This window comes from Pinus tabuliformis, chromosome 9 (assembly GCF_031772625.1).
Source record: "Pinus tabuliformis cultivar Carrire ecotype Pingquan chromosome 9, CPIR1, whole genome shotgun sequence".
Lineage (NCBI taxonomy): Eukaryota > Viridiplantae > Streptophyta > Pinopsida > Pinales > Pinaceae > Pinus > Pinus tabuliformis.
In genome coordinates, this window is record NC_142307.1 from 750,741,214 (window position 1) to 751,317,929 (window position 576,716).

The 576,716-nt window shown below is 38.7% G+C and overlaps 3 protein-coding genes across 5 annotated transcripts; all 3 read right to left on the bottom strand.

Annotated features, from left to right (window-relative positions):
• Positions 1 to 43,750: 43,750 nt before the first annotated feature.
• Positions 43,751 to 353,526, bottom strand: VPS54. 3 transcript variants are annotated; one of them, XR_016263770.1, is made up of 20 exons: positions 353,372 to 353,526; positions 352,214 to 353,253; positions 296,737 to 296,799; positions 296,306 to 296,385; positions 272,979 to 273,108; positions 253,889 to 253,963; positions 237,624 to 237,780; positions 237,389 to 237,477; positions 222,648 to 222,913; positions 198,494 to 198,665; positions 198,261 to 198,344; positions 197,626 to 198,098; positions 197,134 to 197,287; positions 166,426 to 166,507; positions 113,788 to 113,867; positions 112,996 to 113,157; positions 105,952 to 106,019; positions 74,572 to 74,652; positions 74,074 to 74,434; positions 43,751 to 44,181 (listed from the first exon to the last, which is right to left on the bottom strand). XR_016263770.1 is itself a non-coding variant. In XM_089446018.1 (19 exons), the coding sequence occupies exons 2-19, from the start codon at positions 353,093 to 353,095 to the stop codon at positions 74,296 to 74,298; spliced, it is 3,237 nt and encodes a 1,078-aa protein (XP_089302144.1). In that variant the 5' UTR covers positions 353,096 to 353,253; positions 353,372 to 353,526; the 3' UTR covers positions 74,072 to 74,295. The 3 variants fall into 3 exon arrangements, 1 of the variants encoding a protein (XP_089302144.1); XR_016263769.1 differs by having other exon boundaries at positions 43,751 to 44,184; XM_089446018.1 differs by lacking the exon at positions 43,751 to 44,181 and having other exon boundaries at positions 74,072 to 74,434.
• A 15,644-nt stretch (positions 353,527 to 369,170) lies between these two features.
• LOC149150875 (uncharacterized) lies at positions 369,171 to 372,847 on the bottom strand. Its single transcript, XM_089442971.1, has 2 exons — positions 372,000 to 372,847; positions 369,171 to 371,853 (listed from the first exon to the last, which is right to left on the bottom strand). Exons 1-2 carry the CDS (start codon positions 372,845 to 372,847, stop codon positions 369,171 to 369,173), a joined length of 3,531 nt encoding a protein of 1,176 aa, XP_089299097.1.
• A 44-nt stretch (positions 372,848 to 372,891) lies between these two features.
• Positions 372,892 to 373,485, bottom strand: LOC149150876 (uncharacterized). The gene has a single exon (XM_089442972.1). The coding sequence runs from the start codon at positions 373,483 to 373,485 to the stop codon at positions 372,892 to 372,894; it is 594 nt and encodes a 197-aa protein (XP_089299098.1).
• Positions 373,486 to 576,716: the final 203,231 nt, after the last annotated feature.

Consider the following 576,716-nt stretch of genomic DNA (forward strand, 5'->3'; position numbering starts at 1 on the left):
TTACCTTTGAGTTTAGCCACCATTCGATCCAACTAGTGATCTTCCCTTTGTTTTTTATTTCTCCTTTCAGCTTGCACGTTGTCTCACCATAACACGACATGTCCCTTTAATCTGGTCACTACGAACTTAACCTTTTTCTCGTCTACTACACCTTCATAATCAAAATATTTGTCGATGGCGCTGATCCAATCGATCAATTCTCCAGGATTTAAACTTCCTTCACACATAGGCACATCTAATCTTAGCTTGGAACTTATTCTCGCGATCATCTTGACCATCTTCTCTTCTGGAGTTTCTTCTTCAACTTCTTCTTTTGAGTTTTCTTTCGCTTCACTGATATCACCGATGTCAACCTCTGTTTGACGTGTTGTCTCCAATACGTCAAATCTGGTTCTAATATGTCTTACTTCATCCGTAAAACCTGGTTTGCAGGTGGTCTTCCTAGACCAATTTCAATGCCTCTTGCTCCTCTAGCTCTATGTGCCATTTCTTATGAAAATAAAATAAAATAATATTTTATTTAAAATAACTCTCTAAAATGCCAATTTAACAATACTATATATGTTTTATTAATATGGAACATGTCCCTTCCACTATAGCATTTTATGACCTTGAAAATAAAATCATTCAACTGCACGTATATGACCATATATATTCACACCATATATATATATATTAGCACTTATATATTCCAACAAATTTTGCACCAAACACACATATATATAATCCATTTATTACACCAACTGCACATATATATTTTAACCCGCTTATTACACCAATCACACCATATGGAATTCAACTTAGAATAAAATTCAATGTGCAAAATACACCATCCACACAATATAGAATTCAACGCAGAATAAAATTCAATTTGCAAAATTAAATAATTTACCATGCATGCAGAGGTAGTGTTTCTCTGCTATCTCGGCCTTCCTCCTCACAAATTTACTTGCTGCAACACTGAGACATGCACTGCAACCGTATTACAAATTTATTACAGTCTTGACGGTCGGATCTGACAGAATTTCCAACCATATAAGTTGGAATGTCTTTTAGAACCCACAAGGGCGCAACACCGTTAGCGTCCCACTGGCAGATGAAAGAGCACCCAACCAAGATCTGTCGAAAAAACTACTAGAGACTCGAGAGCTATAAATGTGAGAGCGCACGCCCACATACACCTACGGTCTGCCAATTCTGAACTATTTGCCTAATCGCTCCACCAACGAAAACACCGAGGAAAGGGAGTTTAGGAAGCAAAGAAACCAGTCTCCACATTTTTGTATCGAGCCGAGGAGGAAAAATTAGCCAGCAAAGGCATGAAGGCCCCTGGACATGCTGGTGATGTCGCAGGTAGAGTGTCTCGTATAATTGTAGCCTCTTTAGAGCGACTTAAAATTTTACTGCAGGTTCAAAATCCTCTTCACGGTGATATGGAAGATGTGATTGAAAACTACATTAATGACTTCGATGAGGGCTCTGATACCAAAAATGGTGTAGCGGACAATTTTTTTTATTAAATTAAGTCACATTCCAAAGCGTTAATTAAATCAAAACTCTCAAACTTGATTTTTCCAAAATATTACATGACTATTTATAGAGGAGAGAAGTCTCTCGAATCTTTTATAGAGAAACTTCCTCTTAGATCTTTGTAGAAAATTGAGAGTTATTCTCTCAATTTTAACATGTTATCTTAATTTCTCTATTTTCTAATTAATTCTAGAATGACTGATTAATTTTAGAAAATTCTAAATTTTTTAATTAAATAATTACATAAAATTAAATATGAGAAGCTCCTACATCATAATCATGAGACAATTTTAATACTTCAGTAAAATTATTTAGAAATCCTTTTAATATTTCTACTCAATGTATGTTTACAATGGCATCAAATCATTTTTTGAGATAACTAATATTTCAAAAAGCTATTTTGCTAACTCAATTTCATCAATATAGAATTACAATCAAGTTAGAAGTATTAAAAATATAAAAAAAAACATTAAAAAAAGAGTGAGTCTTTCACAATATAAAACGAAATATATTGCCAATTATTACTAATACTCAAAAAGTTTATATATATATGAAAAACTAAAAATAAAGAAAAAAATACATTAAAAATTTAAATTTAATATATTAACTATTATTTGTATGTACGATGATAGAACCCAAATTACAAATTCTTTCAATTTGAAAATCTTATCTTTTGAACTTTTTTGGGGCAATTGTTAGTTTAAAAAGTAGTAGTCTTTAAGTGCGTCTTTTTGAAGTTTCCAGTAGATTTATGGTTGGAATCTAGTAAAAACAATTGTGGCCAAACCTTAATTTGTGTTGTTTAAACTGATTCTTTTACTGCATATATGAATTCAACACCCTCAAAAACCTTTGGGCGCACTTCTATTGTAAAGAGTTCACTTGCGGAACTTGTGATTCAATGAATCCCTGCAAGATTCTAGACAAATTAGATAAAAAAGCTAAACCCAAAAACTTTCCAAAAAATCACACTTAAAGACTACTCGGTTTAATAATAGTGCACCCATATAGATTAAAAAGCACTTACCTAACCATAAATTAACTAAATTATAACTTTATTATTATTATTATTATTTAAAAAATTAACATATGAGTTAAACATATTTACATTTAAAAACATGTAACAAAATTCTTAACCATGGAGATTCACCTCTACTTTATGATGGAGATTATTTAAATAAAATTTATACAATATGATATGCCTAAACAACCATAACTCATGTTCATATGACATGTTTTAAATTAATCTATTTTGTTAAAAAGGAAAAAAAAGAGCATAATTACTTTAAAATAAATTTGAACTTTTTATTTTTATTTTTTATTTATAGTTATTATATATTTTAAAATATTTTATGGGAGTTAAATCCCTATCATCTAAATAATAATTATTGATAAATAAATTAAAATTATGTAAACTTTATTTTTAAATAGACACATAAGGATAGTAATTCCAAATCTCAAACACTTAACAAAATTAATCAATTCTAATGCTCATTTTGATTATTTTAACCAAAAAAATGTTACAAACAAGATTTTTTTTTTTAATAAATTATATTATATAAGTAAATCCCCAAATAACTAACAAGTCACCTAAACATATATAAACATAAATTTAATTTATTTAAAAAATATATTAAACATTTTAATAATTTATTTTTAAACTTTTAAATTTATAAAAAAATTATATATATATATATAAACCATTTCTCCCCAGCATATATATATATTATTTAAATAACAGGGAATTATATGACCATAAAAGAGTCTTATTACACTCCATTGAGACTCTCATCCTCGACCCCAGCAACCATTACTGAACTAGAGTTAGACTCTCCTACGTAACTGCATTTAGACATGCATATAGAGTCTCCTAAACTACATTAAATCTTCTCCTGTTCAGAGCAACCTCCATTCACCGAGCATTCTTATTCAAGTTTTTCTTGCTGGTTGGTTCTTCGGTGAAGGCGAAGTCACTCTTAATCGTTCTGCGCTGTATCGTATTCCGCTGCTGATCTTAATCCTCGCCTGCCATTCAAAATATTCTGAAAATGGGCAGTTTCAGCCCGGCCCGCATCTTGATAATGCCATTATTTCCTGCATAGGAACGTGAAAGTGAAAGGTCCTTGAATGTGGCCTCTTCTTGGCATGTTCCCATAGCTTTTTCCACACGAACAACGTCTACAATTGGGTGACCGAGAACGTTATCTAGTGCGGGGACCCTTAACGTTGAAGGGCCCCTCTATAAGCAGCCTTTCCTGCGTTGCCAGGGCCTACCCGGACAACTTTAGTCATGTGCTCAAGCTCCATTTCTGCAATTTCCCCTAAGGGACACCGAGACGTACAGTTAGCAATGGCGGACTAACATGCAGTTCAATTCTTCGGACTCCAAGGCCTCATGGCCAGGTCTGTCAAGGAACTCATCCAGCTAGAGTCAATGAGTTTGGAAGAGTTGTTATTTGCCTGGTAGCGTTGTGATGGATCCAGGTGGATCCGTGTCCGTGGGTTCAAGAAAGGGGCATCATCCTTAGTGATTATATAAATCAAATGATTGGTGAATTTTGATAAGTATTAATTTATTAAAATGTTTCCAATGCCTAGATATGTTTTATAAATTTGGTGGTTTAAGGAAGACCACAAACCAAATATGGTGGTAGAAGCTAAAGTTTTCTATTGGTGGAGCATTAAAGAAAACCACACACCAAAGGATAGTAGAAACCGAAGTTTTCTATGGGTGGGGGTTTAAGGAAGGACACCAACTCTATAATTTGGCTCAAAGCAGTTGTTGGAACAATTTTAAATTTGGCTAGAAGTTGATGTCTTCTGCAAAATGGAATTTCCCTCTTATGATGGTTTAAAAATAACCACAAATTAATGAGATGGTGGTTTAAAGATGGTCAACGTTGTCATTGATGTCCATATGGAATTGTTGGAAATGGCAAATATTCTTGTCATTCGTGATGTTGCCCTAGACGCCAATGAAACCCTATCTATATAACATTCTTGTTCTTGATGAAGAAGCCCAAAGCCTAAATGCCTTGATTCATGATAATGAAAACATGGATGATTGTTGGAGATCACACTTGGAGTCCTATTGAAGAAGCTCATATGATGTCCTTATTCTTAATAAAGAAGCCCTACCTTGACTCATCTTAAGAGGTCCATTAATGTCAAACCTGGAAGGAGCCTTTATCCTAAATGCAAAAAAAACCATAATGATAAAGTTCTAAAGGCAGCTATGAAAGATATTGATGATAGTTCACAAAAACAATTTTTATGAATGAAAAATGACTTCATTCAAAGATAAAATTGGCATAGGCTTGTAGAGGATTTCTTCCTCTTTCAAATGACCCCTCACTCATCTTGTAACTCTTTCTAGTTTGAGAGATAATGATTTTTTAAGATGAAATATTATATTATTTATCCTAGCCAACTTAAGCTGACATGCGTAGGCTCAGGTTCCACCCCCAAGAGACATGTCCCTTCGTTCATGGTTGAAATTTTATATAAATGCAAGTGTGAAACTCATTTTCTAGCATCCAATTCGGTGATCTATTCGTAGAAGAAACACAAAAGTACTAAGGAGGCCGAGAATGAGTTGAAGAACTTTTTGTTAGGTTAAATTTGAAGGTTGAGTTATGTGTGATGGACCTTGGTCCTGTGAAGAGGAGGTTAAACATAAACTCGGATTGCAATTCAATTGCTGACAACTCACCTCGGAAATTGTGGATAGGGGCAGGGGACTCAAAAAATCACTTGTGGACCTGAATCTTCGGACTTGTCTCACTTTGGAAGCACATAACTAAGCTTAGATTAATATTCTTCAAGACAGAGGGACACTCATCTTTGATAGAGCTTGGACTACAAACTACAGGTAGCTCAGACTGTGTTTATAGCTCAGACCTGTTTCATTTTTTGGAAGATTGTTTAAGGGTAGTCACATTAGTTTGCAACCCAGTGATAGATATATCAAACAAGGGTGGAATACTGAGTGCAGTAAGCTTAGACAGTTGTGCAGTAAGACCCATGGACAGTCTCCATACCTGTGGATAGTCGTTGCCACCTGTTGGAGAAGCTTAGTTGAAGGCTTGGACTAATCGTTAAAGGACTGGACCTATGGAGTAACCCAAAATTTTCATGATGAAATTCAAGTTTGAGTAGCTAAGTTGAAGATATTTTTGGTCTAGTTTAGGAAGCTTGTCTGAGAAGTTTTAGTTGCCCTTGTAGCAGACATTTGGAGTAGAATTGAAGTTATCTCAAGTGCAGACCTATGTATTCTGGAGGCTTCGGATTTGAGGAACAATGCTAAGCATTGGTGCTTGGATATGTGGAGGAGAGGTGAAGTATTTGGACAGTGAAGGAGCCTGGGCAATGGAGAAATTGAAGCTCTAGATAGTGAAGTAAGTGTAGCCTTGGGAATTGAAGAAACTGAAGCTCTTGGACCTAAAGCTTGTGTGCATCTGTGTGTGGAAAAATCTAGGAAAAGTGTGAAGTTCTAGTTTGGCTTGAAGACTTGAAGACTTATGAAGAGAAAGGAGCCTTTGAGCATTGGGATGTTGTACTTATTGTTGCAGTGATTTCAATCTTGTATTAAAGCATAATTGAAGGACACTTCAAGTTTTGATAGCATGTTAAGAACACCCTAAGAGTAGTGTGCAAGCATACTAGAGAAGACTTTGTAGATTTGTCTTGGAAATATCTTGCAAAAGACCTATTGTGCAGTTGTTAGAGAAGACCCTAACTAGAGAAACATTTAAGACTATTTTGGAACCTTGTAGATCTTGAAGAGTAGTTGGAGTTGATCTTGAGCATACATTGAAGAGTCATCTAGAAGCTTATTGAAGAGATCTTCTTAAGAAGCTTTAGCTGATATTGAAGATTCTTGGAGATCATGATGCATTTCTAAAGTCATCATGAAGTGACCTTGGAGATTTTGTTTGGGTACCATGAAGAGCTGTGGAGACACCTTCATGAGAAGAAAAAGTTGACATTGATGAGCTAAGTGCCTTGGAGATAATTTGAGGGTAGTGTCGAAGATGAAGATATTGTCAAGGCTCGTTGCAGAAGATATTGGGAGCCGTGAAGAATCATTAAACTTATCTTGACGAATTGAAATTGTGGGTTGAAGCCCTAGAGGATAGGAGTCCTCAAGAAGACTAGGTTGGAGCCTGTACCAAATATAGGGTTGGAGCCCTATAAGTTGGTGCTTCACAGTGACAAGGTTGGAGCCCTAGAGTTTGGAGCCTTGTGAAGTCGAAGTCGTTGCTTGGAAAAATACAGGTTGGAGTCTGGTGGATTAGAGATTGGTGTCTTCATCTAGGGTTGGAGCCCTAATTATGATTGTAATTTATTGATTGTAAAGAGGATTCGAGTCTTCATCATTGATTAATAAAATTAGTATTCTATCATTGTTCATTTTGTGTTCTAATTATAAGTGATCTTAACTTGTAAAAATAATAATTGAAAAGAAATATCGATTCGCTCCATCTCTCAGTATTTCCAACAATTGGAATTAGAGCCAACACATTCACTCAAAGCCTAACAACTTGAAGGTATATCGTTAGAACACAAATGTCAAAGCCAAGGAAGAAAGCCTCCAATCCTTCTAAATATGTCTCTTCTTCAACCATGAAAGTAGAAGATAATAAAATTGGGAAAGCTCCATTGCTCAATGGAAACTTTGATATATGGAAGACAAGAATGAATAATTTTTTAATGGCTCAAGGTTTTGAAGTTTGGGAATCCGTGATTACTGAAAGCATGATGGAAGAAGAATTTAAGGAATATAATGCAAGAGATATGAAGACAATCTTGAGTGGGCTACTAGATCCTATAAAGTGGAGAAATGTTCATAGGAAAAAGGTAGGTAAAACAAAATTCAAGATCTTCACTCAAAAGGAGCATTGACCATGACCTCTAGTAAAAAAGATGATGGAAAACAAGAAGGAAATATAGAACCCATTAAGGAAGCTGAAAATAAGAGAGAAGACATCAAGACTAAATAAAACCTAGAAGATGAAGAAAATGAAGAGGACTTCACAAAATATCTCATGGAAAAACGTGTAGCCTCCCTAGAAGAGATAAGAAGTTTGAAAAAGGAAAATTAGGAGCTCAAGAAGAAATCACAAGATGGTGACCATACCCTTGACAAGACAAGGAAGGAAGTTGACCTATTCAAGCTTCAGGTACAAGAAAGAGATGAAAAGCTCACCAAGCTAAAGGAGGAATTTCATCAAAACAAGAAAATGCACCATGAATAAGTCATATCCATGAAAAATAATTTGGATAAAGGAAAGAAAAGGGAAGACACTTTGTCATGCCACCTTGAACAAAGACACAATGACTTAAACAAACTTGAAGCAAAAACTCGTTAATACAAGGAAGAGGTCTCCTCCCTTAAATCTCAGCTTTAAGAAGCAAAGAAACAATCATAAGGAGATGAAAGGGTAATGGAAGCTTTAACACTCCTAGAAGGACAAGTCGATGAAGTAGAAAAAGAAAGAAATGCCAAGACATTGGAAGAAACCCTCCTCCAAGAAGATATGTAGATGGTGTCAAAGATGAAAGATGCAAGAGGCAATGGATATCATCAAAGTATCCCAAGGCATAATGACACTAGAAGTACATCAAGTCAATCTCCATCCTCTAGGTAAAAAAATATATTTTTTGGTTATTGTTATTCTTGTACAAATTTTGGACACATGGAAAAGGATTGTAGGGCATACCAGAAGGACAAATATAATTGTCCCCATCAGTTTCCTAGAAACAACTTTGCAGGAGGAAATTATGCTTCCTCATTTATGTACAAAACTGAATGCTTCAATTGTCATAACATTGGACATATGGCTCATGATTGTAACTTGACTCGGGTTACTAAACAAGCTAAAAACATGTCTACCAAGTAAGAAAATAAATTTACACAAGTATGGAGAAGGAAGCAAATTGGATTTGAAAGTCTCTTGAACACTCAAGACAACCACTATTGTTGTTGATTTGATGAGTGCATCTTTGGCAGATATGATATTCCAAGTTTTGATGATGAAACTCTGCCAAGAAAAGGAGACCATGCAATCTATTACGGGGAGTTTGTGATATTTTACTATTCTCACAGAAGCTATCCGTGAAGATTCGTATGAAATTGTTGATGAGTTACACATGGAAACTCATATTTTGATAGATCATCTATTGGGAGAAACTCCATTAAAGAACATGATCCTTTACTCATTCGATGGGCCATTGTTGAATATGTCTTCTACTTCATCACAAGGTAACAATCTTGAGCAACAAGAAGAGCTAGAGGAGTTTATGAAGGCACGGGGAGTTGGTTCATCACATGAAGAAATGAAAACATATCTATCATGGACCATATTGTCAGAAGGAAGAGAACCATGACAAGGGGAGAAACATATCTATCATGGAGAACTATCATTGATGAAGAAAATACGATGGAGCATCATATCAAGAAGAATCTTGATAGGAGGAGTACTTGGGCACTCCATTTGCCATTGATGTCAAAGGGGGAGAAATTGAAAGGGCAATAATATTTCCATCAATGACAAAGGGGGATAATGTTGGTCAAAGTTGTCATTGATGCCAATATGGAATTGTTGGAGATGTAAAATATTCTTTCGATGCTTGATGTTTCCCTAGATGCCAATGAAACCCTAGCTATATAACATTCTTGTTCTTGATGAAGAAGCCCCAAAACCTAAATGCCTTGATTCATGATAATGAAGACATGGATGATTATTGGAGGTCACACTTGGAATCCTATTGAATAAGCTCATATGATTTCCTTGTTCTTAATAAATAAGCCCTACCTTGACTCATGCTAATAGGTCCATTACTATCAAGCCTTGAAGGAGCCTTAATCTTGAATGCCAAAAAAACATAATGATAAAGTTCTAAAGGCTTCTATGAAACGTATTGATGACAGTTCACAAAACCATATTTTATGAATGAAAAATGACTTCATTCAAAGATAAAATTAGCATAGGCTTGTGGAGGATTTCTTCCTCTTTCCAACGAGCCCTCACTCATCTTATAACTCCTTCTAGTTTGAGAGATAATGATTTTGTAAGATGAAATATTATATTATTTATCCTAGCCGACTTAAGGCAACATGTGTAGGCTCAAGTTCCACCACCAAGAGATGCGTCCCTTCATTCATGGTCAAAATTTTATATAAATACAAGTGTGAAACTCATTTTCTAGCATCCAATTCGATGATCTATTCATAGAAGAAGCACAAAAGTACTAAGGAGGTTGAGAGGGAGTTGAAGAAATTTCTGTTGGGTTAAATCTGAAGGTTGAGTTATGTGTGATAGACGTTGGTCCTATGAAGAGGAAGCTAAAAAAAAACATGGATTGTAGTTCAATTGCTGACATCTCACCTCAAAAATTGCGGATAGGGGCAAGAGGCTAAAAAACTCACCTATGGATTTGAATCTTTGGACTTGTCTCACTTTGGAAGCATATAACTAAGCTTAGATTAGTATTCTTCAGGACAAAGGGATAGTTATTTTGGATAGAGCTTGGAATACAGACTACAGGTAGCTCAGACTATTTTTATAGCTCGAACCTGTTTCATTTTTTTGAAGATTGTTTAAGGGTATTCACATTAGTTTGTAGCCTAGTAATAGATATCTAGAACAAGGGTGGACTACTAAGTGTAGTAAGCTCGGACACTTGTACAACAATACATGTGGATAGTCTCCATACCCGTGGACAATCCTTTCCACCTGCTGGAGAAGTTAAGTTGAAGGCTTGGACTTAGCGTTAAAGGATTGGTTTTGTGGAGTAACAAAAAATTTTCATGATGAAATTCAAGTTTGAGGAGCTAAGTTGAAGATATTGGTGGTCTGAGTTGGGAAGCTTGTCTGAGTAGTTTTAGTTGCCCTTGTAATAGACCTTTGGAGTAGAATTGAAGTTATCTCAAGTGTAGATCTGTGTTTTTTGGAGGCTTCAGATTTGAGGAACAATGCTAAGAATTGATGTTTGGATCTGTGGAGGAGCAATGATGTATTTGGACAGTGAATGAGCCTTGGGTAACAAAGAAATTGAAGCTCTAGATAGTGAAGTAATTGTAGCGTTGGGAAATGAAGAAATTGAAGCTCTTGTTGAGAAATGGCAATAAGAAATTCCAGTTTAATTTTTCCTTGAATTAAACTGTGAATTAAATTCGAATTCTATTCTCATAGCAACTTAAAATTAGTTAATTAAGTTTATTAAACTTACTTAACTTAGGAAATTTGAGTTGGAATTTTTTTTGTCGTCATGTGTATGTTCTCCCTACTTTGTAGGAGTCCAGTATGAGTTAATTGTGACTTGTAAATTAGAAGACTCAGTTTCATGAGTCAGTTTAGTTAAATTAGTTGTCAAACTGATTGAGAGAACTAATAGCGAGTTAACAGTCAGTCGTGTCACTAATGAACTCCACCAGTGCTACTCTAGTTAACTGAATATTTACTCATCAGAAACTCATGCATGTCGATTCTGAGAAATACCCGGTTGAGACTAGAGTATAGGGACAATGTACTATTTGTTTTAGATTTTTTTGAGTTGCACTGATAGTGCATGCATTTAGGAATTGACCCTTTAGGGATTGTACAATTTTTAGAGGCTTTATTTCTATTTAAATACAAGCTATCCTCCATAGGAATTACACATTTGCAATAGAGACTTGGAGAGCTTGTGAAGAGGCTAAGCTTTGGCCTTGAGCTTGCCTATGAGTTGGAGATTGAATTTGCTGAGTGTTGGGATTGTTCTAAAGAGAACAAGCATTGTAATTTCATCTTGATTTTCCGGATTAATACAAAACAGATAGTGGGGTTTTGAGTTGTGGATTTCCTTGGATATTTATTTTTTTATGTGCCTTTGATTCTCTTCCTCTATTTATTATTGTTTGCTCGATGTTTATGGGCTTTCGCTGTAAAGAGTAGAAGTAAATTCTTGTCTCTTGCTTTAGAAAATTGCATTAGCTTGTGAATCTACAAGATTTTCTAGATGGTATCAGAGCCGATAACAATATACTAGAGGATATTTCAAAGTTTTAAGTTTCTAGGTTACAGGTGAAAGTCAAATTTGCAATACATACTTCAGGATTGACAGATGGTGTTCCATGGGTTGAGGCTTGAGTATGCCTTGGAAGGAAACTCGAATTTCATATCCTGGAGGGACAGGATGGAGGATGTGCTAGAGGACAATGACTTGAAGGAATTTGTTGAACAAACAATTCCTAAGCTAGCAGCTACTGATGCACAGAAGTTAGTCGAGTGGAAGAAGTATGTGGCGAAGGCAAGGTGGATAATCCTTGAGGGAGTTCGAGATCATATTGTCTCAAGTTTCCATGGAAAGGAAACCTCTCATGCTATGTGGAAAACATTGACGGACTTGTATCAGAATAATAGTGATCAATAGAAGTTGGCATTGAAGGATAAACTTCGTAAAATCAAGATGGAGAAAGGCGAGACGATTCCAAAGTACTTTAACAAGTTCACTCAATGTCGGGATGAACTTGGAAGTGTTGGAATTACGGTTGCTGAGGAGGATATGGTGAGCCTTGCTCTTCTTGGAATCCCAAAGAGTTAACATAGTTATCAGGACTTTGTCAATGGACAGGAGAAGCTGCCAGGTTGGGAACAACTATGGTCGAATTTTATGCAAGATGAGATTAGGAGGAACACTAGGGATGAATATTCATCAAAGACTAATGATGAAGAGAATTGTACCTTAGGATTAAGGCGAGGAAGGGGAAAGGTAAAATTTCCCATTCCAAATCAGATTCTTATCATGGAGGTAAGAAGGACATGATGAAAGTTAAATTTTGTCATTGTCACAAGATGGGTCACTTTGCTACAAATTGTTCAATGAAGAAGTCCAAGGAGAAGTCCTCAGGAGGAGTGGCGGGTGAGGCTTTGGGCTCCCAATTCGAATTGGAATTTTCCCTCATTGCATGCACAGTGTCTTCAATGATGGGAAGTGTCTGGTACTTAGACAGTGGAGCTTATTTCCACATGACTGGTGGCAAAGAGTTATTCAATGAACTCGAGGAGAAATATCTCAAGATGCATATCAAGATGGGTGATGACGGTAAGTATAGTGTTACTAGTGTGGGCACTATTACTTTACAGAGGGAACATGTGGCTCCACCCACCTTGAAGAATTTTATGCATGTACCCGGACTGATGGAGAACTTGGTATCCATTTCCATGCTTGAGGATAGAGGCTATGATGTGATATTTTTTAAAGGAAAGGTGTTCCTTCGACACATAGCCATGGGTCAAGTAAAGAAGATAGGGATTAGAGTTCAGAATCTCTATAAGATAGAGGTAGAGGATTGTGCTATTTTGAGTTCAAAAGAGGAAAAGATGTTGAGCCGAGATGTCAGCGAGTTGTGGCATAGGCGATTGGGCCACTTGCACAATGGGGCTTTGAAGATATTGCAGCAAATCTCTACTGTCTCCCCAAAGGTACACTTAAGCAAGTTGATACATGCAAGGGTTTTACTTTGGGAAAATACACCAAGTATTCTTTTGGACACAGGGATAGTTGAGAAGAGGCTATTCTAGAGAGAGTCCATTTAGATTTGTGTGGACCATTCTTGATAGCATCCACGGCCAAACATAGGTATTGTGTTATATTTGTTGATGACTATTCGCGTAAATGATGTATATTTTTCATGCAGAAAAAGGATCAAACTTTCAAAAAGTTTTGTGAGTTCAAAGCATTGGTAGAGAAAGAGACTGGAAAGAAGGTTAAACCTCTATGGAGTGATAACGGTGGTGAGTATGTCTCCAATGAGTTTATGAACTTCTGTGCAGCGGAAGGGATTAAATGAGAGTTGAAGGAACCCCATAACCCTCAACGAAATGGGGTTTCCTAGAGGAAGAACACGAGCATAGTAGGGGCAGCAAGGGCGATGTTGCATGATCAAGACCTACCACTACACTTGTGGGCTAAGGCATGCACACAATGGTTTATATTCAGAACCATAGCTCACATCATATTCTTGAGATGAAGACACCAGAGGAGGATTATTCCGGTAAGAGGCCAGATGTTGGTCACTTCATGATTTTTGGGTCATTGGTTTATTTCCATGTGACCAAAGATGCACGGAAGAAGCTTGAGCCAATAGTAGAGTTGGGGATCTTTACGGGGTACACTAATACACCCCACAACTATCCAGTATACATGCTGACCAGTTGGATGACCATGGTTCATAGGGATATCAGGTTCGATGAGTACAAGGCCATAAGAGTATCCCTTGAGAGGGAGCTTGAGCTACATGCGGATGAGGAGAATTTAGCTCCTAAGGTTGAGGGACCTTAGATTGGTGTGGAGCAGCCACATGTAGAGGTTCAGAGAGTGGAGACACCCACTTAGGCAGAGTCTTCCAAAGAGGGAAGAAAGTGCACTAGAGAGGCTAACAGATTGTTGGATGATGCATGAGAGAATGTGGGAGCACCCTCTTCTCAGCGCAAACAAAGGAGGTCACTAGAGAGGTACACTGGATACATGGCACTTATGGGTTTATGTGTTGTGATAGAGCCATCTTCCTTTCAGGAAGTAGTGTAACAACTATTTTGGTTTGATGCAATGGTGGAAGAGTATGACTCCATAGTTCGAAACAGTGTTTGGGATGTGGTCCCGAGACTAGAGGACAAGTCAGTTGTGAGCTCCTGTTGGCTTTACAAGGTAAAGAAAGTTGTAGATGGTAGTGTGGAGAAGCATAAGGCCAGATTTGTGGCCCATGGCTTTTCACAGGTAGAAGGGATTGACTATGATGAGACCTTTGCTCTTGTTGCAAGGTACTCATCAATCAGATCAATTTTGGCAATATCAGCATAGATGGGTTGGAAAATCCATCAGATGGATGTGAAGACTGGCTTCCTCAATGACATGATTGAGGAAGAGGTGTACATAGAGAAGCCCAAAGGTTTTGAAATCTTGGACCATGAGTCGCATGTGTGTCGAATCAAGAGAGAATTGTATGTGCTGAAGCAAGCACCCTATGCTTGGTACACCAGGATAGATAGCTACTTCAATGGGTTGGGCTTCACGAAGAGTGAAGTGGATGCGAACATGTATCACATAGTGGTGGAAGGTAAGTTTTTTATCATTGTACTTTATGTAGATGATCTTATACTGACAGATAATGAGACGCTCATCAAATCTTGCAAGGACCTTCCAAGAGAGTTTGAGATGAAGGACATGGGGCTTATGCATTTCTTTCTTGGAATGGAGGTATGGCAGGGAGATGGGAATTTGTTTGTATCTTAGGGCAAGTATGCCAACGAGATACTCAAGAGATTCCACATGGAGAATAGTAAACCCATGGAGACTCCTCTAGCTGGTAATTGGAGGAAGGAGGATGCTACTTCAGGGGAAGTAGTGGAAGCTACTGTTTACAGGAAGCTTGGGGGTTCACTCATGTACTTGGTGAACACATGACTGAATATGTGATATGCATTTAACCAGCTTAGTCAAGCGATCGTTAGGCCTATCAAGCTGTATTGGAAGGCAAAAAACATGTATTGAGATACCTCAGAGGCACTACTTAGTTTGGGTTATCATACAAACGGGAAAAGGGAGTGAAGCTTCAAGGCTTCATCAATGTATATTGGGTAGGGAGTCTATTTGACAGGAAGAACACTTCATGAGGGATCTTTAGTATTGGGTTAGTGACAATTTCTTAGTATAGCAGGAAATAGAGATCGGTTGCACTGAGTTCAACAAAGGCAGATTACATGGCCACAAGTTAGGCATCATGTGAGGAGGAAGATCTTGGTTGGTTTGTTTGGTTAACAGATGGATCTGACAATGATTTATTGTGATAATCAGGGTTGTATCAAACTCTCTGAAAATCCAGTCTTTCATGATCGGTCTAAGCATATTGATATCTGGTGTCATCATCTCAGAGATTGTGTATTGAGGTGGATCACGTTGTTAGATTACATTCCCACAAAGGAGTAAGATGTTGACATCTTGACAAAGGCATTGTCAATATGTAAATTTGAGTTTCACAAAGACAGGATCGAGGTAGTTGATAACCCCTTTCTTGTTGAGAGGGAGTGTTGAGAAATGGCAAGAATAAATTCCATTTTAATTTGTCCTTGAATTAAATAATGAATTAAATTTGAATTCTATTCTCATAGCAGCTTAAATTTAGTTAAATAAGTTTATTAAACTTACTTAACTTAGGAAATTCGAGTTGGAAGTCCTTCTGTCGTCACGTGTATGTTCTCCCTACTTTGTAGGAGTTTAGTATGAGTTAATTGTGAGTTGTAAAATAGGAGACTGAGTTTCATGGGCCGGTTTAGTTAAATTAGTTCTCAAACTGATTGAGAGAACTAATAGTGAGTTAACAGTCAATGGTGTCACTAATGAGCTCCACCAATGCTATTCTAGTTAATTGAATATTTACTCATCAGAAACTCATGCATGTAATTTCTGAGAAAGACCCAATTGAGACTGTTGGGCCGTGAATACGACTACCTTTTTAACACTTATTTCATCCATTTTTACTTTTCTTTATCATGTTATTAATCACGGTTTATCATATAATTCTATTTTATAACGATTTATGCTCTTATGAATGAATATTATTTATTCTCCTTTATTTCTAAAAAATTGATGATTATGCATGATTTTATCAATGATAATTTTAATAAATTGGTTGTAACATTATTCACCATTTTTAACCTCCAAGATAATTTCTAGATTGAAGATTTGACCATTAAAAGTGCTAACTCAGAAATTCGCTGGAATAAGAAGTGACAGTTTTGCGGTTAAGATTCTGAGAAAATGAAGAAGAATTTGGAAAATATAGAACATGGGTTTTGTCCAGAACGGATCGAATTAACTTTACTTAAGAACTGTTTGCCCAAATTCAGCTTGTACTGAGAGAAACGTAGGGTTTTTTTAGCACAATTTTCTCAGATTTGTTGTTGCGGTCGTCCTCCAAATCTCAGCTGCAAAGCCAAATTCGCCTTGCTCTTTTGATCAATTGGTTAGAAGCAAACCAATTTTGTAATATGAATCATGTTGTACTTATATTTATTGTAACTTCTCTCTGATCTCTCTCTATTTAAATGAAAACAAAGATCAGAGAGGGGGAGGATTTCAGAGGGAAAAATGATGGCTAAGAGAATGGAGAATTGAGGATTTAGAATTAGATATTTAGAATTAAGAATTCATGATAGGATAAGAGGAAGAAAGGATTGTTTCATGCTGTAAGTCTCAAAGCTTCAACTGTTGTAATGATTTCACCATTTAATGATTAATACCTGATTTGGGAGTTGTTGTTCATTCTTTTCATCTGAAGTAACCCAGCAGCATCCGCTGGCGGCTAAGGGCCCAGCCTCTGGTGGAGTACGCTACTGCTGCTGCTGTATATTATATTTGTAGTTCATGCGTGGTTTTTCTTATCAGCTTGAATCGGTAATCTGGTGTGTTTTGTTATCTTATATTGCAGCTCTGTTATATTTCATATATCGTTCTCTGCAACAAGAAAATCGTAATGTGCATTCTGATCTTATAACGTATTGCTATCCCTTTAAAGTCGTTAATGTAACATTGTTGTTCTCTACAGAATGCTATTGCTGTTTAATTGCAGAGTAATCAAGCTGTAACCTTCTTAAGCTGGTGTTACTGTATTTGTCTATGGTTTATACTTCATACGATTGCTGTTCAATTGACATTGTGGTTCCATTATGAATTGTAATCATTACCCTTTCTAACCAGGATTAATACTTGCGGTATCAGACTCAGATTACTGCTTTTCTTAATATCTCTGTATGCTGTGTGTATTATTTATTTTAGCACCGTAGGCTCTAAGCGTTGTTCTATATTTTATTTCTAATTAGCTGCCATTCTATTTCCGTTTGCTGTCCGATTTATTCTTAGAGTAAAGATTGCTATTAATTTGGCTTTGCTATTGTTTGTTTCCTTTAATTATAGTTTGCTCCCCATTTACTTTGTTGTTCATTTCTGTTGATTAATTGCAAGAGTTTGCTTTTAAAGAGTTTTCCTAATTTACTTTCAATAGCAGCTTTAGTTCAATTTCTATTTCCTTTTGATTGTTTTAAGCAGGGCTGTCAACTGTACAAAACATTGGTTACTGCTTCCTCGTTCTCAGATTGATTGTCGTGTTCTAGTTGATTTCAATTTTATCAATCTCTAGAGGAATGAGTTATTGCTACTGTATCCTCGATTGATGTTTGCTAAGTGAATAGTTGGATTTTAGAGCATTTGAGTTTATGTTGATTTCTTCTCAAGAATCCATTTACTTTTAAGCACTATACTGCAAAACATTACTCTTGAATAAATAGCCGCCTCATACTGAGTACACTCTTGAAATAAAAAGTCGTCCCTGGGTTGACAATTAATGTGAAGGTAATTAGGAGTTAAAAAGACACCTTTTTATCGCTCGACATTTTGGCGCCATTGTCGGGAGAGTGTAGCCATTTTTAAAGAATAGTGTGCATCTGATGAGTGCCTATTAGGAAAGAATTGGGTATTAAAAACGGAAGGCAAGAACCTGCGTATGGAGCATGTAGAAGCCTTGCTCCCCCGCCCACTTTCCAACAGAACTGTTAAAGAATCTAGAATAGAAATAAATGTTTGAATTTTTTTTTTGTGAATAACTAAAAAAAAATATAAATTTTGAAAAACAAATCTCATGATTTTTCTCAAGTGGTGATGTAAGCACCACCCATTTCACTAACCAATTGACAGAAACATTTGAAGAAGGAGCCTCAAAGAAACACATGAAGAACATCTTCTATTATGGTAAGAAATGACTCACATTTCTACTTTTGAATTTCCTATCAAAGATCTAGGAAGAGTGACACAAATGCACATAATTCCTCCATTGTCTCTACCAAATTTTCATGGCTTGACAAATGAAGATCCAGATACATTTTTATTTGAGTTCGAAATACTTTGTAGAGGATATGATTATTACACTGACGATCAAATGTTGAAAGTGTTTCCTCTTACTCTAAAAGGAGCAGCTCTCCAATGGTTCATGAGCCTAGGTGGGAATTGCATCCAAACATGGGAGGACATGAAGAAAATATTCTTGAAGAAGTACCAAAACTATTACAAGGCCAATGAAGATATTTTCAATATGATACAAGGGGAAGATGAAAGCTTGGAGGACTATGTAGATCGATTTCATTACAACCTTCAAAAATCAAAATATAAGCAATTGGAAAAAGAGATCTTAAAAACACTCTTTCTTAAAGGAATCAAAGATGAATTCTTAGAACTCTTAAATCTGATAGGAAAAGGTGATGTTTTTCAGTTATCATATGATGATGTTTGTGAGTTGTGCATAAGGTATTCAAGAGGAATCTCCAAGGTTGGTAAGAATTCTAGAGATGTTTGTTCTTTCTTTTCCAAATCTGCTATAAGAACAAGAGACATAAGAGCTGAAATCAATGCTTTATTTGAAAATTTTAAAGTTGATTCTATTAGCTCTCTAAATGCAAAATTGGATGCTTTGCAAGTTCATAAAAATCAAGAATTTGATGAAGTGTTTTGCCCTCATGACCAAAAGGAGCATCCCATAGATAGTTGTTCTTCCTTACCTAAGATGGAAGTGGCATATCAAAGAAATGAGGAAGCTACAACAAGGTCAAAAGCATGGAAATCATGGCCTACAGGTATGGTTCAAAACACTTCCTCTCTATTTTCTTAATTGCATAATCCATTATGGAATACTAATGTGTTAGGGCAGCCATGGCAATCTCAATATAACCACCATCAATCTTGTCTACAAGTTTGGCATGGTTCACCTTATGATTGCATGACTACTCTCTCTCATCTTGTAGCACAAACATATTCCCCAAATTTTTCACCAGCTCTTCCACAACATCCTGCTTGCATACCAAATTCATCCACTCAACCCAATCAACCACATCATCACAATGCTCCATTCCTTACATATTTTTCCTACTCAACTAATTCCACACCTTCACCATAATAAACCAGTACAACATGCTTACAATGTTGAACTGCAAAATTTACCCACCCTTCCCACCCATTCTATCTCACATGCGCCATTAGAGAAAACTTACAATGAGATTCAAAATGTTTCAAATTCAAAAATTGTCGAAGCTATGGAAGAAAATGAGGTTTCTCTTAGTTTGCATCAACAAGCCATTTTAAAAGCTCAAGAACTTCATGGTATGATGGCTATGGGAAATCAAGAAAGTAAAGGATACATTGAATATTGGTTTCACTCCATCATTTGTTTGCAACATCACTCTATGCTTCAACAATTTTTGATACCATTTTTTCAAAGTAAGTTGGCTTCTCATACCCTAATGTTCATTAATAGGCATTTTTCAAATTTGGGTATGTGCATACATGAAACCCTATTTCTAAAATGGTTCCACTAGAAATACTCTTATACATAAAAATATTCAATTCTCAAAGAAGAGTAGGATAGTGGAGAAAATAAAATAAATAAATAAATAAAACAAACACATTTATTTTATTTTTGTAAAAATAGTTGTTTCTTTGTTGCAACACGCTATCGAAATCAACATCGGTGATAAATATTTCAATTCATTTGTGTATGTAGATGAATTATAATGTAAATAATAGTTCTACAAACATTCATATTCATTTTTATCACCAATTTGAAAAGAAATGCTTGAATATCATTTTTTTGGCTTGCGAGCTTGATGGAATTTTTGGAAAAACAGTGGCACAGTCATGTTTCGAGGGACCAAAAGTGAATATTTTTAAAACCTATTTCTACCCTAAGTAGCTCTTGATGTATACTTTCTAAGCCAATTTAAATCACTCAATTTGGATTTGAAACGAAAATGTTAGAAACAAAACATTGACGGGGTGTCTAGCAGACAGCTCAGAAACAAAGTTGGGACAGTCAGTTTTTGGAGGCCTAAATGAATGAATTTTTAAAACTTGTTTCTATGGTAGATTCCCCTATGAATCTAGTTTACAAAGCAATTGGAATCACTGATTTCCGATATCGTATGGGGAAGTTATGATCAAAATACTGACTATCTATCATAAATCAACACCCTTAAAACTATATATTTCCGGTTGTTCCTTACAATATTTGACCTATCAATTCTTCTTGTATTCAAAACTTGTTTCTATTGGAGATAAATAAATGAATCTAATTTCATTTCCAATTTGAATTATTCGAATCCAGCATCAAACGAAAAATCTATTCTTAAAACATTCACTGTTGTTCTAAGTGGGGTAATCGAAAATGACTTTGTTATGCAGGTTGTTCTAACCAAAATTGACATATCATATCATTGAATCTTTAAAACCTATTTCTAATGGAGATAAACCTTTGAATTAACTCTCATTTGGCTTTGGAATCACTCAATTTGGACGTAAAACAAAGAAATTGTGATTAAAACACTGCTGGTTAGTATGGTCGACCACTGCTCTCCCGCATGTGACAAATAACTTTTACTTTATTGTTTCTCAGTGGATTTGTTATATAGAGTAACTACTTGTTGTTTTTTGCATAATTCTTGTATGAGGGGAGCCCGATCACCTCTCTTTCTCCATGATTTAATGTTTTATTGCAGGTAGACACTCATTTTTTTGCAAGTCCTGAGAAAATAAAGAAGGTCAATTTATGGACGAGTGATTTTTGAAATAAATTTTATGAAACGAAGAAATTTTATCCAACTCATTACCCAACGGATTCATAATAGAACAAATGAAGAATTGATTTCAATTTGAAGATCCATGTCTTATCACTGCTCCCAAAACATTTTTCAAAGAGATCATTTTTTTTTACATAATATCATAGTTGTTGTAACTTAATTTATCTATTTACATACTGTTTATTTTTGTTTCTTTTCTAATTTCTCTTATATTTTGTGTTTCAGGTGTTGCTTCATTCAAATCGTAAGCCATCCTCAACATCAATACAGTGAACAACTAATTCATTATTTGTGTGCTTGTTTTTTATGCTTGTGCATTTTGCTGTTCCTTTTCTGAAGGAACAGCATTTGTGTGCACTTTTGTTGTTTCTGTTGTTCCTTTTTCAAAGGGACAACATTTTCTTTTTGTTGTTCCTTTTCCAAAGGAACAACAACTTTTGGATCAACTGTTCATTTTGCTGTTCCTTTCTCACGGTTCATTTTGCTGTTCTTTTCTCACGGTTCATTTTGTTGTTCCTTTTCCAAAGGAACGACACTTGCGTTTTTGCTGTTCCTTTTCCAAAGGAACGACACTTTTCATTTTTGATGTTCCTTTTCCAAAGGAAAGTCACTTGCGTTTTTGCTGTTCCTTTTCCAAAGGAACGACACTTTTCATTTTTGCTGATCCTTTTCCAAAGGAATGACACTTGTGTTTTTGCCGTTCCTTTTCCAAAGGAACGACACTTTTCATTTTTGCTGTTCCTTCTCCAAAAGAACGGCACTTGCATTTTTGCTGTTCCTTTTCCAAAGGAACGACACTTTTCATTTTTGCTATTCCTTCTCCAAAGGAACGACACTTGCGTTTTTGTTGTTCCTTTTCCAAAGGAACGACACTTTTCATTTTTGCCGTTCCTTTTCCAGAGGAACGACACTTGCGTTTTTGCTGTTCCTTTTCCAAAAGAACGACACTTTTCATTTTTGTTGTTTCTTTTCCAAAGGAATGGCACTTGCGTTTTTGCTGTTCCTTTTCCAAAGGAACGACACTTTTCATTTTCGCTGTTCCTTTTCCAAAGGAACGACACTTGCATTTTTAATGTTCCTTTTCCAAAGGAACGACACTTTTCATTTTTGTTGTTCATTTTCTAAAGGAACGACACTTTTAGTTTTTGTTGTTCCTTTTTCCAAAGGAACGACATCTGCGTTTTCACACTTTTTTATGTGTATTTTTACTTTTTGGTGTGCATTTCCTTTGCTATTCCCTACACGGAACACCACTTTTTGAGTTTTTTGCTGTTCCTTCAAAAAAACAACATTTTGGGAATATTTTCGAGAGCAACTCTTCTTTCCTCTTGTGGGATTATTCCTAATCCATCTCAACCACATTTTACTGATTCCCTTTCATGGCATGAAGTACACTAGTTTTATGAGGACGAGAATTATGGATTCTATTGAAGCGAGTTAATATCATTCATGTTATGATCTTTAACAGGACAACTCCTTGATGATAGCTTATTTTTAAAAGGGACACAATTATTTATATACTACTTTACTGCATTGTTTTCTGTTGAACATAATGTTGATTGATCATCTTAATACCATGCTGGTTCCACCCTTCCTGGCTATAATATTCTCTATCTGTAACAAATGAGATTATGGGTATATTTTTTCTATTGACATGTTCAACTTCTTCCACCATCCATGCTCTTAAGGATTACTGAGCCTCCCTCTTTTTATCATAAAATTGTGTAATAACAACAAAATTCTGTTCACAGATGAAGGATAGGGGGTCTCATTACGAGCCAGCCTACCATGTTCATAAGGCTGTAACAGAGTGACATTCCCATTATGGCCACCACACCAAGGTTATGATCCATTGGATAGCCAAATTATCCTTGGAACAGGAGGTCTCATCACGAGTCGACCTGATCACTTTTGCTACATCCCAATGAATGGCAATGTGGTTATCTGGTTACCACGCCAGCACACTGATCTCTTCTGTAGAACAGCACTGAAACTCTCTAGTTATAAATTGAGGATTCTGGCTCATATGGGTTAAAAATCAACTCTGCCGAGGCTACGGACGCCTGCTGGCAGCAGAGGCTCTGCTTATGGTATTGAAGTTATATCTTATCGTCAATTATTACTATAATACCCTTTGCTTATTTTTTCTTTTTTTTTTCGGAGAAGTTATTTCCTTAATTTTCCCTATTTTGCACCTTTATGCATGAGAAATTATTTTATGATTAATCGTATCATTTTCAGCTAAAATACCATCAGTAAAACATCTTTTTGGCATATTGTTGTCCTTTTTCTTTTTCGCATAACTTATCATCAATCCAAAATGTCCTATCTTTTATTCATAACTATCTTTACACACTCTGCTCTCATTATAACCATAACTCTCGCTGTCTTATCATTGATATGTGTACTCTGCTTCATTTACTGTTGTATTGTTCATTCACCTGCCTTTTCGTCAGCATAACACCTCTCATATGCGTTATGGTCATGGAATTCATTTTCCAATTGGAGGGGGAATGTATGCATTATGGGATTGCATGCGCTATGATTGCTGCACTCTGCGATAACTTGTTGATTTGACAAAAAAAATTTTGATTGAAAGTTTTGCATGCATCTTATCTATTTCTATTCAAAACTAACACTAGGGATTCAAGAACATTGTATGCAAAATAGTGATTTATTACAGGAGAACAACAAGTATGGGGGGGACACTCTATTTGCAGCATGACCCCACTACTGCAACTACCAAAAGTGGCTCGAGCAACGTGCGAACATGAACAATTCTTCAGACATGATGTGCTTGCCTGGATTCCACCTTTTGCATCACTTTCAGCACCAACTTTGCCTACATCAGCTTTAACAAATGCCAGTCCCTATATGTCATTCCACATTTTTCTTTTGGAGGTAAAACTTGAGGTAAAATAGCATAATTTTCTGATTTATTACGAATTTAGGAGAATATAATGAAAATCCATTTTGAGCATTATTTATCATCCTTCATTTCACATTTTTTATCACTTCCTATTTTTCAGCGGCATATCATCTTTTAGTTTGGGGGAGGGTCACTTTCATTCATTTATTTCTTATAACCATGTTATTCATATTCTTTATCATCCATTGCTATTCTTATTCATTCTCAACACCTCCCTTATTCCATGTTGTTTTACACCAAGCATAGAATTCAACATATGGTAGCAACCACCTCAATTTGTTTTCTAGCATCGCATGAGGGCATGTTAATTCTTTAGAGAGGGGGAGGAATTGCTACGCATGATGGATATTTTCTACTTTCTTTCTCATTTAAGGCATACAATTTCAGTGCAGAAATTGATTTTCATAATATTTTTAAAACTATGAACTCAACTCTTGTGATTTTTGGACGCATCATTAAAATCCACAAACCCAGATAATTTCAAATTAAATTGGTTCATACAATTTCGGAAATCATGCACTCTCAACTACAACCATTTTGTTTATATCTCATGATCCGTGCATCAAAACGATCTGATTTTTGGATCATAGAAGCATTAATATATTTCAACAAAATCGGGTTCATAGTTTTTGGAAAAATGGTTAATGAAGGTTGTTGTCACTTATATCATATTTTTCTGCAACTTCATTGTTATGCCTTCATCAAGATTGCTAAAATTGAATATTCATTAAGTGATGAAGAATTCATTTGTTCTATGAGCTGAGATGAACAAATTTTTTATTGCTTGGTTAATGCATGGGTTTTGTCTTTGGGTTGCATGAGGACATGCAACATATTCAGTTTTTGTTGCATGAGGACATGCAATATATTCGGTGTGGGGGTGTGTTGGGCCGTGAATACGACCACCTTTTTAACACTTATTTCATCCATTTTTACTTTTCTTTATCATGTTATTAATCATGGTTTATCATATAATTCTATTTTATAATGATTTATGCTCTTATGAATGAATATTATTTATTCTCCTTTATTTCTAATAAATTGATGATTATGAATGATTTTATCAATGATAGTTTTAATAAATTGGTTGTAACATTATTCACCATTTTTAACCTCCAAGATAATTTCTAGATTGAAGATTTGACCATTAAAAGTGCCAACTCAGAAATTCGCTGGAATAAGAAGTGACAGTTTTGCGGTTGAGATTCTGAGAAAATGAAGAAGAATTTGGAAAATCTAGAACATGGGTTTTGTCCAGAATGGACCGAATTAACTTTAGTAAGAACGGTTTGCCCAAATTCGGCTTGTACTGAGAGAAACGCAAGGTTCTTTGAGCACTATTTTCTCAGATTTGTTGTTGCGGCCATCCTCCAAATCTCAGCTGCAAAGCCAAAGTCGCCTTGCTATTGTTGATCAATTGGTTAGAAGCAAACCAATTTTGTAATAGGTATCATGTTGTACTTATCTTTATTGAAACTTCTTTCTGATCTCTCTCTATTTAAATGAAAACAGAGATCAGAGAGGGGGAGGATTTCAGAGGGAAAAATGATGGCTAAGAGAATGGATAATTGAGGATTTAGAATTAGATATTTAGAATTAAGAATTCATGATAGGATAGGAGGAAGAAATGATTGTTTCATGCTGTAAGTCTGAAAGCTTCAGCTGTTGTAATGATTTCACCATTTAATGATTAATACCTGATTTGGGAGTTGTTGTTCATTCTTTTCCTCTGAACTAACCCAGCAGTGTCAGCTGGCAACTAAGGGCCGAGCCTCTGATGGAGTACGCTGCTACTGCGTGGTTTTGCTTATCAGCTTGAATCGGTAATCTGGTGTGTTTTGTTATCTTATATTGCAACTCTGTTATATTTCATATATTGTTCTCTGCAACAAGAAAATAATCCAAATTAATGGGCACATGTAGATTAGGTCCAAGAATAATTGAGATAAGTCAAATACCAAAATCTTTATTAGTGACATAAAGGACTAAAGGCAGTCGTAGGAGCATCTTGAAACACACAAAAACAAATATTCCTTCATGCAACAAGTTTTTACCCATAACCACTAGCAATCAGAGGGAAATGAAGTCAAATTATTAGATGATTGAGTGTTTTGAAATGACAAACGAAATGTATTAGAGATTATGTTGCATGTCATACATCTAGCAATAAGTCATCCATGTATTATAAACCTTACTCAGTATTAAGAGATTCTAAAAGTAAAAACTCTTTTTAAAATAATGACCAAAACCCTAAAGTGAGAAAAAACTTAGGGAAAATGAAAGTTTGCCTAATTATTCTTGTCTCAAGAAATTATTTCGGAAATAAATCCCATGAAACTCAATTAAAATTATGAGATTAGAAGATCAAACACAAGCATAAGTGTTAAACAATGATTATTAAATTTGTAGGAAATAACATCTAAAAAATTTTGCACAAATTCAAATCAAAATCCCCATAGTTATGATCAATATAAGTGTAGGATACTAACACTAATACAAAATACCCCACAACAATGTGATGAAAAATGGGAGAAGATGGTACCTTTCCATTTGATTCTTAGAATGCATTAAACTTGTGTTTTCATATATAACTAATATTTAATATGACCCTCCATTTAGGATTTTCTAATTAAAAAAAATCTAAAACATCATAACATTAGGAATAAATTAATAAAAAATAGTTATTTTCATGACTAAATTGAAAATGAAATGCAATTAAAACATGACGTTAATATTGAAAGCATATTTTCCATTTATGAGCTCTCTCATCTTCCTTGAAATATTTGGATGGAGGATGGCTCAACTTCTAGCAACAACAACCACAACTAGTAACTTTGAAGAACTCAATCAAATATGAACCTATAACTAGCCTTCCTATTAGCAACATGCCTCAGAAGATGGTTCAACTAACTCTACCCTTAGCATTTAAACCATATTTTCAATTTATTGTTACTATCTTCAACAAACAAATATTACGATTAAAAATTACTTTGTGTTTTTATACATATATAATTTAGTATTAATTACTATAATTATAATTTTCATTTGGGAAATTTATATAGATGAATTATAATATTACATTATTTTATATTGAACAATCCTTCCCTCATTATTTTCCCTATTTTGATTGTCTTTTTCATGATTACTAAATTGTTATTTGTATGATTGTGCATGCTAACAATTATCATCTAAGTAGATGAATTTAAGTTAATATACACGACTGGAGTGGAGTTGATGTCGAATTATGTCATAATAAAGTGAAATGAAGTTTTGGTCATAACATTATGACCTTATAATATGTTAATAAGTGGATTAAATACATAGATTTTTGTATGATTGTTTTAATTCAAAACTTGTAATTGTATCGATGAAATATGAAATGACATGCATGTCAATGTTAAATATTGTTTATCAATATAAACTTCAAACGTGACTTATAAATAAAATAATTCAATAAAATTCTCTCATATACTCATGTCTAGAAAACTTATCAAATTTTTTAATTATAATATTACAAATTCAAAAAATACATTACACATGACAAAGACATTGAATATAACAAGTAAAAGACTATAAAAGTGTTAATGAGTGAAAATAATTATCTAATAATATATAAACAATGTAAAGTTCTATGTTGAGATACATAGTATCAGAACTTATATTACCATCAACAAGAATGTTTACAATATAATATATGCATATATAAACAACTATTTAAATGGATAAATATATTGTTAAAATAAATGTCAATCTATCTATATTTTGGTGACCATGAATTCATAATTAGAATACATGAATGTACTTTTTGCATTTTTTTTTTGCATATACTTGAACTACAAAAAGTCATGCCTAAATATGAGTAGATTTAGATTAGCACATTACGAAAATTTTGAGATCTAAAATGAGTCTCCTAAACAAAATAATAAAATAAGAGTTTTAGATTTTTTTCTTAAAAAGAAAAGAAACTATTTTTTTATTGTATTTTCGGCTTCTCTCCTTGCAGGTTTACTCAAATGTCAAGTGTAGACAACCATTGTATGCGGAATTAAATTCCACATCCAACGAGTACCCTCTCTGTCTACTTCTGAGTAGACCCTCCAAAATATTCTCCCTTTCGAACGGCATCATCTTCTTAAATCCTATTGGTTCTTTCAAAGTTAGTTTTGATAGTATTTTTTTTTAGGTCCATTTTTCACCATAAAATTCCCCTGATGGAAAATGATGGTATCAAAACCTCTCTTGATTTCTAATAATGATAAAATAATAAGAATAATAATATGGAAAAAATGAAAACACTTGTAAGCAATATTAGATAACAACATTAACTACTTTTGTCATGTTGCATCTTTTATTTACTCTATTAATTGTTCATCACATAAGAACTCACTATTAACTCGTGATTCAGAATATGCATGAAACAATTCTTTTAAAAATACATTTCAAAATACCACAAAGTTGTAATCTTCCATCTCTACAAAATGCATGTTAACATGTTTACTACTTCAAGATACACCCTGGCCAAAACCTATCAATATGTTCAGTATTCCACGTAAATAACTAAGGTGTTTATAAAAAATATCAAGCACTAAGTAAAAACATGATTCTACAAAGTACAAATGAATTTTTCACTTGAATTAAATTGCATGGACCTTCAATATGCAAATTCAAAAATCCTATATCACAAACCGCTATCTACCTCCTCCATGCAAGGGAACTCTAATGTCCTTAACTAATTATTTTTGAAGCGGTGTTGTGAAAGTTGAGTGGTGTGTCCAAATATTTTATTATCTCACATCTAAGAATTAGAAATCTCACCTCTCTAACCAAATACATACAATATACCTTAAGCATAAAAAAAATTGACATTTTTACTAACAAATGGTGAATTCTCTAAGAAATATAATCTAAAGTGAAGAGCTTTCTCCTTGGATAGAGAGGGACCGTTGATAACAACACTCTATTTTTCACTAGGAAACCTCATTGGCTACAACAAAAAGAAGCAACTTTTACAAAGTAAGCTCCTCCAACCTAAGCTTAGAAACAAAATCATAAGAATATCAATCAAAGTTATAGCTCATAATGTTGTTGACTTTGGTTAATGTACAATGATGTAGGTTCTATAGTGGCCATATCCATCTTATTAATGGCTAGATTTAAAGCCTAACTCTAGCCCATGACTCTCTTGGTCACTCTAACTTGTATATATGGAATCTAGTTGTATATTATGCAAATCATTCTTGTTTATCATATCTTGTATATAGGGTATACAAGTTCGTTTGTTTATATGTAACATGGTTTTCAAAAATAAATGTAAGTTTAACTCAAGGGAAATGTATTTTTTTCATTTTCATTTGTAGTAGCCATTCTTGTATTTTTTTAACTCTTGAATAACAATATTTGAATAATATAATTTTAAAATATACTTATTAATGTAAAGTAATCAATACAAAAATATATATATAATTCCCAAATAATGTAATGTCACTCATAATTTTATAACCACAATTCTAAGTAATATAATACTTGTTTCTAAGTAATAGGAGCTTATTATTTTTGTATAAAAATAACTCTTTTTAATAATATTTTCTAAATATTATTTAAATACCATATATAAATTCATTTTAATTATTTTTTACCACTAACGCACCCATATAAATGTCAATCCTACAAATACATTTCAAAGTCATTAAATAAAAATAACACAAACTTTGTTTTTCTTTTAAAAAATAAATGTTTTTAAATTGATTATGCCAACATTTGCTTAATTTCAACTCCATTAGAGTGTTCAGTCAACTGAAAATATGAAAAAGAAAAATTATCTTGCATATAAATTATCCTCCAAACTAATGTAAAGTCGTCATTTTTTTTAATGGATAGTTTTTCAAAATTAAAGGTTTATATTAGAAATTGAAAATAAGTTACACATTAAATTTTCCATTAAATAAAGCAAAATATGTTCAGTATAATTTATCACAAAATAATATCCGGTAAGAAATGCACTAATATCTTTTGTAGTTTCAAAGAAACTTTCATGTAATAGTAAAAATAAAATCGGGACAAACGTAATTAGTTACTGATTGACAAGTGGCACATAACAAACATTTTCACATGTTAAGAAGTACCATTACATGAATAAATAATTAAAAAGAAAAAAGTGACAACCACAATTGATCGAAAAGTCGCATATGACAATCATTTACATACTCTAGGAAGTACCATTACATGAATATATAAATATTTAGGTTTTACTAAATCAATCCAGATCCATAATAACTCTAGATCTACTAAGCACTAAGAAGGATCAAATCTTTGGAGATGCAAAACTTCTTTTAGAGTGAAAAAGGATTTGATCCCTCTTCTTGACATGCAGAGTTCAGATGGATCTATCTAGGTTGGTTTTTAGATGCAATTGCAATATTTATGCTATTATTTTTAGATATTTGTGTAGTGATTTTTCATTGTTAAGCTTCATTGAAAAATCACTCGAAATTAAAATCCTTGAAAATAGCTCATACTCACTTGAATAACATGTTTACCATTACTTACTTCCCACAATAATTTAAGCAAGTACTTTTATAATAAATGGAAATGAACAAATTGTAAATAAATATAAAAAGAAAGAAAGCAATTATTTTAACGTCCACGAGGCTAAAGATAGCTTATGGGAGAGATTGTTTCTCCATCTGCTTGATGTATTCGGCCATTTTTCTATGAAGCTTAAAAATAAATACTCCCAACTTCTCGACCAACCCCTCGCTAAATAGATTATCCCAAGAGCTAGTTGCGAGCATATCTGCATAACTTTCCCTGTTGTCTTTGAAGGCCTCACATTCTAAACTGAAACCTTTTTCTGTTTCCACTTTTTCGGAAGAACAAAAAATGCACTCTTTCCTCCCATACTTCCTTTGGCCTTTTTCAGCGCCATGTTTCATAACGGAGTTGATGAGAATTAACCCTTAACTGAGCAATAAGAATTTTGGCTCTCCAAGACATATTGGCCTCTATGTATGCTTTTGGTTGATGACTATAAGTGGGATTAAACACTTCAATATGGTAATTTTTCTTTCTTCCTAGCTCCTTATCTCAAGTACGCTTGTGGAACTTTTCCATAACAAAATCTTTTATCTGTTTGTTGTTTATAGGGCATGAGTTCAAGAAATACCCCATTTACTAAACCATTTGTTATTTTGTTGCATCAAAGTTTTTTTGCTCTTGCACAATCTATCATTAAAGACAACCTTAAGCCATCTACCCTCTTCCATTTGCTCAATTTTTTTTAAATACTTTATGACTCGCACCATAGCAATTGCTTCAATAGGGGCAGTCCCTATTTCACTTAACAAGATAGCATAAGAAACTGCACTTTTAATCTTAAATTTGTTTGTAATCAAATGCTTTTGAATTTTCTCAATTTGTCTCCACTACATGTCGGATGTACTGTTGGCCCATAGTTCACAACCATAGAGAATCATCAGAATCACTAGAAGCCCAAAAAGAGTTTGAGTGGTTTTCCAGTCCCATAACTCTACCTCTCTACACCTATTTTGAAAAGCATAAAATGCTTTCCAAGTCCCCAAAGTTCCTTTCTTTCTACAACCATTCCAACTTAGATTTTTGTTAAGTCAAATCCGAGGTATTTGTAATTCGCAACTTCTTCCAGAATGTTGCCTTCAAAGTAGAACTTATGTTGGTTATGTTTTCTTTTCTTAGAGAAAACCACTACTTTCGTTTCGCTGATATTGACTTTCATCCCTCACTTCTACAAAAATGCTCAAGGGATAGTAAGTGCTCTTGCAAACCAAGAGCCAATTTAGTAATCAGAATAAGGTCATATGCATACAAAAGAAGCCTTATAACAAAATTGCCCAAATAGATATCATCACCCCCTCGCGAATTTAACCACTCCTCAAGCTTGTCGATATATAAACCAAAAAGGGTAGGAGACAATGGACAACCTTGCTTGACCCCAATATCACTTCTAGAACTTTCAGAAATGCCTGCTGAAGTTCTAGTTTTGACTTTCACCTCTTCATACAGCCTATGCACAACTATTCTCAAATGTTTAGGAACCCCAAGTTCCTCCATTCTATGCCAAAGCTTATCCCTAGGAACCGAGTCAAACACTTTCCTAAAATCAACAAGGCAACAAAAGACTTCTTCCTTTTTCTCCCAAACTTTTTCAATGATGTGCCTTAAAAGTTATACAACGATCAACTGTGGAATGTTTAGGTCTAAAACCTACTTGCCCTTTAGCACGCTTATCTCTTTCTTCTGCCCACTTGCTAATTTTGTTTTCTAGCATGCTTCCAAATAACTTTGCAAACAAAGGGTTTATCATGATGGTCTTATAATTGGAGGGATTATTAACGTCACTGCTCTTGAAACGTGGTATTGCCACACTAGTTGTCAAATCTGTGGGGAACCCTTGTTGTATGATGTTGTTGAAGATTTTTGTAATGTGAGGTGCAAGAATCTTTGAACCCCACTTTAGATATTCTACTTGGAGTTCAACTAAGTCTTTTGCTTTTCCAACACCCAACTTCTTGATGCCCATCTCTACCTCTTGTACCATGAAGAGTTCAGTATCAGTGTTGACCAAGGGGTGAGGGTCAAGCTTGGGAACCTACTCATAGAGTTGTCTTGCATAGTCTAACCATTTAGAAGTTGTAATATTATTTCCAATTTGTATCTTTTTTGGTTGGAGCTCCTTCCAAAATAATCTGGGATTATTTTTCCCAAGGAAGATTAATTCTTCCCTCCTTGAAACCATGAAATCAACCTTTTTCTTGCTTAATAACTACTTGTAAGCTTTGAGCTTTATGTTACCCTTGATTGACTCTTTCCACATTCTCCTTGCCTTTTAGCATTCCCTGTCAAACCAAGCATTAACCAAAAAACAATTTGTTTCAGACTTCTTAATTTTTTCTCTTTTGCACTTTGCAAGTGCACATTGAATTAAATGTGTTAATTCATGACTACGAAGGCTGTGAATTGTAATTTTCTCCTTCTCGAAGAGCCTCTCTAGCGTCATTTTGAAGGTATTACAATTTTCTGGGGTTGAAAGAATTCTGGCCTGTGGGAGATTTTCTTGGACACGTTGAATTTTTGACTAATAATTTCTTTCCAATCTAAGAGAAACATAAATAAATTGGCTTGTGATATGATTTCAAATGCCACAACTGGTCTCCAATAAAAAATTCCTCCATTTTCTCACACAAACCATGCGAGAAAATTACATAATCTACCACATTTGCTCCATTGTAAGTATTGCAAGTGAAATTACCGGACTTTGCCCATCTAGTCAAGCCATTACAAATGACTAAATCAAAGGCCCCACATAAAGTAAGCAATTTTTCACCAAAGAGATTGTAGCCCTTGTCCTTTGAAATTCTTTCCCACTGATGATTAATTTCTTCTGTAAGCCAAATAAGGTCACAATCATCTTTACAACAAAGAATGCCAGCTTGCTCACTTGCAGTCCTAGCATTGAAATCACCCACTATAAGGACTCCACCTAGCTACGAATATATTGCAATATCCACTTTTAAGGCTGCAAATGGATCTTTGTGGTCAAGTCCTCTACCTTTGTAGATTTTTGAAACCTGCGGCACAAAATAGCATGCTGCAATTCTGAAGTGGTTTCCATTTTCTAATATTTTAAACCAAATGAATTGCTTATTTGAGTCTTTTTTTCCTAACTGAATGAGACGACCTTCTTTCTCCCTTACTAGAACCATGATACCCTCATGCCCTTTGCCATTCCCTGTTGCCTTGTTCCACATTGCCATCTTCCAGTATCCTTCAAACAGAGGTGTTTTGCACCCTCCATGCTCATGTATTTCTACGAGGCAAATTATGTCTCTATCTTCCGCAATAGGCACTAACCCAGGGCCTCGTCTCCATGGGTAACCTCTACAGTTCCAACAAACTAAACTTAAGGAAACTTGGGTATGACTTGATTGCTATTTATTTTGACATGCAAGACTCACATTTGAGTCTTTGTCCCTGCTTTCCCATACTGGCCTTGCTTTCTGATTTCCTGTTGAAGAGTTTGTTGCCTCTTCTTTATTACCATTTTGCTGCTCTGTTTTGGAAGGAGGTCCAAATCGCACTATCAGAGCTTTACCTTTATCAATCCATGCTCTATTGCCTTCATCTCTTGTTGCCCTAACCTTTAAAATTTCCTCTTGTTGTTTTACAGTGAAATCTTCTTCTAAGAAAAAACGAGAACCCCTCAAGAGATTTTTCTTGCTTAGAATGATATATTTATCACGTAAGCTAGGCATAATGACTTTTATGGGCCTAGCTCTCTCCATATTAAACTTACCCACCCTCTATGCTTGGCATATTTGTCATTTCCATAGCAACTTGTCTTTCAAAAAGTCTCTTGCAAGGTCAAGAGTACATTCATTTTTCCCATAGTCTTTCACCCCTTTAATAATTATGTTTGTTGCCCTATTTTTTCTTTCCTTGCCTTCACTATCTTGCATGTTGTCAACCTGAATATTTGTTTATCTTTCCTTATTATCAAAATTGCTAATAACTTGAGCCCAAGTTTTGGAAACTTTGGTGGAATCTCCTTTCATTTCTTCTCTTGCATTCTCTTCATGGTTGTTTATTTGGGAAATCATTTTCCCTTTATCCTATGATGATTTCACAATCACCACCTCTGTACTTTCCACTATAGATTTCTTTATGTTTTGCACATCCGCCTTCATGCGTTGCCATTATGTCTTCCCTATCAGGATAGCTTCATGTAGCAACGCCATTGATTCTTTTAAAACTTTATTGCTTTCTGCTAAAGCCTTGTTCTCAGTTGTTATTATATGAATTTTATGATCTCTTTCCTGCCCTTTAGCTTCTAAAACCTCCAACCTTTGTTTTGCATTTAACAATTCTTTCACATAAAGATCAGATGACCAGGTGAGAGGTGTGGATGTGGAACTATATAAGGTAGAATCATCAATGAGTTTTCCTCTGGACTTCTTGTTTCCATGTGCTTGTAGAGGAGACTTGTTTGAGTGCTTCTTGTGAAGGGCGCGAATACTTTTCTTTTTAGACCGTTTCTTCCTTGTTTGCTCCCATTTTGGACGGGTTATTCATCATTTTAATATGCCCCGATATTGTTTGCCATTGACCGAAACCCACTTCCCAGCTTTGGCGGATGAGGCAATTTTCACTTGTCCTAAATCATTTGTCTCCACATGTTCTGAAATTTCTTGTTCCTTTGTCATTTTTGGATGCATTTGTCATCCAACCTGTTTTGAGAAATATGTAGGTCTATAAAATGCCAAGACTAGTTCACATTGCTCCCTGTTACTCAGGTTATCGCTGCTCAATACTTATCTTGCATAAAAGTTGCCTTCTCTCACACCGCTCGTTGCTCTCACTACTCACACTGCTCGGACAGCTAAATATTAGAGCCACAAAACAAAACACAACAAAACCCCGTTACTTTACCCATCTTAGAGCCACTGTTTCCTCTCGGGGCTCGATGCCAATGATCAGATCAAAATTCACGGTGTGCTAAATATTCATGGCGATGCGGATGCTGGTGAATTGCTCCGGTTGTTGGACGCCGCTGCAGCTGCTGACGGGGGCGAAGAAGATACGGTGCTCTGTGTGTGAAGAGATTACTCGCATTGCAGAATACGCGGTCCCCATGGAGAATCTTGCAACTTTAATTTTCTACAGCTTATCGCAAATTTTAGCCCCTGCAATTACATGTAAGGAAAGAAGGGAGCAAAGAAAAAATTATTCCATCACCAGTAGAAGAAGAATAAATGCACATAGAATCCATCATCGTTGACTATAAACTCTGGAATACATGCCATGTCACATCGTAGTACATGACAATACCAGCTTGGCATCAAGAAGGGACTCCATAACTGAGATCGTGGTTACATGCAACTCAGCTTGTGACCACCTAGGCACCCCTTACCAAGAGGATACTCACCAAGAGTTACTGCTCAACATTCTTTTTTTTTTTGTAACAATAAATGTGCAAAATTGTGGTTACTACCCGCCAAAATTTACACAAATCCTTGCCGCTTAGTAGGAATTAATTTTCCCACATCATATATCAATTTTCTAATTCTCTAAATGCATAATTTATAACTGTAGCACTTGTTTAATATGGACATTGAAATATTTTACTTATAGTTGACAATAAAATATTTTTTGTTATTAACATATTTTTGTTTTAAATATTACATGTAAACTGGACATAGAATGAAATACATCTCCTTCATACCTTGGATTAGAAAGCACATTTAATAGAATAAAAATTATCTCATTTGTTCTCTCTCTATATATGTTTCATGTTAAAATATTTTACTCTCTCTCGTACCTTGAATTAGAAAGAACCTATCAATGGAATAAGAATCATGTCACTCTTCCCTCTATATTTTTGATGTTAAAATTGTTTACTCAACATGCAAATATTTTTATTTTAAATATTACAAGTAAACTAAATATTGAATGAAATACACATCATGTAATATGAATAATATCATTTTTTGTAAACTCCATATCAAGTAGTGAAGAAATTACATATCTCCCTCATACTAAAAAATAAATTTAGTTCCTTTTACTTTCAATTACTTTCTGGCTCGATACAAAATTGATGTAAAATTAAGGTAGAAATTGAAGTATTTTTTTATGGCTGACATTAATTATTTTTCTAATGTGAGTATTATTTTATTATTTTTAAATGTAATGTTACATGACAACATCTCCCCCATACTGGGATGGGGAGCGCTTCTCGACGCAATCAATGTTAACACTTGAGTTGACAATCCAATCTCACAATATCAATCTATACAGGGATGGAAATGACAATTGAAACCATTCACTTTGAGAGAAAAATATAATAACATTTTCCTTAAGTAGTTTTCTTTCAATGCATGTGCATTTAGTCACACTAAAAATTCCTTAGATTGTTGATGTGCATAACTCAGGAAAATTACCTAACTAAACCTTTTACAAGACAAATGTGAGTTAATTTAATGAAATGCAAAGGTTTTTGCGTAAATTCCACTATCAATCCCAAGTGATGTTGAGTTTCAATCTCAACTATCACTTTTGGAGATAGGGTTAGGGTTTCGATCATAACTCGGGCTTATAAAAGAAAGGTTGGGCTAAGGGACATGACACAACAACACAATAGTCAATGAGCATGTGACTTGAGAGGAGATCTCAATGATTGGGTGGAGGAATTTCATCCAAGTGTGTTAGATCTAAGGAAGGTGCAAGGGTGCAACAAAGGAGATCTAGATCAACGAAGAAAAATCATGAACAAATTTGCGGCTCGATTAGCAAAATCAAATCTAGATTTATTTGTTGTATGTATTTTTCTCAGTTTAGGGCATTTTCTCAGTAAGAAAACCCGCATAGGTTATGATCATTCTAATGAAGAACCGATTTGATTGAGCAAAAAACTTTCGCAAACCATATGATTGAGATTGGTTGTTCTTCTACTAAATAATTCTTATTTATGTTTTAAGATCTCCATCGTGCTTTTCCTTTAGTAGATCTGTGGTAAATTTGCTAGAAATTAAATTACTAGGCTATTGGGTTTACAATTTAACATGGTATCAGAGAAGAAAACTGATAAGCCGATTTCAAAATTGTGATCCAAGGGTTTTTCCAAACGTACGAGAGATTTAATTTTTGCTGGTGGCACTAGGTCATAAATCAAACTATATGGCAACACAAGCGATTGATCAGAGTGATGCACTAAAGTAAACAAAATGGGGAGGCATAGGGTGGTCGTGAGGCAAGAACCATCGGTGCAAAAGATAAAGACAAACAAAAAAAGGCACCTTTTGTGGTTGGCAACAAGGGCCCACACCGATAGAAAAGATACTAGTTGTTGTAAGACTATCACAAGTTGCAGAGTTCAAGTCGCTAGACGTTGCAAAGTAATAGGTCAAGAGACTGAGGTACCTTTTCTGGTTGGCAACAAAGGCCCACACTGAAGGAGAAGACACTAGTTGCTGTAAGACTGTCGCAAAAAGTTGCAGAGTTCGAGCCACTAGACGTTGCAAAGTAATAGGTCAACAAACTGTGCGGGGAACAATTTGGTAGGGCCACACCAAAGGAAAAGACACTAGCTGTTGTAAGACTATCGCAACAAGCTGCAAAGTTCGAGCCACTGGACGTTGCAAAGTAATAGGTCAAAAGATTGTGCGAGGAGCAATTTGGTGTGTCGCGTAGGTAGAGTTTGGTCAGCAAGCTACACAAAGGAAGTGGGCGAGCGACGTAGGTAGAGTTTGGCCAATAAGGTACACAAAAGAAGTGGTCAAGCAAATCGCGAAAGGTGGATGTGTGTGAGCAGTTGGATGCAGTGTGTTTATTGTAGGGAGTTGTGGCCGAGAGTAGACCAACAATTAGGGAGCAACAATTAGACACAAAGAAAAAACTAGTTGGGCCACGTGAGAGAGTTGTATGAGACTATAACAATTGGGAGAGTCCGACTCACAGTGCAGTAGCAATTGATAGACATCGAGGTCGTGTGCAAGATTATGAGTCACCAGGTCGAATTCGTGTGCTTGAAGTTGCCAACAATTTGATCAACATGCAAGGTGTTCATGCGAGAGAATAATCGATGGATAAGACCAAGTCCATAGCCACAAAGTGTCATGAAGTGACACCAACACAAAACCACCAAATCGTACAATTTGTGTTGGAGTCACAAGTTTACAACATACCTAAATTTCCAACAACAGATTTTTTAATAAAATTATCTAATTTGTAGATTGTAGCAACCAGTTTCAGGGTTGAGGACAAGTTGGCGAGTGCATTTAACTTCATCCCTTAGAAGGTGAGGGCTACACTAATTCTAATGGAGAATTCTTTATGGGATTTTTGTAGTAGCACGCTCACCATGCCTACAAATGTTACACAACTAGTCATCCATAACTACAAGGATGTGAAATCCAGGAAGGATCATGCAATTCCTCACCTATCTGAGAAGAAGACAAGAAGGGAGATGTGGGAGGCTCTCACAAAACTTTATCAAAGTGATAGTGCCAACAGAAAGATGGTGTTGAGGGAGAAGCTCATGATCACCAAGATTACCAGATAAGACATTGTGCCCAATTATCTCACCAAGATTACTTAGGTATGTGATGAATTGAGAGTAGATGGAGAGGTTGTCACAAGAGATGGTGAGGATGGCCTTGAATGGTTTCACCTTGCACAGGAGAAACTTCTCAAGTTTGAAAGGCTATGGGATGATTTCATCCAAAAGAAGATTTGTGATGAATCTCTAGTAGGCCAATCGAAGTGTGATGATGAGAACCATACCCTTGCCAACTAGGCAAGAAACACCAAAGGGAAGGTCAACAAGAATATAGGTGGAGAGATGACTTCACATGCGAAAGAAGGACATGGGCAAAATAAAATGTTTTCTGTGCAAAAAGAATGAACATTATGCTTCACAATGTCCTTAATGAAAGAAGGGTAAGGGAAAGTTGTAGCAAGTAAAAACATTTACAGATACTCAAGTCAATGAGTTTGTTACAAAGTTCAAGGAGTTCTCACTAGTATATTGCCTTTCTGGCATCGTTTCCAAGGGTTCTTGGCTCATGGACAATGATTCTCATCACATGATGATATCACATGAGGTATACAACAATTTTTCAAGGACTCATATATGCATGTGGAACTTGACGACAATGTCAAGTATGACGTAGAGGGAGTTGAAACCATTTTATTTCAACTAGATTCAAGAGGTTCTCTAGAGGTTAAGGATGTTTTGTATGTTCTAGGGTTGGCAAATTATTTACTCTCAGTCTCGACTCTCAACCATGGAGATCAGAGGTTATGTCGCATGTTTTTGGGATGGATAATGTCTTATTCAGCGAAGAGATTCTAGCATTGAATTAGGACGAGTCATTAGAGGCTAAGAGGGTAATCTATATATGATGAAGGATCAACCTATAAAAGCCCTAATTTGTGATAACAACAACTTATGTGAGCTTTGTCACAAGAGGATGGGTCACTTGCATTATAGAGCATTGCCCATAATAAGGAAGATTGTCATTGTTTTTCTAGAGTTCAACACAGAGCAATAAGGAATGTGAAAGGGATGTGCACTTGGAAAATATGCCAAGGATAATTTTTCAAGCAACAAGAGCAAGTCCAAGGGGATCTTGGATCTAGTACATATAGATGTGTTGTTCGATGTTAGTAACATCAATGAAGGGTTCCAGTTACCATGTGACCTACATCTATGATTTCTCTAGGAGGATGAAGGATGATGTCTCCAATCGATTCCAGGGAGTTGAAGGCTCTCACGGAAAATTAGACAAGAAGGGAGATTAGAGTCTTCAATTCAAGTAATGCGGGCAAATACACCTCGAATGACTTCAAATATTTCTACAAGAGGCACAGATCAAGAGGGAGTTGACAATACCTTACAACCCATAATAGAATGGGATTGCTGAGATATTATGGTTTCCAAAGCAATGAGTCATGACCAAGATTTTCCCATGTCCCTTTGGGCAGAGGTATACAATACGATAGTGTATGTACAAAACAATAGTCCTCATAAGGTCTTTGGGGACAAGACTCCAAAAGAAAAATTCTTTGGAGTGAAGCTAAATATTGGCCACTTTTGCACTTTCGATTGTCTAGTGTATATCCATCTACCAACAAAAAAGAGGATGAAGTTGGAGAGCCCCGAGGGAGGAAATTTTTATGGGGTATAATGAGACTTCAAAAGCATAGAGGTTTTTCACTTAAGGGAAGAGGAAGACCATAATGAGCGGGGATGTTAGGTTCGAGGAGAGCTTGGCATCTAGGAAGTCTCATCAGATGTAACTTGTGATAGAGGACAAGGAGAAGGAGGCTCCGAAGGTAGAGAAACATGCAAAGACTTCCAATGTAGGGAGTCAATCTTCAAGTGAGGAGGAATCGGTAGCTCCTTCCCATTAAATAAATTTTCAAGGTTAAAATGGGTCTCCTAAAGAATATTGTAAAATATTATTGGAAATTATAAAATAAGATTAGATTAGCTAATAAAGATTTGGAGGTAGAACAAAAAAAAACTACTTGTTCAACTCATATTTTCAATTTAATTTTGCATCCAAGGAGTACCCATGTTGCATACTTTTGATGGACCTTACTACACAAAAAATGTGAAATACATGAAAAAACTTTATTGCAATCACATTTTTTCATGTATTTCACATTATTCGTGTAGTAAGGTTAATCGAAAGTATTCAACATGGGCACTCCTTGGATGCAAAATTAAATTATGCATCCAACGAGTGTTCCCACTCAAAATTTGAGTAAAATCCTATGGAGATATGTTGAAAATACGAGTTGAAAAAATAGTTTTTTATTTTTATTTTTTATGTTTTTACCATTTTACTCCTAAAATGGTAAATCAACCCCCATGGTTGACATCATCAAATTGAATCTTATTTGTTCTTCTAAAGTTGATTTTTGTTATAATATTTTGTTTTGAGACCCATTTTTTACCTCAAAATTTCTCTAATGCATTATGTCAGGAGAACTAGGTGGTTTGAGCACATTAAAGGATGCTCAAGAGGATTTGGAGGCTCCTAGGAGCACATCTATGGAGAGCGAACAACCACATAAGTTTTCGAACTACATCGAACTAACGAGAAACATCCTTAAAGACACAGTAGACTGGGAGGTTTGAAGGAGAGCCATGGTAAAGGATGACGCATGGGATATTGTGTCGAAATCATAAGGGAAGCCAATCCTAGGAGCTCTTCAAAAAGTACCTCCCTCACTAAGAGGGAGTGTTGATGTTTGTGGCTCCACCAGGGACTTCTACACAGGGCTAAGTGTCTAAGCATGCAAAAGTTGCCTAACACACCATTAACCTTAGCAAATCACTTTAGTGATTAAAGTAATTTCTTTTATAATACAAACGGGAGTTAATCTAATCAAATGCAAATGCTTTTGCACCAATGAAATAGATGTGATATCAACCATCGATCTAAAGTGATGTTGAGATCTAATCTCAACTGCCAATTACTTTGGATATCAGGGTTAGGGATTTGGTCATAGCTCAAGCTTATAAAAGACAGTCTAGGCTAAAGGAGAAGACACAACAACATAATAATCAGTGAGTACAAGACTAGAGATGAGATACCAGTGATTGGGTGGAGTTTCATCCAAATGTGTAAAGTCTAAGGAAGCTGCAAGGGTGCAATAAAGGAGATCCATATCAACAAAGATAGATTATGGACAGATCTACTGTGTGATTAATTTGATTGGATCTAGAATTATTGTTATATGTTTTTTTCTACTTTCAGCCATTTCCTAGTAAGATAGCTTGAGTAGGTTCTAATTATTTTAATGAAGAACTGATTTGATTGGGCATAAAACTTGTGAAATGTGATTGGGATTGGTTTTGTTTTTGCTGAATTTTTTTTGTTTATGTTAAGATCTCAATTGTGCTTTTATTCAGTGTCTATTATAAATATGCTAAGAATTAAATTGCCAAGTTGTTGGGTTCAAAATTTAACAAAGATAGTGGTACATATTTGGCAGAACCTTTCTTATTATCATGCCTTGAGAATGGTTTTAATTACCTTCGTCTTTTATTTCAATATAATTACACCAAAAACTTTTAAAAGGTTGGCAGGACTTGATTATGATTACCCATATTTATTCAAATCCACATTTTCTTGAGAGAGATATTGAAAATCAAATGGGTTTCATAATATAGAAATTAGAATTAACGAAATCATTTATTGGAGATCTGTGATTTATCTTGTTCAAAATGTGTTTTCAATGTGAATGTAGATCTCAAATATTTGTCCAAGGATGAAAATGACTAATAACGATTAATTTAGTTGTGTTCTTTCTGTGGTTTATCGTGTTCAAAATGTGTTTTCAATGTGAATGTAGATCTCAAATACTTGTCCAAAGATGAAAATGACTAATAAGGATTAATTTAGTTGTGTTCTTTCTATGGCTTCAACTAGCTAAAATTGAATGTTTGCCTCCATTGCAATGTAAATGTCAAAAACTACCTACACAATTGTCTGGAATAGATAACTCCTGGAAATGGCTGAACCACCAAAAAATGATATCAAGCTTGTCCACAGTTCCTCCCACGTATACAGCCTCCCAAACAATGGTTCATTTCCAACAAGATGCCATTACATTATTACAAAATTCAATTGAAACTTTGATCTTGCTGAATTCATCTACCATTAGCTAAATGAATAATCAAAATGTAAGCAGCAGCGATATGTTTCCATACCCTGCGGCGGAGTCCATGAAGTGAACTCACAAAAAATTCATTTTTAAAAAGTAGAAAAATTCAATAATACATATGGAAGGTGAATGCACTACAAGATCTGTGGTGTGGAGGCTTTGGTTATAAAGAACGACCCTCCCACAGCTGTTCCCCTTAATTTGACAAGTTTGCACTAAGTTGCTCATATCACCTAAATTAAAAGCATGATACATATACTAGAGCATTTCTTCTGGAATTCCAGGGAACCAAAAACCAACAATTCCTCTAACCTCACATTGGCAATTGCTATTCACAATAAAGGAAAATGCGGGAAAAGTGGACAAATTTTTAATGAGAAGAATCAGGCTGCACAGGCGTTCAAATGAAGATTGCAATAAGCAATGAGAGAAAAATAAAATTTGCTGGTAACCACAATATCCCTCAAATATCACTGAGAAGCAGCTTTCTCTCAAAATAAAATACAGGGAATGATTTGAAAAAAGAAAAAGAAAAAGAGAGAGTTTATAACATCTAGCTGCTTTCAGATATAAGACATACAAACTATTGAGAAGAATACCAACACTGGAGATTACATTTCAGAAGGATCGAGGAAAAAATTAATAAACAAATTAAAAAGTAAAGAAATAATGGCTAACGTGCATACCAAAATACTATCATCCAGCTTTCAATGCTAAATTACATTGGAGAAATAACAAAGCCTCCAAGGTACGAATCCCAGCTTTTCCAAACTCATTCTCCCTTGAATTATACTGTTGCAGCTCTTATTCAGGAAATTTGCATTCGTGTTTAAACAAGGCCCAAAGCATATGTACCTGCTGCAATTTTTGACACATGTAAGGGGAAAATTATAATTAATCATATGCACAATAAAATGTTTTAGTCCATTATGAGGTCCAGCTTCTTCACAAGAATACTCCTAATTTGATTATAATTTCTTATTAAATGGCTCCTGATTGTGTGAATCAGCTGCACACCTCATCGTACCACTTAGTTTGAGTAGCATAAAGGATAATGTCATGGCATGAAAATAGCAATGGTTGCAAATATAGTTCAATTCAAAACATATAATGATTATAGCATCCAACAAGTGCCTACCCTTTACATTTGAGTTAACCTCAAGAAACATGTTTCTTCATGTATTTACAGTTTATCTTCTTGTGGGTCTACTAAAAAATATGTGAAAGTGGGTACTCATAGGAAGAGAGTTTAATTTTGCATGCAGCTAGCACCTAAATTGAAATTTGCGTAAACTTATAAGGAGATGAGTCAAAAATACAATTATAAGATAGTTTTATTTATTTTCCTTTAAAAATTCATAACTCTTTCTTTATTATTTTATTATTTTCTTTATGAGGTCAATTTTAGACATCAAAATTTCCCTAAAGACCTTTTTATGCTGTGCCTGTGGATTTCTCAAATCAACAACTCTTCTTCAGATATTTCTCCTTTAGTGGCTCATATGGCAATAGATTATCATAAATTTGAATTTTGTAATCTCTATCCATGTGCATGACCTTTCACTCTCTTTTCTTGGTTCTATTTTACTAAGCAGCAACAACAAATCTCCTTCACTAGGTAGCTCAATTTTCTAGCATCTCCTATGTTTCTGAGCAGTTGAAGTATCCAATATCTAACCAATCAAAAGTTTACTCTAGCATTAATTGAGTTCTTTTTAACTTGGATTCGGCTTCTTTGGCTTGGCAATGGCTAGCCTTTTTTATCTTTTGTCCAATGGCTTATGTGTAATTTCAATACCTTGATGGCTTTTGGTCATAGCAGTCCGTTGGCACCCTCACCTACTTCCTCAACTTCTCTTCATTGTGTCACAGTCTGATGCAAAGAGTTTTACGGACACAAGCATAGACATAAATACACACACAAGAATGAGAAAGAGCGGATTCATGCATTCATTACATGATGCAATGCCTCATTACATACAAGGAAGAGAGTAAATTACATAACTCTCAAATACCAAACTAAACTAATTAATATAGTAAATACCTCCTTAATACATAACTTTATTAATGAGACTTTATTAGACTTTATTATAGGCAAGTCCTAATTAGCATGTCTAAGTGCTAAATATGACCATCATCTATAACAAAAACACATTGATAAGATGTTCTCAAAAAAGAGTTTGGAAGTCATGACTTGCCATGATTGATCATCAATCCCACTAGCGCTTGAATTCTCTCCTAAAGGAAGACTTCTAACCCCAATAAAAGAGAGCCTATGGGCAATTCTCAAGCAAGCCACCCATTGTCACCACAATAGCCTTGCCCCACTCTTTAGAATGATGGAAAGGGAATTTTCCTAGTTTAGTTGGGAATCCATGTAATCAAGCCAACTAAAGTTCACTGCAAAGGTGTGAGTAGCCTTATAGCTTTGAAATTTTATCAATAAATGTGTTATTTAAACATGCAAGTAGCTCATCTCAAGTCCCCCAAAATGAATGTTAATCAATGATTTGCAATGCAAGTATCCAAGTGAAGTCCTTAGCAAGTTAAACCAAATTTGATCAATATTGACATGCAATTATCCAACTTGAACTTTGTGGTGTAAGAACCATAAACCACTCACAATATGTGCTTCAAAGGTTGTTAGAACAGGTTAATTATGTCTAATGATTGGATCTCAAAATAGCATTGTTATCTGCTAGGTTGCACCAAGCAGAACCTAAGACCCCATGTCTCAATGTACAGGGCACCTATCAAATCTTTCAGAAGAACAAAAGTCAACAGGCACCTATTGACCTTTTCTCTCTCATATTGCTACTTCTTTCTCTCTCAAATTTCACAACCCTATGGGGAATTGTATTAAATGTCACTAGTATGATGACCTTTTGTAAAAGGCTTAGGCGACTTAGGACTCAATCGTCGAGTGAGTACACTCTAGAGTGTTTTTTTTCACTTAGCTAATTATTCTTGTTTTTTAGTGATGAATAATTAGCTGAGTTTTTTCACTCACATACCTCCAAAGCTAGAGTGACAGCTTGATGATTGAACCCTGGGTCCATCCTAGTGCTTAGAGTCGATGTATATTACCATACTAGGACATCTAAAGTGCCACGAAATTTGACTAGGTTTTTATTAGGATTTTTTAATATTTAAAAATTCTCGTAGGATAGGATTTTTAATGAATTGCCATGTAAAAATGTAAATAAATGAGTCTAGAAAATATTAGGTGTATGAGTACTTAAAATTTATGCTCTCCACCTCAACATTCTCCTAAGGCCACCTTTTGGGGTTAAAAAATCACTTCTACACCCTCAAAACCCACTTTTCCTATGTTAGTGGCATCACTGTTGATAATATCGGCGATATTCGAAAATATCGTGATATTTTCGACAAAACGATATATCACCAAGAAAATATAGCGATATTCTCTGTTTTGAAAATATCGCGATATTTTCAAAATATCAGTAAATATTGGCAAAATATCTGATATGTTTAAAATTTTGAAAAAATTATTTTTTATGCTTGTCGATATTTGCCAATATTTTGCCGATATTTTCACTGATATTGCTGATAAGATGTTTTCTGGACCCTAGCAGATATTTTTCCGATACTGATATTATCAACACTGAGTGGCATAAAGTGGTGAAAAATTTAAAGAAATTAAATAAGTGGTGAAAAAATTAAATATTTCCAAAAGTCAAAAAAGTCAAAGTGCCAAATGAGCCAAGTCAAAGAAGCACCACGCAAAGTTATGGAGGCCCCATGAGTTGTTGAAATTCTAAATTAAATTTGATTAGGGGTATTGTCTAAAGTTAAACTTTTAAGTTAAAGTGAGTGGAAGCAGACCCCACGTCACTCCCCCTTGGTCTACGTGTTAATTTGGCAGCTCAGCGACAAATTCCAACCATTGGACTAGATTCCTCTTTCCAAAAGGACCGGAATTGACTTTTGAAGCACTCAATTTGAAAAACCCACATTGGCACATTTGTTCAAGTTGACCTCGAAGCAAAATGAGCAGCCCTCCAACACATATAAATACAAGTCAAGTCCTCACCATTTGGCATCACATCAACACATTCATTCTTCTCTCTCTTCATTAGAATGGTTCATATAGCTCCAAGACCATGAGCTTTTCTTCACACATGTGAAGGAGGAAGTTTGTTTTCTGATTGGCTGAGTTTCTATTCTGTTATGGGACATTGAACAGGTTGGACTTGAGTGAATTTGGCATGGTCTGACTATGTTGTTTGGAGTAATTCTATTCTAGCAGGTCGCATACTTTGGCACAAATCCAAGGACTTTTGGGCACTTTAACTGCAAACATTTCACAGAAGTTTGACTCCAGATCTGGCAATTGGTTTCTATCTCCATTGACTTTTTTGACTAGTTTATTTGGGACTGTTTTGGGCTCATCTTAATCAGCAAAGGAGACCGCATTAATTGATCTAGGACCGAGCTCTTTTGGAGATCATTTGATTGTTGACTTAAGTCTGGTTAGGGCACACTTTAACAACAATTGATTGTTATTGACGTGGGTAGATTTGCAGGAGGACCAAATTTGACTTTTGTTGACTTTGTTCGTTGGGTAGATTCCTCCGAGTATACGAACTTTGTTCATTACAGAAAGATTTCAGCACCACTAGAAAATGCTCCCCAAGCTGTCAAGTCCAAGTAAAAGAAAGGTGAGATTAAATCTAAGGAGATCATTATTGATTCTTTAAGAGATCATCTACTTCTTTATAATTCATCTTTGAAGACATCCAAAGAAGTGTACGATAAGATTGCAATTTGAGCCACATTATAGAGTTGAAAAATCAATTTAAGGAATCTAAGATGCACAAGCGAGAGACTATACAATCATTCTTCATGAGAATCACTCAAATTAGGGATCAACTCTGGACTGCTCAAGAAATTCTACCTAACAGGAAATTGGTGATGAATGCCCTTAGAGGCCTTCCTTCATCATGGGACATGTTCATTACTTCTATCAACAATAGGGAAAGGATCCTTTCCTTTGTTGAACTACTTGCTCTATGCAATCAAGAGGAAAAAAATGATGATATCTAGGAGAAGAATTCAAAGGCCAAATGAAGGAGAACCTACTAACTTCATTGTTCAAGGGAAGAAGAAGGATAAGAAGAAAGGAAAGGGAAAGCCATCTAATGCAAGAAGACCTCTTCAAGCCAACTGAGATACCAACGACTCAAGAAGACGAGATAGAGATGTTGAATGCTACAATTGTCATCAAAAGGGTCACTATGCTCGAGATTGCCTTGAGAAGCGAGATGCTCCAAGGAGAAATATTTCAAGGTCCTACACTAATAACCATGGCTACAACAACAAGTCATATGATAGAAGAGATGGAAGAAGGAACGATAGACGAAGAAAATACTTTCTCGATGATCATGAAGAAGGTTATCGTCCATAAAAGAGGTCAAGAAATTCCATGTATGAAAGCAATGCTACTAACCAATCTGAATATATCCTTATTTTTGCACTTTCTAGTTCCTCTCCTCCAGACACTTGGGATAGTTGGTTGGTTGATAGTGGGGCCTCTAATCATTTCTCTGGGTATAAGGAAGTTCTCTCTAATTTGGTAGAGAGGGAGTCAAGTTTGAAGATTATTCTTGGAGATAACTCCACTCATCTCGTTAAAGGCTTTGGGTTTGTTAAATTTCACTTGGACTCTGGGGAATCTGCTTTACTTCATGGTGTGATGTCTTTGTCAGGTTTGAAGAAGAATTTGGTATCTATATCTACTTTGGAAGACAAAGGAATGAGGGTTGTTTTCATCAAAAAGTACTTACTTGGCTTGTTGGATTCCCTATGACAGATGCTTTTACATTGGGATCTAGATTTGTAGGACTCTATAAAGTCACCAGAAAACCCCTTCTTGAAATGATCCATGACTCTAATCATCAAAGCGAGTCGTGGCACCATAGATTGGCCCATCTACATTATGAGCTCTTCCAAAATTAAAGAAGTTGGTTTCTAGGATTCCTAATGTTCAAGCCCATCATGATTGAGTGTGTCCAGGATGTGCCAGTGGAAAGAAGACAAGGCGACCATTCCCCTCTAGCAAGAACAAGTCTAATGACATCCTCCATCTCATTCATTATGGCATACGTGGTCTGATGCCCGAACATTCGTGTGTTGGCCATCTCTACTACATTACCTTCATTGATGATTTCTCAAGGAAGACATGGATATATTACTTGAAGCATAAGGATTAGGCCTTCGATATGTTCAAAGACTTCAAAGCTTTGGTCGAAAAACAAACAGGGAAGAAAATTAAGATCAAGCCCGACAACAATGAGGAGTACATTTCAAATCAATTCATATATTTTTGCAAGAAAGAAGGTATCAAGAAGGAGACGATTGTGCCATGTAATCCTGAACAAAATGGAGTGCCTAAGAGAAAGAACGAGTCTATGGTAGAAGCTGCCCGAGCCATGCTCCATGATCAAAAGTTGTCGAAGTTCCTTTGGGGTGAAGCGACATTTACTGTTGAACAGGGTGCCTCATCAAAGCATTGGACAACAAGACTCATGAAGAAGTATTCACAGGTGTCAAGCCTGACATTGGTCACCTCTGTATATTTGGTTGCCCCATATATTTTCATGTGTTGAAAGACAAAAGAAACAAGTTAGAGCCACTGGAAGAAAAGGTACGTTTGTTGGGTGTTGTGAAGATTCTAAAGCTTTTAGAATATATATTTCTGGGCAAAGGAAGTTTGAAATAATTGACTCTTGCTTTCTACCCATCCATGATATCATAGAGGATCCCAAAATAAAACATCCTCTAGTAGTGCTTCTTCCATCTGTCTTGCTGCCTCCACAATCAGAATTTGTATATCCAATCAATTGGACATCATTTTTTCTATCATACTTCAGGTAGTAGTGGATTGTTCCTCGCAAATATCTTAGTATATGCATGGTTGTTATGCAATGGCCATACTTGGGCTCTATCTGGCACTGACTGAGAATATTAACTGCAAAACAAATGTCTGGTCGAATATTCACCAAATACATCAAAGAGCCAACTAATTGCCTATACCTTATAGAATCCACAGGGCTTGAGTCAAAACTTCTTAGCCTCTTCAAATTTGTGATTATAGGAGTTGTCATAGGTTTGCAATCCATCATGTCAAACCTCTACAGGATCTTAATCACATATTTTCTTTCACCTAGATATATCTCATCAGGTCCTTACCAAACTTCCAACCCCAAGTAATGGTGCATCAGCCCTAGATCCTTCATATCGAATTATGCTACCAATTGCTTTTTGCACTCTTAAATACGACCTTCTACACCTGTCATGAGAAGATCATCCACATATAGAAGAATGATTACGAGCTCACCCTTCACAACCTTGATATAGAGATTCGGATCAGCAAAACTCTTCGAGAAGCTTAGCCTTTGTACATATGAGTCCATCCTTGCATACCAAGCCCTTGGAGCTTACTTAAGGCCATAAAATGCCTTCTTCATCCTGCAGACATGAGTCTCTCTATAACTTCAAATCCCAAGGCTTGCTCTATATAGACTTTTTCATCAATAGTACCATTCAGGAATGTTGTCTTGACATCCATTTGATGGTTGTTCCATCCCATCAATGTTTCCAAATATACCAACGATCGTATAGTTGTATACCTAGTTGTAGGTGCAAATGTCTCTTCATAATCGATGTCTTCTTGTTGGGAGAAACCCCTAGCCACAAATATTGCCTTATATTTAACAATATTTCCATCTGCTGCATGTTTAATCTTGTAAAGCCACTTGGAATTCACCACAAATTTGTCTTCAGGCCTAGGAACGATTTCCCAAACTTCATTCTTCATTATGAATTGTTATTCTTCATTCATGTTGATTTTGTGTAGCATCGAATGTGCTTTAGCTCCGAAATTTTGTGTAGGGGCTAGAACACCTGAGATCTCCACAACCCAAAAATTGTTTGGAGAAATTCCACCCAGATGAGGAGTTATTAAAATAATTAATATTTTTAATGAGTTCCTAAGTCTAAACTTAGGAAAATAAAAATATTAATGTGTATTAATAAAAATATGGGTGAGATCTAAGTGACGAGGATCAAGCCTGTTTTAATCTTAGTCGTTGATTAGAGATTAGATAACGGTCATTTATTCATCAACAGGAAAAGTATAAGAGGAGGCTTGAGGATCAGTTGGAGATACACCAAGAGATCAAAGAGTTCAATTTTTACTAGGGCGTGGTTTGCTGAGAAAATCAAGGTGGTGGCCTGAGTTGTAGTGAGAGGGGCAATTCGGCAGAGGGACTTCAGTCCAAGGCCGAGAATACATAGCAGAGAGGCAGAACAGCAACAGGAGAGATAGTGCAGCTCCAGAGAGGGTGATGCAGAAGTTGGAGGAGCTGACGCAGTCCCTTAGAGGCAGCGCTGGGATTTTCTGTGGGGCAGCGAGAGCAGCAGTTCAACATATCGACTTCTAAGCAAGGGAGGCTCACTAGGAGGGTGATGCAACACCTAGAGGAGGTGACGCAGTTCTAGCATAGATCTTGGAGCAGCCATCGTTGCCCAGCACTGAGAATAGCAGTTTTCATCTGTGGGGTTTGATCATCCAGTGGCTGGATTGTCAAAATATCTATCTCCGGATAGAGGTACTTCTGCCAGGTTTATTCTCTGTTGGGTGAGTCGGATTTGGCACCCTAGTTGTATTCAGAAATTTGCATAATAATACAAACCCTCTATATGCTACACCGGTTTTCCCAAATTGGGTTTTCGCGGGGACAATTGTCCAAAAATAATGGTGTCCCTTGTGCGATTGTCTCAGTTTATTTCAGTTCATGATTTGTATGTATGTGTAGGCTGCAATAGTGTTTTTCATTAATGTTTATGTAATTAAATAACTTGTTAAATGCAAAGAAAAAGTAGGAGATGATAAACCAGTGATTGCAATAGGATTTCTGATGTGTAAATTCATAAATTCTCACATGGTATCAGAGCATCGCAGATCATAGGAGACTGAAGACAGCAACCGAGAAATCCAGAGAATTTGTAGCAAAGAAGCAAATTGTTTCAGAGGTAGAGGAGCAGTTGCAGGTGTGACTCGGAGCTAGGGGAGGCGACGCAGAGGCTCACGCGGTGCCTGCGTCATTATTTCGAGCTTGTAGAGGGTGACACAAAGCTAGAGAGGAGCCCATGCAGTGCCTGCGTTAGCATTTTGAGCCTGCAGAGGGTGACACAGAGCCAGAGAGGAGCCCACGCAGTGCCTACATCAGCGTTTCAACTTTCGAGCCTACAGAGGGTGACACAGAGCCAGAAAGGAGCCCACGCAGTGACTGCATCAGCTCTCTGAGCCAGCACAGAGCCCGAGAGGTTCGAATCGGTCAGTTGTCGGGGTTGAGGAAGCAGAGCAGATTTGATTTGAGGAGCTGGTGGGACGTTGATTCTGTTCATGCAGAACAGTGTCTGTGGAGATAGAGCCGAGGTAGAGGGAGTCACTCCGTTGACAGATTGCTAGCCAAAGAAATCTAGATCCAAGTTATAGCAGCAAAAGAGGATTGGAGATGAAGTGGTTCGACAGTTGGACAGTGGCTTTCCGAGAGGGAAATCAGGACTCAGCGGGAGTCTAGAGAGGAGTTGTTCCTTAGAGGGTTTCTTGCGCCAAAGAAATCCAAATCCAAGTCTTGCTAGATTGACAGCGAGAGAGAGAGAAGAGAACCAGTCCTATTTTTTTAAGCAGAGATGGTAATGAATGGGTTGAGGGATCAGGACAGACTGGACGGAGCATCCAATTTTTTCATCTGGAAGGCCAGGATCCTGGAAATCCTAGATAAACATCGCATCAAGGACTATGCCTTAGAACTTTGAAAGTCGTTGTTGTTCTAGTTGACACTAATGCAGCAAAGAAGTATAAGGAGGCCCAGGCAAAGGCAAAGTGCATGATCCTAGACGGGGTCAAAGATCATGTAGTACCACACATTGCTGAGAAGGAAACAGCAAGGGAGATGTGGGAGACCCCCACCACCTTATACGAGGGCTCTTCCGTGTAGTGGAAGATGTTATTAGAAAATCAGTTGAGACAATACCAGATGCAGAAAGAAGAGGAGATAGATCCCTTCCTTCTCAGGTTGCAAGGGATTCGTGACCAGTTGACTTCCATGGGGTCTACACCAGATCCTGAGTTCATGGTCAGGATTGCCCTGAATGCAGCCACCGAGGATTGGGAATTTGTCCAAAGTATTTTGGGCAGAGCAACTCTCCCCAGTTGGGAGGAGATGTGGGCAGCGCTTCGACAAGAAGAGCTTAGGAGGTTGACCAAGGTAGGGGAGAGCGGCAAGGGAACTCAGGTCAAGAAAGAAGAGGAGGAAGATGCAGCTCTTGCATCATTAGGGTAGCAAGTGCAACAGACAAGGAAGAAGAAGGACACCACCAAGGTCAAATGTTTCAATTGTGGGGACCTAGGACATTATGCCACTCAATGCCCCTGGAAGAAGGGCAAGGGGGGAGCTTCTAAATCGAAGGTTGCTCCAGCAAAAGTGAACAAGGAAGGCAAGGATGACGATTGTGCCATGAGTGCTCATGCACCTCTGCAAAAGAGGCGGGGCGATATGGAGTTGTAGTCGAGAGGACTACATGAAGGGGCAGGATCCTTGAGGTGCCCAAACTCTTGGATCACATACGGCTATGGGAGCCCTTAATGACAGTAGCAAAATGATGGGTGTTGGTTGGAGCGAGGTGTGATGAAGCAACAATGGCAGAGCTAGAGTGCCAAAGTCTGAGGTAGCGCAGTGGATGTTGTAGCAGTGCAAGAGGCACAGAGCAGTTTGCAATAGCGCAGTGGATGTTGTAGCAGTGCGAGAAGCACAGCGCAGTTTGTGGCAGCGCAGTGGCAGCAAAGGGTCAGCACAGATTAGCAGTAGAGGTAGCTTCAGCATCACGAGGCATCCACACTGACTAGGATGTCAGTTTTTGGGTGAAGTTCCAGTTGCTTCTCAATAACTGAGTTGCAGTGCAACAATTAGCAGTGGCGGTGCTATGGGCAGCGTGAAGCAGCATTTTGAGAGGGAGTTGTAGTACATATGTAGCTGTGGCAGTGGCAATGTCATGGGCAGCAGTACAGGAAGCAGTGGTGCAATGGATAAAGGGTAGCAGGCCAAGCATCAGTAGCACAGAGGACCGATGCAGTAGATCAGTGTAGTACTTCTGTTGAGAAGTGTTACTAAAGCACATTCCTCGCTAAGAGGGAGTGTTGATTTTGGGTAGCATCAGATGTGCTCTAGCTCCGAAATTTTGTGGAGGGGCTAGAACACATGAGATCTCCAAAACACAGAAATCGTTTGGAGAAATTCCACCCGGATGAGGAGTTATTAAAATAATTAATATTTTTAATAAGTTCCTAAGTCTAAACTTAGGAAAATAAGAATATTAATGTATATTAATAAAAATATGGGTGAGAATGTTCTAAGTGACGAGGATCAAGCCAATTTAATCTTAGTCGTTGATTAGAGATTAGATCACGACCATTGATTCATCAACAGGAAAAGTATAAGAGGAGTCTTGAGAGTCAGTTGGAGATACACCAAGAGGTCAAAGAGTTCGATTTTTCTGGGGCATGGTTTGCTGAGAAAATCGAGCTAGTGGTTTGAGTTGTAGTGAGATAGGGGCAGTTTGGCAGAGGGACTTCAGTCTAAGGCCAAGAATACATGGCAGAGAGGAAAAGCAGTAGCAGGAGAGACAGCACAGCTCCAAAGAGGGTGACGCAGAAGCTGGAGGGGCTGACACAGTTCCTTAGAGGCAGCGCTGGGGCTTTCTATGGGGCAGAGAGAGCAGCAGTTTAGCATATCAACTTCTGAGCAAGGGAGGCTCGCTAGGAGGGTGACACACCTCCTAGAGGAGGTGATACAATTCCAGGACAGAGCTTGGTGCAGCCATCGCTGCCCAACACTGGGAACAACAGTTGTCATCTGTGGGGTTTGATCATCCAGTTGTTGGATTGTCAAAATATCTGTCTCCGAATAGAGGTACTTCTCCCAGGTTTATTCTCTATTGGGTGAGCCGGATTTGGCACCCTAGTTGTATTTAGAAAATTGCTTAATAATACAAACCCTTTATATGCTGCACCGGTTTTCCCTAATTGGGTTTTCAGGGCACAATTGTCCAAAAATAACGGTGTCCCTTGTGCAATTGTCTCAATTTATTTCAGTTCATGATCTATATGTATGTGTAGGCTACAATAGTGTTTTTCATTGATGTTTATGTAATTAAATAACTTGTTAAATGCAAAGAACAAGTAGCAGATGATAAACCAGTGATTGCAGTAGGATTTCTGATGTTTAGATTCAGGAATTCTCACAATTCATAGCATCTTTCCATTCTTGGTGTTTGAAAGCATCTTCAAAGGTCCATGGTTTTGCTTCAATTAACTTTGTCATAAAGGTTGCACACCCTGAATATCTTTTAAGCTTCTTACTTTCCCTGAACGTACCCTTGGTTGCTCCATGTCCTTCCATATCTAGAAGAGTAAACTTCAACCAATTAGGTCTCTTTCTACTTTCAGGGATGATGATTTGCTGCACAGGTTCACTAGGACCTTCTTCTTCATGATTTGAATCCTCTTCCTCCCTAGGACATTCTTCAAATATTGGAAGTTCTTCATCATCAAAGTCAATTGGGAGATCCTTAGATTTCTTGAATGCAATACTTTCATCAAAGATCACATCTCGGCTTACTTCAATTCAATGCCCTTCCTTTATGTAGATCTTATATGCCTTTGAAGTGTTACTATAGCCAACAAATATACCCTTCATACTTGTAGGATTCGACTTCTTTCTTTTATCTTTCGGAATGTGAATGTAGACAGGACAACCAAATATCTGAAGATGGTCTACACACGATTTATTCCCAGTGAATGCTTCTTCAGGAGTTGTGTTGTCTAAAGATCTGTGAGGACTTCAAATTTTGAATGTAGGCATCATTTTTTGGTTACTTCACCCCACAGAAACTTAGGCAAGCCTTGATCATGTAATATGGCTCTAACACTTTCCTTAATTGAGTAATTCTTTCATTCTGCTACTCCATTTTTCTCTGGATTATATGGAACTATCAGTTCCCTATTAATTCCATCCTCCTTACAAAAATTTATGATCTCCTTTGAAGTGTATTCTCCTCCATTATCAGATCTTAGTACCTTTATCCTTCTTTCTGTAATATGTTCTGCGTCTGCTTTGAATTCTTGAAAAACAAAATACTTTATCCTTGGACTACAACAAATAGATCCAAGATTTCCTTAGAGTGGTTATCAATGAAAGTTACATAATATAGATGAACTCCAAGAGACTTTGTAGACATAGGACCACAGACACTAGAGTGAATGAGATCTAGGATTTCTTTTGATCTTCAAGCACTGCTTCCAAATGGTTTCCTAACATTTTTACCTAATGCACATCCCTTGCATACTCGTTCATGATCCATCTTAAGTTCAAGGATGCCATTTACCATTGAATTTAGATTTGGTAAGATTTTGTAGTGAAAGTGTCCAAACCTTTTACGCCAAAGTTTACATGGACTAACTTCAATGTGAACCAAATCATGAGAGAGAGGTGTCAGTAACCTATAGTCTTCTTTCACGAATCCCAATGACTTTTGCATTGTTGATGGTAGAGCCTTTATCACATACCATAACCTTTCCATCTATAAAAGCGACTCTATCTCCTTTATCTTCTAGACATGAAATAGAAAGTAAATTCTTTTGCAAACTTGGTACGAATAGAATGTTGTTGAGATGTATGTTTCCTCCATTCTCCAGCTCCAACGAAGTTGATCCAATTCCTCCTATAGGATAACTCTTCGTATCTCCAAGTTCAACGGAGTAGATTTTCCTTTAGATAGGGTCTTTAGTTGTTTGTGCTCACCTGTTATAAGTTTGGATGCTCCACTGTCAATTACCCATATATTTTCATCTTCAAACATACCTGTTAGTGTTGAGAATAACCCTTCGTCTTTTGTAGGAGAAGTCTTGGTCATATGATTCTTCATAGATAATAGGAGATTAAAAAATGCTTTGATGCCTTGCTTGAGGTGACTTGCCATTATAGAAAATTGCTTCAATGACTTCTTCAATGATGTAGTGATCTTCATCATTCCCTTTGACAACCTTAGCTCTGATACCATGTTGAGAAATCTATAGGGTTGCAATTTGGATGATTTCTCTTATACTCGATAACTGCTTGTGATATATTTTTACTTTTTCTTACTTATTAGCTTCTTCTATTATTATTATGTTGTTCTTATCATCAAACATCTACCAAAAACATGATGATCAATAGTACACAAGAACACAAGATGTAGATTGCAAGCTAGGGGCAAAACCTTTTCCACTTGAGAGGAAAACCCACAAATCTCTTCTCTTATAGGTTCTTCAAATGACAAATTCCAAGACCTCTAGACCAAGACAAATACCCTTCCAAGACCAAGCCAAACCTTCTAAATGATGTGCTTCTTCTATCCAGACAAACCCAGTCAAAACTCTTCCAGCTACACAATTTCAACCCCCAACTACAGAATTTTGGCCTCCACTGCAGGGCTGAAATTTTCAGCCCCTGCAACAGTTGTTGCTTCCACACGTGTGAGCAAATTTAGGATTCCAAGGCTTCCTTTGACCTCCACTTGGGTTGTTTCTCTTTCTAGGGATTGTAGGTGACCTAATAGTCCTTTCTTCGACCTTCTTTCTACAATTTCACAACTTTGACCTTGAAGTTGCAAAACCCTAGCCTTATCTTCACACATGAGAGAGAGAGGGAAATAACCCAAACACTTTGTCCTTCGTCCTTCGTCCTCCTATCCTTCTTCGCTTACCTTTTTTCTGCCTCTTCTTCACTTGGATGATGAGGAATGAGTGAGTCTCCATAGGAGGTCAAGTTCCCTTCTATATATAGGCTTCCAACACCCTAATGAGACCAACTTCTTGGTTGCCAGGTCGCCTTGGCCTTCGAGGGTATTTTGACACTTTTAAATACAAAAATAATTCTTTTGACATGTTACAATGAGCCCAATGGGGTTTTCTTCATATGACAATGACTCTATTGACTTCTTTACACTAAGTAAAACCCTAGAATCACTCAATGGGTTCTTGACCTCTAAATAAAATGACTTTGAGCATGAAACCCATGCTACAAAAATAACAATAATATTTTTTCTTTCTTTTTACAATATACAAGAATCAAGAGTACATTTCATAATTATGAAGACCAAACCTAGTTACACATTTCAACATATGTAGAGGAAATCATCTTGCTTAGGTGGATCATCATGATCCTGGAAGAACCATAATCATGCAAGGTTCTTGGAAGAAGCACTATGACAAAGGTTAGTAGACATTCCATGAAATGTGGAAACAATATTGGTAAAGGGATGAAAGAATGCAATGGGTCAGGATGCAGAGTCTTTGTGAAATATATGAATAACTAGATGATGGGATGAAAGCATAGGAATGCATGTTGGATATAAAAATCTTGGATAAGATTCATATGTTAGAATCTTGTGAAAAGAAAGTTGGTCATAAAGTATGCTTAGGTATATGGATATCTGATGCTTGAAAAAGAATAGGATTTGACTTACTTATCGATGTATAAAGATGAAGACTTTCTATAGAATATGTAAAGTAATGATTAACATCCAGTATAGTCTCCAGAAGAAAAGGTTGCAACTTGGTAATCAAGTTCGATCCTTGGGCACTCTGATGCATGAAGGAAGATTCACATGGAGATGGACCATGAGGATGTTAGTGGAACGAGAAGGTCATCATGATGAGGTATGTCTGATTTTAATTATTGTTGGTTATCTGGTTAACATATTATTTTGCTACATAGAAGAATGTTGCAGGAATATATGATGACAGTTAAGGCAAGTTCAACTGTATGGATGAAGGATATTGAGGAAAGCTCAATATCTGGTACCTGGCCACTGAAAAGTCAAGATATGGACATCTTGAGATTAAAAGGTAGCAGTGCGAGAAGATAACCTGAAGGTCAAAGAAATATCACTTTCAAGAGGAAGCTATGATCAGCTTGAAGTTTGGAAAGACTCAAAGCCTCAATGTAATGCCTTCATATCAAAGAAGAAAGTGATGAGCAAGAAGATTGGACTGGAACATGTCACAAGATTGAAGAGAGAAGGTGGCTCCATGATACCTTGAAAAAAAGAAAGCTCGATGATGCAGAGAAAAGAGGGAGTTGGGCAATTATGAAGAACTGGTAGTTGATTCTCAAAAGAAGAAAAGTTATGAGACTTGTGGTGTTGACTTCCCAAATAGAAAGGAAGTCAGAAATATCCTATGGATTTAAGGAGCAAAGGAGACTCCTTGAATAGGAGCAAGGTTTTATTCTCAAGATTAAAGGACAATAGGGATGTCGTCTCTAGTTGAGAGGGAGTGATGTTGGACATCACATGTGCATTCTCCTTTTCAAGTGATGAAGAGGGAATGACGGAGGATTGGATAAGCATTTGTGGTTATTGACACTCTTTGAGGATGTGATAGGTATCCAAGAGAAAAATTGTCGACGAGGACCATTATTCTTTGAGGACTCAGGATTGGAGATCTAAGATAAGAATAGTCCTAAAAGTACATACCTTGTAGACATCTTAATGGGGTATGTGCCTTGAGGAGGTAGTGCGGTGTCACACGCAAAGCCTCCTAGTATAATGCTCTTGATTAAAGAAGAGCTTGTTTAGTTAGGCCTTAGAGATAGTGTTGGTCATGATCATGATGCTTACAGTATGGCAATCTGACTCTTCTTACAAGAACTCTTTCGTTTGAGATATGATGTTGTACTGGTTGTACAATTATGAATACCATCCTAGTTAAGAGGGAGTGTTGAAAATGTAACTATTTTCGGTCTTCCGAACTGTTTTACTCATTTCAATATGTACCCTGTGTAACAAACAAGGAAGAAAAGAAAAATTCAATATTATTAAAGCATGGGTTTCATGCTCATTATTGATGGTCTTCTAGGTAAAAGCATGTTCTTCGTGCTTCTATAGTTTGTTAGGTCTTAGGACTTATTTTCATGAGTCAAAGGAGTCAACATCATGTTTATAAGACCCTTCCAAGCAAAAATGTAATTGTAAAAAGATTTATTTTGAATCTAGAAATTCCAGGAAACTTCAAAAGTACAAGTCAGCCCTAACAGTTACAAGTCGGCCTAAAGGAGGGAATTTGACCCCTTGAGAAGGCTATATAAAGGAGCAGTTCGACCTCATTTGGAACGCACTCACTCAAGAAGTCCAATCTATCAAGAAAGAGTTCGATCTGTAGTTGAGAAGCAAGAAGAAGAAGAGTGAAAGTCTAGGAAAAGAAAGAAGAACGAAATATCTTGGTTTTGGGCTCTATCTCTCTCACATGTGCGAAGTTATAGGATTTTTTGTAATGTCCCAAAAAGGAAATAACAATCCTAAACAAGAAAAATACACATATAACACAGAAAAATTTGTGTAACACAGAAAAATTTAGGCAATAATTTAACACCCATAAAATTGCACCAAAACTACGCCAAACTGAGTCATTTTATTCTCAAAGGAGAGTACAATACATGGAATGTGTGCACTTGGCTTGCCAAAACAAGCTAGACAATCCTAGGTGAGAAAAATTCTACCCTGATGCAAAGGAAAGACATCTCCTCAATGTTTTGCGCTGGTCCTAGAAATTCTACAACTGCCGGCTAGAACAAAACCCTATTTGAGCCTCCAAAAGTGCTCAGAAAATTCAGACAAATTAATCTTGAGCTCTCCACGACAAACCCAGAAAAACCCAAAAAGGGTTTGGCCTATCTCTAAGCCAAAGTCGAACCCACAAAATGGTGCAAATTCCCGAGCTAACTAGCAATTCGCCCTGTTATAAGAATTAGGATTTTAGGCCCGAAAATCGTCCGGAAAATCCTGAAATTTCAGTGACGGACTCCTCTCACAAAACCCACAAAAGCCAAAAATGGTTTGGCTTGATTTTGACCTCCCAAAATCGACCCTCGAAAGGCACTGCGTAGTCCCCAACGATTTTGCACTATTTGCTACAAAGATACAACTGAAAACCCCACCTCCAGTTCTAAGACAATTCTACAAATTTATATTTGCAGTCTTTGTCAAAAACCCATCCAGTAATGGTTTGGCCTAATTTTGACCTTCCAAAATTGACCCCCAAAAGGCCCTACACCCTCTAAGTCTGCTAAAGCACACTACCTGCCAATACACTAGCAAAATCCTTCCGAAACACTCCAGAAAGGTAGAAATCAACTCCACCAATACTTCCCTTATTTCTCCCGACAAGAAATAGCTCTCCGGAAGAATGTTGCAATGGCCACACTAGATACACTACTACGTCCTCCAAAAATACACACTGTTGGGTCGAACTGAATACAAATGCTGGAAATCGCTCTACAAATATCCTCTGGATGATAATGCATGAACCTCTTTAGGGTGGCACATGGAGTCCCCCGAAGAAAGGATGAGTTCTCAGCCTGGAAAACTCTTGCTAAATAGCAAGTGATCTGGCTAAACAACTCGAGCAACAGAATCAAATTCAATAAGCCAAGAATGATGAAATGAGGAGTGTTGCCTTCCTTTTATAGATTTTGTGGAGATTTTTTCCCTCCTCGCAGGTCCATCACTAAGCCATCGATTTTCCCTCTCATTCAATTCGAACTATTGTCTAAGGAAGTGCTTATTTACCTTGTGTGAACAAAACCAAAATAACTTACTTCTAACTCCTAAGTCTCCTAATAAAACCAAATGGGCCCCATCTCCTCCAAAATTGGCCCCAAAATGTAGAAATAAATCCTATTCCAAAATAATTTATGAAGGGATATTACCATTTTGGTGTTGCATAAGGAGGTCGATGTTGTAGGTTCGAGTTACAAGAGGACGAAGTGCAGTTTCTTATGGCTGGAAGGAAGAACACCCTACTTTGACCTCATTGACCTTGGGAGGAGTTGTCTTGCTCCGGGAAGGTCTCAAGAGCAAACTGGATTAGGGTTTTTGTAGCAACTACAAGGCTGAAATTGCAGGGTCAAAGTTGTAGGACGACTTGCAGAGGGTCAAAGTTGCAAGACGAGTTGCAGTATTGAAGTTGGTACGTTGAAGTTGCACTTTGGCGCTGGTTGGTGCAAAATCAGGGAAAGACTTGTTGGAGGGCTGACTTGGTGCTTGGAGAAGGACTTGGTCTAAGGTTTGTGTCTTTATGTCTCAATTGAAGCAGATTCTATAAGAAGAGAAGAGTTTTCCGGGTTTTCCCTTTGGAGGGATTTTTCGCTGGCTGAGAGCATAATTTTTGTGTCCTCTGTTGTTGTGTTTCATTCTAGATATTTGTTTGATGAAAAGATATAACTAAAGAACACAAGAAGAATAACTAAGTTCACAAGCAAGTATTAAGGTGAAGAAAAATCGGAATTAATAAGTTGCCATTTTGCATTTTCCAACATAAATAAACCCAAAGAGCTCTCATTTCAAAAGGGTTGGGAAGCTAATGCTTGGGTACACTCTGTCAATTTGTATTTGCTCATTGTTATAATAAAACACCGTTGGAGGTTCCAGTTGGTGTTGTCTTAGTGATATCTTCTTGAGTATGACGTTAATTTTGTGCTTGTTAAAATTCTTTCAATTGCTCTCCTTTAGTAGATTTAGGCCCAAGAAGGGGCAGTGTTTCCCAAGGGAAGGATAGGCAAGTACTTGTCTATCCTTTGATGGTTTTGCAATTAGATTAGATGATGTTATGTACTTGTAAATAGCATAAATTATCTCTTCTTCTTGCAATCTATTTCCTAATGTTTACTAATAATTGTGAGCAAGTCTATGAGTTATAACACAAATTTCTTTCAAGGATTTGGGGTTGGCCAAATCGTTGGCTAGATCAACCAGCCTCAAAGCTCCAAGGGAGTCACGATTTCGCCACATTCAGGGACTGCCAAAGACATGAAGAGGGACATCAAAAGAAGCCCAACATCTTCTTTTCCCTCTTCAAAATTCTCAAAAATTTCTTTGGTTACCTTATATATGGATTCATTGAAAATATGAGCTACTTCAAGGCTAATTGGTGGCTGTCCTAGAGGCCACATATCGGCCAAGAAGAGTTCATTTAGACAAACATTTCTTATTTGCCTTCATATAGAATTTCATTTTATTTGTAGAATATTTTGTGCAAATTTATTTTAGTCGAATTTGGTCACTAACCTTGCAGATGCCCAAGTAAGCTTGGCATCTTTCACCTTGTATTTTGCTGACCTCTTTTGCAGAAATCAAGTGTCTCATAAAGCTGATTTGTCTCTCTTCTTTGGACTGAGATTGGGCAGTGAAAGACTTGTTTTTCTTGGCAGATGTTCTCTTCCTAAGAAGACCGATTTCTATTGCACTTTAGTGGGCAGACTTGCCCTCTTTTTAGGACTGCTATTTGGTAGAGAAAAGGACCTTGTTAGGCTTGCCATCATATGATTTGCAACTCACTTCCTCACATTGCAATCTATCCTTTCCCAAACACGAAACTTGAAAAAATGTTTTCTAGCAAAAAAGATTAAAAAGATACCAAAAATAATGTTTCTAAGAACACTTCTGGAAAAAGCAAAAAATGTTGTGAAAATTGGCGAGCCCTTTGTTATAGTGTTTTGTTTTATGGATGGGGAAAAATCGGCCACGTGTTACAACTATGAGGCTATGTATCATTCAAGGGAGAGAAAATAAGGATAGCCTATAAAGATAGAGTAGCTAAATATAAGCCTATCTAGGAGATTGTTGATAATAGATGGAACAATCCTACATACAGTTTGGTATTTGCTAAACCCAAGGTAGCAATACAGTGCTCAACCAAGGGAAGATCAAACTGGGAAGGTCAAAGATGGACTATGTGAGTGATCGGAGTGCATGTTAATTAATGAGGTAGAGAAACTAAAAGTACATTAAAAGATCAATGCTTTCATTAGATCCATGCCTTTGGCAAAAACCTAGCAAAGATTGCAAGAGATTGCAAGTAATTCCACAGGTTTTTAAAGTTTAGTTGTTTAAATTTTAAACCTTAAATATTTGATTTTTAGCCAAAGTCCCAATCTAACTTGTTGAACTAAATTTGTCTTTGTTGTACAGTGGTCGGAGTCATTTGGTAGCCACTGCCCTCAATTGCAAAAGATTGAAGTTCAAGCCCTGAGCCAAACTTGCAGTGCTTCTAGGTGTGAGCACCGTTACCCACCATTTTGTGGGTGATATCCCTAGGAGAAATTTTTTCTCCAAGATGGTCCTTAGCTAGCAGCCCCTTGCAACCACCAACTAGCTCGTTGTGATACTTCTCCACCACCTGAGGCAGCCATGGTCCCTCACCCATCTGTCATGATGTTATGTTTGAAGGTGGGCATCCCAAACCTAAAGGTATGCCTTGCCATTTGGTAATTGAGTACTATAGTTTGCTTATCATGGGCACTTCCGGACATGGATTAATGGGGGGATTCGGCGGCAAGAATAGTTTAGGTCTTTGCTCTTGTCCCCTAGACCCCTTTTGGATGTTAACCTTAGATTCTAGTCTTGTGGTATCTATTTTACTGACCATTTGGCTTTAGGGATGGTATTTCACAGGAAACCCTGATTTTGGTTGCATGGTCCTGCTCCCTTATCTGCATATATTGCCCCCTTTTCCACTCATTATTACCCCATTCATTATTTCTCCCACCTGGGTCCACATTCCTCCACTGGGTCCACATAGGGTTAGCTCACCCCTTCCCCTTGCCCACACCTTGGGTCAGGCCCAAAATGATGCCCCGAAGGTTGATGCAGCTAAAAAGAAAGATAAAAGCATATTTGGCCACATTCAATAGGAAAATGTACCACAAAATGCAAATGATGGTCAGGACAAACACATTTCGCACGTAGGCAAAAGCCAATACATGAACTCTACCCCATCATTCAAGATATATGAACCCATGATTGTCCCAACCCCTAGTGGGCAATGAACCGCCCTACCTTAAAAGGATGTATTCATTGTTATATATTATGCATCATGCTCTTACCCATTAAGGCCCGAGCAGTTAATCAAAGAAAATCATAAAAAGGCAAAAGACATATAAAGAAGGGTGGAACACAATCGGGGAACCTCATGTAGCACGATTGCTCCCTCCTATACATTATAAACCCAAGTGTTGGGTACCCTTTTATTAGCTACCCATGTACCCCAGCATGTGGCCCACGGCTGCCCCTTCTCATCCCCTACTTCATTCACCTATCTGTCACATGCCACCACCTTTTGAAGGATGTACCTGGACCATATTATGCCCTTTAGAAGTAGAAACCACCTAATAGGATACGTGGCTAACCCCATTTGGAGTTTAGGAGACACTGACACATCTTGAAGCCCATTATGGAAGGGCAAGCCATTATGAAGTCCCCACCTATGGTCCATGGTTGGTAAGTTCATTTACTCGATTTGCCTAATGACTTGTTGTATTGGAAATCTAGGGGACGCATTGGATCTTATGCAAGATTGCAAATGGTCTCCATCTTTGGTTTGGTCTCCCTATACATAGTCCTAATCCTCCAGAGGGCTACATTGGCACATGTAGGGTGTGTGTTGAGAGCCATGGGTCTCGACAGTAATAGACAGTACTTCATGGATCCCCGAGGATATTCAGAATACTCGAGATTTACCTATCTGACGAGGAAGATGCACCCGATTCACCTTTGCCTAGCCAGCCCCACAGATGTACCATACACTTGGCAGTTGACAGAGGACTTATAGGATGATGTGACATCACCTACACCACCATCAGAGCCCTTGCAGATGATCTAGAGGCATCTTTGTCTCATTTGGAGACCCATGAGGTTGTTATTGTTCCCCCACACCCACTGGGAGAACCACATGTTTATTGTTTGGAGAACAAGGGGCTAACCCCTTGTCCATCACTTTTGAGGGTCCTATTCTTCATTACGGCACCTATGGAACTCATCAGGCCTCTTGGAGGGCCCTATGACACGTATTATTCATCATTTGACCTTTTAAGAGGCTTATTCTTTCATTTGTGAGCTAGTTTGGTGGGCTTGTCACCAAAAGTTAGATTATTAGCACATTATTTTATTTTTGGGGCTTATGTAGGCCAAGGAGACTAATTCAAACTCCTCATTAGTGTATAAATACAAGTGAAATGAGTTCATATGTGGACGATCACTTTGGATTGGATCTCTTCTCTCTCTTGAGAATTTCGCACTTTTTCTTGGAGGATGAATTGGAGCTTTATGGATGAATATTTATGTGTAGATTTGGTTTATCTTATCATGGAGCTTCTCTATTGTCAAATTGTGGATGGTTGGATATGTTCTATTACATGTAAATACATGCTTTTAATGTTATTCTTGTTCTACTTTGTCATATACATAGGATAGGTATTTTCGTTATTTTTAGGGCTCATTGTTGCATGCATTTATTGCTTAAATTGTGGAATTTTGTCTCTATCCATGTTGCGGGGGAGCGCCCCCCCCCTCGAACCCGCTCCCGAAGCGCGCTCCGGGCGGGAGCAGCTCGGGAGCGCGCTCCCTTAAAAAAATTTGCGCTCCCTGGTCTGTTAGGGAGCGACACAAGGAGCGATCGCTCCCGCGCTCCCGGAGCGATTTTTAATGCCCGGGAGCGATCGGGGAGCGATCGCTCCCTGATCGCTCCCGGACATTAAAAATCGCTCCGGGAGCGATTCGAGCCGGGCCGGGAGCGGTTCGGCGGGAAAAAAAATCCGCCGGACCCGAAAAAATAAAAAAATTTAGAATTTTTTTTTTGTTTTATAAGCCCAATGGGCCAAAAAACATTCATTATAACTTCATTGAGCAAGGTTTGGAGCTGGAGCAAGAGCAAAGGAGCGAAGAGCAAGTGCTGAGGAGCGAGGAGCAAGTGCCAAGGAGCGAGGAGCAAGCCTGCAGAGGTAAGTAACTTAGTAATCTAGTTAGTTTAGCTGGTTAGGTAGTTAATTTAGTTGATTTAATTTAGTTGTTTGAGTTTAACTGTTTAAAGATCATGTATTTAAATTAAATTAATTAATCCCAATAAATTAAATTAATTTGCAGATTCAAGAATCAAAACCCTACAAACATCAAACACCATGGACCTGGCGATATTTATTGGCATTTTCCTCTTCCTGGTCCCTTTTATGGTTATTATGGTGCTGGAGAGTAGGAAACGGAGGGGGCCCCAAACTGAAGAGGGGGATGAAGAAGCCGGAGAAAGTCAAATGGGTGAAAACCCCAGTGAGGAGGAGGTGGAGGAGGTTGAACATGACCCTCAAAAAACTAAACAAGACCAAACTCCATTGTGGAAATATGTTCACAGGGCTGAAACAGGGAGAGGGGGTGGAACCACTAAATTTCATTGCCCCCATTGCAACACTGATTACACAGGTTCATACACCTGTGCTAGAAGACACCTCCGTGGGAAAAGGCCATGGGATTGAGAGAAACAAATAGGAATCAAAACTTGTGCAGCGGTGTCAACAGCAGATAGAGCCAAATACATAAAGGAAGAGGAGGATGCCCAATACAGAACAAAAAGATCAAGGGGTTTCTTTGAACCAAGCTCACAATCACAAAGAACTCCTTCAGCATCCTTCCAAGGCAGTGGATATGGACATGGAGGCACAGGGTCATCATCATTAAGGCGTAGAACCATATCAGATTTCCTTGATGAGGGGTGTAGGAATGATGTGGATTCAAAAGTTTACAGGTTTCTCTATGCATGTGGGATACCATTCAATGTTCTACGCTCACCTTATTGGCACGAAATGGTTTCTACCATAAATGATGCCCCTAAAGGATACAAGAGCCCTGGGTATGACAAGGCAAGAATTGTTGGCCTTGATCATGAAAAAGCAAAAATATCACATTCTTTGAATAAAATGACAAGTTCTTGGACTGACAATGGGGTGTCCATTGTATCTGATGGATGGAAAAATGTAAAAGGCAAGCCATTGATAAGTGTTCTTGCTGTGTCTGTTAGTGGTCCCATCTTTCTAGCTGCACATGATTACTCAGACAAGTTCAAGACCGCCATCAACATTGCAGAAGCATTACTTGAAACAATTGAGCGTATTGGCCCATACAATGTCATCCAAGTCATCACTGATAATGCTCCTAATTGTAAGGCAGCGGGAGCAATTATTGAGGATAAATACCCGAACATATTTTGGTCTGGATGTTTGGTTCACACATTGAACCTTCTGTTGCATGATATTGTCAAAAACAAAAATGAACAATACCAATGGATTGGTAATTTGTACAAGAAAGGAAAACAAATGATAAAATTTATTACAAATCATAGCAATACCCATGGCCTTTTCCGCAGTCACTCAAGATTGGAGTTGCTGAAGATTGCGAGGACTAGATTTGGTAGCTATTACCCCACCTTCAGGCGCCTTTTGAAGGTAAGAGAGGCATTAGCTAGCATGGTATCAAGTCCACATTGGCAGGTGTTAAAGGAAAGGGCTACAAATGTAGCTGACATGGCAGGTTTTGAAATGGTGGAGGAGGCCGCTCTTGATGGGCAGTTTTGGACAACTGTGAGGCAAGTATTGGATTTTACCAAGCCAATTTATCACATGATTCGGTTTGCAGATACAGACAAACCAGTGACTGGCGAGGTGTATGAGCAAATGGATACCATGTTGGGGGAAATAAAAGACATTGTTCATAATAGAGATCCCAACTTGTACAAACTGATTCATGATTGTGTGTGTGAACGGTGGAATAGGCTTAACCTTCCACTACATTGCTTGGCGTATATCCTTACGCCAAAATACTACTCTACATCTTGGTTGGGCCAACCTGCAGCAGGGGGTGGGGTTAGGACCAAACCCCATTTAGATCAAGAGGTAACTAAAGGATATCTGGAAGCATTAGAAAAGTTGGTGCCTGACAGGGAGGAATGTGCAGTTGTGCGCCTTGAAATAGGCAGATACTTCAGTGGCACTGGTTTGTATGGTAACTTCCATGCAATGGACGACAAAGATAAATTTGATTCTCTCACATGGTGGGAAACATATGGTGGCCACGGACTTTTGCCAAAATTGGCAAAAAAAGTTCTTTCACAGGTTGTAAATTCTTCTTCTGTAGAGAGGTGTTGGAGCACCTACAGTTATATACATAATGTGAAAAGAAACAGACTCAATGAAAACCGAGCAGAAAGCTTGGTTTATGTGCACTACAACTTGAGGTTGTTGAGTCATTACTGTGATCGGGCTAATGAGGATCCTACATATAAAATTTGGGACAATCGTCCAAAGGATGACAATTTGGAGCATGGCATTGTACATATTGAAGAACTAGAAGAGGAACTTGTAAGCGATGAAAATGAAGCAGCAGCCATGCCACCTCCACCTCCACCTCCACCATCCAGTAGCAGTGCTCGAGGTCCGAGTCTTGTTCCTTTGCTGTCGCCACCTCCATCTACACCCTCGCGTGGAGGTTCTAGTTCTGGTCGTCGGTCTGTGCGGGAGACTCCTAGAAGACCACCACGACCTGCTTATACTCCTGGAGACTCTCGTGGCAAGGGCCACATGTAGATTTACAGTTTACTTGTCTTTTTTAGTTTCTATTAGACTTTAGTTTTCATAACTGTTGAGTTTTGAGTCCTTGACTCTTGACTCTTGACTCTTTCATATCATTATGATATTTTTTGTAAACATTATATCACTGTGACAATGAAAATTTGAAGTTTGAAGTTGGGCCTTGGCAATTATAACTCATTGGTAATGATTGTGAATTATGAATATGATGCTTTCTGAAAGACTAAAGTTGTTTCATTTCATCTCATTATTCATGTTTCATTTTATAAATTTTTAACATTTCATATCATGTTAACAGTTAGAAGTTAGGACTTAGAAATATCTTCGATATTACTTCTTGTAATGGTTAAACTTGGCTTACAAGTACAACTTTGGTGATCAATGATGATAAATGTTATTGAATTTTCAATTCTGAAAGCTTGAAGTTGAAACTTTAATATTGAATTTGATGAATCATGATTTATAAGACTCAATATGTTGCAGTTGTAATATGTATTTTACTAACTTGTGGACATGGTTGATGATGATTATAATTTCTAGATGATTGATGTGATATGGTTCAATGATCAATTTATGTTTTTTTATGTTTTTTATGTCTATTTCATCATTCTACATGTTTTTGTTGACATATATGTATCAAAAATTAAAAAATAATATATAATATATATATATATATATATATATATATTTTTAAAAAATCACTCCCGGATTCGCTCCCAAACCGGGAGCTTCTGAAAACGGTCGCTCCCGCTCCCGTTTTCGCTCCCACTCCCGCTCCCAAGTAACATTGGTCTCTATATAGCATCTCTCAATGTATGAGCCATGTAATTTGAATGAAAACTCCCAGGGATAATTCTATCAACAAATTCATCTTGATAAGCCATCACCTTTTGCAAGTCGAAGTATAAAAGCTGCAAGGTTGCTTCCCTTTGCCCTAGAAAGCTAGCGAGGTAGTCTTAAGGCCTCCTTGACTAAGAAGCGAAGTCCTCATTCATATTTATCATAGACTCCATTCTCCCAAGACTAAGGCACTGATCTACCAAGATGTGGTCACCCAAAATCAATTATTTTTCACCTTTTCCTAGGTCTAGCCAGGTTGGCTCAGCTAGCACATCATTTTCCTGACAAACTAGCCCTCCACAAAGTTCAATCTCCTAGCCTCCCCTACACTAATGTCTCCTCAAGGCCTCCTCCAATTTTGAAGCCATCCTGACAATGGAGTTGTGAGAAAAGCCAAGCCCTAGTTCTTAGATCAAACTTTGCCCTGGTATCCCCAAGGCTAGTGCCTCATAGGATCAATTCAACACATTTAAGTGAAAATCATTTCTTTGATCCTTTCCCCATCCTTGCCTAGGTTAAGAATATCGTTGGTTGCTAAACTATTACCTCTTAACCTAGGTTGGGTCCACTTGGTCCCGTGTGGTCCCATTTCTTTCAAAAGAAAATTCTTCAAAAACCATCTGGGATACCAATTTCAATAAGGATTTTAGGGATTGGGAAACTCTTTCACAAGTCATATTCCCTAAACCTAACCCTCAAATCCTCCCATCCTTCTCCTAGAAGACATTGTACCTTGCTTAGAAAGCAAGCAAGCTCTATTCTTCAACCTCTTATGGAAAGGGATTATTTGGGTCACTCTATATCCGCTTGTTGATTTATCCTTAATTTGTGACTACATATATACCGAGTCTCCTCCCATCACTGAAAGTCCCTAAATAGTAGCGAGCCTTAGATAAAGTGATAGTGGGCTAAGCCTCCAAAAACTCTTTCACAAGTCATATTCCCTAAACCTAACCCTCAAATCCTCCCATCCTTCTCCTAGAAGACATTGTACCTTGCTTAGAAAGCAAGCAAGCTCTATTCTTCAACCTCTTAATGAAAGGGATTATTTGGGTCACTCTATATCCACTTATTGATTTATCCTTCATTTGTGACTCCATATATACCAGGTCTCCTCCCATCGATGAAAGTCCCTAAATAGTATGGAGCTTTAGCTGAGGTGAGAGTGGGCTAAGTCTCCATTTGTTCCCTTGATCTAGCATTTGCCCCTTAGGGATCCCCCTTTAGGTCCCCTGCTAGTTGGAGTGGTAACAAGCACAATTGGTCCTTCTTTGAAAGGACTCACATGAAGAAGAGAAATCATTTGGAACAAAAATGGGTAAATGATCTCATTTACATACAGTACAATATATGGGCTTCTAAACAAAAAACCTAAAGGCTAATATAAATCCCATTGTGTTGGATGATATTGATCCAACTTCAGAATGGGTAAAGGAGTCGCCAAGTAGATTTTGATCCTGATTTTGATATTAATAACTCGGAGTTGAGGGGGATTGGATTGGATTTCAATCAAATAAGAGGAGTCGAAGCAAAGCACCAAGCCTGGCACATTCCAACACTAGTCATGCAGCTCGGCCAGCTCATGCTTCTAGTAGTACTACAATTACTAGTATTGCAATCACAAATGTCCTTGAGTCATCCGAGTATTCTGAAGACTCGTACTGGTGATGAGTTTGATTAATGATCATGTTGATCAATGATTTGTGCTATCTACTATGCAATAGGCCATTAGCTTGTAGCATGTTTTTTGGACTCGAGAAGCCATTTACAACTTCATTGATTATGTATTTTGTTGTTGATATGTATTGCACTCAATGCCATTTTGATATATTCACCCTTACATGGTATATGCATAAGCAGACTTCTCATATTTTGTCTCTACTGGAATCTTTAAAATATTTCTTTCACTAAAATTCTATGCTCCACCAAGACTCCGATGCGGGGAGATGCACAAGGGGGACATGTGGGAGAACCCTCAAATTTCGAGGGTGCGGGGTGATGTCGAGGTGTGTGTGTGTATATATATATATATATAATTCAAGCTCATATTCAATAATGAAAGCATAAATAGACTAATAGTAATAGTAAATACATTGATCCACACATAAAATGTAAATTCATAATTGAATTAAATAATGACATACATTGATCCATATCATTCATTATTCTATAATCTAAAGTGATTTAAAAATTAAATTCATCATTCACCATTCTAGAATCTAAATTAAAATTTAAAAGCAAAACAGACTAGTATATTACCATATGCTATATACTAAATACTGAAGTTTGAACACTAAAATAGTAAATTACTAAATTCAAAATTGAAATAACTCAAAGTCTGAAACTCAAAAATAGTTAAGAGTGAGGAGACAATAATCGGTCCGAGGTCATTAATATCTAGTATCACACAAATTTAAAACTAAGAAGTAAAAATGGACAATGAGGACTAAAAATAAAATCGACATCAAGGAGTCAATCTCAATGATTGGTCCGCTACATCAAGTGTTATTAGACAAATTCGAAGAGGGACGCATCCCCCCTCAAAAGGGGATGCCCAGAAGCACCCGTTTTGTGGGGGGGGACACCTAGAAGCACCTCTTTTGGGGAGTCGCGTTCCCCAAAGGGGATGCCCAAAAGCACCCCTTTTGAGGGGGGGCGCCCAAAGGCACCCTTTTTGGAGAGTCACATCCCCCACACTAGGGAAACACACCCCCTGTGTCTGCCCACGACTCCCCAAAAAGGGTGTGTGGGGAACGCACCACTAGAAGTACCCCGTCACAGGTGCGTGGGATGCGAAGGATGCATGCACCCGACCATGCGGAACGCGTCCCCATGGAACACTGTTAAAATTTAACAAAAATTATGTAGTTTTAGTAAAACAAGTCATTGAAATCAGATTGGTCCAAGACAATCCATGTCGAGATCACCCTCGACCAATTCGACATTTGAGTCCAAGTTTTAAAATATTGCACCAGACTAGATGGATGGATAAAGTTCATATGATGAAGCCTCGAAAGGATCATGGCAGCCCCTTTTAAGTGTTGCATAAGCAAATAATGTCGTCTTGTTCTTTGTTTGTTAATCTTGGTTCTACAATTGCTGTTCATTTTGCATAGCTTCAAATTTACTTTGGAATTGCAGTTACCTAATATCTGACCACAGATCTGTAATGTGTTATAGCAGTTTATCTGTCACCAATATGCAAGAGTACACAACCACATGGTGGTCATCCCTACAAGTAGGGAACAATAGTATTATATTTAGAATTTAGGATCCCTATCTTTTCCATCATCTCCAACAAGGTTAAAAGAAAGAAAGAAAGAAATGTGCTGTTTGTTAAAATCTGTTAGTGGCAACGAAATTAACTACTCACCTTTCAAGTACATTTCCCGCACTTAGATACAGTTCTCTCTACCAGATAAAGTCTCTTTACTTTTTCCTCTAATACATAAAGGCTCCTGTGGATTATAGATGAGATTTTTGCTGGAGTAGAAGCTTCTTGCGCAAAGAGTGTACATCTCTAAACATGATTTGGAAAGGCTTAGTATATCTTCAGATGAATTACAAGCCCTGACCATTTATCATGTAATTTCATTTACTGGTGTGCCTCTCTCCCAAATCTTTGCAACAGAAATTTATCAAGTTGTCCAGGATTTGGTGTACCATCTTCACTCAAATAATCAGTTGGCAATGAACGAATACATGCAAGGATATGTTGAACATCTCTATAAAGTCTGGAAACAGGAAAGCATCCAGTTAAATCACTAGTACACAAGGGAAAAACAATTGCTTTGCAAGAATAATGATTCTACACTGAATTATGATGCAAAGATTAATTATAAGAGAATTTCAATCTGAGATTCATGCCAACCTGTTTTTCGCCTGCGGGCTGCTAACATCTATCTTGGCAAATGCATCCGAAATTTGCGAGTGGAAGTTTTGAACTACTTGCCTGTTTCAGCCATTTTAAGAAAGTGTTAATTCTTTCAGTACAACTCCATGTTGCAGAGTAAGATGCTTACAGAACTATAATACATATATAATAGATGTTACCCATCAAAATAAAAATCAGCACACACACACACATTCAAATGGGCAAGTATATTCTGCATGAGCCCAGAAGGTTATTCCACTCACCAAGGATGTCCACATTGCAAAGAAGTAAATAGCACATTACTAAACACAATCATCCACTTAAAGTACGCATCATTTTAAGAGGCAGCATAGGACATTTTATCACATGTTACTTAACATGTTCAACAATGTAGTAAAAGTGATAGCTTAAAACTAGATAAAAAATATGGTCAGCAGAAAAAGTAGTTAGGCACAGATTGGCACCCAAGAGATTTATTCCAGCAGTTTTCAGAGGATGATTGGCACCCAAGAGATTTATTTCATGCAGTATTATTAAGGCTGGATCTGTCAGAGAAATGTTTGCAGGGATAAACCATAATGAATATATGTTTATACAGAAGATGTACTGGCTCATGGACTTCCGAATGAATCCATGCCTTCAGTAATATAAACAAAGCTGTTGCATAGCCCTTCCAGATATTCAGCAGGGAACACGGACAAAAACATCAATGGGAGATACAAGGTTAACATGATGCTACGGCAGGCAATAAAATAAATTTTTTGCAATCCTCAGACAAGGCTACATTGCACTCAGAGAAAAAAAAATATGTTCCGAATTAGGTATTTGTGTTAAACTTGCATATCCCATCCTCAGGGATTGGGTTGTGAAGGCACTTTTCACTTTCCATTAACAGGCCTTATATGTTCTAGATTTATCGGACAAGTTCTGAGCCTTCAAGCCCACTGCTATTGGCATTTCAATGTAGTAAATTACCACTTTAAATTCCATTACTACACAACTACATATGAGAATATTTTCCACATTTTAAATCAATAAAAAAAATTTAAACATTTTTGAATATAAAACCAGCCTAGATCCATCTTAACCCCGGATATATCAAGCGCTGAGAGAGATCACATTTCTCAAGATGCAAACATATCGATGGTGAGTGATTTTTTTTAAATCATAAATAGACAGAATCTTGGTGATTTTCTCAAATAAATATTTTCTAATTAATATATGCAGAATAGGGCAATTACAGTAATTCCTAGTATTAATATTTCAAAGCTCCACAAATATTTGAAAAACATTTGATGATTGACAAATTTAATCTTTACTTTCCATATCAAATAGTGCAGAATCGTTTTCATTCTACAGGACATGCAGACGTTTTGCTTTACATGTCGTAAACGATTTCTGTACAATTTATTCGAGTAAAGCAAGATGATTTACATACATGGTTATCAGATTAAATTATTCAATGGTTTAAAAATAAAACTACACCACAACAACTAGTCTTCAGTAGTATTTCTGAATTCAGAGATAAGATAACAATCTATATGGATCCACATCATCGAAATTCTTGGTTTAAATAAATAAATACAAATAAAACTATAGAAGAAAATACAAATTTCAGAGGACAAAAAAGGAAAAAGATAATAAAATTAAGTACAGCATTTATTTGCAGTGCAGCTTTGAAAATACCCCTGAAGGACGACTGAACACATCAAGCTCCAAAACAATCAATATCAACAATAGAAGGAATTCTTATACATTTTAATCTTTTAATTTCAGTTGAGCTAATGTTCTTTTGTTATATTTTAATTTTTTTATAAGCTGACATGTAAATAGAGTTGACATTTAAGAAATGTTAACACTTAACATACATACATACTTACATTATGCTACATACTTACATTATGCCTATACATCTCCTCTATACTAGGTTGTAGAGCACTTCTCAGTAGAAATTTATATTTTAAAGAAAAGTCTATAAAATTCTTTTAAATATAAAATGGAGAGCAATTTATCAATGTTCCACCAAGACTTTGGGACAGGGGGATGCTGGTGCGGGGAGACGCATACGGGGGGCATGTGGGAGTACCCTCAAATTTAGGGGGGACGGGGAGACGTCGGGGTATATATATATATATATAGTAAAAAATGAAAGCATAAATATATTGATCCATACATAATTGAATTAAATAATTAAATACATTGATCCATATTCATCATTCATCATTTTATAATATGCATTGGTTTAAAAATTAAATTTATAAGTCATCATTCTGGAATACAAATTGATTTAAAATTTAAATTCATCATTTATCATTCTAGAATCTAATTACTACTAAACTAGTAGATACCAATGTTATCAAAACTGAACTGGTGAACGAACCCGAAAACCCTCTGCACCAAGAATCGGTCGGAATTGGACTAGAACAGGTAAAAAATGTTGAATAATCTGGGGTAATTATAGTTAATGAGATTCTTCTTAGCATGATAACTATTTGTGAGGTATTTTATCTTTAGCTTATTAGCACAATCTTTTCTTGATATCATTAGTGTGTGTATTTCTTACTTCATCGAATAGCTACCAAAACAAAGAGACAAGAACACATGATGTTGGCTTTTTGCCAGGGCCAAACCCTCTCCCTCTTGGAGAGGAAAACTCGCACAAAATTCTTCTTACAGATATTCCAATCGACGAATACCAAGACCATGACCCTTTACCTACTATGCCACTCCAAGACTAAGACATCAACCCTCTTCGTTGTCACTGCTGAGATCAACATTATGTTGCACCATTGAAGCCATTACTACTTTACCACTGAGATCTTTATTCTTGCTGCTCCATGACTGTTCCTTCATCAAGATTTTCAACATCACAGCGAGATCTTTATATACATGAATGAGAGATGCACAGAGATAACTGTTGTATCATAGTTGCACCACTGATATCTTCATTGGAATACCACTGAGATCATGATTGCATCATGACTTGTGTGCCGAGATAAGATTATGTATGCCGAGACTATGACTGTGTATACTTCTGCACTGTGCTCTTCACCAAGACTATAGCTATGCCCTCCTTGCATCGAGGTCTGCTGCAACTATGCTGAGACTGTATGGTTGTGACCTTTTAACTAGGCCAAGACATCAGGGATATATGCGAAGATATCACTGTGATACTCATCTGAAAGCTATAGTAATCCCCTCCATACGAAATGTTGAACTGTTGCCCTTATCCGAGTGTCTTGTACCACTGTACCTTGTCCGAGATTCTGAGCTGCCTGCACCCATCCGAAATTACAGAGACTTGTCCGAATTTTTTTGTGTTTCCTATGGTGACCTCAGCGGGGTATTTATAGTGGTTCTGTCTCCCTAAATAAGCCGACATGTCACAGTGAAAGGATGTGTCTATTATTTGAGCCAATGTAACAAATAAAATATATAAATAATATAAATATAATGTAAATGATAATAATCATAATTAATTATTAGTTAAGTAGTAATTAGATTGAAGAGGCATGTCTAATAAGACATGACTCTTCATGAAGAGACACTTGCGTGGTATATAAGTAAGCCTCTTGTTCTCATTGTAATTCATCATCATTCTTATTCTTATTCATATATTTAATATAATATTTATATCTTTAATGGATAATTTGATATTCCAAGTCTTTTGGAGTAATTAATCTTAAGAAGGATCCTTGTTCGCTTCATTTGGTATCAGAGCCACGTTTGGCTGATCACCAGGCCTTTGGCTATCAACCTATCATCAACCTTGTTGCTATCATAATTGAAGCGTTTCGCATTGGGAGATTCTCCATTTTTTAGGTCTTTGGCCATTTGCTACTATTTAAAAAAAAATAAAAATAATAAAGAATAATGAAGAAGGGTATATAAAAAAAAAGAGGAAAGGAAATAATATATTCTGAACAAACAAAAAAAAAGTGAAATATATATATATATATATACACACAAAAAAAGGTTTTACATTATTGATAAAAAGTGCATAATAAAGATAAGCAGGAACCCTTTTCAATTATATTTAATACTTTTTACGTGGAGAAGCCCTTGGTTTTAAAAACCAGTGGTAAGTATTACATTTTACGTGGAGAACATTAACCGAGGTTTTAGAAACAATCTATGGTAATTGCCCATGGTATTTTAGAAACCAATAGTAATTGCCAGTGGTTTTAGAAACCAGTGGTAAGTTTTACATTTTACTTCGAGAACATTAACCGAGGTTTTAGAAACAACCCATGGTAATTGCCCATGTTATTTTAAAAGTAAAAGATATTTTGATAACATTGGAGAAAAAAGGTGTGATCTAAATAATTTTAATCGTTCAAATCTAAAGATAGATTGTGACCGTACCAAGAGTCACGTCTCATCCAAATTCTCTGAAAGAAAAAATATTATTATAATTATAAAAAGGGTCACTATATAAGCCTTATATAGTTACATATAAAAGGAAAAGCAGGTCTCAAAAAAGTATATATAAATTTTATATAATTATAATTTTATAATATATATAAATTAAAATTATATAATATATATAATTTATAATTATATATATTAAAAAAATTATTATTATATAAAAATTTTATTAAAAGAGTGAACAAAAAAAGAAAAAGAAGAAGAAGAGAATATTTGAAATATATATATATATATATATATATATATATATATGATTTTTTTAAGAGAGAAGTGGAAATATTTTTTATAGATTACAAAAAAAAAAGAGAGAGAGAAATTATATAAAAAGAGAGAAAAAAAAAAAGGAGAAAGAATATATCATATAAAAATTTAAAAATATATATATAGAAAATAAATAAATAAATAAATTGTTGAAAAAAAAGGAATATAAAAGAAGTGAAGAAAATGAAAAAATATGGTATCCATGAGTAAGGAACAAAGACAATCAATCACAAGAGATATAGAACAATTAATTACAATATTTGAGCGACTTGAGAAGAGAGAGAATGGATTAAAGAGAATGGATTCCTTCTTTGATTCTCTACATCCATCATCACTTCCACAGAATGATGTTACCCAGCGTACCGAGAAAGTGCAGCTAAAAGATCAAGAGAATGAAAAAATAGCCAAAATTCAACAAAGCAAGAAAGTGTTAGATTGCGAACATAAAAATCTTGTGGACATACATTACAAAGAAATAATGGAAAAGGATGAAGAAATTTCTCGTCTCAAGGACCACATCGAAAAATTATTGGCACAAGTAAAGAAGACTAAAGTCTCAAAGAAAGAACTCAAGCAGCTTTTATCAAAACAAGAAGAGGAAAATTTGCGTTTAAAGAACCTTAATTAAAATTTATTACAACAAATCAGAGATCTAAAAGATGAAAAACTTAAAATTCAAAACACTGAAAATAAGGTTGATGAATCAAAAACCAAAGAACTTTTACCTCTGAGAAACCATAATCAAAGTCTGCTCAGTCAAACTAAGAAACTTAAGGAGGATAAGAAAGCATTAAAAGATAAGTTGGAACAAGTCACTCAAGAAGAAGTATCGGAATCTTCAGTCACAACAGTTCAAGTTGAAAATAAGGGAACGAATACCGATCCAGTGAATATGACAACTCAAGAAAACAAGCCCGTTGAAGAAACAACACACGTAGATGTTGCAGTTCAGACAATGGACATCCCAAGTGAATGTTCCATAACCAATTCAACAATATCTTCGTTAGAAGAAAATCTAAAAACTTTATATCGACATCTGAATCATGAGAATAGGCGAATCAACCATGCTACATATTTGAACCAGTCAGAACTGAAACAACAAACTGATGTTCCAGATAATAATGACGTAAAATCAATCCAGTCTTATGCTAACAAGTCGTTACAAAATTCCAGTGATTAGAGTACTATACAGAAGATTAATCTGGGATGGTCTGATTCCTTCTCACTGCGACAATTATGTTCGTCTCTAAGAAGATCATATCAGCTTGTATCGACGAAAATGATTGTTCCAAGATAGAAAGACACTTGAAGCCGAAAAAGAGATCAAGCCTTTTGCCATCAACAAGCTTTGAGGACAAAGCTTTTTGAGGAAGAAGGCAATGTAACGAATAAAATATATAAATAATATAAATATAATGTAAATGATAATAATCATAATTAATTATTAGTTAAGTAGTAATTAGATTGAAGAAGCATGTCTAATAAGACATGACTCTTCATGAAGAGACACTTGCGTAGTATATAAGTAAGCCTCTTGTTCTCATTGTAATTCATCATCATTCTTATTATTATTCATATATTTAATATAATATTTATATCTTTAATGGATAATTTGATATTCCAAGTCTTTTGGAGTAATTAATCTTAAGAAGGATCCTTGTTCGCTTCAGCCAACTTGACATTAATATATATTTTGAGACCGACATAGCTGCTCTTCTTTATCGTTTTGGAGGGCTGTTCTAGACCTTTATATAGACTTTTATACATTACACATAGGCTCAAGAAGAGCATGACATTGACTCTTTAAACTAAATCCTAAGGCTCTCAATGGGAGCCACTAAATAAATAAACTTTTTGCTCATGAAACCCATGCAGCAAGGAATAAATTCATTTTCTTGTTTTACAAAAATCGTAATACAATGTCATGAAGACCGAACCTAGTTACACTTTTTCCAACAACAAAAAAAAACAGACCAAAAAATCAACCAAAAACACCTAAAATATTCAAATTTTAAAGAAAAACATATATATTCATGTGCATCCATAAGAATCCAAACCATTTATACATAAATAAGCAAAATCTCTCATTTATATAGCATGTAAGGGTGCACATAACCAAAATGGCACCAAGTGCAATCCATCTCTACTCCGAAAATACATCAACAAACAGGCTCTAGATGGCATCTAGCATCTAAAAAAATTCATGCTACAACAAATACCTACATATCATCAAAATAATTACCTATATTGGGATCTTCGTCATCAATATCACCATCTAAGCATTAAAATAAGATAGAAAAAACGTAGCATGTCAAGTCAAGATTTTGTTTGAGTGATGCGTACATTTTTAGTAGGGTCATGATAGAGGAGTTCAAGAACCAATGCCACTAACATCAAGGTACATAGAGGACTTGGTGCTCTTGATTAAATATTAATTCCATATCCTCATACATAACAAAATCCAATTGAAACGTTGCAATCCCTCCGATCCTAAAATCTTGAAAAAACTGTTAAGTCTGCTAGATTTTAAGTGAAATCTAAAATTCTATTTTCTCCAAATGAAATCCAATGAGGTCGGGACCACTCTCAAACATCCCAAGTCATTGCATGGTAATGTTAAAAATTTAAAGTAAAAGAATGAAAATGAAAAAGGATAATGTCAATTTTACTTTAATAATTTTACATCACCACTAAGTTGCATGAAACGCCGAAACGTTTCGGAGTTTCCAAAACAGGTATGTTTAGAAAAGTCACCTCCCAAAAATGGAAACATCGGCTAAAACGTCACCAGAAATGTCATATATGTATTTTTGAAAATATATATATAAAGAAATAAGTGAATAACAGATTATATTGCCAAAAAAAAGGGAATAAGACCCATATATGACAATTTAAAAGGAAAAAGAAGTCTATATTAACTCTAATATATGATTACATGATGGTCGAGTTTCGGCCAAGTTTCGGAGTTTCGGGTACAGGTATAGCCCGAAACATCGGGTTCTTTGAAGTTTCATGCAACATAGCATCACCATGAATTGCATAGCAATAATAGGGCCATAGACTTGAATATTAGGCTTCCCAACACAAAAGTTCTCGAAACTCAAAATGGGTGCTATTGGGTGTCCCCCCTCAAAAGGCGTGCTTCTAGGTATCCCCCTTTTGAGGGGGGACACCTAGAAGCACCAATTTTGGGGAGACGCATCTTCCACACTGGGGAAAAATTCCCCCCTGTGTCTCCCCACACCTCCCCGCATCTCCCCAAAAAGGGGGCGTGGGGAAACGTTTCCCCAAGTATCCCCCAACCACAGGTGCGTGGAAAACGAGGGGTGCGTGCACCCCACTGTGGGGGACGCATCCCTATGGAACACTGCAATTCATGCACAAATATCATACTAGCTTTAATAAAAACTAATAATTAAACCAACCAAGATCCATTGTAACTCCAAATCTACCAAGCGCCGAAAGGGATCAAATCTCTTAGCATTTGGTAGATCCAGAGTTATTTTATTGTACATTTAGTTTTGCATAGCTTTTAGCTTCAACGCTCTAATATGGGGAACAAGGCTTTGTACCCTAAATGCCAATAGATACAGTTGGTGCATTATGGTGTCCTCTCCCAATGCCATTTTTTGTTTGAGGACCTTAAAATAAGTCTTGATATCACTGGAATTAAGGATGACAACACATGAAATCATTATTGTAAACCATTGAGGCATAAAACATGCAGTTATTCTTGTACAATTCAAGGTATACACAAGTTATCACATCACACTGAACTTACTACAAAAAGGAGAACTTTCACTGAAATCATTGTAGTCGATATTCAAAGCATGCTTTACCATATTTTGACATGGATGATTAACGACTCGACATTTTGACAATCTCAATCTATAGTAATGATTTCCCTTCCCTCTCACTTCCACAAGGTTCAAAAAGTGCACAGTACTCTTGTTGAAACTTGTGGTACCTTCAGAAGGTCTTCTATATACACTTGGCCTCTTAGCATGTGGAAGATGATTTATTGTCTCTTTCGTTGCTCGCTTGGTGGAGTAAGTGATTTGTGTCTTCTTTACTTAGGAAAAGCACAATAATTAAAGTTAGTTAATTATCATGGACTATTAAGTCATTTTCTCAAGATAATTAATTTAATTAATTAAGTGACTTAGAAATAATCTCAACCATTCATCTCCAAGTTCTTCTAGAAGGGAGATTAGGGTTAGGGATTTGGGCTTAACGAAGATTATAAAAGAAGCCTAGCGAAGAGGTGAAGACACAAGAACACAAAAGAGAGAGGCAGCTACAACATTTTTGGGAAAGCGATTTTCTCAAAAAGGAGAGAGTGAATTGTCTGGAGCGTGGGGCTCAGTTCGACTACAGAGAAATCAGAGGAATACAAGGATAATTTTGGGGTGCTTATATGAGGTCAATTTGTTGGGAATTGGAGAGGTTGAATTGTTGAAGTGGTGGGACCGAGTTGCAGGTCCCAGTCACTATATTTCTCTTTGTAAATTCTATATGGGTCGAAACCTTGATTTTCTAGATTAATAAATGATGGAGAGTTGTTGTGGGTGAATTAAAAAAAAAAATCAAGAACACGATAAAGAGGTAGATACAACATTTTTGAGAAGGCGATTTTCTCAAGGAGAGAGCAAAATCTCTGGAGTGTGAGTCTCAGTGCGACTAAGAAGAAGGAAGAAGAATACAAGGATTATTTTAGGTTGTTTCTAGGAGGCCTATTTTCTAGGAGTTGGAGAGGCCGAATTGCTAAAGTGAGGAAGTGCGGTGGTCAGGGAGTCCGATTTGCCAGGGCCGAGTTTTGAGTGCACAGAAGTCAACCGAGAGCTAAGCACAATGGCTAATTTTCTGGTTAGAGGTGGGTCGGATTGCTTAGAGGTCGATTTCCAGCTGGTCGATCTTCGTTGGGCTGAATTATTCCAGTGGGGTTGAGTTGTAGGTCCTAATCATTGTATTTTTATTTATAAATTCCCTATGGGTTGAAACCCTGATTTTCCATATTAAAAAATAATGGAGAATTGTTATGAGTGAATTATTTCTATTGCAATGTGTCATTTATCTCTCAAATTATTTCGACTCCATGTGTTTCTAGATGTTAAAATACCAGTGATTTTCTTTTTCAACAATTCAAGATTTATTTTGTGAATTGAATAAATTGTTGGGAATAAATAATTGTTGTGAGAAAATAAACTCGGGATGGCATTAGGAGATTTAACCACTCCACAACATACACTAAGTCTGGCATAGCACTTGTTCTTTGCAACATCCTATTTAGACATCAAAAATTGCAAGAGTATATTATAGTAGAGTAATAGGGTTTGTTGCCTTAACCATGTAGAAAAATACTATGCTTGTTAGGAATATCATATGTGGCTTCTCAAGTAGTAGAGCATATGTCAAATGAGTCTTGATTAACTAGAGTAGCTTAAGCAGGTATTGTGGTTTTCATTTTTTATTCACCTAAATTATGACATTAATGATGGTTGTGAATTTCTATAGAGGAAAGTCTTAATAACGGAGTAAAAGCAACCAATAATAAATTTGTATCTTATAAAAATAATTATATCTCAAGTCATCAAGTTTATCTTTGTTCTTGTTCATCTTTTATAAGCATTTCACCCTCACTTGACTTGTCGAACAAAGCACAAACTACTCTGGAAATTATTTACTAGATACTTGAACTTCCATAGCCTTTGATTAGTTTGAAAGTGTTTACTTTCCTCAAGTTTCTAGGCAATGGAAATGTGTATGGAAAATTCCTTTCATTTAAAAGTCTACAGTTGCAAAGTGGCAGCCTCATAAAAAAATTCATGACAATTTGTTACAGACTCCATCCATATATATAGAAGAGATTAAGAAAATAACTAGGAATTATAGGGTTATCATGAAGACAGACATACCCAAATACAAAGAGATGATTGTGAATTTCTTGAAATTGTAGCAATTAGAAATTGATTCTTCTAACTAATTAATTATGCAATTTATTTGTTATGGCAAATAACGAATAAATTACACTACAATTCTTCACGATAAAATTACACTGCAGAAAATAAATCGGAACTAAGCAAATAGATGCACACACACAATAAAAATGACACCAATATTTTTGGACAAAAGTCCCCGGAAAAACCCAACTGGGAAAACCGGTTCAGTGAATGAAGATATATTTTAATATGTCTTCAACAAGGAATGAATGTACAATATCTGGATGAAAATACTGGCAAACCTCTGGCTATAATATCTCTATTGCCTCCCATGCAAGATCCACGCCAAAAGGAGCCTCCTCAGCCACCCACTGGAGCTCCTCCTACTATCCCTACGCAAGCACTATGCAGATGTACGCAAAAGACACTCGGGGATAGAGAAAGGTTGATGAAACTGAGTTGTTGCCTCAGGAAAATTACTCTGCCCTCCTCTAAAAAAATCTTCCCAACAATCTAGAGCCCAATCTCCCTTTGAAACAACCAAATTGAACTGATCTTCTTGCCCCCTCTGCGCAGGCTTCTCTAGCCTCTACGCAACTACTGGAAAATTGACAAACTATAGAGAATTTCTCCCAACAATTCTCTACCAGGATCCTTCTACTGACCCTCAAGCTAACCTTACCTCCTGACCTAAATCACTGCTCCTCCTGCAAATTGAACTCTCTCTATGTCTCACACCTGTTGCTCAAGTGTAATCGATGTGTATATCTCCATCCCCATCGAGTTGCTCTTAAAATATCTCATTGGCTCACCAACAAGCATGATTAGATCTCCATCAACAGCTAAGATCTTCTCAAACTCAATCTGTGTGAGTTTCTAGACCATTCCATCCTTTCCTTAATTAATTACCATTAATTAACCAGTTTTCCTAAGTTAGACTTAGGAAAAATTTAAATGATGGTTAATTAATTTAACTAAGGCATTTTGCAAGCTTATCTTCCAAAACCTTTCCTGGGTTCTGAAGATCTCGTGTTCTTAGCCTCTTTAACATAAATCGAGACTAGAACACTTGTCTGATGCTACAAAACTAACACTCCCTCTTAGTGAGGAAGGTGTTTTGTCTTCTCCCGCAACATCTTCCCTCACACAGTTGATGGCTGACATCTGTAACATCATGTCATTGTTCACCAAGCTAGTGTGAATACTCTGATTCATCTACTCACCCTGTAGTTGAACCATCCTACATCTGTGATGCTACTAACACTGCATTGTTGCCAACTCTGCCCTGCGTTGCATCTGATCTCATGCTACTACTGCAACTGAGTCCCGATCTACGGATCCATTGTATCCTTGTCCTGGGTCTGCAACTGTCTCCTGAGTCTATAACTGCAACTAGTCATTTCATTGTCTACTGAGTAATTGTCTACACCCTAACTGGTTCTACGCCCCTCAAGTCACTGACTGCAACTAGTCTCTACAACTGTCCCTCAAGATCTGACTGCGCCTACTAACACTGAACCTCCGTCTACTAGAAATTGTGGGCCCCTGTAGCTAAGGTATGATCCATGAGGAAACATCTGACTGATTTTGTCCTCCTTGGACACTACCCAATCCTGTAACTCTGAAGCACTATACTCCTCCTCCATCTGGAGGTATAGCTGCTACCAATGCAGACTCCTCCAACTTGGAGGTTAACTCATCAATGTTTGTCAAAGTTGTTGTTTGCTACTCCCCCTTTCCGTCCTTCGTCTTCTTGGGACACTAAGTGCTATAGTGACCAAACTCACCACACCTGAAGCATTTGATCTTCGACAAATTCTTCTTCTTCTTCTCTCCTCCCTTTGAGCTTTGTCGTTGATTTGGACTTTTCTTCGCCTTTCCTTTACTGGCTACATTCTCCTCCTCCTCAACATTTGGCCCTTTGCTACTGTTGTTAGTAATACCTCTAACAAGGCTGAGCCTTAGCTCCTCCTATGTGAAATCACTCCATAAGCATTCCCAATCAGGTATTCTGTCTCGTCTAGTAATTCCTTGAATGAATGTGGCCCACTCGTTGGTAAACCAATTTAGTGCTACTCACACAAGTTCATTGTCCTCTAGTTTCTCCCCTACAGTTGTGAGCTCATCTTGAACATATTGAATTTTGGTGAGATATGGAGTTACGCCTTCACCCTTTATCATATTTTTGGTACTCAGCTTCTCCTTGAGAACCATCTTCCAATTCTTTGATGGATCCTAGCAGAGCTTCACAATGACATCCCACATATCCTTTGTTGTATTCTTCTCTGCAATGTGTGGAACAATATGATCACAGACGCCATCCAAGACCAACCTTTTTGCTTTGGCCATATCCTTCCTATACTCGTGGAACTGGATAGGATCTGTCGATACATCTACAATTGTTAACATGAACTCTTTCAGGCCATCCTCATCTAACAGGAATAGTATCCTAGCCTTCCAAATGTCAAAGTTCGAGGCTTTGTCAAGTTTATCATGATCTCTAAGACCTGCTCCAGCCATCTGAGCGAAAACTCAAAAACTAGGAAATAAACAGGTATTCCCTCCCTATCTCTATTGGGCCTCTATCTACTACTCACACTTCCTTAGGAATGCACAAATCTTCTATTGTCTGCCTTCGGAAGTCCTTTGGCGCTTAAATTGTCTACTACTCCAACTAGGCAACTTGCTCAAACTTCCGAAAGTCCTTCTCCGAAATCTAGCACATGATCTGTTGCTCTTGAAGCTCACACTGGTTGACTGCAAAAACACTATGGCCTACTGCCACTGGAAAACTAGGATCTCCTCCTGAAAACTAGATTTGGAAACCTTTTGAAAAATTCTGGAAATTCCTCTTTAGTGTGTTTTCTCTTCCACCCAGTGTTGATATGCTGCTACAAATCAACTGCGCCCAGATCTGCTCAACGAACTGACTGATGTTCTCACTGAAACCCTCTATCTAGCAAATCCACACCTGCAATTTTTTGCAACTGAGGTTAATCAAATTTTTCTGCTAGCTGCAACTGAATTGAACGCTCTACCTCTATAAATTTTCACTTCCTAGTGGCCTACGCAAATCTACAAAATCATGTTGCAAAACTCCCTTTGAACATGCACAAATTCTCCTTCTCGCTTCTGAGCCTCCGATCTGATCTTTAATGCTCTGATACCATGTGAAATTTCCTTAAATTGTAGCAACTAGAAATTTATTCTTCTAACTAATTAATTATGCAATTTATTTGTTATGATGAATAAAGAATAAATCACACTACGATTCTTCACAATAACATTATGTTGCGGAAAATAAACGTGAACTAAAAAAATAGATGTACACACAATAAAAATAACACCAATATTTTTGTACAAAAGTCCCCGGAAAAACCCAACTAGGAAAATGGGTGCAGCAGATGAGGTTTTATTTTATAATGTCTTCAACAATGAATGAGTACAATATCTAGATGTCGAAATACTGGCAATCCTCCGACTATAATATCTCTATTGCCTCCTAGGCAAGATCCACGCCAAAACGGGCCTCCCCAACGACCACCTGGAGCTCCTCCTCCTAGCCCTGCACAGAAGACACTCCAAGATAAAAAAATATTGATGAAACTAAGTTGTTGCGTCTCGAAAATTACTTTGACCTCCTCCGAAAAATTATTCACGACAATCTAGAGCCCAATCTCCCACTAAAACGGCCAAATGGAACTGCTCTTCCCCCCCCCCCCCCCATGTAGGCTTCTCTAGCCTCTGCGCAACTATTGGAAAACTGACAAACTATAGAAAATTTCTCTCGGAAATTCTCTCCCATGATCCTTTTGCCGACCTTCAAGCTGACTCTGCCTCCTGAGCTCTGCTACTGAACTGAATCATTGCCCCTCCTGCAAATCAAAGTCTCTCTCTGTCTCACACTCTGTTGCTTAAGTGTAATCGATGTGTATATCTCCATCTCCATCGAGCTACTCTTATAATCTCTCATTGGCTCACCAACGGCCATGATTAGATCTCCATCAGCGGCTAAAATCATCTCAAACTCAATCCATGTGAGTTTCTATAGCTTTCTCAACTTTCCTTAATTAATCAGTTTTCCTAAGTTAGACTTAGGAAAAATTTAAATGATGGTTAATTAATTTAAATAAGGTGTTTCGCAAGCTTATCTTGCGAAACCTTTTCTGGGTTTTGAAGATCTCATGTTCTTAGCCTCTCTGACACAAATCGAGACTGGATCACCTATCTAATGATACAAAAACTAACAACGATTTAATCCACCATTGGTTGTATAGTGCACAGTGTCACATTGGTAGCATTGTAATACAGTTAGCCAAATCTTCTAAGAGGACTCCTATTTAATCCACCATTGGTTGTATAGTGCACAGTGTCACATTGGTAGCATTGTAATACAGTTAGCCAAATCTTCTAAGAGGACTCCTATAGAAAGTAACACACAATCCTTACCTGGGAATGTCTGCCTCCCCTCCCACCCCTTCTCCTGAAGCACCCTTTAGATGGGAGTGCTTCGAGGAGCACACTCACAAAACTAAGACATGATCCCTACCACTGTCAAAAAATGCACTCCCTTGGTTCTCAAAACCAACTCCTAAAACACTCTCACACAGGCCGCATTAGTCTCATTACTATTTGGCATCTTGGGCCCATGGGAAGGCCTGAATAAGCCCCACAACTTATGTAGAAGGCACAAAGACTTATCAAATCTTATTTCATTTCCCTTTTGAATCTATTTCTCATTTAATTCATCTTTGATTAGGGATTTTAGTGCTCAAAGTGTTAAAATTTTAGGAGAGAGGATTTGTGAGAGTTTGCAGGAGAGACTGAAGACCACCATGGACATTCTACTACACTTAGAAGGTGAAGAGGTAAGCTCAAAGCCTATGGGTTGTTGTCTTATCTTTGTGTTATTTATTTGTTCTCTTTTCCTACTCTTTCCCATTCTTTCTCCCACATTCTATAGTCATGTTTTCAATCAAAGACCTGGGAAAAAAAATCCCTCATGCAAGTATGCTTATATTTTTATTCTAATGGTATTGATTGAGGAAAAAATCATGCAAAAGACAAGGACGATATTCACAACGACCCATTACTGAAAAAACAAAGAAATATAAGGGATGAAAGAGAAGAATGTGAAGGTGAAGATATAAGTAAAACTCATTTAACACCACTGCATAAGCAATTGACCAATGTTCCACCAAGTTTCTGGGATGGGGCGATGTAGAACAGGGAGACACACAGCGGGCACGTGTGGGAGCACCCCAAATTTCAAGAAAATTCGAAGGGGATGTCAAAGTGTGTGTGTCTGTGTGAACATGATTCAAATTCAATTCAATAATAAAATAGATCGATTCATATATCATAGATGATTCAATGAAATAGAAATAGTAAAATATTGTATCTGTTGATTTAAATTCATCATTCATTATTATAGAATCTAATTAGTACTAACCAAAATAGTAGATACTCAAGTCTGAAGATTGGAATAGTAAATTTAAATTACTCAAATTCAAAAAAAAGAAGTAAAAAGTGATGAGTCAAAGACTCGGTCCAAAGTCATCATTATCTAGAGCATAGTATTCAAAATCAAAACCAATGACCAGACTGGTCCACCTATCAAACCGACTTTTGAATCGGAACCAGAAAAACCGCACTGGTCAGATCTCAATGAACCAGCGTTTAAAAAAATGCATGAAATAATTAATTTTTAATGAAAAAACTATTTTTAAGATTTAAAACCATGATTCCAAACTAATAGAGACAAAATATACAAAGTTTGTCCATCTATATACCATGTAAAGATGAATACATCAAAATGGCACTAAGTGCAAAGCATATCAGCAAGAAAATACATAATTAATGAGGCTCTAAATGGCCACTAGGCTCCAAAAAATGCTACAATCTATGGGGCCACAGGCCTACAACAAGTCTATATATTAGTGATTGACATGATCACTCCTCATCTCGTCTAGTTTTGGTCCAGGTTGACACGAGGTGCAGTTCTGGAAGGGTTTGACTCTTGTTGACTTGATTGGACTTTGACTTAATTGGAAGGGTTTCTTGGAGGGTTGACTTGGTGCTGGAGGAGGCTTTGGTCTTGAGGTTTGGGTCTTGTTTTTCAAATTTGAATATATTATGTGTTTTGGTCAACCGGTTTTTTGGTCCATTTTTTTTACAGATTTCAGTCTACTTCTCACTGGTCCCCGGTTCAAAGGGTTTTCCGGTTTGATCATCAATTCAGTTTTGATAACATTGTCCTCATCTATGTGAGCTTCACTTCTTTCCTTCCTTTTGCTATTCACTTTATTGTTTGGACAGTCCCTTTTAAAGTGTCCATACACATTGCATCCAAAGCATTGAATCTTGGACATGCCTATCTTCTTTTTGGACTTTCCAAACTTCCCTTTCTTCAGTTTCCTAGTCCTTGCAATGAAGGATTGAGACTTTTCATTTGATTCAGTACCATCCTTTGCCTTGATCCTACATTATTCCAAGATACATTGAGCCCATAATTCATCGAAGGGTGTAGTATCTTTATTTGTGTACATGTTCGTTGCAAAACTACTCCAATCAGGTGGCAAAGCATTTAATACACAGATAGTCATTTCAGAGTCTGTAACAATCTCCCCAAGCCCTTGCAATTGGTCTCTTATTTGTGAGATCTTCATTAGATAGGTGGCCATGTCTTCATCCTTTGATTTCCTTATTCTATATAGTTGATTCCTCAAGGAAATCTTTTGACCTTGTGTACTTATGGAGTACAACTTTACCAACTTGTCATACATAGCATTTGATGTCTTCAAATCAGCAACAAAGGAAACAAGATTATCTTTAATGGATTCAACAATGGTCCTTTGGGGTCTTACTTCTCCCTTCTTGTACTTTCCTAACTCTTGAGTCTTCTCTTTGTCTGCTACAGTTGCTTCTTCAAGGACATACTCCATGACTTTATTCTTTGTGAGTGCCAAGTCAATGCTTTTCTTCTATGCTAGGAACTTTGCTAACCCAACTAGCTGGTTGTCTTCCTTGCAAAATGTAGCCATGTTATCTGTAGATTGAGACATAGAATACAATATACTACTTACTTTGTTGACCAAGATTCCTCCTTTTTGATGATGTCTCCAACTATCTTGAAGTTTTCAAGACCTCCAAGGAGACTTCAAAGATGCCCTATCTTCTAGGATGCCTTCAACAATGATGTCTTCAAACAATGTCAAGGAGTGAATGATGATCCCAAAACTCCTTGTTGCTTCCTTATTTTTCAAGATGAAGTATACTAGAGAACTTTCAATGAGAATTGATGATGGGGTCTTCTTCAATGTAATAACACTCCTTCTAGGTCAATAGGTATCCTTCTTCTTTCCTTGTGTCCTTTGCAAATGATTGACCTTGACAACCAATCTCTTCTTTGTATCCTTCCAGTTGACTTCTCTTGTTCACCCTAGCTCCGATACCATGTTCGAGAATGCAATAGCATAGTTATTAATTCAATTTCTCCTTAACATTAATAATTGCTTGGGAACTTTATTTACCTTCTTCTGTTTCTTTAGTAGATCTTCTTCATCAAACAATTATCAAGTGCAAAAATAGTAAAAACAATGGACACAAAAATTCAGTTCCAAACCAGGGAAAAACCCCTCCAAGGGGAAAACCCAAGAAAAACTCTTCTCTTCTTATAGAATTTGCTTCAAATGAGAAAACCAAGACCCAAACCTCAAGACCAAAGACTCCTCTAGCACCAAGTCAACCCTCCAAGAAGCCCTTCCAATTAGGTCAAAGTCCATCCAAGTCAACAAGAGTCAAACCCTTCCAAAACTACACCAAACTCAAAATTTGGACTCTGGCTTCAATATTTCGGACCTGCAGTAGGTCTGCAACTTCGGCCCCTGTAGCAGCTTAGAACCTTCACACATGTGAGAGAAAACTAGGGCAATCCTTGACCAAAAACTCGATTTTCCTTTGTTAGAGCTTCAGGTTCTTTTTTTCTCCTTGTCTTTCTTGACTTCTTTCTTGAATTTCGCACCTCAAATCGAACTTCTTGGTTGTAGATCGAATTGGTGACCAAAATGAGTTCGATCAACTTCTATTTATACTCATTTGTCGAGGTCAAATAGCCCTCTTTAGGTTGACTGTCTTGACTCAAAATAGCTTCTATTTATACTCATTTGTGCTAGGAGGCTTATTTTGACTGTCTTGACTCAAAATAAATTCTTTTACATGGTACATCTTTCCTAAATGGGTCTTATATACATGACATTGACTCTCTTGACTCATGACAATAAATCTTATGACATGACAAACCCTAGAAGCATGAAGAACATGATTTACCTAGAAGACCAATCAAAAGAAGCATGAAACCCATGCTTTAAAATAATATTTTTTCTTTCTTCTTTTGCTTATTACATAAGATATACATATTGACATGATTACAATGACAATTATGAAGACCGAAACTAGTTACATTTTCCAACAATGAGGACTCAACAATTGGCTAGCAATATAGGCGATTTTCGTTGAAAAACATTTTAGAAGTGGGGTTGTTCACTGTCTTAAAGGCATCAAGGCCAATCATTGGGCAAGTACATCCCCATCATTTGACTAAGTGTTTACCACCAACATTGAACCTTCTAGGGCATGATATTACTATGTTCAAGCCTAAACAATGTGAATGGATCAATACCTTGTACAATAAATGGAAGTCCATCATAAAATTCATCACCCCTCTAGTTCCATCCACTACATTTTTTGCAACACACTCTTAGTTGTAGTGATCTAAACTTGGGAGTACCAGATTCAATAGATATTATCACACCTTCAAGTCCCTTCTGAAGGTAAGAGTAGAACTGCAAGTTTGGTTGAGAACTCTAACTCCAAACTTCTGCAATTGAGGATAATGGCTGCCAAACGACTCCCACCAATGTGCTACAAAGACAAAGAATAGACTTAGTTCATTTTTCAACAATTTAGATTGTAAGTTTGAAAAATTTACAAATTATTGTGTCAATTTTAAACAATTGAACTTTACAAAAAAAACAAGTAAATTAGAATCGTTGACCTGGTTGATCCACATCTCTTGTAATCTTTGCCATATTTTTGCCAAATGTGCCTATGTCCCTAGAGAAAACAGTGAGTTGTTGATGTATTTCCAATCGCTGCGACGCATCTAGTACCATGGACTCCAAGCACTTATGCAACCCATCTCTAACCTCCATCATAAGATCTTTTCCTAGCTTAACTTTATAATCATACTTTGGATTCAGGAAATACCCAGCTGCATCTATAGGACGATGGAGTTGTTTGTTCCATTTGTTATTAATGATCTCCCGAATAGGCCCATATTTACCTACTCTATCCTTGTGAGTTGCTTGTATCTATTCATCTTCTTAATCCATGGCCTCATAGATGTAGCCCAAGGTCAATTTTCCCTCATTGACCAAATATAACACCTTAACAAGGGACTCCCCAATTTTCACAAGCTCTGCTGCTCTTTTCCAAAAAGTGTTGTCAAAAAATTTCTATTTGGTGTCGTTTCCATCTACTCTGCAAGCCCATCGAGATGAATTCCAATCATCTCTAGAAAACATTTTTTGCAAGTTTTGTTGTTGGGAAGTGAGAGATTGCAATGTGAGGAAGCGAATTTCAAATCTCGTGATGGCAGGCTTAACAAGCTCCCAACCCCCAGTGTTTTTCCTCATTAGGCTCAATACCCATGAGTGGTTGTAGATGTATTTTGTGATACTCTTGCATGGTCTATGGTGTTCTTTACCCACCCATTTTTCCTATGTCCTCAAGCATGAGGTCTATGCAATGTGCAACACATGGGGTCCGAAATATGGTCCTATATTTAGCCTCTGCCATCTTTCTAGCAACATTAGTTTGAGGCAATACTTGTGATGAACATTCTGCTCCCCCACTGTTGTAACCATCTCATCCAAAAGCTTAAATAATATGTTGTCATCTTTCAGCATATCAGATGCATCAACGAAACTCAAAAACATGGTTCCTTGCAGGCAAGAGAGAAGGAAATTTATGATATCAGTTTTTTCCATCAGTCCATCCATATAACATGATGGAACTGTTGAATTTGTAGCTATGGTCAGTCTTCATAATTAATATTTTTGGCCTTGATGTATTTATAATGATAAATATAAACCATGTTCTTCATGCTATTGTCAAAAGAGAAAATATGTGACATGTTCTTCATGTCAATTTCTAAAAGAGAAATTTGAATTTATAAAATTTAATTTCTTAGCCTCAAAACTTAAAGATAACAAGAAATCAGGTTGGCCTACCCCTTCAATCACACCCATTCAACCTCTCAAGGCACTATATATATACACCATTTCGTCCTCCTCCAAGAGTAAGTAACTCAGTCAATATGAGGCAAGAAAAGAAGATGAACCTGGGGCAGGAAAAGAAGATGAACCTGAGGCAAAGAATCAATATGGATCACACATGAACATATCTTCTGCTGATACACATGAAAGAAGGAAGTTGAGTTTCTTTAAGGGAGAAGTCTTTTGGAGCAGATCGAGCTTATGGACAGAATGAAGGTTATCTTTTGAGGCAAATTGATTAAGAAATCCGAAAATATATTCTAAGTAGATCAGATTGGGCAGCAAACTGAAAATGTATGGGGCATGTGAAATTCTCCTAAAGTAGACCAATATTTTTGAGGAAGCCTAAAATCCTTCTGTGACAAAATTGACCTAGAATTCTGAGGTCACTCATCTTTGTTTATCCAGGTCAGACAAGGGTTTGGTTATGGTAAGTTTGACCTTGTCTTTGACTATATTTATCTCTGTTGAACTAAACAATTTCTCTAAGGAAAAGGTTGTTGGGATTTTCCCCCATGTGGGTTTTCCTAGGGTAAATGATTGTGTTCTTGTTTGGGTGTCTCTTCATGATCCTACTTGCATCTTTTTTTGTTGTTGAAACTTGATATCCTCTATTTAATTGCTTTATGAGGAAAGATTAACTTAAGAGAAATCATAAGAAGTAATTATCAGTTTAGAGGATACTCGAAAAATCAACAAGAACACCTATTTCGGTCCATGACACTTTAAACTCAATCAAATATTCTCCAATGGACGCAACCTCTCTTTGCAAAAGAGCTCCCCTCAAGTCATGCATAGTAGGGCCTTTGAAGTCCTCTCCTGCAGCGAAAGCAACATCCCACATAGCTTGGTAATAAGGTGAGCAAGCATCATTAAAGGGAATAACTGCATCATACCACCATGTGGCAATGTATTCAAAAGCAACATCTTTGCATTGCTTTTTCCAATGAGCATCAAAGGTGGGTTGAGCTAGACTTGGTCGAGAGGCAGTGGCATTAGCAGTAACAGAGGTAGAGGTGGAGGAAGGTGTGACATAGCTCTTAATGTTCATCCCTTTTTTAACTTTGGCTTAGACTTGAAGTTGAGAGTGAGACCCAAGAAGGGGAGGAACATAACGGAAGGGGTCAGGGAGATTTGTAAATGGGATAGAGGATGATTCTTCAAGGTTAAAATCATCATACCCACTTGCTTCTCTCCAAACCATAGCTTCTGCAAGTTCCTTATTTGCAATTTCATCTTGCACGTCCTTTTCCTTAGCCTTTGCCTCCCAATACCCCTCAAACTTTTCAAGGTATTATTTCCTAATAGGCCCTATCACTATCTATGCATCACAGGGGAGTTACTTGCCCTCTCATACCAGCCAAGTGTTGTTTCAACTAAAAGTACCCCCTCCTCCCATTGGGTGCTTGCAATTATTGCACAACATTTTGCCATCAACAACATCACAGTGAACCTATGTAGCATCATTGGCTTTTGGGACCCTGATGGACGTTGAAATTTCAGATATGGAAGGAAAGAGATCTGCAAATAAAATAGAAAAAGGCAAAACCAATGATCAACTACTATCCTTCTTCCTTGTTGTTTTCTAACTTGAAAGATGCAACTTGAAATAGGGGAAAACTTAAAAATAGGGACAATAATGTATTATGAAATCTAGAAATTTTTTAGGGAAAAATCATACCTAGAAGTATGGAAATGAAAACCAGTTGATGAAGGGCCTCCCCGCCTCCCCCCCCCCCCACGCCCTCCCCCCCCCCCAAAGATGACAACTTCACTAGAAAGATCCTCCAAGATGAGAATGAAACTCCAAACTTTTTGTTATCGCTCCAAAACACAATGTTGTCACAGCATTGTCCAAGCTTTCAAATGCTCACGAACAATAGAAATAAAATGCATCAGGCAAATAGGAGCTTGGACTTGATTATATAAGTTTAGGGGGAGTGGATTTAGGGGGAAATTTGCCCATGGTTTGCAAAAAACCACCCCCAAAAACCACCCACGGGCCCCTTTTCCATCCACATTCGTAACACCTGAACCGAATGGTTTGTAACGGAATTTACCAATCACAAGCAGTTAGGTGCCAAACCGACTGATTTTGGCACCTAACTGGTCCTTATCAGCCTATGGATCGAATTAGTTGGGCCAATTCAATCCCAAAATTTGTTGACCAACTGGTTTGGCAGATTTCCTATTTGAACCAATCGACTTTTAGAAATATGATGGTGAGACTCCATTGCCAAATGGAGGTCATTCTATCATTTACTTGCAAAAAGGTTATTATGTATCAGTTCTTTCTTTTTAATTTTTGAAGGGCATCCTACTGAGTTGGTGAGAGCATAGCTTCTACCGACTAATGGTGATGGTGCGCTTGAGTTGGAGACATATGACAGTTTTGTTGAGTTGTAGGGATACCCTATATCTTTAGTTTTGCAAGGAACCATGTCATACCCTTTACGATATTGACATCCATGTCATAGAGATAGGACGAGTTCATCCAACAATCAAAATTCTTGGTATGATGGAAGTTATGCTTACAAATCTTTGCAAAAGAGGCATTAGAAGCATAATTTTGGACCACTACCAACTACCAAGAGTGGCTTTGTTCGGACTAATGATTGGTCATAGTAACAGTTAAGTGCTTGAGGACTTACAAAAGACATTTACCATCAAATATACACTTATATAATCCTCCTAATTATTCATGTTGATTGGTTGACTAACTATGTTGATGTTGTTGATCTAGGGTTTGCTACTACTAATATAAATCAAATTTATTGTACTATTTCTCTCTACCAAATTATTGAAGATAAAAGAAGATTTGATCAAAGGGTTTCCCCACACATTGTGGGGTTTGTCCCTGGCTAGCCGCCACATCTTGTGTCTCTCATCTTGGCTTGTTTTCTGATGATCGTTTAATGTTCTATCTGCACTTTACTTATGCACATGTGATTGCTAATCTATGAATAATAATAAGAAAGAAAAGTAAATTGCTCGAAGCATAGAACATACCGTAAATTAACTCTCTCTCTCTCTCTCTCTCTCTCTCTCTCTCTCTCTCTCTCTTGTGTGGGCTAGTTTAGGAGATCGAAGTCTCCTTGTCAAGGTCGAAGTTGTTGCTGCTGTCAGAAGCTGCCAAGTCAAAGTTGCTAGGGTTGAAGTGTTGTTGCTATTAGGTCAAAGGTTGGATCGAAGAAGAAGAGGTTGGCTTGGTGTGGAGGAGGTCTGTGTCTAGAAGAGTCTCAAGAAAAACTATCGACAAAAGAGATTTTTTACTAGGTTTTCCCCTAGATAGGGGTTTTTCCCTGGCAGAGTGACTACATCTTCTATCTTGTGTTTTTGTGATCTTCATGCACACATAATTTGGTAGTTGCTTGATGAAAGGTAATATAACAAATAAGTAAAAGAAGCCAACATAATTCACCAGTAATTATCAAGAAAGAGAAATCTAACCCTAATCCTACTAGCATTGATTTCTCAACAGTAAGTAATATTTTCACGTCTATTCTTGTTATTTTCTTTAATACATTAATGTTGCAAGCATTTTCGCTATACTAGATCTGAAATTTACTGCTTTTCTTATGCGAAATTGTGGAAATTTAGTCTTTTGTAGCGTTGCATCATCTCATGTATCATGTGTGAAAGGGTGAATGTTCCTAGAGATTGTTTCTATTGAACACATCTTGATAAGTCATCAATTATTGCAAATTGAAGTATAAATTCTTCTAGCAGCTACTCTCAGGCTCTAATTGCCATGCGAAGTTGTCTAGGAGAATCCTTGATTGGGTGTCGTTCCTCTAAATCACAAATTTCATCTTCACTCCATCTTCCCCAAAGGATTAGGTATTGATCCTTCCATAGGTGATCATTTTCAAAGAGAATTCCTCTCACCTTCCCCTCTTTTTCTAGGTCTAGCCTCCATAGGTCACCTAGGGCATCACTTTTCTCACGATTTAGCCATCAAAATAATTTGATCTCTTGCCCACAACTATGTTGGTGTGTCCTCAAGAAGCCCTCCAAATTTCACGAGATTCCGACAGTGGGATCTTGAGATATTTCAAGCCCTAGCTCGAAGATCAATTCTTGCTCTTGGTTTCCCATTGGCTAGTAACCTCATTGGGATCATAGCACTAAATCATCAAAGCAAGATTTTTTCTTTGATCCTCTTCCTTTCCCCAATTAGGTCAAGTACATCCTTGGTTGATCAACTCCATATCCTTAACCTAATTTTGGGTCCACTTGGCCCTTTGTGGTCCCACAACTTGTTGACTCCAATTCCACAAAGATCACTTAGAAGTCAAGCATCCGTAAGGCCTTTTAAGACTAGAGGCTACCTTGACCAGGCATACTCTCACACCTTATCCGAAAAGATCGTCTTAGCCCTTCCTAGAGAGCCCATCACCTTGCTTCTAAAGCAGGCAACCCATTTAGTTGAGTCTATCTTGTGAATAGGCCTAGGAATCACTTCATCTTATCATTGACCATATATTCTCGTGATTCCTCATATAGTGGGACTCCCATCGGTGAAAGTCCATAAAAAGCAAGGAGCCTTAGCTAAGGTGATAGTGGGCCATTGCTCCATTATTGCCCTTGACCTAGTAGTTGCTCTATAGGAACCCCTCCTAGGACCCTTGCTAGTTTGAGCTATAACATTTTGGCATCGTTGTCGGGGAGGAAGCAGGTCTGCCTCCCTAATGAATCATTGAGGAATTGATTCAAAAGCGACATTCCGATTATTCCTCTAGCGGCTCCACGATATTCTTCTTAGAATGGAGAACCCTCAAACCATGACATATCATCGACGAAAGGATGAGAAACCCCACACTCCATTCTTTGACGAAAGGATAAATAGGAGGAAGATAAAGCATGATTTTTTTGTTCCTTTAAACCTTTCCAACATGATTGGAGGCCTTTTTAGTTCTCTTCCTGAAGATCCTACCAAGCCCAAATTCACTAGAAAGGAGGACCCCCAAGAGCATCTCTTAAATTTTGAATATCAAACATGTGGGGCATCCTACAATGAATTCGCCCGCATGACTTCCTTCGCCTTCTTCTTAGAAGGGGATGCCCGAGTATGGTATCTATCATTGCCCCCATCCTCCTTTTCTTCTTGGGAAGACCTAGTTGGTGCATTCAAAAAGAGTTGGGTCCATGAAAAGAATGTAGTCGAATTATGCAAGGGTCTCTTGTCTAGCAAAAGAGGTGATAATGAATACGTTGCAGAATTCAACCAAAGAGCTAGCCCCACCAAAGGAGGTGACCCTAGCTGCATACTTCAATGATTTCACAGGGAAATTGGCCTTCAATTTTAGGAACAAGAACCCCACTAATCTCCTCCAACCCCAAGACATCATATTTGACCTCGAACAAGCCATGAAGCAATCCTCCATTAACATGGTGCAAATTGACGATCATAGCACTCCCACCAATAATGAAGAACCATCCCTCCATGAGGAGAATACATTACCTGAAGCCAAAACGAAAACAAGAAAGGGCTACAAGAAGAAACCTCCAGACCTTACCACCTTGAAACTTCCCCTAAGGTTAGCATTGAACATGAGTAACCCCTTCTATATTGCCCTTGGGATAAATGGCCACACATTAAGGAATTGTATTTTGAACTCTGGGAACCCTATCCACATCATGTCTCTAAGTGTAATGGAGAAACTTGGGCTCAAGCTTTCGAGAGAATGCCCCAATAAAATAATCTTGAAATGTGATTAATTTAAGGTACATGGAATAGTGGAGAGAGAAAAGGCATTCTTTCATACATATCCTGAAAAAAGAATTCACCATAAACATAGTCATAGTAGACATGAACCCTACATGGGGGATGATTTTGTCTAAGCAATTGGTCGAGGATTTAAACTATCCATTAGTGAAGACAAATCCACCATATTCCTCCCTTGGAAAGAAAACTCCTATGTGTCCATTCCAAGGCATGAATTTTTTGCTCCCATGATCGCTTCCTCCCAAGACCCCGATGAAGACCTAGAAGAAGAAAACATTGAGCTCGAGGAATGGAGAATATTCAAGAATGAACATGTTAAAGCTATCCCCCAACAACGAATTTGGGTCATGTATTTTCATGGGGCTTGTTCTAAGGCAGGAGTCGGGGCTAGTATTGTCCTTCTCTCCCCATCCGAGGAGTATTCAATGTTTTCTTTAAGACTCCAGTTTACATGCACCAACAACGTGGCTGAATATGAGGCCCTATTGTTAGGTCTTGAAGCTACCCAAGCTAGGAAGATTCAACAACTACTAATCATAGGAGATTTTGACTTGATTGTGTCACAAATAAGAGGGACTTTCAACACCAAGCACCAAAACCTCATATCATATAGGGAAAGGATCGTTCACATGATAAAGGGATTTAAGGAAGTTTCCTTCTAGGTTGTTGACTGTCGTCTAAATGATCTGGCTAATACCCTAGTTGGGGCAGCATCTACTTCTTCCATAATTGACAGTGACACATTAAAAGTTAAAACTATTAAGATGTGTGGTCGACACCATTCACAGGCCTTCTATTCCTAACTATGAAGACTGTTGGCCTATTTTCGGAGATGACAAAGACAAAAACAACTTCCTTCAAAATCATGGAGAGCCCCTCAAAAGAATAAGAGACATAGTCAACGAGCAACATATTGATAGGAATGTTCATAGCATGACCAAGCTCGATAATAAAGAATCACCGGACACATTTGACCTCAACCTTGGATCTGAACCTCTCCTCAAATAATTAAGATCAAAAAAGGCTCGTCTAAATATGAAAGGGATGAACTCGAAAAATTGCTCAGGGAATTCAAAGATGTGTTTTCTTGGGCATATGATGATTTAAAATCTTATAGCCCTGAGATCGTTCAACATACCATTCCTCTCAAGGAAGTGGCAAAGCCTGTTAAGAAAAAATTTAAACGAATGAATCCCAAACTTGCCCCCTTGGTCAAAGAAGAACTCCAAAAGATGGTTGATGCTGGAATCATTACTCCCATACGACACTCATCCTGGATTTCCAACCCTGTGATCACTCGCAAGAAGACTGGCAACATTAGGATGTGCATTGATTTTAGGGATCTCAACCGAGTGTGCTTGAAGGATAATTACTGCCTAACATGGAGAACCTATTGCAAAGAATAACTGGGTCACAAATGATGTCATTTTTGGATGGGTTTTTCGGGTATAACCAAGTCATTGTAAAAGAGGACCATTTGAAAATTGCCTTCACTATGCCATGGGGAACATACATGTATCCCGGGATGCCTTTCGGTCTACTCAATGTTGGGTCCATTTATTAAAGGGCCATGGATTTTGCTTTTAGGGACCTCGTTGGGAAGATCATGGAAATCTATCAAGATGATTTGACCATGGTTTCCAAAGAAAGAAAAGATCGTTGTAAACATTTTAGGAAAGTATTCGAGAAATGTAGAAAATATAGCATATCCCTCAACCCTAAGAAATCGATCTTTGGTGTTGACAAAGTAACTTTTCTTGGGAACGTAGTCCCCAAAGATGGGATTAGCATTGACCCCGAAAGGATCCAAGTAATCAAAGTATCCCTCCTCCAAAGGACCAAAGTGCCCTAAGAGGGAGTGTTGGAAAAGTAACTAGGTTCGGTCTTCATAATCATTTATGTACTTGTATCAATTTGTATTTTATGTAAAAGAAGAAAAAGAATTTTATTCTAAGTTACCAGGAATCGGTCCGGATACGGATACGGATCCGGATCCACCAGTTTTTTGAAAAACTAGGATTCAGATACGACTGGGAAACGGCAAGTACAAACAATATAAATATAGTTTTATAATTTTAAAAACAAACTATTTATATAAAAATAATATAATTTATTATTATTATTATTATTATTATATAGATGTTATTATTAATGTATATTTAATATTAATTATTATGAATATAATAATTATATATATAATTAATAGTTTTATAATTTATGCATCATTTATAAGTATTTAATCTTAATTATTTAGACAAGTTTAAATTAATAAATTTCTTATTACGTAAGTTACTTTATAAACCATGTCACTTTAATAAACTTTCCTTTTTAAGTTTTGAATGGTTCGTAAAGTTCACATTTAATATAGCTATGCCAAATGGCCATAGTTTATAATCATTACTTTTTGTATATTTAAAAAACCATGTTACTTTAACACGTTATGTATAATAGGTTACTTTAATATTTCTTGATATAAACTTTACTTTTTACCTTTTTAATGGTTTATAAGATTCACTTATAACCATGCCAAATGGCCATGGTTTATCAACATTAATTTTTATATATTTAAAAATCTATGCTGAAGCATCATTTTTGAACTCTACAAAACAAAACCGCAAGAGTTAAATGCTCGAACTCTCCCGTAAAGTTTATGTGAGGACATGTCGACTGGAAGGAAATATACTTATGTGAGGACACAACTCATCACGAGGAAATGCCGAAATGCAGATATTGGTGGGAAGGTAAGGCCCAAAACGTTGATCCATCTGCCTGCAACAGCGAGATGATGGGAATTCGATTTTCAATTTTACATTAACCCTAACTGTTGAAAAAGACTTTGCTGGCAGAGTAATCCATTTACTAGCATGAAACCCAAAAAAAATCATTGTCTGGTCTATCCTACAGTCCACGAGTTGACACAGGGAATACAGTGTCGTTGACCTGTCATCCATACGAATCCTGGGCGGATCCCAACGGATCCAGATCAGAATCCGTATCCAATCCGGGGATCCGCAGATCCAGCATCTCAGCCTAACGGATCCGGTATCTTATATTTTATTTAAGCATGGGTTCAATGCTCAAGTCTAGGTCAAGCATTTTCTTCACGCCTCTAGGTTTTTGTTACGTCAAAAAATTAATTATGAGTCAAAGTCCATTGGGACTCTTTGTAAGGAAAAGGAAAAGAATTTTTTTTATTTAAAAAGAGTCAAATAGTCCTCCATAAGACCAAGTCAGCCTTCCTATTGGTCAAGTCGGCCTGCTCAACAGTCATGACCCTTCATAGTGACGAACAACTATATATAGGCGTAAATCCTCCACCAAAAAGGCAGAGGTTTGGTTGAGTTTTTCTGATGAAGTATGCAAGTGGCAGTGGCTGGGATATGCGAATTTTTTGTATGGAACAATGTGCGAGTTCCTTGAAGCCTTGTGACAAGACCAAATATCTGAAATTTGAAGCAGCCTGTAATTTTGTGACAGAACCAAAAATCTGAAGAAGTCTGCAATTTGGGACAGGGCCGCAGTTTGAAGCAGCTTGATTTTGACTGTGACTTGGAATCAGGGCTCACTTGGGAATCTTAAGAGGGAAAGAGTCTTGTTCTTGGTCTTGATATCTCATTTTGATCTGATTTTGGAAGAAGAGGATTGTTTGGGTTTTCCCCAGTTTTGGGGTTTTGCCCTGGCGTGGAACCTATATCTTGTGTTTATTGTATCTTGTGACCTTATTGTCTTTATTTTGATCATTTCTTGATAAAGAAAATAAACACAAATAATTTAATAAGAAGCCAACTAAGTTCACAAGTAATTATCATGTAAGGAAAATCAACCTTTACCTTGATTTTCCAACAATATTTCCCGAACAGAACGGCAATGATTGGTAATTCGCCGCTTAGTTAACCTATCAAAGGGCATGTCTGACTGTTCTACAGAGGCCCAAGGTAGATTCCAAAAGAGGAAAGTGAACTCAAATCAAACCCTAGTCGAACTTGCACCGAACCTGAACCATTTTTTTAAGTTCGTTAAATTTCGAACCTCAAGGTTCAAATTCGATGAACCCTGTGACATTGATTGGATCTTTAATGTTTGTTAGGGTTCTGTTGATTTGCCTTAGATCGGATTTGGAGAACTGAGAGGATTTGTACTAACCTTGAAAGCAGGCTACAGTATGTACATGTACTTTATCTTGAGCATATTAATGAATTTTCCAACTCTCCAAACTCGTGCAATTTCCAGATTTGGTTTTCACCTATGTATTTGGTTTACACATTGCCATTTACAGCCATATATTTCTTGCTGATTTGACAAAAGAAAAATGACAATTGTCAAGTGATTTTCTATCCAAGTGAAGAATATTTTACTGCTATTATGCTGTTGTTGGGCTACTGTTATTGCCGTTGTAAAAGAGTATCTTCAGATTTGGTTATTCGCTGAAAAGTTGCCCTGAAAGAACCATAGTGCTAAGATCCAAGAAGCATTCTAGGTTGAAGGTGGAATATTTGTTTTCCACTGAATTTTGAATTCTGATAAATTTTCACACTAGCTTTTCCATATTAAAAGTTGCTGACAAATTGTCATATCAATATTAATATCAGATCCTTATCAATGTAGCTTAGATTATACTTGAAACAAAGAAAAGTTTGTCATTAATTTAAATTCTAAAATACAGGTGCTTACAACATGCTCTTACCTAAATATTGTTTGGACATCTGACTCAAGAAGGATTGGTGAAAGAACACGTTGCAAAACACCAACTTCCTGTACATAGATAGGGTACAATACAAAGATATAAGGTCAGAAAAGATAATTTACTAATGTCCACAAATAACCTAAGAATAGGTCAATATGGCTAGAAAATACAGATAGTAAGCATCACAATATGCACAAAATAAAGACAATACATTCAAAAAATTTAAACAGTATTCTAGAATCTAGAGTGCACACATACATTATGACCTACGCATATTTATGATGCAACTAGATAATCTCATGTAAAATTTAATGCAATAAAAAAAGAATATATCTACAAAGCGAGGTGCTTCAGATTTTAAAATAACACTAATAAGAGAGAGAGCTAAAAAACCATTTTATGGAGCAACTTCACTTCCATCACCGCAAGCAGTATCGCATTAACCTATGTGTCAAGAATCACAGTAACCTTCTTGTGTTGCTATAGAACAAGAAAAAGACCTTAGGCGAAAGTTGAAACAAATGCTTGCAGCGTGACTTAACATAGAAACAGTAAATTTTACAGTCAGGTTTATTTCCATGGTCATAAAACTATGTTCCTGGAGAGAAAAGTGACATTTTAAGCAATTTTGAATAAACTGCATTCAAATTAAAACATTTAAAACATGATAATTACTAAGCAAACACTCATTCTCATTTAACAATTTTGTGTTGTTAATAATTTTCTACAAACTAAACTAAAACAAACCATAATTGAACAACTTTCAAATTTCCATCCATTAGGTTCAATTTGTCAACACGTAACAACGTAATTATTTATCATGTCATTTACTTCACCAGTCAAACAAATATTCACCCTTGAATCTTGTTTGATAATATAGTCCATGCGCTCTCTCAATGTCACTATTCTGTTTATGTTCTCAAATGTTAATGCCATCAAAAGCATTCCAGCCCTTTTAGACAAATATTAAGTCATCATAAGCAGTTTGATCTTCATAGTTGAGCTGCAAATTGCTCAATTGTCCTTAATTTCTTATTGCACTAGCTATAGTTATCAACAGGCACGTAGTTTGTACCACCAGGAGAGAAGTTTGCAGGTAAACACATCGTAGATTTTGTGATTCCTTCTAGGTTCCAATGCCATCTATAAATCGGGATACCAGAGAACCCTACTTCAGGCATTGTGCCTGGACAAAACACATTACAGATCCCTAGATATGTCAATTGCACCAAGAAATGCCTCCCAACATAATCTATAAGTATGGATAACAGACTAACCTAGTTTAGACATTGTGTCTGAAGCAATGTGGGACGAAATGGGGACGTTTTTTGGAAGCAGGGACGCAGAAGCGTCATTTTCCAAAAATCGAGGAAGCGAAGCATCTCGGAAGCGTCTACTATATATATATATATATATATATATATATATGCATTTATATTAAAAAACATCCAAAATACCAAATTAGTTGTAGAAGACATGAAAACATGCATATTTTTACATAAATAAAGATTGATATGGCATCCATTGTACATCAATGATTAATTATTCCAGCATCAACCATCTACAATCTAGATTCCTCTCCTCTTGTCTATCCTTTGCCTCTACTTCAATTCTATAGGGATTTTAGTCAACATTGCCTAATTTTGATCAAACAGCGTAATCCAAGCCTTATAATATGGTAGAGAAAGCTTAACATCCCTGATCAATGATTTTGACTTGAGTGACGAGTACATAATTGTTAAGGCCATGACAAAGGAGTTCAACAATCAATAATACCAACACTGGGGTACATATAGGGCTTGTTGCTCTTCTTTAAATGCCAATCACATGCCCTCATACATGATATAATCCAATGAAACGCCACAATCCCATTGATCCTGAAAACTGCTAAGTCTGCTGAATTTTCAATGGGATATGAAATTCTATTTTCTCCATATGAAGTCTCATGAGGTTGGAACCACTCTCAAACATCCTGAGTCATTTCATGGTAATGTTAAAAATTTAACATTACCATTAAGGAGCATCTAAGAAGCGTCTAGGGAGCATCTAGGGGCACCTTGGGAGTATTCGGAAAGTGTAGTTCCTCACAGAACAATTCGGAATTTCTAAAAACAAAAAGACAAAAAAAGCCCCGCAAAACCGTCCACCTTCTCTCGGATCCGCTCGCGATCCGCGGTGGATACACGCCCGAACCTCCATAGATCCGCACCTGATCCTTTCCAGATCCGTGGATCAGGAAATAGGAACCACGGATCGGGCCGTAGGAGTCGCAGATCGGGCCCCCACGAATCCAATTTTGCAGGAACCGCCAAAAAAAGGAGGAACCACGGATCCGATTTTCTGATCTACGGTTATGTTGATGGATCGGTGGCAGATCCGTATGGGACGCAGATCTGCCTTTGGATCCTTAGGGGGAGGGCGGGGTGACGGTTCCTGCAACACTGGTCTGGAGCAGAGGCATAGATGTGTTGGTTTGCACCAAAAAATGCATCTCTAGTTGCCGATATCTCTTACCAGAGGTATATTTGGTGACAAGGTATATTTGGCGTCGATAAATGTCAATCAAAGAACTCCCAAATCAGGTATCATAAAAAGTTGGAAATACCTTCTGTAACTCGAGATATTCTACTCTTGGGAATTGCCTGTATCTACAAAGTGAAATTCCATAAAAATATAAAATTAGAAAATAAGAGGTAGTTGTCGGGGACTAACGAACCCTTGAACCCTTCCAACAACTGAACGCTCTTAGGGGAGATGTCGGCCTCCCCTTTTAGTCTTTTTCTTGAAACATAAAAACATGCACATGCATACTAAAATCCCTCCAAAACTGTAGAAAGCACATTTTTGCAGTTAGAGGTTCAAAGAGAAGCAACTGTAAAGACATAACATTAATGATGACAATTCTTTTTTCATTTTGACAAGAACAAAAAGACTCTTTTAGCAGGTTTGGAGGCGTAGGGAGTAAAAGCAGAACATGAAATTATTTACCATTTTTTGTTCTATCGGGGAACAACCAACTTGCACAAGATCACAAAGACATATCTGCTCAAATTGGTTGAAACAAGAATGTCTCCTACTTTAGATCAAACAGTGATCTGTAAACTACCGTGGATATTCCACTAGACAATTTGTCACAACAGATCTAATAAAATATATTAGAAAATCTAAAATCTACATTATGAGGGTTTATTTCTCCTTAGACTTATGGATCTATTAATTGTTGTTTATTGTGTATGCATGCATATTATAATTATGCATAAAATAGAGAACAGCGAAATAGAACTCACAAACCACAAATTAACACAAAATATAACCTCACTAACCCTTTTAGGAGAAAACCCAACTAGAAGGTGATGTTGCTCTGCTCTCTTTCTCTAAATGGAAAATGGATGCAAGTAGTGAGGTTTGTGGCCATGGAAAATTTTAGGGGCTAATATTCGTAGGTGGGCTAATTTTTCATGATTTTTCCAAAAAAAAGATTTGCCAATTTCGATTTTTTCTAAAAATGATTCGCCCAAATTTTACAATATAAAATTATTTTACCTTAAAAATAGCCAACATTATATAGAGACTATATATAAAATCATTATAAGTCTGAATAATTTTAAAAATATATCAATAAACATTTTATAGTTTGCAAATTAGGCAATAGTGAGATTCACCCATGTTTTTAAACTTCAAGTTAAGCTTCCATCCTTAAATTTTCCCTGTTTGTGGCCCATGGGCTACTATAGTGCACAAATCCTCTTTGTTTTCTCATCCCTATCCACTCTCGATTACTCTGCTCATCAATGGAACAAAAGGCATTTGAATAGAATGGAGCCGCTTTTCCTCCCAGTGACCTAGTTATAACATAATGTAATAGCCTACTAGAAGTTTGACACCTTCAACTTTTAACTAGGGTTACAATATTGACTTTTCTAAAGTCTTCTCCATCATGATCATGTGGCTAGCACCTTTTCCATCAATAATGGGGCCCAACAACATATTCAACTTCAGCACTACTCAAATCAACCATATCCTTCTTTTCGCTCATCCATGAGGCCATGGAAGATCCTATACTGAAGCATCCACCTGTCGTGCTTTTTCTGTTTGTCTCACTACCACCCTAATCTGAATCTGTATATCCCACGAGTTGGACTTCATCTGAATTTGAATATGTATATCACCAATCTGAATCTGTACCTCCCTAAAATTTCGTTGCAAGCCCTAAATTTATGCCCTACTTTTACGCGACCGAAATTTAGGATGAGAAAATATGGAGGAGTTTGATCACCAAAATGGCAGAATACTTAGACTAGTGCCTAGTCATTTGGGAAATGGATCCTTGAGATGCTTAAGATAAGATAAAACGTTTTCTAAGGAGGCTCAAAATCGATGCCCTAGGTACCAATTGCTAACATTTACCCTCTTCAAGATATAATGGAGTTTCATTAAGAGTTCAAAGACTTTGATTCACTAGGAACATTCATTACATGCTTTACATTGGATAAGATATGCAATACTCTACTAGAAAAGCTTCCAAATTTAATCTTCAACAATTAGGGCACAAATTCGCATAATCTAGAGCAGCAATTCCATATATTAAACAATTTTCAAAGAAAATTTCCATCAACAAGAAGCACTTACAAAGAGACATGCAATATATCCATCCATCATTCAAGAAGAAGCTCCAAAGAAGTAAAGTCAATCATCTTCCACACATCAAAATGTTTCAAAAGAGTCTCCAATAGCTCCAAAGAAAAAGTGAAAGTTGTTTACAAGAGAACTAATCCAAGTGTTACGATGATCTCTCACAAATGAAGGTGAGTTCTATTTATATGAGACCTTGGAGATAGAATTATTAGCCTAAGGCCCCCTAACATTATAAAAATGTGAAAAATACAAGCCTTGGTTACAAGTCAACCAAGTAGTTTTTTCAAATTATAAATTAGCCTTCCAAATGCTAGCGGAAGTTGATGATGCCATGCTGATGTAGGGTTGTTGGAAGGCCACATTGAGTCCTCTATGTGCCAAAATGAGACAAAGGGCTCCATAAATCACCAATTGGGGGATGGCCCCTAATTCTCTATGCAAGTCATCATGTGGGGCCCCAAAGTGGTTTTGGGGAACAAACGTTGGTCTCACAGGTCTCATGATGATAGATAAGCCTGCATCCAAATGAGAGATTTCATGATGGTGTTTGCCCTCCCATGTCTCATAGGTGAGACAAACCTCCTTTGGGCCTCGGATCAGCTACCACTCCTTATGGTATGCCGGTTGGGCACAATGGTCCAAGTGCATCATCTCGTGAATAATGTGGGGCAATAAACAAACTATTGAAAGTGTTGAGGCAGCCCATGCTGTGAAATGATGCTCTGCACATGATGGGAGTCCCATGGCTCTCAACGTATCCCTTGTGGTGTCAATATGATCCTCCAGTGGACTTATGCCCCAATTAAGTTCCCCAACCCACGATGAAACCACCTACCAATTACATATAATGTCCAATTTGCCTCCTCACATTCAGGTACAATAATTCATTAGTGCATTTAAGTGAACCAAGCTTGTTTACCAAGGGCACAATGAGACTTCATATGGGGTTTCCTTTCCAAATTTGGGGCTTTGAGCTCAAAGTAGTGCTACCTCCATAGATAGGAGTGGTTAATAAATGACCCTATTAGGTGTTCCCAACCTTGAAGGGGAAGGACAGGTCCAAGGTACATCCTTCAGTTAGTAGGGGTCATGTAAATAATGATGAGATGGACGGGACGCAGGGGTCTCAAGGCCAAATGTCATGGGTACAAGGGTGGCAATGATGAGGAATGTCCACATATTGGGCATACAGATGTAGGAGGGAGAAATCGTGGATACATGAGTTACCTCGTCCTTTGTCTTTCCACCCGTCTTCATTTTCCTCTTTCCTTTTCTTGATTTTTCTTTGTATTACTGCTCAGGGCTCCAAGAAATGAGACCATGATGTGTATAATGTAAGCAATTATTACCCCCTTAAGGTGGGGTAGTTCATCGCCCACAAGGGATTGGAACATGCATGGGTCCTCGATGATGTGGGGCACTCATGGACCCTACGAACCAGGGTGATGACCATAATGATAAGGGGTAGAGCTCATGTTTGGCTTTTTTCCACGTGTTATTTTAATATCTCGGCCATCTTTTGCATTTTATAATGTTCTTTTCTTTTGTTTCTTGCTTCTGGCCATGATATGCTTTTAACTTTCTTTTAGCTTCATCAACCTCTGGGGCAACGTTTCTAGACCCGACCCAGACATGTAGATAAGGGGAGGGGGTGTGCCAGTGCCTTGTGGACCCAAAGGTCATGTGGACCTAGAGAGGTAAGATGATGAAATAGGGCTTGTAATGTGCGAAGGGAAGTGAAAAATGTGAAACGTGAAAATGGGACCGCACTACCAAAATCGGGGTTTCCCAAGTACTGTCCTTTCTAAAGTTATAGGTCAATAGGGGAGATCCCACGGGACTAGGGTTGAGGATTAACCCCCATTTAAGGTGAGGGAACAAGACCCCGGTCAAAACCTTTCATTCTTCCAGTTCACCCAATAATCCATGCCCAATGAAAACCAAGTATAAGCAACCGGTTGCACAATGAAAAAACTTCATTTTGGGTTAGATTTCCCACCTTCAAACATATGCTCTTGACAAATGGGCGAGGGGACATATGAATAATTCAAGGAATGGAGATCAAATGGCACAATAAATTGGCTACATCAGTGGCTGTCAAGGGCTGCAAGCTGCCAGCTGAAGAGATGCCTAGGAGAAAAATTCTCCTATGGGGTCACCCGCTTTTCGTGGGTAACAGGTACAACATGAAAAATAAGATTATATAGATTAATTGTTGAAGAAAAATGGAGATGGCAAGGTTCCAGGAATAAACTTTTGCCCATTTGTGTGTATTACAATATCATAGAAACAGCAAAAATATATAGAAACATTAACTAAATATCCCGGTTTAGGATGCTTTTGACAAAGAATTTCCAGATGCAATTTCGAAATGAAAAAGTTCTTAATCACACAGCAGGAGAACATCACCTTTGTTAGAGCTCGTGCAAACTGACTAGGTTGAGTATCATTATCTTCTGGCTTATTCCAGCTCTCAGCAATTTGTGGCAATACACGAAGATGAACCATTAATCTCTCCTTCATTATTTGTACCAGCTTTGAATGAATCTCATCCCTGTGCACCTTATAATCCTAAAATATTTCTTCCACAAAAGGTGAGTTAAAATCTACAGAGCAAACAGGAGATAAATATCTTTCTGCAATTTCAAATGCTCTATGTAATACTCTGTACTTTTCCAGCTTTGAATTACTACTACAATGAACATCAATTTGTTTTGCCCTGCCATTTAGTAATTTCACATTAAACACCAACAAGATGAACTAATGAAAATTCTAACCAACAACATCCAAGAAATTTATGCTGCATTCTGAGATCTCTCCAAATATAATAAAAAATTAACACTGATTTAAATGGTCACAAGAAATTTATACTGATTTAAATGGTCACAACAACAGGTGGAAAGGATCCAACTATCATAGTCATTGTGCATCAGCAGATTATGTTAGGATTCAATATACTACGGGGAAAATGAGAACATTATATTTATGTTTATGATCCATCTGTGGTGAAAGAATTATCAAGATTTATGGCAATGATTTACAGTTTATATAAGTAGAATTCATAGCCATTTCCATTTCTGGACAAACAATTCTTACTTATCAAAGTATCATCCATAGACATTTCCATTTCCGGACAAACAATTATTTATTTAGATGAATGCCAAAAAAAAAATTAAAAGAAGACAACTTAGGAGACATTACCTGTCGAATTCTGTCTATCTCAGATAGTAATAGAGCTTTGTGTGCTTCAGGTATATGCAATATTAGCAGCCGCCTTATATCTTTAGTGCACAACACAGAGAGAAATTAGGTCAGTTTCTGTTATAAGGCATTCTAAAAATCTGCATTCAACCTTAAATTCAATAAACTCATCCTGGCAATTTTAAACAATTTTCTATCCTACACACAACCATTACTGGGATATAGTTTTCATAGTATACTCATCAATATAATCTCTCACTAATTTTCCTCTGGATTTAAATCACATGAAATGTTACAAAACAAGTACTGAGCATTCCTTTCTTGACAGTACAATGTTATGATGACTATAACCATGGCACAAAATCTTAGTAATTTACGTAATTAGCCAAGAATTACCTTTAAGTGAAAATAGCCCATCCTCAATATCTTAGCTTGATCTTCCTTTTGTAAAACAGTTGATTACAGAGTATTTGTATAAAAAAAGATCAAAATTTCTCATGCAGCATTTTCATGTTTTAGGAGTATTTGTATAAAAAAAAATCAAAATTTCTCATGCAGCATTTTCATGTTTTAGGGAAGCTTTGAGTCAATGGAAACTAAGGAAATTGATTCCATAACAGATGAAAAGAAAGCTCCATTGCAAAGGAAGGCTTGGGTATTTAGATAAGTTTATCCCGACTATGATCTTATTATGCTGCAATGAACTATGACGCTCATCACTGTGGGCATCCATCTGATTGATGAACAAATGAAATGAAATGATATTAAATCTGTATTGTCATCCTTGGAAGACCTAAATAGGATCCATGGGACATCAATAAGGGACCACATATAACTAAGAAGAAATGAGGTAGAGGATGATACCAGAAAACAAGAATGTGGCATGAAAAGAAGCAGAAAGACAACATCTGAAATGCCTCGTAAAAAATATCATGAGCATACCAAAAAATGCTGTCTTATTACCTCGGTCTGTAGCCATAGATGCCATGCTTCTTTGAGCTACAGGACATTAACTTATTGGCTAACTTTAATGTCCATATGCCCTTAAATTGGATATCTATTCAAGACATTTCATAGTATGAATTACTGCTTCGAAAAGTCAACCCTTCCTTTTTCCTGATCCGGTTGAACAAGACATCATGGATGACTTGTTTGCTCCCTGTAACTTTACTAACATTCAAGGTCATCCGCATGATCTTCCAGATAAAGGCATTGACAAGTTGCCTTCTTTCCAAGGCAACAATGCAATTAGTGCCAAATCTCATCTCAAGGTTGTTAGCTCTTTCATGGGTAAATTTTGTAGCGGTGCTAACTATAATCATGAAGATGTAAAGATGAGGCTCTTTGTCCTTTCTTTGGAAGAGGATGCTATAGATTGGTTTACGGAAAATCCTGATAATAAGTTTGATTCATTGCAGTCAATTACTAATGCCTTTAAGGATAAGTATGGAGATAAGAAGGAAGAAAGGCATTTGCTTAGCACTATCAGCCATATAAAGAAAAATGAAAATGAGACTGTGGAAGAGTTTAATAAAAGGTTTAATGGTATTGTTAAAGATTTACCTCAAGATTATAAATCCACTGACAAGTCTCTTCTAGTATAATATACCGATGCATTTACGACTGATACTTCTTATCAGTTGAGATGCACTAACCCTAATCATGTTAAGGCTGCCCAGACTTTAGCTGCGGAATTGGAGAAATTTAGGAGAGCTTCTGGGAAGTCTGAAATTCCGTGTTTTAACTAGGGGTCATCAAGAGGGTGAATCAGAAAGAAAGGAAATTAAAGAAGTCAATAATGATCCTATTAAAGAATTGATGCAAATAATCAAAAATATGGAACTCAATCAAGCAAAGTTGATATCAAATCATGCCAAGAAAATCAGTGCCATGCAAACTAGGTTGGCTCAAATGGAAAGATCGCAAGCACAAAATCTCCAACCTAGTAATAATCGAGGTAATAATACTTGGCAAAAGAGGGACCCACCGAATGAGCAGAGATCGTCAAATCCACTTGAGTCTGTTGAGAAATCTAGGAGCAGCAAGATGAGTGACTTCTCTTTCATCGATAATTGCTTGTGATGACTTTTTGCTTTTCTTAGTTAGATTCTTCTACAACTTGATTAATATTGTGTTGTTTTCATCAAACAATTACCAAAACATAAAGAACAATCAGACAAGAGGACACAAGATATAGGCGATCAGCCAAGGCCTAGACCCTTGACGAATCTTCAATTGACGAATTCCAAGACCTAGACCCTTGACCAGGAACCTCTCCAAGACCAAGTCAAACACTTCTTTCAATTAGCACTTCTTCCACAAAGTCAATGCTGGTCAAACTGAGTGCATCACTACAGATCATGGCTCTTCTTCACTTTTTCAGCACCTATCACAGGTCTGCAATTTCGATCTGCCTGTGATCTCTGAAATTCCTCATCTGTGGACTGAATAGGACAGATTTACAAGACTTCACTTCTTCATTGAGGATGATCTTCCTTCCTTAACAACTCGGCTCTACTAACTGATCCTTGACACCTTATTTTCTCGGCTTCCTGAGATGACTGTAACTTTGACCTTTGCTGCCACAGAAAGTAGCCCTAACTAAGTTGCACGAAACGGAGAAACGGGTACGAGTTTCCAAAACGGGCACAGGTACGAAACGTGACCCCCCCAAATTTTGGAAACGGGGAAATGCAATATATATATATATATATATATATATATACATTATAATTAGATTGTCAAAATGCATAAACTATAAGTCTCTCAATTTACATCACATTTACTCATGAATGATCACATAGTGAAAATAGCAATATCCAAAATCAGCCACGAGAAATTTCTAATTTCTTGTCTCATGCTTAATTGGGAGTCTCCTCCTACATAGTTGAACGACCTTAGTGCTCTTGATTAAATACAAGTTCCATACCCTAGTACCCTACGTGCTCTTGATTATTGGGAGTCTCCCCTGCATAGAGGGGTTGGTTCTCTTGATTAAATACAAGTTCATACCCTAGTACATGACAAAATCCAATGGGAACATTGAAATCCCCCAAATCCTGAAATCCTGAAAAATAGATAAGTCTGTTGGATTTTGAATGAGATCTAAAATTCTATTTTCTCCATATGAAATCCAATGAGGGCAAAACCACTCTCAAACATCCTAAGTCATTTCATGGTGATGTTAAAAATTTAAGTAAAAGGAGGATGAAAATGAAAAGTAAAGGAGAATGTCACTTTTACTTTAAGAATTTAACATTACCATGAACTGCATATCAACACTAAGGCCATAGGTTTGAACATTAGGCTGCCCCACTCAAAAAAATCTTCTTTTTTATAACTTGAGAGGCATTTAGAAGCATTCATAAGATATTTTAGTCACCCAATAAAAAATTAGAAGCGAAAAAATTAAAAAAAATACAAGAAAAAGTCAAGTTAGAAGAGGAAACTCTGCCGTACGGCCTAAAAACTAGTTTCCGGCCGCACTGGCCACATTTCCTCCTCGAGAAATGGGCCAGTACATCCGCAAACGAGTTTCCAAGCCATACAGTACGAGTTTCCTCGTTTCCAACTAGAAACAGACCCTTCTCCAACGTTTCCTGCAACTTAGAGCCCTAATTGTCTTGCACATGTGAGATGAATAACCCAAAAACAATCCTTACAATCTCTGTTCATCTCCTTTTCTTCTCTCCTTTTTCGCTGGATTTACACGAGCTTCTTTTGCTATTGAACGAACTTGATTGATGCCCTAACAAATGAAGTCGAGCTCTCTATTTATAGTCTTCATGTCACTACTTGTGGGTCGACTTGTCACTGTTTGGTAGGCCGACTTGTTGCTTGAATCTTGACAAGGTCTTGGAGGGTTCTTTGACTCTTTTTGACTCAAATAAAATTTCCTTTACAATATGTAACATGACCTAATTAGGTCTTTCATACATGACAATGACTTAATGACTTGTAGACTCAATGACAAGCCCTAGGAGCTCAGAATGGGAGCTTGACCTATAAAATAAATTTCCTTGAGCATGAAACCCATGCCTCATGAACAACAATAATAAATTTATTTTTCTCATTACATCAAATACATAAAGTCATGATTACATATGTCATTATGAAGGCCGAACCTAGTTACATATTTCAACAAAGTCTACCCATCTTGTGGAGGAAGCTCCACCTTATTGTAGAGATTGTGATGCTCTTCATGATGAGGCTACTTGACCCATTGTGAAGAGAATCATTGATAGTGGAATGGCAAGGACAAGTGACTAGATAAATGTTGTTGATGATGAGCATCACTTTTCCATGGAGGATTGGATTGAGGTTATGGAGAAGAGTCATGATGTGAAAAATGTCCAATCATCTTATAGTGTTAATACTTTTAATGGTGAGGAGGATATGATTTCTGAGTTGTTTGGTTAGAAGCCTTCTCCTAAACAAGTCTTGGAGATTGCAAAAGATAAAAGATTAATTTATTAGTGGAGAAATAAGGAACAAAGTGAGAATTAGATTACCCCTAGAATTCTTAACCCTGGTTTGAATTCTAACTCTGGATTGAATATTGATTTGGGAGGTTGGATTAATAATGCAAAAATATTGGTTCCTATCACCGAGATATTAAAGATTCCCTCTCAGAAGGCTAAGTTATTGAAGGTTATTGATGCTCCTCGTATTGATATTTCTCGTGAAAAGGCTCCTGAAGTTGGTTATCAGGACGCTCCAGTGTATTTGCAAAGTATGGATCTAGATAATAAAGATCATCATCCATTTTATATTACTTTGCTTGTTAATGGTTTTTTGTTATAGTTGCATGTTGGACTCTGGTGCATCGACCTATGTCATGACCAAGAGGGTCATGGAACAACTTTACTTAAGGATTTATAGGCCTTATCACAACATTTGTGCCATGGATTCTAAGAGAATTGAAGTACATGGTTTAATTAAGGATTTACAAGTTCATTTGTCTGTTTATCCTGATATAATGATTACCATCGACATTGTTGTGATCGACGTACCAGATGCTTGGGGTATGTTGTTATCAAGGAAGTGGGCTTCAGATCTAGGAGGGAGTATTCAGATGAATTGGTATTATGCTACTATTCCCTCACCTACAAGCAGTGGTTTTGTCAGGCTTGATAGGGAGTCTGAAAGAATATTTCATGTTGAAGACCCCAAGAGACCCTATAATGAGATTATAATCGAAAAACCTAGTCTTGGGAATTATTCTATCTTTTCTAATTCTATAGTTCCCTTAGATGTAGAGGTTGACGATTTGAATAATGGAATTTGGTGCATGTATCTTGATGGTGCATATTCCAAGCATGGTAAGGGTGCTAGAGTAATGCTTATATCTCTTCTTAACCATATTTTTTATTTTGCCTATAGATTGGAATTTGAAGCTACCAATAATGTTGCTGAGTATGAAGCCCCTTTGTTGGGTTTTGAGCCAGCAAGAGATTAAAGGTTAAGTTGCTTAGTGTTGAGGGAGATTTTGATCTTATCATTCAACAAGTCAAAGGGAACTTTTCTTGTAAGAATGACAGACTCTAGAAATATCGAAACGCAATTTGGGATACTATTGAGTTGTTTGATGCTTTTAATATTGAGATTGTTCCCAGAGAGAAGAATAGTTATGTTGATGATCTAGCAGTTGCAACATCCACTTTACAGGTTTTTGATGATGAAATTCATGTGATTCTCTTTCTTAATAATTTGGATGAATTCGAAGATTAAGGTTGATAGTAAGGAGAAAAGATATGATAAGTATGAAGATGTAGCAAATCCTACTCCCAAAAATATCGTAGAGCGACTCTTTGATAGGCACGATGCCACAAAGAGGAGACAGGAAAATAAGATGGATCCAAGGGAATTCATAGGAATAAATATTGGTATCTCTAAAGACCTAAAGATCGTAAAAATTGGTAAAGGTATTAATGAAGAAGAAAGGTAAATTGATTGATTTACTTCATGAATATAGAGTTGTCTTAGCATTTTGTTATGATGAATTAAAAGATGTCATGGAGCATACTATCCCTTTGAAGGATGAAAATGCTAAGCCTTTTCGTCAAAAACTTAGGCAAATTAATCCTACATTGACCCCCTTGGTTCAGAAAGACCTTCAAATGATGCTCTCGGCTGGAATTACTGCACAGACTCGACATTCATCATGGTGTTCAAATTTGGAGATTGTTAGGAAGAAAAATGGAACTATTAGACATTTTTTAACTTTCGAAAACTTAACTTAGCCTAAAAGAAACACAATTATCCTTTTCCTAACATGGACACTATGTTGTAAAGGGTAATGGGTTTAGGCATGATATCATTGTTAGAGAGTTTCTCTGGTTATAACCAAATCTGGGTGAAAAAGGAAGATAGTCATAAGACAACTTTCACCACACCATGGGGAACGTTTGAGTATATCAGGATGCCTTTTGGGTTGACCAATGTTGGAGCAACTTTTCAAAGGGCTACGGATTATGCTTTTAAAGGTTTAATTGGTAAAATCATTGAAATATATCCAGATGATCATATAGTTTTTTGAAATTATGGCATTAGTCATATTGATCATCTAAGACAGATCTTTAACAAGTGTAGAGAATTTGGAATATTCTTCAATCCTGTTAAGTCTATGTTCGGAGTAACTGAAGGTAAGTTGCTTGGTCACATCATTTCTATGGATGGGATCAAGTTATATCCTAAAAGAGTTGAGGCCATTCAGAAGATTCCTTTGCCTCATAACATTAAAACTCTTCAGTCCTTCCTTGGAAATATTAACTTTCTTAGGCGATTTATTCTAAAATATGCGAAAAGTGGTAAGCATGTCCAAAGTCTTTTGAAGAAAGATGCAAAGTTTATATGGAAAGAAGGCTTTTCATGTGATCAGGGGTTCTATCGCGAAAGCACCTGTTTTAGTTAGCCCAAATTATTCGAGGGAATTCTTGATTTTTTCTTTTGCTTCAGAGGATACTATAGCAGGTGTTTTACTTCAGAAGAATAAGGAAGGTCATGAGCAGCCGATTGCTTTTATGAGTAGATTGCTTCAGAATTCGAGTTAAATTATAGTACCATGGAAAAGCAACCATACGCATTGGTCAAGTCTCTTAAGCATTTCAAGACATATGTGGGATATTCTAAAGTCATAGCTTTTGTCCCACATTCAGTTATTAATGATATATTAACTCAAATTGATTGCTCAAGGACTCAAGCTAGGGGGGTCACGAATATTTAAGAATATGATTTACAAATTAGACCAACTAAGCTTGTTAAGGGTCAAGGATTGGTTGAATTGTTGACCGAAGGTAATAAGAAGGCATTAGGCCTGATTTGTCAAAATGGTTCCTCAAGAGTGTAAACTTCACCTGAGCTTCAAAGGTTAGTAGAACTTGAATGGCATAAGGACATCATTTATTATTTGCAAAATCATGCATGTCCTAACCATTTAGTTGCTCATAAGAGAAAAAGCTTACGCTTATTTGTGAGTTTCATTCAGGATTTTGTGGTGGTAATTACGCTATAAAGACTACTGCCCGAGCTAGTTATTATTGGCCCTCAATCTTTTTTGATGTGCACAAGTACGTTAGATGTTGCCAAGCTTGTCAACTTTTCACTGGGAAGCAAAAATTAGTTTCCTTGCCCCTACAACCTGTGGTTGTTGAAGCTCCTTTTTAGCATTGGGATTTGGATTTCATGAAAATTCTAACAATGGATACTCATGGATCTTAACTGCTACTGATTATTTTACCAAGTGGATCGAAGCCATTCCTACAAAGAATGCCACTAAAAAGGTTAGTATGGACTTCATCGAAGATAAAATCATTACTCGATTTGTTGTCCCAGCTAAGATTACTACTAATAATGCAAAGGCTTTTAGCTCTTCAGATTTTCCATCATTTTGTTCTAAGTATGGCATTATTTTGTCTCGTTCATCTAACTACTATCCTAAAGGTAATGGTTTTACAAAATTGAGCAGTAAGAATCTTATAACCATTATCAAAAAGATAGTAGGAGACAATAAGCGAGCATGAGATAGCAAAAATCAAGTATGCGGTGTGGGCAGATAGGATTACAAAGAAGAAATCTACTGGAAAAAGTCCCTTTGAACTCGTTTATGGCTTGGATATAACTTTACTTGTGCACCGTAGGCTTTCTTCTTATCAACTCCTTAAGCATTTCTCTACTAACAAAGATGTTGTGTAACATAGATTGATCAGATAATGGAGTTGGATGAAACTCGTAGAAAGCTTTTTAATCATATTTGTAAAAATCAATCTAAAGTTAAGAAAAAATTTGATAAATCTTCTCGAGTTAGACCTTTTCAGGTGGGAGATTTGGTACTATTATGGGATCATAGGAACGAAAAGTCGGGAAGTCACGGAAAGTTCGACAGCTTGTGGTTGGGACCCTATATCATCAAAGGAATCACTAGACCGAATTCATTTTACTTGAGTATATTGGATGATGAACCACTAAACTTACCTGTGAATGGTCAAATGCTCAAGTTGTTCTACAAAAATGACATTTGATGCCATTGGGCATCCTTTGATTTGTATCTCTAACCCTATTCTTCGTTATTTCAATTATTAGAATAGATTTCATTTCAACATTTCTATTTCCTAGATGCTAGAATAGATTTCCATTTCATGTTGTTAGAATAGTTTTTCTTTTCAGTATTGTTAAAATAGAATTTCTATTTCAGCACTTTATATTATATGATGATTTCTGGTTTATATTTGAATGGATAACTACCTGATGAAAGTTTTGGCTTGCATCTAGATTCTAGATTCTCACATTCCTTCATGAAGCAACATGTCCCCATGTAAAGCCAAATGTTGACCACCAAGTGTCAACTACCCCATGCAAAACACATGATCAGAGCAGTCTAAAAAAAAAATCAGATTTCATCATCTTCATTCAAATTCTGGACTTCAAATGTAATTCAAATTCTGCAACCTCGTGCGGCATTATGTAAAAATGATTCTAATATGCTTATGAAGCCACGTAACACACTTAGGTAAGCTTAAGAACTTTTTCTAGAGAGCTTGTTACAAATAATTAATAAATAATAGTTAATTAATTAAAAATTAAGTTAGTTATGAAAGGTCAAAAGACCTAACCCTTCATTCTCGTGACCTGTCACTACCTACTTAACGCATATCGTCCGAGGAGATGTAATTATCCATCAGTATTCATTTTATAAAAAATATTTATTACATTCTTGTATTCTACAAGTGAATTCAAGTTCTCGTGTATGATTCCTTAACAATGGTATCGAAGCAATCAATCCTCTCGACCTGTGTTGCATCCATTCCGCTTGTGTTTCAACTTGTTGTCTCCATCACCGCGTTCACCATCTTTGTGTTGCCTTGTTCCCTTGACCTACCGAGTGTGCTCATCTCAATCATCGCGTACCGCTAGCCATTGTTTTTCCCCACCACTGTGCTCAAAACGTTGTCCATACGTCCACACCATATTGTTGACTCCCTTCAATCTCAGCGAACTTTGTCATCGTCTGTCGTGACTTTTCGAGTCGTGATTTTTTTCTCGCTGATTATTCAACCTTACCTTCGAACTTTCAAATCATCATCAATTATAAAGTGTGGGATCATATTAATTCTATTAATTGATTATATAATTAAATAATTATATATATAGATATAGGTATTATATATTATATATTAATTATATAATTTTATATATTTAATTATCTAATTTATCTAATAAAAAAAGTGAAAAAAGAAGAATCAAGAGTGGGGTCCGCAAGGGAAAAAGGCAAGATGGTGAACCTGAAAGAATTACAAGCAAATGTTAATCATTATAAGGACAAAGTCAACAGCGTGCGTTATCGCCTCACCAACATAGAAAAGTCGCAAACAAAATTTCGAGAAGGACAAAAGAAGTTAACAAAAATGATGGAGGAAATATTGCAGAAAGATTACAAAATCAAAGAGACTATACAGAAACTGGATGAGCATAGTGAACAAATCGCTAAGCTAACAAAAAAAGTGGACACATTGTTGTTGCAGTCCACCCCCTACAAGGAAATGGCAAATATTCAACAAAGTACAGATGGACCTGAATTTTCAGATCCACCTGGAATTGTTTTTTCAGGAAGCCAGTACTATACCAACGATCCAGAAAAAGACTATTAACGAATCAAAAGAGAGTTACGTCAATACGATGGAAAAGATCATAGAGGCGCCATTGTTTGGGTTAATAAAATGGAGGCCATTTTTTAGTCACACCCACCAATAGGTGAACGAGAAAAAATCATGACCTCATCCAACAATTTGGAAGCTGAGGCATATGACTGGTTCCTATGGTGGTCCAACAAATGTGAAGTTCGTTCATTCATTTGGAAAAAAATTGTGAATGCCTTACTAAAAAGGTTTCACGACAAAGAAGAAGATGATATCTACGAAAAATATGTTCATCTCAAGCAAAAAGGGTCAATAAGTGAATACACCCACGAATGGGAAGTATTAGCTAGAAGACAGAGGATTTATCGATGAAGAACTGCTAAAAATGTATAAATGTGGACTTACAGAATATATCTTACCATAATTGAAATTGTACAAACCCAAAACAATTGAGGAAGCCAAACATGCAACAAATATCATTGAACAAAAGCATAAGTTCAATAAGTCATATACCATTTCCGAAAAATCAAGCAATTACTCAAAAGGAAAGTCAAGCAAGAATTCTCTAGACAAGTCTAGCAAGTACATTCCACCCTTGTTGCGAGGAGGAAACCAACAGTCAAGTTCTGAGAAGAAAAAGGATGGCAAATGCTAGAAGTGCGGAGACAAATATTCTCTAGGACACAAGTGTCACACTTAAAAACTCTACAATTGTGAAGCAGAACAAGAAGATGAATCTTCAGATAGTGACTCAAACGAAGAAAATGAGACTCCTAATACAAAAGAGAAAAAATATGCCGAGAATTTCTCTGGCAGCTATCACCAGGATAGCCCAACCACAAACCCTAAAGCTGAAGGGACATATTAAGAAGCAAAACGTTGTTGTATTAATAGACTCAGGAAACACCACAATTTTATAGATGTTAATGTAGTAAAGAGGATAAATCTATTTGCATATCCTGTGGCAAATATAAGTGTTATGGTGGCAAATGGAAAAAGAATAGATGGAGTAGGGAAGTGCCACAAGGTTAAGCTGCAACTAAGCGATTACGAAATGGAGTCTAGCTTTTACAGAGTTCCCTTAGGAGGTGTAGATGTCGTCTTGGGAATACAATGGTTACAAACTTTGGGGACATGTTACGCAAATCACCAAAAACAATTTATAAAGTTCAAAAGGAATGGAAGAAAGTATAAATTGTTTGGGTTCCAGGCTCCTCCTACCTAAATCATATATGCACAACAAATGAAGAAACTTATTCGAAAAGGGCCAACAGTATTTGTCACACAATGCCAACAGTTAGAATTGCCATCTATTGAAGGGAATCACTAGCAGTCTGAAATTCCATCCCTAATCCATAAATATGACGAAGTATTTCAAGAACTGCCTATGAAATTACCTCGCGAAATGAAGATCAAACACATCATTGAAGTCAAACCGGATGCGGCACCTGTAAATGTCAAGTCATATCGCTATCCCCATCATCATAAAACAGAGATGGAAAGGCTAATACAAGATTTGCTAAAATGTGGAGTCATTACAAAACTAGAAGTCCATATGCAGCTCCAGTATTGTTAGTCCAAAAGAAAGATGGATCCTTCAGGTTGTGTATAGATTATCGAGGATTAAACAAGATAACTATTAAACGCAAATTTCCCATTCCATTTATAGATGAGATGTTGGACAAACTCCATGGCACAGAATATTTTTCAAAATTAGATTAAAGGTCAAGCTATTATCAAATATGAGTAAGGCTAGAGGACATCGAGAAGACTACATTCAGAACTCATGAAAGGCATTATGAGTTTAGGATAATGTTGTTTGGACTAACAAATGCACCAGCCACCTTCCAAGCAACCATGAATGAGCTTTTTCACCCATACTTGTGAAAAATCATATTGGTTTTCTTTGACGATATCCTTATCTACAGCAAAACTTGGAAGGAGCACCTCAAGCATCTAGAAGAAGTACTTTTCGTATTGGAGAAGAATCAATTTTATGCAAAATTATCAAAATGTACCTTTGGACAGAAGGAAGTTGAATATCTAGGACACATCATATCCAAAGAATGAGTTAAAGTTGATCCTAGCAAGATTAAGGCAATTAAAGAATGGCCAAAACCGAAGAATATATCAAAGCTAAGAGTATTTCTTGGTTTAACTACATATTACAGAAGATTCATAAAGAACTATGCACATTTGATTGTGCCACTAACAAACTTGTTAAAAAATAATGTTTTTTGATGGGATAACCAAGCAGACGAATGCTTCGGGAATCTAAAAATGGTTATGTCATCCATGCCAGTACTGGCAACACCCGACTTCTCCAAACCATTTGTGGTCGAATGCAATGCTTCAAGATTTGGAATTGGGGCAGTATTAATGCAAGACAACCATCTTATTGCCTTCAAAAGTAGAAAGCTCAATAAAAGGGAGAGCTTGAAATCTACTTACCAAAAGGAAATGCTTTCCATGCATTGAATAAATGGCGGCAATACCTACTCGGAAGTAAGTTCTCAATTCAAACAGACCACAACAGTCTTCAATTCCTACTAAAACAAAAGACCTTATCAACTAAACAACAAAAGTGGATGGAGAAGCTTTCCACATTTGACTTGGAACTACTACACAAAAAGGGGAAGGAAAATATCGTCGCATATGCACTTTCACGTAGGGATGAAGATAACACAACATGTGTCTCTTCAATAGTTGTTCCTGATTTCTTAGACGAAAGACGAGTTGAGTATGCCAAAGATTTGGACTCTTGTTCTATGATTGAAAATATTAATCAATATACCAACTTTGAATGGAAAATGACATATTGTGGTATAAAGGCAGAATTTATCTAACTCCCTCATCCAAATTTAGAATGAAAATTCTAAAAGAATCTCACAGTTTTCCTGCAACAGGACATGTTGGATTCTTCAAAACATACTACAACATTCGACAATCATTCCACTGGAAGGGTATGAGTAAAGAAATCCAAAAGCATGTCATTGAATGTGATATTTATCAAAGAAATAAAAGTGAAAATATTCCAACCCATGGGTTACTACACCCATTACATATTCCAAATCAAAAATGGGAGGAAATATTGATGGATTTCATCCAAGTACTGCCTATGTCTGATGGTAAGGAACAGATATTTGTCGCGGTAGATAAACTCACAAAAAATATGCACATTTCATGGCAATCAAAAAACTGACACAACCAAGCAAGTCGCGGAAGTTTTTCGTAAAAGCATTTACAAACTACATGGTTTTCCCAAGGTTATTGTCAATGATAGAAACGCAAGATTTAAAAGCATTTTTTGGAAGGATTTCTACAACCAAGCTGGAATATCCCTCAACATGAGTTCAACATGGTCATGGTCAAACCGAAGTTGTAAATAAATGTTTAGAAACATATCTCCGTTGTTTTGTCACCAACAAACGAAACAAATGGTCTCGGTGGCTAAACCTAGCAAAATGGTGGTACAATACCACCTATCATACTTCAACCAAAATGACTCCTTTCCAGGGCCTATACGGTTATGAACCACCCAAGTGGAAGGATTTTGCGTTACATAATTCTAGGGTTCAAGCGATAGGGAATCAATTAGAGGAAAACCAAAGAATTATTAATTTGTTAAAATAAAATTTAACAATGGCACGCAATAGAATGAAGCAATAAGCCGACTAGCACCACATAGAAAGATAATTCGAAGAAGGAGATTGGGTTTTCGTCAGACTTCAACCCTATAAGTAGAATCTCTAAAACAACAAGGGAAGAATAAGTTAGCCCCTAAATTTGATGGACCTTACCAAATACTTAAAAATATAAGTAGTGTAGCATATTGTTTGAAGTTACCAGACAATTGTCAAATCCACAACACATTTCATCTATCAAGTCTCAAAAAGGAACTGGGATAAAATCAAACAGCTCAAATAGAGATACATGAACCTGATGACGAAGGAAGGATCATATTAGAACCTAAAGGCATTCTCGCTACCAGAGAGAAATGCATTACGTTCCAAGACTATTAAAGAATACCTTATCAAATGGAAGAAACTTCCGGAAGAAGATTCATTGTGGGAGACAGAAAGGTTCCGACAATAATATCCCACATTGTAGGAGACAGAAACTTCTGGAAGAAGATTCATTGTGGGAGACAGAAAGGTTGAGACACAGCATTTTAAGGGAAGGGCAACGTTACAAATAATTAATATATAATAATTAAATAAATAGTTAATAATTAATTAATTAATTAAAAATTAAGTTAGTTATGAATGGTCAAAAGACCAAACCATTCATTCTTGTGACCTGTCACTGCCTACTTAGGGCATATCATCTCAGAAGATGTAATCATCCATCAGTATTCATTTAATAAAATTTATTTATTACATTCTTGTGTTCTGCAAGTGAATTCAAGTTCTCGTTTCTGGTTCCTCAACGAAGTTTCACTCAAGGGAGTTTTTTTCCTCAGCTAATTATTTGTGTTTTTCAACTGCAAATAATTGGTTGAGCTTTTCTCCCAAACATGCTCCAAAGCTAGAGCAGAGCTTCATGGTGAAGTCTTAAGTGAGTCCTAGTGTATAAAGTCAATGTAAAATTGATAATATCGGCGATATTCGAAAATATTGCGATATTTTCGGCAAAACGATATATCGCCGAGAAAATATCGCGATATTTTCAAATTATCGGCAAATATCGCAAATATTGGCAAAATATTGCAATATTTTGAAAATATCGACAAAATATCGATTATGTTTAAAATTTTGAAAAAATTATTTTTTATGCTTGCCGATATTTTCGCCGATATTGTCGATAAGATGTTTTCTGGACCCTCGCCGACATTTTGCCGATACCGATATTTTCAACACTGATGTAAATTACCATACTGGATCATGTCTAAAGTTTCGCAGAATTTGGTTGTCTAAAGATCAATTTTTAATTGTCAAATTTCCCCTTCTAAATAGGTTTTTTTTGTAATATTTGAAATTTTGATGTAAAGATGTAAAAGGGTGTTGTCTATAGAAGCTATAGGTGGTATGTGTAATCATAATTAGACCTCATCACCTAAACTTTCTATTTAGACACGCTTTGAGGGTGGGAAAATATGTTTATACCCCTCTAGAGTCATATTTTCTATTTTCTAAAGAAAAAAAATAAAAAAAATGGCAAAATAATTAGCCAGAAAATGGTCAGAAAATTAAAATGAGAGAAAAATAAAAATTCTCTCCAAGTGAAAAATATTACAAAAGGAATGTGCACTTTCCAAGAAAGAAATCTCCACAAATCAAGTAAGCAAAAGTCCCAGGAAAATTCGTTGGACCAGGAAAAAGGAATTAATTCCCAAGAAAAATCGATTGTTTGAGGAAAATTGAATTTGTCGACCAAGGTGGTTAAATTGAATGAGGGATTTTCGAGAAAGGGAATTAGAAAATTCATTTTTTGGTTCATCCCACTCATCATCAAGGAGATCGAATTTTTTCTCAAGGCAATCAAGGTTCAAGATTAATTTGACAATGATCAACCTTTCAACTAGTCTTTTTTCTCTGAGATCAAGTCAACTTTGTGCAATTCATGGGACCTAGCCATTTTTCACTAGGAGAGGGATCTAGATCTCCCATTTTTCTATAAATTGGGCTCAAGGCTCCTCATTGTAACACATTGTAATCAAGCTCTTGGCTAATCGAAGCTCTGTTGGATTTGTAATATTTTCTAGAATAATAAAGCAAAAGTCTTTGGGGCTTATTCAAGGTGGTGTTTCTCTTCTTTCCTCTATGTTAGTGTTTTCTGAATAATGTTTTTAGTACTCTACTGAATTTAAATTGATACATTGTTCTTTCACTAGCCATTTGTGGAATAACTATTCCAACAGGGGTCTTGCATTAGTTTTTGGGTTAAAGAATCCATTTGGAATTTAATATATCTAGCATCTATCTCTAGATTTTTGGTTTCAGTTTGTTATTTGACCCTTATGATTTAACAATTGTATTTTAAATGTGTAGAGATCAATCACTTTTAGATCTTGGACGTGACGGGAAGTCTTTGGTTGGACCATCCAACTCCTAAGACAAAGATCGAAAAAGCGTACTTTGTCTCTTTCCACAGATTTATCTAACGAGTGTTGCAGGAACTTCTTAGTCATTGCTTGGGAAAAAACTTATTAATCTTCATCTATTTCTCTTATTCTAAAGTGTTTAATTGAATAGATCTGCTAATATAGAGCTATTTATTTGCTAATCATGGAACCGAGTTGTACTCATATTCCATTGACTTATCCTTTGTAGATTTGTAAATAATTTTGTAAATATTTTACTTGCATAACCCTTGTATATATTTTGTTTTGAGTATATAGTTTATTTGCAAATTTGAAGGCAAGGGTTTTGGTTTGTGTCTCTTGATACATTTTTTTGCAGGTCCATTTAATCTAAGATCAAGAGGAAATCAAATTGTTCAAACCCTCATTTAACCTTCATGGCTAGGGTTTCTGGTGCAACGAAAATTATTTGAAAGTCATCATCCACTTTCAAGCATCCCTTTCCAAGCCGCTAGGGTTTTTATGCGTGTATTGGCTTCAAAATTGATTTTTCTTAAGGGTTTGCATTCATAAACTTTTGCAAAAAAAAAAATCTAGAATTTACCAAGGTTTTATTTGTTAAATCTCATTTGGATAGTTATTGTTTTGCAGATCCATAAGTCATTAGCCTTGGAAGGCTTCCTCACATATTTGATCAAGGGGTTTTTATTTGATTTTGTGCCTAAATTTTTTGTTTAAAATTTCCTTGAGAAGCCGCAGGCTTTTGGCATCAATTTCAAGAGGAAGCCGCAAGCGCTGTAGGGTTTATTCCTTGTTTATCTCAATATACTAACCTTCCATCATTTTGTAGAGAATTAAATCAATTTTGGAAGGAATTTTCTCATAAAATTTTGGCACGAAGTTTGTTGTTTAAAGCCTGTAATTTTTTGATAAAGCCATAGGCCTATTTGGAGGTCTTTTTCTCTTGGCTGAGGACCTAAACAGCCTAATTTCTTACACTCTTGCAGGAGACATTCGGGTTTGGGAATTCTGCCAAATCGCCAAAAAAACATTGAAAGGCCTAGGGCCTTGAACCTTAAGCAATTTCCTTTTAAAATTTAATAAAATTTATATAAATTTATTCAATCATTTTCTGCAAGGTCGTGAGCATCTGGGTTTATTTTCCTCTTGGCAGAGAGCATTTTTCTTACCTGCGGTGAGGTTTCTTGAGGTTGACATTGTGGTTTTGTAGAAGGACTTTTCAGCAAGTTTCAAGTCTTTGTCTTGCAGGGATTTTTCATACTATTTGCAGTTTGAAATCGAATATGTTTTAGGTCATTTGTCCCTTAGGCCGAGGGCAAAGGAGGTTCTTTTCCTTCTTGTGAAAATCATAATCGGTTGAGGAGCTAAAGTGAGCATCTTGTGCAATCTATTTGTCGTCAAATAAAATGTAACTAGGTTCGGCATTTATACATATAATTTTGATCTTTCTACTTGTTAAGAAAAGGAAATATTAATTTTGTAAATTATAAAAATGAGTTTCTTGCTCATTCCATAGGTCTAGGAAAGTCAAAGAATCAAAGAGATCTTATTAAGCATTTATGTAATATATATGGGTCAACTGTATGTCTAAGAACATCCCTCCAAGACCAGCACAATCATCTTGAAGAGAAGCAACCAAAATAATGAAAAACACAGTCACGTCGACTAGCAAACAAATTAAAAGGGAGTCATGTCGGCTCACAAGATGAGACACATCGGTTCATAGGTCCATGCCAGCTTGAATACATGGTCAAACACCTATATATAGGCAGTTGAAGTCACCACAAAAACACAGAACAGAATCTCGCATTCTCTCTGAAATAACTCAGATAAGAACAGGGTCTGCAACTTCGCATGTCTTGAAGAAGTACACTCTCGGATGGGATAGTTAGGAGCAGAATCTCAGTGATAAGGCACAATGATACCTTCGCATTCCACTCTGAAATCTCGGTCAAGCTCAAGGTGCTGAAACTTGGATGGATACAGGACTATGTCTCTTTGCATAACGATCATACTTCGGATGGCATGACAATGATCTCAGATAAGCGTTATTGTAATGGTTACGTTCTCAGCATAAGTCTAAAGATAAAGGTCTCGGTGCTGCTCTCTGAAGTCATACCGTTAAGCATAGTTATGATCTCAATGATGGCTTTGTCTTGAGGATGTAATCTCATCATAGAAACCTCATCTACATGATGATGATCTCAATAAACAACAAAGAACTAAGTAATGATAGAGATATGGTGCAGCAGTCTTGCTCTCATGAATATCTCAGTGATGTTGCAGCAGTAATGGATGTCTCAGTGATGTAGTGACGACGATGATCTCAGTAGTATGAAGAAGAGGATTGGTGGCTTGGTCTTGGAGTGGCACAGTTAGTCAAAAGTCATGGTCTTGATGTTCGTCAATTGGAATCTCTATAAGAAGAATTGTGTGCGGGTTTTCCTCTCCAAGAGGGAGAGGTTTTGGCCCTGGCAGAATGCCAACATCTTGTGTTCTTGTCTCTTTGTTATGATAGCTATTTAATGATCTAAAGAAGACACACTAATGTTAAAGAATATGCTAACAAGTTAAACATTAATAGTTATCATGTAAAAGAAGAATCTCATTAACCTCGTGCCCCAGATTCTTCAACATGGTATCAGAGCTATGGTTGCAGTCTAAGGAAGGGCATAAAAGAGACACTTAAAAGATCAGTCTTCAACCAGCAACAGCAAGACAAGTCAATATCAATCTCAGTTAAGGTGAAGGAGGACTTCTCTGCAACTTCGTATGAAGAACAGAATTCGGATAGCATACCTCTGAAATCTCTGTGGTAATCACAGTGACACCCTCGTACATATCTCAGAAATCTCAGACAAGGAACAGTGGTACAGTCTCTTCAACATAAAGGTTCAGGCTTCGGATGGTCATTGTAGTTTCAGATGGATGTCACTGAACTGGCTACAGTCTTGGCATAAGCATCATGATAAGGGTCTCGGTACAAGAAGGAAACACTCTGTTTTATCATACTAAACAGTATTATGGAAGTCTCGGTATAGAAAGGAAAATGCAATCTCTGCATAACAGTGATGACAAGGATCTCAGGGATCCCACATCAACATACACAATATCAGTACAATTCGAATGGAGAAAGTCTCATAGTAACACACTATGCAGTCCTGATCTTAAGCATAAATATGATGAAACAATCATGATCTCAATGGATCTAGGTACAGACCTCATGAAGACTTCAGTAATATAATGAAGCTCGGGTGGGGACAGAGTATACAGTCTCGCATAGATGAAGAGGATCACTGAAGCACTCATGGTCTCGGCATAAATTATAATCTCAGTTTTGATGCTAAATTACAAGAGTAAGTCTCGGGTTCCTTACTACCATGATATCAGTCAAACAAAATATTGTTGAAGAAGACAGTCTCGGTAATAAGACAGTCTCTCTATACACAATCCAGTTACTATCTCTGTCTATGTTATTCGGTGGCAAGTTTGGGCTCACATCACAGTGCCTCTCTACATACTTCTATCACGAGCATGTCAACAATGTGTTCAAATGTAGGAGTCAAAATTACCAAGAAGATGAATTAGGAATCAAGATGATCTCAAGATCATAAAGCAGTTTCGGTGATGACAAGATCAAAAATGTCATGGTGCTAGAAGGTCTCCAAAGAAGTCTTGGTAAAAGGATACTAGCAGTTCATGATGGGCAGCTCAAGCAAAGGAAGCATCAAGGTGAAGATCTCCTCTTCACATGCCAAGTAAGTATCTCTCATGTTTAATCAATTTTTGATTTAATGACTTCGGTTTGCAAGGGAATGGAAATGCTAGAGGATAGTCATAATCCTCATAACAAGGTCCTTGCATGAAATAAGGACGATAGTTATGGTCCTCATAGATGAATGAAGTCATTGAATAAGGTCTCCTTTGAGTTCATGAAGGTAGGCATTAGGGAAGCTAGTAGAGGAATCATGAACATTATAAGAAAATTCATGTCACTAGATAGGATGGAAGGAGTTGAATAAGAGGGAGTAGAAATCTTTAAGTTAGTCTCTCTCTATAAGTCTCTTTTTGGGCTCCTAGATCCTACATAGAATGTGACTACAATATATTATAGGATGTGGTGTAACATCATGAAAGAAACTAGATCTCGTGACATCATCACGAGGGTGACTAAATTTTCAAGGATAAGTAAGATACCTCAGTCAACATCTTAGGGTTTCTATGAAAGAAGGCAAGTTGTAGGCAACAACTTTGCAGAAGTCAAACATTTAAAGAAGGCTCATCATACAACAAAAGGAAAACATCTGCTGGATAGGGATCTTTAAGATCCTCAAGATTCTCTGATGGAATCTTCACTAGAAGATTCACTGATCCAGGGATGAAGCAAGTGTTTCAATAGAAACTCCAACTTGTGAAGTTCATGAATAATGATATGATGACGTAAGAGCAGTTCAAGGGGTTGAAGATATTTCAATCAAGGAAGTTGTTGAAAGAAGCCTAGACAACCTAAAAGGTAAAATGAGGTATGTATACTTGCATTTAAGTTTTATAATGACATGTCATATGGTTGCAAATGAATACCTCTATCTTGAGAAACATGATCAAAGGAAAAAGATCTCCTCCTCTGAAAGGAGATCTCCTCACACTAAATGAAATCAACATAATATGTCTTCATATGAAGTATGAGGTGATTAACTAAAATGAATAAATTCTTATTAAAAGTTGTTGATGGAATGTGTGAGGAAGGAAGAAATCGTGAGATATGCAACCATGATAAAGACAATCAACATCCAAAAGACCAAGAAGATTTAAATAGGAAATCTCTTGGAAAGATATGAAGACTCTGATGAAAGTCTGAAAAAGATGAAGACCCTTGACAATGGATATATTTGGGAGATATGTCAATATGTGTGCAGGATGTTGATACCTACAGAAAGATGTCGTGATGAAGAGCCACCTAGTAAGGTACAATTTGATTTAATGATATACTTGATTTCTTGAATAATATTTGGATAAGTTCATGCAGGGCTACTTACAAGTACAACTAGCATTCATGTGATGAATGGAAGAAGCATGATGAGAAAGAAGTAGTCATATGATGAAGGTTCCAAATATGAAGAAGACCACTTTCCATGAAGAAAGGAATGACATGACGAACTAAGAAGGAAAGTGATCGATGACAGTTGCCCTACAAGAAAGAAGCTCAACTAACTTTCATGACATCAAGGAGAAAAGTTGATCAAGTAGCTGAAGGACCCACAAAGAAGAAGTTGCTGATGTATAGAAGAGTCCCTAGCTAAGAGGGAGCTCTAACAGGTCCCTGATCAAGAGGGAGCTTGGATTAGATCACCCCTGATTACAAAGGGGTGACAGTTGTGTTTTTCTATTTCATGTGTCATGCACTAGACTAGGACTAACAGTCATAAGTCTAGGTGAAGGCCATGGATGGAAATGAAGACACGTGATAGACACAACATTCTTGTCTTCACCTGGGAAGAAAGAATGGAGGGTTGGGTAATCATTTGGCATCTGATGCTCTTTGAGGATGTGTAGGGCATCCAAGACAAGAGTAGGCAAGAGCCGCGATATTCTTTGAGGGTTGGGAACCCAAGATAAGAATAGTCCTAGAAGGTCATACTCAATGAACAACCGTGTGGGTATGTACCTCAAGAGACAATCACTAAGGTGTCAATAAGTCATTGGTCTCACCAACATTGTGCTTTGATCTTATGAGAGATAGAGTTGTTAGTCAAGGCCTTGCTATGAACAAGGTTGGTTACTATGATGCTATACAGATGAGTTACCAATCTGATTCTTCTTATGAGAAATTCTTCAGATTGAGATCGACCAAGTACCATTGTAAATACCTCCCTAGTTAAGAGGGAGCGTTGAAGAAAATGTAACTAGGTTTGGTAATTATACATGTAATTTTGGTTTTTGTACTTGTCAAGAAAAGGAAATATTATTTTTGTAAATTATAAGAATGAGTTTCTTGCTCATTCCATAGGTCTTGAAAAGTCAAAGAGTCAAAGAGATATTATTGAGCATCTATGTAATATATGGGTCAACCGTATGTCTAAGAACAACCCTCTAAGACCAACACAATCATCTTGAAGACAAGCAAGCAAAATAATGTAAAACACAGTAATGTCGGCCAGCAAACGAATTAAAAGGTATTCATATCAGCTCACAAGATGAGACACATCAGTTCATAGGTCCATGTCGGCTTGAATACATGGTCAAACACCTATATATAGGCAGTTGAAGTCACCGCAAAAACACATAACAGAATCTCGCATTCTCTCTGAAATAACTCAAATAAGAACAGGGTCTGCAACTTCGCATGTCTTGAAGAAGTACACTCTCGAATGGGATAGTTAGGAGCAGAATCTCGGTGATAAGGCACAATGATACCTTCGCATTCCACTCTGAAATCTCGGTCAAGCTCAAGGTGTTGAAACTCGGATGGATACAGGACTATGTCTCTTCGCATAAGGATCATACTTCGGATGGCATGACAGTGATCTCAGATAAGTGCTATTGTAATGGTTACATTCTCGGCATAAGTCTAAAGATAAAGGTCTCAGTGCTACTCTCTGCAGTCATAACCTTAAGCATAGTTATGATCTCAATGATGGCTTTGTCTCGAGGATGTAATCTCATCATAGAAACCTCATCTACATAATGATGATCTCGATAAGTAGCAAAGAACTAAGTAATGATAGAGATATGGTGCAACAGTCTTGCTCTCATGAATATCTCAGTGATGTTGCAGCAGTAATGGATGTCTCAGTGATGTAGTTGTTAAAGTTTCTAAGTTTACTTAGTTAGAAACCCTCCATGCACTTTATCTTATTTATTCCTACCTACTTGTTATTTTACTTAACAAGTTATTTACAATGTAAATATTGAAAATAAACACTAGTGCATGCTCAACATATTAGAGATCAACAATTAAAGGAAACAGAAACAATCACACCATATGACACCATTATTTTTGGACTAATGTCCCCAGAAAAAGCCAGTGTGGTAAAACCAATGCAGCTATCTGAGGGTTTTCTTATAAAACAATATCAGAGTACAATCTCAGTGCCAAAACTGGCCTACCCAACAAAGAATTTCCTTGGCAGTAATACCTCTCAGTTTCTGACAAATCTCCTGGCTAAAACCCCGGATAAACCTTCCGGTAGCTACTCAACACAAATCTGCACCAGAAACCCCAACGTCAGCCTCTCTCTGGACTGCGTCAATCCCTCTCTGCCCAGCACTGGCCCTCCATCACCCTGGATGGGTCTGTGTCAGCCTTAGGAGGCCCTGCGTCAGCCCTCTGGCCCTCTGCGTCAGCAACGCTGGCCTCTCTGAGGCTCTGCACAACTCCGAGTTGCCTCTACGTGGCCCTGCATGAGCCCTGGCTGGCTCTGCGTCACTCTCCCAGGCTACTGCGCTGCTCTCCCGACACTATCTCTGCCTCTTTGTGTCTCTGTACTCAAATGCCCCTCAGTTGCATCTCCCGATCATTAATTCTATCTCTCTTAGCAAAGCCCACTCTAGGGAATAGAATGACTTATCACACTGGTGTATTCTCCAAGTGACCCTCAAACCTCCTCTTATACTTTTTCTGTTGACATATCAACGGCCGAGATTAAGTCCCTAATTAACGGCTAAGATTAGATCTGGCTTGATCCATGTCTTTTGGACCACTCTAACACAGATTCATATTAATACACATTAATATTTTATTTTCCCTAAGTTTAGACTTAGGGACTCCATTAAAAATATTAATTATTTTAATACCTCCTGATCTGTTTAGAATCTCCCCAAACCCTTTCTAGGTATTGGATATCTCATGTGCCCCAACCTCTCCACCAAATTTTGTGGCTAGAGCACATTCGATGCTACCCCAAATCAACAGTAGTGATGACGATGATCTCAGCAGTATGAAGAAGAGGATTGGTGGCTTGGTCTTGGAGTGGCACAGTTAGTCAAAAGTCATGGTCTTGATGTTCGTCAATTGGAATCTCTATAAGAAGAATTGTGTGCGGGTTTTCCTCCCTAAGAGGGAGAGGTTTTGGCCCTGGAAGAATGCCAACATCTTGTGTTCTTGTCTCTTTGTTATCATAGTTATTTAATGATCTAAAGAAGAGACACTAATGTTAAAGAATATGCTAACAAGTTAAATATTAATAGTTATCATGTAAAAGAAGAATCTCATTAACCCCGTGCCCCGGATTCTTCAACATTTGTTGCTCCTTGTTTTCTCCTTGTAACTTGAAGAGGACTTGTTTTATTTTTCTAAAGATCTACCAGTTGTAAATCCTCTTCAAAATTTATAGGACCCTTCTCGCCATCAAAGGGTTCCTCTTTTGTAATAATAATAAAAGATCTTGTTTCAAAAGGGAGCTTGGGCTTTTCCCATGGTATCCCTCCTCCTAATTTAAAAGGGAGGATTTCTTCCTTCTGGTTTTAGTTTTCCTTTTCTAACCTTTAGATCTAACTCCTAATTGTTTTCTTGCATCTCATTGGATTAGTTTAGTTGCATGCTCATTGTATCATTGATCTAATCTCTTGAATTGCATATTGGCTACTTGATCTAGTGCATTTGGAATATCTCTTGTCTTTGTTTCACTTGCAATTGTAGATCTAAAGTAGTTTCTCTATCTTCTTGTTAGCAATCTCATTTGTCATCTCTTAATTGTGCTTTCATCATAATTCTCACTTGGTTTCCTTGTCTAACATAAGTGAAGAAACATTTATTTTAAGGAATTTGGGTTATTGCTCCAACATTTTGATCTAATTGTCATCTCTTTTACTTCTCTTGTTTCATTGAATAATCTTTACATGCTTCATTGAATCACTGTTATAAGCTAATCTCACTTTTTTTCTTAAAGGAATCTTGACTATAAGTGTATTGGTATTTTGTTTACTAAAGCATCTTAATTTAATTGTATCTCATTCAAACATTTGCATTGTCAGTTTAGATCTAGTATTGCACCTTTAAAATTTACCTCGAAGCTTAAGCTTGGTTGATAGAAATTTTAGGACAACCTTCTCCACCATTCAATTTAAGGAACTTGACCCTTAAACAATGGTTAAAACAAGTGACCTTGAAGTTCTCTTGTGGCCAAATCCCTTATAGGAATGGAGACACTTAGGTTGCTAGAAGCCCTAGGTAGGTATCGCTAATGAGGGCAATGCCTCCTTCCCCAACATTTCTTCCAACAACCTTGTTCTAAGACAAGTTTTGACAATTAAGGAGAAGGCATTCACCCATAGCCTAGGCATATAACTTAAAATCAACCAAGATCCTTGCCTCTCACACAGTCTAGTTGATCCAGGAGGATCCGTCGATTTAATTCCACAGGTGTTCAAAGTGTCGTCATCGTCGTTCAGTGTTGTCGCCGCTTCAATTCAGTGTCGATAATGTTCGTTATGATAAGGTTGTTCAGGTAATGTTTATAGTTTTTCATGGCGTTCAGTTGATGTGGTGTTGTACCTGGCTATCGACTTATGTTCATCGACAGTGCCGCCAGGATTGGTCGACGACATGTGTCTTGTCGTTCGACTTTGCAGGGTTGGTGTCGATATGGTTGTGTCGTCCATGGCAAAGGTTTGATGTGTCGACAAAGATGTCATCCGAGGCATAAGTTCGTCGTCAAGGTTGTCGTTGCAAAGACAGCGGGAGTCGTCGATGTGTGCGAGATTTGTCGTCACATATGGTTTCGTGTCACATTGTGATGAAAGATGTAAAAAGGGTTTTTTTAATTCTAGAACAAAAACCCTAAATTCAACATCTCAGTCCTAATGACTTAATCCTAAACCTATTCCTAAGATCAAAACCTATGCCTAAATCCTAACCATGTTCTACAAATACCTATGGTACAAATCAAACGTATTTTAAAATACATTAAACCTAAGACCTAGCCTAATCCTATGCTAACACTATGTGTTAAATGTTGGACACAGATTGTCATTGATGTCAATATGGCAATATTCAAGAGGAGGAGACAGAGCATATCGGAGCCAAGAGGAGCGGACCAAGCCAGAGGAGCCACATTGGAGCAGAGAGGAACATATCGGAGGAGCCACATATATCAGAGCAAGAGGAGCCATATCGGAGGAGCCATATACATGCCAAAGCAAGAGGAGCCATCGGAGGAGCAAGTGAAGCAAACAGAGCCATATATGCCTCAGACAACATTATCGGGAGCTGTTGAGCCATATATGCCTTCATTAATACTATCGGGCGATTGTTCGGGCAATGAAAACCCACATATGCATGTATTAACGATTATCGGGAGTGGAGGCAAATAGCAGCGATATCGTATCGGAACCCTTAGGGGTGAGAGTGGACGCGATATGCGATTTAGCGCTGATCATCCGATCTAAAGGAATAATGGACGGTGGAGATCTAATCGGCAATTGGCATATCGAAGCGATCGCGTCGGAAGGATCGGGGGATGCGATATGTGACACCGCCGACAGCCCGGAGCCGAAATCTTATAGAGTAGAATATACAACCATATCGGGTCCGCAGAACTCTTGTATCGCATCGGAGCATCGGAGGTAGCGATCGCCGAAATCATCCGGAGCCGAAATTATTTGGAGCAGCCTAAAGGAGATTGGGTCCGCAACCCATCAAGACTCGCCGATAAGGAATCCGCCGATATGACGGATCCGAATTCAGTTTAGGAAGAAATGTAAGGAGACATCGGGTCCGCGTTACATCGGAGGAATGGGTCTATTGTTTACAGTGAACGCCGATGCTCATCGGACCCGAAACAATATTAAAGGGAGTCTAAAGCCATATCGGGTCCGCACCTCGTCGGAGGTCTGGGCTTAAGAGTTATTGCGACAGCCAAAATCCGAACCCGCCGATAATTGTAAAGGCGGGTGCATAATAATTGAAGTCCGGCATTTGAATTAGAGCGGGGGTTTATAATGTTTTCCGTGTATTATATGATACATGGCTGCGGGGTTAAGGTATATATTAAAACCTGGGTGATGGTTGATTAAAGCGCTCGGTGATGGTTGATTAAAACGCTCGGGTGGTGGCTTCCGATGGTTGATTAAAACGCTCGGGTGGTGGCTTCCGATGGGTGATTAAACGCCTCTGATAAAGCCTGTAAGGTATTAACCACAGGTCAAGGGCCGAGTTTTATTTAAGAAAGTGGAGTTTGGGTTTTTCTACTCAGATTTTGGAACACTTGTATAGACAGAAGAAGCAAAGGAATGGAAGCCGAAGTGTCAAGCGATCAAGTGAGGAGGAAGCCAAAGAGCCAGCATGTAAGAGGAAACGAATGGACAGGGGCATGGAGCATATAAAAGCAGCAAAAACAAAGAACTGTAGTCGTGGTTCGTGAACGGTATAACCTAAGCATGAGATAGTGAAAGCAGCAGAAGAAAAGGGGGCAGCAAGAGTAGTGGAAGCTGAAAAGAGCGCAGCAGCACACCAGTGTATACCAAAGAGGTTGGAGCCTCAAAATTGAACAGGATTGAAGTCCTTGGGAGTTGGTGCTCCTAAGTCCAAGATTGGTGTCTTGGCAAAATAGAGTTGGTGCTCAGGAGGTTGGAGCCTCACCAAAGTCCAAGTTGGAGCTTGGCAACCAATTGTGACAATCTATTTATTGTATTTATTTTACTGCACAGTTATATTAATAAAAGCATTTATTCCTGCTGTTCATTTTGTGTTCTGAACATATATGTTTTAACTAGTAAAACAATAGTGAGAAAAAGAAATATTGATTCACCCCCCTCTCAGTATTTCCAACATTAAATACATTCAAACCCTAAAACATTACAATGTAAAACATTACATAAAACATACAACAATACCCCTAATCATTGGCTTAACCGCGTGGAAAACCAAACATAACAGCGGGCAGGCGGAATCCATAACGGCTAGCATATAACTGTCAGGATGACAGCAATTAACCGTCATGGAGAAATTACATGTGAACAGGTTCACCGAGCCGTTAGTTGGCCATCACAGTTACCGCGCTATTGCCGCAACCGCCGCGGAGAGCGTTGTTCACATTGCATTGTCAACCGTTAGTTCAGACCGTGCGGGGACATCCACCTTAACCACAGGAGATAACTGTGACATTTGAACCGTCCGTCATAACCGCAGAGCGTAATTGTCAGCACTATGGCCGCGGGTTTTTTTCAGCGCTCACATGAACGGTTACACCTCCGCCCGGTTAATGCTAACTGTTTGCAGTTTCGGGGTTTCTAAAGTCTATTTTGGGTTTTATTTGGTTGTTTGTCAAACAAATTAATTTGGTGACCTTGTGACTAAACCCTAAGGTGTCCAACACCGAACCATATGAACCCTAGAAGTCAGCTCATACACCTCAAAGTCAGCCAAAGGAGGTTTTTATGCATCTTCAGGCCTATAAAGGCAGTTTTGCCCTCATTGAGAAGGAAGAGTGGTTTTCAGCTTTTGTATGCAGGTTCTGGAGGGATATAGGCGATTTTGTTTTTAGTGTTTTGGGAGCATCGGGAATCGGATTTGGAAACTATAAGCAGTGTTGGAAAGCTAGTTCAGAGGGTTATCTGATGACAGAGGTCAGAATTGCCTGTGTGCAAGTTCAATCTGTCTAATTCACTGTGTAATCAACACCTTCTTCTCATTCCTAATAAAATGGTTGCCCATCTTGAAAGCGGACCCGGAGACATAGTCCATCAGGGACGAACTCCGTAATCAATCTTGTTGTCTGGTATATCTGTGTTTTCGTTGTTTTCACTTCTGTTTTGCATCTTAATTATGGTTTATCAGTTGTCGTAAAGTGATCAATTCAAGCAATTTTCCTCGATTTTCGTGCTTTCAGTTAACATTCAAACTCATTAAAGGTTAATCAATTCTACATCAGTTTTTAGTATATGGTCATTTCAGATCATATAATTTGGTATCAGAGGAGGTTGCGTTTGTAGAATGTGCCATTGAATGTTAACCAAGTCAATTTCACAACGAGGAGAAGGAATCCTTGAGCAGCTCAATCCAGAGATTGGAAAGCGACGAGTTGTTCAGAAATCGACCATGTCAAGACCTGATGCAGGTGAAAACACTAAAACAAAGATGAGCGAGTAACAGTTTCAGAAGGCGTTCTTAACCATGCAACAGATGTTGGGAGAATTGTACAAAGACGAGAAGGCGAGAGATGTTTCTTCTTCAAAGGCATCGAAGAAGGACAAAGGTAAAGGGAAGAATGATAAACCACCTTCACCTCCATCATCTCCATCATCCTCTTCTTCTTCTTCTTCTTCTTCTTCCAGTGCAGAATCTGAAACAGAAAAGAAACCTAAGAAAACATCTCTTTTGAAACTTGATGTTAAATTTGAGTTACATGTTTATGATGGCAAAATGAATCCTGAAAAGTTAGATAACTGGATAAAGCAGTTAGAAGTGTATTGTTGCATTCAGAACATTTCTAAAGATAAAACTAAAATTCAGTTAGCTACACTTAGAATGGGAGGAATAGCTTTAATCTGGTGGGAAAGCAAAACTCAGCTAGATGTAAAGCGTAAAGGAAAAGTCATCTCTTCATGGTCTAAGTTTTTGAAAGCTCTTAGGAAACAGTTTTATCCTTTAGGATACATGCAGCAAGTTGTTATTGATTGGCAGCATCTGAGGCAAGGTAAAGGGCAGAGTTTTCAGGAGTTTACTCAGGAGTTCAGAAAGAAAGCATTGGCGCTTGGTATTTCATTGGATACACCTGTAACTTTGTTAAAATACATCGGCAATTTACATTCATATTTGCAGTGTACTTCATTGATGTTTAATCCTGATGATTTTGATAAGGTGTGTGTTCAAGCCATACATATTGAATTAGGTGGCAGACTATTCAAGTTTTCATCTCAGTCATCCAAAGAGTTGGAAACCAAATATTCCAGTGACAGTAAGCGGAAGAACATTTCGAAGAGAAAGAAATTAGCGATAGTTCAGAAGGAAAGACCTACTTGTTCTCATTGCCAGAGAATCGGTCATGATGAATCTAAGTGCTGGAAACTTCATCCAAAACTTAAGCCCAAAAAGTTCCTTAAGGCGAAGAATGAAAAGAAGGCCATGGTTCAAATTCAGTTGATGAAAGGAGGATAACCGCCATGGTTATGACAGGTAAAACTTTTGATACTGGTTCAAGTTCAAAAACTAATGTATCTTCTTCAAACATAAATCCTCCACATGAGGATAAAAGAGTTGAACTCTTCCACATAAGGATAACTTCTAAGCATACAACGATTGACACAATGTTTGGCAGTGGATCGCAAGCAAATTTAATATCTAAACATATAGTTAATCAATTGGGATTGAAAACACAAAATCATCCAAGACCATACCCATTAGGTTGGATTAATAAATCAACTCAGATACATGTCACAAAGCAGCGTCGGTTAAAATTTGCAATTACATCTAAGTACATTGATGAAGTGGAGTTAGATGTGGTCCCAATAGACATATGTGGAGTTGTATTAGGAAGTCCTTATCTTTATGATAGAGATGCAGTGTTTTACAGAAGAGAACATAAATATCACCTAAAGAAAGAAGGGGTTGAATTTATTGTTAGGGCACATAAAGTCAAATCAAACTTGGATTTAATTGTTACAAATCAAGTTAAGTAGTTAATAAGTTCAAGTAAATATGTACTCATGTTTATTAAGGAACAACATAAGGATGATTGTTCGAGATGTGAGATTCAGTTTATAGATCAATTGGTCAAGGTGGTTAATTCTTTTCCAAGAAATCTTATTCATGAACAGGATAAGAAACATGAGATACATTTAATGTCCTATGAACATCTTCTTAAAGACAGAATGAATCTCAATTCATTCATTCAACTGAATTCTAGAAACTATCATCATCAGCAGTGTATTGCAGGGAATGGTACATGTGAGTCTAATCAGAGACTTGTTTCAGATGGTATGTTTATTTTCAGTTTCAGGGGTGCAGGTCAGTATTGGGGAAGTCAGTGTTGCATTTCTTTGGTATTGCATCATCATTTCATGCTTTAAAGAGTAATGAAGCCTCTTTTCAAGTGGAAAGGAAGTTTATAAGTTTTCATGACAAAGCATTTTCAAACGCAGATCTAAAGTTTCCTTATCATGGTTTGACAACTAATGCATTAAGTGAAAGTGTTAGTGAATGGAAATATCAGTTAATCAACGAAGAATTAGTGATTCAAGTAAATCGACAATTACTTAGATACTTTCAAAGTCAAACTAAGTTGCAGCAGTCTTTACATCACAGCTGGATGAGTTCTGTACAGCAAGTTCACTTAGTAATCAGTCAACAGGAAAGTAAATCAAGTCAAGTAATTAATATGAAGTCAAAACCAAAGGAGTCTTTGAATATTTCAATTATTCCGTAAAGTAGATTGTTAATACCCATCAGATGTATTGAACAAAGTTCTACAAATATTGTTTTCAAAGATGTTTTTGAATCACTAACTCACGATTCTTTGTGGAAAGAATTCAATTGCCATGTTGATAATAGGTCACCAGCTCGAAAGGTATCATGGTCAGCATCATCAGGGTCATCACTTGCAGGTGATTGATCGAATGTATTGGTACATCGTCAGGTCAAGGTGGAAAGAGAGGGACTTCTACCCTCATCGGCTATTTAATTAGTCAAACTTTTGTGATCCAAAAGCTTTCAAGTGGAGAAGAATGATCCAAGAGGATCCATCGATTTAATTCCACAGGTGTTCAAAGGGTCCTCATCATCGTTCAGTTTTATCGTCGCTTCAGTTCAGTTTCGATAGTGTTGGTTATGATCAGGTTGTTCAGGTAATGTTTATAGTTTTTCATGGCGTTCAGTTGATGTGGTGTTGTACCTGGCTGTCGACTTATGTTCATCGACAGTTCCGCCAGGATTGGTCAACGACATGTGTCTTGTCGTTCGACTTTGCAGGGTTGGTGTCGACATGGTTGTGTCGTCCGTGGCAGAGGTTTGATGTGTCGACAAAGGTGTCGTCCGAGGCATAAGTTCGTCGTCAAGGTTGTCGTTGCAAAGACAGCTGGAGTCGACGATGTGTGCGGGATTTGTCGTCACATATGGTTTTGTGTCACATTGTGACGAAAGATGTAAAAAGGGTTTTTTTAATTCTAGACCGAAAACCCTAAATTCAACATCTCAATCCTAATGACTTAATCCTAAACCTATTCCCAAGATCAAAACGTATGCCTAAATCCTAACCATGTTCTACAAATACCTATGGTACAAATCAAATGTATTTTAAAATACATTAAACCTAAGACCTAGCCTAATCCTATGCTAAAACTATGTGTTAAATACATTCAAACCCTAAAACATAACCCTCTCGGCCCTTACATATTTTACAATGTAAAACATTACATAAAACATACAACAATACCCCTAACTGCTGGCCTAATCGCGTGGGGAGCCAAACATAACAGCGCGCCATGTGAGCAGACAGACAGCCGGAATCCATAGCGGCTAGCATATAACCGTCGACATGACAGCAGTTAACCATCATGGAGAAATTACATGTGAACAGGTTCACCGAGCCGTCAGTTGGCCATCACAGTTACCGTGTTGTTGCCGCAACCACCGCGGAGAGCGTTGTTCACATTGCACCGTCAACCGTCAGTTCAGACCGCATGGAGACATCCACCTTAACCGCGGGAGATAATTATGACATGTGAACGGTCTGTCATAATCGCAGAGCATAATCGTCAGCACGATGGTTGTGGGTTTTGTTAAGCGATCACATGAGCGATTACCCCAGTTAATGCCGGCTATTTGCGTTTTCGAGGTTTCTAAAGTCTATTTTGGGTTTTACTTGGTTGTTTGTCAAACAAATTAATTCGGTGACCTTGTGACTAAACCCTAAGGTGTCCAACACCAAACCATATGAACCCCAGAAGTCATCTCATACACCTCGAAGTTAGCCAAAAGAGGTTTTAATGCATCTTCAGGCCTATAAAGGCAGTTTTGCCCTCATTGAGAAGGAAGAGTGGTTTTCAGCTTTTGTATGCAGGTTCTGGAGAGATAGAGGCGATTTTGTTTTTAGTGTTTCAGGAGCATCGAGAGTCGGATTTGGAACCCGTAAGCGGCATTGGAAAGCTGGTTCAGAGGGTTATCTGATGGCAAAGGTCAGAATTGCCTGTGTACAAGTTTAGTCTGTCTAATTCACTGTGTAATCGACAACTTCTTCTCATTCTAATAAAACAGTTGCCCATCTTGAAAGCAGACCCAGAGACGTACTCCATCAGGGATGAACTCCGTAATCAATCTTGTTGTCTACAATATCTGTGTTTTCACTGATTTCACTTCTGTTTTGCATCTTAATTATGGTTTATCAGTTGTCGTAAAGTGATCAATTCAAGTAGTTTTCCTTGATTTCCGTGCTTTCAGTTAACATTCAAACTCATTAAAGGCTAATCAATTCTACATCAGTTTTTAGTATATGGTCATTTCAGATCAATAGTCTTGCATTCACCATCTAACATTTTCATCTTTTGCATTTCAATTGGTTATTGTAATTGGAATTGTGGGTTAATCATTTACTTGCAAGTTTTCCTTTAATATACTTGACCTTGTTAATTACATGCTTGCTCTCTTTTGAAATATCATTAAAGAATCTTTACTTAAAGTACAAGCTTTATTTCCTTGCAAGTTGTATTTAAATCTTCTTGCTCATAGTTTTAATTTCTTATAATCTCTTGATCTTTTGTACTAACCTTGTCTTGCAGCATTGCCTATTCTATAACTTGAAATATCTTTTATTATTGTGCAAATATTTTAATCTATATTTGAGCATTCTTATTAAGGCACCGGTCTTTCACAGTTCATTTCATTGAGTGTCATATTGATTTGGTTTGATCCAGTGTTGCACGAAGCGCCCCCCCCCCCCCCGGTTCCAAGCCCCGAAGCGCGTCCCGTACTGAAGCGCCTAGGAAGCTTGGCCGGAAGCGGAAGCGCCGCTTCGGCTTTTTTAGCCGCTTCCTGGAAATTTGGAAGCGTTGTATGGAAGCGCCGCTTCTGAAGCGCCGAAGCGCGCTTCGTACGGCGCTTCACGTCGGAAGCGTGGCACTTCGGATGAGGAAGCGTACGCTTCCCGTATGCTTTCGTACGCTTCCAAAAAAGCTTACGGAAAAGCGTTTAGAAGATCGTTTTTTTTTTCAATTTTTTTTAAAATTTTAGGTGAGTTTGCTTGTTGGGGGTGGGTCCACCTTGGGTTAGGGTGACGAATGAAGGCAAAAAAAATATAAATATAGCAGATGCTCCCTCATGGTAATGTTAAATTCTTAACGTAAAAGTGACATTCTCCTTTATTTTTCATTTTCATCATTTTACTTAAATTTTTAACATTACCATGAAATGACTCTGGATGTTTGAGAGTGGTTCCAGCCTCATTGGACTTCATATGGAGAAAATAGAATTTCATATCCTATTCAAAATTCAGCAGACTTAACAGTTTTCACTGTTCAGGAATTCAGGATCAATGGGATTGTGGCATTTCATTAGATTATATCAAGTATGAAGGTATGCGATTAGCATTTAATCAAGAGCACCAAGCCCTATATGTACCCTAGTGTTGGTGGTGTTAATTGTTGAACTCCTTTGTCACGCGGCACGCCCATAGCAAAAAATTACCTTTCAATCAAGTCAAAATCATCGATCAAACATGTTAAGCTTTTTCTACCATATTTTAAGTCTTGAATTAGGTAGTTTGATCAATATTGGGCAATGTTGACTAATATCCCTAGACAATCGAGGTAGAGGCAATGGCTAGACAAAAGGAGAAGAATCTACATTCTAGATCATTAATGTACAATGGATGTTATATCTATCTTGATTTATGCAAAAATATGCATGTCTTCATGTCTTCTACAATTAATTTGGTATTTGGGATGTTTGTTTTGAGTATAAATACAAAAAAATATAAATATATATATAGCAGACGCTTCCGCGGACGCTTCGCTTCCTAGATTTTTGGAAAATGACGCTTCGGCGTCCCCGCTTCCAAAAAACGCTTCCACTTCGTGCAACATTGGTTTGATCTATCTTCAAACATTCACACTGCTCAATAATAATCTTACTTATTATTTAATCTTAAATCAAGTTATCTAGAGAAGTAATTTCCTTGCCCTTAGTCTCCTAGAACTTGTTGTTTCCAACAAGTTTTCTTTTACTAACCATCTTTAGGAACCACCTCCCTTAGCTTGCCTAAGAGAGAGCTTAAACACGGAGAGTTGGAAATAGATGACAACCCCTTCCCAGAGCATTGCGCCTTAAACAATATACCTTGTGGGGTCGGAAACTTTTCCCACACTTAGGTGTACATCTTAGGCGACAACAGAGCCCAAGGAAGGTCACACTTGGAGACACATGTACATGCTTGTTTTGGAGAGCACACCATTTGGAGTTTCCTTGTTGGATATTCATATGAATTATGTCCTTGTTTTGTGTTAGACATTTATATAGGGTTGCGGGGGAGCCCCCCCCCCCACCCTCGCGCTCCCAATTCGCACTCCGAGCGGGAGCGCGCTCCTTACAAAAAAACGCTCCCTACCTTTTCGAGAGCATTTAGTCTTTTTTGCAACAACAAAAAAAAGTTGCAGTAATATTCCAAATGCATTTTTTTCAAAGAAAGTCGAAACAAATAAGTTTTGAGTGGGGCAGCCTAATGATCAAGCCTATGGCCCTAGCATTGATAGGAGATTCATGGTAATGTTAAATTCTTAAAGTAAAAGTGATTTTCTCCTTAATCTTCATTTTCATCCTTTTACTTAATTTTTAACATTACCATGAAATGACTCAGGATGTCTGAGAGTGGTTCCAACCTCATTGGATTTCATATGGAGAAAGTAGAATTTTAGATTTCATTAAAAATCCAGCAAACTTATCAATTTTTCAGGATTTCAGGATTGGGGGGATTGTGATGTTTCCATTGGATTTCATCATGTATTAGGGTATGGAACTCGTATTTAATCAAGAGCACCAATCCCTCTATGTACCTTGATGTTAGTGACATTGGTTGTCGAACTCCTCTATCATGACCCTCCTAAAAATGTACGCATCACTCAAACAAAATCTTGACTTGACACGCTACGCTTTTTCTATCTTATCTTAATGCTTAGAGGGTGATATTAATGACAAAGATCCCTATATAGATCTAGAGGTAATGGCAAAGATACATCTGGTTATTAATGCTTAGAGGGTGATATTAATGACAAAGATCTTGATTTTCCAACAAGGCTAAAAAATTAGACATTTCTCGTGGTGGCAAGAGGCCCAAGCATTAGCAATAGATAATAGATTTACCTGTCTTTTCTAGTTTCTAGTAGTTTTTATAACTATTGACTCTTTTATATTTATTATGATATTTTTTGTAAACAATATATGACAATTTAAATTGGAAGTTGGCAATTATAACTCATTATTAATGAATTATGAATATGATGCTTCACGAAATTTAAAAGTTGTTTCATTTCATTTCATTTTATAACATTTCATTTCATGTTAGATATTATTTATTGTAATGGTTACACTTAGCTTACAAGTACAACTTTGGTGATCAATGATGACAAATGTTATATATTGAATTTTAAGCTTCAAACTTTAAGATTGATGAATCATGAGACTCAATATGTTGTATGTTACTATGTTACTAACTTGTGGACGTGGTTGATGAATATTATAACTTTTAGATGATTGTTGTTATATGGTTATGTTTTTTATGTTTTTTATATCTAATTCATCATTCTAATGCTTTTGTTGACATATATGCTTCAAAATATAAAAAAAAAAATTATATATATATATATATATGCTCTCGGAATCACTCCCAAACTGGGAGCTTCTGCAAATGTCACTCTCGCACCCGCTCCCAAGTAACCTTGCTTTTATACTTACACTATATAAGGGGGCAAGAAAGCTCTCGTATTTATTATCATTGCCCTCCACATTTGTACTTGTCTTCAAGACATTAATGTTCACGAAGTAACCCTCGGAAAAAGACCAAACTTGTAGGGAGCAAGACATTTGGATTCATGAGGAAACTCTAGGATAAGAGAAGCCTTGTAGGAAGCAAAACATCGAGGTTCATGAGAAAACCCTAAGCGCTAGACACAAGGCTTCATGAGGAAACCCTTGGAGAAGACAATGAGAGATAGAGGGGGGGGGAGAGAGAGAGAGATTTCTTGCATTTTTGCAAAGACATTTCACCTTGTTATGAAACCAGCTCACAAAAAGATAGAAAAGATAGATCAACACCTTAGAATTCAACCTCTTCAAGGGGACAACCTCCTTTACATTACACAAATGAATGATTTTTTGATGATTCAAATGACAAAACCTCCTTTCTATATATAGGAGTCTAAGGAGTCACAATATAACCCAGCCGACCTAACAATAATAATATAAAGGCACAAAAATAACAATAGAAGAATTCTATGGGGCAGAAAATAACAATATGGGGACAATAGGGGCACAACAATATTAATAAGCAATACAACTACAATAGTAATGGGGTAATCACTAGTATTATAAGGACCTAACATGCCCCTCTCCTTCAAAAAAGTGTTGTCCTCAACGCTTGAGTAGTTATGGATGCTTCTGTATAAAATTCTCATCCTCCCATGTGGAATCTTCAGCGGATAAGTTCTTCCACTTGATGAGATACTCCGAAATTGATCGATTTCGTAGCTATCGAGTTCTTGTTTCTATGACTGCTTCCGGTTCCAATATAATTTTTCCTTCCTCGTCAAGTTCTGGCAATATTGTTTGAATTGGGAGCTTGTCGCCTATAACCTTATTTAAACATGAAACATGGAAAACTTGGTGCACTTGAGAAGCTGCAGGAAGCTCCAATTTGTATGCCATAGTACCAATCTTTTGCAACACCTTGTACGGACCATAATACTTTGGTGATAATTTATTATCCTTCTTAGCTTGCTTGAGGGACATTTGTTTATATGGTTGTAGCCGTAGGAATACCCAATCACCTACATCAAAACTTCTTTCGCTGCGATGTTGATCTGCCTGTTGTTTCATTCTATTCTGCGCCAACACGAGGTTATCCTTTAAGAGTTGGAGGACTTGTTTTTGATGTTCGATTTGATGTTCCACTACTTGAATCTTAGAATTTTCTCTTAACTATGATGTGATGGATGGTGGCTGATATCCATAAAGTGCCATAAATGGGGTCATTTTTGTTGCTGTATGGAAAAAAAGTGTTATACCACCATTCAGCCAGAGGCAACCATTTGACCCATTGTGTCTGTTTATCGGATACAAAGCAACGAAGATATCCTTCCAAAAATTTGTTTACTATCTCAGTTTGCCCATCAGATTGAGGATGATAAGATGAGTTATGAGCTAACTGAGTACCGAGACAAGAAAATAATTCTGTCGAAAAATTTCCAGTGAAAATGGGATCTCTATCACTTACAATAATCTTTGGGTTTCCATGTAGCTTTTGAATTGTTTCCATAAATGCAGTAGAAACTGTACTGGCTTTAAATGGATGTGATAATGCACAAAAGTGTGCATACTTGGTAAGTCTGTCAACTACCACCATGATGACACTCTTTCCCTCAGACTTGGGTAAATCTGTGATAAAATCCATTGAAACCTCCTCCCAACGTTGGCTTGGAATAGATAAAGGTTGTAATAGACCTGGAGTCTTAATTGTTTCAACTTTATTTTCTTGGCAAACCAAACATTCTGCCACAAACTTTTAAATATCCGATTTAAGGCCATCCCAAAAAAATTCCTTCTTAACCCTGTGGTAAGTTTTTAAAAATCTTGAGTGCCCTCCTAAGGGAGAAGTGTGCAATTCCATTAGATTCTTTTGTTTGAGTTGGGAATTCTTACAGAGGTATAAGCGATCTTTGTACCATAACAAATCATTTTGCCAGCTAAATGTATTAGATGTACTGGGATCTTGTTGTAACTTTCGAATAAGTGCCCACACTTCTTCATCATTCTTCCATTCCTCCCTTGCTTCGTTTATCCAATCTGGTTGGATAATAGAAATGGCGCACAACAATGCTTCCACATCCTCATCCTTTCTTGAGAGTGCATCTGCCACCACATTTTACTTCCCTTTTTTGTAGGTGATTTCAAAGTCATAATCCAACATCTTTGTGACCCACTTTTGTTGCTCTTCAAAGGATAATCTTTGTTCTAAAAAGTATTTAAGGCTATCAAGATCCATTTTTACCTTGAAGTGTCTTCCCATTAGGTAGGCTCACCATTTCTTAAGTGCATGTAGTAGTGCCAACATTTCCTTCTCATAAATAGCTTTGTGTAAAAACCTTTCCTTGATTGGACGACTTTCAAAAGCAATGGGTCTTTCATCTTGTATTAAAACAGCACCAATTCCACTTCCTGAAGCCTCACATTCCACAATAAAGGTTTTTGTGAAGTCCGGTGTAGCTAAGACTGGTGCTTGGCACATTGCCTCTTTTAAGATGTTCGAAGGCCTTTGTTGCTTCTGGAGTCCATGAAAATTCATCTTTCTTCAATAATGTTCTTAGAGGTGCTGCTATTCTCCCATAATTCTTAACAAACTTGCGATAATACCCTGTCAACCCGAGAAATCCTCGCAGACGCTTTATGGATGTGGGGATTTTCCATTCCTTAATGGCTTTAATTTTGCTAGGGTCTACCTTAACTCCTTCATGAGATACAATATGACCCAGATATTCCACCTCTTGTACTCCAAAGAAACATTTGGAGCTTTTTGCATATAATTGTTTCTCCTCCAACAGTTGTAGCACCCTGTCAACATGTTCAACATGATCCTTCCAAAACTTGTTGTAGATTAGTATATCATCAAAAAATACTAACACAAATTTTCTAAAGAAGGGTTTGAAAATGGAATTCATCAAACCTTGAAATGTAGAAGGTGCATTGGTAAGGCCAAAAGGTATGACCAAAAATTCATAATGACCCTCATGAGTTCTAAATGCTGTTTTCGGAATGTCTTTAGTCTTCATTCTGATTTGATGATATCATGAACGAAGATCCAACTTGGTGAAGTAAATTGATCCATGCAATTCATCTAGTAATTCTGTTGACACCTAATCCGAAACGGATGGGTGAACTGGACAGTCATCAAGAAGATGAACTGATCCGTCAAGTTTATGTATATAAATGTGTGTTAACTAATGAATAATACATCAGTTTTCTCTCCCGCTCATTCTGGAGTTACCCTGGCCTGACATGGTATCAGAGCACAGGTCCCAGAAATAGTAGTAACTCCTGCTGTCCTGAGAGCTGCTCAGTCCTGAGCGCTACTCTGCTCTCTGAGCGCATTGCCTGAGCGTTTGCCTGACACACCTCTGCTCCTCTGCTCCCTGGCGCACCAGCGCTGCATACGCTCTCTGCTCTCTATTCTGACAAATCTGCTCTCTGGAAGGGCGAAGAAGCGTCGGCAACTGAGGGCTTTGTTGTCCTCTCCGCCTCCACCTCCAAACGGCAACACATTGCATGGATTTGCGTTAATGTTTCTCTATCTGCACAGAGCTGCAAGAGAAATCCGTAAGTATTGGCGTTGTATTGGTATCGGCTCTTACATTTAATTGCAAGAATTTTTGATAGATTTTCTGGAGTTAAGGTGAATTCACACTCAGATTTATGATGCCCTCATAAACTCGTGGAGATCAGAAGCACAACCCGAGCAGGGATATTCTAGTTTTTTATCATTCTTTGTATCTTTTTCACTCTGCGGACTCCTCACGCAGAAATGTTTGTAAAGCACGTTCCTCATGCTCATTGTGACGTTGATGTTGTATGATTACTGCTCGTTTGAGAATAGTATTATCACGTGAAAGACTTTCGACTTGCTGCTTCAGCACCACATTTTCTTTTTGCAAGTTTTCGGCATGAATAAAATCTCTTCCTGTGCCATCAACTATGGCCTTTTCAAGTCCCTCCATTAATTTTGAAACACGTGATCTTGCATTATCCATATTTGGTGAACTCTGCATCTCTCGCAAAAGAAACTCGACCCACTGACAACCATTAACTGGATTAGCCGCTGTTGCATGTGGATCTGGAGTTGGATGAGCGGGACTCTTAATGGGAGAAACATGGAGTGTCGAATTAGAAGGGCGGAATTTCTTGGAAGTCGAAAATTCTGTATCTTCTTCATAACAATATGACCTCTTTCGTGACTTAGTACAGGGTTGATTGTAATTTTGAGTGCATGCAATCTCAAAGATCAATTTCCATTTGAGGTAACATCTGCACTATTGTCATTTGATAAAACAGCATGTTGGCTGAGATTTCAAATGTGAGCCTCCGCTATTTGCTTGAAAATTTTGGCATCTCCGACTTCTTTCTTATACATTAGCTTGCCACATTGCTCCTTTTTGGGTTCTGTGAAATGCTAGTGGGCTGTGGATTTCTTTAGGTTGGGTGTTCGAATTCCGGCAGTTTGACATGATATATTGATATATATTGAAGTGATCCTTGAGAATTTTTTTTCTCTCAAAACATAGTAATATTGCTGATATAAGAAATGCTGATGCAAATGTTAGAAGAAAATAAAGTGCATAAGGTTGTGGCATAAGGATTTTTTTTAGCAGAAGTTTTTTTATCAACAGAAGTTTTTTTAGCAGAGATATTTTTTACAGAATGCATTCAATCATTTCTATGGTAGGAATAGTTCTCACTGGCAAGGAGAACTATTCAGAATGGTCTCGGATGGTAAAACACACCCTCATCTACAATGAGCTGTGGAAAGGAGTGTGTGTCGGAGAAGAAGACAAAGACCTTGTGCAGCCTACATCAGATAAAGAACTTGTGATCTGGGAAAACAAGAACAGCAAAGCCTATGCATTGATCGCAGCATCTGTAAATGAAGAAGTAAGTCATCATATTTCATCCTATTCCACTGCCTTTGAAACTTTACAAAAGCTGAAAGAACTCTATGATTCACATTCTGCACTTGAAGTTGTTCAGCTCATGATTAAACTCTTCACTCTTGAACTGAAAAATAATGATCCCCTTGCTCTTGCATCTGAAATAAATTCTATAATGCATGATATTAAATCCACTAAGGTTGAGCTGGATATCTCTCTCATTGTCTTTCTCAAAGCACTCTATCCTACCTACTCTAATTATCTTGAGTCTTTACAAGCAAATGGAAATCTTAAAGACATAACCTTTGAGTCTCTTGTGAAAAAGTTTGCTGAAAGAGAGAAAGCCTTTGGAAAGAAAACAGTCCCTGAATCTTCTGAAGAGACTGTTTGCATTGCTCATAAAGAAAAGCATCCTGCTCAAGATTCTAAAAGAGGAAGAGGTGGACGAAGAGGAAGAGGAAGATACTCCAGAGGCAGGGGGGGCAGACATTCTCAAGCAGAAAAGGCAGATCTGCATTGCATTCGCTGCAAACGAAATGGATCACATGATGCTTCTACATGCAAGCTACCATGGGTCAAGGTTGAGCAGAGAAGAAACCAGCAGAAAGGTAAAACTGATGACACAAACAAAGGTAAAGCACCTGAATCCGCTCACTATATTGAGGCACAATGTAACATTGGAGTAAATGAAGATTTGTTTAATGCTTCACTTGCTTCTTCGAAAAATGACTGGTTGCTTGATTCAGGAGCAACCTGTCATATGACTCATAGGAAAGATTTTTTTGAAGATTTCACTGACAATGTTGATGGAGCAGTATACTTTGCAGATCAGTCAAAAATCAAGCCATCAGGGCTTGGCACAATCAGGCTTAAACTGCCTGGTCTTCCAGACTTTCTTCTGGATCATGTTCTATATCTCCCACAGCTCAAGAGAAACTTGCTGTCCCTGGTCCACATCCGCCAGCAAGGTCACTCCATTCATATGTTTGATGGAAAGCTTGAGGTAAGAAAGGCATCTGACCATTCACTTGTCATGAAGGGTATAGAAGAAGAAAGACTTATTAAACTGCAAGGAACCTCTGCTCATGCACAACATTTTTCATATATTTCTCATCATGAAGAAGGTACACTTCCATCAAGTTTATTATGGCATGCTAGATTTGGACATTTAAACTATGATAGTCTCCGCTTGTTGAAGAAAAATGGTGTTGCTGGTTTGCCTACAATTCCTAGAAAACATAAACAATGTGATGCTTGCATTCTAGGAAAGCATAGCAAACAGTCTTTTCATGATTCACATTCAAGAGCACATAGGAAGCTTGAACTCATTCATTCAGATTTATGTGGTCCAATGCCTGTTTCTTCTGCAAATGGAAATAAATATATCATGACATTTATTGATGATTACACCAGAATTTGTTGGGTTTATTTATTGAAGAACAAATCTGATGCTTTTCAAACATTCAATAATTTTCATAAATGGATTGAAAATGATGCACAATCTCATATTGGGTCTATTCGCACCGATAATGGAAAAGAATATACATCAAATGAATTTGAACACTATCTTCGCCAACATGGGATTAAACATCAAACAACTATGCCTTATAATCCTCAACAGAATGGTGTAGCTGAAAGAATGAACAGAACAATTTTGAATATGGTACGATCCATGTTTTTCTTCAAAAATGTAAAGACAATGTTTTGGGCTGATGTTGTTCTATGTGCTGCATATATAAAGAATAGATGTCCATCTAGTGCTATAAGAAACAAGACTCCTTATGAATTGTGGTATGAACATGTTCCTTCGGTAAAACATCTCAGGATTTTTGGTTCCACCTGTTATGCTTTAATACCAAAGGTACATAGAAACAAACTTGGTGCTAGAAGTCGTAAGTGTATCTTCTTGGGGTATTCAAACACATCTAAAGCATACCGCCTCTATGATGACGTAAATAAAAAGTTTGTTTTATCTAGAGATGTCATTTTTCTTGAATCATCCAAATCTGACAGTGTTGTTGAGCGGCAACTTGATCGCTTGGATAAATTCACAAAACCGAAATCATTTCAAGAATTTGATAATCAGATTCCACATCTTGAAGGGGGGATTCCTATACTAGATCAGCATGTGGAATCTTTTTCTGAAGAACAATCTCCCCTGCATGACACTCCAACAACGGATGATGCTTTAAGTGATGTAATTGATAGAATTGGGAGACTCAATCTTGATTCAGACCCAACTCAATCAACAGAGCAGCCTGGACCATCTCAGAAAGGTCCCCCAAAATGGCTGACAAAGACACTTGAAAGTGTTCATCCTGATGAAATTGGAAAAACAGGAACCAGAAATACAAACTGACAAAATGGAGGTGATGTAGATAACTCTAATTCACCTGTTGATATGGATATTACTTATGATTGTGAATTGAACTTGTCTACAGATTTTGAACCAACTTCCTTCAAAGAAGCTGCTTCTCATGATGAATGGAAAGAAGCGATGCAGAAGGAGTATGATGCCCTCATAAAGAATGGCACTTGGAAGCTGGTTGATCCTCCATTTGGAACAAAACCAATTGGCTGCAAGTGGGTCTACAAGAACAAGTACAAAGCTGATGGCTCACTTGACAAGCACAAAGCTAGGCTTGTGGCAAAAGGTTTTGCACAGAAGGAAGGGGTTGATTATGAGGAAACTTTTGCCCCCACAGCAAAGTGGGCCACCATCCGGACACTCTTTGCACTAGCTGCTCAGAACGGTTGGAAAGTCCATCAAATGGACGTAAAAACTGCATTCTTGAATGGAGATCTAAAAGAGAATGTTTTTATGTCCCAGCCTGAAGGATTTGCTGTGAAAGGATATGAACATAAAGTATGCAAACTTGTGAAGTCCTTGTATGGCCTCAAACAAGCACCACGAGCCTGGTATGAAAAACTAACTGAGCATCTTCTGAAACTCAACTTCAATCATTTTGATCTTGATGATGCAACTTTATTTGTCAAGAAAGTTGGCAAAACAGTTGTATATCTTGTGGTATATGTAGATGATCTTTTAATGACAGGGAACAATGAAAGCTATATTGCATCCATAAAGAAAGAATTAGGAAAAATTTTTGAAATGACTGATTTGGGCTATGTTCATTACTATCTTGGCATTGAAGTAACCCAACATCCAAAGTCCATATTTCTTTCTCAAAAGAAATACATTGGAGATTTGTTAAACAGATTTGGCATGACAGAGTGCAATCCCCTTTCTACTCCAATGGAACAAAACTTGAAGCTCACATCTATTGAAGGAAAGGAATTTGAGGATGCAACAAAGTATAGACAGCTTGTAGGAAGTCTCATCTACCTCACTACTACCAGACCAGACATTTCATTTGCTGTTGGAATCCTCTCCAGGTTTATGCAAAAGCCTTGTGAGGGACATTGGTCTGCTGCAAAAAGAGTTCTAAGGTACTTGAAGGGAACTCAAGACCTTGGAATCAAGTATACACAGGTGGACGACTTCAACTTGATTGGATACTCTGATTCAGACTTCGATGGAGACAAAGAAACTGGGGTATCTACTTCAGGATATGCTATGAGTGTTGGATCGGGAGCTGTCTCCTGGAGATCACGCAAACAATCAGTACCAGCAGATTCTACAACAGAAGCAGAATGTGTGGCAGCAGCTGAAGCAACGAAAGAAATTGTGTGGCTCAGGAAAATTCTTGAAGATTTGCAGGTAAAACAAATACAATCAACTCCACTCATGATTGATAACACCTCTGCAATAAAATTGGCCAAGAACCCAAAGTTCCATGATCGTACTAAGCACATCAATACTAAATATCATCTGATCCGACATCATGTTGAGGCCAAAACAATCCATCTCCGTCATTGTTCCACAAACGAACAAATTGCAGACATCTTCACCAAAGCGCTTGGAAGAGAAAAGCTTGAAAGATTCAGAACGATGCTTGGACTCACCAACATCCCTTCAGATTAAGGGGGGGAATGTTGACACCTAATCCGAAACGGATGGGTGAACTGGACAGTCATCAAGAAGATGAACTGATCCGTCAAGTTTATGTATATAAATGTGTGTTAACTAATGAATAATACATCAGTTTTCTCTCCCGCTCATTCTGGAGTTACCCTGGCCTGACAAATTCATCAATGACTAGAATGGGAAACTTATCTTTAATAGTGAGCTTGTTGAGCTCCCTATAATCCGGACACATGCGCCATGATCCATCCTTCTTGTGCACCAATACTACTGGAGCAGAGAAAGAACTTTGACTAGGTTGAATTATACCAGCCTCTAGCATTTCTGCAACCATACGTTCAATTTCACTCTTTTGGGCATAGGGATATCTGTACGGCCCGATGTTTGGAGGAACACTTCCTGGAATCAGATGAATAGCATGATCATGATCACGAATAGGTGGGAGACCTTTGGGAGTCTCAAATACCTTGGAATGATTGTCCAAGACTTTTTGGAGATCTGGAAAAATAGATGATTTCGATGTGGAAACATCTAGCGAACATAATTGTGCAATTACACCTCTTTGATCCTTTTTTAGAAGCTTTGTCATACCATTAGAGCTAATTATCTTTCCTAGTTCCCCTACAATACCCCTTAATTCAACTTCCTTTCCTTCCGCAGAGAATTTCATGAAAAGTTCTTGAAAATTAAAAGTTATTGTACCCAAAGATTGTAGCCATTGGACTCCTAGAACAACATCAGCACCTCCCATTGGAATGGAACGCATTGGGCTAGTCAATACGTATTCTCCCATGGATAGCTTGATATTATGGCACTTTCCAAAGCAATTTATTATTCCTCCATTTGCAACCATCACTTGACACTCTGATGCTGGATATAGGAAGCAATTCAATTCTTTTGCTACCTTACAATGAATAAAATTGTGGGTACTTCCTGAGTCAATCAACACTATTACCTTTTTCTTCTTGATTCGTCCTTCTATCTTGATTGTTTGAGGAGTGGTAATTCCAGCCAATGCATTACAAGATATGGTCGGATTCATTTCTTCTTTATCTAGGCTTTGTTCCTGGAGTATATCCTCTTCTTTTGACCTTTCTTGCTCATTTTCTTCTTCCTCTTCACAATCTATGTAGAATAATTTCTTCTCAGCACACTTATGACCTTTAGTGTATTTGCTATCACAACTGTAACAAAGCCCTTTTGCTCTTGTTTCTTCCAATCTATGTTGTAGGAAACGTGGTATAGAGGTCCGTTTCCATACGGAAACAGGTACGAAACGCGGAAACGCGTTTGGTACGACCGTGAAACGCGTTTCCGGCCGTACTGCCACGTTTCCTGAAATGGAAACATGGCCAGTACGGCCGGAAACGCGTTTCAGGGCTGTATGACCCACGTTTCCTCATTAACTTGTGCTTTTTTTTATTTTTTTTTTTTTAATTTACTTTTAGGGTATGTTAGTGACTTATTGTTGCTTCTAGATGCGTGTCTAAAGTTATAAAAGTGAGTTTTTTCCCTAGTGTTGATATGCAGTTCATCAAGAAGTTTGAGGAATATGCAGGTCATGGTAATGTTAAATTCTTAAAGTAAAAGTGATATTCTCCTTTATTTTTCATTTTCATCCTTTTACTTAAATTTTTAACATTACCATGAAATGACTCAGGATGTTTGAGAGTGGTTTCGCCCTCATTGGATTTCATATGGAGAAAGTAGAATTTTAGATCTCACTCAAAATCCCGCAGACTTATTTGTTTTTCAGGATTTCAGGATTGGAGGGATTGCAATGTTTCCATTGGATTTTATCATGTACTAGGGGAAACTCCCAATAATCAAGATCATGTAGTGTACTAAGGTATGAAACGTGTATTTAATCAAGAGCACTAAGGTCGTTCGACTATGTAGGAGGAGACTCCCAGTACAATAGTGGTCCTTCTAAAGAATGGGATGTGGGTGCAGAAAATCCTGATTTGGACCTCTCTCTTGCAGCCTTATAGTCTTTATTGTACTTGCAACCTCATATATTAATATAAATAAAGGCTGATTTTGAGATTTGGATATATAATAAAGGTTTCTTTTGGATATTCCGATATTTTTATTTTCATTACGTGATCATTCATGAGTAAATGTGATGTAAATTAAATCTTAATGTTTAAGTGTAATAAATTATAATGTATCATTTATGCTTTATGATTGCACATATATTATATATATATATATATATAGATATATATATATATAAATATTTTCAATATATATATATATATATTCGCGTTTCCCTGTTTCCAAAATTTGGGGAGGTCACGTTTCGTATCGCTTCCCGTTTCGGAAACTCGTACCCGTTTCCCCGTTTCGTGCAACTTAGCTTCCAATTGTTGTGGTCTCAACCTTATAGGTTGTAGAAGACTAGGGGCAACAACACTTCCATCTTTATAGTTGTGAGTGGTATGCTTCCTGGTTGCCATAATTTTGCCTTCCATTTTTCTTGCTAACCTAAATGCCTTCTCTAATGAATCAGGTTCCCAAAAGCGAACATCATGTTGGATTTTATCCTTTAAAGTCCCTATGAACACATCAATCCTATGCTCCTCTGGAATATTTTTTACCCTTATGTTCAATTTTTGGAACTCCTCAATGTGCTCCATTATTGAACCCTTTTGTTTGAGACTTATCAATTGGCTAAAAAAAGTGTTGCTTTTTGTATCATCATAATGTACTGTCAATTTTTCTGTAAAAATTGCCCAAGTGATAATTTGTTTACGAGAGCAAAGCCATTGATACCATACAAACTGATTTGGTTTCAGATATAAAGTTGCAATACGTACCTTTTGTGTGTTTTGCATATTATTGAGATCGAAATATTGCTCCATCTGTAATATCCATGTTGCGGGATCCTTGCCATCAAACTTCCTCATATCGATTTTTGGAATATGGTGGGTCTTCGATCCAACGTTAGAGTCTATGAAATCATGATTAACATTTCTTTTGTTCGCATCATGAGTTTCCTTTACTACCCTTTCACCATTAGTAAGTATTTCTTGTAGAAAAATTGTCAAATCTGTCTTCAAATCTGCCATGTCTGTCTTCAAATCTATCTTCAAATCATCCATCTTAGCTTCCACGCCATTCATCTTAGCTTCCACGCCCTTTATCTTAGATTCCACGCCATTTATCTTAGCTTCTATTAGCTTTTGTGAAAGTGACATTTGTTGCACTTGGTCTTGTAATTTTGATATATCATGTAGCATTTCTTCCTCTTTTTCATGAGTCATGCTAGAGCTTTCAGGTTGCTTACTAGGTATTTGCATTTTCTTTTCTCGGGGCATCAGTTACCGATAATAATGCTCTACTATGCCCTTTGAATTCCTTCAAAATAATTTTCAAACCAAGCTTAAGCAAAAATTTAAAAAAATCTACACACCTTTTTTCACATTGTAGGAGCTCGATATTGCCTCTGATGTATCTTTGTAGTTTCGGATCATCCAGTTCTGAAATTGTGACCTGTAGTAGCTCTTTGTGTCCTCTTTACAATGCCACTAGTCTGATCCAAATTGGATTCTCCAAGGAAGAGTTATGCCAAATCTCCTACAGTGACTTGATTATAGACTAGTTCAGTAGAGCGAACTTGTACGACGTGCCATGTGTCCCTGTTTCGACCTTTGGCTTTGAAAAATATATACAAGAAACTACAGTTTGTCCTCTTTCTGTAGCTTCTTACAAAATTTCAATATGATACTCAGAGAGAAAGTTATGACGATTTTCCCCAGGTCACCTGTTTGGAATATAATTCAGGAGTTTGCGAAAAGACCAACTTCCTCAAATCATATCTCTGCAAATATAGCGCGAAAAGCTCTGAAATTCGGACCCAGGGTTCAGTACGATTTCGTCTCAAATGGGCTTTTTTCCGCTTCTGAAACGTCACAGAAAAAAAGTTATAGCGAAAATGCCACGATGACCTATTTGGAGGAACGAAACCCTAGAATCCAAAGCTCTGATACCAAATGTTATGAAACCAGCTCACAAAAAGATAGAAAATATAGATCAACACCTTAGAATTCAGCCTCTTCGAGGCGGCAACCTCCTTTACATTACACAAATGAATGATTCTTTGATGATTCAAATGACAAAACCTTCTTTCTATATACAGGAATTTAAGGAGTCACAATATAACCCAGCCGACCTAACAATAATAATATAAAGGCACAAAAATAACAATAGAGGGATTCTATGGGGCACAGTAATAACAATATGGGGACAATAGGGGCACAACAATATTAATAAGGGATACAACTAGAATAGTAATGGGGTAATCACTAGTATTATAGGGACCTAACACACCTATGTGATTCTAGGGTTTTCTCTTGTGATGTTAGGGTTTGTGCTATTCACATAAACCCAAGAGAAGAACATTATGTTGATGATGATGATGGTCATTAGAGCTCTTGTTGTAGTGCTAGGGCTTCTACCGTGATAAAAGATAGAGAGTGGAGCTAAAGGCTTGCATGATTTGGAGCCTCGTTCTTATGGGATGTGAGGCAAAGAAAAGATCACAGAGAGACTAAATCGATGAGTGTTGAGCTTGGTGAGATGCTTTACTTGGAAGAAAACTCTGTTATTATAACCTTGATGTTTCATGGGGGTCTTTGTGTTTGTGTGATGAAAGAGTTGACGGCCTAGGTTCTAAGGATCCAAACCCTAGCATGAACATGTAGATTTGGAGGCAAGTGCTAGAATTGTCTTGTTGTGTACCTATGTGATGCAACATGGCCAAGTTTTGCAAACACTAAGGAAGACAATAGTGCTAGTGTGGAAAGCTTTTGTTATACAAACTTGTTGTAAGTGACAAAGATGACTTTTGATGTTGGTGCTAGCACGCTGAGAAACTTTAATGGAGTGGCCAGATTTTGTTGGGAGTCATTCCTAGCTTGAATTTGTTCACTAGGATTTTTTTATGCTTTCACTAGCTAGGGTTTGGACAGCTTGAGATTGTACCATCTTGTGATAAGCTCTGAGTATGTACATTTACTTCACTTCATTTTTTATCAATGTTGCAAACATCAGCATTGGGTTAAAATCGACAAGGGTTTGGAAAACCAAAAAATTGCAAAAATCGAGAAAATATCGGTAAAAATCAGTAAACATATAGCATAATTGGTTAAGTGTTTTAACACATACAAAAGATAAAGGAGCACATTTGCGGCTCTTAGAACCTACTGTAATAAAACATTTCAGATCTCCTATATGCCTTTAAAAGGGTGCCCTAAGAGATGTAACACAGTGGTATTGAAGTAAATTCATATGGTATTTACCTTTTTGGGCAGCCAGGTGAAATTGGATTGGAACTGTAATATTTCAGATCAGCCTTGAGGCTGAAGGCTCACAGAGAATAGATCCAGGACACCAAGGTTGATATGAAAATTCAGAAGTTGCATTGATCGCCCATTTCACAGAAATTCTACATGGTATCAAAGCTGATTGGACTGAGATTACCTTCTTTCTGATTTGAAAGCCAAATATTTCAATCGCTTTACTCGGAAGTGGTTACGGGTGGTGAAACCCTAGTGTGATTGAGATGAGCACCTGTACCCATGAAGGTTTTGATGGATTCAAAGTTCAAACCCTTGTGGCTCTTGTGATGATAGTGTCTTTTCACCTAGAAAAGGTGGTAGATCTGCTTCATTATTGTCCAGTATAGATTTATTTTCAACAAGTGTAATGCCAAGGACCTGCCATGCAAAGGGTACCCAATCGGTGAGACCATGTAAATCCTCCAATTTCTTAGCCAGCAGACCCACTTCCATTATGCCATGTAGGAGTACCAACTCTCAGCACGGCTTGGTTCACCAGAACTCATCTGTCTCACAGATTTCCATCACCACATTCTTCTTGGTGCCCACAAATATTAGTAAAACTTCTAATGACTACCACTGGCCTCCTTCTATGATCAACCAACCAAGCCCTGTCATTCCCCGATTCTCCTTTCATGACATTAGTAGACAGTGCATAGGCACCATTATAATGGTTAATCTGGCAGAAGATGCTTTTTCCTCCTCCTTTAATTCTATATTTATAATGATGAATGAATTACTTCTCCCTTCAGTACGTACCTGCACATTTATCCTAGTTGGTATCTTTATCATTATCTTTATTCTTCTACTGCTCAGGAGTAGCCTTGGTACTTCCACAGTAAGTTGTTACTGGTTTTACTTTTGAGTCCCTTTCACCCACTTTTCTGGTCAATTGCAGACATTAATAAAATTATTTTATCTTGCCTTACCTTAAAAATAGGACAAGAAGATTTTAAATTTCGATATCGCTTTGTTCTTCTACTGCTCAGGAGTAGCCTTGGCACTTCCACAGTAAGCTGTTACTGGTTTTACTTTTGAGTCCCCTTCACCTACTTTTCTTGTCATCTACAGACATTAATAAAATTATCTAATCTTGCCTTATCTTATACATAAAATGATCAGCATTTAAATTTTCAGATGGCTTTTATTTTAAACAAACTCATTAGAAAACCCATCTCCAGGCTTAAGTGTCTTTGGATACATAAATTCTGAAACTATATTTCACTTTCACAACTTGCAAAGGGAACAATTTTCTTAGCAAACCATGGTCACAAATAAAATATTAGATGGGATTTAGAATACCTGGTATTAGAGCATAGAAAAAGCTGATAGTCTGACTTGCCAAAGCTAGGTGCTTAGCTGTTATTGACTTTAATCCAGAGACCTGGTATGAAACAAAGCCCAAGGCATTCATGTCAATAATGTGGAGAACCTCAAATGCATCAAATATAAAGTGATTGAAAATAAATAAAAAAGAAAAAATTATTTTCTTCTCAAGTAACAACTATTAATTAGTTATATACATAATTTGGCATTGGACAGAATTGTAAGAACTTACAAATTTTATCTCCTAGAGACAGAGTTGAGTGTAATTACGATCACCAAGTTTTATAGTGAATTCAAAAATCAATTTCAATTTAAGGTATCTCCTTGGTTTATTCGCACTTTGCAAAAATATTTGTGCAATACATATCTTTCTGACTAGTATAGATATTGTACCCACTAGTAATTTCATTTGTTGGGTTTGAAATCCCTAAATCATTTTCGTCCACTTTATTTGAATAGTGTATTAAATCATCCTCACATAGATGTCCTAAAATCCATCTCCCATCACATTTGTGACAAATATCTTTATTAATTGTAACCATCGTGTTCTGGAATCTTTGCATAATTTGTCAAATTTGTCCTTATTTCCAATTAATTGTTTTCCCTAGATCTGCTTGAGACTTTACAATCCTATCTGTACTGTGTGGTACTATTGGCCTCATCTTCATAAGGATGATCATGTGCTTGCACTTTGTCATTATTACCCATCTTGGTGATGGCTTCTTGCGGGACCCACTTTAATTTTACTAATATGGAACAAATATGACGGTTGATGTAGAGACAGGAGCACAAATTTTCTTGGCAGCAGCACCTGTACAGAATTGATTGACAACATATGCAAATGGCCTCCAGGTTGAATAAGGTTGTCCAGAAGTTGCGTGGCAGTGTACAATAGTACATAGATATAAATGATGGTTGCAGGAACAGCAATTTGAAGGTTATGTGAATATAACCCAGACTTAGCTACATCCATGGCTCTGGTACCAGATGTAGTAAACAGCCCTTGCTTAATACCTGACAGATATACTTCTGCAGTTGAATAAGATATTGACTGATAATTGATTGCTATAAGAATTGATGATGTTACAATGAGCTCATGACGGTATACTTGTATGCATTAACTGGTCACAAGGTGAATAGTCATAAGCCCCTTGGCCTTTCACTAAATTACTATATTATTATTATTATTTATTATTATATTTGTTACAAAGCTCATTATGTTAAGAAGGCTTGAGCATTCATCACTAAGACATTTTGGTATACCCTCCTCCCAAGAAAAGCCCGCTTCAAATGTTGATCCACAAACTTGGATTTGTCATGCCAGCTCACTTTATGATATTCCTTGAGCTTCTTGTCATTTGTTTACACTTCAACTCGTCAGAAACTTATTGACAAATTGGGAACCAAAAACTTTGCAAATTCCGAGGTCTTTCAATTCATCTTCCTTAAGTATTGTACTGAGACCTTTACCTTTCCTATTACAGATCTCTAAATTGAAGTAGTTTGTTCATGTTTGACCTTCTTGGAGCCAAGATACCATTCATCGTGTTTATAAGAGAATTATCTCATCCAAATAAGCAAAGGATATTATGATTGCAAACACTTTTGCCCAACTATGTGATATTGTTCCTGACATCTTTTTGTCAAAGCAGTTTGAAAGAGATAGCATTAAAGCCAAACGTCAAGCAAACTTTCAAAAGGAATATGACACTATTGATCAAATCTTTATCTTCTAGCTATCATTGATAAATTTGGACGAAGGTCTCTAAGATATACTATTGTTTTATGGACATTATAAAGGCATTTGATTCTATACCTAGAAAAATTTTGTTTGAGACTTCATGGCACAGATGCATAAAATTTGGTTATTGTTGTTACCATGAAGCTTTACAAGGCAATCATGGGTCATTTATGGATAAAAAAACATATTTTCAATTATATGGAACTTGGAAGCACTCTTCGAGTCAAACGACATTATATCAGATCTATATCAATGAACTGGAGGAATTCAATAGGGAAAATAATAACAATGATGGGTGTATTTTATAACATGTATTGATCTCATCCATTTTCTTTGTTGATGACAATGTCCATCACAACACATCTCCTTACAAATTGTTGAGACAATACGCTTCTCTAGCCTACTTTAGTCATCAACATTCTGATCACCAGTTTCAAGATGAGGACGCATGGCTAATCTCAACAAATACAAGACTTAGCCAAATTCTGTTGCCAAGAGTTGACACTTACTTCGCCACCACTCCTTTGTTAGTATCCTCCTATGGCGGGGAATCCCTGTGAACATTTTATATTCTGTAGCCCCACCCCAGTTTCAAATTTTTGCACAACGTTTAATGCCCAAACACAACACAACATGAGCTGATATACCTGTTACTTGCAATTAACCCAAAACATAAGAGACTACTCTACTCATTTTGACATTATCAGCTGATACAAGAAATTAAATGCAAGAACACAACAATAAAAGAGACTTATTTTTGGACCAATGACCCTGGAAAAACCCACAAGGGGAAAACCAGTCTTCAAGGAGGATTTAATTGCTTCTTAGGAAAAAAATTACACAGCAGAAATATAACAACTTATCTCCCTTTGCTTGCTGATGTCACTGTGCAGCTTTACATAGAAATTCATGCCCCACACAGTCATAAAACTCTGCCTGTGATTTGCCTTGAATTCTGTGCATAAAGTTAACTGACAGTGCCTCAAATTTTGTGCCAGACACAGCAGAAATCTTCCAGAAATTTCATGCTCCAACTCTGACCAAACTGCCTCGAAAAACTCACTGTAGGAGCCTCAAAAAACATGCTGAGTCACAAATTTTAGCAGGGACTGTCCTTGGAATTCGTGCCAGAATTTCAGCCTAGTTCTGCGTGCTCTGCCAGCTGAAGATGCCCTCAAATTTCGGGCCAGAAAAGCTCCTCAAGCCTCCTCGAATTCTGTGCACAGTCTAATTTCTCTGCCTACAAACTAAGGCAGATTTCCTTGGGTTTCAAGCTTCTTGTGTTGTAAAGAACTCTAACCCTTGAGATCTGTTGGCTGAGATTAAATCTCAGCTCATTAGATCCCCTTCTCTCATGTGGTCCCCCTCAATTAATGAGCCTCCTAAACACTTTTAATGTTTTTGTACCATATGCATTTGTTCTCTCATAAAGCCACTTTTAAAACATAAAAATCACTTTAATATTAAGTGTACTTTGTATTTTTCTCATAAAGTCACTTTATAATACAAGTGACATTAATAAATTAACGTACATAGTACATACACAGCAAAAAATCATGATGTCCCAAAACAAAAAATCATTGTGTCTTCCTAGGCCAAAAGGATAAATGCACTAGGAAACACCTCCTTGGTACCAATATTTTCAACACTCCCTCTTACCGAGGAAGGTGTTTCTCACCACTCCCATTCTCTCTCCGAAATATACATGCTTTCCCTATGGTAATGACTTGGTGAGAATATCTGCTACCTATTCATCAGTGGATATATACTCAAGCTTCACAGCACTCCTATAAGCCTAGTCTCTAATGAAGTGGTACCTTATCTCAATATGCTTCGACCGATCATGAAACACTGCATTCTCAGAGAGTTTGATACAACTCTGATTATCACAGTATATTGTAGTTGGTCTCGGCCTCTCACCAAATAACCCATTATCATCTTGCAAAGCGAAAGTGCCTCGCAACCAACATGACTAGTTGCCATATACTCTGCCTCTATGCTGCTCAGTGCCACTAACCTTTGTTTCTAGCTAAACCATGACACAATTGTTGAGCCCAACAAGAAACAACACCTGGAAGTACTCTTCCTATCACTAACATTGCCAACCCAATCTGAGTCTGTGCAACCAATCAATCTAACTCCATCACCCCTGACATAGTCCAGATTCCAGACCATAGTCCACCATGCCCTATAGGTACATAGTCCAGACTCCAAACCATAGTCCACCATGCCCTATAGGTACCTCAACACATGTTTCGCAGCCACCCAATGCACTCACCTGAGCTCCACATAAACTGATTCAACATGTTGACTATGAAACAGATATTCGGTCTAGTGTTGACCAGATAAATCAACGAACCGATCAACTGACAATAAAAGGTGGTGTTCACCAACTCGGAATCTGAAGCATGCAGCTTCTTCCAATTAGTGATCATCGGAGTAGTCATAGGCCTGCAACCCTCCATATGGAATCTCCTCAGTATGTCCTCTGGATATATGCCCTAGTCCATGAAGATATGTCCATCCTCCTGCCAAACCTCCAATCCCAAAAAGCAATGCATCAATCCCATATCCGTCATATCAAACTCTGAAGCAAGGTCCCTCTTGTAGTGTTGGATGAGTCTATCCTCTCTTGTAATAAACAAGTCATCCAAATATAGAACCGGAATGAGTGGATGGTCACCAACCATGATGAAATAGAGGTTTGGACCTGCATCACCCTTCGAGAAACCCATACGTTGCAAGTAGGCATCTATCCTCTTGTACCATGCCCTCGGTGCCTGCTTCAGTCCATATAAGGCTTTCTAAAGCCTGCACACATGAGACTCCCCCCCATGAACCTCAAAGCCTTGTGGTTGCTCAATGTACACCTCCTATATAACCCCATTAAGAAAGGAAATCTTCACATCCATTTGGCGAATCCTCCAACCCATCTCAGCTACTATAGATAGCACTACCCTAATGGAGGTATAACGAGCAACTGATGTGAAGGTCTCCTCAAATTTAACTCCCTCTACCCGTGAGAATCCTCACGCCACAAAACGAGCTTTGAACTTCTCTGAGATGCCATCCGTAGCATGTTTAATCTTGTAAATCCACCTGGAAGTCATCACCGACTTCCCCTCAAGTCTCGACACTATCTCCCACACATCATTCTTCATGATGGAGGCATACTCCTCCACTATGGCATCCCTCCAGATCTATTAACTAGTGGCATCCTCATAACTAGTTGGCTCTACCTCCACAACATCTACCGCATAGCCACCCAACCTCTCTAGCGGTCTGCTCTCCCTCACGGACCACTTGGGTTTCCCCACTGCCTCCTGGGCTTCCTTAAGGGTCTCACGAAGCCATTTTGGCTTCCTCTTCCCTATAGTAGCCTCCTCAACTAGTATGGGAAAATCCTTAACTGGAGCCTCTCCTCCTAACGAGGAAGCCCCTCTTGTGATCTGTGGAGAACCTAGACTCTAAGACCTTGCACCTAGTGATACTGGACTCTCTGAACCTGTCACCCCTGAAGTAGGTGATCCTCCTGACCTTAGTGTACCACCTGAAGATCCTGATACCTGAGGTGTGGCCCCCTGCTGAGGAGCCTATTGTTGTACCTAATAAAACTCCCAAGAGCTCCTTGAGGCCCTCTACTCCTCAAATTTCACATCCCACCTCAGGAGAACTTTCCTTTGCGTAGGATTCAACCTATATACAATAGGCCTTGCTAGCCTTGTTGTAACCCACAAGGATACCCTTCACTACAGTGGGTTCCAGTTTCGTGGACGTGTGAATGTGTAGGACACCCAAAGATCCTGATGTGCCCAATCTTAGGCTTCTTCCCAAAAAAAGCCTCCTCAGGAGTCTTACACCCAAGACTCTATCTGGGCTCCTGTTCTATAAATACACTGCAGTGCTACACACCTCAATCCATAAAAATAAAGGTAGTCTTTTATCCTGCAACATAGCTCTAGTTGCACCCACTATGGCCCTATTCTTCTTCTCCACCACCCCATTCTGTTGAGGATTATAAGGCGCTATGTACTCACTCTTGATGCCTGCACTTCTACAGAACTCCTTCAACTCCTTGGAGGTATACTCACCCCCATTATCTGATCTCAACACCTTGATCTACTTCCCCAATGGTTCTCCACGAGAGCCTTAAACTCTTGGAACCTCTTGAAGACCTCATCCTTGGTCTTCAGAAAGAAAATACGGTCTTCCTGGAGTGGTCATCAATGAAGATCACATAGCACTCACGTTCGCTCAATGATACATGAGACATAGGACCACAAACATCAAAGTGTACCAAGTCTAGGATACCTACCACCTTGTTGTCACTGCTTGGGAAAGGTGTCTTGGTGTACTTTCCCAAAGCACACCCCCTACACACATCATGATGCTTAGTGTTGAACTCAGGTAAACTTGTAACCATCTCCCTCAGCATCCTGAATGCTCCATGGTGCAAGTGGGCCAACCTCCTGTGCCAAATCTTGCACAACTCACAACTGTTGGTCTGCGCCACCAAGGATCTAATAGGCTGAAACATAAAGTTGTAGAGTCTCCCACTACTGACTCCAATAACTCTAGTAGACTCAATATTGGATCCTATGGGATATATCAGTACCTTTCCTCCTTGAAACACCACCTCATACCCCCTGTCCTCAATACTAGAGACTGAAATCAAGTTCTTCTTCATCCCTGGAACATAAAGAACATATGTCACTTTCAGAGGTGGTAATGACTCTCTCAGAAATAATATTGTCCCCACCCCTGCTGCTTTGACCTTGGAGTTATCTCCAAAAACAACCTCCAAGTCAATATCCTTCTCTGTCAGAGTTGTCAAGTGATCTCTCACTCCAGTGATATGGCACGATGCTCCACTGTCTACAAACCACACACCAGAAGATGTGACATGAGTGGCAAGACTCACAACTAAGGCAAATTTTGTGTCCCATAGTGACACATCTTCCCACAAGCAAAGCATTTCACTTTGCTCATGTCCTTCTCCTTCACCTTGTGCTTCCCCTTTTCCTGCTTAGCTCCACTACAAGACCCCTTCTTGGCTTTCTTCTTGCCCTTAGTTGCATGAGCAACATTCTCCTCCTCATCTCCCCCACCACGTTGACTGCCACTCTTGGCACTCCTCCTAGTCTCCTCCTGGATGAAATCATCCCACATCCTCCTCCAGTCTGGAAAATTCTCTCTGGCCACAATGCCATATATGAATCCATCCCACTGCTTGGTGAAACCATCTAGTACAATCTTGACCAACTAGTCCTCAAGGAGAGGCACGTATGAGGTCACATTGTCGATATTGGTCATATTGGTGTTTCTTAGCTTCTGCCTCAACACCGTCTTCATGTTCTCATTGGAGCTCTAGTGTAATGTGACAAGTGAATCCCACATCTCGTAGGCAAACTTCATTCCTGTCACATGAGGGAATAGGTGGTCTTTGATGGCATCAAGAATGATTCTCCTTGCCTTCACATTCTTCTTATTAAATTCCACCAACTGAGTTGCATCAATAGGAGGTTGCACAACACTCTCCACAATGTCCCACACTTCAACTTCTTCTAGCAATAGCATCATCCTCTCCTTCCATGGGCCAAAATTATCAGACCCACTGAATCTGTCCTCCAGCTTTAAACCGGCTGCCATGACCCTCACAACCAACACAAATAAGTAGATCTATTACTAGGCAATCTTCCTCCCTCTCAACCAATAAATCTTTGGCTTTCTGACTGATGTTTTATGATTGTTGTTAACTAATATGGCAGAAGTTTGCTTGCTAGTCTCTTCTACCACTTGATGAAAAGTTCAAATCTGAAGTCCATCAAGCTTTGATACCGTGTAAAAATTTTATATGTTGTAGCCCCAACCCAGTTTCAAGTTTTTGCATGAGATTTAATGCCCAAACCCAGCATAACATGAGCCGATATAAATGTTAACTTGCATTTAAGTCAAAACATAAGAGACTACTCCACTCATTTTGACTTTATCAGTTAATACAAGAAATTAAATGCAAGCGCACAATCATAAAAGAGACACTTATTTCTCATCCACTGACCCTGGAAAAACCCACAGGGGGAAAACCAATCTCATCAAGGAGGATTTAATGGCTTCTTAGGAAAAAAATTACACAGCAGAAATAAAGCAACTTATCTCCCTTCGCTTGTTCACGACACTGCCCAAGTTTACATAGGAATTTGTGCCCCACATAGTCATAAAACTCTTTCTATGATTTACCTTGAATTTTGTGCATGAAGTCCACTGACAGTCTTGAATTTTGTGTCAGACAGAGCAGAAACTTTCTAAAAATTCCGTGCTTCAACTCTGACTAAACTGCCTCGAAAAACTCATTGTACAAGCCTCAAAAGATGCACTGACAGTCACAGAAATTTTAGCAGGGACTATCCTTGGAATTCGTGCCAAAATTCCAGCTTAGTTCAGCGTGCTCTGCAAGCTGAAGATGCCCTCGAATTTCGGGCCAGACAAGCTCCTCAAGTCTCCTTGAATTCTGTGCACACAGTCTGATTTCTCTGCCTAGAAATTCGGGCTATCTAGAAATTCATGCCAGCAGATTTCCTTAGGTTTCGAGCTCCTTGTACTGTAGCTTTTCTCCTTTCTCTGCCTAGAAACTCGGATAATCTAGGAATTCATGCCAACAGATTTCCTTAGGTTTTGAGCTCCTTGAGTTGTAGCTTTTCTCCTGCAATTGTTTTAGCAGCCTCCTCCTCTTACACCTTCTCTCCTCTCAAATCCTCAGGAGAATAATGAGAGCCTCCTTCCTTTTCCCTTTTTGTCTTCTCAATAGAAGAGAACCTAACACTTGAGATCTAATGTCTGATATTAAATCTCAGCTCATTAGATCAAGGGTGGAGATCATTCCCTCTCTTGACCCCTTCTCTCATGTGGTCCCCCTCAATTAATGAGCCTCCTATACACCTTTTAATGTTTTCGTACCATGTGCCCTTGTTCTCTCATAAAGTCACTTTTAAAACATAAAAGTCACTTTAATATTAAAAGTGTACTTTATAGTTTTCTCATAAAGCCACTTTACAACACAAGTGACATTAATAAATTGAAGTACAGTACATAACCTATAAAAGGTAATTTTTCTCCATGACATTAATAAAACTCATACTGTCCCAAGACAAAAAGTCAATAATGTGTCTTCTAGGCCAAAATGATAAATGCACTAGGAAACACCTCCTTGGTACCAATATTTTCAACAATCCCTTTACTCATCGCTCACATCTTCCATGCATTAATTGAGGTCATATCGAGAGAACAATTTCAAAACACTCGTAAACTCATTACTGCAACGTCCTTTGCAACAAGGGATTGTGGCCACAACTAATCTATTTCAATTTGTGCAGAACATCATATTAATAAAATACATGACCCCCTGCCTTGTTGAGACTTCCTCCTTTCAATATGACTCAGCATTATCATGCAAAGAAATTCAATCAACCAACCTCCAATTGTGTTCACTACAATTAGAAGCCTCTCAGTTATCAATTTCCAAACACATAAATTGCCATAAAACATTGAATATCATCACTAACTAAAGTGACAGAACCATCATAGGAGTTTCTACTTATCCATCTCCAAACTCTTGTTGAGAGTGAATCTACCCAAATATACAAGTTTGGAAATGGCGATGTGTTAAGTTTAGGTATGTTCTATGCTTAGAGAAATTTATTTCAATTTTCACAGTTAGCTCAATAGCTTTTCCAGATTAGCAATCACATCATCATTAAAGTAAACTGCAGATAGAACATAAACATAAATCGCAAAAGACCAGCCAAGACAAGAGGACACAAGATGTGGCGCTAGCCAGGGACAAACCCCAATGTGGGGAAACCCTTGATCAATACTTCTTATATGTTCTTCAATAGTTCAGCAGAGAGAGAGAGAGAGATAGTACATTTACAACAGAAGTCAACACTTTGAATTATCTAGATAAAAGAATAGATCATCTCTAAGAAGATGATACATGAGATCAGTTGAAGACATGCTGCTTCAACTGATTCTCCAAGGTGACTCCTTCACCTATCATTGTGTTGCATCTCGTCATCATGTTGCACCTCACCATGTTGCACCCATCATCACATTGTTGGACCTCATGACCATGCTATACACATCATATTGCTGCACCTTATGTTGCACTAATGTCCCATGTGCCATTGTTGCACCATGCTAGCCATTGATGTCCTATGTGGCATATTGTTGTCCCACTATTACTAACATAGCCATTCCATGTTAGCTTGTTGTCCCATCATAGCTTGCTATACCTTGTTGTTGTCCCAATATCCTTGCCATACCTTGTTGTTGTCCCATGTGTCTTAGCAGCACCATGTAGCCCAGTTGTCCCATTTACTAGCACTGTTGTCCCTTCAACACTGTTGTTCCAAGTCTGCCTACATTGTTGTTCCAAGTCTACCTACACTGTTGCATATATTGTGACTGGTTAGGGTATCACACACCTATTTATCAGTCCACAAATAGCCCTCAAGGATTGCAACACACCTTCATAGTACACCTCCCCTAGCATGTTGTTCTTTTGGGCATGTTTGAGCCCTCAAACTCTCCACGATGTCCCTGTTTTGAGGTGGTAGGGACTGCGGCCTACCACAGTCCCACGCTGTCACCTACAGCCCACTCAAGACAGTCTTCCCTTACCTTTTCACTGCCCCAAACATACCTGCGTTCATCCTTCTTCAACTCGGCCTCCAAGCTCAACTCCTCGTCACTCTAATAGCAACTCGGTTAGCCCTTATCTCCCTCGTTGTGCTAGCCTTCTTGCTGCAGCGTCCATATAGTTACCTTTCTCCCTTACCCAAGTTCTTGGGCTCCTTGGATGAGCTCTTGTGATGCTTGCTTGGACTGCGGCTAGGGTTGCTTTCTTAGGATAGTGTTAGGGTTGCTTTCTTAGGATAGCGTTAGGGCTGCCTTAGGATAGCGTTAGGGTTGCCTTCTTTTCCTCCAACGTCTAGGGCTACCACTCCTAGATTTCTCTTCCAATAAAACCCAAGACAAGTGGAGAGAAATCAAGATAGAAGTGTGTCTGAAATGACTCTCAAGTCGTCTCCTTTTATACTAAAATGTTGAGCACATGTGGGGTTTATTTGGTTGTTGGCCGACATTGATGAATTGTCTTATAACACAAATAAATTCATAACTCCATGAATACTTATCGGAATCGGATGATCTTTAGATCAATCCTACACCTTTCGATGAGAAGGATCCAAGAAAAATATCAGCTGCCATAAATAAGATGAACCACATGGATTTTGGCCCTAGTTGCCAATTTTAACACTCCCTCTCAACTAGGGAGAACTCCATCTGTGATCCATCTATTTGACTGTACGATCTCTGCCATCAGTGCCCTGCACTGCTGAGCTCTGCTCTACTTTGCTCTGTTGAACCATGAAGAAGAAGAATTGATCGAGAATGTCTCATACCATTCTCTACTAACCCGAAGTCAATTCCATATGAAGAGAGTGTGTCATACCACTCTTACTGATCCCAAATCAGTTCCAAAAGAGAGTGAGTTATGTCACTCTTATAGACCCGAAGTCTGTTTCATTGATCCGAGATCAATATCACAAGAGAGTGTTTCAAATCACTCATACTGATCTGAAGTCAATTTCATTGATCCCAAATCAATGGAGCTCCTCCTAGCATAGGGAGTACGGTAGATACAACGATGCGTCCATCGATAGTACTACTATGGTCCCTAACCCCATTTCCCTACTCATCGACCAGATGAGAGGTACTTCCCATGAGTCCCAGACTGCATGGGTAGGATGCCTCGACAGGAACCACTCATCCTGTCCATAATACGCCACGGAGTATCACAGGGGAAGGCTAAACCATTCACCCTATACACAGCGCACCATTAGGGGAGGGTGAGTCGCCCTATGGTCGCTTGTTTCTCCAAGAAGTACCCCAAGCCCCCCCGGAGCTCCCAGAGCTCAATGCATGCATCATGCAAGACCCTCATAAGAGGGTCTCTCAACGACTCCAAGTCATTCGGGAAAGTCACAAATTTGACTTTTCCCTGAGGCTTCGACAGAATGTCTACGACCTGTACATCAGTCTCAATGCGATGGAGCCTTCTAGCTCATTGGTGTACCATATCCCAGATAAGGTAGTATCTAATGTCTATATGCTAGAGCATTCATAGAATACGGGATTCCTCAACAATCGAATCCCCCCCTGCTTGACACAGAAGATCACGGTGGTATCCATCATGTGTACAAACAACGCACTAAAGAGCTTCCACAACCAGGGAGCTCCACATGAGATCATACTCATAGCTATGTATTCGGTCTCAGCGGTGCTCAAAGCAACCGACTTCTTCTTCCTACTCATCCAGGATATCGAAGCAGAACCCAAAGAGAACCAGCATTTAGAAGTGCTCTTGCGATCATCCACATTGCTTGCCCAGTCAACATTCGAATAACCATGCAGCGTCATATTTCCAGCAATGTATCTCAATCTATGAGAGATTGTGCCTCGAAGATATCTCAGAATATTCTTGGCACCAATCTAGTGAGGCTCAACCATTTATGAGCTCAACATGCGAACTGCAAAACATATATCCGGACAGGAATTCACCAAGAACATCAATGCTAGAATGAGTTTATGAAACTCAGAGGCATTTCCCAAATCAGGTCCGGCATCCTTAGTACTTACCATATAACTTCTTGAAGTTAAGATCCATCGAGGTAGTCATGGGCTTGCAGTTCACCAGTCCAAATCCGGAATCCAACTCCCTCTTACTTTTGCAAATGAGAGGATCTGCACCTGTCAAAAAGAGGTCGTCCTTAGAAGGTGCCAGTATGAGAGGTCTATCATCCACAACCTTCAAGCAAAGATTTGGATCGGCTTCACTCCATGTGAATCTCAGCTTCATCAGACAGCAATCAATCCTCTCATATTAAGCCAAGGGTGTTTTTCTTCAAGCTATAGAGGGCTTTCTTCCACCTGCATACATGAGATTCCCAATCATGAATCTCAAACCCCTTGGGTTGTTCCAAACTTGTGGACCTGCTACATGAAGGGAATGGTCCCCTTGTAATATTTTCCTTCAAAACATCTCAGACATGTACCTTCATGCTCTTTTTGAATTCAGGCATCCCAATCACCATCTGACTCACATCGAGTAGGGTCCTATAATAACTAGACCTCTGGTGCTATAGATGAGATATATCAAATGACATGATCCCCAATGGACCATCCTGCAACTTGATACAAATTGCCAACCCTGAACCCATGAGTAAAAGCATCTTTGAAAAATTCATTTTTAAACACGTACCTTTCCATTGATGAATGCCAACCTAAAACCTTCGACTTCCATTGTCGAAATGGACACCAGCTACTTCTTGCGATGAGATACACAAAAGAGATTCTTGTAAATGAATTGATTTACCCTCATTCAATTGAGGGGTAACATTCCCTACACCCTTTCCCAGATAGGTGGCATCAACTCCAAGTATAATCCCACGATTGTATCCATCTCTACCAAATTAGAGAGGGCACCCTTCTATCCGATGAAGTGCCTTGAAGCACTACAATCAATAAGCCAGATTCCCAAAGAGTCTAAAGCAGAGGGCCAATATAAGATAATGCTTCTTTATCTTATTAGAAACAACATTTGATTCTTCACACCTGGGATTCCTTGCTTTCTTTGAAGAGTCTGTTATTTCCTTGATGACCTGCATTACCTGTCATTCCTTCGATCATTGAAGATTTCCCTGGAATGATTGTTATCATCATCAAGTGATGTGTCCCTACCTTGGACACTCCTTCGCATAATGGCCGAACTTATTACAAACAAGGCATCTGCCTTTCCTTCCACCCTTAGATCTAGACTTCTCATTGAAGTGATCTGTAAGCCACCAGAAACTTCTGCTGCGCCATTCTGACAATATTCTCTGCTTTGACTTCACCCTTGGCGAATTAGAAGAGGGATGAGGAATCCATTGATCCTTTTGTCCTTTCCCAACTGTCTTCGGTGATTTCTCTTTCACTCTTTCTTAGGCTTTGTCTTCACCTCAGCTCCGATACCATGTTAAGTTTAGGTATTTCTATGCTTAAAGCAATTTATTTCAATTTTCCTAAGTTGCACGAAACGCCGAAACGTTTCAGAGTTTCTGAAACGGGTACGTTTAGAAACATCACCTCCCAAAAATGGAAACGTCAACAGAAACATCAGCCGGAACGTCATATATATATATATATATATATATATATATATATATATATATAGGTGAATAACACATTATCCTGCAAGATTAAAGGGGATAAGACCCATAGATGACAATTTAGAAGGAAAAACAAGTCTATACTAACTCTCATAGATGATTACATGATGGTCGAGTTTCAGCCGAGTTTCGGCCAAGTTTCGGAGTTTTGGGTGTTGGAAATAATACTGAGAGGGGGGGGGGGTGAATCAGTATTATCACATTAATAAAACTTTTTCATTTCCATAATCAGATTCATATATGCTACTTCCACAACTTCTTATGATTAAGTTAATTGATCTTCAATGAGTGCATTAGAACATTATCAAACATATTATCAGATAACAGATGCAGTAATAGAGAATAGATCATCACACATAAGGCACACACATGAACACCATGATATAAGGTGGAAACCCAATGCGGGAGAAAAACCACCTGCTGCAAGTCATCTCAATCTTCTTCTTAATAAGAAAATCCTTTTACAATATTTGTACTGGTGAAGTCGTATACCAGTACGGGAGCTACAACCCCCTTTGCTCTTGTACTAGCCAATCCATTTCCTAGTACGCAGGCTGCTACCTGCTACAATGCTCCAAAGATCTCCCTTAGCTTTTGTACTAGCTTAGATACTAGTAAATAGGCGCTGGCCTACAATCTTCTCTCCTCCAGGTACCACGTTTCATCAATTTTCAGACTGGATACACTGAAGCACAACACATAATCTGAAAGGCCACTTTTCATCCAATTTTCATACTGGACCCAACAACAACATTGAAGCTCATAATCAAACAACCTTCTGAATCACCCAATCACCAGATCCATACATATACAATGATATTATGAGAGTTATCAACCAGATCTAGTACATAAAGATAAGTCATTAATCATGTTGTTATCTGAACTCAATACCAGTAACCAAACATCAGTTATGCACCCAAAACCCTGCAGAATAGTCAAAGGCAGTTAAAACAAATTTTAAGCAGGGATCGCAACTTCACTGGTATAGATCTGCGGATATCTGTACTACCTCCGCACCTGCGCCTTCTGTGGCGCCGCGACCACCGCACCTGCGCCTTCTGTGGCGCCTCCGCACTGCGCCTTCTGTGGCGCCTCCGCACTGCGCCTTCTGTGGCGCCTCCGCACTGCGCCTCTATGGCGTCTCCGCACTGCGCCTTCTGTGGTGCCTCCGCATTGCGCCTTCTGTGGCGATTCTGTGGCGCCTCCGCACTGCGCCTTCTGTGGCGCCTCCGCACTGCGCCTTCTGTGGCGCCTCCGCACTGCGCCTTCTGTGGTGCCTCCGCACTGCGCCTTCTGTGGCGTCTCCGCACTGCGCCTTCTGTGGCGCCTCCGCACTGCGCCTTCTGTGGCGCCTCTGTGGCGTCTCCGCACTGCACCTTCTGTGGCGCCTCTATGGCGTCTCCGCACTGCGCCTTCTGTGGCGCCTCCGCACTGCGCCTTCTGTGGCGCCTCCGCACTTCCGCAGCTGCAGCGCTCGAGAGATCACCCTTCACAGATTCGCTTTCAACTTCCCTTTCATAGATCAAACTTTTAAAACAATAACCCAATCACAATATTCCAGATCTAACACTTTATCAGATATTCGATAATTCAGAAGATGCTTTGCCAAATGATCTCCTTCCTCTTTTATAGTCTTAGGCCTTTCACAATACCACGGGCCAAAACCATAGGATCAAAAAACTGTTGGACAAATACCATGAACCAACCATGAAAGTACGTGAGATCAACACTTTTGACGAGATACCATGGTCCAAAACCATAGGTTCAAATACCAAGGACTAACTACCATGGACCAAAGGTAAGTTCTCCAACATATACGCGCTTTTCCTCATAGGTTCAAATACCAAGGACTAACTACCATGGACCAAAGGTAAGTTCTCCAACATGAAAGTGCGTGAACTTTTTCTCTACATGAAATAAACTTTTCTCTACATGAAATAAACTTTTCTCTGCATAAAAGTGCGTGAACTTTTCTCTACATGAAATAAACTTTTCTCTGCATATAAGTGCGTGAACTTTTCTCTACATAGAATAAGCTTTTCTCTGCATATAAGTGCGTGAACTTTTCTGCACTATAATTTATCATCTGAGATGAGTGGGTTGCCATCAAGTACAACATATGTATCATAAAGCCATACCAGAATCATAATGCCAACATTGGGTATGGGTATGGCCCGAAACGCTGGGTTCTTAGAAGTTTCGTGCAACATAGCAATTTTCATAGTTAGTTCAATATCTTTTCCAGATTAGCAATCACGTCAGCATTAAAGTAAACTACAGATAGAACATAAACATAAATTGCAAAAGACAAGCCAAGACAAGAGGACACAAGATGTGGCGCTAACCAGGGACAAACCCCAATGTGGGGAAACCCTTGATCAATTCTTCTTATATGTTCTTCAATAGTTCAGCAAAGAGAGAGAGACAGAGATAGTACATTTACAACAAAAGTCAAAACTTTGAATTATCTAGATAAGAGCATAGATCATTTCTAAGAAGATGATACATGAGATCAGTTGAAGACATGTTGCTTCAACGAATTCTCCAAGGTGACTCCTTCACCTATCATTGTGTTGCATCTCGTCATCATGTTGCACCTCACCGTGCTGCACAATGTTGCACCCATCATCACAATGTTGGACTTCATGACCATGTTGTACACATCATATTGTTGCACCTTATGCTGCATTGTTATCCCATGTGCCATTGTTGCACCATGCTAGCCACTATTGTCCTAAGTGGCATATTGTTGTCCCACTATTAGTGCATAGCCATTCCATGTTAGCTTGTTGTCCCATTGTTTTGATGTTGTCCCATCACAGCTTTCTATACCTTGATGTTGTCCCAATAGCTTTGCCATACCTTGTTGTTGCCCCATGTGTCTTAACAGCACCATGTAGCCCAATTGTCCCATTTACTAGCATTGTTGTCCCTTCAACACTGTTGTTCCATGTCTGCCTACATTGCTTCTTATATTGTGATCTGGCAGACCTCACACACCTATCTATCAATCCATAGACAGCCCTCAAGGATTGCAACACACCTTCATAGTACACCTCCCCTAGCATGCTGTTGTTTTGGGCATGTTTGAGCCCTTAAACTCTCCACGATGTCCCCGTTTTGAGGTGGTAGGGACTGTGGCCTACGACAGTCCCATGTTGTCACCTACAACCCACTCAAAACAATGTTCCCTTACCTTTTCGCTGCCCCAAACATACTTGCGTTCATCCTTTTTCAACTCGGCCTCCAAGCTCAGCTCCTCGGCTCTCTAACAGCAACCCGATTAGCCCTTATCTCCCTCGTTGTGCTAGCCTTCTTGTTGCAGCTTGCATATAGTTACCTTTCTCCCTTAGTCGAGTTAATTGGGCTCATTTGATGAGCTCTTGTGATGCTTGCTTGGACTGCGGCTAGGGATGCTATCTTAGGACTATGTTAGGGCTACCTTAGGATAGCGTTCGGGCTGCCTTAGGATAGCCTTAGGGCTGCCTTCTAGGACTACATCAGCACTGCCTTAGGATAGCTTTAGGGCTCCCTTCTTTTCCTCCAACGTCTAGGGCTTCTGCTCCTAGATTTCTCTTCCACTAAAACCCAAGACAAGTGGAGAGAAATCAAGATAGAAGTGTGTGTGAAATGACTCTCAAGTCATCTCCTTTTGTACTAAAACATTGAGCACATATGGGGTTTATTTGGTTGTTGGCTGACCTTGACGAATTGTCTTATAACACAGATAAATTCATAACTCCATGAATACTTATCGAAATCGGATGATCTTTAAATCAATCCTACACCTCTCGATGAGAGGGATCCAAGAAAAATATCAGCTGCCATAAATAAGATGACCCACATGGAGTTTGGCCCTAGTTGCCAATTTTAACACAATGAGATAGAGATAAACAAAAAAACAATTTGTGCATATGAATCACATAAGTAAGATTAAGAAGGAAGAATCACAACATTATTCATAAAAACACAAGATTTGTCATCAAGATAGAGCTAATTAAAAAATATGTGCATATGAGTCAAATAGTTAAGATTGAGAGAGAATAATCACAACATCATTGACATAACAAGATTTAACATCAAAGTTATTAATCCAACTCACAATGTTATAACTACGTACAACACATGATCAACACAAATGGTGATATAAGTTATAACACCTACTGATAATTATCTTGCATCCACATGTTGTAATAACTCAATTCAAAATGGCATGTAATGAATAGGGTTCATATACACAGAAAAATATTCAAAATATCTAGAATATATAAATATCCATTATGGGACAAGTAATATATTTATAAGAATATTGAGTGTACAAGAGATATGATATGAGATGATATGGTTACAAATGAAGGCCCACTCATATACCTATGCAGGTGCCCCTTCATGAAAAGTCATGTCCTTTGGGACATGTCTCTTCAATAACTAATTATTATTTAATTAATCGTGATTATGATTATTATTTATATTATTATATTCATAACATTACTTTCCTCTTCGGAAAAGCTTTGTCCTCAAAGCTTATTGCTGATAAGGCATGTCATCTACTTTTTTCTCTTGTAATCTATTTATATCCTTCGGAATTTTTCAAGTTGTCATCTTCGATAATACAAGATGATAAACAAAACTGAGAAGGAATCTAACCATCATAAATCAATTTTCTACGGAATCTTGTTGTTACTAGAAACTTAGGATGGCTTGTTATCACAATACTGGATTATGGTGAGATCGATATTCTTTGGAATATAAGCCACTTGTTTCTGGTCTAAGTGATATGGATTTACAGACTGGTTGAGATGCCATCCTTTATGATTTGGGTATCGATAAGGAGGAGTTGCGATTTTATTTCCCATTATCATGTTTGTGGCAATTTCTTGATTTACTTGAAGTAACTGATTTCCTTCACGTACTTAATTCAATTGGTTAAATATTGGACTTTCACATGGAATTTTTTTCATTTGAACTACAACAACTAATATGTTTTTACTTCAATTGATTGTCATCTTCTTGAGTTGTGATAGTGAGTGCATCAGTATTCATTCATTTTTCTTCAACTTGGGTTGTTACGTATGAAGACTTCGACGTTTCATTCGTGGCAAGTTCTTTTGATTCGTTTTACAATGATTTTGTATCATTGTTATGTTTCTTAATTTGAGTAAGTAGACTTCAATTATGATTTTTGACATGTAAGAGTTCTTCAGTTTCTAATTCATCAACCTTATTTTCAGTGTTTTGATGTTTAAGCTTTTCATCTTTTAAATCTTTGATTTGTTCTAATAAGTTTTGATTAAGGTTTTTTAAGTGCAAATTTACTTCTTCCTTTTCCAATAGATTGTCGTCAAATTTCTTCTCGACACATGACTTTTCTTCTTTTAATTTTTTCTTTGTAGCTTTGGACTTCTTGACCTTCGCAAGTAATATTTTACTATGCTTTCTTAGATGCAAAATTTCTCTATTATTTTCTATTGATTCTTCGTAAAACATATCTTCGAGATCTTTATAGTTATTTTTCGATGCCTCGTTTTTTTCGCTGAAGTTCTGCGAGTTCTTCCTCTAATCTTTTAATTTGAGTCTATGTATTAACTTGATATTCTTCCATAGTAAACAAATTCCGACATGTTGGACAAAATGTTGTGTGATTTTTTAAAGTTGACGAGTACTCGAATTCTGTTTTGCAAAATGAACATCTGGTCCAAAATGTAGAATTATGTATGGAATCCATAGTTTATTCATTCACTTTCGAATTATATTCCCTTTTTATATCAACGTTGCAAATATCGGCATCAGAATAAAATTAGCAAGGGTCAGGAAAACCAAAATATCATGAAAATTGAGAAAATATCGGTAAAAATCGGCCAACATTGGCAAAATTAAGATACCACCAAAATATCGGTAAAAATCGGCAAACATCAGTTAGGCCAAAAAATCACGATTTTCGATTTTGTTGCTATAAAATTGAGATGTTTGCAACATTGGTTTATATATTCTATTGAAAAATTGGTAGCTTCAATCGGTATTTTCACTGGTTAAATCAAAGGAATTATGTATTTTCAATATGTTCAAGTTAGCCTGTTGCACTCATATTTGTCAAAATTCCAAGGAAGCGGAAGAACAAATTTTTTCAATAGGATTAGATCATCTATCAACAGTTTTATGTGTCATTATAAACCCATTCTGCAAGTTATGTAATTTAAATGAACATAGTAAGACCTTGAGTGTATGTTACAACCTAGATAAGCGTATTATTTTGGCAAAACGTTTCATCTTAGGAGGTTTTTCGTCTCATTGACACATGTGTGCTTCTAAACACAGATAGTCGGCAAAGTTTTTCCCTCCAACCTCACCCAAAAGTAGGGTGGAATTATTCATCAAAGTCTTGGGTGAGTCCTAGTGTTATAGTCGAGTCTTATGTAAAAGTGATTTGGGAATAATTTAAGCCAGTTGGCTAAATTATTTTATTACAAATCACTTGGTCTACTAGTTCATATTGTGTCGCAGATTAGGTAGTTTTTTTAGGGTCTAGGCCAAACGAGTTTTCCCCCTTTGAGGGTTGAAATTGTAAACCTTATGTAAAAATATTTTAATGCATGGTCCCTCATACTTTGAGGCCATGGTTAAAATATTAGAGGGTGGAAAAAATAATTAATCCCCTCAAGTGTCAATTAATTAATTTTTCTAACAAAAATAATTAAATCCTAGGCCAAAAAATTAATTAATTAGAGTCAAATTAAATTCTCTTAGGAAAATTATTTCTCCAAGCGGAAAATATCGTGGACCTTAAAAAGAGTAATTTTTTAAGGTCCTCCACCAAGGGAATATTGTATATTTCAAGAAAATTTGGACCCTTAGGCTTTGATGATTAAGTCAATGTCAATTTTTTGAGGAAATTAGTTCAAAATAATTAATTTTGAGCTAATAAAAATGGAGTTAAATAAAAATTTCAAAATTTCTTCAAAAATAAAAATTCAACAACTAAGATTAAAAATCTTCAAGAGTTTATCAACGACTAACACTGAAAGATCTTCAAGAGTTTATCAACAGTTGAGATTATTTTGACAAGGATCAACGAAAATATCCATTATTTTTCCACTGGGAGGATTTAGCTATAAATTAGAGAGTCATTTGAGTCTCTAGCACCATGATCTCTCACTAGAAAATTGTTGTTGAAACTTTCATGTAAATTATTGTCCTGATGGGAACTATTTTTTCTATCATAATAAAGACTTTGGAGTGCAATTTCAAGGTATTCTATGTTCATGATTTGTGGTATGTATTGACTACGGGCTTTCCTACGTTGTGTTGAATATTGGTAAAATATGTTTTCATTAGACAGAGATAAAATCATGCTATTGATAGTTTTGAGCTAATCTTAGGTGGTTTGATTCCCCATATAATTAACAAATTGTTTTGACATAAATACATAGTGTTTGCAGGTACTTTAGTCTTTGGTCTCCAAGTTCACAAACTTGGGCAGGAATTATTTTGCTTGGATCCCAAATATTTGTATGGTGGATTTAATCTTCACTAAGGCTATAGTGTGCATTGGGTTTCTAAAGTATTTTTAGCAATTCATCAAAGAAAAAACTTCATTAAAAATATATATATATATATATATATCTCAAAAAAATATTTCAAAACCCTTGTACATTTGTAAATTTTGTGAATAGATTTGTAAATTATTTTTGCTAATTGGGGTTTTGGGTTTTTTGAGATTTTGTATATATTTGGGGTTTCGAAATTCAAATTTATCTTTTTATATTGTGTATTTGGGTTTTTGTTCTAAATTTGTTTCAGGATTGAAGAAGAAATTGGCATTAGGAGACTTCAGAAACCCTAGACGTTTAGGGTTTTCAAACTATTTTTGCAGGCTGTTTATTTTCAAATCACAGAAGAACCCCATTTTCTGAAGGCCCTAACCCTTACCCAACCTAACAAGCTAGTGTTTGGAACCTATTTTGCAAACTAAGAAGGCCATAAGCCCTACGAGGGCTAGATCTCATTGCAAACAATAATTTCTTCAAGGGATTGGCATTTTATCTCTAACAATTTGTTTTGTCGTGATTGTGGGGTTAAAATTGTGTTTTCAGGTGGCCATCTCCATTAGAAATCTTACTAATGACAAGGCCCCAAGGCCTCTTGGTTTGTTATCTGAACCCTAGTTTTTCAGTGTTTTACCACTACTATAATTTTTGTTTTTAACAGTGATATATAAGAGCTAAAATCACATTTAATTTGGTCAAAATAACTCAAAATTGCAAAATTTGAATTTTCCTAAATTTTGGGCATTGGTTATCTAGGATTCTAGCCTAGATCTGATTTTTTGTTTGCTGGAATTTTACTACATAATTGAATATATCAGATCTGGATTTTTTATGAATAATTCACCTAAAAGGCTCAAAATTTCTGATTTTCAGTTTTGGCAATTTTTTCCAAGTTCTGGGCATTTTTTGGCATTTGTTCAAACGCTAATAGCTCACTGGTTTTCATATTTCCTCATTGTTGTAACAAGTTTTTCAGATTTGATATTTTTTGAATATCACACTCTAAAAGCCCTAAAAACTTGATTTTTTCAATTTTGATAATTTTTTCCTAGTTTTTGGCATATTGGGCATTTAGTATAGCATCATTAACTTGTTGATCTAATGATTTGTTTACTATTGTAATAAGTTACTTCAGATCTGACATATCATTGAATACTCTCCATTTTAAAGTGGGCTAAATCATAAATTTACATCTGCTAATCATTCAGAAAATTTTCTATTTCGTAAATTCCATGAGCTAAAGTGATTTTTTTCCTGCTGTCATAAGTCTAATAAGTGTTGGAATTTTCTAAAATATTACTAGTGATTTGGATATTTGGGATCTAACACTTGCTTGTCTTGCTCCAAGTTACAAGGATTTCTAAATTTTACATTTAAAGCACTCATATATTTAAGCTCTAAATTTTTTATCGTGTGGTAGGTTTAATTGTTGCGACACTTGGAATCTAATTGGCATTGTGATAAAAACATTTTGAGTAAATTTTATTAACATCGTGTAATCATTGGCTAATTGACAAATTGGATAATTTATTCCAAGTATCTTGTGGATTAATTCATTGGCATTTGTATCCTCAAGCACTTGTCTTGTATTAAGATTGTCCTCTCATTGTTGTTAAGTATTGTTGTCATAAGGAGTAATCATAATTTGAGTACTTAAACACTTAAACAATCTTAACTCAAGTAATTTCACTCATTATCTTTGCACGAGCATTCTAGGTTCTAGCTTGCGCTAAAAACTTACCCCCTAGCATAAGCTAGGTTGGTAAACACTAAGGGCAACCCTTTTCCAATTAGCTTGAGGGATTCAGCCCTTCTTAGTGGTTAACACAATGAAATTTTTCATGTATAACTACTTGATGATTGGAATGTTCTAAAGAGGTAATATTGTATTATTGGAAGTAGTTATCAGTTTGAAAATTTGCACTAGCCTTGCTTGCATTAGTAAACTCGACATATTCTTCGCATGGAAAACCCACTTCTTCAAAATATAATAAATTCCCCTTTATAACTGTGATTAGAACTTTTAAATTGAATTTGGGCTTATTTTTTTAATTGTCTCTCTCTTCTTCTTCTTCTGCTTTTCTAACTTTATACTAAAAGTAATACAATAATAATTTTACTTTGAATCATTTTTTTTGTTTACTTTGATAAAAGCTATGTTGCATGAGTTTATGGAACGTGGGAACGTTGGGAACTTGGATACGGGTGTCGGGAAACGGCTAATCGTGATCGGTAATATTATATAATAAAAAAAAATACATTTTTTTAATTATATAATTTATATAACAATCAAAACTAATACTGAATCAAAATATTCAAATATTACAATCAATTTAAATACATAATCTCTCTTATATACAAATATATTCTCTAGGTGTCTCTCCCCTGAGTCTCTCCCTTTTATATATATAAAATGTCAAGTTCATTATCAGTTCTCTGACACATGACCATTCTATGAAACAATCTGGCTTAAAAATACGAAGGAACAGTTTTACATATGTTTCTCCAATTATTCTTAAGAGAAAAAGCAAAGTAACTGTTGATTTTTGGTAGCATCGGATGTGCTCTAGCCATGAAATTTGATGGAAAGGCTAAGGCACATGAGATCTCCAAGACCCAGAAATCGTTTGAGGAAATTCCACCCAGATTAAGAGATATTAAAATAGTTCATATTTTTAATGGGGTTCTTCAATCTAAACTTTAAAAAAATAAAATATTAATGTCTATTAATATAAAATGGGTGAGAAAGTTCTAAATAATGAGGATCAAGCCAAATATAATCTTAGTTGTTGATTAGGGACTTAATCTTGGTCGTTGAATCGTCAACAGGAAAAATATAAGAAGGGGATTGAGGGTCAGTTGGAGATACACTAAGTTGATCAGTCAATTCGATTTTCTGGGGCAGGGTTTGCTGAGAAATCGAGTTAGTGATCTATTGCAGCAAGGGGCAATTCCGCATAAGGCCGAGAATACATAGCAGAGAGGCAGAGATAGTGTCAGAGAGACAGCACATAGGTAGCCTAGGCTGACGCAGGGGCAGCCAGAGCTGACGCAAAGGTTTGGAGGGCCAGCGTTGGTGATGCAAGAGGCCGAGAAACTAACGCAGAGCTGACGCAGGCAGACGCAGAGGCTGGCAGAGCTAACGCTGGGCAGAAAGAGTTGCGTTGTGGTGTTTTTGTGGGTCCCTGGAGGGTGACGCAGTTCCACAGAGAAGCTTGGAGCAGCTTTCGTTGTCAAGCGGAGGAACAATTGAAGTCACTATGGGAATCATCATCCGGTTGCTAATCAGCGGAAACATCTGTCTCCGAAGCAAGGTATTTCTGCCAAGGAAAATCTCTGAAGGGTGAACCATTTCTTGCACCCTAGTTGTATTCAGAAAACTGCATAATAATAAAACCCTCATATATGCTGCACCGGTTTTCCCGCATTGAGTTTTTCTGGGGACGATTGTCCAAAAATAACGATGTCCCTTATGTTGTCTCAATTTATTTCAGTTGTTGATCTGTATGTTTGTGAAGGTTGCAATTGTGTTTATTTCGATATTTATGCATATAAATAACTTGTTAATGTAAAGAACAAGTAGGAGATAATAAACCAGATATTGTAGTAGGGGTTTCTGATGTGTTAGATTCAGAAATTTTCACATGGTATCAAAGGGATTGCAGATCACAAGAGGACTGAAGACACCAATTGAAATCTGAAAATTTGCAACAGAAGCAGCTGTCTCACGAGACAGCGTTGTTCCAGAGCAAAAGCAGCAAGAGAAGAAGTGACCAGAGCCTGCATCATCATTTCGAGCCAAAAGAAGGGCCAGTACAGAGGCAGAGAGAGGCAGAAGAGGCTCACAAAGAGCCACGTCATCCTGCTCAGCCAAGTAGGACTGATGCAGTTGGCCGGAGGAGCAGATCCAGCCTTTGTCAGATTGCGCAGAGCCTGAAAGCGCAGTTTCTTCATTTGTCAGGGCTTGGGGAGCTGTGTGCAGATTGTGATTTGAGGAGTTGGTGGGACTTTGTTTCTGTCTGTGCATAACAGTGTCTAAGGAGATGGAACCAAGGTAGAGGGAAGCACTACCTCGACGAATTTCTAGCCAAGAAATCCAGATCCGAGTTGTAGCAGCAAAGGGGGATTGGAGAGGAGTGATTCGACAGTTGGCCGATTTCCAAGAGGGAAGTCGAGACTCAGAGGGAGTATAAAAGAGGAGCAAAGATGGCAGTGAACGGATTCAAGGATCAGAACAGATTGGACAGGGCTTCCAATTTGTCATCTGGAAGGCCAGGATCCTGGCAATCTTGGATAATTATCGCATCAAGGACTATGCCCTGAAAATCGTAGTTATCCCAGTTGACCAAGCTGCTAATGAGAAGTATGAGGAGGTCGAGGCGAAGGCGAAATGCATGATCCTAGACGGGGTCAAAGATCATGTCACACCACATATCGCTGAGAAAAACACAACAAGGGAGATGTGGGAGACCCTGACCACCTTATACCAAGGCTCTTCCATGCAGTGGAATATGCTGCTGGAGAATCAGCTGAAATCATATCAGATGAGAAAGGAGAGGAGATAGATCACTTCCTCCTCAGGTTGCAAGGAATTCGCGACCAGCTTACTTCCGTGGGGTCTACACCAAATCCTGGGTTTATGATCCGGACTGCTCTAAATGCAGTGTCCGAGGACTGGGAGACGTTTTTCCAAAGCATCTTGGGCAGAGAGACTCTCCCTATTTGGGAGGAGATGTGTGTAGCTCTTCAACGGGAAGAGATCAAGAGGTTGACCAAGGCAGGGAGTAGTGGTAAGGGAGTTCGAGTCAAGAAAGAGGAGGAGGAGGATGCGGCTCTAGCATCTGCAGGACAGCAACAGGTTCAGAAGAGGAAGAAGGACATCTCCAAGGTCAAGTGCTTCAACTGTGGGGAGCTGGGACATTATTCATCTTAGTGCCCCCAGGAAGAAAGGAAAGGGAGAAGCTTTTGATTCAAAGGTAGCTCCAGCTAAAGCGGAGAAAGATGACGAGACTGATAACCATTGTGCCATGAGTGCTCATGCGCCTCTAGAGAAGAGGTGTGGAGACATCGAGCTATAGTCAGGAGGGCAGGATCCTTAAGGTCCCCAAACTCTTGGATCACATCCGACTACGGGAGCCCTTAACAATAGTAGCATGATGACAAGTGTCGGGTGGAGCAAAGTGTGGTGGAGCAGCAAAGCAGGGCTAGAGTGCAGAGTTTTGTAGCAACGCAGTAGAGACTGCAGTAGTGCGAGAGGCACAGAAGAGGTTGCACCAGCGCAGTGGCAGCAGCGGGAGCACGGGTTAACAGCAGAGGCAGCTTCAGCATCACGAGGCTTCCATATTGACCAGGATCTCAGTGGTTGGGAGAAGTCAGTTACTTCTCAGTAACTGAGTTGCAGTGCAGCAGTTAGCAGTGACAGTGCTAGGGGCAGCATGGGCAGCATATTGAGAGGGAGTTGCAATACAGATGTAGCAGTGGCAGTGGCAATGTCATGGGTAGCAGTACAAGAAGCAGCAGTGCAGGGGATGTGAGGCAGCAGGCCAAGCATCAGCACAGGTACCGATGCGGAAGATCAGTGTGATGTTTCTATGGTGAAGCATTACTAGAGCACATTCCTCGCTAAGAGGGAGTGTTGATTTTTGGTAGCATCGGATGTGCTCTAGCCATGAAATTTGGTGGAGAGGCTAAGGCACATGAGATCTCCAAGACCCAGAAATCGTTTGGGGAAATTCCACCCGGATGGAGAGATATTAAAATAATTAATATTTTTAATGGGGTTCCTAAGTCTAAACTTAGGAAAATTAAAATATTAATGTGTATTAATATAAAATGGGTGAGAAAGTTCTAAATAATGAGGATCAAGCCAAATCTAATCTTAGTCGTTGATTAAGAACTTAATCTTGGTCGTTGAATCGTCGACAGGAAAAGTATAAGAAGAGGCTTGAGGGTCAGTTGGAGATACACCAAGTTGATCAGTCAATCCGATTTTCTGGGGCGGAGTTTGCTGAGAAATAAAGTTAATGATTTGTTGCAGCGAGGGACAGTTCGGCCGCCGAGAATACATAGTAGAGAGGCAAAGATAATGTCAGAGAGACAACGAGGAGGCAGCCTGAGCTGATACAGAGGAACCCAGAGCTGACGCAAAGGTTTGGAGGGTCAGCGCTGGTGATGCAGGAGGCCGAGAAATTGACGCAATGCTGACACAGGCAGACGCAGAGGTTGGCAGAGCTGACGCAGGCAGACGCAGAGGCTAGTAGAGCTGACGCTGGGTAGAAAGAGCTGCGTTGTGGTGTTTTTGTGGGGCAGACTGAGAGCTGAGAGGCAAATGCAGAGCCATAGAGGGTGATGCAGTCCCTGGAGGGTGATGCAGTTCCAGAGAGAAGCTTGGAGCAACTTTCGCTGTCCAGCTGAGGAACAGTCGAAGTCACTGTGGGAATCATCATCCAGTTGCTGATCAGCCAGAATATTTGTCTCCGAAGCAAGGTATTTCTGCCAAGGAAAATCTCTAAAGGGTGAGCCATTTCTGGCACCCTAGTTGTATTCAGAAAACTACATAATAATAAAACCCTCATATCCGTTGCATCGGTTTTCCCGCATTAGGTTTTTCCGGGGACGATTGTCCAAAAATAACGGTGTCCCTTGTGTTGTCTCAATTTATTTCAGTTGTTGATTTGTATGTTTGTGAACGCTGCAATTGTGTTTATTTCAATATTTATGCATATAAATAACTTGTTAATGTAAAGAACAAGTAGGAGATAATAAACCAGATATTGCAGCAGGGGTTTTTGATGTGTTAGATTCAGAAATTTTCACAGCGACTCTAATGTTTAAGCATTGGTTGCCACATACAATATGCACACAATCTTCTGCGATATATATACATAAACAACGAAAGAAATACTCATCCAGATGACATCGCAAATATCACCCTTACAGCGAGGTGCCACACGCTTCCTTAACCCATCAAGGGATTGCTCCAGTGTCTCAATTAAGGATATCGGTGTTAAGGATGTCTTTGGCCTTTCTTCCTGCGAAGGTTTCAACATAGGCTCATGTTTTGTGGGCAGGACAGCATATTTCTCTACAGGCTTTGTATTCTCCAACCCCAAGAACGTCGAAACTCCAAAAAAAACAGTCTTCAAAGATCCTGAAACTTTCCCAAGCTCCCATTGCAGCTCCCGCTAAAAAGGTAACGTTCCCATATAGTTCCAAAGCTCCCGAGAGCGCAGGAACCATTGGAACGGGTTTCCCACCTCTTGGGAGTGATTTCGGTTGAACAGAGGATAAAAGTAGTTTGTTTTTAAAAACACCTTTGTGAGAACCTTCACCTCCTTTTATAATATTATCTCCTTTTTTCCAATATTTTGTTGAGTTAGTTCTTAATATAGAACCTTATATTAGATCATTTTCATTATTTTTTTCATTGGACTTAAATATTATCCAATTCCCACGATTATTTTGCCTTGCAACTAACTAAAAATTTTACAAATGTAATAATTAATGTGCTAAATGGGTAATATGGATGCGTAGATACAAATAGGTACAACAATTGATTTTTTAATTTGATTGTATGGATTGGCTCGTAATTCAATTGTGTTGTTGCACGGATTGTACAAAAGATTTGCCAACTGACTATAATTCATATGATGGTATGGTATGGTAATGTAACAATTATTGCAATTGTTTCTCGATTTAATGTTTGCAACCTTGGATTCGGCAGCAGGTAATCGTTGGATTCGGTTGCAGGGCCGTTGGTGGTCGTGTGGGGGCTCTGTGCAACAAAAAAGGCGGCTCAAGGGTGGCAACGTGTTGCAGGAGGTGTCGAATGGCAAGGGTGGCAACATGTGAAGGGAGGTGTCGAACAAAGAGGGTAGCAGCATGGGGTGGAAGGTGTCAAATTCAGTTGCGTGATGGTGGTGGGTGCAGCAACGTAACAATTATATATATATATAGATATATTAAATGTCCAAATGTCTAAATGACGAAACCAACAAAATGGAGAAACTCCAAAAGTTGTGTAGTGAAACACTTCTATTGCAATGACAACAAAGTTGACAAAGAGTTGATGGCCAAAAATCGGATCAAACTAGCTTTGTGCAGCGGTTGAACAGCCAAAATTTCGAATAGCTTTGATACCAATGTAATGAATAGGGGTTTGTATATGCAGCGGGATATTCAGAATATCTGGAATATATAACTTTTAATATCCATTATGGGACAATAATATATTTACAAGAATGTTGAATGTACAAGAGATATGATATGATATGAGATGATATGGCTACAAATGAGGGCCTACTTATATACCTAGGCAAGTGCCCCTTCATGAAAGGTCTTGTCCTTTGGGGCATGTCTCTTCAATAACTAATTTTTATTTAATTAATCGTTATTATGATTACTATTTATATTATTATATTCATACCAAAAGCCTTTCTACATGCATCACAATCAAAGAGTACAATCATTCAACAAACTAATGAGGACTTCCTATTGAATTATCTAGAATGAGCTTGTGACTTAGCTCATGAACTGCCCAGAAAATTCATCACTGTGCAACAATCATAAATTTAACCAGTAAAACTAAATATAACATAATCACTGGTTTAGGGATTACATAAATAAGTTGAATATTTAATAACTAATCGAAGCCAAACATTATGCTTTAAATCAACTAATCAGGCAAGAGACCTAATAAAGACAGGATAAGTGAGTGGGAAGATAAGTGATAGAGCAGCTATTCCAACCAATGGTAATTGGGTTGTCGAGTTCATTCAACTAGCCAGTTAAATTTAGCAAGGTGATCAAAGAGAGTCTTAACCAACTTTTCAAACAACCTAGAGGGGTATCGTACAAACTTTGCAACAGTATAAACTATTTATTTAAACGAGTAGCAAGATGGCTTGCTAGAGAATATCCCTCAGGAAACAAAACGTAGGATGTGAAAATTAATTTAGAAACTCTCTAATTATGCAAGAATCATTGAACCAAAGGGAAGAAAATTTATAGCAAATTTCAGCATGATAGGACACCAATTTAGAATTAAAATTCTGTTTTTCAATTGATGGATATCATTGATACCTGAACAATAAATAATGGTGAATAAGCAATATGGGGATAAATATTATGAGACCTGCATAGCACCAGCTCCAAGAACAAGCTGGCATGTACGAGTGTTGAAAAGTTTCAAAATGTCGGCAGCACGATGTACGACATCAGAAGCAAAGGCTGGCAGAGCATTGCTAATATCCATGTATTCAGAAATCATCTTCAGCAAAATTATTCCACTGTGAAAAAATGAAGTAACTGAACAGTTAGGAAGTAGACTTGCTATCACCATGATTGTCATGGTTAACCTCATTGCAGAACCAGTTGAAAGCCAAAAATCACTCCCTTTAAAACGAAAAATCAGTAGATCAAAATTAATTAGCAACAGAAGAGTCAATTAGTAAGTTGACCGGATATTCAAAGTTATGATTGTCATAATGAAGAGACTATAAAAAAGGACCACGAGGAAAATAAAATCCAGTAAATTGTTGGTAAAAATCATACATTATTATTATATTATCAGTCTAATAAACAAGTTCAACCACTTTACATTGACATGGATGAAAACAAGACTCACCAGTTTACCATGTGATATCCCACACCTCTCACATTAAGTATCTTCACACTTGACTTTTCACGTCCCTTTCTTCCCCTGGCACCTATCTCAGCCTGACCAACATCATCAGATGTACCAGCCAAAGAAACTGCATTTTTCACCATTTCACGTTCAGTACTAACAGTTTGTGATAAGGCTTCCAGCTGTCTAGATTGATCTCCAGGTACTGACATCTCCGAGGAAGCAACATCACCCTGCTTAACCATCCTTTCAGCCTGGCTTACTTGTGCATCTGCTACTGATGACTGACCATTTATATTTTCTTGAACAAAATAATTTGAATTCTCTAAATTACTTGATCGAATAGAAATCTGCTTCTCGTTTATCACTTCAGCTTCAGTGAGAATTAAAGAATCGACAATAGCTTGAAATTCATCAGGCACATCAATAGCAACCCATGTTTCTTGGTCTAAAACCGCACTGATCTTTGTTATCTGCAACAATCACAAGCAAATCTCCAGAAAAACCGCCTTTGTAAGCAGAAAAAGAGCATGCACCCTGATAAACTCCATCCCAATCACCAATGCATGGTATTTGCAAACAAGTTTAAGCTTCTTAAATTTTATGGCTAATAAAGCATAGGAAAATGAACATACTCGAGTATTATGTTGATAATCAATGAAGGCCTTAGATTGTGACTGCAAAGTACCCCTAATACTGTAGCCCAAACGACCACCAACCTGTGCATAATAGACTTTCCAAAAGTCAAATAATGTGCACCTATACCAAAGGAAAGAAACAAATCTAACTGATCCTACTCTATAAACAAATCATGGAAAGTTACACTACAAGAACAACAAGAAACTGCGACCCCCAACTCTAAAATTACCTTCTCAGTTGCAGATAAAAAATCTTGTGTAATATTATAGACACTTAAGAAGTCTGGCAAACGTAACTTGGGATGAAGAAGTGCACGAACACCCAAAAGTTTAGCCCATCTCCCATGGGCAGCATCACAAGCTGCAAACACAGCCTCTGTGTTTTCACGTAGTACATCAGCCCTGTAGAAAATTGTTGTGTCACAATATAACTAGATTCCTGTTGATCTTAAATTTATTTTCACAAAATCCAGTAATTTCTATACATATACATGTTATAACCAAAACCTAACCAGAATACGGGAATCCACGAAGTATAAATTCTAAATAATACCCCTTTAAAAATCCACAACATTGCATGAGCTTGCAGGTAAGGATATTACATAGAAAGACTGTTATATTGAAAAAGCACAACACCATACCCTGAACAACCATGTAAACCAAGACACACAATTAACCTCAACTAATCAGTCTTAAATATTAACCTCCAACTTGTTTTAAACATAGCACCCACACCCAAAAGCTGTCCACTGCAATCCATTCTCCAGATAAATGCAATATAGACTCACAGAACAGAGTATCCAAGAACACCACCCACACCCAATCTAATCAAAACATAATCCATTACAGGGAGCCATTTTGTCAGCCTAATAAGTTGTGCATTGTCTATTTGGGAGGGATCCATGGAAAGTATTGCTTAGATTAACTTGCTCTTGGGCATCAAAAAGTTGGAGTCAACGGTTTTTCTCAATCAGTGATGTCATGTCCACTCCAAAGTATTTCACAATTCAGGGCTCCCCTGTGTGACAAAGAATTTTGCAAGCCTGGAAAAGAGTGGCTCCTGCACTTACTTGGCCTTGTGATGGGTTTAGATGAGGTTTCGATCTTGCTTGAGATTAGAATTGGTCCTGGAATGATAGAGCCTCCTCCACAAGCTCATGTTCAAAGATATTCTCCTATGAGGTTAGCTCAGAAAAAACTTCTTGTGTGGTGAGACCTCTACAGTAAGGACACAAAGACGTGGAGGACTTGAGCTAATCTTTCACATGAGTTTGGACTGATGCACACAGACCATTTTTCTATCCAGGAGTTTCAGCATTTGATTCGAACTGAGGAGTCTTATGAGCTTAATACGCACACGCCAGGGCCTATTTGGAACGATTGGTTGTGAGTCGTGACCTTGTGGTAAACACATTTGGGTGTACAAGCCCAGATGATTGTACCAGTTATTGTGCACACAATTTGTCTTCAAGGACAAGCTAAACAGGTGCTGGAGCCTTTCAGTGCAGAAGAGAAATGAGTGAATCACCTCTGGACAGTTTGGACTTCCAGGTTCTCTTTTAGAATGAAAGCATTTGCCTGGTTGCAAATTTAACAAAGTCTACCCTTCAAGAAAAGGTTTCATAGATGACACATTGACATGTGTCCACAATGTGGTGAGGTTGAGACCATTCATCACTTATTTTGGACCTGTAATTATGTTTAATTGCTGGAAATTTGTTGAGGACACTTGGCAACCTTTCTTCTTCAGAAATTTTTCTTGGAAAACAGCTGTTCGGTGATGTCAACTCCAATGGACCTCTACATTTCCAAGGTGCTTGGCATTATAACAGAGTTGAAATGTTGTATATTTTGTGGAAGCTTCTCAGTGAAGATATTTTTAGTGGTACAGTGTTTTGTTGCTTCTTTTAGGGAGTGTCTTTTCAGTGAGGTAAGTTTACTGTTTACAGTTTAAATTACTATCTTACTAAGAGATGTGATAGGTCGTGCAGCTGAGACACAGTCAGACCTAAAGGTCCTACTCCTGGCCTTTAGTTAGCCTTACACTGGATTGGATATCATCTTTGTCACATATTTTTTGCTAAGGTATTGTCTGACAGTTTGGACATTCAGGCTCTCTTTCAAAATGGCAGTATATGTCTAGTTGTTGATTTACCAAGGTCTACCCTTTGAGAAATGATTGGCTAGAACAGGTTTCACAGGTGACATGCATATTGAAAAAGGTACCAAGGAGGTGTTTCCTAGTGCTTTTTGCCTAACCCTAGGGAAACAAGTGAACCCACGTTTTTAGTGTGACTTTATGAAATCATTAAAGTCATGTGACTTTTTTAGTCACTTTATGAGGTCTAAAAGTACATTGTATTTTATAATATTAAAGTGACTTTATAATTTTCAAGTGACTTAAAGGCAAAAAGGTACATGGTACAACAAGTTGTTAAAGTGACTAGAGGGGGTCATTAATGAAGGGGGAGACATGAGAGGGGGTCAATGTGAGATTAGATCTCCACCTTTGATCAAGAGAAGATGAGATCTAATCTCAGCCCTTGATCTTAGGGATAGGTCTTCTCATCCTTATAGAGGCTAAAAATGGGGGAAAAGGCAAATGGAGGCCCATTTCTTCATGTGTAGATTTTGGAGGAGGAGAGGAGAAGCAAAAAGAAGGCTGAGATAGCTATTTGCAGCAAGGAGAAGACAACGTACGCATGATTTACAAGGCTGAGACAGTACCACAAAAACCAAGAAGGTACAGGCAGCTACAGCAGCATCTTCAGCGCAGTTTTCAAGGCAGCTTCAGCACAGACTTTGAGGGCAGAAAATGTCAGTCTGAGCCCCAAATTTTGAGGAGGAATTTACTGGACTGACCGGCATGAAATTCGAGGGTCTGAAGTCAGACTGACAGGCACGAATTTCGGGGATCTGAGTGCTGAACAGTGGCACTTTTTTCGCTGAAAGTCTCAACAGTGGCACAAAATCCAAGGCAGAGGAATGCTGGACTGTGGCACACACTTCTAGACAACAACGTGAAAATCAAGGAGCTGGCCCGAATTTCAAGGAGGGAGATAAGTACCCTGTTGTGTAATTAATGCTGTAAATTTCTCTGAAATAAAATCAATTAAAATCCTCTTCCTACTGGTTTTCCCATACGGGTTTTTCCAAGGTCTGATTGACCAAAAATCAGTGCCTCTAAATTTGTGCATCCTTGTGAAATTTATCAGCTGATGTGAAAAGTAGCGGTAGCTTCTAGTGTTTAAATTGCAGTTTAATATTCAAGTTTAAATCTCAGCAATGAACAATGGGGTTTCAGCATTAAACTTGAGCTGCAAAACAAATTCATACCAGGTGGGGCTACAAGACATAATTTTTTTACAATGCATCCACAATGTGGTGAGGTTGAAACCATTCTCACTTATTTTGGATCTTCATGTACGTTTCTGATTGCTGGGAACTTGATTGGGACATGTGACATCATCTCTTCTTCAGCAAGATTTCTTGGAAAACAGCTCTGTTGACTCCATTGAACCTCTACGTTTTTTAGGTGTTTGGCATTATAATAAGGTTGTTATGTTGTATATTTTGTGGAAGCTTTACTGTAAAGCTGTTTTTAATAGTAATGTGTTTTTCAATTGCTTCTTCTAGATAGTGCCTTCTCAGTGATGTAAGTTTACTATTTAGAGTTAAAAGCTCTATTTTACTAGGAGGTGCAATAGATTGTGTAGTTGAGGTGCAGTCTGACACATAGTTACCTGAAGCATCCCCCTCACCCCTGCCCCCAGCTCCAAGCTAGGATACATGCTCTAAGTAGAGGGAACCTCCCAAAATCTGGTACACACACCAGACTTTTTGGGAACGCTCCTTCCAATTCAGGAGTGTGGCGCCGAGATATCCGTTGCCGAGAGTCGTTTCCACGTACTACCGAAAAATCGGCCACAAAACTGAATAGGGGGGGCACCCCCCCACAACAAATGTAAGGCCAAGGGGCAAAAGGAGGAAAAACGCACGAGAGAAAGAGAAACAAAGGTGTCTAACCCCCTCACGGGGGGAGGCTCGAACAGAGGACAATCTCCCCCCAGCCCCACGCCCTCGCAAAAAGGGGGGAAATGTGTGGGACAGCGATCGAGAAGGACTAGGGTGGCCACCCCGGGAGCTCGCGCTGCTTTTAGCCCTTCCCCGACACCAGCCCACAACAATTCCCCCTTTTCTCCGTAGAGCTAGGGACCGAAAGGAAGAGAACAGGGTAGAAAACAAAGCACAAACAAAGCACAAGCCTCCCAAGCCCCGTGCCTTCGGCAAAAGGGGGGAATTGAAGGGGACGACGATCGAGAAGGACGAGGGTGGCCACCCCGGGAGCTCGCGCTGCGTTTCGTCGCTCCCAAGGACACTTTGAAACCCAATGAGCATTCTCCCGAAGCATTCCCTCGACGCTTCCTATACTTAAATTTTTAGCATTGTCATTAATTGTTTCGGGATGTTTGAGAGTGGTTCCAACTCATCGGACTTCATATAGAGAAAGTAGAAATTTATATCCCATTTAAAATTCCACAGACTTGACAGATTTCAAGATTTCAAGATTGATTGGATTGTGGCAATTTCAGTGGATTCTATCATGAATGACCATATGTGATTGGAATTGTTTCCGCAAAATCTAGTAGGATTTGTGTGGGGACTCACAAGGCGAAGGCCAGACCCCTATGTCACAGGGTTCGACGAATTTGAACCTTGAGGTTCGAAATTCAGCGAACCCAAAAAAAAAAAAAAAAATTCATTTAGGGTCAGCGAACCTGATAGTCGAACCTCAAATTCGAACCTCAACGAATTTGAACCTCAAGGTGAACCTAAAGACGAACCTGAAGCCGAATTTTATAACTTTTTAAATTATTTCACGTCATATATATGTATATATATGATGAAAAGTATGTATATTCGAATTTAATGTCAAACCCTAAGTTGCAAGAAACATTGGAGAAGGGTCTGTTTTTGGCCGGAAACGAGGAAACTCGTATTGTACGGCCTGGAAACTCGTTTCCGGCTGTACTTGCCCATTTCTCAAGGAGGAAACATGGCCAGTGCGGCCGGAAACGAGTTTCCAGGCTGTACTCGTTTCCGGCCGTACGACGGAGTTTCCTCTTCTAACTTGACTTTTTCTTGTATTTTTTTTAATTTTTTCGCTTCTAATTTTTTATTGGGCAACTAAAATATCTTATGAATGCTTCTAGATGCCTCTCAAGTTATAAAAAAAGAAGATTTTTTTGAGTGGGGCAGCCTAATGTTCAAACCTATGGCCCTAGTGTTGATATGCAGTTCATGGTAATGTTAAATTCTTAAAGTAAAAGTGGCATTCTCATTTACTTTTCATTGTCATCCTCCTTTTACTTAAACTTTTGACATCACCATGAAATGACTCAGGATGTTTGAGAGTGGTTTCGCCCTCACTGGATTTCATATGGAGAAAGTAGAATTTTAGATCTCATTCAAAATCCAGCAGACTTATCTGTTTTTCAGGATTTCAGGATTGGGGGGATTGCAATATTTCCATTGGATTTTGTCATGTACTAGGGTATGGAACTTGTATTTAATCAAGAGAACCAACCCCTCTATGCAGGGGAGACTCCCAATAATCAAGAGCACGTAGGGTACTAGGGTATGGAACTTGTATTTATTCAAGAGCACTAAGGTCGTTCGACTATGTAGGAGGAGACTCCCAATTAAGCACGAGACAAGAAATTAGAAATTTCTCGTGGCTAATTTTGGATATTGCTATTTTCACTATGTGATCATTAATGAGTAAATGTTGATGTAAATTGAGAGACTTATAGTTTATGCATTTTGACAATTTAATTATAATGTAATAAATTAGAATTTATATATATATATATATTGCGTTTCCCCGTTTCCAAAATTTGGGGGGTCACGTTTCGTAGTCGTGCCCGTTTCGAAAACTCGTACCCGATTCCCCATTTCATGCAACTTAGGTCGAACCTCATCAGAAAATTTGAATCTGAATCGAACTTGATCGTTGCCGAACTCGAATTCGAACCCGAACCATGTGACATAGCTAGACCCTATGACAAACAATGAACAAGCATTGCCATTGTCACCTCAACAATCTTCCTTCTGTTGTTTAGTGGAATTTCACCATAAGGGAAACTTCCCTATATTCACCTATAAAGGGTATTCTAATTAGAAGGCTCAGGGTGATGTGAATAGGCTAGGGAAAAATACCTTATAGCTAAAATAGGCTCAAATCTTCTTTTATAAAGGAACAAGTATTCTAACCCTAAACTAGCTAAGGAATATTACAAGCAAGGGTATTTTGATATGCAATGATATAGGAGTATCTAGACATGCAGAAGTCAAAGAAAGGGTTACCTTAATGATTAAATCAACAAAGTAATAGGATTTAATTAGATTTAAACAATTGATACCAGTGCCTTATGGAGTCAACAATGTTGCTAGGAAATTTAAGACAAAGTAATTGATTTAGCAATTGTTGCTTAGATGAATGACTATCTTATATGAAATGCAGATCCTAAAACTAATGTGAGATGCAAGAATCTTGGTTAAACCCTTCAATCCTTTCTATATTGAGCCTGATTTCGTAGTAATTGGCCGAGAGAAGATAAGATGAAGCACACTAAGGTGTGATTAACGATACCTCTCCTCAAAATCTAACATACCCGGTGTCTCCGGCGCTGCAAAGAGTTGTGGCTTTGACGACTACAAGGTTACCATTTTAAGTACTATTAAAAGCAGGCTTCTCAAGCAAAGATGGATGGATACCTATCTCTCTATCGATCAAGCTTACGCTTGGAAGTAAATTTTAATTATGTAGAACTAACTTGATACGCAAATGCACGAGATGAGGAGATGAAGCTATATTCGAGGATTAGAAATGCTTATGTCGCAAAAGCCCTTTTCACTTCACTAGACAAAGATTTAAAGATAAACCCCTTAAAATATCACAATTAAACCACAAGCTTACTTCATATCTTTTTGATACAATTATAGCTCAAAGAGAACAATTTATCACAATTCCATGACAGAGTACTCCAATAATTACTTGAAAAATTCGCAGAATATTTAACATGCAATAAACATCAAATAATTCAAACAATTAACACCACATTTAAAGCTATTTTAAATGACGAACAATCTAAATAGATGTTCAAAACATAAGAAAATGCTCAAAATAACCTTAGCATGCAAAATATTCTAGCAATTAAATTTCGATAATTTAAATACCATGAAGAACCATGAAATTCAAATGTTAAGCAATTCACAATCCTAAAATTAAAATGATTTTTTTTAGTGACCCAAATCTAGAAAAAAATTGTCGCTTTCCTATAGTCAGTGTTTAGAGACGATTTAAAAGATATTTAGTGTGTTTGACTACAAAGAAATTAAAAAATTTAAAACCACAAAGTTTCCCTTTAAACTTTAAAGTCCAAAAAACACCTAACACAAATAAAAACCCAATAAGGAACTTTAGATTAAAAAACTAATTATTCCGTAGGCAATTTTTAATGTGCTAAGTTTTATGAAAAAACTTGATGTGGCAAATGATCAATTAAGTTTTTTAATGTGACAAAAAATAAAAATCAAAATCAAAAGGCTTTAATAAGTAAAAATTTTCATGGGCCAAAAGGCCACATAAAAATTTAATTTTGTTAATGTGAAAGCACAAAGTCCTCTTTGATTTAAATCTTCTAGAAAAATCAAAGTCACATTAATGAAAATGGAAATTTTTAAATTTTTTGTTTTTATTTCAAGCAAAATCGAAATGTCATAAAAAAAATATCAAAACTAAAAGGAAAAATTGAAATCAGATCTCTAAAAAAAATTCAACGTCATACACTAAAGAAATTTAGAAATTTAAAATCGAAAGTTTAGAAATTTAAAATCGAAAGTTTAGAAATTTCATTTCTTAAACAAAAACAAAAAAACATGAAAAAGCAAACCTAAAAAAAAAAATCGAATTATGTTATTAAAACAAAACCCTAGCCAAAGATTCAAAAAAATAAAAAGAAGAAAGGAAATCGAATGGGCTTTTGGCTTTTGCAGGTCTGACGGCGGCAGAGGTTGGAGCTGAGGAGACGGCAACGATCAGCGAGGGCAGGTGGGAGAGCAGCAAGGTACGATGGTCAAAGGCTCAAACAGCAAGGAAGAGGAGTTCATGCACAAGGCTGAGGTGCTCACGCGGAGGAAAAGGAAAGCAAAAGAAGGGATGCAAGAGAAGGCAGCTCACGCAGAGAAATGGAAGAAGCAAGGCTAAGAATGGTGAAGTTGCGGGAGGAGACAGCTCACGCATAGGGCAAAGGGCGAGGAGCTGACATGAAGGTGAGGGAGAAGGGGATCACGAAGTAGTTTGCAGGGAAGAAAGAAAAGGGGTTGAATAGAAACGAATGGGCTAGGAGGGCCGCGGATGAGGGAGCTCAAGCAACCAACGGGGAGGATTCAATACGAGCAGAGAAAGGGAAAGGAAACCCAAAACGAAGGCAAAAAAAAATCAAAAATTTTCCAAAAAGGAGAAAACGCAACAATAGAAGAAGGAAACAAAAGAAATTGAATTTTTCTAGAGAGGAGAAAAATGCAGTAGAAAAGAGAGAAAACAAAGAAAAAATTCAAGACTTTCCACAGCAAAAAATGGTAGCCAAAAAACCTTAAGAAAATTTCCCAGAAATATTAGATTAAAATGATATATTCTTCCGCTTAAGATTTGTCCTCAAGACACTTATAAAAAACTTCAGATCTAAAGTTTGAAACCCTCGAACTAAAAATAATTTGGAATAATGCCCCTGCAAAATGATATTGAGGCCTAGATCTAGTTTCAAAAAAAATTCTCTTGCAGATCTACACCTGCAAAAACAAAAACAAAACACCCAGAACCCAGATATACAAAAATAAATAAAACCACAGAAACTCAAGTTAGAAAACTATAAAAAAAAATTACAAATCTATGCACAAAGATGGTAGATCTATCAAATCTTAGGAGTATGAGTCCAGCTCCTCTCCCAGATCCAATAATCTAAGGCTCTCAATCGCCGGATCTATCAATTTTCCCCAAAATATTTAAAAACAAATTTTGAAAATTTTGGAGAGGTACTAGCCCAAAACACCCTGCAGAAAAAATAATTTAATCTTAAGATAAGTCTCGGAGCTTATGTCAAGTAGGCTCTTCAGAAAATATACGTTGAGAGTTGGTTGGTCCAGCCGAGAACTATCTCCAAACGCTCAACGAAAATTTGAAAGATATCCTGCAAACACTAGATCAACCATCAAACCAAGTAGAGAAATAGAACAACAATGAAATTCTGAAGAAATAGAGATACCTGCTACTTCGATCAAAATTAAGAATATTACCCTAGATCCAACAAACTAAATAAGATACTTGTATTCAAATTATTCTAAAAGAGCTATTGATTGATATTTTTCATATAACATTTAGCAGAAATTAAAAACAATGTTACCATAAATTCTTGAAGAGGAACACCACAGCACGTCGAAACCCCAAAGACTTTTGCATTAATTCAAAAACGTATACAAGATTCAAAGTTCGGATGAAAAGACAGACTGACAATGACCCCTAATTTATAGGTAAAATATCCAACGGCTGGTTGGCTTGATCCCTGTCAAATTAATCTCGATCGATCATAAAGATTTTAACTAATCTTTAATCATCACCGTCGAAATTATTTAATTTTTGAAGAAAAATCAAATATATCATTTAATTGATTTTAATTAACTCAAAATTAATTATTTTGAGTTAATTTTCTCAATAATTTGACTTTGATTTAACCACCAAGGCCCAAGGGTCCAAAATTTCTTGATTTCCTCAATATTCCATTAGCCAGGTACCTCCAAAAATTAACTTCTTAAAAACCCACGAATTTCACCTTTGGAGAAATCAACTTTACCTAGGACACAAAATTGATTAAATTTATGGCTTAGGATTAATTTTAATTTTGCCACAAAATTTAATTAATTGACTAATGACGGGATTAATAATTTTTCCAACCCTCTAATATTTAGCCATGGTGTTTAACTATGAGGGACCATGCACTAAATATTTTTTACATCAAGATTTTACAATTCAATACACGAAGGGGGAACACCCATTCATTATAGACCCTCAAAATTTACCCATTTCTGAAACAGAAAATATGATCCAGTAGACCAAGTAATCTGTAATAAAATAATCTAGCCAATTAGCTAAGATTATTCCCAAATTACTTTTACAAAAACTGGATAAAAAACACCAGGACTCACATAATATCTTGTCGACAAAATCCACCCTAGATTTAGGGTGAGGATGGAGGGAAAAGTTTTGCCAATCATTTGTGTCTAGAAACATAGATGAATCAATGAGACAAAAAACCTCCTAAGATAGAAATCGTCGTCAAGATATTATGTTTACCTAGGTTGTTACATACATGATGGTCTTACTAAGATCATTTATATTATAACCATGTAGAATGGGTTTACATCTTTAACAAAATTATCGGTTGATGATGAAATCTGAAAGGCGCAAACACTCGAACATGATAGATCCCTTTTGCGAAAAAAGGGGTGTATTGCTATAGGGTCGTTGACACCACTGTTGATAATATCGGCGATATTCGTAAATATCGCGATATTTTCGGCAAAACGATATATCGCCGAGAAAATATCGCGATATTTTCTGTTTTGAAAATATCGCGATATTTTCAAAATATCGGAAAATATCGGCAAAATATCGGCTATATTTAAAAATTTGAAAAAATTATTTTTTATGCTTGCCAATATTTGCCGATATTTTGCCGATATTTTTGCCGATAAGATATTTTCCGGACCCTTGCCGATATTTTGCCGATACCGATATTTTCAACACTGGTTGACACAGAGTGGTCAACAAGCCCTAACTAGGGAGGTCTCACCACAATCAATGCTAGATTTTGCGTTCAAAAGGTTTGTAGAGGCAAACCTTCAATGTTCACAATGTCACATGGTTCAGGTTCAAATTCGAATTCGATTACAATTAAGTTCAATTCGAGTTCAAATTTTTCGATGAGATTCGAATGAGGCTCGCCGTTAGGTTCGTTCATGTATATAATTTTAAAAATATATATATAATAATTAAAATTACATAAATCTTTTATATTCATTTATAATTAATATATATTTATAATTTTTATCATATACTATATCAATAAATTTATAATTTTCCATAAATATAAGCTATATTATTTTATAATATTTAAAATAACAATACCCTAATTTCGTTAATGTAATATAATTTAAAATATATTAAAAATAATTCTTGTAAAAATAAATATATTTTAAAATTATGTTAACTTATCTTTATTATTATAATAATAATGATAAATATACATTAGCCCATTGTAATGCCTCATATAAGTTGAGTTCAATACATTGCAATGTGTTAACATATTGTATTGCCTGTAATACATGTACGTTGAGTTCAATACTACAGTTCATTGTAATACTTATAGAATTATAATAATGTTGACGCCTTAAAATATAATGCTTTTAACACATTATAATGTATGTACGCAGATTTCGATACTGCAATATATTATAATACTTGTAAAATTATAATAATGTCAACGCGTTAGCAAAAAAATTTGAACCATGACTCGGAAATCACGCACAAGCTCACTGGGAGATTGGGACGATTATGTGGAATACTGTACAAGTTAGGACACAGCAACAGGAACCGAACCTTCTCGAACCTAAACCTTAGGGTAATAACAATATGAATGTCGTTATAATAATAATGCACGCAGCAGGAACCGAACTTTCTCGAACCTAAACGAACCTTAAGATTTTTTTTGAAATTTGACGAATTTCAGACCTCAACCTTTAGATTCGACGAACCCTATGACACTGGATGTTCATCCAAAAGCATCCTCTCAAAATTACCCTATTAGCAAATCAGCCCTAGAAAAGCCTTAGTGGGTTCCCTTAAAAAGCTTAGGAGAGATAAAAGGAAGGAAAATATTTAAGAGTTAATAATTTTTTATCAACACAGCCTTGGCCTCTACCTAATCCTACTTGGGAAAATGGAATTTTAGGGTAAACCTTTAAAGGAAGATGAAAAATTATTGAAGGGGGGATGTAATTTCCTCATGTAAAACCCTATCTTTTTTGTGAGGGGAGAAACTAAATATAGATGATGCACCCTAAGAGTTCTTTATAGGTTTCAAGGAAGAATAATTTTAACATGCAAAATTCTCACCAAAATTTCCAATAAACAAATGCATTTAGTCATGGAACATTTAGAAGCCTTAGCATAAATATATTCGCATGCAAAATACAGAAAAATCAACAATAAACATACAAATTCTTCCAAGAAAAGCCTTTTTTCAATCCCAAAAGACATTTCCAATGCAAAAGTTAATCTCCAATAAAAAATGACCACAAAAATCAAATTCTTACCAAGTAAGGTAAGCCTACAAGCCCTAAAACAAGTTTTACTATGAGTGTTTGACAAGACAAGTGGTTACAAGCCAACCCCATAGCTCAAAACAATAAAATAATGCTATAAAGTCCAACATGTGTCAGTCAATATCCTCCATAAGCATGATGTCATCTCCTTTTTGTTGGTCAATGTTGTCATTGATGTCAATATGGCATTGTTGGAGATGGAAAATATCCTTGTGACACTCGAATAACCCTTGTGACGGATGAATAACCCTTTTGCGATGTTGCCCTCAACCTCATGCAAACGCTAGGAGAAAACCCTAAAGCCCTAGCCCTGAATGCTTGATACATGATGCCCTAGCTTTGTTGAATGATGCTCATGATGCCCTAAGGAAGCCCTAACCCTAATAGGTCCATTCCATTAATGTCAAAGCCTTAAATGAATAAATAAGGAGCCTTTACCTTGAATGCCAAAAACATAAAGATAAAAATCCTAAATGCTTCCATGATAGTTCACAAATATAATTTTCTTGATGGTAAAATGACCTCATTTAAGGATGGAATTGGCATGAGATCGTGGAGGGCATTTTTCCCTTTCTAACAAACTATTACTCGCCTTCTAACTCCTCTTATATTTGAGAGAAAATGATTTTTCAAGTTGAAATATAATATTTTTTTATGCTAGCAGACATGAGCCAACATGAGCAAGTCAACCTCTCCTCCAAAAAGACATGTCTCTTCGCTATGGGTCAAAATCAGTATAAACATAAGTTAAACACTTCATTTCAAGCAAGAATTTCAGTTAACACTTTCAGAGATAAGGGAAGAATCGAGACAGGAGGCAGAGAAGGACTTCAAAATTTATTGTTTGGGTAATTTTTGTGGTGGAGATTGGACAAGGAACTCGGACAGCTGCCTGTGGTTCGGATTTGTGGTCAGAAGAGCTCAGTTCTGTGACTAATTTGCGGACAGACCTAAGGAAGAGTCCTAGACTCGGATTGCAGACCGTCGAACTATACTACAGTGGACAGTCCCTCACATTTAGACCCTCGGACTATACTACTGTTGAGACTTGTGGACAGTCTCTCACATTTAGACCTTCAGACTATACTATAGTGGAGACTTGTGGACAGTCACTCACATATATACCCTCGAACTATACCACAGAGCTCAGACTAGTAAACAGCCACCTCAGGCTCGGACCTGTGGATAAGGATAATTACCTCAGACCTGAAGCAACTCAGAACTTTGAACAGTTTTATGAACCTCAAATTTGTTGGAGAAGCTCTACCTCGGACCTGTTACAAACAACATTTTGTGAAGGCTTGATAACTCTGTTCTGGAGCTCGGACTTCACCTTACCTTAGTCACTTGTGCAGACCTATATATCTTGGACAGGGGCAGTCATAAGACAAGAAGCTCGTGGAAGGTGTATTGGCAAGTCTGCTTGAAGTTCGGTCGTATACCTGAACAGTCAAAGCTTAAGAACCCATACCTCACTCGGACCTGAGGAAGGACAGTCTCGTAGTTTGCAGATCCTGTGACTACACCTTCACCTATGGAATACAAGATCAGTTCTATGGATTAGGAACTCGGATTGCAGTCCTAAAAGCTGTGACATCTTGGAGGGTTCGGACCAAACTGTGGTGACATCTCTTCTTTTGTGGCGCATCCTTCAAACTTGTGAAGAGTGATTACAATTCAGAACTGTGATTATCTAACAATGAAAAAACTCTGGAAGACCTTGGTTGAAGCTACAATATTGGAGGTGTATTGAAGGCAACTGTAAGGGATCACTTAAAGCATCACTTAGAGCAATGAAGACATGTTGGTGGAGATTGAAGTATCATTAATGTTGTTTGTAGAATCTTGAGCATCCATTGGAGACATCTTGGAGCTGCCACTTGAGTAGTTCTGGAGCACACTTGATCATCTTTGAAGCAGACATGAAGTGGACAGATCTTGTTGTTGAAGAAAAACATTGAAGACTATTTTGGAGCCTTGGAACCTTCTAGATCTTGGAGAGTGCTTTGGAGCTGATCATGAGACCATGATGCATTGTTGATGCCATCATGACCTCTAAGATTTTGTTTGGGTGAAATGAAGAGGTGCGGTGACAACTTCTAAGAAGATCAAGTTGTCATTGATGAAGTGATTTAGAGATTAAGTGAAGGCAGTGTTGAAGGTGAAGATTTTGTCAGGTCTAGTTGCAGAATATATTAACAGTCTTGAAAAACTATTAAACTTATCCTGAAGAATTGAAGTCGTGGGTTGGAGCCCTAGAGGACAGGAGTCCTCAAGAAGACCAGGTTGGAGCCTGTACCAGTAAGAGGGTTGGAGCCCTAGACGTTGATGCCTCATAGAGACAAGGTTGGAGCCTTGGGAGGATAGGGTTGGAGCCTCCTGAAGTCCAAGTTGGTGCTTGGTAAAATACAGGTTGGTGCCTGGTGGTTTGAAGATTGGTGTCTTCATCAAGGGTTGGAGCCCTAATTATTATTGTACTTGATTCATTGCAAAGAGGATTGGAGTGCTCGTCATTGATTAATAAAATTATTATTCTATCATTGTTCATTTTGTGTTCTAATTATAAGTGATCTTAACTGGTAAAAATAACAATTAAAAAGAAATATTTGATTCACCCCCCCTCCCCCCCACACAGTCTTTCCAACACTTTTTGAGCTATAAATACCACAAGAAGGTGTTGGATGGGCTAAGGAGATGCCCCATCATCATAATCAACTCCAAATATTGAAGGGAGACCTCAAGAAGCACCTCCATGTCCAAAAACCATGCTCTGGGTGCCCTATGTCACCCTCTCAAGGGCTAGAGTCTAGACAGCGGACATGGCATTATCTCTGTTAAAATTGGACAACTAGGTCCAAACTCCATGTTCTGATGCTCAGATTAAGAGGCTAATATTTTTGTTGGATTCCTCTTTCTGAGAGGTGTAAAATCCATATAAAAATAGTCTTAATCCGATGAGCAGAACTTATATTTTGAATTTATTATTCTTAATAAATTATATGTGCAAAGTCACCCAGTTTTGTAATGTAGGCTCACATGCCCAACAGATGTGTCACACACCCTCATTGATGTATATATATACAGGAAAAGTTGGAGAGAATTTGATCACAACACAACTCACATCTTCCTCTCTCATCCAAAAAGTACGAGCTACCTGGAGGACGAATTTCAGCCACACGTAGGAAGGACGAAGAGGATCTTTCTACTGAGCCACACGTAGGAAGGACGAAGAGGATCTTTCTGCTGCTAGGGTTTCTACTGCTAGGGTTTCGCAGAAGTTTGACTTGGGTTGACTCATCTACTGGTTGGACGGTTGTTGTGACACATGCTGGGCTGGCTGACCAAAGGAGACTTTGCTGGTTGAAGCATCCTGTTGACCGCCGAAACGAACACATACATTTTTCTTGTTTCTGATTTGTCTTCTGTAAGATCTGCTTATATGTTCTATCTGCATTTTGCTTATCTACTTGTATGATTGCTGTGAGAAAAAGTGAAATTGCTCTTAGCATAGAACATCTACAAAACTTTACATGGTATCAGAGCTGAGGTGAAGACAAACTCACTTCAAGTGATCTCCTCTCCACGTCTTGGGTTTTGGAGAAGGAGATACACTATGGATTAAGCTGGTCTAGTATGATGATGCCCTAATGGAGAACGCAGTCATGGATCCGCAGGCAATGGAGATGTATTCATTTATGAATTAAGAAGCGGGTATATGAAGCCGCAGGGATAAAAGTAGCCACAGCAAAGTATATGGAACCACAGTCAATCAATACGCTGTTCATGAAGAAATATAATACGCTGTTCATGGAGACCTAGCCGCAGTCATAACCACAGTCTAGTATGGAAGAAACCATGGTTATCTAAAGTCCTAGCCACAGTCTTAATAATACTCTAGACGCAGTCAATGGATGCCCTAATTTGCTGTCAAAGTGAGGCCTCAATATGCTGTCCAGGAAACCTTATATGCTGATGACTGATGCACAGGTCCTGGAGATACTTACATGCAGATAATGGAGACACATTTATATGGTGTTCATGGTTACGTTCATATTCTGGGTATACATGATATTTATACAGTCAACGTGATGCCCTAACGCAGGGCAGAGTTCTACACGCAGTTAGACTATACATGAACGCAGCATAATCTATGTATTGGGTCAACATATGAAGCTGCAGTCAAACGCAACATTATCATATGTTCTGGGCTCTCGGCATACTTGAAGGGATGTAGCTGCAGTGGAAGAGACGTATTATACGCATTCATGGATGTACACAGTCATGGAAAGGTCCCAGGATCTAGCTGCTGTCATAATAGTGTCTAGCCACAGTCGAAGAGTTCTGGCCGCAAAGGAAACCTGTAGCTGCCAAGAGGATGGCACCTTAAGAATACGCTGTCCCAAGGGTGATGCCCTAGCCGCAGTGAAAAACGCAGCAAAGGAAAAGTACGCAGCCACTATACGCAAAATGAAAAGATACGTTGTCATCTATACACACAGCAATCTCTAATCCGTTGGCAATGGAGACCTATACGCACATAAAATACTCTATACGTTGTCATGCATATACGTAAGATCCGGAAGATTTATACGCTGGAGACTTACACGCTAAAGAATTACACGCTAGAGACTTACATGCTGTAAAGGTAAACTCAGTCATGGTTGCATATACGCTGGGCATTATATATACGTTGTTCAATACGTTGTGTATGAGTTCATATGTATACGCAGCAAATAGTAATACAGTCATACGCATAGCATCTGAACACATCAAATGACAATACAGTCATACGTTTTCATGTCATTTGAACACAGTCGTATACGTGGAACACAGTCACTGGAATGCATACATGTAAACGCAGTCATATAAGAACATGTTCATATATACACGCAGTCATATGAGGGATATGGAACCAAGTTCATATATGGAATATGGAACCACGTTCATATGATCTATATAGTATAAGGAACACAGCGTAATGAATGCAGTCAAGGCAGCTAGGTAAGGAACACGCTGTAGTGAACACATAACATAAAGGGTCTATACACACCTTGAAGAATCATACACGTTTGTTCACATGCTGAGAAACCCTATAGACCTGTCAACACTGTAATAGAAGAGACCTGTTAACACAGAAAAAAAAAGTAGAGAAAAGCTCGGATGAGGGTACAATATTGTCTTGGTATATAAATCTCGGTGGCATACCTATAGCAGCCCAATCACAATGAACAGCAGTGATAGAACTGTAACTCTCGGCATACTATCTCAGCAGAACCGTGTTGATGGAATGAGTTTCCATGATGCATAGTATTTAGATATATGATCTTAATTTGAATATATACATGCAGGTGGACTTCATGTATATTTATACGCAGGTAGGTGACTTCATGAATATATATATACACAGGTGGACTTCATGACTGTATATACGTTGAGCAGTCACGCTGGGCAATCATGGGTATATATTCGCTGAGCAGTGTTGATATGATGCATGGGCAACATGAAGCTTGATATGATGCATGGGCAACATAAAGCTTGATTTGATGCATGGGTAACATGAAGCAATAAGATCATGCACATGGGCAGCATGAGATTATGGAAATGAAGGGCAGCATGATGATGGATAAGATCATGGACATGAGCAACGTGATTAGTGAAGTATGGTGCAGTATTGCTGTGTACATTCAAAACCGATGCCCTCATTCCACTTTGGACTCCAAAACTCCCGAAGAGGTTTTCTCTGGTAAGAAACCTGATGTCTCACATTTTAGAATTTTTGGATGTCCTGTCTATTTTCATGTGCCGAAAGAAAAGAGAAGTAAGTTGGATGCTACTGGGAAGAAAGGAATGTTTGTGGGCTACAGTGAGACTTCTAAGGCATATAGAGTCTATGTACCTGGTCAAAGGGAAGTAGAGATAAGCCATGATGTCACTTTTGACGAAGATGCTTCCCTGAAGAAAGTAGTAGATCTTCCTAGATCTGAAGAAAACCATGAAGAAAGACCTGGAAATCTGGAAGAACCCCAGGATGAGACTATGCCTGATGTTGAAGGGCCAATGGACCCTATTGATCCTTCCCCTTCTCTAAGAAAGAGGCCATCATGGCTCAGGGACACCCTCGAAGATGCTGAGGGTCATGCTGCCCCAAGGGGAACATTCCGAGAAAGCAAGAAGCCGTGTAGATACCAAGGGTATCTAGCTGCCATAAGTACTATTATACAATCTGAACCTGGATCTTTTGAGGAAGCCATCAAGCATCAAGTCTGGAAGGATGCTATGCATGAAGAATATGAGGCTATTATGAAGAATGATGTCTGGGATGTGGTCCCGAGACCGAAGGACAAATCTGTTGTCACCGCTAAATGGCTCTACAAGATTAAACATGGATCTGATGGGAGTGCTGAAAAGTTTAAGGCAAGATTTGTTGCCCGTGGCTTCTCTCAAAAGGAAGGAATTGACTATGACGATATATTTGCACCTGTGGCTCGATATACCACCATCCAATCCATCATAGCCCTTGCTGCTACGCAAGGATGGAGTCTTCATCAGATGGATGTCAAGACCGCTTTTTTTGCATGGTGCAATAAAGGAAGAGGTGTATGTAGAACAACCTCTGGGATTTGAAGTTCAAGATCGAGACACTTATGTCTGCAGGTTGAAGAAAGCCCTCTATGGGTTAAAGCAAGCACCCAGAGCTTGGTATGAGAGGATGGATAGTTACTTGATGAAGCTGGGCTTCACTCGAAGCAATGCTGATCCAAACCTTTACTTTTAAGGTTGAGGAAGGAAAGCCTCTCATTCTAGTGCTGTATGTGGACGACCTCTTCCTGACAGGTGATGACCCTCTCATTCATCAATGTAAGAGGGAGCTTGTTGTTGAGTTCGAGATGAAAGACCTAGGACTGATGCACTATTTCCTAGGCCTGGAGGTCTGGCAGAGACCTGGAGAGATTTTCCTTTCTCAAGGAAAGTATATTGTGAAGCTTCTGGAAAGATTTGGGATGGTGGACTGTAAGTCCGTGTCGACACCAATGGAAATTAACTTTAAGAAGTTGAGTGGCAGCGCTGCAGGGCCTATCTTGGCCAATCCTACTGAGTATCGTCAACTCATAGGAGCTTTGATGTTCTTAGTGAACACCCGTCCGGACATATGTTTTGCAGTGAATACTTTGAGTCAACAGATGGTTGAGCCTCATCATTTTCACTGGGTTGGTGCCAAGAATCTTTTGAGATATCTTCGGGGCACGATAAACCATGGGCTGAGATACACTGCCGGGAGTGTGATACTCCGGGGATATACTGATGTCAATTGGGCTGGCAGTGTGGTGGATCGTAAGAGCACATCTAGATGCTGTTTCAATCTTGGTTCTGCTTCGATCTCATGGATGAGCAGGAAGCAGAAGTCGGTGGCTTTGAGCACCGCGGAGGCCGAATACATTGCTGCTAGTATGGCCTGTTGTGAAGCAGTTTGGTTGAGGAAGCTCTTTAGTGAGTTGTTCCAACATGTGCTAGATACCACTGTAATACTCTGTGATAATCAGAGTGGGATTCGTATGACTGAGAATCCTGTGTTCCACGACCGATCCAAGCATATTGATATCAGGTACCACTTTATCCGGGATATGGTACAGCGAGGCGCCGTAAGGCTCGATCATATAGGAACTGATGAGCAGGTCGCGGATATTCTCACTAAGCCCCTGGGGAAGGTCAAGTTCCTTACCTTCCGTGAGAGTCTTGGTGTCGTGGAAAGACCCTATGATGTGGGTCCTGTTGGACGATGAGCTCTGGGAGCTCTGGGGGGCTTTGGGGATAGCTTCTCGGAGCTATAAGCACTCATAATGCTTCTGCCCCACCCTTGTGATTATTGAGCTGGTTCGCCACTCATTTAATCTGTGCCCCGTTTGCATCCTACCCATTGAGTTCAGGGCTCATGGGAAGTACCTCTCATTTGGCCAATGAGGTGTGGAAAAGCTAGAGACTATTAGCAAAGACTGATGGACGCATCAGAGATTGCCGTACTCTCTATCTAGGATGGCATGGTCCAACCACTTGATCTGGGATCAAGATTTGTGAGGTCTGGGACCTCTGGACTGATTATGTCAGTCGGGGAATGATGTCTTTGTGACTGACCCACTTTTGTTCTGAAATTAAGAAGCCAGCAAAGCAAGTTTCGGCGGGATGACTCACGATGTTAATTGCACTAATAGATGGAGTTCTCCCTAGTTGAGAGGGAGTGTTAAAATTGGACAACTAGGTCCAAACTCCATGTTCTGATGCTCAGATTAAGAGGCTAATATTTTTGTTGGATTCCTCTTTCTGAGAGGTGTAAAATCCATATAAAAATAGTCTTAATCCGATGAGCAGAACTTATATTTTGAATTTATTATTCTTAATAAATTATATGTGCAAGGTCAGCCAGTTTTGTAATGTAGGCTCACATGCCCAACAAATGTGTCACACACCCTCATTGATGTATATATATATATACAGGAAAAGTTGGAGAGAATTTGATCACAACACAACTCACATCTTCCTCTCTCATCCAAAAAGTACGAGCTACCTGGAAGACGAATTTCAGCCACACGTAGGAAGGACGAAGAGGATCTTTCTGCTGAGCCACACGTAGGAAGGACGAAGAGGATCTTTCTGCTGCTAGGGTTTCTACTGCTAGGGTTTCGCAGAAGTTTGACTTGGGTTGACTCATCTACTGGTTGGACGGTTGTTGTGACACATGCTGGGCTGGCTGACCAAAGGAGACTTTGCTGGTTGAAGCATCCTGTTGACCGCCGAAACGAACACATACATTTTTCTTGTTTCTGATTTGTCTTCTGTAAGATCTGCTTATATGTTCTATCTGCATTTTGCTTATCTACTTGTATGATTGCTGTGAGAAAAAGTGAAATTGCTCTTAGCATAGAACATCTACAAAACTTTACAATCTCTCTCCAGCGTTGGGGCTCCAAGAGTGAATACAAGTTCTCCCTTGTCATCCTAAGGATGACCATCATCATTTGGACTTCGAAAGAAGCAACGCCCATCAAGTAATGTCAAGGCTAGCTTCGGCGCATCCTAGGTTTGTTAGGTATAATACAAGTAAATCCAACACCAGGCAAGAGGAGCTCATCTATTCCGCATCTAAGGTACTATGGTGTGACAATCATTATCTGGAACCATCAAAGTGCCCAATGCTATGCTTTGGAGGGCCAACACTGCATTTGCAAGGTCATCACGGCTCTCTAGAAGGTCAAAAACAACTTGAGCATGCTATGTAGTGGAGTGATGTAAGGCGCCCTCAAAAGCCTCTGCTACCAAGTGAAGAACCACCTAAAAACCATCTCAAGATCAAGTGAAAGCCACCAATCAATAGGGACAATGACCACGGATGCATCATAGTGGACCATACTTGCTTGTTAAAGGCATAATAACACTTCAAATTGAGATCACCTTCAAAAATCTATCTAGACCAAGTGCCATAAAAGTGTTCCCTACTTGTGTTACAGATGGCTCGATGGTCAACCCTATTAGGTGTTTCCAGCCCCTAAGGGGAGGTGACATGTCCTAGATCAAGCCTTCAATCCATAGGTGCTTATGATAATAGTGACAATGGAGGGGAAGAAATTTAGGGCAACGTGCCATGGCCATGGGACCAGTTGATGGATGTCCATGATCTTGAGTATATATATGTAAGGAGGGAGCAATCATAGAGGCATGAGTTACCCGCTTCCTCGATCGGCTTTTTCCACCCCTCTAGAGTGCCTTTTACTTCTTTTTGATAATGCTTTGAATGGGAGCATAGCTTAGGAGCCTAAGCTTCATTTTAATGATTTAGCATTTATTTGCCCCTTAATGATGAGTTGTTTTATCGTTCATTGGGGTTGGGACATGCAAGGGTTCCTTTATTACGGGAAGGAGCATCAAGTGCTCAAGGAACTGGGAGATGGCTATTAAGGGGGGTAGAGCTCATATTAGGCTTTTTTCCATGCCCAAATTACTATCTCGACCATCTTTTGCATTTTAACTTTTTTTTTCTTTCATTGTGGCCATTTTATGCTTTTAATGTTCTTTTAGCTACATCAACCTCCAAAGCAAAGTTGACAGCCCAGACTCAAAGATGAGAATAAGAGGGTGTCAATCCCAATGAACCAATGACCACAAGCCTGAAGAATGGAGATGAAATATAGGGAATGATGGAAAGTGATAAGTATGGAATATTATGGACATGCTACTTCAATCCAAGTCTCCCAAGGAGTTTCCCTCCTATAACCCTAAGCGCTATAGGTGGTCCCACTAGACTAGGATCAAAAACTAATCTCCCGGGTGAAGTGAGAGAACAGTTTTACAGTCAATATCAATCAATCATCTAGATCATCTCTTAATCCAAGTTAGAATGCCTAAAACATTAGGTAAAAGCACATGACTACAAGACGGTTAAAGTACCTGCCAAATGATGATCCACCTTCCTTCATGTTAGACGATGAGAGGTGTCTAATCGGTGCAAATGGTGGAGGATCATGCCATAATATCATGTATTGAGCAATGTAAGGCCACTAATTGGCTGCCTGTCCAAAGAAGGAGATTTTTTCTCTTATGGGGTTACCTACATTTTGGTGGCTAACAAGAACCAAGCCCTATATGTATGCCAATGTTGGTGGTGTTGATTGTTGAACTCCTTTGCCATGGCCTTAAAAAAATGTACTCTTCATTCAAATCAAAATCATTGATCAGACATGTTAAGCTTTTTATGCCATATTTTCAGGCTTGGATTAAACCAGTTTCATCAAAATTGCGTGGTGTCAAATGATGTCCCTAGACAATCGAGGTAGAGGCAAGGGCTAGACAACAGGCAAAGAGTGAAAGATGGTACTAACGATGAGGACCCCAATATAATCGATGGTGGAACACTACTTGTCAAGGAGTGGTGGAACATGCATGGAAGTGCTACCCCACAGCTACAATATTTGGGGAAGACTTCCTCTATAGAAGGGTGTTAAGCAACTAGCTCAGCTTATTGTTTGATCTTTTGGTCTTCATACTTCAGTGTGCAGATAACATATTTCGTAAACATGAATATTTGGTCATGTTATTGTTGATAACTGCTAGATAACCTATTTCATTCCGTAAGTTAATGGTCTATTTTCTATCATATGTATTAAAAAGCGTATGCTTGTATGTAATTGCTAGAATCCAGATTCTAGATGGTTGATGCTCAAATTATCAATTATTAATGTACTATGGATGCCATTTTCTACATTCATTAATGTACAAGTATGCATGTTTTCATATATTATGCAATTGATTTGGCATCTACATGTTTTTTTAATATAAATCCAATATATAAGTATAAAGATGATCCTGGGAAACTCTGCTCCCGAGGTTTTTTGGAAAATGATCTCCCACTTTCTAAAATGCTCCTGCTCCTCTCTGCATTCTGGCAGCTATGGTCTGACCTAAAGGCTCTCTCTCGGCCTTTAGTTAGTCTTGCACTAGATTGTAAAGTATCTTCGTAACATATTTGATGTTAAGATTGTACATTTTTCCAAAAAAAACTATTTCATCTCCACATCACAATCAGACCTGTTCTACACAGTCAAACCAGCTATGCAAGTGAATCTCAGACCACCAAAAAAATGGTTGGAATTAAATTTCAGTAGTAAGTCCTAATACAAAACAACCAAAACTAAACAATGCCAAACAAAACACATCTCCAACCACAAACAAAACATCTAATAGAAGAATAAATGTAAAAGTCCTTCATGAACAAAATATTGTACAGTATTTTTTTCTATTACAGCGATTCCTGATAAGACCACAGCTCTTTCCCTTGAAATAACAGAACTTTCTTGTACTCAGGTGTTACTGTTATACAAGGTTTCAATTTCTAAATGCATCAGTTCCTTATTTCTTTAAATACATAAAAGGAGTCAAACTCACAAGGACTGTCACCTGAAATTTTTCGAAACACTAGAAGGGCTTGCAGCTTCATAAGTCCTTCCCAATGGCAAGTTAGCATGGGAAGCATTTTGTTGAGCTGAAACAAGAAGACGGGAACCAACCAAAACGTCTGACTCTTGAGCAGCTTCTGCCGCAGCTGCTGCAGCAGCTCCAGATGCAAATGCTGCTGCAACCGCATCCGCAGCATAAAAACCATCGAGCCCCCCCATAATCCACTCTATCACCTTCTTGACTTCCACTGCTCTTACTAAATGGATCTGTAACCAAAAGACAACAATCAAAACTTGCTTTGTTATTCCAAACTTTTCATGAGAGACTAATGATGATCAACAAAAGGCACCAAGTTTAAATTGTAAGTACAATTATGCTAACAATCCACTTCCACAATCATTCAGCGCATATTAAAATCTGTATTTCCAAACCCAACACACCACTATATGAGACCAAATTATACCTTTGAATCTCAAAATTACGCTGTCGGATGCCTCTTCGTAATTAAGTTGTGGTTACAAACAAATTTGCGATTTATATCAAAATTTCTGAAATATGGGCAACATCTACCATTAATAACTTACCTTTTACAGTGACCACTATCTTTAAATCCTTCCAGACATGAATTCAAGATAGTTTTTGAACCCAAATCTTGACAAAATTAAATCAATAGATAAGTATAACCATGCACTCAATCACCAGAGAAGAAACTATTTAAGAAACTGAAGCAACTACAACTGATACTGGAGTTGAGAATTCCTGATACTGTCTTATATTAAATATGAAGGACAAAGTTGGGGTCCTCTAGTTAACGGAAAAGGGTGCCCTCTGAGAATATTAATAATATGTATATCACCTAGCATTATGAAGAGGCATATGAAGTCATGACTGACTTGTTTGTGATTAATAAAATTGCCTTCAATGTCAGCAATTCTCCTAATTATGAGGAGAAGCTAGCGAAAGATTTTACTGCTAGTCTTTCATAAGTACTCACTAATGTGCCACATTGCTCAACTGACTTATATTTAAGGTAGAAGGGAAAATAGATCTATTTTCAACCTTTGGTGAAATCCAAAGCTCAAAATATAGTGGATTCAACACTTGTTGAATTTGGGGTTTAAAAAGGGAGTCTCCCACTCTGATTGGTGATCACAAACTCAATATTTGGCACTGTTTTAGTTTATGCCCACCCATTCAACATTTGATGTCGCTTATGGGTTTGGAGTTTGCAATGGAAGATCCTCAATATGACTAGTGATAGCAGCCAAGCCATGAGATAGCATGTGAAGAAGCCTCTCATCCCCCACACTAAGGCCTTGTAAAATTACACATTTTTGTCCACCTTACAGTTATTTCAAAATTTGCAAACACATGTAAAGCCATTGTCTATCTAGGTGTGATAAAGAGGTGTGTCCTTTCTGATGCCTAAGGTCTATTGTTAGACATACATTATTGGGTCTTGGTCCAAAATATTGTAAACCAAGATAAATGGAGAAATCAACAACTTAACTAAAACCTTGAAAGCTGAAAATGAGATGCCATCTTGTTATTGTCTCAATCATGTTGGTATTCAAGACCATAACCTTGATTTTCCTATGATGCAAATAGGAGCATGCTTAGAGAATGTGCAACCACAACAAGAAATCACGTTTAATTCATTGTGGACACTTGTAATATTATGCAAGACATATAAGATCAACAAATCAAAAAATCCACACACAAACAATGGTGCAATTTGTTTGGGAGGCAAATCAACTCTGAATTTTGTTAGCAAAGAAATTCTACACCTACAGCACATGAACAGCATGAAACAACCAAATAACAGCAACCCATTTACAGTGGCAAATACCAAATAAATAGCCAATCTAAGCTAATACCAAGTGTTTCATCTCGCATATGTGAGACAAGACACATCGACTCTACAAACACGACAATGAGGATTTCAATTATTTTAGAATTTAGAAACTAGAACATTTACATGATACAAATTCAATCATACAACTAGTACTTACTCAGTACTTACTAGTACTACATCAATGATGATCAAATGGAAAACACAAGAAGTTAGAACCATAAACTGCGGTCTTCTCTTTAAGTCATAAAAATCAAAATGTAGAAAACGTACTACATAGATATTGATTCAATGCTACTATAGATTGGAATGCGAATGGAAAATACAAAATAGCATGGATACTAGAACCATAGATGGAAGAATCGCATATCTGATGACTATCAGTAGTCCTCCTTGATGCCATAATCATCAGAATTTGTGCATTACCATTGCTGTCTCATCCATCATCCTCCTCCTCTATAACTAATCTAATCTATGCATCTGCCAGTGTGGAGGATGAATGCTCAAGAGGATCGTCATCATCAGAACTGACCAGCTATAGCACTAGTTCATATAGATCCATGTTGGTTCTAGCGTCTCTGAGTCCTAATCTGTCAGGCTATCAAATGCTCCCGTGCTCTTCTCATATGACATGTGGCACCACTATCCAAAAGCCACCTACCAGATAGTATGGTGCTCGAGGGAAAGTAGGAAATAATTGTGAACTTCGCCTCAAACATCCTAGCAAACTCTTCCGCCTAGCCTTCTAACAACACAGCTATAATTGATTGTATACCTTTTCCACCCTTCTTCCTCTCTAGAAACGGTGATGCATAAAGTCCTATCTTATGACATGCAAAACACTTGATCTTAGTCAAGTTCTTCTTCTTCTTTGACTAGGACACTAAATCCTCACTCTTGATGCTTGAACCATTTCCTCTGCTCTTCACTCACTGACTAGCAAGAGCAAGATTCTTGTCCTCACTCTTGCGCTAGCCTCCTGACAGAGATTCTTCCCAAATCCCCTCCTAGATGAAATCATCCCATAGTCTATCCCAACCAAGAAGTTTCTCTCATGCCACAATGCCCTTGACAAAAGCAGCCCATGGCATATTGAATCCATTCATGGGTGTCCTTGCAATCTCTCCATTTGTCACAACTTCCCCAACTACAGCTAACTCATCACGAACTCGTGTGATCTTCATGAGATAAGAAGTCAATGTATTGATTCAGTCATCTTGGTGTTCCTGATCTTTTTCTTTCAACACCATCTTCCTATTGGTATTATCACTCTGGTATAACTTCCTCGGAGCATTCCACATCTTCCATGTTGTATTCTTCTTAGATAAGTGAGGAATCACATGATCCTTCATCACATCCAAGAATCAAGATAATCCTTTTGGCTTTCACATCCTTTTGATCCTGGATGGCCAGATCTACATCATTTGTAGACAGGGTGAGTTTGGTGTTAAGCAAATACCCATATGCCATTCTCCACCCCTCTGGCTCGGTGAGCCACTGCTCACTGACGGACCTGACATCCTCATAGATGTACCTCCAAATCCTCCTGATCCCTGCCCACTGGATCCCTGTGACTGACTCAACTGCTGCTGAGGGTCTGGCTGATCCAGATATTCTAACTCCCGTGATCTCCTAAAGGCCCTGTCCTCCTCGAACTTCACATCCCGCCTAACAACAACTCTCCTCTATGCAGGAATGTAAATCCCAAAGGCCTTTGAGGTCTCATTGTAGCCCACAAAGATACCCTTCTCTGTGGTGAGCTCTAGTTTGGTCCTCTTCTCCTTGGGTATGTAGGAGTATGTAATGCATCCAAAGATACGAAGATGACCAATATCAGGCTTCTTCCCAAAGAAAGCCTCCTCCAGAGTCATGTGCCTCAAGACACGATGCGGACTCCTGTTCTGCAAGTAAACAACTGTGTTGCAGGCCTCTGCCCACAAGAACAATGGCAACCCCTGATCATGTAACATGGCTTTGGTAGCCCCTACGATGGATCTGTTCTTCCTCTCCGCAACCCCGTTCTACTGGGGGTTGTAAGGAACAGTGAACTCCCTCCTAATGCCTGCCTCCGCACAATAGTCAACAAACTCTCCAAGGGTGTACTCCCCCCCATTGTCCGACCTCAGGGACTTGATCTTCCGACCTGTCTGTGTCTCCACAAGAGCTCTAAACTCCTGAAACCACTTGAAGACCTCACTCTTGGTCTTCAAGAAATAAATCCAAGTCCTCTTGGAGTGATCATCAATGAATAAAACATAGTACTCATATCCACTCAAGGAAACATGAGACATCCGATCGCTCACATCAGAATGAATCAAATCAAGTATCCCAGTCGCTCTGCTGTCACTGCTGGGAAAAGGGGATTTGGCAAACTTGCCCATCGCACATCCTCTGCAAGTATCAAAGTGATCAGTACTGAAATCTGGCACACCTGTAGTGATCTCCCGCAAGGTCCTCAAGGCTCCATGATACATATGTCCCATCCTGCGGTGCCAAATTTCACACAGCTCAGAACTGTTAGCTCTGCTGTCGGTACTACTGCTCAATGCCACAAGGGACTGGAATGCAAACTGTACACCTTTGCATGGCGTACACCTATCACTCTAGCTGAATCAGCTGAAGTGCCCCTGGGATACATCAACACCTATCCTCCCCTGAACAGTACCTCATATCCTCTATCCTCCAAAGTTGAGACGGATATGAGGTTCTTCCTCATCCTTGGCACATAAAGAACATCAGACACCTTCAATGGAGATTTGGACTCCCTCAAAAATGTCAGAGTCCCCACACAGACTGCTCTAACAACTCTATCATCACCGAGTACTACCTCTATATCAGTACCACTCTCTGAAAGCTCTGAGAAGTACTCCCGGACTCCTGTCATGTGACGTGAAGTCCCACTGTCCACATACCAGATACCTGAAGATGCTCCGCTAATCGAGGGAAAAGCATGCTCCCTCTGAACCTGTGTGGCAGGTGATCCTGCACTAAGGGACTCATACGCAGTGAACCCAAACTCTCGGTCAAAACAAACTACAAAGTCCTCAACCTCTGCTGAAGTTGCCACGTTCTGGTTCTTCCCCTTCTTCTTCTTCTTCTCCGAACACACAACTGCATAGTGTCCCATCTTTTGAAAATTCCAACACTTCACCTTGGAATAGTCCTTTTGTGTGTCACCTTGTTTACCTTTACCTTTGCCTTTGCCCCCACCATTGCTTGTGGAAGCCTGCTTCTTCCCTTTGCCTTTCTTGCCTCCTGCCGACAATGCTACATCCTCATCCGACTCAACTGGCTTGGCTGCCCCAAGCTGACCTTTCCTGATCTCTGTCTAAATGCAATCATCCCAAAACCTCTCCCATGTGGGAAGAATCTCACGTGCACAAACCCCATCAGCAAAGTTCATCCATGAACGGGGGAGGCCATTCACTGCAATCCGCACCAACTCAGTGGGTTGAATGGCCTCTCCAATTGCTGCCAACTCATCTCTCACATTAGTAATCTTTGTGAGATATCCAGCTGCACTATCATTACCCATCTTAATGTTCTTCAGCTTCTCCTTCAGGACCATTTTCCGGTTCTCATTGGTACTCTGGTAGAGATTGGACAATGCTGTCCACATCTCATGGGCATTTCTCTTTCCTCTCACATGAGGAATGCAATGGTCTTTGACTCCGTCTAGAATCAGCCTCTTACCCTTGTTGTTCTTTTTATTATACTCAGCCAACTGAGTAGCATCAGTAGGCACAACAACAGGGTTCTGTGTGGTATGCACCATGATATCCCAGACTTCTGCCTCCTCAAAGATACTCTGCATTCTCTCCTTCCAAACGTTGTAATTTGTATGCCCATCCAACCTATCCTCCACCTTCAATGCCAATGACATCCTGTTGTCCTAAAACTGAAAAAATAGCACTGCTGTAGTAAAGATAAAACTGTTGTTTGTGAAAAATCAGCTTGCTGGAATTTTCTGAGTGAAAAATCAGCAGCTGTAATTTTTCTCCTTGCTGTCCCAAACTGCACTTTAGCACTCAAGCTCTGATACCATGTAGAAATTTCTGTTTTCCCACCCCGGTTTTCAGTTTCACCTTATTTCTCCCATATAGTTAAATGCCCATTCCCATATCCATACATTTAACAGTGAAAAAATAAATTTTCACTGAAAACACAAAACTGGAAAATTTTACAGAATGCTGGAAAATGCAGAAATAAAATTCAGCAGTTACAAACAGCCATTAAAACACATTTAAACACAGAGATTTTTGGTCAAGGTGACACTGGAAAAACCCCCTACAACTCTTGGGAAAAACCAGTTCGAGAGCTCTTCTTTATTTCTGAAAATTGCCTTTTTACAGTGAGAAATATTCAGCAAAAAATCAGCAAGCAAATTTACAACTTATCTCTTTTCGCGTCCCTCACAGCAATCTGGAAATTACAGCAAACAGGACAGCAATAAATGTTGTATGGCATCCTCGACTTTCATGCCCACTTTCAGCATTAAATGTTGTTGTACGGCCAGCATTAAATGCGATGTACGGCCTGCAATAAATGCGTTGTACGACCTGCAATAAATGCATTGTACGGCCCTCGTTTTGCATGCAGAAAAACCAGCAAACTGCTCATCGATTTTTGTACAAACCACTCGAAAATCGTGCCAAAATCTGCCTTTCACTGTGTGCTAAATCAGCTGTACAAATCTGCTCAACTGCTACCTTGGAATGTGTACCAAGCTGTTGTCTCCTTCTCCCCCCTGCTCAGAAATCTTTCTTGCTCTCTTGCTCTCCTTCTCCCAATCTGTTCATGAAAGAATGAATGAAATTTTCCTCATTTTCCTCCTTTAATCTAACCCTAAGTGACTTTTGGGTGATCCATAAATCCAATGGCTGAAATAGATTGAGATCTATGGCTGAGATTAAATGCTCATTTAAATCTCACTTTCTATTTTTTTAATTCACCCCGCTTTAATAAAGACCCACCTAGGCATTTATTTCCAAAGTCACTTTTCCTTTCTAATTTTTCATTGACTTTATAAAAGTCACTTTAAAATTAGACTTTAGTAACTTTATCACTTATAGTCACTTTTAAATTAGATTTAACTTTATAAAAATTATAAAGTCACTTTAGGAGAAAAATTAAATTTTTTTGGACACTTTTCCCTAGGCCAAAGATCAAAGCCTTAGGGAACCATCTGTCCTCCGGTACCAAATTTCAACATTTCAGTCATCACCATTCAACCCTAACAAGTTAGGGTTTTCATAACCATACCAAAACCACAAACCTAACATCATCAAACATTTTCTTTAGACTTCATCAATAACCCTAAGTAGGCTAGGGTTTCACACATTATCATCGACATACTCTTGAGTTACAGTTTTACAAAGAACCATTCTAGGGTTCCACAAGAATAATCAAAGATATGAGGAGGGTAGATTTATCTAATGATGAATCACCCAATCAAGAATCATTATGATTCAAGAGAGCAGACACAATAATGTTAGTAGTGTAGAATAGTTTACCAAGAATGAACATACCTTTATCATGAAGAGAGCAAAACTTAAAGTTTAAGACATACCTTTTGTTTCTTAACAAACCTTGTAATTCCAATGCTTTGTCTTGAGAGGCCTTCTTCCATAATCCTCGAGTATTCAGCAAGATTTTCCTAAACAAGGAAAATATGAATAGAAATGTGATTACTATTTAATACAAACAAAAATTAGATAAGTAAAGGAAACCAAAAATGAAAAGGTAATACAAGGAGCAAGATACTTATCTTTGGAAAATGTTGAGGGCTCCCTTTCAATCCAATCTCGAGGGATGCCTATAGCTTTATCAAAACAATTCAAAAATGTTTTTCAAAAGGATGTTAAACCCAGAAATCAAAACATAAAGGAAAGCAATTCAAAGCTTAGAGTAGAAGGATATGCAAGGGATAGAGTCTCTAAGAGTTCCTAGCAAATAGGTCTTTGACTTCGGATCCTTCCATCTTGTTCTTCTCTAGTGAAACTTTTTTGGCAAAGTTTGCTTAATCCATATACCTCTTTTATTCCCAGGATTATCAGGACAATCACTTCTATAGTAACCCATCTTGTGACAATTGTAGCATTCTATCTTGAATAGGTCTACCTTCCTTCTTGGCCCTTTAGACTTCTTGATTTCTCTGTAGACTTCTTCACTTTTCCTTTTACTAGATCCAAGACTTTATTCCTTTCGAGGATGAGATATTTCCTCTTCTTCCAAGCATTGTAATTGGATGCTCCTTCCAAATTTCTTTCTCCCTTTATTGTGTTAGACATTGTCCTTGAAGATAGTAAGTTTTTTTCCTTATAAGGTCTCCTTGTATGATCCTTTGATCAACTTCTTGAGGTTCCTTAGATTCCTTTCAATAGATCCTTAAATTGCCTTTTTCCTCCTTCTTCACCTTAGCTCCATTCTCCAACTTCAATGATGTTGATCCCAGGCCTCTAACAGCATAGCTTTTGTTGTCTCCCAATTCCACTGCATGAGAAGATGGTTATTTTGATAGAGTGTGAAGTTGTTTACTCTTTCCTATCATATGCCTTGATGCTCCATTGTCAATAATCCATGCATTATAATCATTAAGAGAACCTATAAGTGCAGACAAGAACCCTTGACTTTTGACCTTGTTGAATAAGTAGTAGAAGATCTTTTTGATCCAACTTCAACCAATATTGAATCCCATTCTAATATATGTTATCATAGAGAGAGTAACCATTTCCTTCAAGCCAACAGAGTGATCTTCAATCTTCCTTGACCTTAGCTCTAATACCATGTTGAGAAATCAATGCTAGTAGAGTTAGGGTTAGATTTCTCTTTCTTGATAATCACTTATGAATTATGTTGGCTTCTTTTACTTCTTTATTATATTATCTTTCATCAAGCAATTACCAAATTATGTGTGTATGAAGATCACAAAAACACAAGACACAAGATTTACGCACTCTGCCAGGGAAAAACCCTTATATAGTGGAAAACCCAGTCAAAATTTCTTCCTTCAATTAGTTTTCTTGAGACTCTTCAACCTAGACATAGACCTCCTCCAACCACCAAGTTAGCCTCTTCTTCCAGCAACTTTGACCTAGAACTTTGAACTTGAAGCAGTAGCACTTTGACCCAGCAAATGGCAGCAGCAGCAACTTTGACTTGACAAGAAAGGCTTCAATATCCTAAATAAATCCAAACGAAAGAGAGATAGCTAGCCCAAAATTTTGATCTTGCCTTTTTCTCCCTTCTCCTCCAACTTCGCACTTCTTTTAGCCTCCTTTCCTACTTCACACCTTTCTAGCTCTTTCTTCTGAATATCGAACTTGTGAGAGAGTGAGTGAGTGCTCCAAATGAATTCGATGTGCTTGTATATATAGGCTTGAGCATAGTTTTAAAACTCCGACTCCGACTCCGACTCGGCCAAGGGTCGACTCCGACTCCGACTCCGACTCGGTATCGACTCGGTCGGCTCGATTTCAATGACTCGGTCATTGTAAAAAATACATTAAATATTTATTTTTTATAAAAACACATAATTTTAAAGATTTTCATTCATGTTCCCAAACACACAGCATTAGAATATAGATAGAAGACAACATATGATCAAAGTAGGCTCATGAATATATCCATTATATCAAAATGGCACCCAATGCATTGTCCAATACATACACGATGATGATATAGAGATCAAAACAAAAACACATAACCAAGGAGGCTATAAATGGCCTCTACAACAAAAGTCTGTGACCAGTACTACTGGCTAGTGGCTACTGCTAGAGTTGCCAACATCATCTGGCTCAGTGTTACTTGGGAGCAGGAGCGAAAGTGGGGAGCGAGAGCGAAAACGGGAGCGGGAGCGACATTTTCAGAAGCTCCTGGTTTGGGAGCGAATCCCAGAGGAGTTCGACAACCAATGTCACTAACATCAAGGTACATAGAGGGATTGGTGCTCTTGATTAAATACGAGTTCCATACCCTAATACATGACAAAATTCAATGGAAACATTGCAATCCTCCAATCCTGAAATCCTGAAAAACTGATAAGTCTACTGGATTTTGAATGAAATCTAAAATTCCACTTTCTCCATATGAAATCCAATGAGGCTGAAACCACTCTCAAACATCCTGAGTCATTTCATGGTAATGTTAAAAATTTAAGTAAAAGGATGAAAATGAAGATTAAGGAGAATGTCACTTTTACTTTAAGAATTTAACATTACCATGAAATTTGAATAGCATATCAATAGTACAGAGCATTTGAGTGTGTTAAATAGGGTTTGGGAGGGGGAAATGGACCCTAAATAACATTTAACTAATTCATAAAACACATTGGAGTCCAAACCAATCAGCAAACACCTTAAAAAATCATTAAAAAATTGTTAAATCGTTGTTTTACTGGGGTTAAGGGCCGTTGTTTGTGACTCGGTGAGTCAGTATTGAAACGGCTGAGTTGGCCGAGTCAACCATGACTTGGCCGAGTCATGGCTGACTCGGCCAAACGAACAGTTTCTTCTACCGAGTTACCAGAAAACGGATACGGGAACGAATACAGGTACGGGGTTTGAAACGGATACGGCAAATTTTCAAAAAATCTAGATACGATACGGCAGGAAACGGCACATAATAAATATATATATATACAGTGTGTCGTCTCATTAAAACCTTGCAACCTTGCATCTCTCAGAGTTTTTCAGCACTCATATTTTGATCATCAATTAAGCTGCCCCATATATATATATATATATATATATATATATAAACTAGCTAAATTACATAATTTTTTATAATAAATTTTATATTTATTTTATTTATATATATAAAATATTATATAAATTTATATTGATATATGAAATTGAAAGTAATAATAATAAATATTAGGTTTATATAATGCTAATTAACATAGCCGAGTATTTAGTTGATTATGGTTAAAGTAATGTGTTGGCAATATCGACAAGTTACACGAACTCAGTTACCTTCTGTTGTGGGGGCAACCCGTAGTTCGTAAGATAGAACAATGAAGGATTGTGTGAATGCATAACGACGTCACTGTCATTTTCGCATAGGGGGTCGAACAACAAAGGTCGTTATACTTGAACACTATATGGGCGTACAACAGTCAATGGAGGCGTCGGACTAGCCCATTTTGGCATGGATGCACAGAGTCTGTTTTCAGAGGATCCGTAGAATGTTTACAAGCTGATCCAGAGGCTTCAGAATAATGCTGGCCCGTCCTCTATTCCCTCGTAACCCTTGTGCCTCCTGCGCTGAAAATGAACCCTAGCTAAGTGTTCGATTTGCAGATTTATGCCGGAATTCAAAGTCATCGTTAAATGTGCCTTGGAATTTACCGAATTAAAACGAATTTGTTTGGCCTGGTTTGAAGTTTGACAAATTTCGAATTCCAACATTGGAAATTCCACTAGCCTATAGATGATTCCACTCACCGGATTCGACGAACTTTTCACCAAAAATGTTTCACGATTTTTGAAAAACCTTTTAAATTTTCTAAATAATTTTCAAAATTTCCTGAAAACGTTTTCATTTTTTTTAAACTGCAAGTTTTTTCGACAAAAACGCCTCAAAAACGGCTGTGAAAAAAAACTTCCCGTTTCCAGAAGAAAAAAAAACGGCACAAAAACGTTTTTCCGGCGTTTTTCCGGCGTTTCGTACACGGATCCGGATCCGAAACGGGAAAACGCCGTTTTGGGGTTGGAGGTAGCCGTTTCCGGCAACTTAGATATCCTGCAGCATTTTTTAAGAAGTTTTGGATGTGATTGGAGGAGACCTACTGATGGCAGTAAAGTGTCCAGAACATCAGGAATAATTTTCAGACCTCTAAACTCCACTTTCATTGCCACCGTTCCTGAAACTGTCAATCTATTTTCTTCTGACTCTTTTAGACCAATATCATTATGCAACCACATGTACAAGATCATAGCCAAGTTAACTGCTAGGAGGTTAACACCTATTCTCTCTAAGGCCATTTCTGAAGAACAGTTTGGGTTTTTGACAGTAAGGCTGATCTTTGATGCAGTAGATATAGCACAAGAAGTCCTCCATTACATTAAAATATCAAGCTTCACTCTATTGTTATAAAATATTATCTTTCAAAAGTTTATGATAGAGTGGAGGACCTTTCTGAAGCTCTTAATGCTACATACAGGGTCTGATGAACATGATGCTATTTGGATTGGTGAGTGCATATTCTCAGTCTCTTATGTTACTCTTATAAATGATTCCCCTTCCCCTCTCTTCCAGCCCTAAAGGGGATTGAGGCAGGGCCACCCCTTGTCTCCCCTACTCTTCTGACTAGTGGCAGAAGGGTTTAGCAAGATTCTCAGGAAATTGTAAGCTGAAGGTAGCTGAAAAGAAGTCAATGGGACAGTTAGAGAGGCAAGGGCCATTGGGGAAGCTCTACAGTAGTATGGTACAGATCCTGGCATGCAGATAAACATACGAAAATCAACTTTGACTCTACATCTGGTTGATGACTCTACTACTGAGAGAATTAAGGCTAATAACTATTCCTGCAAGGATTGGCCTAGGGTGTGTAAAAATATAGAAGAAAAATATTTTTTGGCCGGTGGATCTCCATAGGGTGGCAGACTGAATCTCCTTAAGAGTGTGGTCAAAATCACCCATGTTTTGGGTGTCACTGGCACACATACCCAAGGGAATCATGACAAAGGTCTGGCGACTTTGCTTTAGGTATCTTAGACAGGGAAGAGAAATAAAAATGTCTAAACCTCACAAAATGACAAGCTCTGTCAAGGCCCATAAGACAAGGAAGTTGGGGACTAAAAGTATGACTTTTGTTTACCCAAAGCACTAGTTGCAAAAGGAATGTGAAGAGTCCTATCCACTGGAGGCTTATGGTAAACGGTGATAAAGAGGAAATATATTGCGCCCCCAAGTTTGGAAAAGTGGATTCGTGCCCAAAATATCAGTACTGGAGGTTCAGTAGTATGGAAAGCTTTAGAATAGACTTATCCTATAATAGGTGATCAGCTAGCATGGTGAATGGGCAATGGTCACATGGTTCGAATCGGTACTGATGCTTGGATAGGAGGGCCTCCAGGTCCCAAGACTCTCCCAACCACTCTTTGATGCTCTGCATTCATAAAATCTTAAGTTTTTTAGTGGAAATTTATGACAATAATGGTGATGGATGGTGGTCAACAAAATGGGAGAAGACCAAACAATTAGGATTACAGAACGAACTTACAGAGGAATAGAATCAATATGTTACTGCTCTTCAAATGGCCTCCATTGGACTCAGAGACCAACCTGACAGCATCATATGAGCTGGAAACAAAACAGAAGGGAAAAACAAGTTAAAACAGGCTATATAGCAGCTATCCCTTCATTGGAACAAGATGAGACATGGTACTGGCATCTCATTTCGAAGATCCAAACGCCTCTAAAAGCTCGTATATTCCTTTGGCTTGTATTAAAAACAAAGTTCCGATATGCGGCATGCTTCAAAAATGAAGCTGGCAGGGTCCCAGAAGATGCCCCCCGTGCAAGAAAATTCTGCAAGTTTTGGTACCTGGAAGGTGCCCCATTGAAAAGAAATTTCCGAAAGCCTAACTCATATTTTTGTACACTATCGTTTTACCAAAGAAGTTCAGAGTGCTGTTAAGAGTTTATCTGGAAAGAAAGGGAAATGGGAGGGAGTCTCAATGGAAGAGGCTTTGGAGTTTGGACACTTGTACAGACAATCAGGAGGTTAGGAAGGAACACAGTTCCCTACAATGTTTTTTCCTGTGGCAAGTCTGGTTAACCAGGAATGAATCATCTCTCCTATTACGACTTTTTACCAGCTGAAGGGAGCATACTCATGCTTCAGGAGGACTAAGAAAAACCAGAAAAAGAGAGATGTTAAGGATCCAGGGATTATCACCACACATCCATGGGCTATTTTTATGGAGTAGCAACAAAATTCCCAAACATAGGAGGTATTCTGTTCATCTCTGACTCTCACCAAATTAGATTTGAGTGTGGATTAGCTAGTAAATCTAATAATTTTGCAAAAACCAAAACATAGCTAGTAGATCTAATAATTTTGCAAAAAACAAAGCAGTTTCGACTTTCAATCTTGATAGCAGAGGAAGGAATAAGACACCTGAACATCTATGAGAAATCCTAGTCAGTGGTGGGGTGGATGAGAGGATCCAGAAAACAGAGAAGTATTGACTAATTTGGGAGTTTCAAGCACTCAGAGGATCTCAAATCCAGATTTACAGAAGCGGACTTGCTTTCAAAACAGGCATGCAGTGGCGTTTTTTATTCTCTTTTTATGAAATCTAGGCGAGATGGAGATGAGGAGATGCTTACATCTCTTATGATTGCCCTTTGAGTTTGTTAGCAAGATGCCTGAACTGTAGGTGTCTTTTTCTTTCTTTTGTGCATATGTTTTGAAATGTATCTAGGATATTTTGCTGCTTTTTGATGTTCTTTTGAGCTAGGTAGCTAGACAGCAAATTTTGGCAGTACCTCTAAGGTGTCTGTAAATCCAAACTTGTAGCTTGTTTGAAGTTTTGTCAGTGAGTGGTTGACCCTTACTATATGCCTTTATTGGTGTGACACTGTGATGAACTCTCACATGTAATATTTTAAATATTGTAAAGGATTACAATATTTTTCTTGGAAAACAAACTAAACATGGGCTATTTTACATTTTTAATACAAACTATCAGATGAAATTTCATAGTTGATTTTCATTTGCACCTTGAACAGCAGTCTGATCACATGGATGGCAATTCTTAGCAATCCCAAAAATTTGTATTTTGAAAGACAAGTTACTCTTTGCAGAAGCACAGATCAGTTCCAAGATCAAAAATTGCCATTAGAAAAAGGGGTTTGAAAGGTTCCTCAAATGCAGCAATACCTGTACAACTCTGAAAATGGCAGTCAGAAGCCGCACAAAACTTTCAGAAGATAGACTTCGCAACTTGCTTGCCAGTGAGAATCCCCCACCTGAATTATAAACTCATTAGTTATATCAGAAACAATACAAAGATTCCATTTCACACTAATGTCAAGATCCCTGATAGGAAACGAACAAGAAAATCCAAACAAGGCCCAGAAAAGTGAGAAATAGAGACCACAATATAGCATCATACCATCTGCCTCTGCTTGTCGGTCTCCAGTTGGCATGTCAGAGTCAAGTGGGCGAGTGAATAGAACTGGAAGAAGCTCTGCAACAGTTGTTTTAATGGAGGCCTTGATGTCTGCAATCAGGGTGTCCCTATAAACCCTTAATATGGCTGGAAGCTTTGCCTGAATTCATATACCATAACACAAGAAATTATACCTTTGTCAAGGCTAGATATGTTGATAGGCTATTGATTAAACTACAAACAAGCCCAAAATCAAATTGGAAAGTAAAATTAAAAAGACAAAAGACCATAATGCCAAGTACAATTAGATAAGATAATTTTATAAATAATGCCCAACAAATGACCTCAAAAGTAGGACAATGGGCCTGCTGAGTGCACAAGTATGAAGTATCACTACAAAGTGGGAGCATGGAAGCAGCTGCTGAATAAGGCAAGAAGCAGAAGTAAGAGATATAAATTGAGGTATGACACTAATCTAAGATCTAAACGGTGCTCTGAGAACTGAAAACAGATATGGGAGAGATAGACACAGACTCTGAAGTACGTAGAATGAGAGAAAAACATGCTCCATTAGTAACCTCTCCCCCAACATCTGAGGCCAAATGGAGGAAGTTCAAATAGAACACTGTCTGGAAGAGGAACTGGAAAAGACTCTGGACTGTGCACTATGCTGCTGTCTAGACAATGCCGCCTGCCGCTGCAGCCTAGGAGACCTCTCCTAGTCATTAATATAAGGTCAAGGCCACCCATGTTACTGGGGTCACTTAGGAATTGGCCAAGGACTGTACAACTACTGGCCTGTCTCTTGGTACTCCCAGTAGATGAGAACACTAGGAAGGACGAGGTAATCCTCTGGCAGGGTACTAGCCTAGGAGGTGGCCAGATGTATGGGACCAAAGCATGAGGGCCTCGTACATGTAAAGAGCCAACCACCACTGGTCGAATTACTTGAAGAAAATGGAAAGTGCCCATGCCTTCTAAAAAATGCAGTGAAACTACCCATGGATCATGTAATAGAGATGACAGCAAAACATAAAATGCTCCTCTCTCTTAACCTCCAAGAGATGACAGAGCTAGGTGACCTTGTCTACCCAATCAATCTGGTGATCCGGCTTTAGTAGAAGCCTATGGGAAGTTGGAACCCACTTTGAATTGCCATATCGGGGTGCAAAGAGCATGCATCCAATGACTACAAGTACATGGAAATCGGACAATAAGTTCACCTCTCAACTATCCAAAATGCTCTCTGCATAAAAGGCCATCTTTGGGTGTAACCCACAAGGCGGGTTTGTCCATGTGATTTGTGTGTATTGCATGTAAATGTCATCCCAGAGAATCCTTTTCAACTCCTGCCCGGCAGGTAGAAGGTAGCCAAGTGCATCAAGCAAATATTTGAACTAAGGGAAGTGGAGCATCGAGATGCCCACTAGTGCAAAACAATTTGAAACCCCTGCAAAACCAACAGCAAGCCCATCCAGAGGGATCAGCCAAATAATGGCCTCTGATTAGCAATAGCCTAGGTACAGGTACCAATCCCAGCATGCCATGCCCCAAACACAATGGAGTAGTGAGACCAAGCTGAACATGATCTCGAACAGAAGGGTGAAAGCACCACAGTCAACAAGGATGATAGGCATGGAGAATGTTCATGTACACCTAATGAAATGCTGCAAAAGATGGGTTTGCACTCTCTCAGAAGTGGCCCAATATGACTCTTAACAGGCAAGGCCCCCAAATCCATGAACCATCAAAACATACGCCAGATAATCGAATCAAGGAGAGATCCATCTTGGACAATATGTTCTAGCAATGATTACAGAAGCATAGTCTCTAATGTAGAGCTAGGGATCCATAGCCTTTATTTACCAGAGGCTAGACAGCATGTCTCAAACATAGTTTTAAAACTCAGACTGGTTTGACTCGGAACCGGCCAAACCAGCCAAAATGATAGGCCACTGACTCAACTCAGCCTTCAACACAACCAAACCAGCCCAACCCGGCCGAGTCACCTGTGGAACACACACAGGCCTCATTTCCTTGGAAGTGCATCCCACCTAGCTGCCATATCTGTTACTGAAATAGATCCTGAAATCAGCATCCTTCCTCTGCCCTAATGTTGCCATAATCTTAAGAAGTGCACCTTACTCTTGCTGGATTTATCTTAATCATAAATGCACACTCCATTGGGTTTCCAAGCTGATTCAAGCACTCAACAATCACAAGGAGATATCATCATGCAGACCTGACCACATAAACAACATTTGCCTCAAGCTTCAAAAAGATAGCATACATTTTTCTCATAACAGTAAACTGCAGGTACATTTCATTAGGGAAACTGCCCACAAACTCTTTTCTGTTTCACGGAAAGTACAAGGCTTCAAATCTAATCGGAAAGTCCGATTTTTCCACTGCCTCTGTGTGCAGATTTAGGGGTTAACACTACCCGGATGAAAAGCTCTCAGCGTCTGAACGTGTCTGATCATGTCCCACATGTGTCCGGGCATGTCTTGGTGTGTCCAGGTAATGTGTCCCGTGTGTCCAGATTTTGGGACACGTGTCCCCTTGAATAGTGTGTCGTGCGGCGCATAAAGGTCGGTTTTGGGTCATTTCTCTCTCACTATTCTTTGTCTCTCTTGTTGTGGGTGTGTGGGAGTGAGTAGCAAAGGGTTCGGGAGCATTTTGGAGGCGATTCAAGTAACTAGTAAGTGCATTTTGCTTCTGTTTTTTTTTGCATTTTCATTACAGCAGTTTGCATGTGCATTTTTCTTACAAGTTTGTACATTTTTTCTATATTTTTTTACAGCATTCATGGCTCAATCAAAGGCAGCAGGGAAGGGGCAAAGGAAGGGAAAGAATGTCCCCATTCGAGATTCCCATCCTATTCCAATTTCATTAGGGTCTACAAGTGTTCCCTCTATTGGAAGTGGGGCTGCAACAGCAGCTTCAAATGTTGAGGGAAGAATTAATTTAGAAAGACAGCAGGCTCAAGAAAACAAATATCCCTTGTGGAAGTATGTCACAAGAGAGCAAGGGCCAGGCAACAAGTTGAAGGGAGGAGGCAATGTTGCTTGGAAATGCAACTATTGCAACAATCATTTCATGAGCACTTATTACTGTGTGAAAGCTCATTTGTTGGCTTTACCAGGTTGTGGAATTGGAGCATGTACACAGGTGTCTTTAGCTAAGAGGAAAGAAATGGAAAAAGAGGGCAATGTTAGTGTGCCAAAGGTGGTTGCAACATCTAAAAAAAGAAGAATGATGATCCCCTCCCATTCTTGAGGAAAAGCAGCAACAAATTTCCATTTGAGAGTTTTGGTGGGGGACAAGCAGCAAAATGAAAGGCAGTGGCACTTGGTCCAACAGACAAGATTTTCAGAAAGAGAAACGAGAAGAGCTTGATCTCACCATTGCATTTTTTTTCTACCAGAACTTCATATCCTTTAATGTTGCACACTCACCTTTATTTATTAAGATGTGTCGAGCTCTAACTCAAGGGGCTCCATCAGGGTATGTGCCTCCTGGGTTAAGGAAGTTTAGAACCACATTGTTGACTAAGGCAAAGAAAGAGGTGGACAAAATGCTTGAGCCTATTAAATCAGCATGGCCAACATCTGGGATTAGTATTGTTTCTAATGGATGGACAGATCAGCACGCCACCCACTCATCACTTTCATGGTGTCTTCCTTGAATGGTCTAGTTTTCTTGAAATCAGTGGATGCATTTGGACAATACTACAAGGATGCACAATATATGGATGAGTTGTTCATTAAAGTTATTGAAGATGTAGGTGTTGATTCTTGTGTGCAAATCATTACAGATACTGCACTTGTTTGCAAGACTGTTGGCATGATTGTGGAAGCTAAATATCCACAAGTATTTTGGACATTTTGCATTGTCCGTTCCTTGAATTTAACACTTAAATCAATTGCTTCTGATGTTCTTTAGATTAGAAGTATTATTGAGAATGCACGGCATATCCGCAACTTTGTGCAAAATCATACAAATTCCCTCACAATCTACAAGGAATACACCAATCTATCATTGTTGAAGATTGCAGATACACAGTTTGCCTCTTCATTCATAATGTTGAAGAGGTTGAGGGAGGTCAAGACCACTCTTGGAGCCATGGTCATTTCAGAGTTTTGGTCTTTTTGGAGGAAGACAGATCAAGCAGCCTCAAAAAGAGTGAAGGACTGATCCAAATGGATCCTAGAAAACCCTCTAAGTCTTCTAAACATTCAAGACTACCGCAAAAGAAGAACCTTTTAAAAAGTCGGATTACACTATCGAGAGGCGAAAACACAAAGAAAACATTAAAAAACAGGCTTATCGGCGGTCAAAGGAGCAACGCACAGGAACCGTCGGATCTGGCCGATCAACGGTCCAAATCTGGTCAGCAAATCGCAATCGGCAGTGGCAAGCGAAGGCCATCGGCGGAGACCACATGGTATATGCGACAGCGATCAGCGGGGTCAACAAGGACCGTCGATCAAGCACGCGGATCGACGACCCACGTTGCATCGCAGTATTGCGTCGACAATCTACAATGGAGCACCTACCAAACGGCCCGGAGGCATGTGCGATATGCGATTGCGATCAATCGCATCGCAATATCGCATCGGAGCTACACAGAGGAGCGGTGATATATGTATGCGATGCGATAGCCAGACCCGATGGAGTTATAAACGGTATTCGATATATTTTGAGATCTATAAAAAGGTGTTTTGCTATGTATTTTGCGTATTTCGTTTATTAAACGAAATACGAAGGGAAGCGCCGATGCGATGAAAACCGGACCCGAAAGGGTTTGTGAATGAAAATATATATTGTTTCAAATCCGATATGGGCCGTTTTGCAGGATTTTCCAATGTTTTAATGTATTTTTAAATACAAAGGGGAAACCATGGAACGAGCATTTGCGACATGCGATAGCGACTTACAGGCGGACCCGATAGGAGAATAGGGCGCATTTATGAATATTTGAAGTCCGAAAAACTGTGTTTTGGCAAATTTTTCCGTGTTTGAATGTATTTCTCTGTGTAAACAGAGAATGGCTATTTCGGGGATTTCAAAGGCTTGAGGGACTCTTATGTTGCAGAACAGGTGGCCACCTCCCCTAAAGGCGTTATGCCATGATTGCTAACGCTTAGAAGAGGGATTCGAGCGGACAGAGACCAGGAGCCAGAAAGCCCGAGAAGAGGAAATGAACAGACAACGCAGATTGGCTTTAAAGCAACAGAAGACAGAAGACAGAGGCAAGCAGTGCTGAGACAGAGAGCAAACAGAGACAGAGAGTCTGTGTCCTCAGGAAGACTTGGGGAATCCAAGTAAAGCCTTGTTGTTTTGTATCCGTTGTGTGAGACTCAAATTGAGCTCACTTTTGTAAAAACTCTACTTCTGACGACATAATAGAGAGGTCACCACTGAAGGTTGGACCAGGAGATGTAGCCCAGGAGTGTTGGGTGAACTCCTTATTAAACTTGCTGTGTTTATGTGTGTTGTCTACTATGTTTTTTTACTGCTTCATTGTCTATGTATTTCGTAATCTTATTGATCCATTGCACAAAGTAATATAGGCAAATCCATGCACATGAGTCTGTAATACCTTAATAATTGTCTAAGATCTCATTTTCAGATCAAGGACACAATGTTAGATGATGCTTTGTGGGAGATGGTAGATATACTTATTAAGATCATGGACCCTATCATTACTTTGCTATGATTTGCAGATATAGACCAACCCATCCTAGGAGAGGTTTACGAGAGATAGGATTCCATGATTGAGTTTGTGAGGACCATTATTTTACAGAGTGGGTGCCCCGAGTATGAGACATCATCAGAGGCCTTCTTCACCACCATACAAGATATTCTTTTCAACAGATGGGACAAAAATTGCACGCCTTTGCATTGTTTGGCTCACTCATTGAACCCAAAATACTATAGCTATGAGTGGTTGAATGTTGGAACGTCCTGCAGATTCCCTCCTCACATGGATGGTGAAATTTCACAAGGGAGGAAGCATGCATTGAGGCGGATTTTTCAGGATAGGGCATCCCTTGATGAGGTGGAGGATGCCTTTGCATAGTTTTCCAATGGCACTAGTCGATTTGCAGGATATGATGTGATTAGAGACAGGGGGGCTAAGAAACCCTATTCTTGGTGGGAAACTCATGGGGAAACAAGCCCTCCTCTACAGCAGTTAGCCATGAGGCTCATCTCTCAGGTGACTTCATCCTCTTGTTGCGAGAGGAATTGGAGAACATATGGGAGTTTGTATATTGTCAAGAGTAGGCTTGAGCAGTCCAGGGCAGAGACAATGGTGTATGTGCACAACAACCTTCGTCTTATTTACAGGCAGAGGGATGAGTGGTTGAAGGGAAAGACAAAGATGTGGGATGTCTTTCCTGATGATATGGGTTTGGACAGCAGTGTTGAGTTGGCATTGGCCAACTTGGATCTTAATGAGCCAGTGCTAGAACCTATCACTTTTGATGATGGTGACACTGTTGAGGGGTCATCCTCACCAGCAGATGTAGAGATGACATTGGATATAGAGGAGGCAAATGCAGTATAGGAGAGCAGTTGTGACCATGACGATGATAGTGATGTCGATTTTGATGATGATGATCAATGAGTCATGAGTCATGAGCTACCTACCGCCTTGAGGCTTGCAGTTGTTTTGTATTTGCTATTTCTATGTTCCATTGGCATTGCTACTACATATGTAACACATTTTGATTTTGATGACTTAATGAGAAAATTGCATTTTCTTGTCTTTCTCCTATTGGATCATTGATGAATATGTCACAAATTACATTGTATTTGCATCAATGTTTTAAAACTCCGACTCAGACTCCGACCCGATCGAGGATCGACTCTAACTCTGACTCAATATCGACTCGGCCTAGTTGATTTCAATGACTCGATCTTTGTAAAAAATACATTAAATATTTATTTTTTTATAAAAACCATAATTTTAAAGATTTTTATTCATGTTTCCAAACACAAAGCATTAGAATATAGAGAGAAGACAACATATGATCAAAGTAGGCTCATGAATATATCCATTATATCAAAATGGCACCCCGTGCACTATCCAATACATGTAACATATAGAGATCGAAACAAAAACACATAACCAAGGAGGCTACAAATGACCTCTACAACAAAAGTAAAACATCACAAGTCACTAGTCACTATTGGCTACTGCTAGAGAAGCCAACATCATCTGGCTCAGACTCTAAATCAGAGTCAGACAGGGAAACCCATGGCTCATCCTCCTCATCATGATATCCAACTGCAACTATAGAAGTAGTAGCACTAGCAAGCGCAACAGCTGCACGCTGACGTAGACAAGCTATGCGCTTGTGTCATGGTTGAGTAGAGGAAGTGCCTGCAGCTGCAGGACTTGGGGTTGCGCCTGGTACTAGTGGATTTGCATTTAACTGAACATTATGTTCAACTAATGCCTCTATCTGTAAATCCAAATCAAGACCAATATCCTCATCAGAATCAAACCCTGTTGGATGACTCTCCACTACCCAATCTGATGTTGGATCAATATCTTCCAATGCAACGTGATATGTATCAAGTCCTTTGTTCAGCAATTAGATGCGTCTTAGCCGGAGGTTGCATTAGACATAGACTAGACCATTTAACTGTTTTTTGTTCCAAACGGTTTCTCTTCTTCGTGTGAATCCTCTTAAAGATAGACCAATTGCGCTCACACCCAAAAGCATTACATGTTTGACTCAAAATATGGATTGCAAACTTTTGCAATTGAGGACAATGGCTACCAAATGCCTCCCACTAATGTTCTGCAAAAAATATTCTTGTGTAATGAGTTAGCTCAACAAATTATATCCAACTTTCAAATTATAAACAATTTAACAAAATAAGAATTTTTAAAATTGAAATTGTTTGTTTACCGCTCATCTGCTTCCCTTGCAATCCTTGCTAAAACAAGTGATCTGTCGGTGTATCTTCAGCTGGTCACTCTCCTTATGGACCATGCGGTCAAGGCAGTCAATTAATCCGTCTCTAACCTCCCCAATCAAAGCTTGTACCTCCAGAGCTTTATAATGATACCTTAGGTTCAGTAAAAACCCAGTTGCATGTATAGGGCGATGGAGTTGATTGTTCAATTTTTGATCAATGATTTCCCAAATGGGCCTATACTTAGCCACTCTATCCTTATATGTTGTCTTTATTTGCTCCTTTGCTTGATCCATAGCCTCATGAATGAAGCCCATAGTCAATCTTTCCCCATCCACCAACCGCAACGCCTTAACCAATGGCTCACCAACCTTCACAATCTCTGCTACCTTTTTCCAAAATATTTCTTCATTAACTTTATTTCTCACATCTTTGGCATCATGTTTGTGAGCCCATTGACATTCATTCCATTCATCACTGGAAAACACCCTTTGCAAATTTCTATGTTGGGAAAGCATAGATTGCAATGTCAAAAAATGAGTTGCAAATCTAGTGATGGCAGGCCTAACAATATCCTTGCCCCCTGTGTGTTTCCTCATCAGGTTCAAAACCCATGAGCGATTGTAGATATATTTTGTTATTCTTTTGGCATGCTCTACAGTGTTCTTGATCCAATCTATTTTACCAATATCCTCAAGCATGAGGTCTATGCAATGTGCAGCACATGAGGTCCAAAAGATGGTTTTGTGTTTTTCCCATAACATTTTACCAGCAAGAACATAGTTAGAGGCATTATCTGTGATGATTTGAACAACATTAGCCACCCTCACCTCTTCAACAACCTCATCCAAAAGCTGAAAAAACAAGTGTGAATCTTTCACCCTATCAGATGCATCAACTGATTTTAGAAACATGGTTCCCTGTGGGAAAAAAAATAAGAAAGTTTATGATGTTATAGTTCCTTTGATCAGTCCATCCATCTGACATGATGGTACATCCTGTTTTTGCCCATGAGCTTTCGAAATCTTTCAAATATTCATAAATGGACATAACCTCTTTTTGCAAAAGAGATCCCCTTAACTCATGCATAGTAGGGCCTTTGAAGCCCTTTCGAGCGGCAAATATGACATCAAACATAGGTTCATAATATGTTGAAAGAGAAGCATTGAAGGGGATATCAGCATCATACCACCATCCAGCTATGCAATCACACGCAGTTTCTCTCAATTCTTTCTTCCAATGGTCATCTAAAGTGGGTTGCATTTGACCTCTATTAGCGTGAGGACCATGTGCACTATCAGAGGGAGAGGAGGGTGTGAAAAAACTTTTGATATCACCCTTCTTTTTAATTTTACCCTTACCCCTTTCTTGAATAGACTCCAAAGAGGGAAGAACATAGCGAAAAGGGTTGGATGCATTAGTGCAAGGGATAGATGAAGAGCCCTCAATCAAAATTGAGGTTGGCAGCCATCATGTGTTTTATACTCCACTTCCTCCCAATTTCAGCATTATTTTTTTTTTGCCTAACTTTTTCTTCCTCAAACCTCTCAAATTTTTCTAGCAACTCCTTCCTAATATCCCCAATTTCTTCTGTTGGTACTGCACATAGAGAAATTTGGCCTCTAATACCAGCCAAGTGTTGTTCCAGCCTATGAATGCCCCCTCCACCTCCCTTAATTTTTCTATGACAAAATTTGCAATGCATTTGATTATCAATCATCTCAGCATATACCCAAGCAGCATCTTTCATTCTAGGAACCATTTTCTAATATTTGGACTTGGAAATGAAAGGAAACAAATCTGAAAATGAAAAGAAAGAAAAAAATAACTCTTCAATGTTCATTTCTTTTACAAAAATTACTCTCTTCAATTTCCATATTTGCAAAAAAAATACACAAACAAAGGCAGATTTGAGAGGTGAAAAATAAAAATACCTCTAAGCTCTAGCCTCCTCAATGTTGCTCCAATGACTACCCAAGAAGCTCCTCACTGCTGCTCCAATGATTGCCCAAGAAACTCCTCACTACTGCTCCAAAAACCAACTCCACAACTCTTCACAAACTCCTCACAAATGCTCCCACAAATGCAATGAGATAGTTGTGAGGAAATGTGACTAGGTTAGGTAACTTTATAGGCTTGGGAGAGGTTAGATGGACATGCAAAAAGCCTATTAAAAAAAACAAAACCGAATTTGGAGTATGTTTTCCCTCCATTTTCCGTCGTTGACCAGTTTAACAGGCCTGATCGGTTTATTTCAGACTCGGCCGAGCTTGATGATGCATTGATGTTTATGTAGATCATGTTGATGATCCCATTCATAGTAGTGGTGAATAAGCGATGAGTTTGATGAGTGATCATGTTGATCAATGATTTGTAGTAGGCCAATGGCCCAATAACTTGTAGCATTGTTTTTGGACTCTAGAGGCCACTTACAGCCTCATTGATTATGTATTTTTCGCTGATATGTATTGCACTCTATGCCATTTTGATATATTCACCCTTACATGGTATATAGATGAGCAAACTTTGCATATTTTGTCTCTAATGGTTTGGAATCATGGTTTGAAATCTTAAAGGTAATTTTTTTCATTAAAAAATAGCTATTTTATGTACATTTTTTTCAAATTTGGTTTTGTCCGGTTTGATCTGGTTCTGGTTCAAACCTCGGTTAGATAGGTGGTCGGTTCAAAACCTGATTTTGGTTTTTAAATCTATGTCAGAGACAAGATGAAGAGAGATGTCTTGAGATTGCAGTACATCTCCCCATAGGAGCGAGTAGGAGATATTCTCACCAAGCCTTTATTGAAAGAAAAGTTTCTGTTTTACAGAGACAAGTTGGGGGTGGTCAAGAATCCCTTCCTTCCTAGGAGGGAGTGTTGATTTTGTAGCCTCGGAATGTCTTCTACATTGGCTTGGTGTCTTAGCCAGTGTTCAAAAAGATGTAATGGACAAAAATCAGTGAGTGTTCAAAACATCATTTCAGAAAAATCGATGAAAATGTCAAAATATGAAGAGAGCACTGATATATATGATGTAGTGGATGTCACATAAAAAAGATACATCAGAGGCGATACTAGGTCTTGTTGATCCCTAATAATAGTCAAATAAAGGACTCAAATGTGGGGAATCAATACAAAATAGCATCACATATATAATTGTATCTCATCATCATGAGTGACATGTAAAACGAAAAAAGAAACAAAACTAGGAGCTAGCTATATGAGATCAATGCCCTCTCCCCCTTTTACATGAAATGATGATGGGTTGTTTTCCAGGCCATCCCCTAACAACGGAAAGCCCTAGCCCTGCACCAAAAGTCAAAGGATGATTAATGGGTATAGAACTGTGTTCCCTATATATGTAGAAGATGGTGTTGATGGTGGAAAATTATCCTCCTCCTCCTCTTGTTGACCTTGTTGTTGTACTACTGTTGGTTCCTCCTCTAACCATGCAGGTGACTCCTCCATGATGGGAAGCTTAGACTCCACCCTCCACTTAAACAATACACCAATACTGTCTAACAAAATGGCATCCACATCCAGTGTTCTCTCCATTTGATTTATCCATAGTCAGAGATTGTAATTGACATACACCAAGTCATTAAGGCATGAGAACTCTAACCGGTAAGAGTGTCATAAAAAATTAATGAGTCTTGAATCTTGAAGGTCATAAATTACAACAAATATAATAGCTCAACTGAAATTAAAAGTTATAACCGGTTGTGCTTCTTTGAGTGTATTTTCTCAAATATACTCCAATTGCGCTCATACCCCGAAGCACTACAAGTCTAACTAAGGATTATGATGGCAAACTTCAGTAAATTTGGTGCCCTTACACCATAGTTTTGCCACCAAACAACTACAACAAAATAAAGAAATGTTAAAACATAATTGAATTTAAAAAATATAGAGTTCTAAATTAGTAAATTTGAATGAGGCATAACTTGCCATTAACGTGGCATGAAGGTCATCCTTTCACAAATAGCATCATCAAGGCTAAATAGTCCAGTACCATCCCAATACATCTCTATCTCGCAATTGATTTTGCTATGAATCTCATGATCAAGTACCATCCTATGAAGACAAGTATGGAGCCCTTCCATAACCTCGCCATCAAAATCAAAGTTGCATTTGTAGCAAAATGTGAGGTTGTGGAAAAGTGTTGTTGCATGAATGGGTCGATGAAGCATCCCTATCCACCAACTATCAATCACATCCCATAACATCATATGTTTATTAAACCCAATGGTATCCTTGTCCATTTAATAAGCTTGAATAGTCTCTTTCGCCCTATCCATGGCCTTATACAAATAAGCCATTCCAGGCTAATCACTATCTACCAATCACAAAACCTTTACTACAGGTTCACTAATTGAGCACACTTCTTCTACTCCTTGTCAAAAATGAGTCAATATACACTAATTTAGCAATGGCTCTCCCATCCTCTCTATTGTTGTATTTACAATCACACCACTCATCGCAAACATTTGTTTCAACTCAAACTAGCATTGAAGCAAAGACTGAAGGGTAATGAAGTTGGTGGCAAAACATTTGATTGCAGGACATCACAACTCCCTATTTCCAGTGTATCTCCTCATGAGGCTAAGAACAAAAGCATGGTTACATATGACCTTAGAGATGCTCCTAGCCATATCAATCACCTCCTTGATGAGGGAGAGTTCCCCATATCCCCAAGCATCAAATCGATACAATGTGCAATGCATGGAGTCCAAAACAATGAGCGGTGCCTGTCCATAAGCATCCTACCAGCAGCCACATAATTAGCTACATCATCTATTATGATTTGGACCACATTATGCAAACTAGTCCCTAGAGGAACCCATCTAAAAACTCACATATCAATGTTGCATCTTTTATGTGTTGATTGATGCATCCACTGATTTAATAAACATGGTAGCTCTAGGAAAATGTAACAAGAAATTTCGGAAGGTCCTACCCTTCCTATCTGTGCATCCATCAGACATCATTGTGCATCGAGAGATCTCCCATGATTGCTTCAACTCCACCAATCTAGAGTTGATGTCCTTCTTTTCTGCTAGAGGACTGGCCCTTGCAACTCCTTATATGTAGCGCTTTTGTACCCTGGGCCCACAACAACAATAGCATCACACAATGGTTGCCAAAATGGATTGTTTTTGGTGATGCTAAGAGGTAAGTCACTCTAGAAAAGACACCTCCCCAGAACCTTGTCATGTTCTTGCTTCTCCCTTTTTTTATCACTAACTTGATTGAAGGTCGTGCCCCAACTCCAATTCGTGGAACAAAAAATGACCTCTTTGTAGGTGAAGTTGTAAAGCCCCTCCCACCACCCTCAGGTTCAGGCTCAGAGGTAGATAGTCGTGAAAATCTTCCTGCACATTCGGCCCTGTTTGCAGTTGCCTCTTCTCTCTTTTGGTCCTTTGCATCATGTGGAGCTCTCATAACCTCCGAGTTAGATGAAGGAGAAAGCCCAACATCATACCAGGGGATTTTAGCCAAATCATATTTCAATGGGAAAATCCCTCCTGTCATATGCAACCCACACAATTTCCAATTCAGTATTTGTCGGTTTGTCCCACCTTCAAGTTCCCCATACTGCCAAAATGGGTCCATGGGGTTTGGCATATTTGGAATGGAAATAGACAACTTCAAAATGCAATCCTAGGGCACCAAAAACACACAAAAAATGGTATTAAACCCCGACTACACGAAAATAACAACCTCCTCATTTAAAAAATCAAATTTTTAGAAATTTAAATTACATTATTTGCAATGAAAAATGGCAATAAGAGGGTGGAAAAAAAAAGTTTAAAACAAAAATCAAGCTTGTCCAAATATGGAAAAAACCCTTGCATTGGTTCATGGGCATGAAAATCATAGCAAATGACAAAAAAAAAAGAAGGAAAACATTGGTAGGCAAAGAGGCAAACAAGCATATGCCTAAATGTATGGAAAAAATCATTAACATGGGGGTATTTAACAACATACCTGTGAATGGAAGATGAGAAGTCTGTCTGGCTGATTTGGCAAATGATCTTGAACCTTTGATCCACAAAAAAATCTTTGTTGGTGATGATAATGGTTGTTTGGCCCTCAATCCCTCCTTGAAAATCACCACAAGCTCTTCTCCTTCCTTCTCCAACAGCAAAAAACACAAAATGACAAATAAAACCCAAATCTAGCTTTAAAACCCCATGGCCACACCTTCCTGGCGATTTTTTGGGTCCTGACGTGTTTTTTAATAGAAATATCACGACTTTTTGGAAAAAAAAAACACGATTTTTTTCAAAAATGAAAAAGACGTTATTTTTACTCGTTGATTTTTCGAGACAGCAAAAAAATTGCCAATTTCACGAAAAATCGTGATTTTTCGCCGATTTTATCAACACTAGTCTTAGAATCAGAATGTACAAGATATTTGATTGCCTCTTTACATGATTGCTCGGTGGAGTAAGTCATTTTATGATTTCTTTCCTAAAGGTTAACTTAGGAAAAGTACAACAATTAGTTTAATTAATTATTGTGGACTATTATGCCAAAGCTCTAAGGATGAATTAAAAAATTATTTAAGTGACATAGATATATCTCAACCGTTGATCTCAAGTGAGGCTTAGGATTTAATCTTAGCCACTCATCACTTAAGAGATTAGGGTTAGGGATTTTGCCTTGATGAAATTATAAAATAGGCCTAAGGGAGAGGTGAAGACACAATTGTCGAGGAAATGATTTTCTCAAGAGTGAGAGGCTCAATTACAATGAAGAGAAGTGAGAAGAATTGCAGCAAATGATTTCGGAAGAAAATTTTAGTTAAGCTGAAGCTAGGAGAGAGAGGCCAAGTCACAGCTGAAGAGAAGGGTTGAATTATTGGAGGAGGGCTGAAATATCCAGAGGCCAAATTTCTCGAGTGCGAAAAGGCCATACGAGGGAAAAGAGGGGCCGAATCGCTGGTGAGGGAGGCTAAATTTTCCAGAGGTCAAATTTCTTCAATAGCGCCAATTTCCAAAGGCTGATTTTTCCCAGTTAGGCCAATTTCCAGATTCGCAGCAGTTGTATTTTTCTGTGTACTCTCTATGACTCTAGGCCCAAATTTTCCTCGGAAATTTAATATAAAGATTGTGTTGGGCACAAATTTGCTGTTGTCGTGTGATTGATTTCCTCATTTTACTTCCACTGCATTTATTTTCTGAGTTAATATACCAGTATGTTCTTTTAGCAGCAATTTCAGAAATTTTTGAGATAAATATTTTTTGGGTTTTTTAATAAATTGTTGAGTAAATCAGATCTGGTATAAAGAATTAACATGACCAACCTAATCACCCTGTAATCGTTAGGATTTGCACGAGTCCAATTTGTGAATCAAGTGAACAGTATGGTGGGACCAAGTATAGGTGGGGAGCCTGTACTAGCCAAATGATTAAAAAATTCAGCAATGTATGTTTCGAGAGGTTAAAGAGCATGCTTGAGAACTTGGCCTGAAATCCCTCCTCATTCACCGCTCTGCCCCTGTATGGGACAAGCTGGAGCTAGGATCATGGTCTGAGGAGAGGGGGAAGTTGCAAGGGAAAATGGTGCACCACAAGGCTTTGGGAAAATGTCAAAGGGAAGCACACAGTCTGTCTCTTATGTAAGATATACAGATCTTTATTGTGGCAAAGGAGGTAATGTTAGAGTGTCTGAGGTTCTGATAGGATGAGCGATTATGGGTAAATGCAAACCGAAGTTAGCAATGTAGGCTTTATAATCCTCATTGTACCACTGATTCATATGGAAAGGCTTGGCTTTGGGAGTGAGTGAGGGGGATCAGGTGATATTGGGGTAATTCTTGTGGGCTGCCTCCCCCCAAATAATCAAGGATTAGACTTTTCAGAGAGTTGTACATCCAGGTCAAAAGGGCACTTGATGTATGCTTACGAACAGATATTCTATAAGCATTGGACCATTTCAATCTAAAAGGATTCCATGGTTCAAAGAATGATAGTGCCATTTCAAAAGTGAATATATATAAATTTAATGCCATATATGATTTGACTTGTCAGTCTTGTACAGAAAGGTAAAAGACAGCAAGAAATGTATGAGACTGAGTAATGCTTATTCATGACATGCCAAAAAATCAGTAAGCTGCAAAAAGCTGAAAACAATAACGAGAGTATATGTCATTCAGTATATATTGTTTTCTAAAAGAAAATTTCAGCAACTTACATTCACAGACAAAAAACTATATGGAATTTTAATATCTTGACAGTCTAATTTCAGTCACATTTACCTACAACATCAAATGATTTGCCCAAGGATACAACAATGAAATTGCTCGTATGATGAAATGAAGCCACTTACCGTCCTCAGCAAGCCAATGACAAGAGGCAAAAGCCTATCTCGAAAACCAGAACATGCTTCATCATCTAATTTGATCTGAGAAAGAGAAAAACTGGGAGTCACTATTAAAGCAACACATAAAACAGTGTCAAAAGTGCCAGTCTTTAATATATCTAAGATTACTAGCATTCTCGTAATCATATATTTAGAAAAATTAAACAAGAAGTTATGGGAAAAGAATGATAGTGAAAAGAAATAAAGTATGTTTCAGCTTCATACATCTTACAGGAGCAACATTACATGTTTTTCTTAGGCTTAAATATCATAGCCACAAACTCAACTTGTTTTAAATATTATAAAATTTGGCAATATCAACCTTATTGTGAGATTATCGATCTTCTTGTGAATGTACTTTCGTTGGAAGACAACCTCACTTAAAAATTGCTATGAATTTATTGTAATTCCTGGACAAGGAAACAACATATAATGATTTACAAATGAAATAATTACCAGAACATGACCTATAACAAAGTTAACTTTTGCAAGAGCTAACAGTTGAGCCATTTTTGTATGTCTTTATTGCAGCAAACTAAAATCTGGTCCAACATATCTAAAATCTACAATTACATAATTATTGCATAGTACTATGACCAATTGTTCACACTCTTGGTAGATAATTTTATTAATTTCCAACAATGGCAACAAAAGTAGGTCAATGGGACCACTGAGTACAACAGTGATGACACATTGTAGGAGTACAGAAAATAGCTACTCAATAAAGCTAGATACAGAAGCAACATCACAAGTCATGAACACAACATTTCCTATATAAAAAAAAAAAAAAAAACATTATATGATTTAATTAAAAGTGTCATTGTCACTCTAAAAGCAAATGGGGTTTCTGAGTCCTGACTATTACGAAATTGTGAAATTCCAACACCTAGAACTATCCTCTAACAGCAAGTACCTATCACTAGTCTCCTCTAACAACATACCTCTCACTAGGTCAACGGGACCACTAAGTACAACAGTGATGACACATTGTAGGAGTACAGAAAATAGCTACTCAATAAAGCTAGATACAGAAGCAACATCACAAGTCATGAACACAACATTTCCTATAAATAAAAAAAAAAAAAAAAAAAAAAAGACATTATATGATTTAATTAAAAGTGTCATTGTCACTCTAAAAGCAAATGGGGTGTTATGACTATTACGAAATTGTGAAATTCCAACACCTAGAACTATCCTCTAACAGCAGTACCTATCACTAGTCTCCTCTAACAACCAACCTCTCACTAGCCTCAGGCATCTCACTGGTCTCATCTGAATATCAATTGTGACTATCGCATCAGTGCCAATCCTATGCATAATATAGGAGCTTATTAACTTATGTAGCGACCCTAATGGGGGTATATTGATGGGCAATGTATGTCTGAAGGTTCTATATATGGTGTAAGTGTATATGTAAATGGTAGGTCAGCCATACAGAAAACCTACATGAGCAATAGTTGTGAACGTGTGTGTGTAGATGAATGTAGTCATTAATGCACACATAAACTTTTCATTAGTATATATGGATTTACTGGTGTCATTTGGAAGAGGCTCTCTCAATAAATACAGAATTTTTTATCTCCAACTTTTGTGATCCATATTGTTTCTTTGGAATTGGCTTTCGAAGTAATCACGTCATCAGTGTTCGTTAGTCGAAGTTTCGAACCCTCTAATCTGGTTCATCATCAGAACCAAGATGAAAAAACGTGTTTGTCCATAGGAATAAATAGAGAAGATGCATCCAGTTGCAGAACTAGCCGTTCAAAAAAAAAAAACAAAAATTAACAAAAGAACGTTAAGAAGGATTTTAGTTCAATATAAATAATTAAAATTAATTAGGTCAAGGTCAAAGAATGTAAGAAAGTTAAGGGGAGAGATTAGGTCAACATTTGATCAAATATAAATTTAATGTTTATTATACAATATAAATTTAATGGCCAATATATAAGCAGGAGGTGAAATTAAAATTGAGGGAATTTTATAGATAAAAAAGGGGAGAATAACTATCAGAAAATATTATATTATAAATAAATTAAGGAAAGGAAATTGACCAGAATTTAGTTTTTTAATGTTGTTGAAAATATATTAAAATTAAAGAAAGGGACCCAAATTTGACTAAAAGTCAAAGAAAAATAATAAGGTAGAATTATAGATAAATAGGGTCAATAGGTAAGAAAATATAAATAAATAAAAAACCAAAAATAAATAATTGATTGATTAAATAAATAAATATCAAAAGGACCCTAATTTGACTAAAAGTCAAAGAAGAATAATAAGGTAGATTTATAGATAAATAGGACCAATAGGGAAGAGAATATAAATAACAAATTTTAATAAATAATTGATTAATAAAATAAATAAATAAATAAACAATTTTAATTAATTAAATTTAAAAATAAATAATTGATTAATAAAATAAATAACCAATTTTAATTAATTCAATTTAAAAATAAATAATTGATTAATAAAACAAATAAATAAATAAAGGGCTAGGAATACATAGGAAGTATAAAAAAAAGGTGGGGGAGAGGGAGAATTGCCAAAGTTCAAACAAATAAATAAAGGGAGAGAATATATGAAAAATATAAACATAAATAAATAAATAAAAAGGAAATTAAAAAAAATGATCAAGAGAAGAGCACTCAATTTCCAACCATCGTCCTTGTTGAGATTTTTTCCCTGTTTCTCAATTTCAATGGCCTCTCTCAACTTCCTATGGTGGAAATGATCGATCCTTGCGATGACCCTAGAATCTTCAATGCAGACATGGTGCTTAGTTTTCACTGCATGCTCAGCAATAGCTGAGGAACGGGAGCGATTGTGCCTAATGTCTGTTGCATGCTCTTGAATTCTTAAATTAATGGATCGACTAATTTCCCCAATGTATGGAACACCACATGAGTAAGGAATTGCGTAAACTCCTTTCATGTCCTTAGGGTTCATTGGGTCTTTAACAGATCGAAGGGAGCTTCTAATGGTATTAAGGGGCCTGAAGGTGGCATTGACATTATTCTTTTTAAGAATACGAACAATCTTGCCAGTGGTCCCATGGACGAAAGGAAGTTGAACATTGGAAATTTGTTCTTCTCGGGATTTTTTTATCCTAGCTTTATGAAAAGCTACAAGACCTTGATGTCTGCTATAGCCGTTGTTTTCAAAAACCTTCAAAAGATGGGATTTCTCATCATCAAGGTGATTAATATCAGAGATCCTGAGAGCACGAGTGGAAAGATTGATTGTGTAACCCATCTCTATTATCACTCCGGGCGTTCTGCTTCATGCTCATATTTGGTGTACAATGTTTTATCATGTCATTTTATGTATTGGATTCATAGGATTTGGTATCAGTCCATACAATCTCCTTAATTTTACACCTTCAAAGCTAGTCATGTCAATGTTTTCTCTATAAAAATCTTTGGGATATTAGTTGCATGGAATTTGAAGGGTTGGACAGATGAAACAGTAAAATATATAAAGTCAAAATTTTGCACATTGATCTACCGTACTTTCAAGTTACACAACATACAGGTTAGGGTTTTGTCCAGTTTTGAAACCAGACTTAAATAAGAGGTTTCAATAAAACAATCATACCTTGGATTCTGTAGTCCAACTAAAGTGCTACCAGGATGAGACAACAGGCTATCACAAGTCCAAAAATTGCAGTTGTCAGTGAAAATTGACAGCAATATCCTCCATACAAATTCCCTCTCCAGAGAAAGGTCAAAATCAGCACATTTGTGTTAATCTAAGTCACATGACACGAGGACACGAGACACGGAGGACACGTAAATACGAGTATTCAATACGAAACGCAGTGACCTGGAAACAGGACACGGGGGACACGTTTTATATATATTTAATAATATATATATATATATATATATATATATATATATATATATATATATCGAAATATAGTTTTTTATCCATATTAAATTGCAGGTTGCAGCTTATCTAATCAAATTAAAATATAATTACTTCTCAAAGTTCATAGTTCACTTTAAAAAATAAATAGAATCAAAATTTACTATTTAGAAATTAGAATGTGATATGCTTGGTCTTGATTCTTGAATATTCAATGTTCATTGTTCATGTACAACTTACATGCACATAAGAAACTACTAAGTACTTACTACTAACTATAAATTTAGAACTTAGATATTAAAACCATAAAATGCAGATTTTCCATTAAGTCATCAAAATCAAAATGTATCATTGTTCAGTGTTTACAACAATGTTGCATTAATCGTTATCGAAGTAATATTGACGCGAGGAAAAAATCGGAAAAAATCGTAATTATCGGGAAATAATCAGAAATAATTGGGAAAAAATCGTTTCGTACAAAAATATTCATTTTTTACCTTTTTTTTTCAATTTTTTTAATATCTAAACCATCTACAACATAAAATAAATACATTGACACACAAATATGATAAAAGAACTAATATATAAGATGTTTAATATCATTTCTAGTGCTAAAATCAAACATAACATTGAATCATGTCATGAATAGTAAGTCCTGACTCCTGAGTCCAACTCAGCCTCAAAATATCAACAAAAAATATAATAATGTATCTCATCATGTCATACTGTCATATACAATAAAATGAAGAAAATAACTAAAGTCTAATCCTATTGATTTCCTCTGCCTCTCTTGCGCGAAAATGCCACAGCTTTCCCTTTCCCTCTAGATGTAGATGCTGGTGTTGGTGGAGTTGGCAATGGAGTTTGCTATGCTCTAGAAGCTGAAGAACTAGAAGTAGGAGCTATAGGAGGTAGACCATGTCCTCTACTGGTGGCAGGGGTAGCCCGGGCAGGTAGTGTCACCTGGAAACATTACAATCTCCCAATCCTGAAATCCTGAAAAACTGATAAGTCTGCTACATTTTGAATGAAATCTAAAATTCAACTTTCTCCATATGAAATCCAATGAGGCCGGAACCACTCTTAAACATCCCGAGTCATTTCATGGTAATGTTAAAAATATAAGTAAAAGGATGAAAATGAAGATTAAGGAGAATGTCACTTTTACTTTAAGAATTTAACATTACCATGAATAGCATATCAATACTAGGGCCTAGACTTGGTCATTAAGGTACCCCACTCAAAAATTATTTGTTTCTTTCAAAAAAATTGCAGCTTATGTAGGCAACGTTTTCTATCAACGGAATGTGCGTTTTCCAGATGCAGGACACAACGAAAACCAGCGAATACATTTTACATTTTACAGGACACGATGAAAACGTTTTCAACACATTTTAGGGCCATTTTCGTGTCCGACACGTAAAATACGGGACACGAGACCTTGGAGGATGTGTCCTGTGACTTAGGTGTTAATTGAAGTTAGAGATGGAAGGGTTCTACTAAATTTAGAAGTGCTCTAAATTTGGCAGTGGAACCCACAAGTGAAGCTAACTCACAGTTATACTTTCACTTAATTTTAACTTTCTCAGCAGTTCGACTCGAGTTAATAGGCCAGTTCAATGTTGCACGAGGCGCCCCCCCCCAGTTCCAAGCCCCGAAGCGCGTCCCGTACGGAAGCGCCTAGGAAGCTTGGCCGGAAGCGTGCTTCCGAAATTCGGAAGCGCCGCTTCTGAATTTTTTGCCGCTTCCTAGAAATTCGGAAGCGTGGTACGGAAGCGCCGAAGCGCACTTCGTACGGTGCTTCGCAGGAGGAAGCGTACACTTCCCGTACGCTTCCGGAAAAGCGTTTAGAAAATCGTTTTTCTTTTGACTTTTTTTTTAATTTTAGGTGAGTTTGCTTGTTGGGGGTGGGTCCACCTTGGGTTAGGGTGACGAGTGACGAATGAAGGCAAAAAAAAATATAAATATAGCAGATGCTCCCTCATGGTAATTTTAAGTTCTTAAAGTAAAAGTGACATTCTCCTTTATTTTTCATTTTCATCCTTTTACTTAAATTTTTAACATTACCATGAAATGACTCAGGATGTTTGAGAGTGGTTCCAGCCTCATTGGACTTCGTATGGAGAAAATAGAATTTCATATCCTATTCAAAATTCAGCAGACTTAACAGTTTTCAGGAATTCAGGATCAATGGGATTGTGGCATTTCATTAGATTATATCAAGTATGAAGGTATGCGATTAGCATTTAATCAAGAGCACCAAGCCCTATATGTACCCTAGTGTTGGTGGTGTTAATTTTTGAATTCCTTTGTCACGCGGCACGCCCTTACCAAAAAATTACCTTTCAATCAAGTTAAAATCATCGATCAAGCATGTTAAGCTTTTTCTACCATATTTTAAGTCTTGAATTAGGTAGTTTGATCAAAATTGGACAATGTTGACTAATATCCCTAGACGATCGAGGTAGAGGCAAAGGCTAGACAAGAGGAGAAGAATCTAGATTCTAGATGGTTGATGCTCGAATAATTAATCATTAATGTACAATGGAATGTTATATCTATCTTGATTTATGCAAAAACATGCATGTTTTCATGTCTTCTACAACTAATTTGGTATTTGGGATGTTTGTTTTGAGTATAAATGCAAAAAAATATAAAATATATATATATATATAGCAGACGCTTCGCTTCCTAGATTTTTGGAAAATGACGCTTTCACGTCCCCGCTTCGTGCAACATTGGGCCAGTTAGACTTCAGTTGATGGACCAGTTCTAGGTTACAAAGGTTACAAAAAGGAAAGGATGCAGACTTGGCTATTATCATTACGCACTAGAAACTTGTGTGTTTTAGCTCACCAAAAGGAGATTTCAGTTCAGCATGCTAGAGGAGAGAGAAAGAGGACGAATAGCTTCAGCAATTTCTTCAGCATCATGCTCACTTACCAAGGCCGAGTCAAACTATGCATGAGGGCCAAATAGCCTATATGAGTTCGTATAGCTGTGTATGCAAAGGGCGAGTTAGTTAGAGAGGCGCAGATCAGTGTATTGAGGGGGAAAGCAAATTGAAGGGGAATGTTTCCTAGTTTTTGAAATCAATTTTCTGAGATTTTTGCTTAACAGAGTATTAATAAAACACATAAGTTGGCAGGTTTTCCCCAGTTGGGTTTTCTGGGTAAATTATGGTGTATTATTTATTGTGTGCTTGTGTCTTCGTGATTTTATTTTCCTCTGCTATTATTTGTTAGAATACTCAGCATATTTAGTAAAAGAGTTTGGCGTTCAGTTTTTGTTTTCTTCATCTGAGAATTTTTATTAAATTAGCAGTTGGGTATTAGAAAGCTAGCGTGGTGTCAGAGCGGGACTTTGATTGAAAACGAGAAAGCATGTTATTTTCCTCAGGAACAAGTAAAAGATGCAAGAAAGGGGATGCAGTTCACTTCAAGGTTGCACAAGGGTTTTTGGTTGCATGACAAAGGCATAATCTACACAGGGGTTTTCCAAGCATGCTCTGCACAAGGGATTTTGAGCAGTTCGAACTTGCAGAATAGCATATTTGGGGCTGAGATTTGAGCACCACCTTGATGGGGCCTCGAATTTATGTTCTTGGAAGGAGAGCATTGGTATAGTTTTGGAGGATTGGGGAGTTTGGGAATTTGTGGAAAGTCCACCAACAACACCAACAGATCCTCAACAACTGGCCCAGCGTAATGAGAAGGACGCAAAGGCCAAAAGAATAATCCAGTGTTCCACGAGTACGCGTCCCCCAGGGTGGAGGGTGCACTTCCTCGCTCCCCCACGCTCCCAAGACAATGAAACTCTTGGGGAAACATTTCCCCACATCCCCTTTCTTGTGGAAACTCGAGGGGGAGGGGGGGGATGTTTTGTGGTGACGAAACGCGTCCCTCTTCTAAGGGAGGTGCAAGGTGCGTTCCCGAAATTTTTTTTGTTAATAACACTTAAAAACAAAAACAAAAAAATTAAAAAAATTACAAATTAAAATATTAAAAAATAAAATAAAAGTTGAAAATTAAACCATAAATTAAAACTTTAAGCTAACCCTATGATTTATCATTTTAGTTTTACCTTGTCGCTCGAGCATTTCATCTGTCGCTCGACATTTTACCCAGTGTTAGAAGGTGGGAAATCCAACCCAAAAGGTATGTTTGTCATTGTGCAATTGGGTGCTTATGCATGTTTTTCTTGGGCATTTTGGGCATGGATTATTGTGAGACTTGGAAGAAGGAAGGGCTTTGACCATGGTTTTGTTCCTTCGCCTGAATTGGGGGGTTAATCCTCAATCCTAGTCAATATTTGACTTGATCCTAGATAATAACAGTTAATTGATGCTTGATCCATGCCAAAATTAAATCATGTTCCTTGATCTAGATGAAGAAATTCGAATTCTATAATAGTTCCTTTTTTTCTAGTCCAAAAATTATTATTATGAACTTTTTTCCTCAAAAAATCACTTTTGACTTAACCACCTTGGTCCATAAGTTCATTTTTTGTTAAAAATGTGTTTTTCCCTTGATGGAGGACCTTGAAAATTTGACTTCTTTTGGACTTACAAATTTTCTTTAACTAAACTAGACCCAGAAAATAAAAACAAACAAACAAAAAATCTTGGAAAAAAATAATTTTCTTTTCTTGCCCCAAAGAATTTCTTGTGGTTTTTCTGCCTAGGAATTGGGTTTGTCAATTTAATTCTTCCTTGGGAATGACCACCTTCTCCAAAAATTCGTTTTTCCACTTGGAGAGAATTTTATTTTATCTCAATTTTAATTTTTTGGCTATTTTCTAGCTAATTTTTTGTTGTTTTTTGCCAAAAAACCAAAAATAAAAATAATTTGAGGGGATACACATAATTTCAACCCTCAAAAGGTGTCCAAACACAAAGTTGAAGTGTAGACGTTTTAATTATGAGTACTCTACCCCCTTCAACTTTTACAATCATTTGAATTTTACAATTTACATCCAAATTATTAAATTTCCTAATCAACTGGAAATTTAATAATTAAAAATAGACACTTGGACTCAACCAAATGCTGTGAGACTCAAGACATGATCTAGTATGATAGAAATACATAGACTCGATACACTAGAACTCACTTAAGACATCACCATCAAATCCCACCCTAACTTTAAGGGTATATCTGGGAGAAAAATATTAATTATTTCGTGTTTAGAAGCACAAAATAATTAATAATGTTAAAAAAACTCCCTAGGATGAAACTCGTTATCAAAAATTCTTAAGCTTACCTTGGTGTTTTACATGGCTTTATAGACATACTAGAATCATTTTTACAATAGCCCATAGGACTGTAGAATTTGGAATTACAACTTTCATAAACAGATGAATGATGATGATCTAAGTCACCGGATTCGTCCTAAACCCCCTACGAATCCCGAATCTAGTGAATCCGACACGATTCGCTCCGGATTCGTGTCCAAATCATATGACACGTCGTGTCCTTTTCTGACACGTCGAATCCGAGGTCGTGTCACGATTTTCAAAAGCGTGTCGCGATTTTGGAAAACGTGTCCTGTTGATGGTAATGTTAAATTCTTAAAGTAAAAGGATGAAAATGAAGATTAAGGAGTCATCCTTTTACTTAAATTTTTAACATTACCATGAAATGACTCAGGATGTTTGAGAGTGGTTCCGGCCTCATTGGATTTCATATGGAGAAAGTAGAATTTTAGATTTCATTCAAAATCCAGCAAACTTATCAGTTTTTCAGGATTTTAGGATTGGGGTATTACAATGTTTCCATTGAATTTTGTCATGTATTAGGGTATGGAACTCGTATTTAATCAAGAGCACCAATCCCTCTATGTACCTTGATGTTAGTGACATTGGTTGTCGAACTCCTGTATCATGACCCTCCTAAAAATGTACGCATCACTCAAACAAAATCTTGACTTGACATGTTATGCTTGTTCTATCTAATGTTAATGCTTAAAGGGTGATATTAATGACAAAGATCCCTATACAGATACTGAGGTAATGACAAAGATACCTCTGGATATTAATGCTTAGAGGATGACATTAATGACAAAGATCCTGATTTTCCAACATGACTAAAAAATTAGACATTTCTCGTGGTGGCAAGAGGGCAAAGCATAAGAAATAGATAATAGATTGACATGTATTTGAATTTTGTATGTACTATGCATGCTAATAGCTATATATGAAGATCTATGTTTGAAATCAATAAATTTGTATCATTGATTAAAATTTGTGTAAGAAATATGATAATATCTAATTTTTAATATATATATTTTAAATATATATATATATATATATATATATATATATATATTAATAAAATAATATATAACGTGTCCTATTCCGGGGGTCAGCGTGTCCGAATCTGACACCACGAATCTCGAATCCTACGTGTCCCGAATCCCCGTGTCAGGTGACTTAGATGATGATGAATTATGGATATCTGACTACTCGAACATGATGGAATTCCTTTGAAAAAAATGTGTACTACTATAGGGTAGTTGACACAAAGTGGTCAACAGGGTATAAGATGACTCAATGAGACCTTCTACAAGAAACCCACAATTTAGGCTTACGGCTCCAACTAGAGGCAATTCGCTTTATTTATAGAGGCTTGGGGTTAAGAGCACAAGACCTAGGGCTTGATTGATTGGTTGACTTTTGGTGTGGCCAAAAGTCAACGCAAAGAGAAAGGGTTTCCATCAGTGATTTTCAACAAAAAAAGGCTCATGAAAGACTCAAACAAGGCCTTAAGTTGAAGCACGACTAGACTAGGGTTTTACATTAGGGTAAACAACTAGGGGAGAGAAATTTATGGACAAGATTAAAGTGGATACTCACCAAAAGAAGAGATTTTGTGGCAAATACCCTCCTCTTGATGTTTAGCCTCTTCAATGCCAAAAATACTCCTTGCTTAGGGATTCGTACCCAGCCCTAGGTAGAAAGCTTGGCCTTAATGGGGCCGAAATTGGAGAATAAGCATTTATGGATAAAAAAATAAGATTGATCACCAATAAAAGAGGTCAGTGCCTAGATCCTTCGGAGAAAGGAGTCTATGATTTGATTGAATGACCAAAAATTTGATAAGTAGGTCGAATTCTTGATGCCCTAGCACTAAAAACCGTAACAATTACCTATGCAATGGATCGAGGAGCTTTATATGAGAGCCAATTAAAGTTCACCACTAGGAAATACATTCCAATGCCATTCATGAGTAATGCAAGCAATAGTGACATCTAGATATCACTCAATAAAATTTCAACAAATTAGGGCACAATAGCAAACCCTAGATTCAACATATTCCATACATTAGACATAGAGAATAAATATTCAACAATAAGTTCACTTACAAGATAACATGCAAAATATTTCATCCATTGATACAAGACAATAGCTCCAAAGACAAATGATTTGCTCCAAATGTCAAAGTGCATTTATAGAAACCAATTACTCCACAAAAATGAGGTTGAAATTCCAACTGTGTGATGATGATTTACTGAATGGATGATTCCTCTACTTATATGAGAAATTCGAGTCCTAATTTTAGCCTAATACCCCTAAAATCATAAAATAATGTGCTACTAACAAGCTAGGTCACAAGCCGACCTAGTAGCCAATGAATAAACATAACTCTAGCCCACACGTATGAGTCATAAGAGAGAGAAAGGATGACATTGCGAGGCTTCTTGGTGCCAAGGTGTGAGTAGAATCCCTCTAAAATCATCTACTAAGGGTCGGCCCTTAGGTCTCTATCAATGCTCCTCTGTGGACCCCAATTTTCATCTTGGGGCACAAAAGTGGTCTCATGGGTCTCCAAGTTGTCAAAATGCTTGTCTCTGCTCTAACATTCAGGACTTTCAAGGTGGTGCTAGCCCTCCCATGTCTGAAGGTATGAGACCATCTAAGTTGCACGGGTACTGCTCCTGGCTATAGGAGAACACGTACCCAAAGCTTCGACGCTCCTGGGAGCTTGGGAGCTGGTACAAAACGTTCCAAAATTGGCGAGAGCTTTGTTTGGTACTTTGGAGCATTTTGGGTACTTGCTGGTTCAGAAATAAGTGTTCCAAATACTGGTTTTTGTGAGGATCGTACCAATGATTTGCCGCCAAACATTCACGCCATTTTTTCTCAGGCTTTTCCACGGGTTTTTGTGGAATGTGTGGTACGCATGGCTCGGGAGCCTCTTGGGGATGCACTGCTTCGGCAAGGATCTGTCCTCGCTCGAATTCGGGTACATATCTGTGTAATATTTCATCGTTGCCCATTTTGTAGAGATGCCCTACAATAACAGTAAAGTTTGTTGCGCGTATCACCAATTCTTTCTTCTATTGAACGGAATATCCCTGCGGCGCGGTTCTTGTGGTTAAGAAGTGGATTATATCCTCAAAGTGGCCATCCGCGACGCATACTGCATACAGTTGTGCATTAGGTAGTCCTTCCTCTAAGTTTGTGGGCTCTTCGCCGTTCTCAATTCGAGACAGGTGATCTGGTCCTACGTTTAGACGTCCCGGCTTTACGATGACTTCGAAATCGTATTCTTGAAATAATAGCAGCCACCTACAAATGCACCCCCCCAACACAAGCTTATTCACTAGATATTTTAGCACAGAGTGATCAGTATACATCTTAAAGTGTCCTCCGAGTAGATAGTGGCGGTATTTCTGGAGCGCGTATACCATCGCCAAGCCCTCACGCTCAATAGTGGAGTAGTTCTTCTCTGCTTTGGATAGTCGTCGACTTGCGAACGCAATCGGGTGATCAATTCCTTCTGCTCCTTCCTGCGTAAGCACAGTGCCCAACGCGATACACGACGCGTCAACATGCACGTGAAATTCGATGTCCCATTTCGGAAAGACCAAAATGGGAGCTGATGCCATCTTCTCCTTGAGAGTCTCCAGACTTTTGTTACATTCCTCATTCCAACAATAAGTAGTGTCCTTTTTCAACAACTGTTCCATAGGTGTCGTGATCTGTGTGTAGCTCTTAATGAACTTCCAATAGTAACCAGTGTGTCCCAGCGTGGCACGCAGTTGTTTAACACTGTGTGGTGCTTGCAAATTGGGTATTACAACAATCTTCGCCAAATCCACCATTAGGCCTTGCCTACAGAACACATGGCCGAGCAAGCTCTCGAAGGGGACGAGGAAAGTACACTTCTTTAGATTTAGCGCAATCTAGTGTCGTCAGCACGTATCCAACATTAACCGTAAGCTCACGGTATGTTTCTTGACTAGCCCAAATATGGTCCAATCATCAAGATATACTTCCAAGAACTTGTGTATAAATTCCTTGAATGCAGCTACCATGACGCGCAAGAATATCGTCAGCGCGTTCTTCAGTCCAAAGGGCATCACAGTGTACTGAAAACAGCCCCATTCGGTGGCGAACGTTGTTTTACTCCTGTCCTCTGGCGCGATCTTGATCTGGTGGTATCCCGAGAAACTGTCTGTGAAGGAGTAGGCTTCCTGTCCACCCACATTTTCCAGTACCTCGTCTATAAATGGCGTCGGGAATGGATCGTTAACACATGCATCGTTGAGCTTCCTGAGATCCATGCAGATGCGAATTTCACCCTTCTGTTTTTTTCTCCTGTACCACCATAGGACTTACCCAGTCGGATTCCTCCACTGGTTCAATTATTCCTGCTACAAGCATTTTATCCAATTCTTCGCAGACCTTTGCTTTGTATTTTGGGTTCAACCAATAAGGCCGCTACTTGACTGGCTTCGCATCCAGCTTCGAGGTTATCTTCATCATTCCCAGGTCGCCGAGGATCCTTTTTAACTCCATGATTTTAGTCAGGAATAAATCTTGATATTCGCGAAGTAACCCGACGACCTTTTCCACCGTGGCATCATCCCAGTAGTCCCCAAGCATTGCATATTTCGGCTCCTCCTCCATACCAACGTTTACTTGTTTTGTTTCCAGCGGCGCGATATGGGCATCTAAACATGCAATATCTCTCTCAGCTTTCTCGGGAGGGACTTGTGTCAGGCTTACCTGATATTCAGACTCAGCAATTGGGCGTATGCGGCCCCTGTCAAGCTGGCAAGCAACATCGGTCTTCATTCAAGGATGGAGAATCTTGGCGCGCATCTAAGGTACTCCAGTTAATCCACTAATATTTGTGGTCCTATGCAATGTTGCACAAAGCGGGAGCGAAGCGGAAGCGTTTTTTGGAAGCGGGGACGCCGAAGCGTCATTTTCCAAAAATCTAGGAAGCGAAGCGTCCGCGGAAGCGTCTGCTATATATATATATATATATATATATATATATATATATATATATATATATATATTATATTTTTTTGCATTTATACTCAAAACAAACATCCCAAATACCAAATTAATTGTAGAAGACATGAAAACATGCATATTTTTGCATAAATCAAGATAGATATAACATCCATTGTACATTAATGATCTAGAATCTAGATTCTTCTCCTCTTGTCTAGCCTTTGCCTCTACCTCGATTGTCTAGGGATATTAGTCAACATTGCCCAATTTTGATCAAACTACCTAATTCAAGACTTAAAATATGGTAGAAAAAGCTTAACATGTTTGATCGATGATTTTGACTTGATTGAAAGGTAATTTTTTGCTAAGGGTGTGCCGCGTGACAAAGGAGTTCAAAAATTAACACCACCAACACCAGGGTACATATAGGGCTTGGTGCTCTTGATTAAATGCTAATCGCATACCTTCATACTTGATATAATCTAATGAAATGCCACAATCCCATTGATCCTGAATACCTGAAAACTGTTAAGTCTGCTGAATTTTGAATAGGATATGAAATTCTATTTTCTCCATATGAAGTCCAATGAGGCTGGAACCACTCTCAAACATTCTGAGTCATTTCATGGTAATGTTAAAAATTTAAGTAAAAGGATGAAAATGAAAAATAAAGGAGAATGTCACTTTTACTTTAAGAATTTAACATTACCATGAGGGAGCATCTGCTATATTTATATTTTTTTTTGCTTTCATTTGTCACCCTAACCCAAGGTGGACCCACCCCCAACAAGCAAACTCACCTAAAATTTAAAAAAAATTTGAAAAAAAAAACGATTTTCTAAATGCTTTTCCGGAAGCTTTTCTGGAAGCGTACGGAAGCGTCTGGGAAGCGTCTGGGAAGCACCGTACGAAGCGCGCTTCAGAGCTTCGGAAGCGCCAGCGCTTCCAAATTTCCAGGAAGCGTCTAAAAAAGCCGAAGCGGCGCTTCCGAATTTCGGAAGCGCGCTTCCGGCCAAGCTTCCTAGGCGCTTCCGTACGGGACGCGCTTCGGGGCTTGGAACCGGGGGGGGCGCTTCATGCAACACTGGTCCTATGAATACATCTTCTATCACTGCTTGCAAATATTTTTTGCTTATTGTAGATGATTTCAGTAGAAAGATGTGGGTGTATTTTCTAAAATATAAATCTGATGCATTTAGTACCTTTCAGAAGTTTAAAACCTTAGTTGAAAAAGAGTCTGGCTGTAATATCATGACTCTTAGGACAGATAACGGGGGGGAATTTTGTTCTTCTGCTTTTTCCAACTTCTGTGATACTCATGGCATCAAACGCCAGTTAACTACACCCTACACTCCTCAGCAGAACAGTGTTGTCGAACGCCGCAACCGTACGGTTGTTGAAATGGCTCGTTCCATGTTACAACACAGGAGTGTTCCGAACAAATTCTGGGCTGAAGCAGTATTTACTGCTATTTATCTTCTTAACCGATCACCCACTCAGGCTGTTAGGGGGAAGACTCCCAAAGAGGTTTGGTCTGGCCGTAAGCCTAAGATCACTCACCTCAAAGTATTTGGCTCAGTTGCATATGTTTGGATTCCAGTTGCTAAGCGCTCTAAGTTGGATTCCAAAAGCCAGAAACTCATGATGACAGGGTACAGTGATCATCACAAGGCCTATAGACTGATAGATATAGCCACTGGTCATCTTAGCTTCAGTCGGGATGTCGTATTTGATGAAGACAGAGGATTCTTTCAGTCTTCTCCTTCTGATCAGTGTTCTGAGGATCAGCCTCACAGTGTTCTTCTTCCGGTAGGTCCACCTGATGGGAGGGATGATGCAGCATCAATGTTTGATAATACACTACCTAAGCTTCCTCCGGAAAATAACCCTCCTCTTGCTGCCCCTATTGTTCTTGAGCCTTCTCCACCCCCTCTTGATATTGGTTCCTCTACTCTTCGACCTAAATGGTGGGCTAAAACCATTGGTGATCTTCGGGATGATGAGCTCCTTGAAGGTAGAACTTCTAGACATAAGAGCACATAGCAGTCTACAGTAAATATTGCTCTTATGGCTAACCTACACAGTATTTTTGAGCCTCAAACCTATTCAGCGGCTAAGGGTACATCTGAGTGGGAACAGGCTATGGAAGCTGAATTCCAGAGTCTTCAGAAGAATCACACGTGGACCCTTTCTGATCTTCCTGCAGGGAAAAAGCCCATCAGCTGCAAATGGGTGTATAAAGTGAAATACAAAGCTGACGGAACTCTAGACAAGTATAAAGCTCGTCTTGTGGCTCGAGGGTTCTCACAGAAGGAAGGCATCGACTATGAGGAGACTTTTGCTCCTACAGCCAAGATGAGTACCATACGGCTTGTCCTTGCCCTAGCAACTCAGTTCAATTGGAAAGTTCATCAGATGGATGTAAAGAGTGCTTTCCTAAATGGTGACTTACAGGAAGAAGTCTACATGACGCAGCCTCTAGGATTCAAGGTTGCCAGTCAAGATTAGAAAGTGTGTAAATTAGCTAAAGCACTCTATGGATTAAAACAAGCTCCTCGGGCTTGGTACATCAAAATTGATCAGTACCTGACAGATCATGGCTTTCAGCGGAGCCCATCTGATGCAAACCTGTATATCAAGCATACTGGTAATGATATTTTGTTTGTGGTTGTCTATGTGGATGACCTTATCATTACTGGCAGCTCTGCACATTTGATCCATGGGATCAAACAAGACTTATGCAGCACCTTTGATATGACAGACTTGGGACTTCTTCATTACTGTCTGGGGGTTGAAGTCTGGCAGACTGAGAACAACATCTTTCTCTCTCAGTCCAAGTATGCAAAAAATCTTGTGGACAGATTCAGAATGCAGGATTGTAAACCGGCCACGACTCCTATGGAACCAGGGCTCAAACTTTCAGTTCAGTCATCCTCCCCCCTTGTGGATGAAACTTTATTCAGGCAATTAGTGGGCAGCCTCATCTATCTTATTGCCACTAGACCTGACATCAGTTTTGCAATGAGCTACATTTCCCGCTTCATGTCAGCTCCTAAGGCTGATCATTGGATAGCAGCAAAGCGTGTGCTATGATATGTGTGTGGCACTCCTGATTATGGACTCCTATACACTCGAAGTTCTGATCCTATACTCAGTGGTTACACAGATTCTGACTGGGCCGGTTCGGTTGATGACCGTAAATCTACAGCTGGGTATGTGTTTAGTATAGGATCAGGTGTTGTCACCGGGACTAGTAAGAAGCAGCAGGCAGTGGCTCTCTCCTCACCAGAAGCAAAGTATCGGGGAGCAGTTAAGGCATCTTGTGAGGTAGTTTGGCTTCGACGTATGCTTGCGGATATGCATGTTTCCCAAACAAGTCCTACTCCCTTATTTTGTGATAATCAGGGAGTGCTCAAACTTGCCAAGAATCCAGTCTTTCATGAACGAACAAGGCATGTGGAAACCCATTGCCACTACATTCGCCAGCTTGTTGAAGACGGATCTGTTCAGTTGCGATATGTTCCCACAACGGAGCAGCCCGCAGACATCTTCACCAAGCCTCTTGGTCCTGATAAGTTTGTAAAATTCAGATATTGGTGTTGTAAATAGATTGAGCATTAAGGGAGGGCATTAGAATAATACTATTTAGTGTTTAATGCTCATTCTTATTAGCTGTTGCTTTTTTTATCTTTTTAGCAGTTTCTTAGATGAAACTGGTTGTTTCTATTTCCTAATAGAAACTTGATGTTTCTATTACTGTAAATATCTCTGTATTATTATTGAGCTTCATTCTGCTCATGTAATTCAATTCATTCATTGGAAATCCATATGTGTGTTTCACACTGTTTTAGATTCTATATGAAGACAGCTTCCCTATAGGAGAATGACAGTATGTGGCCATCAGCACCAATTGAAGATTAGAGGTGCCTAATATTGGAGATTACCTTTTCTTCTTTGGTCTCTAGTTGTTGCTCCATGATCAAATTCTTGGCTTTGCCAGCCTTTTGCTGAAAAACTCATCAATAGAATAATTGTAACTTCTGATATTATCAGTACTTTCATGACCATTTTTCTCACAGTAATAAGTGAAATGCAATTATTTCTTCACAAGCACTAGAAGACTACATGATCTCTGTGTGAAACTCCTGGACAAGAACCTCAACACGACTATACAAATTGCCTTTTCTATTCAACCACCTAATCACAAGTAACAACTTAGTATGCAATTTTTTAAATGTGGAACTACAATAATGCAAGACATCACAATACCAGCATCTTAATTACTGACATTAGCCAGGTCCTTCATCTAATAGTGTGAAGGCAACAAATATGGCAACTCATACAACCAAAAATCCATTGTCCATGTTCTTGATTCACAATAATTTTTTACCAAAAACCTCCTGATCATTTGCCTATAATATGAATTCCTATTTAGTTACAAGTCTGACTTTAGCGACAACAAGAGACCAGGTCCTATTCTTGTTTGTTCAAGCAGGAAACACCTATTTACCACTTTTATGTGCTTTGTATGTTTCCTCCTAACATAATTTCCTCAACAAATAAGTGCATTAAATGACCTTAGATGTTAGTGCCAATTTAGATGTTGGTTGATCCAGGTCTAAGGAGGCATAGTTAAAAATTTTGGGCTGGCCCTTGGAAGAAAGAAAAAAGTGTTCCGAGGACTCCAACTGAATTTCTATATGAGTTTCTAAAAGCTTTACATCGTTTTAGTTCAAATGCATATAAATAATGAAATTTGTCTCTTGCCTAAGAAGCTCCCTAAAATGTAGGTATCACAATTATGATGAAGCACCTTTAGAAAAGGTGATTCAGCATTAAGAAACTTGGAGATTGCCTTTGATTGTGTAAAGTGAAATGCAAAAATTTTATGAAAGTCAATTGATAACGAGAAATAAGGAAGTTACTAGTACAACAGTCAATAGTTACCTCTAGAGATTCATCGTCCTTCATAGTTGTGAGGCGATCCTTCTCCCTTGTTCGAAATTTTGTTAAAATTGTAGACTCCAGATCTTTTGCGTCATGAATAGCTGCATGGACAAAGTCTGCAGCAAGAATGCTGCAACGAATCATGAAATTGTGATGAGTTAAATCATATGTCAAGCCACCATGTTAAAAGTATGGTCAAGAAGAAACAACAAACAAATAAAGAACTACAAATACTTGTAAAAGTGAATATAAAAATATAGATACATGTTGTCAATGTTTTAAGCCCGATGTTTCAGATGAACACTTCATGCTTTGAAATGTTCACCCAAAACAATGCACATCAAAAAATTCCACTCAGTTACAACCATAAGAATATTGACAACATGTCCAGCAACGAAAGCTTGGAGTCTAATAACAGAAATACAACTTAAATTTTCGATGTATTGCAAATATCTTAGATTTCTACAGATATTTCCTATTTCTCCTGATTTTTCCAGGTTTCCAATTTGTCCAATATTTTCCAAATTCTTTTCAGGTCCAAGTTTATCCTGCTGATATTTTCCAGTATGTTTCTTTCCACACCCTTGGCGATATAATTCCTGAAATAATATTTGCAACATATTAATGTTAAAGCAACTATTTTAAAGACTCTATCATTGTTGATGTATAATTAAAGAGGCAAGAAATATCAAGCTTTGGCAACCACAGAGGTGTTTCAAATGAATGTGCAAGACATGCATGTCAAAAAGTGCTTTTTGTATTGCAGACCATGGGGAGCAGCCAGGAAGGCAGAAATCGCATCTAGCAAAGGCCATAATGACATGGAAGACCTGCGGTAGTTCCTGAAATTGTAAAGTAAGCATGGATTTCCCCTGGTTTAAAGTAGAAATAGCATTTATGATCTGGTATGACACACATCCAACATTGTCTCCCATCTGAACAAAAGGCGGGGGTTGCAGGATCCTGAAGCATGTCAGTGAAGGAAGTGACAATCCATTTGGAAACTGCAATCTTCCCTCAAAGAGAAAGTATGGGGGTCGCTTATGCTTGATCAAGGGGTTGCTGCTAAGACCAGGATTCATAAACTCAGTGTTATGAATGCTGCTTGCACCCATTGTGGTAATGATAAAATGGTTGAGCGTGTTATTTGGAAATACAAGTCTGGCAGGACTTTTTGGGCATGGTTTCAGGCCGAATTCAACTTCCTCTTTACTGCCCTGCTCTCATGGAAAGGTACTCTCCTGGGGGACACTTGGATGGTTAGGGGCAGTTGCAAAGCTTTATGTCACACAGTTCACTTGACTAGAAACAGCCTTCTGTGGAAATACCAGTGTAAAACTACTATTAATGAATAATCACCTCCCCTTAGCCTAGAATTGAGAATCTTTCAGCCGGAATCGATTATGCTTGTTAAATTTAAACTTAGTGGCTTCTGTAGCAATGTTGAATCCCGTCCTATTGGGGTGTAGGCTCATATGTTTGTTTTTCTGGCCTTTTTAGGGCAGGAATTTCCAGGTACTCTTGTTGTTTGTGCAATGTAACTCTCTCCATTCCATGATGTAATTAGTTTCTCTATGAAGTGATATATGAAGCATCTCTCAAAAGAAAAGGGTAGGAAGTGTTGCATCCTAGGTTCTCACTTCGTGTAAAAGTCCTGAAGCACAAGTTCTGAGACCCCAGGGGTGACTTAGACATGCTACCCATTGTCACCTCAGTAGTGTTGATTTCTGGTAGCATCGGATGTGCTCTAAGTCTCAAAGTTTGCAGGGAGGCTTAGACACATGCATTCTCCAATACCCAGAAATCGTTTTGGGAAATTCCACCTGGAGACAGTTTTATTAAAATAACTAATTATTTTTAATGGGTCCCTAAGTCTAAACTTAGGAAATTAGAATAATTAATGGGTATTAATCTAAATTGTGGGTGAAACTTCTAAAAGAAGTTGAAGATCGAGTCCAAATGATCTAAGCCATTCATTAGAATCAAATATGGGTCGTTGGTTCTCAACAAGAGGATTACAAGAAGGACATCGATGGGGACTTGGAGAACACATCAAATAGAGTACAGAAGATCGAATTTCTGAAGCAGAGCAGCTACCGGTGAGAAATTTGAAGTGAGATTTTGCAGTGAGGGGCAAGAATAGTATCTAGTGAGGAGTTTTCTTGGGTTGGAGAGTACAAGGCAAAGAGCACAAAACGACGTCTAGAGAGAGGTCGACATTGGCCCACGCAGTGGCAGGGCAGAGCCTAGAGGGAGATTGAATTCCTGCCAAGGAAATCGAGTTTTAGAAGCCGAGAGCCGAAGTCTGAGACCGGGAGGCTGCAAATCGAAGTTTCTAGCTAGCAGATGGTCTGAAGGAGGAGCGCAGTCCCTAGCAGAGGTGACACAAACACTGTGTGGGGTTGACGCAGTTCTGCACAGAAGCGACGCAAAGCCTCTATTCTAGCGAGATCAGAGTCGGATTCTTCCAATGACAGGGTGAGAGCATCTCACTACTTGTTTTGCCCAATTTCTCTCTATATAGGATAGCCAATTGAGCATCCAACGAATTGTACTTAGACATTACTACTGCATAATAATAAAACCCTCAGCTGCTGCACAGGTTTTCCCACACTGGGTTTTTCCAGGGAAATTTGTCCAAAAATAACTTTGTATATGTGTTGTGCACTTCTTTCTTGTTCAGTTTCTTGTTTCTACATTTTATTTAAATGGTGAAGGTTGCAATGTATTAGTTTCAGTGTATACTGTGGGAAAAAGTAAATAATTTTGTTCTATAGTTAACAAGTAGAAGAAACGTAATCAGTTGCTGCAGTAGAAATTTAGGCATCCAAATTTTCACATGGTATCAGCGCTGCAGGTGAAGCAAGAGAGCAGAGCCAGAAGAACCCAGCACTGAAGAGAAGGAGGGGAGTCAAAGTGTTGCCTAGGAAGCAAATCAAATCCCTAGAGGGATTGCGCAGTCCAAGCCAGGAGGGCAAAATTTTCGAGGAAGGTCCCTCTCTGAGTGAGTCGACAGAGGTAAGATTTCTGGATCAAAGTTTACCAGTGTCAGAGGGAGCAACGCAGCAAAAGCTTCAGCGAAGAGGGGTTCTTGGTGTGACACAGTTTTCTGCACGCAGTTGCTAGGCAGAAAGACATCAGAAGAAAGAAGAGACACTTGAGGGAATTTCTTCCTCAGAGAATTCCTAGCCAGGGAATTTGAATTCTCATTTGTTGAGCAGCAGCAAGAGAATGGAGGTCATTCGACTTTTTGATTGGCAAAGAGGGCAGCCAGTGGGATGAAAGATCAGGATCAGTTGGATGGTGCATCCAACTATGTGATCTGGAAGGCAAGGATGTCATGCTTTCTAGATGAGCATTTTCTCAAGATCTCCTTCGACAGCGTGGTAGTTGAGCCCATGGATCTAGATCCACTCAAGAAGTACAGGGGAGAAATGGTGAAGACCAAGAGAATTATCCTTGACGGAGTGAAGGATCATGTAGTTTGTCACATCGCTGGCAGAAACACTGCCAAGGAGATGTAGGATGCTTTGTTGACGCTATATCATAGATCTTCCTAGTAGCGGAAGATATACTTGGAGCAGAAGATGATATCTATGTAGAAGCAGAAGCGGGAACGCATTGATCTATTCCTTACTAAGCTTCTAGAGACCCGAGACAAGCTAGCAGCTGTGGGGTCAACACCTCAAGCTTCTGAGATGGTAAGACTGGCCCTGAATTCAGTTTCTGAGTGGAAAGTTTTTGTCCAGAGCATCCTGGGCAGGGCAATTTTGCCAGACTTGAATGGAATGTGGACAACTCTTAAGCAGGAAGAGCTGAGGAGAGACTTGGTCAAGTGTAAACTTAACGGGAGCAGCAACAGTGGGTCAAAGCCCAAGGAGGAGGAAGAGAATGCAGCCCTCGCACCCAAGGGGCAACAGGAGCAACGAAGGCAGAAGAAGGACGTCTCGAAGATTAAATGCTTTAGGTGTGGTGAATTCGATCACTACGCTACACAGTGTCCTCTCAGGAAGAAGCACAAGGATGAGAAGCATGATCCGAAGGTTGCAACCGCGAAGGTCGAGGAGGAGATCGCAATGACAGTCGAGATTCCTTTGGGAAAGATCCTTGAGGAGTCCACTTCTCGGATCAATACCTTGCTACAGGAGCCCAGATCAGTAGCAGCGGGATGGACCGAGTCAATTGATGCAGAGTGTCGGAGTGACAGTTGCAGTGGCTAGGAGCGCCAGAGACCGAGCAGCTCAGAGCTAGAATTGGAGACTGAGCAACGCAGAGCAGAGTCAGCAAGAGTGCAGAGGCTTCAGAGGGTCAGTGCAAAGCAAGGTTGCGAAGGAGCACCTCCTCCCTCCCCCCCCCCTCTCGCTCCCGCTCCCAATTCACGCTCCGAGCAAGAGCGGCTCCAGAGCGCCTCGAGAGCACGCTCCTTAAAAAAAAAAGCGCTCCTTGCCTTTTTGAGAGCGTTTAGCCTTTTTTGCAAAATCTTTTTTGCAATAATGTTCCAAAATGCATTTTTTTCAAAGAAACATATAAATTTTGAGTGGGGTAGCTTAATGATCAAGCCTATGGCCCTAGTATTGATATGTGATTCATGGTAATGTTAAATTCTTAAAGTAAAAGTGACATTCTCCTTAATCTTCATTTTCATCCTTTTACTTAAACTTTTAACATTACCATGAAATGACTCAGGATGTTTGATAGTGGTTCCGACCTCATTGGATTTCATATGGAGAAAGTAGAATTTTAGATTTCATTCAAAATCCAGCAGACTTGTCAGTTTTTCGGGATGTCAGGATTGGGGGATTGCAATGTTTCCATTGAATTTTGTCATGTATTAGGGTATGGAACTCGTATTTAATCAAGAGCACCAATCCCTCTATGTACCTTGATGTTAGTGACATTGGTTGTCTAACTCCTCTATCATGACCCTCCTAAAAATGTACGCATCACTCAAACAAAATATTGACTTGACATGCTATGCTTTTTCTATCTTATGTTAAAGCTTAGAGGGTGATATTAATGACAAAGATCCCTATACAAATACAGAGGTAATGACAAAGATACCTCTGGATATTAATGCTTGGAGGGTGATATTAATGACAAAGATCCTGATTTTCCAACAAAACTAAAAAATTAGACATTTCTCGTGGTGGCAAGAGGCCCAAGCATAAGCAATAGATAATAGATTTACTTGTCTTTTCTAGTTTCTAGTAGTTTTTATAACTATTGACTCTTTCATATTTATTATGATATTTTTTAAACAATATATGACATTTTAAGTTTGAAGTTGGCAATTATAACTCATTAGTAATGAATTACGAATATGATGCTGCATGAAAGGTGAAAGTTGTTTCATTTCATTTCATTTAATAACATTTCATTTCATGTTAGATATTATTTGTTGTAATGGTTACACTTAGCTTACAAGTACAACTTTGGTGATCAATGATGATAAATGTTATATAATGAATTTTGAAAGCTTGAAACTTTAAGATTGATGAATCATGAGACTCAATATGTTGTATGTTACTATGTTACTAACTTGTGGACGTGGTTGATGAAGATTATAACTTCTAGATAATTGTTGTTATATGGTTCAATCTATGTTTTTTTTATGTTTTTTATATCTAATTCATCATTCTACATGTTTTTGTTGACATATATGTATCAAAATATAAAAAATATAAGTATTATATAAAAAATGCTCCGAGATTCGCTCCCAAACTAGGAGCTTCTGAAAATGTCGCTCCCGCACCCGTTTTCGCTCCCGCTCCCGCTCCCAAGTAACACTGGCGCAGAGATTGGCACCAGTCAAAACTCTAGCAACGAGATGCATCATATTGAACACCAGTTGAGTAATTTGGGATGCTTTTTCGTTGTTGATGCAGTAGCAGCAGCAGTTGGAGAAGCTTGTAATGCAGAAGCAGTATTGGCAGTGCCAGTAGCAGTACGGATGCAAAATTGAGAGGGAGTTGCAAGACGGATGTAGTGTTGACAATGGCAAGGTCAGCAGCAGTACAGATGCAACATTTGCGTAGTAGTTAGTGGACAGGATGTCAAACATCAGCAGCGCAGATGGAGATGTTACAAAACAGAGTGATGCTTCAGCAAGGTGCATTGCTAGAGCACATTCCACGCTAAGAGGGAGTGTTGATTTCTGGTAGCAACGAATGTGCTCTAAGTCTCAAAATGTGCAAGGAGGCTTAGACACATGCATTCTCCAATACCCAGAAATCGTTTTGTGAAATTCCACTCGGAGACAATTTTATTAAAATAATTAATTATTTTTAATGGGTTCCTAAGTCTAAAATTAGAAAATTAAAATAATTAATGGGTATTAATCTAAATTGTGGGTGAAACTTCTAGAAGAAGACGAAGATCAAGTCCAAATGATCTGAGCCATTGATTAGAATCTAATCTGGACCGTTGGTTCTCAACTGGAGGATTATAAGAAGGACATCAATGGGTACTTAGAGAACACATCGAGTAGAGTTCAGAAGATAGAATTTCTAAAGCAGAGCAGTTGTTGGTGAGAAATTCGAAGTTAGATTTTGCAATGAGGGGCAAGGATAGTTTATGGTGAGGAGTTTTCCTGGGTCGGAGAGTACAAGGCAGAGAGGACAGAACGACGTCCAGAGAGACGTTGACGCTGGCCCACCCAGTGCTGACGCATTGGTAGCGCAAATCCTAGAGGGAGATCGAATTCCTGCTGAGGAAATCAAGTTTCAGAAGCCGAGAGCCGGGGTGTGAGACCAGGAGGCTAGAGATCGAAGTTTCTGGCTAGCAGAGGGTCTGAAGGAGAAGCAGCGCAGCCCCTAGCAGAGGTGACGCAGAGGCTGCATGGGGTTGACGTAGCTCTACGCAGAAGCTGACGCAAAAGGGACGTAGAGGCTGCATGGGGTTGACGCAGTTCTACGCAGAAGGGACGCAGAGCCTCTATTCTAGCGAGATCAGAGTCAGATTCTTCCAGTGACTGGGTGAGAGCATCTCACTACTTCTTTTGTCCAGCTTCTCTCTGTATAGGATAGCCAGTTGGGCATCCAACGAATTGTACTCCGAAATTGCTACTGCATTATAATAAAACCCTTAGTTGTTGCACCAGTTTTCCCACACTGGGTTTTCCGGGGACATTTATCCAAAAATAACTGTGTAGATGTGTTGTGTACTTTCTTGTTCAATTTCTTGTTTCCGCATTTTATTTAAATGGTGAAGGTTGCAGTGTATTAGTTTCGGTGTTAACCGTAGGAAACAATAAATAATTTTGTTCCGTAATTAACAGCTAGAGGAAACATAATCAGTTGTTGCAGTAGAAATTTGGGCATCCAAATTTTCACAAGTAGCCTTGACTCTCTCTTCAAGCTAGATATGCTCTAGTCAAAGGGGGAATCCCTAAGGTAGACTAAGTTGATTACACTATAGATAGACAGAGGGAGCAAAAAAGCTTAGAAAACAACAGGGATATTATGTATTGTTGCATTTTGTGATGGCATAGCACTATAGGAGATGTTAGAGTAAGTGAAATGATCGACGGACAATGATTGAGAGGTAAGAGTGAACAATTGCTCTTATAACCAATGTTCAGGAAGTATATGAGCCACAAGAGTCCGAGGAGGGAAAACTTGAAAAGGGAGAAGTGAATGAGAGAAGGCCATTGTAGTTGAAAATGAAATTTTAATGAAAAATCAGACTTGGGATCTCATAGCTCTTCCATTGCGGAAGAAGCCCATTGGCTGCAAATGGCTAAACAAGGTGATGTACAAGGTAGATGGCACACTTGACAAGTACAAGGCACAATTAGTTGCAAAAGATTTCTCTTAGCCGGAGAACATTGACCATGAGGGCATCTTTGCTCATACACAAAATATGAGCACCATCCAATTAGTTCTAGCCATGGCAACACAGTCTGGCTAAAAGGTCCGTCAAATGGACATGAAAAGTTCCTTCCTCAATGGAGATTTGGAGGAAGAAGTCTGCACATATCAGCCACAGGGATTCAAGTTTCTAGGAAGGATCATCTTGTTTGTAGACTGAAGAAGGCTCTATATGTCCCAAAGCAAGCAACTCGAGCATGGCACATTAAGATTGACAGATACTTGGAAGAACAAAGGTTCAAACCGAGTCCTTCAGATTCTAATCTGTACATCAAAAGCATCGGTAATGATGTCATTCTGCTGGTCATTTATATAGATTACATCATTATTATAGGTAGTGAGGCAAGCATTATTAAACAAATCAAGTCTAATATGAGTAATGCTTCTAACATGACTGATCTAGGCCTCCTACAATAGTGTCTAGACGTAGAAGTAAGACAAACAAGTAGCAATGTTTTTGTCTCACAAAAAAAATATGCCAAGATTTTGCTTGGCAAGTTCAGAATGATAGATTGCAAAACCTCATCTACACCTATGGAGAAAAGGTTACAGCTTTCAGCCAAGTTCACCTCAAAGGCAATTAATGAGTTAAGTCTACAGGCAGCTAGTGGGGAGCTTGATATATCTTACAGCTACTATACCTGAATTGAGTTATGTTGTGAGCTTCATTTCCAAATTCATGGCAGTGTTGAAGGTAGAGCATTGGACTGCAGCAAAGGGGTGTTGAAATATCATAATATGTGAAAGGGACACTTGACTTTGGCATCCTATACAACAAAAGCAATGACCCTTGGCTATGTTGGCATACAGATTCAGACTGGTTAAATTGTGTGAATGATAGATAGTATATACTATAGACAGTCAACTTCTGGATATGTATTCATTCTTCGCATGAGTGCAGTCCCATGGAACAAGAAGAAGCAACATGTACCATCCCTTTCATCGATAGGAGCAGAGTATTGAGAAGCAGTGAAAAGAGTGTGTGAGGCAGTTTGGGTTAGGAGAATGCTTTTAGACATGAAGATGCAGCACACAGAGCCAACACCCCTTACTCTATGACAATCAAGGGGTGCTCAAACTAGCCAAGAATCCAATTTTTCATGAGCATAGCAAGCATGTTGAGATACATTGCCACTTCATCAAACAACTTGTGGAGGTGGATCTATTGAACTGCAGTACTGTACCATAGAGGACCAAACTGTGAACACTTTCACCAAGTCTTTGACTCTTGAAAAATATGTCAAAGTAGGAAATAAACTTGGCATAGTTAGTAGATTGACAATTAAGGAAGGGTATTAAAGTAAATATTGTTAGATTCTCATATTTTCTTAAACCTAGGAAAACGATTTAATGTGCAAATAAATTTTTATACCCAAAATTTAATTTTTGCAGAAAACTCAAATCTGAATTCATGGACAGGAAATACTGCTGAGCTTCTAACAGATCTACACACCAGAAACAAAATCAACTGCATTGAATTTTGACACAGCCTTTTACCCTGGAAACCCAACTTGGGAAAACCAGCATTCGTGTTTTGTTTTTATTTCAGCTTGCAGAGGAAAATCAGAAATTTATTACAGCTACAAAACCTGTTCCAGCGCCTTGGAAATCAAGCCAAAGAGATCTGTCTAGATCTGCATGCCAAGCAGCAATCTGCTGCCTCGATCTGCATACCAAAAGAGCCTAGATATGTGTGCCAAACTACTGCCTCAATCTGTGTGTCAACAGTGCCTCAATCTGTGTGCTGTTGTGTGCTCCTAGATTTTTGTGCGCAGACTTCTCACACATGCGACCTGTCTCAGTTTGCATGCCTGGCTACCTTGATCTATGTGCTGTCTTTTTCATCTCATTTTCCTCACTCGCTACTCCTAGGCATGCATGCCAACTTCCTTGAAGTGTGTGCTACCTTTGGAATGCATCCCAATATCTCCTAAAGCAATTATTTTTATAATTTTTCCTTTGCCTTGTGATTCACAGAGTCAGCTTCGTGATTAACAAAATCATCCTCGTAATTCATGATCTAAAGATCTTTAACATTAATTAATTAATGTGCTTAGGAAAATAAAAACTCAGTTTGCTAAGAAATTTTGTCAAACATATTTTCCATGCTCAACACTAAGCATATGCCCAGAAACTGCCCAAAATTTTTGCCTGCCCAGAAAAAGCCCAGAAAAAATTGCACCTGTGAAAACTGAGAGAGAGAGAGAGAGATGCGAGCTAGAGAGGGATCTCCATCCTTCTCCTTCCTCTTGACCTTCGCTTGCATGCCCAGAAACTGTCTTCTTGTGATGAGGTCGAATGGTGGTCTTGTGGAAGAGGTTGAATGCCTATATATATATATGTTTTGCCTTCACGAATGGGTGTGTCTCTTCACTGGGGCCGACTTGACTTGAGGGAGGGCCCACTTGACTATTTTAGAAACAAAAATTCAAATTTCAAATTTCAAAATTTTATTTTTCCAATCTGACATGAAAAGCAGGTCTTACAATAATTATTTCAAGGGATAAATAATAAAAATCACATGAACAACATGTCTTACAAATTCTTTATACATTACAAGGCCCAAAAATATAAATTATGAAGACCAACCATAGCTACAAAATTCAACACTCCCTTTTAGCTCGGAGGTATTCATAATGACTAACCAAATGTTCTTCTTGTGAACGAATTTCTCTAAGAAAAGGTTATAACAAATCATCATCAATCAACTACCATAATTCTGGCCAAATAAATTTGACACATGGTATGATAATAGCATCAACAAACTACCATAATTCTGGCCAAGCATCTACGAAACATGGCAGATCAACAGCATCAACAAGTGGCCATAATTTTTGTTAGTACTCCTGACACATGGCACATCATTAGCATCAACTAGTCACCATAATTTTGGTCTATGTGACACATGGTATACAGACTAGTCTTGGTTCACCATCATTCTGGTCGGTACCTGGCACATGGTGAATCACCAAAGGCACACTCTAACTGAGAAATGTTGGGCCCGATGCTAATGATCTTGATGCTAGAAAGGCCACACTCTATCAGAGTAATCCCAGTGTTTTAAAAAACGGTCGAGCTGACTCCAACTCGGTCGAGCCAGACCAAGCCAATGCCTGGTCGGGTCGGCTCAGTGGCCGAAACGGAACGGTTGGCCGGGTTGTTACCGAGTCGTCTGAGCCAGTGACCAACTCAATAATAACTCAGCCAGCTCGGTAGCAGTTCAGTCGGCTCGGCTCTTTGAAAAAGATCCCGAAGTACATTTGTCAAATGTTGTTCCGCCTCCTACATATCAACGGATGGGTTGTTGTTTATTGCATATTTATAGCCCTAAAGTAATCTATCACTGTGAAAGAGTTTTGAAAAATACAAGGCCGAATTATGGTTATCCTAGCGGCATGAATTAGAAAACTGAAACAATGCATTGAGCCATACAATGTTTTTAAAAAGGCAAACGTTCTGGCAATGGACTAATAGATACATATTTACCTCTGATTGTTCTGGAGCTTGACCAGAATTAAATCAAGGGTTTTGAGACTTCATTAGGGGTAGATTTCTTGAAATCATCTCCAGCAGTCTAGGTAGAAGCATGAGACAAGTCGTCATGTAGCAAAGGCACAAATTTGAAGACAGTTGTTGATCAGTTCATTGGCTTATCATTTGGGAAGCTATGATTGGTTGCAGAGAATTGGTATTATTGTTGTTGTAGTCTAGTGATTGTCCTTGGGCTGAGGCGAGAAAGAATCATATCATTGGTGGCTAAGTATGAACTTTGTATTGGATAGTGCGTTGGGTGCCATTTGATATAATGGATATATTCATGAGCCTACTTTGATCATATGTTGTCTTCTCTCTATATTCTAATGCTTTGTGTTTGGAAACATGAATGAAAATCTTTAAAATTATATTTTTTATAAATGAAAAAAATATATTTAATGTATTTTTTACAACAACAGAGTCATTGAAATCAAATCGGCCGAGTCAATACTGACTCGGAGTCGGAGCCGACCCACGACCGTTTTCGAACCAGAATCAAAGTTTTAAAACATTGAGTAATTCTAGGTCTCTAGGACCATTCTTCCTAATTCTAGTCATACATGACACAGGAATAATGTCAATCCACTATCAGACCATTCCCCTTAATTTTGGTCAAAGTACTTGACACGTGGATAATATTCGTAACGTTGGTCACAGTACTTGACACAAGGAGAATGTCAATCCACGATGCTATCTCATCAACACTCCCTCTCAATGAGAGAGACATTCTCCACAAGTCCAAGTTTTTCTCTGAAGTATACAAACTTCGCAAGGGACAGAGACTTCGTCAAAATATCTGCAATTTGCTCACCAATGGAGATATACTGGAGCTTCATTACTCCCTTCTGCGCCATGTCATGGATGAAGTGGTACTTAATATCAATGTGCTTCGACCTATCATGGAACACTAGATTCTCTGTCAACTTCACACAACTTTGATTATTACAATAAATCATGGTTGGCTCGAGCACATGATTAAACAATCCTATGAGTATCTTCTGAAGCCATACTGCTTCACAACTCACCAGGCTAGCTGCAATATATTTTTCCTCGGCAGTACTGAGTGCAACAGATGTTTTCTTATTGTTCATCCACAAAATCATAGCAAAGCCCAAACTAAAGCAACCTCCGGAGATCAATGTTTTAAAACTTCGACTCCGACACCGACTCGGCCGAGGGTCGACTCCGACTCGGTATCGACTCGGCCAGCTCAATTTCAATGACTCGGTCGTTGTAAAAAATACATTAAATATTTATATTTTTATAAAAAAACATAATTTTAAAGATTTTCATTCATGTTTCCAAACACACAGCATTAGAATAAAGATGGAAGACAACATATGATCAAAGTAGGCTCATGAATATATCCATTATATCAAAATGGCAACCAGTGCACTGTCTAATACATACATGATCAGAACAAAAACGCATTACCAAGGAGGCTAGAAATGGCCTCTACAACAAAAGTAAATTGTGACCAATACTACTGGCTAGTAGCTACTACCAAAGGAGCCAAGATCATGTGGATCAATCTCTGGATCATCATAAGAGTCAGACTAGGGGCCCCATGGCTCCTCCTCATCACCCTTTTTCATTCTACCCTTTCCCTTTTCTTGAATAGACTCAAAAGAGGGAGGAACATATCAGAAGGGGTTGGATGCATCAGTATAAGGGATAGAGGAAGAACCCTCAAAATCAAAATGGGGGTTGGTAGCCATCATTTTTTGTATATTCCTCTTCCTCCCAATTTCAGCCTCTAACTCTTTTTGCCTAGCCTTATCTTCTTTAAACTTCTCAAAGCTGGCTAACAATTCCTTCCTAATCTCCCCAATTTCTGGTGAGGTACATGGAGTGATTTGGCCTCTAATCCCCGCCAAGTGTTGTTTCAACCTATTAATGCCCCCAAGACCTTCTTAATTTTCCTGTGGCAAAATTTGCAATGCATTTGACTTTCAACCATTTCAACATATGCCCAAGCAACATCTTTCACTCTAGGTGCCATTTTTTGACTTGGACTCGGCTGAGCTGGCCGGGTTAATACCGAGTCGGCCGAGTTATTACGGACTCGGCCAGCGCGGTATTAACTCGGCCAGCCAAACCGGTTCGTTGGCCGAGTTGCAAATCTCAGGCCTGGCTCGGACCAACTCGGCCAAGCCAGTTCCGAGCCGACCGTTTTTTAAAACATTGTCGGAGATACTCTTCCTGTCTTCAGCACTCCTTGGCATAGTTTTAAAAATTGGTCAGCTTGAACCAAAAACCAGTCAAACCGGCTGGTTCATTGGACGACCGGGTCAAACCAGACAAAAAACCGAGTTTATGGGCCTATTTCGCCAAAATACCACAAAAATCGGTCGGTTCCTTCATAAACCAGTCGGTTTATTGCCAGGCCAACTACAGACCCCACAAAATGCAGTTTTGGGAGTTTTGATGCTTTTTTGAGGGAAATTTGGGGTTGTTTCCCTCCAAAAACAACCTATCTAAGGAAAGAATGCCTCCCGTCTCATTTGCCTCACAAATATAAACCGTATCAACAATGCCAAATGGTTATGTTAAATTCTTAAAGTGACATGTCAATTTTACTTAGATTTTTAACATTACCATGAAATGACTCAAGATGTTTGAGAGTGGTTTCGACCTCATTGGATTTCATATGGAGAAACTAGAATTTTAGAGTTCACTCAAAATTTGACAGTCTATTACGAACATTGTTATGTCTAGCTATATTGAATCATAATGATTCTTGTTTTGGGTGATTCATCACTTGATAAATCTACCCACCCCACCCATATTCTTAATTGATTTTGTATAACCCTAGAAAGGTTCTAGAAAACCCTAACCGAAGGGTATGCTAATGTGAATGTCTGAAACCCTAAACTGCTTAGGGGTATTGTGAAATGTTATTTGAGGTCTTATTGATGATGTAATGTTTGGGATTTTGGTATGATCGGGAAAACCTAACTTGTTAGGATTGAATGATAAGGTCTAAAATCCAAAACCTTTGAAGTTCTGGTAATATTAGGTTTGCTATGTTTCTACATTGAAACCCTAACTCATTAGGGTTTGGTGGAATGTGTGAGCAAGACCCTTTCAATGTCTTAGAAATGATTTCCTTGGTATGGGTGTGTTTGTCTGATCAAACCCTAGTCTAATCAAGTTTGTATGTCTAACTCTTATTTCATATTTTTGTGAAGTTGGGTTTGACTAACACATGATATGAAATGTCCTTTTGGTCAAATCCATAGCTTGGTCTAGGTCAGATGTATTAATGTTGTCAAACATATGATATAGTTATGTATGATTATGAATTCCTAGATATGTGTGTTGACCTGGTTATTGATGGTCACAAGTATCAGGATTTAATTGAGGTCCTTGTCTGAGATTCTAGGATGATGATATTTGGAAATCTAGGGTTTTGCAGCTAAACTTAGTAGTAGTTAAATTGTCTTTTGAGATCTATTTATTTAATGATTGTTGAGATTGTGAGAATGGAATTCCAGGGTTTTGAAGTTGAACCTTAGTTGATGAAAAATCTCTGATGTATGACGACAATATGATAGTTTGAGATTTGTGTAAGATTGTTGAAATCTGAGTTTTGATTGGGATTGATGTTTGATTGGAAATCTAAGGTTTGCAACTAACCCTAGTGGAAGTTGGTCATGTTAATGACTAAGCTATGATTGGTTGTGATTGACTCTTGTGTATGAATCTAGGATTTGTATGAAACCCTTGTGAGAAGTCTAACATATGAAGTTTGAAAAGTTGTTAGATGCTTTGTAGATCTATATTTATTTGAATTGTTTCTAGGGTTATGCAGGAGCATCTAACCTAGGGTTCCTATAGTTTTAAGAGAGAATGAGAATTATTGTAAATAGTAGAAGATTCGAGAGTATTTTGGAAGAATTGAGAGAATTGTGGGTTAGTTAGATCTTATCTAGAGATAAGGGATTAGGTGAGAAATTTTATGGATGATGAAAGATATTTTGGGAGTTTGATTAAGATCTAAAACCTACTTTGGGTTTAGATCCACTTGTATAAATCTAGGTGAGCCCGTGAGGCATGCAAGTGAGTGAGAGAGGAATGAAAGGCCAATAAGTAGGCCAAGAGTTCTCTTGTAAATATTTTATTTTATTAATTAATTATCTTTGAGATTTTATGTGCATACCCATTGTGTGGATTTCAGTTTTATGTATGGTTTGTATTTCACTTTGCAGTTGTGTGATAATTAATTTGCAAGCCCCTAGCCTATTGCATCATTTTTGGTATCAGAGCAGGAGAATCCTGCATATAGAGTTCTCCTACGTCTAGAGTTGAGAGAGCAAGAAGATTCCTGCGTGAAGAAAAGCAAGTTGAGACCAAGGTTGGATTAAGACGCCATGAGGAGTTGTCTTGGAAAAATGTTGTAGTATGATTAAGAAGGTTGGTGTACGTCGATCATTGCTACTGTACAATAAAGCGCAAAACAAACCGATGGGATCACGTGAGGCCGATGAATAAGGAACTTGTGTGTTGCATTAGGAGATAGTATGTTGCGTTGTTGTGAAGCTGAAGTTGCAGTTCGGTAGAGAGGAGTTGTTGAAAGGACAATTTACAATTTACAAGAGAAAGGACCACTACGTTGGAAGTGTTGCTACATGGATCACTATCAGTTGCATGCTTCATTGTGTTCTACGTGGACATTGATGATTAGCATTGTTGAAGGAGAATTGTGGAGGAGAATGAGGTACGGTTGAATCATGGGAGAATTATTGCCAATGTTGCATGATATCTTGTAGAAGATGTAATTTTCTATTGGAATGTTATGTTGAGAGAAGGTACCTGATCAAAGCTTTGCATGAAATATGGCCATCAATTTGTGCAGATGTCGTGCAAAAGATGCCAACTTTTTTTGCAATCTATTGGGTCTCTTGAACGGAAGTGCAAATTATATTTACTTAGAAACTAGAATTTACTTTGTGATTTCTCCATATTTGGTGGTGTTGATTTCAAGGTTGAATGGCTTGTTTTTTTGTTAAGGAGTTGGTTAAATGCGCAAAGAACGTTGAGTAATAAATCCAAGCACCAAACTCATATAAAATTTGATAATTTAAAATTATCATAAGTGGGCTTAAAGATTTATAATGTAACATTGGCATTGATGCATGAATTTGTCTAAGGACTTTCTATGCTTTTTAAATTACATTTGGTGTCTCGTTGATGCACCAGCATGGTGTCAAGCTCATTTTGACCAAGAGGGACTTTTAAACTCAATTATGGTTGTGTACATGGATTACATGGTGCTAATGGGTGAGTTGTTCACAGCATGTGACTTGCATGACTGTCGAAGGTAATTTTGTAGAAGGGAATGTTTATTTTCGAAATCATAAAACGTTCTGAATGGATGAATAAATTTTTTATCTGAATGCAATCATAATTTTTTACTGCCAGCAATCATTGGAGAATGCGCCCAGCTTCAAGGAGACTGTGTGAAGGAATTTGTCCTTGAGTTTTCAAAGATGTAACTTTATAATGTAATTTGTCATATTATTTCTTTCCACTCCTAAAAATAACTCAGGTGAAACTTATATTTAAGAAGGAATGAGTGGTGAAAGTAAATGGTAAAGGTAAATTGGTGTTGTGTCAAAAAGTTATAAAGCATGGTGGTTTTTGTGAAGATAGAGGATAAGTGGTTAAGGAATGAGAAAATCAAATGGTTTGAATAAATAAATGGTGAGTTATTGAACACGGTTTTGAGTGGGTGATATATGGTTTCATAAAACCATGTGTGGGTTTGAGAATGCATAGATTTATTTATTCACGGATTGTAATGATGGTAATGTATGAAATGGTATATGCACATGGTTTATAAGAAATCATGAATAGTATATATATACCATCAACAAATTTTCAAGGTATTTTAATTTGCATATGGGTTGAAATCTCTCTTTAATTAAATGAAGAGTGCATGTGATGGTGAACATGATAAAGGAGATGAAGATGACTATGAATAGTCATTTGCAAAATTCAAAGAAAGGCCACGAAGATGCCATAGCAGTTGTCGTTGGTGATGAAGAGTTCAAGAAAGAGATCGTTGAATTGAAGGCATGGCTGAATATGTTGATGGAGCTGCTACAGAATCAAAAACATGGATGGGTAATGAAGAAGACAGTTAAATGGCCAGTCAAGCAATTGATTTCTAGAAGACAGAAGCACAAGTTGAAATTTTTGTTAAGGGAAGCAAAAAAACTCAAGATAACAGAGATGAAAATTTGCATTTGTGAACCAGAACAAGCATCGATGCTTGGTGAGGACAATGATGATGTTGAAATGGAATCTGTTGATATGAATGTGGTTTTGAATCCCACAGATGGCACCACAAATTGTTTAGAAGCTCAACATAAAGACAAGGACAGAATCATCTGTCGGAACTATAAAGCCTTATGTTTTTAAATCTGACAATTGGTGTGTGGAAGTAGGATGTGTTACAGATGATGGACGAGACACTAAATTCCATGCAAAGATGAAGACCAGTCTTGTGAAATGATTTCTGAAAGAGATCGTAAAATGCTTATGAAATGTGAAGAAGAACTACAATTGCTAGAAAAGATGTTGATGGAACCTGAGTCAAATCAAGTTGCAGATAAGGAAGAGAAATATTAAAGCAGCAAAAATGTGGAACCTGAAATAAAATATAATTTGCAATTTAATGTTAAAGATGATGAATTGATATTCCAAGTTAGTAACAATAAACTTCAATCGAAAACTAGATTGGATATTGAAATTGAAGAATTAAGGGAACTAATGAAAAAGTGCATAAACCAAGATATTGCAAGAAGAGGCAGAAATACAACAACGAGATACATTTGAAAACACAAGCATACATCAGCAAAGAAGGAGGAGAACTACAACATAAAATTTGGAAACCTAGGGAATTAAAAGTAACAGCAATTGAAGCAGAACAACAAAGAATGGATGATCAACAACAGACTAAAGTTTGGGATCCAGGAGGAGTTTTATCAACTTATGAAGACATATGGTCGGGAGACCATGAATTTATTTTACCTAGGGAGTCTGATGCAGGAGCATCTAACCTAGGGTCAAATGTTTACTAAGGGAGTTAGTTTCTTAAGATAGGATTTAATTATTTATTGTATTTTCCTATAGTTTTAGGAGAGAATGAGAATTATTGTAAATAGGAGAAGATTCGAGAGTATTTGGAGGAATTGAGAGAATTGTGGGTTAATTAGATCTTATCTAGAGATAAGGGGTTAGGTGAAGAGATTTTGGGAGTTTGTTTAGGATCTAGAACCTACTTTGGGTTCAGATCCACTTGTATAAATCTAGGTGATCCCGTGAGGCATGCAAGTAAGTGAGTGAGAGAAGAATGAGAGGCCAATGAGTAGACCAAGAGTTCTCCTATAAATATTTTATTTCTTTAATGAGTTATTTCTAAGATTCTATGTGCATACCCATTGTGTGGATTTCAGTTTTATGTATGCATATGTATGGTTTGTATTTCAGTTTGCAGTTGTGTGATAATTATTAATTTGCAAGCCCCTAGCCTACTGCATCATAGGGTCTACTATATGTTGAAGTAAGATATGTCATACCTTTGGAAGGAACATTGAAACCCTAGATAGAATAAAAGTTGTTGTGACAAAGACCCTAGCAAGATGTTGAGCAATATATGTCTCTTGTTTGTAATTAAGTCTGGGTATCTGATATGTATAAAGTCGAAATGCTTTCGTGATTTTGATATGGCTAACTCCATGCTTCTATGGATTCGGTTGTACTTGCTATCTAAATTGTGTGGGTACACAATCTTCAACTTGGTGAAGATGTTCAATGTGACTAGCATGATGAGGATGATAATAACTCTGATGAAATGGTTGGAAGCCACGAAATATTCTCCGATGACAAAGAGAAGAAGTTGATCTCCCTGGAAAAGCATGAATAGAAGAAATCTCCCTAAGATTAAGAGGAAGTCTGGATGAAGAGATGCTTCCTGGTTGAGAGGGAGGGCATAGCTTGGTTGTGATCAATGAATTTCGGAGAATATGTTGTTGCATGAGTAGTAGGAAAGAAAAGTATATAATTGAGGAATCTTTTGTCTAAGATCCGGTCGATAGTCCTACCGAGTTGAGGAGCGACATCTAAAAACAACCCCATAGGTTTGTACGTGATTATGTACATGTGAAAGTATATTATTGATTGGGGTTGTGTTTGTACAGATGAATCTCTCGAAGGTTTTAATAGCATGTTGGTTACCAATCAATTTGATCAGGAGAGATTTGTGGTTCTTGATCTACTAGATCAAGGGGTGTCGAGGCTTTGTGAGTGAAGCATTGCCTGGGAAGACATATGGCCAGCACTTTGTGTTGATGTCTAGAAGTTGTAAAGGTGGTGTTGGTTATTGAGCTTTGTTTTGGATACACACCCAGATTTTTGGGTTGATAACTAGCAAGTAAGCCTGACGGTACCTAGAAGAGCTAAAAGCTTGATTGAGTCCATATTATTCCCACTTGGATAAATTGTCCTAGTCAGGAATCTAGTCCATGGCATTGCAGTGCCTAAATTGTTGAGAGACCACTTGGATAGATTTCTCTGGTAAAGAATCTAGTCCATGGCATTGCGGTGCCTAAATTGTTGAGAGACCACTTGGATAGATTGCCTTGGTCAGGAATCTAGTCCATGGCATTGTGGTGCCTAAATTGTTGAGAGACCACTTGGATAGATTGCCCTGGTCAGTAATCTAGTCCATGGCATTGCGGTGCCTAAATTGTTGAGAGACCACTTGGATAGTTTGCCTTGCTCAGGAATCTAGTCCATGGCATTGCGATGCCTAAATTGTTGAGAGACCACTTGCATAGATTGCCCTGGTCAGGAATCTAGTCCATGGCAATGTGGTGCCTAAAAGTTCTTCATGGTCCATATAGTTTGAAATCTTCCATTGTATTTGTACATTATGAATACCTCCCTAGTTAAGAGGAAGTGTTGGAAAATGTAACTATGTTCTATCTTCATTAATGTACTTGAGTTATCATGTAATATACTCGTCAAAAGAATAAAAAGAAGAATTTTTTTGCTATTATTGTGACTTATTAAAGCATGGGTTTCATGCTTGGGTCACCTTGTTTTAGGTCAAAGTCCCCATTGAGGACTTCTAGGATTTATTTTGAGTCAATAGAGTTATTTTACTTTTAAAGAGTCCCTTCTTGGGCTTTTGAACCATGCAAGAAGGTTAAGAATTGAGTCAAATATGATTTATCTATCCTCCACACCATGTCAGCCTAGAAGAAGATCAAGTTAGCCTAAGGACCCTATTCGACCTCACATGGAGCTTATAAATACAAGCTCATCGAATTCATTTGGAGCATCATTCTCTCACACAAGTTCGATATCTCTTATAGTTGGAAAAAGTGCGAAGTTCTCTTGTAGCTGCGAAAAGGTGCAAATTCTGTTGCCAGGAAGCCCAAGTGAATGCGAGTTTGGGGAAGTCTAAGGAGAAAGGAAAAATCGAAATTTTGGTGCCTCTCTCTCTCTCTGTTTCGTGGTCTAGATTGGGAGATCGAAGTCTCCTATGTTTCGTTGTTGGCAAAAGTTGTTGCCTAGTCGAGGTTGCTAGAAGGGGTCGAATATCTAGAACGCTAACTTGGTGTGGAGGGAAGGCCTGGTCTTGGTCTAGGGTGAAGAGTCTCAAAGAATATTATTGAAAGGAAGAATTATCTTGACTAGGTTTTCCCCTCGAATGGGATTTTGCCCTGGCATGGTGCCTATATCTTGTGTCTCTTGTTTTATGATCTTCATACGCACATAATATGGTGATTGGTTGATGAAAAATAAGATAATAAAGAAGTAAAAGAAGCCAACACATTCACAAGTAATTATCAAGAAAGGAGAATCAAACCCTAATATAACTACTTTGATTTTCCAACAGTTTTGAACCAGTGACCTTTTTGTTGCGGAGTGTCATAACAAAGCACCCTATCAGCGTCTATTCTAAACTCCGTGGGATGAGGGATGGGTACATTTTTAGTAGGTTCATGATAGAGGAGTTCAACAACCAATGCCACTGACATCAAGGTACATAGAGGGCTTGGCACTCTTGATTAAATACTAATTGCATACCCTCGTACATGACAAAATCCAATGGAAATGTTGCAATCCCCCCTATCCTGGAATCCTGAAAAAATGTTAAGTCTGTTGGATTTTGAGTGAGACCTAAAATTATACTTTCTCCATATGAAATCCAATGAGGTCAGAACCACTCTCAAACATCTTGACTCATTTCATGGTAATGTTAAAATTTAGGTAAAAGTATCTTTCATTTTCATCCTTTTGCTTTAACAATTTAACATTACCATGAATTGCATAGCAATACTTGGGCCATACGCTAGAATATTAGGTTGCCCCCCCTCAAAAAATTTTGTTTAGTTTTAAAAAAATTGCAATGGAAAACTTTTAGTCAAATTGTAAAGAATCGGTAGGTTCAGTGAAAAAAGGTCGATTCAGTACCAAACCGGCCATTTCCGGTTCCAAACCTTGAACCAGATCAGTTTGACCCCCAAACTGGTCAGACCAGCCGGTTCCATCGGTTCCAATCCGGTTTTGATAACATTCATCAAGTCAACCAAGTCCAAGTCCAAGTTGGCTAAGTTCTAAAACATTTGTGTCATGGAATGTCAAGGATTCATGGATCCCCACAAAAAATCCATGCTTTGGAGTATTAGAGATTTGATTCCATGTTTGGATATTTTATGTTTATAAGAAACTAAAATTATTATTTTTTGTCAGAAACGATGTTGAATGTTGTCTCGGCACACACGATTGTTTCTCTATCTAAGCATGCAAATGGAAAGGGAGACATCGCAACCCTAATTTCATCTAACATTGTATCAGTCATTGTAGGTTGGGGCACTAACCCAATTCATCAGTTGGTGTGGAAGTCACAAAATTTGGGTGGTCGAATGTTAGGTTTGGCCAAATGCTTCAACGAATGTTAAAGAAAGTTGCATTTTGGAACTGTCGGGTCATTGAATTGCCCAAAAACCCACTGGCTAGTTTGTGGGGATTTTATCACAATAACAATTCAAGATAACAAAGAGGGGCTTTTACCCATCAGAATTCTCCAAGGAGGGTCGGCCGCCTAGAATGGCCTCATGGCAGGCTTGGCTTCTATGACCCTAACAAATGTAGAAGACAAGAATAATCAGAGTTTTGGTTCACTTGGTCAAACTTCCAAAAAGTCAAGGGAAGAGTTTGAAGAGGCTTGATTGATAGAGCCATGCTTTTGGAGAAAAATATATTCTTCTTATCATAGCAGAGGCAGACTAGTGCAGGCACTAGGAGAGTTGAACCTCTTAGACCACCAGCCTACTATCTTCTCCATTTCATGGGGCACTGAGAAGATGCAAATTAATAAGACCCACTTCTCACCTGCCACATCCAAAGTGCATGAACTCCACCAAAAGAGTTTGGAATCTATGACCAAGGCTAAGAGGGGAAGAGAGTTGGAATGCCAGGTGGGGAGATGCCATCAACCAGCTCACTGCATTTCGACATGGTTACAGGAGGCACTCAGAAAACTACATTAAATCCAACTCCAATTCAATGTCAAACATACATCTTAGTGACATTATCACTTCATTTAGTGTCTTTAACAGAAAAAGATCTTCTGATTGCAAGGTACTTGTAAATTACTGATATGAAAAAGGAATTTTCGTGTCCTTTCCATATTTAGATACATGGAACATCTAGCCTTGTATAAATGTTCCAATAAACAGACAGAATATACTAAGATATTGGTCGGGACTAAACACTAGTTTAACCCCGCCAGAACATGAACCACGGCAGTTACCATGCTTCCCAGACAATGACTTGCACAAAAATTTGCAAATTAAATAAGTTTGAATATCTATTAAAAGAAACGTCAAACATAATCCATGCTACCTGTTCACAGCATCCAAGGATGAAATAAGTTGATCGCTGAGGTGACGAAAGCAGTGCAGACCAACCAGGTCATTACTTTCCTATACATCACATAGAATGATTTACAGTTAATGAAAAAGAGCTAAGAAAATAGGACAAGTGCGACCAAATGAATCCAATCACTTGAATCACAAAACCAACATTAAAATTTGGCGTCCCACATAAAATAAAAACAATCACGACCTAGAAACATAAGAATGACTTTAAAATGGGTCATGCCATTAATTCATGAAAAAACAAACTTTGAGCAGGCATGCAACATGATGTTGTCAGTAATTTTGACAAGAGGTCAAAAACCAAAGAAAAACCCACTTCCTCCCACTCAATGTAAATAAAAACAACAACAAAAGACAACATATATTAGTCTGAAACTACGGAAGTTCAAGCCTTACCAGCAAATGTTGCAAATCATCAATAACATCAAGAGCGCCTGCACAATCCATTGCTGTCACAAGCTGTTGGGGTTTCAAACATAAACATGAAAAAATTTAGTTTCCTGCTGATATTGCAGTGAGAAGTCCATATAACTCATAAATGAATGTTGAAAAATGTCACTGATCATTCCAGATACAAGATAGCTTTGTTCAAGGAAACATTTTGGAACACAAGAAAGTAAAGATAGAATATTCCAATGTGCATTGACCAACTGAAACCAGATCAAGATATCTAAGAGAAAATATAGAACAAATAACCAGCTTTAAAATTTAAGTTAGCATACAGAAACGAGTATCAATCTGTCAGGATGTGATTGAGTTGTTGAGAAGGGTGCCACCATGCAAACAACACAGGTTCAAACCCTGGAGAGTGTAGAGCCCAAGAAACGTCTCTGTTGGCCAAGTTTGATGGCTCCCACATTGACATGGGCCTGAAGTAATGTGGTGCTCAGGTGCATAGATTGTCAAGGATCAGGAAAAATATCTACCCATACCCAAAAAAAAAATGCAGAATCAAGTGTCAAAACAATAACCATTCTATTCCTAGGGTAAAAATAAAGACAGAAACACAAAAACTGCACAAAATATAAATCCTTTGATCTATGCATTACGTGATTGCTGATTGATTTCAGAACACAAAAAAGTAGATACACAACTGAAATAGATAATCAACCCATAACTAATAAATCAAGTGTCCACCAGAATGCTTTGTTCCAAAACATCTTTACCAAGTCATTATTTCTTCAAAAGAAGACTCTAAAGGAATTAGACCACCAAATAGTGGAAATCACATTATATATTGAGAAAGTTGTGTACATGTTAAAATTGGCAACTAGGGCCAAACTCCATGTGGGTTATCTTATTAATGGCAGCTGATATTTTTCTTGGATCCCTCTCATCGAGAGGTGTAGGATTGATCTAAAGATCATCCAATTCCAATAAGTATTCATGGAGATATGAATTTATTTGTGTTATGGGACAATTCATCAAGGTTGGCCAGCAACCAAATAAACCCCACATGTGCTCAATGTTTTAGTATAAATAGAGGAGGCCTTCAAGTCATTTATACACACTTGGATCTCTTCCTCTCTACTTGTCTTTGGGTTTTAGTCGAAGGAAAGACCCTAAGGGATAACGCTGCCCTAATGAAGAAACCCTAGACGCAGGAAGGAAGGGAGATCTAGCATGGTGAAGGAAGCCTAAACAGCAGACTCTAATGCAGCCTATCATGCCCTAATATATACGCTGTTCTGGAAGGGTTTGGGACAGCCCTTAGAAGTAGCAAAAGGGATACCCTAACAGCAGTAAGGAAGCTTCCATACACGCTGCCCTAATACGCAGCCCTAGCCACATGTTCTAGCCTTAGCCGTAGGCAAGGGAGAGAATTGGCCGCAATCAAAGGAGAGCTCTAGCCGCATCAAAGAGGAGATAATCCGCAGTAAAATAAGGTGCCCTAGCAGCACTCTCAGGAGGCCTATTGAACAGCAAACAAAGGCCCTAATCCACAGTCCAATAAGGTGCCCTAGCTGCAGTCTAAGGAGGCCTAACGAACAGCAAACAAAGGCCCTAATCCACAGTCTAATCAAGGATATCTAGCTGCTGTTTTGTCTACAATACGCAGCCCTTATCAACAGCACAAGGAGGCCTAATGTATGTTGTAGGTGACAGCATGTCTAAGTGCTGTAGGTGCCTAAGTGTGCTGGAGATGACAGCATGGACTAAGCGCTGTAGGTGCCTAGGTGTGTTGTAGGTGACAGCATAGTGCTGTAGATAAAACAGTTACAAGGCATGAGTTAAGGACTGGGAATTCACTGTCATAAAGAAGAAACAGTGAAGTCTGCTCTCTAGGTTGTATGTTATCTAGTGAACACATGACAGCGACATCTTCAGTCTGATGTATGGCATGTCAGATATATACATGTTGTAATAAATGGAGGACAGTCTTGTGGAAGGCAGTGACAGCCTTCCCTTAGAGGACAATTGCAGACAAATCAAGGCAGACATTGTGACTGTTAGTTGACTGCACTTTGGAGGAGTCTAGCTGCTCTGCTAGGCTGTAAGCCATAGCAAGCAGCTAAGACTGGTGAGTGTAAAGCAGCATATTGGATGCAGTAATGAATGCAGCATGATGAGTGCAGCATTGGGTGCAGATCAGTGATGAGTGCAGCATTGGGTGCAGATCCATGATGAGAGCAGCTCAGTGATTGGAGCAGCACAGTGACAGGGGCAGCAGCATGAAGTGCACAGCATGGTCATTAGGTCCAGCACTGTGATGATGGGTGCAGCACAGTGAGGTGCAGCATGATGACGAGATGCAGCACGATGATAGGTGAAGGAGTCACCTTGGAGAATCAGTTGAAGCAGTTTGTCTTCAACTGATCTCAAGTATCATCTTCTTAGAGATGATCTATGCTCTTATCTAGATAAGTCAAAGTATTGACTTCTGTTGTAAATGTACTATCTCTCTCTCTCTGTTGAACTATTGAAGAACATATAAGAAGAATTGATCAAGGGTTTCCCCGCATTGGGGTTTGTCCCTGGCTAGTGCCACATCTTGTGTCCTTGTCTTGGCTTGTCTTTTGCGATTTATGTTTATGTTCTATCTGCAGTTTACTTTAATGCTGATGTGATTGCTAATCTGGAAAAGATATTGAGCTAACTGTGAAAATTGAATTAAATTGCTCTAAGCATAGAACATACCTAAATTTAACATGGTATCAGACGTGAGGTGATGACAATGCCCAAGCAAGAGTGAAAGAGCAATCAATGGATTCCTCATCCCTCTTCAAACTCATCGAGGGTGAAATCAAAGCAGAGAATGTTATTAGAATGGCGCAGTGGAAACTTTCTGATGGCCTACCTAAAGATCACTTCATTGGGAAGACCGGATCTTAGGGTGGAAGGAAAGGCAGATAACTAGTTCGGCCATTATGCGAAGGAGTGTCCGAATGGCAGGGACACATCACTTGATGATGATAACAATCATTCCTGCGACATCTTCAATGATTAGAGGAATGACAGGTAATGCAGGTCATCAAGGAAACGGCCGACTCTTCAGAGAAAGCAAGGAACCCCAGGTATGAAGAATCAAATGTTGTTTCTCATAAGAAAAAGAAGTGTTATCTTGTATTGGAATCTGGCTTATTGATTGTAGTGCTTCAAGGCACTTCTTCGGATAGAAGGGTGCTCTCTCTAATTCGGTAGAGATGGAAACAATCGTGGGATTATACTTGGAGCCAATGCCACCTATCCCGAAAAGGGTGTAGGGAATGTTACCCCTCAATTGAATGAGGGTAACTCGATTCATTTACAAGAATCTCTTTTATGTACCTGATCGCAAGAAGAACCTAGTGTCCATTTCGGCAATGGAAGTCAAAGTTTTCAAGGTGGCATTCATCAATGGAAAGGTACGTAAATAGAATTGTCAAAGATGCTTTTTCTCATGGGTTCAGGGTTGGCAATTTGTATCAAGTTGTAGGATGGTCCATTGAGGATCATGTCAATTGACATATCTCATCTATAACACCAGAGGTCTACTTATGGGGCCCTACTCGATGCGAGTCAGATGCTGATTGGGATGCTTGAATTCAAAATGAGCATGAAGGTACATGTCTGAGATGTACCGAAGGAAAATCTTACAAGGGGACCATTTCCCTCATGTAGCAGGTCCACAGGTTTGGAACAACCCGAGGAGGTTTGAGATTCATGATCGGGAATCTCATGTGTGCAGGTGGAAGAAAGTCCTCTATGGCTTAAAGCAAAACACCCCGCGCTTAGTATGAGAGGACTGATAAGCTATCTAATGAAGCTGAGATTCACTAGAAGTGAAACCAATCCAAACCATTGCTCAAAGGTTGTGGATGATAGACCTCTCATACTGGCACCTTCTGAGGACGACCAATTTCTGACAGGTGCAGACCCTCTCATTTGCAGAAATAAGAGGGAGTTGGATTCCGGATGTGGAATGGTAAACTGCAAGCCTGTGACTACCTCGAGGATCTTAACTTTCAGAAGTTATATGGTGGTGATGCTGGACCATATTTGGGAAATGCCGCTGAGTTTCATAAACTCATTTGCAGTGATGTTCTTGGTGAACTTTCGTCCGGATATATGTTTTGCAGTTAGCATGGTGAGCTCATATTTGGTTGAGCCTCACTGGTTGAGCTCATAAGGAAGTGAAGAGATTTAAGGGTTTTCCTCTCAAGAGGAGAGGTTTTGGCCTGGCTTGCAGCCTATATACTGTGTCATTGTTCTTCTCGGTTTTGGTAGTTGTTTGATGCTTCACACATATAATAATAAGGAACAAAGCTAAGAAGTAAAAAGGAATCACAAGCAATTATCAAGTAAATAGGATTAATCATAATCATTGCCCTATTGAATTCTCAAACATTGCGAGTATCTCAGCTTAGTACAAGCAAAGAACCAGATTGGTTTCTATTGAAACAAGACTGCTTTTGTAAGAGATCTATTGCTCATTCTTCTATCAATAAAATTCTCAATCAAGCAGAGGGTTTTCCCCGTTGGGTTCCCTAGAAAAATTGTGTTTTTGATATTGTGTGACTTTGTTATTTCTATTCTTATTCCACTGCAAAATTAGTAGAGAAAATTATGTGACTTGAGTTACAAGTTAGGTTCAGATTTGTTCATTTAAGCAGATCAGAATGTTCGTGGAATTTCTACATGGTATCAGAGCTAGTGCAAAATTAAGCCAGCACAAGTTGACACATCCATCTCAAGGGCTTCGATCATAGGCTAAGGAGCATCCAGATCTAGCAGCAGACCCTAAGGAGTTGATCTAACGTGAAGAGACGAAGAGTTATGTTCCAATCTCTTGTGATCTGATAAGGCCGAGATAAGGGGAGTTGTTGGTCGAGTTTTTTTTGAAGTTTTGTGCATGTCGGATATTTCTGTGATCTGACCTCGGGAAGATTTGATCCCTAAGATAAGGGTTGTGACTTCTGGAGCAGTGTTGTGGAGGGTGGCATGCCTTGTCTGCTACAGAAAAGAAGATTGCATACAATTGCGGATCAGTGTAGGAAAAGAGATCTGGAATAAGTATCTAACGTTGAGTTGAAAGGAGTATTGGACGCTGCGCTTAGGGCACTTCTGAGGCAACTGCGGGAGCCCTAAAGAGGGCCAAAAATCTTAGGTCATATTCACATAACAGTGACCTTATAAGATGAAAGTAACATCGAGATAAGGTATGTGGATTTGCTACTTCATGTTGGTCATTGCAAGGAGATGGAGAGTTGGTTCTAAAAGTATTTACTACAACAAATCTTGAAGCCATAGTTAAGGTCTTCTCAATGCATGTAAAGTCACCATGAATCAGCCCTTAAGTATGTTTCAACAATGCGTGCTAGGGTACAGAAGTGGGGTGCATCATGAATGGTAGTAGGGTTGTCATGAAGTGTTGAGAAGAGGGCAGATTCAAGAGTTTTTTAAAGGAGTTTTTCAAGGTGTGAACAGCAAAGATTGTATACTCTAGTTAGGACTTCCCTCTAAGGTATGCTGCCACTAAAAGACTATTAAGAAGGTTGATAAGTTTGATCAAATTTTCTATACGTGAGAGAGAGGAGAGGGACCCTAAGAAGGAGACATATAGACAAGGAATAGTGGTTGTGTTGCACAAAGATTCTATGTATATGCCAGTCCTGATGTAGGTCATTTCTAACCTCTAGTAATTGTACAGAAGTGCGAATTTATGGGTAGAGAATATGGTTGATACAATGAAGGGAAATATGGGTCAACATGGAGTAGTCTCAGTGAAAGAGAGTTGTGTTGAAGTAGTTGGAAAGGACTATTCTAAAGGACTTAGGAAAGTAGATTTGATAAGCCCTAGACCTATGCAATTTGAGGAACAAATGGAACAAATTGCAGAACAAAGTGCAGTAAGTTTGTAGCCCTAGATCAGTCACAGCTATATTGCAGGAAATGCTGGGCAGGAGAGCGTTTCAACCAAAAAACAAAAGTCGTACATACGCGGGTTCTGGCAAAATAATTATTATTTTTTCATTTTTTTTCTTTTTTCATTTTAATTTTTTTAATTGTCGATTAAAATAATGTGTGGATGTTTCTAGATGTCTCTCAAAAGTTATAAAAAGAATCTCACCTCATTCCCCCATCATGAATTGAGCAAGTCGTTTCACTTGGAAAGGGGCGATTTTAGAAAGGAGAAAAGAGGAAGAGAGTAGTGGTTATAGCTGGAGAGATTTCAACAGTGAGCAAAGGAGATTTCGGTAGCAAGGAAAAGGGATTTCACACACAAATTCGTAGTGGGGAGTTTCCGGCTACGGCATTCTTGGTTTTTGGCTCAGCTACAGCCACCTTTCTCTTGTGTTTTGTGGCATTTTTGGGTGGCTTCAGCTACAAAAAATTAATTTCAATAAGACGCATTCATTTTCTTATTATCTTCCCACTATTTCTTGTATTTTTTCTTTACAATTTTTTTTTCTTTTTTTTGCAACAACGGCTTCCACCCAAAGTGCAAGTTCATCCCCCAAGTCCAACCAGAGGGTTGACTATTATCCTCTTTGGAGGCATGTTTAAAAGCTTAAAAGATGTGTTGGTGTTGACTCATGGGAATGGTGATGTAATCTTTGCAGTAATTCGTACCCAGGAGTGAAGGCGCATATTTTGAATGGAGGAGAACAGGGGATTGCAGGTTTCCCAAAAACAATACACCCAATGGCAAGGAGGGCATATCAAAGAGAGCAAGATGAGGTTGACGGACTTCAAAGAAGGCATGAAGAGCTTGCTAATACTACTCCTCAAGCTCCACCAAACACTAAGCCAAGGATTGTGGTTGAAGCAAGGAAGAGGAAAGCGGCTCAACAACAACAATTACCACCATCCAAAAATACTAGAGGGGCATTTGCTTCAATTCAAGAGAGCAGAATTGCTAAATTGGTGAATGTGCAAGCTAGAGAAGAAGTTGATTCCAGAGTGGCTAGGTGCATCTATGTGTGTGGTATCCCTTTCAATGTTGTCCAGACTCCTTACAGGCAAGATATGATAAGGACAATTAACAAAGCTCCCACAGGGTGCAAGGGGCCCAACTATGAAAAATTCAGAACTCAACTTCTCAAAAATGAGAAGGAGCTTGTGGAGGATATCTTATCATCGATTCATTCTTCCTAGTGTAGCTTTGGGGTTAGCATAGTCTCAAATGGATGGACAGATACAAGGATAGGCCGTTGATAAATATAATTGCCACTTCACCAAAAGGAGCAATGTTTTTAAAGGCAGAAGACTAGTGAGGAGAGGTAAAAGATGCACAGTTCATTGCTTATGTTTTAATAAAATCTATTGAACAAATAGAATCTAACAAGGTGGTGCAAGTTATCACGGATAATGCACCAGTTTGCGAAGTTGCGGGTTTAATTATTAAGGGGAGGTATGACCACATCTTTTGGACACCCTGCATTGTACATAATTTAAATCTGATCTTAGAGGAGATCGACAATAAAGTTTTGTGGATAAAAGAAATCACAAGGGAAGCAAGGGAGATTGTTAAATTCACCACCAACCACCACCAATCTCAAGCAATATTTCAAGAGTACTCCAAATTGGAGTTGTTGAAATTTGTTGAGACAAGACATGCCTCAAATTTCCTAATGTTGTGTCACCTTGTTGAGGTTGAGCAACCATTAGTTTCTATGGTGGTGAGTAAACTTTGGGCTGAGTGGAGACAACAAGAATCAGAGCGGGGATATATGGTGTGTAGATTGTTCCTTGATGAGGAATGCTGGAGCAAGATAGATTTCTTACTAAATTTCAAAACCTCTGCATTTGAGCTTCTTCGAAATTTGACGCAAACCAGCCTTTCTTAGGAGAGGTATATGATGGCATGGATACCATGGTTGAGAAAACTAGGGAAATCATTTCACGGGAGTCTCCACAGCGTTTGTTTGTTGATGCTCATTTTATTGATTTAGTCAAGAAAATCATTGTTGATAGGTACCACAATTTCAACACTCCATTGCACAATTTAGCGCATGCCCTGAACCCGAGACTTTATGATGAAGAGCTTATTGCTCAAAGAAATGGGAAGAGGAAGGCACCCCATAAGGATAGAGAGGTAGCTAATGGGGTGAAAAAAGCCCTTATGAGAATGTTTCCAACTCATCTACACAAGGAGGTGAAGGAAGAATTTGCCAGTTTCGTTGCTGGATGAGATGGATATTCAAATATATCATCTTTGGAGGAGAGAAGCACCATGAATCCAGTTAGGTGGTGGATTTGTCATGGAGCAAATGGTGTACATTTGCAAAACCTTGCCATTTGTGTTCTCTCACAAGTGGCAAGCTCTTCATAAGCATAAAGGAATCGGAGCACCTATGGATTTATTCATTCTATGAAGCGAAACAAGTTGGGCTCACAAAAGGCAGAGGATCTTGTTTATGTGCACTCCAACCTTCGCCTTGCATCTCGTAGGGGTCCAGACTCCAGAATATAGCAGTGGTCCTTCTAAAGAAAGGGATGTGGATCTAGAAACTCTTGATTTGGAGCTCTCTCTTGCCGCCCTGAATATTGAGGATCGGGAGCCTAGAAGTGGAATTGGTTGATCATCTTCCTCTGCTCCACAATCCACTGTTGAGCATTCTTCTTATTCTATTTTTGACGAGGATTATGATGACGAGCTCACAGAAGGCAAAGGATCTTGTTTATGTGCACTCCAACCTTCGCCTTGCATCTCGTAGGGGTCCAGACTCCAGAATATAGCAGTGGTCCTTCTAAAGAAAGGGATGTGGATCTAGAAACTCTTGATTTGGAGCTCTCTCTTGCTGCCCTGAATATTGAGGATCGGTAGCCTAGAAGTGGAATTGGTTGATCATCTTCCTCCGCTCCACCATCCGTTGTTGAGCATTCTTCTTATTCTATTTTTGACGAGGATTATGATGATGAGGATGAATATTGAAGACTACTAGTCTTTATTGTTTACTAGACTGAGCTCATGTTTTATTTTTGTATGTGTTCATTGTCCACAGTTTGATACTTGTTCATGTAGCATTGTACTTGCAGCCTCATATATAAAGGTTGATTTTGGATATATATGTATATATAAACCTTGTTTATCAAGGCTATTTTTGGATATTACTACTTTCATTATGTGATCATTCACGAGTAAATGTGATGTTAGTATGTTTTATCATCACGTATAATTGAGACTTATAAGTTATAGTTTATGCAATGACATTGGACAATGTAATCATAATGTAGTAATGTATCATGTATGCTTTATGATTGCACATATGTTAAAATTGGCAACTAGGGCCAAACTCCATGTGGGTCATCTTATTTATGGCAACTGATATTTTTCTTGGATCCCTCTCATCGAGAGGTGTAGGATTGATCTAAACATCATCGATTCTGATAAGTATTCATGGAGTTGTGAATTTATTTGTGTTATAAGACAATTCGTCAAGGTCGGACAACAATTAAATAACACACGCATGTGCTCAATGTTTTAGTATAAAAGGAGATGACTTGAGAGTCATTTAACACACACTTCTCTCTTGACTTCTCTCCACTCACTTTGGGTTTTAGTGGAAGAGAAATCTAGGAGAGGAAGCCCTAGACGTTGGAGGAAAGGAGGCTTCCCTAACCGCAGCAAGGAAAACAGGCCAGCGAGGGTTTGAAGGGACGTTGGAGGTCAGCTCCAAGTGACCGAGTGCTGGAAGGAGGGTTTATCTACGCTGCTAGGAGAAGCCTTTTATAGGTTGTCTAAGGAAAACCTATACGCTGTCTAAAGGAGGTCTCTACAAGCCATTGTCGCAGTCCAACAAGTGCCACAAGCTACGCCCAAGACGCAGTCAAGGAGGAGGCCAAAGACAAGCCCTAACCGCAAACAGAAAGGGTCAAGGAATAGCGTGGAAGAGGGCTGCTACAGGAGGCCGAGTTTGGTAAGTCTTAAGGCTGAAACTAGGGCCGAGAGGACAGGCTGCTAGGCCGAGTGGAAGAGGAGTAAAACGCTGGTTGTTTGAGCACATTTGGAGGAGGCTGTGTGGTAAGCCGCAGGCCATACCACCACAGCAAAGGAATAGCGTGAACTGTTTTGTTGTCATATGCCCTAAGGCAGCAACCTAGTAAGGGAGGAGTTCACCTTCAGCTAGCCGCAGTCTTCCAAGGTTTGTTTGGGGCAGCTTGGAGAAGATTAAGGCCACAGGTATATGCTATTATGCCCTAACCAGTCTGACACTAACAGTCAATAGCAAACAAGTTTGGACAAGCATGGATGCCGCTACCTATGTATGAGGGATGGTAGATCTGTCTTGATGTCCTATGATGAAGGTTGTCCCATCTTCCATCCTACATAGCAAACAGAGATCCTAAATTGTGAACCAATGCAGTCCATGATAAGATGTGACAGCAAGGCTAAGTTGCAAGAAACGTTGGAGAAGGGTCTGTTTCCGGCCGGAAACGAAACGGAAACGAGGAAACTCGTACCCTACGGCCTGAAAACTCGTTTCCGGCTATACTGGCCCGTTTATCGAGGAGGAAACATGGCCAGTACAGCCGGAAACACATTTCCAAGCCGTACAGTGGAGTTTCCTCTTCTAACTTGACTTTTTCTTGTATTTTTTTTTATTTTTTCGCTTCTAATTTTTTATTGGGCGACTAAAATATCTTCTGAATGCTTCTAGATGCCTCTCAAGTTATAAAAAGGAGGATTTTTTTATTGGGGCAGCCTAATGTTCAAGCCTATGGCTCTAGTGTTGAAATGTAGTTCATGGTAATGTTAAATTCTTAAAGTAAAAGGCAAGTAGGGTACTAGGGTATGGAACTTGTATTTATTCAAGAGCACTAAGGTCGTTCGACTATGTAGGAGGAGACTCCCAATTAAGCACGAGACAAGAAATTAGAAATTTCTCGTGCCTGATTTTGGATATTGCTATTTTCATTCTGTGATCATTCATGAGTAAATGTGATGTAAATTTAGAGACTTATAGTTTATGCATTGACAATTGACAATTTAATCATAATGTAATAAATTAGAATGTATCATATATGCTTTATGATTGCACATATTTCTTAAATGTCCTAATATATATATATATATATATATATATGCGTTTCCTCGTTTCCAAAATTTGGGGGGGTCACGTTTTGTACCCGTGCCCATTTCGGAAACTCGTACCCGTTTCCCTGTTTCGTGCAACTTAGCAGCAAGGTGACCCATGAAGTTTGAATGCATATTAATAGACATAGTGAAAGTGCAGCAAGATGCATGGGCAGCAGAACAGCAGCATGGTACAGCAATGCAAATACATTGGGACAGCAGCACGCACGGTTCTGCAAACACATTGGGACAACAACAAACACAGTGCTGCAAACACAATGGGACAGCATGGTAAGCATGGTGCAATAGGCACATTGGGACAGCAGTATGATAAGCAAGGTGCAGCAAGCACATGGTGGCAAGCATGGCGCAACAGGCACATCGGGACAGCAGTATGATAAGCAAGGTGCAACAAGCACATGGTGGCAAGCATGGTGCAGCAAGCACATTGGGACGGCAATGGCACATGATGCAGTACACTGATGGTACAATCATGATTGGTAAAGCATGATGAGATGCAGCATAGTAATGATGGGTGCAGCATGGTGTAGCACAATGAGGTGCAGCATGATGATGAGGAGCAGCACAATGATAGGTGTCGCATGGTGATGGAGTCAGCTGCGAGAATCAGTTGAAGCAGCATGTCTTCAACTGAGTTCAGCTACCTCATGTATCATCTACTTAGAGATGATCTATGCTCTTATTTAGATAAGTCAAAGGGTTGACTTATGTTGTAAATGTACTATCTCTCTCTCTGTGCTGAACTATTGAAGAACATATAAGAAGAATTGATCAAGGGTTTCCCCACATTGGGGTTTGTCCCTAGCTAGCGCCACATGTTGTATCCTCTTGTCTTGGCTTGTCTTCTGCAATCTATGTTTATGTTCTATCTACAATTTACCTTAATGCCTATGTGATTGCTAATCTGGAAAAGATATTGAGCTAACTGTGAAAATTGAAATAAATTTCTCTAAGCATAGAACATACCTAAACTTAACAACATAACATTTCCTAAATGTCCACAATATATATATATATATATATATATATATATATATAGATATATATATATATATTGCATTCCCCTGTTTCCAAAATTTGGGGGGTCATGTTTCGTACCCGTACCCATTTCGGAAACTCGTACCTGGTTCCCCATATCGTGCAACTTAGAGTCACAGAGATGACTGTAAGTGAGTGGTCAGATCAAAAAGCATGAGCACTGTTCAGAAACAAAGTTGTGAACAGTGTTAGTCAGGGCTACGGGGGAGCGCCCCCCACCCCTAAATTTGCTCCCGAAGCACGCCCTGCTCAGGAGAGGATCCGAAGCGACCTCGGGAGCATGCTCCCTTAAAAAAATTCACTCCCTACTTTCTAAGAGCGAACAAGGGAGTGATTGCTCCCTGACCACTCCCAAAGAGAATTTTTAAGTCGGGGAGCAATCGCTCCTAACCGTTCTCGCGACAAACAAAAAGGGCGTGGATTTTTTTGTGGGGGGGAATGGACGGGCCAAAAGAAATAAAAGCCATCCTCCCCTCCCACAATGCATCATTTGCATTTGGAGCTTGAGGTGAGTGAGAGGAAGATTGAGAGGGTTGCTTCAGGATTGCAAAGGAGATTGGAGCTTGGGATTGAAGGCACCATTGGAGAGCCAAAGAGGTAGGGTCTAGACTCTAATCCCATTCTTTTTAATTTTCCATGTAGCAGTTGTGTTTTTTATATGTTCATTGTTAAATGAAAGTGTTCTCTTCAGGGTTGCGGGGTAGCGCGCCCCCCCCCCCCCCCCCCGAATCCGCTCCCGAAGCGCACTCCCTCTGGGAGCGCGCTCCCTAAAAAAAATTCACTCCCTAGCTTTTTTCACCAAAAAAAAAATCAAAGAAACAATAATTTTGAGTGGGGCAGCTTAATGATCAAGCCTATGGCCCTAGTATTGATATGCAATTCATGGTAATGTTAAATTCTTTCTCCATTATCTTTCATTTTCATCCTTTAACTTAAATTTTTAACATTACCATGAAATGACTCAGGATGTTTGAGAGTGTTTTTAACATTACCATGAAATGACTCAGGATGTCTCAGAGTGATTCCGACCTCATTGGATTTCATACAAAGAAAGTAGAATTTTAGATCTCACTCAAAATCTAGCAGACTTATCAGTTTTCAAGGATTTCAGGATTGGGGGGATTGCAATGTTTCCACTGGATTTTGTCATGTACTAGGGTATGGAACTCGTATTTAATCAGGAGCACCAATCCCTCTATGTACCTTGAGATTAGTGGCATTGCTTGTCAAACTCCTTTATCATGACCTACTAAAAATGCACCCATCACTCAAACAAAATCTTGACTTGACATGCTACGTTTTTTCTATCTTATGTTAATGCTTAGAGGGTGATATTAATGACAAAGATCCCAAGATAAGCAATGGTTTTGATGATATTTAGGTCTCTGTTGTAGCATGATTTTTTTGGATGTTAGAGGCCATCTATAGCCTATTTTTTGATGTATTTTCGGTTCAGAGATGGATTGCACTCAATGTTATTTTGGTTATGTGTACCAGAGTGTGGAACAGCGAATCGGGAGCAACCTTGGAGTGTGCTCCCGCAAAAAAAATCACTCTCTAGTTTTTTCACAAATTTTTTGTCACAAAAATGTTCCAAAGGCAATTTTTTTCCAAAGAAACAAGAGTTTTTGAGTAGGATGCCTAATATTCAAGCTAATGTCCTTGGTATTGATATGCAATTCATGGTAATGTTAAATTCTTAAAGTAAAAGTGACATTTTCCTTTATCTTTCATTTTCATCCTTTACTTAAATTTTTAACATTAACATGAAATGACTCAAGATGTTTGAGAGTGGTTCCAACCTCATTGGATTTCATATGGAGAAAGTAGAAATTTAGATTTCACTCAAAATCCAGCAAACTTATCAATTTTTCAGGATTTCAAGATTGGGGGGATTGCAATGTTTCCATTGGATTTTGTCATGTACTAGGGTAGGGGACTCGTATTTAATCAAGAGCACAAGCCCTCTATTTACCTTGATGTTAGTGACATTGGTTGTCGAACTCCTCTCTCATGACCCTACTAAAAATGTACCCATCACTCAAACAAAATCTTGACTTGACATGCTACATTTTTTCTATCTTTTGTTAATTGCTTAGAGGGTGATACTAATGACAAAGATCCCAAGATAGGCAATGATTTTGATGATATGTAGTTATTTGTTGTAGCATGATTTTTTTGGATGCTAGAGGCCATCTAGAGCCTATTTGTTGATGTATTTTCGGTTCAGAGATGGACTGCACTCGATGTTATTTTGGTTACATGCACACTTACATGCTATATAAATGAGAACTTGTAACTTGTGGATGTGGTTGATGAAGATTATAACTTCTAGATGATTAATGTTTTATGGTTTAATACATGTTTTTATGATTTTTATATCTAATTCATCATTCTACATGCTTTTGTTGATATATATATGCATCAAGATTCAGAATATATAAAATATATATATTATATAAAAATTCGCTCCCAAGCCAAGATCTTTTGAAAATGTCACACCCCACTTCCGCTCCCAAGTGACCTCGGTTTTCTTCTCTCTTTCCCATTCCCATTCCTCCATTTTATTGCAGGCGAGAAACTATAACCCACCAAAGTTCAAAACTTCAAACATCATGGCTATATGGCTTGGCATTCTCTTGATGTTGGTTCCATTTTTTGTTATGATGGTGTTGGGGAGCAGGAGCGATGAAGAGGATGAAGAAGTGGGTAGTGGTGGATTTGAAAACCCTGAAGAGGAGGGGTACCAAGAGGAAGAATAGGAGAAGGATGATGAGGGCAAAAAAACCAAAGTAGACAAAACCCCCTTGTGGAAATATGTTACTAGGCTTTCAAGAGGAAAATGGGGTTGAACCACTAAATTTACATGACTCCGTTGCAAAAACACTTAAACAAGTTCATACACTCGTGCAGGGAGCATCTCTGTGGGAAAATGGCATGAGATCGAAATAAACAAATAGGAATCAGAACTTGTGGAAGTGTGTCACAAGTTCAAAGAGCCAAATACATAACAGAAGAGGAGGAAGCCCAATACAAATCTAAAAGATCAAAGGGTGACTTTGAACATGACACCACTAGCCCACAATCACATAGACTAAGAACTCCATCAACATCCACCCATGGTAGTGGATATGGAGGCACAGGCACAGACATCCCTTTAAGGTGTAGAACCATATCATATTTCCTTGATCAAGGGTGTAGGGATGATGTGGATGCAAAAAAAATCTGGTTTCTCTATGCATGTGTGATACCATTCAATGTTTTTCACTCATCTTATTGGCATGAAATGATTTCTACCATCAATGATGCCCCTAAAGGATACAAGAGCCCTGCATATAACAGGGCTAGAACCATGGGACTTGATCATGAAAAAGCCAAAATAACACATGCTTTGGGTAAATTGACAAATTCTTGGAATGATTATGGGGTATCCATTGTATCTAATGGCTGGACAAATGTAAAAGGCAAGCCATTGATAAGTGTTCTTGGTGTGTCTGCTAGTGGTGGTGCAGTCTTCCTTTCAGCATATGATTACTCAAAAAAGCTCAAGACCACCATCGACATTGCAGAACCATTACTTCAAACAATTGAAAGTATTGGGCCATACAATGTCATCCAAGTCATCACTGATAATGCTTCTAATTGTAAGACAACAGGAGCAATCATTGTGGATAAATACCCCAACATATTTTGGTCTGGGTGTTTGGTTCAAACAATGAACCTTTTAAAGCATGATATTATTAAGAACGGGCAACCTCAATACAAATGGATTGGTGATTTGTACAAGAGAGGTAAGAGAATGATAAAATATATTACCAATCATAGCAATACCCATGGGCTTTTCCGCAGTCACTCAAGGTTGGAGTTGTTAAAGATTGTGAAGACTATATTCGCTAGTTATTACCTCACCTTAAGGCGCCTTTTGAAGGTAAGAGAGTCATTGGCTAGCATGGTATCAAGTCAACACTGGCAGGTATTAAAGGACAAGACCCCAACCGCACTTGACAACCAAGGTTTTGAAGAGCTGGAGGAGACCGCTCTTGATGGTATGTTTTTGACACACGTGAAGGATGTTTTGCAATACACCAAGCCCCTTTATAACATGATTTGTTTTGCAGATACAAATGCACTAGTGATTGGGGAGGTGTATGAGCAGATGGATAACATGTTGGGGCAAATAAAAGATATTGTTCAGCAAAAAGATCCCAACTTGTATGATATTATTTACAATTTTGTGTGTGCATGGTGGGATAAACTTAATGTTCCACTACATGCCTTGGCGTATATCCTTATGCCAAAATACTACTCTCCATCTTGGTTGGGAAAACCTGCCTCTGGGGGTGGGGTTAAGGCCAAACCCCATACAAATCCAAAGGTACAAAATGGGTATATGACAACATTAGACAAGTTGGTCCTTGACAGGGAGGAGTGTGCTAGATTCCGTCTTGAATTAGGCAAATACTTCACAAGTACTGGAGTGTTTTGTTCTTTGCATGCAATGGAAGATAGGGACAGATTTGATGTTGTCACGTGGTGGGACATGTATGGCAGCCAGGGACTTTTGGGAAAATGGGCAAAAAAAGTGCTTTCACAGGTTATAAATACTTCTTCTGCAAAGAGGTGTTGGAGCACCTATACCTTCATCCATAATGTGAGAAGAAACAACTTTAATGGAAATCGAGCAAAAAGCTTGATTTTTGTGCACTACAACTTGAGGTTGTTGACACATTATTGTGACTGGGCTCGTGATGATACATCATATATGACTTGGGACAACAACCCAAAGGAAGATAATTTGGAGGATGGAGCTCTACATCTAGAAGAATTGGAAACAAAACTTTTGAAAGATGATGATGAAGCAACAGCAGCAGCCATGCCACCCCCATCATCTAGTAGCAATGCTTGAGTTCCACAATCTTTGCCTTTGTTGTCGCCACCTCCATCTACATCCTCACATGGAGGTCATGTGCCTTCTGGTTCTAGTTTTGGACAAGGTTGTCTAACTATGCAGGAAGAGACTCCCAGTGGACCACCACGACCTTCTCAGAAATTAGACATTTCTCGTGGCAAGGGCCAGAGGAAGCAGTAGATAATAGATTTACTTGTCTTTTCTAGTTTCTAGTAGTTTTTATGACTGTTGACTCTTTCATATTTATTATGATATTTTTTGTAAACAAGATATCACAATTTAAGTTTGAAGTTTGAAGTTGGCAATTATAACTCATTCGTAATGAATTATGAATTTGATGCTTCGTGAAAGTTGAAAGTTGAAACTTGAAACATTTCATTTCATGTTAGATATTCTTTGTTATAGTTCGGTTACTTGCTAATGTTAATGGTTACAAGTACAACATTAGTGATCAATGATGATCTAAGTCACCTGACACGGGGATTCGGAACACGTAGGATTCGGGATTCGTGGTGTCGGATTCGGGACACGCTGACCCCCCAGAACAGGACACGTTAGGACACGTTATATATTATTTTATTAAAAAAATATATATATATATATATATATATATTTAAAAAAAAAAAATTATATATATATATATATATAACAATTAGATATTATCATATTTCTTACACAAATTTTAATTAATGATACAAATTTATTGATTTCAAACATAGATCTTCATCTATAGCTATTAGCATGCATAGTACATACAAAATTCAAATAAATGTTGGTATTGGTCACATAAATGATAAATCTATTAAAAATTTAAATCATGATTCATAATTCATAACTGAAAGACAACTTACAACTACAAGATAGTAAGATAAACACACTGACAACTGTAGTTTTCTCATTAAGTCATCAAATCAAAATGTGTTACATAGGTAGTGTTGGTGCAATGCCAATGGCAAATAGAAATAGAAAATATAAAACTACAGGTATACAAGCCTCAAGGCATCAATCAGCATCACTGTCCCCATCATCATGGTCCCCACTGCTCTCCTCTACATCCTCCTCCTCCCCTGTATCCATAGTCGCCTTTGCATCTGCTGGTATGGAGGCTGACCCCTCTAAGTCATCAAATCTAACAGGCTCTAGCACTGGATCATTGAGATCCATGTTGGCCAATGCCAACTCAACAATGGTGTCCAGACCCATATCATCAGGAACAGTGTTACTTGGGAGCGGGAGCAAAAGCGGGGAGCGGGAGCGAAAACGGGAGCGGGAGCGACATATTCAGAAGCTCTTGGTTTGGTGCTCTTGATTAAATACGAGTTCCATACCCTAATACATGACAAAATTCAATGGAAACATTGCAATCCGCCAATCCTAAAATCCTAAAAACTGATAAGTCTACTGGATTTTGAATGAAACCTAAAATTCTACTTTCTCCATATGAAATCCAATGAGGTCGGAACCACTCTCAAACATCCTGAGTCATTTCATGGTAATGTTAAAAATTTAAGTAAAAGGATGAAAATGAAGATTAAGGAGAATGTCACTTTTACTTTAAGAATTTAACATTACCATGAATAGCGTATCAATACTAGGGCCTAGACTTGATTATGAAGCTGCCAAAATGCTCTACTCCTTGTTGCAACAGCACAAATCACTTACCAAATGAAAATATTAATGAGCAAACATGCCCTTTTCATACCCGCGCTGAGCTTAGCGAGTCCTGGAAACTGGACACGTGTCCTAAAATCGCGACACGCCCTCGGACACGACGTGTCCTGTGATTTGGACACGAATCCGGACCGAATCGTGTCGGATTCGCCGGATTCGGGATTCGCAGGGGGTTTAGGACAAATCCGGTTTCCTAGATGATGATAAATGTTATATATTGAATTTTGAAAGCTTGAAATTTTAAGATTGATGAATCATGAGACTCAATATGTTGTATGTTACTAACTTGTGGACGTTGTTGATGAAGATTATAAGTTCTAGATGAATGATGCATCATGCTATATGGTTCAATCCATGTTTTTATGTTTTTTATATCTAATTCATCATTCTACATGCTTTTGCCGACATATATGCATCAAAATATATAAAAATATATATTATATAAAAATTCGCTCCCGACCCAGGAGCTTTTGAAAATGTCACTCCCCGCTCTTGCTCCCAAGCAGCCTTGGTGTCGATTGCGGTGCAAGACCTAATCCAAGTTTGGGATAGAGTTATTGGCAGTGTGTGTACAAGTGGGAAGATTGTTAGAGGGTTGCTAGAAGAGCCCTAAGTACAATTCTGGTGAAGGACTATCAGGTTGTTAGAAGAGAAAAAGTATTGGAGCCTAAGGAGTTGAACCTTGAAGGAGGCAAGGGCAGCCAAGAGGGCTAGTGAACCAGCCCTACTTCATTGCATGAGAAGGACATCTTCATTGGAAACTGGGCAGCCTCCCTTGTGGAGGAGCAGTGAGGCAAGTACTGGGTAGGTTGAAGACCCTATGAGTTGGCATCCTTGATGCACAAAGGCGCAGCTATAGGGCAGACTGTTTGGGCCAAAGATCAGTGACCTAAAGGAGTTGCATTCATTGATATTGGCAGATTGTGGAGCTGGAGATGCACGCTTTCGAAGGGAGCAACCATGAGCAATAAGACAGGAAGTTTTCAAAATAGAGAAGTGACAGACTTGCAAAGCATGGTGGGAAAGAACAGGACTTCAAAGCAGGTTCTGCAGAAGAAAGTAGGGAAGCCTTCTAGTTTAGATGGAGCAGCTACAACAACGGAGAACATGGTAATGTTGGAGACAATTCCATGTGGACGAGGTTCTTCCAGGAACACCTTCCTCACTAAGAGGGAGTGTTGAAAATGTTAGCGAGAAAGGGTTCCATTATTTGTGCCTTAAACAAAGGAACCTCAACGAGTTTCTCCTTGAGCATGCACGAGTTCCTATGAGTTAGGAGTTAATTCCTAAAAAGTAAGATGAGTTCCTAAAATTTAGGGTGAATTCCTAAGAGTTAGGAGTGCAAGAAGCAGTTGACTAGTGCTAATTAGTGGAAGGTCAAGTTTATTGTCTTCTAGTGCAAGTTATTTTGGACAAAGGGCGAGTTGATTGAGTCAAACTCCTAAATTATAAGAAGGGCGAGTTAACACAACCAGTCAACTTTTGTTAACTAATCAATCAATAGTTCGACTTTCCTCAAATAGAACTTGCTAGTAATAGCCTAATCGAAGTGCTTATAAGGAGGAATGAAGGCACAATTTGATCATTGTCTTGTGAGCACGAGTTGGTGAGACAAGGCAGTAGAGAGCACAAGTCAGTGCTTGTGTGTTGAGTCTTGTGCGATATTGATAGAGAGCAAATAGGGATCAACAATCTTGCAAGGGTTTCAAGCCTGGTTCAAGGCAGGAAAACAAGTTTGTTTTCAGATTGAAATAATTTGTATTTGTAAGAGATCTAATGCTCAATTTCTATCAATAATCAAGAAGAGGGTTTCCCCAGTTGGGTTCCCTAGAAAAATATTGTGTTTAATTGTGTGTGAATGTGTCTTTAATCTGTTCTATTCCGCTGCAAATTTGAAGTAGAGAAATTATGTGTTTTAATGAAAAGAAACTAGTTTTCTTTTTTCAGATTGTTCACTATAGCAGTTGCAAAATTTCAAGGAAATTGTACATGGTGGAGTGCAGTGAATGGGCTATACAGACTCAAATAGGGTTGGAAGTGCTACAGACAAGAAAAGCAACTCAGGGTGTTGCTTCAGCTTGGGATCAATAGTAATTTCATGGTTTAGTAGGAAGTAGAGTTCAGTGACGCTCAGTTCATTAGAGGCCGAGTACATGGCTACAAGTTTGGTGAGTTGTGAGGCCATCTAGCTTCACAACATGCTTGTTGCTTTTGAGTTGGATCCAACAATGATTCATTGTGACAATTAGAGCTGCATCAAGCTCTTTGAGAATCCAATGTTTCATGACAAGTCCAAGTACATAGAGATTAGGTATCGCTTCATCAGAGACAGGGTCTAAAGGGAAGTTGTGAAGCTTCAGTACATATCCACATATGAACAAGTTGCAAATATGCTCACCAAGACCTTGGCGAAAAGCAAGTTTGTGTTTTATGGAGATAAGTTGGGGGTGGTGCAAAACGCCTTCCTTACTAGGAGGGAGTGTTGATGTTATTAGCTTAGACAAGTGCTTTTGCATAGGCTTCATGTCTAGCATGCAAAAGATGTCAGGTTGCCTATTTAGGTGCATGGTAGAGAGCAATTTTCTCAATGAGTGAGAGACTCAAAAATTGAAGAGAAGAGAAAGGTCTACAACAAAGAATTTTCAAGAGAGAATTCAAGGAGGTAGAGCTTGAGGAGGAGGCCAAGTTATTTGAGAAGGAGACGGAGTTATTAAAGGAGGTCGAAACTATGAAGAGGATGAGTTTCCTAGTGCGCAAAGGGACATATAGATGGAGAAGCCAAGTTTTCCAAGGCCAAATTTTTCCAATGGGGCCAAATTTCTCTAGAGGCCGACATTTTAGTGGGTCAAATTCCAAGTTCCAATTGTGTTGTAATTTATGCGTATTATCTATGGGTCAAGTTCCTAATTTTCCAAATCTAATAAAGTGGGGGAGAATTTGTTTGGGCAAAAGTTTTGTTGTTCTTGTGGTCAATTTTCATATTTTATTTCCGCTGCAATTTTATTTCTGAAGTTAAAAGTTCCAGTGTTTATTTTTCCAACAGTTCCCAAAACTTTATTAAGCAAAATACTTTCTGGATATAAATTAATTATTGAGGAAAATTGGCAACTAGGGCCAAATTCCACTTTTGGACAACTCATATGATCGAGATGATTATTGCATTGGATTCCTCTTTTCGAGAGGTCTAATTTTGATATAAAGTTCATCTCATTCTGACAAGCAACAGTGGAATTTATAATTTATTCTCTCTCATGCACAAATTGTAAAGGTCAGCCTCAGGGAAATGTAGGCTCAAGAAGCCCAATGGATGTGTCTCCTCACCTTCAACGAATTGTATAAATAGGAGTGACCTCTCTCCTCATTTGGACATCACTCACACACATCATTCTTCTCTCTCTTCTCTTAATTGGTTCGTACAGCTTGGGCAGCCTCTCTCTCTCTCTCCCACATGTGGCATAGAAGGACGAAAATTTCAGAAACAAGTGCAGGCTGAAATTTCAAAGAACAGACCAACGTTGACCAGGGCTTGTTCAACCATCTTTGACTATGTTTTTCTCGACAAAATTCCAATCTCCTGAGGCCGCATTATTTGGCACAAAAATCGAGGCATTTGGGGCAGTTTGACCTGCGTTGACCACATGACTCTTTGACCGTAGCATTCACTGAAGTTTGACTGAGTTTTATTGAGGCTGGGTGGATTGTTTTGGGTTGACTTTGACCCTTCTTGAAGGCCGAATTGGACTGTTGTTGACAGAGCTGCTTGGAGGAATTTTTGTTGTTGTTTTGACCAGCATTGACTTTCTAGTTAGGGCAAGTTTGACTGCAGAATTTGTCAGGGCTGATTTGACTAATTTGATTTTTGTACTACCTCTCTCTTTGTTGAACTATTGAATAATAATAAGAAGATTTGATCAAAGGGTTTTCCCCACCTTGGGGTTTTCCCCTGGCATCCGCCAAAATCTGGTGTCCTCTTGTCTTAGCTTGTTTTCTGCATATGATTTTATGTTCTATCTGCATTTACTGTCAATGTGATTAAGTTCATGTGATTGCTACTGGAAATAATTGGATATTGTCATTGGGCTGCTAAACGAACATTGAAGTAAATTGTGCTAAGCATAGAACATACCATTGTTATCCAAAATTAACATGGTATCAGAGCTCAAGCGAAGACAAAGCGCAAGCAAGAGTGAGGAAAAGCAATCACTAAGGGAAGTTGTTGGACAAGAACTTGGAACTAATCCCAATGAAGACTACATCTTACTTCAAATCCTAGGATAAGCTTAAGGACAAATCCAACTATCATGCATGGAAGATGTCTCTAGATTTGACTTTGGAAGAAAATGATGCCATAGACTATGTCAAAGGAAGAGTAGTGGAGCCTTCTTCAAATGCATGCGCAGTTGCACACACAAAGTACAAGAAAGGTGAGGTTAAAGCTAAGAAAATTATTGTTGATTCTATTCACAAGCCTTTGGTTGCCTATATTTCTGATTTGGAAACATTTGAGGAGATGTATGACAAGCTGGTTGCGATGTTCAAAGTAAATAATGCAAATCAAATTCTCTTTCTCAAGAACAAGTTGAAAGACATCAAGATGGATAGAGGAAAATCCATTCAATCCTACTTCATGAGGATTACCGAAATCAAGAATGATCTCTTATCTATTGGAGAAATCATTGGTGATAGGGAGTTCACTCTTATTGCACTTAGAGAATGGGATATGTTTAACACTGCCATCCTCAACAATGATAGGATTCCAGCTTTTGATGAATTATTGGCTAGATGCACTCGAGAAGAAATAAGGATGATGGAAAGAGACAAGCCCTCGAATGGAAACAATCCTACCGCCTTCTCCGCTCATGCTAAAAGGAAGAACAATGTTGGTCCAGGAAGATAAGGTCAAGGGTTCAAGTCGAGATTCAAAGAAGGAAGAAAAGGAAGATGCTTCAATTACAACAAGTTTGGCCACTTCGCTAGAGAGTGTCCTCACAAGAAGGATACTCCAAGAGATGACGACAACAATAACAATAACTACAAAGGCAATGGCAATCAAAGAAACAACAGGTTCAACAACAAAGGAAAGAGGAATTCTCCCGCTGCTCGAAATGGAAATGGTCATCCTCCCAAGAAGTCGAGAAACTCCAAGTATGAAGAAGTTAATGTTGTAGAAAAGCAAAAAGAATTTTATCTTATTTTTGCCCTCAACACTGCCTCTCCTCTAAATACATTGGATCATTGGTTAATTGATAATGGTACCTCAAGGCACTTCACTGGGTATAAAGAGGCTCTCTCAAACTTGATTGAAAAGAAGACAAATATGGAGATTATACTTGGGGATAATGCCACTTATCCCGTGAAAGGAATTGGGACTGAACTCTTCACTTAAATCAAGGTCAAACCCTTTATTTACAATAAGTGTTGTATGTACCTTATCTGAAAAAGAACCTGGTCTCTATTTCTGCAATGGAAGATAAAGGTTTCAAGGTGACATTCATTGATGGGAAGGTTAATGTTTGGCAAAGTAACCCGAAAGATGCATTCACACTTGGATTTAAGGTTGAAGATATCTATTAGGTTGGAGGAAGTCCGTTGAGAGCAATGACTTGCGATACTTCTCTTCAATTCGAATTATGGCACCAAAGATTTGCTCACCTTCATTGCAAAGCCTTACCTGATGTAAGGAAAATGGTCACAGGTATGCCCGAATTCAACTTAGGTCATGAAGGAGTTTGTCAGGGTTGCGCAACTGGAAAACATACAAAGGGACCATTCCCCTCAAGTCAAAGTCAAACAATCGATATTCTTCATTTAGTCCATTCTAATCTATCAGGTATGTTGCCAGTGACATCTTTGGGTGGATATTGGTACTATGCAATTTTTGTGGATGACTTCTCTTGCAAAACATGGATCTATTTCTTAAAGAAGGACGAAGTGTTCAAATGGTTCCACTCTTTCAAAACCTTGGTCGAGAATCAAACAGGGAAGAAGATCAAAATAATGAGGACCGATAATGGGGCCGAATATGAGTCAAACAAATTCAATGACTATTGTAGAGAAATTGGCATTAAGAGGGAGACCACTACTACATATACTCCTAAACAAAATGGTGTTGTCGAAAGGAAGAATCAAACTATCATAGAAGCCACCCATGCCATGCTTCATGACCAAGGTCTACCGAAGTTCTTATGGGGAGAAGCTGCCAACACCGTTGTGTATGTTCAAAATAGATGCCCGCATCAAGCATTGGACTTCAAGACACCCGAAGAAGTTTTCACCGGTAAGAAACTTGATGTTTCTCATTTTAGAATTTTTGGTTGTCCCGTATATTTTCATGTGTCGAAAGAGAAAAGAAACAAGCTAGATGCATCTGGGAAGAAAGGAATGTTTGTGGGCTACAGTGAAACTTCGAAGGCATATAGAATCTATGTGTCAGGTCAAAGAGAAGTGGAAATAAGTCATGATGTCACTTTCAATGAAGATTTTGCCCTTAGGAAAGTCCGAGATCTTCCTATCCCTAGGAAGGACAATGATGATGATGCAGGAAAGCAAGATGAACCTCCCACTGATGACCCGATGCCCAATGTGGAAGGTCTGATGGATCCCATTGATCCACCCCTAGTGAGCCCTCTAGTTCAAGAAAAAGACCTTCATGGCTCAAAGATACTCTTGAAGATGTCGAGAGACATGTTGCACCAAGGGGAACATTCCGTGAAAGCAAGAAGTCGAACAAGTACCTAGGGTACTTAGTTTCCATGAGTACCATTGTACAATCTGAGCCATCTACATTCGAAGAAGCCGTGAAACACCAAGTCTGGAAGGATGCGAAGAACGAGGAATATGAGTCGATCATGAAGAATGATGTCTAGGATGTGGTTCCTAGACCCAAGGACAAGTTAGTGGTCACTTCAAAATGGCGTTACAAAATCAAACATGGAGCTGATGGGAGTGTTGAAAAGTTCAAGGCTAGGTTCGTTGCTTAAGGCTTCTCCCAAAAGGAAGGAGTGGACTATGATGAGATATTTGCACCGGTTGCCCGATATACCACCATCTGTTCAATCATAGTGCTTGTTGCCTAACAATGATGGAGCCTACACCAAATGGATGTAAAAACTGCTTTCTTGCATGGCTCACTTAAAGAGGAAGTCTATGTAGAACAACCCGAGGGGTTCGAAGTTCAAGATCATAAGACACATGTATGCAGGTTGAAGAAAGCCCTCTACAAGTTGAAGCGAGCCCCCAAGGCTTGGTATGAGAGGATTGATAGCTATCTTATGAAGTTGGGATTTACAAGGAGCAATGTTGACCCAAACCTATACTTCAAGGTTGAAAAGGACAGACCTCTCATTCTGGTCCTTTATGTGGATGATCTCTTTCTAATAGGTGGTGGTCCTCTCATTCATTAATGCAAGAGGGAGTTGGCTTCCGAATTCGAGATGAAGGAACTAGGACTGATGCACTATTTCCTAGGGCTGGAGGTTTGGCAAAAGCCAAGTGAGATTTTCCTTTTTCAAGGAAAATATATTGTGAAGCTACTTGAGAGATGTGGGATGGTGGATTGCAAGTCCGTGTCTACTCTGATGGAACTCAACTTCAAGAAGCTATGTGGAAGTGTTGTTGGGCCTAAATTAGCGAACCCTTCCAACTTGTGGGGGCCCTGATGTTCTTGGTAAACTCTGTCCTGACATATGCTTCGTTGTGAACACGTTGAGTCAGTTTATGGTCAAGCCTCATCACATTCATTGGATTGTTGCTAAGAATCTCTTGAGATATCTCCAAGGCACAATCCATTATGGACTGAGATACACTGCAAGGAATTTGAGGCTACATGGATATACAGATGCTCATTGGGTTGGCAGTATGGTGGATCGGAAGAGCACATCTGGGTGTTGCTTCTCTTTGGGGTTTGCTTTAATATCTTGGATGAGCAGGAAGCATAAATTGGTTGCTTTGAGCACCATCGAGGCCGAATACATTGCTGCGAGTATGGCCTGTTGTGACGCTGTTTGGTTGAGGAAGCTCTTAAGTGAGTTATTTGAGCATGTGTCGGATACCACCGTGATCTTCTGCGACAACCAAAGTGGGATTCGCCTTTCAAAAAATCTCGCGTTCCACGACTGCTCCAAGCACATTGATATCAGGTACCACTTTATCTGGAATATGGTACAACGGGGAGCAATAAGGCTCCAACACATCAAGACAGATGAGCAGGTCGCAGATATTCTCACAAAGCCCTTGGGGAAGGTCAAATTCTTAACCTTCTGAGAGAGACTTGGAGTCATGGAAAGACCGTCCTATGAGGGTCCCGTATGAGTTGGGGTACTTCTTGGAGCTATGAGCAACCATAGGGTGAATGGTTCACCTTCCCCTAGTGGTGCGCTAGATACAGGGTGAGTGGTTCACCTTCCCCTGTGATACCCCATGATGGTTGACATGTGTGTAGGGTGAGTGGTTCACCTTCCCCTACGATTACAAACACATGTATGTAGGGTGAGTGGTTCACCTTCCCCTACCATTGACAAATGCACAAGATGAGTGATTCACCTTCTCCTATGGCATATGAGCAGGATGAGTGGCTCACCTTCTCTTGCCAATGCCCCAGCACACATCCTACCCATGGAGTCCGAGACTCATGGGAAGTACCTCTCATCTGGCCAATGAGTTGGGAAAAGTGGTTAGGGACCATAGCACTAGCGATGGACGCATCATTTACTGTCGTACTCCCTATGACTAGGATGCATGGTGTTCAACAACTTGATCAGGGATCAAGGACTGACTTTTGTCAGTGGAGAGTGGTATGATCTTGTGACTCACTCTCGACCACTTCTTCATTATTACTTCATGGTTCAGCAAAGCAGAGCAAAACAGCGATCACAGAGATGGTACTTGATGACAGGATGGTATGATGATGACAGATGGATTGGTAGGTGGAATTCTCCCTAGTTGAGAGGGAGTGTTAAAATTGGCAACTACGGCCAAATTCCACCTTGGAACAGCTCATATGACGGAAATGATTATTGCATTGGATTCCTCTTTTCAAGAGGTCCAATTTTGATATAAAGATCATCTCATTCTGACAAACAGAAGTGGAATTTTGAATTTATTTTCTCTCATGCACAAATTGTCAAGGTCAGCCTCTATCAAATGTAGGTTCAAGAAGCCCAATGGATGTGTCTCCTCACCCTCAACGAATTGTATAAATAGGAGTGACCTCTCTCTTCATTTGAACATCACTCACACGCGTCATTCTTCTCTCTCTTCTCTTGATTGGTTCGTACAGCATGGGCAACCTCTCTCTCTACCCCACGAGCGGCATAGAAGGCCGAAAATTTCAGAAACAAGTGCAGGCTGAAATTTCAGAGAACAAACCAGTGTTGACCAAGGCTCGTTTAACCATCTTTGACTGTGTTTTTCTGGACAGAATTTTGATCTCTTGAGGCCACATTATCTGGCACAAAAATCGAGGCATTTAGGGCAGTTTGACCTGCATTGACCACAGCACTGTTTGACAACAGCATTGACTGAAGTTTGATTGAGTTTGGGTGGATTGTTTTGGGTTGACTTTGATCCTTCTTGAAGGTCGAATTGGACTGTTGTTGACCGAGCTACTTGGAGGAATTTTTGTTGTTGTTTTGACCTGTGTTGACTTTCTGGTTAGGGCAAGTTTGAGTTCTGTTGACTACAGAATTTGTCAAGATTGTTTTGACTGTGTATTGGGCAAGTGAATTTGATTTTTGTACTCTCTCTCTCTTTGTTGAACTATTGAATAATAAGAAGAAGATTTGATCAAAGGGTTTTCCCCACATTGGGGTTTTTCCTTGGCATCCGCCAAAATCTAGTGTCCTCTTGTCTTGGCTTGTTTTCTGCATATGATTCTATGTTCTATCTACATTTACTGTGAATGTGATTAAGTTAATGTGATTGCTACTAGAAATAATTGGAAATTGTCATTGGGCTGCTAAAGGAACATTGAAGTAAATTGTTCTAATCATAGAACATACCATTGTTATCCAAAATTAGCAACATCGAATTTTAAGTTCCAATTGTGTTGTAATTTCTGCGTATTGTTTGTGGGTCAAGTTCATAATTTTCCAAATCTAATAAAGTGGGGGAGAATTTGTTTGGGTAGAAGTTTTTGTTAAAATTGGCAAGGGCCAAACTCTAAGTTACCAGGAATTGGATCCAGATACGGCTGGGAAACAACAAGTACAAATAGTATAAATATAGTTTTATAATTTTAAAAACAAACAATTTATATAAAAATAATATAATTTTTTATTATTATTATATATATAATATGTTATTATTAATGTATATTTAATATTAATTATTATGAATATAATTATTATATATATAATTAATATTTTAAATTAATAGTCTTATAATTAATGTATCATTTATAAGTATTTAATCTTAATTATTCAAACAAGTTTAAATTAATAAATTTCTTATTACGTAAGTTACTTTATCAACCATGTCACTTTAATAAACTTTACTTTTTAGGTTTTGAATGGTTGATAAAGTTCACATTTAATATAACTATGCCAAATGGCCATAGTTTATAAACATTACTTTTTATATATTTAAAAAACCATGTTACTTTAACACGTTATGTTTAATAGGTTACTTTAATATTTCTTGATATAAACTTTACTTTTTACCTTTCTAATGGTTTATAAAATTCACTTATAACCATGCCAAATGGCCATGGTTTATCAACATTAATTTTTATATATTTAAAAATCTATGTTGAAGCGTCATTTTTGAACTCTACAAAACAAAACCGAAAGAGTTAAATGCTCGAACTCTCCCGTAAAGTTTATGTGAGGACATGTCGACTAGAAGGAAATATACTTATGTGATGACACGACTCATCACGAGGAAACGCTGAAATGCAGATATTGGCGGGAAGGTAAGGCCCAAAACGCTGATCCATCTACCTGCAATAGCGAGATGATGGGAATTCTATTTTCAATTTTACATTAACCCTAACCATTGAAAAAGACTTTGCTGGCAGAGTAATCCATTTACCAGCGTGAAACCCAAAAAAAGAAAACATTGTCTGGTCTATCCTACAGTGCACGAGTTGACACAAGTAACACGATGTTGTTGACCTATCATCCATACGAATCCTGGGCAGATCCCAACGAATCTGGATCCGAATCCGTATCCGATCCAAGGATCAGTGGATCCAGCACCTCGCCCTAACGGATCCGGTAACTTAGGCCAAACTCCATGTGAGTCTTCTTATTTATGGTAGCTGATATTTTTCTTGGATTCCTCTCGTCAAGAGGTGTAGGATTGATCTAAAGATCATCTGATTCTGACATGTATTCATGGAGATATGAATTTATTTGTGTTATGTGGCAATTCGTCAAGGTCGGCCAGCAACCAAATTGCCCCCATCTATCCTCAAAGTTTTACTATAAAAAGAGGTGGCTTGCAAGTCATTTGGTACACACCTCTTGTGATCTCTTCCTCTCCACTTGTCTTTGGGTTTTGGTGGGAGGAGAGATCTTAAGATGATACGCTGCCCTAAGAGGAGATGCCCTAGATCTAGATGCAGTCATGGGAGAGAAGGCTCTACGCTGCCCTAATGAAGATCAAATCATGTTGTCATGAAGAAGCCTAACGCAGCCATGGAAGAAGCCTTAACGTCACTGTCCTAAAAGGCTCCCATACGCAATTCTAAAGGAAGGGATCCATCCTTACCCTAGCCGCAGTAAGGAAGAGTCCTAAACACAGAGATCTGGCTGCTTCCCTAACCCTAAATGCAGTCTCCTAGCCGCAGCACTTAAGGTTGCCCTAGGCCGCAATCCATGAGGGTATATACGCAACAAGAAGGGACACTTATACACAGCAAAGGAAGCTACTTTAACGCAGGCAAGGAGGCACCCTTATCTCAGCCCTAAAGGAGATCTAAACCTTAGCCCTAATACGTTGTCCTAGGCCGCATTCATTAAGGGTTTGGATGCAGCAAGGGGAGGCCCTTAACAAGCCCTAACCGCAGTGCAAACAAGTGTTTTATGCTGTTGTTCTAAAGCCCTTATCACGGGTCCAGTAATAACTCTAATCCGATGTCCTAAGAAGACTAGCCACAGGTCTAAAAGGGAGTTTGAGACTCAGTTTAGTAACCCTATTCACAGTAGTAAGGAGGCCTAGAAGAGGCCCTAATCTCAAGCTTGAAGAAGCAATAATTCGTTGTCTCAAATATTGCTATCATTGCAAAGGAAGCCTAGCAGCAGCAGTGTTAAACACTGTTGTTCTAAAGCATGGGTTAGGTACGTTTGGAGCAGTTGTCTCTATATTAGAGGACTGAGGGAAAAGCTGTTTGTTTGGACCTGTTGAAGGAGTCTGCAACTATAGCCTAGCTGCTCTGCTAGGCTGTAAGCCATAGCAAGCAGCTAAGGCTGATATGCATTGAGTGTAAATGGTTGCAGCATATTGGATGCAGTATGATGGGTACAGCATGATGCAGCACAGTGATGGATGCGGCACAGTGATGAGAACAGCTCAGTGATGGGTGCAACACTGTGATGGGTGCAGCATGGTGATGGAATCACCTTGGAGAATCAGTTGACGTAGTACGCCTTCACCTGAGTTCAGATCAGCTACCTCATGTGATATCTTCTTAGTGAAGATCTCTGCTCTTATTTTGTCAAGTCAAAATGTTGACTTCTGATGTATATGTACTATCTCTCTCTGCTGAACTATTGAAGAACATAAGAAGAATTGATCAAGGGTTTCCCTACATTGGGGTTTGTCCCTGGCTGGCGCCACATCTTGTGTCCTCTTGTCTTGGCTTGTTTTCTGCGATTTATGTTTATGTTCTATTTGCTTTTACTATCATGCTACATGTGATTGCTAATCTGGAATTGATATTGAGCTAATATGGAAAATTGAAGTAAATTTGCTCCAGCATAGAACATACCTAAAATTTAACAGTTTTGTTGTTCTTGTGATCGATTTTCATATTTTATTTCCGCTGCAAGTTTATTTTTCCAGATGTTTTCAAAATTTTATTAAGCAAAATATTTTCTGGATATAAATTAATTGTTGAGGAAAAACAAAACAGACCTGGTATTAAAAGTTAACAAGAGGTGCACTCCCTCATTTTTACTCATGGTTGGACTGGGGGAGAAACCCCTTCGCGCTTCCGAAATTTTGTTGAAGACTTCTATCTTTTTCTTGTGCAATGGATGGCTAGCTAGAGCAGTCCCTTGAAGGTGTTATCTTACGGATGTGTCTCAATGGATAGATAGTCAATGAATGAATGCCTTTGTGTGTGATTTGATGAGTAAGTGGTCTCTTCATTTCCTTGAGATAATTTATCTTGAAAGGTTGTAAATATGGTGTTCTTCTTTAGTGGTGGTGGTGTGTCCTATGCTACCTTCTTGGATAAATCCCTTCTCAAAGACATTGGAGAAATTCTAGTGGAGAATTTTCCACTTGACCTTCTTGAAACTTATAAAGCAACAAAAGTGATCTATTAGGGTTTGTAGTAGATTTCCCTAATTAACAGCTTTGGGTTCAATTGTAACATTCTAAAGAGGAGCGTTAGTTGACCCCATATGCCCAATGGAAAGGCACTATTTTCCAATCCTCCCATCATTTTATTCCCTTAACCTTTCAAAATAATAAAAAACAAAAACAAAAAAATTGCTAGATTTAGTCTTCATATCACCTTGAAACGCATTGCCCTATATCCTAGCAAATTTTACACTAGGGAAGCCCCCATCGAGCCAAAAGAGAGCTGGCCTGAAGCAAAGAAGAGAATTGCTGAGATGACAGTGGCCTACCTCTTAGTTACACCAAAACCACACTTGAAACATTATCTCATAAAGTGTGAGTTTATGTGATAACATTTTGCTGTTGTTGCCGGGGAATAAAGTCCATTTCCTACAAGACATCAATAGATTAGCTACAACATTGGATGAGGGTTTCTTGAAAATTTGTTCTCATCTGGGTGACTCCACTGGAAGAACAAGGACCTTCTTCTTTGCATATTTTGAAAAATATGTACTTGTGAGGTGAGACTTGTGAGGTGAGACAAGCACCATTGTGAAGACATTGACAGCTCACATTGGTGACTCCATGATTATCAGAATTAAGCTCTCATAAACGGCTCTGTGGGAATTTCATGAACTATATAGTGCCATTGATGTCAAGAGAATTCCTAGATATCCAAACCACTATTCTCCAAATTTGTTGGAAGATAGACCAAAATTTGATGGTAATCACTCCTTCGCCATCTCTTATATTGTGAAATTCCTGAAATATACTTCAAAAAGTAACACGGTACATGAAGACATGCCGATTCCATTTACTTGTTCTTTGTAAGCACAAAGGGATTAGCTTATATATCGTTGCTGACCAGACAGTATATTTCTATTGCAGATATTTTTGAAAATCTTCTCAAGAGCTGTGGCCCAAGATTTCAGTATGAAGACACTTGCAGGGATCTGGTAGGAGCCCTACATGAAGATCTTTTTAACCCTATTGAAGATACTGTTGAAGAAGGCAGCCCTCAAATGTGACATGCATTTCCTGCTCGATCCTTGTATTGTAAGAATAAGATAATTTGATGTCATTTTGCAAGCCTATCAAAGCAACTGCACAGAATTGCTTGCCCAAGAGCCCACTGAAAATTATGAGGCAGTGAACTCACTGTGTGCTGCTGTAAAAAAGAAGTACAGCAGAAGTAAAGCACAGATAAGCCCCTGCCAAGAACCCCTAAACAGTAATCAGCCCATCATTCAGTCCAAGGATCGGCTAGAACTTGACATAGCAGAGGAAGAGTAGGGAGATCCAGAAGAAGATATCCCTGACAAAGAAAAACTGACTGCTACCCAAAAAAAGGTATGTGATTACGCATCTAACACAGATTCCATGAACAGATTAGAGAAAGGACCTGAATCTCAGCCATATGGTGATTTTGTTGCTACTCTTGATGACAACCCAGATTTGCATCCTAAATTTGGATAGAGCAAGGATGGGATTTTTCATTTTAGGATCATACTTCAATAATTTTCTCATGTTAAGTTCTGATGGTGATTGTGATGGATGTGAGGACAGCTTTGTTCTCATAAATGAGTGTGATATGTAAATGAAAGACCAAGCACTTGTACTGCCTCCCACCAAGGACTCAAGATTATCTACAGCACTTGTCAGGTGATCATATTTTTTCTGCCCAAAAGCACCAGTCAGATGAAATTTCCCCCAAGATAACAAATTCTGAAAATTTCCATAAAGACAAAGGAGTACTATCTACAGCACTTGTCAGGTGATCATATTTTTTCTGCCCAAGAGCACCAGTCAGATGGAATTTCCCCAAAGATTGAAAAATCTGAAAATTTCCATAATGACAAAGGAGTAGAATACTTTGGTTCTAGAAATGTGGCACTCATGATTATGTACAGCCCAATTTAGATCTGATTTTCGAAACCATGACTGTAAATTATTGCCAATGAACTGAAGCAAAAACAAAGTTGATTGATACCCATCCCAAAGAGGAAGGTCCCTGTCATCTTGTTGAAGAACACTTAGCCGACAAACACAATGGGGATTGTCAAAATGGCATTCAGCATGATGCTAGTCCAGAGCTCCTTCACGATAGTTATGGATTGAGGATACCGTATTCTGACAATTTTCCCACACTTGACAACAATAAGGATCGAGCCTTTTCTAGCATGAGAAATGAACAAATCAAGCAGATATCCACCAGTTTTGTACCCTGTCTGGGAAATCCACTACAGAAGGAAAGGATCATGTCACACTTCTCCAAGCCTGATGACTTAGAAGATCCATCAGATGGTTAGATTTTCAATGAAAGGTGGAACAAAACCTTGAATGCAGGTAATGAACAGAGTTGTATGGTAGAAGAGCAGGTTTGTGAAGCCTTGAAGGTAGAGGAATCTAAATTTTCTGAAAACAGGGGCAATGGAGCCATTGGTACCTACAGCAATACATAATTTTGATATGAGTTTGAGCAAAATAATAATGTGATTCCTATGCTGAAATCTGATGATGATCATTGGTCCATCCATTCTGGCTGATCCGTATGGTAAAGTGAAGGTTAGTTGCTCCCTGCTTTCAATTATAATTTTGAATACCATGGATTTTGTCAAAATTTTGAAATGTTGGATGAAAATGGAAATTGTGATGAGAAGGAAGAACAGTGGTGTCTTCAAGTTGAAAAGGTGGATATCTATGCACCTGATCCTGTGGCGAATCTAACTCATGAAGTCAAAACTGACGAAAAGTTAGAATTGGAATGGCAACATGGGATCCAGGAAACGTCTTTGTTCCATTGATAACAAAAACATCTACATACAGCTCAAACACTGGAGACATAGGTCATATATTGTATTTTTTTATGGACCTCCTATATATGATTCAGACTATTTCAAGAAAGAACAACAGAGACGTTCTTACACCTGAATTTGTCCAAAAAATGACTCGTATGTGCAGAAAAGGGAACAATAACATGGTAAATGTAATGAAGCTCTGAACATGAATAGAAGAGCCCTTCCTAAAGCACTGCCCAGAACAGGAGGTATAATCTGTATTTTGAAGGGTCCCCTGTATATGACATTGATGATGACACCCAGAGTAGAACAGTCTTTATGTTAGACCCAGACCCAGTGGAGGTTGAAAGCTTGTGGATGCTAATGGACCTGCAGCCTGAAATATACGAAGGACATATGCCACAATGGGGAGAAAAATTTCTCAGCACAATGTCTCTCCAGGATCATATTTGCCCCAAATATGAGTTTCTAGAACTTGCTATGGAACTTCCAGCACACTGCCCAAGTTTTGATTCAAGCCTAATATATCAAAGAGTTTGTGAAGACAAAGTTATGTGTTTCAAAATGAAATCAATAGGAAATAAAACTGTCTTCAATGGAAACCTCAGATGATTTTGATGAAGATTTTTCATTTGTAGAAATATCCCCTCGATCAGGTGATGGAGGGCTATCTAATGAGCCTGTAGTAAATGCATATATTGCCACCCTGAAGAGATACGATCAGAATCAGAAAAGAATCTGTGTTGAAACGACCATGACCAATTCTCATCAACCAGTCCAAAATACGATTCAGCTGGACAAGCATCTATAGAAGGTCCAGACCTAAAAGAAAATTGGTTATTCCGGCATTCAACCCCCAAAATTGTAGTTTCCAGATGTGAGACTCTGAAGCCTATAGACCACAGAATGAAGAAATCAGAGGCTGAGATGTTTGTTTCTGGTGTGTTCTCATTACATTGTCAAGATGCCATTAGAAGTTGTTTCGCCCAAGTGACAAACAGACATGAGAAAATGGGTGATGTGTCAGGACCGAAAATTGCACTGTCATTTACAAGATATCAAAAAAGGAAACTGCAGTGTTCAACACAGAGTGTTTTTATCTGGCTGAGGACAAACAATGACAATCCTGCACAAAATGACCTCATAATGAATGTTCAACTAGGGCCTTTAAATGCAGAGCAATCAGGACTCCGTGACCACAGATCCAGCATTCATGTTGATGCCTGTAAATAGGGAAAGAAGATTCATCATGATCAGATAATGACATGGCGAAATTCCACAGGGAGCCTGCTGAGCAGAGGCAGATCCTATCTCATTTCACCTGTGTTACATAATGATCTCTTTGTGACATGAAACAGAGGTCAGTCCAGGAACCACTCAGATGGCAAAGAGACACAGGAGTTTTCTGTTCATCATTCAGAGATCCTCATATGGCATTTTAAAGAATCCAGCTATGGTGTTACATTCCCAGAATTCCTTCAAATAAAGCTGTGTTATCCCAGAGTGACAGTAGATGAAAACCACATTTGTGTGATCACTGGAGCATTCAAGAATACAGTAATGGGCCTTGTCAATGTTTGTGATTTTGATATGCGGGCCATATCCATCTTTCGTATTTAAAGAAACCTGAGAACAGCCCTTAAAAGGTTATTGGGTCCACACATTATGCTTACTGGCAACTTGTTGAGCAAACATTGTGTCTTTTCTGTCAAAAATCAATTAGTTTGTGAACCAGATTTTCAGCAGCAGGCTTTTAAGCAATGACATATATTCTCAGGTCGCATCAAAGAGAGGGTTTTAGGATTGACAACAGGGCAAGAAGACATCTCATTGCCTGACAGAGTCTACAGCAGCTATCTTCAGTGGTGGATAGACGAGGCATGAAAAAGCTTATGCTCGTTTTTGCATACAGTGAAGGACATCTTTGACTTGCAGATACCCATTTTCAGCCCGGAAGTGACAGAGTCTCCAGCTTACAAGCACCCATACTTCAATGTTGCCCTATTTTATATGATAATCAAACACAGAGGGAGAAAGCCATCACATCCATGAGATGTTGTGATTCACATGCACATGACAAGATTCTCACGCACTCCCAAGAAGAGCACACATCCCCAAGTAGGAGCCAGATGTTATCCACTATTTTTGTATGAGGATAACATAGCAGCTCTATCTTTTTGTGGAAAGGACTATGATCCAGATTGGATCATTATATCATTTGACATCCATCTTGATGCAATGGAAAAATTGAAGAAATCAGCTCACAGGACCATTTTTAGCAGCAGGTCCCAGTTTGGCGAATTGGGGTCAGAAACCTCCTGAAAGCAGTTTGTGGCATCGAACAGGGCCTTTTGGGGGTAAAACTTTGTTGCTTAAACGGTACACCCCCTAGCACTATTCTACACACATATACCTTTCCAATGACGCAAGAATCACCTCAATCGGAGTCCACATGCAAAAGTTATGCACTCGGAAGTTGACCTACCTGTTTTGACCACCATGATTCAAACGGATGCCACATCAGCCCCCATTATTCAGGGAAAAGGGGCTAGCCACGTTATCATGATGAAAAAGACTCTAAAACAGTCGATATTGTAACTCTAGTTAAAAGTTGGAGTCAAACTTAACCACTCGTAAGCCATTGAGTTGTGTTATAACTGGGTCACTAGGAGGAAAAGTGGTTCCATTCAATTGGAGTGCATTTTGTTCCATAGTTGAACATAGTTAAGAGCTAAGTCACCGGGTTCAGCGAATTTTATCCTTGGGATTCGAAATTCGCTGAACCTCAAACGATTTCGAACAAGTTCGATTATGTACACTGAACATAATGACGAATTCGAACTCGAACCTAATGACGAATTCGAACTCGAACCTAATGACGAATTCGAACCCGAACAAAATGGCAAATTCCAACCAAAAAAATTAAATTCGGCAAAAAAAATTGATTAGGTTCAATTAAAAAAAAAAAAAAATCGTAAAACCAAAACACAGAAGAAAAAATAAAATAAATAAATAAATTTTGGGGGTTAGGTATTTCAGTGGGTAAAGCCGCCCGAGGTTTTAACTGCGCAATCACATGACTCATGCCAACCAAGGCCCACCCTTGACTCACTGCTCGAAGTCGACCCTCACCTCACTACTCGACCCTTGGGCCTCACTACTCGCTCGACAGCTCTATTCAGTGTTCACTACCTCGACGGCTCACTGGTGACAGCCACAGGCTACAACCTCGGCCCTCGACAGCCATAGTTCACAGCGCATTCGACAGTTACTCGCCATCTCACTCAGTCGACGGTGATAGCCACCACTACCCTCACAGTTACTCAGTTCGACCCTCACAGTTACTTAACGGCTCACCGGTGATCGCCAGTCCGCCACAGACTCAACCCTTATGCTACTACTCAGTGCTCAGGCATCGACCCAGTGACTTAGGCCACAGCCCAGCAGGCATCCACAAGACCACAGCACACAGGAAATTCAAACCTACAACCCACAGGCCTAGCAGGCAGCCACAGGCCCTCAGCACACAGGAAATTCGAAACCACATCCCACAGCGAATTCGAACCCATAGTCAGTTCCAACTTCCAGCGTCCAGCTCCAAGTAGCCAAAATGCATTCTTTTTTACTGCAATTTTTTTTACTGTATCTGGACTGTCATGCATCAGCCTTAGCAAATCCAGATCTGCTAAGGTTGATGCCTGAGCTGACAGTCCAAACACATTCACATAATATATTAAAAAAAAACAAATTACAATTTACAGTCTACATTAAATTCTGTAAAAAAATAATTCTCCAAAAAGATTGAAAGTAATTCAAATGTAAATTTAAAGAACCAAAAACAAAAACAAAAAAAAAATTGCAAAAATGTCAGGCCTCACTTCAGCAATCAAAACCTTCAAATTTCAATGGCACCCCCAAAATCAAAAATCAACTACTGTAGCATGGAATTTTGTCAAAAAAGATGGGAAAAATCTTTTGTGTCAGCTGTGTGGACATCAATTCACTGGCTCTTTAACTAGAGAAACGGATCACCTTCTCAGTATTAGCAATGGAAGTGGAGGTGGTGTGGAAAGTTGCACTAAGATCGTTGATGAACAAAAAACTGCAGTGGAGAAAGACTATTTCACTTCAAAGATGGAAAAGAAAAAAAGGGAAAATAGAGGCAACGAATTGAGAGGGAGATTGCCATGTCTTCCTCAAACACCATTAATTCAATTTCAACCATTGGTGGATCAAGTTCTACTCCAGTAAAAATTGGTGGAACCAAACATTAAATCAATTATGGAAACCTGTGGAGAGACAAGAAGTTGATGATGTTGTTGCAGAATTCTTTTATGCGTGTGCAATTACCTTTAATGTGGCCAGGAGTCCATATTTTAAAAATGTAATTAAAAATGCCATTGATTTTGGGAAGGGCTATGATCCTCCCAGATATGAAGCTTTCAGGACCACTTTGCTAAAGAAAACAAGAGACAGAGTGACAAAAAAGTTGGTTCAAATTGAAGAGTCTTGGAAGCATACAGGATGCACAATTTTGAGTGATGGTTGGTCAAATTTGTGTCATTGCCCATTAATCAATGTGCTTGTTTATAGTCCTCAAGGGATACTTTTCTTGAAGGCAGTTAATGCAATGGATCGAGTGAAGACATCAGAATTTATTTTTGGAATTTTGGATGAAGCAATTCAAGAAGTTAGGGAGAAAAATGTGGTCCATGTTGTTACAGATAATGCATCAAATTGTGTTGGTGCAGGGAAGTTGATTATGGAAAAGTATAATCACATTTATTGGACCCCTTATGCAGCTCACTACTTGGATTTAATGTTGCGTGACTTAGCCAAATTTCCTTGGGTCAATGAGACAATCTGAAGAGCCAAAACAATTGCAAACTTCATCATCAACCATCATCTCACTTTGAGCATATATAGGAAGAATGCATCAAAAGAATTGTTGAGGCCTTGTGATACAAGGTTTTCCGCTTTTTATATTGCTCTGAAAAGAGATGTTGAGGAAAAAGCAAGCCTAAGCGCTGTTTTTTGCAATACTGAGTGGGAGAGATCTACCCTTTCAAAAGAAACGAAGGGGGAAAATGTTGAACAAATAGTGCTCAATAATGACTTTTGGGAAAATGCAAACAAGGTTTTAAAAATATGTGGCCCAATTGTTAATGTGCTCCGCATGGTTGATGGTGACAAACCTTGTTAAAATTGGCAACCAGGGCAAAACTTCATGTGGGTCATCTTATTCATGGCTGATAATATTTTTATTAGATTTCTCTCGTCGAGAGGTGTAGGATTGATATAAATATCATCCGATTCCGATAAGTATTCATGGAGATATGAATTTATTTTGATTATGGAACTATTATCAGACCGACCTACAACTCATGTAGGCTTAGAAGCCCAACAGTCGCATCTATTCAAACACCAACGTTGTGTATAAATATAAGAGGACTTTTCCTCATTTGCACTCACTCTTCTCATCACATCTCTCTCTCTACTGCGCAGAAATGAGTCTCTTCTCTACTGCGCCGAAATGGGTCTCTCTCTCACACATGTGAAGCCGGAAGCTGTTGAACCTGAAGCTGCAATTGCAGAAGCAAAGATTGACCTGTGTGGCCTAGAAGATCTCCTCTTTGGAACTATGTTGTAGGTCCATCTGGATCTCCTCTGAAAGTCGCAACTTTTGGTGGTGGAATGAAGTCAATCCGACAAACGGTTTGCAATATATTGACTGCCCTAGTTTGAAGCCAGAAACCAGTGAAACTGAAGCTGCAACTGCAGAAGTAAAGATTGACCTGCGTGGCCTAGAAGATCTCCTCATCTGAACTGCGTTGTAGGTTCATCTGAACCTCCTCTGGAAGCCACAACTTTTGGTGGTGGAATGAAGTCAATCCGATAAACGGTTTGCAAGATATCGACTGCCCTAGTTTGAAGCCAGAAATTGCGAAAACTGAAGCTGCAACTGCAGAAGTAAAGATTGACCTGTGTGGCCTAGAAGATCTCCTCATCTAAACTGCGTTGTAGGTTCATCTGAACCTCCTCTGGAAGCCGCAACTTTTGGTGGTGGAATGAAGTCAATCCGACAGTCGGTTTGTGAAATATCGTCTGCCCTAGTTTGATAATGAAGCTGCTAATGCTGATGCTACTGATCTAGGATTTGCTACTGCTGATATGAATCAAATTTATTGTACTATTTATCTCTGCTGAATTATTGAAGATAAAAGAAGATTTGATCAAAGGGTTTCCCCACACATTGTGGGGTTTGTCCCTGGCTAGCCGCCACATCTTGTGTCTCCTGTCTTGGCTTGTTTTCTGTCGATCATTTAATGTTCTATCTGCACTTTACTTTATGTACATGTGATTGTTAATCTGTGGAATATAATAAGAAAAAGAAGTAAACTGTTATAAGCATAGAACATACCATAACTTAACATGGTATCAGAGCTGAGGTGAAGACAAAGCCTGAGCAAGAGCAAGAGCAATCACCGAAGAGAAGATTGGCAAGGCTATCCTAAAAGAACTATGGGGTCCTCAACACTCTTTCTTGCCGAAGACAAGCTCCGTGAGAAAGATGACTATCACGCATCGAAGATGTCTATCGATCTAACCCTAGAAGATCCAAAAGTGTTGGACCATGTAAGAGGCAATATTGTTGAGCCTCCATCAAATGCATCCGCTGCTGCATGGAACAAATGGAAAACCAAAGAAGTCAAAATAGAAGATCATCCGAGCCTCTATCGACAAGCACTTGGTGGCCTACATCTCTGAACTAGACACCTCCAAGGAAATCTACGATAGACTAGAAAATGGCACTCACGACTCTTGGAGGATTACCATCCGAATGGTACATGTTCAGGACTACTCTTCTGAACTATAATGTAATTCCTGGTTTCGAGGAATTAATGGCTAGATGCATTCAAGAAGAAACAAGGGAAGAAGAGCAAGAAATGCCCATGCCTAAAGGTCCTCCTGCTGCCTTTTCTTCTCATGCTAAAAAAAGAAATAATTCCGGGACTAAATCAAAAGGAAAGGCTGGACCTAAGGGTGGAAGAAAATGACATCTACAATAAAGCAGGTCACTATGCAAGGGAGTGCCCTGATAGAAAGGAATCACATCGGGACGATGATCAAAATCCCTCTGATGACAAATCAAAGGAATGACAAATTCAACAGCAAAGGTAAGAGGAGAGCTGGGGATCAAGGAAGAGGACAACCATTCAAGAAGGCTATAAAGTCCAAGATGTATTAAATGCACCTGACCTCAAAAAGAACCTAGTGTCCATCTCGGCAATGGAAGACAAAGGCTACAAAGTAACTTTCAGCAATGGCAAGGTATGTATATGGAAAAATAATGTTAAAGATGCCTTTACTCTTGGGTTTAGTGTTGATCAATGGAAGTCCGCTAGGTGTCATGTCTTGTGACATAACTCTTCAATCCGAACTTTGGCATCGAAGGTTTGCCCACCTTCATTACAAAGCTCTACCCAATGTAAGACAGATAGTAACAGGGATGCCCGAATTCCAAGTAGAGAAAGAAGGTGTATGTCCGAGATGTGTCGAAGGAAAGCTCAAAAGGGGACCATTCCCCTCAAGCCAAAGCAAGACCTCTGATATATTACAGTTGGTTCACTCAGGCATATCTAAGGCTGGCATTAAGAGGCAGACTACTACACCACGTACTCCTTACCAGAATGGTGTGGCGGGAAGGAAGAACCACACGATTGTGGAAGCTGTCCGGGCCATGCTACATGATCAAAGACTTTCGAAGTTTCTATGGGTTGAAACTACAAACACTGCCGTATAGCATTGGGTTCCAAGACTCCTGAAGAAAAGTTCACCGATAAGAAACCTGATGTTTCTCATTTTAGAATTTTTGGAAGCCCTGTATATTTTCATGTGCCGAAAGAGAAAAGAAATAAATTGGGTGCATCTGGAAAGAAGGGAATTTTCGTGGGCTATGGTGAAAATACTAAAGGCTATAGAATCTATGTAGCCGGTCAAAGGGAAGTCGTAATTAGTCATGATGTCACCTTTGACGAAGATATGGCTCTCAGCAAGGTGAACAATCTTCCGACTTTGAGGAGCTCTCAAGAAGCCGACACCAAGGAACCGAAAGAAAAGGATGATGGATCAATGCCTGATCTAGAAGAACCCATGGATCCGATTGATCCTCCTCCACATGAGCCTTCCTCTTCTAGGAAGAGGCCTTCATGGCTTAGGGGGCTACTTGATGATGCTGAAGGACATGCTGCACCCTGAGGAACCTTTCGTGAAAGTAAGAAACCTAATAGGTATTAGGGATACCTGACCATCATGAGAACGACCATACAAAATAAGCCTTCATCATTCTCAGACGTCGTCAAGCATCAAATATGGAAGGATGCTATGACCGAAGAATATGAGTCTATCATGAAGAATGATGTCTAGGAAGTAGTTCCCAGACCCCAGGACAAGACAGTTGTTACTTCCAAATGGATTTACAAGATAAAGCATGCAGCAGATGGAAGTACGGAAAAGTATAAGGCTCATTTTGTTGCTCGTGGTTTCTCCCAGAAGGAAGTTGTAGACTATGATGTGATATTTGCACCTGTTGCCAGATATACGACCATCCGCTCGATCATAGCCCTTGTCGCTCCACAAGGATGGAACCTACATCAGATGGATGTCAAGACTACGTTCTTACACGGCTCGATCAAAGAAGAGGTCTACGTGGAGCGACGCGAAGGATTTGAAATTTATGATCGAAAATCTCATGTATGCAGGTTGAAGAAGGTTCTCTATGGGCTAAAGCAAGCACCCCGAGCATGGTATGAGAGGATCGACAGCTACTTGATGAAGCTGGGATTCACTAGGAGTGAAGCCGATCCTAACCTTTACTTTAAGGTTGAAGATGACAAGCCTCTCATACTGGTGCTGTATGTGGATGACCTCTTTCTAACAGGTGCAGACCCTCTCATTCACAAATGTAAGAGGGAGTTGGCTTCTGAATTTGAAATGAAGGACCAAGGACTTGAAGTATGGCAGAAGCCAAGGGAAATTTTCCTATCTCAAGGAAAATATGTGGTAAAGATATTGGAAAGATTTGGTATGATGGACTGCAAGCCTGTGACTACCTCGAGGATCTTAACTTTTAGAAGTTATATGGTAGTGATGCTGGACCAGATTCGGGAAATGCCTCTGAGTTTCAAAAACTCATTCGCGTTGATGTTCTTGGTGAACCTCCGTCCGAACATATGTTTTGCAGTTAGCACTGTGAGCTCATATTTGGTTGAGCCTCACTACATTGATGCCAAGAATCTTCTAAGATATCTTCATGGCACAATTACTAATGGATTGAGATACACTACCGGAAATATGAAACTGCATGATTATTCGAATGCTAATTAGGTAGGTAGTGTGGAGGATCACTGGAGCACTTTTAGTGTTGTTTCTCTTTGGATTCTGCTTCGATATAATGGATGAGCAGGAAGCAAAAGTCGGTTGCCATAAGCACCGCCGAGACCATATACATATCTACGAGTATGATCTCGTATGAAGCTGCCTGGTTGGGGAAGCTCTTCAGTGAGCTGTTTGAACACATACCACTGTGATTCTCTGTAACAACCGGAGGTGGGATTCGATTATTGAAGAATCTCGTATTCGTCGATTGCTCCAGCAGACAGACATTATCTGGGATATGGTAAGATGATGAGCAAGGAGGCTCCATCGCATTAAAATGATGTACAGGTCGATACACCTTGTCAAAGCCCCAAGGAAAGATCTAATCTGTGATTTTCCCAAACGACTTGGAGTCGTCAAGAAACCCTTGTACAACGGTCCTGCATGTTGCATACATTGAGCTCTGGGAGCTCTGAGGGCTTGCGGTTCTTATTGGAGCAACATACGACCATAGGGTGACTCACCCTCCCCTGGTGGTGCGCACTGAAACAAGATGACTCGCTCTCTTGTGGGACAAGATGATTCGCTCTCTTGTGGAACAAGATGATTCGGTCTCCTGTGTAGCAGGATTTATGTGTTCTCCTGTGAGGCCTAGATTGATGTGTTCTCCATGGTGATTGTAGCAGGATTGATGTGTTTTCCTGTGAGGCCTAGATTGATGTGTTCTCCTATGAGGCCTGGATTGATGTATTATCCATGGCGGCCTAGATTGATGTGTTCTCCATGGCAATTGTAACAAGATTGATGTGTTCTCCTGTGAGGACAGGATTGATTAGTTTTCATGTCGAGGCATCCTACCCATGCAGTTTGGGACTCATGGGAAGTACCTCTCATCTGATCAATGAGCAGGGAAATGAAGTTAGGGACCATATTAGTACCGATGGACGCATCGTTGTATCTATCATACTCCCTACGCTAGGATGACCTCCATTGATCTGGGATCAATGATACTGGTCTGGGACTAGTGGTAGGAGTTGTACCATACTATGACGTTGACTTCGGGTCGGTTGAGAATGGTCTGGGACCAGTGGTACATACTCCGAGACTGACTTCGTGTCAGTGCAGTACTGGTCTGGGACCAGTGAGAGTGGTACATACTATGACATTGACTTCGAGTCGGTTGAGACTGGTATGGGACCAGTGGTACACTCTTTGAGACTGCGATACTGGTCTGGGACCAGTGGTAGGAGTTGTACCATACTATGATGCTGACTTCGGGTCGGTTGAGACTGGTCTGGGACCAGTGGTACATACTCCGAGACTGACTTCGTGTCAGTGCAGTACTGGTCTAGGACCAGTGAGAGTGGTACATACTATGACGCTGACTTCGGGTCAGTTGAGACTAGTTTGGGACCAGTGGTACACTCTCTAAGACTGCGATACTGGTCTGGGACCAGTGGTAGGAGTGGTACTTACTATGAAGCTGACTTCGGGTCGGCTGAGACTAGTCTGGGACCAGTGGTACGCACTCTAAGACTGACTTTGAGTCAGTGGAGGGTGATACTGGTCTAGGACCAGTGGAGTTGTACTCACTATGACACTGACTTCGGGTTAGTTGAGACTGGTCTAGGACCAGTGGTACATACTCTGAGACTGACTTTGAGTCAGTATGATACATCCTTGATCATTTCTTCTTTTTCATAATTCGAACAAAAGCAGAGCAGAACAGAACAATGCAAGAGCAAAGCAGAACAAAGCAAAACAGTACCTATCAGTACAGGGCAGAACAAGACAAAGCAGAACAGGCAAAATAGAGCAGAGCAGGGCAAGGGTCAGGCTGTACAGGGCAGTGCATTTGATGGATGAATAGTAACGACCGATATGCAGATTGCAGATGAAGTTCTCCCTAGTTGAGAGGGAGTGTTAAAATTGGCAACCATGGCAAAACTTCATGTGGGTCATCTTATTCATGGCTGATAATATTTTTATTAGATTCCTCTCGTCGAGAGGTGTAGGATTGATATAAAGATCATCCAATTCCAATAAGTATTCATGGAGATATGAATTTATTTTGATTATGGAATTATTATCACGCCGACCTACAACTCATTTAGGCTCAAAAGCCCAACAGTCGCATCTATTCAAACACCAACGTTATGTATAAATATAAGAGGACTTTTCCTCATTTGCACTCACTCTTCTCATCACATCTCTCTCTCTACTGCGCAGAAATGAGTCTCTTCTCTATTGCGCAGAAATGGGTCTCTCTCTCACACATGTGAAGCCGGAAGTTGTTGAACCTGAAGCTGCAATTGCAGAAGCAAAGATTGACCTACGTGGCCTAGAAGATCTCCTCTTTAGAACTATGTTGTAGGTCCATCTGGATCTCCTCTGAAAGCCGCAACTTTTGGTGGTGGAATGAAGTCAATCCGACGAACGGTTTGCAAGATATTGACTGCCCTAGTTTGAAGCCGGAAACTGCTGAAACTGAAGCTGCAACTGCAGAAGTAAAGATTGACCTGTGTGGCCTAGAAAATCTCCTCATCTGAACTGCGTTGTAGGTTCATCTGAACCTCCTCTGGAAGCCACAACTTTTGGTGGTGGAATGAAGTCAATCCGATGAATGGTTTGCAAGATATCGACTGCCCTAGTTTGAAGCCGGAAACTGCTAAAACTGAAGCTGCAACTGCAGAAGTAAAGATTGACCTGCGTGGCCTAGAAGATCTCCTCATCTGAACTACGTTGTAGGTTCATCTGAACTGCGTTGTAGGTTCATCTGAACCTCCTCTGGAAGCTGCAACTTTTGGTGGTGGAATGAAGTCAATCCGACAGTCGGTTTGTGAGATATCGTCTACCCTAGTTTGATAACGAAGCCGCTAACGCTGATGCTGCTAATCTAGGTTTTGCTACTGCTGATATGAATCAGATTTATTGTACTATTTCTCTCTGCTGAATTATTGAAGATAAAAGAAGATTTGATCAAAGGGTTTCCCCACACATTGTGTGGTTTGTCCCTGGCTAGCCACCACATTTTGTGTCTCTTGTCTTGGCTTGTTTTCTGTCAATCGTTTAATGTTCTATCTGCACTTTACTTTATGTACATGTGATTGCTAAACTGTGGAATATAATAAGAAAAAAAAGTAAACTATTATAAGCATAGAGCATACCATAACTTAACAAACCTTGTATGGGTTTTGTTTATGAAAGCATTGATCGTTGCAAAGAGGCCATTGCAAGTGCTTTTAATAATGTGGACGCTGATTACCAAGAGATATGGGATTTAATTGATCAAAGATGGAAGATGATGCATAGTCCATTACATGCAGCAGCATGCTATTTGGACCCTAGATTGTTTGGGTTATCAAGACATAGGGATGAAGAAGTCATGAATGGACTTATCCAAGCTATTGAGAAGCTAAATCCAGATCGAGTAATTGCAAGTTTGGTCAGATGTCAATTGAGGGCATACAAGTTAGAAGAAGGGTTATTTGGAACACAATCAACAAAGTATGATAGGAGCATAAGTGACCCAGCAGTATGGTGGGAATTTTATGGTTCATGGGCACTAGAATTGCAAAATTTTGCAATTCGTATCTTAAGTCAGGGATCAAGTGCATTAGCATGTGAAAGGAATTGGAATTCCTTTGAACACATTCATTCCAAGAAAAGAAATTGATTGTTATCTGGAAGCAGTGTTTACTTGGGAGCGGGAGCGGGAGTGAAAGCGGGGAGCAAGAGCGACATTTTCAAAAGCTCCCGTTTGGGAGCGAATCCCAGAGAGATTTTTATATAATATATATATTTTTTATATTTTGATACATATATGTCAACAAAAACATGTAGAATGATGAATTAGATATAAAATAAAAAAAAAAAAATAAAAAAAAAAAAAAAAAAAAAAAAAAAAAAAAAACATAGATTGATCATTGAACCATATAACAACAATCATCTAGAAGTTATAATCTTCATCAACCACGTCCACAAGTTAGTAACATACAACATATTGAGTCTCGTGAATCATGATTCATCAATCTTAAAGTTTCAACTTCAAGCTTTCAAAATTGAAAATTCATATATAACATTTATCATCAGTGATCACCAAAGTTGTACTTGTAAGCTAAGTTTAACCATTACAAGAAATAATATCTAACATGAAATGAAATGTTATAAAATAAAATGAAATGAAACAACTTTCAAGAAGCATCATATTCATAATTCAGAATCATTACCAATGAGTTATAATTGCTAACTTCAAACTTCAAACTTAAATTGTGATATATTGTTTACAAAAAATATCACAATAAATATGAAAGAGTCAACAGTTATGAAAACTAATAGAAACTAGAAAAGCCAAGTAAACTGTAAATCTATTATCTACTACGTCATGTGGCCCTTGCCACGAGAAGTGTCTGATGTATGAGCAGGTCGTGGTGGTCTTCTAGGAGCCTCCTCCCGCACAGACCGACAACCAAAACCAAAAGGCACATGCCCTCCACGTGAGGGTGTAGATGGAGGCGGCAACAGCAAAGGGACAAGACTCAGAACTCGAGCACTGCTACTAGATGGTGGAAGTGGTATGGTTGTTGCTTCATCTTCCTCTCTCATAAGTTCTGCTTCCAGTTCTTCAAGATGTATAGTGCCATCCTCCAAATTATCATCCTCTGGGTGGTTGTCCCAAATTTTATATGTTGGATCCTCATAAGCCCGATCACAGTAATGACTCAACAACCTCAAGTTGTAGTGCACATAAACCAAGCTTTCTGCCCGGTTTTCATTGAGTTTGTTTCTTTTCACATTATGTATGAAGTTGTAGGTGCTCCAACACCTCTCTGCAGAAGAAGTATTTACAACCTGTGAGAGAACTTTTTTTGCCAATTTTGGCAAAAGTCCCTGGCCGCCATATGCTTCCCACCATGTGAGAGCATCAAATCTGTCTCTATCTTCCATTGCATGAAAGGTACCAAACAAACTAGTGCAACTGAAGTATCTGCCTAATTCAAGACACAGACTAGCACATTCTTCCCTGTTAGGTATCAACTTGTCTAATGCTTGCAAATATCCTGTAGATACCTCTTCATCTATATGGGGTTTGACCCTAACCCCACCCCCTAGTGCAGGTTGGCCCAACCAAGATGCAGAGTAGTATTTTGGCGTAAGGATATACGCCAAGCAATGTAGTGGAACATTAAGTTTATCCCACCGTATACACACACAATCGTGAATCAGTTTATACAAGTTGGGATCATTTTTATGAACAATATCTTTTATTTGCCCCAACATGGTATCCATCTGCTCATACACCTCGCCAATCACTGGTTTATCTGTATCTACAAACCAAATCATGTGATAAACGGACTTGGTGAAATCCAATACTTGCCTCACACGTGAACAAAACATATCATCAAGAGCGGTCTCCTCCACCTGTTCAAAACCTTGTCTGTCAACTGCATTTGTAGCCCTTTCCTTTAATACCTGCCAGTTTGGACTTGATACCATGCTAGCCAATGACTCTCTTACCTTCAAAAGGCACCTGAAGGTGAGGTAATAGCTACCAAATCTAGTCCTCGCAATCTTCAACAACTCCAATCTTGAGTGATTGCGGAAAAGTTCGTGGGTATTGCCATGATTAGTAATAAATTCTATCATTTCTTTGCCTCTCTTGTACAAATCACCAATCCATTTGTATTGTTCATTTTTGTTCTTAACAATATCATGCATCAAAAGGTTCATTGTGTGAACCAAACACCCAGACCAAAATATGTTGGGGTATTTATCCTCAATAATTGCTCCCGATGCCTTACAATTAGGAGCATTATCAGTGATGACTTGTATGACATTGTATGGCCCAATACGCTCAATTGTTTCAAGTAATGTTTCTGCAATGTTGATGCCGATCTTGAACTTGTCTGAGTAATCATATGCTGAAAGAAAGATGGCACCACTAACAGACACAGCAAGAACACTTATCAATGGCTTGCCTTTTACATTTGTCCATCCATCAAATATAATGGACACCCCATGGTCAGTCCAAGAACTTGTCATTCTATTCAAAGAATGTGATATTTTTGCTTTTTCATGATCAACGGTTCTAGCCTTGTCGTACCCAGGGCTCTTGTATCATTTAGGGGCATCATTTATGGCAAAGACCATTTCGTGCCAATAAAGTGAGTGAAAAACATTGAATGGTATCCCACATGCATAGAGAAACCTGTAAACTTTTGAATCCACATCATTCCTACACCCTTCATCAAGGAAATCTGATATGCTTCTACGCCTTAAACTTGGTGACCCTGTGCCTCCATATTCACTGCCTTGGGAGGATGCTGAAGGAGTTCTTTGTGCATGTGATTGTGAGCTTGGTTCAAAGAAACCCTTTGATTTTTTAGATTTGTATTGGGCTTCCTCCTCTTCCCTTATGTATTTGGCTCTATCTGCGGCTGACACACCTGTACAAGTTTTGATTCCTATTTGTTTATCTCCATCCCATGGCCTTTCCCGCAAAGCTGCTTTCTGGCACGGGTGTATGAACCTGTGTAATTATTGTTGCAATGGGGGCAATGAAATTTAGTGGTTCCACCCCCTTTCCCTGCTTCAGACCTATTAAAATATTTCCACAATGGAGTTTGGTCTTGCTTATTTTTTTGAGACTCGTGTTCACTCTCCTCCAGCTCCTCCTCTCTAGGGCTTTCATCAAATTCACTATGACCCACTTCTTCATCCCCTTCTTCATTTTCAACTCTCCTTTTTTTACTCTCCAACACCATAATAACCAAAAAAGGAACCAAGAAGAAGAAAATGCCAAGAAATATAACCATGATGTTTGAAATTTGAAGTTTTGAATTTGTGAAAAAATGGAATGGCAATGGGAATGGGAATGGGTCCATGGGAGAAAAAAAATTGCTAGAATAGAGCCTACCTCTTTGGCCTCCAATCTCTCCTTGCTCCTTGCTCCTTGGCACTTGCTCTCTCCTTGCTCCTTGCTCCTTGCTCTCACTCTCACTTGCTCTCTCTTGCCCCTCACTCTCTCTTGCTCCTCACTCTCTCTTACTCTCACTCTCACTCTCACTCACACAATTTCTAAAATAATGAATTCATTGGAGGGAGGGTTTATTTATATTCCCTTCCTCCCTCCCTTTCCTCCCTTCCCTCCCTTTTTTCCCAACGGATTTTTTCCCACCCGTTTTTTTGGCCGTCGAGAGCGTTTTTTATAGCTCAGGAGCAGTCGGGAGCGATCGCTCCCCGACCACTCCCAGGCTATAAAAATCACTCTGGGAGCGACGCTCACGAGTTCAATCCGGCAAATGGCAGGGAGCGAAAAAAATTCCCCTGGAGCACGCTCCCAAGTCGCTCTCGCCCAGAGCGCGGATTGGGAGCGGGATCGAGGAGGGGGGGGTGCTCCCTCGCAACACTATCTAGAAGATTAGAATATCTTGTTTATGTTCGTAGTAACTTGCAGTTGGCTTTGAAAAATGTGGCTAAAGAGTCATCCAATTCCTCTACACTTTGGATCGGTCCTATTCCAAATGCATCAAGGGATGAAGCTGATTTTTACATTGATAGTGACATTGACAAGGAATTGAGTGATGAACCTGATGCTGAAGCATCTAGTGGATTCACAGCTCCTACTGCTCTTGATGATATAGAACTTTTTGATATACCAAATGGGCCACAGGAACATCAAAAATAAAACTTGTGTCCCTGTTTTAGACTTCTAGTTTACTTTTTGCATGAACAATTTTCTAAAACTGCCAAGCTACTTTAAACTTTCAAGTTTATGTATTTCAAATATTTTTTTATCAGATTGTTTTTCAATATATGAAATCTGATATGGCCCATGGTTTTGTTGAATTTGATATGGGTGCCAATGTCTATGATGAATTTCTCACCTTGTTTACTATGTATGGAAGTTGGTTCTTTATTGGCACTCGCTTTCATGGTTTATAAAATTATGTGGAAATGATTTAAATGTTTGAGCAATAATCCTATGTGTTTGCAATGTGCATTATGGACTTTGAAATTTGACTTTAAATTGATTTATATATATATATATATATATATATATACATTTTTTTTCAAATTTCTATATGTCGAACTTTATCGGCAAAATTTTAGGTGCCGAACTTTATTCGAATTTCAAGGTCGCCGAACTCAAACGTGAACGTGAATGTGGTGACTTAGGTTAAGAGTGGATATAGAGAGAGCAAACAGAGAGGGCTTGTGTACTGTAGCAGACCATAGGCCACAAGTCTCACTCCTTTGTATTTGCATCTTTTTCCATTTTGAGAAAGAGAGAGCAGAGCAGCCTCACCTTTCAGCTCGGTTTTCTCTCAAAACGGTTTCCCAGATTATATCTTCTGTTATTATGGTTGTGAGTGATGGTATTTTTGTCTATTTTCCGTATTTTATATATTGCATGCATGAAAACAGCAACTTAATAAATCAGAAGTCTAAGGAAAATAACCCCCATTGTGTAGATTTCGGATTTTAAGTATAATTATTATCAGATCTATTGTGACGAACTGTCCAATGGAATATCCACAACAGTTTATGGATCAGACTAGGTGGCAGCATCCTCATCCCTAGTGTGTGTTTTTGTGCCTCATGAAGACCTACCAGAAGGATCCAAACAAAGGAACAGATAGCTCTTTGCTTTGCTAGTGCTCAAAGTGCAGATAGCTCTTTTTTATATCTCCCTAGGTAAATCAGTGACACGAGGTAGGGGGAGAGGAAACAAGAACTAAATATTTGTCTGATATGTCATAAAGGGAGCTGGCATGATTTCGGTAATCTATCCAAACAAGAAGGAGCAGAGGCTTTGAGTGAGCTCACAGACGATATACTTAATGAAATTAAGGATATCTTTGAAGAAGTAAAGCAAGCTAAAACTCAATTTGGTATGATAACCCAGCGTATGGCAAGTTTTGAATGATAGGTGAACCACATCAACCATACTTTTAATTTCCACCTTAGTTGCTTGGGGTTGATATAAAAATTTGAAGTGCCAAGAAATAGTAGAAAGAGTGACACAGAATGAATGAAGAAGGGGCCAAGGACTTCTCCATCATAGTAGAACAGTTGACTGCAGCTCATATGCTAACAACTTTTTTGGCTAGCCTCTCTCACAGACTTTTTGTCAACAATTGTCCTGAGCATTGCTCACCAGCACAAGCTAGGAAAAGAAAACTTGAAAGGAAAGTAGTCTGGATCTAGTTTTACAATCCCTGTATCAGCTTTTGCTTTCTAGTAATGGCCATAAGCATAAGTTAGGAAAAGCAAACCTGAAATGAAGGTAAGCTGGTTTAGTTTTAGAATCCCTGAAGTCCGGTCTACTCAGTTTTTACTTTCCTGTAATGGCCACCTATAAATTTTTGATCTCACTAGGCCATTTTGTAATTCTATAGGGAAGGGGAACCAAACTTGCCCCCTCAGCATACCCCATTTTTGGACTATCTGTATACTCTGCTAACATAAACACCTAACAAAACAAGGCAAGAAGAACAGAAGATTTATCAAATCATAAAAAGCCTGATCAAAAAACAAAGCTTTGCAAAAGAAAATCACGTAAAAGTGAGAAAAATGGATACATATAAAACTCTTACTAAAATTCAAAAAGAAATGAGCCAAAAGGCCTCCTCACAATCAATGTACTTGCCCGCCATACAATATAATTAAAGGAAAATGGAAAATACATGTGTGGACTTTGCCAAGCTTTTCGAGTATGCCATGGCTGTTTTATCTAATTGCATTCAGAGAGTCCTTGGTTGCGTTGTATGGAACCGGCCAGTTACATACAGAACAGTGAAAAAAGGTTGCTTCAATACCAAACAGATATTTTCCAGTTCTGTGCCACCAGTCGGACAGGTTTAGGCCTCAAAATGGTCAGACCGACCAGTTCCATCTGTTCCGATAACACTGGTGGCAACCAGTCTTTAGATAAAAAAAGAGAGATTGCCTTGCAATATATAGTGATTTTCTGGATCCTCCAATAGCAACATGTATTCTGAATAACATATGCATTCTATGGCATCCATATACATCATGCTTGGAATTTTACGGTAAAATTCATATCCATGTGTGAGAGGTTTCAAAATCCACCCTGACCTAGGGATCCCTATGCCATTGCAAGTCTATTAACAAGGCTATCAGAAAAAAGAAATAGGAAATCTGTACGTCAAATATCCCAATTTGGTCTTTTGATTAAGGATCCATATCCATGTGATAGAGATTTTATGGAAAAATATGTCATCAAGGGATGGATTTTACATCAATGACAGGCAAAAAGTCCAATTGTATACAAATGAGAAAGAAGAGAATTATCATATCTCATGTTCTTTTCCAACTATGGCAAAAGTAAGTATTCCCTCTATGGAAAAAGAATTGACGGTTTAAAGCATAAAAAGAAATCAACTTGGCTTACCTTCCAGCGCTGTTGAGTGACAACTTTTAAACAAATATCGCAGATGGGGTGGAGCATCAAAGTATGAAGCCAACTTTAACCAGTTAAATTGGAAAGCAGCTAAAACTAATTAGAAGATAATCAAAAAGATAAGCATGAAAGTAAGAAAGTGAAAGTAGCCTGAATTTTTTGCGATTGTGATCTGGTATTAGATCATACTCTTTCCATTGTCCCTCTACGGTGTAAAGGGGTCATCTTTGATGATAAGTGGATGGTTCGGCAAACAAAAAGAACCATATATGGAATACTATAAGTTGACAGGTACCTCCTCTCTATAGTGAATAAGCTGCTTAGCTACTTTCAAAGGAGAAACTACGTCACTTAACCTAGGGGAAGTTGCTGAGTTTAAATTTGATTTAGCAAACTAGCTTACAGCTCGAATAAAATTTTAAGAAAAGATACTCATTCTCTTGAAGTTGGTGACAAGGAAGGCATGCTTGCCAATCTTGCTGATATAGGAAGGGGGAATGAGCAGGACCCTACTTTAGCTGGTAGTGTATGAATATATGATATATTTACTTCTGTGCATTAACTAAATCTAAGATGCACCAGTTTTATCAAAAAAGAGGAGAAAATAATAGAAAGGTAATCCATACCAATTTAAGTGCAGAAAGTGCTTGATTAACATATGACATGAGCTTCAGCTTTTCATGGATGGCCAGCAAGTTTGCGCGGTTTCCACTCAATTCTTGAATCTGCCTAGCAGACTCCACCAGATCAACATCTAAGAGCTTCACTGTCGCCTTCAATTCACGAAGCTGCCCGCAAGCCTCTACTATCTGTCCATTTAAATCCTGGAGCTGGCCTTGCGCCTCGAAGAATGAATCCGACCTCACCGAGATCTCCTTCACTAAATGCACTTCTACAATGTCCAAGTAGTGAGACAATTTCTCCTGCAGCATAACATTTTGCGGAATCGACGAAAAGGGACAAGCTGCCTGAAATGTCGCCCCATCCTCCAGTGCAAAATCCTCTCTAAAGTACAGGGAAGGAACTTCCCGCAAGCACGCAGCTAATGCTTCCCCCTGTCCCCTAACTTCACCTTCGACCTGATTGCTCTGTTCACGGCTTGAATGAGACCTCACATCTTTAAACCGATTGTAGGATTCAGCTATGAGGTCCAGGTACGGTTGAAAATCAGCCCTAGTTATTTCTGGAAAAACTCTAGAGACTGTGATCGGGGCGGACTCCACTGAATTTAGGGAGCTCGATGGCCACCATGCGCCCCAAGAGGCATCTGAACTGTAAACACCGGACTTTCCGACGTGCGGATTGTTGAGAATGGATGCCAGGCTGTGCCCACCATTATAAGAAGAAGACTCCATATTGAACCCAGATCGAGTCCCAGAAAACGAAGAGCTACTCGGTGACCTCGACGTCGGGGGACTGGAAAATGTATGGCTGACGTCTAAGCCCTTCTTTAAAGGCCTATTACTGTCATTGTTCTGAGCGTCCGCCTGGAAGCCCATGGCATTCATCTTTATAGCTCAGCTTTTGTTTATCTCCGCTGAGAATCGAAACCCGCACATTTTGCAAAAATGTTTGTAATTCCAACTGACAACAGCCTCCTCATTAACCCTAAATTCCAGATCCTGGATTTCACGAATGATGGCAATTGAGAGCCAGATCCGTGGCCCTACATCGGATTTTGATAATATGCCCAGGAATAAAATAAAGGTGTGTAAGATGTTAAAAAAGGCAAAAGCTTGAAGGAGAAATCCATTATTTAAGGGTTCAAGAATGAATAGACATACCGAGTCGTTCGATCTGTGATGACAAATGGAAAGAAAATAACACTGCAATGCAGAGGCTGAAGATTTTGCTTTCTTAATCCCTCCTCTGAATCTGGATGATGCTTGCTTCCTACGTTCTATTGTTCTTTTTTTGAATCACGGAGGAAAGGAAACCTCTATATTTATTTTTACTATTTCTTTTTTAAGTTCATCAAGGAAATTAGGCCTTTGATATTCCCCTGTCTGAACAGAGGAAAATGAGCAATTTAGTACTAATTATTTTCCACTGAAATTCTAAATTGTTTATGTACAACACTTTCGATGAAATTTATCGATGTCATAAAATATTAGCCCAACTCGGCTAGTAAGTCTGGGTTTTAATTAAGTTACTGGTTATTAAGTAACTAGAGTAAAGCTATATAAAACTTATTAAAAACTGGTTTATGCTACATTTTAATGGGTGATCATCATGTTATAAAGTATTATGTAAATCATAAATTTTAAGGTCTAAATTTTCAGGGAGTTGTAACTCGAATTGTGTTTTCCATTCATGTAAATAGTGTTATATAACATAAGGAAGTGTCACTTTTGGGATTCATTTCCCAAGGTCATTTTCTATTCTGCCCTTTCATTTTCTTTTATTTTCATATTTACATTTTACTCACCCAATCACTGAAGATTAGATGTTTAACATTCCCCCCTTAATATGAAGGGGTGTTTATGAGTCTAAGCATCATTTAAAATCTTTCAAACTTTTCATCATCCTTGCAGAGTTTGGAGCTCAGCCCTTTCGGTTTGAGATGGTCTTCAAATTGGTTTCATTCTTGCATCGTGTCCAGGGCTTGGCAGACTCGATAAAGAGTAGGGATTGTTATGCTTACTAGGCATATTGCTCTTCTGAGACTATTGCCCGTTCTACTCCCTCAGGGCGAGCCAGATGTTGGTTTACATGAGTTTCAAACCTCTTAGAGTCAGTGGGAATTCAGTTGGATCATCTCCCTCCTTTCTGATATTCCTTAGATGCCCCTGGTCATTTTTTACCTACTAGACACAAGCTAAACAAGATCATCAAGGAGGACATCTATAGGTAGTTTGTCCAGGTCACCTGGGTCAATCCTCCAGGAGGGTTGCGCCCAAAGATGGCCTTCTACGCTGAGCACTTCTTGGAGTTGAGAGACGGGCTCATTGTTCGACCCCAATATACGTTTCACCACTGGATGCATACTCTTTGCATTCCTCTAGACCATTTCAGAGTAGTTTCTCATAGACTTCGGGTAGAGACAGACCACCAAATGGATAGACTAGACAGACTCTGCCAGGTATGTCATTTACAGGAAGTGGAGACCAAGGTGCACTTCATCCTTGGATGCCTTGTCTACTACGAGATCAGATTGAAGGTTTCATTGCTTGTTTAGAGATTCTCGAACCCTCACCAACTTTTTCAAGTACCCCGATCAAAGATGTTTGGCCCTATATATGCAGGAGGCTCTTAGGTTCCGAGCATATATTCTTTAGCCTCCCATCAGACCAGATCCCACACAGAGGATCACGACATTTTTCAGGGTACTACCTTTAGACAAGGGCACCAAGAGATCGATTGATACTAGTACATATCCAAACTCCATATCAATGAGGATCCGTGGGACCTCACCCTGCCACACGAGATCTCAGCAGCAGTTTCGTCTCAGATCCGTTCTTGGGAGACAGACTAGGTCCTCCAGCATTCAACAGCGTGTGAACCCCCTCAGGATTTGATTTAGTGGACAGTCTCCATTTGTCATTGGCTCTTCATCGGGTCAACAGACTTTGTTGAGTTTCTTCAATGTTATTCATTCAACCTCAGATGTCAGGAGAGATGGGTCTGATCCTCAAACCTATTAGCTCCTGGATCTTCTCCGCTAGGGCTAGATGTTGATTTACTTCATGCATTGTATCTTTGATTTACTTTCTGCATTGTATCTTTTATAGGAGACCGTTTGGTTCTCCCACTTTGTATATATATCAGTGTACTCAACAGTCCCTTTGACCTACTTTGTGGTCATTAGTTGGACACAAGTATAATTATCTTATCTTATCTTATCTTCCAAGTGCTTTGATGAAGATCATGTGATTTACTCATTTGTGGAACAATGACGTAGATGAATAGTCTTGGCCTCTTCATGATGTCAAATCAAATGATACTTTGTGTTGATATGTTTGGTTTGATCATGGAATCTAGGATTCTTGGTCATCTTAATTACAGAAGTATTATCAATCAGAAGAGGAGTATAGTTCACTTGTTTCTCCTGCATGTCTTCAAGAACTTTCATGAGCCATACAATCTCCTTGGTTGCTTTTGTAACTGTCACATATTCTGCTTCTGTTGCAGAATCTATTATAACTGATTGTTTGTGTGACCTTCAGTAAACAACATAACCTAAAGTAGACATTATGTTCTCCTTATCTCCATCAAATTCTGAATCATAGTATCCAACCAAATTGAAGTCATCCACTTATGAATATTTGAGTCCAAAGTCTTGAGTTAATTTCAAGTACTACACTCTTTTTGCAGCAAAGCAATGTCCTTCATAAGGCTTTTGCATAAACCTGGAAAAGATTCCAATGACAAATGAAATGTTTGGTCCTGTAGTGGTGAGGTAAATAAGACTTCCCATAAGCTATATGTATTTAGTTCCATCCTCAAATTCATATCCTTCTTTAGATGTGAACATCATATTTTGTTCCATTGGAGGGGCAAAGGATTTCATTCAGCCATGCCAAACTTGTTCAACAATTCTCAAATGTACTTCCTTTGAGAGAGGAATATATAACTTGGATGTCCAATCACTCCAATGCCCAAGTAGCAGTGAAGGTGTCCCAAATTTGTTATCGCAAATATTTTCTTTAACTCTTTCTTTATGGATGCGATATAGTTTTCAATGTTCCTTATTATCAATAAATCATCTACATATACTACAAGATAGACAATGGTTTTGCCAACTTTCTTGACAAAGAAAGTTGCATCATCAGGATTAAAATATTTGAAATTTAATTTTAGAAGATGCTCAGTCAAATTTTCATAGTAGGATCGCAATGCTTGTTTTAGGATATATAAAGATTTTATAAGTTTGCATACTTTATGTTTTTGTCCCTTCACAACAAAACCTTATGGTTGAGACAAAAGATGTTTTATTTCAAATCTCCATTTGAGAAAGTAGTCTTCACGTCCATGTGATGGACTTTCCATCTAATTTGAATTGCTAAGGCAAACAAAATTCAGATGCTGCCCAATTTTGCTAAGGGGGCAAAGGTCTTTTCATAATCAACACCTTCCTTTTGTGAAAATCCTTTTGCCACGAGCCTTGCTTTGTGATTTTCAAGTGAGCCCTATTATTTATACTTGTTCTTGTGGAGCCACTTGTTCTTATTTATAATTGGTTTGGTTCCAAATGGAGAGTCCACTAACTTCCATGTTCCATTCTTTACGAGAGCATCATACTCCTTTTGCATTGCTTCTTTCCATTCATCACGAAAAGCAACTTCTTTGAAGGAAGTTAGTTCAAATTTAGTAGACAAATTCAATTCACAATCATATGAAACATCCATATCATCAATACAATCATAATCATCTACACCACCTCCATTTTTTCTGGTAGAACTTCTAATACTTGTCTTTTTCGACCTTGTCAGGGTGAACACTCTCAATTGCTTTAGTGAGCCATCTTTGATTACCTTTGTGAGATGGTTTGTGTTTCTCTATTAATTATGATGGGGCCACATCAAGATTTAGCCTTCCAATTCTCTCAATCACATCATGTAAAGGGTCTTCTTAATTTGAAGGAGTCGTCGAAACTTCATGAGGAGGAGACAATGCTTCAGAAGGAGATTCCATAAATTGATCTAAGATAGGGATCCCCCCTTCAAGATGTGGAATCTCATTATTAAATTAATGATAAGGTTTTGTGTGATTAAAACTATCCAAACAATCAAGTTGTCACTCAACAGTATTGTCAATCTTGAAAGATTTAAGAAAAATCACATCTCTAGATAATATAAACTCCTTATTTACCTTATCGTAAAGACAATATGTTTTGATGGTATCTAAATACCTTAAAAAGATACACTTTTGACTCCTTGCATCAAGCTTGTTTCATTGTTCCTTATGAATCCAGGCATAGCAAGTGGAACCAAAGATCCATGTTGTGTATTTATTATATTATTTCCATGACTAGCTACAGGCATTATTACGTTGTGGCAGGCGCAACGGGGGGGGGGGGGTTTGGGTCGCAAGGGGGGTTGCCCCCCTGCACGCGTTTGGGGTAGCATGCTGGAATTTCTTTTTTATGTGGACCCAAGGATGGTGGGTGGACCCACCCATGGTTTTGTGCATGGTTTCGCACATGGTTTTTGCCCATGGTATTTTGTATATCCAATCAACGGAACTACGATTATGTTCTAATCTAGGATTAATGGATTGGGGTTTATGAATGCTTCGACATGTATATAATGTATTGTAACATTGAAAGGAATATAATGAAAATCAATCTGGTTTTCCTAGTTTGGGTTCCAAGAGAAAATCTCTATGTATATTTTATGTTCTCGTCATTGTTTATTTTTTTATTTTAAGAATTTGTTTGTAGTAATTTTTGTACAGGGTTAAAACCTACATCTAGTATCAAAGTTGTTTCGGCTTCAAGGGGATGCCTTTGCTACTGAGGGGTTTTGGTCAGGCCTGTAGTAGACCTTGTTACAGTAGGAGACCTGTGAGATCGATTCATGAGGTGAAAGAAGATGGTGAATAGTGGAAAGATAGAGATTGAGAAATTCAATGGATAGAGTTTTGAGTTGTGGAAGCTCAAGATGGAGGATCTATTGATGAAAAGAGATTAGTGGATCATTGTATATCCAGGTACAGCACCAACAGGAACGTTGACAGAAGACTGGGTGAAGGTAGATCGGAAGGTGAAGAGCGCAATATGATTGTATCTCTCGAATTCAGTGTTGTTAAATATATAAATGGAAGCTAAAACAAAGGTTTTGTGGGACAAGTTAGGGACTTTATATCAATCTAAGTCTTTGGTGAACAAACTGTTCCTGCGGAAAAAGTTGTATAATTTGAGGATGAAGGATGGAGACTCAGCGACAGAGCATTTGAACGCCTTTAATATTGTGGTAAGCTAGTAGTCATTTGTTGATATTAAAATTTCAAATGAAGATAAGTGCATCAGTTTGTTGTGTTCTCTACCAAACTTGTGGGATAGTCTAGTTGTTATTGTAGGCAATAATACAACTACCTTGAACTTTGATGAAGTAGTCTCATCCTTGTTGTTGGAGGAGATGATATGGGGAAATATAGAGAGCTAGAATGGACATGCCTTGTCTGTAAGAAGACGACCCCAAAATAGAAATAGAAATAAGTCCTCAAGTGGGAGGTTTAAATCTAGAGGAAGATATAAATCTCCAGGAAAACCTTTAAAGGTATGCTGGAAATGTGGAAAAGATGGGCACTACAAAAAGGATTGTAAATCTAAAATCATGAGAAAGGAAACAGATCTAATGATGCTCCTTCTGTAGAGGCGAAAACCACCTCAAATGAAGGCGGGGATGTGTACTTTGCTTCTTCTTAAAGTACACACGTAGATCATGAGGTATGGTTGATTGAATTAGGTGCATCCTTTCGCTTCACTCCCCATAGGGAGTGGTTTTCCGAGTATGACAAATATTATAGTGTTGATGTCTTCCTAGGGGATGACAGGAAGGCCACAATCATAGGACGAGGGAAAGGCAAGCTAAAGTTATAAGGTGGAAGGATTAGAACACTTCCTGGTGTTCTGCACATTCCTGCATAGGCCAGAAATCTAATTTTTGTAAGCAAGATGGATGATGCAGGTGTAAAAGCAGTGTTCAAGAAAGATACCTGCAAGATGGTTCGGGAAGCACTGGTACTAATGCAGGGAGTTCAGATTGGAACTTTGTACAAGCTTTTGGGTAGCATTGTTATTGATGGGTGCAACATTTTTGTGGTTCCTGAAAGTGGAGTAAAAAATATAGTGGTCTCTGGAGAAAATACTATGTTGTGGCATCAAAGACTTGGACATATTGGAGAGAAGGGCCTTTGAATACTAATGGTAATGGTATGGTAGAAGGTATGCCTAATTTCTCTTTGGATTTCGATTTTTGTGAACATTGTGTATATGGGAAGAAAAATCGGGTGAGTTTCCCCTCTGATGCTAAGAGAGTGAAAGGGATATTGGAGCTTGTGCACAGTGATGTTTTTGGACCCATGTCGGTTCCATCATTGGGTAAATCTATGTATTATGTCTCGTTTATATATGAGTTCTCAAGGACTACATGGATATATTTCCCTGGGAGGAAATCTAAAGACTTTGACAGGTTTAAAGAATTTAAGGCTCTGGTGGAAAATCAGACAGAGAAGAAGATCAAGGCGTTGAGGACAGATAAAGGTGGAGAGTTTTGCAAGAAGGAATTTGAAGAGTTTTGTAAGAAGTGTAATATAGCACGACAAAATACTACTCCATACACACCACAACAAAATGGAGTTGTAGAAAGAATGAATAGGATGCTGATGGAAAAGGCAAGAAGGATGCTCAGTGGTGTCGGGTTAGGACAAGAATTATGGGCAAAGGCAGTGAATACTACATGTTACTTGTTTAACAGATCACCTTCATTGGTGTTGGAGGATAAGACTCCACATGAGGTATGGATTGGTAAGAAACCCGCTCTCTCACATATGAGGGTATTTGGCTATGATGCATATGTACATTTTCCAAGGAGAAAAGAACCAATTTGTATAGTAAATCTGAAAGGTGCATCTTTATTGGGTACAAGGATGGTTTAAAAGGTTACAAGATTTGGAACCCGGAAACAAGGAAGGTTGTGTACAACCGAGATGTGGTGTTTAGAGATGTAAAAGATGTTATTAAATGTGAGAACCAAAGGAAAAGGAACATGAGAAGTTAGAGTTTGAACTAAAGGAGGAAGAATTAGACTCTACAATAGAACAAGAATAAAAAAAGGAAGAGCCATACACTCCAGTTTATAAGTTCAAGAGAGATGGCAACCAAAGAGGAATAGTCCATCTGCTTTCTGTTCAAATTTTGCATTATCTATTATTGATGATGATCCCAAAAATATGAGGGAGGCAATGGATTTAGAGGATGACAAACTCTAGAAGGAGGCCATGGTTGAAGAATGGCACCTTTAGACAAAAATGAGGCTTTGGGATCTAGTGGAGTTGTCGGTTGGAAAGAAACCCATTGGAAACAAATGGGTGTTTAAGAAGAAGATGAATGCAGAAGGTAAGGTGGAGAAATACAAAGGTCGGTTGGTAGCAAAAGGTTATTCCCAGATGTCAGGTATTGATTTTGGTGAAATTTTTTCTTATGTTGCCAAGTTAGCTTCTATTAGATTACTTTTAACTATTGCTATTGTTTTTTATTTTGAGGTAGAGCAGATGGATGTGAAGACAACATTTCTTCACGGGGATCTGGAAGAAGAAATCTACATGAAGCAACCAGAAGGCTTTCTTGTGAAGGGCAAGAAAGAACTGGAAAGCAGGTTAAAAAAGTCTTTGCATGGGTTAAAACAATCACTAAAGATGTGGTATAAAAAATTTGATACATATATACGGGGACTTGGCTTCATAAGGAGCAAAGCGGATAACTGTGTGTATTTTAAATTAATTGGTGAACATGTTATTTATTTGGTATTGTATGTGGATGATATGTTGTTGATTGGAAATGACAAAGAAATTATCCATGGAAATAACAAAGAAATTATCCAGGATTTGAAGACCCAATTGTCTTCTAAATTCTACATCAAGGATCTTAGTGCTACAAACTACATTTTGGGCATGGAAATTAAATGAGATCGAGCAAAGAGGACGTACTAGTTAAACTATAGGAAGTATGTCGAGATAATATTGTAGAGGTTTAATATGCAGGATAACAAACCAGTGAAGGTTCCTATTCCTGTAAGTGTAAACTTATCTACTGAACAGTGTCCCAAGACACAAAAAGAGGAAGAGGACATGTGTCGTGTTCCATATGCAAGTGCAGTTGGTAGCTTGATGTATGCAATGGTGTGTACCATACATTGCACATGCTGTGGGAGTATTGAGTAGGTTTATGTCAAAATTAAGGAAGGATCATTGGATGGCAGTGAAGCGAGTTTTAAGGTATGATTATGGTCTATGCTAACAAGGAAGATCAAGATTGGACAAATTTTTGGATATACATGGCTTTGTTGATGTAGATTGGGTTGAATATCTAGATCGGAGAAGATCTACAAGTGGCTATGTGTTTAACCTATTTGGAGGAGTAATCAATTGGATGAGCAAGGGATAATCTATGGTGGCACTTTCAACTACAAAGGTTGAATAAATGGCAGCCACTCATGCAAGCAAGGAATCCGTTTAGTTGCAGAGATTGTGTTCAAGTATGGGGTTGGTACAACGAACTATAAGCATAGACTGTGACTACCCAAGTCCAATTTTCTTAGCAAAGAACCCTGCTTATCATTTGAAGACAAAGCACATTAATGTTCAATATCACTCTGTTAGGGATATGGTTGAAGACAAAAAGGTGTTGTTGGTAAAGGTGGGCACTATGAAGAATGTTGCAGATGCATTGACAAAGTCTGTGAGCACTAAGAATTTTTCTTGGTGTAGAAAAACAATGGGCATTGCAACTCGGGACCAATGACTTGTGCACTCTTTTGGCCCCATGTGTGGAAATAAAACAACAAGTGGAAGAATGTTGGGTATGTATTATATTCTTTCAATGACTAGCTACAGGCGTTATTACATTGCATTGGGCACAGCGGGGGTCGCCCCCTGCCAAGGGGCTTGCAGGGGATCGCACCCCTGCACGGGGTCTGGGGGAGCTTCCGAGGATTTTATTTTATCTTTTTTATGCGGACCCAATAATAGTTGGGCAGACCTAAGGATGGGGGGTGGAACCAAGGATGGTGGGTGGACCCACCCATGGTTTTGCACATCGTTTTCACACATGGTTTTGGGCATGATGGTTTTTTCCCATGGTATTTTGTAGATTTGGTGAAGGGAACTACGACTATGTTCTAATCCAGGGTTAATGGATTAGGGTTTATGAATGCTTCGACATGTATATAATGATGCATTGTAACATTGAAAGGAATATAATGAAAAATCAATATGGTTTCCCCGATTTGGGTTCCATGAGAAAATCTTTGTGTATATTTTATGTTCTCGCCATAGTTTATTTTTCTGTTTTAAGAATTTGTTTGTAGGTAATTTATGTACAAGGTTATAACCTACAATCCTAAGATGCCTTACTGAAGGAATGTGACCATATCACATTTCATAAGGAGTCTTGTTGTTGAGGACATGAGATGGACATCTGTTTTTTATATATACTACACATAGAATTGCATCAACCCAAAATATAAACTTTGAATTTTTTAAGAACATCATTAAGCGAACCATATTCAAGATAGTCATGTCCATTCTTTCAACTACACCATTTTTGGGTAAGGAACAATAGTTTGATGTTCAATCCCATGTTGGTGAGGATAGCTTTCAAATTCATTAGAAGTATATTCTTTTCCATTATTAGTACGAAGAAAACCAATATGTGATTGTGCGTCATTTCCAATCCATACATAAAAAATTATAAAAGTTTCAAAAGCTTATAATTTACTTTTCAACAATTTTTTTTTTTACTCCAATGAAAATTTTATGGGGAATTGGTAACTTCGAAACAACGACTGCTAATATTACACCATATACAATTATTCCATAAATTCCACAACATGCCAGTTACAAAATGTCTCTGGAGACTTGAACCCACATAGCTGGGGAAACGAATTGTTCACCAAACCACTTGAGCTAAGATCCTTTGACTACTTTTCAACAAGTATACCCAACACATTCTAGCATAATCATCAATAAAAGTCATCATATATTTATTTCCATTTGTAGAAGAAATAGGCACAAGGCCACATAAATCAAAATGAATTAGTGAAATCATTCTACATGCTCTGGAAGGAACATCATGAAATGGTTGTTTGCTATGTTTCCCTATGATACAAGCATCACATTGCTTTGGTTTTCTTGGAATAGTTGGCAAACTAGAAACACCATTCCTTTTCAACGAACAAAGATTGTCATAATTACGATGTCCAAATATTGCATGCCATGGAAGACAAGATAGCAATGTACCTCCATTGTACTAAGAATGATTCAATGCACGAGCAGATGTTCCTTACAACTTCAACAGTCTTTCCTCCTCTATTCTAATAATGACAATTGTGTTGTTTCATTCTTTTCTTATATCAACTTTGTCATCAAACATATGAATGGAGTGTTCTTGTTGGCGAATGTGAATAATAGATAACAAGTTTCTCTGTAGTTATAAAAGGTATAGTACATCATGTAGAAGAAAGTTAGGAAGCCTATGCAATTTAAGCATGATGGTGCCAAGCCTAGATGGCTTGAGACTTGACTTGTCTGGAAAGTAAACTACTCCATGTGCATTATTACTGAGGTCTTCAAAAAAGCCTTTTCAAAAGGTCATATGGCAGGTTGCACCTATATCAAGTAGTCATGCATCTTTCCAAGAAGCAAATGAAGTATGAAACAAATCTTTAGTTACTCCAATATTGCAATGGGAAACAATGTAATGAGCAGATTCAAGTTCTTTACCTTTTGTTGGATCTGGTGTTTTACCTTTGTCTTCTTTGTGTTCTTGCTTGATTCTTTCCCAAGGGATTTTTCATATGGATGCATCATGTCCATTTATATCAAGATGAATGCAGTGGAGATTAAACCTTTCTCCTTAATGGAGTTTACCCCCCCCCCCCCCCCCGCCTCTATGATTCTCCCTTCTGCATCGTCTTCTTTCACCTCTTCAGTTAAGAGAATCTTGTAACTAGTTCTTCTCTTTCTATTCAAGGCACGCTCCTTCTTCAGGAGACTGAGAAGTTGTCTTCCTCTTCCCATGAGCTTTTTCCCGTCCTACAAACTTCTCCTCAAGAGTGTCAAATGTATTGTCCTTGAGTTGGGCACTAACTTGTGAGGACTCAAGATAGTGAGACTACGTGGGGTATAGGGTCTTGAAAAAGGTTGTAAGAGGAATGTTCTTTTAAACTCCAGTGGCTTCTACATCATGCATTATAGCTTTAATCCTTGAGGCTATGGCCAAGGGGTCATCATCCTTCAACTCCAGGTTGAAGAGCTTAATCATCAACTAAACTAATCCCAATTCTAAGTGTGAGTCATATAAATACTTCAACTTCGTCAATGCATCACAAGCATTTATAATTTAGAATAATAGGACGACTCATATATTCATTTATAGAATGTTGAAAAATGCAGCAAGAAATTATAAATTTTATTTTGCCTTGATTAAATTGAGAAAGTTCGAAATTCCACATCATCAGACAACTTGGAGGAGTTAACTGAGTTGACATGGCTCTTCTCACTCAATTAATTTGAGTTAGGGACATGAATTTCAGTTGCATGTAGTGATTCCTAAATTTTATGATCCTAGGTTGGGTTAATTTAAGTTGTAATCAGTTAAACTAGTTCTAACTATTAATAGAACTAGTCGGTGGCTATTTAAGTAGTGGGACATTAGTCTAACTTAGAGATCATTTAGGTAACTGATCAATCAACTAATAATTAGCTCATGCATACAAAGAATATGATTTTCCCAGTTGTGGTGGTGTTTCCAAGGTAGTTAACCAACAATTGTAAACTAGTTGAGTGTACAGGTGTTGCATGAGGTTAGGTGATCAACCCTGAGGAATTGCACAAGTATTTTGGAGGAAATTCCTAATTAATAGGGGCTTGTTTCCTTAGGAATGGCGCAAGAAAATAGGGACTCAAGCAGAGGCAATATTTGACTGAGTCTGGGTCAGAGCTTCTCAATGAGCAGAGAGATAGATTATGCACTTGCAGGTTGTGCTCAGTTGAGCAAAGCAATTGTAATACATCTCTATTCATCAGATTAATGAAAGCATGCATTAGGATTTTTAGCAGTTTTCTTTCCCTAGGAAAAATACTATTTGCATGTGTGTGATTTCTTATTGCATGTCTAATATTTTTGTTCTAAATTGTGAATTAACTTCCGCAAAGCAGTAGAGTAGGTTTTTATCTTGTGATTTTGATTAAAACTTCATGAGAAGTTGCAAATCTACACCATAATTTATACACAGAGCAAAAATTAAGGCATAGGACTTGTTGTCCTTATTATCCCAAATAGCTAGCTCCTTGTGTAATGTACGCTTGATAGGTGCATTGTCACCTTCACCTTCATAGATGCCTTCCACAAGTCATTGAAGATGAGGGTATGTTTGGTATTTCTAAACCATTCTTGATAGTTTTCATTGTAAGTTAACAATACACCAACAATGGAGATGAGGGAGTACATCTTTACCAATAATTGCACCTCGTAATACCTTTACTTTCCTTGAGATATTTGAGTGTAATCCAAATTATCTACTTGTGCAAACCTTCAAAACAAAACTTATGAAAAAAAACACTAACCCAAGAATGGAAGCCTTCAATTCAAAAGCTTATTCATCAACATATCAAAGCATATTTATGGTACGTATATTGTTATAATATTTACCAACACGTATGTATCACCTTTACCAAAATATAGATTGGAAAAAGAGTTTGAAGGAGTGACCCAACATCCTGTAGAAATAGTTGCAAGAGCTGCAAATATATCCACTACAAATCATCAAGACTCATTCAAGGTTTTCAACTTCAAAACCTAATTTACAGGTCTCAGCCTTAAACCTCAATAATAAACTCCAAAGAATAGAAAGATGACGTGGAGGATTGGATATTGGTTGGGATGAGAAGTGTCCAATATCCAAAAAGCGCTAACAATCCATCCCAATTTCCATTTCCAATCTCGAGTAGGACATATTTATTTTTCGACATCATCAACATCTCTAGATCAAGCCTCAAGCATGGTGACCGAGGGACTGGATGTTGTATCAAGGTGGACTAGCTTCTAATAACCTGATACATCTTTGGTTGAGCGAAAGATGGTTTGCCAATCTCATTATGCCCAACCTTGTGATAATACACAAGATCAACAATGACACCAAACTGGAAGGTTTGTTGTCATTATGCGGAAAGTTTGCATGCATGCATGACAAACTTCTACCATGGTGGATATGCATGGAGAAACATGGCTAGGCATACATACCATATACAACAAGAATTATTATGCAAGAGATGTGTAATGCCCCTTTTTAAGGAGATCAATTTAATTGTTCATTTTCACTTGGAAATAAAAACAACATCAAAAAGGTGAAATGAATAACTAATTTATAATGGGGTATAAATGGAAAATCCATGGTGTTTTCATGACCCATGGTATTGACCATGGAAATTCAGTGACCCGTAGTATTTCATCCATGGTAATTGGAGGGGAAAAATATGAAAAGAAAGATGAGAGTCCATTCAGGGTAGGGTTGAGTAATGATATTTTGATAATTCTTTCATGAGCTCAAGTAGCTTATGGTGCGAGGGAGAAACCCTCAATATTTCCTAGTTTCAGTGTTGAAATATACACTCTAGCTAGCGATAGTTGGTTGGAGTGGCCGTGAGCCACCCTATCTAACCATTTTCTTTTGCATAAGAGGTTGAATTGATTATTCAAGGAGGCCAAATTTAATAATCCAAGAGGGTCGAATTGGATTATTTAGAAGGGTTGGAGCACATTGCCAATTCATTATTGTTACACATCATTTTGTCACCATGACACTTGACTGTTAAAATGGATCTCTCGCCATCCATAAACATGTTCCATTACACTCCCATAAAGGTCAAACAATAAAAAAAACCCTTGAAGAAGATGTGAATTTTGGGTTAAATGGCTTTATAGCTTGTTTAGTATGACCTGTGCGCTTTTACTAGTCAATTTCCACACATTTGCAGTTTCTCTCCTTGAAACTTGTGCAAAATTGCGCTCTGTCTTCCACTATAGACCGCACACACAACTAAAAAAAAAGTAAAAATAAAAGGTGAATTCCCGAAGCATTGTTGGGCGAATATATCCCAACTGAAAGCTTCTAGGTCATATCTATTCGAGCCATACCCCTCAAATCATAGAGCTAATTCCCTCTCATCAAGGAACCCTAATCCCCTAATTAGAGGATCTCATCCTTCCCTTTTGGATCTAAAACTTCTTCCTCTTGGCTTATAAATTGATTACAGGTTAGAGGGATTAGGAGGTTCATAAAAGATAGACTTATGTTGTTGGATTTAGATTGGTAGGCTTCCATCTAAGGAGAGGGTTGGAGGCATTTGGGAGGAACCTCATGACATAAAGGCAGAGGTTGCAAGGCTCTTCTTTATCCTTTTTTTGTGTAAGTCAGATAGATATATTATGAAACAAAAATATTGTACAAAAAATCTGCAGTGGCAGATCGAGACCTGATGAAGACAGTACAAAAGACACAAGACACCAGCCCTGAGACAACCAGAAACTATGATATTTCAAAAAGCTAACCGCACACCGCGCAGGGTGGCCTTATCCCTTTATCTCCTACGCATATCTATAACATAGATAATTCTTGAACTGCATCACTGTAACTGGTACACTATCAGGATAAGACAAAATTACAGTTCAAGACATCAGACAGACACCAGACAAAAGCCATAAAGGCCTACAGAAACAGACAACAGACAAAGCCAGAGAGATGGCACAAACATGACAACAGACAAGGCCGAAGAGATGGCACCAACAAACCCGATTCACTGCGGGGGCATTCCGAATCTACTTGCAATGTCCAAACCTTGTTCCAGGACATGCCTGTCCACTCTTTCCAGCAGGGATCGGTAGTTGTGAATTTCCTTCGGCGGTGCTTGCTGCTTGCTATCAGAGCTCGGTGGATCCGGACATATGGTCTTCCAGAGAATTTGAATAAGCAGAGTTAATTTCTTATTGACAGTTTCCGCCACATCATGCACAACTGAAATTTTATTGTCCAACGCTCCGCAAATCTCCATCAGACTATTTAGTTGGGCTTCAGATATATGGTTTTCCCCTTGAGAATTCTGGTTCCCAGCTTCCATGGAATCCAGAGCTTTCGCCAAAAGGGTCTTGATCCGCCAGCTTTCTACTTGTGTGCGCACGAATTGAGTGGCACGCCTGGATGCAGTGCCTGGGTCGATCAACCAATCTACCTCCCTTGCGATTTCCTCCTCATTGCGCGGTTGTTCCTCCTCCTTTACCGCAGCCTCCATCTCCGCAATTCTTCATTTGTTTCTTGTAGTTGTTCGAGTTTCATATGCGCTCCTTGCAGCCCGGAGCTCCTGGTTTGCGCTGATGCTCTGACAATTCCCAGTATCCATATCGTCCCTGTTACCCGTCGCTTGAATAGCAGCTCGGACTCGAGAACAATTGTAACCCAAAGTAATGCCTTTAGAAGGAGTGAATGAAACGTTGCTCCAGCAGTTAGTTAAATAACTCTTCGCCATGAGGTTTCCCACGCTATGCCTCGCCTCCCGAAACATCGTGGGAGTACTGCTATCATAGTTCCTGTGGGTGGTCGTGAAAGCTGCGTGATGTCGCCTGCTATACAAATAAATGTTGCTCATGCCTTGATGAATATACTCGTGCCAAATGTCGATCCTGCTGAGGGGGCAGCTGCAGTAGTCCCTTCGAAATATCCACTTGAAGATGTGATTTCTGTGCACCCTTTGTTGCCATAAATGCATACGCCTAGCTTGTCCTTTCGATTTGTGCCAACCTTCGCCACTCATATCGTCTCCCGAGTATTTCATCATGAGGGACCGATATAGTCTGCCGCTTTCCGGTTAAGCCCGGTTTAAATTGCCCACGTCCTCTCTTGCCAGCTGTAAGCATCTCTCCTTAAGGTGAGGACAGTCCACTTGCTGCCAACATGTGTCCCATCCCCTGTCTTGGTTGTCAATACTGTAGTTTGCCAAGTAATCAGCTAGCCCATTTGCCTTACGCCTGACCGATTGAAAGACTAAACCTTTCATTTCGCCGATTAATTTTGCAATGTTCTCCGTCACCTTGGCGAGCCTCCAGTGTCTTGTGGCTTTGCATGCCTGAGTGCCTCCCTGAATTCTCTTTGCAACCGAGATAACCAGGGATGAGTCGCCTTCTACCACTGCATTGCCTGTTGGTAGATTCCTTAGAATTTTCAATCCTTGTTCTAACGCCGCGAACTCCATCTCATTGTTCGTGCCTTCCCCCAACTCTCTGCAGTAAATATGCACAATTTCTCCATTCTGGTCTCTGATAACACCTCCAATGCCAGCTATCCCGGGGTTGCCTCTAGAGGCACCATCAAAATTCAGCTTCAAACCTCCCGCTGGCGGACAAGTCCATCTATCGGCCTCCGAGTTTGGTTGTTGCTGGTGTCTCGGCGTTGCGAAGCTGTGGTTGATTTCCAGTTGAAAGCACTTCAAGATTTGTAAGTCTCGATCCGAAGGCTTTTCGTTGGGATCTGTCTTGCACTTTGTCTGAATCAATTGTTTAATATTTGTAAGAATGGTTGCTTTTGAATGCTCAATACTCCTGTTTTCATCCTGAAATACCCTCCTATTGCGCTCTTTCCATATTGTCCACAGTACAAAGCCTGGCATGGCTTTCCATATGTTATTGACTCTCTGGTTTTTGGAAAAATTGTTTTGCCAGTTTAAAATCGTGTTTTGGATGGACTCTCGGTCTCGGTCTGATTTCTGCATGATTCCCTCCATCCAGTTCCATAGATGGTTTGCCCAATCACACGAATTAAATAGGTGGTTTATGGTTTCTTCTTCACCTGAACACATCGGGCATCTGGAAGGCCCTACGAACCCTTTCCTTCGTAGATTGTCCCATGTCAGGGTTTTGTTCCGCATTAGTAACCATAAAAAGGTCTTAATTTTTGGCCAAAATAAGCTGTCCCACACTTTGTTGCACCAGGGCGTCGCTTCCTCCTGTTCTGCCTTTACTAACAGTTCCCTTGCTTCTTTCAAAGAGAAATTCCCATTTCGTGTCATACCCCATCTGAGCTGATCCTCTTCCTCTGTTTTCCTTATCCTTCTCTTACGAATCTGACTGTTGAGTTGTTTTATGCTTTCATTTCCCTCAATGTTGTTATCAGCGGTGAGGTGTGTCCATTCTCTCCAGTTTGCATCTCTGCTGCTCAAGTCCCAGTAATGGCAGACTCTGCTTCTGCCTTCGAGCTGGCTGAACTGTTTGAGATGTGCTAACTCTGGGGTGTCTAATTTGGGGAATTGGTGCCATGCATCTTCCCAAAACAGGGCTAGCCTGCCATTGCGTATTTCCCAAAAGCTATTTTCCTGCACTAGGCTGCGGTTTTGTCTTGCAAGATTCCATATGGGCGAGCCCTCTGGAACCTCCTGCAATCTTATGAGATCCTGATGATTGTAGTTAGGGAAGTACTTATGTTTCCAATGTCTGGCCCATGGCAGATTGGGCTCTTTAATCCATCTCCACCATAGCTTTGCTCCACAGGTTATGTTGATCACCGCCGGATCCACAAGATTTAGTCCCCCCAAATATTTCGGCTTGCATAATTTGTTCCAGGCTACTAACGCCCATTTTCTCTTGTCCCCATTCCCACTCCATAAAAAGGATCTCTGTATCGCTCTGATTTGTTGAAGAATCCCTTTGGGGGCCGGTAGCATGGATAATAAGTACTGCGGTATAGACTGTAACACAACCTTTGTAAGGATTAATCTTCCTGCAAAGTTAAGCGCCCTGTGTGTCCAGTGTTTGCATCTGTTTTCCATATTGGCTATGATCTTTTCCCAGTGCACTTTCTGCCAAGGCCTCAGAGTAAGGGGAGCTCCTAAATATCTCGAAGGTAAACTGCCTATTCGGAAGCCTAGAAGATGAGAGAGGTGAGCTTGAATAGCACGATGAGTGTTGAAGAAGAAGATCGTAGATTTGGAGAAGTTGATTTCCATCCCTGAGGCTCTGCTAAAGAGATCTAAGATTTCCTTGAATGCCAAGGCCTCTTTCACTGTGGGGCTGCCATGTAACATAGTGTCGTCCATGAATTGTTGATGAGTAGTAGCAGGAATAGTTGGGATTGGTTGAAGACCTTTGATTGCCCCTTCAGCTTTCTTCTTGGCTATAGTTCTGCTGAGACCCTCCATGAGGATAATGAATAGGAAAGGGGATAAAGGATCGCCCTGTCTTATTCCTCGCGAAGGTGAGAATGGTTCAGATGGGGCCCCATTGACTAAGATCGAGAATCTCGCGGATTTGATGAGGGCCAGAACCCAGTTAACCCAATGCCTGTTGAAACCGAAAGCATTCAAAATTGCTTCGAGGTATTTCCAGCTCACTTTGTCATAAGCTTTTGATAAATCTAGTTGCATTAGCATCCCTGCTTTTTTCCCCAAATGTAGAGTTTGGATCATCTCTTGAGCAAGGATAATGTTGTCTAATATCTGCCTTCCCTCTACATAACCCGATTGCTCTTCCGAGATGATCCCCGGGAGAATGGGCTTCAACCTATTGGCAATAACTTTTGAAATTATTTTATAGATAACATTACAGAGAGCAATAGGTCTGAACTTTTCAGGTGTATCAGCTTTCTCTATCTTGGAATTAGCGGTATGAAGGTCGAATTAATGGATCTGAGAATGGTTCCAGAATGCCTGGAGTCCTCTACGACCTCCCAAATATCCTGCTTCACAATGTTCCAGCAGGCCTTGTAAAAATTGATTGTGAACCCGTCCGGCCCAGGGGCTTTATCGTTTGGCATGCTTCTTACAGCTTCCTCTACCTCTTCCAATGTGATTTCCCTATTAAGGGCCCAATTTTGCTCAGAGGTTACAACTTTAGGAATGGCTTTTAGAAGTTCCCTAATGGCTTCTCCTCTGTTTGACTGCGGTTCCTGTGCTATGGATCTGAAGTGAGCTGTGAGCAACTCTGATATGTCATGGTGGTTCTTAACTGACTCCCCGTTTTCATTTCTCATCTCAAGAATTTTGTTTGAACTTCTGTAATCTAGAGCAGATCTGTGAAAAAATTTAGTATTCTGCTCTCCCTCCTTTAGCCACTGAATCCTTGATTTTTGCCTCCATAAGATTTCCTCATGCCGACATCGACTATGCCACTGTTGAGTTAGAGTCTTTTCCTGTTCGATGGATTCCTCACTGCTCTGTCCTGCTGCCCATTCTCTGTGAATTTGTTCCAGCTGATTTTCTATAGAGGTTTTTTCCTTGAAAATGTCCCCAAAAACTGTTCTATTCCACTCTTTTATCTTATCCTTAGTAAGTCTTAATTTCTTCTGCAAATTGAACATTTTAGAGCCTTCGCCCTCCCTAGGTTCTGACCACCATTTTTCAACCATCTGAAGGAAGCTAGGATGATCCAACCAAAATTTTTCAAATCTAAAGGGTTTATTCCTTGGTGTGCCATGAACATCTGCTATAAGCGATATTGGCCAGTGGTCCGAACCTCCACTGGGAAGGATATTAGACTCTACAAGGATACCATCCATTATGATGCTCTCGGAAACCAAAAACCTGTCCAAGCGAGAGGCTATCATTCTATTCCCCCCTTTCCCCCTCTTCTATTGTTCCAAGTGAAATTGCCACTCTTGGTGTGAATGTCAACTAATTCAGCATTCTCAATGAAACTAATGAAATACTCTGCATCCCTATTGAGTTTCCTAAGACCCCCTTTCTTCTCTAGAAGGGTTGTTATCATATTGAAGTCACCCCCCATAATACATTTGGACATTGGGTTCCTGCTAATAAGCCTATTTAAAGAATTCAGGAAACTGATTTTGTCCTCTATCTTCTGAGGTCCATATACATTTACACATAAAAAAGATTCAGAATTACCTGTGGGTTGAGCTTCCACAGCGATGAAGTGCTTGTTCGCTTCTGCAGATAATATTTGAAGTTCTCTTGTGTCCCATAGGGTTGCCAGTCCTCCTTCTCTGCCCTGAATTTCAACTTCTAGAAAATTTATGTGCCTTCCTATCTTCTTGGTTAACCTTGTCATGTTGGATCCATTGCATTTTGTTTCTTGTAAGAACATGATTTCCGGTCTATATTTCTGGAATTTGCGTTTCAGCATTCTGTGCTTTGCTTGGCTGTTTAGCCCTCTTCCATTCCAAGAAATGATCTTCATGATAAACTTAAGGGGTTATTGAAAGGACGGGAAGGCGCTAAGAGCCTTCATTTTTCCTGAGTTGATCATTATCATGCCTAGCTCCTGCAGAGCTTCATTGCTTGTCTTTCGGCCCCTTTTCTTCTTTTGCCGTGAGCTTGATGAGTTCCAAAGAAGACTCTTCGGGTGGAGACTATTACCTCTTGCGATGCCTAGCTTTCTATGTTGTCTTTCTAGAGCTGCTTTCTGCCTTGCTGTAAACAGATCACTGATTTTTTTTATTTCTTCTTCTGGTACCGTTTCTATACCTTGATTTTTCCAATTCTCCACTATGGCCTGTAAATTCATCCCTTCCCGGGCTAAAACTTCCTCCAAATCCATGTCCTCGCTTCCTCCATCACTTGTCATCATGTCTGTGTCCTCCTCCGGCTCTTCTGGTTGCTCCCCCATTTGGACTTCGTTGTTGTTGTTGTTCTCTTCCTCTTCTTTCCTGGTTCGTTCCTCCTTGTCTCTTGGCTCCTTAACAGCTGCTTTGGTTTTCTGTAACTCCTCTGAGTCTGTCTCCAGATCCAAGAGCTCAAAAGTGTTGCTGTTGTTGTTTCTTTCTATTCCTGTTCTATGAGCCCTTCTTCTGTTGGCTCTCTGCCTTGACTTCGGGGTTATAAAGTTATCTTTGCCTTTGTTTGCTGGTTCTGTTTTAATGTCCTCCTCCTTCTTGTTCATAGGGCATTCCCTTATTAGATGTCCGTGTTCATGACATTTCCGGCAGCGAAACGGGATCTGCTCATAGTCTATTGCCTGAAAGTAATCCTCATCTCTGTATTCGAGCCATAATCCCTCGTACAATGCCCCTGATACATCCATTTCCACGCATATTCTTGCGTAGGAAGTGTATTTCTTCTGCAATGTTGCCTCTGAGGCTTTAACAAAAGTCCCCAACTGGTCTCCAATCTGCTTTAGAGCATTCAAACCCCAATAGTCTATCGGGAGAGAAAACAAGCGGATCCACACTGGAACCTGAGTGAAGGATTCCTTCTCCGGAACAAAGTTCGGTTTCCATGGTCGTATGTATAAACCAGCTGAGGCCATGAAATAAGGGCCTCCGTCGAAAATCCTGTCCTTGTCTTCCAGGTTAGTGAACACAACTGTAAAGAAACCTTTGGCTCCCAAATGCAGTTTGACATCTCCTCTGGGCTTCCAATGCTGTCTAATCCACTGACACAAGGCTCTTTCAGTTGGCCACATTCCCATGAACTTGCAAATGACTGCATGTTCTGTCATGTGCTCTCTATAGGCTTGTATTTCTGGATCCGTTATTACAACTCTAAGACTGTCAGCTTTCCTTGGTTTACAAATATTGTTTGCTGTTGAGTCTTTGTTGGGGTTCGAGCTTGTGTCCCCTTCCTCCTCTTTGTTCACCCGCCTGCTGTCTGTGGGCTCCCCGTTTGCTCCTTGTTGTTTTTCCTTGTTTCCTTTCAGATTTTGTCTTGAAGCGTTTCTGGCTTCATTGTCTTCCCGACCCTCATCTTCTTGGCCTTTGTTTATTGTATTACTGCTTGGTACATTGTCTTCCACCTGTGTTTTCTCCTTGTTTTTCCCGCCGCTCTGCTTGAGCCTGTCATTCCCGGGGATTCTGACTCCCTCCTTTGCTTGTTGTCTCTGTTTCTGCATGATTATTTGTTTATAGGTGGGGGTCCCAATGGACCCCTCTGCACCCATCTGGACAGTCAGCCTTTGTCCCCTTCTTAACAGTGCTGCTATCCGTGATCTGTTCACTTCCAGCTCTAAAACTGTAGCAGTTACTCAGAAACCCTCGTTTCCGCCCCAAAAGAGAGGTTTTCACCTCATCCGGCTCTTCTTTATCCTTAAATTAATACAAATGAATCATTTTTTCCGTTGTATTGTCTTACTGAAATGATGAATGATTTATGTCTCTTGCGATATTCATTAAGATGATTTCAATTTCTAATATCCTTGATCATTAGATTAAGCTTGTTTGAATTGTTATATTGCATATGCCTTTGATCTTTCTTATGTCTGTTATTGCAGGTCTTTTTTAGAATTGAGAAGTTGCATCGGGATGAAGCAAGGATCTCCATCAAGCATTTCACAAATAGGTAAGAGGCTTATTCTCTTTCTCTTGTATTTAAGATTCAAATGAAGTAAGCTTAGGAAAAGAGTTATTCAATTGTCTGTTTGTTTCTAGTTTCCTTTAGGATCTAGGGAAATAACTCTTATCGGCAAGAGGGATTTATCCGCCTAGCAAATTGGTGACTCCGTTGGGGAATTGTTTCAATCTCTGTATTTTTCCTTATTTGATCTTTTCAACCTACTGCACAAGCCTTACTTGAGTGTTTGGAAAGTTTAAAAATTTGGATTTTGGGTTGGATTTGGTTTATTTTTATTTTTTCTTGAATTTCCCCATTATGCACACTTTTACTTTAGGCATAGTGCGCAGATCTGCGCACTTACCCTTTAGCAACAAAGCGCAGCTGCATAGTTCCTTAAGAGAGAAATCGCGCAAATCATGTTTCTCTGTACACTAAAAATTACCGATGTGTGCAGTCTCGATGAAGGGAAACCGCGCACATCTGAGGGTGATTTTTTCAAAATAGAACCCCCCCAAAAAATCAAATAAATGCTTAAAATTAAATTTTAAATAGATGAAAATGAAGATATTGGAGAGATTTCTTACATGGAGGAAACAACTTGTGATTGTGTCCACCGGTTTGATTGAAATCAGCCTCAGAAGTTTGGTGGTAAAAATCCCTCTTTCTATTCTAAACTTGCCTAAAAATGAAATTACTTTTTGATTTTTTATAAGTTTTTGGTGATTAAGATATTATTTTTTATACCTTGAACCTTTTAAAAGTCAAATTTCTAGTGTTTTTTACCCTAATATCAAGCATTTGTGATAATTTATTGAGTTTAATGTGCAAAACATGTTACAACATAAAAAAGGATCGTTTTGACTGCGAGCAAACTTTTATCACTTTTTTGGGCTCTTGAAAATCATGAAAAAGCAAAACCCTAGAGTCTTCTTTTAAACCCTTTTCAAACTCTCAAAAAATGAAAAGATTGTCGAGTACTTGAATGTTCGAACTTGTAAAAGTAAATGAACAACCGTCCATTCAGTATAAGTTTACCCCTTTTACGGACTGGACATGACTATTTACGAAAAAGGTATATGTTATTGTCAATGTTGAGCCTAAGAATTATCCTTAAAATACATCCACTTTCACTCCATTCACACATTTTCTCACCTCTATTCCACCACCATGTCATCACATTCGCTTCACTTTCATCATTATATGGGTTACCTTTGTGTTTTCCAACACATTATTAATTCTTGGTATTTTTAAGTGAATTTGAGGTTAAACTTCAGAAAATAATATGCTTATACTTATACCTAACAATTGGAATGAGTTTGTTGACATGTGTAGGTTAAAAGGAAGCTTCCAAAAGCCTCTTATGTGGCCTCCCAAGGCTAAATTCGAATTTGAGAAGATATACCTCATGGAGAAGATAATGGGAGATAGGGTTATGTGTCACCATTGGTTGAGAAATATGTGGATCAAAGGAGGGAATAGTGGATTTACATTTATGAGTTTGTTATCATATCTTGTTGTATAAATAGGAGTGTTATCTCCTTGATTGAAATTTAGTCCTTCATTTGTAATTTGTAATTTTAGAATCACTGTAATAGAGAGTTTAGAACCTCTTGGAATGTAGAACTTGGAGCTTGTAATTGCAATTTGCAATTGATGATAAATAAAGTGGATTGGATTTTCTTTTACATTTGACTTCTTTCTAGGTGTGCTTGTGGAGCTATGGAGGGCCCCCATTGCCTCACTTGCATACTTGTTTTGTTTTGGTAAACTTTCATTTTATGTTTGTTTGTGAATTTCATTAGATTAAATTATTGGTTCATATGTTTGAAATATTAATGAATGACCTTTTGTAAGAAAGTATTAATGTTTCCTTCAATGAATATGATTTGTTATTTAATGTTTGGTTTCATTAGTTTAAGTTTCTAATTTATATGTTTGAGATATAAACGAATAGTCTTTCGTAAGAAAGCTTTATATTTCATGCAATCAATCAGAATTATGTTTAAGTGCTTTAATTTCATTAGTTTGTTGATTAAGATGATTAGAAATATTAATGAACAGTCTCCTGTAAGGGAGCTTTAATATTTCGTACACTTGTCACAATGTCTTTTAATTTTTAGATTTCATTTTGTTAAATGACTAAATAGATGTTGGAAATCCCAATGAAAAACCTCCTGTAAGGGAGCTTTGGCATTTCTTCACCTAGCTTAGTTTAGTTTGTCTCTAAGTCCACATATAGTGGATGTTCCTCAAAGTTTTACTTTCCTGGTTTGATAGTAAATGAAACTCTAACTTGCATCCACATTTTAGACCCAACATTTTGGCTTTGTTACCGGGGATCGAAACCGGGTCACCCGCGTGACAGGCGGGAATACGCACCACTATAATACAAGCTTCAAGGTGTTTTTAGAAAAATATTTAGGCTCAAGGACTATGGACTCAATGGTGTATGGAAGCAAGGTTTTATTTGCAAGGGTAGGAAAAAGGAAACTGACAATGAATATGTAAAGTGGAACAAAAAGCTTGTAAATGAGCTTTGTTACTTTTATTGGTGGGTTAGGATTGATGAAAATGTATTGAAGTGTATGTGGATAATGAGAAATGTATAATGACTCTTACTGGGAAAAAGTGAATTATGGCATGCAAAATCTCAAAAATAGCAAATCTGCTCATTAATTATGGAATCTCTGCTAAAATAGCTGAGTTTGACCAGCGTTGACCAGTCATCTATGGACTTCGAATTCAAGAGTGGATAGCTATTTCACCATCCTTGGACATTTAGGAACAAACCTCAGATCTTCAAATTTGCTAATCTGTCATGCAACATGTCAAACCATTAAGCTATTACAGGAAGTTGCAAGAACTTGTAATTTTCTAAAAATTTCGTTTATGATCATGGACTTGTTCTTTAGAATTTCTCATGAAATTAGTATTTTGAAGACCAATCGCTGGCACAATTTAATCTCCTTAATGATCAGTTGATCACCCAAAACCTGCAAAAAAAACTTGGCGTAAAGAACATAAGTGTGTTCAAGAAGAAATGGCCTTTCCCTTCCTGATTCTTACGCAAAAATTGTATGCCAAAATGAAACAAATTAAGGAAAATCAAAAGGGTAATTTTAGTCCAATTCATGATGTTGATAACAGTCCCTTTTTAATAAATATCCATGAAAAATAAGTTAACTCCATGTTTGTGTCAGAGGACTCATGAAATGTGCATGGAAAAAAGCTTGGCATTATAGATTTGTTGTGTCCTGCAGATTAGTACGTCACATAAAAGCATACAACAAGAAGAAGTCATAATTTTAATGCCAACTCTAAGCTGCAAGAATTTCGTTTTCTAAGTAGTTATCCCGCAAGTATAATGCTCTTAGCACTGTGCATTTTCCTATATCTAGAGGGATAAGTCCATGCTAATATGTGCAACTTGTTTATATGAACACTGTTATCAGAAAAATAAAAATAAAAACCAATAAGAAAACAGATCCGAAATACCAAAACAAGACTTGTGAAACCACGTCACGTTAACACAATTCTCATATCCTAAACTCTCGACCTTTAAGCAGTAAACAAAATACTAGACATAATAGTGTAAATATGGTTATGAAGTGAAAATTCCATGTAATATCTTCTTCTTCCCACGGAGAGCACGAACGGAGGCTGAAGATTGCAGAACGATTAAGCTCTACGAAAGAGAATAATCACGTTCACCACAAATTGTAAAAGCATTCACTGATCATCATCTGCATAAAAATTTCACTTGCTAATAGAAACAATAAAAGCATTTGTCTTGGCTCTTAGTCGTCTAAGATTTTTTTACGCCAATTGCCAACACCCGTGAAGGAGAATTAGTGGAATCCCAAAGCTTTTCTTCGACCCCGCTGTAAAATTTGGTCGCAGGGGACCTTTACATTCGATTCGTGCGCCTCGATTTTGTTTTCGAAGTGGAAAAGATTGAAATAATTTGAGTTGATTTGGATGCTGGGTGGCCAAACTCAACCTATGGATAGAACTCAACCTCGAAGAGAGTCAATGTGCTTGACTTGTTGAGGGTCAATTCGAATAGCAACGAAAACAAAATATGTGGAAACCACTTGTTCCCCTACCTGAGAGAGAAATCCCTACTAGGGATTACTGTGATGGACGACGGCCCTAATGAACGGAGGTAAGCTTGAACTGGTCATGGTCGTCCTTAGGTTTTCCCTCGACCTCGTTAAGAGATAAGCGCTCGACCCAAGGTCTTCAATAAGCACTCGACTGCTTCAAGTTCAAGGGTTGAAGCGCTCTCTATCTATAATGCTGAGAGGCTTCTTCTTGATAACAACTTGTGATACAGATAGAGAGCGTACTTTCCTTTCTGAATAAGCCGAGCTCAGAAATGAGGATAGATAGGGGTCGGTTGAGTGTAGTTCTCAAGCTCCTTCGCCCCACTTGGATAAGGATAAGCACTCCCTTACCTCTCAAGCATTTTGAGAAGAAGGTTTCAACTTTTTGATTGTGTCTGTAAGGGAGCTTTGGCACTTCTTCACCTAGCTTAGTTTAGTTTGTCTCTAAGTCCACATACAATGGATGTTCCTTGAAGTTTTACTTTCCTAAGTTGATAGTAAATGAAACTCTAACTTGCATCCGCATTTTAGATCCAATAGTCAAGATAATTCTCTCCTGCATTATTCTATCTTTTTTCGAGCATGAGGGACTAAATTTACGAAAAAGAACATTGTGGAGTATACTTATGTTTTTCTCTTGACTCCCTAAAACTGAAAAACACAGAGCTTTACTTTCTCCGAGCTCATTAAAATTTTATGGTAAAAGAGTTGAACAAGTTTTCTTTTTGTGCATGTTTCAAACTCTTTAAACATGAAAACGACATCAAGTTACCCCTTTACTCTACTCCTAAAAATTAAATAGTATAGGACTCATTAAACATGACAAGATCAAAAAAAATATTTTGGAGGACTTGTATGAAGGATGAGCTTAAATGACAAACATATGTTGTCCTCCTCAAGCTTGTGAACAAAATAAAGATGTACTTTCCAGTAATGGTGGGGGGGGGGGGGGGATTATGAAAATGTATTCATTTTACATTCATTACAAAGGCAGTATGTTTCTCTTGAACACGACACTCTGTTACACCTGTGTCCGAGTTGGGAAATCCATTTGTCTTACAATTAATCGAAGCCCAATGAAAGTCTTCAACTGGTTTTGAGTATTATCGTTGAGTCAAAAACTGCCAAGTCAAATGTTGTGTCACTATGTGTTTAAGAGAAGTTCAACCTCAGTTCATTTTACTTTGAAAATTTTAGCCTTCAATCACGTCGCCCATCCCTGAGTCAGTCCTTGCAAACTATTCTTCAAAACTTGACATTGTGTTTCATGTCGTAGGCTCTCCTGCGACGGGTCGCTTCCTATCGACATTAGCTCATTATCTAGGAAATAGATCTAGAAACCTTAAGTACCTTGAGGCCTACATGCCTTAATGGCAGGTTTCTCGCCTTCGATGACAGGTTCTCATCATTGGCCTTCGATTGAACAATTCCATGAGTGTTCAAATTCAAATAATCTTTTCACACTCTATAGATTGTACTTAGAGTACCTTGATAGCCATTGTCATTATTGGTGGTTTCTCTCACACTTGTTAACGATTCACATCATTGACCGGTAATCAAGTGGTTTCTACCATGTTCGACTTCGAGACATTCACTCACATGGCTAGATTCATACTACAGATCGAGAGATGGAGATCAAGACCCTAGATCTAGTTTCATCAATCCAGGTTGCGAGGAGTTATATATTCATGATTATGTAGACAAATTCATAGTTGATGGTTGCGCCCATACTATGTCTACTATTGATATGATTCTTGAGTTTTTTTTTACTTGTTCATTGATTTAGTTTTACTCTGTGTATGGGAATGCCTACCTCAGTGATGATTATATATTGCATTGTAATCCTTGAATGATTCTTGCAGGTTTCCGACCATTGTCTCTGATCCAATCTTTGGCATGATAAAATGATTCAATCTTTAAAAAATTACTTTTCAGACTTCACACTTTAGGGGGCAATCTGTTACATGTCATTTTTTCACCATGACACTTGACTATTAAAATGGATATCGCATCATCAATAAACATGTTCCATTACACTCCGTTAGAGGTCAAACAATCAAAGCTGTGGAAGAAGATGTGAATTTTGGGTAAAATGGATTTATAACTTGTTTAGTATGACCTGCACACTTTTCCTAGTCAATTTCCATGCATTTGCAGTTTCTCTCCTTGAAACCTGTGTAGAATTGCATTCTGTCTTCCACTATAGACCGCGCACATAACTCAAAGAAAAGTAAAAATAAAAAGTGAATTCCAGAAGCATTGTTGGGTGAATATATCCCAACTGAAAGCTTCTAGGTCATATCTATTCGAGCCATACCCCTCAGATCATGGAGCTAATTCCCTCTCATCAAGGAACCCTAATCCCCCAATTAGAGGATCTCATCCTTCTCTTTTGGATCTGAAACTTCTTCCTCTTGGCCTATAAATTGACTATAAGCTAGAGGGATTAGAAGGTTCAGAAAAGATAGATTTATGTTGTTGGATTTATATTGGAAGGCTTATCATCTAAGGAGAGGGTTGGAGGCATTTGGGAGGAACCTCATGACATCAAGGTAAAGGTTGTAATGCTCTTATTTATCCTTGAATTACTAGAAATGAATCATTTTTTCCATTGTATTGTCTTACTGAAACGATGAATGATTTATGTCTCTTTTGATATTTATTAAGATGATTTCAATTTCTAATTTCCCTGATCATTAGATTAAGCTTGTTTGAATTGTTATATTGCATATGCCTTTGATCTTTCTTATGTTTGTGATTGCAGATCTTTTTGAGCATTGAGACATTGCTTCTGGATGGAGCAGGGATCTCCATCAAGCATTTCGCAAATAGGTGAGAGGCTTATTCCCTTTCTCTTGTATTGAAGATTCAAAAGAAGTAAGCTTAGGAAAAGAGTTATTCAATTGTCTGTTTGTTTCTAGTTTCCTTTAGGATCTAGGGAGATCGCTCTTGTAATCAAGAGGGATTTATCCCCCTAACAAATTGGCGACTCTGCTGGGGAATCATTTCAATCTCTCTCTTTTTCCTTGTTTGATCTTTTCAACCTGTTGTGCAAGCCTTACATGAGTGTTTGGAAAGTTTAAAAATTTGGATTTTGGGTTGGATTTGGTTTATTTTTATTTTTTTTCTTGAATTTCCCCATTGTGCGCGTTTTTACTTTAGGCACAATGTGCAGATTTGTGCACTTACCCTTTAGCAATAGAGCGCAGCTACACAGTTCCTCGGGAGAGAAACTGGGTAGATCGCATTTCTCTGTACACTAAAAATTATTGATGTACACAGTCCCGATGAAGAGAAACCACACACATCCGAGGGCAATTTTTTCAAAATATAAACACCCCAAAAAATCAAATGAAGGCTTAAAATTAAATTTTAAACTGATGAAAATGAAGATATTGGAGATATTTCTTACGTGGAGGAAATGGCTCATGATTTCGTCCACCGGTTTGCATGTAATCAACCTTTGAAGTTTGGTGGTAAAAAGCCCTCTTCCTGCTCTCAACTTGCTTAAAAAACAAATGGTAAAAGATAAAATTAATTTTTGAACTTTTATAAGTTTATGGCAATTAAAATATTATTTTTTTATACCTTTAACCTTTTAAAAGTCAATTTTAAGTGTTTTTTACCCTAATATCAAGCAATTATGATAATTTATTGAGTTTAATGTGCAGAACATGTTACAACATAGAAATGGATCATTTTGATTGTGAGCAAAATTTTATTACTTTTTCGGGCTCTTGAAAATTACGAAAAAGTGAAACCATATAGACTTTTTTTAAGCCCTTTTCAGACTCTTGAAACATGAAAAGATTGTCGAGTACTTAGTTGTTCAAACTCTTAAAAATAAATGAACAACCGTTCATTCCATATAAGTTTACCCCTTTTATGGACTAAAGCAGACTATTTACAAAAAAGGTATAGGTTGACTAATTATGGTCAATAGAATTCTTTGCTACATTATTTTATCCTTTTTTGGGCTTGTGGAACTAAATTTACGAAAAATAACACTGTGGAGATTACTTATTTTGTTCTCCTGACTCCCTAAAACTGAAAAACACCGAGATTTACTTTCTCCAGGCTCGTTAAAATTTTATGGTAAAAGAGTTGAACGAGTCTTCTTTTTGTGTATGTTTCAAACTCTTTAAACATGAAAACGACATCGAGTTACCCCTTTAATGGACTCATAGAAATTAAACAATATAGGACTCGTTAAACATGATGAGATCGAACCACTCCTTCTTAGGGTTTGTTAAAAATACTTCGCAGGACTTGTCTGAAGGATGAGCTTATATGACACGTGTATGTTATCCTCCTCAAGCTTGTGAAAAAAATAAAGAGGTACTTACGAATAATGGTGGGGGGAAATTGGGAAAATGTATTCATTTTACATTCATTATAAAGGCAGTATGTTTCTCTTTAGCACGACACTCTGTTACACCTGTGTCCGAGTTGGTAAATCCATTTGTCTTACAGTTAATCGAACCCCATTGAAAGTCTTCAGCTAGGTTTGAGTATTATCGTTGAGACAAATGTTTCCAAGTCAATTGTCATATCGCTATATGTTCAGGAGAAGTTCAACCTTAGTTCATTTTCCTTTACAAATTTTAGCCTTTAATTGCATCGGCCATCCTTGAGTGAGTCCTTACAAACTATTCTTCAAAACTTGACATTGTGTTTCATGTCGTAGGCTCTCTTGCGATGGGTCTCTTCCTATCAACATCAACTCATTATCTAGGAAGTTGATTTAGAAACCTTCAGTACCTTGAGGCTGACATGCCTTAATGGTAGGTTTCTCGCCTTCAACGATAGGTTCTCATCATTGGCCTTCGATCAAACGATTCTATGAGTGTTCAACTTCAGATCATATTTTCACACTCTATAGATTGTATTGGGAGTACCTTGAGAGTCATTGTCATTATTGGTGGTTTCTCTCACACTTGTTAATGGTTCACATCATTGACTGGTAATCAAGTGGTTTCTACCATGTTCGACTTCGAGACATTAACTCACATGGCTAGATTCATACTACAGATCAAGAGATGGTGATCAAGACCTTGGATCTAGTTTCATCTATCCAGGCTATGAGGAGTTATATATTCATGGTTATGTATAAAAGTTCATAGCTGATGGTTGCGCCCATACTATGTCTATTATTGATATGACTCTAGATTTTTTCCTAATAGTTCATTGAGTTAGTTTTACTCTGAGTATGGGAATGCCTACCTTAGTGATGATTATATATTGTATTGTAATCCTTGAATGATTCTTGTAGGTTTCCAACCATAATCTCTGATCCAATCTTTGGCTTTATAAAGCCCTTCAATCTTAAAAAAAATACTTTTCAGACTTCGTACTTTAGGGGGCAATCTGTTACACGTCATTTTGTCACCACAACACTTGACTATTAAAATGGATCTCTCGCCATCCATAAGCATGTTCCATTACACTCCCTTAGAGGTCAAACAATAAAAAACCCTCGAAGAAGATGTGAATTTTCTATAAAATGATTTTATAACTTGTTTAGTATGACCTGTGCGCTTTTCCAATTTGGTTTCCATGCATTTGCAGTTTCTCTCCTTGAAACTTGCGAAGAACTGCGCTTTGTCTTCCACTATAGACCATGCACATAACTCAAAGAAAAGTAAGAGTAAAAAGTGAATTCTAAAAGGATTGTTGGGTGAATATATCCCAACTTAAAGCTTCTAGGTCATATCTATTTGATTCATACCCCTCACATCATGGAGCTAATTCCCTCTCACCAAGGAACCCTAATCCCCCAATTAGAGGATCTCATCCTTCTTTATTGGATTTGAAACTTCTAACTCTTGGCCTATAAATTGACTACAGGCTAGATGGATTAGGAGGTTAAGAAAAGATAGACTTATGCTGTTGGATTTAGATTGGAAGGCTTATCATCTAAGGAGAGGGTTGGAGGCATTTGGGAGGAACCTCATGACATTAAGGCAAATGTTATAAGGCTCGTCTTTATCCTCAAATTAATACAAATGAATCCTTTTTTCCATTGTATTGTCTTACTGAAATGATGAATGATTTATGACTCTTTTCATGTTCATTAAGATGATTTCAATTTATAATCTCCTTGGTCATTAGATTAAGTTTATTTGTATTGTTATATTGGATATTCCTTCGATATTTCTTATGTCAATGATTACAGGTCTTTTTGAGCATTGAGAAGTTGCATTGGGACGGAGCAGGGATCTCCATCACGCATTTTGTAAATAGGTGAGAGGCTTATTCTCTTTGTCTTGTATTTAAGATTCAAACAAAGTAAGCTTAGGAAAAGAGTTATTCAATTGTTCATTTGTTTTTAGTTTCCTTTAGGATCTAAGGAGATCGTTCTTATCAGCAAGAGGGATTTATTCGCCTACAGATCAGCGATTCCATTGGGGAATCGTTTCAATCTCTATCTTTTTCCTTGTTTGATCTTTTCAAACTGTTGCACAAGCCTTACTTGAGTGTTTTAAAAGTTTAAAAATTTGGATTTTGGGCTGGATTTGGTTTATTTATTTTTTCTTGAATTTCCCCGTTGTGCGCACTTTTACTTTTGGCACAGTACGCAGATTTGCAAACTTACCCTTTAGCAATAGAGTGCAGCTGCGCAGTTCCTCAGGAGAGAAACCGCGCAGATCATGTTTCTCTGTAAACTAAAAATTACCGATATGCGCGGTCCCGCTGAAAGGAAACCACGCACATTCGAGGGCGATTTTTTCAAAATAGAAACCCCCAAAAAATCAAATGAAGGCTACAAATTAAATGTTAAACTGATGAAAATGAAGATATTGGAGAGATTTCTTACTTAGAGGAAACGACTCGTGATTTTGTCCATCGATTTGCTTGGAATAAACCTCAGAAGTTTGGTGGTAAAAAGCCCTCTTTTTGCTCTCAACTTGCTTAAAAGACAAATGGTAAAAAATGAAATTACTTTTTGAACTTTTATAAGTTTTTGGTGATTAAAATGTTATTTTTTATACCTTGAACCTTTAAAAAGTCAAATTTTTAGTGTTTTTTACCCTAATAGATGCCAAATTTCTTCGTTGCTTTCTGTTGATTTTTCATGAAACTGATCTTCGAGATATTTATATTTGTTCTTTGATGCCTAGTTCTTTTGTTGAAGTTTTGTGATTTCTTTCTTTAATCGTTTTATTTGCATCTTCCCATTGTCTTGATGCTTGTCTATACTAAATAATCTTCAACACCTTGGACAACGTAAATTGCATTTTTTTTTAATATATGTATATGCAATTATGACTAGACAACTTGGACATTTAATCCAAAATAATGATTGTCGTGTGGGACTCATCTTAAGTACTTCCTTCATTATTTTCTAATTAGGATCCATTTTTCTTTACTTGATAGCCTTCCTTGGTAATTTAATTTATTTTTTTAAATTTATTATTATTATTATTTTTATAATATATATATATATATATATATTATATATATATGCTCAACAATATTTTTTTATTATTTTTTTTCACTTTATTTTGTTATATATATAGATATATATATTGAAAAGTTGCAACCGGCTATTCACCTCTTTGGGGTATAATATAAAATATATGTCCACTTATGTGCCTTTGACTCAATGAAAGTAAACTTACCATTCATATAAAGAAATTTCGTATCCTTTTTGTTATTCTTTTACCACAAAAATACCATGGGTTGCTAAAACCACGAGCTTGTAAACCACTTAATGAAGAATCAAGATAATCTTATTTACACTTCCTTCTCTTATGTATAGTTTTAAAGATATTTGGAAAGACTCTCTTTTGACTTTATCATGCACTTTTTATCAATAATGTAAAACCCTTATATATATATGAATGTTCTCCTTCAAAATTTACATTGGGCTATTTTTTTTAACTAGAATCATTGAAATGTCAATGGCCAAAGACATTATTATTATTTTATTTATTTTTGTAATTAAATACTTTTTTTTTTAACTCTTTCCTTTTATAATATTTTTACCAATTCAATTTTTTTAATTATTATTATTATAAGTGGCCAAGGGCCTGCCCAAAATGGAGAAACTCGAACTCGTGTAGCGAAACACTTTAGTTGTGACAACAAGTTGATGGCCAAAGGCTGGGATCTGCCAACGTGGCTATGATACCAATGTAACGATCAAAAGTCGTATACGCAATGGAGTAATCTTCAAAAGACTTGGAAGACGTAAACATCCATAATAGGGTAGTAATTGTATATTAAATATTATATAAAAATTGATGAGATATGAGATGATTACAGATGAGAATTAGAGACTGCTTATATACCCTAGGAAAGTGCCCTTTCATGAATGGTCATGTCTCTAAGACATGCCTCTTCATTACTAACTAACTAACCACTAGTTAATTAATTTTTATTTATTATTATTATATTTTTATTTATTATTTATTATTTTTATATGAATTATATTCATAATAGTGAAGAGGTTGTCCATTTTCATCTACCAACTGCTTGCGATATGCTGCTCTTGATAAGAGCTTCCAATGTTTTTGAAATGGAGGAATATTTTCTGCATTTGAACTCGATTCTGAATCAGGATCCTACAAATTTGGACACATTTTTATTCAATATGACATGGATTAAAAAAAATCAATTAGATAGTTGAAATATAAATAAAATATGAACTTAGTAAAGATGGAAAGGGGGAAATCCGCGAAGGAATTTGATCGGAAATATGGAATGAGCTGGAATTTGAAGAATTGGCCATTCGATATTATTGAGATTTTGTCCTTGCATTTGAGAAAAATAAGAAATAAAATTTTGTGTGCATATCTAAAATTAATCTCGAGAACCATATAACCACAATCTTAATTTGAATATAGTTTCAAACAATTTTTCAAGAATAACATGACTTTAAGCAAACAATGTATACTATGAACTACTATAATTCATGTGGATACATCTTAAAGGATAATTTATTCCATTTCATGTGAAAATAAAATTTCAGATAGCTTTTAAACCCAACTAATGTGCTTATTAGAACAAAGCACACCAATGCATTTAAATAATACCAGCATTGGGGTGTTCAAATAAAATCTGCACCAGTTTCCAGTGAAAAAAATGTTATCATATCGGTGCTCTTGTACAAAAATGCATCGTTGCGTTTAAAAAAAACAACACCGGTATGCCCCAGTTTCCATATTTTAGAAGAAAAAAAACGAATTTAGCCATCTCGGTTCTCTTATAACAATTACAACACTAATGCTTTTAAATACAAACCACACCGCTGCATAAAAAAATAAGCAAATCGTTTCTAGATTTCAAAACTAAAAAAAGAATTGTATCGCATCTACGTGTTGAAAAAAATTGGCACCCTTGCAATGTCAATGTGCATTTCTTATAAATACACCAGTGTGTTTGACTATTGAATGCACCAATGTTCCGATAATTTGAAAAAAAAAATGTATTATTATTATTTTTAAATTAAAAAACTAACAAAAATTGATTTTTCAAAATCTAATTTCATAAAGTCTTTTAAATGGTTAAAAAAATTCACTATTTCATTATTTTTCCCAAAATTTCAAAGGAGTGATTTGCAAGAGAGGCATGCCCGAAGCACTGTGTAGCAGCAGAACTATTCAAAAGATCAGAAGCTAAAAGGTATGGTGTTTCTTTTTTTTTGATCAGGTAAGAGTAGGACCTTCTATTGATCTAGTGAATAATACATAATTTACAAGTAGCCGCACCAGCCCCGTGAGAGTTCCACAGGCAGCTGTGTAGACTAAGAACCGAACCACGCATCCAAAACCATGCGAAGCCCTAACAACAAATGCAAGCAGTAGACCATCTGGTCATGCTTTCTAGCACCGAAAGAACCCAGGCTCTCAAAAAAACAGTTACAAGTGGGGGTCCACAAGACTACTAAAAAGACCAACTAGAAATTCCAGTAAGCTTGTAGAGCCGCAAACCGTACGTTCCGACCAGCCAGGATCCAATGAACACGCACAGATTATGGGCCCACATCAGATCCACACCTAAACCTTTCTTATGGACCCGACGAAAACTTTATGCCAGCCCTCTGCACTTTTTTCGGGTTCGAAACACCAAGCCAATTTGCACGATTAAACCTACACCGTTGATCTCCCAACGAGGATCCAACGGTTTATGACGATATCGAGTGGACAAGTTGCGCAAGGGATAACCACCCGATGAGAGCGGTATTCTCTCAGCTCTCTCTGCTACGTGTCAATCGAAGAGTGGCATCTGAGCCTTCCTTAAAAAAACTAGATACCACTTATCCCCCGTCCGATAAACCACTTGTGGTTTAAGAAAACAACACCTTGCGGAATAACTAATGCGCCCTTTCTCCCAGTGACCGCTGTTGATCTCGTGCATCGGATAGTTCTTGTGCCGTCCTCCCAAAATCTCTGTCAAACCCAAAACACCATCAAAATTTCCACATAATGTTTTGTTCCATGGACGATCAAACCTGTGATACTTCCATTGTCGGTCCTCTCGCCACACATTCAAAGGAATATTGAGCTGTGGATTGCGGCCCATACCCAAAGAGGGCAGACAGTTTAGGATGCCCTGTCTACCTGCCTGTCTCCTAAACCTCCTCAGTCCTTCCTGTGAATCCATAGCTCTATATCTTTTTCCGCCTGACAGAGATAATCCTCCAGCAGTTTTCCTGGGGGAACCAGATCCCAATCATACTAGGAATCCCTATCCAAACTGGTGACTCCTTCGTTCGCCAAGCGATCCACTAACATGTTAGCTTTTCTCTTCACATGGACAAAGCTAACAGTTTTTAAAGTTTGCAGGTGGGAGTGGATACGGTGAAAGACCTACAAAAACCTCCAATTCTTCGATACTTTATCTGGAGAAGTACCATTACGTATTTTCTTGGCCTCTCTAATTATCAGTTTAGAGTCTCAATGATGACATTATGCGAATTTGAATCTAACAAAATTTCCAAGCATTGTTCTAGTGCCATGAGCTCTGCCATGTTGTTAGTGGCCTTACCCAAGTGGCCATGGCAGTGCTATTTTTAGCACTTCTATATTTAGCATTTCTTGTTGCTATTTTCAACACTCCCTCTCAACAAGAAAGGGATTATCAGTAATCCCAATCTTGTCTCTGTGGAACTCGAACTTGCATTTTGACAATGCCTTCATCAAAACCTCTGCATCCTGTTCCTCGGTCGAAACATACAGCAACAACATGATCCTCTTAACCACATAGTCTCGAAGATGGTGATACCAGATATCTATGTGCTTGGACCTGTCACCAAAAATGGGATTCTCAGAGAGTTTGATACAACTCTGATTATCGCAGTAGATCATTGTAGGATCCATCCTCTCACCAAGCAATCCCACTAGAATCTCCCGCATCCAAATGGCCTCACATGCAGCCTGACTAGCAGCCATGTATTCAGCCTCTTCTGAGCTAAGTGCAACCGATATTTGTTTCTTGCTGTACCAGGAAACTACAGCTGAACCAAGTTTGAAAATTCCTCCAGAAGTGTTCTTCCGGTCTAATGGACTCCCTGCCCAATCTGTATATGTGAAGCCTTGAAGCTTCACTGCCTTTGTCCGTTTGTACCACAATCCATACTAAGATGTGCCTCTGAGGTATCTCAGCACATGCTTCATTGCCTTCCAAAACAACTTGGTAGGCTGAACCATAGCTTGACTGAACTGGTTCACCGCAAAGCATAAGTCAAGTCGTGTGTTCACCAGATACATAAGTGAACCCACTAGCTATTGATAAATAGTAGTAGCTACTACCTCACCTGAAGTAGCATGCTCCTTCCTTCAGTTCCTAGCTAGAGGAGTTTGCATGGGTTTGCACTTCTCCATATGGAACCGCTTGAGGATCTCATTGGCATACTTGCCTTGAGACACAAAAACTTCTCTATATCTTTGATACACTTCCATGCCTAGAAATTAGTGCATAAGACCCATGTGTTTCATTTCGAACTCTCTTGCAAGGTCCTCCTTGCAAGACCGGATCAGCTGATCATCACCTGTCAAAATCAGATCATCGACATAAAGAACAATGATCAATGGCTTACCTTCTACCATGATGTGGTAAAGGTTCACATTTGCTTCACTCTTGGTGAAGCCCAACCCGATGAAATAGTTGTCGATCCTGGTGTACCAAGCATGGGGTGCTTACTTTAGCCCATACAGAGCCCTCTTGAGTCGGCACACATGTGACTCACGATCGAAGGTCTCGAAACCTTCTGGCTACTCAATGTACACCTCCTCCTCAATCTTCCCATTGAGGAATGCTATCTTCATGTCGATTTGATGGATCTTCCAACCCATCTAAGCTGATAGTGCCAACATCAATCTGATAGATGAGTACCTTTCTACAAGAGCAAAGGTCTCATCGTAGTCGATCCCCTCGACCTATGAGAAACCACGGGCAACATACCTTCCCTTATGTTTCTCAACACTACCATCAGCTGCCTGCTTTACCTTGTAAAGCCATCTGGAACTCACCACTGACTTGTCCTGAGGTCTTGGGACAACATCCCAAACATAGTTCCAAACGATGGAGTCGTACTCCTCCACCATTGTATCAACCCAGACTGGTTGCTACATTGCCTCCTCGAATGAAGAGGGCTCAGACTCTACACACTCCCCAACCAGGGCCATGTAACCAGTGTACCGCTCGAGCAACCTCCTCTGTCTGGGCTGAGAAGATGGTTGTCCCACATTCTCTCACGCATCTAGCATCAACCTGTCAGCTTCCCTTGAGTGTTTTCGCCCATCTCTGGAAGTCTTAGCATGAGTGGATGTCTCCACTCCTGGATCCTCTGCATGCGGCTGCTTCGCATCAATCTGAGGCTCCTCCTCCTTAGGAACTGAAAGTTCCTCATCTGCATGCAACTTGAGCTCCCTCTCAAGTGATACTCACATGGCTTTCTGCTCGTCAAACTTCAAATCCCTGCGTACCACTATCTTCTGATTGGTAGGCAGGTACACCCGATAGTTGTGGGGTGTATCCGTGTACCCCACAAGTATTCCCAACTCAGTTGTTGGATCTACCTTCTTTCCGGCATCTTTGGTCACATGGAAGTAAACCGATGATCCAAATATTTGGAAGTGACTCACATCTGGTCGCTTCTCGGAAAAGGCCTCCATAGGTGTCTTCATTCCCAGTATACGGTGTGGGCTTCTGTTCTGCAAGTATACTGTTGTATTGCATGCCTTAACCCATAAATGTAGTGGTAGGCTTTGGTCATGTAACATCGCTTGAGCTGCTCCCACAATTGATCTATTCTTCCTTTCGGCCACCCCATTCTGCTGTGGGTTATGGGGTGCCGTCAACTCTCGTTTAATTCCTTCTGCAGCGCAGAAGTCCTTAAACTGCTAGGAGACATACTCTCCACCATTGTCACTACGCAAGGCTTTTATTTTCTTTCCAGATTCTTTCTCTTCCAAGGCTTTAAACTCACAAAACCTCAAGAAGGTCTGATCCTTGTTTTGCATAAAGTAGATCTAACATCTACGAGAAAAATCATTAATAAAAATAACATAGTACCTTTGTTTAGCGGTGGAGGCTGTAGAGAATGGTCCACAAACATCTGAGTGAACTCGCTCCAGGATTTCTCCAGCTCTACTGTCTCGATCCAGAAAGGAAGATTTCGCATACTTACTCAAGGTACAACCTTTGCATGTATTCTTTTGCTCCAGTTTTCCCTTGGGTAGTCCGGTAGAAATCTGCTGCATGATCTTCAGGGCTCCATAGTGCAAGTGGCCTAATCTTCTATAACATAGGCCGCTAACATCTTGGCTCTACACCATCTCAAATTTGGAACTCAATGTAGCACAGTCGTCTACCTCTAGCTTGTAGAGATTCTTTACTAGAATCCCGATTCGCTTGGTCTGTCCAGTGCCGATATGCCTCAGGAATGCCTTTCCTTTACTAAAGACTACATCATAGCCTTTATCTTCTAGCATAGCAACAGACACAAGATTATTCTTCAGAATTGGTACATACTTTACATCAGTTAGGGTGAGGGGAGCTCCATGCTCCCTCTAAAACACAACCGTACCTTCACCACAAACACGGTACTTTCCATCTTCGCCCATCTCGATCTGCATCTGGAGATCCTTCTCCTCCAAGGTACTGAAAAGATTCTTGTCACCTGACATGTGGAATGAAGCTCCACTATCCAGGTACCAAACACATCCCACCATGGATGAAACCATGCATGCGAAGAGAGAAATCCAACTCAAACTGTGAGGCCAATGCCTCACCATTAGATCCCTTCAAGGATCCCTTCTTGGATTTCTTCTGTGGACAATTCGTAGCATGACAATGAAAGCATCACACTTTCGATTTGTCAAACTTCTTCCCGCCATGGGAATAACTGGATTTGGAATGGGACGCCTTCCCTTTCCCCTTCCTCGCCTTACTCGCTAAGGCTAGATTTTCCTCATTATCTTGCTTTGATGAGGATCTATCTCTGGTGCTTCTTCTTATCTACTCCTGCATTAGATCCGACCAAAGTCGTTCCCAATCTGGCAGTTTTTCTCTTCCATTAACCGAGTCTTGGTAGCTATGCCAACTCTTAGGAAGGCTGAGGAGCGCAAGACTCACCATGTCATCATCGACTGTCATGATCCCTACACGTCCAAGCTCATCCCTGCAGGTGGTAAGCTTGTTCAAATATGTAGAGATCGTGTCACCCTTTTCACACTTGATTTTCCTAAGCTTGTCTTTCAGCGCCGGCTTCCTTTGGTCGCTGTTATTCTGGTATAGGTATTTCAATGTTTTTCACATCGAAATGGTGTCTCCTTCCCATGGAGACTTGAGACTATGTGGTCTCGAACTCCCTCTAGAAGGATTCTCCTTGCTCTAGCCACACATTTCTTCCATTCCGCCGATTTAGTAGCATTAGCCGCTGCGGGCTTGGGGACTTCTTGATCAATGAAGTCCTTTAGACCGTTATGCTCTAATACTGCTTCCATGTGATCCTTCCAGGCTATATAATTCGAGTTGCCATCAAGGGCATACTCGAGTCTTAAACCGTTGAACGCCATTGGTGAAAATGAGATGTGATAAGAACTCGATTTCTTTATTCAGGAACCTAAAAATTCAAACTTCTCCCTTCTTGTATATTGTTCTCTCCTTTGATCACCTTTGCTCTGATACCATGTAGAATTTCTCACTGTAGATCAATAGATTATGCAATATACTAAAGCAAAATACAAGGTCCACTTCTACAACAAACTTTGTGGAAGCTTAATCGAATATGAGCAAGATCAAATAGAACACATATAACTGAGAATGAGAAAGTAATCACACATGAACTCAAAAGAATACTCTGGGGAAAGCCTCGGCCTAAAACCCCGATCTCTATAATATCATACAAGTGGAAATATGTTCAGATTACATAAAGAATCAGCTCACAAGCTATCATGCTCTCTCTGCAATCAAACAATACAGCTCACAGACTGAATAGACACAACATATGTCTTCCTCCAACCCTCCAAGCCTCGTATTTCCTTGCACAGTTTCTCTTTGGGTCCAATGCTGCCACCTGTGTGAATTGGCCTCATCACACAACCATCAACCTCAATAGTAACTGCGCAATCTCCAAGGAGTGAATTCCTTCTGCATGCAAGAGATATCCTCCAAGGAATGAATTCCTTCTGCATGCAAGAGATATCCTTTAAGGAATATTCCTGCAACTGATAGTACACTGTCCCATCACCTGATCTCAATTGGGTCTCTGACTAAACTAACATGCATGAGTTATTTATGAGAGAATATTCACTTATCTGAAGTGCAGCAGTTTCATGCATGCATGCATTAACTAACTGAACTCACAATTAGTTCAACAAACTATTTGAACTAATCTAACTGGACTTAACTCAGATAACTGAGCTAACTAATTACAACTCAAAGTACAACTCATCCTGATCTCCTTTAATCAAGGGATAACTTCCTCAATCAATGGAGAAACTATTGCATGTCTTCACATAGACTTCATGTTTGATTTCCTACAACTAATTAACTCAAGATGAATTAATTAATTATTTTACAAACAACTGCTAAGATCAAATTCGAATTTTACTTCTCTATTTTAGTTTAGGGACTAACTAAAATAGGAAGGTATCCCAAAATGCTATTTATAGCAGTGCTATTTTTAGCACTTCTATTTTTAGCATTTCTTGTTGCTATTTTCAACACTCCCTCTCAACAAGAAAGGGATTATCAGTAACCCCAATCCTGTCTTTGTGGAACTCGAACTTGCATTTTTACAATGCCTTCGTCAAAATATTTGCATCCTGTTCCTCAGTCAAGACATACAACAACAACATGATCCTCTTGACCACACAGTCTCGAAGATGGTGATACCAGATATCTATGTGCTTGGACCTGTCTTGAAAAATTGGATTCTTAGAGAGTTTGATACAACTCTAATTATCACAGTAGATCATTGTAGGATCCATCCTCTCACCAAGCAATCCCACTAGAATCTCCCGCATCCAAATGGCCTCACATGCAGCCTAACTAGTAGCCATGTATTCAACCTCTGCTGAGCTAAGTGCAATTGGTCTCTGTTTCCTGTTGTACCAGGAAACTACAATTGAACCAAGTTTGAAGATTCCTCCAGAAGTGCTCTTCTAGTCTGATGGACTCCCTCCCCAATTTGCATCTGTGAAGCCCTGAAGCTTCACTCCCTCTATCCGTCTATACCGCAATCCATACTGAGATGTGCCTCTGAGGTATCTTAGCACATGCTTCGCTGCCTTCCAAAACAGCTTGGTAGGCTGAACCATAGCTTGACTCAGTTTGTTCACCGCAAAGCATAAGTCGGGTCATGTGTTCACCAAATACATAAGTGAACCCATCAGCTGTCGATAAACAGTAGTAGCTACTACCTCACCTGAAGTAGCATCCTCCTTCCTCCAGTTCCTAGTTAGAGGAGTTTGCATGGGTTTGCACTTCTCCACATGGAACCGCCCGAGGATCTCATTGGTATACTTGCCTTGAGACACAAAAAATTCTCCATCTCTCTACCACACTTCCATGCCTAGAAATTAGTGCATAAGACCCATGTCTTTCATTTTGAACTCTCTTGCAAGGTCCTTGCAAGAAAGGATCAACTGATCATCACCTGTCAAAATCAAATCATCGACATAAAGAACAATGATCAATGGCTTACCTTCTACCATGATGTGGTAAAGGTTTGCATCTGAGTCACTCTTGGTGAAGCCCAACCCGGTGAAATAGCTGTCGATCCTGGTGTACCAAGCATGGGGTGCTTGCTTTAGCCCATACAAAGCCCTCTTAAGTCAGCACACATGCGACTCACGATCGAAGGTCATGAAACCTTCTGGCTGCTCAATGTACACCTCCTCCTCAATTGATCCAAGGATCTTTTGCTTATAGATGTATTAAAGAATCACATGTAGAAATTGCAGCTCAACCATAGAAATTTAATGTGCACATGAGAGAAGAAGAAGAAGCACATAAAGCATGAATGAAGACAACAAGACTTGATAACGGAGTTCGTCCAACTTGGACTACGTCTTCGGGTCCTACTCGATCAATGGGGAGGCCTTCATTCACTAAATGGCATGAAAAAGAAGAATACAATCATCAATTACACAAAAAGGAGTCTTATACCTCCATTCAGGAAAATGGTCGAGAAATGCAGAACTCAGATGGAGAAATGGATAGTTCCGTTGCGTTCATGGTGTCGAGAAGGGCTGGAACCATATAAAATTTGTCAAGTTTTGACAAAATGAACTTTCACCCCTCTTGCTATCTCCTGCCTCGAACTGCATACAAATTCCTCTCTCCCCTGCACTTTTCTTCGTTCATCGGGCTTTATAACATTTTTTTGTTACAAGGCTGCTTAAATCGGGGAATTGGTTTGTTTATAATAGAAGTCGTTTGAATGAAAGGATCGACAGGTACGATGAATGCAGCCGTCCGACCTTTATTCATAACAAAGCTTTGAAAATAGGCCTTTTTTTTTTTTAATTTTATTATTATTATAACAAAAATCTTCCTTATTCTCTTGTTGGGTCCGCACTTATCACAAGTCGCAATGGCCCTAGGGTCTTTCCTTTGACTATGTCGATCGCTGATATCGACGTATCGCTATCGGCCCCATCGCAATATCACTGTCGGCATATCACAATCGCTACGACCCAGGGGTCTTTCCTTATACCTTGGCATATGCTGACGCCGATCCGCCAATCGCCGATATCGCACCTCGTGTATCGCATCGATGGAGTGTATGCCTTTTGCTCCTCTGATCGTCGATATCGCAATCGGTAATCACAGTGCCTGGGGTTCCGATATTGCATGCGGGCCTATCTCTGATGCAATAAGTTGGAGATCGCCGTCAGGGTTCCTCTGCCCTTGCCTTAAGTCCACCCCTTGAACCCTTCCAATTGTGATTTTCCTTCATAAGGCTTTAAACCCATTTTTTAGAAGAAATGCCTCCTTTTTCAAAGGAACAAAGGCAAACTTCTTTTTGCGATAACTTCATTATCCGAAGTCCATTTTAGCCCATTCAAGTTGCAGTAGATTCAGAATGAAAAGATCTACACAATGAGACTATTTCTAGGAGCATCCTTGGACTTTCATTTTCCTCTGTTTCCTGCAAGTCAACCCAGAACTTTGACTGCTTCTATCTCCTTCATTCAGACTCAGATTGGAGTGTCATTCACACCATTGGAATCAGGGCAATGAGCACTTTGATCTAATGTCAAGATAATAGCCTTTCTACCACTTTAAATTTTGAGCTTTTCCCATGCCATTGCGTCTGAAGATCCACCTGGATCAATCCTCCCCATTGATGAGCTTTTGGATTGCCAAAAGCTTTATCAGTCTATTAGCAAGTGAGGGAATTGTTCCGTCACTCTTTCCTTCTCCAACCATTTTGCCTTGCTAGGGTGTATCCCCTTGAAACCAACTCAAAGGTATTCCACATCTCCTCGTCATGAAGTCCTAGTTCTTCTGTTAAGGATGATGTCTTCAGGTAACTCGTCGAGATACTCTGGTGCAAAATCATCAACTGTAGGAACAGTGCCCACCTCCCCGGTGTCCATAACGAATGGTGGTTCATACAACTTTAGGTTGTCCACATTCACTACATAGTACATCTACATATATATCGGCAAATCAAGACGAAAGGCATTGTTTCCAATCTTCTCCAAAATGGTGAATGGACCATACCGGATTGGTCGCAACTTCTTCCCTTCTCCCTTCATCCTATCCTTGCTGATATGGAACCACACTTTGTTGCCCACTTGAAATTGATGGTCGACTTGGTGTTTGTCATGTCGAGCCTTGTAATGGGCTTGACTTTTCTCCAACTGCTCATGTACTGCTTGGTGAATCAACTGGATCTGCTGAATGAACTGCTACGCTTTGTCCCTATCATTACGTCCACTGGAGTCATCTTCCCTTCCAAAGACCATATCAAAAGGGTCCTTTGGCAGGTAACCAAAACATGTCTCAAATGGTGAATGCTGCGTAGATGAGTGCACTGCTCGGTTGTAGGAATGCTGCACATATGGAAGATTCTCATCCCACAACTTAGGATGTTTCCCACAATAGCCTCGCAACAAATGTACCATGGTGCGATTGACAACCTCTATCTGTTCGTCAGTCTGTGGATGAAATGCCGTGCTTCTTTTCAACTTGGTGTCCATCATCTTCCACAAGCTGGTCCAAAACTATCTGAGAAAGCAAGAGTCTTGATTTGACACAATCAATGTGAGCAACCAAAAATGGACCCAAACATGCTGAAAGAAACGATAAGCAGTCTGCTCTGCAGTGATCTGCTTTTTACAAGGCATTAAAATACACATCTTACTAAAACGGTCAACGACGACATACAAATATACAAAGGATTTTTCGGCGAAGATCACATGAGACATCATTTGTCGACGCGTTTCGAACCAACCAGTGTGGTTCATCGTCAGGACAAGTTGAAGAAACAGATCCAGCTTAGCAGGTTAAATAGACAGAGCAAAGCCTCCAACGGCTAAAAAGACAACAGCTACTTTTGACTAGGTCCAGGGATCAAAAACCCTATTATTAACCTGGGGGGGCTAGTCCATTAAATAAAATAATAATATGATAAAAAATATTAATAAATAATTAAAATAATTAAATAATTAAACAGTTATGTACGATTAGTACCTAAAAATAATTCCTAATAATAGTTAGTTAAAGATAAATAATAAAAATTATATAAATAAATAAATAAATAATAAATTAATTAATTAATAAATAAATAAAAATTAATCTAGAGAGGGACCAGTCCCTTAAAAATAATATTATGATAATAGTTAAATACCAATATTAATAAATAATTAAAATTTTAATAAATAATTAAGATTTTTAACAAAGCAATTAGGTCCCATCAGTAACTAAAAATAATTCAGAATTACAATTCTATTCAATTATTAAATATAATTAAAATTATATAAAGTTATAATAAAATTAAAATATAATTAAAATTATATTTAAAATAATATTTATATTAAAATTATATTTTAGAATTAAAGTTATATTATCCTAGGGGGACCAACCCCTTAAAATGATTTAAAGATAATATTAATAAAAGTAATAATAATAATAATAATAATAATAATAATAATAAAATTTATAAGTTAAATTAAAAAAATAATAATAATAATAAAATAATTCAGAAAATAATAGATAAAAAAAAGAGACTAGGACGACAGTGCTGGGACCCAACACCGACTGATTTTCCAGCCATCATCTCTATTGAGACTACTCGGCCTCTTTTCAATCTCAAGCGCCTCCCTAAATTTCCGATGATGGAAGTGCGAAACCTTCGCAATAACACTAGCTTCCTCAATACAAACATGATGATTGGTTTTCTCGGCGTGCTCAGCTAAAGCGGAAGACTTAGTATGCCTATGCTTGAGATCTGCTACATGCTCACTAATCTGCTGATTAATGGAGCGACCAGTTTCCCCAATGTAGGGGGTCCCACAGGAACAGGGGATCAAGTACACACCGTTCATATCTTTAGGGTCGATAGGATCCTTTGCTGATTTGAGGGACATGCGAATGGTGTTCAGGGGCCTAAAGGTCACAGGGACATCATGTGACCTGAGAATCCTACCAATCTTATCAGTAGTTCCCTGAACATACGGAAGAAGGACGCCAGGAACTCGCACCTTAGGTTCACGATGAGACAATGAATTCTTCGAAGCTTTACGGAAAGCCCTCTGACCCAGGAATCTACTATAACCATTCTCAACGAAGACATCAAGGAGATGGGATTTCTCCTTCTCAAAACTCTCCTTATCCGAGATCCTTAGGGCCCGCGTAGCCAAGGTATTGAGAACACCCATCTTTTGAGCCGGGAAATGATGGGAACTGGCATGAAGATACTGCTCAGTATGTGTTTTCTTCTGAAAAACTTGGTGGCCGAGGGAACCATCACTATTCTTAGAAATAAGAATATCGAGGAACGGAAGGCAACCATCGACCTCCTGCTCCATGGTGAACTTAATGGCAGAGGATTGATTATTGAGATGATTGAAGAAGAGATCTAATTCCTCTTGGCCGTGAGGCCAGATAACATTGGTGTCATCCACATATCTTCTCCAAAGCTTTGGCAGGAGCCTGGAAGAGTTTAGAGCCTTGGACTCAAAATCTTCCATGAAAAGATTAGCAACAACAGGGGAAAGGGGTGAGCCCATGGCAACCCCGCAGGTTTGCTCAAAGAACTCTCCCTCAAAACAGAAAAACGTAGAAGTGAGACAGATCTCCACTAACTTAGCAGTGTCAGGATCTGTTAGGCGGTTGATCTCTAGATTAATTTTTATTAATTTATTTATTATTTATTTATTTATATAATTTTTATTATTTATCTTTAACTAACTATTATTAGGAATTATTTTTAGGTACTAATCGTACATAACTGTTTAATTATTTTTATTATTTTATTTAATGGACTAGCCCCCCCAGGTTAATAATAGGGTTTTTGATCCCTGGACCTAGTCAAAAGTAGCTGTTGTCTTTTTAGCCGTTGGAGGCTTTGCTCTGTCTATTTAACCTGCTAAGTTGGATCTGTTTCTTCAACTTGTCCTGACGATAAACCACACTGGTTGGTTCGAAACGTGTTGACAAATGATGTCTCATGTGATCTTCGCCGAAAAATCCTTTGTAAACTTGATATGGATCACAGAAGCCTAAACTCTACGACATACAAATAGTCGCAACTTTTTCTTGACAAAGGCAAACCTCCTACAAAGTCCATTGACACACTTTCCCATGGACGACTCAGAATAGGGAGTGGTGTGTAGAGCCCAAGTTTTCTATTAGAGGGCTTTGAAACAGAACACATCACACAACCCTTTACATAGCGAGTCACAATGTTCTTCATATGAGGCCAAAAACAAAATCTTTGTACATGACATAAAGTCTTTTCGACATCAAAGTGACCAGACATAAGTGAGGTGTGGGCCTCTCGAATTACATGTACTCGTTTTGTGGGAATGCACAATTTGCCAAGGTGATACAACAGTTTCCCCTGCAAGTGATAGTTGTCCACCTATGAACCATGGGTTAGTTTTGCATAAATCTCCTTAAAGTCATCATCATTAGCATATTGTTAAACATAACTCTCAAAAGATAATGAAGCATTATGCAAAATAACAGAAGTAGAAATAGAAGGGCGAGAGAGCATAACGACCACTTTGTTGCTAGTGCCCTTCTTATACTTTATTACTAGATGAAACTGTTGAAGAAAACCCATCCACCTGAAATGACGAGATTGTTGCAACTTGGTTTGTGACTGAAGGTACTGCAAGGGCTGATGATCTGTATGGATGATGGTCGCGTTGCTGATCAGGTAGTGTTTCCACTTTTTCACACTTTTAACCAAGGAATAAAGCTCCTTGTCATAAGCGGGATAGTTTTTCACAGCTTGAGAGAACTTCTCGGAATGGTAACATATTAGCTTCTTTTGCTGCATTAGTACAACTCCCATGGCATATCCGCTGGCGTCTGTTTCGATCTCGAATGGCTGTTGGAGATCTGGTAAGGTTAAGACTGGTGTGGTGCTGATCTTTTCCTTGCAATAAATCTCCTCCAATACTGGACTACACCTAAGAAGTTGCGGACCTCGGTTACACTAGTAGGCTTAGGCCAATTTACAATTGCTTCAACTTTAGAAGGATCAATTTTTAACTGACCATGACCAACAATATGACCTAAGTAAACCAAAGAGGTTTTCCTGAACTCACACTTTGACAATTTTACATAGAGTTTTTCTTTTTTCAATACATCAAGCACTTTCTTCACGTGACACACATGTTCATTCCAACTTTTACTAAAGACGAGGATATCATCTAGATATACAAGAACAAATTCATCAATGAAAGGCCTAAAGAGATCATTCATGATCCTTGTGAAAGTGGCTGGAGCGTTGCAAAGTCCGAATGGCATCACCATCCATTCAAACAACCCCTGTTTGGTCTTGAAGGTGGTTTTCCACACATCCTGCTTTGCAATTCGGACCTGGTGATAACCACTACGCAAATCCAATTTGGTGAAATAGATAACATTCTTTAATTGATCTAGTAAGTCATCAATGCGTGGAAGAGGGTAACATTTTTTCATCTTGATTTTGTTTAGTGCTCGGTAATCTACGCACATCCTCCATGTGCCATCTTTCTTTGGCACTAAGACAATTGGTGAACCACATGGAGAAGTGCTCGGCCTGATGACCCCTTGGTCCAACAATTCCTGCACTTGCTTTTTGATTTCCTCCATCTCAATGGTTGACATCCTGTACATGCCAATATTTGGTAAAGGAGCATCATGCTGCAAATGGATCTCATATTGGATTTCCCTCTTTGGAGGCAATCCCTTCAGTTCCTAAAACATCTCATCATAGTTAGAAATTAATTCACATAATTCCTTCTTATGTTCCTGATCACAGCCCCGGAAAGCATCGACTAATTCTGCATCTTTCCCCCCGTACAACCATAAGCATGCAACCCTTATTGGAATTTACCAATCTCTTCATTTGTCCTGCACTTACAAGGCTGTCACTGATTTTAGTTTGATGAGCCCTTACAATATATTTTACCCCATCTTTTGTGATTTGGTATTTGTTTTCATGACGGAAGAAGATTGCCTTTCTATCATATAGATATGGACTCCCTAACACCATGCCATAGATATCCAATGGTATTACATCAAGTTTTACCTCATCCACTAACTTAGCAGCAATCACAAATTTAACCTTACACTGCTTAGTTACATTTAGTTTTGCTTTATCATGTATCCATCCCAATGGGTAAGGTTCTGGTGTAGTTTCCAAGCCTAGCTTCTTTACTAAGGACTCTGAAATTATGTTTTCTTGGGATCCAGTATCAAATAGAGTTTCCACTTTAGTATGATTTACAACAACTCTAATATGAAATAACTCAATTCTCTTTCATTCATTAGGAAGGGACTCATTTACTGAACTAGTGCCTTCATGCGATTCAAAATTAACATGAGGTGTAAGAGTACCTTTTGTTCCTGTTGCTGTGATTAATGCTTCATCTCCTGAATGGATCCAAGGTCTTGCTGCACAGTTGCCATTGTCTTCTGCTTTTCTTTTCCTCCATACTTCTTTGGTCTCTTTTCCGGGTATTGTTTCCAAAAATGATCGTCATCATGACCTTCCTTTTTGCAGTGATTGCAATAAGGTCTTTCTCCTTCTTCTTTCTTGGTTGATGCCATCTTCTTCTCCTTTCCTTTCCATTTTGCTTTAGGTTTTCCATTGGGAGGTTTGAATGGTGGTTTCTTGGAATGATCATCTCTTTCATTTTTTCCCCTGTTCTCAATATGAATTGCCTTCACACTGGCGGAGTCAATAGTAGTTGGTTCAAACAACAATAATGAATGCCTAATGTAACTATGTAATGACCCAATATACTTAGTTACTACTTCAGGTGTATCAAGTGCAATACCCAAATTAAGTGCTTGCTTTCTAAACTCCTCTGTAAAACTTTGAACATCTTGACCTTTGCCTTGCCTTAAATACTGCCAATTCATTAATGCTTTTTGCTTGTAACCCAAGGGATAAAATTGTTCCTTTAACGCAAAAATAAAATTGGGCCATGAGGAAAAGAGGTTAATCACATTCTTACTACTTTGCAATTTGCTCTCCCACCAAATGAGAGCGGTGCTGCTCAGCCGTAGAGAGGCCAGCTGAATCTTTGCCTCATCCTCCACAATCTGTTGAATCCTTCAATAGATCTCAACTTGCCTAATTCAATTATCAAGCTTTTCTGCATTACTTTCACCATTAAAAACGGGGAGATCAAATTTGACATTTAATTTAAAGAAAGGTTTCTTAGATGCCTCCCTTGAATTTATATGATTATGGTGGTGAGAGGAAGAAGAACTTTCACTCGTGGAAGGAGAAGGAGGGGGTTCTTCTCCACCATTTCCATGCGCTAAACCTTGTTCTTCTGGTTTTCTCTCTTATGCTTTCTTCAACCTTGAAAGCAACTGACTGGCATTCTCTGCCATTGAATAGAAGGTTTTGCTGAAATTGCGCTCCTCTTCAATATGAGCCTCATCATCTGCCATGTTTCTCCTTCGATGTGCATGCCCCACTTTGGGATCGAAAGGTTCTAGTTTCCCTCTTCGGAGCCTGTTTCTTGTTAGCATACAAACATGCAATTCACATCTAAATGCTCTGATACCACTTGATCCAAGGATATTTTGCTTATAGATGTATTAAAGAATCACATGTAGAAATTGTAGCTCAACCATAGAAATTTAATGTACACATGAGAGAAGAAGAAGTAACACATAAAGCATGAAAGAAGACAACAAGACTTGATAACAGAGTTTGTCCAACTTGGACTATGTCTCCGAGCCCTACTTGATCAATGGGGAGGCCTTCATTCATTAAATGGCATGAAAAAGAAGAATACAATCATCAGTTACACAAAAAGGAGTCTTATACCTCCATTCTGGAAAATGGTCGAGAAATGTAGAACTCAGATGGAGAAACGGATAGAGCCATTGCGTTCGTGGCGTCGAGAAGGGTTGAAACCATATCAAATTTGTCAAGTTTTGACAAAATGAACTTTCACCCCTCCTGCTAGCTCCTGCCTCGAACTGCATGCAAATTCCTCTCTCCATTGCACTTTTCTTCGTTCATCGGGCTTTATAACATTTTTTTGTTACAAGGCTGCTTAAATTGGGGAATTGGTTTGTTTATAATAGAATCCGTTTGAATGAAAGGATCGGTGGGCACGATGAATCCGGCTGTCTGACCTTTCTTCACAACAAAACTCCGAAAATAGCCTTTTTTCATTTATTACAATAATACACGAAAACACAAGAAAATCCGACCGCAAAGCTATAAAGCCGGACTTCAAATTATATAAAATCTGCCTTATTCTCTTGTCGGGTCCACGCTTATCGCAAGTCGCAACGGCCCTGGGGTCTTTCCTTTGACTGTGCCGATTGTCGATTGCCGATATCGCCGATATCAGCGTATCGCTATCGGCCCCATCGCAATATCGCTATCGGCATATCGCAATCGCTACGGCCCAGGGGTCTTTCCTTATACCTTGGCATATGCCGACGTCGATACTCTGATCCCCCGATCGCCGATATCTCACCTCGCGTATCTCATCGACGGAGTCTATGCCTTCTGCTCCTCCAATAGCCAATATCACAATCGTTAATCACAGTGCCTAGGGTCCCAATATCGCATGCGGGCCTATCTCCGATGCGATAAGTCGGAGATTGCAGTAGGGGGTTTCTCTGCCCTTGCCTTAAGTCCGCCCCTTGAACCCTTCCGATTACAATTTTCCTTCATAAGGCTTTAAACCCATTTTTTAGAAGAAATGCCTCCTTTTTCAAAGGAATAAAGGCAAAATTCTTTTGTGATAACTTCATCATCCGAAGTCCATTTTAGCCCATTCAAGTTGTAGTAGATTCAGAATGACAAGATCTACGCAATGGGACTATTTTCAGGAGCATCCTTGGAATTTCATTTTCTTCTGTTTCCTGCAAGTCAACCTAGAACTTTGACTATTTCTACCTCCATTCAGACTCGAATTGGAGTGTCGTTTGCACCGTTGGAATTAGGGCGATGAGCACTTCGATCTGAGGTCAAGATAATTTCCTTTCTACCAATTTGAATTTTGAGCTTTTCCCATGCCATTATGTCTGAAGATCCACCTGGATCATCAACCTTCCCATTGAGGAATCTTATCTTCATGTCCATCTGATGGATCTTCCAACCCATCTGATCTGATAGTGCCAACATTGATTTTATAGATGAGTACCTTGCTACAGGAGCAAAGGTCTCATCGTAGTCGATCCCCTCGACCTATGAGAAACCATGGGCAACAAACCTTGCCTTATGTTTCTCAACACTGCCATCAACTGCCTGCTTTACCTTGTAAAGCCATCTGGAACTCACCACTGACTTGTCCTGAGGTCTTGGGACAACATCCCAAACACAGTTCCGAATGATGGAGTCGTACTCCTCCACCATTGCATCAACCCAGACTGGTTGTTGCACTGCCTCCTCGAATGAAGAAGGTTCAAACTCTACACACTCCCCAACCAGGGCCATGTAACCAGTGTACCGCTCGGGCGACCTCCTCTATCTGCGCTAAGAAGATGGCTGTCCCACATTCTCCCGCGCATCCAGCATCAACCTGTCAGCTTCCCTTGAGCGTTTCTGCCCATCTCTGGAAGTCTCAGCATGAGTGGATGTCTCCACTCCTGGATCCTCTGCATGCAGCTGCTCCGCATCAATCTGAGGCTCCTCCTCCTTAGGAACTGAAAGTTCCTCATCTGCATGCAACTTGAGCTCCCTCTCAAGTGATACTCGCATGGCTTTCTGCTCGTCGAACTTCAAATCCCTGCGTACCATTGTCCTCTGATTGGTAGGCAGGTACACCCAATAGTTGTGGGGTGTATTTGTGTACCCCACAAGTATTCCCAACCCAGCAATTGGATCTAGCTTCTTTCGGGCATCTTTGGTCACATGGAAGTAAACCGATGATCCAAAGGTTCAGGAGTGACTCACATCTGGTCTCTTCTTGGATCTGAGGCTTTAAACTCACAAAACCTCAAGAAGATCTGATCCTTCTATTGCATAAAGCAGATCCAACATCTACGAGAAAACTCATCAATAAAAATAACATAGTACCTTTGTTTAGTGGTAGAGGCTGTAGAGAATGGTCCACAAACATCTGAGTGAACTCGCTCTAGGATCGCTCCAACTCTACTATCTCGATCCAGAAAGGAAGATTTTGCATACTTATCCAAGTTACAACCTTTGCATGTATTCGTCTGCTCCAGTTTTCCCTTGGGTAGTCCGGTAGAAATCTGCTAAGTGATCTTCAGAGCTCCATGGTGCAAGTGGCCCAATCTTCTATGCCATAGGTCGCCAACATCTTGGCTCTACACCATCTCAGATTTGGAACTCAATGCAGCACAATCGTCTCCCTCCAACTTGTAGAGATTCTTTACTCGAATCCCGATTCGCTTGGTCTGTTCAGTGCCAATATGCCTCAGGAATACCTTTCCTTTACTAAAGACTACATCATAGCCTTTATCTTCTAGCATAACAATGGACACAAGATTCTTCTTTAGACCTGGTACATACTTTACATCAGTCAGGGTGAGGGGAGCTCCATGCTCCCTCTGAAACACAACCATACCTTCACCTAAAACACGGTACTTTCCATCATCGCCCATCTCGATCCGCATCTGGAGATCCTTCTCCTCCAAGGTACTGAAAAGATTCTTGTCACCTGACATGTGGAATGAAGCTCCACTGTCCAGGTACCAAACACATCCCACCATGGATGAAACCATGCATGCGATAAGAGAGAAATCCAACTCAAACTGTGAGGCCAGTGCCTCACCATCAGATCCCTTCGAGGATCCCTTCTTGGATTTCTTCTGTGGACAATTCGTAGCATAATGGTCCACTTCATGACAATGAAAGCATCGCACTTTCGATTTGTCAAACTTCTTCCCGCCATGGGAAGAACTAAATTTGGAATGGGACACCTTCCCTTTCCCCTTCCTCACCTTACTCACTAAGGCTAGATTTTCCTCATCATCTTGCTTTGATGAGGATCCATCTCTGGTGCTTCTTCTTATCTCCTCCTGCATCAGATCTGACCAAAGTCGTTCCCAATCTGGCAGTTTTTCTCTCCCATTAACCGAGTCTTTGTAGCTATGCCAACTCTTAGGAAGACTGAGGAGCGCAAGACTCACCATGTCATCATCAACTGTCATGTTCTTTACACTTCCAAGATCATCCCTGCATGTGGTGAGCTTGTTTAGATATGTAGAGATCGTGTCGCCCTTTTCACACTTGATTTTCTGAAGCTTGTCTTTCAGCACCAGCTTCCTCTGGTCGCTGCTATTCTGATATAGATCTTTTAATGTTTTCCACATCGAAAACGGTGTCTCCTTCCCATGGAGACTCGAGACTATGTGGTCACAAACTCCCTACAGAAGGATTCTCCTTGCTCTAGCCACACATTTCTTCCATACCGTCGATTTAGTAGCATTAGCCGTTGCGGGCTTGGGGACTTCTTGATCAATGAATTTCTTTAGACCATTATCCTTTGATACTGCTTCCATGCGATCCTTCCAGGCTATATAATTTGAGCCGCCATCAAGGGCATACTCGAGTCTTAAACCGTTGAACGCCATTGGTGAAAATGAGATGTGATAAGAACTCGATTTCTATATTTAGGAACCTCAAACTTTGAACTTCTCCTTTCTTGTATACTGTTCTCTCCTTTGATCACCTTTGCTCTGATACCATGTAGAATTTCTCACTGTAGATCAACAGATTATGCAATATACTAAAGCAAAATACAAGATCTACTTCTACAACAAACTTTGTGGAAGCTTAATCGAATATGATCAAGATCAAATAGAACACATATAACTGAGAATGAGAAAGCAATCACACATGAACACATAAGAATACTCTGGGAAAGCCTCAGCCTAAAACCTCGTTCTCTATAATATCATACAAGTGGAAATATGTTCAGATTACACAAAGAATCAGCTCACAAGCTATCCTGCTCTCTCTGCAATCAAACAATACAGCTCATAGACTGAATAGACACAACATATGTCTTCCTCCAGCCCTCCAAGCCTCCTATTTCCTTGCGCAGTTTCTCTTGGGGTCCAATGCTGCCACCTGTGTGAATTGGCCTCATCACACAACCATCAACCTCAAGAGTAACTGCACAATCTCCAAGGAATGAATTCCTTCTACATGCAAGAGATATCCTCCAAGGAATATTCTTGCAACTGATAGTACACTGTCCCATCACCTGATCTCAACTGAGTCTCTGACTGAAATGACATGCATGAGTTATTTATGAGAGAATATTCAGTTATCTGAAGTGCAGCAGTTACATGCATGCATGCATTAACTAACTGAACTCACAATTAGTTCAACAAACTATTTGAACTAATCTAACCAGACTTAACTCAGATAACTGAGCTAACTAATTACAACTCAAAGTACAACTCATCCTGATCTCCTTTAATCAAGGGATAACTTCTTCAATCAATGGAGAAACTGTTGCATGTCTTCAAATAGACTTCATGTTTGGTTTCCTACAACTAATTAACTCAAGATGAATTAATTAATTATTTTACAAACATCTGTTAAGATCAAATTCGAATTTTACTTCTCTATTTTAGTTTAGGGACTAACTAAAATAGGAAGGTATCCCAAAACGCTATTTATAGCACTTCTATTTTTAGTATTTCTCGTTGCTATTTTCAACACTATCATAATTTAAAATTATTTTAAAAAATAATTTTCCCTGATAGTGACGAAAAATTAAATGCCTGGTGCATTAATTAATGGGATAAACGCATTGGTGCGTCTATTTAGACAAATGCACCGGTTACCAAAGCCCTTTTTGGCTGAAAATTATTTGATTTATGTATAAAATAGATTTAAGGGCTTATGTATTCAATGGTACAGGTTGTATATTGATAAAAAAACATCCGAGAAGGTGTCATGTAACAAAATAGTGATCGACACAATGATAGCACATCGAAAAAAGCAGAGAAGGCAAGTTCTCTGTAAATTCTTTACAAAATTAATATGTTTGAACTATATGTAATTTTAAATAATATGTACTGGTTAGTGTGTGTCATTCAGAGCCACAAAATGAAGAAGGTCGATAAGGTTATTTCTAATCTAAGTGCGTAAGAGCGTAAAATCCTGATAGAAAATGCAGAAGGATGAATCCGGTGAATGAAAAAATACTATTCAATATGAGTTTTTTTTTCTTTTTCTTTGAATTTTCATTAATAATATACTTAATAACATTAGATAACATGTTTTAAACAATCTATTAATTCATATATGTTTAATGTTCTATAGGGAACAACAACGGAGGAAAAAATCAATGTCATTGTAAAAAAAGAAAAATTATAGAACATGTAAATGATGATGAATTAATCCTTAGCTCATTTGGAGTGGCGCTTGAGGTTAATGAAAGGGGGATTTGTTTTTACAAAACTATGAGGGATCTAGTGGAACGAACGTATAGACGTACTTTCCACTTACAATACAAAAATCAATCCAATGATTCTAAGAACCAAATTATATCTAAACTACATGAAGCATTTCCAGAGCAATGGTCAATGAGACATGTCAAACTTGCAATAGCAAAAACATACAACAACAAAAAAATCATTCAAAAGGTAATATTCCTAATTAAAATGATTTTCTAGAATTATATGTATATATTACTACAAACCATTCATTTATTAATATCAATTTTGTTATAATTAGTTTTCGTATATCAATATAAAAATAATTTATTACTTTTTTAGGAAGATCATGAAAATCCCAAATGATCAACGAGCTAATATGGGAAATATGCCAATAGGAATGTCCGAAAAGGTGTACAAGGAGATGGTCAAAGAAATGGACACAATTGAATCACAAGAGGAGCCATCTCAACAACAACCTGCTTCAAATGTATGTAATCATGATTGACTCTGTACATGTAGAAAAATAATTTAGCATTGAATATTAATCTTCCCTTGGTTAAATACGAGTTCCCTACAGTACATGACAAAATCCAATGGAAACATTGTAATCCCCCCAATCTTGAAATCCTGAAAAACTAATAAGTCTGCTGCATTTCCAGTGAGATCCAAAATTCTAGTTTCTCCATATGAGATCTAATGAGGCTAGAACCACTCTCAAACATCTTGAGTCATTTCATGGTAATGTTAAAAATTTAAGTAAAAGTATGAAAAGCAAAGATAAAGGTTTACTTTAAGAATTTAACATTACCATGAATTGCATGTCAATACTAGGACCATAGGTTTGAATATTATGATCCTATGTAATTAATATTACAATAGTTTTTTCTTTCTCCTTCCCACTCTCAATACCCCCACAATACTCCTGAACCTCTATTTCTCCAGCCCACTTGTTCTTTGCCTCCGTGTGGCCAATGTATGGTATAAACAATACCTTATAATACACATATTGCCATACAACATATAAAAACCCTTTACTCCCCTATTATATGCTCAATATATTATTTCATTTTACCTCATTTTTTATTCCCCAATATGAACGCACGTGATATGGTATTTCTTTGTCAGTGAATCCCTGTGCACAAACATTGGTACATAGAATAGGATATGGCAAGCCTATGTAATGTAAAACCAGAGATAGTGCATACCAGGTAGCTTTAGAGGAAATAATATGGATTATTTGGGGGTTCCATAGGGTTAAAATTCCTCCTTCCACATTTCTAGATTCTATGTCTACAAAGTCATACTTAGACCAAAATTTCCCACTGCTTATTTGCATATGAGATGTAATGCATTTAGTTTCTTGGATAAACAAAATATCAGGGTTTTATTTTTTCATTTTTTCTTTCAGGATTCTTTTCTTATGGGGTTATTCAGGCCCCTTATATTCCATGTTAGAAACTTCATTGGAAAAGAGGGGGGTGAGAGTTAGGGTTCTAAGGTTTCATCTTACTTGAGTTTATTAGGAGAGCTCCCAACTCTTGGAGTATTGCACTGTTTGTTTTATGACCTCTTTTCCGCTGGGTCTGCTTCGAGATTTTGCTACTATGGGTATTAAGATTGACTCCTAGGCCTTTCTCTTCTCCATGTGCTCGTTTGGTGCCTCTCATTCGGGTATCTTCCTTGGTGAGGAATATGTATTGCACCTGATCTATTTGTTCCTTAGGGATCACATCCATCCCTCGCGTTTTCCATTGTTCTAGGAGATGTGGGAAATCTAGTCCTTCCTGCTCCACTATTTCATTCAGATCCGGGTCTTCTTTCCCTACCTTCCTAGGTGTCATGTATATATCCTCGTCTTGCTTCTGGGGTAGGATTGGATCTCCTACCTTCTTAGATGGATGAGAAGGTGTCATCAAGATTTATTCGTTTACAAGGGGAACACTCTTTGTTGGTTCCTTCTCCAGGATCTCTTACTCAAAACGAGGCTCTGTTTCCGCCTGATTTATTTCCTTGACCAGAACTTCATATCGGTTCTTCGACTCCTTATTTCCAATGTAACTTCGTTTCTGTTGTTTCCTCCGTGCTTTTCCCCTTGTTACAACTTTTGTGAATCCTTTTACATCTCTTTCTAGACGGGGTTTTGTTTTCTCGGGCTTGACATTTAGAGGGAATTCTCCAAAGAGGTTCCCATTTTCATGGAATTTCTGACATGAGAATGAGATCTTCTCATATTCAATGCTCTGAGTCCAGCTCTCATCCTAGAATTCAAGCATTACCACCTCTGGGAGGGCTCCAAAGATGTTCATTTCCACACAAATCCTAGCATACAACGTATTTAAGAATATTAGATAACATGTTTTAAACAATTTATTAATTCATATATGTTTAATGTTTTATATGGAACAACAACGAAGGAAAAAATCAATGTCGTTCTAAGAAAATAAAAATTATAGAACATGTAAATGATGATGAATTAGTCCTTAGCTCATCTGGAGTGGTGCTTAAGGTTAATGAAAGGGGGATTTGTTTTTACAAAACTATGAGTGATCTAGTGGAACGAACTTATAGACGTACTTTCCAATTACAATACAAAAATCAGTCCAATGATTCTAAGAACCAAATTATATCTAAACTACATGAAGTGTTTCGAGAGCGATGGTCAATGAGACATGTCATACTTGCAATAGCAAAAACATAGAACAACAAAAAAATAATTCAAAAGGTAATATTCCTAATTAAAATGATTTTCTAGAATTATGTGTATATAATACTACAAACCATTCATTTATTAATATCAATTTTGTTATAATTAGTTTTCATATATCAATATAAAAATATTTATTACTTTTTTTTAGGAAGATTATGAAAATCCCAAATGATCAACGAGCTGATATGGGAAATATGCCAATAGGAATGTCCAAAAAGGTGTACAAGGATATGGTCAAAGAAATGGACACAATTGAATCACAAGGGGAGCCATCTCAACAACAATGTGCTTCAATTGTATGTAATCATGATTGACTTTGTACATATAGAAAAATAATTTAGCATTAGATATTAATTTTCAAGTATTTTCTTGCAAAAAACAAAAAATGGAACTCATTCAACACATAAAACCGGACGACAATGAAGAAAAGGGTTGATTTCAAAGCTTGTGAGTAATTTCTAATATTCATTATAACAACTCAAGGTTTCATTTGTGTATATTTTAAGTTTTTTTACAACAACCATCCTTGAATGTCTTCAAATAGGTGTTAACATACAAAGAAGAGCGATCAGAAGAATTGATTAACATTGGAATAAATAAGGGTTGTGAGTATGTGTTGGCAATATCTATGTTGTTTTACTTCTGCGAGTTTATAATAAATAGAACATAATAATCCTATATATTAAATCTATGATTTATAATGGGGTTTAAAACATGTAGGAAAGAAATTATGGAACTACGCTAGTATAAGACTTGTTGCAACAAGGCATGAGACTTGATTTTGAAACCATGTGCACAATTTATGAGTCACTTCTTGCTATGGTACCTATTCTATTTACATTGATCTATATTATTTATTTCAATTTTCGTTATTATCACCAATGTAGATACACTCATTAAACTTTATTTTTATGTTTATAGATGGAACAAGATGTGATCAACAAAGCATTCCTCCAAACAACCCATGTCATGGAAGTAGCTCGAGTACTGATAACAGTTTCAACAAATAACGATGATCTATTTGGACATCAATGCAATCTGTTGTATTTTTTGAAATAATTGTACGCGAAAATCATAGATTTTGTTTAATGTAATGGACATAGTGTCCTAATTGAAAGACAAGGGATTACCAATAACAATCCCATTTTGTATGACAAAGATCCTCTTATTGATATATAATAAAATACATTTTAATTTATTTTATTGTGTTATCCAATGTCACTGTGAAATGTTACACCACTGATTAAATATATGGATGATTAAATATTATAACGAAGAGATGCGAAATCTGATAATATAACATTTTAACCAAACATCATATACACATGCACTAATCAAATTTTAATTTTATATGAATATTGTTATAAGATATATGTCGTTTTTTTTTTTTTAATGAATAGCAGATTTAAAAAATTGTAATAATTGCACTTTCACAGGTCGATGTTTCCAAAAATGGAAAATCTCATACAAAAAAATGATGCATCCATAACATAAAAATGCAATGGTGCGTTATGTTATATAAAAGCATCGTGACGACATCCTTTTGCATGACCAGTTCCTTTTCAGAAAATGACAACACCGAGGTGTTTATTTCTTCAGGCACCGATATTATTTGCAATTAGCGCCCCAGTGCATTGTAATTCTTAATGCACCAACGATTTCATAGAACTAACACCCCAGTTCTAAAAAATATTTATTTCCAGCCCCAATGCATTATGATAACTAACAACATTGGTCCTTTTATATAACTTACGCACTGATGCACTTATACAAACAATACGCATTGACACTGCACGTTTAAACAAAAACACTGACACTTCAATTATTTTTTTCGTGCCCCAGTGTCGTTCCTTACAAGAACGCCTCGAGGAATTTTTTATATATTAGCACCAGGGCAATATATGTTACGCACTAGTGTTATTTGCATTCAATTCCCCCGTTCTTTTAGTTATGTATGCATCTTGGTGATTTTATATATGTAGTGCACTGGTGCTACTTGTTCCATGAAGCACACTGCAAAAAGAAACATCCGCTAAAACCTCTAGCCGCCCATATTTTTTCAGTTGTGATGATGTTCCATTATAATCTCCGCCAAAACATCCTCTATCACAAACAAATGCTTTAGCGTATTTTTCCTTGACAAATTTTGCCAATTTTATAACATTAAAAATCTTCGTTATAACCTCCACTAGAAAGTATTTTCCTTATAGTGAGTATACTTAACCAACTTCTTCCCTCAAATTGGTCAATGTCTCTTGCTCAAATATTTTTCTTTTTATTTATTTATTTATATTTATTTATGAAAACTTAGTTTACAATCGTTAAGAAAATGTCCATAAATATTTCTTTTATAACAATCGAAAGTGATTTTATGAAACCCAATGGTTGGATGTAGACCTTAATTTCCACCTTAGCTAGCTATTCCAAAAACAAGGATATGTTGAACGTCATCCATTGTGAAAATTGAGAATATTTTAAAACTGTATCACAACATAAAACCCAACATCCTACCGTAATAATAAATAATATTTGAACAAGATATTTGACTCAAACTATTGATACTTCATCCGAATTCTATTTTTAAAAGTTAGTAACCACCATTAAACCAAATCTATAATGATTTCAATGAATTAAACAAGTTTGGACCAAATTGGCAATAAAAATAACTTCCCTAGCAAATCAAAAGATGCAAATTTAAAATACAGTTCCAACATTAAAGCTAGTTGACCAGATTTGAAAACAATTAAGATAAATATTTGAGAAAACTGTGGATTTTACAGTGCATATAAAGGGTTTGGAATTAATTATATATGTTATGGATCAAATCAAATTCAAACTCTCTCTACTAAAAAACCCATCTTCCCACTTCTTCATCTAGCACAACCCTCCAATCTCAATGAAAAATGGTAATGAAGACCTTGATTTCCCAACAAATAAACTAGCTGAGCAAATATCTCGATAGACGATGACTAAAAGCTCACAGAGCTTCAACGTTACAATTGCAGAAAGAAAAAGTGTGATTACATTTCCGCCCTTTGGAAGCATCAAATATGACTCTATGGGAAATGTACATTTTTTTTACAACGATCATATTTTAGTTATTTAGAGGGACAATTAGTATGTTACATTAAATTTCAATCCCACTCCCCCTCAATTAAATATGATAACCCACACTCCATTGTTTGGTGTATACTATACGTATATTGGCCAGGAAATTGGCGAATATTCTCGAAAATTGGAAACATGTGTGAGATTAACAATTAATTTGATTTTAGTATGGGGGATTTACGCAGTGCATTATATTAGATATCATTTTTGGGATTCAACTGCGTTAAGTAAGTCATTCAAACGTATGACCATTTCCATGAGAGGTAGTCGTAACTGACTAATTTCTCATGATTTTTGAGTAGTTCACTTAGCACTCATTGCATTGGGTGATGCTCACAGGGGTGAAGAAGTGGGATTGAAACTAGTGAAATGTGGAGAACGAATCACATAGCATCAATCATCACTTCCGGGGCTTGCACCCGGTAACCAGGACTTCCCAGGAGGTCACCCATCCCAGAACTCCTCTGGCTCAAGCGCGCTTAACTGTGGAGTTTTTCCCCACAATCAAGCCCACTTAGCTTGCTACCCCATTTGCAAAACCTTAGCAAGTATTGTGCCTCATGAACCATTCAAGTAGAGATCCCTTGACTCTTTTTGAATTTAAGTATGGGGGATTTACGCAGTGCATTATATTAGATATCATTTTTGGGATTCAACTGCGTTAAGTAAGTCATTCAAACGTATGACCATTTCCATGAGAGGTAGTCGTAACTGACTAATTTCTCATGATTTTTGAGTAGTTCACTTAGCACTCATTGCATCGGGTGATGCTCACAGGGGTGAAATTATTATTATTCCCCACTTTTGAAAGTTTAGTAGGGAAAAATTTATTATGGTAAAAATCCCTTGAAGTGGAAAAACATATGATGTTTCCATGTTTTGTGAAATTTAGGTCCACTCTAAAAAAATCCAAATAAATCCCAATGAACTTAAACAAAAGAGTTGAAGTAGAAAAACTTTTTCTTTCGAAAGTTGGGATGGGGTACCAACAGACCGACATATATGAAAAGGAACTGACAGAAGAAACATAGAAAGACCTCAATTAAAGCATCTAGATCCTATTTCATAAAATCAATGGTGCAACAAAGAAAACAATGGATGGTAAACAAGGGTCAAAGCAAAGAATTTTACTCACAAAATTTGGAGGCAGATAATATTGGAAGAACCCTTTTACCATCATTGGGATCTCTTCTATGCTTGAAAAGGTGTGGTTTGAGAAATATTTGAGTTTTCCTAACCTTTCTGATTCCAATGCATAACTCAAAATTAAAATATACAAACTAATTACATCAATTGGTGCTATTAATGATTGACAAACATATTCAATTGATTTTAGCATAGAATTTACGAAAATCATGAGCATCAAATACTTACATGTAGAATGAAGATATTTCTGTTAGGTCGTTGTAATACTAGAGTAGCCCCCATATTGTTATTGTTGTGCCACATATAAGCCTACTATTTTTATTTTTGTTCCCTTACATTATTATTATTATGTAAGCCCTAATTATATTTTGACCCCTTAAACTCCTATATATACCAAGGGGTTCTTTTCATTTGAATAATCCAAGAATTGTTCATTTACATGATTTAAAGGAGGTTTCCCCCTCAAAGTGGATTAATATATAGTCATTGATATATATTCTTGTTCCAATTTTGTGTTATTTTCAGTTGGAAACATAACATTTGGTATCAGAACTTTGGATCCTAAGGTTTTGCTGCTTCAAACAGGTCATCTTGTAATTTTCAATATAACTTTTTTATGTGAGGCTTCAGAAGCTAAAAATTTTAACACATGGCTTTGAAATCTTGATGAAATGTGTGTAAAAATTTCAGATATTTTTTTTCGCTATACTTTCAGAGATATGGTCCAAGGAATTTAGGGTTTTTGCATGCTCCATAATTCAGTCTTAAACAAGCGACCTAGTGAAAATTGTCATAAATTTCTTTTTAGTGATCAAATTTGAATTCCATAAAAAGTGAATGTAATTTAGTTTCTTGGGGACAAGTTTCAAGTTTAAAGGTTGAAATAATGACACATGGTAGTCCATACAAGTTCATTATAATGAAATAGTCCATAATTAGGTCATCATGGGAGATTTGTATAACTTTCTCTTGAAGAATCCAATTTCAGTCTAACTTGTTGGGTTGGAAAGAAGACATAAAAATATACCTTAGGATGAATTTTCAGACCTTGGGAGGTTGAAATTATAGAGATATACAATAGTTTCAATATCAAGCTCCAAAAAGCAAGAAAAAAGGTGCGTATTTTTGAAATTTGCATAACTTTTGTTTGAAAAATCAGTTTGAAGTGATTCAAAGGGTATAGTGAAGCATAGATATCATTTTTTTGGTTCCAATATGCCTTGCAACAAAATATTGGATACACCCAGTGAGCCACCATAAATACCTACTATGAAGCATGAAGAAGAGGAAGAAATGCAACATGATGTATCAAAATTACGGGACCAAGTGCAACAAATTTCACTCTCACAAAGAGCAGCCAAAAATGAATTAGATGGTTTAAAAGAAGAAATAAAAGGGGATATGGAATTTTTTAAGGATGGTTTAAAAGAATTCATGAAAGTGATGATGAATGCCAAGATGGAAGGGTTGAAGGAAGGTTTGACAAAGATGCTACAAGAAAGGCCTCCTAGTGGTGGCAAGGTATTCCATGAAAATAGGGATGAGGAAAAACGGAATATGAATTATGTTTTTAAAGACTCCAAGAATGGGTTGAAGACTAACCAAATTCTAAAGATTGATATGAGGAAGTTTGATAGCAAGGATATGGTAACATGTATACTACAGATGGAGTAGTTCTTTGATCAACATGATGTGCAACACACACAAAAGGTACACATTGCATCTTTATATTTAGAACCTAATCAATTTGTATGGTATTGATCGATTTGTTTAGTAAAGCACAGATCAATTGGACAATTTTTATGGAGGAATTGATAGAACATTACGAGGATACAAAGAGAAATACCTTCTTTATCCAAACTATAAATCTCAAACGAAAGGGTTCAGTTGGGGAGCACATTGAGGACTTCCAAATATTGAATATCAAGGTAACTAATATTCTAGAGGAGCATCTGATTGATATCTTCAGAGGGAATTTAAAGGATAACATCCAACATTAGGTTCACCTTTGGGAACTAAGTCATGGGAGAATGCATTTAAGGTGGCAAGAAAATTTGAAGGCAAAATTATGGCAATAAGGAGGTATACCACTCACGACTATAAATATGGAAGTGTTGCTGCTCCTAGCTTCCCACAACCTGCAAGGTTGACATCGCAACAACTGGAGGAAAAAAAACTAAAAGGGATTTGTTACAGTTGTGATAGAAAATACAATAAACTTCATAAGTGTGTTGAGAATAAATTATTTTACATATATTGTGAAGAGGACAAAGAAAAGAAACTCGATACATCCAAAAAAGAAGATATACCCTAGGAACCAACCCCTAGGGGTTGAAAAAGAAGAAATGAATTTGACCATATATTGTAATGCATCGGAAGGAATTACCACTTCTAAAACTCTAAAGATAGAAGGATATATCAAGAAGAAAAAGGTAATAGTGTTGATTGATTTAAGTAGTACTCATAATTTTTGTTCATTGTAAGCTAACCAAGGATTTGAATTTCTTTCTATGCCCAACACTGAAGTGTCAAGTGATGGTTGCAAATGTAGGAACTATAAATTTCTTAGGGAAGTGCCATAATATAAATCTAACCATGGGGGAATATGTATTGAACAATACAATTCTTTCCATTCCAATGGGTGGTGTGAATGTTGTATTAGGAGTCCAATGGTGACAATATTTGGGGATGATAACTTTTAATTTTCAAGAACGTTTCTTGAATTTTTTCTCATAAGGAAAGGAAATTGAATTATGGGGTATCACAGGGAAACATGGGAAGATAATAAAGTCTAATGGCATGGAAAATATCTTGAAGAAGGAACAATGGGGGGAAATTGAAAAATTATGTTCACTATATGTTTAAACGTCTAAGTCATCCATTTCTCCATATTTCGAAAGAGTCCTTGACAATCATTCCAAGGTATTTGAGACTCCCAAATATCTCCCACCTATTTGTGGTCATGATCATGTTATTCACTTGATTCCAGGAAATTTTCCTCCAAACATTAGACCTTACATATATCCTTATGCCCATATGAGTGAAATTGAACGTATGGATGTAGAAATGCTAGAGGCAAGTATAATTCTACCTAGCCAAATTTCATTCTATTCTCTAGTAGTATTGATGCACATGAAGGATGAATCATGGCATATGTGTCTGATTTATAGAGATCTCAAAAAGCTCACTATTAAAGATAAGTTTCCCATTCATGTCATTAATGAATTGTTGTATGAAGTACAAGGAGTAATTCACTCCACGAAGTTGGATCTTCGTTCAAGATTTCATCAAATTAGAATGAGGACTTAAGTTATTACGAAAACAACATTTAAAACTCACGAAGGTCATTATGAATTCTTGGTCATGCCTTTTGGCCTTACTAATGCACCTTCCACATTTTACGGTTTGATGAATTTCACTTTCAAACCCTTAGAAAATTTGTGTTAGTATTTTTAATGATATTCTAATCTATAGCGAGTCTTGGAAAGATCATGTTCAACATGTTGACAGTGTGCTCAAACTATTGGAGGAGAAACAATTGTATGCAAAATCCTGCAAATGTTTCTTTAGAGAACAAGAAGTGGAATATTTGGGTCATATTGTATCCCAGGAAGGTGTTAAGGCAAACCCTAACAAAATTAAAGCCATAAAGGAATGGAAAATCCCCACAACCTTAAGCCATCTTTGAGGATTTCTCAGGTTGACAGGGTATTATCACAAATTTGTTAAGAATTACGAGAAGATAACAACGCCTCTAACAACATTACTCAAGAAAGATGCATTCTTTTGAGCTCCAGAAGCAACAAAGGCCTTTGAACATCTTAAAGAGGCAATGTGTCCAACTCTGGTATTATCTACAATAGACTACACAAAAACATTTATTGTGGAATGTCATACCTTTGGAAATGGCATTGGTGTGGTTTTAATGCAAGAAAGAAGAACCATTTCTTTTGAAAGTTGTCCAATTAAAGGAAAATATTTATAGAAACCTATTTATGAGAAGGAAATGTTGTCAATACTACATGCATTGAAGAAATGGTGCCCTTACCTAATGGGAAGACACTTCAAGATAAAAAAATATCATTATAGTCTTAAATACTTCTTGGAACAAATATTATCTTCAGAAGAGCAACAAAAATGGGTTACAAATGTGTTGTGTTATGGCTTTGAAATCATCTACCAAAAATGGAAGCAAAATTTTCTTGCAGATGAACTCTCAAGAAGTGATGAGGATGTGGAACCATTGCTTTGTTCCATTTCTATTATCCAACCTGATTGGATAATTGAAGCAAGGGATGAATGGAAGAATGATGAAGAGGTATGGACACTCATTCAAAAGTTGCAGCAAGATCCTAGTGCATCTGATTCATTTATTTGGAAAAATGATTCACTATGGTACAAAGATTTCTTATATCTATGTAAGAACTCCCAACTTAAACAAAAGGTTATTTTAGAATTGCACACCTCTCCTCTAGGAGGGAACTCAAGATTTTTAAAAAATTACCACAAGGTCAAGAAGGAATTATTTTGGGATGGAATTAAATTTGATATTCATAAGTTTGTGGTGAAATGTTTGGTTTTCCAACAAAATAAAGTTGAGACAATTAATACCCCAAGTCTTTTACAACCATTAGCCATTCCAAGTCAGTGTTGGGAAGAGGTCTAAATGGATTTTATCATAGGTTAAGCTAATTCTAAAGGAAAGAGTCTCATCATGGTAATAGTTATTAGACTAAGTATGCACACTTTTGTGTATTACAATTGCTACTACATTTATGGAAATAGCTCAAAATCTACATGGAAACCCAAATATTATTGTAAGTGATAAAGATCCCATTTTCAATGGAAATTTTTGGACACAATTATTTGCTTGTATTGGTACTCAATTAGCTCATAAATCATCTTATCATCCTCAATATGATGGGGAAAACTGAGATAGTGAGCAAATTTATGGAAGGGTATCTTCGTTGCTTTGTATCCGATAAACAAACATAATGGATCAAGTGGTTACCCCTAGCAAAATGGTGGTATAACACTTCCTTCCATACTGCAGCAAAAATGACCCCATTTATGGCGATTTATTTATATCATCCATCGTCCATAACATCGTCTTTAAGAGACAATTCTAAGGTTCAAGGAACTAAATATCACATCGAGCATCAAAAACAAGTTCTCCAACTCTTAAATGATAACTTGACTCTAGCACATAATCGAATGAAATAGCAGGCATACTAACATCGTAGTGAAATATGTTTTGATGTGGGTGATTGGGTATTTTTACAACTACAACCATACAAACAAATATCCCTTAGGCAATCTAGGAAGGATAATAAATTATCACCCAAGTACTATGGCCCTTACAACGTGTTTCAAAATATTGGTATGGCATACAAATTGGAGTTGCCTACATCTTCGCAAACAAACCCAATTTTACATTTTTCGTGCTTAAAGAAGGTTATAGGTGACAAACTTCCAGCTCAAACTAGATTACCAAAACTTGACGAGGAAGGAAAAATCATATTGGAGCCCAAAGCAATCATAAAAACAAGAATCTAATAGCTATAGAACATATCAATTTCAGAGTATCTCATTAAGTGGAAGAAATTACCTAATGAAGAATCCACATGGGAGGATGGGTATTTTATTTAGAAGCATCCATATCTTAGATCTAAGACTTTTGTGATCCATAATGTAGATATCAACCTTTTGGATTAATCACATCATTAGGATTGGGTCGACGTTTCGAACCAACTAATGTGGTTCATCCCCAGGACAAGGTGAGAAATCACTGGATCTGAAGGAATAAATAGTATGGATGCACATTGCCCATAGTTAGCCGTTGAAAATCTAGCCGTTGGTTAATCTGTTACTGATTTAAAAACTAGCTGTTATGTGATAAATAAATATTTTATTTCGATGTTATAAATAGAATATTAAAAATAAATAAATAATTAATAATTTGTTGGGGTTTGACTTATTTAAGGTAAATTTGATAATATTTCAAAGTAAAATATTATTAATTATTACAATAAGATTATTATGTGTTAAATTATTTTATTTCGATATTACAAATTGGTTAAAAAACATTAATTTATATAATGTGATCTGTTAGGGTATGACTCAATAAAATATAATAACAAAAATAAATAACAATTTGTTATGGTTTGACTTATTTAAGGCAAATTTGATAATATTTCAAAGTAAAATATTACTAATTATTACAATAAGAATGTTAAATGTTAAATTGTTTAATATTTAGTTAGTTATGAATAATTATTTTATTTCGATATTATAAATTAATTAATTTAATAATATTAATTTTTAGAATTCATGTGATCAGAATAATTAATTTATATAACGTGATCTGTTAGGGTTTGACTAATCTAGGGTAAATTAGGTCAGGAAACGGTTAAAAAATATTGATTTCGATTAATAGGACGGTTATTAATAAGACCACAATTTGTGGGGAGGAACTAATGTGGATTATAAAAGAGGATGGCTAAGAAAATTAAAACATTTTTGGAGAGGCCAGGTCAACCAAGGGATTAGAAATTAAATCACGAGCTGAGAAAATGAGGTAAAAGGAATAAACCGAAACAGGGAGGGGGGAAGCAGGGCGGCAGAAGACTAAAAGAGAGAAACAGAAAACCGGACAGAAGAAAGGAGAGGAAGGGAAGAGTCAAGAGGAGAGAGTTGGAATCCAACTTTTACTTAATTTCCAGCCATCATCCCTATGATCACATTATATAAATTAATATTTTTTAACCAACTTATAATATCGAAATAAAATAATTTAACACATAATAATCTTATTGTAATAATTAATAATATTTTACTTTGAAATATTATCAAATTTACCTTAAATAAGTCAAACCCCAACAAATGATTAATTATTTATTTATTTTTAATATTCTATTTATAACACCGAAATAAAATATTTATTTATCACATAACAACTAGTTTTAACTCAGTAACAGATTAACCAACGACTAGATTTTCAACAGCTAACTTTGGGCAATGATGCATCCATACTATTTATTCCTTCAGATCCAGTGATTTCTCACCTTGTCTTGAGGATGAACCACATTAGTTGGTTCGAAACGTCGACCCAATCCTAACGATGTGATTAATCCGAAAGACTGATATCAACATCCATATCTACTCAAGCATTGTAGAAACCAATTTTTTCAAGGAGAGGGGCATGTTAGGTCCCTATAATACTAGTATAGCCCCCATATTATTACTATTGTGCCCCATAAGGCCCACTATTGTCATTGTTTTTCCATTACATTATTATTGTTATGTAAGCCCTAATTATATTTTGATCCCTTAGACTCCTATGTATAGCAAGGAGGTAGTGTCATTTGAATCATCCAAGAATTGTTCATTTATGTGATGTAAAGGAGGTTTCCCCCTCGGAGTGGATTAATAACGAGTTGTTGATCTATATTCTTCTTTTCGTTTTTTGTGTTATTTTCATATGGAAACATAACGATGAATTACTATAGATTATGACTTCATGGCACTACTTGAATCATGCTGACCTCAACAAAGCTTTGAAGATGACTCTCCACCCAACCATAGGCTTAGCTGCACAAAATCTTTCTATTGTTGGCCATCCCAAGCCCTTAATCAACTACTACTACCAGTGACTCCTTTGTCTCTCAATATGTTCCTCCCAAAAGAATGAGTGCTTCTCATCTCCATTTTTTTTCCATTAAATGGAAAGGGATTGGAAAGTGATTCACATACACACAATCCATGTGTCATCATGCCAAATTTTATTTCTTTGTCTTAAGCTTTACTTAACTCAACCTTTTTCTTAATTAATCTTGCTTATTTTATTCATTTTTGATTGTTATTAACTTTACTTATTCTTACTATTTTTATAGTTCATTTATATATATATTTATTCAGAACTTCAGTTTATTATTTATTGTTTTATTTATAATAATACTAATTTTTTTTTCTAAGAAAAAATTCATAACTTTCATTGATCACTGAAAATTACATTCTGCATGTGCATATCTACACTCTGAAAAGTGACCAACCATGCAGTTGGTTTGAGATTCAGCAAAAAACTAGGACTATTTAGTCCTACCATGGACATCAAAATCAAGTTCCCCAAATCCTGTGTATACATCATTAATAAACCAAAAGTATATCAACAAACTGATCTTATGCCATAGTAAAAAAAAAAAGTGATATCTCTATCTATATACATCATAATTTAAAGTAAATAGATCAAGTCATGTGTCATGGATGATGACACCTCCTCAAACATTGAATCTGACAAGGAAAACACCAGATATTGATCCAATACAACAAGAAATATATGATTATGTGGAGTCTCTCAAACAAATAGCACAACAAAAGGTAAAATCTTCCTCTCAAATCAAGAGAATAATTTGATGAAACGCCTTTGTCAGATCAATTTTTTTATTTTTTATTTTTATTTTATTTTATTTATTTATTATTTATTATTTTTAATTTTTAATTTAATTTAATTTAATTTATTTTTATTTTTTATTTTTTATTTTTTTATTTTATTTTATTTTAAATTATTATTATTATTATTATTTTTATTTTATTTTATTATATATATATATATGTATGTATATATATATATATATATATGTATGTATATATATATATATATATATATGTATGTATATATATATATATATATATATATATGTATGTATATATATATATATATATGTATGTATATATATATATATATATATGTATGTATACATATATATATATATATATATATATATATGTATGTATATATATATATATATATATATATATATACACATATATATATATATATACATACATATATATATATATATATATACATACATATATATATATATATGTATATATATATATATATATATATATATGTATGTATATATATATATATATATATGTATGTATATATATATATATATGTGTATATATATATATATATATATATATATATATATATATATATATATATATATATATATATATATATATTTTGAGGAAAAATCAAACTTTTTATTAAGGAAATAAAAAGTTACATAAGTAGATGCAATTAAGCATTCTGAAGATTGTGTATCCACCATGATGAAGGCAAAAAACCCACAATAAAACTGAGCATAAAAACAACCCCAGTCCTGTCACAAAAATAATCCTGTCCATGTTCTTCGCCTCCCCATTTAGGAGAAAACGACCCATATAAATACCAGTTTTTACAAAAGGAAACTGTTTATACAAAAATGACTGAAAGTTTGAGTAAACAAGTATCCACTAAAACCACAAAACTATATGAGTTGATATATGATGAAAAAACCAGTCAGGCCAGATTAGAGATTGTATGGTTGTTGATTCGACACATGGATCCTTCCATCTTCACGTTCTGCTATATGTCATATGCCTAGAACCTGTTGTAGACCATCCTTAGGAAGGAGGTATGCTATTGTATTCTGCTCCCTGTAGATATGGAAACCATATATATGATCAAAAGTCATCTTTAATTGAAATATTTCTTCTAAGAGTGGAATCAATATATGATTTTGACATCTTTGCATGTTGTTGAACCAATTCATAACATGCAATGAGTCACCAAAAATTTGCACTAAACCAATCCCAACTGTTTAATCTAGCACATTAATAATTTCAGAGATTGTAATTCAGCGTAATTGTTTGTTCCCTTTCTGAGTCCCACAAAAGCTTTGTAAAATCTGTTTTCATTTATGTGAATTACTATCCCTGACCCACAACTATGTTTTGCATCAGAGGCACCATCAAAGTATGCCCAAGGCATAGTAGGTCTGATCTATTCTTCATGGATGATCCTGGAGTTCTGCGATGGAGTAGTAACAGGTATAAGAACAAAAATCGAAGCACATTCTACTGCAACCGAATAGGGAGAATTTGAAAGATCCTAAAAGATGCCTTTGTTTCTTGCTGGCCATATTCCCTAAGAGATGATCAAAGAGATGTTTCTTAAGTTTTCTTCTGACACTGAATTCCACTAGGTTTTCCAGGCTTCCCCACGACTCTCCCCATTCCAGGTTAATATTATCCCCAATAGATTCAAAGTGGACTCCCAAATCTTGGTGATGAAAGAGCATCTTAAAAATAAGTGGCTAACAGATTCTTCAACATTTTTGCACAAGATACACTATCCCCAACCATGTTTTTCCGCTTCTGTAAGTTGTCAAAAGTGGGAAATTTATTCTTTAGGATGCACCAGAAGAATAGTCTTGCTTTTGCTGGACTTTTCAGTTTCCATAATAGTTTGCACCACTAGTCCTGCACCCCCCATGCTTTTCAGGCCATCAATAAACTATATCCAAATTTTGGGGTGTATTGGCCAGAAGGAGGATGTACCCATCGAATACATTCTAGACTATCCCTGATCCTAACATTTGTGCATTGCATCTCTATCCTCTGCAGTTTTCCATCCCTGATGCCATTTAGTTGATATTTCAACTTTTTCTATATGATTCAGGAACAAAATGGCTTGGGCATTGAGGAAGTCCAAAATATCCCTTGAAAGTACAAAGGCCTCATTGAATCCCACCCAAGGATCAATTCCCATTCTGATCTTTCCTCCATTACCTACGTGCCAGACAAGACCATATTCCATGATTCTGAAGGAGTCTATAGTTGCCTTTCATATTGGTGATGCATTTGAGGTTTTTTTATCAACCCTGCCCATCCATTTATCAATAGGAATTGGGTCGATGTACTTCCTTTTTACCACAATAGTCCATAAATTATCCATAGTCAACAGCTGCCACCCCGATTTCGCTGCAAATGACGATGCAAAAGATTGAAGTTCCTTTATACCCCATCCTCCCCAGGCCTTGGGTCAAGAAATTTTATCCCAAGCTACCCAGGGAAGAACCACGTCCTCCTTTACACCTGCCCATAGAAAATAGCTCCACAATTTCCTTATTTTGGATAGTATTCCTTTTGGAACCCAGGTGAGAGCAATCCAATATAAAGGGATAATAATAAGAACTGATTTAATGAGTACTAATCTACTAGCTCTTGACAGTCACTTAAATCTCCATAGTTTAATACATTTCTCATAATTTTCCAACAACCAATTCCAATCATGTTTCCTGTAGGAATCTAGATTTAAATGGAAATCAAGGTATTTAAAGCCGTCCCCCATTGTCTTTATATCGAAGGGGAGAATCAAGGTAATTTTATATCTCATTCATCGCAAATCCTTCATGTAATATTGAGGATTTCTGAGCATGCACATCCCACTTACCTTGAGGAATAGGTCCAAAGAGAACTTTAGCTGTTGAACATCATCCCTAGATACATTAATGAAAAGTAGGATATCATCCACAAACAAAAAATGAGTAATAAACATATTTGTTTCTATTTCAATTCCTTTTAAATCACCTCTCCTCTTTGCAACCAGGATCAAATGACTTAGTCCTTCTGCTTCCAATAAGAACAAAATAGGAGACATAGGGCATCCCTAGCTAAGTCCTCTCTGACTGTGGAAAAAGTGTGAGACTGCCCCGTTTATGAGAACATACAAAGTCACATTTGATATGCAACCCATAACCTAGCTGATGAAGCCAATATTAAAGCCTAGGTGAGTCATTAGGAGCCGTAAATATAACCCGTTGATCTTGTCATGCACATTTGACAGATCAATTTTGACTACTAGGCCTTTTATTTTACTTTTCTTTATATTCTGCATAGATTCCTGGGAAACTCTGATGGTTTTGATGGACTTGTCTGCCATCAAGGAACCCAAATTGTTCCTTAGAGATGTTTCTAGAAAGGATTGGCTTCAGGTGGATCACAATAATTTTACCAACGATTTTATAGATGAAATTGCAGAGGGATATATGCCTGAACTCCTCAAATGATGCAGGGTCATCCGATTTAGGTATTAAAGCCAAAAAAGTAGGATTGAAAGGCTCATGGATATAACCCCTAATCCTGGATTCTTCCACCACCCCTACAATCTCTTCCCCTATTAAATCAAATAAAAGTTGGAATAATTCCACAGTCCAGCCATCAGGCCCTGAGCTCTTGTATTTTTGTACCGATTTTATAACACCTTTGACTTCTCCTTTCATTACAAGTGACATTAATAAATCAATTTTCTTCCTCCTCTCCATACCTAGGGAAGAGATGAGCCACTTGAATGACCTCGACAATTGAAGCTGCCTCTCGAGCTTTGATTTTTTTTTTAAAATGATCTCTTCCCAAAGTTACGAGTGTTGGGCCGTGGAAAAGGTATGTTTTATCCTCATATTAGCCTAATTAATCATTTGTCTTTATGAATTTATTTTCGTTTTAGGAATAAATATAGAAGAAACAATAGCAGAAGCTGGATAAAATCGATTATTAACAAATTGGGTAAATCTGGGCATGAAAAACTAACTTTCGTTATCTTTATATGCAGGGACGCGAATTGAACGACTGTTGTTCAAACGACAGAACAACAACAACCAAGAAAGGAAAAGGACAAGCGTCTCAATTATGGAGGACAGCAGAAGACTAGGAGGATCAATTATATTCTGTGATGAAATTAGATTGATGGTTGTGAAATCCTCAGGATCTCCTGATCCTGAGGATTCAATTCTATCCATTTATCTTTCCAAAAGTTATATAAAGCCATCAGGCGAAATGAACAGCTAGTTAGGAATTTTAAGATTATAACTATTCTTTTTGGACACAGAATACTTTCATCACTGTGATGCTGTAACTCTATTATCAAGTTTAATGAAGAAGACCATGTTTCATCTATAATCATATTTTGAATATCTTACAGTAGTGACTTCTGGAGACTTTGGGCCTAGTTGATAGGAGATCTACTACTTTAATTGTGTTATATTTATTTTTGCTTATTCTTATAATCATTTATTACTGTTAGCTACTGAAATTAACACTATTTCGATTGCTGTGAGGATTAATGATTATGATTTGCTTTTGTTGTTCAGACTAGATTCTAGATCTGACCATGTGTTACATTTGTGTGATAATCTTTATCAAATTGATTATGTTAATTTAAGCATTCCATGTTGTTCATTCTAAAGTAGTATTACCATAGATCTCAAGCTTGTAGTTGATTGCTTTCCATGAGATGTTTGCATAGTTACTCGCTGTTCAATTGTTGTAGCTTTCCTTCATACCATATGAATATGTGTCAATTGTAGTTAGATTGCTAAGAGTGATTCCTTTTAATTGCTTTCTGATACAGTTTCTTGCAGAGTAGATTAAGTAGATTTGAAAAGTGCTTTAGAGATTTCTTTCAAAATTGTTTGGATTGAACTTTGAGAATTAGATGTTAGCCCACATTGCAAAGATTCTAAATCATTTCATTGTGAATTAGCCTCTAAATTCACTTGCATATACAATGTTGAGCACTCTTGAAATAAAAAAACTTGCCCTAGGTTGATGATTAATGTAGGTATTAAGATTGCGTTTAAATAGTCATCTTAGTACACTAACATTTTGGCGCCGTTGCCGGAGAGAGTGTTTCAAAGTGCTTTCTTTTTATTTTTGCTGTAAAAGAATTGGGTTTTAAAAACAGGAGGTAAGAACCTACATAGTCAAAAAGTAAAGTGGTTGCTCATTAGCCTGCTTTTCAGCAAATGCATAGAGGTTAAATAGGAGTAGGGTTCTTTTTTTATGAATGACTAGGAATAAAATGATAGAAAAAGATCAGAACCCCCCGCCTAAACCCACAAAACCCAAGGGATCGGTGAACCTTGCGAGATCAACTTTTATAGACAAAATCATAAGAAAAGCAGAGTCTCAGGCATCAATAGGATTCCACAATGTATCTGGAAAAATCCCTACTGTAATCCCTCAGGCATCAGGCTCACCATCTACAGCCTATGATGAGATTCATAGCCAAATTGGAGGATCTGAACAGAGCCTTCAGGTTACAAAAAATTTACATTCTAATCCTTTACAAGAGGGAAAATCATGAAACTTAAGAGAAGGAGAGGGAGAAACCAATGGAACTGCTAAGGTAAGGCCACAATTGTCTGGATTAGGATCTCTTGTGATCCCATATCTGGGTAGTGTTGCAAAACCAACTCAGATTGAGAATCCCCCGCTTACTCTAATAGCATCCCCTGAAATCCCTCAAGGATATTGGCACATTTTCGACCAAATGGAAAGCCAAGTACCTCAAGGTCAGACCTCAACATTGGAATACCCCATAGTTGACCCGGTATCCAATGCCCCGATGAAATCTATTCCCTTGCAAAACATCCCAACCTTTCATGGGATGACAACAGAGGATCCAAACGCCTTCTTATTCGAGTTTGACGTCTTGTGTAGAGGATACGATTATACCACCGACCCTCAAAAATTAAAGTTGTTCCCTTCTACTCTAAAAGGAGTAGCTTTGAGGTGGTTCATGGGTTTAGGTGGACATACTATTAACTCTTGGGATGACATGAAAACTTCTTTTCTCACAAAATATCAGGACTATTGTAGGACTAGGGAATTAAAAGATGAAATCTTTAAGATGTCTACAAAGGATAATGAAACTCTAGAAGAATATGTCGAATGGTTTCACTACAATTTGCAGAGATCCCCTCACTCCACATTACCAAAAGAAGTCCTGAGAGCCATTTTAATCAAGGGAATGAAAGAAGAATGGATAGAAAATCTAAATTTGATGGGGAAGGACGACATTTCTAAAGAGGTTTATGATGAAATCGTTCACTCGTGTATCAGGTGTTCATGAGGTATTACACACAACAGGTCAGGAAGCCAATATTTTGTGACTAGAGGAAGCAAACCACACAGTGGAAGCGTAACAAGAATGGAAATCAGTAACCTCCTGGAAGACATTAAGACATACATCTTGGGCACCCTTACAACGCAGTTAGACGTCCTGTAGGCCAAACAAGCCTTAGCAGAACAGAACTTGGCCATTTTTTCCCACATTGCCAGAAGAAGCATAGCCAACGGGAGTGTCCATTGGACATGGTCCATACCTGCACTATCTGCACCAAGGACCATGCCATTGAGCAATGTCCATCACTTCCAGGGCTAAAAGAAGTTTTTAAAGAAGCAGAAGAGGAGACAAAACCAGTATACTTAATGAACCAGCGTCGACAGTGGCAAGGCCGACCCATAGGTACGTCATAAGATACATCTCATTTCTTTTCTTCTTCATCATTTAATCAGCAGCAGAATTCTAAAGCAGTATGGTAAGGTAAATCACCTTTCTCAAATTGGAAGTCCCAACCATTTCCTATGTCACCTTGGCCAACTTAATCCTTTTCGGGTAATTGTTAGCTGAATTCTCCTTTTACTCCTTTTTGGCAAAGTAGTCCATATCCATCGCAGTGGCTTGCCTCTACTCCACAAAATTCGAACTGGTCTCCGAATTGGCAGCGACCTTTAGGGATAACTAATACGAGTATGGGGACAGGTCCTCATCCTCAACCTACATTATCAGCCCCATATCCATTACCACAAAATCCTCAACCCCTTCTACGTCCCCAACTACTAGCTCAACTGAATCCAAACCCCAATAACAGACCAGTTCAACTGGTGCAAATTGTTGAAAACTCAGACTATGAGACCAAACAAAAAGAATGAAATGAACTTAGACTGAGGTCAGGATGCGTCATCGCTCCCGAGGAAGACATAGACCAACCATCAATTGAGTTAGAAACCCCACTTGTATATACACCATCGACTGTGATTGACACAGGAATAAAATAAGAAGAAGAAATAGTTCAGCATAAAGATCCTGAAAAACTCAGTTACTTCTCCCCCATTCCCTGAAAGATTAACAATACCTAAATCAGTTATTATCTATACTTTGATCTTGTAGGGGAACTGAAAAACCTTTGCATTAAAATTCCTCTCCTCCAGGCCATCCAAGATATTACTATTTATGCTAAAACAATTAAAGAGCTATGTGTGAAAAAGTTTGTGAGGAAAGTAAAAGCTCCACCCACTATTCATGTTGTAGGGACCTTGTTTGATCTGCTTTTGGGCGAGGAACCACCAATAGAATATGAAGACCCTAGGAATCGCATAGTTACAGTCCAAATATATGGGCGCTCCTTTCTAAACACACTAGTTGACTTGGGTGGAGCTATTAACATATTAACAACAGAAACCTGTAAGACACTTGGTATTACAACTCTGGAACCAACCACCACCCTGCTAGAACTTGTTGATCGTTCGGTGGTAAGACCAGAGGGAACTTTACAGGATATTACGGTTTTTGTTGATTCATGGGAGTATCCAGTATATTTTCTCGTCATAAACACAAAAAGTTGATTAGATGGGCACCTCTAATTTTGGGCCGACCTTGGCTGGGAACCATTGATGCTTATATAGGTTGCCGAGAGGGCAGCATGACCATTTCTAAGGGGTATGTTGTAAAAAATCTTGTTTTATATCCTCCTACCAAACCAAGTCTACCCATTGTAAAAATACATAAACAACCACCCTCATACCTGGAAGAAAGAATTCGTTCACCACTTACAATAGCAGAGGTGCTTGAATTCAAGAATCAGACTGAAGATGATGTAATCAATAACTTTATCAATCAACCAGCCAATATGAATAATGTCAAATGTCAAATGTTAAAGGAAATTCTTGAAAATGAAGCCTCAGAAGACCCTTTGAAAGATATTGATGATCAACATATCCAGACAATTGTCGTTCATAACAACAAGCCTGTTGAAATTGAACTAGGCAAGATTTTAAACATTAATGATAGCCTGGACAATGACCAACAACAAAAGCTCATTCAAGTTCTGCAAAAATATAAAGGGGATTTTTCTTGGGATTATCTAGACATGAAGGGCATATACCCACAGTTATGTACGCATCATATCTACACCGAAAAGGATGCTCGTCCTATCCGACAACCTCAGTAGAGATTGAATCCACATCTCAAAGATATTGTAAAGGAAGAGTTACAAAAGTTGCTGGATGTGAACTTCATTTATCCTATTTCGGATAGAAAGTGGGTCTCTCCGTTGGTAGTTGTTCCCAAGAAAAATGGGAAGTGGCATATCTGTGTGGATTATCAGGAATTGAACAAGGCCACACAGAAATATCACTTCCCTCTTCCATTTATTGATCAAGTCCTTGATACACTGGCAGGAAAACAATTATTTTCTTTTCTAGATGGCTTCAACAGCTACAATCAGATCCAAATCGCCCCTGAAGACCAAGAAAAAACCACCTTTACCTACCCATGGGGTACATTCTCTTACCGAGTGTTACCATTTGGTTTATGCAATGCCCCAGCGACGTTTTAGAGGGCCATACTCAGCATTTTTGCTGATCTGATAAATGAAGGACTTGAAGTTTACATGGATGAATTTACCCCATATGGGGACGACTTTGATCAAGTGCTACAGACATTAGAAAAGGTTTTGGAACGATGCATCGCCACCAGGTTGTGTTTAAGCAATGTCAAGTGTCACATGATGATGACAGAAGGCGTAATCCTAGGACACTACATTTCTGCAGTTGGGATATAGGTAGATCCAACAAAGATACAGGTAATTCTCCTACTACCTACACCTTGTACTCAGACGGAGGTATGTAGCTTCCTTGGATATGTAGGTTATTATCACAGGTTTATAAAAAAAAAATTCACAAATTGCTGTGCCTTTATATGCTTTAATAGGAAATGTTGACTTTAAATGGTCTGATAAATGTGACACAACTTTTACAGATTTGAAGAAATTAGTTTCGACGGCACCAGTATTATGTGGACCCAACTGGGAGTTGCCCTTTCACATCTCTACGGACGCGTCAGATGCAACAATAGGTACAATCTGTTACAGGTCTATTTGGGCACATCACTCCCATCATTCAGATTAGTACTTTTAGGGCTCATCAAACCCTAATTTAATTGCTACATGCCCTAGACAAGTCATCACTTTGGATGCCTCCTTCCCTAAGCATTTCTTGGCCTGAATCCCTCCAGAAATTCCTCCTTGAGGGACCAACACAACCTTGGTCAGGGGTAAGTGCACTTCAGTGCAGGTAGGCCCATGTCAGACTGCATTTCAGAGCACCTAGGCCCACTTTGACCTGCATTGGGCGAGATTGAGCGAAATCCTCATAGGGTTTTGGGAATATTCTTATCTTCTGGACCTTTCTAGAAGATTCCCACACTTATCATCTCCTATGAGCTCGAAATTGGATATGGAATGAGTTAAGTAACCTCCTATCCTCTCATCCCTTCCTCCATGGAAACTAACTCTATGTTTAGAAGGCAATTCAATACCCTCATTTATGACCAAATATCCATTTTCCTATAAATTGAGCACTCATCTAAGTGATCAGGGGCTGGACTTTGAGAATTTGAAAGGAGATACTGTTGGTGTGAGGTTTGAGATTGTAAGAAAGTATTGTTATGCTGCTAGAGTGTTGTGCTTTTGATGTGATGTTGGTTGGAACCCAAGATGGAAGAGTGACAATGGATCAGACTTCATGGTTGTAATTATTCCTTCTACTTAATAAAGTTGTTTACACCTTTTCCCATATTCTTGTCTTTATATATGATGATTATATGCGTAAATGATTTCAATTCCATTTTCTTATAGTAGATGGGTCTCTTGCTTTGATTGGTTTTTGTCTTCTGTTCATGATTGCAGGTACTTGTCGAACAGATTAAGTTCGAGAAGGAGCGATGGGAGCCAAACAAAGGAGACAAAGGGAAAGAAAAAGATAAAAAGTAGGTCCCTTGTCTTATTTATATTCTATAGAAAAATGTTAAGCACTTTAAATCTGTTGTTCTAGGTGTAGCTACCCACCTAGGGAAATTATGTTTATCCGTAGATGCAAAATTCCACATAACAAATTGGTGACTCCACTGGGGAATGATCATCGTTCCGGGTAGTTTACCTTCATCCTAGTACACCCTAGTAGACTTTACTTGCTTCCATTGATCTTGTTTAAACCCTTTTTGAAGTGTTTTTTGGTAAAAATTGTGCTTGAAAGCCCATATAATGGCCTCTCTGGCACCAACGTAGTCTTGCTCAGGAGACAGAGTGCTGCAGAGCACCCTTGGCTTGAGGACAGTGCTATGAAGCGCACTGTCTCACATTCAGGGCTGCGCTGATCCTCCTTAGGTTAAAAATCCCACCTTTGACTTGATTTTTCCCAAATTTCCTTTTGTTTTTGCTTGCTGAAAGATCAATGATTGTTGTATCTCTGAAATCAATTTGTATTTCTCTTCCTAGCCTTACTTTGGCCTTGATTGTTTAGTGTTTCTTAAGAGTTTTCTTTATCATTATCAATTCATTATCAAAGTTTGCTAATAGTCAATTAATCTTTTCTGAAAAGGAAGTGTCGTAAAGTCTTCATTTCTTTCGAAAAGGAACTGTCGTAAAGTCTTCGTTTCTTGCAAAAGATTGATTGAATGTATGTGCATTAGTTTCCTTTTGTTCATCTAAACACTAAAGGGACGTAAAAGAAAAAACTTGCATTTTGCATATTGTAGTTTTTGAATGCTTGATAGGAACAACTAGGGAAATTGCATTAGGTGTGCTCTTTACTCTTTGTCAAAGATCTGATTGCTCTATCCCTTACTGGCTGCCGTTTTCATTGTTAATTGAATGAAAGAATGTTTCTCATATTAATTGCATTCTAGGAATTGCAAACATACATCACGCGGTGAACCTTGAAAGGAAAATTCTTAATCAAGATCAACTTAAAATTAACCTCAATTAACCTAATGGAGCATTGTCATCTAATGCAAAACATTTAGAGGTTCTAGGCTAGAGACGTGTTCCAGCGTCGTAAAACATAGCAACTGTTGCTAACTTGTCTACTATACATTTCGAGTGTGATACCTTGATCTAAAATGGGGACCTAAAGGCTTCTTGTCAGCTTACAAGAACCTCTCCCACTCCAAAGGTTAAACAATTTCCAAGATCTATGCTTATGATTGATAATTTGCGGAATAAAGAACTTGAAATAGGTGTACGCTTGTGTTTGTTTTTAGACTGTTCAAGTGCTTATGTACATTTGCCTATGCTGATATAAAACACACATAACAGTAAATACAATGCAGCAAATAAGCAAACAAATGAGACAACAATATAATATGGAGCTCACCTTGATATCTTTGGCTACGTCTCCTTGAGCTCTAATCAACTCGATTAGGCTCTTTGGGATTATGACTGAATTCTTTTACAAGCTCCACACTCAACTCCATAGGTTTACAACTGTACCTATGGGATTAGAATACCATCTTACCCCTGGCTGTCCTTACTCTGTAGACAGATCTAGGCTTCTCTGGACTAGACTCCTTCAATTAGTGCTATGAGCTATCTTGAACTCTAGCTTGCACCAACTCCCTTAGAATTATTTTACTGTCTCTGGAACCCCTTCTGCTATCTTCAGCACACATCGGACATTAGTAATAGCTTGATCATTTGATCTCTTTGTTGCTCTGAACTTCATTACAACTCCATGGCTCTTAGAAGTCTGCTTTGAGCTCTTTGGCTTTGAGGCTCTGTCTCCAACCTCTGATGGTTATGCCTCTTTCAAGCCTCCAACCTCTGGTGGCTCTTTCTGTCAAGCGCTCTGGCTCTGCGGCTTTCTGTTTGGCTCTGATCAACTCTTACGCTGCACCGAGCCTTCCTCACTCCGCAGACTGCCTCTGCGCATCACTCAACATTCTCTTACTCTTCCTAAGAATTCACTGAGCATCCCTGGGCTTCTTGAGCTTCTCTGACTTCTCTCTGAGCTTTCCTCTACCTATGCCTCTGGGAATCCTCTTTCTCTGTGCTTTCTATGTTTTTGTAACCATTTGGTTACAGTCGCCTAACGCATGGAAGACCGATCATTCCATAAAAGAAGCAGTTTGCAATTGGAATGAACCGGCGGGCACGGGCAACCCGGTCGTTTGGCCTTCCCCCTGCCATTAATCCCGAAATAGCAATATAATGGAAATACACAGGCAAACACATGAAAACACATTCATTAGCCATGAGCCGGAACTCAAAATATATGCAATCGCCCCTATAATCCTCTTGGGTCCATCATTTTATCGCAATATCACAAATTGCATTGCGTATGGCGAAAAACCAAAATACACGGAAATACAAAGAAATCCCGTAAATCTAGATTTCAAATTATATGAAATCGTGCTTATAAAATTATCAGGTCCGCACTCTTTATCGCATATCGTAATCGCATGTGCATTGGCCCTTTGTATTAGGGATTCACCTATCGCTGATCGCATCAGCGTATCGCTATCAGCCCAATTGCATGTTGCATATGTCAACAGCGCTTTTTATTTGGGATTCACTGATCGTCGATCCAATCACAACCATTGATCCCTTTTATCCATCCGACGACTACGATGGAAGCGCTCGTCGCAAGTCTTTAAGCTATGGGTCCTGGTTCTTCTCCCTTGGTTCATTGCGATGCGACTTAATCTGGTCCATCAATTTACCTTTTAATCCGTCTGTTCGCACTAAACCTAAAACATCAAGTAGTCCTCTCAATCTCGACCGTTGATCTACGATCTCCAATCCAACGGTTGTCAGCCATTTCGGGTGGCCCATTTGCACGGAGATTACCCGCCCAAAAAAGCGGTTTTCTCTCTCCTGTGGCCTGCTACGTGTCGGCCAGTGTATGGAATCGGGTTCAACCCTTCTGGTACCATTTACCACCTGGAGCTTGGCCGAAATACCGTTTACCACCTTCCTTCCGGAACTCAAAAGGTTTTAACTCGTTTTATATAAATTCTTCGGATCTGCCTAGCTGAGACTGCCCACGTGCTTTTCAATGTAAAACGTGCTTTATAAAGGTTTAGCGCTTAACAAAGGTTTTTAGCGCATAAGGCTAATATTAACCCTTAGGCCAAATTTAATAAGAAATGCCTCCTTTTCTAAGGACATTGGGCAAATCTTCTTTTTACAATAACTCCTTCGTCCAGAGTCCATTTTGGCCCGTTCAAATTGCGTTGGATTCAGAATGAAACAATCTACGAAATGAGACTATTTTCAAAATCATCCAATGACTTTCATTTTTCCTCTGTGAGGAAAATTCATAGACTTAGAAGTCTATGTTAGATCCATTTTGGATCATACCTCATTCCACGTACATGAGTATATTGTAGCTCGTCCATGTACCTTCGGGTATATAGGGCGGTGTTACAGTACGTAAAGTATAAAGGAATGCTCTCACTGTGCGGTTTCGCATTAGACAACGCTAATACGGATTGGGCCTCCACGTACTTTCGGGTATATATGGGAGGACAACACTAGGTTGCTATCCATCCTTAGGTAACCGAGTCGGCCACCTTGTACACTGTGATACAACAAACACAACATTCGGGGAGATTGCCTGCCTATACTTCTCGGTTCGCCGGGAGGTATTTTGCAGTTCACAATTGCTTGGTAATCCTTTTGCCTAGATTATCCCTATTTTGTTTTGTTATGTTATTTTGATTAAAATAAATTAATTGACCACAGATAACATCCTCCACATCACTCCTTAGTTGATCTTAGGTTGAGACATATGGCAACAACTCCGGAGTCCATCGATCAAGGAATTCCTTTTGATGGGAATCCTAGTCCTTTTCCTCATTTCAGAAATATTGGTGCTCCTTATATGGCTACATTGTACCTTCCCGGACTTACCATCGGCTTGCCAGTATGGTTGTTTTCGACCTCCTTAGCCCTGCAACTGAATATTCCTACAACTGGACAAAATCAACCTCGAGTTGATCCTAAAGTTGACCCTTTGCCTTCTTCCTCCCCTTCTTCCTCTTCGCCTGGTGAAAGTATTGATACTAGTAACCAGGTGGATAAGAAGAAGAAGAAAGGGAAGAAGAAAATTTAGTAGGGGGGAAACCAAGCAACCATTGCTTCAAATGCAACTTCTGATAAGAAACTGTCCGATAAGCCTCACAAACTTCGATATCCTTGCAAACTTTGTACGGGAGACCATCTTCTTCGAAATTGTTCTAGTATTTCTCAGATCTTAGAAGATGTTCACATCATCCTGTGTCATCAACTTCTAGAGATCATGCTGGTGACACACCGACAATAGGTTGACATCACTAGCCTTCGACCGAAAGACTTTGTATGGTGTTCAACATCAAAACATCCATTCACACCATGCAGAATGTACTGCAGTACCTTGAGGATCATTATCATTATTGGTGATTTCTCTCACGTCCGTTAACGTCTTACATCATTGGCTGGTAATCAGATGGTGTCTTCCCATGTTCAACTTCAGATCACATATTCACATGGTTAGACTCGTACTTGAGCAAACGATTGAACAAGATAGAAGACCTCGGATCTAGTTTCATCCATTTCGGCTGCGATTTCAGGAAAATACCAAATCATCCATACGATGGCTTTACACTGATGGTCATCCTATCATGGGTCTATATCCATAGACGACTATCTATGTACTTGTAATGAAAGTTTATATGCTGAGCATGGGTATGCCTTCCCTCAGCGATTCATGAAAAAATCAAAATATCATGACATTATGTATTGTAATTGATGCATGATGTATTGTAATTATGTATAGTTCCCTATGGTTCAAGCTTGTGTTAAAATGAACCCATATCCATTTTAACCCTTGTGATTGCCATTCTATCAGCCTCTTCCGTCAGATGAGCCTTGGTTTTTCTCCTTCCATTGTCACTATCTGCTTGGCCAATCATACGCTTTCACTTGGTTGCTTTATCCTTTTTGAGGAATAGTTGCAATGAGTGGTCTTATTAGCCAACCTCTTCACATAAATCAACGTTTTTTGAGAAGTTCCAACATCACCGAAACCAGTTGCTATCCTAGACACCACTCGTTCCTCTAAGTGGAGTCCTCTTTAAGCTCTTTTCAGACTCTTGAAATATGAAAAGATTTCCGAGCGCTTGTCCTTTTCAGCTCGTTAACGGATTGGAAACGACATCTACTCAGTATAAGTTTAACCCTTTTTCGGACTAAGATAGATTACTTACGAAAAAGGAATACGTTGATCGAACATGGTGAATAGGTTCTCTCTTGTATTATTTTACACTTTTTCAGACTTGAGAGACAAAATTACTAAAAAGAACTTGTGGAGTTTTCTTTTTGTCCCCTTCAAAGCTCTCTAAACATGAAAAGGACTGAGTTATCATTGTCGTTAAACTAGTTAAAACGCCAAGTAGAAACAAACTTGTCCATCATGAAAAGACCGAGTTTCACCTTTGCTAGAATCGTTAAAACATCACATAGTGATGGATTCACCCAAAGGGTGGAATTATACAACAAGCATACGTTATCCTCCTCAAGCTTGATAAAAATAAAGAGGCACTGGTTAGAAATGACTGGGGAAAATGAGAAAAGGGGTAAACCACTTTATGGTAGTAGGTTGCTCTTGAACATGACACTTTCACTTCATCATTGTGACTATTTGGGTTGGGTAATCTGCTTGATGGTCATCATGCCATCCATTACTTTGGTTTTGGGTCAATGTTGCCAATCCATTCAGTGTCGCCGACATGTTCAAGAGAAGTCACTCAGTTAAACCTTCATTTTCATGACCTCCATTCTTGAACCTTGTGCCGTCAGTCACATTTTGTCTCCAAAAATCATTATACTCGTTTTGTGTCGTTGATGTGGGATACATCAAGGCCCTCCTGCGATGAGTCACTTCTTGTCGACATCAACACATTATCCAAGAAGTTGATTTAGAAACACCCTTTCAGTACCTTGGGGCTTGCATACATCAATGGTAGGTTTCTCGCTTCCGGTGATAGGTTGACATCACTGGCCTTCGACTGAAAGACTTTGTATGGTGTTCGACATCAAAACATCCATTCACACCATGCAGAATGTATTGCAGTACCTTGAGGATCATTATCATTATCGGTGATTTCTCTTGCATCTGTTAACGGCTTACATCATTGGCTGGTAATCAGACGGTGTCTTCCCATGTTCGACTTCAAATCACATATTTGCATGGTTAGAGTCATACTTGAGCGAATGATTGAACGAGATAGAGGACCCCGAATCTAGTTTCATCCATTCGGGCTGCGATTTCAGGAAAGTACCAAATCATCCGTATAAAGGCTTTACACTGATGGTCATCCTATCATGGGTCTATATCTGTAGATGACTATCTATGTACATGTAATGAAAGTTTATATGCTAAGCATGGGTATGCCTTCCCTTAGAAATACATGAAAAAATCAAAATATCATGATATTATGTATTGTAATTGATGCAGGTCACCATCCACTTCGGAACGTCCTCATCACATCGTAGAGCATATCACTTGACATTAACATTTTCGACTTAATGCTTTAGGGTGCAACTATTACAAGTCTATTTGGGCACATCACTCCCATCATTTAGATCAATACTTTTAGGGCTCATCAAACCCTAATTCAATTTCTACATGCCCTAGACAAGTCATCACTTTGGATGCCTCCTTCCCTGAGAGTTTCTTAGCCTGAATCCCTCCAGAAATGCCTCCTTGAGGGACCAGCGTAGCCTTGGTTAGGGGTAAGTGTGCTTTAGTGCAGGTAGGCCCATGTCAGGGTGCATTTCAGAGCACCTAGGCCCACTTTGACCTGCGCTGGGCAAGATTGAGCGAAATCCTCATAGGGTTCTGGGAATATTCTTATCTTCTGGAGCTTTCTAGAAGATTCCCACACTTATCATCTCTTATGAGCTCGAAATTGGATATGGAATGAGTTAAGTAACCTCCTATCCTCTCATCCCTTCCTCCATGGAAACTAAATCTAATTTTGGAAGGCCATTTAATACCCTCATTTATGACCAAACCTCCTCCATTTTCCTATAAATTGAGCACTCATCTAAGTGATCAGGGGCTGGAATTTGAGAATTTGTAAGGAGATACTATTGGTGTGAGGTTTGAGATTGTAAGAAAGTATTGTTATGCTGCCAGAGTGTTGTGATTTTGATGTGATGTTGGTTGGAACCCAAGCTGGAAGAGTGACAATGGATCAGACTTCATGGTTGTAATTCTTCCTTCTACTTAATAAAGTTGTTTACACTTTTCCCCATATTCTTGTCTTTATGTATGATGATATTATGTGTAAATGATTTCGATTCCATTTTCTTATAGTAGATAGATCTCTTGCTTTGATTGGTTTTTGTCTTCTGTTCATGATTTCAGGTACTTGTCGTGCGGATTAAGTTCGAGAAGAAGTGACGAGAGCCAAACAAAAGGAGACAAAGGGAAAGCGAAAGATAAAAAGTAGGTCCCTTGTCTTATTTATCTTCTATAGAAAAAGGTTAAGCACTTTAAATCTGTTGTTCTAGGTGTAGCTACCCACCAAGGGATTTTGTGTTTATCCGTAGATGCAAAATTCCACATAACACTATCCTCAGCCAAGAGGAGGATGGAAAGCCTTATGTTATTTATTATATCAGAAAAAGTCTTACTACTATTGAAATTAATTATATAGTAATAGAAAAGGAATTCTTAGCCGTCATTTACGCTATAAACAAATTTAGACATTATATAACTGGCTATCAAGTTTTTTCTGTATACTAATCATTCCGCCATTATATACTCAGCTAACAAACTTATTAAAAATGGTCGAGTGACTCGTTGGTTGTTACTTTTGTAGGAGTTTGATATCACCATTAAATATTGTCCAGGGAAGGAAAACCCAATCCGGATTTTCTGTCTCGGGTTCCAAAGATAAATGATCCATTGGCAGTAAATGACCAATTTACAGACAAACATTTGTTTGTCGTAGTAGTCAAAATGCCATGGTATGTAGATGTAGAAAACTATCTGGCAGTAGGAAAGTTGCCCAAACACTTGACAACAAGGGAAAGGAAACAGATTGTCCAGCGCAACGCCCAATTTTCTTGGATTGGCGGATACCTTTTTCATACAAGGTCTGATATGTGTATATGCAGATGCATTCGTGAAGATGAAATTTACGACATCCTGAAGGCTTGCCATGACGAGCCCTGCGGAGGACACTTCACAGATCGCAGGATAGGGCATAAGGTACTACAGATGGGCTATTATTGGCCCACTATTTTTAAAGATGCTAAGAAATATGTCCAGGCTTGTGATAGCTGCCAAAGGATGGGCCGGCCTGGTTAATCTGATGAAATGCTGCTACAACCCCAATTGGTAATAGAACCTTTCGAACAATGGGCATTGGATTTTTTTGGTCCATTTCATCCAACATCAAACCAAAAGGCCTACATACTGGTTGCCATAGACTATGTAACGAAATGGGTAGAAACATTAGATTTGCCAAGAGCTACAGAAGAAGCCATTATTAATTTCCTTTTTGGGTTATTTGTGCGGTATGGTTTGCCTCGGGAAGTGATAACAGATGGATGAGGACAATTTATAGGACATAATATTATAACCACTCTACGAAACCATTACATCACACATAGAGTCACTTCCCCGTATCACCCGTAGGCAAACAGGCATGTTGAAAGCACCAATAAGGTCATCGAAGCAATTCTGACCAAGGCAGTTTTGACACATCGGCAGGATTGAGTTTCTAGACTGCCAGAGGCCTAATGGGCCTATCACACAACTTGGCGAAATACTATTGGATATTCTCCATACCAACTTTTATTTGGAAAAGAACCTATCTTTCCTATTGAATTTGAAATAAAGACTCGTAGAACAACCCAGGAAGTGGGATTGGATCTAATGGAGGCCCTAACCAAATGACTTCAACAAATAAATGAATTGCACGAGGCTCGACTACATGCTCTACAATGCACCACAATTATTTAGCATCAAAGGGAAAAGTGGCATGAGAATCTTATTAAAAAAAAGACGTTTCAAAAAGATGACTAGGTGCTCTCCTATGATTCCAGATTCCAAGACATTCCGGGCAAGTTACAGACAAGGTGGCTTTGCCCTTATGAAATTCAAGAGGTACACAAAAATGGCACTCTCACTCTGACTACCATTGATGAATCTGGCCATTCTTTCAAGGTGAATGGACATTGGGTGCATCTTTATCACCAACCATTCACCAAAGAGTCTTTTTATCAACAGGTACGTGATAATTCCACTATGAAAATTTTAGCTGCAAGGAGTAATGACCCGCAGCTTTACTTTCATAAAAAAAATGCATCTTTCTTCAGCTGTAAATAATGTATATATTCTCTTTTGGTTGGTTGCAATTTAGTTAGGCATCACCATGTAAATACGGGGATTTCTCTTGTTTTTGTGTGTGTTTTTTTGTTCAATCGATTGAACAATCGATGTTCAATCAATTGAACAACACAATTTTTTTTTTGTATGTTTGTTGTTCAATCGATTGAACGATTGTTGTTCAATCAATTTAACAACACATATTTCTTTTTGCGTGTTTTGTTGTTCAATTGATTGAACGATATCCGTTTAATCAATTGAACAACACTGATTTCTTTTTCGTATTTTGTTGTTCAATCGATTGAACGATTGCTGTTCAATCAATTGAACAACATAAATTTCTTTTTGTATGTTTTCTATTCAATCGATTGAACGATTGCTGTTCAATAGATTAAACAACACAGATTTCTTTTTGCGTGTTTTGCTGTTGAATTGATTGAACGATTGTTGTTTAATCAATCAAATAACATCGATTTCTTTTTCGTATGTTTGTTGTTCAATCGATTGAACGATTTCTGTTCAATCAATTGAACAACAACGATTTTTTTGTGTGTTTTGATGTTCAATCGATTGAAAGATTGTTGTTCAATCAATTGAACAACACCAATTTATTTTTGTGTGTTTTGCTGATTCAATTGATTGAACGATTTCTGTTCAATCAATTGAACAACACCATTTTTTTGTGTTTTTTCTGTTCAATTGATTGAACAACACCGATTTCTTTTTGTGTGTTTGTTGTTCAATTGATTGAACAACTGCTGTTCAATCGATTGAACAGCTGCTGTTCAATCGATGGAATAGTTGCTGCTCAATCGATTGAACAACCGTTGTTTGGTAGAACAAATAGCTGTGATTTCTTTTTGTTGTTCCATCGCCAGTCATTATGTTTTCCATTTTCTTTCTCTTCCATGTTTGAGTGAAAACCATTTGTTTAGATTTGGAATTTGTACCTAAGATAAAGAAAAGCAGTAATATTAATACCATTATGACTTGTAAAACCTTTTGATGGTCATATTTATTCCGAAATTGACATGGTTCATCTATATAATGACTGGTTGAATATCTTCTCTTTGGACACATCGTAAAATGATTTACTATCTTAATACCATGCTGGTTTATCTTTCACACTTTCAAATGGATAATTCCCTTTGGTATGATGATATAGGGATAAAAGCATAATTTTCATTGGCATTTTTTAATTTCTTACAACATCCCTGACTCTTAAGGAGTAAATGAGCCTCCTTCCCTTTACAATAAAAATATGAAAATATGAACTATGAAAATACAACATACATTTTCTTAAAGAGGATAGAGGTCTCATCATGAGTCAACCTACCATGATCATAAGGGTGTAACAAGTGACATTCCATTATGGCCACCACACCAGGGTAATGACCTTCTTGATAGTTAAAATCATCAGAAGGACAAGAGGTCTCATCACGAGCTGGCCTGATCACTTTGTTATATCCTGGTGAATGACACTATGAGTATCTGGTCACCATGCCAGCATAGTGGTCTCTTTATAGCAAGGAAAAAGAAAATCATCTAAATACTAAAAGGAGGACTCTGGCTCATTTTTGGGTTAAAAAGCAACCTTATCGAGGCTATGAATGCCTGCTGGCAGCAGTGGCTCTGCTTTTGGTATTGAAGTACTAAGTTACACTACCAAATACTCTCTATCCTATTACCCCCTACTAATTCATTTCTAAAGGAGAATTTACCATTTGAACAACATTCATAACTAAATTAACCAACATGCATGGTCAACTATATCTTTATATGCATTATATCATTATTGTCCAATCACTCGATACCAACAGTCGTTAACATTTATCTTTGGTCATGCATTCGTCACCTTTCCACCTAAGGTAAATATCTATTTACATAATGATTTAATTTATGTTTTATTCCTTTTACGAGTCTTTCAAATATTTTGACCTATACTACTTTGATTGCTTTTATCGTATTCCACGTCGCTTTGATTGATTGTCTGACTGCATTTATGCTTTCTCGATGCCCCCTCCCTTTTTCCCATGATTGGTGGGCATGGACGCCCTTTTTAGAATGGAGGGGAGGACGGTTTGCGTTATGAATGACACGTGTGATGATTATTAAACTACTTGCTGGTTGAAGGACTGAATTATGAATGCGTGTGTGTATTAATTATCAAACCGATTTCTGATTGGAGGGGGGACTGTCTGCATTATGGATAGCATGCAAATTAATTGTGATGCGGCACCAAATACTGTTGCTGAGACAAATAACATAATTTACTTTGATATTAACTCTCAAACAACGTCACTGCTCTATCAATAGCTTTAACGTTCTACGGTGCTATTTCGAACTGTGAAATTGTGAGAAGAGTGCATGCAAACTTGTAAGTGAACTAGTTATTGCGAAACAACAGCCATGGGAGGAAAAGCCATTCGCAGTGAACCCATAGTGCTCCAGGTATCAGAACAGGCTCGTGAGATTCTTTAGCTTGTTGGCTGGCTTCAATACTTGACCAAATTACAGGGATTTCATGAGGAAATGACACTTGAATTTCTGCAGAATTTATAGAATGGGCACACGATCGTAAAAGGCAGAAAATAATAGTCTCTGAAGCAATTATAGCTGAAGTCTCTAGACTTCCAGCCAAAGGTACGAGATGGACAGATAAGCATGTTCTTCTGCAAGATGCATTCGTAGTATTTCAAGACTCGTACGAACAACTGGTGCGCAAAGGAAAAGGGATTCACCCTAAAGCTTTAAGGAAACCATGGCAGGAATTGGCAGCCATTGTACAGAGGTATATCACGTGTGATGGATGTTAGGACGTGGTAAAACCTTGACAACTTAAACTGTTAGCTATTTTGAAACATAAAATTACAGTTAATTTGCCATTTTATTTAAATTCTTTATTGCATGACGTTGCTAGTCAGGTCAGAAAGGCTAAGGACCCACATCTTGTCATCAACCATCATGGGATGATTAAATTAATCATCATTCATGGAATGGCCCAACAGAAATTGACCTGGGATAACCTTGTAAACCTTACTTTGGCCCCACCTGAAGAAAACCCAGAGACTGAACAACAGGGGGTAAGAGTAACAGGTCCGAGCAGGACAAGAAAAATAAGGCATCCTTCTTTGCCCTTGGGTTGAGTAAAGCGTAGACGCTCTACGAGGATAAAATTACAACAACACACCCCAATTCAAATGGAAGAAGTAGGGTCGTCTCACATGCCCTCTCCAAGTCCACAAGATGACTCTTTGCAGGACTATGAGGAAGAAGTTTCCCGAGTACTGGAGAATATGGGGACATTCTGTGGAGAAAGGGAGCTATCTGGAAATTTTGAAGGGAAAAATTATGCCCCTAACCAGTCTGCCCCTGCCAGTAGTTCTGGCCATGCTGAAACTTTTCCATTTATTGATAATTTGGAGGGTCAGAGGGAATCAGTTCCTTCTATGGATGAGCCCCTTGTGAAAGAGGCCCATGCAGAGGAAACCCTCGGGGATGGAAATCAAACTGAGGTTATTGTTCCAGTGGAATCTCCAACAAAGGAAAACCCTATAGAAGAAACCCTGGAGGATGAAAATCAACCGAGGGACACTATTTTAATGAAGTCCCCAGAGGACAAGGCCCATATAGAAGAAAACCCTAAAAATGATAATCACTCAGGAGACACCATTCCTTTGGAGTCTCCTAATAGGGAAGCTCATGAAGAAAAATACCTAGAAGGCGAGAATCCATCGGGAGACACAGTTCCATTAGAACCTCATCCTAATATCAGCACAGTTCCATCTGAACCTGAAATAAACATAGTCGTGCCACCACCGATCAAAAACCCCACAACAAAGAGAACATATAAGGAAAAATTGAGGAAGTTGCTTAAGAAGTACAGGAAGCAGAAGAAAACAGTTAAGAAACTGAGAGAATGGTTGAAGTAAGTAGTTAGGGTACAGAAACTGAAAGTAGAACTAGAGATCGTAGGGACTCAAATAGACAATGCTCTTGGGAAGCTATTGAAACCCAAAATGAGACCCCTTTTGTTTGTTCAAAAGGAACCCAAATAGAGCAATGTCTTTTAAAGAGTAGTGAAATGTAGACAGAAGATCCTTGCGTTTGCCCAATGGAAACCAAAACGGACTTCCCCACTATTGATGCTACTGTCCAAACCAATTCTATAGAGAATATACAAGAATTCTGCCATATGCCCCAGGGAACAACTCAAATTTCTGTTCAAACTGGTACTGAAGGAAATAATCAAGTTGATTGTTGTATGACCCGAGAAGCGGCTGAGGTTGCTGTTCAAACTGACTCAATGGTAACACAGGATGATGAAGTCTAGACAAAGGAAATGTCTGACTACATTCCTCGGGTAAGGGAAGTGGTTATTATAAAATTGCAAAATGAACTAGCCAAGACTCAGTAGGAGTTGGATTGACATAAAGAAGAAGTAGTGCCGTTACAAGCACACTAAGAATTAAGAAAGAAATTTGAGGCACTTACTGTCACAGAGGATGAGACTTTCACCAATTACAAATATGAGTAGAAGAAAGTAGAAAAAGAACAAGCTAAGCTACAGAAGGCCAAAGAGCAAATTGAGGTGATTTTCTCTCTCTACTCGGATGCTTTATCTTGTCGAGCACTTGCCACCAATTATCCACTATTCTTATTAGAAAGATACCTCTTACTGAAGTTTAAAGCCATCAAGGCTGGTAAGTTAGTGAAATTCAAAACCACTCTAGACTTTGTCAAATGTTTCAAAGAACAAAATGAGCAGGTACAAAGCCTTTTATGTGAATTGTACATGCACATTTTTTCTTAGAAGATGATTTGGATAGTAACCTTGGCCCCTTCATTGGGGATATCCAGTTTCAAGCTTTTCTTTCTTTTGCCACCAACCAGATTAAATGGGCTAAAGCCCATAATACTTTTCAAAAGATAGAATATGGCATAGACCTATGGGTTAGGGGAGAACCCACAAAACCCCTACATCTGTTTGTCCAGCATAAACAATTCATGAAACGAATAGGTGTTGTGGCTCAATTAGGACCACTCCATACAAACATCATACAGGAAAGAAAGGAATACTTTCAGGAAATTAAGGAAGAAGCTTTGTCAGCAGCAAGAGAAAGATGGGAAGCCTCTAGTAACAATGTCAGGAACAGGGAGCCATTTGGGTTTAGAAATTTCAAGGCCGCCTCTACTCGCCTACATAAATACAACAATATGGTCCTAAGCATGGGCCTTGAATGGATAGGGTGCTGCTACAAAGGTCCAATTATCTGATACCCTCATGATGGGTATTACAATGATTATAATTTGCCAGAATACCGTGTGAACTAGGCTTTTGCAGTACTCAAACAGAAAAACAGTTTTAGGTTGTATAAGGAAGAGGTTTATCCTGCTTATTCCTTGACTCAACTGCACCTCAATCATCTGATTGCATGAGGACATGCAAAAAGGTAAGTAGGGGAGTATGTTGGGCCATGGAAAGGTATGTTTTATCCTCATATTAGCCTAATTAATCATTTGTCTTTATGCATTTATTTTCATTTTAGGAATAAATATAGAAGAAACAATAGCAGAAGCTAGATAAAATATATTATTAACAAATTGGGTAAATCTGGGCACGAAAAACTAACTTTCGCTATCTTTATACGCAGGGACGTGAATTGAACGACTGTTGTTCAAACGAAAGAACAACACCGGCCAATAAAGGAAAAGAACAAGCGTCTCGATTATGGAGGACAACGAAAGACCAAGAGGATCAATTACATTCTGCGATGAAATCAGATTGATGGTTATGAAATCGTCAAGATCTCTTGATCCTGAGGATTCGCTTCTATCCATTTATCTTTCCAAAAGTTATATAAAGCCATCAGGCGAAATGAACAACTAGCTGGAATTTTAAGATTGTAACTATTCTTTTTGGACACAGAATACTTTCATCACTGTGATGCTGTAACTCTATTATCAAGTTTAATGAAGAATACCGTGTTTCATCTATATTCGTATTCTGAATATCTTACAACAATGACTTCTGGAGACTTTGTTCCCAGTCGATAGGATATCTACCGCTTTAATTGTGTTATATTTATTTATGCTTATTCTTATAATCGTTTATTATTGTTAACTAGTGAAATTAGCACTATTCCGATTGCTGTTAGGATTGATTATTATGCTTTGCTTTTGCTGTTTAGACTAGATTCTAGATCTGACCATGTGTTACATCTGCGTGATAGTCTTTATTGTATTGATTATGTTAATTTCAGCATTCGATTGTTGTTCATTCTAAAGTAGTATTACCAGAGATCTCAAGCTTGTAGTTGATTGCTTTCCATGCGATGTTTGCATAGTTACTTGTTGTTCAATTGCTGTAGCTTTCCTTCATACCAGATGAATTAGTGTCAATACTAGTTAGATTGTTAAGAGTGATTCCTTTTACTTGCATTCTGATTTAGTTTCTTGCAGAGTAGATTAAGTAGATTTGAAAAGTGCTTTAGAGATTTCTTTCAGAATTGTTTGGATTGAACTTCAAGAATCAGATGTTATCCATTGCAATGATTCTAGATAATTTCATTATGAATTAGCCTCTCAATTCAATTTCATATACAATGCTAAGCACTCTTAAAATAAATATACTTACCCTAGTTTGATGATTAATGTAGGTATTAAGATTGCTTTTAAATAGTCATCTTAGTACATAAACAACCAACTCGTTAAATGATTTTTCTCTTCCCCCATCTACCCGACTGATTTCCAAGATAATGTTGATGTTCTTCCTTCCCTTTGCATAATTATATATATTTTTTGAATTCTCATCCCCCACTAAAAGCCAAATGGCTGGAATTTTGAGTCTCTGTTGTTCTTCAATGTCATTTAGAATTTTCCTCCTCCTAGGCTCCAATTGTTTTATCCTTTCTATCTTCTCCTCTGTCTTATACCCATCCCCTTTTGGGATTTCCAAGGCTTCCAATTCCTCCCCAATATACTTTGAATCGACTTCACCCCTCATCTTTTTTTCTTTAGCCTAGATTATAGTTTCCAATTTCAGTATTTTTTAAGTTTCCTGTGAAAGTGATCTGTTGTTGAATGTTAGTTTTGTTGTGCTAATTTCAACTTCAAAATTAAAAACAGTTGCTCATCATTTGTTTTATGTGCATAGGTTTCATTTATGGTATTTATGAATGTAACAGGTAAATTTGTCAAGTTTTATGTCAAATTCATGAGAAAAATAACATGTAAATAAAGTGCTGAACAACAACAATAAAATATACAACAAACCATCAAAATGAACACTTAACACAATTTTTTGATGAAGGAGTTCACCCCTCCTGGGCTACATCTCCTTGGTCCAGCTTCCATGGCTTGGGCCTCTATATTATCTCAAAAGGGAAAAAAGTGTTGTTTATAATGCTCTACTACTCCTGAAACTTGCTTCAATGTGCTCAGAACATCAAAATCATCTAGGAATGACTTTTTCTGAGCCAAAATTGGTCGAAAATTGCAAAAGTTATGGCCTCTTCAGTTTTCCCTAGGAAAACTCCACCAAAACTAGAGGAACTCCAGTTAATCTCGCCAAATTTGGAGAAATTTCGAATTTATCAGACCCACCAAAAGATCCACCAACTTAGTCCGCACTTTAATTATGGATAAGAATGGGTTTAATTATGTTAATTTGCAGTTAGCGCATAAATCGCGCAGTTAGTGCTAACTGTTGGCCTCCGGTTTTATGCTAGTGGTCACATGTGGAGGGGGCTGGCCCTCTCCTCCCCCAACCGCCACATTCTATCACATTAAATATAAACTAGAACCATTGAATGTTAAGAACCAAAGGTGCGGTATAGTGGTAAGAAGTTGGATTTGTGTGGACGAGGTCGCGGGTTCAACTCTACTGACCTGCCCATAAAATTTTTCAATCCACTCCGATGCTGCCAAGCCTTTGGGGAGGGACACATGGCGACCTCTGGGCTTGCCACATGTCTCCTTCTCACTGGTCTTCCCCTGTCCAATGAAAATCACTAACTGACCAAACTATAGACCAACTGAAATGCGCCACTTAGCGTGACCTCACTGGCCTTTGACCTGCATAGTCAACTACCACAATAGCAATATGAACTACTGACTGTGCAATGAATGTACTTTTTTTTTTTCAAAATTCCTTTGTTTGGCAAAGCAAACAAAACGCGATATCTTCCTCATACGAGCTCTAGTTTGAGTGAAACGGGTTGCATTGGGATCGTATCGCCTAGACGGACGCAGTCGTTCAATGTTTGAGAAATTATGAGAACTTTGATTTTTGAGCTAAATACTGATCACCTGATCATTCTTACCCACTGAAAGCCTTTTGGATCCCAAAAGATACTATCAATTGTTCAGCAGGTGAGGGTAAAACTGCCTCACCTTCTCAATCTTCATCCATTTGGCCTTAGAAGGATTTTTTCCCTTGAGTCCCACTCGAAGGTATTCGACATTCCCTCTCTTTGAAGTTCTGGTTCTTCTGTCAAGTATGAGATCTTGTTGTAGTTCATCAAGATATTCTAGCGAGAAATCGTCTATTGATGGCAACTGAACATGCTCTCTGTTAAGATATTCTGACACACAGGAAATAGTTAAGTATAACTTGGTCTAGTGTAGAGTTAGGTAAAGTGTGTTTCTTTACTATGTACTTTTGTAACTTACAATCTGACAGTCACAATATGTTGTAGACATGAAATGATCCGATGATTCATTCTCTCCTCGGTATTACCGACACTTGATCTATGGCTTAACACTCAATTGGTCCATGATGTCTATTTAAAGAGCATGGATGGTCATTTGTAGGGCGACCATTCATGAGAGAAGCTTATGTAAATTTTCTTTCCTTTATTAATAAATTTCCTGAAGTGTCTGCGTTGGCTCAGGCCGTGGATTGTTTCCCTCTTTGAGGGTTTTAACCACGTCAAGAATACTGGTGTATTGATCTGTGATATGTTTGTGAGCGGTGTCCTTTGGTGTTCTATCTAAGGAACTTACCCTGTAAATTCCTACACTCTTCTTGATCATCAATCAAAGAAGGCTCAAACAATCTCAAATTCTCAACATTAACAACAAAGAATATTTGCATATAAGGAGGCAAATGTAGCTTAAATGCATTTTTACCATTCTTTTCTAGAATTTTAAAAGGACCATAATGGATTGGCTTCATATTTTTACCTTCCCCTTGAAGTCTCTCTTTGCTAATATATAACCAAACTTTCTCTCCAACTTGAAATTTATGATTGACACAGTGTTTGTCATGCCTTACCTTGTAGCTTCTTTGACTCTTTTCATGCCGTTCTTGCACTATGTGATGTATCAACTGAATTTTCTCAATGAACTTCCTTGCCTTATCGATGTCGCTATGAGAATCAATAGAAACATATTTATCAAAGATGAAGTCAAATGGTGATCTTGGCAAGTACCCTAAACATGCCTCACATGGCGATGTGTTTATGGAAGAATTCTTTGCCCTGTTGTATGCATGTTGTATGTAATGCAACTGTTCATCCCACAACTTGGGATGTTTTCTGCAATATCCTATAAGAAGATGAATGATTGTCCTATTGACCACCTTGGTTTGTCCATCTGTTTGCGGATGAAAGGATGTACTTTTCTTCAACTTAGTGTCCATCATGTCCCACAAATTTGACCAAAAATTCCCAACAAATCGAGAATCTCGATCACTTACAATGGAAGTAGGAAGACCAAAATGAACCTAAATATTTTGAAAGAAAACATGTGTTGTTTTTTCAGCTGTAATTTGCTTTTTACATGGTGTTAGAATACACATCTTTCTGAACTTGTTTACAACTACATACAAGTAATCATGACCTTTCCTTGACAATGGAAGACCTCCTACAAAATCCATTGAGATACTCTCCCATGGACGTGAAGGTACTGGAAGTGGAGTGTACAATCCTAGTTTCCTATTTCTAGGCTTACTTATTGCACACAAAGAACATCCTCTAATGAAACGAGATACATTATCAAACATGCGTGGCCAATAACAATACCTTTGGAGATTCACTATTGTCTTGCCTACACCAAAGTGTCCAACAATAAATGAAGTGTGTGCCTCCCTTATGGTACTGTTTCTTTCTCCCCGTGGAATACATAACTTGCCAAGGTGATACAACAAACTTCTATGTACATGGTAATCTAACTCTTCAATTTGGTTTCCTTGCCTCAAGCTTGCATACACACCTTGAAATTCATTATCATATGAATATTTATCAATGTAACTTTCATGTAAAACAAAATTGTGCTTGAGTATAATATATGAATTTACAATAGGCCTAGAAAGCATATCAGCTACCTTATTGTAGATTCCCTTTTTGTACTTGATAACCAAATGAAACTTTTGTAGAAAACCCATCCATCTGAAGTGTCGTGATTGCTGCAACTTTGACTGTGACTGTAAGTATTGCAATGGTTGATGGTCGGTATGGATAATGGTCTCCTTCCCCATCAAGTAGTGTTTCCATTTTTTAACACTTTGTACTAATGCGTAAAGTTCTTTATCATAAGTGGGATAGTTAGTCACAATACCATCAAAAATTTCAGAATGAAATGAAATGGGCTTACCATGCTACATGAGAACTGCTCCCATGGCGTAATCACTAGCATCCGTTTGAATCTCAAATGGCTGTCTAAGATCCGAAAGAGCCAACACCGATGCTAAACTGATATTTTGTTTTAAAGCATCAAATGCTTTTTGCTTTACATCTTCCCAGTGTGTTATCACTCAGGTTGTTCCCTAGGAAAATTCTAAGGAGGGAATACGGTTGAGGTAACCACTAACCCGTCTTTTAGCTGCAGATTGTAGCCAATCTGCAACCAGAGAGGGCTCTCTCTTTATGATTTAGATTTGTTTTGCTATATGTTAGGCTAGTTATGAAGCACAAGTGTTTGTTTGGTGTTTGGGAGGTGACATTCAATAGAACAAAGCTGCAAATTAAGGGAAGTTCAGACCATTGGGTTAATGGAGTCAGTGAAAATGAATTTCTGGGTATGGTTTCTTAGGCAAAAGGAGGATCTTCAGAGCAAGATAATTAAACATAGAACAATTTTCAAGCTAGAATAAGATGAAATGAAGTTAGGAATGAAAGGCAATCAAGAATCTTTCATTATGCTAACAGAGGGAAAACGAATAAATATTATCAAGGAGCAATTAAGAATTCCTTAATTATATTTAGAGTGTAAGAACCAGGGAGACATGAGCAATCAAGAATTCTTGCCTATGCTAGTCGTGAAGAAAACATGGAAATTGACAGGAATTGAACACAGAGTACAGTCAAGTAAATTCTGGGTTATTCTTTTTTTTTTTTTCTACAATTTAGAATATGATATATAGATGATATATAAAACATAAGAACAGTAAACAAGAGTTAAAAGACTTATTGATCCATGAGGTAACACGAGAATTCTGCAACATATTCCTTTGCCATTAATCCCACAACCAGCAAGTTCATCAGCAAAGCATTCCAACAATCTTTATTCAGAAGGGTTCTCAAAATTACAGCGCAGGTCCAGAATGATATTCACCAACCAACCCTCAATACATCTCTAAGGGAGGTATTTATACAAAAAGAGTTACAAAATATCTCATAGGGAAAATATCAAGCAATAAATTTATCCATCTACTTCTTCAAAGGCAATAAATGACATTGAAAACAGAGCGTAATCAATGTAGGAGTAACTTCCGCTGTACTGGCTGCCTTAGGTGGTCTGCTATACTTGACTTTTTGACTCAACAAGTCGGCTGGTAGCTGTCTCTTTAATTTGCGTCCCTGCGTTGCTGTCACGGCCCTGTCATCTGTGCCTGATTCTGCCTTAACGCTTTTTAGCGTGAATTCCTTTCTCTGTTATTTTCATTTTTCTGATAGGTGGCATGTGCATTGAATTTGATTTAATGCAGATGATCAAAAAGAAAAAGCACTAACACTACCTTGGTGGTAAAATCTCCAACATGCCCTGCCACCATTGGTCTGTTGGCAGTTGGTGCCTTTGTAGTTTTATTAATGTTTCATCAGCTTCAGTATACCTGTAGTAATTGGGCTAGACTTCAAAAAGATGTGTCATCTCATGTTCAATGTAGAACAAATTTTCTAATTTGTCATATAAGCTCTGTCCAAAGGGAGGTACTGTGTCTTCTGAAATGTTTGATGATGCTGTAATTTGATTGGTAACATAGGTATTTACCCTGTGAGCATACTGTTCATGTGTCAATAGTCTCCGATTGCTGGTCAATAAGCTGGGTAGCCCTTTGCTCTGCAAGACTGCAAACTTTTCTGTAAAGGTATTTATTTTAGTCTGCATTTCTTGGCACTTTCTTTCTAGATTTTGTACAAAATTCCTCATGGTCAACACCTTTTTCACTGTCAAAGTGGTGCCTGTTTTGTCCTTAATATCCAAAGCTGCTAGTTGTTCTCTGGTATGAGTATTCAAAAAATGAATTAGTCTATTGGCCTGTTCGGGCTTTTTTGCTAATAATGCTCTGGCCTTTTGATTCTCAACTTGAGCTATTTCTATCAATTCAATTTGGTCATGGATAGTCTGTATTGATGTCCATTGATCAGTGATGGACTGGACAATTTTCGTCCACAAAATTGTTTTGATTTCTGCCAGAGTTTTGTGAAGAGTAAGGTCTTTCTCCAAGGATTTTACCTTATTTTCCAAGGCCTTTACTTCTCTTGTTTTCTCAGCCACAGTTATTTTTGATTTATCATAGCTCACCTCTAGCTTGGCCAGTTTTTCTTTGGCTTCCTTTAGCTCTGCCATTTGGAGTTCTAAAGCCTTTATTTCCTTCATCATCTCTTCCATGCTCAGGCTGGTATCTGGTACTGCTGTTGTTGCTGCTGTAGTTGTTGCTGAAGCTGAGGTACCTGCTATTGATTCTGGGACAGCGGGAGGGACTACTGCTGTAGTTGTTGGAGGAGCTGTTGTGACAATTGGAGCCGTTTGAGATGGCTGAGAGGCCAACTCTCCCTGTTTTCCTTGTAGTGCTTCCTCCAATGCCTTCTCTGTTTCTGCCAGTCTCTCATTCATCCTCATCAGCAAACTCACCACGTCCTCCTCTTCTTTCTGCTGTGCAACTTCTGTGGTTTGAGGGTGCATTGTAATTGGCAGCTTGAGCTGCTTCCTGAGGGCTGCAATATCTTCTTCTTTCTTTTTTATTAAGGCTTGTATGCCCTTGGGATCCTTGGGATCATGTCCTAGCTCAATAATAATTTCCTCCAAGGATTTGATCCTGTTATCCTTGGCTAATGAGGAGGCCTTCTCCAACTCTAATTGGGTAGAGGTATTGTGCAATGAATTCTGCAATTTGTGAGCTAATAATGCCTTGTCTGCCAAGGTGGAGTACACCATTTCTCCGGTTTGTTTATGTAATTCAATTTGGTCCATTGGGTGGATGTCTTTAGAGAGAACTTCCATATTGGTCCTAATATAATCAGCAGCTGACTGTGGTTGCTGCATTGTGGGCCTAAAGTGACTAAGAGTCATTTTCCCTTCTTGAATATCATAGGCTGCCATTAGCCTTTGTTGATTTGTGGGGGCTATTCTCAGCAATTGATTATAAAGTTGGATCCTTACTGGCTCATTTCTAGCCTTTATTTCAGTAAATGCTTTCTTGATATCCGAGCCTTGCTTGCTCTGTGGCCTGGTGGATGTAACCTCCACACCATGCTGCCTCTCTTGCTCTTGCTGATATGAGCTAGTTGATGTTTCCAAAATTGGAGGGATCTGCTGTTCAGTTGTTCCCTCACCCCTTAGGTTGCCTGCTCTTTCCTCTGCCAGTTCCTCTTCAGAGTAAGGGTTTAACCTTTGCCTCTTTTCCCCTTGCTGTTTTGCTGATCCACCTAAAGGTGTGTCTTCTTGTCTATCTCTTTTCTTGGCTCTTTCCTCATTGAGAGGAGTTTGTAACACAGGGATTTCAGGTACCTTTGCTTGTGTTGAAGGACCTTGCCCTTGGCTTTGCTGTTTTGCTGTATCTGGCCGGTCTGCCATTATATCTTGCTGTTCTGAATTTTGTACTTCTTTGCCTTTGGATGTCCCTGCAGATGGAGTACTCCCTTGGGCAGGTTGTTGTGAAGTTGTGGCAGATGATGTGCCCGCTCCAACGTGTTGAGGCAATGTGAAAGGGACTTGTCCAAAAGAGTCCAGCTCAAGTGTTTTTTCAAGCCCTTTCATTGCTTTTTCTAATTTCTCCTCTTCAGTAATCTCTTCAACTAATGTGCCTTCTACCCATTCTTGTTGATTAGAATATTGTTGAATTTCAAGGATTTTGTGGTGAACATATCCTGTAAGCTTGTTTTTGACTCTTATAAAACTTATGAAATGTTCAGGGTCATATGGTGACCAATGAAAACTTTGTTTCAGCATAAGTTGATCCCTTAAAATCTTATCTGCTTCTTCCCAGGCTTCTTCCCTTTTATTGAAGATAAAAGGGCCCAATTGATTTCTTATCTTGAGCTGTGCCTTTTTCCTAGCACCATAGAAATGAGTCAAATCTGAACTACTAAATTGCCAGAAGTATTCCAGGGCAAAGAGTCTCATAGGGACATACTTTGGCATCTTGTAGGGAGTTAATTCACAGCCATAAATCCTGATCACTGTGTGGTTTTGGTAAAAATACCAGTCACCTATACTGTAGTCCTTGGAGAGATGTAGAATTTTCTGCATTTCAGCAGAGAGCCTGGCAGGAGGAGTTGTCATCAACAAAGAAGTGGCTGGATATATGAACAGGTCAATGAACTCACAATATGTGTTGTTGGGAAAAGTATCTATTCAGAACACCCCTATCCCACTCTAAGGTGTGACAGTGCCTTAGCAACAAACAAGGAAAACTGCTTGAGTATTCTTCTTTATGAAATGTAAATGAAGAGGAAGGATGTAACTAACCTGTGTCTTTCGCTAGTTTGTTGATCCAATCGCTCTTCCCTTTGTTCGCTTCCCGCTGCCTGCTCCCTTACTGGCTCAACTTCACTAAATTCCTGCAAGATCACAGAAGAGAGAAACTACACGAAGATATAGATTTACATTCATAAAAAGCTCAAGATCAGATTAAGCTAAACATGCAAATATAACAAAACATCACTGGTATACAAGCATGTAGAAGAAACTCAAATAGTTTTATTGATATGATAAGAAAGTCCAAGAGGAGATACAACCAAGTGAGTCCCGATCCAACATCTACCTCCCAGCAAAGGAATCCCTTCCTCACCTCCAACAAAGCATAAATCACCCAATGTACTAATCTCAATCTCAAACCAACAGCAATTCTCTGCAAAGTACAAAATTCCCGCCTCTGGATCTCTGGGATGAGGGATCCATATATAGATGTAAGCAGAGAGGATGAGTCAGCTTATGTTTTGACTTGTGTCTTCTCTCTGTCAGTTCTTACTTCCACTTGGAGACTGAGAGCCTCTTACTCATCACTGGTCGAATTCAGTGAGGCAAGTGTCATTGGAGAAGATTCTGGAAGCTTCCATTGTCTCTCCACCTCGTTGAATGACTCTGCCACTTGTCATTTCCCGCTCAACGCGCCTGGGTAGTGCATTCAAGTGCGTTGCAACGCACCTAGACAATGTATTTGGGTGCTTTGCAACGCAGGCAGCTAGTGGAGCTTCTGAATTGATCCTGATTTGACTAGTTTTGAGCAGTTTCTGGTGGAGAACTTTTGGGAGAAGCTTTCATTGGTTGACCTTGTTCCTTTAGGGGCAGGAACAACACTTTTAGGGACTTTGGATCCCTTGGATTATGGACTTTTCATGCTCAAAGCTGTAAGGCACAAAAATGTCTATAACAGTTGCCCCCTAAAGTATGAGGCCGTTTATCGGGTGAAATGCTTTATTAGGAGGATCTGAAGTTCTTTCAATGCTGGGAGGAGACCTGTAATAAGATACAATGCAATAAATTATTTTTCATACTGTTTTCATGATCTAGCTGAGGCGGGCATTCCCATGCTCAGCTTTATAAATTCATTTTTATGTACATAGGACAGACAATCGTCTGATGGTAGGCTGATGATTCTGATGAAATCATCATCCTTTTGGTAGGATGATTATTTGTTCTGCAATGCTGTACATGTCAATGTCTTTATTTTTCCTAAATATATATCGCAGCCCGGATGGATAAAACTAGACTCGGGGTCTTCAATCTCGTCCGATCTTCACTCTAAGTACAAGTCGATCCATGCGAGAAATGTTTTGAAGTCGAACATGGAAAGACATCGCTTGATTACCAGTCAATGATGTAAACTGTTAACAAGCGCGAGAGGAATCACCGATAAGGATGATGACCCTCAAGGTACTGTAGTACAATTCACGTGGTGTGAATAAAGGACTTGGCGTCGAACACCACGCAAAATCTTTCGGTCGAAGGTCATTGATGTATACCTGTCGCCGGAAGTGAGAAACTTGCCATTGAGGCATGCAAGCTTCAAAGTACTGAAGGGGGTGTTCCTAGATCAACTTCTTGGATAATGAGCTGATGTCGACAAGAAGCGATCCGTCAAAGGAGGGCCTTAATGTATCCCACATCAGTGACACGGAACGGAGCAAATGATTTTGATGGAGGTGAAAACGATCTGATGATATATGGTTCAGGGTGGCGGTCATGAAAGAATGAAGTATAATGTATGGTAGTGGATGGGACACGGTTGACTTCTCTGGATGACTTCTCTTGAACATATCGGCGACACTTATATGATGGATTGGTAGCATTTACCACAAAGGTGGATGGTATGGCGAGACCATGGTGATGTGACCCGTGAATGAAACAACCCAACCCGACTCAGGCACGGAGTGGAAGTGTCATGTTCAAGAGCGACTTGCTACCAATAAAGGTTCTTTGAGTTTCTTCCCAATTTTTTCCCCAGTCATTGTTGACTAGTACCTCTTTATTTTTGTCAAGCTTGAGGAGGATAACATATGCTTGTTCTATAATTTTCCCTTCGGGCAAACCCATCGCTATGTTTTAACGAGCCTAGCGATAGTGAAACTCGTTCTCGTCTAAAGACAAGTTTGTCGTTATTAATCTTTTTAACGAGTCTAACGACAAAGATAACTCGGTCCTTTTCATTTTTAGAGAGTCTGAAAAGGTACGTAAAGTTAACTTCGAAATTCCTTTTTCGTCATCTAATCCCTTAAGTCCGAAAAAGTATAAAACAATACAGAAGGGATGAATTTTCGATAGTTTTAACAAGCCGAAAAAAACAAGCGCTCGATCTTTTTGTGCAATAATCCCTCAGGTCCAAAAAGATTAAAATCTAGAGGAGGGATAGCTCTTCTTGTCGCTTTACGAGCTGGAAGGCCAAAACTCGGCAATCTTTTCATATTTTACGAGTCAGATGAAAAGAGCTTAAAGAAGACTCGTCTTTTGAGGAACGAGTGATAAAATGGGTAGCAGCTGATTCCAGGTAAGGGTTGGAATTTTCCAAGCACGGCAGTATCACAAGGATGGCTAGTGAAATCACTCTTCGCAGCTGTTCCTCAAAATGGGTAAACAATAAAATGGAGGTGAATGATCGGCCAATGGAAAAGTGGAGGTGACGGTGCAAACACGACCAAGGCTTTAATGGCTGATAATGTTACATTCACGGTGGTTATTTACCGGAGGATAGTTCATTTTTTAATGAGCTTAAACGCGGGTTGAAACACTTGCTCGATCTTATGTTTATTTTTTAACGAGCATGAACTATGTGCTAAAACTGCTCGATAATCCAGTCATATGATAAGAATGTCTCATATAAGATGCCATTTTTTATGGAGCTTGTGCCTTACAAAGCTTTGCTCCGGAATCCTTTCTTTATGCAAGTTCGGAAACGACTAATCCTATGAGTTTAAAGGGTTAGAGGTCCTAAAAATTTAAAAAAATAAATAGCCGCCCCTTGCTTGCACTCCAAAAGGTTTGCATGCCCCCAGGTATAAAGTATGATTTCAAGGTTACCCCTCAATTTGCAGATAAAACATTTGTTCTACCAGGAAAGGCCTACCTCTTTCAGGTTACCAAAGATTGTCTCATTTGCGCAGCAAACAAAACACTTCTTCGGCGATGTCTACCGAGATAAACAAAGGTGAGCGACGATGCCCGCCAACTCACATAACTTTGACAAAAGAATCTTATTCTAGAATAACCCCTATCTTAATCACGGATGGGGTACAGACTAGTCATATTCTCCCGCGGAAACCTACCCTATACCCGAAGTTTTCCTGCCGAAGCAGACGAGGATGCATGCCCCCTGGGTTCCAGTCATATCCCTCCGAATTACTCGCGCTCATCGGGAGGACAGACCGTGGGTTGAGACATTTCTTGCGCGAAGAGACCATTTAGGGATGGTATATGACTATTTGCGATGCATGATCCGGGAAATGAAAGTTGGTCCACGAGCTTGACCACTCTTCCTTCGTGCGGAAAACACATTACTCTAAAGAGTGAGGAGACGATGGCTCCCATGCAATAAATATAGTCTCGTCCAAGGAGTAGGTTATAATCCAAGGGTCCTTGAACGACCATCACGTTCATTTGAACGGTCTTCCCTTTCAATGTTATGGGCACATTGGGGAGGATCCCTAAAGGTCGACTGGTTCCTTTATCAAAGCCTGTCAGATTTCTCATTTCAGGCAAAAGCGATGGCGAACCAAGCGCTTTCCAAGCAATAGAGGAAAGGATACTCACAGAAGCCCCTTCATCTATGATGGTACCATCCATGACCATTCTATATATTTGGACGATAATTCTGAATGGTATGCTTGCTGGTAAATGGGGTCTGCCTAGTTGATTCCAGTCGAAGGAGACAACTAGGTTGCTTGGAGGTGGGACTGAGTAGACGACCGGGTACGGCTCTGACGAACTTCCTTCCTGCGATAAAGGAATGGGTAGGTTGCCCCCGTGTTCGTCGGAGTCTGTGTTGATGAAGAGAATTTGGACGGTGTCATCCTTATTCTCCTCAGTGACTGTATCATTCGAAGATAAAACCTCTGAAGGCAAGACCGGGTCAACTGCCGCCTCGACCTTTTGACTTTCGTCGGGTATGGATTCAGCTGGTTCATCTTCAATGACCAGCGCTTCAGCTGACCACTTGAGCGGGCTAGCTGGATTCTCAACTAACGAAGGACTCGGCAAGAGTTTTTTTATATCCAGGAGGAAGTCATAACGGTGAAACCGGATGATCATCCAAAACTCTTTTAGCTTCGTCTAAGAAGGGACAACGGTGGATGGCGTGATTGCCTTCGCACAGTTTACAGGGAGATCTAGTTCTCCCTTTTTTTCCTGGGACTTCACTTTCGCTAGTTGACGGTGTGCTTTCAACATGGCTATTAGAGGTTGACGCCACCAGATTGTGCAAACGGGGAGACCAGTCCCTTAGTATCCGAGGGATGCAGGGACAATCTCTGTGAAAGTGGTCTCCCTTGCAAATGACACATGGCGATTTAGGCCTGGTCAGTGCAGTGTGTGGATTTTCGTTAGACGACACTCGTTTGCCCCCAGTCGCTTTTGGCTCCTTCTTCTTCTTCTCTTTATTCTTCTTTTCCTTCTTCTCCTTAGGAACTTGACTTTTGGCTTTTCCAGCCCCATCAAGCGAAGAGGAAGGAGGAGAGGAAGAATTAGAGGAGGTAGAAGGTTGGTGGGTAACTCTGGACTGGTCTAACTGCTGATTCGATTGTTCAGGAATAGTGGTATTCTGAACGACATTGGTTGAGAAGAGCTAGACCGGCAAGCCAATTGTCAGTCCTGGAAGCGACAATGTGGCCATATGGGGTGCACCAACATCTCCCCAAGAGGAGAAGGGACTAGGATTTCCACCAAGGGGAATTCCTTGGTTGGTAGGCTCCATTTTCTCAACCTAAAGATCAACGCAGGAAAAAGGGTATGAATATTCCGTTTAAAATAAATTTTAACGACGCTTGGACACAACTTGCTTTTTCAATTTTAAAGAGTCGAGAAAAAGCAAAAGATGACTCTAGTCTCCTTCGATTTTTAATGAGCCTGAAGTGACAAGTGCTCAGATGGACCTTTTCCGTTAAGGAGTCTGAAAAGGAACGAAAGGGACTGCTCTGGAGTTCTAGGTAGAGGGTGTGCCAAACCAATCGCAAAACCGCATAATACTTTTTAAGGTACGGGTGGTCAATCTTCCCGAATGCTGTGTTCAGTGCATTGAGATCAGTAGGGCGGCCGACACGGCTTCCTATGGATAAATGTTTTATGCCTATAGGGGTCTCCCAATATATACTTGACGGTACGTGGGAGCACAATCCGTACTGGCACTTATCGTCTCTCAAGAGGAATCACCCAACCATCAGTGAGGCCGACAATCACCAGGTTTTACGACGCCGGAACACGTCTCTAGCCTAGACCTTTATGTTGTGCGTTAAGTTACAAAGCGTTGTTAAGTTCATTCAATTTATTTTAGGTTGATCTTTCTTAGAAGTTTGCCTTTTTGGATCACCACGAGATGTAGATACAATTCCTAAATGCAATCTAAAGATGATAAGCAAGCTTTTATCTCTTTTCAACAATGAAAATCCTAGCTACAAGGGGAAAAGAAAGACACAATCTTTTCTCAAAGAGCATAGAGCACACTGTAAATGCACTTTTCCTAAATCAAACCATACAAACTATCAATATGCAAATGCACATGTGCATGTATTTGTTTTCACTTTCTTAATATTGATGCCTAAAAAGAAAGCTGTTGTACAAATTTGAATTCGATTTCAAGTGAAAACACAAACAAGCTTCTTTTCGAAATCAAAAAGACGATTACTACACTTTATGATTTTGAAGTAAACACTTGTTTCGACACTAGAAATTCACCAATTCAAACCAAAAGACAAAAGTAAAAGTGCAATCAACTGTCAACAGCAAACAAACTTACTCCTAAGATCAAAACGACACTTACGACAGGTCTAGATCTAAGGGCGACAGTATGACTAGTTTACTTTTGTAATGGGAAACTGCAAATGATGTAACAAATACACAAAAACAAATACAGTTTCTTTTATACAACTGAGGCAGAATTAAGGCAGAGAAAAGGGGTTTTCAGATAGGTACACACACTGATAACAGGCTGCAAAAATCAGAGATAAAACTGAACAAAATGAAGCAAAGAACCACAGCTGCACAGGGCAAAGGCTGATCAGCGCACCTGTTGCACAGAGAAACTGAATTGCAGCGCAGGTAGCCCTCTCGGGACCTGCGTTGAAATGCAGAACCTCTTCACAGAGCCTGCGCTGAAGCAGAAACGATAATTTTCTCTGGGTTCTTGGTCACGGTTTGCAGTTTAATCTATGGTTTTTGGCCGGATAAAAGCTATCAATAAGGTACAATTAGAAGGATGATTTAAAGGAGGACTAAGAGCTATCACAAAGGGCAGTTAGAGCATTTGTGGATCAGCTGTTCAGATCATAAACAGGCCCAGTGAATGGACTAGAGTAGCAGATCTCTACTTTGCATTTGTAAATGGCAAATGCAGTTCGATTCGCCACTCCTAAGTTTATGAGAAGAACAACAATAGAAACACAAATAAACTAACTAGATACGATCCCCAGCGGAGTCGCCAATTTGTTGTTGGGAAAAGTATCTATTCAGAACGCCCCTATCCCACTCTAAGGTGTGACAGTGCCTTAGCAACAAACAAGGAAAACTGCTTGAGTATTCTTCTTTATGAAATGTAAATGAAGAGGAAGGATGTAACTAACCTGTGTCTTTCGCTAGTTTGTTGATCCAATCGCTCTTCCCTTTGTTCGCTTCCCGCTGCCTGCTCCCTTACTGGCCCAGCTTCACTAAATTCCTGCAAGATCACAGAAGAGAGAAAATACACGAAGATATAGATTTACATTCATAAAAAGCTCAGGATCAGATTAAGCTAAACATGCAAATATAACAAAACATCACTGGTATACAAGCATGTAGAAGAAAATCAAATAGTTTTATTGATATGATAAGAAAGTCCAAGAGGAGATACAACCAAGTGAGTCCCGATCCAGCATCTACCTCCCAACAAAGGAATCCCTTCCTCACCTCCAACAAAGCATAAATCACCCAATGTACTAATCTCAATCTCAAACCAACATCAATTCTCTGCAAAGTACAAAATTCCCGCCTCTGGATCTCTGGGATGAGGGATCCATATATAGATGTAAGCAGAGAGGATGAGTCAGCTTATGTTTTGACTTGTGGCTTCTCTCTGTCAGTTCTTGCTTCCACTTGGAGACTGAGAGCCTCTTACTCATCACTGGTCGAATTCAGTGAGGCAAGTGTCATTGGAGAAGATTCTGGAAGCTTCCATTGTCTCTCCACCTCGTTGAATGACTCTGCCACTTGTCATTTCCCGCTCAACACACCTAGATAGTGCATTCAAGTGCGTTGCAACGCACCTAGACAGTGTATTTGGGTGCTTTGCAACGCAAGCAGCTAGTGGAGCTTCTGAATTGATCCCGATTTGACTAGTTTTGAGCAGCTTCTGGTGTAGAACTTCTGGGAGAAGCTGTCATTGGTTGACCTTGTTCCTTTAGGGGCAGGAACAACACTTTTAGGGACTTTGGATCCCTTGGATTATGGACTTTTCATGCTCAAAGCTGTAAGGCACAAAAATGTCTATAACAATATGTATAAGGGGAGTTGTGGAATTCATGGAATACTGAGGTCCAGAAAATTACAGACCTCCTTTCTCCTTTGAGGTCCATTCTTCTAAGAGTAATTTGGAAACTATCAGGTTGATAGTATAGCAGCAAATGATATATGTAGGATGTGTATTTGAACACTCTTTCTCTGTCCAAGTTCATGAATTTCTCATGGATTTTATTTGCTATGAAGGTGGCATAATCATACTTGACAGCAGGGGGCTGTCCTGGAGTGAATATGGACATCAATACTAAAACAGTTTCATCAACAAACTCACTGGTTTTGAATCCTAAAATGTAGGATATCATGTCTACAATGAGTCTCCCTGCCTCATTGAACCAACAATGGAGATAAGGAGGAGGCTGCTGGGGCTGGCAATTTGGTTTCATGAATAACTGAGCAATTCTGGTTATCTCTGAACTGGGCAGTTTGGCACCTTGGTCAAGCAAGAATTTCATGGTGAGAGGAGCCAGAGGCTGAGTTGGCTTAAAGTTCAGCATCTCATTTATGGATTGAGGAGTAATATAGAAGAGTATAGTCCCAGATGGAGCCATAACTGCTCTTTGTGTGGGTTCATAATTTGCACAGCATAAATGGATGAAATCAGGGAGCACATTCACTGAAGGGAGGTAATAGATAGGCATGTTGGATTCCCAAATTCCCAAGACATCAGTGTTGCTTCTGTAGCTATTTCTAATTTCACAAAAGGCTTGCAGGTGAGGCTTGTAACCCATCATATCCTTAATTTGGAAATCCCTGTCAGCAAGGGGTATCCATTCCAATTCCTTATGTGGTGCATTCAAGGGGGCAACATTCAAGGCCACTGGAGCCTCCATTTTCAAATTGTTTTATGACTTTTTGCACTTGTAATTAGGGCCTTTGCAGCAACAGTGTGGTAAGATGACAGACTGTGGGCTTTTCTGCGGCAATTGCAGGCGGAAATAAGCTTAATTTCAGCTCGATGGGCGAATTTGCAGAGGGAAAGACAGTTCACAGGTTTTCTTTGAAAAAATGGGTGAAACAGTGATGTTAATTCAGAGGTGTAGAGGCAGTATTGTGATTTTGAGTCGAATTCTGGTTCTGCGGGCAATTTTCACAGAAAAACTTGGAAAACACAGGGTTTATGAGCGAATTTCAGGTAAATACCTGTTTTATGGGCACCTGGTGCGAAATGCAGGTAGAAGACTGAGCTGAGGGGCCAAGCTGCGGAGTGAATTCCCCTGGGTGGCGGACTGTGCAACAAAATAGTGTTTTGAACGTAAATGGCCATGCAAAGCTCGCGTAAGAAAAAAACAAAGAGAAATGGACAAAAACAACGTTAAAATGATTTTTTAACAAAATTTTAATTTTGGCGGGTCTTTGGCGAGCTTTGGTCGTGTGACATCAGCGTGACGTCATCTTTGTCGGGTAGCGGGGGTACGAAAGGTGACGTGTCGGAGGACATGGCGGATGACGTGGTGGACACGACAGACGAAATAGTGACAGGGTGGCAGCTGACGTGGGCGCTGACGTGGGTGATGATGACGTCAGCAGCAGAAAGCGAGAGCGGTTTGTGGTTTTTATCGCATCGCTTTATGTACCTTGGTGGTTTTGGGCCAAACGGACGCGATAAACTGTGGGAGCGACACGCGTCCCAAAGTACGGTGAGAATACCGCTTTTTATCATGCTCTATCTTTCAGACATCGGGGCGCCGCCGATATTGAGGAGAGCCGTCTGATTTGAGGGATCGGATCCGACGGTTGATGGGATGATGAGTTGGTAGGGAGGTACGGCACAGGGACCCGCCATATAATATTCAATACTTTGTATTGTTTTTGGGTTATAACCTTCGGTTATTGGATTGTGCGGGCGCGGTTATTTATTTAACCAGGTGTTAGATAAATTCCTTTTTCATGTGTGCAGAGGGGTTATTTTATGTTCCAGTTGAACCAATAATTCCTGAAATATTATGGTTATGGCTATAATTGCCGGGGCAGGGATATTTAAGTATTTTGGGGTTTTTTATATAGTTTTTATAAAATAGGGGTGGGGAAAAATCATAAAGGAGCTATACAATAAAGTTAATGTTAATATGATTTTATGAATGTAGGACGCTAAGTTTGTAAGGTAAAACTTAGGTTTTTTAGGAAACTGAAAGGGAAATGGAAGGGTCTTTTTACACAAGAAATGTGGCTTGTTTTGATTAAGTGAACCCAGAGTTCCACTTAGTATTTCTCATAAAATGAAATGAGCTAGGACCACTGAGCAGATCTCAATGTCCTTGAAGGGATGTTAGTAAGGGTTCTTGGGGAAATGGGAGGGGAAATTAGTCATGCTCCAACTGTTTTGCAGCCACTTTGCCATGGTAGCTGTGATATCTATGAGATAAATCATACTCAAAAAGACAAAACTGATCCCAAACTAGCTTCTGCAACATCCAACTGCCTACCCAGCCTAATACACATAACATTTTTTCTTCCATTTGATTGGGTGCATTTGAACTAGCAAACCCTTGCTCCTTTGTTTTTCTTTTGACTGCCCTCCTATCTAAGTCTGCCCTTATTTCTTCCAGGGGCTCAGATTCAGCTGTGGAGCTCCCCTTGCTTCTCTACCTACCTACTCATCTACCAAGCTTGAACTGTTGGAACAAATCTTATTCTCTAAATGCTAAAACAAGAAATTTAAACATGGACTGGCCAAGGTTGAGCTGTTTAGCCATCCATCAAGTGTGATAGAAGTCACTGATTGCATAATCTGAACTTCTTTGCAAAAAATAGGACAGTAGTGGCATTTTGACTAGCCACTTTCCTGGTCTTTTCTTTGGGGTTCATTTTCTTTCTTTCTTGAACAATTCATTCTTCTTGCCCTTTGATTTTTCTTTTAGGGAATACCCTCTTTACATTTTTAAAATTTTTGATTTTGTTGAAAATATGGAACCTTTGCAGCATGGAAAGGATGATCATATTTGGCATTTCCACAGTCAATCATGAAATATGACACCTATTGGCATAGGAACCTAACAATGTGGAAGACTTTCTTGACACTAGTCAATGCATGTAGTGGAGCTGCAATGGAAGAGAAATTAGCAATAAATTTCCTCCAATATTGTGTTGCCTCTAGAAAGCTTCTTACCTCTGTAATTGTATTGGGCTTGGGCCAATTCACAATGACCTCAACCTTAGAGGGGTCTATCTTCAGCTCACCTCCTCCAACAATGTGTCCCAAATACACTAAAGAAGTCTTGCCAAATTCACACTTTGACATCTTTAAAAACAACTATTCTTTTCTCAAGACATCAAGTACTTTGTTCACATGCATGACATGTTCATCTCTGGATTTGCTGAATATGAGAATATCATCTAAGTAAACAATGAAAAAATCATCTATAAATGGTCTCAATACATCATTCATAACTCTCATGAAAGTAGCTAGAGCATTTGTAAGACCGAAAGGCATAACAAGCCACTCAAACAATCCTTGTTTAGTTTTAAATGCAGTTTTCCAAATGTCCTCTTTAGCTATTCTATGTTGGGTTGTGTTATATTCTTTCCACGACTAACCTACGTAGTGAACTGGGGGGTTAGAGGGGGGGCAGAGCCCCCCTTTCGTTGCGCCCATTGTGCAACAGGGGGCGGGTAGCCCCCCTCTACGGGGTCCTTTGGACCCTATATTAGGTTGGGCGAACCTACCTATGGTTTTCGGTCCATGGTTTTGGACGCGATGGTTTTCGGTCCATGGTTTTGGACGCGATGGTTTTCGGTCCATACTATTGGATGCTTCGGCATGTATAAACATGTATTATAACATTGAAAAGAACATAATGAAAAATCAAGTTGGTAGTCCCGGTTTTGGGATCCAGGGGAAAATCTATGTGTATATGTGTTTTATGTGTTATGCTCTCGCATTGTTTATTTTCTGTGTTTTAGAATTCGTATGCAAGTAATTTCTGTACAGGGTTAAAACCTACATTCTAACTTGATGATAACCACTTCGTAAGTCTAACTTAGTGAAATACTTTGCATACCTCAATTGATCAAGCAAATCATCAATTCTTGGGAGTGGATAATGATTCTTTACCGTTATCTTATTCAGTGCACGAAAATCTACACACATGCAACAAGTCTCATCCTTCTTTGGCACCAAGACAATTGGTGAACCACATGATGAAGTAGATGGGCATATGATACCTTTGTTCAACAATTCTTGAATTTGCTTCTTGATTTCCATGCTCTCCATGATTGACATGCGATACATACCAATGTTTGGAAGTGGAACATCCTGCTGCAGCTGCATCTCATGTTGAATTCCCCTCTTGGGAGGTAACCCCTTTGGTTCTTGAAACATCGCACCATGCTTTCTTACCACATCAAACAAATCATATTTTAACTTATCATCACAACCTTCAAAAGATTCATAATCTATATCATTCTTTTTCTTGATCATGAGAAGCACAAAATTTTTACTTGCATTTACTAGTCTCTTCATTTGCCCTGCATTAACGAAAGAAATGTTTAAATTTTTGCGATGGGCTTTCACAATATACTCCACTCCATCCTTGAGAAATTGATATTTTTTCTCATGGCGATAAAATACTGCTTTCCTATCATACAAATATGGGCTTCCGAAAATAATTCCTGAGATTTCAAGTGGAACTACATTTAACTCAACTTCATCAATGATTTTTTTCAGTAATGGCAAACCTGAATAAGCATTTCTTTGTAACTTGTAAATTTTCATTATTGACTATCCAACCCAAAGGGTATGGCTTGTGATGAGGTATAGTTTCAAGGTTAAGCTTTTTGACCAAGTCTTCTGAAATTAAGTTTGATTGTGACCCACTATTAAATAATGCATCAATCTTTGTATGATTTGAGATTACCCTTACATGGAACAACTCTATCCTTGATTCTTCATTTGGAGTGTTGTTGTGACTACGTGAGGAACTAGTGCTTGCTATAGCTTCTTTTCCCTTTGTGACCATGGCTGAAATATTAGTCTCATCACTAGAATCATATCCAAGATCATGTTGTGTGGTAGCAGTCATCTTTTGTTTCCCCCTTATTGTTTGGTTTGTTAGGCGTTAGTTCGGGATGTAATTTCCAATAGTGGGATTCATCATGCCCCTCTTTGGAACAATGTTTGCATGTAATTTTCTCCCCTTCTTTATTTACACTTGCATTCTTCTTTCCTTTCCATTTTCCACCCTTCTCTTTCTCCTTACCCTTGAATCGATTCTTCTTACTACCCTCTTCCTGAATGTTCTTTCCTCTTGCTTCAAGGTGTGTGGCTTTCACACACACCTCATCTAAATTGCTTGTATTGAACATAAGGATAGTGTGTTTTAAGTAGGAATATAAACCCCCAATGTATTTCAATAGTGTATCTTGGGAATTCAAGTTTACTCCTAACAACAAAGCCATTTTCCTAAAATCACGGGTATAGTTTTGAACTATTTGGTCCTTGAGTTGCCTAAAATTTTGCCAACTCATGATTTTTGCATGTAGGCTAAAGGATAAAATTGTCTTTTAATTGAAGAAACAAATTCAACCCAAGAAATGGATATCTTACCATGAATTCACATTTCCTCTTCAGTATTTTCTTCCCACCAAACTAGTGTTGCTCCTTCTAGCCTCAAAGAAGCCAATTGGATTTTTATGTCATCTTCTGAAGGTTATGAATTTTGCAATAAACCTCTAATTGTCGAATCCAATTTTCCAACTTCTCTACATTTACCTCACCATTGTACATGGGAAGTTCAAACTTAATTTCCAATTTGAGTAAGGGAGTTTTTCCTTTTGGGGTTTGTGAATGAGTATGAACAATTTTTGTGGTGGAAGTGGAAGATAATGTTGTTTGTGATGATGAGGATGATGAAGATGATGAAGAAGATGATGAAGATGGTGAATATGGAGGAGGCTTTCCTCCATTACCCTTTGAATCGTTCTTTTCATCCTTTTTATCTTATGAGCTTCCCTCTCCATGTGGGGACTTAGAAATCTCTCCAGCCATCCTAGTATTCCTCTCTTCATAGAGGACTCTAACCATGTTAGTTAAATCATAGAAATATTTCTTGACTGATTCCTCTTCTGAAAGACCTCCAGTCTCTCTTGCTCCAGACATGATGGCTTTGGATTCAAGCTCAGCTTCTGGTATTGCTTGTGTTAGAGTCGATCTAGTTATCCCTCCATCAGAGATCAAAGCTCTTTTGCATTTCATGATTAGGTGTCCCACTAGTTTTGATCAGTCGCATTTTGTTAGGCATGCCATAACTCTGATGGAGTGGGTTGTGTCAAATTCCCCTCGTGTTTGGCACTGCTGGTTCAGGCCTGTTTATTAAAATAAGTTTTCAAAGGTCATTTACAATCATGTTTTAAATTTTTAGGTCTTAGGTCTAGGGTTGAGTCAATTTTGTCTTGAAAAGTATTAGAAGACCAACAGGCCAGAGGGATGACTTTGATAGATCATCACTTCAATAATTTTCATCATTGTACAACTGAATTAGGACTTCTCTTCAAAACTCTGTTTTGAAGATAAGTCGCCATCTCATTTTTGTAAAAATTGTAAAAATTTTCAGTTCTTCAATCGTTCAAGTGCAGCCTTGGTCTCCTTTGCCAGAGCATATCAGAGCTATCCCTACAAAAATTATCAGAGAAAATCATTATTTCAACCAATTTTAAAGGGGAAATCAAAAAAGTCAAAGCCTATTAATTTTCAAAAAGTGTCAACAGCCAAACATAAGAAAATGGGTTTTGGGTTAAGCAAAAATCAACAAGGAGTCTATATGAAGATATTTCTCCTCATTTGCAACCCATTCTACATTCCAAAAGCAAAGAGCATTGTGTTAAGGCGATTTTGTGAATTTGAGGGCAAATCGGGCTGTTTCCAGGGCGCGCTACGCATCAGGTTGGGCGCGCTACGCATCGGTGGCGCGCTACGCATCAGGCCGAAATTCTCAGTGTGATTTTGCACGGGCGCTACGCATCAGGGGCGCGCGGCGTGTTGGGTGAGGCGCGCTACGCATTGAAGTGTATGCCCAGAAACTTGGCCAGACATCACTAAAACGCCTCTTCTCAAGCATCAAATCACAGGTAGGCTTACATTCACGGCTTGTTCTTGGTTTTTGGACGGTTTATGTAAGAGATTATGATATATGTGCCATGGAAAACCAAGTATAAAAACCCTCCTTGTCCATTAATTTGCTGTAAAGATTTAAATGCCAAGATTGCTGTAGGGTTTCAAAAGTAAACCAAGGTTCTCATTTTCCCATTTCCTTTTGATTCCCCATCCCCTATATTTACCAATATTTTCCCCAATAATTCCTCCTAAAACCCTACACTATTTTCCCTCAAATTCTAAACCCTTCCCTTCTACTACAAACATATTTTCATACCCTACCTCATCCCAAACCCTAAAGCTTCAAGATTTTCATGTCCCTTCCCTTCCCTAAATTCCTTGTTTTATTTCCATTGTCCCCATTTCCCTAATGTTTCCCCTTTCCTAACATTTCCCTTGTATATTTGTGTCCCCTTGGTCACAACATTTTGAGAAAAAGAACAAGTCTACAGTCAAATTTTGCACACAGTTGTATATCAGCATATATAACATGTCAGAGACTGAGTCAGCTTATGAGCAGGATTATGATAGTGATTCTACACCAGAGGTAAGCGTGCCAAGGAGGTATCACAAAGGTGGCAAAGGTGGTCGGCATGTCAGGGAGGAGCCTACCTCTTTGGCTCAATTGCAAGCTTGTCCACTTGCAATGGACTGTTTTCGGTATCTATCATGTTTTGAATACTGTGAGAGGATCTCACAAATTCAGCATCATCGGGAACTAGTCCGTTTATTTGTTCTACATTTGCAGGATGGTCATGTAAACCTTGCCGGAGTGAATTTCACCTTGTCACCCGAGACTATTGCTCAGGCCACTGGGATACCAAATGTAGGGGAGGAATGGAGTAAACGCCAGCAGTTAGACAGATTTCACTATGAGCCATATATTAAACCCGGATGTATGAGACACTTGACTGCAGTTTTTCCTTTCAGATTCCTAAGGGATGAGTATGCACCATTGATGAAACTCATCATCCGATATTTCAGTTGCGAGGGCAGATTTTCACGTCTCTACGCGTACCATGTCCGTTTGTTGATGCATTTTACAAGGGTACGTATGATGAACATTCCATTTTTCATGTGTCGCAACATAGAGAGGATGGTGCCTTTAGTACAAAGGAAGAGCCCAGCACATCAGCATAAAAGCATCTATCATTATGCATTGATCAAAATCATAGTGATGCATCAGTTGGCACAGTAGGGCATTACTTGGGAGGATTTTATTTCTCGTGACCTTTTCACAGCGCCACAACCACCTCCTGAGATTGTTCATGACGAGGGAGGGCCTTCACATCAGTTTGATATTCCTGAGATAGAGCATGTCAGCGCTCCAGCATGTGTGACATATCAGCGAGGACATAGGGCCTTATTTGCATCTACACGACAAGTACTATCTCCACCTGGGGTGGAAGGGGTCTCGTTGACTTCATCAGCACAGTGAGTGTTATCTCCACCTTGTGTGGAAGGGGCCTCGCTTTCGACATCAGCACCGCAGGTACAGGATAAGGGCAAGAAGCCCAAGTATGAGCAGAGGCCTTCAGGTGAGCCATCAGGTTTTGTTACTAGTCATGATGAGACGGCTTCATATATCAGGTATCTAGAGTAGCGCAACAAACAGTTAGAGGACGAGCACACACTTATAGAGCTGCAACGAATCCGTGAAGATCGTAGGTTGGCCCGTAAAAGACCAGGTGACTTGACACCTGTGGCGCGGAAATTTGTGCTTGAGAAGGTCAATCGACACTTGGTGGGGTTGTTGGCGAAAGCCAATAGAGACAAAGACTTGCTTCGTCACATGAAGAATCATTATTGGGCCCGCATGCATGTTTGCAAAGCGAAAAGTAAGATCCTTAAGAGGCGATTGAGCAAGGCACTAAAACGGCGGAAAAGTCCCGATCCACTCCAAATTTTGGCCGAAGCCTCTTTGAATAAGCATAATACTTGATTGGGGACCCCCAGCCCAAATTTCAAGAAATTTGGGAAAATTTTTGTCAATTTTGAATTTTTTTTGTAAAAACAGGTTTTTGGCCTCAACGCGTAGCGCGCCGCGCGCTACCCTGAAGATGGGGAGGTCCAAATCACGAAAGGTTTGCATTTTTGGATTTTTCATGATGAAATACACCTGTTCAGCCACTGCCAAAGCATTTCATCAAGGTTTGGGTCCCGAAAAGGTCAAAAAACATGCAAAAAATGACCTCACTGCCCCTTTTTGGACACACAGGTAGCAGCCTTGGGAGAATGCACTTTTGGAGGGGCAAATGGACATCAAATTGGAAAATTACACTTGGGTTGGAAAGTAGACATCCAGGGCTTTCCAACAAGCCAACCTGAGCTCAATTTGGATGTCGGGAAGTGCCCCAAAAGTAGGTGGAAAGGCGCGCTACGCATCAGGGTTTTTTGCACATTTTCCACCTTCTAGCTCAGAAATTCGCCCAGTTTGGACCAGTTTTGACTTGTGATGGGATTTTTCACTCTCCTTGATGTAATTAATGTAATTTTATGTTGACTTGACACTTATTTACCTATTCTAGATGATTCATTCATGAAATAGCAAACATTTAATGAATGAATTGGTTTCCTAGCTTATAGAGGCAAGTTGTTTTGACTGCCTAGATTGTAGTGCTTTGTTTAGAATTGATTGAAACAACTCCTAGGATGGTGAGCTCGACCCCTAGAGGCAAGGGAATGTGTTAGATTTCCTATATTATGTATTTTCTTAGTCATTTTCAGGGTTGGACTCTTTGGGAAGAGGCTTTGAGACTTTATTGTACATTTTACTTCAACATTTTGGCAAAGGGAAGACCAGGGATTTGCAGCACTATTTGGAATTCTTGTGGCTTTATGTCTTGATGGTGTGCTTCTTTCAGTACTTGTAATTTTGTTATGTGTATCATTTTCCCTCTCTCATCTTCTGCAATTGAACAAATGAAGTGTTAAGGTAGAATCCATAAATTTGCTATGCTCTGCCTTTAAATTTGTTTAATTTTCCATGTTTTCTTCAGTTTAAGGAGAACCCTTGCGCTTTCTTGCTCTCCTTAGCTCCTCACCTGTCTGATCTACACACCTCATCACTTTAAAAGCATCAAAACAATTGCCTACCTTGCTCCAAGCAGACCTCTGCAGAAACTGTGTCTCATCCCCGCACCCAAAATTGCTTTTTCCTTTGATTCAACAAAAATCCCAAAAAATCACCTTTAAATCTCTGCACTTAACATATAGCCTAAGATCAATATTCCTTATTGGTCATCTCAGCCCCTTTGAAAACCTTTTGCCGAGATAGACCGGGAGAGAGCCCTCTCCTGTCCTCGTAGGGCTAGCTACGAGGCTGAGCGTGGTTTGATGTTGCCTCGAGTTTTGCCTTCCTCAGCCTGAGGTAGATTTGAGCGCTAACAGCTTGTACCTCCTCAATCTCAACTGAAGGTAAAACTTGAGGTGCTTCAAGTGCAGTTGGGATTGAAACTTTGGGTGGATATTGTGGCCTTGTGGCTCTCCTTATTCTGGGCATTACCCCAGGATTTGAAACCAATAGTTTCCCTTCTACTCTCTGCAACTTTAACCTTGTAAGAATAAAAAATTTGCAACCATTAAAACCCTACTTGCACAAAACTCAAGCAATCAAGCAAATAACCTTTCCTATGATACCAACTTGATCTGTTGTTGAATGTTAGTTTTTCTATGCTAATTTCAACTTCAGAATTAAAAACAATTTCTCATCATTTTCTTTATGTGCATAGGTTTCCTTTATGGTGTTTGTGAATGTAACAGGTAAATTTTTCAAGTTTTATGTCAAATTCATGAGGAAAATAGAATGTAAATAAAGTGATGAACAACAACAATCAAATATACAACAAACTATCAAAACAACACTTAACACAGTGTTTTGATGAAGGAGTTAACCCCTCCTTGGCTACATTTCCTTGGTCCATCGTCCATGGTTTGGGCCTCTATATTAGCTTACAATGGAAAAAAAGTGTTGTTTACAATGCTCTACTACTCCTGAAACTCGCTTCAATGTGCTCAGAACATCAAAATCATCTAGGAATGACTTTTTTGAGCCAAAATTGGTTGAAAATTGCAAAAGTTATGGCCTCTTTAGTTTTCCCTAGGAAAAGTCCACCAAAAATGGAGGAACTCCAGTTAATATTGCCAAATTTGGAGAAATTACGAATTTATTGAACCCGCCAAAAGATCTGCCAACTTAATTGCACTTTAATAATGGATAAGCATGGGTTTAATTTTGTTAATCTGCAATTAGCGCATAAATCACGCGATTAGTGCTAAACGCTGGCCTCCAGTTTTGTGGTAGTGGTCACATACGAAGGGGGCTAGCCTGCGGGGCTAGCCCTCTCCTCCCCCAACTGCCATATGCTGTCACATTAAATATAAACTAGAACGATTGAATGTTAAGAACCAAAGGTGTGGTATAGTGGTAAGATGTTGGATCTGTGTGGGCGAGGTCGCGGGTTCAACTCCGCCGGCCTGCCCTTAAAATTTTGCAATGCGTGTCGATGTTGCTAGGCCTTTAGGGAGGGGCACGTGGTGGCCTCTGGGCTTACCACATGTCTCCTTCTCATTGGTCCTCCCCTGTCCAATGAAAAAGCACCAACTCACCAAACTGTAGACCAACTGAAATGCGCCACTTGGCGTGAACCCATTGGCCGTTGTCCAAACCTTTGACCTACATAGTTACCTACCACGTCAGTAGTACACACTGTTGACTGTGCAGTGACTGTACTTTTTTTTTTCAAAATTCCTCTGTTTGGCAAAGCAGACTAAACACGATATATTCCTCATACGAGCTACGTTTTGAGTGAAATGAGTTGCATTGGGATCGTATCGCCGAGACGAACGTGGTAATTCAGTGTTTGAGCATTTTTTAGCACTTTGATTTTTGAGCTAAACACTGATCACATGATCAGAAAGACTGTGTAGGGGATATGTCTTAGGTCCGATCTAGAGGCCTCCAAGTGTATTTGACTAATATGTTGAAGTTTGTCTCCTTGAGCAAACCAGGGTTGAATTTGAAGGGAGAGCCATGCTTCCTACTGGACCCTTTCAGCTCCAAGAGAATGGGGAAGTGATTTAATTCGCCTCCTGATCCAACCCATTACATGAAAGAGAGAATTTGGTTTATAAAGTCCTCATTTAATAGGAAAATATTCTGATTAAGAATATTATTTTGTTGTGCTAAGATCCTCCTCATATTAGAAAAAAAATGCTATTTTTGTGCTTAAGGATTCATGGGTTTTGCAAGTGAAAAATGAGATTTTATGTTAATTTTATGAGCAATTTTAACATAAATAAGGGACTAAACAATAGCATAAAAATGTACAGAACATCACCAAAAACACATCACAACAGGAACATGATGAAGGAGTTTACCTCTCCTAGGCTACGTCTCCTTGGTCCAGCTTCCAATGGTTTGGGCCGCTCTATTATGCTCAAATATGTAAAAAGACGTGTTTACATTGCTCAAATGCTTTTGAAACTTGCTCCAATGAGTTGAGAATGTCGAAAAATGGTTACCTAGCCTCTTTCTGCACCCAATTTGGTAAAAAACTGGAGAAGTTATGACCTCTCCTAGTTTCTCCACTATTCGCTCCACAAATTGCCCAAAATCTGGCATCATGTTGGGCATGGAATCCCCCCAAGGCATGTTTTGGGGCTCAAAGCCCGAGTTTTGACCGAATATTGTTGTAAAGCTCCACAAATTGCGGGCACTGGGTGCGAAAGTATGATAGAGTCACAGGGTTGTCCACCCTAGTTTTGTAATGTAATGTTGGCTGGATAGACCTACCCATGGTCCGCGGACCATGGGATTGTATAAATAGAGTGAGGCTCTAAGTTTAAAAGAGGAAAAAAGAGAGACATAAGGGAGAATAGAGCATGAGAAGTCTAAGGGATTGAGTCGTAGTGTGAAGTGTGTCTTTGGGTCATAGAGTGGGAGAAGGCTATGCAGCTAAGTGCGTAGAGGCCTAGTAGTCCGCAGCTGAGTGCGCGGACCCCTGTAGCTGAGTGCGTAGGGTGAGTCGAGTCTGTAACTGTGGAAAGAATCAATAAAGAGAAGTTTGGTTATAATTCTGTGTATTTGTTCTTGGGTTAATACATGATTGATATAACTTGCAATTATACTGTTTATTTACTGTGCGCACCAGTATAAATGTTTTATTTGGTTAAGTATAGCTTAAAGCACTCAACTAGGCATAGATAATTAATTAACATTGGAATATAAGCAAGGACTTGGGAAATAGTGCAAAACACGACACAACCCCTGGATAGGGCTGCGCGAGGGTAGTGTATCAGGTCGCGAGGAAAGGGAAGGCGAGCGAAAGCAACCTGCGTGCAAGGAGAACCCGCAGACCCGTCGAACTCATCAGACATCTCCAGGGTGCAGAAACCTAGTTCTAGCACCCTCCCATACTACTTCGGGTGAGACCTCAGTCCGCACTCCACGGATTGTTGCCGAAAGGGCTAGTAGTACCGGGATTTGTTTGGCTAACTAACTCTGAACCTGGGTCAGGCCCCAACAAGCCAACAAATGGTTCCGTTGCCGGGACTGGGATCTACATAAAGATGTCTGATGTTGTACCACTGGAATTCGACAAAGAAAGGAATTGAGGAGTGGTTGAACAGAAAGATTCACGAGTTCGTGGTGTAGGAAAATAGGAATATGCGATTATCAAAGGAAGAGTGGTTAGATTGCTACTTGTATACAAAGATCCGAAAATTTTTCTTTGCATCCTTCCCCATTAAGTTGTACGAGTGGATCATGAAGCTAGTAGATAGCCAAGGAAGGTGTAAACTCGACAAACCTATTGTGTGGACTCTAGAGTTGGTGCGCAGACCAGAAGCATCTGAAGATAGGATCGTGCGCGCTGTCAATCACTGGCTGGATCGAATCATTGGAGGATCCATCACCGAATTTGCAGTAGATAATTCAGTCAGCTATAGCGAGGTAGAACGACGCTTCCTCAAGGGACCGTGAGGTAAGTACGTTAAATCTTTGAACACCTGGATTAAAATGCTATTGTGTGAAAACTGGGTTATGCGAATAGATTAATGTTTGGTGCTACGCGGAGTGGGAGGATATATAGAAATGAAGGAAGCATAGAACTAGAAACTAGCCCCTTGATTTCACCTCTGTGTGGAAGTGAATAGGAGCTCGCGAAGGTTTCACCAAGAAGTGTGATCAATCTGATAAAGTAGAGAATTCCGCACATACCACCCCCACCCACACCACCACTAGTTTCACCATATTCACCCCCAACTTCGCCCATACCACCTCCGCCACCACCGCGAAGCAGTATGGCCAGCGCGATAAAGCTACCAGTGTTCAAGGGAGTAGGGAATGAAGATCTGAACCAATTTTGGTTCGTGGTAAAAGCGGTATGGGAAGCACAGGGTGTCACAGACGACAATATAAAGAAGGCAACGTTGGTTAGCGCTCTGCAGGATCGTGCACTGACCTGGTACATTAAGCATTCCAATGACAATCCGAATGTGGGGATAGCAGATATCCAAGCTGCACTAAACAAGGAATTTAGCAGACCAAAATCGGAGGCACAGTCGATCATTGGATTCAAGGAAATCACAATGCTACCAGGCGAAACCCCGTGGGAGCTGGATCAAAGATTGAAGTGCACAATTCATGAAGCGAACATGACACTAACATATGGGAAACATCGCGAATGGTTTGTAGCATCATTAACACCGCATTTACGGAACGCGTTGTCGCAACAAAGGCTAACAACTCAAGCTGAAGCTTTGGAGGTCGTGATGAGATTGCACGAGACTCCAATACAAGATCCAAACCTGGGAGTCCAACAGATTCACGCGTAGCTGAAAAACTTGTGCCTTGAGATGAAGAGTTTGAAACAAGACAGGACAGGTCGTCCAGAAGTGGGCGGCGAGGTATGGTGCGTAAAATGCAAGGGCCAGGGGCATGACAAGGACCACTGCTTAGTGTTCGCGAATTACCTTGTGGGAGGAGGGCCAATGCCATTGAGACCGGAGGCATAAGTAGGACCAAGCGTGGCGCCTACATTGTGGTGTGCGATTTGTCAGATAGGAGGGAAGCATGCTACAGATAACTGCCATATATTACAAAAGTATACGCAGAATTCCCAACAGTTGTTCTATAATTTCTGCAGGTCAGTAGGCCATGATGAGTGCACCTGTAGAAGTTATGAACTGATGATGGATCGAACTCCTACCTACAGAGTTCAGGCTGAAACACAGGCCCTTGATCAAAACACAGGAATGGCGTGCACCGGATTTCAGGGACGCGGACGAGGTTGAGGAGGAATGGGACCAAGAAGAGGTCGCAACCAACTGATATGTTATAATTGCAGAGGGTTAGGACATTATGCCCGCGATTGTACAAATCCAACGCGACCATCGTGCTTGTATTGTACATTGTTTGATCATGAGACAGAGGACTGTCCAACATTGATAGCGAGGCTGCGTGATAAAGGAGCACTCCAACCTCCCTTGACTCAGAACCTGCAAATGATGAGGTCTGAGTCGTGCGAGGAAGAACATAATGTAAATATCGTGCTCCAAAGCGGTATTACGATGGGGGATGACAAGGGCAAGCAGCCCAAAGAAAGTACCTGGGTTCGCAAGGCTCCGACGAAGGAACCTAAATTTGATTTGGAGCGTGCTAAAGAGACATTCATGGAAGCTAAGAGGAGCTTCGCGAATGCCTCCACTTCAAGAAGTAAAGACAGACTGGAACCAGAAATGGACCCATCGATGCTCACTACCTTCTTGGAGACATGCATGAAGCTGCTGCGCGACAACAAGGCTGTGAAGGGGCTACAAGAACTCATAACTAGATGTGCTGGGACCACACTAGGAGAATCACGCGTAGTCTGAAAGCTCGGAAAGCACACGACGTGAACAGGAAGGGAGATGAGATTGACCACACAGATCAGGGAATATGAGATGGACCAAGTGATTCTAGACCTAGGATCGGACGCGAACATCCTGCCAAAGCAGACATGGGAGTGCATGGGCAGGCCTATGTTGCAATGGTCTCCTATCCAACTGCGAATGGAAAACCAACAAAAGATCCTACCTATGGGGAGATTGCAGAGAATCACAATAGATATCAAATGAGCGAGCGCAATAGCACATTTCGAAGTGATAGAGATTGTTGATGACAGCAATCCCTATCCCATGTTACTAGGAATAGATTGGGCCATTGACATGAATGGAGTGATAAATCTAAAGAAGCGCAAGATGATTTTTGAGAAAAGTCACTGCACGTAGTGGTACCTTTAGACCCAGCAGAAGGATCGCGCTACACAGAACCAGTGCACGACAATGACAACGACGACGATCTAGACTGCATCTACAAGATAACTGCGCAGGAGCAAGACTAGGTAAATCCCACTGCAGATGGCCGAATATCTTGGGAGCGTGAAAGCTCTTGCACATCAGATTCTGACGAAGAGATAGAATGATGGTAGAACCGGTTACACGAGGTAACCACACTCAACTGTAACATGATGATAAGGTCACTGCATCACGTAGCAACAGAGATAAGAGACCTGCCTACGTGTGATGGGTTAAGCGAGGTGGACGAGTTCCTGAAAAAATTTGAAAAGGAAGTGTCGGAACAATAGCGGTCGACGCTCTGAAATAGGTACTGCGCGCTACGCCCAAAAGGTGGTGGGGTATGCACCAGCAAAATTTTGAGGACTGGCGTGAATGCAGAAGGATGATGCACCTACAATTTGGGAAGCCTCAGATGCGGATAAAAGCCAAGTATGACGAACAAAACGGCCCACATGCCCGCCTTCCCAGATGGATATAGGCATATGGTGCGTAACCTACACAAAGGCACATCGTCCGCACGGTAGGAAACACGATCGGTAAACAGGAGCGGGAAAGACAATGGCGTGAACAACCCCTTCGTTTGGGACCAGGAGGTATGGTAAGACTAAGCGTGCAGAAGGTTATTTATGTAAAAGCCTTTGACAAAGTGTGCAAAGTATTGAACAGGGTTCACAATGCAAAATGAATTGACTGGGACCTGCATGTACCAACGGTTCTATGGGCGTATAGGACCACGTGCAAGAACTTGACCGCGCAGGCACTGCCAAGGCTGGAATATGAGACAAACGCTGTAAGCCCTCTAGAACTTGAAAAGCCTGATGCAACACTGGTAGCGACGATGGTTCATGGAACCTTGGAAGTAGAAATCCAACAAGGAAACCTTAGACTCCAAGAACTTGAAGAAGAAAGGGTACGATTAAGGAAGAAAAGCGCTCTGGTGGACGCGGAAGTCAAGAAGCTAGAGGACGAGATAAAGGAAGATTTTCTCAAAAAAAAGACTAGGATGGTAAGGCAAGGTGCATATGATCATGTTGACAAGTTTGAGCACTATCACCTTGAATTGATCAGTGTGATGCCTTGGGTTGTACCGCATATTGCTAAGCATAGTGACCAGGGTAGCGCGTTGCAAATGGTGAAGTGCGCGATGCCGAATGTAACAATAAAAGGTGGGGATTATCCGGGAACCATGATGGAGGACAGGATGGAAATTTACACGGGTAGTGCGGCCACCTGACTAGTCGAAGGAAATACAGTCTTAGCGCTCCAAGTAGTTGAAAGGAAGTGCGGGACTATAAATTACTCTGCCTGGAAGCTGCGCAAGGTTGGAGTTGCACACAGAAACAAAAAGTCACAAGGTCCACGACCACCCACGGGGGGCTGCGTTGCTGCATGGGTTGGTCAGAAAGTGCCGTTGAAGTCACTATTCACGATGGGATGCTCAACTTGAGGCCAAATGGAGCGGGCGACCGGCATTTAAGACACGATTTATGGGCAAGATTTGGGAAAATCTGCCGCCAAGAAAGCATTAATGAATCGGAATTGGGGGGAATGATTGAATTCGAATTCAAAAAGTGTTATAAAAGAAAAAGGGCTGCCCAATAAACAACACTTGGTCATTTGTGAATTGAGATATTGAGTAGAGCCTTGAGTGTTGTGAGCCGAGCATTGATTGAGCCCCTGAGTTCACGAGTGCTAGATTTCTAGACGAGTATGATGGCAACTACTCAGGATGTTATGGAAATAATAGAAATGATCGCCGAGGAGGCTGCACAGGCCCTAACTATGGGGGATGTTCCATAAGGCATCGAGATTGTGGCAGAAATCCTGAAATCACCGTGCATGACAAGACCCAAGAAGGAAAAACAAGCAATGGTCCCCATACGTGTGTCCCCGTGGAACTCGCTGTGCACCAAACTATCAATGGAGGAAAAGGGGAAAGCTGTCACTATAGAGACGGAAGAAGAAGAAGAAGATCTAGAGGATATTATCATCACGGAGGAAGAGGATGAAGGTGTGGAGGAGGACACTCAGCCTACGCACCATGCGACAAAATTGCCCGCATATGTCCCTTTGCGAAAAGGGAAGGCAAAAGTGCCCAAGGACCTGGACGAGACCAAGAGCTCGCTCCAAACCCTGCTCCTCCCAGACAATATTATGTTTGAAGGCACGCACCTAGGACACGTGCCGAGCCTAAAATTTGAAGATTGGGACCTCGCTAACCATGAGAAGTTCCCTCACCTGGAGACAAGGAACCTCATGAAACCTAAGCAGAACACCATGGTGGGGGTTACAGAGTTAGAGCCGTGGAAGTGGTTGCACGGAGTGGAGAAGGTTGGACTACTGAATTTGCTTTAGGTGTTGCACTTCCACTACACACCAATAAGCATTTTCGTCATCAGGTAGCTGCTCTACCTAGTGCATGATGGGTGTTTGTGGCTAGAGTAGCCCATCCCCATCACAGTAGACCTGATTCACCGTGTCTCCCGGCTTTCATACAAAGGAGAGGACTGTGCGAACATATTGGAAGGGAAGGGCAGTGACTTGGCCATCGCGGAGGCCATGAAGAAAAAGTACAAGCTGGAAAAGAAGGAAAGGGGCTACACCATCTCTAACATCAAGGAGAAAGCAGTGTGAGTGGTGACCCAAATTTTGGCAGGACAGGTCATGCGCAAGTGCCGCGTAGACAAAGTACCCGCGCCAGTGGTAGCACTGGCTGAACAGTGCGCGGAGGGGGTCCAGTTTAACTGGTCTGAATTCCTCTACAGAGACAGAAGAAGGAGGCGTGGACCCACAAACTGCGTCAACCTAGCTAAAGCACTAGCACCTAATGGAGTGGGTAGGGTCGCATAAGAAGGTCAAGGCATCAAAGTTTTCCATTGACCCGATCACCCTAATCGAGGGCGATCTGCATGAGATTGGCGAAATAGTGCGTGATGTCACCTCTAAGGCTCTCCAAGATTTCATACAGGAGAAACAGATTGTGTTAGGGGCCCTCAGAGCGTAGTTGCAGGAATTATAGGCGCACCCCCCTCAGGTTGGTACCCTTTTGGCCAACCTCACAATTGGATCCACGACAGCAGAGCAGATGTTGCGCGCGCATATGAAGAACACCATAGTGCTACCAGAAGGGGCACTAGTGACATCAAATGAGGTCGACAGGCCTTCAGTTAGCGTGCTGAAAGGTCTCGGTATTAATATAGTTGCACTCCCGTGTGAGACCTTATATATGTTGCAAGATGGGATAACTGCAGAGCTGCGAGCTAGGGAGAGTCGCGCGCTCCAAGTCCTTAGTGAGCAGAAAATAAATATGGAACAACTAATCTTGCAGTGCGAACGAATTGTTGTCGCAAAATCAACAACTGGTATAGGTGATAGACGATGCTTGCCAAAGCGTCTAGGAGCTGGCCATCCCAACAGACATACCAGTGGAGGCACAGATCTATAGGTTAGCAGCATGGTTTCATGAGGCCAGGGAGGAAATGACAAAGGTTCAGCTGGAGCTGAACCTTCAGATCGTTGAGCTACAGTTAAAGGCGCAACCATCCACTCCCCCGCAAGTCAGAGAATAGTACGCTAGCACTATCACAGTGGGGTTGGAGGAAATTAGAGGTGCAGTGTGAGACTGCACCAGTATGTTGGAAGAATCACTTGAGGTCCTCTCAAATCTGCAGGAGTACCCCAACATCCAGCACTTAGAGACAGAGGTGCAAGAACTCCAACAACAATATGATAGTGTCCAAGGAACTGTGCAGACAGTGGTCCTCACTCAAAGACTTGCACGGATGCAGCAGGCTAAAGCACTGAAGGAGCAGGAGGACACAACACGACATAAGGAAGTAGTCCTCAAGGCACGCGTTTAGCCTTGGATCGATGAGGCCTTCACCATCATGGTAGAAATCAAAGGCAAGCTCGCACACATGCAGGGGATGCGCACATTGATGCAGAGAAGCACTCCCAACATAAAAATTCGGAACAACGTATGTAACAGATCTAGCAAGCAGCAGCTCAATGCGTTGCTGACCTCTGCGCAGTCTGAAAACAGTTGGAGGGACTCCGCGTAAAGATCACTGCGCTGACAGAGTGACTCAAGGGTGAGTCACGATGTTTGTGTTGGGGGCCTGTTGGGCATGGAATCCCCCTAAGGCATGTTTTGGGGCTCAAAGCCCAAGTTTTGACCGAATCTTGTTGTAAAGCTCCACGAATTGTAGGCGTGGGGCGCGAAAGTATGATAGAGTCACAGGGTTGTCCACCCTAGTTTTGTAATGTAATGTCGGCTGGATAGACCTACCCATGGTCCGCGGACCATGGGATTGTATAAATAGAGTGAGGCTCTATGTGTAAAAGAGGAAAAAAGAGAGACATAAGGGAGAATAAAGCATGAGAAGTCTAAGGGATTGAGTCGCAGTGTGAAGTGTGTCTTTGGGTCGTAGGGTAGGAGAAGGCTCTGTAGCTGAGTGCACAGAGGCCTAGTAGTCCGCAGCTGAGTGCGTGGACCCTTGCAGCTGAGTGCGCAGGGTGAGTCGAGTCTATAACCATGGAAAGAATCAATAAAGAGAAGTTTGGTTATAATTATGTGTATCTGTTCTTGGGTTAATACACGATTGATATAACTTGCAATTATACTGTTTATTTACTGCGTGCACCTGTATAAATGTTTTATGTGGTTAAGTATATCTTAAATCACTCAAGTAGGCATAGATAATTAACTAACATTGGAATATAAGCAAGGTCTTGGGAAATAGTGCAAAACGCGACACAACCCCTAGATAGGGCTGCACGAGGGCATTGTATCAGGTCGCGAGGAAAGGGAAGGTGTGAAAAAGAAACCTACGTGCAAGGAGAACCCGCAGACCAGTTGAACTCATCAGACATCTCTAGGGTGAGGAAACATGGTTCTAGCACCCTCCCATACTACTTTGGGTGAGACCTCAGTCCATGCTCTCCAGACTGTTACCGAAAGGGCCAGTAGTATCGGGATTTGTTTCGCTAACTAACTCTGAACCTGGGTCAGGCCCCAATAAGCCAACACATCATCCTACAATTTCGCCCCATTTTCCACAAACGGGCCACCGAATCCGCTGAAAAACCAGGAGGATTTGTCGGACGGTTAATTTTACCATCGAGGCCTAAAAATTGGAAATATGGAAATATGTGGGGGCCATGTGCCCAGGGGCTAGCCCTCGGCGCTAGCCCCCTCCCTCCAGTAGTTACGTAGCTATTGCAAGAGCGTTCACATGGAGGATGACCCAATGGTTAGGGCTGGTGATCGGTAACGGCGGTCGGCGGGGCAGTCAAGGCTGGTTGTTAGCGACCATCGGCGTATTGTGTTCACATGAGGGGCGGTTAAGTTCGCCCTACCCCCCATATATTGCGGCATAACTGTTTAACATATACGCGTCACCATAATATGTTAAGTGACAATCTGTGGTGCAATGGTAATGTTGTTTGCTATGTGTTGGTGGGTTGGTGTTTTGAATCCCACTGCCTCCACCCGGTCTATAGCTGATTTTGGGTGGACTCCAAGGCTACCACGTGGCAACTTCGACTAGGCCACGTGTCAGCCCATGATTAGCCACTTCACTAACCAATAAAAAATGCACAAATTTCAACCAGTACCAGGGTGTCACTTGGCACAACCCGACTCATTGAGAAAACTTTGACCCAGTCGACTACAACATACCCTGCCCAGTTAGTGCCACGTCAGCAGTACGGACTGCTGACTGGGCTGTCAATTCTTTTGAAAATTCACATGTTTGACAAAGTGGACAAAACTCATTCCTGGAGTCATATGGAGTCCGTTTCATGTGAAATGAGTTGCTTCAGATTCAGGATGACGAGCACTACACGGTCATTTAGGTTCCACACCATTCTGATGAGTTTGATCTTTGAGCATAATTTTGAGCACTTAATCATTCCTCCCGATCACCTTTCCAATCTCTACCCATTTAGGTTTTGAAGGATTTGTTCCCTTGAGCCCCACTCGAAGATAGTCGACACTTCCTCTATTTGACGTCCTAGTTCTTCTATCAAGTATAGTGTCTTGTTGAAGCTCATCAAGGAATTTTGGAGAAAAGTCTTCAATAGATGGAATTTGAATATTCTCTCCTTGATCTTCAATCAAAGGAGTCTCATACAACCTTAATTTCTCAACATTAACAACAACATAAATTTTCATATATGAAGGCATTTCCACCCTGAAGGCATTGTTACCAATCTTTTCCAAAATTTTGAATGGACCATATCTAATTGGTTTTAGCTTTTTACCTTCTCCTTGGAGTCTCTCTTTGCTAATGTGAAGCCAAACTTCATCACCAACTTGGAACTTATGATCTACATGATGCTTGTCGTGCCTTGCTTTATACTTGCTTTGGCTCTTTTCAAGCTGTTCTTGAACTCTTTGGTGTACCAATTGGTTTTGTTCAATGAACTTTATTGCTTTATCTATGTCACTATGACCATCAATAGCAACATCTTTGCCAAAAATGAAATCCAAAGGAGATTTAGGCAAGTATCCCAAACATGCCTGAAATGGCGATGTTTGATTTGAGGAGTGCTTGGCCCAGTTGTAAGCATTCTAAATATAGTGAAAATGTTCATCCCACAACTTACGATGCTTGCTGCAATACCCATCAAGAAGATGTATCATTGTTCTGTTCACCACCTCTATTTGTGGGTGAAAAGTTGTACTCTTTTTCAATTTGGTGTCCATGAATCCCCACAAGCTTGACCAAAAATTCCCAACAAAGCGAGAATCTCGATCACTAACAATGGATGTGGGCAATCCAAAATGCACCCATACATTCTGAAAGAATAACTGAGTAGTTTGTTCAACTGTAACTTGCTTTTTACATGGCATCAAAATACACATTTTTCTGAACCTATCCACAACTACATACAAATAATCATGACCTCTTTTTGACAATGGAAGACCTCCTACAAAATCCATAGAAACACTCTCCCACGGTCGTGAAGGAACCAGAAGTGGTGTGTACAATCCTAACTTCCTATTTCTAGGCTTACTGACTGCACATAATGAACATCCTTTAATAAAACGTGACACACTTTCAAGCATACAAGGCCAATAACAATACCTTTGTAGATGTCCCACCATATTACTTACACCGAAATGACTAGAAATAAGAGAAGTATGAGCCTCTCTTATGATGTTAACTCTTTCACCCTGTGGAATACAAAGCTTGCCAAGATGGTACAACAAGTTATCATGCAAATGATAATCCAATTCCTCTACTTGGTTACCTTGACTCAAGCTTGCATAAACATCTTGAAAGTCATTGTCTAATGCATATTTCTCAATATAACTTTCATGCAAAACATAATTATTCTTGAGTAAAGTAGTTGCACTAACAATAGGCCTAAAAAGAATATCAACAAATTCATTGTAGCTACCTTTCTTATACCTGATTACCAAGTGGAATTGTTGAAGAAAACCCATCCATTGGAAGTGTCTTGATTACTACAAATTTGATTGAGATTGCAAGTATTGCAATGGTTGATGATTAGTGTGAATGATTTTTTTCTTACCCATCAAGTAGTGTTTCCACTTTTTCACACTTTGCACCAATGCATACAATTCCTTGTCATATTAGGATAGTTAATCACTACACCATTAAAAGTTTCCGAATGAAAACAGATAGGCTTACCATGTTGCATGAGGACTGCACCCACGGTGTAGTCACTAGCATTAGTCTGAATCTCAAATGACTGTCTCAAGTCTAGAAGTGCAAGTACTGGAGCTGCACTGATCTTTTCCTTGAATGTATCAAAGGCCTTTTGCTGTTTTCCTCCCCACTAAAAAACCTTTTTCACACTTGTCAATGCATGCAAAGGAGCTGCTATAGAAGAAAAGTTAGCAATGAATTTCCTCCAATATTGGGCTGCTCCTAAAAAACTTCTTACCTCAATAACTGTCTTGGGCCTTGGTCGATTCAAAATGACATCAACTTTGGAGGGATCTATTTTCAACTCACCTCTTCCAACAATATGACCCAAGTAAACTAAAGAAGTTTTTCCAAAATCACACTTTGACATCTTAAGGCACAACTGTTCTTTCTTCAAGACATCAAGTACTTTTCTAACATGCATGACATGTTCATTACGAGATTTACTGAAAATTAAGATGTCATCTAAGTAAACTATAACAAATTCATAAAGAAATGGCCTCAACACATCATTCATCACACACATGAATGTAGCGGGAGCATTACATAAACCAAAAGGCATAACTAGCCATTTAAACAAACCTTGTTTTGTTTTGAATTCTGTCTTCCAAATGTCCCCTTCAACTATTCTAATTTGATGGTAGCCACTATACTTTTCATCTTTCAATTGATCAAGTAAATCATCTATTCTAGGTAGTGGGTAACAATTCTTTACCGTAATTTTGTTCAATGCACAAAAGTCCACACACATGTGCCATGTTCCATCCTTCTTTGGCACCAAGACAATAGGCGAACCACATGGCGAGAATGATGGCCTGATGATCCCTTTATCCAACAACTCTTGAATTTCCTTCTTAATTTCTGCACTTTCCACCACTGACATCCTATACATACCAATGTTAGGAATAGGGCAATCTTGTTGCAACTATATCTCATGTTGGATTCCTCTCTTGGGAGGTAATCTCTTTGGTTCCTCAAACATCTCATCATATTGGTTAACTACATCAACCAATTCAGATTTAAATTTTGAATGATAACCTTTAAAAGCTTCATTATCAACATCATTCTTGGGTTTGATCATTAGAAACACAAAATTCTTGCTTGAATTCACTAGTCTTTCCATCCACCCTGCATTAAAAAGTGAAAGATTTAGTTTCTCTCTATGAGCTTTCACAATATATTCTACTCCATATTTGAACAAATGGTATTTTTTTCATGTCTATGGAAGATATATTTTCTGTCATAGAGGTACGGGTTGCCGAAAACTATGCCACATATGTCTAATGGCACACATCAAGCTCTACTTCATCTATGAAGTTTGCAGTAATGGCGAATTTCAGTTTACACTTTCTAGTAACCTGCAATTGTGAATTGTCACACACCCATCCAAGTGGATATGGTTTATGATGTGGAGTGGTTTCCAAGTTTAAACTTTTGACAATGTTTTCAGAGATAAGATTGGCTTGAGATCCACTATTGAAAAGTGTATCAATCTTGCTATGTTTTGAGATCACCATTTTGTGAAAAAGTTCTATCCTCTTCTTTTCATTTGGAGTTTCATTTTGTGAATTTGAAGAACTAGTGCTAGAAATGTATTATTTTCCTTTTATACCCATGGCTCTAATTTTAGTTTCATCACCCGAATCAGATCCCAAATCAGTTGTCTTTTGTTTTCCCTTGTTGTTGATTTTTTTTGGTTTCATTTTGGGATGAAGCTTCCAACAATGAGTTTTATCATGACCCTCTTTGGAACAATGTTTGCATGTTAATTTCTCTCCTTCTTTCTTGATAGATGCATTTTTCTTTCCCTTCCATTTGAAACCCTTTTCTTTTCCTTTACCCTTAAATGACTTTTTACTACCTTCTTCTGGAATGTTTTTCCCTCTTGCCTCAAGATGAGTAGCTTGCACACGCACATCATCTAGATTATCGGGATTAAACATTAAGATAGTATTCCTAAGGTAACTGTGTAAAACCCCTATGTAATCCAACAACATGTCTTGTGATTGCAAATCTACACCTACCATTAGAGACATTTTTTTCTGAATTCTTGGGTGTAATCTTGCACATTTTGACCTTTAAGTTGTCTAAAGTTCTGCCAATTCATGATGGCTTTCTGCATATCAGCTAGAGGGTAGAATTGTCTTTTAATTGCAGCAATGAAACTAGAAAAAGAAATTGAGCTCTTACCATTTCTTTTTATCTCCCCTTGTGTCTTTGATTCCCACCATACTAGTGTTTCACCCTCCATTCTCAAGGAAGCTAACTGAATCTTTATGTCATCCTCTTGAAGGTTATGAATTTTGCAATAGAACTCCAACTAATGAATCCAATTATCAAGCTACTCTACATTCACTTCACCATAATACATGGGTAGCTCAAATTTAACATCAAGTTTTATTAAGGGTGATTTATTAGTTCCTTTTGAGGTATGTTGATGAGTATGAGTTAGGGTTGTTTTAGTGGAAGAGGGTGAAGATGCTTGTGAAGAAGAAGATGAAGAAGATGGTGGAGAGGGTGGAGGTTTACCTCCATTTCCATTACCTCCTTTTCCATTGCCTCCATTTCCATTACCTCCTCCTGAAGAACCTTCTCCTTTGGGAGGTTTGGAGCTTTCACCCTGCAGCCTGGTATTCCTCTCTTCATAGAGGAACTTTACCATCCTTATCATATCAAAGAAAGACTTCCTGAATACCTTCTCATCTTCTGTCATGCTTGTAGGTTCTCCTTCATGAGACATTCTCTTTGGAGTCTCAACTGCAACTTGAGGATGAATTGGTTTTGGAGATTGTGGCAACCTTGCCCTCCTTCCCCTTGACCCAACTTCAGGGCTTCCAACCAGCTTCCCTTCTCCTCTTTTGAGTTTTAACCTTGTAAGCATGACATAAACTTGCAAATAGTTAAATCCTTCTTGCACAAAGAAAACCTAGTGCTCTGATACCAAAATGATCTGATTAAGAATATTAGTTTGTTGTGCTAAGATCCTCCTCAGATTAGAAACAAAATGCTATTCATGTGCTTAAGGATTCATGAGTTTTGCAAGTGAAAAATGAGTTTTTATGTTAATTTTATGAGAAATTTTAACATAAATAAGAGACTAAACAACAACATAAAAATGTACAAAACATCACCAAAAACACATCACAACAGGAACATGATGAAGGAGTTCACCCCTCCTGGGCTACGTCTCCTTGGTCCAGCTTCCAATGGCTTGGGCCTCTCTATTATGCTCAAATGTGTAAAAATATGTGTTTATAATGCTCAAATGCTTCTAAAACCTGCTCCAATGAGTCTATAATGTCAAAAAATGGCTACCTAGCCTCTTTCTGCACCCAATTTGGTCGAAAACTAGAGAATTTATGACCTCTCCTAGTTTCTCCAGTATTCGCTCCACAAATTGCCCAAAATCCAACATCATCCTATAATTTCACCCATTTTCCTCTAATGGGCCACCAAATCCACGACAATCGGGCAGATTAATCGGACGGTTAATTTTGCCGCTGAGGCCTAAAAATTAGAAATATGGACATATGGGGGGGCCATGTGCCCAAAGGCTAGCCCTTAGCACTGGACCCCTTCCTCCGGTGGTTATGTAGTTGTTGCAGGAGAATTCATAAGGAGGATGACCTAGTTGTTAGGGTTGATAATCGGTGATGGCAGCCGGTCGTATTCTGTTCACATGTGGGGTGGTTAAGTCCACCCGACCCCCCATACCTTGTGGCATAATTGTTTAACCTATATGCGCCACCATAATATGTTAAGTGACAATCCGTGGTGCAATGGTAATGTTTTTTGTTGTGTGTTGGGAGGTCGGCGGTTCAACTCCCGCTGCCTCCACCTGGTCTATAGCCAATTTTTGGTGGCCTCTAGGGATGCCATGTGGCGGCCTCCAACTGGGCCATGTGTGAGCCCGTGGTTGGCCACTTCACCAACCAATAAAAAACACACAAATTTCAACCAATACCAAGGTTCCACTTGGCATGACCCGATTCACTGAGAAAATTTTGACCCAGTCAAATGCCACATACCCTACCAGTCAGCAGTGCAGACTACTGACTGGGTTGTCTATTTTTTTGAAAATTGGCTTGTTTGGCAAAGTGGGCAAAACTCATTTCTGGAGTCATACGGAGTCTGTTTCATGCGAAACGAGTTGCACCAGATTCAAGATGATGAGCACTATGTGGTCATTCAGGTTCCACACCATTTTGATGACTTTTATTTTTTAGCATAATTTTGAGCACCTGATAAAAAATGGTCCAATCTCTTCGCAACCCTGGCTTCCCCTACTCTTTTGTTCCTCCATGTAGGGTTAGATTTTATCAGGTTAATGCCTATAAGCCTTCTAGCTGGAGCTTATTCAAGAAGCCTGCTAGTGGGTCAGATTAGGCCTTGGGGCCCTAAGTCGCAGACAAATCCAAAGAAAAATCAAGGCCCCCCTAGCATATTGGGGACTTTCATAAAAGAATTAGAAAAAGGGTTGTTCCAGAACGATACCTTGTCCTGACACAGACCATAGATATTAAGAAGAGATAGATTAGAACATAGTTATGATGAGTAAACCTCAAACCCTAACCTCAGTTTCATTCCCCAAGATTTTTTTAGCTTCATACTGTTGTCTTTGAAACCCAGAGCAAGACCCCCTGATCTACCTTTCACATCAAAAGTTACAAAATTCCAACCTAGCATCATTTTTCTAAGGGAGTTGATCACCACTTCGCCAGGTCTAAGGGTTTGTTGCAGCATAATGACATCAGGACAATAGGTTTGAGAAATAGATTTTAAGGCTAGCTTCTTTCGGCTGCTAGCAAAACCACGACAATTAAAGGACAAAAGGATGATTTAGTAACCGTGACAGGGGTTTGCGTTGCTCTAAGCGCCCCTTTGAGGGACAATTTCTTTCCATCAACAATATCTAGCTTTGCTTTAAGCTGTGACTTAGATAGGCCAATCTTCCTTCCTCTAGTATTTCAGGGCTTAGTGGATGCTTTGAAGAGTATATAATTGAGGGCATTCTGAAGTAAGATATATATGAGTTAAACATTCTTAATAAACATCTTACACAGGAATGAGAAGCAACAAAGGTAAAAAATGAAATATTAAGGACTCAGAATGATAATATGTTTGTGCATCTATTCCATTAGTACAAGAAAAACAAGAAACTCAAAGCAACTAATAGATTTCTCAAAAATAGAATTAGGGGATTGCATAGTAAAATCCTAATGAAGAAACCAAGGGAAATCTTTAGCATCAAAAAGAGAAGGAAGAGTACTAGTTTGGATATGCTTGCACAAGCTTTTGAGATTATACACTGAAGAAGAAGAAGAAACCAATTTTTAATTTTTGATGCATGAGGACATGCAAAACCTTTGGTGTGGGGGAATGTTGAAGTCTGAAATTGTTTATTTTTTACTACCCTTTTTCCTCTCCTTTATCTTTTTGTGACCATCTTGTTGCAATTTCAACCTAATTAAGGTCATCAAAAACTTTCTCAAGCATATAAAATGTATTAATCGTTCATGTTTTAGAATATATTGTTTCTTTGTGAAACATAATTAAATCATCTTTACAATTACAAAATCTCGCTAATTCTGTAGCTAATGTGGAATTCTGTAGCCATCTCCATCATTAGACATGTTTCAATGCACCAAAGAAGGAATGAAAGGTACCAGTAGATGAAAATTGTTACGCACATGGATGTCCACCTATAGTCATGATCTCGAAAGATACAAATATCGAAAGATCTAGAAGTCAAACCAGAAGTCAACTCTGGGTATGAGGTTTCAGCAGTCAAGCAAGTTTCAGCAAAAGATCATGACGAGATCAAGCGAGCATGGAGATGATTTGTTCGATGATGAGAAGATATGTTTGAGAAGAATCCCTCATGATTTTCTCTTCTATTAGAAAATCATGAGGAGATAAAATTTCAATTTAATATTACTTCTTAGATGGAAGACTAGTTAAATTTCTTATCAACACATGAATCTTAGATAAGTTCGATAAAGAAATGTATAAAAGTCGTGAGGAAAAACCAGAAAGACAATTATTTGTTGATTGTTTAATATTTGCAAGATTTTTTAAAGAGAATTTTGTGGATTAATATAATACTCTATTTTTCAATGCGTGGTTGAGCAATCGATTGATCAGTGACGAACTTACACTCACAGGAGGTCCCCCTGGAGAGTTGTAAGGGTAGATATTTTTCATTTACATTGCAATTTCTCATAATTTGAATCAAAATTTCACATATTTTTATATTTGTCAACATAAATATTTACATTTAATTTGTTTTCTAAGATGTTTTGTGATTAGAGCACTCATAGAAGGAAAATACCAAAAAGATTTATTTCTAGAATGCATTTAGTCTTATAACTCAGTTAAATTTCATGGATAATGAATATATGGTTATAAGAGCTTATTAGCACACACTAGTAATCAATTGAAGCTACAATTTCATTCAATTTAGTTTTCTTCTGCAAGCAAATAGCATTAGTATTTCTTTCTATAAATTAATGTTAGAATTTATTTTCTTCAAATAGAGTTAAGATTTCCATTTGCAAAGTAGTGTTAAGATTTAAATTCTGCAACTAATATTAGGATCTCTTTTATGAAATTAGCATTAATATTTCTTTTATGCAATTAGAAATAGACTTTCAATTTTGCAATTAGAATAAATTGTGATTTCAAGTTATAGATTAATTTTCAATACAATTTTGCATTTGGTTTTGATGTAGCTTTGATGGAAATAACATGTGCGTGACAACTCTTAATATTTTCTAACATTTATCCATACTTAAATTAATTTCATCCAAAGATAGAATTCCTAGCATATATGGTGCACATACACTTCATAAGTACACAAACCTTGATTGACAATTAATGAAGTAATTTAAGATCAATTAAATTACCCAACACTTGGAATGTGAGAGGACTTAAGGTAGTGAAGGGATTCGTGGGAAAAAATATCACAATCCATTATCTGCTTTCCTTATACATATATAGATTGCTCCAAAGTGACGAGGGATGGGAGGAGGGGCTTGAGACAAATGGAAATCACCTTGGAGATAAATTTGTAGATAACATTGCAAAGGGAGATTAGGAAAAATTTAGAGGGATCAACAAATTTTAGTTCCTTTGCCACAATGGTGAGGAAGGTGGTGTTTAGTGCAAGTACTATGCTAAGATATTTGCATGAATCATCGACAAGATGCCAAACACCCTTCTTGATAATAGGCTAGTAGTGTTGGAAAATGCTAGAGGTGAAACCATTTAGTTGAGGGTATTTTCTTGAGGGAAACTGCATTGTGGATTCCTCAACTTTGTTTAGGGAGATTGACTTGAGCTGGGCATTGTTTTGTTCCTCTATAACTAGGAAAGGGATATGATTAGTGATGCATGAATGGAGGTAGAGCAGTTAGGGATGGGTTTTGTCACAAGATTGTTGTAATAATTATTAGGCTCATATTGGATATTTGAGTGAGAATGGAGTAGTGTACCTTGAGAGGAATGTAAACTATAAATTTTGTTCATGTGCCTTTGTTGGATCATGGATCAATGGAAAAACTTGTAATTTCTCTCCTCTTATTTGATCCATTGGACCTTGGATTTCTGACACCAAAAAATTTCTTTTTGAGCATAACTTTCCTCCAGCTCTTGAAATAATTGTTGTTCCTGAAATATGAGAGGTTCATTATGCCCCTAATTGATTATATTTTATTGAAAAACCTCCTTTGTTCCTCCAAATATATTTGATGTTGGAAGATGTTACCAAAGTATTCTTTGTCCCATTCTCTTTGCTATTGCCCACTAGGCCTCAGTATTTTTCTGAAAGTATGGGTGTTGTGGCCAAAGTTTCTTGAATCGAAGTGAGTTTTCTTAGGAGGCTAGTGAATAGAGATGTTGATTGCAATGATCTAGTGGTCTAAACCTTCTACTAGAAAGATGAATGCTTCTGCATTATTTTTGGATAACATAAGAGATTCAACTATGAGGAAATGATCTAATTTATAAGATATTTAGTGTTGTCCTCTCCTCTTGTCATTCGATGTGTATAGAACATTTATGATCTCTATGTCAATGAGATTAAGGTCCTTAATAAAAATGTGGAAATCTACCATCTCATGTTCCTCACGTTGGAGTCATTTTTCTTCATGCACGTTTGCGGTGATATTAAAGTTGCCACCAATAATCCATGAATTAGTTGTGTTGAAAGAAAGGATCTGACTCAAATCCCAGAGGTAATATTACCTAGCATATTGTTTTTGTGGTCCATAAACATTGGTGAGGAGTCTTGATTCCCTATTTCCCAACACCCTAAAGGAGATTAAGATTTTTGTCCTTGTAGTAAATAAATTTTCTATGATTAAGCTGTGGGGGTTTCAAAGTGTGGTAATTCCCCCTGCTAAACCTCATGCATCTATGGCAGTGTAACCACAAGTGGGTCTTAATTTCTTTGCTATATGTTTTATCTTCTCTGTGGAAAATTTTGTTTCTTGTAGGATGATAACATCCAAGTTGTCTTGTTTTATTTGATTGTGCAAGAGTCTTTGTTTTTTCTTGATATTTATTCCTCGTATATTCCAAGACACCATTTTCATTAGGAAGTGGGTGTAATGGCGTTATATAATTATGTGATTAAAGAATTCATTTTAGAGTTTGCAAGGAATTCCCCTACATCTTGAAGTAAGAGAGAAATAGTTTTTGTACATTCTTCCTTATCTTCCTTCTCTGTTTTTTTTATATGGTCTTCTTTGACGGAAGTTATGCCAAGAATCGAGGTGGTGACAATAGTTCCATTTCCTTTTGTGGAGGAACATTTATTGCATTGATATGCCTGTTCCACCCACTGAATCTGGTTAAGAGGAATTTCCTGTAGAGCTTATTTTTTGTAGGAATCCACGATCTGCTAGAGATTGATGTCTACAAGCTCCATTCTTGTATTTCCTAGTTCCTCAAGGTCTTCAATTTCCATGATAATTTCAATATTGTTGATCTCCCTCCAAATTAGACATAGATTAAGGCCCATCTAACCTTTCCTAGGCACATAAAGGCTATATTAAATCTCTCCTTCTACACTTAATAATATTTCTTTCGCTTTAATATGTTATTGGGAAGGTTTAGAGGTAATTGCATATTATGTGCCTAATATTATTTATTATTGCAGAATATTGAGAGAATATGGAGTAAATTTTGAATGAGAAACTATAGGGACTTGCTCCCTACTACAAGATGGAACAAGATTGGATAATAAATGAACTGAATATCATGAAATTATTGACAAATTATGGAGCTCCAATGATTGAGAAAATCTAGGAATATGTTCCATGTCATTTAATGTAGATTCTTAGTGTTGGGAACCAGATCCACTATTTGAGGGTGTAATGACTCCTCCCACATTTACCCACTTTCAAATTTTTTTTGGGGGTAAACATGAGTTGAGGGTCACTGTGATATGACTCAACCTCCTATGTGACCTTAAGGAAATGGAGTCGACAACTGAAGACCTTACTGACTTCCCTCAGGTGCCATAGGACCTCCAGGAGTAACCCAACCCCTCTAGGTGTCCAACCCCTGAGAAAAATCATTTTTTCCCTGAACTTGAGCCCCATTCATTCCATTTCAAAGGCCTCCATGCAACTATGGCTTCCCAGTCTCTCCCACAGGACTGCATCAGTGCGACTGTGGTCTTTTTTTGCCAGTGTTGTGTCAGAAAGTGTGAGAATTAAGGCTATTTTCTAGGGCTGGGGCTAAGCCTCTGACCAGAAATCCATGAAACTTCTAGAACTCATAAAAGACATGAATAAAATGCTTACAAACGAAAATTGAACTAGGACTTGACCTGACCATCCCCAACCAAGACTAACATTTTGTCAAACACTTGGTAGATATGCAACCTACAGGTTATGAAGGCAAGTCTAAACATAAGGGTATGAAAACTTAATTGAGGTTTAACAAGAAGGGTCTCAACCTTCTCACACTAGCTTCCATATCATCAATTAGGTCTTGCATTAATTATTTATCCAGTTACACGTAAAAACATGAATATAGCCATGATCGAGAACTGTCATATAACCATGCTTATAACCAACATACAACCAGATAAATAACCATAAGGGAAAAACCATTAAAGCCACATAATAACCAATAAATTTCCTTACCAAAAGCAAGAGAACTTATCTTTTATTAAACATAGGAAATTACAAACCGGGTTCGGGACTCCCACGTTCCACCCAAAAAATAGATTGGTTGAACCATATCTTTCTTTCAGCTAATCACCCCCATGCCATATTCCAAGAATGAATGTGGGATATCATGGGAATAACCAATCCAAAGAAAACCAATGGAATCCATAGGTTAAACCACCTCCACCCTCTCCATACCATGCTCACACCTAAACCGGTGTCAAGATTATAAAACCGAACCGAGCTTGGATGCCTCAAAATTTCTTCACCATCCTTGAGGAATTTTCCAGCCTCCACCCTCAGGATTTAGCGTGTATCCCACCATTATCGGTAAATGGATTCCTAGGCCTTTGGGAATTTTCCTGAGACCACCTCACCTCGAATTCCAAAACCATCTGATAATCCAAAGCTCAAACCCAGAACAATCCCATCATACCATGGCTATCCAGAAATGGAAAGGCTAAGATAAACTCCATTATTAATATCAACAAAATCCATGCCAACGACAACAAAAGAACCATATAGAAACATGCACATACCATGCATTTCAAAACTAGCTAGGAAATCACACATGCAATCTGTTACCTGCAAGTATTCCCGCTGAAGCTGCTTGATCCTTGCCTTCATTTTCTTTCCTTGTCCTTGTTTGTTTTCCTTTCCTTTCCTTTCCCTGATTGCTTACCTTCCTTCTCCTCTTGGTGATCTTCTCCTCTCTAAAGCTAATTCGAAAACTAAACTGACAAAAAGGTACCCACTGATCCTCATAAGTCTTTTTATTAATGAGGCCTCTATTTTCTTCAAGTTTCCGCTATCATTCCTTCATTTTCCTCCTCACATGAAACCTGTGACCTTTCACCTTCCTTTTCTCCTAATTTCCATTATTTTCATAAATAAAATGCCAAATAATGCCTCGTTGCCTTTCCAAATCCTTAGCCATTGCCTTTGCTAGTTTCCCTTAGCCATAAACACATCATGTGATGCTCACTAAGATGTTTTGACCAACATTCAACTTGGAATAAGTGTCCCTTTCCCGTGGTCTTATTTTACCTTTATAAACTTTTATTACGTGAGATTTTAACCTAGGGTTGTTAAAGACCCATCCCCCTTAGGGGAACACCATCCTCGGTTTTAATACGACACCTAGACCCAACAAAACCATTGAAGAGAAAAAACATACTACCTATGGAGCTTTATAACCTAGCTCATTGCAGTTTTTACAATAACATCCTTCTCAAAAGCAAAACCGTCATGACAACATGACAATATAACAACCATACAACTTATTGGAGCTTTATAACTTAACTCATTATGGTATTTACAATAGAAACCATAAATAAATATGTACAAATACCAAGAGTCATTTTCCTTCACCAGAAAACAATGAAGAATACATAGTCCACACATGATCAACCATCTCTAATGTAGCTTCATTGGGCCCAAAGTGCTTCCACTGCACTTTAACCTTCTTGAGTGCTCTGTTTCAAAGCACGAGATGTTTCCACTGCAATATGCATTGGTGTTCTAGTTGGAATTCTCCTTCTTTCTCCACCTACAATAAAAACCAATCAATAACATGATCAACATACTTTACATATATTTTAAGAAATGAAACATGAAAAACATCATAGAATTTCACTGTCGGAGGCAGTGCAAGTCTGTAGCCCATTGGTCCAATCCTCTCAATGATCTCAAAAGGCCCGCAATACTATGGTTCCAACTTGGCACGTGATCCAATCCTCAAGGATCTCTTCTTGGGATTGATGCACAAATACACATGTTCCCCAACCTGAAACTCCTTAAATCCCATATGCTAGTTTGCATAAATTTTATGCCTATCTTGTGTTGTTGTTAGATTCTTCTTTATAACCTTCATTTCCTATTCCATCTCTACAAACATGTCTGGTCCAATAAGTACCATGTTCACTAGATCACTCCAGCTGATGGGAGCGTTACAACTCCTCCCATACAATGCATCAAATGAACTCATCCTCAGTGACTTGTGATAATCGTTATTGTATGCAAACTCGACCAATAGAAGGTACTCCTCCCATCTCCTCTATTGATGCATGGAATACATCCTCAACATATCCTCTAGTATCTTGTTGACCCTCTCTATCTGTCCATATTTCTGTGGATGATAAGTTGTGTTGAAGGCCAATTGATGAGCCTTATCATTGGGTAATTATATGGGCCTTAATTCACCTCCTAGCTTAGTCAAACCAGCTATTCTCACAACTTATTGCATACTTTTGATTATATTTTGTTTATGAGATGAGTTAGAGTTGCATATTTTTTTTTTGTGGTCTAATGTGCATGTAATGCAGGATTAAAGGATAAAAGCAAGGAATTTTAGCAAAGATCTTGGTCAAAACTCGAATGGGACAAGGAAGAGGTATTATAGGAGGGAAATCCTCCTCATCTACTACCCCTCCATTCGAATATTCCTCCATCAGATTGGAGTGCAACCAACCAAATCATGAGGACTAGAAGGCAGCCGAGCAAGTGGAAGTCAAAGCACCAGTTTATCTCTAGTTTGGGAGCTGAGCCTCCCTAATTTTAAGGAAGTCGTTGGAGACTTCAGATGCATAAGTAGAGAGGCCTAGGACCTCAGTAGGATTCAGACTTTTGATTGTAAAACTCTACTTTATTTTCGAGTTGCAAGACTTGTGACAATTTTTGATGTAATCCATTGTTTTGATAATAAGAATGAGTTTTGTTTCGAGCCAGCAATGAGTTAACTCAGAGGGCTGAAGCTCTTGGGTTAGGACCCAACCCTAGCAGCTAAGGCTCCTCTTTATTGTACATGTATGTTAGTGTAGATTCATGGTTTAATCGTTCATTTTCTTAAGTAGCTGCATTTCCATTACAGCAGGGTAGCGCATAGATTCATGGTTTAATCGTTCATTTGCTTAAGTAGCTGCATTTCCATTACAGCAGTGTAGCGCATAGATTCATGGTTTAATCATTCATTTGCTTAAGTAGCTGCATTTCCATTACAACAGTGTAGTGTAGATTGGTTGTGTTTTAGTTTGCTTCCGTTTGTGCCTTTTTCTTCAGTTAGCAGGTTAGCAAGGATTATACCCATAGATTTCCTTTCACAACAACCTTGACCAACCACCGTCAACTGCGTGTCACATATCTTATTCGTATTCATTTCAACGTTTGACTTTATGAGCTCCAAATCTCCACCACCCATCTATCTAGATTGATCCAACGGCTTTCGCGTCATCTCAATACTTTATGTGCTCCAAATCTCCACCGTCGATTTGTCTAGCTTGATCCAACGGCTATTGCGTCGTTTAATACTTTATGCGGTCCAAATCTCCACCGTCGATCTGTCTAGCTTGATCCAACTACTATTGCACAATCTCACGTGGATTCTTGCACGACTGATATCCGCCTGAGATCACATGAGAAAATTGGTTTTCTCATGCTACGTGTCACCCAATTAGGCTAATCGCGTCAAATTTTGGAATTCCACCTACAACTTTGAGGGCACGCGAGAAACTGCTTACCACCTACGGAAACTTGCTCGATCGTTCCGCACATTTTTTTATCCTTCTGTCGCCACATGACTTGGTGTGATCCATCCATCTATTCACTTCATCTCCACGATAAGATCTCCACCGCTCATCATCCGATTAGTCCTATTCGTCCATCTCTTGACTTAACTTCTCGCGATAAGATCTCTGCCGCTCATCTTCCGATTAGTCCTATTCGTCAATCTCTTGATTTAACCTCCCGCGATAAGATCTCTGCCATTCATCTTTCGATTAGTCCTATTTGTCCATCTATCGACTTAACCTCTCATGATAAGATCTCTGCCATTCATCTTCCGACTAGTCCTGTTCGTCCATCTATTGAATTAACCTCTCGCGATAAGATCTTTTCCATTCATCTCCCGTTAGTCCTGTTTGTCCATCTATTCACGTAATCTCCTGTGATAAGATCTCTGCCGCTCATCTTCCATTTTTATTGTTCGCTGATTGATCCAACGGTTCCCATGCACTGCTGCTTCGTTACGTCCTCCTTTCACTGATTTCGATCTTCGCTTGCTCTTCCGCTTGACTCCTTGCATGCTTGATTTTACCAAAACACCAAAAATGCGAAAATAGACTTAGTTTAGTTTCCTCACTTACACATTAGTTTGGTTTGATGCTCTTTACTTCTGTAACTTAGATAACAACATTAGGTTAGTGTTGATTTAGCAATTCTGCTTAGTTTAGCTGTTTAAATGGTTAATTAGGATATGGTGTGATTTAGCATTACATGTTGTTTTCTTCAGTACTGCAATAGAGTAGTTCTCTTAGAATAGATTTTCTCTTCTTCCATCAAAGAATCAAGCTTCTTCTGACTCTATAGAAGTCTGGCTTGGAACCCCTGGGGTCTCTCACCAAATGAAAAAGTGACAATAGGCAGGACCTTCACTTATACTTGTGCATATAGCACTGTTACCTCCAAGTTTGTACGAACCCCGGGTTGTTAAGTAAAGCTGGTAACCCAGGAATTGCAGCATCCTTGCTGCAATACTGACGCTCATCACCTTTTTGGCGCTGTTGTTGGGGAGGTGTCTGAGTAGAATATGAGTACTGCTTTCTTTTCTTCTATTTCTAGTCTGCTTTCTTTTCTTCTATTTCTAGTCTTCAACTTTCGTCCATTAGTTTATTTATGCAAAAGTAATCTAGTAGCTTTCTTTCTTTCATTTATCATTATCCGCTTTCCTTTCCATTTTTCAAGTAGAATATCAATTCAGCAAGTAACTTTTATTTCTATCAATAGTTTTCATTCAGTCAACAATTTCATTCTGCTTTCTTTTCCATTTTGTAAGTAGAATTTCAATTCAGGAAGTAACTTTTCTTTCTATTAGGAGTTTTCATTCAATCAGCAAAGTACTTTCCAGCTTAAAACAAAAAAACTTATAAAAGCAAACCTAAAAACATTTCCTTTCATGCCTTGTAGGAGTAGGGACAATTTAGGGAAATTCTTGCCAAATACCCCCACTGCACCCAACAGCCAACCTTCTCTCTTTTTCAGTGGTTGTGAACTGGAGGAACCTTTAGGTGAGTAACCTGACATATTTGAAGAACCTATAGGCGAAGAAGAAGAAGAGGAACCCATTCCTACTGAACTAATGACTGAAAATTGAAATGACAGAGGGAATAAAGAGAGAGTTGAGGGTGCCTTCCCCATCAGGGAAACCAATGGGGACACTAAAATGAAGAATACAAGCCCCTCTGCTCTACCTCATTTCCATGGCCTGACCACAGAGGACCCTGACACTTTCCTATTTGAGTTTTCTTTTATATGCCAAACCTATGGCTATACAGGTGATGACCAAAAGTTAAAACTGTTTCCATCTACCCTCAAGGATGCAACATTGCACTGGTTCATGGGTTTACCTAGAGATAGCATCACAACTTGGGCTAAGATGTAGCAGGCTTTTAACAAAAAATATAGGGACTACTATAGGTAAAGGGATACTAAAGAAGAGATTTTCAGGATGACCATGGGCCAAGATGAATCCTTACAGGACTACGAAGAAAGATTTCAGCTTAGTTACAAAAGGGCCAAGTGCACACTTGACCCCGAGTCATTAAAGTTGGTCCTGCTCAGAGGAGTAAGGGAAGAACTTCTGGATACCTTACACTTGTTAGTAGGAGGGGATATCTACCAATTACCCTATGAAGATATCAAGACTATCTTTAGAAACCATTCTAGGGCAGCCAGGAAAAGGGTAGGAGTAGTCAAACTATGGCCAGTACATCATCTTCCAACTCATCCATCAAGGGTGAAATTGGAAATATGCTGGAAGATTTCAAAAGTGAGATGCTGCAAACCCTTGCCTTGCAATTGGTCACCATGAACATCAAGAGGAAGTAAGAGGAATCAAAGAGAGCCTTGGCCATGTTTTGTCCTAAATGCACTAGGAGGCATCCTAGGAACGAATGTCCATTGAAATGCATTGAGATTTGCTCAGTTTGTGAAGAAAACCACTCCATAGACAAGTGCCCTTCTTTACCTAAACTCAAAGCTGTATATCAAGGAGCTAAAGGGGTCACTGTGTAGCTTTGTTACATCAAGCAAAGGAGACCTCCTAGGCTTAGACCATACCATCAGGGTATGCAAGGGTCATCCCATGCATATTACAACCCCAACCACACCACAACTATACCTTCTTGGGGACCCGCTGCTCATCCTTCCTGGTCTACACCCCCTCCTTGGTCCCATGCATCTCAATATCATTCCTAGCCAGCCAGCCAGTCATTTCAACCTTATGTTCCACCACAACCTAAGTGGAATACCCCACACCAGGGGTGGAGGCCCCAATACAACAATGCTCTAGCTCTATTGCATCCACCACCTACCCAACCACAACTCCTACACCCTGCTCCACCCAAGCAACCCCAGATGCCTGCCCAACCAAATCTGAACCCGAAAAATAGGCATGCTCAACAAGTATACAATGGAGGGACATCATACCCAGCTTATGCTATGGAAATCCAGGAGATCAACCTAAGATCTAGGAGAATTCTCCCAGATAACCAACCTCCCTCTCCACATAGGGAGGTTGAGGAAGAAAGAGAAGAAAGCAACCTCAAAGTAAATCCACCCTTTCCCGAGAGGTTAGACCAACCAATCCAGCCTACCCCACAAGAACTTGAACTCCTGGGAGAATTGAAAAATCTATGTGTAAAGATCCCTCTTCTCCAAGCAATAAAAGATGTTCCCATTTACAATAAGTTGATTAAGGAGAAATGCTTCAAGCATCCAGGAAGAAGAAAAAGGGATGCCCCTACCATTAATGTCATTGGGTAGCTGTCTGACTTAATGCTGGGGCAGGTAATATGTCCAAAATATTTGGACCCTGGAAGCCCTGTAGTAGATGTGCACATCAATGGCACCATTGTCCCACACACTCTGATTGATCTGGGGGCTGCCATTAATGTGATGACCAAGGACACCATGCTCAAGCTCAACCTCCAAGGGTCATTGAGGAAGACCACAACAGTTCTGCAACTTGCAGACCATTCCACAGTCACCCCTGAGGGAATTGTGGAGGATGTGATGGTCTCCATTGACTTCTGGGAGTACCCTATAGATTTCCTAGTTCTCCAGCCTAAGGCTAAGCTTACTGGTTACCCTCTCATCCTTGGGAGGCCATGGTTGGCCACAGCTGATGCTTACATTAGCTGCAGAGCTGGGAATATGACCATCAAGAATGGGCATATGTCCAAGCAGTTAGTCCTATACCCTCCTGCTCAACCTTCTCTAGAGCATGATTTACCTTTATGGTTGGAGGAGGAGGAAGAAGATGAAGCTTATTCAACCAAACTTTATGCTTTGGAATCAACCATAGGAGGAGGACAACAAGATGAGGATGACTTAATTGAACACTTGCTCCAAAGTCTAACCATTAGAAGAAGAAGAAAGGGAAATCTAGAACAATCATCCAATTGGCTTATGCTTGGCAAATTCCAACCCACTCCATGTCAAAACCATAGAAAATGGCCCAGAGAAAACTTTGAAGGGTGTCTATATCATCCCTTGTTCTTGTGGAACCTCATACATCGGTGAAATCGATTGTTCCATTAACTAGAGGATTAAGGAACACGCGGCTGATATCAAGCACGGGAGGACCAAATCTTCGGCTTTGGCCGAGCATGTAGAGAAGACCAAGCATCATATATGCATTGAGGAGGCTAGGGTTATCACTAAGATTCCTCATTTTCATCATCGTAAGTTAAGGGAAGCCATTGAAATTGAGAGGTCTTCTAGCAATATTAATAGGGATGACGGTTGGAAAATTAGTAGCTGCTAGATTCCCGCCCTCTCTTCTTAGCTTTTCCTACGTCTTTGTCCATCTGTGTCGTGACCCTTTTTTTTATGAGTAATAGATTAATAGTATTACTAACATTAATTTAAATAATTAATAGTATTACTAAGTATTACTAAGTAATATGGTCATACGTTTGAATGACTTACTTAACGCAGTTGAATCCCAAAAATGATATCTAATATTAATATCAATAAAACCATTATTATCAATATTTATAATGAACATTGGTTTAATATAAGCTAAAGATTTGGTCATATTAATTATACTATTAATACTAAATTACTAATATTAATATGAATAATACATGATACTAATAATAATACTTATTATTTATAACATTAGTGAGCATTAGTGATATGAATATTAGTATTAATTAATGATATTAAAGCTTTTATATCCAATATTGTAATATAAATTGATAGTATTATAAAAAAAGTAAAAAATTGTCGGTGAGAAAATAAAATAAAATATTTTAAATATAAAATAAAACCCTAGTCAAATATAACCTCTTAATTAATAATTAAATGAAAATGTATATATATATATATATATATATATATATTTATTGATTAAATCAACTATTAATGATATAACCATTTAGTTAATAAGTTAATAAAAATATATATATTTATATATATATTAATTAAATTAATTATTAATAAATTATTTAAATTTAATTAAATAATGTTAAACCATTCCTTTTCCTCCCCTAGTCAAATATAGCCATTTCTTTCTAGCTGTCAGGTTTGACCTGTCTCCCTATTTAACCTTCTTCGTAGATTTGTTTCTTCATCGTGTCGTGATGATGAGCCACACTTGTTGGTTCGAAACGCGTCGACCAAAATCCGCAATGTGACTTCTTCCGAAAAATATTTATATAATCCATCTCCTTCTGTTCTTGAAGAGGAAAAGCTATGCAACATGTTGAGAGAAAACCTAGAAGCCTTCGCTTGGAGTTACAAGGAAATGAAGGGAGTACACCCCTCAATGTGTACTCACCACATATACATCAAAGAAGGTTGCAAGCCAGTCCAACAACCACAAAGGAGGATGAATCCAGCTCTTAAAGATATAGTCAAAGAAGAACTGCAAAAACTGCTAGATGCAGGATTCATTTACCTTATCTCTGACAGTGAGTGGGTCTCTCCTTTAGTGTTAGTTCCTAAGAAAAATGGTAAGTTGAGGATTTGTGTTGATTACATGGAGTTGAACAAAGCCATAAAGAAGGATCATTTTCCCCTCTCCTTCATTGACCAAGTGCTAGATGGCATGGCAGGGAAGAAGTTTTCTCTTTCCTAGATGGATTTAGTGGGTACAACCAAATCCAAATCTGCCCAGAAGACCAGGATAAGACCACATTCACTTGTCCTTGGGGTACTTTTGCCTATAGGGTCCTTCCTTTAAGCCTATGCAATGTCCTTGCCACTTTCCAGAGAGCAGTCTTGAGTATTTTTGTTGAATTAGTACATGATACGGTGGAAATTTATATGGATGAATTTACACCTTATGACTGCAATTTTCAAGAAGCCCTGACTAACCTAGGTAAAGTATTGCACAAATGCATTGAAATGAACCCGTCTCTTAGTCCAAAAAATGTGAATTCTTAATGACTGAAGGGACCGTGCTAGGTCATTCAATATCTCAGCAAGGACTATAGGTGGACCTAAACAAAATAGCAATCATCTAAAGGGTCCCACCTCCACAAAAGCAGAGGGATGTCAGGAGTTTCTTGGGGTTAGCTGGATACTACCGAAGGTTCATAAAGGACTTCAACAAGTTGGCCTCTCCTTTATTTGGGTTGTTGGCCAAAGATTCTGAGTTTATATGGTCAAAGAGCTATCAAGAGGCTTTAGACATTTTAAAGGGTAAGTTAACCACTGCACCAATTGTTCGAGGCCCAAACTGGGCCCTCCCTTTTCATATTCATGCTGATGCCTCACACAAAGCCATAGGAGAAGCCTTAGGTCAGGTAGAGGAGAAATTGCCCTATGCCATCTATTTTATCAGTAAGAACTTGTCAAAGGCTGAGCTAAATTATACTGTGACTGAAAAGGAACTCCTGGCTATTGTGCATTCATTAAACAAGGCATTACATTATAGGATATCAAACATTTGTGCATACCAACCATGCTGTAATCAAATATTTAATGAACAAACTAGATGTGAATGCTAGAATTATAAGATGGTTATTTTTATTACAACAGTTTGATCTAAATATTGTTGATAAACATGGTAAGGAAAATGTTGTTGCAGACTTTCTATCTAGGATGAATCTGCCTGTAGGTGAAGAAGGAATGGTGGATGACCAGTTACCAGACGAGCATTTGTTTGCTATTTCGGTTCTCTCCCCATGGTTTGCTGATATAGCAAACTATTTGGTATCATCACAGTTCCCACCAAACTTGCCCTCCAAAGAAAAGAGCAAGACAGTCAGGAAAAGTGCCCCCTTCACCTGGATTAGGGGCAATATTTTCAAACTTGGCCTAGATCAAATCTTGAGAAGGTGCGTAAGGGGAGAGGAATTTTTTGACATCCTTCTGACTTGTCATGATGGGCCTTGTGGAGGTCACTTTGCAACAAAGAGGACAACATTCAAAGTGTTACAAGCAGGCTATTATTGGCCCACTCTTCATCAGGATGTGAAGAAGTACATTAGTCAGTGTGATCAGTGCTAGAGGATGGGAAAGCCTACTCCAAGAGATGAAATTCCCCTACAACCTCAAGTGACTTTTGAGCCATTTAACAAGTGGGGCATGGACTTCATTGGGCCTATCAACCCTCCTTCAAAGCAAAAGTAGTACATTATTGTGTGCATTGATTATTTGACTAAGTGGGATGAAACCAAGGCGATTAAGGCATCAACATAGGAGAAGGTGGCTGAGTTCCTAAGGGAGAATGCATTCTACAAATTTGGGTACCCTAGAGAGCTAGTCACAGACTAAGGAAACCATTTTACCTCCAACATGATTGAAGAACTGCTCGGCCATCAAAAAATCAAGCATAGGACCTCCACTCCTTATCATCCACAAGCTAATGGGAAAGTGGAGGTGACCAACAGAGCACTGTAGAGCATCTTAACCAAGGTAGTGAGCAACAACAAGAAGGATTGGGCAGAGAGACTAGTTGAGGCCACCTGGGCCTATAATACAACATGGAAGACCACCACTAGATTTACACCCTATGAGCTGGTCTATGGGAAAAAGGCTTTACTGTCCTTTGAGTTTGAGTATAACACATTGGATGGCAACCCAACTAGATTTGGATCTCAGTCATGCACAGAAAGAAAGATTGTTCCAATTGAATGGCTTGGATGAATTCAAAATGCAGGCCCTCCTACATACATAGATAGTTCAGCTTCAGAGGAAGATCTGGCATGATAAATATATTAAGGAGAAGCAATTTGAAGAGGGCGATTGGGCATCGTTATATGATTCTAGGTATAAAGACTTCAAGGGCAATCTAAGGACAATATGGCTCAGACCTTATGTGGTGGAAAGATGCCATGATAATGGTTCAGTGCAAATCAGAACTATAGATGAAGAAGCCATTCCATTGCTTGTTAATGGACACCGATTGAAAATGTACAAGAGGCCTTTATCAAAACAAGGGTTCATTGACAATATCAATAAGACAATGATGATGGTGGTGGAGCAAGTTCCAACTCCTCCCTCATCAGGTCACTAAAAAAAGAAAAAAGGAAAAAAAAGAATAAGGATTCAGGTGAAAACCTCCATGAGGTGCCTGAGTCCCATCTTTGGGTTGAAAACCTCGTGAGGCAGCCCAATGATGAATAAAAGAAAAAAAGAAAAAAATAGGAGGATCCCCGGGTGAAAATCTTCCTTGAGGCGCCCAGGGCAAACATCTAGGGTGAAAACCTCTCTGAGGCAGCTTAGGTGTTTTTCAAAAAAAAAAAGAGATAAAAAAATGTAATTGTTATTTGCAGGTGGACGAGAAATACAATCAAGGAGCAAAAAGAGGATCCAAAGGGAACCCTGCCTCACACATATCCATCTCCTCCACTCCTTACCATGCATCACTCCTGTTAGGATATTCCGACACATAGGAAATAGTTAAGTTCAACTTGGTCTAGTATAGAGTTAGGTAAAGTGTGTTTCTTTACCGTTGTACATTTTGTAACTTACAATCCGACGGTGATGATATGTAGTGATCCGACGGTTCATTCTCTCCTCGGTATTACCGACACTTGATCCGTGGCTTGACACCGATTGGTCCATGAGTTCTATTTAAAGCGCATGGAGGGTCATTGTTCGGGTAATCCGTGCATGAGAGAAGCTTATGTAAATTTTCATTCTTTGATTAATAAATTGCCTGTAGTACCCACGTTGGGACAGGCCGTGGACTGTTTCCCTCTTTGAGGGTTTTAACCACGTCAAAAATACTGGTGTATTGATCTGTGATCTGGTTGTGAGCGGTGTCCTTTTGGTATTCTTTCTGAGGAACTTACCCTGTAAATTCCTACATGGTATCAGAGCTATTTGAGGGCCGCGTCCGTTGGTGATCCAAATCTGAAGCCGGTAGAACTGCATGCGGCTGTCGTTTCCTAGATCTGCTGTTTCTGACTGCTTTCGGGCCGAGAGGACTGCTCTGTTGCGTTCGGAGCATCTGTTCCAATGAGGAACCCCTTTCGTTTCACGCGAAAAGGTTTCCGGTAGCCCTAGCTGCGTCATTTTTCAGATCGGGAGGTATACAGTGTTTTTTGCAGTTTACTGTTATTTTCTCTCTGCTTATTTCGGTTTCGGTTTATTTAGCCCTTTTTTTTAACCGGATCTATACCTTTCATTTCTGCGTATGCTCTTTGCCCTGCGACTCTGTGTGATCTGGGCAAATCAGAAATAGAAAGGAAGGATTTTTCTCATGCGTATGCTCTTTTCCCTGCACCTTAGTGTGATCTCGGAAAATCAGAAACATTGAGAAAAATATTTAGTTTTTCGGCTAAAGCTAACTTTGAGTTTTTTTTTTTAAATTTCTAGTTTTTTGGCTAAAGCTAACTTCGAGCTGCAAGGTTCGTTTTTCTTTGCATATTCGTGTTGGGTTTTGTGTTTTGTGTTTTGTAGGGAAAAAGAGCTTTCTCAAGGCAAGCACGCAAACCAAGGCCCCCCCCCCCCCTCTCTCTCTTTCTCTCTCTCTCTCTCAAATTTTTTGTATAGATCAATTGGTTCAAAGCTATTTTTAGAGAGTAGAGGTCTTGGGTTCAAGCCTCCATTTTGTGGGGGCGGATGTTTTCATTCCCTCACATTCGCGCACTTTGCCGGCAACGTCAACAATTCTTTTTTCAAAAAGCCATAACTTCTTCATCCGGAAGCCTTTTTCAGAGCCGTTTTTTTTAAAACCGTCTATTTTTTTGAGATCTATCCATTAGAACACTTACTTTCAGCATATTCAGCTTCAGTTTTTTTTAAAATGGAAAGTCCATGCCAAGTCATTCTTGACAGCACTAACTACTTCCAATGGGTAGCCTACATGGAAGATTTACTTAGAAGTAAAGGTCTCTTCAGAATAGCCACAGACCAAGAGAAGAAACCAAAAGATGAAGACAAGGCTGCAAAATGGGAAAATAGACAAGATCAAGCACGTGGTTTGATAGGGATGTCTATTTCTCCCGATCTTAGATTCCACATTGCAGAACTTGAGACTCCTCATGAAGCATTAGAAAAACTCGCTAAAGTTTTTGGGATTAAAAATGAAATTAGAGCCCATCAACTTGAAAATGAGTTGCTTACTTTGGATCCTAATAATTTTTCTTGCATTGAAGATTTCTTGTCCAAATTCAAGACCCTTAGATATCTCTTGGAAGGTGTTAAAGTTAAGAAAGAAGATGGTAACCTTATTTATTCCATCCTTACTAAGTTGGGACCAGCCTACTCTGTATTTGTTTCCACTTTCCATTCTACAAGGGAAGCTTTCATTTGTCAAGGAAAAGACTACAAGGCCCCTTCCTTTGACTCCTTTTGTGATTCCTTAATAAGAGAACAAGAAAAACTCTTATAGCTTGGTCTTCTTAATCTTGGAAACTCTTCCACGAAAGCGTTAGCCGCCCAGCAGCAACCAAATTCAAAGAATCCTAAGAAGTCATATCCTCAAAAGAATGGTCCTAAACCAACTCAGCCTCAAAATGAAATATCATTTCAGCAAAATGATAAGACCAATAAAAACAAATGGAAGAAGACTGATAGATATTGTAACTTTTGTAATCGAGATGGCCACTTAGAATCTAAATGCTTTAAGAAGATGGAAGCCTTGGAAGCCGCAATGAAGAAACATAACATCCATGTGGAGCCTACTTCAACTTCAACTTCCGGAATGGCACTTTCTGCATGTCGTTGTCAATCATCTCAGTCTGGTTATGCATTAAATGTATCTTCTTCTTCTTCTCATTCTCATGAGTGGCTCATTGATTCTGGAGCCTCTTATCACATGGCCAAAAACCAAGCCATTTTTTCTTCTTTAAATGATTGTAACACCAAAAATATATATGTTGGTGATGATAGATCTCTTAATGTTGTAGGGACTGGAACTGTTCATCTAGACAATGGTTAGTTTAATGATGTATTATGTGTTCCAACCTTATCCTGCAACCTTCTATCTGTCTATCAGATAACTCATTCAGGTGAAGGTAAAATTGTTGAATTTTCACCTCATGATGTTGTAATCAAGGATCTAAAAGATCCTAAACAGATTCTAGCTACTGGTCTTGCTGATGATTCCACAAGGTTGTATAAGTTTCACAACTTTGGGTCATCAAATCTTCCCTCAGTATTTGTTGCTCATAATGATGAAGTGAGCAAACTTTGGCATGAGCGATTTGGTCACTTAAACTATCGCTCCCTTCAGCATCTATGTAAAGAAAATATGGTGACAGGTCTTCCTATGGTATCTTGCAGAGATGGTGTTTGTTCCGGATGTGTACTCGAAAAACATCATCGGGACAATTTTGACAAACGTGCCTCTTGGCACGCCTCAGCCCCTTTACAGCTTGTGCACAATGATTTATGTGGTCCTCTTCCTGTTGCTTCATTCTCTGGCTGCAAGTACTTCTTAACTTTCATTGATGATTTCTCCAGACGCACTTGGGTATACTTCTTAAAACTCAAGAGCGAAGTATTTAACACATTTTTGGCCTTCAAAGCCTTTGTTGAAAAACAATCTGGACATCAAATTCTTAAGCTAAGAACTGATAATGGTGGAGAATATGTTAAAAACACATTCATCAACTTTTGCACCGAAAATGGAATTCAAATGCAACATACTGTTCCATACACTCCACAACAAAATGGTGTAGCTGAAAGGAAAAATCACACCTTAAAGGAAATGGCTAATTGTATGCTGCAATCTAAAGGACTCAGTCTTAGTTTTTGGGCCGAAGCAATTAATTGTGCAAATTATATAATCAATCGCACTCCTACTAAGGTTCTAGAGAATATCACTCCAGAAGAAGCTTGGAGTTCCATTAAACCAGATGTAAGTCACTTTCGTGTGTTTGGAAGTGAAGCATGGGCCCATATTCCAGATGAAAAGCATAAAGCTTTAGAACCTAAGAGTGAGAAATGTACTTTTGTTGGATATTCTGAAGATGTAAAAGGTTATAGACTTATTCCATTTAAGTCCAAAAATGTTATCATTAGAAGAGATGTAAAATTTGATGAAAATAAATCGGCCTGCGAGCCTAGTCCGGCGGATGTGCCACCTCTTCCTATCTCTTTTACTTTTGAAAACATTTCTTCTTCAGATGATGAAAGCGAGGATGATAATCCTCCCCCACCTTCTCAGGATCCTCAACTTCCAAGATGGGTCCGTGCTACTCGGGATGCAGCAGGTGATCTTGCCGGTGATCCTACAGATCAGCGACGTACACGTTCTCAGTTTGAAAGAGCCTCTTCTTTACTGGCTCAAGCTCCAGTAAATCATGATCCTAACACTTTTGCAGAAGCTTTAGGCCATCCACATTGGGAAGCAGCTATGAATGAAGAATATCATTCATTGATGACAAATGATACATGGGATCTTGTTCCTCTACCAAAGGGACGCAAACTTGTTAGATGTAAATGGGTTTACAGAACCAAGTATGGACCAGATGGGAAAGTTGATAAACATAAAGCTCGTCTCGTTGCTAAGGGCTTTTCACAGGTTGAAGGCATTGACTACACTGAAACCTTCTCCCCTGTTGCCAAAATGAACTCTATCCGCCTTGTTCTTTCCCTTGCTGCCTCTTTAAAATGGGAAGTCCATCAGATGGATGTTAAATCTGCCTTCTTGCATGGGGACTTGCAGGAAGAAATCTATATGGAACAACCCATTGGCTTCATAAAAATAGACTCCAGCCTTGTTTGTCGACTTAAGAAATCCCTTTATGGCCTCAAGCAAGCTCCTCGGGCTTGGTATGCCAAAATGGATAGCTTTCTTTTAGAATCTGGCTTTTCTAGGTGTCATTCTGACAATACTGTCTACACCAAGAAAGTGGGCAACTCTCTTATCATCCTTGTTCTTTATGTTGATGATCTTATTCTTACTGGTAGTGATCCCAACCTTATAAACCATGTAAAGTCCAGCCTTAAAAAGAAATTTGAAATGACAGACTTAGGACACTTACACTATTTTCTCGGTCTTCAAGTCTTGCAATCCAAGGAGGGCATTTTCCTTTCCCAGTCCAAGTATGCTTGTGATATTCTTCGTCATTTTCACATGGAAGACTGTAAGCCAGCCCCTTCTCCCTTTCAGTCTGGAGTCAAACTTTCAGTCTCTTGTACTTCTCCTGAAGTTGATGCTACCTTATACCGTCAACTTGTAGGAAAAATCTTGTATTTAACCCATACTCGTCCTGATCTTTCCTTTGCTATTGGCCTTGTTGCTCGTTTTATGCAAAACCCCCGTGAAAGTCATTGGAAAGCAGCTAAAAGAATAATTCGTTATGTTCGAGGTACAATACAGTTTGGGATTCATTACAGTGCCAAAGCAGCTCCTCTGTTAGTTGGTTTCACTGATTCTGATTGGGCTGGTGACCCTGATGATCGGAAGTCTACTGCCGGTTATGTCTTCACTCTTGGTTCAGGACCTATTACATGGGCTTGTAAGAAACAGGCTGCCATTTCTCTTTCGTCAGTAGAAGCAAAGTATCGTGGTGCCGTGGAAGCTAGTAAGGAAGCCTTGTGGCTTCGTCAGATCCTATCAGAGTTTGGCTTTGAGCAGCAGCATCCAACCACACTTTGGTGTGATAATCAAAGTGCCATTCAGCTATGCAAAGATCCAGTCCAGCATCAGCGTAGCAAACACATTGAACTACACATGCACTTCATCAGAAAGCTCATTCATGACCATGTTCTTGAAGTGCAATATTGTTCAACAGGTGATCAGGTTGCAGACATCTTCACAAAGGCTCTCACAGAGGCGAAGTTCACTAAACTTCGATATATGCTTGGAGTTCAGGAAGTTGTCACTAAGGGGGTGTTAGTGTCGGTCTTGAAAACCCTCCATCAGTGATCAAAACTCTTTGCATTTGCATTAGTAGGTGTCTCATCAGTGTCAAAATTTGCATCCCGTTAGGCATGCCATAACCCTGATGGAGGAGCTGGTCTATTTATATCCCTCTTGGCTTTGCTGGATCAGGTCATATCAGGTCATTGAGTTTGTCAAGCTGCTCTTGTTTGGTCTTAATGTCAAAATTCCAGGTCTAGGGTTTTGGTCAGTTGTCTTAGCAAGGTCATGTCTCTGAAAGTCCTTGAGTGACCAACAAGCCAGAGGGAAGATGTTAAGCATGTTCCTTTGAAATTTTCATCATGTACAGTTCATTTTTAACCTAGGATTTAAAAACCCTGTTTTTAAAGCCAAGGTCATGATAAATTTTGTAAAAAGAATAAGTTTCCAAGAAGTCTTCAAAAAGGCAGCAACAACCCTGGTCCCCTTGCTACAGTCTTTCAGATGATCTCCATGCAAAAAGAATCAGGTCAAAGCACTCAAAAAGTCAACTTCAGGATAAAGGAAACCAAGAAAATCAGTGTTTTAAAAAAGTGACAAAATAGACTTTATAAAGTGGGTTTTTGAATGAAATTTTTTCAAAATGAGATTATAAAAGGTGATGTTCCCTCCTTTCACTCTTATTATGCATTTCAAGTTTGCAAGTGAGATTGTGAGAGAGTGAAAGGCGAAGGAGGCAAAATTCCAAGGGTTTCGGGCAGTTTGCAGGTGCGCGACCCGTCCAGGCTCGTGCGCGACCTGTTGGGCGGTGCGCGACCCGTCCAACAGTCTCCGGCAGTGCAAAAACATAACGGGCGCGACCCGTTGGGCTGTGCGCGACCCGTCCAGGGCTGTGCGCGACCCGTTCAGCTGCCAGCTTCCAAAACTTCAAACAAATTCCCTTACTCCTCTTCAAATTTACTCAATCGGTCGAGGTAGGCACTCAATCCATGGTTGTTGATATTGGTGGTGAAAATAATGATGTGTGTCATGATTTTATCTTCTAAATTTGCAAATGAATGGATTAATGTGGCTGTTTGCTAATGTTTGTGAAATGCTAGGGTTTTGTGACTGTTTCAAGTGTTTTTGTCCCATTTGATCCCTTCCTTCTTCCCCTCTTTCATTCATAGTCATGCTTGCATCTCTGTCCCATTTGATTTGTACATAAAATGTTGATTTTTTCCCCCATCCCTAAGCTATAAACCCTACCCCTCTCACAAGCACTCAAAACCCTAATTCCCTCTACCATACACATGCAAAAAATAAAACAAAAAGAAAAGATACATTTGTAAAGAAAGAAGAGAGTCATGTGAAATTAAATGTTGCTGTATATCAAAAGGCATGTACATAACCCCTATATACCCTTGACATCCCCTTGTACATGAACACTTTCCCTTTATGTGAAAATAATGTGTATGTACTCCTTAATGTGCATGTACTCCTTAAGAACAGAAAAAAGAGCAAAATTTGCCTTATGACACACATGAACTCCTACAAGCAAATTTGGTGTATGGTGTCCCTATGCCCCTATTGATATATGTATCCCCTTACATGTTCATTATCATACATGTTTTGTCCCATATGAGATGTTCTTTGCAAATGATTTCCCAATGTTAAAATTGTTCCTATATGCATGACAATTTGTAAAGTTTCCCTTGAAAATTCCCTGTTATTATCAGATATTCCCATTCCTTGTTAAGAAGTTCCCTCCCCTAACATTACCCTCATGTTTTTTCCCCTTGAAACAGCATAGAGTTCAGTACTTTTGCAGGCAGAGGTAGCAGTTCAATTTGTCCTTCAGTTTGCCCACCTTGCTCCAAAACCATGTCAGATACCGAGACTTATGAGCAAGGTGATGACCATTCATCATCTACAGAGATTGAGGAACAGAGGAGGCCTCGTAGAGGGGGTAAGGGAGGTCACCATAAGAGGGAGGAGCCTACTTCATTGGCAGAGTTACAGGCTTGTCCTTTGGCACTGAGTTGTTTCCAGTACATGTCATGCTATCAGTTTTGTGAGAGGCTCTCTCAGATTCAACATCATAGAGAGTTGGCCCGCTTGTTTGTCTTACACCTCCATGATGGACATGTCACTCTTGCAGGGGTGAACTTCATATTGACACCCGAGGTGATCTCAGAGGCTACAAGTATACCGAATGTGGGTGAGGTGTGGTCTAAGCGCAAACTACTTGATTTTGTTCACTTTGAGCCCTATGTCCGGCCATCATTTGTGAAACTGTTGACGGGTGTTTTCCCATTCAGGTTTCTTCGCAGTGAGTATGCCCCCCTCATGAGACTCATCATGCATTACTTCACATGTGAGGGCAGATTTTCACAGGTGTATTCATATCACATTCGCCTGTTGATGCATTTCACCCGGGTGAGGATGATGAACCTCTCGATCTTCCTGTTTCAGAACATTCAGAGGATGGTACCCATGTTGCAGAGGAAGACCCCGGCCCAGCAGTACAGGAGCCTTTGTCACTATGGTTTGATTCAACTCATAGTTTTACATCAGTTGACTCAGCAGGGTATCTCATGGGAGGAGTTCATCTCCCGTGAGTTTTTCACAGTGCCACCTCAGCCACATCAGGAGGCCATTCATGAGGAGGGGGGACCATCTCAGCAGCCTGATGCTCCCATCACTCGACATATCAGCTCCACTCCTATGGTCACCTATCAGAAAGGCCCAAGGGCCTTATTTGCAGCAGCTAGGCGAGTACTATCTCCACAGCAGGTGGAAGGGGTCTCGCCTTCATCTTCAGAGCAGCGAGTGTTATCTCCACAGCAGGTGGAAGGGGCCTCACTTTCTTCACCAACAGAGGTATTGCAGAGGGGCAAAGAGCCCATGGTTCATGAGGATCTAGTGATCGATCTTGAGGTCAGTTCTCCTAGCCAAGAGGCAAAGGAGATCATTCAGCAGCTTAGGGCCGAGAATGATATTTTGCAGCGGAGACTTGAGGGTGCCCAATGGACTATCACATATCTAGAGCAGCGGAACACACAGCTGGAGGAGGAGAAGGTACTTGATGAGATTTGGAGGATTCGTAGTGACCGAGTCCTAAACCGTAGGAGGCCCGGTGACCCATTGCCTGTTGACCGGGAGTCATTGCTTATTCAGGAAAATGCCCACTTGGAGAGACTGTTGGCCAAGGCCAACCAAGACAAAAGGCTGCTAAGGAACATGAAAAACCACTATTGGGCGAGGATGCACGTTTGTAAAGCAAAGATGAAAGTGTTCCAAAGAAGATTGACCGAGGCTCTTAGGAGGAAGAAGAAGGCCAACCCACTCCGCATCTTGGCCGAGGCTTCTCTCACTCATCATGACACCCACTAGCCTCTTCACAGCACCAAGTACAAAATTTTTTGGAAGTTTTGGCTCATTTTTGGCATTTTTGGGCAATTTACAGGTTTTGGCTTCTCAACGAGTCTCACCCCCGGTGAGACCCTTTGTCATCGTAGCTCCGTTTTGCGAAAACTAAGCATTGATGGATTTTTCATGCAAAGTTACATATGCCCATCCATTACCTTGAGTTTTCATGGAGTTTTGGGCCTCCAAAAGGTCAAAATACAGTCAAATTTTGACTTTCTACCCCTTTTTTGAGCTGCAGAAGTAGTCTTGGGAGAATTGACTTTTTACTGGGAAAATGACCTCCAAATCCAAAAATTTCGGTTGGGTTGGAAAGTAGACTCAGAGACCTTTCCAACGAGCTATCCTGCACCTTATTCTGACACCGTGAAGGCCTCCAAACAGGGATCCAAAGTGCGCGACCTGTTGAGCTGGATGTGCGCGACCCGTTGAGGGAACTTTGCTAGATTTGACCAGTTCAGCCCAGAATTTGCAGTTTAGCTCCAGTTTGACTTGCTGAGGTCGATGGTGGTCCTTTTGACTGTACTTGTGGCACTTTTTGGGTACTTTTACTCTTGTTTTACTCTTCTAGAAGTTTCTCTCATGTAAAAGGGTAAAATTGACTGTATGAACTGGTTTCCAAGTTTTTAGAGGCAAGTTGTTTTGACTGCCTATTTTGTAGTGCTTAGTTTAGAAGTTGTTCAAACAGCTCCTAGGATAGTGAGCTCGACCCATGGAGGTAGGGAAAGAGGTTAGATCATCTATATTATGTACTTTCATGCTCATTTTCATGGTTGGACTCTTGAGGGAGGAACTATCATTGTATTATTCACTTGTATCTCTGCAATTTTTGGCTAAGGAAGACCAGGGTTTTGCAGTCATCATTGGGATTCTTGTGGACTCATTGTGTTGATGGTGTGTCTCTTCATGTTATTGTAAGCTTTATTATGTGATTCATTTCCTTTCTATATTGCTGCATATTAAACAAATGAAGTGATAAAGTTAGAATTCATGCTTGCCATGCTCTGCTTTCAAATTTGTTTAATTTCTATGTTTTCTGCTGTCTAAAGAGAATTCAAAACCATTGTTTGCTCTCTTTAGCCCTCTTATCTTTCTTCCTGATCACCCACTTCAGCTAAAGACATCTACACAAGCTCCTACCTTGCCCCAAAGACCCCCCTGCAGAAACTGTGTCAAATCCCCGCACCCTAAATTGCAGATCCTCAATTTGCCACCAAAAACCCCAAAACCCCCAAATCAACCTTTTAATCAGTTTACTAGCCTAATATCAGTGTTACCTTTGATTGGTCATCTCATTTCATTGAAAATTTGCCGAGATTGACCGGAGAGAGCCTTCTCCTGCCCCGTAGGGCTAGCTACGAGGCTGAATGGTTTGATGTAGCTTTGAGATTTGCCTTCTCAGCCTGAGGTGAAATTTCAAACGCTAACATACTGGCGACCATACTGGGGAGAACATCAAATTTTTTGTTCATAGATGTGTTATTTCACAAGTCTTAGACGGAGCCTGAAGTTACGCCAGGTAGCCTTCGAAAACGCTCTTGTGTTACATCAGCGCAAGTAGATAAACGCTGCTTCAGTCAATCTCCGTGAGCTTGTGAATATAGCGCTGCTTTGACATCTTATCCCCATGTATTTGTTAACTCTGAGCCGTGGATGATAGGTTGAGAGTTTTCACAGGTTGAAACGCTTTTTCTTTCCTAGTTATTATGAGAAAACAAGCTGGCTACAGATCCTAGACCCATTTTCAGATCTCATTCGTGCCCAACTATTTTTGATTATCTTGAAGATTTGGATTTTGACGAAAGATTTGAGTTGTCTCTGTTCAAAACTAAATCTGAAAGTGCACTTGCAACTCTAGTTCCTAATCCTGATTTTGCAGCTGCTATTGAATTTGAGAGGCATAACAAATTAGTTGAAAACTTCATTTTGAGGAATCTCCAGACACGTGTACAAGCTACTACTCTTGCTGATTTCCTTGAAAATATCTCTGGTCATATCAGATCTTCTATCACGGCGCATGAATAAACAAATCCTCCTTTTATTGTTATCTCTCCCATAGTTACTCATCCTCCATCTACAGTTGTTTCGCCTTCAGCTTCACATACTGCTTCTCCTCCTCTTACTCCTCATACCGCTACACCTACCCCGCCTGCTACTCCAAGACCTACCTTACCTAGAAAAATGGCAGCCTGGTTTGCCCCACTTGCATTGCCTGCTAATCTTCATGATATGCCTGCTGATTACCAAAGTAAAATCCCCATGTTTGATGGCACTCCACAAAGTATTACAGCTCAGCAACATATCGATAAAATGTCCACTTTCTTTGATCTATATGAGTTAGATGAAGAAGATGTTACCATGTGGTTGTTCGTGCAAACATTTGCCAGAGAAGTAAGAAAATGGTTCAGAGGGTTGGCAGCTAACAGCATCACTACCTTGGAAGCACTTCAGAATCAATTCTTAGATCGGTGGGAAATCAGAAAGGATCCGCTCCAAATCAATGCCGAATACAACAACCTCAAGCGTAATCCGGGTGAGTCTGTTCAAGATTATATAATCAGATTCAATACAGTTTACAATGCTATTCCCGATGATTTGAGGCCATCTAGAAAATCAGCACTTCTCAAATTCCCAGATGGTTTTGATCCGGAGATGGCTTATTCACTGAGAGACCGAGATCCCCCTACCTTGGAGGATATGCAGAAAATTGCTGTCAGCGTTGAGGCAAATTTGAATGATAAAAGAGCACGAATGAAGGCAAAAAAGCGAGTCACCATCAAGGAGGAGGCATCCACATCAAATCAGGTTCTTCAGCAGGTTGAACAAGTGAAGAGGTTACTTGAAAGGGTCACAATTGACAAGCCGGAACCTCAGATTCGTAACCCAAATTTCAGAGGTCAGCAGCAACAATATAGGATCAAGCAGCGTGAAACAAAGGCACAAGACACAACAGTTCAGCAGCAAATGAAACCGCCTTTTCAGCAGAATTTTGTTAGTCAAGAATCTGAAGATGAGGGTGATAATGTTGGCGAGGAAAATCATTTCTTTACCCCTGATGATATGCCTACATATATCACGGAAGAAGATGAGTTGGTGAGTAATTCCGTCTTTCCACAAGATGAGCATTATATTTTGTCAAATGATATGATACTTGAAGAAGAATCTGAAGAATATCAAAGAGGGTATTTGAATGCATTATCAGCTCAGCAAGGACAGCAAAGGCAATTGAGAAGCCGGGCTATTCCTATAAATCCCGTGCAGAAAAAGAAAGACATTGCAGCAAAGAATGATTCAGTTTCTTCAAAAGGTAAAGACATAGTTGGTCCCTCAACAATCCCATCATCATCAGCAGCTAAAGTGGACCAGCCATCAAATGCACCAAAGGATAAAGCTGAGAAGAGAGATAATCCAGGAAAGGAAGGTGATAAGTTTCCAGTTTTCAGTTTGGAGAATGAAATTGCAAAGGTGAAGATACCTATTCCTTTAATGGAGGTTATGAAGAACGCTACTTACCGAGGCCAAATTTCCAAATTGCTGAATTTTGACCCAATGCTAGACATGGTGAATGTACAAGATGATCAGCCGGAGTTAATCTTTGGGCCAGCTTTGAATGGTGAGTCTCCCGAGAGTGACATTCCTCCATTTTATATTAGTTTGCGATTGCATGAGTTTGTGCTGCATAATGCTATGTTTGACTCGGGAGCTTCACATAATTTGATGCCGAAAACAATCATGGAGAAGCTGGGGCTCGACATTACAAGGAAGTACCATGATTTGTATTCGTTTGATTCTAGCCGGGTAAGATGCATTGGTTTGATCAAAGACTTAGTGGTGAGTCTAGATCAAATTCCAGCGAAGAATGTTTTAATGGATGTGGTGGTGGCGGACATTCCTCCACGGTTTGGCATGTTGTTGTTGAGGTCATGGGGAGCCAAACTCAAAGGTACGATTCAGCTTGATTTTTCATATGCTTCAATTCCAGTTTTCGGTCAAATGAGGAAGTTATATCGGGAACAGAAGATGAAATACATGATCACTAGTAAGGAAAAGCCCGTGAATCATCCTGTAAATTATGTACAAACAGATTTAGAATCTTTTGTTTTGTTTGCGGAAAATTTCAATGAGGTAGATAGTCAGTTAGTTCAAGTAGAAGATATACCAGACATTTCAGAAAATTTCAGGGATGTTTTGAGAAAGGAAAGGGAAGAAAGGTCTGCTGTCATAAGGCCAATTGCAGGAATAAATGGGCAGCAAACAGAACATGAAACAAAATCAAACTTTCAGCACCTAGAAGATGATGAAGAGGGTCTTTGGACAATGGATTTTGATGGTGTAGTGGGCAGCGATGGTGCTGGTATAGGTGTATGGATCCGAAGTCCATTCTCAGCCCAAGATCAAGTTCCAAGCAAGGTACGGGTATGTTCTTACAAATTAGCATTTGATTGCTCGAATAATGAGGCGGAGTATGAAGCTCTTATTGCTGGTTTGAAAATCCTTTTGAAGTTGAGAGCAAAGAAAATAGCAGTATATGGCGACTCCGAACTAGTTATCAAGCAAGTGAAAGGTGAATTTCAGGCCAAACATCCTCGCATGAGAGCTTATAGAAATGCTGTTTTAGATATCCTGAAAAGATTTTTTGAACATACCTTGACATGTGTGCCCCGGATTCAAAATGGTGTTGCGGATGCATTGGCTAAGGCAGCAAGTAATCTGAAAATACCCATGAATTCCAGCAATAAGTTTGAGATATATGTGAAGCATCGTCCTACAGTTCCAGATAACCAAAGGTGTTGGCAAGTGTTCCAAGATGACGAAGAAATTGAAGATTTTCTGCAAGTTAAGGGTAAGTTTGAAGACATCTCAATAGATACAGAAGCTGAAGGAGTGAATCAGATGGATGTATTGCAGCTCAAAGACAATCACATTCCAAAAGGATTGATTCCTTTAGAGGAATTGTTTGATCAGGATGATGTGGCCCGCAAGCCAACTTTGAGGCCAACGGACGAAGGAGTTGAAGATGTGAACCTTGGGACAGCTGCAAATCCAAAGATGGTGAAGCTTTCAAAAGCGTTGCCGCCTAAGGTAAAGCAAGAGTATATCAGATTATTGTCTCTGTATTCTAATGTTTTTGCATGGGATTATTCAGATTTGAAAACTTATGACACAAGCATTATTCAACACACTATTCCTATAAAGCCAAATCAAAAGCCTTTCCGGCAAAAGTTGAGAAGAATTAATCCTAAATTGCTGCCATTAATTGAGAAGGAAGTCAACAGGTTGTATAAGTCCGGGATCATAGTGCCAATCCGGTTTTCCGATTGGATCTCAAACTTGGTGCCCGTGAGGAAGAAAACCGGTGAGATTCGCTTGTGTATAGACTTTAGAAATCTGAACAAAGTGTCATTAAAGGACAATTATCCGCTGCCCAAGATGGATCACATATTGCAGCGGGTTGTGGGGGCATCTAGAATGTCATTGCTTGATGGTTACTCCGGATATAATCAGATTTTAGTGCACGAAGATGACCGTGACAAGACAACATTTACTACTCCATGGGGTACATTTCATTATGCCAAGATGCCGTTTGGATTGAAGAATGCGGGTGCCACATTTCAGCGGGCAATGGACATGGCCTTTGCAAATGAGAAGGATGTCTTTTTAGTAGTTTATCTTGATGATTTGACCATGTTTTCGAAATCAGATGAAGAACATTTGTTTCATTTGACTAAGGTGTTTGAAAAATGCAGAAAATATGGCATCTCATTGAATCCAAAGAAGAGTCTTTTTGCTATGAGTGAAGGCAAGCTGCTGGGCCATATCATTTCTAAAGATGGCATTTGTATAGACCCTGCACGAGTGAAAGCAATTCAGCAATTGGAGCAGCCCCGTAGCAAGAAAGAAATTCAGTCCTTTAATGGTAAGTTGAATTTTCTGCGTCGTTTCATTCCCAATCTTGCTGAGCATCTTAGAGAGATAACAAATATGCTGAAGAAGGACAGCGAGCTCAAATGGACCGAAGGGGCAGTGAAATCGTTTAATTTGATAAAGGTAATCTTATCTTCAGCTCCAACTTTGATTAGCCCGGATTATACACAGGATTTTATTTTGTTTTCATTCGCCTCTGAGCATACATTGGCAGCTGTGTTGATGCAAAAGAGAGATGGAGTTGAGAGGCCCATAGCTTTTTTCAGCCGTATCATAAGAGATGGAGCGCTGAATTATAATATCATTGAGAAGCAAGCATTGGCCCTGATCAAAGCATTGAAAGATTTTCGAGTTTACATATTGAATTCTCATGTTCTAGCATATGTTCCTAATGCAGCTGTGAAGGATGTTTTAGTGCAAACGGAACTGGAAGGAAGAAGGGGTAAGTGGATTGCTGCACTCTTAGAATATGATGTTGAAATTAAGCCTACCAAGTTGATTAAGGGTCAAGGTCTAGCTAAGTTGATGGCTGAAGCAAACCTTCATGTCCTTGATATAAATTTGATTACTGCTTTGTCCGATGAAGATCAAGAAAATTCAGTTCTACAGGTGTCCGATATCTTTGTGTCTTCCCCTTGGTATGCTGATATAGTTTATGTGCTTCAAAACTTATCTGCACCTCCTGGAACGCCTAGAAACAAAGCTAGAACATTGAAGCTTAAGGCTGCCAAATTTTGCATCATCAAATCTGCACTTTATTGGAAGGATCCTGGTGGCATCTTGCTGAACTGTTTGGTTGAAGAAGAAGCAAAAACAACAGTGAATGATTTCCATAAAGGTGACTGTGGGGGTCACTTATTTTGGAAGACCATGGCTAATAAGATCTTGAGAGCTGGTTTCTATTGGCCTTCATTATTTTCTGATGTGTATAAAGCGGTAAAGAGCTGTCATGAATGTCAAATTTTTCAAGGAAAACAGAAATTACAGCCCTTGCCTCTCAAACCAGTGGAAATCAGTGCGCCATTTCAGCAATGGGGCTTGGATTTTATTGGCAAGATCCACCCAGCATCTTCCGGGCAACATCGATGGATCTTGACAGCTACAGATTACTTCACAAAATGGATTGAAGCCATTCCCACCCGACAGGCCACAGATTTGGTAATTATTTCCTTTCTTGAAAATAATATCTTGTCACGTTTTGGCTGTCCACAAAAGTTAATTACTGACAATGCAGCTGCATTCAAATCAAAGAAGTTGGTTGATTTTTGCTTTAAATATAACATCAGTTTGGGGCATTCAACCGCTTATCATCCGCAAGGTAATGGGCTGGCCGAATCTTCGAACAAATCCCTTGTGAATATTATCAAGAAATTGCTGGAAATAAACAAGAAGAGCTAGCATAAGAAGTTAATAAATGCACTATGGGCTGATCGGGTAAGTCAAAAGAAGTCAATTGGTATGTCACCTTTTGAAATTGTTTACGGAGTTGATGCAGTGTTTCCTACTTCACTTAGTGTCCCAGTAGCCAAGTTGTTTCAAGAAGCTAGTGGTCAAGAGGATCCTATGCAACGACGGATCAGTCAAATGATTCATTTGCAGCAGACATGAGAAGAAGTTCACCAGAATTCCCTTAAGTTGCAGGAGCGCATAGAGAGAATCTATGACAAAAAGGCCAAGGCAGATGAGTTTCAAATTGATGATGTTGTGTTATGGTGGGATGCCCGAAATGAGGATAAAGGGAAGCATGGAAAGTTCGACAACTTATGGAAGGGTCCTTACAAAATTGCAGCATACCGTGGTCCAAATGCTTTCCTTCTCAAAGAAATGAACGGAGATGAATGTCTTGGAGGGTCGGTGAATGGCCGGCTGCTCAAAAGGTATCATGCTTGAGCATTTTCTGCTCTTATCACTCTCATTGTAAATACCATGTCATTTTCTTTCTGCAGCAAGTGTGAAGCTGATTTCCATCTTCAGTTTGGGGCCCGCGGTGAAGGCTATAATTCTGAAAATGGTGATTAGTTGGTGTGAGTTTTACAAGTTGTTTCATGTCAGTTCATTTTCTGTATAGAGTTAGTGAGTTAGTGTCCAAGATAGTTTTGAATTTCAGTCAATTGTCTAAGTCAAATAAAGTTGTTTTCAAGTTGGTCACATGTGAATAAGTTGACTCCATTGCCCAATGATAAAGGCACTGATCTGCTCTCCCAGAGGTCTGAGGTTCTTGGTACCTCCAAGGAGCTACCATCCCCATTGGAGCCAATGTTAGTGTCGGTCTTGAAAACCCTCCATCAGTGATCAAAACTCTTTGCATTTGCATTAGTAGGTGTCTCATCAGTGTCAAAATTTGCATCCTGTTAGGCATGCCATAACCCTGATGGAGGAGCTGGTCTATTTATATCCCTCTTGGCTTTGCTGGATCAGGTCATATCAGGTCATTGAGTTTGTCAAGCTGCTCTTGTTTGGTCTTAATGTCAAAATTCCAGGTCTAGGGTTTTGGTCAGTTGTCTTAGCAAGGTCATGTCTCTGAAAGTCCTTGAGTGACCAGCAAGCCAGAGGGAAGATGTTAAACATGTTCCTTTGAAATTTTCATCATGTACAGTTCATTTTTAACCTTGGATTTAAAAACCCTGTTTTTAAAGCCAAGGTCATGATAAATTTTGTAAAAAGAATAAGTTTCCAAGAAGTCTTCAAAAAGGCAGCAACAACCCTGGTCCCCTTGCTACAGTCCTTCAGATGATCTCCCTGCAAAAAGAATCAGGTCAAAGCACTCAAAAAGTCAACTTCAGGATAAAGGAAACCAAGAAAATCAGTGTTTTAAAAAAGTGACAAAATAGACTTTATAAAGTGGGTTTTTGAATGAAATTTTTTCAAAATGAGATTATAAAAGGTGATGTTCCCTCCTTTCACTCTTATTATGCATTTCAAGTTTGCAAGTGAGATTGTGAGAGAGTGAAAGGCGAAGGAGGCAAAATTCCAAGGGTTTCGGGCAGTTTGCAGGTGCGCGACCCGTCCAGGCTCGTGCGCGACCTGTTGGGCGGTGCGCGACCCGTCCAACAGTCTCCGGCAGTGCAAAAACATAACGGGCGCGACCCGTTGGGCTGTGTGCGACCCGTCCAGGGCTGTGCGTGACCCGTTCAGCTGCCAGCTTCCAAAACTTCAAACAAATTCCCTTACTCCTCTTCAAATTTACTCAATCGGTCGAGGTAGGCACTCAATCCATGGTTGTTGATATTGGTGGTGAAAATAATGATGTGTGTCATGATTTTATCCTCTAAATTTGCAAATGAATGGATTAATGTGGCGGTTTGCTAATGTTTGTGAAATACTAGGGTTTTGTGACTGTTTCAAGTGTTTTTGTCCCATTTGATCCCTTCCTTCTTCCCCTCTTTCATTCATAGTCATGCTTGCATCTCTGTCCCATTTGATTTGTACATAAAATGTTGATTTTTTTTTTCCCCCATCCCTAAGCTATAAACCCTACCCCTCTCACAAGCACTCAAAACCCTAATTCCCTCTACCATACACATGCAAAAAATAAAACAAAAAGAAAAGATACATTTGTAAAGAAAGAAGAGAGTCACGTGAAATTAAATGTTGCTGTATATCAAAGGGCATGTACATAACCCCTATATACCCTTGACATTCCCTTGTACATGAACACTTTCCCTTTATGTGAAAATAATGTGTATGTACTCCTTAATGTGCATGTACTCCTTAAGAACAGAAAAAAGAGCAAAATTTGCCTTATGACACACATGAACTCCTACAAGAAAATTTGGTGTATGGTGTCCCTATGCCCCTATTGATATATGTATCCCCTTACATGTTCATTATCATACATGTTTTGTCCCATATGAGATGTTCTTTGCAAATGATTTCCCAACGTTAAAATTGTTCCTATATGCATGAAAATTTGTAAAGTTTCCCTTGAAAATTCCCTGTTATTATCATATATTCCCATTCCTTGTTAAGAAGTTCCCTCCCCTAACATTCCCCTCATGTTTTTTCCCCTTGAAACATCATAGAGTTCAGTACTTTTGCAGGCAGAGGCAACAGTTCAATTTGTCCTTCAGTTTGCCCACCTTGCTCCAAAACCATGTCAGATACCGAGACTTATGAGCAAGGTGATGACCATTCATCATCTACAGAGATTGAGGAACAGAGGAGGCCTCGTAGAGGGGGTAAGGGAGGTCACCATAAGAGGGAGGAGCCTACTTCATTGGCAGAGTTACAGGCTTGTCCTTTGGCACTGAGTTGTTTCCAGTACATGTCATGCTATCAGTTTTGTGAGAGGCTCTCTCAGATTCAGCATCATAGAGAGTTGGCCCGCTTGTTTGTCTTACACCTTCGTGATGGACATGTCACTCTTGCAGGGGTGAACTTCATATTGACACCCGAGGTGATCTCAGAGGCTACAGGTATACCGAATGTGGGTGAGGTGTGGTCTAAGCGAAGACTACTTGATTTTGTTCACTTTGAGCCCTATGTCCGGCCATCATTTGTGAAACTGTTGACGGGTGTTTTCCCATTCAGGTTTCTTCGCAGTGAGTATGCCCCCCTCATGAGACTCATCATGCATTACTTCACATGTGAGGGCAGATTTTCACAGGTGTATTCATATCACATTCGCCCGTTGATGCATTTCACCCGGGTGAGGATGATGAACCTCCCGATCTTCCTGTTTCAGAACATTCAGAGGATGGTACCCATGTTGCAGAGGAAGACCCCGGCCCAGCAGTACAGGAGCCTTTGTCACTATGGTTTGATTCAGCTCATAGTTTTACATCACTTGACTCAGCAGGGTATCTCATGGGAGGAGTTCATCTCCCGTGAGTTTTTCACAGTGCCACCTCAGCCACATCAGGAGGCCATTCATGAGGAGGGGGGACCATCTCAGCAGCCTGATGCTCCCATCACCCGACATATCAGCTCCACTCCTATGGTCACCTATCAGAAAGGCCCAAGGGCCTTATTTGCAGCAGCTAGGCGAGTACTATCTCCACAGCAGGTGGAAGGGGTCTCACCTTCATCTTCAGAGCAGCGAGTGTTATCTCCATAGCAGGTGGAAGGGGCCTCGCTTTCTTCACCAGCAGAGGTATTGCAGAGGGGCAAAGAGCCCATGGTTCATGAGGATCCAGTGATCGATCTTGAGGTCAGTTCTCCTAGCCAAGAGGCAAAGGAGATCATTCAGTAGCTTAGGGCCGAGAATGATATTTTGCAGCGGAGACTTGAGGGTGCCCAATGGACTATCACATATCTAGAGCAGCGGAACACACAGCTGGAGGAGGAGAAGGCACTTGATGAGATTTGGAGGATTCGTAGTGACCGAGTCCTAAACCGTAGGAGGCCCGGTGACCCATTGCCTGTTGACCGGGAGTCATTGCTTATTCAGGAAAATGCCCACTTGGAGAGACTGTTGGCCAAGGCCAACCAAGACAAAAGGCTGCTAAGGAACATGAAAAACCACTATTGGGCGAGGATGCACGTTTGTAAAGCAAAGATGAAAGTGTTCCAAAGAAGATTGACCGAGGCTCTTAGGAGGAAGAAGAAGGCCAACCCACTCTGCATCTTGGCCGAGGCTTCTCTCACTCATCATGACACCCACTAGCCTCTTCACAGCACCAAGTACAAAATTTTTTGGAAGTTTTGGCTCATTTTTGGCATTTTTGGGCAATTTACAGGTTTTGGCTTCTCAACGGGTCTCACCCCCGGTGAGACCCTTTGTCATCGTAGCTCTGTTTTGCGAAAACTCAGCATTGATGGATTTTTCATGCAAAGTTACATATGCCCATCCATTACCTTGAGTTTTCATGGAGTTTTGGGCCTCCAAAAGGTCAAAATACAGTCAAATTTTGACTTTCTGCCCCTTTTTTGAGCTGCAGAAGTAGTCTTGGGAGAATTGACTTTTGACTAGGCAAATGACCTCCAAATCCAAAAATTCCGGTTGGGTTGGAAATTAGACTCAGAGACCTTTCCAACGAGCTATCTTGCACCTCATTCTGACACCGGGAAGGCCTCCAAACAGGGCTCCAAAGTGCGCGACCCGTTGAGCTGGATGTGCGCGACCCGTTGAGGGAACTTTGCCAGATTTGACCAGTTCAGCCCAGAATTTGCAGTTTAGCTCCAGTTTGACTTGCTGAGGTCGATGGTGGTCCTTTTGACTGTACTTGTGGCACTTTTTGGGTACTTTTACTCTTGGTTTACTCTTCTAGAAGTTTCTCTCATGTAAAAGGGTAAAATTGACTGTATGAACTGGTTTCCAAGTTTTTAGAGGCAAGTTGTTTTGACTGCCTATTTTGTAGTGCTTAGTTTAGAAGTTGTTCAAACAGCTCCTAGGATAGTGAGCTCGACCCATGGAGGCAGGGAAAGAGGTTAGATCATCTATATTATGTACTTTCATGCTCATTTTCATGGTTGGACTCTTGAGGGAGGAACTATCATTGTATTATTCACTTGTATCTATGCAATTTTTGGCTAAGGAAGACCAGGGTTTTGCAGTCATCATTGGGATTCTTGTGGACTCATTGTGTTGATGGTGTGTCTCTTCATGTTATTGTAAGATTTATTATGTGATTCATTTCCTTTCTATACTGCTGCATATTAAACAAATGAAGTGATAAAGTTAGAATTCATGCTTGCCATGCTCTGCTTTCAAATTTGTTTAATTTCTATGTTTTCTACTGTCTAAAGAGAATTCAAAACCATTGTTTGCTCTCTTTAGCCCTCTTATCTTTCTTCCTGATCACCCACTTCAGCTAAAGACATCTACACAAGCTCCTACCTTGCCCCAAAGACCCCCCTGCAGAAACTGTGTCAAATCCCCGCACCCTAAATTGCAGATCCTCAATTTGCCACCAAAAACCCCAAAACCCCCGAATCAACCTTTTAATCAATTTACTAGCCTAATATCAGTGTTACCTTTGATTGGTCATCTCATTTCATTGAAAATTTGCCGAGATTGACCGGAGAGAGCCTTCTCCTGCCCCGTAGGGCTAGCTACGAGGCTGAATGGTTTGATGTAGCTTTGAGATTTGCCTTCTCAGCCTGAGGTGAAATTTCAAACGCTAACAGGGGGGATAGGCTCTAGTGCCTCCTTCCTTCTCCTATTGTGTCATATTTGTAAATCCTTCAATCCTATCCCAAGTTGTTCTTAAGGGGGGATGTTAGGATATTCCGACACATAGGAAATAGTTAAGTTCAACTTGGTCTAGTATAGAGTTAGGTAAAGTGTGTTTCTTTACCGTTGTACATTTTGTAACTTACAATCCAACGGTCACGATATGTAGTGATCCGACGGTTCATTCTCTCCTCGGTATTACCGACACTTGATCCGTGGCTTGACACCCGATTGGTCCATGAGTTCTATTTAAAGCGCATGGAGGGTCATTGTTCGGGTAATCCGTGCATGAGAGAAGCTTATGTAAATTTTCATTCTTTGATTAATAAATTGCCTGTAGTACCCACGTTGGGACATGCCGTGGACTGTTTCCCTCTTTGAGGGTTTTAACCACGTCAAAAATACTGGTGTATTGATCTGTGATCTGGTTGTGAGCGGTGTCCTTTTGGTATTATTTATATCATTTTCCACTCCATTGCTTCTATTTAAGCGAAGACTGTGTTTCCTACAGGATCCCCCGAAAACCTACAGGAAGCAATCCGAGGGTGAATGGTAGGTTGGTTAGGTCCTGTAGTAGCCTATCCCACAACATATCAATCATTAGCTACAGGTCTTCACTAGGATGATCCAGGAGCTCCAGACTCCAGACAACAGACAACAGACAACAGAGGAGGAAGAAGAATGACCATGCAACAAATAAACAACGCAACACCTCTGATCTTCGACAACTGCAGCATGTCATCGAGACCACAGGTAAGTATCCCGCTCACTCACTCATATGCATCATTTGATAAAAAGTTGTAAGAGTTGCGAGGTAGTTGGTTTATAAGTGAAAAGGTGGCCAGTTAACTTGGCCACCTTTGTTCAGTCATCACATACAAAATCGGGTGTCCTCTCACACATGGCTACAGTCAACTCAAAGACAGAGGAGGAGTAGGACAAGAAGTGGTTAACTACAGATCTATGAGGTGGGAGCTGATTACGAGGAACGTCACCTCGGAAAGCCATAAAGGGAAACAAAACATTTTTTACATGCATCTACGTATTCCACCTCCTCGAAACTCCCTCATGAAAGTCGCTCTCGTAACTTTGGCCACCCACCAGAAGCAAGGATCCATTGTTCTGCAAGAGAATTTCTACAGGAGCATGCACAAGAATTCCTACAGGAATAGTCTATAGGAGCAGTATACAGGATACACAGAGGCAGTCTACAGGATAGGCAGATAGGGGTTCAAGAGGGAATATCACGAGAACTATCCACTTCCACCATTCTAAAGAGGTAGGATCTAAAAATCCATCCCCATTTACAAGCAAATGAACTAGAAATGCTCTAAAATCTAGTGGATATAACAACTGTGGGAGGTGAATTACATACATAGGAAACTCTGTTTCCTCCTGAATTTAAAAGTCTTGTGTCAAACCTCTCATTTCCTCCTCAAGCCTCATAAGCAAGATGATAGGAGGGTTTAATAGGAGAGAACCCATAAACACTGTGAGGATACAAAAACACCCCCAAGTGCTTGAAATCTTTATAAGACACCAATGTATGGGTATTTTCGAAAAATTCACAGGGTATGATGATGAGGTGGCTCAAGAATTTTCTCATTCCCTCACTCCACACAGCAGAATCCATGCCACTGTTATAGTTAGAGGGCTCACTATAGATCTCAACCCAGAGCTCATCAGTAGGGTCACCGCACTTCCCCTAGGAATTCCATGGAGAAAAGAATATAAAGCAGACAGTCAGGTGGAAAAAAGGAAATTCTTTGTAGAAGGTGAAGAACCCACAGAGGATAAAAATGGAGCAAGGAGGGACATTTTTCCATACCCATGGAGTGAGGTAGGTTACCACCTCATCAAATATATCTCATGTGAGGGTAGATAGAGTGTTGTTTATGTCTACCATTTTAGGATGCTTGAAGAATTAAGATTTGGGGTAGAAGCACCAGTTCACCAAAGACTCAACATACCCTATTTCTTGATGCAATCACTCATAGACTCCAGTAACAAAGTCAAGTAAGGGAATTCCCAACAATTGGCTCACCATGGGTTGATCAGGATCCTCGTTGAGGATGCCCTCCAAAACCTTAGGATCCCTATAAAATGGTCAGTCTTCGGAGAATTACCAGCAGAGGATGACATCAAAACCCTCACCTATGATGTTAGTCCTTTTGTCAGTGAGGAAGAGGCAAAACAAGAAGAAGAATATACAGAGCTAGATGGGGATGAGATGGATGAAGAAGGAACTATTACAGAGGAACATGATGTAACAGAAGAGAAGGAGGATGATGCTGAAACAATGGAGGAAATGAAGGAAGAAACTGATGGAGATGAGAAAGAACAGCAAGAGGAAGAAGATAAGAAAAACATAGAGGAAGAAGGCATTGAAATAGAAGGGGAAGAAAATGAGGAGGAGTCACCTAAGGTGTCTCCAGAGGCCCTTAAGAGGAAGGCAACATCTGCCTTCACTGCTCTCAGCACCCTAGTCAAGAAAAAAAGGAAAAGAAGGAGGCAACCCCCTCTATATTTCAGAACAAGAAAGAGCACAAGAATCAAACAAGGGAAGCCACCAATATCAACAAAAATCCCTAATGAGATTGAAGATTCCCCTACACCAAGGGACAAAGAAGCAACAATGAGAGATCAACTTGAGAGGGAAAATGCATGGCTGAGAGGACAACTGTAGGAAAGGGAGGACCAACTAGCATGTATGGCCAACCTCTCCTTGGAGGCCATCTAGTGTAGGATGCCAGCTAAATCCTATGCTCTTTACCTAAGAGAAAAATGGCTGCAATTTTAGATTAAAACACTAAAAGGGGCACAATGCCATTTTAGAACTACAGGCAGTTTATTGATCTTTGTGATCAAAGTACACTAGAGGATAGGGCCAAAATGGCTGAATTTTACTTGCACAACAAGGCCCTCACAGACAAGAATGTTTGGGATCCTAATGCCGAGCTAGGAGATCTGCAATTAATGGCTTTGGCATCATGGATGAACCATGAGGAGTCAAGGGTTGCAGAGATGAAAAGAATATTGGCCAGAGAGCAGAATGAACCTCTTTTCATCAGAGCTGAACAATCAAATCCCAAGGCCCTAATCAACACCCATAATCTAATTGCAAATGATCCTCAGCTGGCACCTAGATATCTTGCTACCCAAGAGCAAGAAATTTCACATTTTGAGGATATGTTTAGGCTGCTAGGAGATGATAGTATACATGCCTGCTCAAGGAGATGGAACACACTGCCACACATCTTGAAGATTAGAGAATATCACTCCCCTCAAAGGTTGAGAGAGGCACTCAATAGGACACCTATGTATAAGCAATCAATGAAAAGGTTGAAGGTCAATTGGATAGGCCTAAAACTCAGTCCACCACTACTACTAGGAATGCTAGAAGGGAGAAAAGAAGAAGAGGAAAAGAGGTAGTGGGAAGAAGTAGAAAGGAAAGCAGGCTTCTATGCACAAGAAGAAGAGACCACAACAGAGGCATGGGATGTTAGAGAGGATACCAGAGCCATGAAGGACATGGACATTGACTAAGTTGCTCAGAGGATGAGCAACACTTTCAGTAGGGGGGTGATGATGAGCCTCATCATTGGGTAATTATATGGGCCTTAATTCACCTCCTAGCTTAGTCAAACCAACTATTCTCACAACTTATTGCATACTTTTGATTATATTTTGTTTATGATATGAGTTAGAGTTGGATATTTTTCTTTGTGGTCTAATGTGCATGTAATGCAGGATTAAAGGATAAAAGCAAGGAATTTTAGCAAAGACCTTGGTCAAAAATCGAATAGGACAAGGGAGAGGAAATATAGGAGGGAAATCCTCCTCATTTAATACCCCTCCATTCGAATATTCCTCCATCATCTCAGAGTGCAACCAGCAAAATCATGAGGACTAGAAGGCAGCCGAGCAAGTGGAAGTCAAAGCACCAATTTATCTCTAGTTTGGCAGCCGAGCCTCCCTAATTTTAAGGAAGTTGTTGGAGACTTCAAATGCATAAGTGGAGAGGCCTAGGACCTTAGTAGGATTTAGACTTTTGATTGTAAAACTCTACTTTATTTTTGAGCTGCAAGACTAGTGACAGTTTTTGATGTAATCCATTGTTTTGATAATAAGAATGAGTTTTGTTTCGATCCAACTCTGAGTTATCTCAGAGGACTGAAGCTCTTGGGTTAGGGCTCAACCCTAGCAGCTAAGGCTCCTCTTTATTGTACATGTATGTTAGCGTAGATTCAAAGTTTAATTGTTCATTTGCTCAAGTAGTTACATTTCCATTACAACATGGTAGCGCATAGATTCGTGGTTTAATCATTCATTTACTTAAGTAGCTGCATTTCCATTATAGCAGTGTAGCGCATAAATTCATGGTTTAATCGTTCATTTGCTTAAGTAGCTGCATTTCAATTACAATAGTGTAGTGTAGATTGGTTGTGTTTTAGTTTGCTTTCGTTTGTTCCTTTTTCTTCAATTAGCAGGTTAGCAAGGATTATACTCGTAGATTTCCTTTCACAACAACCTTGACCAACCATTGTCAACCGCGTGTCGCATAGCTTCTTTGTATTCATTTCAACGTTTGACTTTATGCTCCCTAAATCTCTAGCGTTGATCTGTTTAGCTTGATCCGACAGCTATCGCGTCGTCTCAATACTTTATGCGCTCCAAATCTCCACCATCGATCTGTCTAGCTTGATCCAACGACTATCACGTCGTCTCAATACTTTATGCGCTTCAAATCTCCACGTTGATCTGTCTAGCTTGATCCAATGACTATCGCGCAATCTCGCGCGGATTCTTGCACGGCCAATATCTGCCCGAGAGCACGCGAGAAAAGTGGTTTTCTCGTGCTACGTGTCACCCAGTTAGGCTAATTGCGTAAAATTTTGGAATTCTGCTTACAACTTTGAGGGCGCGCGAGAAACTGCTTACCGCCTACGGAAACCCGCTCCATCATTCTGCACATTTTTTTACCCTTCTGTCGCCACATGACTTGATGTGATCCATCCATCTATTCACTTCATCTCTACGATAAGATCTCTGCCGCTCATCTTCCGATTAGTCTTGTTCGTCCATCTCTTGACTTAACCTCTCGTGATAAGATCTCCACCATTCATCTTCTGATTAGTCTTGTTCATCCATCTCTTGACTTAACCTCCCACGATAAGAAATCTGCCATTCATCTTTTGATTAGTCCTGTTTGTCCCTCTATCAACTTAACCTCTCGCGATAAGATCTTCGCCATTCATCTTCTGATTAGTCATGTTCGTCCATCTATTGACTTAACCTCTCGCGATAAGATCTCTGCCATTCATCTCCCGTTAGTCCTGTTCATCCATCTATTCACGTAATCTCCTGCGATAAGATCTCCACCGCTCATCTTCCATTTTTACTGTTCGTTGATCGATCCAATGGTTCCCATGCACTGCTGCTTCATTACGTCCTCCTTTCACTAATTTCAATTTTCGCTTTCTCTTTTGCTTGACTCCTTGCATGCTTGATTTTACCAAAACACCAAAAACGCAAAAACAAACTTAGTTTAGTTTCCTCACTTACACATTAGTTTGGTTTGATGCTCTTTACTTCTGTAACTTAGATATCAGCATTAGGTTAGTGTTTATTTATCAATTCTTCTTAGTTTAGCTGTTTAGATGGTTAATTAGGATATGGTGTGTTTTAGCATTACATGTTTTTTTCTTCAGTGCTGCAATAGAGTAGCTCTCTTAGAATAGATTTTCTCTTCTTCCATCAACGAATCAAGATTTTTCTGACTCTATAGAAGTCTGGCTTGGAACCCCTGGGGTCTCTCGCTAGAGGAACAAGTGACAAAAGGCAGGACCTTCACTTCTACTTGTGAATATAACACTGTCACCTCCAAGTTTGTACGAACCCTAGGTTGATAAGTAAAGCTGGTAGCCCAAGAGTTGCAACATCCTTGCTGCAATACTGGTGCTCATCACCAACTCTATCCCTAATCCTACAAACAACTCCTTCCAAAAATTTGAAGTGAACTTGGCACCCCTGTTTGACACAATCTCCTTTGGAACAACATGTAGTATCGTAATCTCTCCGATGAATACCTGTGCTACCTCACTAGCTGAATAACTAGTCTTTACTAGAATGAAGTGAGCTACCTTGCTCAACCTGTCTAACACAACCATGATAGAATCATGCTGCCTCAATGTCCTCAGAAAACTAGTAATGAAATCCATGGAAATGACCTCCCATTTTCCCTCTTGAATCAGAATAGGTTGAAGCAACCCACCTGGATGCTTACAATATGTTTTGACTTGCTGACAGTCCAAACATCTCACCACGAACTCTGTCACTTCCTTCTTAAAATTTGGCCAGTAGTATAAATTCTTAACTACTGTCAACGTCTTCTGATATCCTGGATGAACTGAATATGGTTCTACATGAAACCCCCTCAAGATAAGCTTCTTGAGTTCTCTGTCATTCGACACATAGATCTTGTCCCTAAATCTCACCAAGCCATCTGCTGTTAGATGGTAATCCACATCCTAATCACCTTTAACCTGCTGTAACCTATGCATAAGCTCCATGTACTTGTCATCCTATTGCCCTTCATGTAAGATCTGGTCCTATAAATCTGTACCATGTGATCTCACCGCTACAATATCATTTAATTGCATTTTCATACTGAGAGAATCCACAACCCCATTCTCGTTTCCCTTAGTGTACCTAATATCAAAGTCCAACTCATTGAGAGTAGCCAACCATCTGGCTTGCTTGGCATTTAGATTCGAATGGTCAAACAAATATATCAACCTACTGTGATTTCTCATCAACATAAACTTGCCACCAAGAAGATAATGTCTCCACATCTTCAAGGCATGAATAATAGCTGCCAACTCAAGATCACGAGTGAAATAGTTCTGATCGTGCTGATTCAATTTCCTTGACTCATAGCATATCACTTGTCCCTCCTACATCAAGACTCCACCAAGTACTCTCTTGGAATCATCTATACACACTACAAACTCTTTGTTTGGATCTGCAATCTTTAACACTGGAGCATTTGTCAACAACTGATTCAATTGCTCAAAACTGGCTACACACTCTGTCCATTCAAACTTCTTACCTTTATGCTACAATGATGTAATAAGATATGAAATGCGTCAGAAGTTCTCGATGAACTTCCTATAGTAGCCTGCTAAGCCCATGAATGATCTTACTTCCTCCACATTTCTAGGAGCTTCCCACTCCATAATAGCCTTTATCTTCTTTAGATCTAGTGCTATGCCATTCTTGGAAACAACTTGTCCCAAGTAGTGTACTTCTGTTTGAAAGAAACTGCAGTTTCTAAGATTAGCATACGACTGGCTCTCTTAGCAATCTCAAAACTGTTGCTAACTACTCGGCATGCTCTTCCAATAACAAACTTGTCCACATAAGGATGCAACACATTATTCATCAAACCTTTAAAAGTAGTTGGAGCATTAGTCAAACCGAATGGAACTACAACAAACTCATAATGCCCATACCTGGTCCTGAAGGCAGTCTTGTAGATGTTCTCTTCTTTGATGTGTACCTAATGATATCTGGATCATAGATCCATCTTTGAGAACATTGTTGATCTGTAAATGAGATCTAAGACAAATAATAAGGTATTATAGACTTATGTGCATGGATTTGTCTATGTTATTTTATGCAATGGATCAATAAGATTGCGAAATACACAGACAATGAAGCAATAAACAAAACATAATAGATAACACATAGCACAACAAATTTAATGAAGAGTTCACCCAATACTCCTGGGCTACATCTCCTGGTCCAGCCTTCAGTGGTGGCCTCTCTATTATGTCTTCATAACAGAGTTTTTACAACAGTAAGCTCAATTTGAGCCTCACACACAACAAATGCAACAACAAGAGCTCTACTTGAAACTCTCAAGCTTTCTTTGAGTACATAGACTCCCTCAACACTCTTTGTCTCTATCCTATCTCTGTCTCGGCACTGCCTTCAATACTACCTCTTCTGTTTGCTCTCTGTCTGTGGCTTTAAAGCCAATCTGGGTTGCGTTTCTCCTTCTTGGTTTTCTATCTCTCGGGTCTCTATCCGCTCAAATCCCTCTTCTAGCATTACACAATCATTGCATAACACCTAAAGGGGAGGTGGCCACCTATTCTGCAACGTAAGAGTGCCTCGGTCCCTTGAAATCCTTCAGAATCCCAAACGTGGTCGTTTTCTGTTTTACACAGGAAAATGCATTCACAACTGTGAAATTCCACCAAAGTACAGTTCAATTCGAACTTCAAAAAGTCCTTAAATATGGTCTATTCCCCTATCGGGTCCGTCATCAATCGCTATTGCAAGTCGCTTCATCCTTGCTCCAAGGTTCCCCTTGGTATTTTTGAAATACATCAAAACTACGAAAATGCATTAGAAATGGCTTTTCTCTAGACTTGAAACAATATACATTTCACTTCACGAACCCTTTCGGGTCTGGCTTATCGCATTGGCCTTCATCCTTCGCATTTCGTTTAATAAATGAAAACTGTGAAAATGCATTAAAAATGGCTTTGCTACGGATCTCAAATCTTATGCAATAACATTTATATAACCGTTGGGTTCGGTTCATCGGATCACAGATGTGTCTGTGTATATGCTCGCTCCTCTGTGTAGCCCCAATTGAGATATCGTGATGCAATTGATCGCAATTGCATATTGCTCATGCCCCGGGCCATTGCAAGTGCTCTTTGTAATCACCGATAGCGATCATGCGATGCAATGTGGGTCTTCGATCTACGCGCTTGATCGAGGGTCCTAGTTGACTTCGCTGGTCGCCGTCGCAAGTGGTATGTAGTCTGCACCAATATTTGTTGTCTACTTGTGCCGATTGTGATTTCCGATCAGATCTAGACCGTTGATTGGCTAGATCTGACGGCCACTGTGCAGTCATTTGTTCCGCCTCTGATACTCTTTTTTTTCATTATTTTCACGTGTTTTCCCTGGTTTTTGCCTCCCGATAGTGTTTTCTCGCCACTCTAAGGGCTCTTGGTATGCGATGGTTTTGATATTTGGCATAATTTTAAGAATTTTCAAGACTTAGAGAGTGTTCTTGGATCCATTTGGATCACGCCTTCCAACTGAAAAATGCTTTTGGACCAAAAGTTGGTTTTCAAGCATTGCTCAAGTGAGGATACAACTGCCTCACTTGCCCAATCTCTATCCATTTTGCACTGCTGGGTTTTGAACCTTTGAGCCTGATCTTAAGGTACTCCATGTCCCCTTTGCACGTAGTCCTCACCTTCCTGTCCAGAATTGTATCTTCCTGCAGCTCATTGAGGTATTCAGGCAACAGATCATCAATGGAAGGCAATTGACTTTGCTCTTCGGGATCTTCAATTAAAGAAGGTTCAAACAGTCTTAAATTTTCTGCATTTACCACTGAATAGATGTGCAGGTATGCTGGTAGATCAAGGCGGAAAGCGTTCTCGCCAATTTTCTCAAGTACCTTAAAAGGCCCATACCTTATTGGCTTCAACTTCTTTCCTTCACCTTGTGTTGATATACAACTAGACTTGATCACCAATTTGGAAGTTGTGCTCCACCCGATGTTTATCATGCCTTGCCTTGTATTTGGCTTGGCCCTTTTCCAGCTATTCCTGCACTGCCTGGTGAATTTCTTGGACCTGTTCAATGACGCTGGTTGCTTTGTCCACATCACTGTGTCCAGTAACTGCTATGTCTTTTTCAAAGACAAAATCCAAGAGAGACCTTGGTATAAAACCAAAATAGGTCTCAAAAGGATATCTATGTGTAGAATAATGTTTAGCATGGTTGTAAGCATGTTGCACATAACATAAATGTTCATCCCAAAGCTTGGGATGCTTGCTGCAATAACCCCTGAGCAACTGGATCACTGTCCTGTTGACTACCTCTATTTGGCCATTTGTCTATGGATGAAAGGCTGTGCTTTTCTTCAGTCTGGTGTCCATCAACTCCCACAGACTTGACCAAAACTTCCCAACAAATCAGGAGTCTCGATCAAATAATATGGAAGTGGGTAACCCAAAATGCACCTAGACATGTTGAAAGAACAATTTTGCTGTTTGTTTAGCTATACTCCGATTATTACGAGGTATTAAAATACACATTTTGCTGAACCGGTCCACAATAACATATAAATAGTCATGTCCCTTTCTAGATTTTGGAAATCCCCCAACAAAGTCCATGGAAACACTTTCCCAAGGATGGGAAGGGACTGGTAGTAGAGTGTACAAGCCTAGTTTTCTATTGTTGGGCTTACTTCTAGTTCATATGGTACACCCTCTTACATATCTAGAAACAGTGTCATGCATTTTTGGCCAATAACAATATATTTGCAGCTATGCAACTGTTTTACTTACACCAAATGACCTGATATTAGAGAAGTATGTGCCTCCCTAATTATGTTAACTCTTTTTTTTTTGTGGAATGCATAGCTTTCCCAAATGATACAAGAGTTGGTCCTTAACATAGTAATCCAATTCTTCTACCTTTTTTTCCATTGCTTAAAGCTGCATATACATCTTTAAAGTCTATATCTTGAGCATATTGTTCAATGTAGCTTTCATGCATTACTGAGTTATGCTTAAGTATAGTAGATGCATTTATGATTAGTCTGGATAGAATATTTGCAACTTTATTGTGTATGCCCTTTTTATATCTGATGACTAAATGAAACTGCTGTAGGAAACCCATCCACCTATAGTGTCTTGACTGCTGCAATTTAGTTTGTGAGTGCAAATATTGAAGTGGCTGATGATCAATATGTATTATTGTTTCTTTGCCCATTAAGTAATGTTTCCACTTCTTCACACTCTGGACTAATGCATACAATTCTTTATCATATGTAGGATAATTAACTACTGCAGAATTAAAAGTCTTAGAATGGTAGCATATGGGTTTACCATGTTGCATCAACACTGCTCCCATGGCATAGTCACTGGCATCTGTTTCGATCTCAAATGGTTGTTGAAGATTTGGCAATGCTAGTACTGGTGCTGTACTAATTTTTTCTTTCAAGGTGTTGAAGGCTTTCTGCTGTTTGCCTCCCCACTGAAACACCTTGTTCAATCTTGTCAAAGCATGTAAGGGAGCTGCAATTAAGGAAAAGTTAGCAATAAACTTTCTCCAATATTGTGCTGCTCCTAGGAAGCTTCTAACTTCTGTAGCAGACTTGGGTTTAGGCCAATTTACAATGACTGCAACCTTAGAGGGATCTATCTTCAATTCACCACCCCCTACAATATGACCCAAATAATTCAAAGATGTTTTACCAAATTCACACTTTGATAATTTAACATAGAGATTTTCTTTTTTCAAAACATCTAGAGTCTGATTTACATGCTTGAAATATTCTTCCCATGTTTTACTGAATAAAAGAATGTCATCTAGATATACAATTACAAAATCATCAATAAAAGGTCTGAGTACAACATTCATGATCCTCATGAAAGTGGCAGGAGAATTAGTTAAGCCAAAAGGCATAACTAGCCATTCATACAACCCTTGCTTTGTTTTGAAAGCAGTCTTCCATGCATATTGCTCTGCTACTCTGACCTGATGGTAACCACTACGTAGGTCCAACTTGGAAAAGTAAACAACCTCTTTCAGCTGATCCAATAGATCATCAATGCGAGGAAGGGGATAACGATTCTTGATCGTTATTTTATTCAGTGCTCTGTAGTCAATGCACATCCTCCATGAACCATCCTTCTTTCTCACCAACACTATTGGATATCCGCATGGCGATGTACTCGGTCTTATGAACCCTTTTTCGAGCAGCTCTTGTACCTTCTTCTTGATTTCTGCATTCTCTAAAGCAGATAACTTGTACATTCCGATGTTAGGAAATGGAGCATCTTGCTACAAATGAATATCATGTACAATTTCCCTTTTCTGTGGCAGACCTTTAGGTTCTTGAAATAAGATATCATATTCTGAAACAACTCTTTCTAAATCAGCTTTTTGTTTAGCATCACAACCCTCAAATACATTGGTTTTTTTAGGTTTCTTTTCCTTTACAACCATTAGTAAAAATTGCTTGCATGAATTTACAATCCTTTTCATCTGCCCTGAGTTTATGAGAGTATAATTATTTTTGAGTTTGTGAGCTCTTACAATATATTCTATTCCATCTTTAACAAGTTGATACTTATTTTCAGCTCTATAGAAAATGGCTTTTCTATCATACACATAAGGACTTCCTAAAACAATTCCACATATATCCAAGGGAATTACATCTAACTCAACCTCATCTACAAATGCTGAACCAATAGCAAACCTAAGTTTACATTGTCTTGTCACTTGTAGCTTTGCTTTATCACATAACCAACCCAATGGATATGGCTTCTTGTGAGCTGTGGTTAGTAATCCTAGCTTCTTTACAATTGCTTCAGAAATTAAGTTTACTTGTGAGCCACTATCAAAAAAAGTATTAATCTTTTGATACTTGGAAATAACTCTAATATGAAAGAGCTCATGTCTTTTCCTCTCATTTTCTTCACTATCAATAGTTTGGGCAAAATTACTAGTAGATGCTTCAGAATTTTTACCTTGTATACCTGTGGCTATGATGGTTGTTTCATCACTTGAGTCTGACCCCAAATATTTCTGAACAACTGCATCAACCTTCTTCTTCTTGCCATCGAACTTCTTGGGTTTCAGCTCCGGATGCAAAGACAAGCAATGTTCATCATCATGTCCATCCTTCTTGCAGTGAGTGCATGAAGGTTTAGCCTTCTGTACGACATTTGATGATCCCCTAATCTCTGGGTTCACATTCTTGCCTCTAGCCTCTAGATGGGTAGCCTAAAAATATACCATAATTATGCTAGTAGGGTTAAACATGAGAATGGTGTGCCTCAAATAACTATGCAGACCACCTGTATACTTCAGCAAAGTTTCAGGTGAGTCTAAACGAATGCCTAGAATCAAAGCTCTTTTTCTAAATTCCTAGGTATAGCTTTGCACACTTTGCCCTTTTAATTGGCGAAGAGTTTGCCAACTCATCATAGCTTGCTACATATAAGCTAGTGGATAGAACTGTTTTTTAATTGCAGAAACAAATTCACTCCAAACATAAATAATTTTACCATGCTTCTTCAAGTTATCTTGTGTCCTTCTTCCCAACATACCAAGGCAGTTCCTCCAAGGCGTAGGCTGGCCAACTGAATTTTACTCCTATCTAAATCAATGCTCTGCACCCTGCAATACACATCAATCTATCTAATCTAGTTATCTAGCTTCTCTGCATTTAACTCTCCATCATATATTGGCAAATCAAATCTAACATCTAATTTAATCAAAGATGTTTTCTTCTTTTTATTTTCAGGGCTATCAGGAGGTGTGGATAGAGGAGCCTCTTTTCCTTTCCCTTTGCCTTCAGAATGGCCATCTAGAAGAGATTCTTCTGTTCCTTTGTCTTGTTTGGAAGTTGAAGAATCTTGACTTCGACCTTTCTTAAATTCTCTATACCTTTCTTCTACCATGGCTCTCATGGTCATGAAACTGTCCATGAATTGAGAGTCTGATTCCAAGGGGTTTTCTTCTGCCATTTTCCTCCTAGGATAGACTCTACCAATTTCTGGGTTAGTTTTAACCAATTCTCCTTCTCCCGATTTGAGCTTGGACCTAGTTAGCATTCACAAACAGTCCAACACAGGCTTGTATAACCTTAGCAACCTAAAGGCTCTAATACCACTTGATCTGTAAATGAGATCTAAGAGAAATAATAAGGTATTACAGACTTATATGCATGGATTTGTCTATGTTATTTTATGCAATGGATTCATAAGATTGTGAAATACACAAACAATGAAGCAGTAAACAAAACATAATAGATAACACATAACACAACAAATTTAATGAGGAGTTCACCCAATACTCCTGGGCTACATCTCCTGGTCCAGCTTTTAGTGGTGGCCTCTCTATTATGTCTTCAAAACATAGTTTTTACAACAGTGAGCTCAATTTGAGCCTCACACACAATAGATGCAACAACAAGAGCTTTACTTGAACCTCTCAAGCTTTCTCTGAGTACACAGACTCCCTCAACGCTCTCTGTCTCTGTCCTAGCTCTGTCTCGGCACTGCCTTCAATACTGCCTCTCTTGTTTGCTCTCTGTCTGTGGCTTTAAAGCCAATCTGGGCTGTGTTTCTCCTTCTCGGCTTTCTGTCTCCCGGGCCTCTGTCCGCTCGAATCCCTCTTCCAGCATTACACAATCATTGCATAATGCCTAAAGGGGAGGTGGCCACCTATTCTGCAATGTAAGAGTGCCTCGGTCCCTTGAAATCCTTTAGAATCCAAAACACGGTCATTTTCTGTTTTACACAGGAAAATGCATTCACGATTGTGAAATTCTGCCAAAGTACAGTTCAATTCGGACTTCAAAAAGTCCTTAAATATGGTCTATTCCCCTATTGGGTCTGTCCTCAATCGCTATCGCAAGTCGCTTCGGCCTTGCTCCAAGGTTCCCCTTTGTATTTTTGAAATACGTCAAAACTGCAGAAATGCATTAGAAATGGATTTTCTCCAGACTTGAAACAATATACATTTCACTTCACGAACCCTTTCAGGTTCGGTTCATCGCATCGGCCTTCATCCTTCGCATTTCGTTTAATAAACAAAAACTGCAAAAATGCATTAAAATTGGCTTTGCTACAGATCTCAAATCTTATGCAATGACATTTATATAACCATCGGGTCTGGTTCATCGGATCGAAGATGTGTCTGTGTATATGCCCGCTCCTCTGTGTAGCCCCGATTGCGATATCGCAATGTGATTGATCTTAATTGCATATCGCTCATGCCCTGAGCCATTGCAAGCGCTCTTTGTAATCATCGATAGCGATCATGCGATGCAACATGGGCCGTCTATTTGCGTGCTTGATCGACGGTCCTAGTTGACTCCACTGGTCACCGTCGTAAGTGGTATGTAGTCTGCGTCGATATCCGTTGTCTATTTGTGCCGATTGCGATTGCCAATCAGCTCTGGACCATTGATTGGCCAGATCTGACGGCCACTGTGCATTCATTTGTTCTGCCTCTGATACTCTACTTTTTTCACTGTTTTCACGTGTTTTCCCTGGTTTTTGCCTCCCGATAGTGTTTTTTTGCCACTCTAAGGGCTCTTGGTATGCGATGGTTTTGATCTTTGGCATGATTTTTAAGAATTTTCAAGACTTAGAGAGTGTTCTAGGATCCATTTGGATCAACTACTGCTCCCTTCAACTGATCAAACAAGCCATTAATCCTCGACAATGGATACCTATTCTTGATCGTCACCTTGGTCAGCTTCCTGTAATCAATGCACAATCTAAGAGTAACATCCTTCTTCTTCACGAACAACACTGGTGCACCCCATGGTGATATACTTGGTCTAATGTATCCCTTATCAAACATTTCCTTCAAATGCAACTTCAAATCTACTAACTTTGGAATGGTCATCCTATAAGGTGCCTTTGATGCTGGTGCTGCCCCTGGTACCAACTCAATAGAAAATTCTACTTCCTTGTGTGGATGCAACTATGGAATATCTAATGGAAAAACATCTTGAAATTGCTGCAATATAGGGTACCTCTTGAATATTTATGCTTCCTCAACATCCTTACCCTTGTCACCATAAATATGAACTGCAAACATCACACACCCTTTCCTGCAATTTCACTTAGCCTGCATAGCTACGACCATCTTCATTGATGTAGGCTTCTTCTTCCCCTTCAAGATTCTCTTCTCTCCATTATCATCTAGGCACTCAATTTCCTTATCATAGAAATCTACTTTGGTCTTGTGGAGATATAGCCATTCCATACCCAAAATCATACTATACGATCCCAATGGAAACACATTCAAATGTGCTGCCGTAGGCATACCATTCAACTCAAATGCACAAGCTCTTACCCAGTGATGAACTCTGTTCTTCGTACCTGCAACCAACTGCACCAACCAATAATCTTCATGCACTTTTTTTCTCAAGCCACATTTATCCACCAGATCAAGATTAACATAACTATAATTAGATCCAGGATCAAACAAAATGGAAACAACTTGATAAAAAATCTTACCATCCATCTCAATGATAGATGCCTGGTGATTCGCCTACCTATTTTCCATAACTGCATAAATCCGAGTAATGCTATGACCAACATCCCCAACTATCTACGCCTCTTGAGGACTATAGATCTGAGGCCTACCTCCCTTGTACAATCAAAAATCCTTCTTACGATGATCTTTGCCACATATCCAACACTGCAACTGTGCTGGACTATCACCTCTAGTTTGCTGCTCTCCAGGATGTGACACATGTCCCTTCTCAACTGTACTGAACGTCTTGTAAGGAGCAACACTTTTTGTCTCACCTACATCCAGGAAAAATTTAAGGGGAAAAATTTCACAAATGGGATATTTTTTGGACATTTTCCAAAAACAATATTTGCTAATTTGGTTAAGAATTCATCTATTTTTTGCATATATGATTAAATGGATGATATTTTCCAAAAAATTACCAATTTTAATAGTAAATTACATGTTTTTTATTGAATATTTTCCAACATTCTATATGCTTGAATTTTCAAATTAGAATAGTCGCCTACAATACTATATATAAGAAACATATTAAATCCTTAAAAAATGCCTTGCCTTCATCCTGAGGTCTTCCCCGCTTCGATGGCCATTTTCCTTTGACTTTCTCATTTCCTTTCAAGTCACATTTAGGCTCAGATATTCACTTTGACTTCTCATAACAATGCTGCAATTTACAGATGGCTTCCTCTGATGATCTAGGCTCATCAAAACCAATCTGGTTTATATATACTGCTGAAAATCCACTAATGAATCTCTAAATATTAGCCTTCCCCTCCTTGAGATATGAAACATACCTCAACAACTCCAAGAATATGCTAGTGTACTCATCATCTGTCATAGAACCCATCTGTAGCTCATAAAAATCCTTAGCTCTATCATCCTAGTACCTCTCTGATAAGTACTTGTTCTTGAAGAGTTTCTCGAACTCATCCCAAGTTAACTCTTCTTCCCAAATACATTTGACATTTTTCATGACCTCCCACCAGATATCTTCCTTCCCTTTAAGACCGAAAGTGGTTATCTTAGCTTTCAGTAGCTATGAAATTTGGATAAATTCTTCATTCCAATCAACCATGCGTCTACATCTTCTGTCTTCTTCATCTCTCCATGAAATTTAGGAGGCTTCACCTTATTGAACTCCTCAAGCAAATACTCAACCCTCCTATAAGGATGGTGATGGTGATCACTGTAATGATGTCCCTTGGACAAGGAACTAGAATTATGCCCATACATACCAGTCCTCCTCTCAGGTGTATCTAGTGATCTTCCACCTATAATTGTGCCCCGTCTATCCAACCTGTATCTAAATCAAGATCTGCTACCATAGGCTCCATTAGTTTTCTCTTCCTACTCTTGACTGATTCTCATCTGTCCTTGTCTCTGTAACTCTGACAAGCTCTGAAGGATTGTTGCATTAACCTCTACCTGCTTCTCCTGAGCCATTGTAAGTATTTCCTGAGCCTCAACCAACCTGTCATTGTTTTCTTTGTAACTTATGATCTCCTCCCTCAAGCACCTTAATGTATCTGCTATATTAGGAGAATACTCTTTTCCTTGCTGCCCAACTGATCTATAGGGGGAGCCACGGGAACTATAGTCTACTATTTTTCTTGTCATCTTGAATTCTCTTCTTCCTACAAGGATACCATGTTAGATAAACCAAATAGATACAAAAATCAAATCCATACTTGAGTGATGTTCAAGGGAGGCTTATCTCATCTGCAAGATCAGTCGACATTAGCACGTACATGTATAATCATAAACATATACGTGTAATAACATAACATCACAACAAAATCATGCATGATCATACCAACTATATACCTTGATCCCATGCATGACAACCATAACCTTGACAACATCAGACTTATCCAAAGAGAGTGAAACCATGCTCTGATACCACCCTGTAGTATCAAATATGACCAAATAGAGTGCAAACATCTCTAATACCACCCTCTAAAGCCTCCTCCCACATTTACCCACTTTCACCAACTTTCCTGGGGTAAACATGAGTTGAGGGTCACTATGATATGACTCAACCTCCTATGTGACCTTAAGGAAACAGAGTCAACAACTAAAGACCTTAATGACTTTCCTCAGGTGCCACATGACCTCCAAGAGTAACCCAACTCCTCCAGGTGTCCAACCCACAACTCACTTTTTCCCTGACCTTGAGCCCTAGTCACTCCTTTTCCAAGGCCTCAATTTGACTATGGGTTCCGAGTCGCTCCCATAGGCCTACATCAGTGTGACTGAGGCATTTTTTTTCCAGTGTTGTGATAGTTATTGCGAGAATTAAGGCAACTTTCTAGGGCTAGGGCTAAGCCTCTGCCCAAAAATCCATGAAACTTACAGAACTCATAAAAGAGATAAAGACTATGTTTTCAAACCAAAACTTGAACTAGGACTTGACCTGACCATCCCCAACCGGGACTAAAATTTTGCCAAACACTTGGTAGATATAAAACCTACAGGTTATGAATGCAAGTCTGAACATAAGGGACTGAAAACTTAACTGAGGTTTAACAAAAAGGGTATCCACCTTCTCACATTAGATGTCATATCATCAATTAGGTCTTGCATTCATTATTTATTCAGTTACAAGTAAGAAAAAGAATAGATCCATGACCAAAAACTGTCATATAACCATGCTTATAACGAGCATACAAACAAATAAATAACCATAAGGGAACGACCATTAAATCCACATAATAACCAATACATTTCCTTACCAAAAGCAAGAGAACTTATCTTTTATTAAACATAGGAAATTACCAACTAGGTTCGAGACTCCCACATTCCACCCGACCATAGATTGGATGAACCATATATTTCTTTCAGCCAATCACCCCTGTGCCATATTCCAAGCATGAATGTGGGATCTCATGGGAACAACCAATCCAAATACAACCAAGGGAATCAAGAGGTTAAACCACCTCCACCCTCTTCGAACTCTGATCACACCTAAACTAGTGCCGAGATCACAAACCCAAAATAAGATTGGATGCTTTTGAATTTCTTCACCATCCTTGAGGAATTTTGTTGTCTCCACCCTTCGGATTTACCATGTATCCCACCATTATCGGTCAAGGGATTCCTAGGCCTTTGGGAATTTTCCTAAGACCACCTCACCCCAAATTCCAAAACCATCCGATAATCCAAAGCTCAAACCAAGAACAATCCCATCACACCATGGCTATCAAAAAATGGCAAGGCTAGGCTAAAATCCACAATCTCAGAAAATTCTATGCCAACAACAACAAAAGAACCATATATCAACATGCACATACCATGTATGTCAAAACTAGCTAGGAAATCACACATGCAATCTGTTACCTGCAAGTATTCCTGCTGAAGCTACTTGATTCTTGCCTTCCTTTGTTTTCCTTGTCCTTCTTTTCTTTCCTTGCTTTCTTACCTTCCTTCTCCTCTTGGTGCTTTTCTCCTCTCTGAAACTAATTCCAAAACTGAACTGAAAAAAAGGTACCAACTGATCCTCATGAGCATTTTTATTAACGAGGCCTCTATTTTCTTCAATTTTCCATTATTTTCCTTCATTTTCCTCCTCACATGCAACCTATGACCTTTCACCTTCCTTTTCCCATAATTTCCATTATTTTCATTAATAAAATGCCAAATAATGCCTCTTTTCCTTTCCAAAGCCTTAGAAATTTCCTTTTCCAATTTCCCTTAGTATTAGTTCTTTTCTAGGGAACTGATATCACACGAATAGGGTAAAAGATCGTTCAAAGGGCCTATAGTGATTTATCATAGGGATGAGCCGACTTGAAATAACACATCACGTGATGCCCACTAGGATATTTTGCCCAACATTCATCTTGGAATAAGTATCCCTTGCTTGTAGTGTTATTTTACCTTTATTAACTTTTATTACATGAGATTTTAGACCGAGGCTGTTACAGAGGGATTTTGGAGAGGAAACCTTCCTCCTTTCAAGTATAATACTTCCTTATCAATTTGTATAAGAACCAATTCGAATTTTCGTCTAGGGGTATGTATTTCTTAGTATTCTTGTGGAGAGAACTTGTTATTTAGCAACTCCACTTTCATTTCTAGCAGGGATGTACTTGGATTTATTTAAATAATTAAGTTTGGTGCCATTTTTAGCTTCTAAAGCCTAGTTTCGTTCATAGGAATCTGAGTTTCCTTGGGATTGGCCATCCTAGGAGCCTTAGATCCCTCTTGTAAAATTTCTTTATTTCCTTTGAATGCCTTTTTCACTTGCATCTCTTATTTCTACATTTACTATTCATGTTTCTTTTGTTGTAGGTTACATTGGTTAAATGATTGAAGTGAGTAATTTTGTAAATTTATAGATTCAAAAGCTTGATGAATCCTTATAAAAACTTTAAAAATTCATATTCATCATTGAGCTACTTGGATTGGTCTACTAGTTCACAAATCTAGAATTTCTGGAAATCCCTTGTAGCAAAATAGTAGTAATTTTTTGCTATTTTTTAGAATGTGTTAATGAGCTTAATTTGATTTGATTCCACTTTTATTTGGTCATTAAAAAATTCAAGTTAATAAAAAAATTTACCCCATAGCATTTTTACTTGGTTAGGTTAGGCATTTGGTAGGATAACTAGCTCACTAGATCTTGAATTTTCAGTTTCTAAAGTATTATTTTCTGCTATTTTTTAGAACATGTCAAGCGGGGTATTTTGGAGTGATTCCACTTGTAATGGAGTCCTAAAACATCCAAATTAATGGAAAAAAAACTCCCATCCCATTTTCATTTTATTTACTTGGGCATTCAACAAGTTATCTCGCTCTTGTAGCAAAACAGGGCCTCGTGTAGTACCTCCTGTAACACTCCTCTAGCACATGTAAACTTGTCTAGATCTGCTCCAAAAGCTTGGTTTTTGTACCTTAGGCTTGAATAATGACCCCTAGGCTCGAAAACCATGATTGAGTAAGACAAAAATACCTCTTAAGCCTTGCCTCTTCTCCATTGCAATTCACCTCTGCAGTTTGGATTAGTGGACAAATTCATGACTTGAAGAGCATAATGATGATTTTCATGATTACTTTATGGAGCACCTTGTGAAACATATTGAAAAAATCTATCTTGAATGCAGTGATTGAAGAATAATTTCATTTTGTTTCATACATCTTAAGTTATGGCTTCCATTCTCAACATTGTTGTTTCTATTGCATAGACTAGGTTTCCTTTTGATGTACCATTTACACTCTGCAAATAGGTTAATGTTTACATTTATACAAATAGGATTAATATTTAAATTCATGCAAAGTAGAATAACCTTTCGTTTTTGAAAAATTAACTAGGATTTCCACTCTACAAAAGTAATTATGTTTCCTTTATGCAAATAGAGTAGTATTTCCATTTATGCAATTAGTTTAGGCTTGGATTTAATGGTATTCACTCCATTGCATCAGATCAATGAAAGAAGGAGACATTGCATATTTCACATATAATTTCGACACCTATTAAGTTTGTATGAACCCGGGGTTAATAATTTAAGTTGGTAGCCTTGGGAGTTGCAACATTCTTGTTGCAATACTGAGGCTCATCACTTTTTGGCGTCATTGTCGAGAAGGTGTCAAAGTATGCATTGTTTTCTTCCATATTTGATTCATATCTTTTACTTTCCGCAAGAACAAAAAATTTCATTAGGCATATTTCATTTCAAAGAGAGAAGAAATTGCATTTCATTAACAAAAAAAAAACAAAACAAAAACACATATGCAACACCAAACCTCCCCATTTGATCACATGGTGCAGTAAGAACCACATCACCATCTACTTTTGCAGGTAGAAGAAGAAGAGGTGGCAGAGATGGTAGAATAAATGGATGGAGATGATGATAGTGAAGAAGATCCTCTTGGATTTCCCATTCAAGATATTGATATCAATGTTCATATGAAGAACATTCCTCCATCTTTCCTTCCCAACTTCCATGGTATGAGGTCAGAGGATACATAAATCTTTCTCTTTGAATTTTAAATCCTTTTTAGATCTTGTGGTTACTTATTAAACACCCAAAAATTGAGATTGTTTCAGAAAACATTGAAGGATAGAGATCTTTAATGGTTCACGAGTTAGGGACTAATTCAATAAGATCATGGAATGATATGAAAAATATATTTCTAGAAAAATATAAAGATCACGATCTTAGAAGAAATATTTAGAATGAATCAAAAAGAATATGAGAGCCTTGAGGATCTAATAAAGAGGATCATGTATAATGTTAAGAGCGAAAAATTATATCATTTAGGATCTGACACACTAAAAACCCTCTTACTTAGAACAATTAGAAATGAGTGGAATGATCTCCTTGTTCTCACGAGTAGAGGTGATGTATACCAATTATCATTTGAAGAAATTTATGAAACATGCAAACTCATATCAAGAGAAAGGGAAAAAGCAAGTAAATCAACAAAAAGATTGGTAAGTCAAGCTGAAGTTGGAAATTTTCTTGATAACTTTAAAACAAAAATTCTTTGCAATCTAAGTGAACAAGTATAAATTTTAAGAATGCAAGATGAGAAAAAAGAATATGTTGATATTTGTGTTGTCCATGGAAAATCACATGCTATTAAATATTGCCCACCATTACCGAGGTTGAAAGAAGTTTACCAAGAGGACAATGGAGCAAGTCAATCACCAAAGCAGCTATGCTATGCAGCTCCAAGAAGACCATGGAAACCTATTCAACCTGGTATGATGTAAGAAACTAATTTAAATTTTTATGGTTATGCACATTTATCTCAAAGTAATTTGTACACACCCTTTCCTTGGAAACCTTGGCCATCTCAACCCCAAAACCAATCTTGGCAACAAGGTTGGAAAGAACCATGGGATAGATCCACAATATCCTCATTGTTTTACTCAATATCCTCCATACCCAACTCCATGATATCCCTACCATCTCAAATACAAACACAACCCCAACCACATCCATCTCAAATATCCACTCCCACTCAACTACCTGTACCACCATTTCCAAACCCAAACAATGAAGTAACTCAACCCACTTACAATGATGAGGTACAACACTTTCAAAAAAACTCCTGTTGATCTAAATGGTATTCATTTTAGCTCAGGAAGAGTATTACAAGAAAGGGATTTTCCTAATTTCATTGAAGAAAAACATCTAGAATAAGAAGATCTAGAAGAATCATGTATCACATTTTATTGAGAGAAACCATTGGAGCCCGAGATTGAGGAGTTTCTTTTATGCTTACCATCAAATCATTTCTGTGTGCAAGGGGCTAATCGAAAAAAAAGTAAAATATTTGAATGGAACAAAAAAATAAGACATGAATAATGATCCAGATGAGAAACCAAACCAAAGGAATCAAAACTATATTGAGGTTTGGTTCCAGAAAATGAACAAGATGGAGCATCACTCTCTTCTTCAACAATGCCCGATGTCATCGAATTCAAAGCATTTGGTCTCTAATATTAAAATACATTTCAAAGCATATGTTTTGAGCCTACAAATGAGTTTATCTTCCATATTATTTTGCACATGGCTCAATTGAAAGTATTCCTACACTTGAAAGAGATTTTGTTTTTTCAAGTAGAGTAGGATAGAAAAAGAAATAAAAATGGAAAAAGAGAGAGAAAAAAGGAAAAGAATAAAATGTCGGGTGAAAACCTCATTTGAGGTGCCTAAGATTGGCTCATTGATTGAAAACCTACTTGAGGCAGTCGGTGGTTTGGAAAGAAAAAAAGGAAAAAAGGAAAAAAGGAAAAAGATCCTAGGTGAAAACCTCCTTTGAGGTGCCTAGGCAGACATACTAGTTGAAAACCTCATTGAGGCCGCTAGTAGGCCTAGGAAAAAAAAAAGAAAAAAAATGAAAAATGAAAAGGAAGAAAGGTATTTGCTTCTGTGTATCTCTCTGATGAATGTAGGTGATCTCCAACATTTAAAAACAACAAGAACAATTTAGCACCAAAAGAAAAAAATTGATCAAACACCTAGTCAAAGGAACTCAAACTTGGGATTTCTTCTCTTGTGCCTAGATGCTCCAATAGGATCAGGGCCATGTAAATCCATAACCCTCATCCATTTCCAACATCCACCCATAATTTAATCCTTTTGCATTCATTTCCCTCGTTGCCCTAAAATGCTACAGGAAGGTTCTATTTTGCTAAAAAAGGCCAAAATACATAGGGCAAAAATTGTTTTTACCATATATCGAAAATGATGTATCCATTGGCCGAGCTGTTTCATGGGGAGATGAATATGGATTATGGTAAGATTCTCAAGGAATTTCAACTAATTCTAGTGCACATTTTTTAATAAATTGGCCTCCATCACCTACAAACATTTTTATTTTTTTGCTAGATTCATGCATCCTTTGGCCATATTTTTTATGGGGAGATGCCTAAGGATGATGGAAACATGCTCACCAAATGTTAGGTCAATCCAATATACCGTTTGAGAGATATGGATAATTTTTTTTTGTTATAAGAGCATTCTAGAATTGCTACACGAGTGACCATAATTGCTACAAGAGCATGATTGTCATGGAAAAAGGTTACATACCTTATGTTTTTCGTATAGGAACAAGAGGAGGGGTCCACCATAGCCTCATCATTCATTTTCCACAATAATTGACCTCTTCTCCACTCCCATTTTCATCTCTATCCATGAAAACAATCCATTTTCACCCTTTCTTCCATCCTTTCCACCACAAAAAAGACCTTTGATCCATGTTAATAAATTACTCATGAATTATCATTATTTTTAAAGGTATCACCTGAAGGAAAAATTGATCCTAGGAGGATCTATGTGTGATTTTAATTTAATTAGGAACGAATTTTTTTTACAGATATAACCATAAATACATAGATGCAACAGAAATAACACTTCATTTCATTAATATCAAATACTGAAATATGCTTACAAACAGAGTGTAAATAAGAATAGCTCGGGCGATGGTAGCTTATCTTTGAGAAGAGATGTCATGGCTACATGCCTATGAACAGTGTTAAAATGAGGCTCGACGGCCTATTTATTATTGAGAAATAATGGAAAACCCTAAAAATCCAAAATCCTAACCCTAGGAGATGAAGCCCCAAAACTATGGGCCCCGTTTGGGTAAATTGGTACCTCAATTTCCTAGGGTCATAAATTTGGCATACAATCTCTGTTTGACATGCACAATATCTCATTAGAAATATCTATCCCAAGACTACAACTTTCGACTGGTTGGCCCCATTTTTTCCAAAAACCATCGTTTAGGGTCTTAAAATGGCTTCAGAAGTTTAGGACCCGAAAAACTGCCAAAAATAGTAAACTCTGCTACAATTAAGGAAATTGCAAAACCGAAAGGGACCGTGGTGGGGGTCCCAGTGGAATAGTTGGGTGACCACCAACATCCACCTGGATCAGCCTTCCCCCCATAGGAAGCAATGGTCCCCATTATGTTGAGTGCCTCCATGAGTTGGGGAAAATTCTGTTGAACTTGGTCCCTGATGAGCCACTTGCCTTGGTGCAGGAGTTGGCCAGCTTTGACAACTCGATATAGTTGGATCTTCTGCTGGCGAGTGTTCTTGACCTGTGTGTCCATAATCCGATCAGTTGTGGCATGTTCCATGTAGTCTGGGTTTAACTCTATTGGTGTGAGTTGTTCTGCAATGTCTGATGTGTCCAGTAATGGTGGGAAGTATGGTTGAAGGCGGTCCACATTGAACACTGGGTGTAGGCCAAGGAATGGGGGAATGCTGAGCTCAAAATAATTGTCTCCCACAACCTTGGTAATGGTGTAAGGACCATATCAAAGTGGTTTGAGCTTCCGATGGGCTCTGGTAAGGCGTTCTTTCTGTAAATGCAACCAAAATTTGTTGCCCACTTGAAACTTGTGTGGCACTCGATGTTGATCATGTTGCTGCTTATACTTGACATTTTCCATAATGGAGTGTAAATATATCAGCCCATTGGGTAGAGGTGCTCCGGGAGTCAGATCAAATGAATTCTTGACCTGACAGTGCAAAGGTGCCCTTGTGGGTGAGGAGAAGATGTCCCTGTATTCTTCCACGACCATATCCACCTGCTTCTGTTGTGTGGAGGAACCCTTCCTGGGGGCCATGGATGTGACTATGATCTTCCCCTTACTTTGAGAGCGAACTAGAAAAAAATTAAATTTCCTAGTCTGGGAGATGATCTTACTGCATTACTTAGCAGACATCAAAGAGGTGGCGGTAGGTGGGGCTATCTCTAGTATACTCCATAACATATTACCCAAAGAAATAATAATAGAGCGAGGTCTCAAATCATATATATCATGTCACTTCCACAAGTATGGTTGTCCTAATAATACATCACAAACTTCAAGAGGAGCAACATCACATATTACCTCATTTGTGAAGGGCTTGATGCTGTAGGGAAGGCGACACTAATGGCTAACTCAAAGATCTTGTCCTTGGTGAAGCCACCCAATTTTGTACGACTATGGGTGTGGTGTGGTTGGTAGGCCCAACTGCTTCATGACCTCTATTGAAATGAGGTTCTTTTGGCTCCCACTATTGATAATGAATTGCAGTGGCGAACCCTTCACCCACATCTGTGAGTGGAAGAGATGCTCCCCCTCCTCTGGATCTTCGAGCTCATTCTTTTGGATCTTCATGGTGGAAATAGTGGCACTGGGCTCTGCATCAATTATTTGATTCCCCTTATCATTCCTCTTATTGCGTTTTGACTCAGAGTCAGAACATGCATCTGATTCTGAAGCCTTCAACTTGGCCACCAACGACTGGTTGGTTCGACACTCACTTGTGTTGTGAGTGGAGATCTTATGGAACTAACACCACTTTCCTATGTCCTTCTTTGAAATCCTGGTGTTGTTATTTTCTTGCATCTTGGACGGGTTGTCTTGGGCCACCCCGCCTTGGATTTGTCCTTTGTTCTCTGGTTTGGGGGCACCTTTCCCTTACTTTGGATTCACAGATCCAAAGTCTTTCTTCTTTTGTTTAAACTTCTACTCACTCTTGACAACGTATTGGTACGTTGTGCTAAGTGAGGATATGTTCAGGAACTCCATCTCATCCTGGATGTACTTGTGTAGCTAGTTGCGGTACTTGAGTACCAAATGTTTCTCAGAATCCTTGATACCCAACTTAGTGCGAAGGGTCTGAAAAACATTGGTAAAATATGACATGTCTTGGTCCCCTCCATGTCAGAGTGTGGTCTGCTTTATGTATTTATCGTCATAGCTCCTAATAGGGTAGTACTTCTCCTTGATGGTGTCCTGAAACGATTCCAAAGTGGGTGCGATCGAAAATAATGAGGGCGTTCTTTCATCCTCTTGCTCACAGTAGGTTTCCCACTAGTGCTTGACGTGGGCGGTAGCTTTGAGAAGAGCAAAATTAATCTTTTCCCACCTGAAAAAATCATGAAAAAAAATATCCTTCTAGCATATTTAACCATTTATCTATGCCGTCTGCATCTATCTGACCCTCAAATATGGGAATGTAAAAGTTAACTTGTACCTTAAAGGATGTGGTGCTTCCAGAGTAGTTGTTGGAAGTAGATGTGTCGCCCTTGGGTAGTCACCGAAGGATCTAGGAAAAGTTGTCCATCATCACATTCCTTTGTCACTCGAGGGCTTCTTCGAGCAATATTTTGAAAGGATCTCCTGTCCCCTCATCTTTCTTTTCTTCCCCCATGGGAGGCCATCAGGATTTGCGATGCTAGTCTTGCAAAGGTTTGACCAGTTCAAGCCCTAACTCCTTATATCCTGATCTCATTGGGGACATGCAAAGAAAAAAAGAGAAAGAACAAACTGCTCTGATACCAATGATCCAAATTTATTCAGGAAAGCAACAAATTTATAGATATAACCATAAATACAAAGATCCAACATAAATAACACTTCATTTCATTATTATCAAATACTGAAATATGCTAACAAACAGAATGGAAATAATACTATCTCAAGTGATGGTAGCTTATCTCCGAGAAGAGATGTGGTGGCTACATGCCTCTGAACTATGTTACAATGAGGCTCGAAGGCCTATTTATTATTGATAAACAATGGAAAACCCTAAACATCCAAAACCCAAACCCTAGGAGATGAAGCACCAAAACTATGGGCCCTGTTTGGGTAAGTTGGTACATTAATTTCTTGGGGTCATAACTTTGGCATACGATCTCCGTTTGATGTGCACAATACCTCGTTAGAAAGATCTATCCCAGGAATAAAACTTACAACTAGCCAATAGTGGTTGATTGTGTTTTTTGGCCCTGCTTTTCCATAAAAAACGTCGTTTAGGGCCTCAAAACGACTCCAGAAGTTTAGGACCTGCAAAACTATGAAAATAGTAAATTGCTACAATTAAGGAAACTGACAAATGAAAGAGATAGTGGTGGGGGTCCCAATGGAATAGGCAGGTGGACACCAACATCCGCCTAGATCAATGTGACTACTACAGGAAGACACACAATCTGCACATCCCATATCAGACCATAACTAGAGCATCAAATTTATAATTCAATCACCATGAGCACTTTAGTATTGCAATTTTGATACTTCAACAACCACAAGAGATCATATCAGATGTTACAGGATTCTTGATCACCTAGCAAGCAACAACACTCAATTCTAAAAGCACCTGCACAAAAGACAAAGGACCTGCATCATCAAGTTTCAACTAGCAGAGAACATAAAATATTTATATTCTTCTCAAGAAATTTTAGAAGGCAAGAGAGACAAAGCAATGAACTCATAGAGGAAACTCAAAATAGCCTCACCCATGTCCAAATCATTCATGCAACTGTCAAAGGATCAACTTTAGCACCACCAAAGGCATCTTCAACAACCATATCAGCAACCTCAATATCACCTCCAAAAACACATCAAGGGTAAGGCTCAGGTATGCAATCCCCTAAAACTTTCCTGCGAACTTATTTTAGCTTGGAAAACATTACAATTATATGAAGGAAAATGTTTTTTATAGCCAAAATTAGTAGCAAAGCAACCTCAGCCTTATCTAGTAGTTAGCTTGACTTTTCCACCAAAACACCTGCACGTGAGAGAGAGGGAACAAGAAAACAATGAAGAGGACTTAAAAAGTAGGTTGTAATCATTTGGTCATTATGGAGGACAAGGAGTGCAAAGGGGTAAGTGACATCCAACTCAGTTAACAAAAAAAACACTATGACTTTATTTTTCATGCAAAGAAAAAAAGAGAAAAAAATAAAAATAAAAGAAATAATTAAAAAAATAAAAAATAAAAAATAAAAAATAAAAAATAAAAAATAAAAAATAAAAAATAAAAAATAAAAATAAAAGGTGGAACCACCACCTCTTGGCATGCAAATATTAGTTTCTATAGGAACGTACAAATTTTCTACATGAAGACAAATTTTGTGTAGAACAACCACTAGATCCTTGGAGAGAAAGGAAATATTCAAAGGAAATGGCAAGGGTGCAAACAAAGATGCTACAACTGAAAAAATAATTGCTATAGGATGAAGAAAAAGTGTTACAAGAAGGGACAACAACAACTCAAGAGGAGGGAGAAGGTCCACAAGGACTCCAAGAGCCCACTCCACAACTTGGTATTAGATCCTATTACAAATTTATTACAAAAAGAGGTAGAACTCACATATGGGTACAAATTGCAAAATCCAAGAAGGTGGAGGATGTGGGCCTCATGAAGGAAAACGTGGAACAAATGGTTAAATAATTGGCCGAATTGGGGCTAAAAGAATTAATTATGAAGGAACAACTGCAGAGGTTAAGAGAGAAACTATAGGAATAGGAGGCACAACTTGCTACCATGGAAAGTTTGTCCATTAAGGCCATCCAATGCAAGCACCCATCCAAGTAATCTTCACTTGAGCTAAGGAATGGAATTGCATGAAAATAAATATGAGGCATAAAATAAGAACAATAGGGCAAGAAGTTGGATAGGTTGCTCAGAGGATGAGCAACAATTTTAGTAGGGGGATATGATGGGCCTCCAAATTAGACATAAATTAAGGCCCATCTAACCTTTCCTAGGCACATAAAGGCTATATTAAATCTCTCCTACACTTAATAATTTTTTTTTAGCTTTAATATGTTCTTAGGAAGGTTTAGAGGTAATTGCATATTATGTGCCTAATATTATTTATTTTTGCAGAATATTGAGAGAATATGGAGTAAATTCTGAATGAGATAATATAGGGAATTTCTCCCTACTATAGGATGGAACAATATTGGATAATAAATAAAATGAATATCATGAAATTATTGACAAATTCTGGAGCTCCACTGATTGAGAAAATCTAGGAATGTGTTCCCTATCATTTAATGCAGATGCCCAGTGTTGGGAACCAAATCCACTATTTGAGGGGATTTGGAGGGAAAATCTTCCTCCTTTCAAGGAGAATGCTTCCCTATCAAATTTTATAAGTACCAATGAGAATTTTTCTCTAGGGGCATGCATTTCTTAGTCTTCTTGTGTAAAAAACTTGTTATTTAGCAGCGCCACTTTCATTTCTAGCAGGGATGTACTTGGATTGATTCAAATAATGAAGTTTGGTCTCATTTTTAGATTCTAAAGTTTGGTGTCATTTTTAGCTTCTAAAGTTTGGTTTCCTTCATAGGACTTTGATTTTCCTTTGGCTTGGCCATCCCAAGAACCTCAGAGCTCTCTTGCACAATTTTTTATTTCCTTTGAATGTCTTTTTCACTTGCATCTCTTATTTCTTCATTTACTATTCATGTTGATTTTGTTGTAGGTTACATTGGTTGAATGATTGAAGTGAGTTTTTTTGTAGGTTATTTATAGATTCATAAGCATGGTGCATCCTTAGAACAACTTTAAAAGTTAATATTCATCATTGAGCTACTTGGATTAGTCTATTAGTTCGCAAATCTATAATTTCTGGAAATCCTTTGTAGCAAAATAGTAGTAATTTTCCGCTATTTTTTAGAACGTGTTAACGAGCTTCATTTGAGTTGGTTCCACTTGTATTGGGTCATAAAAACGTTTATTTTAATAACAAAATTTACCCCATAGAATTTTCACTTAATTAGGTTAGACATTAGGTAGGTTAACTAACTCACTAGATCTTGAATTTCCATTTTTTAGAGTAGTAATTTTCTGATTTTTTTTAGCACATGTTAACAAGGGTATTTTGGAGTGATTTAGCTTGGAATGGAGTCCTAGGACATCCTACTTAATAAACAAATTTTACCATCTCATTTTCATTTGATTTACTTGGGAATTTGGTAAGTTATCTCACTCCTATAGCAAAATAGGGCCTCTTGTAGCACCTCCTGTAGCACTCCTGTAGCAAGTGTAAACTTGACCAAATATGCTGCAAAAGCTTGGATTTTGTCCTTAGGATTGAATAATGACCCCATAGTCTCCAAAAACATGATTTATTAATACCAAAATACCTCTTAAGCCCTGCACCTTCTCCATTGAAATTCACCTTTGCAATTTGGATTAGTGGACAAATTCATGACTTGAAGAGCATAATGATGATTTTCATGATTACTTTATGAAGCACCTTGTTAACTCTATTGGAAAAATCTATCTTGAACATAGTGATTGAAGAATGATTTCATTTTGTTTCATACATATTAAGCTATGGTTTTCATTTCCAACATTTTTATTTCTATTGCATAGACTAGGTTTCCTTTTGATGTACCATTTACACTCTGCAAATAGGTTAATGTTTACATTTCTGCAATTAGGATTAAGATTTACATTCATTCGAAGTAGAATAGCCTTTCATTTTTGCAAAAGTAACTAGGATTTCCTCTCTACAAAAGTAATTACGTTTCCTTTATTCAAATCAAGTAACATTTCCATTTTTGCAATTAGTTTAGGCTTAGATTTCATGGATTCACTTCATGGCATCAGATCAATGAAAGAAGGACACATTGCATGCTGCACATATAGTGTTGACACCTCTTAAGTTTGTATAAACCCCGAGTTGATAATTTAAGATGACAACCGTGGGAGTTGCAACATTCTTGTTGCAAAATCGAGGCTCATCAATTGTTATGTGGGATAACTACTTGAGTTCCTTGAAGCCTTATCTTGTTCTTGTCATCTTTGTCATCCTCTGAGGAGATAGTCTTTAAAGTGAGATGGTTGGCAGTTTTTTAGGATGGAAAAGGGGAGATTTGGGTGGGAGGTTTACTGATGTCAAGGGTGGCATACTAGTCCTTGATGGGCATATGAGAAAGATTAGATTGATGTTGCTTGCGAGTTGAGCGATGATGAGAGGGCGATTTAACGTAGCACTCAAACATATTTATTGGTATCAGAGCCTAATTTCAAGGGATGATTGACTCGAAAATCTTGGAAGATGTTTCCATGTTCATGGAATTAATGGTAGCAGAAAGATATATGTTTTCAGTTTAGAGGCTGGATCTACATCTTCTCATTATAGTAGAGGTATATTAAGGCAGGGATAGGGACATAAATTTTCATGTGGACATAGATGCATGCATAGAAAGTATAATGGCCTAGTCTGGTAGTTTCAAATATTTTAATTAAGGAGCTAATGGAATTCCCTATGCCTTTTAGGGTTTCTTCATGCCAATATTCTAGCAATTGAGAGTACAAAAGGATCCAAATAAAGGTAGAGATGAAATCATATTATTCAAGGTTAAAATGGTTAGTCCAATAATGATATTAAAGGCCTACACATTAAAAGAAGTAAGGTCCTTCCTAAAATATTTTTTCTTGATCAAATTGATTTGAATAGATGGTAGTAAAATAACCCTTAGATCCTAGTTTTAGGTCAATATTTTATTTGGCTTTCCAGTGGGTATTGATCCATAGGACCAACTCCTTTTTAGTTGGCCATAAGACTAGGAACCTGCTAATGATGGAATGATCCCTGATGCATTGCATGGAATTGTTAGTTTTTGAAGACTTAATTTGATACTTCGGTGTGTCCACTACTTGAGGGAGGCACTACCCTAACTTCCATGGCATAGAAGGTGCTTCACTAAGTGCTTGGTGGTTTCTATATGGATTATTTCTTACCCTTGTCATCTGGTGAGTCTGAACCGTAAGCATTGTCAGTGTTAGGCATAGGCTGAGTGAATCGCTGGTTTGAGAATCGTGGTGAGGGGCCTATCAAGGTTTGTTTAGAGATCAAATTCTTTTGTGAGAGTGCCTTCTTAAACGAGGGCATCTGCAGTGCCAGAGAGGAGGCTTCCATGGGGGATGGAAAAGGTTTGCCTATAGAAGGGTGTAGATGGAGTTGAAGAGCAATATCCACTCAATATAAGTATCAATTAATGTATAATTTAAAATCAAAGCATTTCGAAATATAAAAATGTGATATATATATATATATATATATATATATATATATATATATATATATATATATATATATATATATATATATATATATATATATATATATATATAAAATGGATGGTTCATATTCGAAGCGAAGCTAAGACACCAATGTCCCAAGAACTAGAAGAGATGAAGGAGATGCAAGACAAAGGAAGTTGGAAGACCGTAGAGAAAAGAAAGAAAGCTACAACACCAATCTCGCCAAGAAAAACGAGGAGCCAGACAAGTAAAAATTAAGAATATTGTAGGTCCGATAGACCAATTTGGTCTCAGTGGACGTTAACCATCATCATCATCATCATCATCAATATTTAAAAATAATTAATAAACATATAAAAAATCAATGTTTAAAAAAAAATTCTTCTAAGTTGTATATCTATATCTCTATATATTATCAATGCTATGCATATCACATTAAAAAATTGAATTAAAAACATTCTAAAACATGTTTAAGAAAAATGTTATATATAACTATATGTATTATCAAATTTTTAATAAAATAAAAAATAAGAATATTTATATATAGAAATGTGAAATTTATTTGGATATAAATAATATTATTCCATCGTAACTCCGGATGTACCAAGTGTTAACAGGAATCAAATCTCTTGAGGTGCAAAACTTTCTTCAAGTTTTTCACTCAAAAGAGATTTAAATATTCAGATATTTAATACCTCTTAATTCTTGATAGATGTGGAGTTAAAATGAATCAATGCTGGCTCTTTCACAACCACATATTATATAATTGTATGTTACTAGTTTTTTTTTGAGGAAAATCTGGGAAGATCTGCTCGAAGTGATCACATCCCGTTGGAGAAAATAATCAAAGACTAACCTCGAGGGAATTGAGGAGAATTGACCCCATGAACTCCCAATGGTGAGGTGATTTAGCAATGGGACCTTGACTAGTTGAGCTGACCCTCATAATTAATTGTATGTGACTACTTACTAATACACTCTATATTATTATTATTTAATAACACATATTAATATATATTATATTTAGTCATTATAAATATATTAAAATTGAGGGTTTGATGGGCTGAATCTATGGGATTCCAACCCTGTCTTGTTGTTCGCTCTCCATTCTCCTTTCCCATCTCGACCTTCTACAATAAATTTTTTCCCTTTTTCTTATATTTTCCATGGATGAGGAACTTGTGGATTTTTGGAACGACCCTTTAGAAGGAGACCATATTTGGAGTCTTTCTTTTCATTCTCCGAAGTTATCCTTGGGCTTGTCACAAATATAGAGATTTCAGATCCCCTATTGATTAGGTGCTCAGTATTTAGCTTAAAAATCAAAGTTCTCAGAATGGATCGAAACTTGAACAACCTTGTCCGTCTCAGAAAAACGATCCTAACGCAACTCATTTCGCTGAAAAACAAGTTCATATGAGAAAGTTATTGTGTTCTAATCACTTTAGTAAACATGCGAAATTTGCAAAAAAAATGCCTAGTCACTACATAGTCAACAGTCCATACTACTGACGTGGCAAGTGACTAGGAAGGGTCAATGATGGTCAAAAACGAATCACACATGGACAAGTGGCATCATTTCATTGGGTTACACAGGTGGTGTGTTGGCGCAATCTTATTGGTTTGTTTTTGGGCCAATGAAAGAATGCCACGTGGAAATCCTAGGGGCCGCCACGTGGCACCTCCCAATGGCCTAGAAAATCTCGACAGTGAAGAATTTTTTTTGGGTGGAGGTTGGGGTCGGACCCGCGACCTTCGACATACCATCCCCAAGTCTTAACCGCTTTCGCCACACTATGTTCCTTACCCCATATGTTCTTGGCATATATTTAAAGTTTAACATTATGGGAATAGGTGGTTAGGAGGGCCAGCCCGCAAGCCATCCCTCCGCATGTGATTGCAACAACCCAAATGCTGGCGGTTATGGTTATGTCACCCGATGGCTCCAACATAGATCGTTACCCCGATGGTTTAATGCATACCATATGAACACCACGACGCGGTCACTATTGCGGTTTATCTGGTGGACAATCCAACACACCAACACTGCAATGGTATCCAACATGTGAACGTGATTGTTGTAACACCAAATAGTTAGCACTTTCGACGGACCATCACCCTGACGGTTAATGCGATATTAACACCACATGTGAACACTACACTGTAACCATCAGGTTTATGATTAAAAAAATTGTAGGGTTAACACTAATCGCGAGGTTATTGTTAATTAATATGGATTAATTTAATTAACTCCAAGTTTAAAATGACAGAATTTTGGCGATGCCACTAATTTCGGGGCTTGCCTTCACATTTAGCGACTCTAATTGGAGTCATTCCAGATTTAGAGGAACTTTTCTAGGAGAAGACTGTCTGAGTCATAGGGAAGGCAGTTTCGACCAAATTGAGCTCGGTAAGAGGTGTTCTTGGCTAATTTGGACATTTTGAACACATTGGTGCAGGTATCAGGAGCCATAAAGCTTTGTAAAATAACATTTTTCCATATTGAGCCAATATAGAGGCCCAAGCCATGGAAGCTGGACCAAGGAGATGTAGCCTAGCAGGGGTGAACTCCTTCATCAAAACACCATGTTAAAGTGTCTCTTTGATGGTTTCTTGTACTTTGAATATATGTTGTTCAGTATTTGTTTTTGAAGCTATTTTTCTCATGAATGTCATTTTAAACTTAAGGAAATTTACCTGATTACATACACAAACAACTAATGAAACCTCAGTACAAGAAGCAATAAGCAAGCACATGTTTAGAAATATGTAATTGATATTAGCACAAAATAAACTAACAATAAAAAATAGATCAAGTTGGTATTAGAGCAAGGTTGAATTTCTTGATTTCTTGAGTTTGTGCAATTAGGGTTTTAATGGTTGCAAAATTGTGATGCTTACAAGGTTAAAGTTGCAGAAAGGAGAAGGGAAGCTATTGGTTGCAACTCTTGAGGTAATGCCTAGAAGAAGGAGAGCCACAAGGCCACAATATCCACCACCCAAAGTTCCAATTCCAGCTGCACTTGAAACTCCTCAAGTTTTTCCTTCAACTGAGATTGAAGAGGTACAAGCAGTACCAGTTTTTGAGCCTGAATCCACAACCATTATGTCTGGAGAAAGAGAGCTTGAAGGTCCTTCTTTAGAAGAGGAAGAATTCAAGAAAGCTTTCTTCACTTTAACTGAGATGGTTAAAGTCCTCTATGAAGAGAGGAACACTAGAATGGTTGGAGAGAGTTCTAAACCTCCACATGGAGAAGGAAGCTCAGAGGATAAAAAATATGAGAAGAAGGATTCAAAAGGGAATGGTGGAAAGCCACCTCCATCTCCACCATCCTCATCATCTTCCTCATCATCTTCATCATCTCACACAACATCATCTTCCACTACCACCACTGAAACTGCCCATACTCATTCAAAAACCCCAAAAGGAAATACTCCCTTACTTAAACTGGACATGAAGTTTGAACTTCCCATGTAAAATGGAGAGGTGAATGCATAAAAGTTGGACAATTGGATTCGATAGTTGGAGGTATACTGTAGAATTTAGAACCTTCGAGAAGATGACATAAATATACAGTTGGCTTCATTGAGGCTAGAAGGAGTAGCATTAGTTTGGTGGGAAGAAAAGACTCAAGAGGAAATGCGAATACGTGGTAAGATATCCATTACTTGGGTTGAATTTGTTTATGCAATTCAAAGACAGTTTTATCCTTTAGCCTATATGAAAAAAACCATTATGAGTTGGCAAAATTTTAGGTAGCTCAAAGGCCAAACAGTCCAAGATTATACACAGGAGTTTAGGAAAAGGGGTTTGTTGTTAGGAGGAAATTTGAATTCCCAAGACACACTGTTGAAATATATTGGGGGTTTACATTCCTATTTGAAACATACTATTCTTATGTTCAATCCAAACAATTTATATAAGGTATGTGTGCAAGCCACACACCTTGAATCTAGAGGAAAGAACATTCAAGAAGAGGGTAGTAAGAGGAAGCCATTCAAGCGAAAGGAGAAAGAGAAGGGTGGAAAATGGAAGGGAAAGAAGAATGAAAGTGTGAAGAAAGAAGGGGAGAAAACCATATGCCAACATTATTCCAAAGCTGGGCATGATGAAGCCCATTGCTGGAAATTTCATCTCGAATTAAGGCCTAAGAAAGAAAACAATAAGGGAAAACAAAATACGACCGCTACCACACAACATGACCATGGTTCAGACTCTAGTGATGAGACCAAGATTTTAGCCATCATTACAAAAGGGAAATATAATGTTGCAAGCACTAGTTCCTAACATAGTCAAAACAACACTCCAAATGAGGATTCAAGAATAGAGTTGTTTCATGTAAGAGTGCTTTCAAATCATACAAAGATTGATGCATTATTCGATAGTGGGTCACAATCAAACTTGATTTCAGAAGATTTGGTTAAAAAACTAAACCTTGAAACTGTACCTCATCATAAGCCATATCCATTGGGTTGGATAGTTAACAATGCAAACTTACAGGTTACAAGGAAGTGTTTATTCAAGTTTGCCATTACTGAAAAGTTCATTGATGAAGTTGAGTTAGATGTAGTTCCACTTGACATCTTAGGAATCATTTTGGGTAGTCCTTATTTGTATGATAGGAAAGCAATATTTTATCGCCATGACAACAAATACATATTGCTCAAGAATGGGGTGGAGTACATTGTGAGAGCCCATCACAAAAAGCTGAACATTTCTTTGGTTAATGCAGGGCAGATGAAGAGACTAGTAAATGCAAGTAAATTTTTTTTGCTTCTCATGATCAAGAAAAAGAATGATATTGATTATGAACCTTTTTAAGGTTGTGATGATAAACTGAAATCTGAATTGTTTGATGTGGTAAGCAAGCATGGCGAGATGTTTCAGGGAACCAACGGGGTTACCTCCCAAGAGGGGAATTCAGCATGAGATTCAGTTGCAACAGGATGTTCCACTTCCAAATATTGGCATGTATCACATGTCGATTATGGAGAGCATGGAAATAAAAAAGAAAATTCAAGAATTGCTGAGAAAAGGTATCATACGCCCATCCACTTTGCCATGTGGTTCGCCCATTGTCTTGGTGCCAAAGAAGGATGTAACTTGGTGCATGTGTGTGGATTTCCGTGCACTGAACAAAATCACGGTAAAGAATCGTTATCCACTCCCAAGAATTGATGATTTTCTTAATCAATTGAGGTATGCAAAGTATTTCACTAAGTTAGACTTATGAAGTGGTTATCATCAAGTTAGGATCGCTGAAGAAGACATTTGGAAAACCACATTTAAAACTAAACAAGGATTGTTTGAGTGGCTTGTTATGCCTTTCGGTCTTACAAATTCTCTAGCTACTTTCATGAGGGTAATGAATGATGTATTGAGACCATTTTTAGATGATTTTTTCATTTTCTACTTAGATGATATTCTCATATTCAACAAGTCAAGAGATGAGCATGTCATGCATGTAAACAAAGTACTTGATGTCTTGAGAAAAGAACAATTGTTTTTAAAGATGTTGAAGTGTGAATTTGGCAAGACTCTTTAGTGTATTTGGGACACATTTGTGGAGGAGGTGAGTTGAAGATTGACCTCTCTAAAGTTGAGGTCATTCTGAATTGGCCCAAGCCCAATACAGTTACAGAGGTAAGAAGCTTTTTAGGGGCAGCACAATACTGGAGAAAGTTTATTGCTAATTTTTCTTCCATTACATGCATTGACAAGTGTCAAGAAAGTCTTCCATTGGGGAGATGTACAACATAAAGCATTTGATGCTTTGAAGCAAAAGATAAATTCAGCACCGGTATTGGCTCTTTTGAATCTTAGACAACCATTCAAGATTCAAACAGATGCAAGTGATTATGCCATGGGAGTAGTTCCATTGCAACATGGTAAGCTCATTTCATTTCATTCTGAAATTTTTAATGGAGATGTAACTAACTATCCCACCTATGACAAAGAAATTTATGCATTGGTACAAAGTTTTAAGAAATGGAAGCAATATTTGATGGGGAAGGAGACCATAATCCATACCGACCATCAACCATTGCAGTATTTACAGTCACAGTCAAAGTTGCAACAGTCACGATATTTCAGATGGATGGGTTTTATACAACAATTTCATTTGATTATTGGGTATAAAAAGGGAATCTACAATAAGGTAGCTGATATGCTCTCAAGGCCTATTGTAAATTCATCTGTTATACTCAAGCATAATTTTGTTTTGCACGAAAGTTACATAGAACAATATGTAAATGATAGTGACTTTCAAGAAGTATATGCGAGCTTGAGTCAAGGAAATCAAATTGAAGAGTTGGATTATCATGTACATAGCAGTTTTTTGTATCACTTGGGCAAGTTGTGTATTCCATAGGGAGAAAGAAACAATATCCTAAGGGA

What these genes read in the sequence shown, in the direction of transcription:
- VPS54 (XM_089446018.1), bottom strand. Translation starts at nt 353,095, where the DNA reads ATGAATGCCATGGGCTTCCAGGCGGACGCTCAGAACAATGACAGTAAT. An exon ending in TCATTGGCTTGCTGAGGACG is followed by an intron (nt 237,781 to 253,888) that starts GTAAGTGGCTTC and finishes ATATGAATTCAG; the next exon opens with GCAAAGCTTCCAGCCATATT. An exon ending in TTGGAGCTGGTGCTATGCAG is followed by an intron (nt 166,508 to 197,133) that starts GTCTCATAATAT and finishes GTTTCATACCAG; the next exon opens with GTCTCTGGATTAAAGTCAAT.
- LOC149150875 (XM_089442971.1), bottom strand. Translation starts at nt 372,847, where the DNA reads ATGGATGGTATCCTTGTAGAGTCTAATATCCTTCCCAGTGGAGGTTCG. An exon ending in GAGGTCGTAGAGGACTCCAG is followed by an intron (nt 371,854 to 371,999) that starts GCATTCTGGAAC and finishes TATTGCCAATAG; the next exon opens with GTTGAAGCCCATTCTCCCGG.
- LOC149150876 (XM_089442972.1), bottom strand. Translation starts at nt 373,485, where the DNA reads ATGAAGATCATTTCTTGGAATGGAAGAGGGCTAAACAGCCAAGCAAAG.